Source organism: Bos javanicus, chromosome 19 (assembly GCF_032452875.1).
Source record: "Bos javanicus breed banteng chromosome 19, ARS-OSU_banteng_1.0, whole genome shotgun sequence".
NCBI classification, from domain to species: domain Eukaryota; kingdom Metazoa; phylum Chordata; class Mammalia; order Artiodactyla; family Bovidae; genus Bos; species Bos javanicus.
The window spans coordinates 11,804,650-12,372,940 of record NC_083886.1 but is presented as its reverse complement, the minus strand read 5'-3'; the positions used below and the strand labels follow the sequence as shown (position 1 = coordinate 12,372,940).

General features: G+C 39.0%; 7 protein-coding genes and 1 non-coding gene across 22 annotated transcripts; 4 read left to right on the top strand and 4 right to left on the bottom strand.

Annotated features, from left to right (window-relative positions):
- The first annotated feature begins 158,578 nt into the window (after nucleotides 1-158,578).
- Nucleotides 158,579-174,847, top strand: RNFT1 (ring finger protein, transmembrane 1). The gene is made up of 9 exons (XM_061390204.1): nucleotides 158,579-158,668; nucleotides 159,894-160,345; nucleotides 160,543-160,619; nucleotides 161,730-161,830; nucleotides 163,339-163,492; nucleotides 164,218-164,376; nucleotides 165,033-165,098; nucleotides 167,350-167,451; nucleotides 168,256-174,847. Exons 2-9 carry the CDS (start codon nucleotides 159,943-159,945, stop codon nucleotides 168,388-168,390), a joined length of 1,197 nt encoding a protein of 398 aa, XP_061246188.1. The 5' UTR covers nucleotides 158,579-158,668; nucleotides 159,894-159,942; the 3' UTR covers nucleotides 168,391-174,847.
- Nucleotides 170,784-211,221, bottom strand: RPS6KB1 (ribosomal protein S6 kinase B1). 4 transcript variants are annotated; one of them, XM_061390193.1, is made up of 15 exons: nucleotides 210,986-211,211; nucleotides 203,457-203,506; nucleotides 202,340-202,460; nucleotides 200,719-200,787; nucleotides 189,541-189,688; nucleotides 187,374-187,431; nucleotides 185,834-185,934; nucleotides 183,961-184,051; nucleotides 183,689-183,779; nucleotides 183,029-183,136; nucleotides 182,662-182,724; nucleotides 182,388-182,465; nucleotides 178,387-178,494; nucleotides 175,519-175,631; nucleotides 170,784-171,166 (listed from the first exon to the last, which is right to left on the bottom strand). In XM_061390193.1, exons 1-15 carry the CDS (start codon nucleotides 211,124-211,126, stop codon nucleotides 171,154-171,156), a joined length of 1,353 nt encoding a protein of 450 aa, XP_061246177.1. In that variant the 5' UTR covers nucleotides 211,127-211,211; the 3' UTR covers nucleotides 170,784-171,153. The 4 variants fall into 4 exon arrangements, with proteins under 4 accessions (XP_061246177.1, XP_061246175.1, XP_061246176.1 ...); XM_061390191.1 differs by lacking the exon at nucleotides 170,784-171,166 and adding an exon at nucleotides 173,704-174,614; XM_061390192.1 differs by lacking the exons at nucleotides 170,784-171,166; nucleotides 210,986-211,211 and adding exons at nucleotides 173,704-174,614; nucleotides 210,340-210,445.
- A 173-nt stretch (nucleotides 211,222-211,394) lies between these two features.
- TUBD1 (tubulin delta 1) lies at nucleotides 211,395-235,446 on the top strand. Of its 4 annotated transcripts, XM_061390197.1 has the most exons (10): nucleotides 211,395-211,617; nucleotides 212,184-212,320; nucleotides 212,449-212,665; nucleotides 214,410-214,557; nucleotides 217,302-217,518; nucleotides 218,432-218,663; nucleotides 222,722-222,886; nucleotides 230,647-230,787; nucleotides 232,780-232,963; nucleotides 234,772-235,446. In XM_061390197.1, exons 3-10 carry the CDS (start codon nucleotides 212,494-212,496, stop codon nucleotides 234,872-234,874), a joined length of 1,362 nt encoding a protein of 453 aa, XP_061246181.1. In that variant the 5' UTR covers nucleotides 211,395-211,617; nucleotides 212,184-212,320; nucleotides 212,449-212,493; the 3' UTR covers nucleotides 234,875-235,446. The 4 variants fall into 4 exon arrangements, with proteins under 4 accessions (XP_061246181.1, XP_061246182.1, XP_061246180.1 ...); XM_061390198.1 differs by lacking the exon at nucleotides 212,184-212,320 and having other exon boundaries at nucleotides 217,323-217,518; XM_061390196.1 differs by lacking the exon at nucleotides 212,184-212,320 and having other exon boundaries at nucleotides 211,395-211,739.
- A 12,995-nt stretch (nucleotides 235,447-248,441) lies between these two features.
- VMP1 (vacuole membrane protein 1) lies at nucleotides 248,442-378,339 on the bottom strand. Of its 5 annotated transcripts, none has more exons than XM_061390200.1 (13): nucleotides 378,185-378,339; nucleotides 363,375-363,457; nucleotides 361,731-361,832; nucleotides 357,264-357,399; nucleotides 356,033-356,123; nucleotides 354,564-354,674; nucleotides 327,838-328,005; nucleotides 317,052-317,183; nucleotides 281,292-281,372; nucleotides 277,337-277,453; nucleotides 270,397-270,458; nucleotides 251,533-251,635; nucleotides 248,442-250,457 (listed from the first exon to the last, which is right to left on the bottom strand). In XM_061390200.1, exons 3-13 carry the CDS (start codon nucleotides 361,804-361,806, stop codon nucleotides 250,314-250,316), a joined length of 1,221 nt encoding a protein of 406 aa, XP_061246184.1. In that variant the 5' UTR covers nucleotides 361,807-361,832; nucleotides 363,375-363,457; nucleotides 378,185-378,339; the 3' UTR covers nucleotides 248,442-250,313. The 5 variants fall into 5 exon arrangements, with proteins under 5 accessions (XP_061246184.1, XP_061246185.1, XP_061246183.1 ...); XM_061390201.1 differs by having other exon boundaries at nucleotides 378,189-378,339; XM_061390199.1 differs by lacking the exon at nucleotides 363,375-363,457 and having other exon boundaries at nucleotides 378,185-378,292.
- An 89-nt stretch (nucleotides 378,340-378,428) lies between these two features.
- Nucleotides 378,429-387,438, top strand: PTRH2 (peptidyl-tRNA hydrolase 2). 2 transcript variants are annotated; one of them, XM_061390206.1, is made up of 3 exons: nucleotides 378,483-378,572; nucleotides 382,925-383,097; nucleotides 386,813-387,438. In XM_061390206.1, the coding sequence occupies exon 3, from the start codon at nucleotides 386,813-386,815 to the stop codon at nucleotides 387,350-387,352; it is 540 nt and encodes a 179-aa protein (XP_061246190.1). In that variant the 5' UTR covers nucleotides 378,483-378,572; nucleotides 382,925-383,097; the 3' UTR covers nucleotides 387,353-387,438. The 2 variants fall into 2 exon arrangements, with proteins under 2 accessions (XP_061246189.1, XP_061246190.1); XM_061390205.1 differs by lacking the exon at nucleotides 382,925-383,097 and having other exon boundaries at nucleotides 378,429-378,572.
- On the bottom strand, nucleotides 386,071-457,368 carry CLTC (clathrin heavy chain). Of its 3 annotated transcripts, none has more exons than XM_061390188.1 (33): nucleotides 457,104-457,368; nucleotides 434,316-434,523; nucleotides 431,379-431,647; nucleotides 430,405-430,566; nucleotides 427,944-428,057; nucleotides 427,363-427,536; nucleotides 423,408-423,605; nucleotides 422,511-422,711; nucleotides 420,347-420,499; nucleotides 419,633-419,755; nucleotides 418,632-418,769; nucleotides 418,158-418,322; nucleotides 417,862-418,042; nucleotides 416,324-416,487; nucleotides 411,676-411,801; nucleotides 410,895-411,037; nucleotides 408,289-408,523; nucleotides 405,769-405,891; nucleotides 404,590-404,735; nucleotides 404,173-404,356; nucleotides 403,787-403,979; nucleotides 403,254-403,411; nucleotides 402,882-403,046; nucleotides 402,648-402,755; nucleotides 402,396-402,563; nucleotides 402,112-402,261; nucleotides 401,891-402,022; nucleotides 401,672-401,782; nucleotides 400,775-400,945; nucleotides 400,191-400,412; nucleotides 398,928-398,948; nucleotides 395,224-395,299; nucleotides 386,071-387,516 (listed from the first exon to the last, which is right to left on the bottom strand). In XM_061390188.1, the coding sequence occupies exons 1-33, from the start codon at nucleotides 457,143-457,145 to the stop codon at nucleotides 387,482-387,484; spliced, it is 4,959 nt and encodes a 1,652-aa protein (XP_061246172.1). In that variant the 5' UTR covers nucleotides 457,146-457,368; the 3' UTR covers nucleotides 386,071-387,481. The 3 variants fall into 3 exon arrangements, with proteins under 3 accessions (XP_061246172.1, XP_061246170.1, XP_061246171.1); XM_061390186.1 differs by lacking the exon at nucleotides 386,071-387,516 and adding an exon at nucleotides 392,101-393,137 and having other exon boundaries at nucleotides 457,104-457,195; XM_061390187.1 differs by lacking the exons at nucleotides 386,071-387,516; nucleotides 398,928-398,948 and adding an exon at nucleotides 392,101-393,137 and having other exon boundaries at nucleotides 457,104-457,195.
- Nucleotides 428,645-428,771, top strand: LOC133233137 (small nucleolar RNA SNORA2/SNORA34 family). Its single transcript, XR_009731613.1, has one exon. It is a non-coding gene; the product is annotated as a small nucleolar RNA SNORA2/SNORA34 family (small nucleolar RNA).
- Nucleotides 457,369-470,184: 12,816 nt separating the features above from the next.
- On the bottom strand, nucleotides 470,185-525,393 carry DHX40 (DEAH-box helicase 40). 2 transcript variants are annotated; one of them, XM_061390189.1, is made up of 18 exons: nucleotides 525,193-525,393; nucleotides 524,176-524,343; nucleotides 522,362-522,507; nucleotides 520,828-520,947; nucleotides 520,397-520,624; nucleotides 520,108-520,174; nucleotides 518,839-518,970; nucleotides 508,492-508,591; nucleotides 506,184-506,270; nucleotides 505,858-506,040; nucleotides 501,360-501,440; nucleotides 493,298-493,455; nucleotides 477,920-478,034; nucleotides 477,308-477,416; nucleotides 476,526-476,620; nucleotides 473,315-473,384; nucleotides 472,770-472,998; nucleotides 470,185-471,475 (listed from the first exon to the last, which is right to left on the bottom strand). In XM_061390189.1, the coding sequence occupies exons 1-18, from the start codon at nucleotides 525,302-525,304 to the stop codon at nucleotides 471,336-471,338; spliced, it is 2,340 nt and encodes a 779-aa protein (XP_061246173.1). In that variant the 5' UTR covers nucleotides 525,305-525,393; the 3' UTR covers nucleotides 470,185-471,335. The 2 variants fall into 2 exon arrangements, with proteins under 2 accessions (XP_061246173.1, XP_061246174.1); XM_061390190.1 differs by having other exon boundaries at nucleotides 525,253-525,385.
- Between the last annotated feature and the right edge of the window lie 42,898 nt (nucleotides 525,394-568,291).

The following is a 568,291-nucleotide window of genomic DNA, read 5'->3' as shown; positions in this document are numbered from 1 at the left end:
GCACTGGGATTTCTTTGGAAGGAATGATGCTAAAGCTGAAACCCCAGTACTTTGGCCACTCATGCGAAGAGTTGACTCATTGGAAAAGACTCTGATGCTGGCAGGGATTGGGGGCAAGACGAGAAGGGGACGACAGAGGATGAGATGGCTGGATGGCATCACTGACTCGATGGACGTGAGTCTGAGTGAACTCCGGGAGTTGGTGATGGACAGGGAGGCCTGGCGTGCTGAGATTCATGGGGTCGCAAAGAGTCGGACATGACTGAGCGACTGAACTGAACTGAACTGACTTCAAATTTAACATTAAAATAAAACATTTATTGAGAAATAGACGAGGTTGAGAAAATGTACTACTAAGAAAATGGCCAGTCAGGGCAACTTTCAAAATAATTCAGGATATTTAAGGTTTAGAACTAATAAGTGTTCTTATTGTCTCAACTTGCTAATTTACTATTGTTGTTCAGTTGCTCAGTCCTGTGGACTGTCAAGAGTCATCTCCAACACCACAGTTCAAAAGCATCAATTCTTCAGCGCTCAGCTTTCTTTATAGTCCAACTCTCACGTCCATACATGACTACTGGTAAAACCATAGCCTTGACTAGATGGACCTTTGTTGGCAAAGTAATGTCTCTGCTTTTTAATATGCTATCTAGTCATATTGGTTGATCATAACTTTTCTTCCAAGGAGTAAGTGTCTTTTAATTTCATGGCTGCAGTCACCATGTGCAGTGATTTTGGAGCCCCCCCCAAAAAATAATGCCTGTCACTGTTTCCACTGTTTCCCCATCTATTTGGCATAAAGTGATGGGACCAGATGCCATGATCTTAGTTTGCTGAATGTTGAGCTTTAAGCCAACTTTTTCACTCTCCTCTTTCACTTTCATCAAGAGGCTCTTTAGTTCTTCTTCGCTTTCTGCCATAAGGGTGGTGTCATCTGCATATCTGAGGTTATTGATATTTCTCCCGGCAATCTTCATTCCAGCTTGTGCTTCCTCCAGCCCAGCATTTCTCATGATGCACTCTGCATATAAGTTAAATAAGCAGGGTGACAATATACAGCCTTGACATACTCCTTTCCCAATTTGGAACCAGTCTGTTGTTCCATGTCCAGTTCTAACTGTTGTTTCCTGACCTGCATACATATTTCTCAGAGGCAGGCAAGGTGGTCTGTTATTCCCATCTCTTTAAGAATTTTCCACAATTTGTTGTGATCCACACAGTCAAAGGGTATGGCATAGTCAATGAAGCAGAAGTAGATGCTTTTCTGGAACTCTCTTGTTTTTTATATGATCCAACAGATGTTGGCAATTTGATCTCTGGTTCCTCTGCCTTTTCTAAAACCAGCTTGAACATCTGGAATTTCAGAGTTCACATACTGTTGAAACCTGGCTTGGAGAATTTGAACATTACTTTACTAGCGTGTGAGATGAGTGCAATTGTGCAGCAGTTTGAGCATTCTTTGGCATTGCCTTTCTTTGGGATTGGAATGAAAACTGACCTTTTCCAGTCCTGTGGCCACTGCTGAGTTTTCCAAATTTGCTGGCATATTGAGTGCAGCACTTCCACAGCATCATCTTTCAGGATTTGAAATAGCTCAACAGGGATTCCATCACCTCCACTAGCTTTTTTCATATTGATACTTCCTAAGGCCCACTTGACTTCACATTCCAGTATGTCTGGCTCTAGGTGAGTGATCACACCATCGTGATTATCTGGGTCATTTAGATCTTTTTTGTGTAGTTCTTCTGCATATTCTTGCCACTTCTTCTTAATATCTTCTGCTTCTGTTAGGTCCATACTGTTTCTGTCCTTCATTGAGCCCATTTTTGCATGAAATGTTCCCTTGGTATAGCTAATTTTCTTGAAGAGATTCTAGTCTTTCCCATTCTATTGTTTTCCTCTATTTCTTTGCATTGATCACTGAGGAAGGCTTTCTTATCTCTCCTTGCTATTCTTTGGAACTCTGCATTCAAATGGGTATATCTTTCCTTTCTTCCTTTGCTTTTCACTTCTCTTCTTTTCACAGTTATTGTAAGGCCTCCTCAAACAACCATTTTGCCTTTTAGTATTTCTTTTTCTTGGGGATGGCCCTGATCCCTGCCTCCTGTACAATGTCACAAACCTCCATCCATAGTTCATCAGGCACTCTGTCAGAGCTAATCCCTTGAATCTATTTCTCACTTCCACTGTATAATCATAGAGATTTGATTTAGGTCATACCTGGATGGTCTAGTGGTTTCCCCTACTTTCTTCAATTTAAGTCTGAATTTGGCAATAAGGAGTAAATGATCTGAGCCACAGTCAGCTCCCGGTCTTGTTTTTGCTGACTGTATAGAGCTTCTCCATCTTTGGCTGCAAAGAATATAATCAATCTAATTTCGGTGTTGACCATATGGTGATGTCCATGTGCAGAGTCTCCTCTTGTGTTGTTGTAAGAGGGTGTTTGCTATGACCAGTGTGTTCTCTTGGCAAAACTCTATTAGCCTTTGCCCTGCTTCATTCTGTACTCCAAGGCCAAATTTGCCTTTTACTCCAGGTGTTTCTTGACTTCCTACTTTTGCATTCCAGTCCCCTATAATGAAAAGGACATCTTTTTTGGGGTGTTAGTTCTAGAAGGTTAGTTCTTGTAGGTCTTCATGGAACAGTTCAACTTCAGTTTCTTTAGCATTACTGGTCAGGGCATAGACTTGGATTACCATGATACTTAATGGTTTGCCTTGGAAATGAACAGAGATCATTCTGTCGTTTTTGAGATTGCATCCAAGTACTGCATTTTGGACTCTTTTGTTGACTATGATGGCTACTCCATTTCTTCCAAGGGATTCTTGCCCCCAGTAGTAGATATAATGGTCATCTGAGTTAAATTCACCCATTCCAGTCCATTTTAGTTCACTGATTCCCAGAATGTCGATGTTCACTCTTGCCATCTCCTGTTTGACCACTTCCAATTTGCCTTGATTCATGGACCTAACATTCCGTGTTCCTATTCAATATTGCTCTTTACAGCATCAGACTTTGCTTCCATCACCAGTCACATCCACAACTGTTTTTGTTTTGGCTCCATCCCTTCATTCTTTCTGGAGTTATTTCTTCATGGATCTCCAGTAGCATATTGGGTATCTACTGACCTGGGGAATTCATCTTTCAGTGTCCTATCCTTCTGCCTTTTCGTAGTGTTCATGGGGTTCTCAAGGCAAGAATACTGAAGTGGCTTGCCATTCCCTTCTCCAGTGGACCACATTTTGTCATTTTGTCACATTAATTTTGAATTAATTATCTATATAATCCTTGCCACAAGCTTCTGAGGTAAGTACACACTACTGATATATTATTCCAGTTCTCTAGATTGGGATAAGTAAGTGTTAGTCACTCAGTCATGCCCGACTCTTTGCGCCCCCATGGACTGCAGCCCACCAGGCTCCTCTGTCCATGAGATTTTCCAGGCAAGGATACTGGAGTGGGTTGCCATTTCCTGCTCCAGGGATCCCTAGATTGGAATGCTGAGGTTTAAAGAGCAACTTGCCTACGGCCAAAGAGGTCTGTGTTGTTTAGTCGTTCAGTTGGGTCCAACTCTTTTGTGACCCCATACTGTAGTCTGCAGGCTCCTCTGTCCATGGAATTTTCCAGGCAAGAATAGTGGAGTGGACTGCCCATTTCCTGCTTCAGGAGATCTTCCCTTCCCAGGGATCGAACCTGCATCTCCTGCTTGGCAGGTGAATTCTTTACCACTGCACCACCTGGGAAGCTCAAAGAAGTCCATAAAGTATGCTAATCTACCATGAGGGGCTCAGGAGAAAACCTCCAGGAGGGACAGTTGAAACTAAATCTTAAAGGATGAGTGGGTTGAACTGGAAATGCAGGTGAGAGGGGATGGAGAGGACAGAAGGCACAGGGGAAGGCTGGAAAGCCTGGTGTTGGTAAGAAAAGATTTGGCTCAAAAAGGAACCCCCAAGGCCAAATCATGAAGAATTTGGATTTAGTCCAGAAGAGAATTAATAATGATTGAAAACTTTAAACATGAGAGTGCCGAGCTAGATTTGTTTTTAGAAAGAAGATGCCAAGAGACTTGTGGGGGGCACGGTGGTGATCCAGGCAGGAAGTGAAGAGGCCTGAACTAATTAAAAAGAGTTTATCTGAAAACATGCTTTCTGTTTCACATTTATTCCCTCTATTAAGGCATCGGCAAGGAAGACAGGGAAGTAGAGGAAATCACTTTTGCAAAATGCTGAGCATTCTTTTCTTACTAAGTAGATGATTTTTCTCAAAGTTGAGACAGGAAACAAGTGCAGTTTACTGAACCTGCTCCTCCTGTTAAAAGGTTCCAGGCAGGACTTTGGTCTCACAGGATAATTATTCCTGGCAAGATACAAACCGGTTTGCAATGTTATTGTACTCTTCACCCAAGAAAGGGTTCAAAGGAGTTCAAAGGATGTAACCAGCCAAGAAAATAGAAGATTATTCTAGAATCTCTTGGTTCTAAGAACCAAGAGGGATTTAATACTGATAGTAATATAGAAGAAGGTAACAGTTTTATACCATTTCTACCACTGACTTTGACCTTCACTCATTCATTCACTTAATACCTACTGATATCTACTATGAGCAAGGTTCTGTACTACGACGTGTTATGATGTTGGGGCAAGATGCAAAAATATATTAGAAACAGATCTGATCCTCAAGAAGCTTATTAATCTCAGACAATAAGACATGCACTAAATAACTGTAAGTTGTGTTTGAAAATACCTAAAATGAGTATAGGTTAAATGTTGTAGAATTGAAAGAAGATGAAGCTACCCCAGGTAATAAGGAACAAAAGGTTAGCAGAGAAAGACTTTGCATTTAAGTGGATAAGGGCTTACCTGGTGGTTCAATGGTTAAGAATCCACCTGCCAAGGCAAGTGACACAGGTTTGATCCCTGGTCCTGGAAGATTCCACATGAGGAGAAGAAACTAAACCCCAGGATGGGGAACACATGTATACCTGTGGTGGATTCATTTCGATATTTGGCAAAATGAACACAATATTGTAAAGTTTAAAAATAAAATAAAATTTAAAAAAATATATATATAAAAAAAAAAAGAAACTAAACCCCAGCTAAGCCACAACTACTGAAGCCTATGCCCTAGAGCCTGTGCTCTGCAACAAGAGAAACCACCACAATAACCCCAACCACTGCAACTAGAGATTAACACCTGCTTGCCATAACTAGAGAAAGCCCTCACGCAGCAATGAAGACCTAGTGTAGCCAAAAATAAGTAAATAAAATAATGTGGATAATAATTGATGTCTAAGATTTGAGCTTACAGAGATTTGGGGAAGACCCATTTAGGCCATTATTTTCCAAACTGGAGTTTGAGGTCATGCTTCTGAAGAGTGTATTGGGAATTCCATGTGAAAAAGGTCCTTGGTTGTGCTGGAAATTTGCCTATTTGTATTCAGATTAATTTCCTTTTCTTCCTCTGCCCTGTTCTGTATTGCAAGAGGTTGCTGCTTGCAAATGACACTTTTCAGGTTCCCTTATCGATTTCCTTGTGGTTTGGTTTGGCCAATGGAGGCAGAGGTGAGACGTAGGGGCCGTGGAGAGAGTAGGTCTTTCCTTCTCCTTGTGCTTCAGGCAGTGTCTCCAGTAGTGGCTGCATCTTTTTTTGTGACTCCAACTGCAGACAGACCGCCCCTCCCTTGGTGGTCTCAGTTTCTGCTGGCAAGTCCTGGCTCTTGGGCTGGTGTGTTGGTTATCCATTGTTGCATAATAAATTACCTTGAAACTTCACAGCTTAAAACAACAGGCATTTCACTATCTTACCCAGTTCCCAAAGTTTAATAATCTGAGAGTGACTTAACCAGGTGGTTCTGGCTCATGGTCTCTCATGAGGTTGCAGTCAAGATATTGGCTGGAGCTACAGTCATCTCAAGGCTAGCATACGGCTGGAGGATTGATTTCCTAGTTGACTCACATGGTTGTTGGCAGGACATAGCTTCTAGCTGGCCATTGGCCAGAGGCTTGAGTATTCTTCCAGGTGGCCTTCTCCTTAGAGCTATATACAACGTGGCAGCTTGCTTCTCCAACAGGGAGTTATCCAAGAGATGGAGATGGAGATGGAGAGAGAGAGAGACCGGGATGGAAGCTGAAGTCTTTTTAATAACCTAATCTCAGAAGTAACATACATCATTTCTGGCACATGAGGTTGCTCACACAGACCAACTGTGATAGAGTGTGTGTGTGTTTGGGGGAGGGGCTACACAAGTGTGAATACCAGGAGGCAAGGATAATTGAGAACTACCTTGGAGGCTGGCTACCACAGTCCATCCTCTGGTCCCGTGATTCATGTTCCTCCCACATGCAAAATATACTCACTTCCTCCCCAAGTCATCAAAAGTCTCATCTCATCACAGTTTCAGCTTGAAATCCAACATCTCCTCATCACTCCTTGAGGCTCCTTGAGTGTAGTTCCTTAAATATAGCTACTTGAATATAGTTCCTCTCCCCCTGTGAAACTAAATGACAACTTATGTGCTCCTCCATACACCCAACACACAATGGTGAGTCAGGTGTAACAGGGTAACCGTTACCGACAATCCTATTCAAAGAGAGGGAAAATGGCAGGCACAGAGGAGTCACTGGCCCATTATAGTTCTGAAATCCAGCTGAACAAACGTTGAACAAACCTTAATTAAGTCTCAAAACCTGGGAGTAATTCTCCCTGGCTCTCAGATCCATGTTCTGGAGTCTTGGTTCTGACCCCTGAGTCATCCCCCGACACGCCCTTTTATAATGAAAGATAGCCCATGCTTACTGTCTCAGCCTACTTCTTGCCAGTGGAACTTGAGGGTCCAAAGGGTTCTTCTCGCTTTGCTTTCTATACCCCTTTCAGTCCAAGGTGGCAATGTTTCTGCATAAGTATTTATTTTTTAAATGCTATGAGTCTTACATGAATGTTATTGGGGCCCACTCCATTAGATAAAAGTCACACCTACAAATATCTTTCAGATAAGTTATTCTCTACCTTGGGCTTCTGATGAGATGACTGACAGGCAATGCCCTTATACTTCCTAGGTCCTTAATCATTTTACGGACAGACTGTGTGAAACACCTTTAATCTTCTTAGAGGATCAAACAGTATTCTGATGTACAACCTTCAATCTTTCTGAGACTTTAGGTAAAGATTTTACAATCACACTCTTTGCTTCGTCTTAAGACCATGTACTAACAGAGCCCTGGATTTGTAGCTCAGAAGGTACATCTTAATTTTAGCATTGTTTACCATATGAAATTAAAAGATGCTTGCTCCTTGGAAGGAAAACTATGGCAAACCTAGACAGCATATTAAAAAGCAAAGACACCACTTTGCTGACAAAGGTCCGTATAGTCAAAGCTATGGTTTTTCCAGTAGTCATGTATGGATGTGAGAGTTGGGCCATAAAGAAGGCGAAGCGCTGTAGAATTGATGTTTTCATACTGTGGTGATGGAGAAGACTCTTGACAGTCCTTTGGACTGCAAAGAGACCAAACCAGTCAATTCTAAAAGGAATCAGTCCTGAATATTTCTTGGAAGGACTGATGCTGAAGCTGAAGTTCCAGTACTTTGACCACTTGATGAGAAGAGCCAACTCATTGGAAAATACCCTGATACTGGGAAAGATTGAAGGCAAAATGAGAAGAGGGCGGCAGAGGATGAGATGGTTAGATAGTATCACCAACGATGACCACAATGGACATGAGTTTGAGCAAACTCTGAGAGATAGTGAAAGACAGGGAAGCCTGACGTGCTGCAGTTTATAGGGTTGCAAAGAGTTGGACACAACTTAGTGACTGAACGCACACTGTTTAGAGAGGTTGAGAATTCTCAAAACCATTAAATTCTGTTTGCCTTTTGTTTAAACTGTTAACACTTTGTCCTTTAGTTTACCTCTCTGCTCTCACATTTACTATAAGCAACAAAAGGTAACCTTTGCTTGGAGATCTCCCTAGCTAGACCACCCAGTTCATTAGTCACATTTCCTGCATTTTGGTTACTGTGGGCAACAGTGTTATTTAACTTTTTGTACTATATATTAAGGATTTCCTTCCCTCCAGTTTCCAATAACATTACCTAATTTTTTGCAAGCCTTCACCTGCAGCATATCAAAAATTTCTATGCTTATATTTACAATCTCTTCAAGGTAACGTAGTCTTTCACTGACACTCTCCCCAAAGTGTATTGTCTGTTCCAAAATTACTTATGGATCTAAGGATTTTGTTATGGCTGAATCTCACTTTCAGGTAGCAACATCTCTATTAGTTACCTAAAGTTTTAGGATAATTTGGTTTGCCCAAATAGGTAACTTAAATACACTACCATTTAAATATTGCTTTTCAGAAAAGATGCCTATTCTCTCCCTAATTACCAGCTCAGTGGTCGTGTCGCACAGGCTTAGTTGCCTTGAGGCATGTGGGATCTTCCCAGTCCAGGGACTGAACCAGTGTCCCCAGCATTGCAAGGTGGACTCTTAACCACTGGACCACCAGGGAAGTCCTATTTGTTGTTTTAAACTGCTAAGTTTCAGCATAATATGTTACACAGAAATGTTGCTATTCAGTCGCTCAGTCCTGTCTGACTCTTTGCAACCCCATGGACTGCACCACACCAGGCTTCCATGTCCTTCACTATCCCTGGAGTTTGCTCAAATTCATGTCCATTGAGTCTGTGATGCCATCTAACCATCGCCTCCTCTATCATCCCCTTCTCCTCCTGCCTTCAATCTTTCCCATCCTCAGGGTCTTTTCCAAAGAGGCAGCTCTTCGAATCAGGTGGCCAACGTGTTGGAGCTTCAGCTTCAGCATCAGCCCTTCCAACCAATATTCAGGACTGATTTCCTTTAGGACTCATTGGTTTCATCTCATTGCAGTTCAAGGGACTCCCAAGAATCTTCTCCAGCACCACAGTTTGAAAGCATCAGTTCTTTGGCGCTCAGCCTTCTTTATGGTCCAACTCTCACATTCATACATGACTACTCATTGGAAAAAACTCTGATGCTGGGAGGGATTGGGGGCAGGAGGAGAAGGGGACGACAGAGGATGAGATGGCTGGATGGCATCACTGACTCGATGGACATGAGTCTGAGTGAACTCCAGGAGTTGGTGATGGACAGGGAGGCCTGGCGTGCTGAGATTCATGGGGTCGCAAAGAGTCGGACATGACTGAGCGACTGAACTGAACTGAACTGGAAAAACCATAGCTTTTGATATAATATAGTCATAATGTTTAGCACAATGTCAGTTAGTGCAAGGGCTCAATGAATGATAGTTATTATTAACAATTTGGGAGACTTCCCTGGTGATCCAGTGGTTAAGAATCTGCCTTTCATTGCAGGGGACTCGGGTCTGATCCCTGGTCAGGAAAACTAAGATCTCACATGCAGGGCAACTAAGCCCACGTGCCGGAAATAGGGAAGCCTGTGTACTTCAACTAGAGAAAGCCTGCACGCTACAAGGAAGACCCAGCGCAGCCAAAAATTAAAAACAAAACAAAACAAAACCCCCAACAACAACAACAAGACAATTGAGCAAGCAATGCTACCCATGAGAAGTTCTTTCTAGTCTTCAGCTCTTACCTACTCCTAGTTACCTACTCCATAGCATTATGAGTGTAAAGTGTTAATCACTCAGTTTTGTCCAACTATGCAGCATCTGTGACTAGTGATTTCCAAATATTGAAATGAAGGAACTATAAAAATAACAATGATTAAAAAACTCAATTTATGAGTGTGTGTGTTGCTCTTTAAAGTTTTCTCTGGATGAAAGCAGTCCATTCAATACCTAATTTAAATACAGACTAGAAATTTTTTAAATTTGTTTTTTCTTACAGTAATGATTTTCAAGAAACACAAGATACTGTAACACCACAAAATGGTCATTAGCTTATCAGTCTGTGCTTAATTTTCCCAAAGACATAAGTCTTGAGACATTTTGAGAAGTACTGAATGAACTTTGGAGGTATTCACCTTTGTAAGACTCTTTCCTTCTCTTTTCTAGATGGAAGGTGGAGAAGGATTATATGTTCCTAAACCCTTTTTTGTATATTCAAAGGCAGAATAGCCATGATCAAAGAGATGAATTACAGAGAATAATCAGGAATGTAAATATGTACACATTTTGAATCCTTAGTAAATAAGTTTGATACTTTTCAATGCAAAACAATTTCGTACTTCGTATATATTTACACTTTGACCTTTTTATATACTGTAAAAAACAAATACAAACGGCACTTAGAAAAAACACAAAATGAGCATTCCCACTTTTAGGAAAAAAAAAATAAGTAAATCAGATTAAGAATACATGATTTTTTTAAAACTTAATTTGTGAAGCAGCTACAGATATTATTAAAAATAGTTTAGACCAAGTAGGCTAGTTTTCTTTTGTGGGGGGCAACTCAAAATGATTCTTAAAGGACCATAGCCTATATGGATATGATAGAATGCCGTATAGCTATCCCAGATGACAAGAACCTAGCTTAATGACCATACATGAAAATGTGGACATAGAGTAAAAACCCAGGTCTCCCATATTGCAGGCAGATTCTTTACCATCTGAGCCACAAGGGAAGCCCACATAAACAGAAGAGACACAACATAGCATATGTGCTCTGATTAAACCATGTAGAAATGTATGTATAAATATGTATGACATAGTGTAATGGAAAGGAAAGTGGGAATCAGAAGAGGAAGGTTCAGGACTTTCCTGGTTAAGAATCTGCCTTCTAAAGCAGGGGACATGGGTTCAATCCCTTGTTGCCTGTATGTTGCAATGAAGAGCCGACATAACCAAAAAGAAATAAAATAAAAAGAAGGGCTGAATTCTAGTTTTAACAGGGCCTTACTTGGCTGGGCATCCATGTATGAGCAATTTATTTGCTTGTTTCCTCACCTGTGAAAAAAAAGGAGTTGATCTCAACTGACTCCAAGGCCATTCATACGCTGGCATTTAGTGATTCCATAGTTCAAAGATTTGGAGTGTCATAAATGGAGTTGACTATTTATTACCTTCTTTCCTGTAAGGTTGTTGAGGTTAATAATAACATTAAAAGGATACCACATGTCTTTAGTAAGATCTAGGAGAATAAATAATATTAATCAATAAAGAAGATTCAGCTATAGATAGATACACTATTTTAAACTTTGCTTTTTAAAAAAGGCAGTAGGAAGTCACTGAAGGTTTTAGAGTAGAAAAGTGTCATTATAAAAGTAGTATTTTGAGTCAGGCAATGGGACTTCCCTGGCAGTCCAGTGGTTAAGAATCCACCTGTCAATGAAGGGGGCACGGTTTGATCCCTGGTCAGAGAAGATCCCACATGCTGCAGGGCCACTAAGCCTGAGGTTACAACTCCTGAAGCCTGAGCACCCTAGAGCCTGAGGCTCTGCCAGAGAGAAGTCACCTCAATGAGAGGCCCAAGCAAGGAAGACCCAGTGCAGCCAAAATTAAGTAAGTAAATAAAATCAGGCAATGGCGTGTGTCACACATGCAAACAAGGGAGGGAGTATGAAAGCAGAATGTGCCTTCCTGTGCTAAGTGTAGAGGAAACAAATACACTGTGAGTACACAATCATTCTCCATCCCCTCTTCCAAATTAATTATCTTCATAGAATTTATCATTCCCTGAAAATTTATTTAAATACGTGTTTATGTATTATTTCATTTTCTGCCTCACCCTCCAGAATATAAGTTCCATGAAGGCAGATAGTACCATATGTATAAGTACTCAACAAATACTTGCCAAATTAAAGAATATGTGAAATTTATATTGAATCTTATAGAAAAAGTCAAACATCTTTTCTGATTCATTTCTATGGCTTTGCAGTTTCAGGCTAACTTAGCACCAAAACCCCTACAAGACCCTCCTATCTAAACTATCGCTATGACTTCCCTCCTTTCAGCCCACTACTGAAGTATTTCTCCATAAATTTTGCTCCCCTCTGTTCAAAAATTCTTCTTTCTCTGGTACAAATGAAACTAGGAGTGACGATGATGATGATTATTTACTCTCAGCACTTCTTTCTGAATTACCTGTGTCTAGATACTGTTTATTAACTTAATACAGTGGTTAAGTACTCACTGTCTTTTTCCTTGCAACTTCAGTCACAAACTTAGTTGAATGTAAATAATACCAAGCACTTTCTCTCTCAAAGCTGTTGAGAGGAGGGACAGAGGTGAGTTTGGGGGGTGAGTATTGGAGTGGGGCTCAGAAGGTCTATAATTAGCCAAGGTTTTACTACGGTCTCTCTGTGGTTTTTACAACTCCCCACTGTCTTCAGCTTTAGAACTGCTCACCTCAGTCATGGGGCTCTAACACACTCCCTCTCTGAGTGACACTTGAATCTACTTCCCTTAAAAATAATAGTATTTCACATTTGCAGTGTACTTATAAGTCTATAAAATGCTTTTTACCCCTATGGCTTTACTTAAATCTTATTTAATCTCTTTGTTCTCAAATGGATTATTAGCTCTTGTTTTTGTTTTTCTAGGAGAACTAAGAGGAAAACTAGAGTAACAAATGTGGGAAAAGGAAATTTCTAGATAGTGAGTTATAAACTGGCTAAATGCTAACACTGTAATCATGATGAGACCAAAGCTGTTTTGATTGGCTCAGGTTCCTCACTCTGGACAAACTGATTTCTTACCTTCCAAGGGCTGTTTTTTCCCTTTGCCTTTCACTGTCTGGGTTCTCCATAATTGGTTGTGTTGAAAGGTTGATACCACTCCAAAGGGAACGTGGGTCCCACTGGTCTCTCGGTCTAATCGGTACCTCGCTCTGTCTTTCTTGCAAGCTGCTTCCTGGCAGCTCCTCATCTCATTCCCCTCTCCAGGCAATCTCTATTAGCTTGTCCTTATGATAGCTCAGTTGGTAGAGTCTGCCTGCAATGTGGGCAGACCTTGGTTCGATTCCTGGGCTGGGAAGATCCCCTGGAGAAGCGAAAGGCTACACACTCCAGTATTCTTGGGCTTCCCGTGTGATTCAGCTGGTAAAGAATCTGCCCGCAATGTGGGAGACCTGGATTTGATCCCTGGGTTGGGAAGATCCCCTGGAGAAGGAAAAGGCTACTCACTCCAGTATTCGGGCCTAGAGAATTTCATGGACTATATAGTCCATGAGGTCACAAAGAGTCAGACAAGACTGAGCGACTTTCACTTTTCACTCTCATTGCCTGTTAGGGGCCTATTGCCGACTAAGAAACAAATGTGGTTTATATATGATTCTTCCTTTTGTTCTGATATCTCTCCTCTAAATTTCTTCCTCCTATTCATTTGGCCTCAGACAATTTCTATTTTTTCTTGTTGTTGCTGTTTTTCTGGCACTTCCTGCACTTGGGGATTCTCTTTTCATCTTCCATGTGGGCAGCTGACAACCTGTTCTGTCCCCATTTTCTCAGGTTAACGACGTTACCTGATTTCTTGGGTATTCATCACTCAGATGCCCGGGCAAATTGTGACTTCTCAAAGTCATCTCATTACTTTTTGTTACCAAGGCCAGCCCAATATATTAGAGAGCCTGGTAATAATAAAATAATAATCACCATCATTGAGTTCTCACTGACACACAGTGTCAAGCAATTGACATAAGTGATATTATTTAATCCTCTACACAACCCTATGAGGTCAAATTGGAGACGGTGGGTCAACAGAGGCTTCATTTGCATGACTGTAAATTAAACCATGTACAAAGGATAGTGACTGGATATGTTGGGGTATATCACCGGTCCTATAGGGTATCCCAAGTGGTGCTAGTGGTAAAGAACCCGCGTGCCAGTGCATGAAACACAACAGATGTGGGATCGATCCCTGGGTGTGGAAGTCCCCTGGAGGCTGGCATGGCAGCCCACTCCAGTATTCTTGCCTGGAGAATCCCATGGACAGAGAAGCCTGGAGGGATACAGTCTAAAGGGTTGGGAAGAGTCGGACACAACTGAAGTGACTTAGTATGCATACATACACCAGGACCCCCATCTCTCAGGAAACACTCTGTGGAGAGTGTACCACATATAGAAAAAACTTACCCTGAATCAAAAGAGAGGTAAATCCTGGTGTACATTCACTGAATTCAGAGACTGCAAATGAAATTGATACTAATATTTCTTATGAAAGTCAGTTATATTGATGACCCCCAATCAACCATACTTACTAATGTTTGTACTCTTATTTAGTCCTTCCCCTTGAATCAGGGGAATTTTTTTCTTTTAATGTGTGGACCATATTTAAAGTCTTATTGAATTCGCTGTTACAGCATTGCTTCTGTTTTATATTTTGTTTTTTGGGCCTCGAGGCATGTGGGATCTTAGCTTCCTGACCAGAGATTGAACCTGCACCCCCTGCATTGGAAAGCAAAGTCTTAACCACTGGAACACCAGGGAAGTCCCTGTGACTTATTTTAAAGAATAGTAACGGCAGACGTGACACTGTGTCTGTTCCAAGCCTTTGTTGTTCAGTCGCTAAGTCGTGTCTGACTCTTTGTGATTCCATAGATTGCAGCACGCCAGGCTTCCCTGTCCTACACTATCTCCTGGAATTTGCTCAAACTCACGTCCATTGAGTCGCTGATGCCTTCCAACCATCTCATTTTCTGTCTCTCCCTTCTCCTCCTGCCCTCAATCTTTCCCAGCATCAGGGTCTTTCCCAGTGAGTCAGCTCTAAGCTCTAAGAATGTCTGGTAGCTTCTACTTTCCATTTTTCAGAAGCCCTGAGCACCGTTTGATAAGTCCACATGGAAACGGAGAAGCCCTGGGTTTACCTGGTGAGAAAGTGAGGTCTTGCCTTACCAACATCCATTGTTGGGTCTGGCCTTCCAGACATCCCTGACAAGGTGTCAGACCCAGGAGTGAAGCCATCCTGGAGGTTTCAGCCCTAGCTGCCATCTGACTACAGCATGTGAGAGACCCAAATGAGACTAGCAGAACTGACCAGCAGAGCCCCAACCAGTCAACTCACATAATTATGAGAAATTAAAAAATAAAAAAAGACTTGTTTTAAGCCACTACATTTTGGAGTGGTTTAGTAAGCAGTCACAGATAACCAAAACACTAATATTAATACTGTTAAAGGTTATGGTTGGTTTCAAGTCCCATTGGTTAAGAACACCAGAGTCAAAGTAGGGTTCTGGTATTCTTAAAGAGGCTTAAGAATACCAGAATCCTACCTTAGACCGCAGCCATGCCCGCCCCTACGTTTTTGGTCTGGAGAGAGAACTATCCACAGGAGACAGTGGCAAAAGAAGAACGACACCTGAATTTTAGCTAAGCTTGCACAGTCTGATAAGGTAATCTGAGGTCACATGCCTAGAACTGGATGCTTACAGGGCCTTTTTCATAGGCAAAATTAAAACTATGTGACCACCAGGACAGCTAGGATCCTGCCTAATCAAAACGGACACTGGCTAAGCCAGGCTGCACAGTTTAACTACAGACTAGCTGACTTCTCTCTCTGAGCCTGAGAGCACGCTTGGGTTGGAGTGTCACTCAGTCCCATGAGGGCAGAGGGAGAAGAACCCGGAGGGCACCATACCCACATGCATGATCCAACACATCATGCATGACCTTCACTGCTGGGGAAAATGGCCTGGTTAGGAATCTAATCCACCAGATTGGTCACTCCTCTCGTGGGGGCAGGGGAACACCAGGGGTGATAAGAAAGACACTGTGGAAGTATCCCCTTCCCTGAGCTCTTTACATATCATCTCATGTAATTCTCACAGTAACTCTGAAAGGTGGGTCTTTTTCTTGCTATATTACCTACGAGAAAGTTAAATATTAGAGAGGCTGAGTAACTTGCTTCAGGTTACAATAGTAACAGTAACTTAATAGTAACTTACAATAGTGTTATCAGGAATGATTATATATTAATATTATTACACGTATATTAGCATTATTATATAATATTAGGAATTGCAGGACTGGGTTGGGGAGGTCAATAAGGAGAGATGATTTTTGAGTATGGCACATTGTGAAGTCACTCACATTGCCATCTCAGTTTTTTGTTCAAGTGAAAAACAAAGTCAAATGAAAGTGCTGTACCATTAAAGGCACCCAAAGAATCAGGGCCCCGAGATCACCCTTTTCTGTGGCTTAATTATGGAACCAGGTGGGAGGAAGGCATCTCTCTCTGCTTTAGCAGAGAAGCTGCTGCATGCCGGCTATGGTTAGTGATATGAGTCAGTGAATGGCCACTCAGAAATCCATGTGAGACATCCCCTCCCCCCATGTATCCTTGAGAGATACGGAGGGGACTTGAGATTCCAGCAATCTCCCCGTGGAGGCTGCTTCTCTCCATATTATCCAGTTGTACCATCAAACTGGAGTGGCTGGGAGAGACGTGTGTTACACAAACATTACATCTCTGACAGAAAACTCCATACTCATCCCACCCCCACAATTCTCCATTCAAGTTCCCAGAAGTTTGCAATTATCCTCACAAGACATTTCCAGACAAGGCTTACTCAGCTTTGGTTTTCAGTAGGATGAGATTATTTTGTCTTGTTTTGTCTTTTTCACTTCTTTAAACTCAATTGACCATTCTCATTCAACCCCAGGCTGGTGTACACGCACACCTATTGCCGTTCACTCTTCCCCTGCTTATTCTTTCTCTTCTCATCCTGGATTCTTGACCCTACACACCAACCTATGCCGGCATGTCCCTCTTCTATTGTGTCAACCCTTCTTCACGGGACTCTACTTTCTCCTTCAGGCTGCTTGGACTTTGACCTCTTGCCCAGTTTTCAGTTGTTCTAATTCCTCTGGATTGGTATCCTATATTGACTTAGCTGAGAATCTTCACACTAAGCCCTGGTATTGCAGGATTCCACCTTCCAACTGCACCTGGATGGCATCTATTTTCCAAGCTCTGTGTCTTTGGAAAGAAAACTACCTGACCAAAAGAAAAATGGCAAAGGAGAGGGAAGAGTTGCTTTTAACTTGCACTTGCTGGCGCTGCAGTCAATTTTTTCTTTTTTTAAATAATATTTATGTACGTATTTATTTTATTTATTTGGCTGCACCGGCTCTTAGCTGTCACATGTGGGATCTTAGGTCCTTGCTGTGGCATGTGGGTTCTTTAGTTGCTATATGTAGGATCTAGTTCCCTCATCATGGACTGAACCTGGACCCCCTGCACTGGGAGCTTGGAGTCTTAGGCCCTGGACCACAGAAGTCCCTACCAGCCAAATTTCTATCTGCTTACTTCTGCATCCCTTTCCTTCTGGCTCCCAAGGATTTAGGAGGGATTTTTAAAAAAATCCTTGGTTACAACAAATGTTTAGCAATATCTACTAAAATCGAACACATGTACAATATTGTGTTCTACTCCTAGATAATATTCATAACAGATATGCATACATATGTGTATCAAAAGATATGTACAAAAATGCTCATAGCAGGACTATTCATAATAGCTAAAAACTGGAAATAATCCCAATGTCCAACAGCAGTAGGATGAACAAATAGTAGTATGTTCATATAATACACTATATAATAATGAAAAAGAGCAGGCTACTGCTATGCACAACAACATGGATGAATCTTCCAGATACAATGTTGACTCGAAAAAGCCACATACAAAAGAACACATAACATATATTCCACTTATATGAAATTCTAAAACAGAAAAAACTGATCAATGTCGTTAGAAGTCAGAAAAGTGGTTACCATATGGGGAGTGCTAATCAGGTGGGGATATGAGAGGACTGGATGCTGATAACATTTTGTTTCTTAATCTGGGTACTGATTAAACCAGTGTGTTCACTTTGCAAAAATCCATCCAGCTGTACACTTAAGATTCATGTATTTTCCTATACATGGTATCTGTGAATAAAGTGAATGACAGAAAAATTTTCCTTGTTTTGTTCAGGAAATGTAATTATAAAGGATGCTCAAGGTTAGTGGTGGGGTAAATGGGTTTTCTTGTATTACTTGTCATTTTGGAAAACCTAGCTATTCCTATTTTCCTAAAAGATCTATGGATTCCTTTGCCATAATGGAAACATTTCCCCCAACCGAATATCATGATTCTTTTTTTTAGTATTTATTTATTTATTTGGCTGTACCAGGTCTTAGTGGCAGCACATGGGATCTTTGTTGCGGCATGTGGGATTTTTTTTAAAAAATCATGGCATAGAAACTCTTCAGTTCAGTTCAGTAGCTCAGTCATGTCTGACTCTTTGCGACCCCATGAATCGCAGCACGCCAGGCCTCCCTGTCTATCACCAACTCCTGGAGTTCACTCAGACTCACTTCCATCGAGTCGGTGATGCCATCCAGCCATCTCATCCTCTGTCGTCCCCTTCTCCTCCTGCCCCCAATCCCTCCCAGCATCAGAGTCTTTTCCAATGAGTCAACTCTTCGCATGAGGTGGCTAAAGTATTGGAGTTTCAGCTTTAGCATCAGTCCTTCCAAAGAACACCCAGGACTGATCTCCTTTAGAATGGACTGGTTGGATCTCCTTGCAGTCCAAGGGACTCTCAAGAGTCTTCTCCAACACCACAGTTCAAAAGCATCAATTCTTCAGCACTCAGCTTTTTTCACAGTCCAACTCTCACATCCATACATGACCACTGGAAAAACCATAGCCTTGACTAGATGGACCTTTGTTGGCAAAGTAATGCCTCTGCTTTTTAATATGCTATCTAGGTTTAGCTGCAGCATACGGGATCTAGTTCCCTGACTGGGCTCAAAACTGGGCCCCCTCTATTGGGACTGTGGAGTCTTAGCCACTGGATCACCAGGGAAGTCCCTGAACATCTCGATATTTAGCAGGGCATGGTCAGTGGTATGGCAACACTCTACAGGTTCCCAGGTGGAATGGAAGGAACATCACTGTGGGCCCAACTCTAAGAAGGCTTCAGGGGGGTGTTCTGGGATGAGTTAACCAGGTTGACAGGATAAGACAGGCTGCAGAGCATGGAGTCATAGCAAATCTGGTCAAGGATCGAAGCTGGAATAGAGGACCAAGAAGATTATCTTAATGAAGTACCTGGCCAAAGAAACATGCTGAGCAGCAGAGTCTAGGTACAGTTCAATGGGATAGAAATGGAAACCATAAGGGCAAGTGGATTTGGTAGAAAATTAATATGGAGATGAGCAACCACACGCTGTTTATAGGGCCTTTACAGTCTCAATGGATTAGGAAAGAACTGTTCTAGAAAAGAACAGGGCTTAGCTATTCTAGACAAGAATGCTATAGTCTTTCCACTGTTCTACCCAGCCTCCCTTTCTGGGATCGTTGGACGACATCCCTCACTCGCATCTTCCCTCCAGACTCTCCTAGCTTCCAGTATTTTGATTCCTTGACTATTTCCCAGTTCTGCTAGCTTCGATGATATTGGCATTTCCCACTGCCTCAAGTGAGAATTTACACACATGGCTAACAACCTCCTGACCTGTCCCAGATCAACAATTCCCCAATCCTTCAGTCACCATCACCTTCTAAGAGGTGGGAGATTCTTGATAGAAAGAACCAAGCAAGCCAGTTGCTTCAGATCTCAAGATCATTTCTTTGCTGCACAAGCCACCATACACTGTCTCTGTTCCAGTCTGTTGTTCCCTTTCAGACTGTGTTATTGTACTTGGCAAATCCATGCAAGCTGACATGGGAGCCTTGTAACAAAGTCCACTGGTATTTGCTTCCATGCTGGGAATTCCTCCAGGCTATAGTCCTTTCTTTCCCCTTTGCTTCTACTTATTCATTGGCTCACCTTGTTTTCTTATCCATACTGATTCCATACCTTGGCACCCCTCTAGGACAGCTAGGGGACCAGGCACTCTATCTGGGTCTCTCTAGGATGCTACCCTACTCAGCCACCTTTGTTCCATTTTATCTTATCAGCAGAGGGTAATCAAAATTCCCGTTTGTTTTTTTCCCTATGGTATTTCTTGCTGCTTACCTGACTATTTGATATTATGTATGTGCATACTCAGTCGGGTCCAACTCTTTGTGACCCCATGGACCGTAGCCCGCCAGGCTCCTCTGTCCATGAAATTCTCCAGGCAAATATACTGGAGTGGGTAGCCAGCCATTCCCTTTTCCAGGGGATCTTCCTGACCCAGGGATCAAACTCTTTATTTCCTGAATTGTAGGCCAATTCTTTACTGGGGAAGTCCCTAGTTGATATTCTCTTTCCTAAAAGTAATGCTCAAAATTATCCAAGCCAAGCTTCAACCATATGTGAACCATGAATTTCCAGATGTTCAAGCTGGATTCAGAGAAGGCAGAGGGACCAGAGATTAAACTGCCAACATGGGTTGGATCATCAAAAAAGCAAGAGAGTTCCAGAAAAACATCTACTTTTGCTTTATTGACTATGCCAAAGACTTTGACTGTGTGAATCACAACAAACTGTGGAAAATTCTTCAAGAGATGGGAATACCAGACCACCTGACCTGCCTCCTGAGAAATCTGTATGCAGGTCAGGAAGCAACAGTTAGAACCGGACATGGAACAACAGACTGGTTCCAAATTGAGAAAGAGTATGTCAAGGCTGTATATTGTTACCCTGCTTATTTAACTTACATGCAGAGTACATCATGAGAAATGCTGGACCAGATGAAGCACAAGCTGGAATCAAGATTGCCGGGAGAAATATCAATAACCTCAATATGCAGAGGAGAAGGCAATGGCATCCCACTCCAGTACTCTTGCCTGGAAAATCCCATGGACGGAGGAGCCTGGTGGGCTGCAGTCCACGGGATCGCTAAGAGTTGGACACGACTGAGTGACTTCCCTTTTACTTTTCACTTTCATGCATTGGAGAAGGAAATGGCAACCCACTCCAGCGTTCTTGCCTGGAGAATCCCAAGGATGGGGGAGCTCAGTGGGCTTCCGTCTATGGGGTCGCACAGAGTTGGACAGGACTGAAGCAACTTAGCAGCAGCAGCAGATATGCAGATGATACCACCCTTATGGCAGAAAGAGAAGAACTAAAGAACCTTTTAATGAAAGTGAAAGAGGAGAGTGAAAAAGTTGGCTCAAAACTCAGCATTCAGAAAACTAAGATCATGGCGTCCGGTCCCATCACATTATGGCAAATAGATGGGGAAACAATGGAAACAGTGACAGACTTTATTTTTGGGGGCTCCAAAATCACTGCAGATGGTGACTGCAGCCATGAAATTAAAAGATGCTTGCTCCTTGGAAGAAAAGCTATGACCAATCTAGATAGCTTATTAAAAAGCAGAGACATTACTTTGCCAACAAAAGTCCATCTAGTCAAAGCTATGGTTTTTCCAGTGGTCATGTATGGATGTGAGAGTCAGACTATAAAGAAAGCTGAGTGCCGAAGAATTGATGCTTTTGAATTGTGGTGTTGGAGAAGACCCTTGGACTGCAAGGAGATTCAACCAGTCCATCCTAAAGGAAGTTAGTCCTTGGTGTTCATTGGAAGGACTGATGCTGAAGCTGAAACTCCAATATTTTGCCCATCTGATGCAAAAAACCGAGTCATTTGAAAAGACCCTGATGCTGGGCAAGGTTGAAGGCAGGAGGAGAAGGGAACAACAGAGGATGAGGTGGTTGGATGGCATCACTGACTCAATGGACATGAGTTTGGGTAGACTACGGGAGTTGGAGATGGACACGGAGGCCTGGTGTGCTGTAGTCCATGGGGTCGCAAAGAGTTGGTCGCGACTGAGCGACTGAAGTGAACTGACTAACTGCACTTGTTAAAATGTTGCAAACTAAGATATGAACCTACAACCATAAGAAAGGGTAGTGGAAATCTACATTTTGGAAACTGACAAAATGGAGTTGAAATCCTGGATCTTCCTATCATCTACTAGTGAGGAGACTTTGGACAAGTTACCTGACCTTTCTAAGCCAGGCAAGATTCTCCAGGCAAGAATACTGGAGTCGGTGGCCATTTCCTACTCCAGGGGATCTTCCAAAACCCAGGGATCGAACCTGCATCTCCTGCTTGGCAGGTGGATTCTTTACCACTTAAGCCCCTATGCTCAGCCTACCCACAGAGAATTCTGAAGGAAACAGCATTCATGTTGAATGTGGCAGCAGGCTGAGTGTATGAGAGAACAAGGCAGCAACAAGAAATGCCACGGGTTTGAGCAACAATAAGACAAAGGCCAATTAATCAACAGAAATCAAGAGTGAGTAAATAAATATCAGAGGGCAGAACAAGATATGATGACCAAAGTACATGCAAACACTCTGCAGGGAGGAGAGCTGTTGATCAGTCAAACAGTTGGCGTGTCACAGTGGGTCACGGGAAATGTGGAAAAGGCAGAGTTGGAAAGAGAACATACAGTACTCAGACCCGGCAGAGAAGGACTCTCAATACACGTGGGTCCACACAGAGAAGGACCACATGCTCCCCGAGCCTCAGCAGCCATTAGAGATCTCTCACCTTGGTGAGAAGCATCTGCAGGGAGCCTGGTCTGTAAGCTTGCTGGTCATAGTAACTGCAAGGTTAAGAGTGAGGGTGAGACTTGACAGAGCTCTCTGAAAAAGTATTTCAGTGCCGCCTTCACTGGCTTCTTAGAGGCAGGTGTATCTGAGTGTCACTGATGGAAAGAGAGGACTTAGGGACTTCCCTGGTGGTCCAGTGGCTAAGACTCTGCACTCCTAATGCAGGGGGCCTGGGTTTGATCCCTGCTCAGGGAAATAGATTCCCAATCCTGCAACTAAAGATCCTGGATAGCACAACGAAGTTTGAAGATTCTACTGCTGAAATTAAGACCGGAAGTGGCCAAATAAATATTTAAAAAGAGAGAGAGAGAACACTTGATTGAACCATGAATCTGATCAGTAAATCCCCATGGGCAGTCCTCAGGTCCACAACCTTCCTGTTTGATTGGCAGAAGTATCCATGATCTCTTTCTGAGGGAAATACTTAGTGTGTTTAGTAGTTTTCCTGGTTTTACACCTCAGTGGAGAAATAGAGAAGGTATTGTCTAGAAACATGTTTTTTTAAAGATGAGCAACACCAAGTATATCTTTAAAGAGTCCAGAAAAGTCAGTCTTAAAACCCCTGAAAGAATCAAGGTGGTGGTGTATCAATTTTTATGTGGGTAAGCTAAGTTCCACAGAAAATTTGGAAGGCCAAGTGATATAGTGGAAGTGCATGGGGTTTCGTGTCTGAAAAATTTAGTTTGAATTTCAGCTTTACCACTTAACAGCTACATTGCACAAATTATTTAACCACTTTGTTTCTCCAACTATAAAATGGAGATAATAAAGCATAAAAGAATATGTAACTACAGTGTGTAACTGCAGAATAAATGTAGCAACCTAGATGTCCATCGGCAGAAGAATGGATAAGAAAGCTGTGGTACATTTACACAATGGAGTATTACTCAGCCATTAAAAAGAATACATTTGAATCAGTTCTAATGAGGTGGATGAAATTGAAGCCTATTATACAGAGCAAAGTAAGTCAGAAAGAAAAACACCAATATAGTATAGTAATGCATATATATGGAATTTAGAAAGATGGTAACAATGACCCTATATGCAAGACAGCAAAAGAGACACAGATAAAAAGAACAGACTTCTGGACTCTGTGGGAGAAGGCGAAGGTGGGATGATTTGAGAGAATAGCACTGAAACATGTATACTATTATATGTGAAATAGATCACCAGTCCTGCATGAGACAGGGTGTTCAGGGCTGGTGCACTGGGATGACCCTGAGGCATGAGATGGTGAAGGAGGGGGGAGGGAGGGTCAGGATGGGGAATACATGTACACCCATGGCTGATTCATGTGAATGTATGGCAAAAACCACCACAATATTGTAAAGCAATTAGCCTCCAATTAAAATAAAGGAAAGAGAAAAAAAAAAAAGAATCAACAGAACAACAACAACAAACATCTGTGTCCTGGGACTTCCCTGGTGGTCCATTGCTGTGACTCTGTGCTCCCAGTTCAGGGTTTAATCCTGGGTCAGGGAACTGGAATGCACATGCCACAGCTAAAGATTCTGTGTGCCACAGCTAAGACCCAGTGCAGCGGGATAAATAAATAAAAGTAAGTAATTTTTAAAATGTCCATGTCCTAATCCCTGTAACATGTGAATATCTTGAATGTGTTACCTCACTTGGTAAACAATATGATTGAGGTTAACAACCTTGAGATTATGACTATATGCCAGGGAAGATTATTCTGGACTATCTAGGTGGGCTCAGGATAATCATGTGAGTTATTAAAAGCTGCAAACCTTTTCCACATGAAGTCACAGGGAGATGTGCCTTTGGAGGGTAAGAGAGATGTGATGTAAAGAGGCCTCAACTCACCATTACTGGCTTTGAAAATGGAAGAAGGGTACCATAAGCCAAGGAATGCAGGCATCCTATAAAGTGGGAAAAGGGTAGGAAACAGATTCTTCCCTAAGGTCTCCATAAAGGAAGGAAGCCCTGATGATATCTTGATGTTAGTCCAGAGGGGCATGTGTTGAACATCTAATGTTCAGAGCTGTTAAGAGAGTAAGTTTCTGTTGTTTAAACCACTAAACACTTATTGGAAAAGACCTTGATGCTGAAAAAGATTGAGGGCGGGAGGAGAAGGGGGCAACAGAGGATGAGATGGTTGGATGGCATCATCAACTCAGTGGACATGAGTTTGAGCAAACTCCTGGAGATAGTGAAGGACAGGGAAGCCTGATGTGCTGTATAGTCCCTTGGGTCACAAAGAGCCGAACATGACTGAGCAACTGAACAACAACAAAGCCACTAGAGGTGTGGTAAATTGTTATAGCAGCAATAAAAACCAATATATACAGGCAGAAGAAATGGCTCAGAGGACTTCCCTGAGTCTTCCTCTAAGGAAGGACTTCCTCTAAGACTCCATACCTTCAATGCAGGAGGCTTGGGTTCCATCCCTGGTCAGGGAACTAAATCCTGCACGCCACAACTAAAGATTCTGCATGCCGCAACTAAGATCCAGTGCAGCCAAATAAATAAATAAATATCTTCTTTTAAAAGCTCAGGACCATGGGGATAATTGACAGCATGGTGGTCCAATCAACCAATTGATGACTCATAATAATCAAGCAGTAATTATCAATAATATAATAAAAATGATCTTCACAACTCCTTATAAATATTATTCCAAAATAATACTTATTTCCTTCTGATCTCTTTTAAAAAACATTTGTGCATTTATTTATTTGGCTATGCCAGGTCTTGGTTGCAGTACAAACTCTTAGTTGCAGCATGTGGGATCTAGTTCCCTGACCAGGGATCAAACCCGGGTCCCCTGCATTGGAAGAGTAGAGTCTTAGCCACTGGAACACCAAGGTTATTGTTGTTTTTCAGTCACTAAGTTGTGTCTGACTCTTTGCAAACCCCTGGACTGTAGCATGACAGGTTGTTATGTCCTCCACTATCTCCCAGACTTTGCTCAAATTCATGTCTATTGAGTCAGTGATGCTACCTAGCCATTTCATCTTCTGCCACTCCCTTCTCCTTTTGCCTTCAATCTTTCCCAGCATCAGGGTCTTTTTCAGTGAGTTGGTTCTTCACATCGTGGCCAAAGTATTGGAGCTTTAGCTTCAGCATCCTTCCAATGAATATTGATTTCCTTTATGATTGACTTGTTTGATCTCCTTACAGCCCAAGGGACTCAAGAGTCTTCTCCACCACCACAATTCAAAAGCATCAATTCTTCAGTGCTTAGCCTTCATCATGGTCCACCTCTCACATCTGTACAGGACTACTGGAAAAACTATAGCTTTGACTAGATGGACCTTTGCCGACCAAGTAACGTCTCTGCTTTTTAATATGTTGTCTAGGTTTGTCTTGGCTTTTCTTCCAAGGAGCAAGCGTCTTTTAATTTCATGGCCACAGTCACCATCTGCAGTGATTTTGAAGCCCCCAAAAATACAATCTGTCACTGTTTCCACTTTTTCCCCTTCTATTTGCCATGAAGTGATGGGATTGGATGCCATGATCTTAGTTTTTTGAATGTTGAGTTTCAAGCCAGCTTTTTCACTCTCCTCTTTTACCCTCATTAAGAGGCTCTTTATTAATAGTTCCTTTTTGCTTTCTGCCATTAGAGTGGTATCATCTGCATATCTGAGGTTGTTCATATTTTTCCCGGCAATTTTGATTCCAGCGGGTGAGTCATCCAACCTAGTATTAAGCATAATGTACTCTGCATATAAGTTAAATAAGCAGAGTGACAATATACAGCCTTATTGTATTCCTTTTCCAATTTTGAACTATTGTTCCATGTCTGTTCCATGTTTGGTTCTAACAAGTTGTTCCATGTCTGGTTCTAAATGTTGCTCCTTGACCTACACACTGGTTTCTCAAGAGGCAGGTAGGGTGGTCTGGTATTCCTATCACTTTAAGAATTTTCCAGTTTGTGATGATCCACACAGTCACCCTGTTTATTTAACTTATATGCAGAGTACATCATGAGAAACACTGGACTGGAAGAAACACAAGCTGGAATCAAGATTGCCGGGAGAAATATCAATAACCTCAGATATGCAGATGACACCACCCTTATGGCAGAAAGTGAAAAGGAACTAAAAAGCCTCTTGATGGAGGTGAAAGTGGAGAGTAAAAAAGTTGGCTTAAAGCTCAACATTCAGAAAATGAAGATCATGGCATCTGGTCCCATCACTTCATGGGAAATAGATGGGGAAACAGTGGAAACAGTGTCAGACTTTATTTTTGGGGCTCCAAAATCACTGCTGATGGTGACTGCAGCCATGAAATTAAAAGACGCTTACTCCTTGGAAGGAAAGTTATGACCAAACTAGATAGCATATTCAAAAGCAAAGACATTACTTTGCCAACAAAGGTCCATCTAGTCAAGGCTATGGTTTAGGCTATGGTTTTTCCTGTGGTCATGTATGGATGTGAGAGTTGGACTGTTAAGAAGGCTGAGCACCGAAGAATTGATGCTTTTGAACTGTGGTGTTGGAGAAGACTCTCGAGAGTCCCTTGGACTGCAAGGAGATCCAACCAGTCCATTCTGAAGGAGATCAGCCCTGGGATTTCTTTGGAAGGAATGATGCTAAAGCTGAAACTCTAGTACTTTGGCCACCTCATGCGAAGAGTTGACTCACTGGAAAAGACTGATGCTGGGAGGGATTGGGGGCAGGAGGAGAAGGGGACGACAGAGGATGAGATGGCTGGATGGCATCGCTGACTCGATGGACGTGAGTCTGAGTGAACTCCGGGAGTTGGTGATGGACAGGGAGGCCTGGTGTGCTGCGATTCACGGGGTCGCAAAGAGTCGGACACGACTGAGCAACTGATCTGATCTGACACAGTCAAAAGCTTTAGCATAGTCAATGAAGCAGAGATAGATGTTTTTCTGGAATTCTCTTGCTCTTTCTATGAACCAACAAATGTTGGCAATTTGATCTCTGGTTTCTCTGCCTTTTCTAAATCCAGCTTGTACATCTGGAAGTCCTTGGTTCACCTACTATTGAAGCTTGCTTGAAGGATTCTGAGCATTATCTCCCTAGCATGTGAAATAAGCACAACTGTATGGTAGTCTGAGCATTCTTTGGCATTGCCTTTCTTTGGGATTGGAATGAAAACCGACCTTCTCCAGTCCTGTGGGCACTGCTGAGTTTTCCAAATTTGCTGACATATTGAGTACAGCACTTTAACAATATCATCTTTTAGGATTTGAAATAGTTCAGCTGGAATTCCTCTAATCTTCAACCTTAAAATGCTGATGTGGCCAAGCAAATCTGGCTATCCTAGGTCAAGTGTGATAAGAGAGTTTTCTTAAAATGTGGGGTTAAAAAATAAGATAAGGATGGCAGGAGTTATAGACTAAGCCTCAACTGTCTCCACTCTGAATTCAAGTATGTCAGGACACTTTCATGTGTGATGGCCACAGAAAGGGATAAAGTGCTTCATGGGAAAAATAATAATGATTCCTAGGCTGTCATGTGTTATCTTCAGGCTCCCTAAAGCTGGGACTCCCAACAAGGGGCAATTCACTCAAGTTACCTTTACTAACAGATGGTTTATTATAAAGATAGATATTTATAGAAATGCAGGGAAGGATGAGCCATCAGGATCAGGAAGAACAGGAATAGGAGGGTGGCTATGGATTCAAGGCAGTTCCAAGACCTCAGCTGCAGATTTTGTGAATCTTTACTTTTAAGTGACTCAGCTACTCGCTGTGTGTCTGCCACACTCTCCACTCACTACTGCCTGGTTTTCTTCCCATCTAGTCTGTGCGTCTCTTCTGCATTACAGGTTCTGCTTACTCATAACTTAGGTTACTCATAACCTGACATAGTCAAAGCACTGACTCATTCAAGTCTCCTCCTGACTTCCCCAACTTTTCTGAATCCTTTCAGCTTTATTCATTCATTTGTGAAATACCTGTGGACCACATACTATGTGCTCCCATGCAATTTATTATTTAGTCAGAAAGACAGACACTAATCAGATAATCACGGAAGTGCTTCAGGTGTATTCTAATTGCCTCGGCTTCTTTGTTCAAACCAGGCCTTGGGATCTGTTGTTGGAAATGCTGTGGACTAACTGGCTGCCTTCAGGAGCAGCAAGAGACTATTATGTTTATCACTAAGCCACTCCCCTTTCCCCCAGACAGAGTTGACAGGGTTGGCTCTTGACCAAGGACAGTTAATACAGTGCGTGGCCAGCAACCTGCAGTTTAACTCAAACTAATAAGCTTTCCACAGAAGGAAGAAATTATAGTGTAGCAGACATTATATAGAATTAACATATTTACCACTGGGGGATAAGCTTACACGCCAGAGCAGTAATCTAAATGTGGAAGGATTTCATCCATAGGGAGCTTTCTCATTCATGAGATGGAAAGTTAGAGGGCACTTATTTCATTCAGGGACTCTGAGGAAGAAGCAGGGCAGAGGGCAGGAGTAATCTGAACATAACACAGGGCAGGGTTCATCACTCAAATCAGGAGCAGAGTGAGGCACAGGGAAACTCTGCCACAGTCCTTGCAGGAAGGTAGGGATAAATCAGTGATAGTTTCCATAAGGTGTGCTTCTCAGGGCTGCCAGGAAGAAGTGGCAGGAGCACGAGGTCTTTGGATTCTCTGAGACAGTCCTTAGTCTGAGCCTAAGTGAAGGGAATGGCAACCCACTCCAGGATTCTTGCCTGGGGAACCCCACGGACAGAGGAGCCTGGCGGGCTACAGTCCATGGGGTCACAAAGAGTCAGACATGACTGAAGCGACTGAGCATGCAAGCCAAAGGTTTCAACGTAGTGCTGGTTTTTCATGCCAGACTTCTGTCGTTGTGTTTACTTTAAGCAGTTCTCAATGAAGTATTTAACTTTATTTTATCTTATCTTGGAGATCTTAGTTCTCCAACCGGGGATCGAACCCATACCCCTGCATTGGAAGTGTGGAGTGGCTGCCAGGGAATTTCTTCAACGATTTTTTTTTTTTTACACAAGCCATGATATGCAAAGGCATCATGGCCACAACTATAGCATATGACCTTGAGTTCCCCTGTAGGACCCCACAGATAGGAGTTTACATGGAGAATTTAGACTGAGGGGCAGCCCCCTACTTTGTTGATTGTGGGTTGGCAACAAAGTTGGCATGACTCAGTCAGTTAGAGGTGCTGTGCTGTGTTATTATTGTGGCTGAAAAGAGGGTAGACCCAGGGGTACTGAATGGTAACAGCATTCTCTAGAAGGCACCTTGACGAAAGGGCTGGTGGCTCCTTGGAGTCTGTGTATTTGGTTTTTGGAACAGGATGCCAGCACATTTGTTCTGCTGTCAGAAGATAGGCTTGATTTTGACATGAAAACACACAGAGGACTAAAGTTCCTCTGGGACCACCTGGGATTGTGTCCCAAACCTGACTTAGAGACAAGCATTTGATGTCGGTCCACAGTTGCTTGAGGTTACCAGGGTTCACGCAGACCTAGTCACACTCCTGGAATTAGAGAATCAAGAATCCGGTACCTGCAACCCTGCCAGGAGCAGAACAATGACCAACAAATAGGCTATGTCAGCATTCACTGCGGAGCCCCAGGGGTTGGGGAGAGACAGGCAGGAAGAACAAGTCAGTATCTGGAAGAAATCTGACTGTGAGAGACCACTGGTATGCCCCATCCCAGCTCTTTACCAACCTTTAGAGGCCATCTGGTTCAGCGTTCTTGTGTTACTGGTGTACATATTAAGGCCCAGAAAAAGCCAAGTAACCTTGTCTACTTCAATCAACAGTTAAAGCAAGAACAGGACTCCTGGGATGACTTCCCTATTAAACAAGGTCTGGCAGGGAATGATCACAGAGCTGAAAAGCAGGCAATGAAATGACTTTTGTGTGAGCATCACATTTACAAGCATACTTAGAATCTATGTGTTCAGTGGTTTCTCAGCCAATAGTAACAGTGTTGATAAAATAGTCCTAGAGTCTCATTTAATCATCAAGTGACACCATTCAACCAGGAAACTGGGCAAGACAGAAATCTCAGGTGCCCTTGATTCCCAACCCATATGCAATCGAACACCAAGTCTTGTCAATACCCTCTTCTCTCCATTTCTCTCCTTTCTCTCTATCGCCACTCTGGTCTGAGGTATCGTCTTGACTTGCCTGGACTTCTGAGACATCTTTCTCATGATTTGCCCATATCTCCTCTGTCTCCAGTCTACTTTCCTCACAGCCATCAGTGGTCTTCCTCCTTCCCTATATTTATTTTTTGTTATTTAGTAGGCCTTATCTCTTACAGCAGTTTTCAATTTACAAAAACTGAGCTCATAGTGCAGAGAGTTCTCTTATACCCCTTTCTACTCTACCCTCAGTTTCCCCTATTATTAAGATCCCGCATTCGTGAGATACACTTCTAGCAATTGATGAAAATGAAAGTTGCTCAGTCATGTCTGACTCTTTATGACCCCATAGACTCTACAGTCCATGGAATTCTCCAGGCCAGAATACTGGCCTTTCCCTTCTCCAGGGGATCTTCCCAACCCAGGGATCAAACCCAGGTCTCTCACATTGCAGGCAGATTCTTTACCAGCTGAGCCACAAGGGAAGCCCAAGAATACTGGAGTGGGTAGCCTCCCAGTGTTAAAATACTATTATTAATTAAAGCCCATAGTTCATATTGGGATTCACTCTTTGTATGATACAGTTCAATGGGTTTTGACAAATGCATATTGTCATGTATCCACCGTTACAGTATCATGCAGAACAGTGTCACCGCCCGAAAAAGCCCCTGGGTTCCACCTATTCACTCCTTGACAGTGGTCTGTTCAAAATACAGATCTTACCCCATCACTGCTCTCACTCAGCCTCACCTTGCACCACTCTCTAATTTTCCGTCTCCAACCAGATAGGTTTTTTTTGTTTGTTTGTTTCATTTCCTCAAACCACACTTTATTCTGCCTCAGAGTTTCACTCCTTCTGTTTCTTTTTAAACTGGCAAACTTCTTTTGTTAATAATTCTTTAAAGTTGATATGTTGTATTTTCATTTTTATTCAGTTCAATAAATTTTCTTTTCTTTTCTTTTTTTAACTATGAGGCATGTCAGATCTTAATTTCTCCACCAGAGATCAAATCCATGTCTCCTACAAGGGAAGCATGGAGTCTTAACCACTAGACCACCAGGGAATTTCCTCATTCTGCTTCTTCTTCCTGAAATTCTCTGTTCTACACCCTGGCTCTGCTCCCCCACCCCAGGGTCTTATCCTGGTTTGTGATTATGTGTGTGATTATGGGATTGGCTTCTGTCTTGACTCTGAGCTCCTCAGTGGTAAAGCTGTGCCATTGTAGCCACAGTACCTAGCACATAGTAGGCACACAATAAATATTTGTTTAATAGTATTAATGAGTAAATTAATAAATAAAGTTTCACCTGATCGTGTACAGCTGGGGAAGAATAGTGATGGATACTAAAGGGAAAGCTAATGAGAAACCAGTGAAAAGGTTTACCCAATAAGCTGAAAACATAGCTGAAAATTTGTAGAGGCCTCAATTCATCAGGCTGCATCAGAAGAGAGAGCCGGATGGGTAGTCATAGTGATAGAGAGTTTGCATTTTCTATGGTGGCCCTGTACCGCTGGTGACAAAGTACAGGGTGTGGCCATAGGAGGCACTAAAGTAGACTGGAAGTGAAGACATTGAGTTTGAAAGGTCGAGAAACTAAGAAGAAGCTGGGCCAGTGAGTGGGTGTTTCACAACGTCAGCAAAATCTCTCCCCAGAGGATGAAGAAATGAGCCAGGCATTTAACAAAATGTGAGGGTGTAACCAGGTTGGTAGATGACAGGAGAGAAGGTGGCTAGTTGAATGGCAGGACCTCAGTGGGGCAGGGTTTTCATACTAGAAGGGAGGAGAAGTTGCTCAATTTCTAGCTTCAGGAGCTAGAAGAATTTTGCTAGCGCCTCTCTATGTGGGGCAAGGAGGAATAAATAGCTTCTACTTGAAAAGGACTGCAGGGGAAGTGGTAACCTCAGGGGAAAGCCAGGTTTCAGTTCAGGCTAGAAGGTGGTGGGAGATCAGCGAGGTCTCTCGTTGCATGTAACAGAAATGAACTCTAGCTCTCTGTGCAGCAGGGCGGACAGGGCTGGGGGAGTAACGGTCATGGGGGAGGAGAGGTGGGACGAAGGTCTTGATGAGCTGGAATGGTCCTCCAAAACATGTCCTGAAAAGAAGCTGAGGAAGTAGGAGCATTTGTTCACTGATAGACAGCAGTCCTAAGGACACAAATGTCTGGTGGGCGTTAAAGAGAAGCAGAAGTAGAGGAGTGTGGGCATTAGAGTGTGGTTTCTGGAGTCCATTTGTCAGGCAGGTGGTATCTAGAGTGGAGGACCTGTAAGCAGAAGATGGCAGTTGTCCCGTCGGGCCAGTGCCTGAACTGTTTCATTCTAGACCTCTGTCAGCACCTGACTCATCCTTACCCACTGAATCTGAATTTCTGACCTCTGCTGTTCTCATCCCCTTCCTTTAAACTCCAGAACATCTCTTAGATCCTCACTGTGCCACCCAACCCTCTACACCCTCCCTAAGAAGCTACATTGTGGATTCTTTCTTTCTTTTTTATTTTGGTTACACTGGGTCTTCATTGCTGTGCGCCGGCTTTCTCTAGTTGTGGTGAGCTTCTCCTGTTGCAGAGCAAGGGTTCTAGAGCGTGCAGGCTCACAGCTGCGGCATGTGGGCTCTCTGGTTGCAGCAGCGAGTGGGTTTGGTTGCCCTACAACACGTGGGATCTTCATTCCTTGACCAGGGATGGAACCTGTGAGGCCTGCACTGGAAGGCAGATCCTTAACCACTGGACCACCAGGGAAGTCCTTGTCCTCTCCTCTTTTAATCGAAGTTTCTGCAGAATAGGGCCATTTTTTTTTGTTCTTGATTATATATCTCTCCTCTAATGTTTGTGATCTAGACACAGGGACTGATTTACTGGATGAATAACAATGAATGACTGAGCGAGTGAATGGACTTTCATGTAACATTGCCCCGTTCCTAGAGCCTAGAAATGTTGAACTCAGAGGGGTGGCCTCTCTGATGAGACTTTTCCATTCTTGACCACTCTTTTCTATGGTTACTCATTTCCTGGCCTTGATTCCAGACATAGACCATCTGCCGGGCTAGACAAATCTAGCTCATGTGACACCATATACTGATTCTTCCCGGACTGCCTTCCCTGCCTCCTTCTGACACATGAGCCTCACACATAATGACTGTTTTCTCCACCTCCTAAAATTGAGACCTTTACAACAAGGCTCAAGTCCCCATTTCCAAATACTTGGATTAGGACCAGGATAAGATGAGACCAGAGACAGGCTACAGGGGCTTCACCTATATAGGTCAGCAGTCCCCAAACCTTTTGTTACCAGGGACCAGTTTTGTGGAAGACAATTTTTCCATGGACCTCGGTGGCTGGAGAGGGGGACGATTTGGGGATGATTCAAGTGCATTACATGGTTTTATAGTTTTATTTTATTTATTTATATACTTCTGGCTGTGCTCGGTCTTTGTTGTTGCATGGGCTTTTCTCTATTTGGGGCAAGCTACTCTCTAGGTGTAGTGAATGGTGTAAGTACTTCACCTACTCTCCAGGTGTAAGTACTTCACCTACTCTCCAGGTGTAAGTACTTCACCTACTCTCCAGGTGTAAGTACTTCACCTACTCTCCAGGTGTAAGTACTTCACCTACTCTCCAGGTGTAAGTACTTCACCTACTCTCTAGGTGTTAAGTACTTCACCTACTCTCCAGGTGTAAGTACTTCACCTACTCTCCAGGTGAAGTGAATGGGCTTCTCATTTGGTGGCTTCTCTAGTTGTGGAGCACAGGCTTTTGAGCACATGGGCTTCAGTAGTTACAGCACACGGGCTCTGTATTTGTGGTTCCCTGGCTCTACGAGTACAGGCTCAACAGTTGTGGTGCACGGGCTTTGTTACTCCGTGGCATGTGGGATCTTGCAGGATCAGGGATCAAACCCGCGTCTCCTGCACTGGCAGGTGGATTCTTTACCACTGAGCCACCAGGGAAGCCCTCAATCACATTACATTTCTTGTGCACTTTATTATTATGACATCAGCTTCACCTCAGATCATCAGGCATTAGATCCCAGAAAGTGGGACTCCTGCTACAGGTGATACGTTGTTTCTGAGATGGGTGCATCAGGGTGCCTTATTCTTTTTACCTTTTTGTAATTCTGAAATATTTTCATTTAAAAATTTAGGATTAAAGGCACAGTCAGCCCTCAGTATTTGTGGGAGAACTGCTTTCAAGCCCCTCTGCCGATATCAAAATCCATGGAGGCTGGAGTCCCATCATTGGCCTCTGTATTCTCGGACGCAGAACTGGTCAATACGGGGACCAACTGTACTCAGCTTTGACTTAGTGGAATGCCTGCAGGTGGGTCTGAGGACAGGGACAACACTGGCTGATGGACTCTTGAGGCTATGAGGAATTCAATCACAATGGTCAGCAGAGAGAGGACAGAGCGGAGAGGAGGACTTCTGGGCTCAGAGCTAATATCTGAGACCACAGGCTGTAAGTTCACAAAAGCCTTATGAATCTACTGTGTTTACCAGTGAAAAGCCTCAAAATACGCAATTCCCAGCTTATTAGTTTATTTGTTGGGTTGTTGTCTGGAACTGGGAACAAGATATCCTATAGAAACAATATTACAAATTGTGTCTCTGCCCCAAGGCCAGTCCACAAAAACGTACAGAACCCTAATGTACCTAAATATTGTACTAATAATGCTAAAGGCTCTGACCACCATTTAGTAACGGTACTTCTATGTGAAAGTGCATTTAGAGTTCTAGTACCAGTAACATGTCTCAGCCCTGGGAGTCCTCGGGGCTCTTGACCTTATTCCCACAGTGCTGAATCTTATCAGAATGGCCCCATATGTGGTGGAGGGCAGATTAGTCTCTTTCTATAGTAATCCATCTCCACTGAAACGGTCCCAGCCCCCACCACGTATCCTGCACAGTGCTGTAGTCGCTCAGTCGTGACTCTTTGCGACCCCGTGGACCGTAGCCCACCAGGCTCCTCTGCCCATGGAGATTCCCCAGGCAAGAATACTGGAGTGGGTTGCCTTGCCCTCCTTCAGGGGATCTTCCCGACCCAGGGATCGAACCCAGGTCTCCCAAATTACAGGTGGATTCTTTACCAGCTGAGCCACCAGGGAAGCCTCCCAAGCACAATACAGAGCCTCATATTTGTACTAGTGTCCCTGATGGCTCAGATGGTAAAGAATCTGCCTGCGATGCGGGAGACCTGGGTTCGATCCCTGGGTGGGGAAGATCCCCTGGAGAGGGAATGGCAACCTACTCCAATATTCTTGCCTGGAGAATTCCATGGACAGAGGAGCCTGGGGGGCTACAGACCATGGGGTCGCATAGAGTCAGACACGACTGAGCGACTAACACATATTTGCATACCATATCACAAGCCAACACTTAAACTCTGTCACACTAGGGACCTCACTTGCACATCTCTGGATAGACACCCTGAGTCGTCATTTCATCAGAGAAGTAGTGTGAGAGATTCCTCAGTGCGATACAGAGGGGTGCCCTCAAATAGTCTCACTTGGGGAGCTCACTGAAGACTGAAGGGTCCATATGGTATTTTGAGGGTCTAAAAACAGAGCTATCATTTCTCTGCAGGCAAAACATCTTGCCTGCTGGCTATAAAAGTTGCAATTGTAGGAAACCTTTTGATTACATCTCAAGTTCCAGCCCCACAGAGGAGAAGCAGGGACTGCCATTCGATCGAAGTGAGTTTGATAAGAGGCACTGGGAAGCATACGTCTAGGCACACACACAGGGCACCTGTGCTGGCTGCATCGCTGCTGAACCGTCTGCCTCACCGTCTGCACCACCTCGGTCTTTGGGTCAGGCCAGTCGTGGGGATGGGCCCGTCCGGCTGCACATCAGCCAAGACAGGCCTGTGGGGACTTCCCACCTGTCCTTAGATGGTGGCCATCTTGGCATCTTGCTCCACCTCTGCATTGGAACACAGGGGCTCACCTGTGAGTCCCCTCGTGCGGCAGAGCTGGGTGAGACCCTATACATGGTCATACATTGTTAAAGAAAGTGCTAACCACAAAAAAATAAAAAATCCCGGCCTCAGTGGTAGAAGACAACGTCACGTGGTGGTTCTGGCAACCACAAGTGCTGAGGATTCAAATTTGACCCTGGGAGAGCTGCAGAAGCCATTGACAGAGAGCAAGTGGGGCACTCAAGACTAGAGCAACAGTGGACTGGCGGGGCTTAGGGGGGTGTCATCCCCACCTACAAAAACGATGATTCGGGTCATTGAGAAGTAGTGGGCTCTACTTTACCTCAGAAGGCCAAGGTGAGTGGATAAAGAGAAGGCTAATATGAACATTGTCCCGGGACTTCCCTGCTGCTTCAGTGGTTAAGAATCTGCCTGCCCATGTTGGAGTGGAGTGGGAGTGAAAGTCGCTCAGTTGTGTCTGAGTCTTTGTGACCCCATGAACTGACATGGGTTCAATCCTTGTTCCGGGAACGAAGGTCCCACATGCTGCGGGACAGCTAAGCCCGAGCACCAGGACGACTGAAGCCTGAGTGCTCTAGCCCGTGCGCTGAGACTAAAGAGCAGCCCTGCGTGCAGCAGTGAAGAGCCCATGTGCTGCATGAAAGACCCAGTGCAGCTAAAAAGTAAACAAACAAAAACCCCCAAAACAAAACAAAGAAACATTATCCTGGGAGCAGGTTACCAATTACCGAATTCGCACTATGCTATATATCATGATGACATAATAATTAAAATAGTGGTATTCAGTAGTAACCATGGCTTTTATCTAGCTTATTTATAGAAATAAATATATTTATTTACATTAATAGAAAGGTGTTTAGGATAACAGGCAAGTTGCAGTGCCATTCCTTTAAAAGGGCTGAATTAAGATTCATCATTAAATTAAAAATAACTGAGACAAAGTGTGTCTGGAAGTGTGTCTGTTAATTAAACCAAACAGTTGGCCAAATAAAGTGAGGTCTATGTTTCAACTCAACTAGTTGACATTTTCTATTTGTTTCACGACTAGCAGGCAGGGTGGCTGGGTTTGTCTAAAACAGAGCAGGCTACTTTATCTATTGAGCCTGGTTCAAATAGGTCCCATTCATCCCACTATAGAGTCTACTGGACCTCAGCCTATGCATAGCCTAGTTTTTAGGCTCACAGAGGGATGTTTCACATGTCAGTGGAATACAGGTTTGTGGGTTACAGCCTTCAGATTGAAACAAAGATGGAGGCCTTCCCTGGCAGTCCAGTGGTTAAGAATCCACCTGCCAATGCAGGGGACACGGGTTCGCTCCCTGGTCCAGGAAGATTCCACATGCTGCAGGGCAACTAACCACAGTTACTGAGCCCACGCTCTCGAGCCTGCAAGTTGCAACTGCTGAAGCCGGCACGCCCAGAACCTGTGCTTCGCAACGAGAGAAGCCGTTTCAACGACAAGCCCACACTCCGAAGTGAAGAGTAGCCCCTGCTCACCGCAACTAGAGAAAAACCAAGTGTGGCAATGAAGACCCAGCACAGCCAATAAATAAATAAATAAAAATTATATCAAAAGCCAAAACCAGCCACATGAAAAAAAAGAAGAAGAAACAGCGGTGGATTCAAGGGGGTCAGTCAGCTTTCTCTGGTCTAGCTGGTCTCTCTCCTGCCTGATGTAAGATTACTGCAGCATGGATAGGAACTGGGGACATTTGATGTACATGTTGTCCCTCGATCTCTGGCTCTGACTGGAAGCCTGTGACCTTACCACGTCTCAGAAAACCCACTCCCTCTCCCCATTGTCACATTTCTGCCAACATTATAGCCTGTGCTCCCATTACATCAGCTCCCAGCCAAGTCAGATCTCACCCATGATCTCAGTTTCCAGAATTCTGGATAAGCACGAGACTTCCAGGGAAGTGGCTTTACTGTTCTTACTAATTCTTAAAAGTATTTATGTATTTATTTGACTGGGCCCTGTCTTGGTTGTTGCATGTCGGATCTTTTCGTTGAGGCACGTGAATCTTGGTTGTGGCATGTGGGATCTAGAACCCTAATCAGGTATTGGCCCCAGGCCTCCTATGTTGGAAGCACAGAGTCTCAGCCCCTGGGCCACCAGGGAAGTCCCAGGAAGGTGGTTTTTAGATACAGAAATAAAAGAACCTCCTTACTGTAACGTAAGTGGGACCATTCAACAGATCCGGTGTCCTTCAGAGCTAGAGTCAGAGATCTTCAGTTAGCAGGTGTAACTGGCCACCTCCCTTTTGTGACAGTTTCATCAGTTGCGTTGCCTCCTTCATCTCAGTCCCAGCATCTTTTGTAATAAACAGGGAATTGTGCCTCTGTAGAATTACCACAACTTCTACAAACCATCTATCTGAGATCACTAACTGCTCCTACTGATCTCTGACATCCGGCATAGGTCTTTACAAAATAAAAACTTTTAAGGAAGCTGCAACTTCTCCCTGATCTGGAAGGAAAGTGAAAGAAAGACTGCCCATGATTAAGTCTTAAATACGTGGCATTGCTATGTTGCCTACGCGTTGTCTTAGTCATTCATAAACAGCAACTTGTATGACTTCCTGGAGGTCATGCTCTTTCTGCAGAATCTCATGAGATACTTCCCCAATCTGACATAAGCCCGCAAACCAGATTCTTTGACCACTGGCAGTAGCAGGCTGACTAACTCCAGGCCAACTCCAAGAATTGTGTTAGAGATCCCCATGGATGTCCATGTGGTGGCCTTGTACTTTCTACTCGCTGGGTTCACCAAAGGTATTGAGTTATTCCTGGAGTTCTCACAGGCCTCTGCCTTTCCTGGACCAAAATTAACCTTCTTAAAAGGTAGAAAAAGTTTCCCTTGGATCCAGAGTTAGATAAAGCATTCTAGCAGTTAAGGACTTGCTTGTCTCCTTCCCAACTTTGATTTACCATGATCCAAACAGCTCTGCACCATTGAAGCCAATGCCTCTGAAAGTGCAGTGACAACCGAGCCCAAGCCCTAGAGCCACAAGCTGCACTACTGAGACTGCAAGCCACAGCTACCAAAGTCTGCACGTGCGCTGGAGACTGTGCCCCACAGCAAGGGGAGCCACCGCAGTGATAAGCCCGCACACTGCAACTAGAGTACCCCACTCGCCACAATAGAGAAAGCCCAGGAGCAACAAAAGACCCACCATAGACTAAATAAATACATTTTTAAAAAAATGCTGTGAGGGCCATGTTTCCCAAATAGAAGAGAGCCATGGCTCTGGCAACAATCAATACATATGGAAGAAGTATTAAATCAATCTTAATTAAATTAAATAAAAAATTAAATTAAAATTAATTAAATCTTAAATCAACTATCTGATTTAAGAATGGGAATCATTTACTGTCACTGCTACCTCAGAGGTTTGAAACCTTCAAGCTGGATACAGGTATCCAGTATCCTCTGAAAATGTGCTTGGACCACTGGAGCCTGGAGCAGCTGAGACAGATCCAAATGAACCTCTTTCTCTGAGTATTCTGATTTTACTATCTCTTATAAACTAGCGTGGAGAAGGCAATGGCACCCCACTCCAGTACTCTTGCCTGGAAAATCCCATGGACGGAGGAGCCTGGTAGGCTGCAGTCCATGGGGTCGCTAAGAGTCGGACACGACTGAGCGACTTCGCGTTCACTTTTCACTTTCATGCATTGGAGAAGGAAATGGCAACCCACTCCAGTGTTCTTGCCTGGAGAATCCCAGGGACGGGGGAGCCTGATGGGCTGCCGTCTATGGGGTCGCACAGAGTTGGACACGACTGAAGCGACTTAGCAGCAGCATAAACTAGGGAGTGAAACAGCCAAATGGGTTCCCTACTTCAAAGTACCAGGGAGCAGAGAAAACTTTGGAAATCCTCTTGCGGCTACAACTTACAGAAGCAATTCAGTGTCTGATGCTCATGGAACTAAGGGAGTAAGTCATGGAATAAACCAGGGAGATCCTGAATGCCATGAAGCTCCTTCACCGGACCAGTGGCTGTGTTTTACAAGAAGAGAGCCCTGTCACAAGTACTTTGCTTTACTATCAGGTCAGATGGTAAAGAATCTGCCTGCAATGTGGGAGGCCTGGGTTCAGTCTTTTGGTGGGGAAGATCCCCTGGAGAAGGGAATAGCAGTCCACTTCAATACTCTTGCCTGAAGGATTCCATGGACATGGGAACCTGGCGGGTTACAGTCCATGGGGTTGCACGAGTCAGACACGACTGAGAGAATAACACACACACACACACACACACCACACAAGGTACACTGATTCTCACCTTACATCACTTCTCAAAAGGAAATCCTGCTAATTTCAAGTGTTATATATAAGATAAAATCTTAAAATACTAAATGAAAATACAATAAGATGAAAAGATGAGAATATTCACCTCATCTCTTAGATAAGGAAAAACTTTATAATCATTAAATCAATAGATGAAATGCCAAATTAACAAATTCAATTAAATAGAAGGAATAACTTCTCTAAGCAAGGTTTCACAATAGAAATTAAATCAATGGATGAAATGCCAAATTAACAAATAAATTCAATTAAATAAAAGAAATAAAGCAAGGTGTCACAATAAAAATAGATGCCAATTGTTAATAGGACAAAAGGTAAACATACTTTAAAGTATTTATTTTTAAAATTTTTTATTTATTTATATTTTTTAAATACAGATTTTGCTCCTACAGTTAAAATTTGTTGCCTTTATGTTTTGCAATTTATGTCTAGTTTCCCAACCAAAGATAGAACCTGTACCCACTGCATTGGAAGCACAGATTCTTAACCACTGGACCACCAGGGAGGTCTCTTAAACTCTTTATTATGTTTTATTTAAATAAATGCATAAGAAGAACACTGTGATCCAAATATTTGTTGTTTCTGTTTTCCTTTTCAGTTGCATCATGTGACTTGTGGGATCTTAGTTCCCCATCCAAGGATCAAGTCCAAGCCCGTTGCCGTGGAAGGGGAGTCTTAACCATTGGACTGCCAGGGAAGTCCTTCCAAATTTAGAAGAATAAATATAAGACACAAACAGATAATTCATGACAGATGTAATATTGATTCAAATGACTAAAAATATTTTACACTTTACAGTTCTATCAGTATTGTTAATCAAAGATCATATTATTAATACTTAAGTAAACAACATTCAGTGCTGGTGAGAATGTAGAGATAATATAGATTTGGCCAAAATGTCTGTAAAACAATCTGACCTTATATAGCAAGAGACTTAAAACACTCAGGCTCTTTGAACCAATAACTCTATTTTCCAGAATAGCTTCTAAGGAAATAATCAGAAATGTGAACACAGTTTTATGCACAAAACATATCCATCATAGCATAATTTATAATTGAAAACAATCTAAATATTCAGTAAGAGTGAAAGTGTGTAAAAGTAATTTATGGTACATCCACATGAAATTCATGGCTCCCATATGCAGTCATTAAGAATAATTTTGTTACACAGAAAGATACTTGTAAACTGATGGTGGGTGTAAAAGGCAGAATATCAAAATGAATATACTCATAAAGTATATATTTAAAATAAGACTAAACGACCAACTAAAATTGCTGCTGCTGCTGCTAAATCACTTCAGTCGTGTCCGACTCTGTGGGACCCCATGGACTGCAGCCTACCAGGCTCCTCCGCCCATGGGATTTTCCAGGCAAGAGTACTGGAGTGGGGTGCCACTGAGGGAGTACAAATCATTTTTGTTTTACTTATACTTTTCTATCTTTCTCATATTTTTGAAGCCCAATAAATGTTGTCTTTTAAATTGCCTCTGGACTGCTGACTAGCAGCCCTTTTATTTTTTCTACAGCTGTACCCTAAAATGAATTTTCTCATGGAGCACAAAGTTGCTTCAGTCGTGTCCGACTCTTTGCAATCCTATGGACTGTAGCCTGCCAGGCTCCTTTGTCCACAGATTCTCCAGTCAAGAATACTGGAGTGGGTTCCCATAACCTCCTCCAGAGGATCTTCTTGACCCAGGGATTGAACCCCTGTCTCTTACTACTCCTGTACTGGCAGATGAGTTCTTTACCCCTAGCGCCACCTGGGAAGCCCATATATTAGATAATTATATATTAAATAACTTTGTGTTTTAATATTTATAATCTTGGAGCATGATCGAACTAATTAGCAGCATTTATTAAGACTGAAATAACCATTCTGACAGTTCAGCCTGAACTGGTTTGAGAGTTTCCACATTCCCCACTCAGACAGCAGCCTAGATGCTCCTGCCCTCCATTGACTTTGCCTTAGGTCACATCTTCAGGCTCCATCTTGATCTTGATCTTGGTCTTTGCCTTCTCTAAAGGCTCTTCAACTCAAATCTGACTCTTACCTCTCACAATCCTCTTGTCTTGATGTTTCAACAGTTTCCTGGGTTTCCAGCCTGCTCTCTTTGAGACTTGGTTGTGTGAGCCTTCAACTCAGTCCAAGCTCGTGCAGAGATTTCCTGAGGCTCTGGGTTTTCCTGGCTCACGTTTCCAGAGTCTCCAGCTGGCATGATGCCCCCAATAAGCCAGTGAGGCACACACTTCTTTATCGGCCCTCTTTCCTTCTCTCAGTTCATTCTCCAAGAATAGTCTCCGAGGTCAGCCAAATTGCCTGGGCCCGCTCCCTATGCTGACGATCTGGCACCCTCCGGTGGTCATGGATGACTGCGCCTTGGCTGTCAGCGAGTTTCAGAGCGAGGTCCTACTTGAGAATCCCTGGGCCTGTTAGGGCCCTCCAGTGACAGTTAAAAAGAGCTGCTTTTAGAATCTACTGTCAGATCTTGGCAAACCCTACTTCTGATTGGTCCCTTGCAATTCAACCTCTGGCAACTTGCTGATGGAGAAATTTACCAAAGACCCTGCCTTTCTTTTTCCTGTAAATGTATTTGTATCAGATGCTAAGATCTACCTTCAGGAAAAGCCTTTTCTGGTTTTGCACTTGGCAGGGAAGTAATAATAAGAACTAACTTAATTGAGTGCCAGATGCTGCGCTAAACGCTTTACATACATTATCAGACATAATCTTCACAACAATGTTGGGAGATGGGTACCTATTTTTAATCTCCATTTTACAGAGGAGGAAACAGAGGCTTAGAGAGGTTATGCAGAAGTCAAGGTTAAGCTTAAAGGTCAAGATCTCCCTGCTAGGGACTTCCCTGGTGGAAAAATCCACCTGTCCTCATGGATTCAGTCCCTATTCCAGGAACTAAGATCCCACATGCCACGGAGCAACTAAGCCTGTGAGCCACAACTACCAAGCCTACGCTCTAGAGCCCACGAGCCAAAACTGCTGAGCCCTCGTGCAGAGCCTGTGCTCTGCAACAAGAGAAGCCACCGCAATGAGAAGTCTGAGCACCACAGCTAGACAGGAGCCCCTGCTCACTGCACCTAGAGAAAGCCCATGTGCTGCAACATAACACCCAGCACAGCCAAAATAAATAAATAAACAACTTTTTAAAAACATAAAAGTTAGAAAAAAAAAACAAAAAACCTCCCAGCTAGTTGATGGCTAAGTTTGGATTCAAAACGATCACATCTGACTTGGGGCCCATGCTCCTTAATCACTAAACCATATAGCTCTGCACACACCTGGGATGCTCGGAGGATATGCTTTCTATCACGTAGAGGACCTTAGTCTGCAGCAAGGAGAGAGAATTTTAAAAAGGAAAGAGGCAGACATAAGAAGTAGAGCTAGAGTTCCAACAGGGCTTGAGTCCTTGGTTTGTTGTCCCTGAGGCTCAGGAGTATCCTTGTTCTTCTCCAGACTTAGGTTGTTTCATCAGATACTCCAGTTATTCCTGTAAAAATCCCCCCTTTCCAGTCAGCTTGATGTGGCTTTCTGCCACTTGCAATGCAGGAGTCCTATTTAAACAGGAAACAAGTAGGGTACTTTTGAAGATCGTCTAGGTATAAACACCCAGAGCAGCATTAAACAGAACAGTGATGTCTGATCCACACTGGGTTGGTTTGGTTACAAGAAACAGAGATTGAGTCAAGTTACTAAAGATAAATTAGTCATCACTAAGACACAGGTTGAAAGAAGGGATTATAGAAGATCTAATACTCTGGTTACCTGATGCAAAGAACTGACTCACTGGAAAAGACCCTGATGCTGGGAAAGATAGAGGGCAGGAGGATAAGGGGGTAACAGAAGAGGAGATGTTTGGATGGCATCACCGACTCAATGGACATGAGTTCCAGCAAACTCTGGGAGATAGTGAAGAACAGGGAAGTCTGGCGTACTGCAGTCCATAGGGTTGGAAAGAGTCATATATGACTTAGCAACTGAATAACAATAGAAAAAAACATATATATTCACTAAATTTTAAGTAAATTGAACCACAAGGCCTCAGGAAGAGGCCTGTACAGTGGAACTGCAGCATAGCTACAGTAAGGAATGGACACTCCATCATCTCTCAGGGCTTTTTGACCTCTCAGTGAATCAGCACCACTCTCTCTAGACCAGCCTTCTTCACTGACTTTTTGTACCTGTCTACAAAAGTGGCCACTCTAGCCTTTGGACTCTGATGGCCTTCCAGTTCCAGGATACACCAATATTGCAGCTCTCTTCTGTGTCTCTTATTGTCGGTTCCTGAGAGAGCGGATTTCACTTTTTCTCTCCTTTTAAACCAAAGTACATGAGGCATATGTCACTGGATATAGATTATGGTCAGGTGTCCAAGTAGCCATGGTCACGGTCATGTGGTCCACTGACCACTCAGTAAGGTCAGTGGATAGGGATTTTATTAGAAACTGATCTGAGAAGGCCAGTAATAACTGGCATCTCTAATCAGGCCCACTTAACATATAATTTGAACTCTTGCCAATAAGAAAAATTAAACATGTTGCAAACATGGGCAACCCATTTTCATTAATTATCTCAAGTTGGCAAGAGAGTTCGCCTTCTGGTGCTTTTAGGCTTGTGTGCCATGCTCTACCTCAGACTGCACCTTCCTCAAGCTCCCAGTCTGCCTGCACCTACCCTAAACACTCTATGTGAGCGAGACTACTCCATTCACTTGGGAGTCCATTAATTTTTTTCCCCCTTAACCACACTAAAGACTTTGCTTAGTAAAGCATTTTGAAGATTTAGAAAGTGACTGCTCAGTCTGCTTAGGATTTATATCCCAAACAGATGTGCCAAGAAGTCATAGGAATCAAACTGCTGTTCTGTGAGTAGAATAATATATTAACTTGCCTTTTAGTAGTGTCGATTACACAGCTGTACAAATTGTAATGGAGTCTTCACAGCTTAAGTTGCTTTTATCAAAAATACATCACTTCTTCAGGCTGGAAGTTTTAACATTGCAGGCATCTCGATGGGCATGCATCCTTGCAAAATACTTATTATTTGAGAGGAAAACAGTCCAGAAAATTGAGATATGGCAGTGTTTAACTTACCTTGAGGAATTATCTGCTCTCTTTTTGAACTGGATCATTTCATGATGAAAATAAGGAGAGCCTAAATAACAGTACCATCATCTCATACTTCTAGTTTTTCTGAATCTTAATGTCCTCAACTCTTATGTCAGGATATTAGCATCCATTTTATTGGGTTGCTGTAAGGAGCCAATGAGAGTTTTATAAAGAGCTCAGCAAATTGCTAAACATAGGAAGTGCTCAATAAATGGTAGTTACTATTAGTAACATTGTATTTTGTTTCTCACTTCATGATTTTTCAAGGGTTTTTTTTGTTGTTGTTGTTGTTTGTTTTTTAGCACAGAGTCTCATTTTCTCCTTACAACTTGTGGGAAGATATGGTGGTAAGTGGCTTCCCTGGTGGCTCAGATGGTAAAAAATCTGCCTGCAATGCAGAAGACCTAGATTTGATCCCTGGGTCAGGAAGATCCCCTGGAGAAGGGAACAGCAACACACTCCAGTATTCTTGCCTGTTGAATTTCATGGACAGAGGACCCTGGTGGGCCTCAGTCCACGGGGTTGCAAAGAGTCGGACACGACTGACTTACTAACACACTGTGCGGTGGTAAATACTAATCCCATTCCTGGGGCTTCCTAGGAGGCACTAGTGGTAAAGAACCCGTCTACTAATGCAGGAGACCCAAGAGACACAGGTGCGATCCCTAGGTTGGGAAGATCCCCTGGAGGAGGAAACGGCAACCCACTCCAGTATCCTTGCCTAGGAAATCCCAAGGACAGAGGAGCCTGGCAGGCTACAGTCCATGGGATCGCAGTGAGTTGGACACAACTGAGTTCACACACACAGTAGGAAGTATGTCCCCGTTTGATAGTACAACAGATGGAAACAGAGAGGTTAAATAATTTATCCAGGATAAGTGATTTTTCTCAACACAGATAATAATTCACATGTATGCTTTCTTTCTTTTTATTTTTGGCTGCACTGGGTCTTCGCTGCTGCGCATGGACTTTCTCTAGTGGTGGTGAGTGGGGGCTACTCTCCAACTGTGGTGCAGAGGCTTCTCACTCTGATGGTTTCTCTTGTTGCACACCGCAGGGTCTAGAGCCCTCCAGCTCACTAGTTGTGGCTTATAGGCTTATTTGCCCCACGGCATACGGAATCTTCCTGGACCAGGGACTGAACCCATGTCCCCTGCATTGGTAGGCAAATTCTTAACCACTGGATCACCAAGGAGGAAGTCTTTCAACTGAGTATTCCTTCTGCACAGAACTTAAGTTCTGTGACAGGGACTTTAGTGAAAGGAGAGGCTTAACATTATACTAATGGAAGAATCCTCCACATCTTTCATCCAAGAATTGTTACTCAGTTAGAAATGTTGTATATAGACATCTATTTCTGGCAACTGGGAAAGCTAAATAAGCTGAAGGGCCATCAGCTATGAGAGAATTAAACCTGATTTGAAACAAAACTAAAAAGCATTTGAAAGTTTTTCTGGGGTTTCATGAAAGAGGTCAAAGAGGGAAAAACAAAAGTGAGCTCACACAAGAACAGGAGGCAATATGCAAACGTGAAGAGCCAGAGCTGCCATGGTCAAGTGCCGGCAGCAGCCCAGGACGAGGAGACGATGCGTGAAGGCACACAGCAAGGTGTCAGAACTACACCTGAGATCCCTCCTTTGAGCCTGGTTCTGTGAAAGGAGCCTCAGAGATCCGTGATCAACTGCTTCCCAGACCACCCCTCAGAATCAAATGCAAGTACTCTCTGGAGGAAATTCCCTCCCAATTTGGGTCCTTGGGTTTCCATAACTTAAGTTCAATAAAATATGCATTGTCAATTAAAAAAAAATTACCAACGCATAAACCACCATGAGTTAGGATCAACAGAAAACAACAAAAAATAAATTTATAAGAACTGAAGAGCAGGAACTGGAACTGTCACTTACAAATAACATTTTACGAGCCATTTAAAGAAATCAAATATGGGATTAAACAGATTAAGAGACAAGAGACTATTAAAATGACCAGAATGATTAGTTAAAAAGCAGAACTTTTTGGCCAAGAGGAGAAATTAACAACTCAGTGAATGTGTTAAAAACAGAACAAAAACAGTTAAATACAATATTAATAACCTGGAAACCATATCTGAGTAAAGTACTTAGAATACAGCACAGAGAGCATAGGAGACAGAAAATATGAGAGGACTTAAAAGAAAGGATAGAACAAGGTTCAATATATGTCTAATCAAAGTTCTAGAAGAAAAGAATAGAGAGACTAGGAGAAAGGCAATATTGAAAAAGATAATGGCCAAGAATTTCCCTGAACCGATTAAAGACAAATCTGTAGATAAAGCACAGCATAGATCAAGCATGATAAATAAAGATAAATCCGGGACTTCCCTGGTGGTCCAGTGGTTAAGAATCCACCTTTCAAATCAGAGGATGCAGGTCTGAACCCTGGTCAGGGAACTAAGATTCCGCATGCCCTGGGGTGACTGAGCCCATGCAGGGCAACTACTGAGCCACTGAGCCCTTGCAAGGAAAGATCCACACGACGCAACTAAGACCCAACACACCAAGTAAATAAATATTTCTATAAATAAATCTTTAAAAAAAAATAAAGAGAAATCCACACCTAGACATACTGGGATAATGAACTGGTGTGATAGTGAAGACCTTAAAAATCCCAGAGGAAAAAAGTCAGGGCTCCTACAAGGGAAAAACACTAAACTATCAGAAGACTTTGTTTTTAGAAGGAGGGAAAACAATAATTTATTGGTTCTCACAACAGTCCTGCATAGTAGTTATTATTATTGTTATATTTTAAAGTAATAAAACTCTGGCTTGGGGAGAAAGCCCAAGGTCACTCAGATACACAGCAACAAGGATGTAGCTTAGAAACACAAGAATGAGTGGAAAAAGTAGGTCATAAAGTCCTGCTTCAGCCATATGCAACAGCATATGAATCTTAGAACATAATCTTAGGATGAATCAGAAACATAACACTGGGTAAAAAAAGCAGGTGGCAGAAAGCTATATACAGAATATCACTTTTATAAGGTTCACAAAGAAAACTGAGTAATACATTGCTTAGACATACATATACATGATTAAATTATTTTAAAAGAAGAGTAATTGCTATAGTCTGAATGTCTTTTCCCTCCTTCCCCCCGCCCGCAACTCCTGTGTTAAAATCCAATGCCTAATACGATGGTATAAGGAAGTAGGGTGTTTGGAAGGTGACTAGATTGTGAGAGGGGCCTGCCAAGTGGCCCTAGTGGTAAAGAACCCACTTGCCAATTCAGGAGACATAACAGAGATGTGTTCGATCCCTGGGTTGGGAGGATTCCCTGGAGGAGGAACTGGCAACCCACTCCAGTATTCCTGCCTGGAGAATCCCCATGGACCGAGAAGCCTGGCAGGTTAACTTATATGCAGAGTATATCATGAGAAATGCTGGGCTGGATGAAGCTCAAGTAGGAATAAAGATTTCCAGAAGAAATATCAATAACCTCAGATATGCAGATGATACCACCCTAATGACAGAAAGTGAAGAAGAACCAAAGAGCGTCTTGATGAAGGTGAAAGAGGAGAGTGAAAGAGCTGGCTTGAAACTCAACATTCAGAAAAAGATCATGGCATCTAGTCCCATCAATTCATGGCAAATATATGGGGGGCGGGGTGGAAATGGAAACAATAATAAACTTCATTTTCTCGGGCTCCAAAATCACTGTGGACAGTGACTGCAGCCATGAAATTAAAAGATGCTTGCTCCTTGGAAGAAAAGCTATGACAAAACTAGACATTGAATTAAAAAGCAGAGACATCACTATGCTGACAAAGGTCCATATGGTCGAAGTTATGGTTTTTCCAGTGGTCATGTATGGATGTGAAAGTTGGACCATAAAGAAGGCTGAGCACCAAAGAATTAATGCTTTCTAACTCTGGTGCAGGAGAAGACTCTTTAGAGTCCCTTGGACTGCAGGGAGATCAAACCAGTCCATCCTAAAGGAAATCAACCCTGAATATTCATAGGAAGGACTGATGCTGAAGCTCCAGTACTTTGGCCACCTGATGCAAGGAGCTGACTCACTGGAAAAGACCCTGATGCTGGGAAAGATTGAGAGCAGGAGGAGAAGGGGGCAACAGAGGATGAGATAGTTGGATGGCCACGAGTCATCAACTCAATGATCGTGAGTTTGAGCAAATTCCAGGAGACAGTGAAGGACAAGGAAGCCTGGCAATCTGCAGTCCATGGGGCTGCAAAGAACTGGACACGACTGAGCAACTAAGCAACAACAAAAGAAGCCTGACAGAGCTCCCTAGCCTCTTCCACCATGTGAGGTTACTGTGAAGAGATGGTTGATTATGAACTGGGAATTAGGCTTTCGCCAGACATGGAAGCTAACCACGTGGGCCCCCTGATTTTTTGACATCCAGCTTCCATTACCATGAGAAAAAATTTCTGTTGCTTTCAAGTCATCTTGTCTGCGGTATTTTGTTATAGCAGCCTAAACAGACCAAGACAGGAGAATACAGAGTACTTAGGAGGTAGAGCAGAAGAATAGGATAGGCAGAAGCACCTGCTGCAAAGGCAAAGGCAACCTTCTAGCTCTTACACGGGGCGGTCAGTAACAGGCAGGCACTCATCACCATATTTAGACATGTTACTTCTACTCTTTGGTATGCACCGAATGTCACATAAGATTAAAAATATCAATAAAATAAAATAAGTTGCCAAAGGACTAATTTTTAACTGGATTTTTACAGTATATATTTAAAAGTCACTGGTTAATCCTTCTGACTGATGGCTGAGAAATATAATTAGCCTCTAGAGTTTAACTGCCAAATTTTTGTAGTGAATCTCAAAAAGGCTTCCTACATAATTAGTGGGAGACAATGATGGAAGTCACTCCTGGCATGGGATTTTAAATTCCTGGTCTTGTGTGTTTTCTCCAAATGGAGCAGTCTCTTCACACAGCTCTAATAAGAGGTGTTTTATTCACATTATTTATATGGGTATCTTTAACTTTGTATTCCAGATAGTAAGGAAAAATTTCTACATGGGAAAAATATGTTTACAAGATAACTATATTATAAAAAGCTAGTTTCATTGTGTGTTTGATGTCATGTAATTAAGTCAATAACAAATGAAAAACTTTTTTTTGGTAGTCAGATTGCAAATTCACTTTCTCAGATCAAACTTTATGAATCAGTTTGCTCAATTTTAAAGTAAATAAATGCACCTGGGTTTCTATTGCAGCAAGAGAGATTTATTCAACAAGCTCGACATAGATGTATTTGTACTGGATGAAATTTACATATTAATCAAGTTCTAATTGCCTTTTTTAGCCAATTGTATGCAAATATATTTGCTGGTATTTAAACATTTTTCAGAATGTTTGGAAAGTGCCCAAGCCAAAAACACTAATTAACAATAAGAAAGCAAAATCAAAATTGTCTGATATTTTCATACTTAAGAGAAAGAACTCTTTGAAATGATATTCATGATATTGTTTTATTTTTCAGCCCTTATATAAATTCACAATCACTAGATTAATTTTAAAATTATTTCTCCTATTCTCTATATTTCCTGCATATCTTAATTTCTGATTATCATTAAAGTATCTTTGAGTTTTCACTAACATTGTTTTACTTGTTTTGTATAGGTGTGTGTGTTTCATGCAACAATAAAGGACTATACTGTCTTTCCATCAAAGACATAAAGTCCTTGGACTTAAGTTTATGGACTTAATCAAAGTCCATAAACTTGATCTTCCTTTAAGAATTGCATCCAAAAAATCTTAACATCTCATACTCTTAAGTTAGTACAGGAAAGGCTTTAGTACACATAATACATGCAATTTTTTTCATGAAAAATGAAGATTAATTTGCTTTATTATAGGTAAACCAGCTTAGTGGTTTAATATGTTTAATGTGTTATGAATTAGAAGGCATAATTTTAAAGATTTTTGTATAAGTTTTTACTCCTTTGATTAGGAATAAATCTGAAATCAATACTATAATCTCCTGAAAAAGTAAAAAGGATTTTTCCCATAAGTAATTAAGATAAGCTCTTAAAATGCATCCCTATTGAATCTGTATTTACTAACATGCCAGGTCTCAAGCGTTCCTTATACTTTTTTTTTAAGTTTTTAAGTGATATACCGTAGCTTAAATGTTTGTGAGGACTTCCCTGGTGGTCCAGTGCTTAAGAATCTGCCTGCCAATCCAGGGGACATGGGTTCGATCTGCAGGGGACATGGGTTCAATCTCTGGTCCAGGAAGAATCCATGTATAGTGGGACAACTCCGCCTGTGCACCGCAACTGCTGAAGCCTGCACACCGAGGTCCTCTGCTCCACAACAAGAGGAGCCACACAGGGCAGCTAGAGAACGGCCTTCACACAGAGCCCACAGCCCTAAGTGAAGCACAGGGCAGTCAAGAATAAATAGATAAATAAACAATAGAAATTTATTTTTTAAATGTTTGTGAACATAAAGTAGACTTTGACATTTGCAAGGCATCTGTCCAGAGGCCTTTATGATTCCCCAAATTTAAAACAAACAAACAAACAAAACAACAACAAAAGTAAAACTCTATAGCATAAAACTTGGTCTATGGAGAGAAAAATCAAATTGTGCAGAGAGCAGATTACAAGAGAGCAAGAATCTTAACAATTCCCCTGGGTCCGATGCCACTTGTTTCCTGAAACCTGGCTGTCTTCCAGCTTGAGATGACCTTTAACAAATATAATAAATTCCCTCTTCAGTGTCAAGCTACTTCAAGTTGGTTTCAGTTACCTTCAACAAGAGTGCTAATACACATATTTATGCTGCTCTGTCTACCTTCTGGGCTTCCCTGGTGGCTCAGAGGTTAAAGCGTCTGCCTCCAATGCGGGAGACCAGGGTTTGAGAGACCCTGGGTCGGGAAGATCCCCTGGAGAAGGAAATGATAACCCACTCTAGTATTCTTGCCTGGAGAATCCCATGGATGGAGAAGCCTGATAGGCTACAGTCCATGGGGTTGCAAAGAGTCGGACACGACTGAGTGACTTTTTATTTTATTATCTACCTACCTGGTCTTCCCAGGTGGCTCAGTGGTAAAGAATCTGCCTGTAATGCAGGGGACGAGGAGATGGGAGTTCAATCCCTACTTCAGGAAGATCCCCTGGAGAATGAAATGGCAACCCACTCCAGTACCCTCATGGACAGAGGAGCCTGGAAAACTACAATCCATGGGGTCATAAAAGAGTCCGATATGAGACAGACTAAACAACAACAAAAAAATCTATCTAATCCTTCTGATAACTTACTGATGTCATGAAGTAAGAGTCTTTTTGTTAAAAAAATGGTACCTGAACCAGCCAAATTCAGCCTGACTTTTGAAAACAAGATTAGGGGGCTCAATGAGCACACCAAGTAAAGAGCCTCCGTTACTGAAGGCGGCCCCTTCTCATCTGGGTGGTCCACAGGTTACACTGTGCGACTAGATTGAGGAGGTAAATTAAAAGAGCGAAAGGATTTCAGTATACCAGTTCTCTGCAAGATAGGTTGTAACTCTTTCTTTGAAGCTTAATACTGAAACCAGATGCTTAGCATTATGACTTCCTTCTCTCAACAGCAAGATAAGAAGAAAAACATACATAAGTCAGTTAGTGTTATCAGGAAGTGATGATTAGTTTTGCTGAAAACATAATGCCTTTGGGGCTTTGAGTGAAAGTACTAATTTAAACCACTCAAAGAATGAATAAATATTCAAAAAGAGTCGTACATAAACTTTGCTTGCCTCAGGCTAACATAAGTATTTATGACTCCATCATGTGTTCTTTAGAATTGTCCTCTTTCATCTGAAAAGTGATTCTTTCACCTGGATACCCTTTAGGAATCAAATTTAGATACAAAGCAGTGACAGCTTGGATCCTGCCCTCTGTATAATAAATCAATTGATGCAACTCCTTTCCATTAAGAACTGCTCACTAATAGCCAAGTGGGCATGCTTTAAATTAACCTGATATGCAAGAGTTCATTTGAGTTGTAAATCTATGGATTACAGTCTCACCGTATCTAATTCTATGTTTTGAAAGAGTCTTTTAAAGAGTGTACATTTTGTAACTATTAATAACATTCTAGTAACATCAGGATTGAAGTCACATATAATGTTTCAAAATACCCTGTAAGTTCCTTGGAACAGGGACTATGCCTTTCCTATTTTTTACTCCCAGCATCTGCATGCTGGGGTGATTGGAGAGCTGTTTAGTCATGTGTAGAGTTGGATTGCTGCTGCTGCTGCTGCTGCTGCTAAGTCACTTCAGTTGTGTCTGACTCTGTGCGACCCCAGAGACGGCAGCCCACCAGGCTTCCCCATCCCTGGGATTCTCCAGGCAAGAACACTGGAGTGGGTTGCCATTTCCTTCTCCAATGCATGAAAGGGAAAAGTGAAAGTGAAGTCGCTCAGTCGTGTCCGACTCTAGCGACCCCATGGACTGCAGCCCACCAGGCTCCTCCGTCCATGGGATTTTCCAGGCAAAAGTACTGGAGTGGGGTGCCATTGCCTTCTCCGAGAGTTGGATTAGCAGCAGTAAATGGAGAGTTGGGCCCAAAGAGAAAAGATGAAACATGGCAAGAACGTGGTACAGACTTAGGAAATGGGTGAAGACCAGGGCTAAAGAAAACATGGAAAGGAAATGAAAGCAAGTATGAAACAGAATTTTGCTCATCCTGAAATACAGTTATACCTAGGATTCAGAAATGGCACATTTCCTAAACCCTGTTCTTTGGGATTTCAGGATTTGACTGGATTTAGTCAGTGAATCAAAAGAGTGGGGAGACAGAAGAGGAGGCATTGCTGTTAATTAAAGAAACCTATGATTCAGCTGCTTGTGGTGAACTGAGTATACGTGTATGTATCGCAACCACAAATTCAGGTGTGCAGAGAATATAAATCTCTTTTCCTAAAATACTTAGTTCCTACTGAAAGTTTCCATTTCATTATGTGTTGTCAACCAGGATATACTAAGAAGACAGAAACCACTATAGGTGCTTCAGGTAGGAGGAGATTTAATGTGGGGAATAGAAGGCTTATAACTCTTTGGAAAGGGTTGGGGGAACAAAGTTCATGGAAAAACCACCAATAAACTGAGGAAATAAGGAAATCTCAAAAGTTATCTCGGCTGCCTGCGTAGCCAAGGAAGAGGGAATTCAGTAGACATCCAGAGGCCATTATAAAACTTCATTTAGCTATCTCTTGAGATCCATGTGCCTTTAACAAAATTTTTAAAAATCTTTATTGAATTGGTTACAATATTACTTCTGTTTTCTGTTTTGGATTTTGGGCCACAAGGCATGGGGGATCTTAGGTCCCCAAACAGGGATTGAATACGCACGCCCAGCATTGGAAGGCCAAGTCTTAACCACTGGGCCACCAGGGAAGTCCCAAGGCCCACATGCCTTTGATGTTGGAGAAACAATAATGGCTCCTGCTTCCCTTCTACCTTCTGAATCTCTCTTGACAAGGCTGTTAACAGGGGAGTTTGGTGAAAGTTGTTGCTGGGCTTCTTTCTCCTATAATAAATGGTACTGGGGAAACTAGATAATCACATGGAGAAGAATTTAAAATTGGATCCTCAGAAATCTCACTTGATCCTGGAGAATGATGCTTTTAATGTACTGTTCAATTTTCTTTGCCAAGTATTATGTTGAGGATTTTTTCATCTATGTTCACCAGAGATATTGGCCTATAATTTTCTTTTCACTTAGAAAAGTGTCCTTATCTGGCTTTGGTATCAGGGTAATGCTGGCCTCATCAAGTGAGTTTTCAATTTTGGGGAAGAGTTTGAGAAGAATTGGTATTAATTCTTCTTTAAATGGCTGGTGAATTTCACCTGTGAAGCCATCTGGCTTTCCTTAGAGACTTTTGATTACCACGTCAATCTCATTCCTCATTATAGATCTGTTCAGATTTTCTAAACTGACTCAATCTTGGCAGGTTTTATGTTTCTAGGAATTTATCCATTTCTTCTAAGTTGTCCAATTTGTCAGCATGCAATTGTTGGTAGGGTCTCATGATCCTTTTTATTTCTGTGGTATCAGTTTAAAGTTCCCCCTTTCATTTATAATTTTATATATTTGATTTCTCTTTTTTATCTTGGTTAGGCTAGCTAACCAAGATTTGTCAATTTTGTTTATCTTTTCAAAAAACCAACTCAGTTTCATAGATCTTGTCTATTGTCCTTCTAGTCTCTATTTCATTTATATTTACTCTAATCTTTTTTTCCCTCCTTCTGCTAATTTTGAGATTAGCTTGTTCTTTCTCTGGTTCACTGATAAGTTTGGTTGTTTATTTGAGATGTTTTTTAAAAAGTGTAGGCACTTATTGCTATGAACTCCCCTCTTGGAATGCTTTTGCTGCATCCCATAAGTTTTGATATATTGTGTTTTCATTTTTGTTTGTCTAAATATATTTTTTTAATTTCCCTCTTTATTTCTTCTTTGACCCATTGGTTGTTCAGGAGTACGTTGTTTAATTTCCACGTATTTGTGAATTTTCCTGTTACCGATTTCTAGTTTCATACCATTATAGCATGATTACAGAAAATATATTTAATATGACTTCAGTCTTCCTAAACTTATTAAGACTACTTGGTGGCTCAATATATGATGGAAAATGTTTCATGTACACTTGAGAAGAATAGCATCACTGACTCAACGGACATGAGTTTGAGTAAGCTCCGGGAGTTGGTGATGGCCAGGCAAGCCTGGCGTGCTGCAGTCCATGGGGTCGCAGAGTCAGACACGACTGAGGGACTGAACTGAACTGAGAAGAATGTATTTTCTGCTGCACCTTAGAGGAAGTTATTCCTCAGGAAGGATTTCAAAGGTACAACGAAAGAGAATCTTGTAAATCCACCAAGTTTATTATAAAGGAACCACTGTTGCAATCATCATCGTCCCCCGACCCCTTACTTTTCACTCATGTCTCTCTCTAATTTGCTCCACCTTCTCCAACACTGTCTGTAGCTACTCCATCTAAGTTGAAAGGTCAAAGAACAGAGTGTCCCTAAGTCTATTTGTGATGACGGCAGCAGACGCAGATGGCAAAGTCAAGGTATGTCAGGAATAGGAGAAAAGTAGAAACTCTAGACTGAGGGAAAGAGCATGTATTTTCTTTGCTCTCATATCAGAGACTATTTCACAGAATAGATTCTCGATTATAAGGTACTGGGTGCCCACCTATGCTCTCTGTAGGACAGTAGAATTTTGCCATGCCTCTTAGCCCCACCTTCTTCACAGCTCCCCTGCGTCTCTTAGCTCTATCTTCCCATTGCCAAGAACTCTATTCTTCTTACATTTAAGAACTCAATCCCCCTAGGACTTCCCTGGTGGTCTAACAGATAAGACTCTGGCCTTGCAATGCAGGGGGTGCAGCTTTGATTTCTGGTCAGGGAACTAAGATCCCAAATGCTGCAACTAACAGTTCACATGTTGCAGCTAAGACCTGGTAGAGCCAAATAAATAAATTTTAAAATTCAAAAAAAAAAAGATCCCACATGCCAAAAAACAGTAATGGCAAACAACTTGCAAAATGGATTTTGTCTGCTTTCTCTAAAAACAAACAAAACCCTATTCTTCTTGCTCAGCCTTCAAGATTCAACTCGAGACATGTCTCCTCAAATCTTTACAGTCCCCTCTCCCTTCCTTACTTCACTTTTTCATCCTTTCAGTTACCCCGCTCCTCTGAACTTCTCGAACACATCATTTACTCCTCTTTTATAGTGTTGATCACCCTGAACTTTGTGGCATACTTTAAGCAAATACCTTCTCTCTCTTGACAGAGGATGGTGACCAACAGCACTCTTTGGGCTGAATCCATGTCTGATTTAAATGTGTCCCCTTCAAAAATAAATATGTGTACATGTATAACTGAATCACATTGCTATGTACCTGAAACATTGTTAAGTCAACTATGCTTCAATTAAAAACATATATATATATATACACTAAGAAAAATAAATAAATCTGTGTCCCCCATGGCTCCTAGTATGGTGTCTTTGATACAGCAGGTGCTCCATCACATCCACTGAATCAGCCACTTGGCCCTTGCTCCAGTACAGCTGCCATTTCTCCTGAAGCCTGGGGCCCTGCATATGCTCATTGCAACTCTCTTGCCTACTTGGGACCCTCCCTGTATCCCTCCCCTCCCCTTCTCCATTCTCTCTCTCTATAGAAATTCTCATCTCTCACTCTCGCTTCCCGGTGCCAGCTCCTAGGTAGTCCCAGACAATACTTCTTTAGAGACATGCTCTTTTGGCAGCTGCTGATCTCCCTTTCTACCTCCTGATCCTCCTGATGTTTATTTACATCTTTAACTCTACTAGTACAGAGTGCCCACGAGGCTTACTCTAACCAGAATTCACCTGTTCAAAAGTGCTACACAAGGGGATGTCCCTGGTAGTCCAGTGGTTAAGAGACCAAGCTCCTAATGCAGGAAGCACAGGCTCAATCCCTGGTCGGGGAACTAAGATCTTGCATGCTGCACAGTGCAGCCAATAAATAAATAAAACTGATACACAAGAAAGCCTCAAAGTACAACTTGCTTCCAGTCTCACCCAGCCCTCCTCATGGAACTAAGCCCAACATTAATAACATGGTAAAAAATAAAATAACGTGGTAAAAAAAAAAAAAAGGGAGATGAGAGTGGTACCTGCCTTCTAATCATGGTGCATTAGCATTTTTATGTAAGTAGTTTTTCTTGTGGGAGGCAAGACCTAACATGTTCTAGTTACAAATCCATATAATAAGCCAGGTTCTACTGTAACACTTATCCATTTCCTGATCTCCAAACACTAAACTTGAAAAAAAAAAGTATGCCTGTGAGAACTGAAAATTATCAGTTTGAATTTTTCTAGCCAGTGCTTAAACCACACACACACACCACACACACAGACACATACACAGTGTTTTAGAGAACTTTTCTAACCATGACTCTGTGCTGTAATTAGAGGGCAGGTATAGCTCTACATTCTACCAGTGAGACTCAGGCCCATAGAGGCTTCCAGAGCCTCCAGCAAGAAATTAAATCTGGCTAAAAGATTGTGTTATATAGTAAATGAACTTTCTTTGAACTCTCATCTCTCATTTTCTTAAACATGACCCTTAAGTTTCCATTTTTTCCCTTCCCAGGAGGAAAATTTTTGCTAGACCATCTGATGTATGATAAGTAATTATAATGAAAATTAATATAACTATAGTAGACACTAGTGGTTGTCTACCCCAAATATGCTCTCTCCTTCTTCTTTACTAACAGAACCCTTATATGGTTGGAGGTATTGATTTACCCAGCTAAAAACTCAACTTCCCTTAAAACCATGTGACCTCATGACTAAATTCTGGACAATTAGGTAAAAGCAGAAATATGATGTGGGACTTAGGGACAGACTCCTTAAAGGCAAACTTAGTCAGCTGGGAGGTAGAGTCCTTCTGCCCTTCCTCCTTTTCCTGTCTGGATTATAGACTTGATAGTCGGATTTCCAATAGCCACCTTGGACCATGACTAGCTATGCACCAGAATGTCTGATCTATAAAACAGAAGAAACCTGGCATTGGGACTTCCCTGGTGGTCCAGTGGCTGAGACTCCATGCTCCCAGTGCAGAGGGCCCGGGAGCAATCTCTGGTCAAGGAACTAGATCTCACAAGCTGCAGCCAGGAGTTCACACGCCTGCAACTAAAGAACCCTCGAGCTGCAACTGAAAGGTCCTGCATTCGGGAGCAAAGACCTGGCGTAGCCAAATAAATAAAGAACAATCAATGTTAAAAAAGAAGAAACCCGGTGTCTGAAAACTGCTGGGCTGCCAAATCAGCTCTAAATATCTCCTTCTAAACCTCTTTCAAATGAAAAATAAATGAATGGCCTTACTTAAGCCATTGTTATTTTGGATTTTTAATCTGTACAGATAAATCTAATCATAAGTAATAAGAAAAACAAGTTTAGTAACACATTTTATTGAATTTCAAATGGACAAATTAGGATTTACTTACATTTATCTTTCTTCTCAAATGCATTATTAAATGATACCAGCCCATCTATTTTAATTTTTAAATAATATCCTTTATCTCTGAGGGTGTAGTGTCTATAATGAGGCACAAGGAAGGTTCTGGGTTGCTGAAAAAGTTGGTTTCTTGATCAGTTGTGTTCTGTTTGAGAAAACGCACGGAGTTGTATTTGCAATATGCACACTTCTCCATATATATATTCTATATCAATAAAGGTTGAAAAATATATCCACTGTAAATTTGTCTTTTTGAGTAGGAATTACTAACCAGTTTAGTTATGATTAGAGATTTTAAAAGGTTAAGTCTTCAGAGAATTGTGATTAAATGATATGATGAATATAAATTAGTCAGCTTTAACCTATTGAATTACACATCCATGAATGTTTTTGTAGAACTCTTATACACCAAACAGGGTTAGCTGTTACTATTAGCCTTAGTGTAATTATTTGCCAATTTGTGTCCCTTCCATAGATTATAAACTCCATGGGGACAGGGACCATATCTGTTTCTTTCCTTTTGCACCCACGGTTGTTTAAGACAGTGCCAGGAAAATGGTGGCTCCTAAGGGAATGAATAACTGAGTGAATATATTATAGGTTAAGTAACCTCTTGTGGAACACTAGGAGAATGTGTTTCAGTTTCAAACTGACTTAGAAGTGATCTTTTGGAATTCATTTGTAAATTAAGGGCAATCTAGGGCTCTTCAGCACGGGTATTAAATCAAGAACTACAAGTAAAATTTCAGGCAATTCTCTTAATGCTTCAGAAATTATGTAGTCAAAAACAGAAGAGGGTGAAAATCATAATGCAATTATCACAAGAAACCATCAAAAGCTCTTAACTACACTAGCTAGAAAAAGTGGAACAGATTAACTTCTTGATATCATAAAGAAAATGCAAACACTATGACTAACACATACCATATCAAAATAGAACATTTTCATTGCATGGCAAGAAAGAAAATACATCTGTGTTTCTTAAGCACTCAAAGAACAAAAATGAAAATGTGAGCAACTGGAAAATGGCAGCCGGCAGCCCATAGAAATTCTGTTAAAATACAGTCAGTGTATGACTATAAATTTTCTTTGCAATTTAGAATATACTCTTTGATGGTTTTAAAAACTGTCTACATTTCAAATCAAAAAAATATCAGATTGACCTTTGTAGGAGACCCATTTTAGGGGTGCACACATCCTTTCAGATAAACTTGTCTTCTTGACAAAAAGCCAAGCCTACACAGCCATCTTTGACGCGTGACATCCCAGCCTCAGCTTATTGGACAATTGGAGAACTTGTGACCTAAGCTGAACCGATCCGGATCTTTCTCCTGAAATTCTAAATGAGTAAGTATTGAGTCTGCAGCAGGCTCAGAACTTGAAGAGTTCTAACTCATGTAGAGTCGGGAGATGGGGTTTGCAGCATTAGCCTGGAAGACTCATAGGAAGGCTGTCCAGAGTTTACAAAAGTCAAAATTATGAAGGAGCAGAAATTATATACAAGCAAAGGGAGGCTATTTTAAAAAAGGAAAATGGAATATTTATGCCAAAAATTACAGAGGCAAGATACCATGGGTACAGTGCAGAATAGGGAATAAACTCTGTTCCTGAATTTTCAGTTCTGATAAGATCTGGCTGACTTTTGTTTCTATTTTAACTATTAATCAACTAATACCCTTGTCGATGTCTGAACTTTTAATCTTTTAATCTGAACAAATATTTCTTCAGTACCTATCATTTGTCAGACACTGTTCTTTGTACAAAGAATACAGTAGTAAATAAAAGGGAAAAAATACAGTTGTTGGGATCAAGTGGGATCATTACAATGAACAAAGAGAATGATAACACAGGGCAGTAAATGCAACGACAGAGATAAATGCAAAATGTTATGGGAAAAGAATACTAGGCTTACAGTGAGCCTCACTCAACATTTTATTCGAAATAGTTTGTTTTGTATCTTGCATACTAAAGAACAAAAGAAACTCTGCTTGAACATCTAATTTAAATTTATTCATGTTGTTTACCCTGCTCCCTCAACTCCAGCCAGTGGTTAAGAACGCCTATAGCCTACCTATGTTAGAATTTAGGCTCCACTACTCAGTAGCACATAATGTGGCACATATTATGGAATCTCTGCAGGCATTTTCTTTTACTTCAAGGGCTTGCTGTGAACACTCAATGGGTAATTCATAAGTAGAGCTTTAGAAGTATGCCTGACATTTGATAACTAATTCAACAATTGTTAGTTGCCAATAGTGTTGTTGCTGCTAGGTTAATCTTGTGTTTGTTGCAATTTTAAGAAGTGTCAGCTGGGAAAGGCTAGGTAGCAGTACTCGTTTGTACATGTGCGTGTCTGTGTGTGTTGTATACAAGTGGCACTACTGGTAAAGAACCCACCTGCCAATGCAGGAGACGTAAGAGATGCAGGTTCCGTCCTGAGTCTGGAAGATCCCCTGGAGGAGGAAATGGCAACGTCCTCCAGTATTCTTGCCTGGAGAATCCCACGGACAGAGGAAGCTGGTGGGCTACAATCCATGAGATCATAAAGAGTAAGCCACAACTGAAGTGACTTAACACATGCACATATATACACGAAACCACAAATAGTTATTTATTTATTGTCAAATAGGAAGTTCCTGTCAAATAGGAATTTATTGTCAAATAGGAAGTTCCTGCTCCACTGATCAACTCTGCTATCAAAAATCCAAGCTGACCACTGCCTTCCATAAACATTTTTCTCTTTACAAGCAGAATGCAAGACTTTCTTTCTTAGTAATTACATTAAGCCAGCCCTGCTCTCTGAGCCACCTTAGTTGGATATGGGGTGTGCCCAACTCTTCAGTCTTACTTTAACAGAGGATTTCTTAGATATGTCATTCCTGCTGAAGAATGATCGCACCCATCAAAAGAACCTTTTGAGTCTTCTAATTTTGTTTCTCAAAGAGAAATTTTAACTTCATCTTTAGAGTGCATTTCAGTCATCCTCAGTATGAAAGATCATGTCAACCATTTAAACATAACTGGGGAAACAGTGGAAATAGTGTCAGACTTTATTTTTCTGGGCTCCAAAGTCACTGCAGATGGTGACTGCAGCCATGAAATTAAAAGACGCTTACTCCTTGGAAGGAGGGTTATGACCAACCTAGATAGCATATTCAAAAGCAGAGACATTACTTTGCCAACAAAGGTTTGTCTAGTCAAGGCTATGGTTTTTCCAGTGGTCATGTATGGATGTGAGAGTTGGACTGTGAAGAAGGCTGAGCGCCGAAGAATTGATGCTTTTGAACTGTGGTGTTGGAGAAGACTCTTGAGAGTCCCTTGGACTGCAAGGAGATCCAGCCAGTCCATTCTGAAGGAGATCAGCCCTGGGATTTCTTTGGAAGGAATGATGCTAAAGCTGAAACTCCAGTACTTGGGCCACCTCATTCGAAGAGTTGACTCATTGGAAAAGACTCTGATGCTGGGAGGGATTGGGGGCAGGAGGAGAAGGGGACGACAGAGGATGAGATGGCTGGATGGCATCACTGACTCGATGGGTGTGAGTCTGAATGAACTCTGGGAGTTGGTGATGGACAGGGAGGCCTGGCGTGCTGCCATTCATGGGGTCGCAAAGAGTCGGATACGACTGAGTGACTGATCTGATCTGATCTTATTCCATTTAAAATTATTGTATGCTTTTGTCCATAATGAAATGAACTAATACTCCTGAAGATGAGTGGAGTCTAAAATAATCTTCTTCCCATCTTCTTGTAATCCTTGCTATTTAGATATCTCCAAAGGGGCAACCGCTTAAAGCTTTGACTCATCTACATGAATGAGAGTACTTGGCACTTAAGTATCCTTCAATAGCTATCACTCTACAGAACAGATGTTTGTGTGTTTCATGGGCATCATAAATATTAAGAACGATGTTATATGGTTTGGAAAGCACTTCCCATTAATTGTTAATGCTCACTATGTGGATAAGAGAGGAAGATTCCTTGAGGGAAAATCGAAATAGATTTTTATGTCTAGCATTACTGTATTTCAGTTTCGGGGCTGAGGCTGGAAAGAATTGGTCTCTGATTTCTTGAATATTATATTATGATATTCTAATTAATGTAATGCTTGAGTGTTCCTTGTTCCTTACAGCTCCATAGTGAGGTATGTGATGTGTAACTGTAACGGGAGTTATAGTGGAATCAGAAAGCAGAGGTGGATTCAAAGGCCAGTTCCATCTCTTCCTGGCTTGGAGATTATGAGCTTTTACTAAGTCTTTCTGAATTTAGTTATTTAACCTATAAATTAGAGACTAATAACATCTATCTCACAGGGGTGTTACGATAATTTAATAAGAAGTATGTGTAAAGATCTGTCTGTCTGGAAATTAGTCTGTCTGGATTAGTCAGTATCTGGATTACAATCATTTTTGTTTTGTATCAAATTAGAGATGGTGATTACTTAGTGTGGACTCTGAACACACAAAAAAGAGCCAATGGGTGACTAAAATCTTTGAACGTTTGGCAATGTAAGACTGCTCAGGGTTTCTGACTATCATATAGAAGGCTCTGCCCAGTGAGACTTCAGATCTTTCATTGCTGTCCACATGTAGTCCTGGTGCCTGTTCATCTATCTTAGTTCGTTATGGCATTTACTCATTCATTTGTTGAGGGCTTACTAGGCGTCATGAAGATGATACGGTCTCTGACCTAAGCAAGCTCACAGTCTTCTGCTGCCGAGTCACTTCAGTCGTGTCCGACTCTGTGGGACCCCATAGACGGCAGCCCACCAGGCTCCCCCGTCCCTGGGATTCTCCAGGCAAGAACACTGGAGTGGGTTGCCATTCCCTTCTCCAATGCATGAAAGTGAAAAGTGAAAGTGAAGACGCTCAGTCGTATCCAACTCTCGGCGACCCCATGGACTGCAGCCTTCCTACATCCATGGGATTTTCCAGGCAAGAGTACCGGAGTGGGGTGCCATTGTCTTTTGAGGACAAAGATGCAAAGACAGTTACAAATCATGTGATGAACATTGTCTCTAATCAAGGCAACGTAGAGGGCTGTGGAAAGCCAGAGGGAGCACACAGCTCCGTTCTGCTGAGGAACAGGGCTGAACTGAGGAATGAGAGACCAGAAATGTGCTAATTAACTCAGGTTTCTGTGCAGAACTCCTTAACTTTCTGGTGAAAGATAATTTGGTTTTGCTTCCACCAAAGATAATACTTTCACATGGAAATAAAAAACCAAAGATCTCCTCTCTAGAGCTGTCCTATGTCTGTTGATGAGTTTTGCCGTGAGCAGCTGCAGATGAAGTCAACTGAAATTCTTAAATCAAGTCATGCATAGCACCAAGCTGTTTTTTCTGGAATGAATTTTAAATTGTTGAACAAAGCCTAAATTTTAAATTCTTTGGTATGTCTCCCAAGTAGTCTGATTCAGTAAATTGCAAAAGAAAATAGAAATGAGAACAAGAATCACAGAAAAATGAGATTTCTTTTTTTCCAGAATATTGGCTCTACTTCACACAGTAGAAGTAGCAGAAACTCTTTTTTAATATAATAATAAAAATATTGGTTTCTCCCTAACCCCACCTAATAGACATTGGATAAATATTCTTAAGTGAATTGTTTTGAAGAGGCACCAAATTATTAATATTAGTCTGGAATACTCTGTGTCTCAAACTTTCCCTGAAATAGGAATGGAATGGGTAAGGTATCACAGAGGAGGTGACTTGTGGGTATCTCCAGGGATGAAGTTTGTCTGGGAGGAGGAAGAGAAGAAAAAGGAAGGCTCCTTCTTCCCTTAGATTCACGGTGCTAAGGTCTCTGATTTCTTTCACATGCTGTGTTTTTTCTTTGGAATGGCATCTTCTGACTTTGACAATTTCACCATCATGAAGGTGAGGCAAAGCAATTTGGTTTGTAAGAATTTCTTAGAAGTATTCCCAAATTGGAAAACCCACTAAGGTAACGGCCAAGATATTTCTTGACATATTATTATTATTAGCCATACCATACAGCATGTGAAACTTTCCCAACCAGGGACTGAACTCTTGCCTCCTGCAGTGGAAGTGTGGAGTCGTAACCACTGGACCACCAGGAAAGTCCTTGACACATTATTTTGACTTAAAGTCATTATTAATACTTAGGGGGCTTCCCAGGTGGCACAGTGGTAAAGAGTCCACCTGCCAGTGCAGGACACGCAAGAGACATAGGTTCAATCCCTGGGTTAGGAATATCCCCTGGAGTAGGAAATGGCACTCCAGTATTCTTGCCTGGAAAATTCCATGGACAGAGGAGCCTGGCAGGCTATATAGTCCATGGGGTTGCAAAGAATTGGGTATGACTGAGCAACTGAGCACACACACACACGTTAGTGAGGATTCCCATAAGGTCTCAAATGTTTATTAGGCTCAGGCATGTTGAACCCATGTAAGGGAAGAAAATACAGCCATTGGCACAGGAATTTAGTTAGTTGCTCTTTTAGGTACCAGGGAACAGAATCCAGGACTCTCTTCCCTTGATCTTCAAAGAAAGAGTTTCCCTTTAAATCCTGAAATGGGGAAAGTACCTCCAAGTACCAGAGGTTCCAAGTCCTTTGCTCCATGTAAAGTAGCTGACAACAGCTGAGCAGGGCTGATGATCTGAGTGGGGTCTCTCAGCACTTAGGCTCTTTCTCCCTCAAGCTGAACCAAAGTGTGATGATAAAAGCAAAGCCTGGAACTTCAAGCAATGCTCTTCTCGCCCTGCAAACCCAGGATTTGCACAAGGGGGTTCATCTCATTCTTCTGTGCCTAGAGACTCCCTTCATACCTTGGCTGGGTTGAGACAGAATACTTTAAACCATAGTTCCTGGAAACCGCCCCCTCCCCCCCACCCCCCGCCCCCGCCCGGCCAAGTAGAACAAGTTCATATGTCTCCTAAACCTTTCAACAGCAAATTCCTACATCTGTAATCCCTGTACCTTAGAGGGTTGGAGTAAATAATAAAATAATAAAAAGTAGTTTTTATTTTGGTTACTAGGAAAATTTGGACAATTAGAAGGGCCCTTTCGAATCACAGAATACTAGTGCTTCTCAGAGAATGTTGTCCAGATTCTTCATTGTACAGATAGATAAGCTAAGGCCCAGAAAGGTAAAGTGTTTAGTCAAAGTTCTATGGCTTCTTTTTTCTGTTTTTGTTTTTGTTTTTGTTTTTTTTCCTGCAGGTTTAACTAGCAAGAGTTTTATTAAGTGAAAAGGAAGTAGATTCCCTAGAAAGGATGAGAGTGAGCTGTCTGGAAACCAGGGTGTCATACAGCTTCCTAGAGAAGGCACAGAGACTAGTGCCTAGGACTCCTCATCCAAATGCCCTCATCAGTCTCCCACTCTGACTTTCACACAAAAACCCTGGTGGAGGGAATTCCTTAGTGGCTCAGTGGTTAGAACCCAGTGCACTTTTCACTGCTGTGGGCCTGGGTTCATTCCCTTGTCAGGGAACTAATATCCTGCAAGCTGTGTGGCACGGCTAAAAACAAAAAACAAAACAACACACTGGTAGAAATCAGAATATTTTAAGAAGGAAGACTAATGAGGCAGGTTATCACAGTGCCAAGAGCCCATGAATTGAAATAGGAAGAATTGCATTTAAGTTCATCAAGTCCATTTAATCATGAACTCATCATAATTACTGGGCATGCAGTGTTTTTGAACCCACGTCTCAGTTTCTTCATCTACAAAATGGGATAGTTTTATTACAAGACTGTTGTGAAGATAAAAGTACTTCCTAAATCATAAAATTTAGGAACATGGAGCTCTACGTCAGGAATCTTGGGCTGCAGGGAGGGCAGGTAGAGACAGTTTACAAGGTGGGCCTCAGGGCTCTGAAATTGTGTGCAAAGTGTTTTCTTCTTGTGCATTTTTGGGGAAGAGGATCCACAAGTTGCACTAGATTTTTCTTTCCCAGAAAAGGTTAAGAGAAGCCGCTAAAGTTAGTATTCTACACCACTAACGTTGATCTGAGAAACTGTTCTAGTTCTACAAAAAGATGAACAAAACTTAATTCCTGTCCTGGAGGGACTATTTTTGAGAAATTCAGAGTTGCCAGATAAAATAAAGGTTGACACTTAAATCAAATTTTCAGATAAACAACATTTTTTTTTTTTAGTATGTACCAAGTAACATTTATCTGAAATTCAAATTTAACTGGGAATTCTGTATTTTTATTTGCTACTTCTGGCAACCCTAGAAATTTACTCTAGGGCTTCCCAGGTGGCACTAGTGGTAAAGAACCTGCCTGCCGGTGCAGGAGATGTAAGAGACGTGGGTTCGATCCCTGGTTCGGGAAGATCCCCTGGAGAAAGGCATGGCAACTCATTCCAGTATTCTTGCCTGGAGAATCCCATGGACAGAGGAGCCTCGCAGGCTACGGTCCATAGGGTCGCAAAGAGTCTGAAGTAACTGAGCACAGCACAAAGCAGGCAAAAGGTGATATGTTTCAATGAGCTTGCCTTCCAGATCTTGTTGTAACACTTTCCTATTGGCAAAGAGTTGGGTAGGGATAATAATGTGTCCAAGAAGCAAAAATGAAAACCAGGGGCCACACTGAAGATTAGACAATTTAGGCATCATTTTGAATTAAAGCACGTCACTTTCTTTTTTAAAAAATAATTTTTACTTCTGGCTGTGCTGGGACTTAAGTGCTGCACGGGCTTTTCTCTGATTGCGGTGAGCAGGGGTCATGCTCTAGTTGGAGTGCGTTGGATTCTCATCACGGTACCTCCTCTTGTGGAGCACAGGCTTCAGGGTGCATGGGCTCCAGTAGTTGCAGTACACAGACTTAGTTGCTATGAAGCATGTAGAATCTTCCCTGAGCAGAGATTGACCTTGTGTCTCCTGCATTGGCAGGCAGATCCTTCACCACTGAGCCACCAGGGAAGCCCTAAAGCATGTTACTTTCTTGATGCCACAGAAGGGGAAGATTCAATCTTTCTGTATCCTGAAATCCATAAAATTTTAGGAACCCTCTTTAAGAAAAATAATGGAGAGTTACAAATACAAAATTAGGTGTAAAAGTATATATTTATTCAAATAAAAAAAAAAAAACTATAGTAAACTGGTTGCTGGTTTAGTCACTAAGTCATGTCCAACTCTTGCAACCCCATGGTGGGTAGTCTGCTAGACTCCTTGGTCCATGGGATTTTCTCAGCAAGAATACTGGAGTGAATTGCCATTTTCTTCTCTAGGGGATCTGCCTGACCCAGGGATCTAACCCACATCTCCTGCATTGCAGGCAGCCTCTGGCACTTCAGGCAATTCTTTACCATCAGAGCCACTGGGGAGGCTCCAGCAGTAAACTACTGAATGTTTAGTTGCTAAGTCACGTACGACTCTTTTGCAACCCCATGGACTGTGGCGCACCAGGCTCCTCTGTCCTTGGAGTTTTCTGGGCAATAATACTGGAGTGGGTTGCCATTTCCTTCTCCAGGGGATTTTCCCAACCCAGGGATCAAACCATGACTCCTGCACTGCAGGCGGATTCTTTACCACTGAGCCACCAAGGAAGCCCTTACTAGATGTTTAGAACAGTGCCTGGTATATAGTAAGCACTCAATAGCTTTAAAAAATAAAAGAAAGAGATTCTGGAAAGATGGCAGAGTAGAGAAAGCACCAGAAATCTGTCTCCCCACCTAGACAACAATTATAACTAGCAGAATTGGTCTGATGTAATTTTGGAACTCTTGAGTCCATCAAAGGCTCACAATTTCCAGAGGAAAGCTGAATGGTAAATTGTGCTTAATTTCAGTCAATTTCAGCTCTTATCACAGTAGGAGCTAAGCATCCCCACACCTCAGCCCCACTGTAGGCAGATATGCATGTGTTCCTGAAGCAGCCTGCACACAGCTTGCAGAAGCCAGAGTGGGCAAAAAGAACCCTAACTTCCAAATACCAGGGATCTGTGCTTTACTCACTTGATTGCTGCTTTTAGACAGCATATTAAAAAGCAGAGACATTAGTTTGCCGACAAAGGTCTGTCTAGTCAAAGCTATGGTTTTCCCAGTAATGTATGGATGTGAGAGCTGTACCATAAAAAAGGGTGAGTGCTAAAGAATTGATGCTTTCGAACTGTGGTGCTGGAGAAGAGTCTTGAGAGTCTCTTGGACAGCAAAGAGATTAGACCAGTCCATCCTAAGAGAAATCAACCCTAAATATTCATTGGAAGGACTGATGTTGAAGCTCCAATACTTTGCCCACCTGATGCAAAGAGCTGATGCTGGGAAAGATTGAGGGCAGGGGAAGAAGGGGGCAACAGGATGAGTTGGTTGGATGGCATCATCAATTCAGTGGACATGGGTTTGGGTGGGCTCCGGGAGGTGGGAGTGGACAGGGAGGACTGGCGTGCTGCAGCCCGTGGGGTTGCAAAGAGGCAGACACAACTGAGCGACTGAACAACAACAGTCACATAGGTGCAGATAAAGAAGCTATGGCCATTGTTGTTGCATACCCCACATTCCTTGTTGTAAGCCCCACACTGGAAGTGAATTGATTTTCAAGGGATCTAAAGGGCCAGACTTGGAGAAGGCAATGGCACCCCACTCCAGTACTCTTGCCTGGAGAGTCCCATGGACAGAGGAGCCTGGTGGGCTGCAGTCCATGGGGTCGCTAAGAGTCGGACATGACTGAACGACTTCACTTTCACTTTTCACTTTCATGCATTGGAGAAGGAAATGGCAACCCACTCTAGTGTTCTTGCCTGGAGAATCCCAGGGACGGGGGAGCCTGGTGGGCTGCCGTCTATGGGGTCGCACAGAGTTGGACACGACTGAAGCGACTTAGCAGCAGCAGCAGCAGCAAAGGGCCAGACTAGGATATTCCAAAGCAACCATATATACAGGAAAAATTAGAAAGTAACCTTGCATGGCCAAGAGAAGGCCCAGGTTCAGAGGAGACCTGAGAAGACCTTAAGTTTATACCTCACTTTGGCACAAAGAGAGTCAACAGTAATAAAAAAAAAAAAAACTAAAAACCAGAACTTATAAATTCACAGCACACAAAAAAGAAATTTTTTGTAATTTTCTATGTTAACTAAATGGTACCTAGATTTAACATCGGGGTCATCTCTCAGTATATACAAATATCGAATCATTATGTTGCTCCTGAAACTAATATAATATTGTATGTTAATTATACTTCAATAAAAAAAAAACGATGTACAAACAAAATATAAACATCAGAAAAGATATTAGAAACCTCAAAAGAAACCATAAAGAAATTCTGGAGCTAAAAGTACAATAATTGAAATGAAAAGTTCACTACAAAGATTCAAAGGTTGATTTGAGCAGGCAGAAGAAAGAACCAGCAGACTTTAAGAAGGACAATGGAAATTACTGAATCTGAGAAACAGAAAGAGAAAAGGTTGAAGTGAACAGAGCCTAAGGGAACTGTGGGATACCATCAAGGGGATTGACATAACACATCATGGGAGTCCAAAACGGGAAGAGAAAGATTTAAAAGGCAGAGAGAATATTTGAAAAAATAATGGATCTAACCTTCTCAAATTTCTTTCTCAAATTTCATGAGATACATGAATATAAACACCCAAGAAGCTCAAAGAACCCCGAGATGAGCTCAGAGAGACAAACACCAGGATATATTACAATCAAACTGTACAAAGCCAAAGATGGAATTCTGAAAGCAGTGAGGAAGCAACTTGTCACATACAAGGGATTCTTGTAAGATAACTAGCAGGGATCAGTAAGATAACTAGCAGATTTCTCATCAGACATTTTGGAAGCCAGAAAGCAGTGGGGTGATATATTCAAAGTGCTAGAAGAAGAAACTGCCAACCAAATAGCTTATATTTGGCAAAACTGACCTTCAAAAGTGAGGGGAAAATAAATACATTTCCAAGTAAGCAAAAACTAGGGGGAATTTATGACCATTAGACCTTCCTGCAAGAAATAATAAAAGGAGTCCTGCAGGTTGAAACAAAAAGACACTAGACAGTGACTCAAAGCTGTATGAAGAAATAAAGGTCTCAGACTTCCCTGGTGGTTGAGTGGTTAAGAATCTGCCTGCCAATGCACAGGACATGGGCTGGATCCCTGCTCGGAGAAGATTCCACATGTTGTGGAGCAACTAAGCCCACTTGCCACAACTGCTGAATCCTGTGTGCCTAGAGTCCCTGATCTGCCCCAAGAGAAGCCCCGCAAGGAGAAGTCCACACACCACAACCACAGCTACAGTGTAGCCCCTGCTCACTACAACCAGAGAAAGCCCGAGCAGCAGTGAAGACCCTGTGCAGCCAAAACTAAGTATATAAATAAAGGTCTTGGTAAAGGGAGTAAGCACATGGGTAAAGGGAGTAAGCACATGGGCAGTTATGAAAGTTGATATTATGGTGTAACTTCACTTTTTGTTTTCTACACAATTTAAGAGACTGATACATTTAAATATTAACTTATTTTTTAGACATACAATGTATAAAGGTGTGATTTTGTGACATCAAAACTGAATGAGGTAATGATGGAGCTATTAAAGGAGAAGAAATTTTGTATGTTATTGAAGATAAGCTGGTATAAATTCAAATTACAGTATTATAACTATAGTTCAAGGATGTTAAATGCAATCCCCATGGTAACCACAAAGAGTTTACAAAAAAGGAAATGGTAAATAAATTTAAATATTTCATCACAAAAAAGTCAAACTAAACACAAAAGAAGACAGTAATGTAAGAAATGAGGGTCAAAAAAGCTAAGGCATAAAAATTACAAATAGCAAAATGACCTAAGTAAATCCCTCCTTATCAGTAGTTACTTTAAATGTAAATAGGTTAAATTCTCCAGTCAAAAGACAGATTGGCAAAATGGATAAAACCACATGCTCCAACCACATGCTGTCTAAAAGACTCACCTTAGGTCCAAAGACAATCAGGTTGAAAGTGAAAAGATGGAAAAGAAAATTCATGCAATAGTAAAATGGCTATACTTATATGAAACAAAACAGATTTTAAACCAAAAAACTTAAAAGAGATAAAGAAGGACATTATATATTAATATAACAAGAATATATTACAATTATAAAGATTCATGCACCTAATAACAGACCATCAAAATATATGAAGCAAAGACTGAGAGAATTGAAAGACGAAATCGATAGTTCTACAATGATCGTTGGAGTTCAGTATCTCACTCTTAATAATGGACAGAACAACTGGATATCCACATGCAAAAGAATCAAGTTGGATCCTTATCTATCACCATGGACAAAAAACCTAACCTCAAATGGATACGTGACGTAAATGCAAGAAGTAAAGTTGTAAAACAGAAGAAAACATGGGATAAAACCTTCACAACATTTGACTGGACAGTGGTTTCTTAGATGTGACACTAAAGGCATGCGCAACAAAGAAAAAACAGACAAATTCAACTTCATAAAAATTAAAAGTGTTTTACATTTATCTTTTAATTAAAAAGATACAATTAAGACAGTACAAAATCAACCCAAAGAATGAGAGAAAATATTTGTAAATCATGTCTGATAAGGGATGAATATCCAGAATATATAGAGAATTCCTAAAACTCACCACTAACAACAAGAAATGGACAAGGACTTCAGTGGATATTTCTCTAAAGAAGATACATAAATAGCTAATAGGGACATGAAAAAGTATTGAAAATTACTAATCATGAGGGAAATATAGATCAAAACTACAGAGAGTTACCTCATACCTATTAGAATAGTGTAGTGCAGTGCGGTGTTACTTGCTCTGTCTGTGAGCCCATGACTGTGGCCCGCCAGGCTCCTCTGTCCATGGGATTCTCCAGGCAAGAATACTGGAATGGAATGCCATTCCCCTCTCCAGAGGCTCTTCCAAACCCAGGGATTGAACCCAGGTCTCCTGCATTGCAGGCAGATTCTTTACTGTCTAAGTTACTGGGAAGAGGCTACCTATTAGAATGGCTACGATTAAAAAAAAAAAAAAGTGCTGGCAAGGATATGGGGAAATTGGAACATTCGTGCATTGTTGATGGGAATATTAAATGGTACAGCTGCTATGGAAAATGGTATGGAAGTTCTTCAAAAAAAGTAAAATAGAATTACCATGTGACTTAGCAATTCCAGTTCAGAGTATATAACCAAAAGAATTGAAAGCAAGGTCTTGAAGAGGTATCTGTACACCTATGTTCACAGCAGCATTATTCACAATAACTAAGACATAAAAGCAACCCAAGTGTCTATCAACAGATGAGTGGATAAGCAAAATGTGCTATATGGTATGTCTTCAGCCTTTAAAGGGAAGGAAATTCTGACATATGCTATAACACAGATGAATCTTGAGGACATTTTGCTAAGTAAAATGTGCCAGTCACAAAAAGACAAATACTGTAATAAGGGCACTTATGAAAGATACCTAGACTAGTCAAATTCATAGAGTCGGAAAGTAGAGTGGCAGTTACTAGGGGCTCAGGGGAGGAGGTGGAGAAAGGGATGGCACCCCACTCCAGTACTCTTGCCTGGAGAATCCCATGGACAGAGGAGCCTGGTAGGCTACAGTCCATGGGGTTGCTAAGAGTCGGACACAACTGAGTGACTTCACTTTCACTTTCCACTTTCACGCACTGGAGAAGGAAATGGCAACCCACTCCAATATTCTTGCCTGGAGAATCCCAGGGACAGAGGAGCCTGGTGGGCTATCATCTATGGGATCGCACAGAGTCTGACACGACTGAAGTGACTTAGCAGCAGCAGCAGCAGGGGAGGAGGGCATGGAGAGTTACTGTTTAAGTTGTGCTTTTGAGATGAAAGAGTTCTGGAGATGGATGATTGTGATGGCTGCACAACAATATCACTGCATTTAATGCCTCAGCACTATACACTTAAAAACAGTTATGATAGTGAATTTTGTTATATCTATTTTCCCACGATTAAAAAAATTGGGAAATAAAATAGAAATCAATGTTTCCTTCCATGAAACATAACACAAATAATGTCTGAGTGGTGCTGAAGAAGACTCTTGAGAGTCCCTTGGACTAAAGGGGCTCAAACTAGTCCATCCTAAAGGAAATCAGTCCTGTATATTCATTGGAAGGACTGATGCTGAAGCTGAAACTACAATACCTTGGCCACCTGATGTGAAGAACTGACTCATTGGAAAGGATCCGGATGCTGGGAAAGATCGAAGGCAGAAGGAGAAGGGGACGACAGAGGATGACACGGTTGGATGGCATCACTGACTCGACAGACACAAGTTTGAGCAAGTTCTGGGAGCTGGTGATGGACAGAGAAGCCTGGTGTGCTGCAGTCCATGAGGTCGCAAAGAGCCGGACATGACTGAGCAACTGAACTGAACTGAATGAAAGTTTCATTTCCCATGGGAATATTCTCCAGGAATGAAGAGCAGAAAGATGTCACGATAACCTTCATGTCATATTTCTTGAATTAATCAAAGAATTTGGGAAAACATAAAATATCTAAAAGGATTTAGAAACAATATATAAGTTGTACCTTTTCTCAATTTAACTTTTGAGCATTCTAGATTACAACTGCATGATAGAAATTTAAAATTTAGAAATAGTGGTTTTCATATTTTGTATAGCCATTTTCCTTTTTTTCCTTAAAATGAAGAGCCATCTGTCCTTTAAAATGAGTTATCCACAATAGGTAACATCCTGATTATTGATCCCACAATTTACTGGCAGTTTATAATGTAGTAATTGTCCACTTTGTCTTTGAATTAGAAATATTATAATAAATGCCAACATTGTTTTTAAAAGCAGCTTATTTAATTTCTTTTTATATATGTTGTATAACTTTGTAAATAAAAATTTTCAGTTTTAAACTCTGCTTTTAAAAATATAGACATATATGGAATAAAAGGAAGTTTAAAAATTTATTCTATGTAATATAGCATGAAGCAATACTAATAGAGAAATTTCTGATACAGTTCTTTCTCAAAACATTTGAAAGTTCACAGAAATTTATTCCTGGAAAACACATGAAAGGGCGCTTATCAAGATCTAGCAGTAATTTTCTATAGGTGATACTGAAATTATAGGCAATTTTTATCTTCTTTTTCCCTGTCCATATTTTTTTTTAATTTTTCTCAAGTAAACATGCTAAAATGCAGAGATACCTCTTGGGAAAAACAAAATTATTACATGAGAAATGATCTTTGGGATATTTAACTTGACATTTGGGAGTCTGAATTTTCACTTAGCATATTTTATCACCAGTAACGGATTGGAACTATAGTTCACCTTGCCATCTGTTAAATGGGAATGAAAGAAATAACTTCTTCACACAGTTACTGTCAGAGCAGTAGAGAGCTCATCTGAAGCATCCTGCATAGTGCTTGGCTCACTGTATGTGGTTAACAATGGTAGCTGTTGTTTTTTTAGTATACACTAAGATTATAAAAATCAAACCCCTAGGCACCCTTTAAGCCTTTTAACCATATTTTCAAGTCAACAGGAGGTAAACACTTTGATCCTTTAGAAAAGTAATCAGAATTAAGCAGCTTTTCTCTTTTTCATTTTCAAATTTTCAATTAGTGAAATATTTCAAACATAAAGAAAATAAAGAGAAACCCACCCTCTTTCTCACTCTTCTTAGAAGTGAAATATTACAGCCAAAACTAAAGCCCTAAATTCTCCCTTCATCTTTCGTATTTCTCCAGAGATAATCACAATCCTAAAGTTAATTTATATTACTCCCATGCATACTTTTGTACTATTTCTTCTTGTATTCATACTATCCATGTTTACATCCACACTTTATGTCCATAAATAATATATATGATGTTTATGTATGGAGAAACATGAAGCTTAATCAGAAATTCCTTTCACTTAGAGATGTTTTTCTTCCCCCTTTACCCGTCTTAAACAAAACTTTTTTTAAATAAAACTTTGTTTTATCAATATGAAATGACTCCAATTGTAAGTCTTGCACTCTATATTAATACACGTTTAGCTTTAAACCAAACAAAATTACAGAACTATAAGCCAAACCTCCCTGAGGCTACAAGTAGAATAGTTTGCAATCCACATTCTAATTTTTGACTTTTAAAACATGCAACTTACAAAAGTAATTACATCATAATAAGTTTGTTTATTTATTACAGAACAGATATAATTAATCAGGTCAACAAGGAAATGCAGTTACACATAGAAATAAAATCTTTTTCTAAACCTTATTCAATTTCAAAGTACCAGATCATTGTTAGAAAAGAATTACTACTTCTTCAAATTACTAAAAAAGGCTGAACGCCAAAGAATTAATGTTTTTGAACTGTGGTGCTGGAGAAGACTTGAGGTTCCCTTGGATAGCAAGAAGATCAAGCTAGTCATACGTAAAGGAAATCAATCCTGGATATTCATTAGAAGGACTGATGCTGAAGCTGAAGCTCCAATACTTTGGCCACCTGATGCGAAGAACTGACTCATTGGAAAAGACCTTGATGCTGGGAAAGATTGAAGGCAGGAGGAGGGGACGACAGAGGATGAGATGGTTGGATGGCATCACTGACTCAATGGACATGAGTTTGAGTAAACTCTGGGATTTGGTGATGGATAGGGAGGCCTGGCGTGCTGCGATTCATGGGGTCCCAAAGAGTCGGACATGACTGAGCAACTGAACTTAACTGAACCGAAGGGCCAGGATCCTTGTCACTGACCACTGGGTCTAGTGGCTAGGATCTGGTGCCTTCACCACTGTGACCTAGCCTCAGTCTGGTTCACAACCCAAGCCTTGCTCCAAGTCATTGCAGGCTGAGGCCACCTGAAATCAAACCCATGGTATCTCCTACTTGTCACCACTTTTCTTCCTAAATAATCACAAACCATCCCTTTTTTAAAAAATTAATTTATTTTTTATTGAAGTATAATTGCTTTACAGAATTTTGCTGTTTTCTGTCAAACCTCAGCATGAATCAGCCATAGGTATACATATATCCCCTCTTGAATCTCCTTCCCCATCCCACCCCTCTGGGTTGATACAGAGCCCCTGACAAACCATCCACTTTAAAAGCCATTCTAGGATATTGTCTGCACTAGCTGCCAAGCTGTTTTCTAGGACTGACAGAATTGAACACCTGATTCATTGTGAAAAACAGCAAGTCTTGAGTCTTCCAGAACTTCTTATTCACATTTGAATGAAAATGATGCCAACAACAGAGTTATTACATCTGCAAGGTCTTTCATTCTTAGCTATAATCGCTCTGGGCCAAAAGTTTTAAACTCAGTGACATCATACTGTATTCTCTAAGCATCACCGCCACCATTGCTTTTCTTCTAAACATCTTATCACCTTTCCTGGTGATAGCAGCAAAAGAGAATTTGAATAGATCCCCTGTCTTTTGCTTTTCTCTTAACATTATGGCATCCGTATCAGGCAATCTAGTCATTGCCACTAGTATTAAAAGCAAGGAAGAGAATAAAAGAGTTCGGTTTACCTCCTTCCAGCTCTTCTTTCTGCCACTGAGAAGCAATTAACATTCAGCTTCCTTCTTCTCTCCATTTTCATCTCCCCAATCATTGCCTCATAGGGAGATAAGTGTTAGTCACTCAGTCATGTCCAACTCTTTGTGACCCCAAGCACTGTAGCCCACCAGGCTCCTCTATCCATGGGATTTTCCAGGCAAGAATACTGCAATGGATTGCCATTTCCTTCTCCAGGGGATCTTCCCGACCCAGGGATGGAACCTGGGTCTCCCACATTGCAGGGGGATTCTGTACCTCCTGAGAAACAAGGGAAACCCTTGTGGGAGATAAAGTCCCTTTAGAATTAGTATAAGGGTTAAAAAGTAGCATACATAAAACCTTGGAACAGTGTTTAGCACATATATTGTGCTCAACAAATTTTAGGTATTATTAATATTTATACAAAATTATCTAAATTTTTAAATGGATAAATAAACCTTTCAACAAATGGTGCTGGAACCACTGAATATCAGCATGCAAAAGAATGAAGTTGGATCCCTTTCCCACACCACACACAAAAATCAACTCAAAAAGATTACAGACCTAAATGTAAGTGCGAAAACTATTAAACTCTTAGAAGAATATACAGAATAAGTCTTTGTGATTTGAAGTTAGACAGAGCCATCTTAGATATGACACCAAAAGCACAACTGAAAAAAACAAATAGGTAAGCTGGACTTCACAAAAATTAAAACCTTCTGTGCTTCAAAAGATACCGTCAAGAAAAAGACAACCCATAGAATGGGAGGAAACATTTGTGAATCACATATCTGATAATGGACTGCTGCTACTGCTGCTGCTGCTAGTAAGTCGCTTCAGTCGTGTCCGACTCTGTGTGACCCCATGGACTGCAGCCTACCAGGCTCCTCCGTCTATGGGATTTTCCAGGCAAAAGTACTGGAGTGGGGTGCCATTGCCTTCTCCGATAATGGACTAGTATCTGAAATATGTTAAGAAATGCTTACAACTCAATGATAAAAAAACTAATAGGGATGGGGTGGGGGATATTGGATGAAGGCAGTTGAAAGGTATAAACTGCTAGTTATAAGACAAATAAGCACTAGGGATAGAATGCACAAAATGATTAATATATTAGGTTGGTACAAATTGTGGTTTCAGACCGTGAATTTTAAATCATTATAACTAGCCTCAAACACATCTTTATTAATCAAAATAGGAACCATTACAATCAACACATTTTGGCCCACGAGAAATAAGTTTGTTTATTCCTGTAGCATAAAAATCTGTGCTTTGGGATTCGACGAACTCTCGGAAAGCATTTTCTGCCTCCTGCTGGTAGTGGAAACACTTTCACTGCAAAGTTGTCGAGATGTTTGAAGACAAGATCAGGTGACTATGGAGGATGAGGCAAAACCACACAGCCCAATTTGTTCAGGTCTTGAGGCACTGGTTGTGGGACGTGCAGTCAGGCATTGTCGTGGAGAAGAATTGGGCCCCTTCTGTTAACCAGCGCCAGCTGCAGGCGTTGCAGTTTTCAGTGCGTCTCATCGATTTGCTGAGCATACTTCTCAGATGTAATGATTTCACTGGGATTTGGAAAGCTGTACTGGATCAGACTGGCAGCAGACCACCAAACAGCTACGATGACATTTTTTTGGTGCAAGTTTGGCTTGGGGAAGTACTTTGGAACTTCTTCTCGGTCCAGTCACTGAGCTAGTCATCACCAGCTGTCGTAGAAACCATCACACTTCACACTTTTTGTTGCACATCACAATCCTGATTGAGAAATGGTTCATTGTTGTTGCATAAAATAAGAGAAGATGACACTTCAAAACGATGATTTCTTTGCTTTGTGGTCAGTTCATAAGGCACCAATTTACCGAGCTTTTTCACTTTTCCAATTTGCTTCAAATGCCAAATGACCGTAGAATGGTTGACGTTGAGTTCTTCAGCAAGTTCTCGTGTAGTTGTAAGAGGATCGGCTTCCGATGATGGCTCTCAACTGGTGGCTGTCAACTTCCGATGGCCGGTCACTGTGCTCTTCACCTTCAGGGCTCTCCTCTCCTTTGCAAAACTTCTTGAACTCCCACTGCGCTGCGCATGTGTTAGCAGTTCCTGGGCCAAATGCATTGTTAATGCTGTGAGTTGTCTCCACTGCTTTACAACCCATTTTGAACTTGAATAAGAAAACTGCTCAAATTTGCTTTTTGTCTAACATTTCCTTAGTCTAAAATAAATGTAAAATAAACACCAAGTAATGTCATTACCAAAAAAAAAAAAAAACCCACAAAAAACAAAAAGAGAGAAATGTACATTAAAATGATGTATAACACAACCACATTTATTTAAGAATATGTTCCAATAACAAAAGGCAAAGTTCAACAATGCAAAACTACAATTACTTTTGTATCAACCTAATAATTAACACTGACATATGCTATATATGAAAGTTGTTAAGAGAGTTTTAAAAGAAAGGGAAAGAAAAAGACCAATAACCCAACTAAAAGATCTGAATAGATGTTTCTCCAAAAATATACAAATGGTTAAGAGCAAAAGAAAAGATGCTCATCATTAGGGGATTTTCAACATTATGTAGGCATTCTCAGAAAACAGGGATTCTCAAAAATCAGTCATTTAGAAAATGCAAATTAAATCGCAGTGAGATACCACTAACACCAGTTGTGATGTGAGTCAAAAAACAGGTAATATTGATGAGGTTGTAGAGAACCTAAAATCCTTATACACTGTTGTTGGGAATACAACATGGATCATCCACTTTAAAACAGTCTGGCAGTTCCTCAAAAGGTAAAACATAGAATCACTATGTGATCTAGCAATACCACCCACTCCAGGATTCCTGATGCTCTGAAACTGAGATCATACTTGTGTTTTAAGTCAACAATATTGGGGTAATTTGTTATGCAGCATTGACAACAAATACAAGGGTGTTATAGATGGTTCAGGTATTGTGTTGGACTATTTTGTCTTTTATGATCCCTTTGGCTTTGAGAATCTAGGATCAGGTATGAGATTTTACTTGCCTAAAAGATTATTTCCCTATGAGGAGATAACGCCAAACAGAGGAAAACAAATTTCCCTTGATAACATTATTTGGGGGCTGCAGAAATAGCTTTGTTATGTAGAACCTGACTTTAGTTGTGGTAATGAAATGATATTTCTTTGAGCCCCTTTTCTTGGGGCTTCAGTATTCTTGGGGGCAAGAATACTGGAGTGGGTTGCCATTTACTTCTCTAGGAGATCTTCCTGACCCAGGAATTGAACCCGGGTCTCCCGCACTGTAGGCAGACGCTTTACCGTCTGAGCCACCAGGGAAATATGTTCCATGTTCAAGGTCAGGAGGGGCGGCCGTGAGGAGATACCCCTCGTCCAAGGTAAGGAGCAGCGGCTGCACTTTGCTGGAGCAGCTGTGATGAGATACCCCACGTCCAAGGTAAGAGAAACCCAAGACAGTAGGTGTTGCAAGAGGGCATCAGAGGGCAGATACAGTGAAACCATACTCACAGAAAACTGGCCAATCTGATCACACAGACCACAGCCTTGTCTAACTCAGTGAAATTAAGCCATGCCGTGTAGGGCCACCCAAGACAGATGGGTCATGGTGGAGAGGTCTGAGAAAAATCAATAACCTCAGATATGCAGATGACTCCACCCTTACGGCAGAAAATGAAGAGGAACTAAAAAGCCTCTTGATGAAAGTGAAAGAGGAGAGTGAAAAAGTTGGCTTAAAGCTCAACATTCAGAAAACGAAGATCATGGCATCTGGTCCCATCACTTCATGGGAAATAGATGGGAAACAGTGGAAACAGTGTCAGACTTTATTTTTGGGGGCTCCAAAATCACTGCAGATGGTGACTGCAGCCATGAAATTAAAAGACGCTTATTCCTTGGAAGGAAAGTTATGACCAACCTAGACAGAATATTACAAGCGGAGATATTACTTTGCTAACAAAGGTCCGTCTAGTCAAGGCTATGGTTTTTCCAGTAGTCATGTATAGATGTGAGAGTTGGACTGTGAAGAAGGCTGAGCACGGAAGAATTGATGCTTTTGAACTGTGGTGTTGGAGAAGACTCTTGAGAGTCCCTTGGACTGCAAGGAGGTCCAACCAGTCCATCCTAAAGGAGATCAGTCCTGGGTGTTCATTGGATGGACTGAGGCTAAAGTTGAAACTCCAATACTTTGGCCACCTCATGTAAAGACTTGACTCATTGGAAAAGACCCTGATGTGGGGAGGGATTGGGGGCAGGAGGAGAAAGGGACAACAGAGGATGAGATGGCTGGATGGCATCACTGACTCAATGGACATGAGTTTGAGTGAAGTCCGGGAGTTGGTGATATACAGGGAGGCCTGGCATGCTGCGATTCATGGGGTCACAAAGAGTCAGACACGACTGAGTGACTTAATTGAACTGAACTGAATGAAATGATACTTCTATAGAGTTGGGGTTAGGTGGAAGGTAGGACAGGAAAGGTTCCAGTCTCTGAGGGCTCTGAGATACCAGAAATGAGAAGTACTAATTAGAAAACTTGGGCACATGAAAACCATTCAAAGAGTCCTGGGCATCCACTCTGAGGATCTACTTTGCTTATTTCTTTTATGCTCTTTCTTGATCTGGATCTATTTTCAGTTGAGTTATTTTTCTCCAGGCATTACCTCATTTAATTCTTTCAACAATATTCTGAGAGTGATTTTGATTTTATTATTATCACCCTTTTATAGAGGAACCGAGAGTCCCTTGAACAGCAAAGAGATCAAACCAGACAATCTTAAAGAAAATCAACCCTGAATATTCATTGGAAGGACTGATGCTGAAGCTCCAATACTCTGGCCCACCTGATGTGAAGAGCTGACTCACTGGAAGAGAACGTGATGCTGGAAAAGATTGAGGGCAGGAGGAGAAGGAGGTGACAGAGGATAAGACAGTTGGGTGGCATCACCAACTCAATGTTCATAAGTTTGAGCAAACTCTGGGAGATAGTGAAGGACAGGGAAACCTGGTGTGTGGCAGTCCATAGGGTCGCAAAGAGTTGGGCACAACTTAGCAACTGAACAATAACAATAGAGGAACTGACCCTGATTTTGTCTTTGTCTATCCATTCCAACTCTCCATCCCTTTCTGGCTACCAGGTCTCTGCTCTTAGAATCCTTCTTACAGGGAGACCCACTGTCCAACTCTTTGCCATTTCTTTACTCTTGGTTCCACCCCTGCACATCCAACTACCTAGTCCCGATTGACTTACCTAGGTTTTCTCAGAACTAGGCTGTGTTCTACCCAGCACCTGCTGGCCATTTCTGATCTGCCAGAACTTGGGGATCATTATCTACTCTTGACCATGTTCCAGACCTAGGGATCTTCCCATCTCGCCAAAATTCCAGCCCATCTTCTCTTCCATGCTGCCCTAGTCAGTTGGTCCTAGCACACAGACCCTGTCAGGCGCAAAGGTGTTAGTGTAAAAAAACAGGTGGGAGTCTTTTCTAGAAGGCTTCAGAGCTATATCATATTTTGAACACTCTCAGGTGGGGTACCCATCAAGGCTCATTCTGCTCTGGAAACCTGTATTTTTGTGATTTCTACTCTACATCTTGTATACATTGGATCTTTCTTTCATTTAACTTCTTAAATGATTACCCAAGGTCTTTTCTCTGATAGGGAAACAATGAAACAATCTTTATAGATTCATTTAAACCATTTGTTTATAACATTTTAAAGACGGTCTTTGAGAGATATCATAACCTAGGGATTGCCCCTAAGGCTCTCAATACAAGTTTAATAAAATAGTGATTCTTCTTAGAGAACAGGGCTGGTAAAGAATAAAGCCCAAAGAAACAGTGGTAGGGAAATTATAAGGTATGCATTTGCCTGTTTTCCTAGACTCTTAAACAAATCTTTGTACAAACCAGTGCTGACAGCTGCATTAAAAGCAGATGAGAAAGTTATTTTGGATGAGTTTTTAGCACCTACAAAATACTCAAGTAAATTGTGACTGCTACTTTCCGTCAAACAGATGATCAAAGACATTCTCTCCTTTTGATCCTTGTTGTTCAGGTTCTATTGCCTTCCCCATCAGTAGGATTCACTCAATGTATAGATAAAATCTGCAGAAACCTCAGCAATCAACAGGCAACTCCACAGCCTTTTTTTCTCATAGCCTTTCAACTATAGTGCTTTACCTTATTTTAGCACCTTATATTTCCCTACCACTTTACACCGTGACATTCCTACATTGAAATCATTATGTAAAATGAAATGTGAAGGGAAGCAGTTGTCAACCTTAGAAAGATCTGAGCATTTACACACCTGGATCTTTACAGTGGTCAGTTCAAAGGCAAAGCCATCTATCTAGTCACAGAGGGAGGAGAGTTACACTGAAATTATGACTATTCAGTGTCTTTATTACTTTGAAGACCAAAGTGTGTTTGATCCTTGTTCTGATACCTGCTTCCTGGTAACACTGTGTGGAGAAGATGATGCATCTCAGCGACCATGTTAGCATTTAATTCTTGCTTATCCCACTTTCCCAAACCATCATGAGGAGCATGAAGAAAGAAAATAGTGTACTCAATAAACACAAGTGATGGAAATAAATGCTTTAAACATAGAAGTTTTCATTCATTTGGCCAACATAAAAGAAATATGTCCCTGTTAAAGAAGATTTTGAGAGTGTCAGAAAGGAGAAAGAAATTTTAAAATCGTGTTTATATACCCACTACCCAAAAGACAAGCATTAACAATACTTCACTGCATTGCCTTTTGGGCTTTTATTCATGCACAGTTTTAAAAAGACATTGCTATGATCATTATATCTATATCTATATATCATGTGTGTGTCCTATTTTCACTTCCAATTATAACACAAGCAAAAACGCATACTTTCAAAGTTGTTAGTACAGAATTTAGTAAAAATATGTGTTTCAGTTGGATTGAAAGTCGAGGTTATAATTTCACTTTGAACATCATAATACATATTCCTTCATCATTCTACCACATCCTATTGTTATATTATTTAAGTTAAACATTATATCTTTTCTAGACTTTGGAGAGTGTTATCATTTTGGGCAGTGAGTACGATTGTTAGCAGCTATTATATTTTATGACAAATTAAAAATGCTGCTTTAAATCTGTTAGATTGCACTAGGTCTGACATTATAATGTGGAATATTTTATTCAACTCATATTACCAAAGATCTAGCATTACCTTTGAAATGAAACAATTCTATTTTTTATAATAATAATACACATCTGTGAATCAATGATTTAAAAACCCCAAATTACAAATATTTATTAAACCCTTCAATGCTACATTAGTTTTCCTCCCACACACCCATGCTGCAGTCCTGATATAAGACACATAAGGAAGAGTAATCAAGAAGTAAATTTTTTTCTTTAAAAACTGTCAAAAGCTTGCTACACCAGCATCCAGCAACAGGAGGAGAAATGTCTCCAGTCTACTATACTCCCCTCCAAGCCAGGTTTTAATTTGTTGAGAAGGGGGAGAAAAGCCTATAAAAATCTTGGCAAAATACAGAGCTGCTAATTTAATCAATTTTAGTAGTTAAGGCAGTGATTCCAAGTGCTAACACAATCTGTTGAAAAGAACTAATTTCCAAGGTAGAGGAGATTCATTTATTTCTACTTTTTCTTGCCAGTTTTCCTATCTGAGGGTACGTGGGCAGCCATCATGCACTGAGGGACCCCCTCCCCACCCAAGGTTTAGTAGGATTAGGTTCTAACTCAAACCCTGAAATATCAGAGAAATAGCTCTCCTTTTCCAGGGAGAGGGCTTTCCAGATGCCAGTCAAGTAGATCTCGACTTATGTAGTAATAGATACCTGCCTGAGAGTGCAATACGAGATAAAATCAGGCTGAACCAAAAGAAAAAACTAGGTGCTTTTTACGCTTTGCCAGAGAGAGAGAGAGAGGGGCAGGAGGTAGGAGATGCTCTACTTCTTACCTGGCACTGAACTCTTCCAGCTCTCATTGCCTCTTGTCATTAAATCTCTTATAGCAGTCAGTATAGTGGCACCATATTTTGATGTATTTACAGATGTGTTTCTAATTCTTGCTAGTTCATTTATATCTTCAATGAAAGCTATACTGTGAAGCACTGATTACCTTGGGGAAGGGCTGTTACAGCAGAAAACATTTTCAAATATGACAAACCCCAAAGCTGAAAATCTCATGAGCATGGATAGTTTGGAGGATCTGAGGTCCCATACCACTGAGACGAAATAAGTAGTAGTAGTGTTAGTCACTCAGTCAAGTCGAACTCTTTGTGCCCCCAAGGACTGTAGCCTGCCAGGCTCCTCTGTCCATGAAATTCTCCAGGCAAGGATACTGGAATGGGTTGTCATTTCCTTTTCCAGGGGATCTTCCCGGCCCAGGGATCAAATCATGGGTCTCCTGCACTGCAGGCAGATTCTTTACCATCTGAGCCACCAGGGAAGCCTGAGACTAAATAAAGTTTACTTGAACTAGAAGATGAAAAAAGAAATCAGAAGGAAAGCAGGTTTAGACACTGTTGAGTTCCTAAGAAAGTGTTCAAGGTCCTTCTCCAATTTATCCAATGTGCTGTGAGGAAACAAGGGTAGAGGAAACCTGTGGCGCATCCCCAGAGAGAGCCCAAGAAGGCTTCAAGATACCAGAGTCCTCCGTTCCCAGCATGGAGAGGGCACACAGGAAACACCTGTGCCTTGGCACGTGGGGAAGGGGCGGCCTCGAAGCCTCCCTTGGGCCTCAGTGTGGTGTGGAGAGAAGCAACATGCTTCCCACATGCCTGAGAGTAACACAGACTTGGGGCAGGAGCTTAGACATCCCACCTAGTTTTCTGCGGTCTAAGAGTGGTGAGGGAACATGGAAGTAGGGAAACAGAGCACATCCAGAGAGGCTTTGCAGTCAGGAAGAGAGACAATGGAACAACCACCTGGGCCAAAGTCAGAGGAGGCAGACAGGAGGTGGTACACTCCAACAGACGTGAGCACGCCCCGATGAACAAGGACGAGGCACTACCCATTTCCACCCTGACACTGGGGCACTGTGTAAGGCAGGAGGTCGCTTGGCAGAATGATACTAAAGAGAGAGAGAAATTAAGTTGTAGAATAATGAAGAAAGATGCATTTCTTGAAAAACGAATTCATAGTAGGAGATTCATGTCGGTTATATGCATTCTACAGAATTTCCAATAAATGTACACCATGAACCACTTTTTTAAAAACAATGTCATATGTATTGGACTTTGAACAAGAACTGGACATCATGGAGGAATATGAGGAAAAGAATATCATTGTTGTGTTCTGATCAATATTATGCTCATATTGGAATCACAGCTTTATCATATCTCCTTGGGGGTGGGGTAACTATTTTCCTTCATTTGTTCAAGAATGGATTGATTGAGTTATCAAGATTCTAGAAATAACTGAAGGATTATGCTGCACAGTCCAGCTTATGCTAACTGCTCAGTTGGTGGACTGACAGAGTACTGTAATAATTTCTTCTCAGTTCTGTGATGTCACTACCAGCATCTATGTCTCATCAATTTCTATATCTCTGCCATGCCATGATGACCTGGGATAAAGTCAGTGGCTAGGGATAAGGGTTGTTAGAAATCATAGATTAGACAAACTTTAGAGCATTTACTTCAGTTCTTGCTTCCAAGCAGGTCTGCAGCTAAATCATTCAAGAGGAATGATTGTCTATTCTATTTTTAAAGATCCCGAAGGAAGGTAATCTATAATAACATGTTTCGGTATATAATCTATATTTTGAGAAGGTCCTGGGTCGGGAAGATCCTCTGGAGAAGGAAATGGCACCCACTCCAGTATTCTTGGCCTGGAGAATACCATGGATAAAGGAGCCTGGCAAAGCAATAACCCATGAGGTTGCAAAGAGTCAGACACGACTGAAGCGATGTAACAACATTCCTTTTAGCAAACCTGGACCTAAACCCATCTCTTTTTTGTTCTCTTCTTAGTGAATTGTAATAAAAATATATTATATAGTTTTGTTCTGAAATGATGTTTTGGGCTTAAATACTAGATTTTTGCTTAAAGACAGCATTTATTCTCCTAGATATGTTGACCCTTTTAGAAAAACAATTTTCTGGATTAAATGAAGACTTTTTAAATTGTTCTCTCAGAGGCAGATTACTGATTGCTAAAGTGGTGATTCTATGCTGAATGATAAACTAATAGCTGGGGTAGCTGACTCTTCCCTGAAGTGCTCTCTTTTGCTCAGAGGCTGCTTGTGGGGAGACACTCTCATAGGACCATAAAGAAGAAAGAGGGAAGGAACAAGAAGTGGAACCTGAAGCAGAACAGCTCATTACTTAGCCCAGTTCCAAACAGGGTCACCTGAAGGGTAGTGACTGTGACAGGACAAGCCAGAATAGATGTTTTTGTGGTAAAATAGCCTCAAGTCCTGACGTTTCTACACAAACCTTTAAAAGGACATTACTCCGAGACAAGTATTTAAGATGAGTTAGAAAACAGAACTCTATTCAAGCCTACGAAGAAAATCAGCAAAAGATTATTAAGTGATAAAGTAAATAAAGGTTAAAGGTTGGTAGGAAATGTAGTACAATGTACTCAGGTATTTATGGGTTTGTTTAATTCAACATTTCTAATTATATGAGTGATATTGAAATAGATTCTCTTTGTATAAAACCAAACATTAATATTATGGCTGGAACATGGAAGAAGACATGGAAGCAACCTAACTGTCCATCGACAGAGGAATGGATAAAGAAGATGTAGTACATATATACAGTGGAATATTATCAGCCATAAAAAAGAAGGAAATAATGCCATTTGCAGCAACATGGATGGCCCTAGAGATTGTCATACTGAATGAAGTAAGTCAGACAAAGAAGGAGAAATATCATATAACATTCCTTATATGCAGAATCTAAAAAGAAATTATACAAATGAACTTGTTTACAAGACAGAAACAGATTCACAGACTTGGAGAACAAACTTATAGTTGCTGGGGGAAAGGATGGGAGGAAGGGCTAGGGGGTTTGGGATGGACATTGCTATACATTGTTATATTTAAAGTACACATTGCTATATTTAAAATGGATAATCAACAAGGACCTACTGTATAGCATGTGGAACTCTGCTCAATGTTATGTGGCAGCCTGGATGGGGGAGAATGTATACACATATATGTATAGCTGAGTCCCTTTGCTGTCCATCTGAAACTATCACAACATTGTTAATTGGCTATACTCTAATACAAAATAAAAAAGATTTTTTCTAAACAATAGAATTATGGCTGAAGTCTCCTTTAGCCACTCCTTCCCCAATTCTATTAGCTTTCCTAGGGAGCGGTCATTCCTTTGTGTTTTGGATATGATTGTTTTTCTGACCAGTACAACCCCTTAATCCTGGGGCAGAGGCAGATGATGAAACAGATGGTGGGGGACAATCAGTATTCTCTCTGTTCTTAGACATTCAAAGGTTCAAAAGAGTATCACTGACAGCTTCCAGTTCAACCAAATCATGATGCAATTAAAAAAAGAATCTATTATTTTGACACATAGGCTTTCATTTTAAAATTTACACTATCATTGCCAATTTGTTTTTTTTTTAATCTGTACAGAAATTTTAAAATTTCTTTGAGCCTTTTCAAAAACAATAGAGAGAAGACACATCAAGCCCAACTAATCTGCCACCATTAAGTTGGAAGGTTTTCATTCCACTTCCTGTGTGACCAGGTGTCTCCTCTTATTTCTGGAATACTGTAATAATTTCAAAGCAGTCTCCATATATCCCTATTCCCTCCTCACCTCATATTTCCTCTCTCAAATTCTTTCTTACAATTCATCCAAACATTGTTATAAAATTTCATTGTCATTGTCATTTTGTGAATCTTCATGGGCTTCCCACCGCCTGCAGAATAAAGTCCCAATTCCCTTCGGTTGGCATTCCACAATCAGATCTCAATACGGGACCTTAGTTATCCACACTTACACCACTCACTACTCAAACTCTATTACAATCACTGTCCCTGAATATTCAATGGACTATGACTATCTCATAGAGAAGGAAATGGCAACTCACTCCAGTATTCTTGCCTGGCAAATGAAGAGGACGGAGGAGCCTGGTGGGCTACAGTCCATGGGACTGAAAAAGAGTTAGACATGACTTAGTGACTAAACAAGCTACCAAGAGAAGTTATAAAGGGATCCAGCTGTCTCATGTACATTAGGGTGATGAAGAGGGGAGAGACAGCTTCCCTGGTGGTTCAGTGGTAAAGAATCTGCCTGCAGTGCAAAGGATTTGGGTTTGATCCCTCGGTCAGGAAGATCTCCTGGAGGAGGGCATGAAAACCCACTCCAGTATTCTTGCCTGGAGAATCTCATGGACAGTGGAGCCTGGTGGGCTACAGTCCATAGAGTAGATGTGACATAGAGTCAGACATGACTGAAGCGACTTGGTAGGCACACATGACTATCTCAACATCATTACCCCAGCTCTTATCCTATCTGAATTCATTCCCCTTCATTTACCTGAATTCAATCTGTATTGGAGTTACAATTTCTTTCCTTTTCTTTTTTTTGCTGCACTACACAGCTTGTTGGATCTTAATTCCCTGAACAGGGATTCCACCCAGGCCTACTGCATTGGAAGTGTAGAGTCTTAACCACTTGGCCACCAGGAAAGTCCCTTGGAGTTACAATTTGATAATACATTTCAATAACCATAGAAATGTTCAAATCTTTGGATTTAGTAATCCCACTCTTAAGAAATTATTTTAATAAATAGAACTAGAGGAAGGGTTAAATCAATTATGATACATATACTTAATAAACTATATAGTTAAAATCATAATTAGAAGCAGTATACAGCTTATGAAAATGCTGATGATAAATAGAAAAAGTAAAGTATAAAATTGTGATTAAATCTGGAAACCTGGAAAGGGAACCAGAGAAAGAGAATTTGTGAAGTGGTGGGATGGCCAAAGGGTAGATGATTCTTTTTCTTTTATTTGAATTCCCTCATGGCCATTTTAATTTTGTTCTTATATCTAAATGTCTTAAAGAATGATCTAGAGTCCAGATTCAAGATCAGACCCATGAGTTGAATCTTTCCCTTCTTAATAGTCTCTAAAATCATAGTAAAGGAATTAAAAAAAAAAAAAGGCATTAAAGGAATTCCCTGGCAGTCTAGTGGTTAAGACTCTGTGCTTCCAATGCAGGAGTGTGGGTTCGAACCCTGGTTGGGGAATTAAGGTCCATGCCACACCATGTGAACAAAGGAGAAAAAGGTATTAAAAGTACAACAATGAAGGCTAGAGCAGCTCTGTAATTTGGGATTAAGTTCATTTCGAATAACAGAAAAATCTAAAATAATAGTGTCTTAAATAAGATAGTTTATTTCTCTATTATGTTCCACAAGGCCAGAAGTGGTCAGCCTAGTGTTAGGGACCTCAGACTCCTCATTTTTTGCTCATCCTTGTTTCTATTCCCAAGATCACCTTAGGGTCCAAAATGACTGCTTGAATTATAGCCAGTAAATATTTAACAACACTGCCAACAAGAAGATGGAAAGGATGAAGAAGGATGTGCCTTCCTTTTAAGGATGCTTCTTAATGAAAGAGCACTTTCATTTATATCCCTTTGGCAAAAAATTTATTCACAGGGCTGTAGCTAGCTGTGGGAAGAATGACAGGTGCAAACTTTATTCTGGGTGGCCACATATCCACTTAAAAATTGGGAGTTCTATTATTAAGGAAGATGATACTGGGGGACAGCTACTATTCTATTATAGGAGTCATTAACAAATAAGAAATTGCCTTATATTTCTGGAAGACAAAAAGCAACTGGAGAAATGTTACTGGTTGATGAAGCAAAGCAAAGGAGGATATAGCAGGAATATGCACTAGGGAATACAGATGAGGAAGAAGCCAGTATGTCCTGAAGAGGTCTGAGATTCAGAAATAACTGGACCATTGCTGAGAAAAAGAAAATACAGGTAGTTATAAATAAGCTAAATCCTCTTCTTTCATACTGGGGAGCCAGACTATGTTGTCAAAAGTTAGCAAGTTATTGTTTCAATGAGAAATAGTTTTAGGGTGCAAGTAATGAAACTGTCTAATACTAGTCTAAGGTCTTGCTATTCAAAAAGTGATCGAGAGATCAAGATGGTGGAGTAAGAGGATGTAAAGCTCACCTCTCCACACAAACACATAAAAAATACATCTACATGTGGAACAGTTATCACTGATGACTAACTGGAAACTGGCAGGAGTTCTGTACAACCAAGACTGTAAAAAAGATACATGGTAGTCAGGTAGGAATGGACGAATTGTGATCAAGTCTGGATCTGTGCCCCTAGGAGGGGACTCACAAGAGAAAGGAGATTGGATGGGCTGACACCTGCCCAGGTGAGTCAAGCCACAGACTGGGAATCCCAGGCTCGAGGTCCTACTTGAAGGAAACAAGTCCTTTTGGCTTGTTGGAGGACCACTGGATGGACAGAAATTCTTGAGAAGCCTGGACTTTGCTCATGAGTAGCACACACGCACTGGCCAGCCCCAAAGGCAGGGGAGCAAGAGGTCTGCCTTAGTGGCTGTGGTGTTTTCCATGACCACCTCCCCAGATGCCCCAACCTGTGCCTAGCAAACACTCTGGCTCTACTCGCTCCATGCCACGGTGAGGCACTTACTCTGAGGTTCCCATATTCAGGGAAAAGATCTGACTAAGGTCTCTGTCTACTAAGGGCTCTGCCTGACTAAGGTCCAGGCAGCACACTGGACCTCTGTACGGGCATGGGCCCCCCTTGCTTCAGTACTCCCCTCCTCTGGGGAAAAGGTCCTGATACAGGGAGAGGGGAAAAGCCCACACTTAAAGGAAACAGAGCTAGCTCAAGTCCAACCCTCAGGGCTTCTGCTCCAACAATCTGGGCTCAGATCCTGTCCCTGAGAGGGCAGTGATGATCAATGAGCAGAGAGGAAGTCCAACTTCATGTCCAGTGCCAACTCAAGCAAAGGGAGTGGTGTGATATATTCCCTACTGAAAGGGAAAATCTTGCATCCTAGGATACTCTACCCAGCAAGATTATCGTTTAGAATAGATGAAGAGATAAAGAACTCACATAAGCAAAAATTAAAAGACTTCATCAATATCAAGCCTACTCTAAAAAAAATGTTGAAGGGTCTTCTCTAAAAGGAAAAGAAGTAAGAATCTATAAAAAAGAAAATTCCACTAGGAAAGGCAAATACATAGTAAGGATTGAAGACAATTTAAATAAGCCAGTACGTGGATTAAAAGACAAAAAAGTTTAAAAGCAACTTTAACTACAATAAACAATTAAAGGATACATATGAAGATGTAAAACATGATATCAAAAACACAAAATGTAGGTTTTTTAGAATGTGTTTGATCTTAAATGACCACCAGTTTAAAACAAGTATATATAATAATGGGTCAACACAGATGAACCTCATGGTAACCATGAAACAAAAACCTACAATAGATATAGAAAAACAAACAAAAATACTACTAAAGAAAATCATCAAACCACAAGAGAACAAAAGAAGTAAACAGATAAGAACTACAAAAACAAGCAGAAAACAAGTAATAAAATGTCAATTACTTTAAATGTCAATGAACTAAATGCTCTGATCAAAAGACACAGGATGGCTGGTTGGATTAAGGAAAAAAAACCTTCATGTCAGACAAAATGGACTTTAAAACAGAGGCTATAGCAAAGGACAAAGAATGGAATTATACAATAATAAAAGAATCAGTACAAATTGAGGATATTATATTCATTAATAATATATACTCAATACAGGAACTAAATATATAAAGCATATACTAACAGATAAAGGGAGAAATTGAAAATAATATAATAATAGTAGGAGACATTTATACCCCATTGACATTAATGGACAAATCATCCAGACAGAAATTAATAAGGCAACAGAGATCCTAAACAACACAACAGACCACAATTTATATGTACAGGAAAGTATATAAAAAAAAAACACCCAGAATACACATTTTTTTTCAAGCCCACCTGGAATGTTCTTCAGGATAGACCACATATTAGGTCACAAAACAAGTCTCAACAAATTTAAGAGGATAGAAATTATACAAAGCATCTTTTCCAACCACAATAGTATGAAACTAGAAGTCAACTATAATAAGAACAATGGGAATAGAACAAACACATGGAGACTAAACAATATTAACAATATGCTACTAAAAAACCAATGAGTCAGTGATGATATCAAAGGGCAAATCAGAAAATTCCTTGAGATAAATAAAAATGAAAATACAACTTTCCAAAATTTATGGGATACAGCAAAAGCAGCTCTAAGAGAGAAAATACTTGCAAATGACATGGCCAACAAATTTTGGCCATGTCATTTTGGTTGACATCCAAAAATACATAAATAGCTCATACAACTTGATATCAAAGAAACAAACAATCCAATAAAAAATGGACAGAAAATCTAAATAGACATTTTTTTCAGAGAAGATATACAGATGGCTAACAAGCACAAGAAAAGATACTCAATATTGCTAATTATCAGAGAAATGAAAATGAAATAAAAATAACAATGAGATATCACCTCACACTTGTCAGAATGGTTTTCATCAAAAAGTGTACAAATAACAAATGTTGGAGAGAATGTGGAGAAAAGGGAACCCTTGTACACTGTTTTTGGGAATGTAAATTGGTGCAGCCACTGTAGAAAACAGTATGGAGGTTCCTCAAAAATCTAAAAATAGAACTACCATATGATCCAGCAACCCCATTCCTGGGCACATGTCCAGAAAAAATGAAAACACAAATTTGAAAAGATACATGCACCTCGATGTTGATAGCAATGCCAAGATATGGAAGCAACCCAAGTACCCATCAACAGATATTTGACTTAAGAATATGTATACATGGAATATTAGTCAGCCATAAAAAGAATAAAATATTGCCATTTGCAGCAACATGAATGGACATGGAGAATATCATATTTAGTGAAATAAGTCAGACAAAGACAAATAACATGATATCACTTAAATGTGAAATCTAAAAAATAATCCAAATGAATCTACATACAAAACAGAAACAGACTCACAGACATAGAAAACAAACTTATGGTTACCCTGGAGTAGGAAATGGCAACCCACTCCAGTATTCTTGCCTGAAGAATTCCATGGACAGAGGAGCCTCGTGGGCTACAGTCCATGGGGTCACTAAGAGTCAGACATGACTGAGTGACTGAGCACAGTATGGTTACCAAAATGGAAAGGGGGAAGAGGGATTAGGAATATGGCATTAACAGGTACACACTACTATATGTAAAAGAGATAAGCAACAAGGATTTACTGTATAGCACAAGGAACTATATTCAATATAGGATTAAACCACAATGGAAAATCTACCATTTCCCTGGATCCTTAACAGGTATTAAATCTTGTATCATGGGATATTGGCCCACTATCAATAAACTCTGTTACCCAACTTTATTCAGTGCTCTTTGATTTAGCAACCTCAGAGTCTGTTTCCCAGGAAACTCAATCTATGGCCTATATGCTCTCCTGGTTCCCAAGGTTACCTGTCAGCTAACTCCCACAGCAACTTTGGTGTATAGTCCTTTTCTCCCTCTGCAGGTCTACCGCTTTCCCTGGTAGATTATGTCGTGACCTAGTTATTGGTTTTATGGTCAGGAAACAAAATGGGAATAAATCCAATGAAAAGCATGAATTTTCCTGTAAGACAGAACCCCCAAAATCATCTTCAGGAAAGAGAGGGGAAATGAAGCAACTGACAAAGTATTAATATTAATCTCCAAAATATATAAGCAGCTTAGGCAGCTCAATATCAAAAAAACAAACAACCCAATCAAAAAATGGGCAGAAGACCTAAACAGACATTTCTCCAAAGAAGACATCTGCTGCTGCTGCTAAGTCGCTTCAGTTGTGTCTGACTCTGTGCGACCCCAGAGACCGCAGCCCACCAGGCTCCCCCGTCCCTGGGATTCTCCAGGCAAGAACACTGGAGTGGGTTGCCATTTCCTTCTCCAATGCATGAAAGTGAAAAGTGAAAGTGAAGTCGCTCAGTCGTGTCCGACTCCTAGCCATCCCATGGACTGCAGCCTACCAGGCTCCTCTGTCCATGGATTTTCCAGGCAAGAGTACTGGAGTGAGGTGCCATTGCCTTCTCTGAAAACTACCATAGGACCTAGCAATTCCACTCCTAGGTATATGCCCTGTATGTGCATATGTGCTAGGTCGCTTCAGTCATGTCCAACTCTTTGCCATCCATAGACTGTAGCCCACCAGGCTCCTCCGTCCATGGGATTCTCTGGGCAAGATTACTGGAGTGGACTGCTATGTCCTCCTCCAGGGGATCTTCCTGACCCAGGGATTGAACCTGAATCTCTTGGGTCTCCTGCATTGGCAGGTGGGTTCTTTACCACTAGCACCACCTGGAAAGCCTATATATACCCTGAGAAAACCACAATTCTAAAAGACATATGTACCCCAATGTTCACTGCAGCCCTATTTACAATAGCCAGGACATGGAAGCAACCCAGATGTCCATCGACAGATGAATGGATGAAGTTGTGGTACATGTATACAATGGAATATTACTTAGCCAAAAAAAGAAATGAATTTGAGTCAGTTTAAGTGAGGTGGACGAACCTAGAGCCTCTTATACAGAGTGAAGTAAGTCAGAAAGAGAAAAACAAGTACTGTATATTAATGCATATGGAATCTAGGGGGCTTCCCTGTGGCTTAGTGGTAAAGAATCCACCTGCAATGCAGGAGCCACAGGAGACATGGGTTCCAATCCCTGAATCAGGAAGAGCCTCTGTAGAAGGCCCTGGCAACCCACTCTAGCATTCTTTTTTTTTTTTTTTTGCCTTTTCAAGTTTTTATTTTTATACATTTTTATATTAGAAAGAAAAGCATAATTACCACAAATTATAAATGACTGAAGCAGGACTAGAATAATGAATGAATCACTTCAGCCTGGAAAGCAGATACTGTCAATAATATTAAGGTTATAATACAATCTCATTCAAGTATTTTACATTTTTTTTCCCTTGTAAATGTGGTATGCTAGCACATGGTAAAGATAATGTACTCTGAGCATAAGGTGGAACCTTCTCCGCAAAGCCAGATGACAAGTTATCCTCTCCAGTCATAAGTGGGCTGTATGTTCTGATCTTTCTTCTGCCATCCATATGGTTGAAGAAGAGGGTGGGGCTGGAGCAAATCCAGGGATCCTTGCACACAGGAGATACTTTGGGGTCCCACTTGGGAGGGTGCCATGTGATCCAGACTGCTCTGCCCAGGCTTTTGGCAAAAAACCAGCCCACTCTCCTGAAATAGTTGCCTTCCTTGCCCCTCCTATGACTGCCAGGGTTTTCTGAGCAGCTTTCAATTTAAAATAAATAAAAATTGTTTTTAAAAAAGAAAGGGAGGCCCACTCCTTTAACAGGGAGGAGTAGGCTACTTCTGGAAGCTCAGAGGATTCAGAAGAATTTTTAATGCTTTGACCCAGAGGATCTTGAATTTATATATAGACTCACTGATATAAACTCTCATCTCAAATCTCAGGGTACCACTTCTTCCCACTCAGGCTCCTGACCTTGCTATAACAGAACTGACATGATAGAAAACCCAATTTTCTTTGGATTCTGCTATTTATAAGTCCTGGTTCTGTTCCTCAGTCTTTTCTGGCCTCCAAATGATTCAGTTCAGTTCAGTTCAGTTCAGTTGCTCAGTCGTGTCCGACTCTTTGTGACCCCATGAATCGCAGCATGCCAGGCCTCCCTGTTCATTACCAACTCCTGGAGTTTACTCAAACTCATGTCCATCGAGTCGGTGATGCCATTCAGCCATCTCATCCTTTGTCATCCCCTTCTGCTCCTGCCCCCCATCCCTCCCAGCATCAGGGTCTTTTCCAATGAGTCAACTCTTCGTGAGAGGTGGCCAAAGTATTAGAATTTCAGCTTTAGCACCAGTCCCTCCAATGAACATCCAGGACTGATCTTTAGAATGGACTGGTTGGATCTCTTCCAGTCCAAGGAACTCTCAAGAGTCTTCTCCAACACCACAGTTCAAAAGCATCAATTCTTCAGCGCTCAGCCTTCTTCACAGTCCAACTCTCACATCCATACATGACCACAGGAAAAACCATAGCCTTGACTAGACAGACCTTTGTTGGCAAAGTAATGTCTCTGCTTTTGAATATGCTATCTAGGTTGGTCATAACTTTCCTTCCAAGGAGTAAGCGTCTTTTAATTTCATGGCTGCAGTCACCATCTGCAGTGATTTTGGAGCCCCAAAAAATAAGTCTGACACTGTTTCCACTGTTTCCCCATCTATTTCCCATGAAGTGATGGGACCAGATGCCATGATCTTAAGTTTTCTGAATGTTGAGCTTTAAGCCAACTTTTTCACTCTCCTCTTTCACTTTCATCAAGAGGCTTTTTAGTTCCTCTTCATTTTCTGCCATAAGGGTGGTGTCATCTGCATATCTGAGGTTATTGATATTTCCCCCGGCAATCTTGATTCCAGCTGTATTAGTGGTTCTTTATTTGCTGGCAAGGAGGGTCTCTGGTTTCACACTTCAATGTATATAGGTGATTAATGACCCTCAGCCTTTCATCATCTTTCTATAATGCATTAATAGACTCGAGAAATAGTCATCCAATTCCAAAGTCAATTACATCCCTTGGAACTCTCAAAGAACCCTCCAGAGCATCCCCTTCCACTGGTCTTCCATCCCAGTTACCCACAGGCAGAGTTTTCACAATTACACAACAACCACTTGGCAAGGGTTAACATCTACATCAGTGATCAGGTCTTCATTGTAAGCCAGTTGTTGGGTGAAACAGCTCCAAAATCCCATTTCAGTCTGCTTTTCCGAGTATCTCCCAGAACCAACTGTTACTTGATTAACTGTCATTTTGTCAATTAGGATCCCTGGGAAACAGACTCTGAGACTCTGAGATTTACATGCAGGAAGTTTATTTGGTAGTGCTACAGGGATAGTGCTGCCAGATAAAATACAGGGTGCCCAGTTAAGTTTGGATTTCAGATAAACAATAAACAATGCAATATTGGGGACATGCTTATTTTATTTTATTTTTTTTTTTTTTAACTTTTCTTTTTTTTTATTTTATTTTTAAACTTTCCAATATTGTATTGTTTCTGCCATATATCGAAATGAATCCGTCACAGGCATACATATGTTCCCCATCCTGAACCCTCCTCCCTCCTCCCTCCCCATACCATCCCTCTGGATCGTCCCAGTGCACCAGCCCCAAGCATCCAGCATCGTGCATCGAATCTGGACTGGCAACTCGTTTCATATATGATATTATACATATTTCAATGCCATTCTCCCAAATCATGCCACCCTCTCCCTCTCCCACAGAGTCCAAAAGACTGTTCTATACATCAGTGTCTCTTTTGCTGTCTCGTATACAGGGTTATGTTACCATCTTTCTAAATTCCATATATATGCGTTAGTATACTGTATTGGTGTTTTTCTTTCTGGCTTACTTCACTCTGTAAATAGGCTCCAGTTTCATCCACCTCATTAGAACTGATTCAAATGTATTCTTTTTAATGGCTGAGTAATACTCCATTGTGTATATGTACCACAGCTTTCTTATCCATTCATCTGCTGATGGACATCTCGGTTGCTTCCATGTCCTGGCTATTATAAACAGTGCTGTGATGGACATTGGGGTACACGTGTCTCTTTCAATTCTGGTTTCCTCAGTGTGTATGCCCAGCAGTGGGATTGCTGGGTCATAAGGCAGTTCTATTTCCAGTTTTTTAAGGAATCTCCACACTGTTCTCCATAGTGGCTGTACTAGTTTGGATTCCCACCAACAGTGTAAGAGGGTTCCCTTTTCTCCACACTCTCTCCAGCATTTATTATTTGTAGACTTTTGGATCGCAGCCATTCTGACTGGCGTGAAATGGTACCTCATAGTGGTTTTGATTTGCATTTCTCTGATAATGAGTGATGTTGAGCATCTTTTCATGTGTTTGTTAGCCATCTGTATGTCTTTGGAGAAATGTCTATTTCGTTCTTTGGCCCATTTTTTGATTGGGTCATTTATTTTTCTGAAATTGAGCTGCAGGAGTTGCTTGTATATTTTTGAGATTAGTTGTTTGTCAGTTGCTTCATTTGCTATTATTTTCTCCCATTCTGAAGGCTGTCTTTTCACCTTGCTTATAGTTTCCTTTGTTGTGCAGAAGCTTTTAAGTTTAATTAGATCCCATTTGTTTATTTTTGCTTTTATTTCCAATATTCTGGGAGGTGGGTCATAGAGGATCCTGCTGTGGTGTATGTCGGAGAGTGTTTTGCCTATGTTCTCCTCTAGGAGTTTTATAGTTTCTGGTCTTACATTGAGATCTTTAATCCATTTTGAGTTTATTTTTGTGTATGGTGTTAGAAAGTGTTCTAGTTTCATTCTTTTACAAGTGGTTGACCAGTTTTCCCAGCACCACTTGTTAAAGAGATTGTCTTTAATCCATTGTATATTCTTGCCTCCTTTGTCAAAGATAAGGTGTCCATATGTGCGTGGATTAATCTCTGGGCTTTCTATTTTGTTCCATTGATCTATATTTCTGTCTTTGTGCCAGTACCATACTGTTTTGATGACTGTGGCTTTGTAGTAGAGCCTGAATTCAGGCAGGTTGATTCCTCCAGTTCCATTCTTCTTTTTCAAGATAGCTTTGGCTATTTGAGGTTTTTTGTATTTCCATACAAATTGTGAAATTATTTGTTCTAGCTCTGTGAAGAATACTGTTGGTAGCTTGATAGGGATTGCATTGAATCTATAGATTGCTTTGGGTAGTATACTCATTTTCACTATATTGATTCTTCCAATCCATGAACATAGTATGTTTCTCCATCTATTAGTGTCCTCTTTAATTTCTTTCACCAGTGTTTTATAGTTTTCTATATATAGGTCTTTAGTTTCTTTAGGTAGATATATTCCTAAGTATTTTATTCTTTCCATTGCAATGGTGAATGGAATTGTTTCCTTAATTTCTCTTTCTGTTTTCTCATTATTAGCGTATAGGAATGCAAGGGATTTCTGTGTGTTGATTTTATATCCTGCAACTTTACTATAATCATTGATTAGTTCTAGTAATTTTCTGGTGGAGTCTTTAGGGTTTTCTATGTAGAGGATCATGTCATCTGCAAACAGTGAGAGTTTTACTTCTTCTTTTCCAATTCGGATTCCTTTTATTTCTTTTTCTGCTCTGATTGCTGTGGCCAAAACTTCCAAAACTATGTTGAATAGTAATGGTGAAAGTGGGCACCCTTGTCTTGTTCCTGACTTTAGAGGAAATGCTTTCAATTTTTCACCATTGAGGATAATGTTTGCTGTGGGTTTGTCATATATAGCTTTTATTATGTTGAGGTATGTTCCTTATATTCCTGCTTTCTGGAGAGTTTTTATCATAAATGTATGTTGAATTTTGTCAAAGGCTTTCTCTGCATCTATTGAGATAATCATATGGTTTTTATTTTTCAATTTGTTAATGTGGTGTATTACATTGATTGATTTGCAGATATTGAAGAATCCTTGCATCCCTGGGATAAAGCCCACTTGGCCATGGTGTATGATCTTTTTGATGTGTTGTTGGATTCTGATTGCTAGAATTTTGTTAAGGATTTTTGCATCTATGTTCATCAGTGATATTGGCCTGTAGTTTTCTTTTTTTGTGGCATCTTTGTCAGGTTTTGGTATTATGGTGATGGTGGCCTCATAGAATGAGTTTGGAAGTTTATCTTCCTCTGCAATTTTCTGGAAAAGTTTGAGTAGTATAGGTGTTAGCTCTTCTCTAAATTTTTGGTAGAAGTCAGCTGTGAAGCCGTCTGGACCCAGGCTTTTGTTTGCTGGAAGGTTTTTGATTACAGTTTCAAGTTCCATGCTTGTGATGGGTCTGTTAAGATTTTCTATTTCTTCCTCGTTCAGTTTTGGAAATTTGTACTTTTCTAAGAATTTGTCCATTTCTTCCACGTTGTCCATTTTATTGGCATATAATTGCTGATAGTAGTCTCTTATGATCCTTTGTATTTCTGTGTTGTCTGTTGTGATCTCTCCATTTTCATTTCTAATTTTATTGATTTGATTTTTCTCCCTTTGTTTCTTGATGAGTCTGGCTAATGGTTTGTCAATTTTATTTATCCTTTCAAAGAATCAGTGTTTGGCTTTGTTGATTTTTGCTATGGTCTCTTTTGTTTCTTTTGCATTTATTTCTGCCCTAATTTTTAAGATTTCTTTCCTTCTACTAACCCTGGGGTTCTTCATTTCTTCCTTTTCTAGTTGCTTTAGGTGTAGAGTTAGGTTATTTATTTGACTTTTTTCTTATTTCTTGAGGTATGCCTGTATTGCTATGAACTTTTCCCTGAGGACTGCTTTAACAGTGTCCCACAGATTTTGGGTCGTTGTGTTTTCATTTTCATTCGTTTCTATGCAAATTTTGATTTCTTTTTTGATTTCTTCTGTGATTTGTTGGTTATTCAGCAGCGTGTTGTTCAGCCTCCATATGTTGGAATTTTTAATAGTTTTTCTCCTGTAATTGAGATCTAATCTTACTGCATTGTGGTCAGAAAAGATGCTTAGAATGATTTCAATTTTTTTGAATTTACCAAGGCTAGATTTATGGCCCAGGATGTGATCTATCCTGGAGAAGGTTCCATGTGCGCTTGAGAAAAAGGTGAAATTCATTGTTTTGGGATGAAATGTCCTATAGACATCAATTAGGTCTAACTGGTCTATTGTATCATTTAAAGTTTGTGTTACCTTGTTAATTTTCTGTTTAGTTGATCTATCCATAGGTGTGAGTGGGGTATTAAAGTCTCCCACTATTATTGTGTCATTGTTAATTTCTCCTTTCATACTTGTTAGCATTTGCCTTACATATTGCAGTGCTCCTGTGTTGGGTGCATATATATTTATAATTGTCATATTTTCTTCTTGGATTGATCCTTTGATCATTATGTAGTGACCTTCTTTGTCTCTTTTCACAGCCTTTGTTTTAAAGTCTATTTTATCTTCTGCTTTTTTTGGTCCCTATTTGCATAGAAAATCTTTTCCCAGCCCTTCACTTTCAGTCTGTATGTGTCCCCTGTTTTGAGGTGGGTCTCTTGTAGACAGCATATGTAGGGGTCTTGTTTTTGTATCCATTCAGCCAGTCTTTGTCTTTTGGTTGGGGCATTCAACCCATTTACGTTTAAGGTAATTATTGATAAGTATGATCCCGTTGCCATTTACTTTATTGTTTTGGGTTTGAATTTATACACCGTTTTTGTGTTTCCTGTCTAGAGAATATCCTTTAGTATTTGTTGGAGAGCTGGTTTGGTGGTGCTGAATTCTCTCAGCTTTTGCTTGTCTGTAAAGCTTTTGATTTCTCCTTCATATTTGAATGAGATTTTAAATATTGGGCTTCCCTGGTGGCTCAGATGGTAAAGAATCCACCTGCAGTGCAGAAGACTTGGGTTTGATCCCTGGGTTGGGAAGAAGGGAATGGCAACCCACTCCAGTATTCTTGCCTGGAGAATTCCATGGACAAAGGAGTCTGGCGAGCTACAGTCCATGCGGTCACAGAGTTGGACACGACTGAGCAACTTTCACTTCATTATATTAAATATTATTTTTGTTTATCTGAAATTTAAATTTACCTAGGTGTTCTGCATTTATATTTGCTAAATCTGGCAATTCTATGTAGGGAACAACACCTATGAGAGGTGAGGACAGCAGGTTTGTGAAGCGGGAGAAGTTGAACTATGAAGCAAGAGAGGCTTCAGCTGACTCTACAGGGATGTCTAGAGATCAGAGATTCCCGTGAGGGCTCTCTGCCTTGAGGAAAAGGGGTAGGACTTTTATTCCTGCATGTCAACCAGCCATTGGACGCAGGCTACCCCTTGGAAGGGGGCATGACTTTGCATGAGGTGGCTCTCTTTGACTGAAGGCAATTCCCAGAGAGGTTCCCGGGAGGTTCAGTCCTGAAGGAGGGATCTGTATGTAACCATTGCATCAGTATGCCTATTAACCGGAATCTGCAGTTAATAAGATCTCCAGGTGATATTTATGCATATGAAAGTTCAAGAAGCACTGGAACTTCCCTGGCCACCCAGTGGTTAAGACTCCCTGCTTCCAATGCAGGGAGCGCAGGTTCACTGGATCTCTGGTCGGGGAACTAAGATCCCACATGACCCAGGGCACGGCCAAAAGATAAAGTTCAAGAAGCATTGGTTTAAGTCCGCAAACTTCTGTGTGTATTAAGTTCACCTAGAAGGCTTGTTAAACCACAGCTCGTTGGGCCCCGTTCCTGCAATTTCTGATTCTGTATGTCTGGTGTGAAGCAAAAGTGTTAATCACTCAGTCACTTCTGACTCAGCAACCCCATGGACTGTAGCCTGCCAGGCTCCTCTGTCCATGGGATTTCCCAGACAAGAATACTGGAGTGGGTTGCCATTTCCTTCTCCAGGGGACCTTCTTGATCCAGAAATCAAACTCGGGTCTCCTGCATTGCAGGAAGATTCTTTACCATCTGAACCACGAGGGAAGTCACTCGCTCAGATAGGCACAGGTGATAGATCAGGTGCGCTGCCTAAGCAGATATATGGACATCCAGGATACCAAAATGCCTGTCACTGCTTCTTGCAGGTATCACTCAAAACACAGTTTACGAGAGATCCTCTAAGCATTTCCCATTTTACCCGGCTTGCTATGATTAGGGGAGGAAGTCACATCGCCATGAACAGAGCACACACAATAAGGTCCACGCCTCTCTTTTCCTATGGTGCTCAAGAGACCACAGGTGTGCTTTCTTGAATAAGCAACAAAGGAGTTCGAACAAATGGAGTTCAAGAACACACACTTCAGAATTTATGTAACCTAGGTATGCACTTCCATGAAAACCATTCTTGGTTCATATTGTAACAGGAGAAAAAAGAACTGAAAACCACTGTTGCAGAGACAGAATACATAAATAGACCAGATAAGATTGAGGATCATTAAGTACCCTCTTAACTTTTGGGAAAAATCATGACTCTCACAAAATAACCACATGCTGGACAAGATGTTTATTTAAACATTTGTTTGAATACATATGAGGCAGAGTGAATAGAATTACAGAATTATTCTGCTTATAAATTCATTGTTCTATTATTTAGACTGCATTGTCAACTTTAAAAAATAATTTTTACCTTTATTTAAAAAAATAAGTATCCTCTTAAGCCTTTTGGGAACAAACAGATATTCAAATATAGTTAATCAGAACAGTGGACATTTGTAATTTGCTTCTCCAGAATGATAATAATTCCTTTTCCAAGTCACAGCCAGGGTACTGCATACAGCTGCATAGGTTATGCACCACAGAACTCCAAGGTGGTGCCAGTCACACTGCAGACGGTATGAGAGGTAACCCTTGGGGTTGTGTAGTGCACAACCTGCACAACATTCGCAGCAGACCTGACCACAGCCTCATCTTCCTTTGTGATTCACTGTTCACCCTGTCACAGTCAACATGATCTGACAGAATACCTCCCTACAGTTAGAGCACATGACGGAGCTAATAATCCCATTCGCCTGGCCCCTGGGTCAATGATAGGCACATGAACTAAACCTAAACTAGTCCAATCAGGGTGGATCTCAGACATTTTTAATGGGAATGTACTTCATTATAACATAATTTTCCAAATGAAAACCCATCTTTTTTTCCACACTAATAATATTTAATGAAGACAGCAACTATCAATTAAATGTGTCAAAGTGAAGGACTTTCTTTTTTTCCTAAGCAATGATGATGGTGTATCTTCGTTAACGTAGTGACTCTCTTGTTTGGTCTCTCTTGTGCCCAGTTAACACCACTGAAACTGGATTTCAAAGGTTTTTTTAGAAAAAAAGGTTTTATCTGACAAAATGAGACTAAACTGGCATTGCCATAATCCCTAAGGAACCAGTCAAGGCTAGAACAAATGGACCAAAATGTATTGAAGGTAGTGAGTTTCCATCACTGCGGGTGATCAAATCCAGGCTGAATGACTGTTTAAAGCACGTAGTAGAGGGGATTCAAACATCCACTGGGGGCCAAGGTGATGTCTTCAGTGCGGTCTTTTAAATAGTAAAGATATTCAAACATATGCACACAAACAGAAACATGATATTCTAAGAATTAAATAGACTCTATCTATCTGCCTCCAAAAATCTTTGGAAGCAGAAGAGTGTGAAGATGCTTTCCTTTGCAGGGTATCATTCAGTAGAATGGTGAAGCCAGTATGTCAAGATTATGAACCAGATTCCTGGGTGGTTTTCTTCACAATTTTGTTGAGACAGTCTACTTCTTTGTGCATTATGTTATTTTTATGTTACTAATTTTAAATTTTATGAAGCTTCCTCTCATATATTTTCCCTATGTAGCCATCTAAAAAGAAAATACACGACACAGTGACCAATTTTCTGTCATTTATGTCTTTTGCTTCACCAATTTATTTACAGATTTATGGTTCATTGACTTTCATAGTTTGAAAATAAATGTTAAATCAATACTTTGTATAAATTTATTATAGTTTTACTCTAAATTATTTTGCAATAGATTGTTTGACCAATGTGGCTTAAAATTCGGTTGTTTATAAATGAAAACATTAAGCAAGAAGAAGGCATAAAATCAGCTAGCACTCTAATGTAGCAGCTTGTGAGTGAGAAACTATATAGCATTTTTATGTAACATATGGGAAAACTGTGCAGCATGGGATTTTTTAGTATTAATTCTACAGTTGTACTAAATCTAACATGACAGTCTCTATCTACAATCCAGCCAGATTTAAAGTGCTAAGTTTTCATTGATGCTCTGAATGCTGAATTATCTAAGTGGTGCTGTTCAAGAAAGTCCATCTTCATAAAGCAAGTTTAGACTCCTTAGCATCCTCACATGGAAATCATCTTAAGTACTAGGTATTCCAAGATGTAGTTTTCTTTCAAATTCAGGAGTCCTTCCAAAATTACTCTACTATTTTGAGCAATCATCTTTTAAGTAGAAGAAAATATCTATCAGTGTAAAAAGGAAAAAATTTAAAAATTTTGATCATCCCATTTTTCAGGGCTTAACTTTTCTTTACCTGACTCTCTGCTTTTTTGACAAATCATAAACTGGAAACTGCACAGTTGAATGCCGAAAGGAAGAACAAGTACATAAGAGCCACAGTACTTTTTAAAGACATATATAAGTACAACTGAATGAATTTTCACAAAACAAACACATCCATATGTACTCAACCAGATCAAGAAGTAGAATGCTACTAACTCCCAAGAAGCACCATTTAGTCTCACTTCTACTCACTAGCCACTGCACCCCCCAAGGTAAGTACTATCCTGACAGTTAACTGATAGTTTTTCCTGCATTTATACTTGATATAAATGACATAATACGTTCATACTTTTGTGAATGGCTTCTTCTACCCGGTTTAGATTTGTGAAATGCAGTCATGCTGTCATAAATTGCTCCTTCTCACGGTTACAAACTGTTTCATTTTTTAAACATACCACAGTTCATTTCTCCATTATACTATCAGTGGGCATTTGGTTAGGTTCTAGATTTGAGCTATTACAAATAATGCTGCTATGAATATTCTGGAGCATATCTTTTAGTGAATATAAGTACACATTTTTGTTGAGTATCTATCAAGGTACTATTTTAATTCTACACAGCTATGGTTAATACATCTACTCCTTATGCATTATGTCCTCAGAATCAAGGACAATGACACCTTTTTTCTAGTCATGATGTTTGGAAGGTAGCCTAAAGCTTTTCAGATGCAAGAAACTACATTTCAAAACATTCTAGTAAGACATTGGCAGCATACTTAGATTTTTATAGATTTCAGACTTTAACTTAGAAGTACATGAAGTTAACTTGATTTTTATATCACTACATTTAATTCCTATTTTAAACTCCCATTCTTCCTAATGGGCAGGAACTTAATCTCAGTGAATGCAGAATGTCCCTCTCCTGCCTTTTCTGGAATTCCTAAATTTCAGAGATGGACATGATGTTGAGGCTTCTAGCTGCCATCTATTCAAGCTGACGTGTTCATTCCTACCTGGGCCCTCCTAGGTATTGAGATGCCTTCCTGCTTCAGACTTCTTTGGGTCTGCTGGCTCTTTTTGCTGACATTAGGCTCTCTCTCAGGCCTATGCCTGATAATCATGTTCAAACTCATGAATAACATTCCTTTGTTCCCATATCCTTTTGGACCCATAAATACTCCATTAGTCCAGAATGGAGTAGGCAGCCTGGAGAGAAGGATGATTAGTAGGAGCACAGAGGATTTTAAGGGCAGTAAAACTACAATATATGATACCATATGGTGGATATGGTATCAGAGAAGGCAATGGCACCCCACTCCAGTACTCTTGCCTGGAAAATCCCATGGATGGAGGAGCCTGGTAGGCTGTAGTCCATGGGGTCGCTAAGAGTCGGACATGACTGAGCTTTTCCCTTTCACTTTTCACTTTCATGCACTGGAGAAGGAAATGGCAACCCACTCCAGTGTTCTTGCCTGGAGAATCCCAGGGACGGGGAGCCTGGTGGGCTGCCGTGTATGGGGTCACACAGAGTCGGACACGACTGAAGTGACTTAGCAGCAGCAGCATGGTGGATATAGCAGGCTTCTCATGTGGCTCAGTGGTAAAGAATCCGCCTGCCAATCAGGAGACACAGGAGACATAGGTTCAATCCTTGTGTTAGGAAGATCCCCTGGAGGAGGAAATGGCGACCCAGTATTCTTGCCTGGGAAAAACCATGACAGCGGAGCCTGGTGGGCTACATGCAGACCATAGGGTTGCAAAAAGTCAGACACGACAGGGACGGAGCACACAAACAAGCACGGTGGACACATGTCATTACACATTTGTCTAAACCCATAGAATGTGCAATACCGAGAGTGCATCCTAATGCAAATTATGAAGCCTGGATGATAATGATGTGTCAATATAGGTTCATCAGTTGTAACAAATGTACTACTCTGGTGGGTGATATTGATAATGGGGATGGCTGTGCATATGTTGGGGAGTGAGTGCAGAGGAAATCTCTGTACCTTCCTCTCAATTTTGCTGTGACCCTAAAACTTCTCTAAAGTTTATTTTAAAAATAAGAAAAAAACCATATATGAACAAGTAGTCATTGAAACTGTTTGAAAAGATTTATGAACTAAAGTTGATAAAAATTGTTCAACAGGACTTTCTCGGTGGTACAGTGGATAAGAATCTGCCTGCCAATTCAGGGGACATGGGTTCAGTTGCTGGTCTGGGAAGATCTCACATGCTGCAGAGCAATTAAGCCCATGTGCCATAAATACTGAAGCCAACACTCTTTAGGGCCCGCAAGCCACAAGTACTGGGATCGCGTGCTGCAGCTATGGAAACTCATGTGCTGAGAGCCTGTGCTCTGCAATAAGAGAAGCCACAACAATGAGAAGCCCATGCACTGCAATGACGAGTCTCCTCTGCTCACCGCAACTGGAGAAAAGCCCGTGTAGCAAAGGGGACTCAGAGCAATCAAAAATAAACAAACAAATAAATTATTTTTTTAATTATTTAACAATATGTGGTTATGTGTGTGCGTGCGTGTACACACACACACACACGCTCATCCTTTACACAGCTGATAATTCCAAGTGCTACAGTAGTTGAGCAAATATCTGTAATGAAAATTAAGTTTAGTCAATACCTTCAAAATTAAAGACAGTGGACAAGGATATATTTTACAACAAAGGGAATATATCCAATATTTTATAATAACTATACATGGAGTATAACCTTTACAATTATGCATCACTATGCTGTATACTCGGAGAAGGCAATGGCACCCCACTCCAGTACTCTTGCCTGGAAAATCCCATGGATGGAGGAGCCTGGTGGGCTGCAGTCCATAGGGTCGCTAAGAGTTGGACATGACTGAGCGACTTCACTTTCAATTTTCACTTTTCACTTTCATGCATTGGAGAAGGAAATGGCAACCCACTCCAGTGTTCTTGCCTGGAGAATCCCAGGGATGGAGGAGCCTAGTAGGCTGCCGTCTGTGGGGTCGCACAGAGTCGGACACGACTGAAGCGACTTAGCAGCAGCAGCAGCATGCTGTATACTTGATACATATAACATTGTAAATCAACTATACCTCAATCAAAAAATAAAAAATAAAGGCAGCTGGTTGTTTTAATAGTATCAGTGGGAAAGCTTTGATCTAAAAACCCTGGATAGAATTAAGTCATTTTTATTTCACTACTTTCACTTTTTGCCCTGAGATAAGGGAACAAACCACACAGTTTTATATTTTACTTCCTATTAACTAATGGAATGCATGCTCATTACAGAACATTCACACTTAAAGAAACATCCAACAAAGAAAATGAAAGTTCCCCCACAAAATTATCTCCCCAGAGATTATCACTACCAGTGATATGGTATAATTTTTTCTGATATTTTTTTCTATCCATATTTGAAATCAGTATCTAGGTTTAAAAAACACAACACCAACTCCAAAAGCTTGGTGAGCAACAGAGAGCTTTATTGCACCGTTCAGAAAAGAAATAACATGAAAATTATATTACAAAATTTCCAAAGTGTTCATTTTACTTTTCCTCCACTTCACAAAACTGCTTTCTCTCTCTCACATGGTCTCTTCCTCCCAATTCATAGTCACCTTTTCATAAACCTCCTTGCTCTTCCCTGTCTTTCATGTTTCCCTTTTCTTTTCTCAAGTAGAGTAGTCTGCAGGCTTTTCTAGTTTGCAGTCAAACTGATCCCATTATTAGGTAATTAGTCAAGTAAATCAAGGACCTTTCTTTCTTAGAAAAATAAGAAGGGCAGGAGTAGCAATGGAAAGTAGTCATAATTTAACCTTCTTTCCTTATCATATATGTGTGGCTTTATTACAGGAACAGTTTTTTTAGTTATTTTAATAAAAATAAGATTATTATACATTCTGCTTAATAATTTCCTCTTTCACTTAATATATGTTAAACATCTGTTGATGTCAGTATAAATATATCTACATCATGTTTTATAGTCACTTAGCATTTCATTACATAAGTGTTTCATAATTTATTTGGCCAACCCCCTGTGGTGGGACATTTGGTTATTTCCAAATTTTTGCTGTTTTATGTAATGCTACAATGAATATTCTTGAATAAGTAGAGTAGAAGCCATCTCATCTAACCCTATTGGGACCAGTGGTTGCTTAATCAATTCAAGGAAAATGTAAAAATTGATGCAAAATGTTTCAAATGCTTTATATTAACTTAAGACACATAGTAAATATATTCTTCTCTAATATTTTGACTATTTGTCAAATTGTCTATTGTCAGGGTCTTTTATTTGGAGAATGAGTTTCACTGATCACGTATAATTGTATATCATGTGTCTTGCATAAACCATTGCCAAAACATAAGGTTGACAATTTCCCACTTCAGCTTTTTTTCAGCGTAGAGTTCAGTGGACTGTGGGCTTTAGGATGGGAATTAGTGTACACTTAATTAGTGTTAGTGTGTACTTTCAAGACAGAACTACAGTGTTGATTATTCTGGTGAGCTGTTTAAGTTGTTTAAGTGGAACTGATTAACAGCACCTCTACCATATATTTGTAAGATAAATTCTTAGAAGTGAAATTACTGGATCAGAGGGTATATGCACTAGAACCTTATACATACTGTCAAACAGTTCTCCAAAAAGGTTATCATAACTTACATTCTCAAAGATACTGTGTTAGAGTTTTCATTTCTCAGATATCCTCACCAACAGTGGCTATAAAGAGTAGTTTAAATGCAACAATGTTTTTTATTCAGCAATATTTATTAAAATTTCTAGGTGCAAAATTTACTCATGACAGTTGAAACTGTAAAATTCACAAAAGAAAACTGTAATAGACAATGTTTGTATCCCTCGAAATTCATATGCCAAATCTCAACATCCAAAGTGGTATTTAGAAGTGAACCTCTGAGAAGTGACCAGGTGATGAAGGTGAAGCCCTCATAAATGGGATTAGTGCCCTTATGAGACCCCAGACAGCTCCCTTGCCCTTTCTGCCACCTGAGGATACAGTGAGAGATAGCAGTCTGTGAACCAGGAAACAGGTCCCCATCAGATAACAAATTTGCCAGCATCTTGATCTTGGCCTTCACAGACTATAGAAGAATGAGAAATTAATTTCTGTTGTTATCAGCCACGTAGAAGTTTCTCTTGTTTTTATGATATTTTTGTTACAGCAGCCCAAACAGATAAAGGAGTAAATCTTTGTGCTCTTAGGTTAGGCAAAATCTTCTTAGATATGATATCAAAACACAGGAGACAAAAGGAAAAACAGATAAATTGGACTTTATAAAAATTAAAAACTTTTGTGACAACTCACAAAAATATGGGGAAAATACTTTTAAATCATATATTTATAATGGATTTGTATCTAGATTATATAAAGAACACCTAAAAGTTGATTTTAAAAAGAAAAAAATAACGCTGTATAAGAATAAGCAAAAGAACTGAATAAACATTTCTTCAAAGAAAATATACAAATGGCCTAAAGCACATGAAAAGATACTCAATATCACTGACCATCAGGCAAATATAAGTCAAAACCACAATAAGATACCACTTCACATTCATTAGGGCAGCTATAACAGAAAGGACAATAATAAGTGTTGGAGATGTGTGGGGAAACTGGAACCCTAATACATTGCTGGTGGGAATGTAAAATGGTACATTTGCTTTGAAAACAGTCTGGTGGTTCCTCAAAATGTTAAATGTATAGTTACCATGCGAACTAAGTCGCTTTGGTCATGTCTGACTCTCTGCAATCCCATGGACTATAGCCTGCCCAGCTTGTCTGTCCTTGGGATTCTTCAGGCAAGAATAGTGGAGTGGGCTGCCATGCTCTCTTTCAGGGGCTCTTCTGAACCCAGGGATTGAACCCATGTCTCTTACTTCTCCTGCACTTGCAGGCAGGTTCTTTACCTCTAGCACCACCTGGGAAGCCCCAATAGTCACCATATGATCCATCAATTCCACTTCTAGGCATATTTCCAAGAGAAATGAAAACATGTCCACAAAAAACTTAAAAACAAATGTTCATAGCAGCATTATTCATAGTAGCCAAAAAGCAGAAACAATTCAATTACCCATCATCTGATGACTGAATACATAAAATGCAATATATCCACATAATGTAATATTATTGAACAATAAAAAGGGATGAAATATTGATACATGCTACAACATGGATGAACCCTGAAAACATGCCAAGCCAAAGAAACCAGTCATAAAATATTAAAACCATCACAATACTGTAAAGTAATTATCCTCTAATCAAAATTAATTTTTTTTAAAGATTTTATTTCCTCTATAAAAAAAAGATTATCCATTTTAAGATTCTATTTATACGAAATGTCCAGAATAGGCAAATCCTATAGGACTGCAAGGAGATCCAACCAGTCCATTCTAAAGGAGATCAGTCCTGGGTGTTCTTTGGAAGGAATGATGCTAAAGCTGAAATTCCAATTCTTTGGCCACCTCATGCGAAGAGTTGACTCATTGGAAAAGACTCTGATGCTGGGAGGGATTGGGGGCAGGAGGAGAAGGGGACGACAGAGGATGAGATGGCTGGATGGCATCACTGACTCGATGGACGTGAGTCTGAGTCAACTCCAGGAGTTGGTGATGGACAGGGAGGCCTGGCGTGCTGCAATTCATGGGGTCACAAAGAGTTGGACACAACTGAGCGACTTAACTGAACTGAACTGATAGAGATAGAAAGTAGATTAGTGGTTTCCCAGGGCCAGAGTACGGACAAAATGGGAGTGGCAAGTAATGGACATGGGGTTTCCTCCTGAGGGTGGGGAAATGTTCTAAAATTAATTATGATAACAGTTGCACAGCTCTTAATAATGTGATTATACTAAAACCCATTGAATTATACACTTTAAATGGGTCAGTTGTTTGATACATGACTTATACTTAATAAAGCTGTTACATTAAGTGGGGACGGATAAATTGGGAGATTGGTATTGACATATATACACTGCTATATATAAAACAGATAACTAAGAAGAACATATGTATGGCATATGGAACTCTATTCAATACTCTTTAATGGTCTACATGGAAAAAGAATCTAAAAAAGAATGGATATATATGGATATATGTATAACTGATTCACTTTGCTATGCACCTGAAACTAACACAACATTGTAAACCAGCTATACGCCAATAAATTTTTTTTTAAAAAACCTTGATTTTATATGTCAAAAAATTATGTCTCACAATGTTCTAGGTGCTATAAATACAGCAGTTGACACCAGTTCAGTTCAGTTGCTCAGTCATGTCTGACTCTTTGCAACTCCATGGATTGCAGCACACCAGGCTTCCCTGTCCATCACCAACTCCTGGAGCTTGCTCAAACTCACGTCCATTGAATCAGTGATGCCTTCCAACCATCTTATCCTTTGTGGTCCCCTTCTCCTCCTACCTTCAATCTTCCCAGCATCAGGGTCTTTTCAAATGAGTCAGCTCTTCACATCAGGTGGCCAAAGTATTGAAGTTTCAGCTTCAGCATCAGTCCTTCCAATGAATATTCAGGACTGATCTCCTTTAGGATGGACTGGTTGGACCTTCTTGCAGTCCAAGGGACTCTCAAGAGTCTTCTCCAACACCACAGTTCAAAAGCATCAGTTCTTTGGTGCTCAGCTTTCTTTATAGTCCAACTCTCATATCAATACATGACTACTGGAAACATCCATACATGACTCTCACATCCATACTTGCCTACTCTCCACACATCCTATTCTCCACACAGCCAACTCTCCACACATCCAACTCTCACATCCATATGTAACTACTAATCAAACTGACCATATGGACCACAGCCTTGTCTAACTCAAAGAAATTACAAGCCATGCTGTGTAGGGCCACCCAAGATGGACGGGTCATGGTGGAGAGTTCTGACAAAATGTAGTCCACTGGAGAAGGGAATGGCAAACCACTTCAGTATTCTTGCCTTGAGAACCACATGAACAGTGTGAAAAGGCAAAAGATATGACACTGAAAGATGAACTCCCCAGGTCAGTAGATACCCAATACGTTACTGGAGAACAGTGGAGAAATAACACCAGAAAGCATGAAGAGGTGGAGCCAAAGCAAAAACAACATCCAGTTGTGGATGTGACTGGTGATGGAAGTAAAGTCTAATGCTGTAAAGAATAATATTGCATAGGAACCTGAAATGTTAGGTCCATGAATCAGGGTAAATTGGAAATGGTCAAACAGGAGATGGCAAGAGTGAACACTGACATTTTAGGAATCAGTGAACTAAGATGGACTGGAATGGGTGAATTTAACTCAGATGACCATTATATCCACTACTGTGGGCAAGAATTTCTTTTTTTTTTTTAATATAAATTTATTTATTTTAATTGGAGGTTAATTACTTTACAATATTGTATTGGTTTTATCATACATCAATTTCTTAAAAGAAATGGAGTAGCCCTCAGAGTCAATAAAAGAGTCCAAAATGCAGTACTTGGGTGCAATCTCAAAAATGACAGAATGATCTCTGTTGGTTTCCAGGGCAAACCATTTAATATCACAGTAATCCAAGTCCATGCCCTGACCAGTAATGCTAAAGAAACTGAAGTTGAATGGTTCTATGAAGACCTACAATACCTTCTAGAACTAACACCAAAAAAAGATGTCCTTTTCATCATAAGGAACTAGAATGCAAAAGTAGAAAGTCAAGAGATACCTGGAGTAACAGGCAAGTTTGGCCTTGGAGTACAAAATGAAGCAGGGCAAAGGCTAACAGAGTTTTGCCAAGAGAACGCACTGGTCATAGCAAACACCCTCTTTCAACAACACAAGAGATGACTCTACACATGGACATCACCAGATGGTCAACACCGAAATCAGACTGATTATATTCTTTGCAGTCAACGATGGAGAAGCTCTGTACAGTCAGCAAAAACAAGACTGGGAGCTCACTGTTCAGATCATGAACTCCTTATTGCCAAATTCAGACTTAAATTGAACAAAGTAGGGAAAACCACTAGATTATTCAGGTATGATCTAAATCAAATCCCTTAATGATTATACAGTGGAAGTGAGAAATAGATTCAAGGGATTAGATCTGATAAAGTATCTGAAGAACTATGGACAGAGGTTCATGACATTGTACAGGAGGCAGTGATCAAGACCATCCCCAAGGAAAAGAAATGCAAAAAGGCAAAATGGCTGTCTGAGGAGGCCTTACAAATAGCTGAGAAAAGAAGAGAAGCAGAAGGCAAACAAGAAAAGGAAGGCTATACCTATTTTAATGCAGAGTTCCAAAGAATAGCAAGGAGAGATAAGAAAGCCTTCCTAAGTGATCAATGCAAAGACATAGAGGAAAACAATAGAATGGGAAAGACTCGAGATCTCTTCAAGCAAATTAGATACCAAGGGAACATTTCATGGGCACAATAAAGGACAGAAACGCTATGGACCTAACAGAAGCAGAAGAGATTAAGAAGAGGTGGCAAGAATACACAGAAATATAAAAAGATCTTCCTGACCCAGATAACCATGATGGTGTGATCACTGAACTACAGCCAGACATCCTGGAATGCAAAGTCAAGTGGGCCTTAGGAAGCATCACTGTGAGCAAAGCTAGTGGAGGCAATGGAATTCTAGTTGAGCTATTTCAAATCCTAAAAGATGATGCTGTTAAAGCTGACATATGTCTTCCATTTATCCTTCCAGATTCACTCTCCATCCTTCTCCATTATGCACCCAAAGAGGCTGATCTAACAGACCACATCAAAAGGGTTCTCAGGCTTTGGTTGAGTTTGGCCAACAGCGAACCGAGGCAGGAAATCAGGGTGGGAAGGAAGGTGGGATCATAATATTTGTTCTTTCAGCTCTCTCACTGAGAGGGCACCTTGTGCCTGCTGTGTCTCTACAGTGAAAGTCACTGATCTTCCAAAAGAGGCAACTTTCTATGCTGTCTCTTTTATGTTCTATTAACTACTACAGCAATTCCTCTAGCTTTTATATTTATATGAAAGCCAAAGAACAATCTAGGAACATATCAGAGATGGGGAAAAGACTAAGGATTGTAACCAAAGAAATCAGTTGAGCTTTAACCCATAAAAAAAAAAGCACAACTAACATTTTGTGGAACAAAAATTCACAGAAATAAATATTTTAACTGTTACATCTCACAGATAAATTATATCATGCCATGGGTAAAGATTTTAAATAAAGTATTGCCAAGGTAAGAGTCAAAATTCTCTAGCATAAATTCGGTGACAAAGGACTGCTGTACAATCTTTTTAAAAAACTGAATACTCAATTTATTTACTCTAAGAATAGGGTACATAGACTCACAATGTCTTTGTGCATTTGTTTTTCCATCTGAAAAGTAGTAGCGGTTTTGACTTCTTTAAATTCTCATTCGTGGTAACAAATACTTATGCATTCCCAGCTTCTGGCTGATTAGAGTGCCCTCATGTGTGTCTCTGCTGTAATGTTCTAGATTTCTGAGAAAGATAGTAATCTCAGCAGCAATACAATTATAATTTATTTCCCATTTATAATAGCTTCAAGTATCACTCAGCAAATGCTGAAGAGTGTGATTAATCCTACTACAATTCATTATCAAACTTTTCATATGCCAAATTTTATTCTAAAGTAATGAAGTTATTATTTGCCCCAGTTCAAATGTTAATAACTTGAGTTTTTTTCCTAAAAACTTCTAAATTTTTCACTATGATTTTATTATCATACCTTAATGAAAAGCTGTAGCTAATTAAGTTGTCAATTATATATGATAGCCTGACTATACACTTTTGGAGGGTGGACAACAGCTCAAGGAACCAGTTCTAACTCAGTTTTTCCAAATAAAAATTTCCTTGTTTAAATCATTGCAAAGACTACTCAAAAAGACTATATTTGAGGATGCCAACGCCAAAAGAGAATTTCATTTTTTGGAACTGTATATAAAATAAAAAATTTCATAAATCCAACAATATTTTATATGACACTTATCCAACAAGTATTTATTGAGGGCCCCCACTATGTGCCAGGAATGAGATGTCAAACTGAGGAACCTGAATTTACTAAAGTAAAGCAAAAGGGACTGTTTTTTTCTCCTTTTATAAAATGACTTAGTAATAAATGCCTCACCCAAGAGGGTTGCTGTAAAGATCTAATAACATGACATACGTAACCACATATTTTAAAACAGAGAAACGTTGTTAAAATGTTTGCAAGAGAAACCTTGGTGATTCCAAGGACATATTTTAGGCCTTGCCTTGTGTATGGAAGATCTTTGAATGCGAGGCTCTATTACTACTCTAAATTTTTTTAATTAAAAATTTTCTTCAAAGTTTCATGACAGGAGAGAAGGTGGGAAGAGAGAATTGTGTTACCTAAGAAAAGAAGTCTGAACTATTATTTTCCTCATTGCCTCTTAACTTCTTTATCTTAGTCAATCTCAGGCAGGGCATACATTGGCTGCGGATACCAGTTAAATCATGAGGTCAGATTAACTATACTAGATTAGCCAGAATGGAGCAGTTATACTAACCCGGCAGAAGCCAGTGTTACACCTTTCCAAAATCCCTGAAACTAAAAACACCAGCAAACTCATGACGTTCAAAGGTACGTATTATAGTATATGAGGTGATTATCTGATTCTAGGCCCTGTAGAAAATTGAATAGACCCACAAATCACATATCCCACATATCAGGGACAGATTTCCTCTTCTTGGGCTCTAAAATCACTGCGGATGGTGACTGCAGTCATGAACTTAGACGACGATTGCTTCTTGGAAGGAAAACTATGACAAACCTAGACAGTGCGTTAAAAAGCAGAGACATCACTTTGCCAACAAAAGTCTGTATAGTCAAGGCTATGGTCTTTCCAGTAGTCATGTATGGATGTGAGAGTTGGACCACAAAGAAGGCAACGTGCCGAAGAATTGATGTTTTCAAACTGTGGTATGGAGAAGACTCTTGAGAGTCCCTTGGACAGGAAGGAGATCAAACCAATCAATCCTAAAGGAAGTTAACCCTGAATATTCATTGGAAGGACTGATGCTAAAGCTGAAGCTCCAATACTTTGGCCACCTGATGTAAAGAGCTGACTCATTGGAAAAGACCCTGATGCTGGGAAAGATTGAAGGCAGAAGGAGGAGAGGGCAACAGAGATGGTTGGATGGCACCACTGATTCAATGGACATGAACTTGTGCAAACTCCGGGAGATGGTGAGGGACAGGGAAGTCTGGCGTGCTGCTGTCCTTGGGGTTGCAAAGAGTTGGACATGACTTGGCAACTGAACAACAATGAACAACATATCACAGCCCCCCTTCCTGCTGTCCTCTATCCACTCAGAATCTGACACGGTATTCCAAGAAAAGTTCCATGTCGCACAGTTCTGTCTTCTCCAAGTTCCAATGTAAATTTCCATGGTTTTATGTGACCTATTAATCAGTTATCTCCAACCTTTGCAAGTTTGATGACATACACTTCCTCTCCAATTTTTAAACATCATGGAAATTATTTAACGTATCAAAAGTAGATTTAAAAAAGCATAGTGAATCCTCCGCATACCCATCAACCAACTTTAACTACTGTCAACATTTGGGGAACTTCAAGATTAGAATAGCCTAAAGGAGGCAAGAATATACAATGGATTAAAGACAATCTCTTTAACAAGTGGTGCTGGGAAATCTGGTCAACCACTTGTAAAAGAATGAAACTGGACCACTTTCTAACACCATACACAAAAATAAACTCAAAATGGATTAAAGATCTAAACGTAAGACCAGAAACTATAAAACTCCTAGAGGAGAACATAGGCAAAACACTCTCCGACATACACCACAGCAGGATCCTCTATGACCCACCTCCCAGAATATTGGAAATAAAAGCAAAAATAAACACATGGGACCTAATTAACCTTAAAAGCTTCTGCACATCAAAGGAAACTATTAGCAAGGTGAAAAGACAGCCTTCAGAATGGGAGAAAATAATAGCAAATGAAGCAACTGACAAACAACTAATCTCAAAAATATACAAGCAACTCCTACAGCTCAACTCCAGAAAAATAAACGACCCAATCAAAAAATGGGCCAAAGAACGAAATAGACATTTCTCCAAAGAAGACATACAGATGGCTAACAAACACATGAAAAGATGCTCAACATCACTCATTATCAGAGAAATGCAAATCAAAACCACTATGAGGTACCATTTCACACCAGTCATAATGGCTGCGATCCAAAAGTCTACAAATAATAAATGCTGGAGAGGGTGTGGAGAAAAGGGAACCCTCTTACACTGTTGGTGGGAATGCAAACTAGTACAGCCACTATGGAGAACAGTGTGGAGATTCCTTAAAAAACTGGAAATAGAACTGCCTTATGATCCAGCAACCCCACTGCTGGGCATACACACTGAGGAAACCAGAAGGGAAAGAGACACGTGTACCCCAATGTTCATCGCAGCACTGTTTATAATAGCCAAGACATGGAAGCAACCTAGATGTCCATCAGCAGATGAATGGATAAGAAAGCTGTGGTACATATACACAATGGAGTATTACTCAGCCATTAAAAAGAATACATTTGAATCAGTTCTAATGAGGTGGATGAAACTGGAGCCTATTATACAGAGTGAAGTAAGCCAGAAGGAAAAACATAAATACAGTATACTAACGCATATATATGGAATTTAGAAAGATGGTAACAATAACCCGGTGTACGAGACAGCAAAAGAGACACTGATGTATAGAACAGTCTTATGGACTCTGTGGGAGAGGGAGAGGGTGGGAAGATTTGGGAGAATGGCAATGAAACATGTAAAATATCATGTAGGAAACGAGTTGCCAGTCCAGGTTCGATGCACGATGCTGGATGCTTGGGGCTGGTGCACTGGGACGACCCAGAGGGATGGTATGGGGAGGGAGGAGGGAGGAGGGTTCGGGATGGGGAACACATGTATACCTGTGGCGGATTCATTTTGATATTTGGCAAAACTAATACAATTATGTAAAGTTTAAAAATAAAATAAAATTAGGAAAAAAAAAAAAAAGATTAGAATAGCCTGACAATGGGAGTTCCCTGGTGATCTACTGGTTAGGATTTGGTGTTTTCACTGCCAAGGCCTGGGTTCAATCTCTGATCAAGGAATTGAAATCCTGCTGCACAGTCAAAAAAAGAAAAAAAAACAGCATGAGAGTGGGTGGTGATTAGAAAACCAAACAGAATTTTTGAAACAAAAATATAATATTTAAAAGTATAAAATCAATGGAAAGATTGAACAGCTGAATAATTAGTGATCTATAAGACAGTCCCAAGGAAGTTACCTAGAATATACCATTGTGGTAGTGGTTGTGGTTTAGTCGCTAAGTTATGTCTGACTCTTGCAACCCCCATGGGCTGTAACCCACCAGACTCCTCTGTCCATGGGATTTCCCAGGCAAGAATACTGGAGTGGGTTGCCGTTTCCTTCTTCAGGGGATCTTCCCAACCCAAGGATCAAACACAAGTCTCCTGCATTGCTGGCAGATTCTTTACCAACTGAGCCACCAGGGAAGCCCCAAATATACCATAGAGACAAAGAAATGGAAAGATGAAAGAGAAATTATGGGTCATAGATGATAAAGTGCAAAGGTCCAATGTGCATCTGGCACCAGAAGGGGAAAATGGACAGAACAGAGGAGAGGTCATGTTCAAAAAATTATGACTGAGAATCTTCTAGAATTGATGAAATTCAAATCCTGAGTTTGAAGAAACTAAATGAATCCCACTCTAAATAAAAAGAAATCCATGCCGAGACACATCATTGTAAAACCAAAGGTAAGAAAAAAAAAAACAAAGGTAAGAAAAAGATCCTAAATCAGCTAGAGAAAAATACAGCAATAACAGGACATTTCTCAATGGCAATAATAGAAGCCAGAAGACAGTGGAATAATGTCTTTAAGGTCTGAGAAGAAAATAACTGTCAACCTAGAATTATGTCATCAAAAACTACCTCAAAAAAGATCCTGAAGTAATAATATTTTCAGAGAGACTGTGGAAGATACCCTCAACTAGGAGGTCAATTACCCTAAAGGTAATTCTTGAAGTTTTTAGGGAGAAATTCTAAGGCACTGGGCTTTGTAAAAGTTGTGAAAATGCATAGATTGAGAACACAAAAAGACTAAGGGCACACTGGCTCCCACCACAACTACTACCAACCTCATCTTAACTTTTCAATTCTGGGACATTTTGGTTACACTGGAGGTGTATGCTTTACTTTTGCAGATTTCAGGGGAAGGGAACACTTCTGCTCCATCTCCTCATGCTACTGACCCCAAAAGACCTTTCTGGGCCCATAAGCTCTTAGGAGGAGTGGTTAACATGACTGGTCAGAATTCAAGGCATTGACTGGGCCTTATCTGATCTTCTTCATGACTCAGGTCTCTATTTTTTTCTGCCTCTTACTGAAGTTTCTTTGGGTCTCCTCCGAAACAACTAGTTTTGGAGAAAGAAGAAATAGCTGACATATCTCCATAGAGAAAGTTATTATATTCTCATCCTTGCATGTAGCTCCCTAAAGTTCCTCAGTCTGGGACACCAAAGGGACAAGGGGACCCAGGCATCCTCGGTTTCTGAATTAATAACATTAAAATACCTCAGAACTCATATGTGTCCTCTAATATAGATGCTCATCCCTACTCTAAGGTAATGAAGACTAGCTGCTGTCCCTGGGGAAAGGACAAGCGGCTTCTCTGCCAAATTCAAACACAGGAGAAATAATCTTTGCTGGAAGAAAAACACTGATTTCACAGGGAATTAAAGGTTAATCATCTTGGTGAAATCACCCAGCTCTCTAAAGAGGCTGAATATTTACTGTATTAGAATAGAAACAGGACAAATGTCAAAAAGAAATCTGGACCCAAATACACACTGAATTCAGTATATGATAAAAGTTAGCATTCCAGATCAGTGGGAGAAAGATGACTTATTCAATAAATGTAATGAGACAACTGGTTAGACTTTTTTAAAGCTGAATCATTACTTTATGCCAAAATAAAGTCCATATGTATCAAAATTTAAAGATAAAATATGAAAGCATAAAAATACTGAGGGGAACATGGATGAATATTTTTATAATCTTGGAGTGGAAAAGGCCTTTTCAAGCATGTGTTACCAAATTCAGATTGTATAAAGAAAAAAATTTTATACATTTTGGCTGCATAAAAATAAAAACTTAGACCTTTCAAAATGACATGAAAATACTACTTAAAAAAAGATATATCATCTTCTTGAATAAGGATTAAAATCATAAAGATGTCAATTATTCCCAAATTAGTAACTGAACCAGAATATATTTATTTTTAACTAACATATGCATACAAATCCAGTCAGAATATACTGACTTTACATCAATAATGTACTGATTGATATATTGATTTTACTGGACAATAACACTAACATTCATGTGGAAGAATACATGAGACTAATCAAGAGTGTTTGGTAAAGAACACCAGTGAAGGGAGATACGTCTTATCACAATTCAACTTAAAATGAAGCCATAGTAAATAAAACAGTATATTATTGGCACAGGAATAGAAAAATAGATCAGTAGAAAGTATGGAGAGTCCAAAATTGATTAAACTATATAGGAGAATCTTATCAAAGAATCAAGATGGTTTTACATATTATACGGTGCTGGAATAATTGAGTATATATTTGGAAGAAAATAAACCTATTTCTTCTGGCAGAAACTGATAGCTGTGATACAAATTCCATTCAGAACCCTGATTTTATTTAGGCTAGAAGTGTGTTCAGTCAACTATTCACCTCCCTCAGTTCAGTTCAGTTCACAGTCAGTCGTGTCCGATTCTTTGCAACCCCATGTACTACAGCACACCAGGCTTCCCTGTCCATCACCAACTCCCAGAGCTTACTCAAACTCATGTCCATTGAGTCAGTGATGCCATCCAACCATCTCATCCTCTGTCACCTCCTTCTCCTCCCACCTTCAATCTTTCCCAGCATCAGGGTCTTTTCCAGTGAGTCAGCTCTTCACATCACATGGCTAAAGTATTGGAGTTTCAGCTTCTGCATCAGTCCTTCCAAAGAATATTCAGGACTGATTTCCTTTAGGATTGACTGGTCGGATTTCTTTGCAGTGGAAGGAACTCTCAATAGTCTTCTCCAGCACCTTATTTCAAAAGCATCATATCTTCGACACTCAGCTTTCTTCATGGTCCAACTCTCACATCCATACATGACACTGGAAAAACCATAGCTTTGACTAGATGGACCCTTGTCAGCAAAAAATGTCTGCTTTTTAATATGCTGTCTAGGTTTGTCATAGCTTTTCTTAAAAGGAGCACGTGTCTTTTAATTTCATGGCTGCAGTCACCATCTGCAGTGATTTTGGAGCCCCCCAAAATAAAGTCTGCCACTGCTTCCATTGTTTTCCCATCTATTGCCCTGAAGTGATGGGACTGATTGCCATGATCTTCATTTTTTGAATGCTGAGTTTTAAGCCACTTTTTCACTCTCCTCTTTCAATTTCATCAAGAGGCTCTTTAGTTCCTCTCCGCTTTCTGCCATAAGTGTGGAGACATCTGCATATCTGAGGTTATTGATATTTCTCCAGCCAGTCTTGATTTCAGCTTGTGTTTTTCATCCAGCCTGGCATTTCACATGATGTACTCTGCATATAAGTTAAACAAACAGGGTGACAATATACAGTCTTGACGTACTTCTTTCCCAATTTGGAACCAGTCCATTGTTCCATGTCCGGTTCTAGCTGTTGCTTCTTGACCTGCATATAGATTTCTCAGGAGGCAGGTAATGTGGTCTGGTATTCCCATCTCTTGAAGAATTTTCTGCAGTTTGTTGTGATCCACACAGTCAAAGGCTTTGACATAGTCAATAAAGCAGAAGTAGAGGTTTTTTTTAAGAATTCCCTTGCTTTTTCTATGATCCAATGGATGCTGGCAATTTGATCTCTGGTTCCTCTGCCTTTTCTAAATCAGCTTGAACATCTGGAAGTTCTCTGTCCACATACTGTTGAAACCTACCTTGGAGAATTTTGATCATTACTTTGCTAGCATGTGAGAAGAGTGCAATTGTGCGGTATTTGAACATTCCTTGGCATTGCCTTTCTTTGGGATTGGAATGAATACTGACCTTTTCCAGTCCTGTGGCCACTGCTGAGTTTTCAAAATTTAATGGCATATTGAGTGCAGCACTTTCACAGCATCATATTTTAGGATTTGAAATAGCTCAGCTGGAATTCTATCACCTCCACTAGCTTTGTTCATAGTGATGCTTCCTAAGGCCCACTTGACTTCACATTCCAGGATGTCTGGCTCTAGGTGAGTGATCACACCATGGTGGTTATATGAGTCTTAAGATCTTTTTTGTATAGCTCTTCTGTGTATTCTTGCTACCTCTTCTTAGTATCTTCTGCTTCTGTTAGGTCCATAGCATTTCTATCCTTTATTTTGCCGATTTTTGCATGAAATGTTCCCTTGGTATCTCTAATTTGCTTGATGAGATCTCTAGTCTTTCCCATTCTATTGCTTTTCTGTTTCTGATCACTTAGGAAGGCTTTCTTATCGTTCTTTGATGTTCTTTGGAACTTTGCATTCAGATGGATATATCTTTCCCTTTCTCCTTTGCCTTTTGCTTCTCTTCTTTTCTCAGGTATATGTAAGGCCTTCTCAGCCAACCATTTGGCCTCTTTGCATTTCTTTTTCTTGGTGATGGTTTCGATCACCACGTCCTGTACAATGGGCTTCCCTCATAGCTCAGTTGGTAAAGAATCCGCCTGCAATGCAGGAGACCCCAGTTCAATTTCTGGGTCGGGAAGATCCACTGGAGAATGGATAGGCTACCCACTCCAGTATTCTTGGGCTTCCCTTGTGGCTCAGCTGCTAAGGAATGTGCCTGCAATGAGGGAGACCTGGGTTCAATCCCTGGATTGGGAAGATCGCCTGGAGAAGGGAAAGGCTACCCACTCCAGTATTCTGGCCTGGAGAGTTCCATGGACTGTATAGTCCATGGAGTCACAAAGAGAATGTCATGAACCTCTGTCCATAGTTCTTCAGGTACTTTGTCTTATCAGCAAGCTTGCCTTGAGAACCCCATGAACAGTATGAAAAGGCAGAAAAATATGACACTGAAAGATGAACTCCCCAGGTCAGTAGGTGCCCAATATGCTACTGGAGAAGAGTGGAGAAGTAGCTCCAGAAAGAATGAAGAGGTGGAGCCAAAGCGAAAGCAACACCCAGTTGTGGATGTGACTGGTGATGGAAGTAAAGTCCAATGCTGTAAAGAACAATATTGCATAGGAACTGGAATGTTAGGTTCATGAATCAACGTAAATCGTAAGTGGTCAAACAGGAGATGGCAAGAGTGAACATTGACATTTTAGGAATCAGTGAACTAATTCACAGAGTTGTTCTAATTCACAGAATTAAATTCACAGAATGGGTGAATTTAATTCAGATGACCATTATATCTACTATTGTGGGCAAGAATCCCTTAAAAGAAATGGAGTAGCCATCACAGTCAAAAAAAGAGTCCGAAATGCAGTACTTGGGTGCAATCTCAAAAATGACAGAATGAACTCTGTTCGTTTTTAAGGGAAACCATTCAATATCACAGTAATCTGAGACTATGCCCCAACCACTAATGCCAAAGAAGCTGAAGTTGAATGGTTCTATGATGACCTGCAATACTTCTAGAACTAACACCAAAAAAGATGTCCTTTTCATCACAGGGGTCTGGAATGCAAAAGTAGAAAGTCAATAGATACCTGGAGTAACACGCAAGTTTGGCCTTGGAGTACAAAATGAAGCAGGGCAAAGGCTAACAGAGTTTTGCCAAGAGAACACACTGGCCATGGCAAACACCCTCTTCCAACAACACAAGAGATGACTCTACACATGGACATCACCAGATGGTCAATACTGAAATTAAATTGATTATATTCTTTGCAGCCAAAGATGGAGACGCTCCATATAGTTGGCTAAAACAAAACCGGGATCTGACTGTGGCTCTGACCATGAACTCCTTATTGTAAAATTCAGACTTAAATTGAAGAAAGTAGGGAAAACCACTAGATCATTCAGGTATGACCTAAATTACTGAGACATAATTAGAAATCTAATGGGTAGAACTTCCAGGAAAGCTATTGTTTTTTGATTTAAAAAAAAAAAAAGAATTTGCCTCTTACCCTTTTCCCTGAAAAATTCTTCCTGTCTATTACATAAATGTGATGCTTAGAGTATAGAAACTGTATTACATGAGAAAGAAAATAATAATCTAATGACTGTCGAACTGAAAGTGAGAAGCAGCCTAGTTCTTTGATGGCATGGTAGAGTCACACACCAGTACTGACTTCTTACTTCCATTCTTTACGTCACATTAAAAAAAACCCTATCTGATGAAGACATTTTAGCAAGGATTGTACTATGCATAGTTGAATGAAAATTCTGTTAACTCAGCACCTATATCATATCACATACAAAGATGAACTTCAAATGACTTAGGTATCTACATAAAAAATGATAAAAATATGGAGGTGTGTGGGGGAGACTTTAATTAAGAAGAATCACTGGTGCACCCTCATGGAAAACCGTATGGAGGTTCCTCAAAAAACTAAAAATAGAATTACCATATGATCCCATAATCCCACTCCCAGGCATATATCCAAAACTATAATTCAAAAAGATACTTACGCCCCTATGTTTACAACAGCCCTATTCATAATAGCCAAGACATGGCAACTACCTAAATGTCCACTGACAGATGAATGGATAAAGAAGATGTGATACATATACATATATGTATACACACATGTACACAAACAGGAATATTAACTATGAAAAGAATGAAATAATCCCATTTGCAGCAATCTAGATGGAATGGGATATTATCGCACTAAGTGAAGTAAGTCAGAGAGAGAGAAAAAAAATACCATATGATATCATTTACATATGGAATCTAAAACTATGACACAAATAAACCTATCTACGAAGCAGAAACAGACTCACAAACATAGAGAACAGACCTGTGGTTGCCAAGCGAGGTGGGAGAGGGGTGGAGGGGGAGTTTGGGGTTAGCAGATGCACACTACAGAGTGGATAAGCAACAAGGTTCCACGCTATAGCACAGGAAGCTATATTAAATATTCTGAGATAAACTATAATGGAAAAGGATATTTTAAAATGTATATATATGTATAATTGAATCACTCTGCTGTATAGCAAAAATTAACACAACACTGTAAATCAACTACACATCAATAAAAAAAACTTAAGACATTAAAATAAATAGATTACCAGGGGCAGGGGAGAAGAATCGAATTAAGTTTTTTCTATCATGAAAGCATAAATAAAATCAAAACAAACAATAGACTGGGAAAATATTTATATTACTAACATATGAGTTACAGTCCCAAGCATTCAAAAAGCTTCTACAGACTAATTAGAAACAAATGACCAGTAGAAAAAATGGAAAAGGAATACAATAGGCAAGGTGCAAAAGAAGAAATTCAAACATTCAATAAAAATATGAAAAAATGCTCAGCCTCATTAGTCAGGAAATGCAAATAAAAACAAAAATAAGTTATCATTTATCACTGATTTCCAAAAACCATAAAGTGTGATAATATCTGGTACTGAGTAAAGGAAACTCATACATGCTGGTAGGAATATAAACTGCTTCAACAAACTTGGAAAATATTTGAGCAAACAGTCTCAGTTTTAAGGAATCTATCCTACAGAAATAAAGGCCTCAAAATGCAAGATAAATACATTGATGACATTGGATATCTCTTATCATGGTTATCGTATCATGGTAACTGTCTTTAATTTATTCATGATTCCTGGTATGCTTGTCCTTTTTGCAGTGTGATTTGGTATTCCTTCCACTGACATGACTGAAGCGACTTAGCAGCAGCAGCCACTGAGAGTTAAAGTCTACTTCTCTACTTCTTGAATCCTGGACTTGGTGACTTTCTTCCACCAATGGGATGGTACAACTGTGGCACAAACAGAAGTTTGAATACAATTGCAGGATTTCCCTCATGGCTCAGTGGTGAAGAATCCACCTGCTAATGCAGGAGATGGGGGTTTGATCCTTGGTCCAGGAGGATCCTGTATCTCATGGAGCCTAAGCCAAACTAAGCCCAGCAACTATTGAGCCTGTGCTCCAGAGCCTGGGAGCTGCAACTACTGAGCCCATGTGCTGCAACTTCTGAAGCCAGAGCACCCTGAAGACTATGCTCTCCAACAAGAGAAGCCACCGCAATGAGAAGCCTGCTCCCCACAGCTAGAGAGTGGCCCCCACTCACTGCAACTACAGAAAAAGGCTGAGCAGCAAACAACACCCAGCACAGCCATAAATAAATAAATAAAATTATTTTAAAATGTTAAAAAATGTTTTAAAAAGTAATTACATATTGGAGCTTGCTCTTTCTTGCAGATAGGAACAGCCTCCTGGAGGATGAGAGATTATGTGGAGAAGACCCTGGAAACCATCCTAGCTGAGACCCCAGATATGTGAGTGAGGCCATTCTAAACCCTCCAGTTCCAGCTAAGCTGGCCCAGATGAGAACTGACGAGCCAACTCTCAGAATTCTAAGAAATAATAAATACTGTGGTTTTAAGTCACTAATTTAGATGACTTGCTTCACAGAAAAATAAATATTTGATACAGTAGTGAAAAAACAAAATGAGCTACAAAACTTTGGATGTAATCAATGGGGAAAGATGAGTCAATTGCTTCACATCCCTGTTACCGACTATTATGCAATTATTAAAGTGTTAGAATCTTCATCTATTACTTCAGAGCAACCCTGCCCAATAGAGAGGTAATGTGAGCCACATGTGTAATTTTAAGCTTTTATAGCTATATTAAAAGGAGATAGACAAATTTTAATAATCTATTTATTTAACCCAATATACCCCAAATATTATCACTGTATGTGTAATCAATAAAAATTATTTGTTAGATATTTCACATTCTTTTTTTAAACTAACTCTTAGAAATCTGGCATGTATTTCATACTTCAGCACAATTTAATTCTGACTACCTACATTTCAAGTGTTCAATAGCTATGTGTGGCTAGTGATTACCACAGACTCAAATGTTTGAGTCTCTCCACAGCTACCTCCTCAATTCCTTTTTAAGAGAAAAGACATATAAGTATACATCAGTATGCAGAATGGGATGGAAGGATGTAACCCAAATTGTTAAAATTGCTTTGCCAGCCAATTGAGGTTGGAAGAAAAAGCGGATTATATCTCTTTATACATTCTTATATTGTTTAGCTTCATTATAAAGGTATGTTAATTAAAAAAATAATAAAGGTATGTTAATTATAAAATTATTTTTAAAAGTTAATCACAAAGCCTAAAATAAACTAAAAACAATGAGATAAAAAGGAACACATCAACGGCTCCTAACTGAGATTACTTTCAAGATGAAGAAAGAATTTTCCTTTTTAATACAGATCTTCTTGCACTATTTCTATCTTAAACTTTAATCACATATTACTTTTTTTTTTTTACAATTTTAAAAGTTATATTTTTAGGTAAAATAAATATTGATTTGAAATACTTAATTCCTCATACTAAATATTTATTAAGTATCAGCTCTGATAGGCACATACTCACTTTTTAACTTTAAGCCATAACAATTTTTAACTTACAGAATGTGTGGGAAATATTTTTGAGCATGGGAGACCTTTGGTGCTCCTTCCTTCTTATTCTAAGTAAGGTCACTCTCCTACTTCCAATTAATATTCTACTGAGGAATGAAATATATGGGATTAGCTTGCCAGTTAGAAGCCTAATGTTCACTTTAGTACAGTTCAGTCACTCAGCTGTGTCCGACTCTTTGCGACCCCATGAATCCCAGCACACCAGGCCTCCCTGTCCATCACCAACTCCTGGAGTTTACTCAAACTCATGTCCATCGAGTCTGTGATGCCATCCAGCCATCTCGTCCTCTGTCGTCCCCTTCTCCTCCTACCCCCAATCCCTCCCAGCATCAGAGTCTTTTCCAATGAGTCAACTCTTCACATGAGGTGGCCAAAGTATTGGAGTTTCAGCTTCAGCATCAGTCCTTCCAATGAACACCCAGGACTGATCTCCTTCAGAATGGACTGGTTGGATCTCCTTGCAGTCCAAGGGACTCTCAAGAGTCTTCTCCAGCACCACAGTTCAAAAGCATCAATTCTTCGGCGCTCACCTTTCTTCACAGTCCAACTCTCACATCCATACATGATCACTGGAAAAATCATAGCCTTGACTATATAGATCTTTGTTGGCAAAGCAATATCTCTGCTTTTGAATATTCTCTCTAGGTTGGTCATAACTTGCCTTCCAAGGAGTAAACGTCTTTTAATTTCATGGCTGCAGTCACCATCTGCAGTGATTTTGGAGCCCAAAAAAATAAAGTCTGACACTGCTTCCACTGTTTCCCCATCTACCCCATGAAGTGATGGGACCAGATGCCATGATCTTAGTTTTCTGAATGTTGAGCTTTAAGCCAACTTTTTCACTCTCCTCTTTCACTTTCTTCAAGAGGCTCTTTAGCTCCTCTTCACTTTCTGCCATAAGGGTGGTATCAGCTGTATATCTGAGGTTATTGATATTTCTCCCAGCAATCTTGATTCCGGCTTGTGCTTCTTCCAGCCCAGTGTTTCTCATTGCCAGACATTCTGGAATATGAAGTCAAGTGGGCCTTAGGAAGCATCACTATGAACAAAGCTAGTGGAGGTGATGGAATTCCAGTTGAGCTATTTCAAATCCTGATAGATGATGCTGTAAGAGTGCTGCACTCAATATGCCCGCAAATTTGGAAAACTCAGCAGTGGCCACAGGACTGGAAAAGGTCAGTTTTCATTCCAATCCCAAAAAAAGGCAACGCCAAAGAACGCTCAAACTATCGCACAATTGCACTCATCTCACACGCTAGTAAAGTAATGCTCAAAATTCTCCAAGCCAGGCTTCAGCAATATGTGAACCGTGAACTTCCAGATGTTCAAGCTGGTTTTAGAAAAGGCAGAGGAACCAGAGATCAAATTGCCAACATCCGCTGGATCATAGAAAAAGCAAGAGAGTTCCAGAAAAACATCTATTTCTGCTTTACTGACTATGCCATACCCTTTGACTGTGTGGATCACAATAAACTGTGGAAAATTCTGAAAGAGATGGGAATACCAGACCACCTGACCTGCCTCTTGAGAAACCTGTATGCAGGTCAGGAAGCAACAGTTAGAACCGGACATGGAACAACAGACTGGTTCCAAATAGGAAAAGGAGTACGTCAAGGCTGTATATTGTCACCCTGCTTATTTAACCTAATGTTACTTGGTAACAAAAAGTGCTGTTTCCTAATTTTCTGCCCTACTTATGCAGTGTCATTTTTTTATGGGGGACATAATATGAAGATACTGAATATCCTAAATCTTTTGTCATCAGTTTATAGGACATCTATAGTATTATTTGACTAGCTTCCACATTGTTTTCATGGGACCAACCATCTTGAAAAATGTAACTTTGTACCCCTGGCCATAATTAATTCTAGAAGTGGGCATCTGGGTGGATCAGAGCACACCCAAGATTATACGGGCTTTGAATCCAAGGAGTTGAGTCAGTCTCTATCCAGCAGCTGCTGAAGCTCTAAGTAAAAATCCTGGAGCTATCAGCAGCCTTGCTTCCCTTTGGATGGAACACGGAAACAAAGGCAGTCAACTGTAGAGACAGAAAGAAAATTGCTCAGAAAGGAGCGGAAGAGAGAAAGTGAGCTCTCATGACTTTTACACTCTTGGTGCCAGTTTTTTCAGAGGTTGATCTATATCTTTACTCTGCCTTCAGCATTATTTTTCTATCTGTGATACCATTAGCTTTCAATAAAATCTTCGTTTACAACTAAAGCCAGTTTAAGTTGGGTATTCTTTAACATGCAATGAAATAATCCTAGCAAATACAAAGGAAGACAAATGTAGATAGAATGATTGCAGTTGGGTTTTTGGGTTTTTTCCTATTTTCCATTTGTAGTCTAGCATGATGTTAAACAACTTTCAAAATTTTTATTGAAAAAAAAGATTTCATTGAATCTGAAATTTGCCTATTCATGATAGAGGCATTATTAGTTGCATACCAAGCATTCATTCCTCTACTTTTCCTGCTAAAAGAAAACGTACTCGTTCAGGTACTCACTCCTTTCTCCCAAGGAGCACACTAACTGAGGGAAAGATGACCCATCCTATTGCCATGCATGGCATTTCCCTATCAGCTGTGTATTAAACCAATTACACTACAAGGAAAGATTTTTTTAATTAATTAATTAATTATTTTTGGCTGCACTGGGTTTTCGCTGTTGCACTCAGGCTTTCTCTAGCTGCAATTGTTGTGGTGCAAGGACTTCTCATTGCGGTGGTTTCTCTTGTTGTGAAGCGTGAGCCCTAGGCACACAGGCTCAGTAGTAGCACCGTGCGGGCTCAGTAGTTGCAGCTCGTGGGCTCTAGAGCACAGGCTCAGTAGCTGCGGCTCGCGGGCTCTAGAGCACAGGCTCAGTAGCTGCGGCTCGTGGGCTCTAGAGCACAGGCTCAGTAGTTGTGGCACCCTGGCCCAGTTCACCATGGCATGTGGGATCCTCCTGGACCAGGGATCGAATCCATGTCCCCCACATTGTCAAGTGGACTCCCAACAACGGGACCACCAGGGAAGTCCTGGGAAAGATTTTTATTCTATGGTTAGAGAAGTTTTTATGTCCTATGGGACATAAACAAGGAAATTGCAGTTTTAGCTGTTGCTGGAAGCCATCTTCCTACTATGAAGAAAGTAACTGGAGAAGATTTAACCCCTTCTATTAAAGTTTTATTTTTTAACTTTAATGAAAATGTTTTTCATTTATAGAATACTGAATTCCTTTAAAAATCTGCTTGTTCTTTTTTCATAATGTCCCATTCTTGCTTTAAGGATTCTTTTCCTTTCAGACTTTGAATATTTTAAAGACACTTATATTTTGAGTAACACAATATAAAAATACTTATATTTACTTTACCACTAGTGCCATCCCGAATGACGCTAGTGGTAAAGAACACGTTTGCCAATGCAGGAGACAGAAGAGACTCAGTTTCGATCCCTGGGTCAGGAAGATCCTCTGGAGGAGGGCACTGCAACCCATTTCAATATTCTTGCCTGGAGAATCCCATGGACAGAGGAGGCTGGCAGGCTACAATCCACAGGGTTGCAAAGAGTCAGATACAACGACTGATGTGACTTAGCATACACACATATACGGGAATGGAAATGGGAATTTATGATGGATTCATAGAAAGGTAAGCAGTACAGTTTGGCTAGAGATATTTGCTATTCCATGGATGAGAATCATTGGCATAACCTGGGAGCTTATTAGAAATGCTGAATTTGCGGCTCTACCCCAAACTTACCAAATCAGAAGATGCATTTTTAACAAGATCCCCTGATGACTGGGGTTATTCATACAAATGTGAAAGTTTGAGAAGCTCTGCTGCTGTAAAGGAAGAGAAAGCAATATAGTTAGGGAGGTCAATAAAACTCCTCTCCTATTTCAGATTTAAATTTTACTCCTTTGTGGAAAATGAATATGACTACAATGACTATGCTAAAGCCTAACCTACGCTAAAGTTCTAACTTTATTAGAACTTTAATTAATGGAACAACAGACTGGTTCCAAATAGGAAAAGGAGTACATCAAGGTTGAATATTATCACCCTGTTTATTTAACTAATATGCAGAGCATATCATGCGAAATGCAGGGCTACATGAGTTACAAGCTGGAATCAAGATTGCCAGAAGAAATATCAACAACCTCAAATATGCAGATGGTATCACTCTAGTGGCAGAAAATGAAGAACTAAAGAGCTTCCTGAGGAGGGTAAAAGAGGAGAGTGAAAAAGCAGGCTAAAAACTCAATATTGAAAAAACTAAGATCATGGCATCCTGCCCATCACTTCATGGCAAATAGAAAGGGGAAAGGAGCAAGTGTGACAGATTCCTCTTCTTGAGCTCTAAAGTCACTGTGGATGGTGACTGCAGGCATGAAATTGGATGACTGTTTCTTAGAAGGAAAGCTATGACAAACCCAGACAGTGCATCAAAAAGCAGAGACATCGCTTTGCCAACAAAGGCCCGTATAGTCAAGGTTATGGTCTTTCCAGTAGTCATGTACAGATGTGAGAAGTAGACCATAAAGAAGGCAGAGTGCTGAAGAATTGATGCCTTCAATGTGGTTCTGGAAAAGACTCTTGAGAGTCTCTTGGATAGCAAGGGTATCAAACCAGTCAATCCTAAAGGAAATCAACCCTGAATATTCATTGGAAGGATTGATGCTAAAGCTTATGCTTCAGTACTTTGGCTACCTGATGTGAAGAGCCAACTCATTGGAAAAGATCCTGATGCTGGGAAAGATCGAAGGCAGAAGGAGAAGAGGGCAACAGAAGATGAGATGGTTGGATGGCATCACCGATTCAATGGACATGAACTTGGGCAGACTTCAGGAGATGGTGAGGGATAGGGAGGCCTGGCGTGCTGCAGTCCATGGGGTCACAGAGTCAGACATGATTTGGCAACTGAAGTTTGCATAATCTCTAGTATATGTTACTTAAAGACTCTGAAAAAAGCATTTATTTAATTTAAAAAGTACTTCCACACTTACAAAGCTTCCAGATGATTATTACTATATTATTATTATAATAATTATAACTTTGATGTAAACAAAAGCCAGTTATCAGAACTTTTTAGTGAAACAGGTAAGTGGAAATTTGTTCATCCACAGGAAAAAGGAGAAATAAACTGTGGGGCATCCATACAATGGATGTTATATTTAGCAAAAAACAAAACAAAAACAAAAAACTATTGATTCATACAATAGAATGAATGAATCTCAAAGAGTATGAATAATTGAAAAGTAAATGAATCTCAAAAATGCTATGCTGAGTGAAAGAAGGCTTGTACAAGAGTATAAGGTTCTATAACAACTAAATCTATGGTGAAAAAAATAGTGATTGCTTTCAACATTGGCTAAGGACAGGAATTGACTAAGAGAGGGGGTTGTGTTTTGGAGTTATGAAAACATTCTATATCTTGATAAAGGTTAAGATTACACAGGTAAATGTATATATGTCAAACTCACCAGAATGTATACTTAAGATTTATGCATTTCACTTTACATATAAAAATTGTAGAAAAATTAAACCCTAGTTAACAATACATAAGCTGAAGTCTTTAAAGGTGAAGCATACTGAGAATATATGCAATTTGTTTTGAAATGCACAAAGTAATAAGATGATTTGACAGAAGATAGACTAGTTGGTTATGGCTAGGAATGGTTAGTTATATAACATGAATATATCAAAATGTTACCTATAGAATATAAACTGGGAGGTAGGAGGAGGGTATATGGGTACTTATTGTACTATTCTTTCAACTAACCTCTACACTTAAAATTTTTCATAATAAAATATTGGGGGAGAGAAAAAAGTCGCCAAAAATTAATTGTAATTTTGTTTAAAAATATAAAATGTGTTTTCAAGGATATATTTAAATGAATAGATAAAGGTATGAAAGCTACACATAATTGCAGGAATTGTCAAGCTGATCTTAAAATTCACATAGAAATGAAAGGACACAAATTTTTAGCCGAAACAGTCAAACAAGAAGATGAAAGTTGGAGGACCAAAATTTCCTGATTTTAAAACATACCAGCCAACTACAGTGATCATAACAGTGTGTTACTGGTGTAAGAACAGACATAACAGAAAATAGAACAGAATTAGAGCCAGAAATAAAGTCTTACATTTATGGACAACTGATTTTCAACAAAGATGTCAAGAAAATTCAATGGGAAAGAGAGCGGAAAGAAACAGTCTTTCAATAAATGGATATCCAAGTGCAAAAAATTAATTTGAACTCCTTTTTCACATCATATATAAAAATTAACTCAAAAAGGATCACAGACCTCATGCAAGAGCTAAAGCTGTAAAACTCTTAGGAAAAAAATAGAAGTAAATTTTCATGAACCTTGGGAGTAGGTGACTGTTTCTAAGATATGACATTAAATAGAACAAGCAACCAAAGGAAAAAAAATTAATTGGGCTTTATCAAAATTAGAAAAAAAGTTTAGATTTATTTTTAATTGAAGGGTAATTGCTTTACAATAAAACTAAAATGTTAATGCTTCAAAAATATCATTAAGAAGGGACTTCCTTGATGATCCATTGGTTAAGACTCTGTACATCCACTGCAGGGGGCATGGGTTCTATCCCTAGTCATGAAATTAAGATTCTACATCCCACATGCTGCAAGTGGTTCAGCCGAAAAAAAAAAAAAAAACACACACATTAAGAAAGTGAAAGACAATCTACAGAATGGGAGAAAATATTTGCAAGTCATATATCTGATATGGAACTTGTATCCAGAATATACTAAATTCAGTAACAACTAAAAATTTCTAAATTCAATAACAAGAAGACAAAAAGCCCAATTTTTAAAGAGTCTCTGAAAAGACGTTTCTGTAAAAGAGACATACAAATGGATGATAATGGATATGAAAAAATGTTCAACAACATTAGCCATCAGAGTAATGCATCAAAACCACAGTAAGATTCCACTTCACTTCCATTAGGATGGTTACAAACAAAGAGATAATAACAAGTGTTGGAAAGGATGTGAAGAAATTGGAACACTCATACACTGCTAGTGAGAATGTAAAACAGTACATCCACTTTGTAAAATAGTCTGGTAGTTCCTCAAAAAGTTAAACCGAATTACCATGTGACTAATTCCACTCCTATATATGTACTCAAGAAAAATGCAAATTTATGTCCAATATAAAAACTTCTATGAGAATGTTAATAGCATCATTTATTCCTAACAGTCAACAACTGGGAAACAACTCAAACGTCCATTGAATGGTGAATGGATAAACATGTTGGTATATCCATATGATGGAATATTACTGGGCAATAAACAGGAACGAAGTACTGATACAGGCTTTGACATGGATAAACCTTGAAAACATTGTACCAAGTGAAAGAAGCTGTCACAAAAGACACATACTCTATGATTCCATTTATATGAAAAGTCTATAATAGGCAAAAAGTTGGCTTCAAACTCAACATTCTGAAAACTAAGATCATGGCATCTGGTCCCATCACTTCATGGCAAATAGATGGGGAAACAATGGAAACAGTGAGAGACTTTATTTTGGGGAGCTCCAAAATCACTGCAGATGGTGACTGCAGCCATGAAATTAAGAGACAATTGCTCCTTGGAAGAAAAGCTATAACCAACGTAGACAGCATATTAAAAAGCAGAGACATTACTTTGCCAATAGAAGTCCATCTAGTCAAAGCTATGGTTTTTCCAGTAGTCATGTATGGATGTGAGAGTTGGACCATAAAGAAAGCTGAGCACTGAAGAACTGATGCTTTTGAACTGTGGTGTTGGAGAAGACTCTTGAGAGTCCCTCGGACTGCAAGGAAATTCAACCAGTCAATCCTAAAGGAAATCAGTCCTGAATATTCATTGGAAGGACTGAAGCAGAAGGTGAAACTCCAACACTTTGGCCACCTGATGCAAAGAACTGACTCATTTGAAAAGACCTGGATGCTGGGAAAAGATTAAAGGCAGGAGAAGGGGACGACAGAGGATGAGATGGTTGGATGGCATCACCGACTTGATGGACAATGAGTTTGAGTAAGCTCCGGGAGTTGGTGATGGACAGGGAATCCTGGCGTGCTGCAGCCCATGTGGACATGACTGAGCAACTGAACTGAACTGAACTGATAATAGGCAAATCCACAGAGACAGAAGGTAGATTAGTGGTTGCTAGTGGAAGGGCAGATGGGGGAATGAGGAGTGACTATTAATGGGATTGGGTTTTGTTTTGCAGTACAGCATATATTCTAAATTCATAATGATGATGGTTACTCTGTGACTACCCTAAAACCTACTGAATTGTATACTTCAAAAGGGTAAATTGCAAGTTATGTGAATAATATCTCAGTAAAGCTACTATTCAAAAAACACACTTTGGGTTTGTTGTCTGGTACACAGAGATGACTTTCAGATTTCTGCTAGTAGCAGGGGGCAGGGGGTGGGAAATTGCAAGTGCGGTAACTGCTGCTAAGGAAACACCAGCAGTTTCTAATTTTATGCTGTCCTATATTCTGCTGTAACTCTCATAGCTTTTGATAATGTTATACTTGAGGCCAAAACAGAAATGCCTTTTATATTTTATTATAACAGCTAAGCTGGGAAATAAATTCACCAATTGCTTTTTTAAAAAGGAAATGAGCTAAAAACAACATAGATGTAAGTGTAGCTTAAATAAACCTTTGCTCAGTCAGATGAATGTGTTCACTGGGGAGGGAAAGTTTGGTAGTAAAAATAGTTTAAAGTGTTACATTATTTTAAAAAGCATTTTGTTTCATTTACTGTAAATGGTCAACATCATTTTAAAGCAGATGGTAAATCTGTTGGATAGTAAAAAGAAATGACATCTTGCTTCCATTTTCCTATTTCTTCCAGTTCATTTCTTTACCACAAATCATTTTCCATTGTTGGAGGATATTAAATTTAAATCAAACTGAAGGGAAAAAAGCAGGTAGCTATGTTCATAAATTCATGTTTCTTAGCACTGCTGCTTCCTATAGCCATTTTATGAAGAATATTTCAAATTGATCTATTCATTCTGGATGTGAACAAATTGAAAGTTTCTTTTCTTGAGCAAACAGCTCCTTCAAGAAATCTATTTACAAAATGAAAAAATATATAATTATGATACATAAACATTTAAATAAATTTTAATACTCTTCTATGAGAAAAGATCTAGAACTGCTATACATTTAAGGAAGGGTATTAAGTTTAATTTGTAAAGATAACTAAGAGGTACAGTGTTTACCATGTTCTTAGACTAAAGCGCTATACATGGAGTGTGTATATATGTATGTGGACATACATGCATTTATGTATATAAATGTCTATATATGTGTATAATTCTCACAATTATGTAAATAAATAGGTAAAAATTCCTTACAATAGCCCATTATGATGTGAAAATGAAGAAAGAGCAAGGTTAAGCAATTTGTCCTGAATTTGTCCCTGAATTCAGGGAGTTTGGCACTACAGACCATGTTTTTGATAATTACTCTAGGGATTCCCTGGTGGCTTAGCGGGTAAAGAATCCACTTTCAATGATGCATTAGATCCAGCAGATGCAGGTTTGATTCCTGTGTCAGGAAGATCCCTTGGAGGAGGGTACAGTAACCCACTCCAGTATTCTTGTCTGAAGAATCCCATGGATAGAGAAGCCTGAGAGGCTACAGTCTATGGTGTTGCAGAGTCAGACATGATTGAAGTGTCTGAGTATGCATGAAGAATGTGTATAGGAAAGCAAGAATAAGCTAGACAAGTAGGGGGAAAGAGTCATAGAGGACCTAATAACAGGTGACAAGGGGACAGCAAAGGTATCAGGTTCAGTTCAGTCACTCAATCGTGTCTGACTCTGCGACCCCATGGGCTGCAGCACGCCAGGCTTCCCTGTCCATCACCAACTCCAGGAGCTTGCTCAAACTCATGTTCATTGAGTCAGTGATGCCATCCAACCATTGCATCCTCTATCGTCTCCTTCTCCTCCTGCCTTCCATCTTTCCCAGCATCAGGGTCTTTTTCAATAAGTCAGTTTTTCACATCAGGTGGCCAAAGTACTGGAATTTCAGCTTCAGCATCAGTCCTTCCAATGAATATTCTGAAATGATTTCCTTTAGAATAGACTGGCTGGATCTCCTTGCAGTCCAAGGGACTCTCAGTCTTCTCCAACACCACAGTTCAAAAGCATCAGTTCTTCGGTGCTCAGCTTTCTTCATGGTCCAGCTCTCACATCCATACAAGACTAGTGGAAAAACCACAGCTTTAACTAGATGGACCTTTGTCACCAAAGTAATGTCTCTGCTTTTTAATACGCTGTCTAGGTCAGTCATAGCTTTTCAAGGAGCAAGCATCTTTTAATCTCATGGTTGTAGTCACCATCTGCAATGATTTTGGAGCCAAGAAAATAAAGTCTCTCACTGTTTCCATATTTTCCTCATCTATTTGCCATGAACTGATGGGACTGGATGGCATGATCTTCGGTTTTTGAATGTTGAGTTTTTAAGTCAGCTTTTTTCACTCTCTTCTTTCACTTTCATCAAGAGGCTCTTTAGTTCTTCTCTGCTTTCTGCCATAAAGGTGGTTTTGTCATCAGCATATTTGAGGTTATTGATATTTCTCCTGGAAATCTTGATTGCAGCTTGTGCTTCAACCAGCCCGGCATCTCATATGATGTACTCTGCATATAAGTTAAATAAGCAGGGTGACAATATACAGCCTTGACAGACTCTTTTCCCAATTTGGAACCAGTGTGTTGCCCCATGTCCAGTTCCAACTATTGCTTCTGGACCTGCATACAGATTTCTCAGAGGCAGGTAAGGTGGTCTGGTATTCCCATTGCTTGAAGAATTTCCCACAGTTTGTTGTGATCCACACAGTCAAAGGCTTTGTGTAGTCAATAAACCTTAAGCAGATGTTTTTCTGGAATTCTCTTGCTTTTTATATGATCCAATGGATGTTGGGAATTTGCTCTGGTTCCTTTGTCTTTTCTAAATCCAGCTTCAACATCTGGAAGTTCACGATTCACATACTGCTGAAGTCCAGCTTAGAGAATATTGAGCATTATTTTGCTAGCGTGTGAGATGAGTGCAATTCTGTGGTAGTCTGAACATTCTTTGGCATTGCCTTTCTTTGGGATTGGGATGGAAACTGACCTTTTCCAGTCCTGTGGCCACTGCTGAGTTTTCCAAATTTGCTGGCATATTGAGTGCAGCACTTTAACAGCATCATATTTTAGGATTTGAAATAGCTCAACTGGAATTCCATCACCTCCACTAGCTTTGTTCATAGTGATACTTCCTAAGGCCCACTTGACTTCACACTCCAGGATGTCTGGCTCTAGGTGAGTGATCACACATTGGTGGTTATATGAGTCATTAAAATCTGTTTTGTATAGCTCTTCTGTGTATCCTTGCCACCTGTTCTTAATATCTTCTGCTTCTGTTAGGTCCATAGTGTTTCTGTCCTTTATTGTGTCCTTTATTGTGCCTTTATTATTATGGAATGTTCCCTTGGTATCTCTGATTTGCTTGAAGGGGTCTCTAGTCTTCCCCATGCTATTGTTTTCCTCTATTTCTTTGCACTGATCACTGAAGAAGGCTTTCTTATCTCTCCTTGCTATTCTTTGGAACTCTGCATTCAGATGGATACATCTTTCCTCTTCTTTGTCTTTCACTTCCCTTCTTTTCTCAGCTATTTGTAAGGCCTCCTCAGACAACCATTTTGCCTTTTTGCATTTCTTTTTCTTGGGGATGATTTTGATTACCATCTCCTGTACAATGTTAAGAACCTCCATCCACAGTTCTTCTGGCACTCTATCTATCAGATCTAATCCTTTGAATCTATTTTTCACTTCCACTGCATAATCGTAAGGGATTTGATTTAGGTCATACCTGAATGGCCTAGTGGCTTTCCCTACTTTCTCCAATTTAAGTCTCAATTTGACAATAAGGAGTTCATGATCTGAGCCCCAGTCAGATCCTGGTCTTGTTTTTGCTGACTGTATAGAGTGTCTACATCTTTGCCTGCAAAAAATATAATCAATCTGATTTCAGTATTGACCATCTGGTGATGTCCACGTGTAGAGTCATCTCGTGTTGTTGGAAGAGGGTGTTTGCTATGACTGGTGCGTTTTCTTAGAAAAACTCTGTTAACCTTTGCTGTGCTTCATTTTGTACTCCAAGGCCAAATTTGCCTGTTGCTCCAGGTATCTCTTGACTTTCTACTTTTGTATTCCAGTTCCTTATAGATGAAAAGGACATCTTTTTTTGGTGTTACTTCTAGAAGATTTTGTAGGTCTCTATAGAACCATTCAACTTCAGTTTCTTCAGCATTAGTGGCTGGGGCATAGACTTATATTACTGTGATACTGAATCGTTGGCATTGGAAACGAACAGAGATCATTCTATCATTTTTTAGATGCACCCAAGTACTGCATTTCAGACTCTTTTGTTGACTATGAGGGCTACTCCATTTCTTCTAAAGGATTCTTGTCCACAGTCATAGATATAATTGTCATCTGAATTAAATTCGCCCATTCTGGTCCATTTTAGTTCCTAAAATGTCAATGTTCACTCTTGCCATCTCCTGTTTGACCACTTCCAATTTACCTTGAGTCATGGACCTAAAATCCAAGTTCCTATGCAATATTGTTCTTTACAGCATCAGACTTTACTTCCATCACCAGTCACATCCACAACTGGGCATTGTTTTTGCTTTGGCTCTGCCTCTTCATGCTTTCTGGAGTTATTTCTCTAGTAGCATATTGGGCACCTACTGACCTGGGGACTTCATCTTCAGTGTCATTATTTTTGCCTTTTCATACTGTTCATGGGGTTCTCAAGGCAAGCATATTGATAAGAACTTCTGGAACACGAAGTCAAGTGGGCCTTAGGATGCATCACCATGAACAAAGCTAGTGGAGGTGATAGAATTCCAGCTGAGCTATTTTAAATCCTAAAGATGATGCTGTTAATATGCCAACAAATTTGGAAAACTCAGCAGTGGCCACAGGACTGGAAGAATTCTGAAGTTGTTTTTCATTTCCTTCTCCAATGGACTATGTTTTGTCAGAACTCTGCACCATGGTCCATTGGGTGGCCCTACACGGCCTGGCTTATAGTTTTACTGAGTTAGGCAAGGCTGTGATCCATGTGACCAGTTTGGTTACTTTTTTGTGATTGTAGTTTTCATTCTGTCTGACCTCTGATGGATAATAAGAGGCTTGTGGAAGCTTCCTGATGGGAGGGACTGGCTGTGAGGGAATCTGTCTTGCTCTGATGGGCAGGGCCAAGTTCAGTAAATCTTTAATCCAATTTTCTCTTGATGGGTGGGGCTATGTTCCCTCTCTGTAGTTTGGCCTGAGGCCAAACTGTGGTTGGGGTAATGGTGGTAACAGCAACCTCCTTCAAAAAGACTTATGCCAGCACACCCTGTGGGTCCCAGGATTGTTGTATTCAGCGTCTCTAACCCTGCGGCAGGCCACTATCGACCCACGCGTCCACCTGAGACTCCTGAACACTCAGGCAAGTCTGGCTCAGTCTCTTGTGGGATCACTGCTCCTTTCTCCTGGGTCCTGTGCATATAAAGTTTTGTTTGTGCCCTCTAAGAGTCTGTTTCCCCAGTCCTGTGCAAGTTCTGTAATGAAATCCACTGCCCTCAAAGTAAAATTCCCCGGAAGTTCTCAGTCCCTTTGCCAGATCCCCAAGTTGGAGAATCTGTTGAGCAAAGGTATGTCACCACATAATTAACAGATACCTTCTGTGTTCTAGGATGGTGAAATGATGATTGAGCATTTATTACTAAGGTTGTACCTATGCCTCTGTGGGCTGACTATGTAGGTGTCCCCCTTTTACAAGCATTTTCTGAACCTGTAAGAATCATAAAGATGTAGCAACTTGCCTATAAAAAAATACTAGAGAAGAGGGGAAACCAGTAGAACACAGTAATATGGAAGCCTAGGCAAGAAAGAATCCAGGTGGGAACAATCCTTAGTGTAGAATGCTGCAAAAAACATCAAATAAAATTTGGTCTGAAAATGGTCCATTCACTCACTTATTAAATAAATATCTATTTGCTATTTAGCATATGCCAAGAGAAGGAAATGGCAACCCACTCCAGTACTCTTGCCTAGGAAATCCCATGGATGGAGGAGTCTGGTGTCCATGGGGTCGCAAAGAGTCGGACATGACTGAGCGACTTCACTTTCTTTCACTTAAGAACTATATTAGGCATGGGGATACAGTAATACACAAAGCCAAAACAGTCCCTGCTGACACTGCATGTAATAGAAGAGACAGACATTAAATGCCTAATTTAAGAAATACATATTTAGAGATTCTAGTGCCAGCCAAGAAGGCATAGTCCAATAAAGCTTGTCCTAACTGCTAATTGTAACTACATACTCTGGATAAAATACAAAAAAGCAACTACTTGAACAAAAAAATCAACACAAGCAATATTCAGGAAAAGAGTCAAAACTGGAGAAGGGGCCCATACAGGAGTTTCTCCTTTTGTATGTGTATGCATATGTGTGTGTGTTTTACTTGAGGATGGGTGCCCAAGTGAAGCTGTCACAGTGGCAGCTGGGCAACTAAAACTCCTAGAAAAACCCTGTCTTTGTAGACAGAGGACTAAGAAAACAGGTCCCTGGGGTTCAAAGAACTGTGGGAGGGAAATCCCCATTTGTTCTCTCTGGTTTACTCCTGCTGTGGCACAGGCAACTTCAGTTCCTTAAAAAACCCCATCATTCTACCTACAGCACAGGGCAGGAAGTTGAGGAGTATCCAAGAGAGAAGAGAACACGAAAAAGGGTTCTATTTCTGTGTATGAACCAGCATATGTCTAGGACTCATTTTGGAGGTACACTCCAGAGTAGTATAAGTAGCAAAGTCCCTGAGAACTGAACCATATGATGCAAAGCACAAGGCTGAGATTAATCCCTGAGTAGCATAGAGGAAGGACAGAACTGTCCTGACACTGCAACCCATGGTGGAGGGGTGGGGGAAGGAAAGGATAAAACAGACCTTACAGTCTCAATCCAATGGATGACTGGGTGCTGAAAAAAACAAGAGAAGTCAACATGCTTCAGATGATTTTCATAGGACCTGGAGTATCACACACACAAAAAAAATTCAAAATGTCCAGGAAGGGGATTCTTCTGATAGGTACTGACATATCCTACCAGCTTCCCTGGTGGCTCAGATGGTAAAGAATCTAACGGCAATGTAGGAGACCTGGGTTCAATGTGCCCCTCAAATGTCTATAGTGATTCCCATAGAGGTGCCCCATACAGGCATCCCTTTAATAGATCAGGTTTCCATTGCCCTTCATTGGCCATCATTCATAAGTTGGTAACAACTAAAACATAGGGGCTTTTATCATTTTTCAATTCCCACCACTGCTAGGAAAACAGCGTGCAATTCAGCCCATCTTGCTGATTTGTTTTTACTCTCTTTGATCAGAGTAGTGGCCTTTGATCAGGTTGGTTATCTGTTTATATTACACCTCCCATCTATAAACCAAGCAGCTCTTTTTTTTTTTTCCCCAGCCAGTGTTCAAATTTGTTTTAATGTTGTTTTAAATGTCACAAAATTTTCATCTCATTTTTCTCAGTTTGAATCTTGATATAAATAAGTCCTACACATTGTAATTAGTAATATGTCTTTTTTATTAATTTATTTATTTTAATTGGAGGTTAATTACTTTATAATATTGTAGTGGTTTTTGCCATACATTGACATCAATCAGCCATGGGTATACATGTGTTCCCCATCCTGAACCCCCCTCCCACCTCCTTTACCATCCTATCCCTCAGGGTCATCCCAGTGCACCAGCCCTGAGCACCCTGTCTCATGCATTGAGCCTGAACTGGCAATCTGTTTCACATATGATAATCAGTTGAGAGCTGTTTATTAGGGTACTGTTCAAGTGATAACACAATCTGGCAGCTCTTCATATAGTTTCAAAGTTAGTCCTAGGGGAAAAAAGGTTCCCTGCTCATGAGTACATGATCCTTGCATTCCACAGGTAGCATGATGCTGTATAAACCATTTCCATGTTATTATGGAACTCATCTGGGTTATTGCCTTCCCTGACAGAGTGCTTTTCTGATGCCATCCAGAAACATCATAGTTAGTTCAGGTTTCAAGATTATTTTCTATCCTTCAGTCATATGGGCTGTTTTTATTAATGCCTGATAGCAAGCCAGTAATTGCCCCTCAGATAGCAATTCTCTAGACTAAAGTCCTAGTACTCAATGCTGGGAAGTGCACACAGGCTTTTGCAATAAGCCCAGTCTATGCTTCATACACAGCTATTGAACAGAGAATTTGTCCATGTCAGCACTCCAGTTCGTACTCTATGTAGTTTGAACTCAGGCGATCTAATTGGTTTCCATTTAACCAAATAATATTGCTTCAAAGGCAGATTTACATTTGTTCCAGTTTTACAATACTTAGTAGGCGAAATGTTCCCCAAATAAATGTTCATCACCATAATATAAGCAAGGTAAAAGACCCAACCACTTCATATAAAGCCTATTCAAACATACTATTCTTCAAACTTTCACCTTAACCCCACCAATGCTGACATTCCTAGCTGTAGCCTGTATCATGACTTCATCAACAGATTTTGGTTTTAAAACAACAGCAAGGGGACACATTCCCCAGTCAGACATAATAGTCTTTCCCATAAAACATTCAGATAAAGGAGACACAATTTCTTTACACAAAACCTTCTAATTTTATAATCTTATCAACTCTTCTATTTCTATAATTTCTCAATTTGATTAAAGTTCAAATTAGCATTTTATAAATGGGTTTCCATACCACAGTGCGTGGGGGCTCTGTTGTAAGGAAGTCTCAGAAATCTCTCTAGACCTGACCACTTTACCCACACAAGTACATATAGCTTTGGGGGTCTGGCCAGAAGACCTTGGCCCCTTGGTAAATCTTTACCTTGGTTAACCTATCTATCACCCTAGGCAATTCTGGCTAAGGTTTCTCAGTGTAATTTGTGCCTTCTGGCTTTTTACATCCTTCTAAGTGTCTGACTTTATTTTGGGGGGGGGGTTCCAAAATCACTGCAGATGGTGATTGCAGCCATGAAATTAAAAGATGCTTACTCCTTGGAAGGAAAGTTATGACCAACCTAGACAGCATATTCAAAAGCAGAGATATTACTTTGCCAACAAAGGTCCGTCTAGTTAAGGCTATGGTTTTTCCAGTGGTCATGTATGGATGTGAGAGTTGGACTGTGAAGAAAGCTGAGAGCCTAAGAATTGATGTTTTTGAACTGTGGTGTTGGAGAAGACTCTTGAGAGTCCCTTGGACTGCAAGGAGATCCAACCAGTCCATTCTAAAGGAGATCAGTCCTGGGTGTTCATTGGAAGGAGTGATGCTAAAGCTGAAACTCCAATACTTTGGCCACCTCATGCGAAGAGGTGACTCACTGGAAAACACTCTGATGCTGGGAGGGATTGGGGGCAGGAGGAGAAGGGGACGACAGAGGATGAGATGGCTGGATGGCATCACTGACTCTATGGAAATGAGTTTGCATGAACTCCAGGAGTTGGTGATGGACAGGGAGGCCTGGTGTGCTGCAATTTATGGGGTCACAAAGAGTTGGACACGACTGAGCGACTGAACTGAACTGAAATGAAGATAAATAGAGCAGACTTGTTTAGGGCCTTTTAATGTTGGGAGACTAGCAGTGAGTCCCCTTGGTTCACTGGTTCACCCAGCTTTGATAGTGCTGCATCAACCCTCTTATTTCAGCATCATCAATGCCCACCACATTTGTCCTATTTCTCAACAACACACAGACTTTCACTCTGCTAAGACAAGTCCTTTGATTCTCCCTCTGTCTCTCCCCCATTTTCTTGTTAACTCCTCTAATGATTTAGGTTTCAGTAAGACCTGTCCTGGGAAGATGAAATGGCTAATCTGATAGGACTTCTCAAACTGTTATTTAATTCTGCAGCAGTAAAAGTGATATGGGGTGCCCATATGACAGGGGTCCCTTAATCACAGCACCTACCATAACCTGAGTAATGGGCAATTCAGTGGGTGAATAACCCAGTTAATATAAAGCCAGTACCACATGGCTTGCACACAAAGCATATCAGTGGCTTCATCTGTGGTGTTCTACTTGGTGATTATAGGGGGAGCCAGGTGGTCCCCCTTCTCAGAATAAACACCGTTTATGGTGGCTTTTGTCATCTGTGATGCTGGTTGTTGGTTCCAGAATAGTGTCCTGTGTGTCTGTATCATGTACAGCCATCTGTGAGCCAAGAGTGAGCTTCTAGTCCTATATCAACCCAAACAAACTCTTCTACACTGTAAGACTTAAAACCAAAGCTACTGCTCCTAATTTATCTATTTTCACTATCCATTTTAGTAAAGGTTTTTCAGAAGGCTGATGATACTGATCTACAAAATGAGACAGCTCCTTCACATTAAACCTCTTGGTTTTAGGAGTTTCTGAAACCCCTGTGTTGACTACTTTCTTGGCAACGAGAGATATTACAGCTAATTTCTGTTGCTCTGGCATAATTTTTCTCTTTGAGGGAAACTTTAAGACTAGTCACTAAAGTTCAGACCATCCAAAATCAGAGTTAGGTCCAGCAACAAGGCCTGACCCAGAACTTCATTCCATTTTGGCTATTACAGATACCAATAACCAAGGGATTATATAGTTGGCATGCTTCTTATTATTTTTCATTTCCTTACAGATCCAATAAGCCAACTTTTCAGGAGTTGGAATCTACCACCACTGCTAAATTCCATTGGTAATTTTTACCTTTAGTAACTTACTGTAGTGCAGCTGAAGTTTCATACCATGGGTGGCTAGGTAGCCATTCAGGGGTCAAAAGTTCCCCATCCTCATCCTTTCACCCCTTTTTCCCACAAACTACATGTTTCCTATGTTTCCTTGAGACAGGAGCCATTCTTGCAAATCCCATTTCTTTGATACCAACTAAAGGAAAACTATTCCTCTACCCACAGAATAGTTCTGAAACAAAGCATGTGAGTTTTTTTTTTTTTTTCTTTCACCAAATCAACTAATTTTTCAACTCTCTGGATAGCAAGTGGATGCCCTATACTTTAATTCAGTTCTACTCTGGGTAGGGTCAGACTCCACAGACTTAAGGGCTCCGTCCCACAAAACTGTCCTTAATTTAGATGGCACTCACAAGTAATGGGTCCCTAGGGTATCCACATTTTTATACCTTGGCTACAAAGTCGGGGCTTTCCATAACCATTCCCTCAGGCTTAATAATTTGTAGAATGGCTCATAAAACTCATGAAAATATTTACTTATGGTGACTGGTTTTTTATAAAAGGTATTGTAAAGGATATAGATCAACAGTTACACAGTGTAAAGTCTACCAGGGTTCCATGTGTAGAAGCATCTGCCCCCATAAAGCTGGAATATACCTATGCCCTGGCGTGCAAGTGTTACCAGTTAGAATCTCTGTAAACCCCATAGTTTAGGGATTTTTATTGAAGCTTCATTATATAGGTAGGATCAATCATTACCTCAGTCTCCATTCCCTCTCCCTTCTCCTGAAGATGGAGGGCAGGCTTGAAAATTCCAAGCTTTATGTCACGGCTTGGTATTTCTGGTGACCAGCTCCCATCCTAAAGCTCTCCAGAAGCCCACCAAGGTCAACTCCTTAGAACAAAAGCAGCTCCTGTCACTCAGAACATTCCAGGGGGTTTAGGACCTCTATGTAAGATGCTCCTATCACCTCCACTGCTTAGGAAATTACAAGGGTTTTAGAAGCTTTGTGTTAGAAAGCGGGGGCAGAGACCAAATATATATTTCTTATTCACACAGCTATTATAAATTCCTAATTATTCTTGGAGACTTCAATATTTCTCTTAGCAATGGTTAGAATAGAAAATCACCAAAAATTGAGAAGACCTAAACAACACTATCAACCAACTTTGACGTAATAAGGTATTTACAGAACAGTCTACCCAAGAACAGCAAAATACTAATTCTTTTCAAGTGCACCTGGAGTATTCATCGAGACATATGATATGCTAGGTCATAATACAAATTTCAAAGAATTGAGATCATGAAGGGCATGCTCTCTGACTACAGCAGAATTAAATTAGAGACCAATAATAGATATCTGGAAAAGTCACAAATATTTGGAAATTAAACAACACACTTTTAAAGAAACCATAGGGATCAAAGAAGTCATAAGGGAAATTAGAATATTTTGAACTGAGTTAAAATAAAAATATAACAAATCAAAATTCATGCAATTCAGCCAAACTAGTGCTTAGAAGGAAATGTATAAAATCATATGCTTAAATTGGAAAAAAATAAAGATCTCGAATGATCTAAACTTTCGCCTTTATAATCCAGATAAAAGAGAGCAAATTAAATCTGAACCAAACAGAAGAAAGAAAATAATAAAGAGCAGAAATCAATAACATTAAAACAGGAAAACAACAGAGAAAAGTAAATAAAACCAAAATAAATGTGTTTAATTTATCAATAAAATCTATAAACTTCTACCTATACTGCTCCCCCCCCAAAAAAAACAAAGCAGACACATTACCAAACTCAGGAATGAAAGCTAATATAATTACAGACACTACAAATATTTAAAAGATAATAAGGGAATATTACAAACAATTTTACACCCGTTCATTCATAGGTACAAACTAGCAAAGCTCACTCAAAAAGAAATATATAACATGAACAATCCTATATCTATTAAAGAAATTAAATTTGTAGTTTAAAAATCATTCCATAAAGAAAATTTTAGGCTAGCTGACTTCACTGGCAAATTCTACCAAATCATTGACAAAGAAATAATACTAATTCCATACAATCTTTTCTGAGAATAGAACAGGAGACATCTCCAAATCAAACAGCATGACCTCATTACCAAAGCCAGATAAAGACATTAGAAAAGCAGTATCTCCTATAAACATACATGCAAAAACACACCACAAAATATTAGCAAATGGAATGCAACATGTAAAAAATAATAATAACATACTTCAACCTAGTGGGGTTTATCCTGGAAATGAAGGGTCTGGTTCAACATTTAAAAATCAGTTGGTGGTCCTGGTGGTCCAGTGGTTAGAACTTGACCTTTTCTTTGCCATGGCCGGGTTTAAGCCCTAGTCAGGGAACTAAGATCTTGCAAGCCACGTGACAGAGCCAAAAAGAAAAAAATTAGGTGACATAATCTAGCATATTAACAGACTAAAGAAGAAAAACCAGATGATTTCTCAATAAAGGTGGGAAAGCATTTGACAAAATTCAGTATCTATTCAGGATAAAAATTCTTACTAAACTAGGAAAATAAGGGAACTCATTGAACCTGAAAAATGGTATTAATATGTACAAAAGAATGGGGAAACAGTGGAAACAGTGTCAGACTTTATTTTTTGGGCTCCAAAATCACTGCAGATGGTGATTGCAGCCATGAAATTAAAAGACGCTTACTCCTTGGAAGCAAAGTTACAACCAGCCTAGATAGCATATTCAAAAGCAGAGACATTACTTTGCCAACAAAGGCCTGTTTAGTCAAGGTTATGGTTTTTCCAGTAGTCATGTATGGATGTGAGAGTTGGACTGTGAAGAAAGCTGAGTGCTGAAGAATTGATGCTTTTGAACTGTGGTGTTGGAGAAGACTCTTGAGAGTCCCTTGGACTGCAAGGAGATCCAACCAGTCCATTCTAAAGAAGATCAGTCCTGGGTGTTCTTTGGAAAGAGTGATGCTAAAGCTGAAATTCCAGTACTTTGGCCACCTCATGTGAAGAACTGACTCATTGGAAAAGACTCTGGGAGGGATTGGGGGCAGGAGGAGAAGGAGACAACAGAGGATGAGATGGCTGGATGGCATCACTGACTCAATGGACATGAGTTTGAGTGAACTCCAGGAGTTGGTGATGGACAGGGAGGCCTGGCGTGCTGCGATTTATGGGGTCGCAAAGAGTCGGACATGACTGAGCGACTAAACTGAACTGACAGCTAACATAATAGTGAAAGACTGAATGCCTTCCCTCTAAAATCAAGAACAAGGCAAGGATGTCTACTCTAACTCTTCGTCAATTCAGTTCAGTCACTCAGTTGTGTCCAGTCCTTTGTGACCCCATGGACTGCAGCACGCCAGGCCTCCCTGTCCATCGCCAACTCTGAGAGTTTATTCAAACTCATGTCCATAGAGTCAATGATGCCATCCAACCATCTCATCCTCTGTCATCCCCTTCTCCTCCTGTTTTCAATCTTTCCCCAGATCAGGGTCTTTTCCAATGAGTCAGTTCTTTGTATCAGGTGGCCAAAGTACCAGGGTTTCAGCTTCAGCATCAGTTCTTCCAATGAATATTGCAATGAATATTCATGAACCCTTCCTATTCAACATGTGATGAAAGTTACAGCAAAAATGATAAAGAAAGACACACAGACTGAAAAGGAAGAGGTTGTCTCTATTTGTAGACAACACTGTCTAAAATACCAAGGAAAAGAGTTCTAAAAACTAATAAATGAGAATAAGTAATGTTATTCATAGCTACAGCTTTTACTCCAAATTTTCTATCTCCAGATCTTTATATTCAACTGCCAACTGGATATCTTCACCTGTATGTCCCATGGACTCCTAAGATTGAGTACCTCCAAAGCTGAAGGTATTGTTATCCCTCCAAACTTGGGCCTTTTATAAAAAATGCATTTCCTATGATCTATGACTCATTCTAATATTTATACTTGTTCTCATATTTATAGCGTTCCAACTGATTTATCCATCCACCCAAGGAACAAACTGGGGATTCATCTTACACTTCTTTCCCACTTCACATCTACTTGGTCACTTAGGGTATCAGTTAGCTCTTATTATGAAAGAAACTGCTCTGAATCTGGAGGCTTAAAGCAAAATATTTATTATTTCCTGTGATTCTGTGGGTTGATTGGCTAATTATTCTGGTCTGAATCATCTTAGTTGGAGTTAGATGGTCTAGGATGGTCTCACACATGTGTCTGGGGCCACAACTGAGGAGGCCAAGATGGTTAAGACACCTGTGGACTCTTTTCAAGTAGCCCTTCATCTTCTAGGAGGCTAGCCCTAATTTGAGTACATGGTGATAGAAGAGTTGCCAGCAATAAGAGGGCAAGTCCCAACATGCAAATGTTTTGCAAGCCTCTGCTAAATTATAATTGCTTTCGTCCCAGTATCTCAGAAGCCAGAGTAAGTTGCATGAGTTAGCCTGGAAAAAGCCTACCCAAGGATATGGGTGCTGGTAGGAATGGAAACCGGAGAAGACAATGGCACCCACTCCAGTACTCTTGCCTGGAAAATCCCATGGATGGAGGAGCCTGGTGGGCTGCATTCCATGGAGTCACGAAGAGTCGGACACTGCTGAGCGACTTCACTTTCACTTTCATACATTGGAAAAGGAAATGGCAACCCACTCCAGTGTTCTTGCCTGGAGCATCCCAGGGACAGGGGAGCCTGGTGGGCTGCCGTCTATGGGGTTGCACAGAGTCAGACACGACTGAAGCGACTTAGCAGCAGCAGCAGCAGCAGCAGCAGGTATGGAAAACTAGCTCGAGAAGAGAAGTGTAACTATCTACCACCCTTAATCCGATTGACTCTATCTCCTCTCTCCATACTCATTCTTCCTCTAGAATCCCACTTCACTGAGAAGTTCAAGACCTTCTCATGTCCTACTCTACTACTTGTAACAGTCTCCCAATTGAGCTTGCATTGCTGTAAGTTACTAGCATGAGAATTTTCTGGAAAAATACAAATATGGCCACATAATTCTGCTGCTTGAAACTTAATAGCTTCTCTTTCGCCATGTGAATAAACTAAAATAAATTCCTAAATGAGACCCACAAAATCTTTCATTTTCTAGCCCCTATTTACTCTTACTCTTCCCTCATATGCACCCTACTCTTTCAGAAACAAAAAAACTAAGTCCCTCAATTTCTGTGCAATTACAATACCATGACATTACACATACTGCTTTCATCTGCAATGTCCTATTACTACTTACATCCTGGTAAACTTCAACTTAATCTTCAATATGCAACTTTTTTGTCTTTGGCCACACAATGCAGCATATGGGATCTTAGTTCCCTGACCAGGGGATGAACCCATGGCCCCTGCAATGGAAGTGCAGAGTCTTAACCACTGGATTGCCAGGAAAGTCCAATGTTCATCTTAAATATCACAGATTTAATAAGGCATTTCTTGCCTGGCAAAGTTAAACGCTCCCACTTCTTGCATCCACTGCACCTCACACAACCTTCAATTATAGTGTTTATTCCAATATACTATAATTACTTGCTTGAAGACCTGTCTAACCACATATTTCACTGTGGGATGGGGATTATGTCTTTTTTAATGTCTAGATCTCCAACAATCTACTATAATTTTTGACAGTAAGTACTCAACAAATGTTTTTGAGTTTATCAATTAAAACATCCATTTCCAACATTCTAGATGACAGTGGAAAGAAAATTTATCAGATAAGTCTGTCACTGTCAAATCTTGTCATTAACTCAGTACTCTTCTTCAAATGTTACTTTTCAGTCGAGTGGAATGCAGTTTCAAGTATAACAAAACTTTCAATATGAACTAGCATACCTTCAATAAATTATAAATATGTTAAAATGAGAATTTAAACATTATATTAAGGTATATAAATGTACTAAATTTGCAAATGTTCTAAAATTATCAGTGTACTAAAACATACTGATGCCTCATTGTGGTGGTAGCTGGATTATGTGAGTCTATTTTTTCTGTTTCCTAAATTCTCATAAATGTTAAAGTTTAAAATAAAAATATCCATGGTGTAGTAGGAATGATATAATATACTACATAAATAAGTTTCCTTAAAAATTCATTATAACCCAGAGCTTGGCTTCAGCCTTTGCTACATACCTAATTCTTGTGTCCCCCACAAAATTCCTATGTTGAAACCTCATCGACAGTGTGATAGTATAAAGAGGCTCAGTTCAGTTCAGTTCAGTCGCTCAGTCGTGTCCGAATCTTCGAGACCCCATGAATTGCAGCACCCCAGGCCTCCCTGTTCATCACCAACTTCCAGAGTTCACTCAAACTCACGTCCATTGAGTCAGTGATGCCATCCAGCCATTTCATCCCCTGTCGGCCCCTTCTCCTCCTGCCCCCAATCCCTCCCAGCATCAGAGTCTTTTCCAATGAGTCAACTCTTCACATGAGGTGGCCCAAGTACTGGAATTTCAGCTTTAGCATCATTCCTTCCAAAGAACACCCAGGACTGATCTCCTTTAGAATGGACTGGTTGGATCTCCTTGCAGTCCAAGGGACTCTCAAGAGTCTTCTCCAACACCACAGTTTAAAAGCATCAATTCTTCGGCACTCAGCTTTCTTCACAGTCCAACTCTAACATCCATACATGACCACAGGAAAAACCATAGCCTTGACTAGACGGACCTTTGTTGGCAAAGTATAAAGAGGTGGCAGTAGATAATTAGAGCATTAAGAAAGGGCTCTCATGAAGGTGATTAGTGCCCTCATAAAAGAGTTTCCAAAGCTCTACCACCTTCCCACCATGTGAGGACACAGCCAGAGACAAAACTGTCTATAATCCAGGAAGCAGGAACTCACCAGACATCAAATCTGCTCACACCTTGATCTTGAACTTCCCAGCCTCTTGAGCTGTGAGAAATAAATTTGTTGTTTATAAGCCATCCAGGCCATATTCTTACTGCAACCCAAACAGATTAAGACTTTCTGACAAAGGAACCTAATTTGTCATGAAGACTTTGTGAAGTTCATGGAGCCATATATCAAAAAACAAACAGAAAACAAAAACCAAAACAAACAAAAATATCTAGCAATATCTTAATTGACAATGGGAAGTAGATCTAACACCTGTTGTGGGAAGGAGGGGGAATGCCTTTTTAACCAAAAGAAATGGTTTGGTAATAAAAATAATCTGATTTAAGAATATCCTCAAAGTGGTTAATTCAGGTTAAATAGTGAGTTCAATTGTACTCTGATACACGAGGAAATAAGGTGCACACACGCCATCAAACTAACTTGGGCAAAGCTGTTGTGTAAGCTGTGTGTGTTAGTGGTTCAGTCGTGTCAGACTCTCTGCCACCCCATGGACTGCAGCCCACCAGGCTCCTCTGTCCATGGGATTTCCCAGGCAAGAATTCTGGAGTGGGTGGCCATTCCCTTTTCCAGGGAATCTTCCCTACCCAGGAATCCAACCTGGGTCTCTTCCACTGCAGGCAGATTCTTTATCCTCTGAGCCATGTTGTGAATAGTTTTAAATGGTTTTAAAGCAGAAAAGTGAAAGTGAAGTCGCTCAGTCGTGTCCGACTCTTTGCGGCCCCATGGACTGTAGCCCATCAGGCTCATCCATCCATGGATTTCTCCAGGCAAGAGTACTGGAGTGGGTTGTCATTTCCTTCTCCAGGGGATCTTCCCGACCCGGATCGAACCCGGGTCTCCCACATTGTAGACAGATCCTTTACCGTCTGAGCCACCAGGGAAGTCCCCATTTAAATCGAGACCAAATTAAAAAAAAAAAAAAAAGTATCACTTTTCCCACTAGATTTTCAATTCATGACATGTGCGCATATGTATGAAATTTATCCTCTAGTGAGGAAAGACTGAACAGCTCACCAGCGGCATGGAATATTTAATTTCAAGACCTATAGAAAGACCACCAAGATTTACTTGACGTCAACTTCTAGAAAATTAAGATAAAAAACTTAAGGTTCAAAGTACTATTGGTAGTTGTCGCGAATGGGGCAGATTCATAGAATACAATTAAATATCATTTATGATATATTTTGGCTCGGGAACAAGAGGCAAGGATTTTTGTGTTTCTTTTGTTTAAAGTTTTCCTTAATAAATCTTTTATTTTAGAACAGTTTTAGGTTAACAATTACCGCGAAGATAGTACAGCGTTCTCTACACCCCACTGGGTTTTTAAACTCTTAATTTCTATTGATACTTACACCACCCCGTTCTCTCCCAAACCATCCCCTACTTCTCTCTGCTCCTGATCTCCTCAGGTTTCGCCAGGGCCTCGTTCTCACAGAGCAACTTTAGGAATGTAACAAAAACCCAGTTGAGTTACAACTTCACAAGTGAGTCAGCTGAGGTGGCCGACACCAGAACGCTCCCGCCCCGTCCCGCCCCCTCAGGGGCGCGCCGACCCTCGCCAACGTGGCTCTTCCCCCTCACGCGTCGCCGGACGCGAGCCAAGCGACCAAAGGGCAGGGCAGCCTCCAGAGGCCGGGAGAGCCGGGGCGGGACTAGGTCCGCCCTCAACTGCAGGCTCCTCCCTCGAGGGCAGGTTCTGGAGGCCCCAAACAGACGCACGTACGCTGATTGTTTAACGCCGACGCCCGCGGCCGGTCCTCCGCCGCACGCCTCTCTTCACAGCCCACACCCACCGGCGGCCTCCGCCCCGCCCCGCCGTCGCAGCCCGGCCCTCGGCGCGTCGCGCGGGGGCGGGGCGCGCGCACGTGAGGACGTCCGGGAGCGCGCGCGCCGTCGCCGAGCTGGGCCAGAGTTGCCGGCGACGGGGTCTGAAGGTGATGGCTCTGACCGAAGGCCTCGAGACGGCGTTTCTCGCTGTTCCTGCCGTCGCTGCCTGGGCCTCGGTCCGCTCATCGTCATGAGAGGTCAGGCCTGGGGGAAGCGGGCGAAGGAGGCGAGGGGCCGCGGCGAAATGGGCTCTGGGGAGAATAACAGAGGCACTCGAAGCTCGAACGTGGGTGGAAAAGTCTATCCTGGAGATTCCGGAAGAGCCGTTTGCATTTTACTTTTCTTCCCTTTCTGTCCCCTTTCTTGCTTCATGCTTGAAGGAAAGTGGGAAGGTTCTCGGGTTTTATTTATGGAAAAAGACGCTGAAACTGACCCATCCGGCGTCGGTGTATCCAGAGATTGGAGGAAGTAAATGGCAGTCGTGGCGTTGGAGCATCGGTGAAAGCCTTTGGTGAAGAGCACTAAAAACCAAACCGCCCAACAGTCACTGAAAAAAAATTGTTTTTCAGACCTAGAAATGAAATAGAATGACACAAAACTTGCCCTGACGTTAACCCCAGCTTCCTCCTACGGAAACGGCAGAAAAGCTCTGCTTTTCAACTGGATTCTGATGGCCACCCACACTCGTCATTTAGGGATCTTTGGATGCCGATGTTTTCTTGCCGGATTTCCCACCCCTCCAGAGTCGCATTTTTAATGTGCAGACTACGTAATTATCCTTATTCAGAATAGTCGTTTAGCAATTACACGGTGACTCCCAAAGTCTTAAAGATATTTTTGAGGGTGGCAGGGAAGGATAATATTTCTTGGTGTTAATTATTATTGGAAACTTATTAGCTTCGGGAAAGCTGTTTCAGCATAAAAGGAAATTTGTAGGTCACCTAAATGAAATGTTTATTATTAGTATCAGTTACGCATGATGTTGCTTAATACGGAGTTAAGATTTGATGTTTTCTTCTTAGCCTTTGTAGGCATTAAAAAAACAGATTCACTCTTCTAGTTGAGCCGAGTAAATGCACTGGGTGTTCTAGTATGAATGAGTACTATTAGTACTGTCAACATCTGCTGGGCACCCATACTTTGAGTATTTTGCCAGTTCCTTCTGTCAGAGAACTGGAGGCATCTGAAGGGCAACTTTTTCCGTGGCAGATGTTCCCTGAAAGATAGTTTGCACAGGGTAGCAGCGCCTTCGCGTCAGTGGGGAGGAAGGAGTCGTCTAGTGAGGAGTGCTAGATAACCTGAAAATAACTCATCTGCTGTGATTACCAGCCTCTCCTTTAGCGAATAACCAATTCCTAGTGAGCCACATATTGCCTGTACTTAACCGTTCACTTAGAATAGTTTCTGCTCTTTGATTTTTAGGAGACAGAGCCGTGAAGCAAAGAAATCACAGAACAAGTATTCAAGGGCCATGCAAGCCAACTGTAGTCAACTGCACAGCCCTTCAGGAGCTGCAGGCAGTGAGGATGCCTCAGCCTCCCAGTGTGTCCAAGCAAGACTGACAGGAGAAGCTTCCTGTCTTTATTCTGGAGATGTTCATATCCCGATAAGCTCCCTACCTAAAGAATGTGCTGAAAATCCAAGCTCCAGAAATACAAGGTCAGGTGTCCACAGCTGTACCCACGGATGTACCCATAGTCGCTTACGGAGTCACACCCACAATGAAGCCAGGCAACCTGATGATAGCGACATGGAGTATGGAGATCATGGTAGCAGCTCCTTCTCAGAATTCCGGTATCTCTTCAAGTGGTTGCAGAAGAGTCTTCCATATATTTTGATTCTGGGTGTCAAACTTGTTATGCAGCATACAACAGGTAGGGTATGATAAAAGCACTGAGTTGTTTCATTGCTATATTCAGCTAATTCTCTGTCTATTGGTAACCTACTTCATGCATTTCAGTTTCTTATTTTCTGTTAGCTTTTAAAATTGTGTATGCTTCCTTTAAAATCATGTCATTATGTTAGCTCTTTTTTTTAAAATTTCAATTAACTGGACCTTATTTTCTAACAGGAATTTCTCTTGGAATTGGGCTGCTTACAACTTTTATATATGCAAACAAAAGCATTGTAAATCAGGTTTTTCTAAGAGTAAGTACAACCAGCAACTAAAAAATCATTAAATGTTTTTCCCTGTAGAATTATATGCTCATTTTGAGAGAAATAGGAATTAAGATAGTTTATTTGATAAATTTAAATAGGTATAATGTAACATCCATATTAAATGTTGTTATCTAAATGACCTGGCATAAATGATTTGTCCTAATAAATTGTTTCACCGTATTTTCTTTGTATGTTGGGTTCCTGATAAAAGCTAGACAGAAGGATTAAAACCTAGACAGATCACCATATGGTCTGATTTGTCAAGTGCCTTCATGTTTTAAGTTAATTTGACTATACTAAGTAATATGACCATTATTTAAAACTTCAGCTATTGTACTCGAAGATTTAAAATACTTAAAAGTGTACATTGAACAAATGGGTATTGAATTATTTAGGTTTCTCTTATTTAAAGAAAACTAAACCCAAGAAGTTTTTTCTTAATTATAGTCACAGTCCTATTCTTGTAAATTATTGCAAAAATGGGATTAGTTTATAAAATTTCATCCTTAAGCAACTTTTAAAGGGTTATATCTGTGTAAAGAATCATATATTTTGACCTGAAAATTTGTAGTTACACCCTATCAAACCATAAAAGTTTAATTTAGGGTTTAAAACTAGTAAAACTTTTAATTAAACTAGTAATTAAAACTTAATTATAAAACAGATTAAAAACAAATTCTTACTGAATTGTAGGAGAATTTTTAAAATTATAAACCCTGATAACTTAATGCATTTTCTGCACGCCTGTTTTGTTAGGAAGGCAAATATAGGGAGCTACAGAAGTAAAGTTTTCATTTAGGTGGGTTCTTTATGTCAGTTTGTAGAAGATTTGGCTTTGAAACATAGGTAATGTTGTTACACAATGAGGAAGCTTGTATTTTAAAAATCTGTTTAAATTTGTGTTGTTTTGTTCATTAAAGCTATATAAAATAGAATGATATGTACAATTTAACAAATAATCTATATTTTTATTAAGATAAATTAATCTATTAAAACATTTTAAGTTAATAAATTAGTCATTAAAGTAAAATAGTTAAATGATATTTAAAATTCTGGCATAATTCAAAGTAATGAATTATAAAATTATTTATTTTTCAGGAAAGGTGCTCAAAGATTCAGTGTGCTTGGTTACTGGTATTCTTAGCAGGATCTTCTGTTCTTTTATATTACACCTTTCATTCTCAGTCACTTTATTACAGGTAATTAGAGGCCCAAGTGCACAATCACATATTTTTATATAATCATATATTCCATAGCACTTTGTAAAGTTTTACTTGTACATACTTACTATTGGAGTTCAATTTTTACGTATTTGTCTAGTTCCAGGTTAGTGAGCTTAAAGTGATTTATTCATGTTTTATACCCAGTGCCTTGCCTCATAGCAAGTGCTCAATAAATAACTTTTGATACTAAAATTTTTACTTATATAATCAATAGTTACTAAATACCATTAGACTGTTGTTGGTGACCTTTTTTTTGACAAAAATTGTATATATTTAAAATATAGAACATGTTTTGATATATGTATACATTGTGAAGTGATTACCACAATCAAGTTAACATATCCATCACCTCCCTTAGTTACCTTCTTGTGTGTATATGTGATGAGAACACTTGATATTTGTTTCTAGAAGAAAACTTGCTAAAGAACAGTAGTTGATCAGTTTCCAAGTCAGATGGAAGTGTTCTGAATTTTCAGCTTTAATCAGATAACTAGAAATCTGGGTTTCAGTGGTATTGGAGAGATGTGGACAAATCTGGGATATAGTTTGTAGGTGTAGCTGATACCACTCAGATTGGATTGGGTGGGTGGGTGAGGCGAAGAATCAAGGGTGATGCCTGGGTTTTTTAGTCTTAAGCAACTGGCTGGATGGTGGTGCCATTTACTAGGCTAGGAAAGACTGGGGAAGGAAGTGGTTTTGAAGGAAAATCAGTAATTTTGTTTTGAACATGTTAAGTTTGAGAGGCCATGTAGAACTGTTAAAATGATTATAGTTATTTGTCATAAGCTCAGAGTGGAGGTCAGAGCTGTAAATTTTGGTGTTATCAGCACATGGTGGATATTTTAAAAACATGGAACTTGACAAGACGAACCTGGGAAAGAAAGTATAGACCGAGAAGAAGGCCTAGGACTGGACAATGCCCACGATTAGCCAGAGGAGTAGCAGCGAAGTAGACTTAAGAAGCAATCATGAAGAACAACTAGACCATATGAGGGCAACTTGAAGAGAGTGGTGTCAGAAGTCCACGCAGAAAATATTTCAAGGAGGGAAGATGGAAAAAGTGACCTTCAAATTTAGCAAGAGGGAGGGAGTTGATGATCTTGACAGAAGCAGTTCACTGGAAAGGAGGGATGAGAATCCTGACTGGAGTTGGTTAAGGAGAGAATGACATACATTTATCATTTGTGAATTTTTTAGATTACAGGCTAGAGGATATCCATCATGACAAGTTAGGAAGACTCTTCGTTTTCTTTGAGGAAAGATTTGAAATGAAAACATTTAAAAAGTCTGTTTAAAATAACCAAAATAATCTTTTTACATAAACTCTAGCACTTGTCAAACTCATATTTTGTACACATTATTTGGTAGCAAATTTAGAACCCCTGTCAGCACTTTTATCTTTTTATGTTGCTTTTAGTAAGTTTTGATGTTTTTATCTTTTTATGTTGCTTTTAGTAAGTTTTGTGTTTTTCTTCTCTTGGTAGCTTAATTTTTTTAAATCCTACTTTGGACTATTCAAGCTTCTGGGAAGTACTTTGGGTTGTTGGAATTACAGACTTCATTCTGAAATTCCTCTTCATGGGCTTAAAATGCCTTATTTTATTGGTGCCTTCTTTGATCATGCCTTTTAAATCCAAGGTAAGATATACTATGTTTTATTGGAAAGATGTTAGCAAACCATATCAGTGCTTCAGTTCAGTTCAGTCGCTCAGTCATGTCTGACTTTGCGACCCCATGAACCGCAGCACACCAGGCCTCCCTGTCCATCACCAACTCCCAGAGTCTACCTAAACCCAAGTCCATTGAGTCGGTGATGCCATCCAACCATCTCATCCATTTAGTCTTAAATGATTCTTTTTATAATTTTCCAGTTTGCTCAATAACCTAATTATTATATTATCTCAGACCTATTGAAACAAAATATCTGTTCCAATAAAATCAATTATACAGTACTTGCTTTGGAATAATCTAAAAGTCAGTCCCCACATCATATATGGGAAAATATTTACATTTATACTTCTGTTTTCCTCCAGGGCATTATTAATTGATAATTGATAACTGACTATATGCAGTTATTTGGTGTTTTTTCATATTCAGTTAAAACTTTAAATTTTTGTAGTCAGCAAGATATTTTATTGTACATAAAACATTTTCACTGTCACTAGAAATTTTTTGAAAACAAACCAGTGACTGTAACATCTGAGAACCAAGTTGAGGAGGTTACTCATAATCATTATGAATACTAATTTTATAGTTGTGTTATTGTGCCGTATATTCATGATGCTCTCAGTCCAATATGGAGTATTTGTGCTGTGTATATAAGTAGCTTCGTTGGCTCTGTTTTCTTTTTTCTTCCTTTTTAGGGTTACTGGTATATGCTTTTAGAAGAATTATGTCAGTATTACCGAACTTTTGTTCCCATACCAGTTTGGTTTCGTTACCTTATAAGCTATGGGGAGTTTGGTAATGTAACTAGATGGAGTCTTGGGATATTGCTGGCTTTACTCTACCTCATACTAAAAGTAGGTAACATAATAAATTTTGTCATTTATAATGATTCATGTAATAATGTTTACAGATTTTACCTGTAACTGATTTTGTCTTTAACTGTTTTATAGTTTATCTTCATATCACTAGTTTGAAATAAATGGCAGATTCTTTACTTAGAAATGGAGAAAAGGAAATAGGTATCTTTATCTTAATCCAGTGGTTCTCAGATTTTATTGGGGGAGTAGCATGCAGTATCTAAGGGAGAGAATGAGTACAAGAGAACATACCCACCCCCATCAGTAGCATCTATCAGGTACATAATTCTCAAACTAGTGGAGTATCTTGTCCTGTCCCCTCAACTTAGTCACTTTATGAAATTTTAAATATGTTAAGGACATGTGAACCAGGTAAAATTGCCTTGCCTTTGATTTAGTTAAGTATATATTTGTCTTGACCAGATTGTAACTCTAGGCATTCAGATGTACTTCATTTTGGTTACGAATTGGCTGAAATTGATAAGCTGAGTAAAATATCCCATAATTGGATTTTAAGTATATTTAGAATGAAATGATTAGTTGTGGTATGCAATGAGCATTGTTAATAGCAGTATTTGATATTAGCATTGATCTCTAAGTTTAACAGAGATGGCTCTTTGAATTAATGAATTAGGATTTATTTTCCCTTTCAGCTTCTGGACTTTTTTGGACACCTGAGAACTTTCAGACGGGTTTTGCGAATATTTGTTACACGACCAGTAAGTATTTTTTATCATAGGAAACTTTTTACCTTTCTTCATTATAAAATTGTTTTAGTTCGGTAGTTTTACAAATGCAGACTTACATGCTTGTTTAGAAATACTTCTAGTACTTTGGCACTTGAGGTTATGATGATAAAGGTTTTATTTCTGTGACCCGTTTGTTAATTTGTGTATTGACAACACCTAATGGTTGATGAAGTAATTGTGTATTTGAATGTGTCTCCTGCCCTTTCAGATCGCCTATTTTTAACCTTTTATAAACATTTCCCAAAAATCATATGAACTTTTGTTTCTCTTTTAATCCACAGTTAGTGGCTTTGTGTGTTTTCATTAACTCCTATTCAGCTTCTGTGAAAGTGTTTATAATTTATTGTGTACATGAAGAAAGCTTACTACCAAAAATCATATCCCTTGGAATTTTCTTACTGGAAAAATTTCCCCAATACTGAATTCCGTATGCACAAATAAGTTCTTGACGGTATCAATAAACCTTAAAATTGAGATTCCATTGTCAGTTATAACTTTACTATACATCAGTGATTCTACTGATGTAACAAACTGCAGAGAAAGGGTGTCTGTCACAGCTCAAATGATAATGGCTCATTTGCTATTTATTAGCCTCAGAGGTTCTCAGTATATAAGTGTGATCACCAGATTTCAGAGTTTGATTCTCAGTTATAGAGTCCATTAGGTACTTCAACAGTTAAGTGGTCAGGACTCAAGAGACTGACTTACAAGAATGCCAATCTAATAATATATGTTTGAAAAAAACAACAGGATTTTACCAATGAAGTGGACTAAACTAACTGGCCAGGACCCTTTCCCTAAGATAGTAACATAGTAACAAGTTTCACTGCATCCTATTCAGACTTCTTTCCTTAAAAAGATACCAATAAAACCCAGACTTTAGCTTTTGAATTTAGCTATTGAGTACATTGTACTAGGCTTCTGCTGTAGCAATTAATCTAATAGAGCTTGAAATGCCTTTGGTATTTTCTCCAGGAAGCATTAAGAGACTATCACAGTCATCAACACTCTATTTTATTCTTGAGATTCTCATGTTCCTTAATGTTGCCCCTGGAAATGTCAATCATCATCAGGGTATTTTCACCTGAAGGGAGTCTGCATTGTACCAGACAAGAGTGCTGTTTTAAAAGCTTGTCAGCATATCCATGTGCAGTGCACTCTTCTAAATGGCATTTACTGAAGGGAAATTGGCATCAAGATCATCCATCAGTATCTTATGTCTAGAATCTTTAACATCACTGATCTCAAAAATTTTTAATTTTCTATTTATATCCTTTGATTTTGTTAACTTTTGAAAGTAAGTTTAGATCATAGCCTCGGTTGCTAAGTCATGTCACACTTGGTCTGATGACTATGACTGAAACTTGGGTGTTCTTTTCCTGAGCTCCCTTTTCCACATCATTTCTACAGAAAGATGATCTCATTTATAACATTTTGTCATACCCCGTTAATGACTAAATTCTACTGAATTTGTAAGGAAGTTATAAGATCTTAAGAAGATCAGAAACTTTTTTTAGGACTTCAGAAAAGGAAATTCAAAGATGTGTGTTGAGTTTTGACAGTAGAGCGCTACTCAAGTGACGTTTTGCAATTACAGTTCTTTTGTAAAATTTTATCATTCTTTGCTAGTACTAAATGCTGGGTTTTGTGATAAAGATGATAATTAAAATTATTTTTAGATTTAGTGGCAGGACACTGTTTAGTGGTCCCCCCCCCAAACCTTCTTCATATTGAACTTATGTGGAAAGCTTTCAAAAATTAGATTTCTGGGTTACCTTATTGGTATATCTGGACCTATTGAATCAATCTCCAATGTGGAGCACAGAAATCTAAAGCAGTCTCTACATGAGTTACATTCAGCCAAACAAGCTCAGCATTGACTTTAAACCAGTGTCATAGGTAGTAAGTGGGCTCAATTTGGCAATACTGGGTCACATAGTACATGAATATAGATTGCATAATTCTTATATTTCACATTGCATTTGAATTTCAAGCACTATCATTATTTGGGAATCCAACGAATCTAACAATCTTCCACGATTCTGTTTATGTATAATGTAATGAGTTCACCTTGATGCAGACATGATTCTGTATACATAGATCAGGTTTGAAATGTTTATATCCTTTGGGAAAGTTTTCAAATGCCTAGTTCCTTGGAGATTTGAGAAATACAGTTATCACCTATGTATTTAAGGAACAGAACCTTATCTTTATATAATAGAGTTACGGAGTCCCTGCCAGCAAGAGACAGTGTTCAGATGTGGATGATATTTGTTCAATATGTCAAGCTGAATTTCAAAAGCCAATTCTTCTCATCTGTCAGGTAACTCTATTTTTAAGCAACCTTAATACAGCACTTCTCTGGACTTGGAAAAGTCACATTTATGTTAATTTTCAGGAAAAAATATGTATATTGTTTAGCAGAAACTAGCATTCAGGGCACATACTGTGAATTTCTTATTTGTGATTGGGGGTTTGGTAGGTTAGCTAAGTTTTGTCCCTTATGTTCTAATAGTTTTTATGTAGAAGCGTGTATGAAGGGATCGCAAACAGGATACCAAAGTGACTGGAAAACACACTATTTTTAATAACAGAATACTAGTCTTTAAGAATACCAGCATGTTACTGGATTGTATAAGGCCATTTCCTGTTATTCCTGTAACTCTCAAAGATTGTATTAAGCTGTTAGTCATTATGTTGTTGTCATCTGGTTGCAAAGTTGTGTCTGAGTCTTTTGCAACCCCGTGGACTATAGCCAGCCAGGCTCCTCTGCCTGTGGGATTTCCCAGGCAAGACAGGTGTGGGCTGCTATTTCCTTCTCCAGAGGATCTTCCCAACCAGGGATTGAGCCCTCATCTCCTGCGTTGGCAGGCAGATTCTTTACCAGGGAAGCCCCTTTTAGTCATTATCCTTGATCTTAAAGTCATCACCTAAACATAACTTGTATTTTATTAAAGGTGGTTAGGCGGATAGGACGAGTCAGAATACTTGTCTCTGCCACTAACACTCTGTGTTCTTGAATGTTATACTTTGTTGTCTTGCTTGTAAAATGAACTGTTTTTCTGCAGTGTGATGAATTTAAAGTTAAAATGTTACCAACTATAAAAAGTTCGTAATTCCCTTACAGCATATATTTTGTGAAGAGTGCATTACCTTATGGTTTAACAGAGAAAAAACATGTCCGTTGTGCAGAACTGTGATTTCGGACCATATAAACAAATGGAAAGATGGAGCCACTTCATCACACCTTCAAATATATTAAGTTTTCAACTTAATATTAAGGCCACAAAACACTAATTTTATTTGGTTACAGTGACTACTGGTAAAGACATTAGAATGGATTTTCAGGGCTGGAAGGTAAGGAAAATGTTCCCAAATGGTTTTAGAGTATTATAGTTAAGTGTGTAGTCCAGTTTATCAAAATATTAAATGAAAGATCCTATATTATATATGTAATGTTCAGCCTAATGCATATGAAACATTTATTCTATCCTTATTTGACTTATGATGGCAGTGTTAAATTGTAAATGTGTTTTCTTGTTAATGTTACCAAATGACAATTGGGTAATACAGCTACTGGTTTTAGAGGAATTCAGGTATTCTTTCCAGACACTGTTTTCAGAATAAAGAGTATTTTTCATAATATTTTAAGATACACATTACCTGAAAGTAGAATTTTATTTAGCATTGACTTTTATAATTCCCATTCTAAAAATCTTAAATTTTTTCCTAAAATTTGTATTTTTAAATGAAAGCTATAAATGTTATATTTTACCTGTACAATCAGAATTTTCTAAGGAAGACTAATTTACTGAGGATGAAATATTTTAGTACTGTTATTCTCTGTAGTATGATTAGCAGTCATTGAGAATAAAAGACAAATTGCTTTTCTTTGTGGATATAATACATACAATCCTGCCCTCAGCTTTAATGTTCATGATTTTGCTTTTTGTATAGTGCCATGGACTTTCTTGAATTAACTATTAAAATAATTCACATGGATTACATACAGCTGGTTTCAATGATGATTTGAATAGTGTGACAAACAAGACCAACTCAGACTCTTAGAAAAGAATTCCCCAGGTCTTGCCTGATGGTCCAGTGGTTAAGACTCTATGCTTCCAATCCAGGTGGTGTGGGTTCAAGCCCTGGTTGGGGAACTAAGGTCCTGCATGCCACCTGGGCCAAAAAAAATTTGTTAAAAAAGAACTCCCCTTATAACTAGCTTCTCTAAAAGAGTGTTGGAACCTCATGCTTGAATCATCATTACTTGGGAGATTAAAGCTTGTACAAAGACCAACAAAACTTTGGAGAGTGGTTTGTTTGCCTACAGGTATTTGTTTCTCTCCCCTTGAAACCTCATGAGGGATTCAAGATCTGTGACAGGTCTGAAGGACTGGTTATTATCTACATCTTGATGTGAGACCTCTGCTCATTTTCTTGTTTACCATCTATCAGTTTGCACACAAGAAAAAAAGACAGTGGTAAGAAGGAGAAGTTAGGGGGTAGAGGCAGAAATTTTCAGCAGATTTACAACACTGGTAAGACAAAGACTACACCAGCATGGATTAATAAGGATAGTGAACTGTGTTACCTACTTTGAGAATCACTGCAAATATTAAAAAAAAATTAAAAAAAGAACACCTTCCTAATTTTGTGATGAAGCCAATAGTTGTTATTTGGGTATACAGCAAGGGATGAGTTAAGAAAGACAATTTGAGATTAGAATTTGGGTGTAAAAAATACGCTAACTTCTTGGTAAAAACATAAGAGTAACATCTTACCACATGGGTTATTTCAGCCCTAACACAATACCTGATTACCCTATGGCCATATGGACAGCTTTCTTAATATGACTGAATAACAAGTCTGTGGTGGACAGTGGGGGATTTTTTGTTTTAACAAGCAAGCAAGCACGTCACTGTGAACTGAAAAGGAGGGAAATGCAGCAGGAGAGCTGTGGTGTTCACTAACAGCACTGATGAAGTAGAGGCATTTCTGTACTTTTATTCCTTCAGCTCAAAAACAGGAATTAGAACCCGTTTATTCTGTGAATTCAGATCATACCCTCTGAAAGACTTAACATCAAGAGTCACTACTGTTTTATAAAAAAAAAAAGTCCCATTTGAGAACTTCTATAGAGAAACTATATTGGCAAATGTGATTCAATTACCTCATAAATAGAGATGGTTTACACAAAACGCCCATCTTACAGCAGATATATTGAGATATTAGTTAAAAACAGATTTGTCCACTAAGTTAATCTTGTGCATACACATCAAATAATGAAGTTGGCAAATACAGCTGAAAAAACTGATGCACAAGAAAGTCCTTCAGTGTTTTTATGTGAAGCTGGCTCTCACATAATTTTTCAAATGAACTTTTTTTTATTACATTCTACTACTTTGACAGAACTTGGAAATCACAGATGTTTAACACCTAAGAAGATCAGTACTAAAACTTGTTACAAATTTGTTCCTTCAGTTTCTCCACAAAAGCAATTTTTACAACTGTTATTCTTCACATATATAGTTTATTAAATATGAGAACCTGAACACATCTAGCATATAAATGGGAAAAATTATTGAAACCATTTGTGTATCTGGTAGTTATTTCTTCCTATCTTAGGGTAATAATGATAATAAAAAAAATCACTTTTATGTTCATTCAAATTTGCATTTAATTTCTATTTACATTCATTCAATCTGAAATCAAATACTTTAATACAGTAAACACAAGATGAAAAGCAGAAAAGGTGTTACCCTCCAAAGCACTCCTAATAAGGCAGCTGAAGAATTTATTTACTCTGATAGATGCAAAGCCAACTTGGGGTAGGGGAAAAAAAAGTTTTAAAAGAGCAAACACAGATGAACCCTTCTTTCAAATGTTACTTCAGATAATCCACTGAGATAATACTTGTGCTGTAGTGGTAAATTAAGAATCACACACGAAGAATTTTGTATCAGTCAGCCACAGACCACAGGTCATGGTGGGACAAACACTTATGATTATTTTGTCCAGCTTGCTAGCGTCTACTCCTATGGAAAAAAGGTAGATGTTTGGACATTGATGTTTATATTTGAGGAATTAACCATTTTCAGAGCCTCAAAATCCATTCTTCATAAATTCAACATTTCTCATGAGAATAATCTTAGATCTAGCCCTTGTAAGCTAGGAACCACATGACTGAATAACCAAAATAGTTAGGTCCTATTTTAAATATAAAATCCAAGGCTTGGATGCAGTTTATTTATAATCATGTATTTCTTAAAGAATGTTGAATTTATGGAGTACCATACATGCATTCTCCCCCCCCCACACCACCCCCATTACCTTCTATCTCAAAAAATAGTATGGAAAAATTCTTGAAGGATTCAAATTAGTTAAGACCATAAAGGAGAAAAAGAAATAACATAATTTTCCTAAAAATCTGGTTCAAGTTCAATAATTAATACTTTACATTGTTAATCACAGCTGGTTTATAAATCCCAGTTTATTCTATAATGCTACAAACCTTATAAAATCAAAATTAGTAAACTTCAGTTCTCAGTGATTATATTTTAATTAAAAAACAGCATGTATAAAATAAAAAAATATCCTGTAAATAGCTGATTTTAAAGAAAATAAGTGATGAAAGAAAAACACTTAAATCTCTTTTTATACACTTACCTGGAATAATAACCCTTTCAGAAACTCAAGACTAGTATTACTGACATATATTTTAAACTATGCTTGGGTTTTTTACAAATAAATATAAGGTAAGCCATATTGCATAGGTGTGCTTTCTGTCTGTGACACTAAAGTGGCACTTGACAAGTTTTCACAGTCATAGTAGGGATATCCATTTATGAAACAATTTCTCAATAAACTTGGCCACAGTATAGAAAATTAATTTCACTTAATGTTTAAAGTTTGAAAAACTCTTGTTTGTATGGATGGTAGGTATGCAATTAATGCTTTTTATGCAGGAGTTTACTTACAGTGTTTGCCACTACTGCTGGCAGTACTAATGATGAAAATGGTTTACCTGTGGGGTGGTTATAGCCAGGCAATCACAATGCAAATGTTACTAGCAAATAGGACTGAGGAGGAATATTTTGGTGTAAAACTTTAACGAATTTGGTCAGGCAGTCAACACAATATTAATAGTTAGTAAACATATTTGAAACAAGTATCAGAATAGGACAAGTCATTTACAGTCTGAAATGAAGCCTGTATCTATCACCATAGTTTTTGGGTTCTGTTTTTTTTTTTAAACATCATAAAGACCTGCACTTTTAAGTACAATTTCTGCCCTTATCATTATTGTAGCTTCTAATATACTAGTTATAGTTATAAAGTTCAGTAGACTGCTGCAATAGGGAAGAGGAGGTCTAGAGGGAGGGATTTTTTTTTTTTTTTTTTAAACTTTCTGTCCAAAGATGAGCTGTTACCAATTGTTTATTGCCACAATTGAAAAGGTGTATTTCCAATCATTTTTCCTGGTTCTATTTTTGCTTAATGTCATAGGATTTCATCTTCTATCACTTGAATTGCTGTTTAAGCAAAGCTTGTCTCTTCTGGTTGAATTCAACATGCATAAATAATTTTATGGCTTGGATCCTATGGCTCAAAAAGGTCTGGAGAACATAGCAAGCAGCATCTATTTAAAAAAACTGTAGGGTTGCAAAATATTACAAATTGACTTTGCACACTCAGACTGAAGACATTATAAAAGACAAACAAAAAAGAGGTGATAAGACTCAACTGCAACTGCATGATCATCTATTATACCAGTATGCACTGAAATATATTTTTATAAAGCTCTGCAGATATTAAACCCTTTCACCATCTACAGTCACGGAAATGCTCTTTTAAGGCAGGAAGTATTTAAAAAAGGTAAAGTCACCTTTATTTTTATTCTTTGTGCCTGTGAATCACTTATGTAGACTTCGTTACAACTGCAAAACACAGTGTCTTGTTAACATGTTTCCTAAATTAAGTCACTAAGTTTTATTCACTGTGGAAGACATTCATCAAAAGGCCATCAAATATTTTTATAAGCAAAAAATGTAGCCCCAATATAGGAGAAAAAAACATCTTTTTTCCTTTTAAAACCGTTGAGGAAGAAATATAAGGAAGGTAGACAGCAAAAACAGTAAAAAGAAGTAAAACTTAAAACCTTACCAAATTGCTGTAAAGACATTAGACACAAGAGAGTGGACCATGGCAACACCCTCTTCCCCTGGATTTCCCTCCTCTCTGCCGCCCCACGATATGCATTTTATCCTGACTTGCTTCTGTCCTTCAGCCACAGGCTGAACATGTTTGACGTCTTGAACTAAATACTGGTATAAGGTGGTGGTATTTTTCCAGTGCAATGCAGGCCCAGGATAAGGATGAAATGAAGAACATACAACTTATGCCCATTCCAAGGCTTCCAGTTAAGCTTAGCACATAACAGTACTGCAAACAGAAATGATTAAGTAGATGCTTTTTTTTTTTTTCTCCTAGTATTACAGACAGGTATTGCAGCTGGGTTACTGAAAATAAACCCCAAGTCCACCCCAATCCCTCAAACGAGCCACAGCTGTGGTTAACAATGATTCATTTGCATTTTTATTTCACCAAGAGAAGAAACAGAAGTTGTCTGGCTTTCTTCACACCAACCAATAATTTCGCATTTTTAAAGTTTGGGATGTTTTCCATAATGAGCTGAATCAAAAATCTATTTGAAAAATATATATTTATATAAAAAAAAGATTCAGGTTGTTTGCACGTAAAACATCAATTGATAAGTTTTTTTTCGTCTTTGATTCCATGTTGCTGGAAAGTTTAACCAAGCTTGCATGCTAATTTGTCCTTAGTTGCAAGTATTATAGGCAAATTCATACTTTGCCTAATGGAAGGATAACCCTTCTTCGACATGATCAGGACTCAACAGTGATTCAGAAGCAACATCCTACCCTTAATACTGTCAGTTTTGAGCCATCAACATGAAAATCCTTGATAGGTTGAGACGATGTTGCTAGGAATCAATTAATTGATGTGCCTAAGAGTTCTGCAATACTATTTTCACTTAAGTTTTTTTGCACCATTGATTGATTTTTTTTTAATCCATGTTTAATTTTCCTCTGTCCAAAGTGTTCTATGTCATGACACTGACTCTTTGAGACTGTCATTTTGAGTCTTCTTGTTTCACCCTGCAGGATGCTCACACATCCCCTCCCCACCATTTTTGCCTTCAATTCGTTAAAAGCATTGTTCTGTCATAGATTCATACGCAGGTGCTCTGGTCGTTTGGAGATCATGGGAAAAGCTTGCTTTTTGTACGGTCCGGAGTTTGGCTGTCGTATTGGAAGCGGTGCTGAAGCCTCCCCGCTCATCGTCACGTCCATCTGCTCTATCCCACTTGTTTCCATGGGGTATTCCACAGGCGTCTGCGGATTTGCCGTGCTGGCTGAAGCACCTCTTCCCCAGAAATCCCCAGGAGAAAATTTGACTGGGCTTTAAGACAAGGAAGAGCTATCATTTGTCTCAAGTACTATCTCAACAAGAAACATTTCCCTTACATTTAAAGCAAGTGGGGTAATGTGATTTTTTTTCAATTAATTTCCTTTTCATATGTATTGGTACAGAGGCAGAAGTTGAGCCATCTCTCCCCTAGACTAATTGTTACTTTCCTAACTGGTCTCTTAACCTCCACACTTGCCCTCATAAAACCATCAGTGATACTTAAACTATTTTACTCCCCTACTTAAAACAGCTTCTCATTGCATTTAAAATATTTCTCCAAACCTTTGCCATTTTCTTCCTCACTCACCACACTTCAAGCATGTTGACCTCCCTTTCATTTCCAAGAAGGCAGCCAAGCTTTTCCTCCCTGAGGACTTCTGCAGCGCTTTCTTCTACCTGTAACACCCCTGTGCCTCTCTGTTTTGTATGGCTAGCTCCTTCAGGAATAGGAGCCCCTATGTTATTTTTTGCATTCTACTAACACATTCTTTTTTTCCACAGAGCATTTGACACTACTTGTAATTACATATTTTTTGTATTTCCTTCTTTGTTTGTTTTGACTCACTGAATTGTAAGCTTCCATCAGGACAAGGACAATTCCTGTCATAATCATGTGTCTCTAGCACACAGCACAATCCCTGGTGCATAATAAATGTTGAATGGTTAAAGAAGACACTTTGCAGCGCAGCAGCTTACTTTCAGGAGGGAAGGTAAACTATATAGCATTTTCTCATTGATTAGTCACAGATGGATCACTTGCAATATAAGAAGGTAGAGATGCTGTGCTTACGCCAACCAAATAGGATGACAGATTTTCCATTTATGTAACTTGGCATAAATTTCTTAAACAATGTGCTTTCTTCTAGATTAAAAAATAATAACAAAGTCTGAATACCTGACAGGTGTTCGTGGGCTGCCAATAAATCTTCGAGGGGATCGGATTTTTGGTTCAAAGGAAAACTTTTCTTTCACGCTTTCAAGTACAGATGGAGCCACATATGTAAAACCCTGAAAGATAGTAACAGTGGACTACAGAACGTCGAGAAAATGTTTTTGCTCGGTCTCTGACACACCAAGATAATGATGTACACCTAAAATCACCAATGTGTTTACTCTCCAACCTCCTCAATCTCATTTCACACCATTACCTTCCTTCCAGCCATTTCTAGAGGCATAGACCCCAAGACAGCAGAATTCACTGAACCCCAAAGGCCAGCAAACAAAATTTCACTGTATTAAAAGAAGTAGAACAAAACAGGAAAAATACAGGCTCTACATTAAGATGGTAAATACAAAGATATATGCAGAGAGATTCTACTGTTTCTAGCCACATACATATAAGCAACTAATATTCTCATCCCCCCAACAGTTTCTCATTATTAGGCCAAAATAAAAATAGAATTCTCTAACTTGGCATATATGGTCTTTCTGGTTTTATGCCAATGATTGAATACACTTGTATTTTCCTGACAAATAAGGGCCAACACTGTGAAAACTATTAACTGTAACAGGCAATAATGCAGTTTGGTAGCCTTAGTTCTTTCTTGGACCTGGCTATTAGGTTACCAGCTATCATTTATCTTGCTGTTAATGTTCATCCCTTTAACAGTTAATCCTATACTTATCTTCCTTTCTATTATCCTTGTGACCTACAAGTAGGCATTTGACTTATTATAAAAAGACTCAATAAGGCTTTGGGTGAAGTCCTGAAGAGTGAGGTGCAATTCTATAGAGCACATACTTTGTGACAGCTACATGTGGACCACCAAGGCCACTTCCACATATGCTCTAGTGAGCTGAAGCTTAACCAGGAGGACCAGACTCTGCCTTAATCATCTTTGAATATCCTTTAATTCTATTAGGATTTAAACTACTGGAGGGTGGGTGGGAGGGAGGGTCAATAGAGAGGGTATATATATATATATATATACACACACACACAAACACACAACACTTACGCTGATTTGCACTGTGTGACAGAAACCAACACAGTATTGTAAGGCAATTATCCTATGGAATCTAGAAAAATAGTACAGATGAACCTATTTGTAGGGAAGGAATGGAGACTCAGAGGTAGAGAATGGACTTGTGCATACAGCGGGGGAAGGAGAAGGTAGGGTGAACTGAGAAAGCAGCTGACACATACACACTATCATGTGAAAACGGAGCTAGTGGGGAGCTGCTGCAGAACACAGGGAGCCCAGACTGGCCCTCTGGCGGGACGGGTGAGGGAGTGGCGGCAAAGAGAGGGGATTATATATGTAATTATGGCTGATTTGCATTGTTGTATGGCAGAAACCAACACAATACTGTAAAGCAATTATCTTTCAATAAAAAAAATACTGAACTGCAGTTACTACAGTCACAATCCCCAGATAAGTGGGCTGTTACTATTTTAAATTAATTTTAAAAGAAATCTTTGTGAACAGAATTCTGGCTACCACCTAAAAACGAATTGTTCTTATGTTCATTAGTTGTTCAATTTAAATAATTAAGAGAAGCTTAACAAATCGGAATGAAAGCTTAGCTCCATAACTTCTGCCACCACAACTTTGGATTTCTTTGTAGCAAGGTAAGATGTTTCTAAACTTTTTAATGGGGGAAAAAATTGTCAAACTAGCTAAAACTCTAACACCCAACTGAAGAAAAGATCTGTATGTTGAATCAAAGGTATAAATTCCACATCAGTAGAAAATAAAACTCCACATCATGAGAGAAAAAAAAGAAAGCAGCAACAGCACGGAAATGAATCATGCCTACTCCCCTAAATGAGAGATTTTACTAAGGGGGATACAGTAATTTTGCAAATCATGTAGACATAATGCATTCATCTTCCTTCTTAAGTAATTAAAATGCTATAAAATTATATTTTTCATTTATATTATACTACTCTGTAATCATACATTTACAGAATTATTACTATTCAGTGTTGTTTACTCAAAAGCATGCTGTACTATGGTGATTTAAGTATTATTTTACACGATTTCTGTTCCATGCTAACTTTAGAATTGACCCTCCGCCCCAAAAGATACCACACTGTGTCACATTGTGATTTGAGAATGAAGTTAATGGCAAATCCTGTGAACTAGCAAACAAGGGAGAAAAAATTTCCAAATGATTACTTTTCCCATATTCTATTCTCCCTACAGATAGTCCAAAAAGAAATACCAAAGGATAATGACAAATGACGAGGGAAACAAATGACATGTACTTATAGTAATAAAATAAGCACTAGGCAAATAATATGCATTGATGGTCATCAGGTATAAATCTATCATTTTTGTTGATCAAAATCTAGAAGTTTTGGTTTTCTATCTGGGGAGACAAAGTATAAATCAATATAGATACTTCCTCCTTAGGGTTAATTTGCTTACAATCACACATGAAGCAATGTATTTTGATGTCAAATATTCAAAATCAACAGATTAAAAATCCCCTACAGATAAAAATCTTTAGCAGTTTCAGGAATAAAATAGTTACTATGAGCCCTTCTCCTACTGCTATGGCTGTGTGGCTTTTAGTTAAGATGCTGAGCAAACATTTTAAGTCAGCGGCCTATTCAAAAAATGAATCATATACTCTGATTCTAATCGCTAAAATGGAATGCTGAGTTATGCAACATCAATTACTTATCAATGATAAGTCATAAGCGGATAACTTGAAAAAAACAACTCAGGTTATCTACATTCTAATTTTCTTATTGAAAAGGGCCCATCCTCATATTTAAATTTCCCATGGCTACACTGGAAAGTCTTTCACTTACCAGAAAGACCTGGTTGGCACTTTCACTGAGAGCTGAGTCATCTGGGCTGTCAACAGGTGTCTGACGTGTAAACTTGGAATCAAACTGACTCACATCCTCTTCTGATTGCTTTATAAAAAAAAAAAACAATTAGAAAATGGTGAACAGACTGTATTGCTGCTGCTGCTAAGTCGCTTCAGTCGTGTCCGACTCTGTGCGACCCCATAGATGGCAGCCCACAAGGCTTCCCTGTCCCTGGGCTTCTCCAGGCAAGAACACTGGAGTGGGTTGCCATTTCCTTCTCCAATGCATGAAAGTAAAAAGTAACAGTGAAATTGCTCAGTCGTGTCTGACTCCTAGCGACCCATGGACTGCAGCCTACCAGGCTCCTCCGTCCATGGATTTTCCAGGCAAGAGTACTGGAGTGGGGTGCCACTGCCTTCTCCGAGACTGTATTATACATAACAATCAATAGCATTACATGCATTAGAGAAGGCTCCAGATAAAGCTCTTTTCTCAGGGTCTGACTGTAATAGAAGAGTAGAACAGCCTGAGCTGGCACAGATTGAAAAATAAATACAACTATAAAGTATCAAAGGTCAAATGACATCTTTAGTTATCATTTCTATTAAAAATCTGAGAATAAATCATCCCCTCTCACAAAGCTTCGGTGTGCCTAGCCCAGTGGCTAAATCCCTTTTTAGAGACAATCTGCAAAATTGGCAAAGCTGTAAAAAACTTGAAGCAGAGTTTAAACACAAAGTACACTTATAACATGCTCTAGATAAAAGATTCTTCCCACAGCTTGTTTCATTCCTTTAAATTTCTCTAGGAGCAAGAATAATATTCTGCTCTGCCTGAGTGTATTTTCTTGTGAAGGAATATTATCACCTAAATCTGACTACGCGATCTGTTTCTTCTCTTTGGTGCAACACCAGACTCGTGGTTGTGTCAAAAGAACTCAGGAATCAGGCCTTCCCTGGTGGTCCAGTGGTTAAGACTCTGCACTTTCACTGCCCGTGGCCCAGGTTCAATCCCTGGTTAGAGAAGTAAGATTCCATATGCTGCACAGCATAGCAAAGCAAAAAAAAAAAAAAAAAGAGCTTGGGAACCAATAGGATGGAAAAGATGTCTAAAGATGAGAAAAGTTGAACAATAAAAATAACTGAAATGAATTAAAACTCAAATATGTTAAACAGCATGAATTCATAATTGTAGTAAAATCACATAATTCATTGGTCAATTTTGGAAGATGCTAGGGAACTAATTCATTATTTCACGAACTGGGAAAGAAAACTTTTATCCTGCCTTTTCTATATAAACTGTGCCTCAGGTAACCAAACAGCTAAGGTAAGAGTATCTTTTCACAGGACAATTCCAGCTAATAAAGAATGAATAATGATTATTAGACTAGGACAATTTTTCAAACCCTTAACAAAATCTTGGAACTAACTAGGCTCTAGATTCTCAGCCTTAGCACTATTGACATTTTGGACCTGATGACTCTTGTGGCAGGAGGCTGTCCGGTGCGTTACAGGATGTTTAATAGCATCTCTGGCCTCTACTCGTAAGTACCAGTAGCACTCCTCCCTAAGTTGTGACTGCTTGTCTCTGACATTGCCACATCAACCCTGGCTGAGAACCACTGATACAGGCAATGATTAATGACCACTAATATCACTAAAAGAAATGTTTAAGTACACATTATACCTTCTGATCAATATATATAGCACCAAAAATTTAATCTGAATCAGATCTAAACTAAATCTGTACTATTAGTTCTCAGAAATATGAGGAACAGGTGAACATGGCTGAGGACATGTCATGGAGTTAAAATCAGCAAAATCAAAATATGAGAAACTGCACAGGACATATGGTAAAGTTTCTTTAGTAAGTCCTCAAAGGAGGAATTGAGAGCAGATATCAGGTCTATCTAGTCAAAGCTATGGTTTCTCCAGTAGTCATGTACGCGTGTGGGAGTTGGACCATAAGAAAGCTGAGTGCCAAAGAATTGATGCTTTTGAACTGTGGTGTTGGAGAAGACTCTTGGGAGTCCCTTGGAGTGCAAGAAGATCAAACTGGTCCATCCTAAAGGAAATCAGTCCTGAATATTCATTGGAAGGACTGACTGCTGAAGCTGAAATTCCTGGCTACCTGATGCGAAGAACTGTCTCATTGGAAAAGACCCTGATGCTGGGCAAGATTGAAGGCAGGAGGAAAAGAAGACAGAGGATGAGATGGTTGGATGGCATCACTGACTCAATGGACATGAGTTTGAGCAAGCTCCAGGAGTTGGTGTGGGACAGGGAAGCCTGACGTGCTACAGTCCATGGGGTCTCAAAGAGTAGGACACGACTGAGGGACTGAACTGAACTGATCTATGGATCAGTTAAGAAACTCATCAGTTTCTTAAGACTTAAAAAAACACAGTCAACCTATACAGGTTTTGACTGAATCCTTATTGAATCAAAACAACAGGGAAAAAAAGAAACAACTAGGGAAATTGTTAGCTTTTTAGTTATTATGATAGCATGGTGGTTATGTTAATGTTTAAACAAGATGACCTGATAATTTTTCAAGCTGGGCAGTTGGTACATGAGGGTTTTACCCTGACGGTCATGTTCAAATTTTAAATTTTAAAATATATTGAAATTTTAAAGCAAGCAACCCCTGTGCTCCTAGGACCAAATAACCATCATCGTTATCCTACTCCTTTTCCTCCACTTCAAGAAACAGAAAAAGAAATTATCTTTTCTCAAATTCTTGAGATGGGAAAAAGAAAGAACTAATACACTAACTCATTCACTTATAAACATATTGTTATGGTTTGAATGGTGTCCCTCCAACATTCACATGATGAAGTTCTAACCCCAGGATCTCAGAATGTAACCTTGTTTGGAATGAAGGCCATTACAGATGTAACTAGTTAAGATAAGGTCATACTGGAGTAGTTCAGTTCAGTCGCTCAGTCGTGTCCGACTCTTTGCGACCCCATGAATCGCAGCACGCCAGGCCTCCCTGTCCATCACCAACTCCCGGAGTTCACCCAGACTCACGTCCATCAAGTCAGTGATGCCATCCAGCCATCTCATCCTCTGTTGTCCCCTTCTCCTCCTGCCCTCAATCCCTCCCAGCAGCAGAGTCTTTTCCAATGAGTCAACTCTTTGCATGAGGTGGCCAAAGTACTGGAGTTTCAGCTTTAGCATCATTCCTTCCAAAGATCTCCTTCAGAATGGACTGGTTGGATCTCCTTGCAGTCCAAGGGACTCTCAAGAGTCTTCTCCAACACCACAGTTCAAAAGCATCAATTCTTCGGCGCTCAGCTTTCTTCACAGTCCAACTCTCACATCCATACATGACCACAGGAAAAACCATAGCCTTGACTAGATGGACCTTTGTTGGCAAAGTAATGTCTCTGCTTTTGAATATGCTATCTAATCCAATGACTGGTGTTCTTACAAAAAAACAGAAAATTTGGATGCAGATCTACACACAAGGAGAATGCCACATGAACATGAAGGAAAAGACAGGATGATGTGCCTACAAGCCAAGAAATGCCAAGGACTGCCAGCAAACCACCAAAGGCTAGCAGATAAGCATGAAACAGTCTCTCATAGCCTGTAGCAAGAACCAACCCTGACAATACCTTGATCTTGAACTTCTAGCCTCCAAAACTGCAACATAGTAAATTTCTGTTTAAGCCACCTAGTTTATGACACTTTGCTATATGAAAGCAAATTCAAAATGGGCTGAGTTAAGCAAAACAAAAACAAAGCAAGAAAACTCAAAGTCCCAATTACTTAAATGATTTTATTATTTTAAGCAACCAACTTAAAACCAGTTAATACAGTCATCAATTGCTGCTGTAGTTCCTTAAAAGACTGCGCAGAATACAGATTGTGAAGAGAAGAGAGGATAGGCCAAAGGTTTTTGTATCATTAATATTTCTAACTGGTCTGAGATTTTCTTATTGTAAAAAAAGTACCAGGTCTCTCAAATTACATGCTTTCATGAATACACACCAAAAGAGGTTTGAAGGGGGGCTCCACCTTCCGAGCCAGCAGTTCTTCCCAGTTAATATGTCTGAAGAATGGATGAGCCTGGGAAAAAATGAAACAAAAAAAGCAGGAAGAAAGATTAAGGGGAACAGACTTCACTGGACTGACAAATTAACAGACTATCTGAAGTTACCAATCACAAAATAAGATATACTTCTGAGCAACTACATATAACCTTCACAAATATATAAAATTGGCATTATCTTCCCCTCAAATAACCAAACATGCCAGTCCCTACTTGAACTTCTCCAGCATCCCCAGGACCAGCTCCAAGACGAGAAGCAGCATTTCTTTTCAGCAGCTTTTAGGAAGGAAAAGAAAAACACTGATGAACTTAATCAAACTGAGTATTTTTTTCTTTATAGAATTTGCAGGTCTATTTTGCCTTGAGAACATATGCTTTATTAATTACTTCCAAATATTGTCTGGGAATAAAAAGAAAAGAAAGTCTTTAAATAAACACATTTGTACTTTGGAAGCAAAAACTGTAAGCTTTTTTGTCAACATCTGTGTATGATTCTATATTCAAAATATATACTCAGTTCTGTCTATTTAAATCCTAGTAGTTGAGACTTATGCGTTGAGTGCTAATTTTAGAATCCTACCTTTTTAAGCAGATCTCTGGCTTCTTGCGTGAGGTAGGGAGGCAAATTGAGTTTACATTTGAGGATTTTGTCAATTGTTTTCTTTCTATTCTCCCCAGTGAACGGGGGCTAAGAAGAGAAGAGAGTAAGAAAAATTAGCATAGAAAGAATATCAAATTTTAAATAACAGAATTATCCATTTCCTGAATTAGTTACACAGAGATCAGAAATGTATGCTGTGATGTGGGATGACTGACCGCTAAAGAGCTGTAGTTTTTAAGCAATGGCACAGAGAAAAAGCAATGTCCTGGAAGGAACTGGTTTTCCACCATTAGCCTGGTGTGATAATGGGTGAGCCATTTGATTTTATGCTTCACTTTGTCCATCTATAAAATAAGGGCAATAATTGTTTTGCCTCTGATTCATAGGACCACAGGCCATGACATAGATCATCTAAATGAAAATACTTCAAAAAGTACAGATGAAAATACTTCTAAAAGTACAGAGGCCCATAATACCACTAATTAAGCATTGCTAGTGTTAGATTTTTTAAAAATAACTTCATTGAAAAATAATTTCATTGGTAACATTTTCCAAAAACAGACATTATCTCTTCCTGTAATGACTTTGTAACTACTCGGCACAGATCATAATACATGCAGCTTTTAACTGTGCACCTACTGCTCCAGTCAGCATGTCATACATTAATGCTCCCAAACTCCACCAATCCACAGCACGATTGTGGCCACTTCTCATCAAGATCTCAGGGGCCCTACAAAGAGAAAAATAATACACCTAAACAGTCCACTAGTTGCATATCATCTGAATTAAAATTTCTACAAGATACAGAATCAAATAGTGCAACAGAAAATTTAGCACACTTATTACTTAAACCAGGTAAAAGTTAGCTATTACCCCCAAACCAGTAATATTTCTTTCAACATGCAGCTCACATGTATTCTATTGTTCCACAAAAGGTGTGTGTGACTGTTCCGTCATGAATAGATTCTTTGCATAGTCCAAAATCTGTTAGTTTGACGTGACCTAGAAGGAAAGATTAAAGATGGTTATTCTGAGAATTCTAAGTACGTGCAGTGTTTAAATGTTTTCATACAAGATAATAATCTATCCTTTCATTTTAATTTTTCTGCCTTAAATTTATTTTTTGAGATCAAGAACTAGCAATGTTCCATCCAAAAATAAGGATGCTAATTTGTGAAGGGTAAGGCAAAACTACTTTTGCCAGTGATATAATCTATCTTGTGGGAAAATAAATATGAGAAAAAGACAAAACAGCTTGTCTAAGGCTCCAGCTTTACTTTATACCAAAAATCCTTTATCATCCTGAGCAAGTAAGTCCTGGGAAAACTTGATGAAGTCTGGATTAAGTATACAGACCCTAAAAAAAAAATATTCTGCATGTTTTAAACAAAGGTGAGGTGTGACACTGTACTTCAAATATATTGCTTTTATCACCATGAACTGTGACCTAACTGTTCTTAAAACAGTCTTAGTCACTATAACAAGTTAGCTTATTCTGTCAATGCAGTTTGGAAAAAGAAATGAAATTGCTACATAGCATGGAACCATCATTTCTGATCCAGAAAGTAAAAAACTCATCACCTTATACAAAGAACACTTCAGTTCAAGTTTAGTCCTACCGACCTGTCATTAGCTATCCAGTGGTTCAGCAACCCCAGGGACCCTACTATTGCAAGTTTATTTCAAGAAAAGGCAATGGACTATTAACTCACATGTAAATGTGTACTTCACTCTGACACAGAAGAAGAAATAGGACATTTCCACAGAATTACCTGATACACTTAGGTTATGGATCAAAGAAGCTAATTAATCACATGCCTATTCTATCCCTTGTCTTAGAATTTAGAATCTAAATCTGAGGCAATGAGGACAGAACTGGGAGAAAGGAAGATACATAGATATCCACGACAAATGTGGTTAAATACAGCATTTCTTTAAAAAAAAAAAAAAAGGAGAGGGGGAGAAGAAAAGAGAAAAACCCCACAATTTGAAACATTTATTCTGGCATCGGTTCTCCATAAGCCATTTTCTGCACGAGCATTAACTACCTCTTGTGTCCTCGGATAGACACCTAAGGATCAGCAGCTGCCACTAACCCCCAGATACCCGGATTGGCTGGCTGCTCCTCTGGGATGTGAGTGAACTGCCAAGTCTCCCCAGCCCAGGTTACTCTCACATAAGCTGAACTGTCTGTACCAACATGCAGTTACAATCAAGGTTCACTCGGCTGTACCCACAGCTGTATAGAATATTAGTCTGTCTGATTCCTACATTTGTTACAAACAGCAAGAATAAACTGATGCCTACTAAACATTTTATTTCCAAAGTATAATCAAATGGTTTGGTTCAGTTCTAATCTCCTTCTCTTTTATATAGCATTAATAAAATTTATCATAAAAACATTGTTTCTAATATTTCTGTATTTTCATCATTAAAGAAAACTCGATTTATAAAGTTAAGATTCACTTTCCAACTTAAGAAACAAACCAAAATTAGTACTTGGACTGGCTTTTGGCTCACCACACTTTATGTAAGGATTTCAAAAGAAGGACAAAGCTATAAAGAGTAAAGGTTAAACTAGAAAAGGGAGTTGAGTGGCCAGTTATCCTCAACTCTTTTCAATCTCATTAACCGTAAGTACAAGCATCATGATGCTATAAATTCTGAGGGAGGAACGTATAGTAACAGACACATGAATATGGGGCTTTGAAAATGACCATGAACCTGTGTGGGAAGATTTTAAGATGATTATTTACTATAGAACTGTTTACAGTATATCTCCACCTTGGTGATTAAGCATGATATTCTCCGGCTTCAGGTCTCTGTAGATGATCCCCTTTTGATGTAAATGCCCCAAAGCCATGGAGATTTCTGCCAAGTAAAAGCTGGAAACAAAAGTGATTTAATAAAATTAAAAAGAATAATCCACTCAAAGCAGTTTATGTTTGGAGCAAAATTCCTTGAAAGAAATAGACATGCACCAAAGACCAAATTAGTGGGGGTGGGTATGGGGAGAAGAGATGGCATAGGCTGCTGCCAAAATGCATGGAGACATTTATGTTTCACTTGTTTAGTGAAACTATAACATGTTTTATTTCATCAATAAAACATCTTGCTAAAACTGCAAAGAAGTCCAGATTATGCCAAACTGTCATTGGTCATGTTTTGTTCTGTCTATGTGGGAACTGGGCCAATAGTCATTCAGATCAAAGCAAATTTCTCCCACCCACCCCCAATTTTTAAATTCCATAGGAAATAGGAACTTCATTATTCTCCGAGATCAAGCCTTAGTTTAAAAAATACCTTATAACCTGACCCTTAAAAGCCCACTCATCCCTTACTTAATACAGCTGCATATTTATATACAGCTCATGCCCACAGTATCTGCCCTCCCTCTTGCCAGCCAGCCCACAACTATAAATTGTGTGACACTCAAATTTATCTACCTCAAAAGAATAAAGGGCTGAGTCAACCCTGTCTGGATTCGAAAAGCACAAGGCACTGCAATACTGGCTGCATAACAATGTTGCAATCCTGCAGATTACTCCAGGATGGAGAGGGTGTGTCCTAGAGAACTGAGGCAGTTTCACAGCCAGCAGGACCACAAACACAGCCTCCAACACGGCTCAGAGAGCCTCCTCCAAAAAAGGGCACTTCATCCCTAAGGCTCTTAAATGCAGCTTCTGTGTTAGAAAAGGCCTGAAATTAAACAATGGAATGCAGTTTGGTAATTAAGGTAGAAAAAAACATTTAAGTGTTTTCTATTCAATTAATGTGTAGGATAAACTGATTTATTGTTACCCAGTACTGTCATCTCACAAAAGGGTATGTATATTTTTAATTTGAAGCAGATGCCATCTTAAGAAATAGAAGGGTAGATCCCATCCTGGCCACTGAATCAATCCACAGATGATGTGTGCAGACTTATCACCTCCCTAAGACTGCACCTTGGGAACTGGAAAGTCTACAAAAAAAAGGAGATGGTTTCTGATACTTTCCATGGGTCCACACATAAAAGTTTCACTGGAAAACCACACTCACCCAGAGCCAAGGCAGGCAGCTTACCAATTCAAGGAAATAAAGCCCCAGTGAGAATGGTTCTGTTAGGAACTGGTGTGAAGAACGTTCCACCCAAGGCCTGGGGGCAAAGGAATGATGTGATCTCTAATAGCTGCCAAGACCCAAAGCTGCTTCTCCCCATTGAGTCCTAAGTGACTGACTGGCTCCAGAACAATTTACTGGCTGCCCAAAGTGGGAACAGGACTTTGCTTTTAATTATAGGAATTATTACCTGAATTCATGCAACCACAAAAATTTCACTTACCAGGCTGTGTCTTCCATAAATATTCCTTCTCTTTCTAACTGCATAAATAATTCTCCTCCTGTAAAGAAAAGAAAAAGACATTAGAAATACAGCAATCTTTATTTCCAACAATCCACTTCTAATGAGTGGGTCTGTGCTTTCCTCTTAACCATAATTAAAAGACATCAACCCTTTAAAAATAAAAAACAGATCCTAAAAATTATAGGTTTAAAACTAAGTCCTCAGGATTCCATTTTTAGCAGTGTTCTTCTTATGTGAAATACACAAGTTTGGGAATTCTAGGTTTTACATCTATAAACTTCAAAATATTTACAACAGATTTCAGACTTGAGGTTAAAAAAAAATCTTGATTATAGCTTCTCTAACATTTCACCGGTAAGTAGAAAAATGTTAATACGTAATTAAATCATCCTTGCAAATTAGTGAATGCCCACATTCCACATTTTTAGAACTTTAAAACAGAATGAATTTGTCAATGTCTTAGGTAAATAGTATGGCATGATGTGAATATCAAAATAAACAATGTTACGATGTTAACAAAGTGTTATAGTCTACTAGATAATCTTAGAATCCATGGATTCTAATGAATCCATGGTCCACAATTATTTAAATAAAAGAATAGATAAATTTCTTTTTTATAATGGGGGAGAACAGAAAGCTCTTTGTTACAACAGAATGCCAAATAAATGAAGGAGGCATGATGGAATAAGAAAAATCACTTGGCAATCATCATAGTTAACTGTTTCAGGCAAGAATCAATGGATGCTAAAACTATGTGAAAGCTTGATGAGAGATGAGATATTTGTATCTCCTTAAGCTACTAATTAAAAAAGGAAAAACTTCATCAAAAAAACCACAAAAAACTTCACCACCTTATATGTATGATCAAAGTTAAAATCAACAGTAATGGAACAAAGATACAAATCTTATGTACTTCTTGCTCTGATACACAGAGAAGGACAGGACGCCACTTCGATGGTCCTCCCAAAAATGCATAACCTGAGTCTAATCCTGAGGAAACACCAGATAAACCCAAACTGATGCATTCTACAAACTAGACTTCAAAACTGTCAAGGTCGTGAAAGACAAAGAAAGACTTAGGAACTGTTACAGATTATGGGAAACTAAGGAAAGAGATTACTGCTATCAGTGTTAATTTCCTATTTTGATAATTTTAGTAGAGTTATGTAAGATACTGTGGTTAATTTCAGAAAATTATACACTGAAATATTTAGGGATAAAGGGAAATCAAGTCTGCAACACTCTCTTAAACAGTTCAGAAAAAAATTATGTATAAACACATATGTGTGTTTATACGTCTATAAACATATTTATGTATATATATATCTATATACACACCTGCATATATACATATACAGAGAGGGAGAAAAAGGAATGATGAAACAAAACAACTGTAGTAAAATGATAGCACTTGGGGAATCTAGGTGAATAGTAGGTGGGAATTCTTTGTCTTACGTAAGCTGCACCTTTTTTGTGTAAATCTGAAACTATGTTAAAATAAAGTTACAAGAAAAAAGGGTAACAGTCCCCAAAAAGTTATTAAATTGTGCAGCTTTCTATTCCATGTTACAGGCTACTGTGAAATCTGTTTTTCAGAAAACTCAAGTGTGTTTGCTGAAAGTAGATACCTGCGATCTAAAAATGCTATGGGGTGCCATGAATTCCTAGGAAGGGGTAAGTCCTGGAATGAGTGGGAGATTTCCAATGTAAAACTGAAAAATCTATCTGTAGAATTACATTAAACAAAAAACACTTCTGTTTAAAGATGCAATACCAAAAATACTCATTACCTTAAACAATATTCTAAGTTTTCCTTTTCAGTTAGTGGTTTATTGAATTTTATTATCTTACCCAAGTGCAGTCAATTTGATGGCTATCCATTAGGTATTTGTTATTTTGTTAACTGATTACAAGAGAATTAAGATAAAACATTACAGATGAAGAAAAAAGACAACCTTTAAAGTTTCCTTCATATTTGTCTACAAAAAGAAACATTTGGTCCCATATGAATTCCTTATGTTAATGTACTTGCCGATTTTAAGAACTATTTGGTCACACTGGGAAAAAGCATTGTTCTATTGAAAAATAATGTTTTGAACAAGTTTCTGGAGCTAATGCAAAAAATTACACCAAACTGTGTACTGACCGCTGAGATACTCAAGGATGAGGTAGAGTTTTCCACCGGTCTGAAAGGCATAAATTAAATCCACAATGAAAGGATGCTTTACTTCCTCCAGAATATTCCGTTCTGCTTTTGTATGAGCTGTATCTTTAGCATTTCTTACTATCATTGCCTAAAGGAAAAGAGATGATCTATAAGAACAAAATAGTAGACATTTTTATCCTATAGGATGGGGAAAATCTATTTTGTGCTTTTCTTGCCAACATTAAACTATTAATCTTAGGTCTCACTAGAGACTGAGACAGGGGAAACGGAAGACATTCGCCCCTTATATACATCTGCACTGTTTGGATTTTTCTGCAGTAAACATGTAAATGAAAACCTAAATAATTTGTTTTAATGTAAACAGATCAAGTTTATTCAGATATTCACTAACTTTTTTGAATGTATACTCTTTTCTAGGCTCTTAACAAGAAAGCAGAATTCATAGGAGTCTCCAGCCCATAGGAGCCTAAAGTCCCAGGGAAGAGAGAGGAGTCAATGGAGCTAAGCACCAGGTGCTGTGGGTGAACAGGCAGAACTAGATACGACAGCCTGAAGTCTTCCTGCAGGTGGTATACCTGAGCTGTGTCATAAAAAGTTACTAAGATAAAATGTGGACGGTGGAGAAAAAAAAAAAGGCATTCCCAATGCAAAAGAGACCTGACAGGACTGGGCATGTTGAGAGGATCTATTAAGTAGCTCAGTATGGTTAGAAGCATTTAGGAGATATATTAGGCTGGAGATACAGGTGGAGGCCAGGAAATGGAAAGTCTGAGCATCGAGGCAAAGGCATTTGAATTATATTTTTAGAGGCTGAGAAGAAATCTTGAGCTAAGGTAAATGAATAACCCTTGTCTTTAAGAAAGACAGTTCAAGTAGCAGTGTGAAGTTTTAGGGAAGAAACAACATCTGTTAGGAGGCTAGTAAAGTAAGCAAGAAGTAAAATCTGTAACTAAGAAAACGAAGCTGGGGGGAAAAAGGGTAAAACCGCATCATTAGCACTTTCTTGCCTGGAGAATCCCAGCAACGGGGGAGCCTGGTGGGCTGCCGTCTAAGGGGTCGTATAGAGTCGGACAGGAATGAAGCGACTTAGCAGCAGCAGCAGAAGCACTTCCTGACTAATGAGATTTGAGAAGAATGATACCATGGTTTCTGTGTAACTAACAGTGTCACTGAGGAAATGGAAACAAAGAAGAAAGTTTTGGGGAAATGATACATTGTTCTGGACATGAAAAAAGCATGTACACAAGGCTACTGGTTGGGATACTGTCAATATTTGTAAAAGTGAAACATTAGAAACAACCTAAATGCCTAAGCACAGGACAGTGAATGAAAACCCTATAAAGCTATAAAAAGAATGAGGGGGACCTCCCTGGTGGTCCAGTGGCTAAGACTCTGCACTCCCAATGCAGGGGGCGTGGGTGCAATCGTGGGTCAGGGAACTAGATCCCACATGCCACAACTAAAAGCCCTGCATGCTGCACCTAAGAGAGCAGCCAAATAAAGAAAAATAATAAATATTTTTTTTAAAAAACAAGGAATATCTCTATGAAAGCAAGGTGCAAAAGAACGTATATGGCACAGCAGTATACACAGTATGCTACCTTTTGTGTAAAAGAGGAAATAAAAATATAATAATATGTACATCCTTATAAACGCAATAATGAGCACAACTAAGATAAGTCAAAAGTTAATGAAAGGGAATTCCCTGACAGTCTAGTTCTCACTGCTAAGGTCCTGGGTTCAATCCCTGGTCAAGGAACTAAGATCCTACATGCTGTGTGGTGCGGCCAACAAAATAAAATAAAATAAAATCCCAAAAAGAAACCTATCAAAAAAAAAAAGAGCTAACAACTGTGGGAAGGCAAGAAAAGGAATAGGAATTTTAAGTAAAAGCTTAATAGTTTTATCATTTATTTCTCTTCTTACCTGAATCAATATCATATGTGATTATAAAATGGAGATCTTGAATTCTGAACCATGATGTTTTATACATTTCAAAAAATATTAAATCAACAAGGACAGGGGAGGCAAATAAAACTGAATACAAGAGAAATACATAAATTTAATTGACTTTTATTAGGTTGGCCAAAAAGTTCATTTGGGTTTTTCCATACAATAGTACAAAAACCCAAGTGAACTTTTTGGCCAATCCAATTCTTTGATAATTTTACCACAAAAAGAGAAAGAAGATACTTAAATAACTTTACACTGCACATTCTTAAGTAACATATATGTAAGCATAACAAAAATTGCAAGGAAATCTTAGGCCACACTTAGTAGGCTTGCAGCTACTACTAGTACTATTGGTATTATAATTCTCAAACTATTAGCATATGTTGTACCACTAACTAAATGAGTAAATGTTGTTATCAGGCTTCTCTCAATGTGGAAAAAGATGCAAATGTAGACTGAAGAAAAAAGAACCCTAAAGAACTGGACTGAAATTAGGAATATCAATGTGAAGCCATGATTTAAAACAAAAACAAAACTTCCTAGCTCTGTTCTGAAAAAGCCAGAAGAATGACACTTCAGTGGCAAAAACCATAGCTTAGAAATCAGATCCTGGTTTCTCTACCAAACAAACCAGGGCTCCATGGAAAAATAGATGGTGCCAGGCCAGGGTGAGGGAACACGCAAGGTAAACCTGGAGCACACTACTGTACAGAAAGGAAGTACTCCAAAACTAACAGGGATATGTTAAAGAACACAGAAGCCTTCTTAAAAGAGCTCTCTTCAGAAAAATTTGGGAAATTTTTCAAACCAAAATTTGAATAATGAAAGAAATGGATAACACTATGAAAAAAGTAGTCCACACTGTTTTAAAAAACTAAACTTTGGGACTTCACTAATGGTCCATGGTTGAGGCCTTGCCTGCCAATGCAGGGGACACAGATTTGGACATGGATTTCCAGGAAGATACCATATGCCAGCGCACAGCTAAACCTGTCACCACAACTACTGAAGCTTGTGTGCTCTAGAGCCCAGCACACAAGCTGCAGCTGTTGAAGTCCTTGTGCCTAGAGCCCGTGCTCCACGAGAGAAGCCACCACAAAAAGAAGCCCGTGCAGTGCAACTGGAGAGGAGCCCCTGCTCGCCGCAACTAGAGAAAGCCCAGTGCAGCCAAAAAATACATAAAAATGGTTTAAAAAATTTTTTAAATATATGAAAATCTCTTCTTTACAGAAAAATGACAACTAATATAGAAAAAAATGATACAACAGAAAAGTCTCCACTTTATAATCACCAGAGTATTACTTGATTTGGCTAAGAAATGATGGATAGTAAAACCACTGGGTGTAGAAGATTATTAGGATGGAATATTAGCAGAATCTCTAATTTTCATTCCATAGATACTTTTTAATTACAGAGGGAAAACGGCAGAGGTAGAATGGGAAGTTTTGTGGACACCACCTTAACCAAACGATCAAACTCATCAAATAATGAGACAGACTAACACTATGAGCTTCCTAAGGACACAATACTCATGTAAATATTCCTGCAGAAAGCATTTAACTTAAATTTAAAATTTAAGCATTTTCATTAGGAAATAATGAAACATATCCAAATCAGGGTCACTCTGCAAAATGACTGGCCCAGAGTCTTCAAAAAATGTTAGTGTCATGAAAGACAAAAAAGTAAAGGAAACTAAAGCAAAAGAAACTAAAGACACAGGACTCTAGAGTAAAGGAAACTGAAGACACCAGACTACTCAATGTAATGTGTGATCCTTCTTTAAATCCTCAATATTAAAAACAAAAAACAGCTGTAAAGGATACTATTGACATAACTAGGGAAGTTTGACTATAGACAATGTATCAGGAAAACAGAATTGTATACCAATATTAAACTTCCCAAATGTGATAATTACATTGTGGTTATGTATACTAGAGATTTTAAAGGCAAAGTGCCATATCTGCAAATAACTTTCAATTTGTATAGCAAAAAAATTAAAACTTTGAAAAAAAATAAAAAAATAAAAACTTTGAATATACATATGTGTACATACAGAGAGAGGAGAGATAAAGGGAACGGCAGACAAAGAAAATACGGCAAAATTAACAACTGGTGATCACTGTACTATTCTTGCAACTCTGCAAAGTTTGAAAAACTTCAAAGGTGTTATTTTTTACCTGTTCAGGAGGTTTGAATTGTTTAAATAAGTAATTTTGAGAAAGTCTGAGAAGCAAGACATCAAGAAGATAAGATGAAGAATTAGGGAAGAAAAAATCACAAAAGAACCACAGAAGTCAGGGGAGTGTAGTTTCAAAATGCTGTGGTCAATAGCTTCAGTGCAACAACAGAGAGGTAAATTAAGGATGAGTTAAGGAAAGACTTGATAAGGGACAGAAATGGCATGGACCTAACAGAAGCAGAAGATGTTAAGAAGAGGTGGCAAGAATACACAGAAGAACTGTACAAAAAAGATCTTCACAACCAAGATAATCACGATGCTGTGATCACTCACCTAGAGCCAGACATCCTGGAATGTGAAGTCAAGTGGGCCTTAGAAAGCATCACTACGAACAACGATAGTGGAGGTGATGGAATTCCAGTTGAGCTATTTCAAATCCTGAAAGATGATGCTGTGAAAGTGCTGCACTCAATATGCCAGCAAATCTGGAAAACTCAGCAGTGGCTACAGGACTGGAAAAGGTCAGTATTCATTCCAATCCCAAAGAAAGGCAATGCCAAAGAATGCTCAAACTACCACACGATTGCACTCATCTCACACGCTAGTAATGCTCAAAATTTTCCAAGCCAGGCTTCAGCAATATGTGAACCGTGAACTTCCAGATGTTCAAGCTGGTTTTAGAAAAGGCAGAGGAACCAGAGATCAAATTGCCAACGTCCACTGGATCATCGAAAAAGCAAGAGAGTTCCAGAAAAACATCTATTTCTGCTTTATTGACTATGCCAACGCCTTTGACTGTGTGGATCACAATAAACTGTGGAAAATTCTGAAAGAGATGGGAATCCCAGACCACCTGACCTGTCTCTTGAGAAACCTATATGCAGGTCAGGATGCAACAGTTAGAAATGGACATGGAACAACAGACTGGTTCCAAATAGGAAAAGGAGTACATCAAGGCTGTATATTGTCACCCTGTTTATTTCACTTCTATGCAGAGTACATCATGAGAAACGCTGGGCTGGAAGAAGCACAAGCTGGAATCAAAACTGCCAGGAGAAATATCAATAACCTCAGATATGCAGATGACACCAGAGGAACTATGGCAGAAAGTGAAGAGGAACTAAAAAGCCTCTTGATGAAAGTGAAAGAGGAGAGTGAAAAAGTTGACTTAAAGCTCAACATTCAGAAAACTAAGATCACGGCATCTGGTCCCATCACTTCATGGTGAAATAGATGGGGAAACAGTGTTAGACTTTATTTTTGGGGGCTCCAAAATCACTGCAGATGGTGATTGCAGCCATGAAATTAAAAGACGCTTACTCCTTGGAAGGAAAGTTATGACCAACCTAGACAGCTGATTGAAAAGCAGAGACATTACTTTGCCAACAAAGGTCCGTCTAGTCAAGGCTATGGTTTTTCCAGTGGTCAAGTATGGATGTGACAGTTGGACTGTGAAGAAGGCTGAGTGCCGAAGAATTGATGCTTTTGAACTGTGGTGTTGGAGAAGACTCCTGAGAGTCCCTTGGACTGCAAGGAGATCCAACCAGTCCATTCTGAAGGAGATCAGTCCTGGGTGTTCATTGGAAGGACTGATGCTAAAGCTGAAACTCCAATACTTTGGCCTCCTCACGTGAAGAGTTGACTTATTGGAAAAGACTCTGATGCTGGAAGGGATTGGGGGCAGGAGGAGGAGGAGACGACAGAGGATGAGATGGCTGGATGGCATCACCGACTCGATGGACGTGAGTCTGAGTGAACTCCAGGAGTTGGTAATGGACAGGGAGGCCTGGTGTGCTGCAATTCATGGGGGTGCAAAGAGTCGGACACGACTGAGTGACTGAACTGAACTGAAGGAAAAGACTACTGGATCTAGCAATTAGATCCCTGGTGACAAAGGGAAAGAGTTTCATCAAAATAGTAGAGTTGTGAGTTCAAAAGATAGTGAGTAAAAAAAATAATAGAAAATGACTTCTTAAGAAATTAGTCTATGAATGGCAGAGACTGGAAGCTGTGATAAACTTCGAGTAAAGAAAGGATTTATTTTCTAAATATGGCAAAGACATGAATATATTTAAACAGAGAATGAAATCAGGATGCAGAAAGAGAAGTGACAAAAAGACGCTAAGCAGGCAGAAAGAGAGGGGATCCAAACATAAAGAGAGTGTTTGGCCTTGGAAAGGAGGAAGAACACATCTCCCACTAAGCCTGGAGAGAGAGAGATGAAGACAGGTGAAAATGCAGACAACACAGCATTAGGGTAAGAAAGGTGAAGGGAATCGTGTCCGACAGCCTCAATTAGGAAGAGAGGCGGTTTGCTAAAAAAGAATAGCTGGAATGACAGTAAAGTCTCTACTAGTTGCAGAGAATGGCAGGGGCTGGCTAGGAACCTTTGGTGGGTACTGAGGGTCTACATGAGTTGGGGACTATGAATTTTTCCCAGTAGCAATTTAAAGTTTGTGTGATTTCTACCAGTGATGTTCAATAACTGAGATACAGGAATAAAGGAGTATTAACAGATAAACTGATTAGAGCGTTCTGGAGGACAAGGTCAACCAGGGATAGCAGGTGACTGACGTGGCAGAGCATGTTGATTAGGCTAGAGTAGGTATACAGAAAAATTAAAAGGGGACTAAGAACTTGAAGGGAAAAACAGAAAGGTCAAAGCACTAAAAGGGCCAAAGACCAGGCACTATAGGAATAAAAAGCGAGAATGTTGTTCTATTATAGTCCAGTGTTTCAGAAGAGGACGATACAACTATGGGGCCTGGCGATGTGAAATGGAGGTGAACGCTGATGGATTTGAGATCAATGAGGAATTAGAAGGCTAGGCAATCGATTACTTACTTAATACAAGGATACAGAATACACCCAGGAAAATAAGACTTGAGAGTTGGGGGGAAATGACTGATAAACACTAAGAGATTAGTATAAGCTTAATCCTCAAAGTGGGAAGGTTTTGACTAGAGTAGAAATTATAGATAAGCTTATCAGTTCTTCCCTTGAATTACACAGTAAGCAGAGTGAGAGCATAGATTACATTCGTCTCAAGTGCTAAATCCTAGTCTCTAGCACACTACAGAGTCTCAGCTGGTTCAGTAAAAGAAGGAATGAAAGAAACATGACCAATCTGTGAGCTACAAGCCTTTGGCCAAAGGTTGTAAAATTTACAATGTAAGCTGAACTAATGACATGGGCAATGATATTTTGCTTCTAGAGTATACATTTTGATGCAACTGGTAGGACAGAGAGATAGTTGTTGGAAACAGTCTATTCCTCAACATTCTAAGCTTCTCATAGTGAGTAAACAAGCCCAGGAGAACTAATAAATCCAGATGGATTATTCAGACATAAGCAACTCATTTAAGACAAGGGAACATCTGGTTTATGATTTTATCTTTAAGGTTAGAAAGAGGTAAATTTTTACCACATACTCAGGCCAAGAGGGTTAGTACTCTCTGCTTCCAGGGATAACAAAATCAAAAGAAGAAACTCAAAGGGAGAACACAGTTATCTTTACCTAGGGATTTAGGAATTAAAACCTTGGACCTAACCCTAGCTTTTCGGGAACAGCAAGGAAAGAATGAGACAGTGAGTGATTCTCTAGCCAGGCTTAGGGAAAGAAAAGCCACACAGTGAGAACGCATGGTAACTAAGCAAAAGAAGAGGCAAAGCAAGTTAGGTCTTCAATGCCTGGGCACAAAAAGGAAGCCTGACAAATGGCAGCAGTTACATCTATGGACTTCCCAATATATTAATCCACACCCGCTTACCATCAGTAGGGGGAAAAAAAAACCCTCTTCTTTCCATTAACGATATCTGTGCCAGACACTTAAGATATAATTATGACTAATTTTGCTCAGCCCTGATTATCAGGCGTTCATAAACAACATATCAAAAGGAATGGATTATTCTAAGAAACCTGACCAGTACTTCTTTCAACACTGCAAGAACAAGTATTATTTATACTGTCTCCAATTTTAGACTTAAAATACTGTATAGATAAAAAAATCCATAATCTCAAATGATTCCAATGGGAAAGCCAGAGAGCAGATTAATTCTGGCTTACTGATACAGAAACTGAAGTTGAAAATACCTAAACTGCTTCTTTAAGACAATCACCAATAAAGTTGTGGTCACAGTATTTGTTCCTCAGTTTTTAAATTAAGAAGTCATTTGTACTGCTTAAGTAAAAATCAGGGACAATAGGATGATATATAAACATTGTATTTTTTTTAAAAAGTCATTTTCATTGTCTTAATATAGTTTCCTACTAAGATTTTAAGACAGTGAGATATTTTCAGAAATCAATCCCAAACCAAAAGAACAAGAAACCAAACATACACAATCCAAGGTTAATAAAACAAAGAAACACATGTAACTCTGCATCTCAAAAGGTGAAAACAGAGGGGGATAAAGCAGTTGTATGAGCAAACCTAAATGCCTGCAAAGAGGCGTAACTCAAAAAACGTGCAATCCATCTATAAAGCCCTGAACAGTTAGTGTTAGTCACTCAGTTCTGTCTGACTCTTTGTGACCCTACCAGTCTCCTCTATCCATGGAATTTTCTAGGCAAGAATACTGGGAGTGGGTAGCCATTCCCTTCTTCAGAGGATTTTCGGGACCCAGGGATTGAACCTGGGTCTCCTGCACTACAGGCAGATTCTTTACCATCTGACCCACCAGATAAAGCCCTAGCAGTGTTCAAAAATTAAAAGTAAAAATAAAAGGAAAGAAAACGAAAACAACATGAAATCATTAAGGACTATAGAAGGCAGAAGGTGGAGGGCTGAAAACAGGAGGATTATCTCAAAGTCTCTGTAAGAACAGATAGATCAGCAAGATTCCCAAATCTATAGTAACCAGCCAGGAACTACCACTTGGAGAGATGTAGTCTCCAGAAAAAAAAAAAAAAGAGTGAAGGATCAGATAGAGTAGAGTGCTGAAGTAAAAACTTGACCTCGCTACTCAGCCATAATAAAGACCAAAACAATGCTATCTGCAGCAACACGGATGGACCTAGATACTACCACATTTAAGCAAAGTCCGAAAGAGAAAGACAAAATACCATATATCAGTTACGTAAACAAAATACAACAAATAAAGCTATCTACAAAACAGAAATAGACGCACAAAGCAAATACACTCGTGGCTGGGGATAGGGAGGGAAGGTAGAGGCAAGGTTTGGGAGTTTGGGATTAGCAGATGCAAACTAGTACACAGAGGCTGGATAAACAGCAAAGACCTACCACATAGCACAGGGAACTATAATAAATGTCATGTGATAAACCATAATGGATGAAAAAGAATATGCATGTGTAAGTGAATCGCTTTGCTGTGCAGCAGAAATGAACATAACATTGTAAAGCAACTATACATCAATAAAGTTAAAAACAAAACAAACATGATTTCAGTAAAAATCTGATGTTGAAAGGTGAGATCTCCATCTCCTGTCTGTCATCCAGCCCCAGAATGCTTTTTCTAGGCAGAATAATAGAGGATCTTTCCCAGCACGAATTGATCCATATCAGAAAAAAGACCTTTAGACACTGACGTTTAGAAGTTCTTAGTCAACTGCCAGCTAATCTCATGACTGCACACTGGAGAAGGCTACACGTACTCAGCTTCTGATCAGCTTCTCAGAGTTCCACTCTTCAAGGACACCAGACATGTAAAGAAGGCCCCTAACATGGCAACAAAACACTAAATCAAAGTCAAAGAAAATAGGAACTTAGACAAGAGACATGCCCATCAGACAAAAGAATATTTCGAAGAATTTATAATTAAAATGTCTCAGAGGAATAAAGGAAAATATTGTACTCACAAAATAGGTATAAAAAGAAAAAAAACAACAAAAAGAGCTTTGGGGAATTACAAATATGATAGTTTTTAAAATATAAGTAAGGGAATTCTTTGGCAGTCCAGGGATTAAGACTCTGCACTTGCACTGCCAGGGGCCTGGACTGGATCCCTGGTCGGGCAACTATTAATGAAATCCCACAAGCCATAACGCAAAGCCAAATAAATACACTAAATTTTAAAAATGATTAGAAAATAAATTTCTAGGAAAAACCTCAGAAAGTAAACAAAAAGATAAAGAAATGGACAAGTGGAAAGGAAAGAAAAACAGATGATCAGTCTAGGAGGTCCAACACCCAAGTAAACGCAATTCTAAGAGAAGAAAACAACCAGAGGAAAATTATCGAAGAGATCATAAAAGAAAATTCCCTGGAGCTAAAAGACGAAAACTTTTAAGACTGAAACAGTAAAAATAAATAATAAGAATCAAAGCAAGACACATCACTGCAAAAATTTGGAATATCAAATTCCCCTTCTTTCAGTTTCTCAGGAAATCACCAGTAAATGGTCACCAGAGCGAGGGAACAGGACACAAACTAAGAAAAAGGAAAATCTGGGATCCAAGAAACAAAGGATCCAACACTGACGGAGTCAGGAGGATCTGAAGGATTGTAGTGAAGGGGAAGTCCAGTAATGACAGCAATGCCGAGAGAAAGATCAGCACAGGTGAGAGCAGGGGACAGAAGGCTCCTCTGGGGTGGCCCGAGCAAAATAAACAGGACTAGTCACTTATCTCATAAGTGTGCTCATACACTGGCCTGAAAGGTGTTTTAGAGTTGATGGGAGGTTTGAGAAGGCAACAGTAGATCGAAAGAAAATGATGCCAGATGAGGATGGGAAAAAGGAAGAAAGGAATAAAACAGGAAGTCAATCTCTAATTCTAAAACTACTGAATTAAGTCACAGCAGAACATGCTTATTACTTAGAAATACAGAGACCAGAACAAAGGGCTAAAGAGTTAACCTCAGAGGAGAAATGAAACAATCTCCTCTGCACCCTCACCAAGTAACCAAGCAGAATAAAACAGGAGTAAGAATGATAAAATGTACCCCACATTCCAAGAGGACTTATAATTGTGGTAGAAATACAATTTTTAACTGAGAATTTTAGACCAAAATATCAATTTTATAGCAATTAAGAACATAGTTGAGGGGGAGGAGAGAAATCACCTTTTTAAGCACCTTCATGGCAAATATTTTCCCGGTATTTGCTCCTGTTACTTTTCGTACTTGAAAAACCTGGATGAAAAATAAAAGTGTGTGTTATTAAAAGCTAAACTATGTTAAGTCACAGTCCCTTAATTCCTAGGTATACGAAGCAAATGATACAGCAGTCTATATTCTTACAGAAACTAGCACCATCAAGGACTGTGTACAAAAATGATGAGCTAAAAGAGCCAGACTACATTCAAGATTTACTAGTGTGCTTAATCACTCAGTCGTGTCCGATTCTTTGCGACCCCACAGACTGTAACCCACATGGCTTCTCTGTCCTTGGGGATTCTCCAGGCAAGAATACTGGAATGGGCTGCCATGCTCTCCTCCAGGAGATCTTCCCAACCCAGGGCTCCCACATTGCAGGCAAATTCTTTACCATCTAAGCCACCAGAGAAGCCCAAGAAAACCGGAGTGGGTAGCGTGTCCCTTTAGGGGATCTTCACTTCCCAGGGATCGAACTGGGTTCTCCTGCATTGCAGGAGGATTCTTGACCAGCTGAGCTACCTAGGAAGTCCTTAGTAGTGAAAACTGTCATACAACACAGAACCTTCCTGTTTATTCTGCTGACATCTGGTGGCAAAAGTGGTCATTACCATCTAATAACAAGCACTCTGTGTTATAAAACAAGCACTCCACGTTACTTTATAAAATCCAAGTTTGCATAGAAAAGACTATAATCATGTTTCCTAGACACACAGAAATTATAAAATAGCTCATAAATTTTCAGAGATGCTTCACATATAACTATTTAATGTTTGACAGGAACTACTTAAGCCTTAAAATGATTAGCCATAATATCCTCTCATGCAACAGCTAAAATATGAGATTCACAGTGCATGTGCTATACATTCACAATGATTAAAACAGACGAGAATGTGTCCTAAAGCCTAAGAATAAACTACAAATGCCATGTTTTGCAAAAATTAACCCTACACAATAGCATAAATAGTTCTCAAGCTTAATCTTAAGTACTAACATGTCACCCAAACTCTGTCTTTTGAAAAAGAATGGCAAACAGAATGTCCAAATTTTCTTGAACAGAACACTCAAAGGTGAGGTCTTAAATTAGAAAGTTTCTGGCAAAACTATGAAACCGAAAGATGTTCTTCATTTTTCTTCTCCTCTTTTCAATTCTTCAACTGCCCTAACTCTATTGCTCTGAATACTGCAAGTCAAAGAAAATCAATTTAGATTAAGGTCTCAGTAACTGATACCAATCTAATGTGCCATGCCTCTTGAAAGTAAGCAGTAGTTTGTTTTTTAAAAGAATACCTATAGTCGGTACCATTTAACAAAAGAAAGGAATGAATCCTCTAATAACAGATACTCCCTAGCCCAGCTGCCTATTTATTTATTCCACAAATATTGACTGAGTACCCACAAAGTGCCAGGCTGTTATGTGAATGGTAGTAAGAGGAGGAGAGCTTCTATACATTGCTCAAATAATACCAGGTTAAATGATCCTGTCCTTTGCTGAGAGCTTACAAAGACTGAAGAAGACAGCTGGAAACGGTGTAAACATTAATCTACCCGAGACAGACAAAGACAGCTCTCATTTCAAAATACTTCCTACCTTTCCATAGCCCCCTTTACCAAGTACTCGAAGGAGCTCAAAACATTCTGGTCTGATTTTTTCTGGCCCTCTGTTCACACTAGTTTCTGAGATTTCAAATTTCTCACAATGTTCCATGCCACTGGGGAGAAAAACAAAACCAAAAGTAAATTTGTGAGAAGTTAAATTACCTTCAGCGTATTGTTAGAATGAGAATTATACTCCAATTAAGTAAAAGGAAAAAAGTACATGATAGCAAATTTAGTATCTGTGCTCTAAGTTAATGATTCGATGACATGGTAGGTCAAGATTAGGGTGGCTTGAGAACTGTCTGCTGATCTGCTTGTTTACAGAATGTGCTACTGATTATTGATTTTCATAAGCATCAAATACTCCCAAACTAAGATGAATTAGAACAAGTTTATTAAGCTGACAAAGGAAAAAAGTCTTCTAGTTATTCAAATTTAGTTTATTCAAAATGTCTGAGGTTAGATATTATCCAACTGTACTTGGCAACATCAGCAGAAAATCTAAGCACTTTCTAAAAGTACCCAATTAGTTCAAGTTTTCAGCTAAAAATTCTTGTTATTACATTATAACCATGCATCTTTCCATATATACTTAAAGGTTCCAAAAAGGGTAGCAATTTATCTGTCTTTTAAATGCTTTCTATGAGTGATCTTAATTTCCCCACAATCCAAGGCTTTTTACTTGAAGGTGGGATACACCTTATTCAACTAATGAAGCTTTCCCAGAATGACACAAGAATGCACAAATCTCTGTTTAGATGATGCATTACAAGCAAAACAAGAGGGATTTGATTTGGGGAGCATTTCTAAAATTTTTATTGTTCAGTAGGAAAAGGTAGTTCTCCATATTAAACTAATAAAAATCTTTTACACACTTAGACTCATAATCAGAATACTCTGAATTTTAATAATCTTCTTCTCAAAATCCATACATGATCTCAAAACCCCAGATATGTTTTCATATTGGTGCCAAGCTCAATAAACCAAGTCTCTGTATGACTATATATTTAAGAATAGGTTATTAAAATCACATGATGGCTGTAAACTGGAGCTGATATAACCTAAATTAAAAAAAGACAGCACAGTGAAACCTTTTCAAATATACTTACAGTTCATATGGTCCAACTCCCCCATGGTCCATGCTTTCATTTAACTGACCCTGAAAAATATGTTAAAGTTTTAAAAATAAATAATCCCATAAACAAGAAATTTAAAAATGTAATGCTTCACCCCATTACTGAAGGAGAATGAATGAAAGAAATCAGCTTACAAATTCTCTGTGCTTTATTAATAGGTAAATGTGATGAACAAAGTAAAGCACACAAACAATAGTGGGGGGATTTCACTTTTAATTTTATGTGACAACTAAGCTGTAGATGCTGCTCATCAATGATCTACAAACAAAACCGGGTGATTTCTCCTTCAAAAATTACATGTATGCAAAGTATGTATTCTGCATTTTATTAAACTAAAGGTACCGCATTCTGAGTTAATCAAATGACTTATAAAAAGTTATTTTGACATGCTTTTGATAAGACTAACATAATGCTAGAAACCTTATGTAACTGCAACCTAACCAAGCCTAAGGTAACCACAACCATTCCAAGACATTGTCATGAATGATACGGCTGATCAAAGCAAAACAGTTAAGCAACAGTCTCAAATTGTGTGGAGTCATACTGGCCAAACATTTATTCTGACCAGAGTATAAATGAGTGCAAAACTCAATTTAACCCTCTGTACAATAGCAAAATGAACAATTCAAAAATGAAATTAAGATGACTCCATTCACAGTGGCATCAACAGAATAAAATACTTGGAAATAAATTTAACAAAAGTGCAAGGTTTCAATATTTAATAACTCCAAAAACATTGCTGAAAGAACTTTTAAAAGACCTAAATAAATCAAAAGACACTCCATGTTCATGCATCAGACAACTTAACATTGTTAAGATGGCGATACTAAACAAATTGGTTTACAGATTCAACTCAATCTTTTAAAAACACCTAGTCCCTTTCTTGCAGAAAGTGCCAAGCTTATCCTAAAATTCACTCCGAAAATCAAGGGTGGGGGTGGGGTGAAAACAGTCTTGAAAAAGGAGAACAAAGTTGGGGGACTTACATGTCCTGATTTCAAAATGTACTATGAAGCAACAGCAATTAATTCAGTGTGGTACTGGCATAAGGACAGAAATATAAATCAATGAAATAGAAATGAGAGCGCAGAATAAACCCTTCCATTTATGGTCAACTGATTTTTGACAAAGATGCTAAGAAAATTCAATGGGAGAGAGACTTGTTTCAATAAATGACAGTTCAGGACAATCGCATATCCACATGTGAACATTTACTTTGGATCCTTACCTTCACACCATGCGTAAAAGTGGGTCACAGACCTAAATGTAAGAACTAAAACTACAAACTATAAAATTTTTAGAAGAACTAGGAGAGAGTAAATCTTCACAATCCATAAAATAAGAACATACAAAGAACTTCTATAACTCAATAATAAAAAAAATAAGTAACCCACTTAAAAAAAAATAGGTTAGGATCTGAACAGGCATTTCCACAAAGAAGGTAAGTGGCCAAAAGTCACATGAAAGTACGTTCAGTATCATTAGCCCTTAGGGAAGTGCAAGCCAAAACTCTATGGAGATATCACTTCACATCAACTAGGATAGCTACAGCAGGATAGCTACAATTAAAAAGACAAAAAAAAAAAGTTTGGCAAGGATGCAGAGAAATTGTAACCCTTATACACTGCTGGCAGCAATGTAAAATGGTATAACCACTTTGGAAAAGTTAGGCAGTTTCTTCAAAAATTAAACATAGACTTACCATATGATCCAGCAAATCTATTCCTTGGTATCTACCCAAGAGAAATGAAAATAACATGTTCCACAAAGACTCAGGCATAAATGTTCATAGCAGCATTATTTACAATAGCCCCCAAATGGAAACGACTCAGATGAACATCAACAAGTGAAATGATAAATGTCGCTGACATTAACAATGGAATACTATTTGGCTATAAAAAGGAATGAAACACTGATATATACTACAACAAAGATGATCCTTAAATCATCAACTTGAGTGAAAGAAGCCAAACACAAAAGGCCACGTAATATATAAGCCCACTTATGGACGCTCCAGAAAGGCACATTTACAGGTATGGGAAACAGACTAGTAGCTGCTGAGGGCTGGGGATGGCAGTGAGGAGTTTCTGTTGAGGGCGACAGAAATGTGCTAAAACTAAATTCTGGTGATGGCTATATGACTCTATAAATATACTAAAAGTCACGGAACTCTAAAATATAACCTGGCAGCAGAAACTCAGTTATTAGTATTATAAAATGTAGCTTTAAAATGAGTATTCTTAAATACAGTCTGATTATGAACTCTCAATTTCTATCAAAGGCATCAAAAAATTAGAAGTTTTAAAGTTTTTATTAAGAATTTTGGAATAATTCAATGAATATTTAGGTGAACTCATCTTTCTTCAAAGATACCAGTACACAGTCATGATACACAAAGGCAATGGACAGTATTTTTACACAGTGAGTGGTCAAATGCGCTCTCAAAACAAGTGTTTTAGTCAGAACTTGCCCACAGTGTGAACAACTCAGGATGAAGTCTAACACCAAGGATGTGTGTCTCATGATTAGACCTAGGCAAATGGGGTAGAGTGGGGGGAGGGGGGTGCGGTATCAAGGGAAAAAATACTTGCAGTTTCAACTTGATACAGCTTCTTTTGTGTGGGAGGGGCAGGCAGGGGTGGTTATCATTAGAGGATTTTTTTTGGGGGGGGGTCTCTGGGGCTTCATACAATCACCTATGAAGACTTCACTTTAAAGACAAAAGGCTAACTTCTATAAAATTGGTATTACATAATTGTTTTACCTTTAATATTCACTTTACTTAATTCTAAATTAAAGACTACAGAGTAATTAACACTGAGCCATGACTTTGAAGCCACCTAGAAAGAAGCCACATGCCCTGGGGCTATGTTTCACTTCCGGAGTCAGCCAGGCCTGTCTTGCCACCTGCATCTGGGCTTAGAACTTCCTACCGTTACTTCTGGAGCACAAGCATTTTGAGGCACAATTTTTTTCTGCTACTCAATGGTATCTAGAAGTCCAACACCAGAAACACCAAGCTATTCTGCAGGACATACTGACGGTTATCCTTCACAGGAAACTTTATGCAGATTTTTTTTCTGCCTTAAGCTTTATGACCCATCTAATGTTTTTTTGTGTATGTGCCACTACGACTGACAAAGTAGAATTCTCCCCACTGTGGCTCAGGGGTGAAGAGTTCTCCTGCCAACGCAGGAGACGCATGTTCAATCCCTGGATTGGGAAGATCCCCTGGAGAAGAACACGGCAACCCACTCCTGCATTTTTATCTGGAGAATTCCATGGATGCAGGAGCCAGGCAGGCTGCAGTCCATGGAGTCACAAAAGAGCTGGACGCAGGACTTAGTGACTAAACAATAAGGTACTATAGAAGGTAACTGTTTCAAACTAGCCCATCAGAATGACTATTTACAAAGTTTTAAATTAAAATTATACATAAATTCAAGTTAATATGCCTTAAGTCCCAATTTTATAAAAATTTAAACAGTTTAAAAAGTTTTAAATAAATTGTTACAGAATGGGTGAAAAATATCCTTAATCTAAATATTCATTAAGTCATTTATCTACTTGCCTGCCTGTTCACAGATATTTCCTTATAAAATAAGGTTCAGTAATCTGGGGAAAAGAAGTAAATCTGGCCTCAAATACTGGCTATTTAAAAGTACATTACAGTAAGTATCTAATAAAATGCAAGATATTGAGATATTAATAATCATGAACATCTGAATACATATTATCTATATACCACTATTTTTCAAAACACTAAAAATTTTTTAAACTTTTTGCTCAATAAAAATCTACTAACCCAATCTGAAATTCGGCAGGAAGTCTCTATTTCAAATTTTGAACTAGCAGAGTAAAAATTCATGATTTTTTTAAGTTGCATTAACAATTTTCTTTTACTCTTTTAACCTGTGTCTTCACAGAAAGCAGAGGTTTCCAACATTTTCATAAACTAATGAAAAAATTTCTAAAGGAAAACTTTCCTTTAGTTTCAACTCTGTTCCCAAATTATATTATCACCAATGAAACAGAAAAACAAAAACCCTTTCAACCACTGGTTTTAATATAGTCCTTAAAACTAATTCTCATCTTTTAGTCACTGAAAAATTAACTGCGCCATGTAAATACATCTATTTACTATAAATACATATATTCACTAATATAGATTCACTCAGTGTAACATACCTAAAAAGTAGGTATCTCTAGGACTTCCCTGGTGGCCCAGTGGTTAAGAATCTGCCTGCCAATGCAGGGGACACAAGTTCAATCCCTGGTCTGGGAAGATTCCACATGCTACAAGGCAACTAAGCCCACATGCCACAACCACTGAAGCCCTTGTGCCTAAAGCCCGTTCTCCACAACGAAAGGAGCCACCGCACCACAGCTAAAGAGTAGCCCCTGCTTTCTGCAACTAGAGAAAGCCCGCACACAGCAACAAAGACCCAGCACGGCCAAAAATTTAAAAATTAAAAAGCTGGGGGGGGGATGTATTTCTAAATAGGACCAACGACAAAGAGAAAAAAAGCAAGGAAGGAAAGAAAAGAAACTGCTGTTCTAAAAATGCAGTACCTCTAGTATAACTGCATTTATTATTATGTCTTTATGTATAGATGAGGGTAAACTTGAATGATTGGTTCCTTGGCAATCAGTTAACACTGACAAGCTCTATTTCCATAAACCAGCTAACTACATAATGTGCCAGGATATTTTGAGAGTACTTGATATACTCTATCTCACACAGTCTTCATTTTATGGAGAAGAAAAAAGTCTTTTTTCTGAGTCTTTAGTCTGAGAGGTTAAGCAATTTATTTGAGATCATGCAGTCAGTGAGCGTGGCTGGAAGGATCTGAATTAGCTCTGACACACCACAAACAAGTACATTACAAACAAGACTAGTGAATGCAGTGAAGAAGCTGTGCAACGAAGCTTACTGAATTGTGTCAGAAGATACTACCACTAGTTATCTCCGTGGTCTTGGGCAATCATATCCCTGGTTGATGCCTCAGTTTCCTTTCTGTAAAATGAGGATGTGAGGCTACTCTGATATGCACCAATGTTTTAAAAGCTTGTGTACTAAAGGATGGGGGCTTCCCCAGTGGCTCAGGGGTAAAGAATCCGCCTGCAATACAGGAGACACAGAAGACTCGGGTTAGATCCCTGGGTTGGGAAGATCCCCTGTAGGAGGAAATTGGCGGATTTCTTGCCTGGGAATCCCGTGGACAGAGGAGCCTGGTGTGCTACAGTCCACGGTGTCACGAAGAGTTGGATACGACTGAGCACCTGATGGATGGACACACTAAAGGATACAAATTCACAAACAGGATTCTAATTATATTATTAGAAATTCACAGTAGTCAGATTTTCTAAGAATCTAAATTTCTCTCATTTTTCAGAATTTTAAAACCTATAGAGAAACCGGGATGTCACTGAATCTCCTTGGGTGGCCAACCCAATTCCACTCCAACTCTTTATTTGTCCACCTTGCATCTCTTAGAATAACACACTCAAAAGAAACATTTTCGACTCCAAAAGCACTGCTATGTTAGATATATTTTGCTGAAGCCTCTTCCTCAAAATCCGCTTTAATTACCTTTGTAATTAAAGCTCCTCTCCCTAGGGTAGTAGTCATATTTCCTCCTCTTTCCTATTTCCACCAATTTCTCTGACCTCCTCTTCCACACCTGCTCAAAATCCTATTTGCCTGTACCCAGCAGAATGAACATTCAAGAGGGGTCCTAATTCACAGCAAGAATCTTAATACGGTATTTTACTTTCAGCTCATAATAAACCCAAGGTCTGGAAATTTTATCAGTTCAACTGGTGAAGATTTTATTGATATAAAGCACCCTTATCCTTTCCTCCCCTGCTTCGCTCCCAAGCCACTGCCATATGGAGCCAATATAACTGATGAGAGTACGTTATATGTAATGAAAGTAATCCCATATTTGTTCCATTGAGAGGCTAACTGCAATTCCATATGCAAGCACACTAAAAAATATACATCAGGGATATTTCCCTAGCGGTCCAGTGGTCAGGATTTGGCACTTTCACTGCCAGAAACCTGTTCAATCCCTGGTTGGGGAACTAAGATTCCACTAGCTGTGCTGTGCAGCCACCAAAAAAAAAAAAAAAGTATATATCTCAATACCCACCTTCCACACAGCCCACACTGCCTGATTTCGATTTAGACTCAACTGATAAGAAGAGCATTTCTGTTCTATAAAACCTATTTTCCTAAAGTATTTAACATATATAGCATCTTCTGTCAACAAGCAGGAAACAACTTACTTGCCAGAGGGAGGAGATAGGGTGGGAGAATAAAAAAGGGAGGCCCCTTCTGTAGTTAGAGCAAATATCTGACTTGAGTCATAAACCCATGTACTCATCTAGACAATGGAATTTACAATCTAAATTATCATGAGGTTATCACTGATGGTCATTTGCCCCAGAATCAGTGATTGAGCATGACAACACTATTTGTGAACGTCAGGTACAACTTGTGATTTTGCAATAAATTTATCTTGAATAAAGAATAAGACAGCAAAGGTAAAAACGAGCTATGCATTTAGGAAAAACAATTCTAAATTTAGCACCCTAAATTACAGCAAGGAAAACCCTCACACCACCATTCACAAGTCTCAGTTCAAGCAATTTATTTTTGGCAAGCCAAATCACAGCTGTCAACGTTGGTTTTTTTCCACCCCAAAATTACATCAAGTATTTCGAAAAAAATATAGACATCTATAACTAAGGGAAAAGTAAGTTACAAATGCCGTGTGTCGTTATAAATTATTTTTTTAAGTCACACGGAAGGGGTTTTTTTAATTAAAAAAAAAAAAGCAAACAAACAAACCCTGGAAGATGCAGCAGAGCCCCCTTGCTCCCGAAATAAAACTCCTGGTGGCTGTAACTGCAGCGGCAGCGCTACTCCCGACAGAAGTTTTCAGCTGTCACTTCTAACAGCTGAGCGCTTCCTAGGAGAGAAGCGACAGGCCGAGAAGAGAGGTGGTTGTGGGACGTCTGAAGATGCAACACTTGAGATCTTACAGTCGAAAGGACACCCTTTCCGCGCTTCACCTGCACTTACGGGACACCCAGCAAACGCAGTCCCCCTCCCCCCCGCACACGCACACGCTTGCAGCACGCGCGCCCCGCACACTCAGGTCCCGGGGCTCCGGGCAAGTCCGCCGCGCGCGCCCGTCCCCGTCCCCTCCACGGGCTGCTCCCGGCTGCGCTCATCCGGGGCGAGGGGCGCGACCGGCACCTGCAAGCCCAGCAGCGGCCTCACACCTGAGGGCCAGGTCCTCCCCGCCCGCTGCCCCGCTCCGGGCCGCGCGGCGCCTCGACTCCTCCTGGATCTCCGGGAACGACTCGCGCCCCCCGCTCCCGGGTCTCCGCGCCCTCGGACGCGCCGGGCTTTCCCGGGCCCGCGCCGCCGCCCCGGCCCTGTCACCTCGGGTGCCCCCCCCCACCCCAACCCCGGGGACCCCGGGCCTCACCCCCTCCTCCAGCTCATCCTCAGAGCCCGCGTCCTCTGGCTGGTCCAGGTCTATGTCAAACACCCCTGCCATGTCCTCAGCTTCCCTGTCTCGGAAGTCCGGCGCTGGGTAGAAACCGTCCCGCCTCCGTCGCCGCCTCATGGGCCCGGACCCGCCGCAGCCACCGCCGCCGCTGCCGCCATCACCGGCCGCTGGGGCTCAGTGCGTCTGCGCCTAGGCCCCAGACTGGCTCCTCAAGTTCGGCACCGAGGCATGCGCACAGGACTCCGTGAAGCCGAACTATGGGCAACGGACATGCGCAGTGCCGCCGCCTGGGCCAGGTACTGGCGGAAGCATGCGCAGAAGCGCTTCCGAAGCCTCGCTTGGAAGCTAGATCATGCGCAGAGTCAGCTAAAGCCCGATGGACAGTGAGCATGCGTGCCGTGTCTGAAGTTGATAAATTTGAACATGCGTAATTAACCTTTCTGAATGGGGGGGCGGGGGGAGAAAACCACAACAAATCTGCTTGTATGTGGAACATGCGCATTCGTTCTCTGTAGTTTTTGCCGTATGGAAAGTGAGCCTGCGCATTAGGAAAATGTTGCTCCCATGAAGTTTGAACCGGGCGGAAACGGCTGGTCCTGGGGTTGCCAGTGAGTGGGGTTAATGGGGAGCTCCTGGGGAGGTGTAGAAAGGCAGAAGTTGGCTTTACTCTGTACCAGCTCAGTGGCCTTGCGAAAGTCACTGACTTTTCAGAGCCTCGGTTTCCTTATCGGTAAAATAAAAATAATGATACTAATTTTGCAGAGTTGTTTGATGATTTTAAGTACAGAGTCTGGCTTACAAGCCACGGCTCCTTCCAATGCTGCATTGACCCCATAATAAGGTCTTTACCAAAAACTGTCTCTTTTTATTGTTACAAGTAGTGGATACTTGCTCTACTATTGCTCCTTTTTTTTCTTCTAAGTCTCGTCTTCCTTGCTGTCTTATTTGAGCTAAATACAAAGACTTTCTTTTAAGTGTTAAGATAGTTACCAGTACAGAAAGTTGATTGGTGGAGAGAGAAAGTTATTATTTAGAAGCAAGAAAATTAATGTTAATTAAGTCTGCTACCGTTGAGCTCACTTTTGCATTTTCTATGTCCCTTTGGTGTGACATGGATACTACGAATTACTTCAACCAGAATACACTGTTTTGTTTGTTTTAAACGCATGCTTAGAAAGTTGCGATTACACGTGAGATTTTGGAACTGTTGAGCTGTGTATGAATGGATTTGGGTACAGCAGTCTCAAGTCCCGAAACCATATACAGAAAAAGAACAACTTCCTTGAATGATTGGCTCCTTAAACAACATAGGTATTTTATCTGTATATAGTATTTACAAATTATATATTTTTATTAGAACTGAACTGAACTGAACATATTTTGTTTGTTCTTTGTTAGTAATGTAGTGGTTCTCTAAGACCATATTTTTTCTATTACAGGTTGCTCACTTTTTCGAAGGAGTTTGTTTTGGTTTGTTTCTCAGCATGTCAATAGTAACAGTGCAGCTTGGTCAGTGTGGCAATCAGATTGGTTTTGAAGTGTTTGATGCTTTATTTAATGACTCACACTGTTCCCGAGGACTCTGCTCTAAAAGGGAGAATGAGGCGTATCAAGCATCTTGCAAAGAAAGGTTCTTCAGTGAGGAGGAAAATGGAGGTATGTGTGGTCCACATAACCAATCTCTTCAAGGCCTCGCCCTGCACATGGTGTCTGAACCCCCTTCATCTTGCAGCAGAATGATTTTGTTCTCAGCCCTTTCTTTTTGTATTAAGCTTTCCCTCTCCAGTGGCATCATGTCCTCAGGCTATGAGCTTGCTCAGATCTTGCCAATCTAAAACCAACCAACCAAATAAAACTTGGCTCTTGACTATAGCTTTTTTCCTTCCTTCTCATCTAAGATTCTCAAAGGAGAACCCTCTTTACCAGTTATAATCCTGCTTCTGCTTTACAATACCACTGAAACTGTCCCATGAAAAATTCCCAGTGATCTCCTAATTACTAGAGCCAGTAACTGTTTTTGTTAATTCACTTTACTTCTCTACCAGATTTGATAACATTAACTACAAAACTCCCTCCTTGAAACTCCTTCTTCTTAGTCTCTGAACTTTTCTAGTGGTTGCATCTCAGCGTCTTCCTCACTTGTGTAGTTCTCTCTGGGCAAATTCAGTGACTCTGAAATGTTGCTCCATCTTTCATACTGGTTACTCTCAAATCTGTAGCCTAGCATCTCTTCCAAGCTGCAGACTGATTAGTGAACATCACCTGTGTCTCTTATGTGTACCTCAAACTCAACATCTCCATACCCGAGGGCATGCATTGTTTTTCCCTTAAAAACAGTGTTCTTACTGCCTACATTCAGATCTGCTTAGTTTATCTCCTACGTGTCCCTTGAAACGCCTCTCCCCTCTCCATCTTCGCTGTCATTGCCTTAGTTCTGGCTCTTGTCATTCCTCATCTGGATTGTTTCAAGACACTCCTGAGTTTCCCTGCCTGGTCTCCTGCGTCTATCACGTCCATCCTCCACACTGCTGTATTCAAAAAGACACCTGAGGGACTTCCCTGGTGGTCCAGTGGTTAAAACTTTACACTTCTACTGCAGGGAGGGCCAGTCCTATCCTTGGTTGGGAAACTACAATCCCATATGCCTTGCTTACTTACTTAACAATAAGTACTTAAACTTACTTAACAATAAGTAAAGAAATAAATGTAGTAAAAAGCTGTTTAAAAAAATAATAAAGACATCTGACATTAAAAAAAAAAAAAAGACACGTGACTATTCCTTTCATCCTTGAACGTTTCCAGTGGTTTCTCATTGCCTGAAAAACAAGTTTCAAGGTTTTTAGCATTGTGTATTAGGACTTCTAATATCTGAGCCCTGCCGCTTCCCATCCTGTCCATCATTTCTTACACCCCGCGTCTCCATCTTCTGCTTCAATAATCCTGACATGCTTTTTGTGCCCTTGGCATTTTGTGCTTCTGAATATGCGCCTGTGTTACTGTGGATTTGTTCTGGGTCCCATCACATCGCTTCATGATTCAGTATTGCTGTGCTTTGCTTCCCTCCCTGGTTCTCCTCTGGCTGGATTCATACTGTCTTCATCTCTGTGTTTCTAGCACAGTACATAGCACATTATAAGCACTCAACAGATGTTTGTAGACCTGACCCAGTCATCGTTTTAGCCTATATTTATTCAGCCTGCCAGCAGAATGCTGGGCATATGAACCATCTGCATCTGCCTGCTGCTGCCCACCTCACTTTCTAAGCACAATGACACGTCTTTCTATTCTCAATCTTTGAATTGTTTTTTTTTTTTTAATTTAGAGAAGTTTATGCTCTGAGTTACCCCAAATAAGATTATATGCATTATTTTTCTTTTGATCTTTTTTTCCCCCTCTCTAGTTCCAGTTGCTCGTGCTGTCCTTGTTGACATGGAACCTAAAGTTATCAATCAAACACTGTCAAAGGCCGCCTGTTCTGGCCGATGGAAATATGGCCAGCATTCATGCTTCTGTCAAAAGCAAGGTTCTGGAAACAACTGGGCCTATGGGTAAGAATAATTCTCATGCTTTTCAGTTTAGATACAGCTGCACAGTTGATGAACAGTGTAGTTATAACTGCACAGTTGGTATACTAAACGTCGTTCTTTAGCCACTTAGCTGTGTCTGACTCTTTTGCAACCCCATGGACGGTAGCCCACCAGGTTCCTCTGTCTATGCGATTTCCCGGGCAAAAATACCAGAGTGGGTTGCCATTTCCTTCTCCAGGATATCTTCCTGACCAGGGATCAAACCCATGTCTCCTGCATTGGCAAGGTGGGCTCTTCACCACTGAGCCACCTGAGAAACTCATACCAAACTTTGAATTTCTGTTTTAACATTTAGAGTGTGATTTCACCCAGAAGTCACTCATTCTGTCTCACCTTTCTGTATGCTTCAGGTCTAGGTATTGCTGAAACCAAGTGTCTTTTGCAGAAGGGTTTCCACTTTTTCACTGTTATTCTGCCAGCCAACTTATTATCAATACAGTATCTTTATCTGCCAAGTATTCTAGTTAATAGGGAATATGACTACACAGTAGTATTGCCTGAATTCTTTAGAAAATACCAGTGCCTAGGGCTCACATCCAGAAATTCTGATTTAATCAGTTTGGGATGAAGTCTGAATTTTGGAATTTTTCAAAGCTTCCCAAGGTGATTTTAATGTGTGGCAAAGTTAGAATTCCTGCTTTAGGAGTACTGTTATGAATATTGAAGATTATGTTGTACCATAATATTATAGATTCACACTCGTCTCACATGCTAGCAAAGTAATGCTCAAAATTCTCCAAGCGAGGCTTCAATAGTACCTGAACCGTGAGCTTCCGGATGTTCAAGCTGGATTTAGAAAAGGCAGAGATCAAATTGCCAACATCCATGGGATCATCGAAAAAGCAAGAGAGTTCTAGAAAAACATCTACTTCTGCTTTATTGACTATGCCAAAGCCTTTGACTGTGTGGATCACCACAAACTGGAAAATTCTCAAAGAGATGGGAATACCAGACCACCTGACCTGCCTCCTGAGAAATCTGTATGCAAGTCAAGAAACAACAGTTATAACTGGACATGGAACAACAGACTGGTTCCAAATCGACAAAAGAGTATGTCAAGGCTGTATATTGTCACTCTGCTTATTTAGTTTATATGAAGAGTACATCATGTGAAATGCTAGGCTAGATGAAGCACAAGCTGGAATCAAGATTGCCGGGAGAAATATCAATAACCTCAGATATGCAGATGACATGACCCTTATGGCAGAAAACAAAGAAGAACTAAAGAGCCTGTTGATAAAAGTGAAAGAAGAGAGTGAAAAAGTTGGCTTAAAGCTCAACATTCCAAAAACTAAGATCATGGCATCTGATCCCATCACCTCATGGCAAGAAAATGGAGAAACAATGGAAACAGTGTCAGACTTTATTTTCTTGGGCTCCAAAATCACTGCAGATGGTGACTGCAGCCTTGAAATTAAAAGACGCTTGCTCCTTGGAAGAAAAGCTATGACCAACCTAGACATCATATTAAAAAGCAGAGACATTACTTTGTCAACAAAGGTCTGTCTAGTCAAAGCTATGGTTTTTCCAGTAGTCATGTATGGATGTGAGAGTTGGACTATAAAGAAAGCTGAGCACCAAAGAATTGATGCTTTTGAACTGTGGTGTTGGAGAAGACTGAGAGTCCCTTGGACTGCAAGGAGATTCAAACAGTCCATATAAAGGAGATCAGTCCTGAATATTCATTGGAAGGACTGATGCTAAAGCTGAAACTCCAACACTTTGGCCACCTGATGCAAAGAACTGACTCATTGGAAAAGACCCTTACGCTGGGAAAGATTGAAGGCGGGGAGAAAAGGGGATAAAGAGAATGAGACTGTTGGATGGCATCACCAACTGGATAGTCATGAGTTTGAGTAAGCTCCGGGAGTTGGTGATGGACAGGGAAGCCTGGCATGCTGCAGTCCATGGGGTCGCAAAGAGTCGAACATGACTGAGCGACTGAACTGAACTGAACTGAATCTTTAGAACCACGTGGTAATTCTAGCCAAAGGAGTGACCTATTAAAGAGAATTTTCTATTCCCAGTAAATTGGCTCTCCTAGCAGTCCTATTCTCAGAGAAGGCAATGGCACCCCACTTCAGTAGTCTTGCCTGGAGAACCCCATGGATGGAGGAGCCTGGTAGGCTACAGTCCATGGAGTCTCTAAGAGTCGGACACACTGAGCAACTTCACTTTCACTTTTCACTGTCATGCATTGGAGAAGGAAATGGCAACCCACTCCAGTGTTCTTGCCTGGAGAATCCCAGGGACGGGGGAGCCTGGTGGGCTGCTGTCTATGGGGTTGCACAGAGTCGGACACGACTGAAGTGACTTAGCAGCAGCAGCAGCGGCAGTCCTATTCACTTTTAAAAACTGTTCAACTTGTGTATCTTATTATTTTCTTCTTCTATTTTTCATTTTATTTTTGGTGTATATTATTATTATTGTTATCTTTAGGCCCTTCTGTGTCGCATGCAAGATCTTAGTTCTCCAACCAGGGATCCAACCTGTGCCCCCTACTTTGGGAGCACAGACTTTTAACCACTGGACTACCAAGGAAGTCCCCTTAACTTGTGTATATAAAATTTGGTCACTCAGGGTACCTGTATGTCTCATGAGAGGTAGTTCACTTCCATAGGTTTAGAAAGCCTTCTCTCTCCTGTACTTTTCTCTGCAACCCATCACTCTGGTTAAATTAAAAGATGGTTGTTTTGACTGCATAGATACTCTGTTCATGGACCCAGGCATGAAGAATCTATAATGAACCTAATCCGGAAGGAAGTAGAGAAATGCGAATCTTTGAGTGGTTTTTTCATCATAATGAGTATGGCTGGAGGCACCGGATCTGGGCTAGGAGCCTTCGTTACTCAGAACTTACAAGATCAGTACTCAAGCGCTTTGAAAATGAATCAGATTATATGGCCTTATGGAACTGGTGAGGTATGAACATATCAATTTAAAAATATCTGTTTTGTAGTGTTTGTGATTTAAAACAAACATACGTAAAAGATCTATCTCATGCTTTCCTTGGAAATGTTAAGTTATTGTGTCAGGAGTGAGTATACAGTATGGTACTTTCATGAACAACTCATTTAACTTTGTTTAAACTTTCCCAAGCAAATGAGGTGTCCTTATTTATAAAAATTCCAAAGAAGAAAACTGTGCATCTTCTCTCAGAAACCCATTCCTGGGTCAGTCCCTCTGGCTACTGCCTGTATAGCAGGGACCTTGACCTGCCATTGCCAACCTTCAAAGAGTTTTCATTTCTTACCACTGAAAGGACATTTCTATGTAAGCCAATTTGCTGTTGATCAGCCTAGTAGGAGAAATAATAAAATGGAGATGAAATAAGTCACAGGAGGAAATGACGTAGAAAGTATGATAGTAATAGTGAAAGGAATAGTGTAGTCATCGTTTACTGAACCCTTACTATACACAGGGCACTATCCTAAGTGCTTTCCTGGTATTCTGTCATTAATTCTTAAAAGTCTTAAGAGGCTGGTATAATTATTACCCCCATTTTACAAATGAGGAAACTGAGACAGAGAGAGATTATGTAACTTATCTAAGATCATATACCTAGAAAGTGGAAGAGCCGGGATTTGAACCTAAGTGGATGCCCTCTTAACTGCTATTCTCTCCTACCTTTTTTTTTTTTTTAAACTATTTATTAATTTGGCTGCTCCAGGTCTTAGCTGTGGCTCACGGGGTCTTTAGTTTCAGCATGTGGGATCTAGTTCCCTGACCAGGGCACAAACCCTGGCCCCCGAATTGAGAACGTGGAGTCTTAGCCAGGGGACTACCAGGGAAGTCCTTCTCCTACCTTTCTTATTTGTGACCTCTTCCTCTCCAGGTTATTGTTCAGAACTACAACTCCATTTTGACACTTTCTCACTTATACCGATCTTCAGACGCCCTCCTTGTTCATGAGAACGATGCTGTTCATAAGATCTGTGTGAAGCTGATGAATATCAAGCAGGTCTCCTTCTGTGATATAAATCAAGTCCTCGCACATCAGCTGGGAAGTGTGTTCCAGCCTACTTACTCCGGGGAAGGCTTATTTCACTACAGGAGAAATCCACTAGGTATTTGTGTCCCTGTGGGTTATTTGTAGAGAAGTCTGATGTTGTGAAAACCTCAAAGCTGTTCTTCTCTGGCTCTCCCCTCTACTTGAAGGTATACTCACATCTCCCTCATTTCAAAACCTTCTACTGATTCCATTATTCAGGACTCTTTTGCTTCTTTTTCTTTTTCCTTCCCTATTTTAAAAAATAATCTTGAGATATAATTCGCATACCATACAACTTACCCATTTAAAATATGCACATCAGTGTTTTCTAACATACTCGCAAAGTTTCATAACCATCATTTTCATCACTCTGCAATAAAACCCACCACTGTTTCAGCTTATTTGTCAAGTGGTGCTTTATCCATTCAAACCATCCAGATGCAGAGGACCCAGGAATCTATACGTCTCAGCCCTACCCTTTCCCAAATAGTTGCCTGTCCCGCTTTTCTTCGTTGCATCTGCTTCTTCAAATTTAGCATGCCCTGAACGGATTCATCATTTTCCCCCTGGCTCGTCTCCCCTCCCCCACTTCCTCCATTCCTGTTGCCTGAATTTCTCCCACTGTCCTCTTATCTCATCAGTATGCTCAGACCTGTTGGTGCCATCTCTCCCAGCTGTCTGCATTCTTTCCTGCCTCCCTGTCTCTCTGACATTGGTTCAGTTGGTCAGCATCTCTTAACTGATATTGCGTGCTCCCCCTGAATACAAAGTTCTTTTTATTCTCAATCTCTGCCTTTCTCTCTCTTTCTGTCTCTGTTTCATAAAAACAGAAGCTTGCAGCTACATGGACATCCCTGGCTTAAGGTGATCCTAACCCTGCTTCCCTTCCTGCTGCCTGCCTCTTCCCCCGGCATCAGTCCTCCTGACACACTGACCCCAATGAGCCTCCCCGAGGTATGGATCTAATCCTCATATTCTACTCACCCCCCATTCTGTGGCTCACGCATGACCTGCCAGATTTGTCATAATTCCTTAGCCTGGCCTCCATATTCTGAGTCTTAATTTTGCATTTTTGTCACCTTCTGCCTCCTCCGCATAGATTCCCCACTTGCTTTTCATCCTGTCTCCACTTCCTTCTTCAGTCTGGAACTTTGCTTCTTTGTTCCTTTGGCTCGGTGTCTCCTCTTTTAAAAATCACTTCCTGCTTCCCTTCTTCACTTCTACTGAAACCTACTCATCCTTTAGGATCCAATTCAAGTGATAATTTTTTTTTTCTTTTCTAATGTTTATTTGGCTGCCCCGGATCTTAGTTGAGGCATGCAGGATCTTTAGTGCAGCCTGTGGGATCTAATTCCCTGGCCAGGGACTGAACCCAGGCTCCCTGCATTGGGAGCACAGAGTCTTAGCCACTAGACCACCAGGGAAGTCCCAAATTAACCCTCCACCTCTGAACTCCTGTGTGTGCATGCTCACTTCAGTCATATCCAACTTTTTGCAACCCTATGGACTGTAGCCTGCTAGGCTCCTCCGTCCATGGGATTCTCCAGGCAAGAATACTAGAGTGGGTTGCCATCCCCTCCTCTAGGAGATCTTCCCGACCCAGGGATCGAACCCATGTCTCTTACATCTCCTGCACTAGCAGGCGAGTTCTGTACCCCTGTACTCCCTCGGCATTCTGTATCTCTTTTATGTTACTTAATGTTTTTTGCCTTTATTATTTCTTTAAGTGTGTTTGCTTATCTTTAAGAGTTACACACACAAACGTACATATTTTTTTCAAGGAGTACAAAAGAATATGCAATCAAAAGGAAGTCACCCTCTGACCCCTCCCAGATGTCGCCGCTGTGATTAGCATCATGTGTTTCCTTGGAGCAGCCTGTCATGTGCCTGTCTTGTAGTTCCCACTAATTTGCAACTTCCTTGGCAACATGTGTCTTGTTAATTTCTGTGCATTCCACAGTACTCACCATATTGCACATCTGTTCATTCAACCAGTATTTATTGACTTCCTGCTATGTGCCAGACACTATGCTAAATGTTGGGGATCCAGTGAGGAACCAATGTAGACATTGTGTTCACACTAAACAATTATGCCAAGAAGGTGTAATTAAAAACTGAGTTAAATGCTCTGAAGGAAAGGAGTGCAGATCCAAGAGAATGTGTCACGGTGGGACCAGACTTAGGCTGATGAGGCAAAGAAGTCAGCCCTTGAGGAAGTTAACACGAGCAAAAAGCTGGATGAAGACTTGGAGTTAACTAAGCAAAGGGAGGGAGACAGGAATAGCATGTGCAAAGGCCCTGTGGCAGAAGGAAGCATGGCCCTTTAGGAACAGAGAGAAATCCAGTGTCACTGGAGCACAGAGAATGGTGTAGGGGACGACTAACACCTGAGGCTAGGGGAGTGAGCAGGGGCCGACCTTGTAGGTCCCTGTAAGCATGTAAAGGGAAAGTGAGTGAAGTCGCTCGTGTCCAACTCTTTGTGACCCTATGGACTGTAGCCTATCAGGCTCCTCCGTCCATGGGATTTTCCAGGCAAGAGTGCTGGAGTGGATTGCCATTTCCTTCTCCAGGGGATCTTCCCGACCCAGGAATCGAACCCGGGTCTCCCGCATTGCAGGCAGACGCTTTACCGTCTGAGCCACCAGGGAAGCCCATAAGCATGTAAAGGCTGCCTCATTAATCTAAGAGCAGGGGAAAGCCTCTGAAGGAGTTTAAGGAGGTTGTTGGCATAATCGCGTTGTGAAAAATCCACTGGACGGCCTGTGGAGAACTGATGGGAAGCCGTCTTCACAGATGGCCCTCTTCTCACTTTGTCCTCACATGGCACAAGGGCCAAGAGATCTCTCTGGGGTCTCTTTCATAAAGAGACTTCACCTCCCAAAGGCCCCATCGCCTCCTTAAAGCCATCACCTTGGAGGTAAGGATTTCAATGTGGGAATTTGTGGGGACACAAACTCAGAGTTTGACAAGGCCAAGAATGGTTAAGATGAGACCAGGTGAAGAAGAAAGCTGGAGGGAAACACAAATTTTAAGAATCTGTGCGTTAGCATTCAGGGATTATTTGCTGATTGTTTTCTGTTATACATGCTATGTGACAGAATTCAGCCCTAGCTGCTTTACAGAAAAGGCTTCTTACGTTTAGAGGAAACGCCACTAGCCATAAGATCAATTTGTGCAACATTTTGTAGATGTTTGTGTCAGAATTTGTTCTTAACATTAGGACATAGGCTATGAGTTTGCAATCAATGTTATCATAAAATTTATTCTTTAGTATTATTTCTTTATGTGGCTGCGCAGGCTCTTGTGGCATGCAGAATCTTCGACCTTCACTGTGGCACATGGGATCTTTAGTTGCAGCACGTGGGATCAAGTTTGCTGACCAGGGATTAAACCCAGTCCCCCAGACCACCAGGGAAGTCCCCATAAGATTTAAAATTCATGTTACGGTAATAGATTTTTCTTTCTCCTCTAGAAAGGAGTATTTTCTATAAATGTATAAAATATATGCAAGATATATTAAAAAGATAAAAATATTTTTTAAATAAGTAAGCTCTGAATGAAAAACAAAGTAGCCTTTCTCCTTCATTCTCTTTCATGACAAGTATAACGTTCTAAAGATAGACATATTCCTGTGTTCAAGAATTACTAATCCTGTCTTCTTTCCAAGTAGAGTTTAATGTTAAGAGGTTCTGCTTATCATTTAACCAAATAAAGTAAATTAGAGATCTAAGAAAATTTCTAAGGGGGCATTTAGTGAACACAGAATGACAATAAAAATATATTATCTCTAATGCTTACTTTGATTTCCTGAGGTTTAGCTAAATATTTCATTCACATTTCCAGGTTCTTAACTTAAAAAAAATTATTATTTCCTTTTGGCAAAGTGTGTTTTTTTTTCATTCATGCTCAAATAGGTGCCAAAACCAAGCACTAGTTGATTAAGCATTAGCATTAATCAAGCATTCATACATATTGTCTCTGAAATTGTATTTACATTTTGAAATTTAAGCAGTTTTAGCCTTGGAGGAGAAAACATATTTGGTCCCCCCAAGCCGTCCAATCATGGTTGTATATGAGCCAGCGAAAATAACATGGAATTTAAGAATTGAGTTCAGATTTTTTTTTTTTTTGCAGGAGACTTAATGGAGAATTTAGTTCCCCATCCAGAATTCAAGATGCTGGGTGTTCGTAACATTCCTCACATGTCTGAGAATTCACTGGCATACAGCACGTTTACTTGGGCTGGCCTCCTCAAGCATTTGAGACAGATGCTCATTTCTAATGCGAAAATGGAAGAAGGTAAAGGGTATTTTAAAAATATGCAGCCCACAAGCTGGGAAAAATGCCTGTACTGAAGTTCCCAATATAAACTGGCTTGGGCCAGTTGAAATAATAGTGCCTTCTTCTGATCTGGGAGGCTCCTATAAAAACTCACCAGAATATCCTGGGAAGATTTCTTAATCACTTCACAGTTTCATTTCTCAAAAAAAAAATTCAGATGAGTGTGACAATTATTTCTATTTTATTTTTATCAAAGTAATATATGAATGTAGTTTTTTTTTTAAAGAATCAAGTTGTCAGAACTCATTTAAATGTATATTTAAATCTGTACATCACATTGTATGTAAAGTACATCTTAAATTTTTAAAAAGTCACATAATTGCCCAGTATGAATTTATAATGGGGAAGAGAACAGTCAGCTCTCCACTTCTCCACAGCCCAGCGGGCACTGTTTCAGTCATTTGAGATGTTCTTTCTGGAATTGGCCTCCATTTCTAAACATCTTCCTTATTCTGTTATTTGTTTTATTTTCCAGGTTTAGATATCCTCTGCCTTCCTAGCGTAAAACTGAGAATTAAATCTTCTTATACCCTCTACACACACATACACACACCTTCCCTCTCGCCTCCCAGTCTAGTTAAAATAAGTTTTCAGTGTTTGTATTATTTTTGCTATGTAAATTTTATTCAGAGTTGAGCCATGTACTACATACACAGATTACATTTTATTTCATGTACCATTTATTTTTTCCTCCTAGAATTAATAATTATTTGGTTGATACTCTTTGTACCTATTACGAATCTACCCCTAAACTTTCCCGTAAAAATGAAACCCTTCTCAGCCAACCCATCAGGTAATCTTATTACTTCCATTATCTTCTTAAAGATATCCCTTCCAGAGGTCATCACCCTTACTCTGCAGGCTTGAGAAGCAGCCAGCACTGGCCTCTCTGCCTCTTTCTGTATTCTAGCCCAGTTCCTAGATTCCAGATCTTCCTCTTTCTAGGCTTATTCCCTCATCTGGACATGGCCCTCCAGGAGCTTTGTAAGAAAGAGTACAGGGAAGGTAAACATTTTCAGGCTGCAGATGTCATTATCCTGCTTTTCTATTTGATTGATGATTCGGCCAGGTATAGGATTTGAGGCTGGGAATCATTTTTACTCAGGGTCTTGAAAGCCTTGCTCTATAATCTTCCAGCTTCCAGTGTTACAGCTGAGCAGTCCCACTTCAGTCTGATTTCTAATCTCTCTTGTATCTTTTAGGATTTCCTCTTTGTTTCTAGCATTCTGGAATTCCTTAGAGTGGATCTTTTATCTCATGACACTGTAAACTTTATGAGTGCAGAGATCTTTATCTGGGGTGTTTATTGCTGAAAATCAGAGGTTTCGCCTTTACTGAGTAGAAACCCCCTTCCAAGATGGAGAGGGGCAGCCCCCCTACTGCAGGGGCTGGGGAAGGGCCTGGAGCTCTCACTGCTTCTCATACAGGTTTTTAACTAATCCTCCCATCTCCTCCTCTTCTAGAAGCACTTGGTCAGCTTCTAGGACCTTCACTGTGGGCAGAAGTCTCAGTTTTTGCTACCTCAGTAACCACTGGTTCATTTGCTTTCCAGCTTCAAAAATTCTGTCACTGCTATCTTCTTTCCATTTTTTTCGTGCCTTTTAAAAAAATTCCTGTGTTAGTGAGATTTGAGGAGTAAACTGGTATGTTCAGTCTGTCGTGTTTAACTGAAGTCACTACTGTGTACAATTTTGGGAGTGTATATTTTACCACAGATTACAATCAGTTAGGTTTCAGTACTATGAGAGTGGATTTCCTCTACATTTACTGTAATACCTTATGGATTTTAGATCATAGTGCCTGAGGTTTGGAGATAAGTGGAAAGTTCACATCTTAAGTAACGCTTTGGAAACTTTTTGGCCACAGGACCTGTTTTTCTGGCAATACCTGTTCTCAAGGAACACAGTGTACCTCAGGGTAGCTTATGACGTGGGCCTCTGGGCCCTCTCAGGTCATTTTTCCATATGGGAATTTAGAGTACCAACATTTTTTCAGTTATAGATATGAATTTTGAACATTTAAATGTTTTCCTATAAATTTCTGTTGTTCAGCCACTCAGTTTTGTCTGACAGTTTGTGACCCCATGGACTGCAGAATGCCAGATGTTTGAGCATCTTCTGGACTTTGCTCAAACTCAGGTCCGTTGAGCCGGGGATGCCATCCAGCCATCTCATCCTCTGTCGTCCCCTTCTCCTCCCACCTTTAATCTTTCCCAGCATCAGGGTCTTTTCCAATGACTCAGCTCTTCACATCAGGTGACCAAAGTAAATATATGAATAAATGTATTTATGTCACTAACCAGGTTGAAGGATATAGTCTTAAAGCTCCTCATGCATTATCGGAATGCTCTGTGTGAAGATCGACCCCATCAGTATTGCCTTCAGCAATGTATCTTTCTCCATGTCCTCAGAACAGGAAGGAAGAGTGGCCCAGGAAGGAGCAAGGCAGCAGTTAGTGTCTCCTATGACCTAGCTTTGGAAGTCACATGCCATCATTTCGCATGATCCTTTTGGTTATTAAGGTCAAGCCTGTCCCATGGGGAGAAGACCATGCGAGAGCCTGAACACCAGGGGTGAGGAGCACAGGAGTCGCTGTTGGGAGCTGGCTGCCACCCTCTGCCCTCTGTCACCTCATGCGTCACGTCCTCCCACTTGCAGAATGCACTTAACCCGTCCCAGGCCCTCCAGAGTTAGCACGCCAGCCTCCTAGCACACTGCTTTAGCCCATCAGCCTGAAACGCAGAACCTTGTCATGTAAAAACAGGTCCAGGTGTGGGTTTATGTTTCTCGGGTGAGATTTCCTGAGTACAGCTCTCTAAGGACGCCCCACTCCCTATAGACCATGCTGGAACAGGTGGAGGATAACTGTAGACACTGCTTTCCCAAAAGGGGACGCGGAAGGAACACAGACGTCATTGGTCCCTAAGGATCAGCAGGGTACATGCTGGTAGTTTCTTGATTAAACCATTAAGGCCTGGGAAGAATTTTCCGCAGCTTTTGGCTTGGCCCTCTGAACCAAGCTAAATTACAATTTTATTTACTTTTAAGTTTTACTTATAGTATTTAAAAACTTTATTAGTTGATTTATTTTTGCTAGTTTGCATTAATGTATTCACATGAGAGTCGAAGTTCTAAGGGCGTATATATAAACACACTTAAATAAAACTAACATCACATTCAGTTCAGTTCAGTCACTCAGTTATGTTCGACTCTTTGCGACTCCATGAACCACAGGACACCAGGCCTCCCTGTCCATCACCAACTCTCGGAGTTCACCCTAACTCATGTGCATCGAGTCGGTGATGCCATCCAGCCATCTCATCCTCCATCGTCCCCTTCTCCTCCTGCCCTCAGTCTTTCTCAGCATCCAGGTCTTTTCAAATGAGTCAGCTCTTCGCATGAGGTGGCCAAAGTATTGGAGTTTCAGCCTCAACATCAGTCCTTCCAATGAACGCCCAGGACTGATCTCCTTCAGAATGGACTGGTTGGATCTTGTTGCAGTCCAAGGGACTCTCAAGAGTCTTCTCCAGCACCACAGTTCAAAAGCATCAATTCTGTGCTCAGCTCTCTTTATAGTCCAACTCTCACATCCATACATGACCACTGGAAAAACCATAGCCTTCACTATGTATTTTTGTTGTTGTTGTTCTGCTTTTTTGAGTATAGTATTGTGTAGCCTTTATTCCAGTTCATTCATTTGGACATGCCTTGTTCTTTTTAGTAGCTGCATAGTTTTCTACTATATAAGCCACAACTCGTTATATGTACCTAAAGAGTGAATTAATTCTATGAAGCTGGTTGTTAAAAATTCTTAGTCCATAATCTTCTTCTGTTGTCTCCTTGTTAAAGGTAACTGTCTCTCAAAACTCTGTTGTTGTTTGTTATTGTTTTTATCTATATATTGCCACTTATAGATTTTTCATTTATTTATTACCTATTTACTTCCCACCATGGAGAGTTAGGATTCAGCTTTTTCCTAACACTGGACCCTAAGCCCCGAAGTACCCCTCTGTCTCCTCATCTTTCTGATACAGTAGTGTCATCGTTGGGTTAAAGCGATACTCAGTTTTATACTATCATGATCAAGTAAATGCTATTCACAGCTGAGCAACAGAGCATCCTGTGATTACTTTTCCCTTCCTGTATAATTTTTTTTGTTTTCTTTGGCGTTAATGATTGCCTTGTTTTCTCGTTTGCTTAGTTTTTCTATGTACCTGTCAATTATTCAGCCCCGTTTCACTACTTGTCTAAATTTTTTTTTTCTTAATATCAGGCATACCTCGTTTTATTGCACTTTGCAGATATTGTGTTCTTTGACAGATTGAAGGTTTGTGGCCACCCTTCACCTAGCAAATCTGTCGGCACCATTTTTCTAGCGGTGTTTGCTCACGTCACATCTCTGGCACGTTTTGGCAATTCTCACAGTATTTCCCACCTTTTTCTTATTATATTTGTTATGGTGATCTGTAATCTTTGATGTTACTATTTTTTTTTATGTCATCATGTGTGTTTTTTGTTTTTTTTTTAAAACCACTATTTCTTTATTTTGGCTGTGCTGGACCTGTGTTGCTACGCACAGGCTTTCTCTCGTGGTGGTGGCGGAGGCTACTTCCTAGTCGTGGCGCCCGGGCTTCTCGTTGTGGTGTCTCCTCTTGTTGCAGAGCACGGGCTCTACAGTGTGGGCTCTGGAGTTGCAGCTCACAGGCTTAGCTACCTTGCAGCCTGTGGGATCCTTCCCGACTGGGGATCAGCAGGTGGACTCTCAACCATGGGACCACCAGGACAGTCCCTTTGATGTTACTATTGCAAAACAACTTTCAAGTTAAAAAAAGGATTATAACTTGAAAGTTCAGATGACGGTTAGCATTTTTTAGCACTAATAAAGTATTTTTAAATTAAGGTCGGTATGCTGTTTTTTTAGACACAGTGCTATTGCAGAATTGATAGATTACAGTATAGTGTGAACATAACTTTTATATGCTCTGGAAAATGAAAAAGCATTTGTGTGACATGCTTTGTTGGGATTGTTGTTTAGTCTCTCAGTCATGTCTGACACTTTCGACCCCGTGGACTGCAGCACGCCAGGCTCTCCTTTCCTTCATCGTCTCCCAGAACTTGCTCAAATTCATGTCCATTGAGTCGGTGATGCCATCCAACCATCTCATCCTCTGTCGTCCCCTTCTCCTCCTGCCTTCAATCTTTCCCAGCATCAGGGTCTTTTCCAGTGAGTCAGTTCTTCGCAGCAGGTGGCCAGAGTATTGGAGCTTCAGCTTCAGCCCTTCCAATGAATATTCAGGACTGATTTCCTTTAGGATTGACTGGTTTGATCTTCTTGCAGGGGAGAAGTCTCCAGGGGACTCTCAACAGTCTTCTCTGACATCACAGTTCAAAAGCATCAGTCCTTCAGCGCTCAGCCTTCTTTATGGTCCAACTGTCACATTCATACATGACTGCTGGACAAACGATAGCTTAGACTGTCTGGACCTTTGTTGGCAAAGTAACGTCTCTGCGTTTTAATACACTGTCTAGTTTGCCACAGTTTATCTTCCAAGGAGCAAGTGTCTTTTAATTTGGGATAATTGACTTTATTGTGGTGGTTGGAACCAAGCATGCAAAATCTGCAAGCTCTGCCTGTATTCAAGTATTCTGTCAGTTTCATCTTCCTAGAGAAACCTTCACCAGAGCCTTCTGACCTGCTTCAGTCCAGTGTTTTTTGCCCTCTCTAGCCTGTGTATGTCTGTCATACTGGATATTCTGTTTGCCTGTCTGCTGTGTTAGATATTCTGCCCAGAGGGTTTAGACAAAGCCCTAGTGGTCTTGGGGGCAGCGGCGGGGGGGGCGGCCCATGGTTATCCTGGGTCTCACTTGCTCTCCAGTTTTGGTGTGCACCGTGCCCTTAGCTCTGCCTGGCGTTCTTCAGACTGAGACACTCAGTCCTTTCCTCTCCAGAAAGCAAACCTTTAGTTTCCTGCTAGGATAGGAAAGAGGCAGTCGTCATGATAAACAGACAAGTTTAGCAACATTCCTTGAGCAGGAGTCAAAGGCAGATGTGCCTCACATGGTTGTAAAGCCAGTTTAAGAGCCAGCGGCTTAGCCATTCCTAGTGGTGCAGTTAAGAGCCAGTGGCCGAGCCATACTAGATGCTGTGAAGCTGTGTCTCCTTGTGGTTTCAGTTTGCATTTTCCTAATGACAGTGATGTTGAGCATCTTTTCATGTGGTTATTCGCTACTTGTTTATCTTCCTTGGTGAAATGTTTGTTCAAACATCTTTCCAGATTTTTAAATTGGCCTGTTTGTCTTATTACTATCAATGATTTCAGTATGCCAGTATTTTTTTTATTTGTTCTGAAATTTCTTTTGCTGAAAATCGAACTGTTACTGCACACTGAAATTTTCCCTATCTTATGTATAATATAAGAGTGTTTTCTTAATATTTCCCTTTGACTAGTCAGTTTTCAATCCTATTTTTGCTTTGTGTTTCTACATCCCTTACCATTTTTGTATCTGTTTTGCTTGTTTATTCAGAGAGACATGTAGAATGAAGTTCACTCTTTCTAGGTGGATAGTTCCATGAGTTTTGACACACTTAATACCATGTAACCACCACCACAATTGAGACAGTATTTCCGGGCTCCAAAAAGTCTCCTCACACCCCTTTGTAGACAGTCTCTTTTCTCCACCCCAAGCCCCTGGCAACTATTGATCTGAATTTTATTCCTATGATTTTGCCTTTTCTAGATGGTCCTATCAGTTCAGTTCAGTTGCTCAGTCGTGTCCGACTCTTTGTGACACCGTGGATTGCAGCATGCCAGGCTTCCCTGTCCATCACCAACTCCCGGAGCTTACTCAAACTCATGTCCATCGAGTTGGTGATGTCATCCAACCATCTCATCCTCTGTCGTCCCCTTCTTCTCCTGCCTTCAATCTTTCCCAGCATCGCGGTCTTTTCCAATGAGTCAGTTCTTTGCATCAGGTGGCCAAAGTATTGGAGTTTCAGCTTTAGCATCAGTCCTTCCAATGAATATTCAGGACTGACTTCCTTTAGGATGGACTGGTTGGATCTCCTTGCAGTCCAAGGGACTCTCAAGAGTCTTCTCCAACACCACAGTTCAAAAGCATCCATTCTTTGGCGCTCAGTTTTCTTTATAGTCCAACTCTCACATCCATACATGACTAATGGAAAAACCATAGCTGAGGAGTATATGGACCTTTGTCGGCAAAGTAATGTCTCTGCTTTTTAATATGCTGTCTAGGTTGGTCATAGCTTTTCTTCCAAGAAACAAGCGTCTTTTAATTTCATGGCTGCAATCACCATTTGCAGTGATTTTGAAGTCCAGGAAAGTCCTATAAATGGACTCAAACAGTATGTAACCTTTTCAGTCAAACTTGCTTCACTTAGCATCATGCCTCTGAGATTTATCTGTGTCTTTTTGTGTATCCATAGTCAGTTTCTTTTTATTGCAGTGTAGAATTCCATCCTTTGTACCTACTGTCATCCTTTAATATTCAGTGAAGAATTATTTCATGCCTGTCTCAGAATTGAATGGTTTGAATCACTTTAGGTCAACCAGATAAGAATGTTTAAATTTTTAGCAGAATGCCACCCCCCTAACTTGTACTTATCAAATGGAAATTTCTATAAAATACATATATCATCTTAACATTTTTCTGTTCTTGTTCAAGGCCATTTGTAAAATCTTTTTTTTTTTCTTTTGGTAGGTATTGATTGGCAGGTGCGGCCACCTTTATCAGGACTTCCTCCTCTTGGTAAAATGTCTGTCAACAAAGAGACTCATTTTAACACTTCCATTGCTAACTTGGTCATCCTTCGTGGGAAAGATGTGCAGAGTGCGGATGTGGGTGAGCAAAGTTAGGGTGAAAATTAAGACGCACATTTTGCAGATGTTCATGGTACAGATGGTTTCTTTTAAAAAAAAAAAAGAAGTCCTCGAACTTATTCTTTTGGCCTCACCATGTGGCTTGTGGGATCTTTAGTTCCCTGGCTACAGATTGAACCCACACCCTTAGCAGTGAGAGCTCACAGCCCTAACCACTGAACCACCGGGAACTTCCCCCTGCATTTATTCTTTTTTTTTTCCCTGTATCTCTTGGAATTTTTTTAAACTAATTTTTATTGGAGTATAGTTTCTTTACAATGTTGTGTTAGTTTCAGGCGTACAGAAAAGTGAATCAGCTATACATGCATACCCTCTTTTTTTGGATTTCCTTCCCATTTAGGTCACACACAGCACTGAAGGGAGTTCCCTATGCTACAGTAGTTCTTACCAGTTATATGTCAATGCCAGTCCCCCAAATTCATTCTTTTAAAGAAAGGAAAAATAACAACTCTGTTTTAGTAGCAAAATGTAACCCCTGTACCAGTAGGTGACCAGACACCAAAATGGAAGTGGTGTAAATAAGAGACAAGTTTTAATTCTTTCTTCCTGAATCTGGTTGCTCTGTCATCCTCACCTGTGGCTTCAGGCTTAGAGCCATCTGTTAGCGCTTCAGCCATCAGATCACGTACTGCTGCTGCTGCTAAGTCGCTTCAGTCGTGTCTGACTCTGTGCAACCCCAGAGACGGCAGCCCATGAGGCCCTCCCACCGCCAACCCCATCCCTGGGATTCTCCAGGCAAGAACACTGGAGTGGGTTGCCATTTCCTTCTCCAGTGCATGAAAGTAAAAAGTGAAAGTGAAGTCACTCAGTTGTGTCCGACTCTTCACGACCCCATGGACTGCAGCCTACCAGGCTCCTCCGTCCATGGGATTTTCCAGGCAAGAGTACTGGAGGGGGTGCCATCGCCTTTTCCATCAGATCACGTAGGCATAAGCAAAGCAGGGCAGGCCTGGTCCTGCACGGGTCACACCCCACGCTTGTGTTTATACCCCTTCGACTGAGTTGGACATGACTGAGTGCGGCTTGGTGCGGCACGGTGGCAGCTGTGACATAAAGAGAGTCAGTCTCATCCCTGTGTTGTTGTTTACCCCCCGGTTGTGTCCGACTTTTTGAGAGCCCATAGACTGTAGCCCACCAGGCTCCTCTGTCCCTGGGATTTCCCAGGCAAGAATGCTGGAGTGGGTTGCCATCCCCTTCTCCAGGGGATCTTCCCAACCCAGGGATTGAGCCGTCTCCTCCAGTGGGAGGCAGAGTCTTTACCACTGAACCATGAGGAAAGCCCCTGTAACACCCTTAAATAAAAAACTAGTAATAATTAAGAGGTCTTATCAAGTCAATCAGATGCGGTACTTTCTTCATATTCTTCATTTTAAATTTTAAAATAAGAGAGTTAATAAAAGGACATGTAAAGTAATCTAACTTTAAAAAATTTGCCCACAGGAAATGATGCAGGTACATGGAGGTGTTCTTTCAAAAATATTCATTGCAGTATCTTTCACACTGACAGAAATGTGGGAACAACAAAATGCCCAGCAGTAGGAAATGTGTTAAGTAAATGATATGTTCACAGAAGCTTTTAAAAATATGAGTGATATTTATTGACATGGAAAAGAGGTTCACAGCGTATTGGTGGATGGAAAATACAAATCACATGAGAGCATGCGTGTAAAATTCCAATATAAGAGAGGGTCAGCAGACTGTTCATAGTCATTATTTCTGGGTGGTGACATTTCAGCTGTTGAGTTGACTTAAATTTTCTTAATACTTTTCTGAATGGTGTGAATTTTTTTAATAATGATGAACATGGATCATTTATCCAAAAGCAATACAAAGCTAGTTTTAAAACACAGTACAAAAGACTTCTGGTGAAATGGAAAAGAAAGTATCTGTTTATTAATTTGTTGCCAAAATTGATGATTTGTGATATGAACAACAGCCTGTTGTTTTACTCTAGGAGCATTTAAAGACCCAGCTCTCTATACTTCCTGGTTAGAGCCTGTTCATGCTTTCAGTGTGTGGAAAACCCAGAGAGCCTTTAGGAAATATGAGAAGTCTGCAGCCTTGGTCAGCAATAGCCAGTCCTTAGTAAAGCCACTTGATATGATTGTGGGTAAAGCATGGAATATGTTTGCTTCCAGGTAAGTACAAAAGAAATCTACAAACCTTTCCTAACCTTAGGCAGATAACTGCTAGGCAGTTTCTGGAGTGTCTTAGCCTATTTGGGCTGCTATAACAAAAATAGCATAAAGTGGGTGGCTTATAAACCACAGAAGTTTATTTCTGAAGGCTGGGAATTCCAAGATTAAGATCCCGGCAGATGGGATGTCCAGTGAAGACCCACTTCATGGTTTATAGATGGCGTCTTTTTGCTGTGTCCTCAGCTGGCGGCAGAGGCAAAGGAGCGCTCATGGGCCTGTCGCTGCCCTCACGAGGGCTCCACTGTGGTGACCGCATCTCAGTCCCAAAGGCCTTACCTCCTAATATCAGTACCTTGAGAGTTAGGATTTCACTGTGTAAATTTGGGGGGAACACATTCAGTCTGTGCCATGGAGTAAGCGCTTTGTAGATATGAAACTTTGAACACGTTCCTTCTGGCTTCACTTCCTTTCCTGTATGATGGATCCAGAAGAGAGGATGTATGTGGTGAAGGTTAAAATGAGATAATAATGTGAAAAAACATCCAGTCCAGTGCCTGACTAGTAAATGCTCAAGAACTGTTCCATAGTCATTTTCCAAAATAAGATCCTTGAGAACGGACGAGATCCTTATCTTGCTCAGTAAGAAGGATATAGCAAATTCAGCTCCACCTGATACTATGAAATGTCTGCTTGATGTGAAGAATTGCGTTAGTGGGTTCCCTGTCCTCTGCCAGTTACTTAATGTGACAGCAGAACTCCTCAGATGACTGGATAAGCCTGAACTTTGATTAGCCAGGATTCCCAAGGGTCTCCCGTCCTGTACATGGCCATTCCCTGAACCCCAGCTCCTCAGGACTGTGCACTTTCTGTATAGTTCTGGTCTAGTTCCTGTCCCACTGCCATTAAATGGTAGCAGCTGTTTTCACTAACTGAATTCATGTCTGCCCTTGATATTCTGATTTCTCCTTCTACAGAACATTTTGAGGGGCTGGGGCTATTAACAGGATCACCTGGCATAAGTGCAAATTAAGTGTTGTCTGAAAAACACTTAGAAGGCTTCATTTCATTCCTAGAACTGGACCCGTGTGTTTCTACAGTTTCACACCTTAGATGAGACTTCCCAGGCACTTCTTAAGAGTTTATACGGAACCCAGTCATCTCCTCTAGGGTGTTGAATATGTGCTGGGTAGACAGCCAAATCCGAACACACTTTTTTTCCCCTATGTGCTGTTTTTTTTTTTTTTGGCCACGCCTGGCAGCTTGCAGGTTTCTTAATAATAGTTCCCCAGCCAGGGATGAAACCCAGGCCCTGGCTATGAAAGCTCCGAGTCCTAACCACTGGCACGCGTGCATCCTCGCTCAGTCCTGTCCAGTTCTTCATGACCCCAGGGACTGTAGCCCACCAGGCTCCTTTGTCCATGGGATTTTCCCGACAAGAATACTAGAGCAGGTTGCTGTTTCCTCCTCCAGGGGATATTCCCAACCCAGGGGTCTAACTCATGCCTCTTGCATCTCCTGCATTGACAGGTGGACTCTACCATTGAGTCACCTGGGAAGCTCCCCTAACCACTGGACCACCAGGGAATTCCCCTCCTATTGCCTTTTATTGTCACTGTCTTGAATAGACGGAGCTTGAAATAAATTTTGATAGTTTGCTAACTTTTGGAGTAAACATTGAAGCAAAGATAAGACTTTTAAGAGAGTTTTCCATGTTCAGATGTTCATGAGCTACAAAAGAGCTATTATTTGATTCTGAATTATTCAGTTGCCTGAGATTTTTATTTTGTATTTTCTGTTTCTTTCACCAGAGCCTACCTTCATCAGTACACAAAATTTGGAATTGAAGAAGAGGATTTTTTGGACAGTTTCACGTTGTTAGAACAGGTTATTGCTAGTTACTGCAACCTCTGATTTTGAACCAAGAGGAAAAATTACCTTAAGTCAATTTTGGACTAAAATACTTGCAGTACTGCTTTCTCTGTAAGGTTTTAAAATTCCAGTCTGCTGATGCTAAAGTCGAATGCTGGTTCCTTCTTTATGCTATAGCGTCAGAGGAGGAAAACCTTTCATGTTTTCAATGAAAACATCTACTTGGTATTTTCCTTTGTAAGAAAAAAAAATTGGTGCTTCTTTAAAGAATTTTGGGAACACTTGGCTGAGATGTTACAACTTTGAAACTATCAGAAAGGAAACTTCCCTCTTTATTCCAAAAAGCATTCAGTAAATATGAGCTAAACTTTCATAGCACAATTTTAAGTTAAGAATTACAATTCTGTATTTAAATATATTCATCTTTGAAGTAAATGTTTTGGACCACAAGAGGGAGCTGTTGTCAAATGCTATGATGTGAACATCTCTTTTTGAGTATGTTATTCTATAACAGGGTAAGATTTTCCAGTTTAAGCAGCTATTTAAAAATAAATGTCAGGATTTTGTTAATGTATATCGTGCTTAAGTGCAAAAAGTAAATAAGCAAGTGTTTACTTTGTTTGCTTTTCTTAAATTGGGCATCAGAAAATTGTTTTTCTTTTACATCTTAGAATTTCAGAGTAGGAATTGATTTTGCTCAAATAGTGTTTTTAAATTACTGATAAGTATTTAGCTGGTGTGGAAGAAGGTAATTATAAGGTAATATACTTCAAGGTCTATTCTTTTCAGTAAAAGGGGTGAGAGCTTTCACCAAACTGTCACTAGGTTGATACAATTATCACCAAGGAAATACTAATATATTACTATTGCTAATTGCTCAGTTGTGTCCAGCTCTTTGAGACCCCACAGACTGTGGCCCTCCAGGCTTCTCTGTCCATGGGATTCCCCAAGCAAGAATACTGGAGTGGGTTGCTATTTCCTTCTCCAGGGGATTTTCCCAACCCAGGGATCAAACCCGGGTTTCCTGATTATAGGCAGATTCTTAACCATCTGAGCTACAAGGAAATACTGTGCTAGGTGAACTTGACACCTATAGATGTTGGTCTCATTTAGGACAAAACACATTTGGAAATCAGCAGCTGAGTTTGAGGGGAATGGCGTATTTCAATAAAACGCATCACGTGCAGTGTGTTAACAGATGTAAAATGGGAAACAAATAGACCACTTGCCCTTTCTGCCAGGGCTACCAGTGGTGACTTATTTTTATGTGGAAAAATGACAGTTCGCAGATTCACTGGTTTCTTCCTTCTCTTTCCATATGGAAATGATTACCTTTTTGCTGTTTTTCTTATCAACTGTTGCTATGATTTAAAATACTGAACCATATCTTATTTCTAAGGAATGTAAAAAGTGGTCTCTTCATCTGCTACAAGGCACACCCACTGCTGTATTTTGTTAACCGAGAGTACTTAAAAATAATTAGATCATAATTTTTACAAGATAAAGTTAAAAGTAATAATTTAGCATTGCAGAGATCCCAAACACTGAAACAGTTTCCCAAAGCAAACCAGCCTTAATGAAGCTCTGTAACTGAATTACCTCACTAGGGGTAAGCTGGTTCTGAGGAACTTTGCCAACTTAAGCTTAAAGAAAGCCATACGTTGAAATCATTTTATATTTGAGAAAAGAATGCGTAAAGTACCAGTGGGAACAAATGTATTTCTAATTTGCCAACTCATGGCATCAATGGCAGGTGACTATTCGAAGTAAACTCCAATCAGAGCCCTGGGTTCACTCATTTATGTGCTGCTGCTGCTGCTGCTAAGTCGCTTCAGTCGTGTCCGACTCTGTGTGACCCCATAGACGGCAGCCCACCAGGCTCCCCTGTCCTGGATTCTCCAGGCAAGAACACTGGAGTGGGTTGCCATTTCCTTTTCCAATGCAGGAAAGTGAAAAGTGAAAGTGAAGTCGCTCAGTCGTGTCCGACTCTAGCGACCCCATGGACTGCAGCCCACCAGGCTCCTCCATCCATGGGATTTTCCAGGCAAGAATACTGGAGTGGGGTGCCATTGCCTTCTCCGATTCATTTATGTGAGTTGAACCTTTTTTATGTACATTATTTTTTAATGTACAACTGCATTATTTGTTAGATGTGGTACCTAAATATGTGTGAAATTGTTTTAAATGTTTACATGAAAAATTTTTTTTCTTATCTAGTTTGAATAATGTAAAGTTTTTGCTATTAGAGTTGTGATAACTTAAAAATGGAACACCAAAGAGTTGATGTCAGAGCTTCAAAATAAGGGCTGGTATTAGAAAGGCCTGGAGCAAACCACTCCAGGATTCTTGCCTGGCGAATCCCGTGAACACAGGAGCCTGGAGGGCCACAGTCCATGGCGTCGCAAGAGAATCAGACACCGCTTAGTGACTAAACAACAACAAAATGACCAACCAGCTACGACGATAGACTCATAATTTCCTGGGCAGAGACATCCAAAAGCTTCAAATACGTAATTTCTTTTTTTAAGAAATATTTATTCATTCATTTGGCTGAACTGGATCTTAGCTCTGCTGCTCGGGATCTTCAGTCTTTGTTGTGGCTTGCAGAATTTTAGTCGAGGCATGCGGGATCTAGTTCCCTGACCAGGAATAGAACTTGGGCCCCCTGCACTGGGGAGTGACGAGTTTCAGCCACGGGACCACCAGGGAATCCCTGAACATGTAATTTCTTAGATTACTGAGTAACTGATACGCCGTGTGTCACTCAGGCTTACCCCAGAGCCAGGATGCACCCCTGCAGGCAGTGAGTACAGTGGGAAGCCAAGCCTACTTCTTAATCAAGCCTTTTCACTCTCCTCCATTTGTGCTTAAGAACTCTTTGAGCAGTAGAACCTGTTCCTTCCCATTAATTCTCTTGCTTCCAGCTTTGAGGATTCCCCCACAACCCCTCACCAATATTATTCGGTCAACCAGCAACACCTTTCTCTCTCTTTAACCTGTCCCTCAGCACTCAGGAAGGGGGCCCACAGATCACTCTGAGTCCATTCATTCATCCAACCAGTATCCATTCAGTGCCAGGCACTGAAGAAATGTTAAGGATAAGTGGACCAATACCATGAAGTCTAAATGAAGAAGCTTACAAGGCAGTTAAGTTTCTTTCCATATCTGGAGCTACAATTCTAGCTTCCCAATTATTGCTTGGTATTTTGCCCAGGGCTTCCCAGGTGGCTCAGTGGTAAAGAATCCACCAGTGCAGGACATACAGGAGACACAGGTTTGATCCCTGGGTCGGGAAGATCCCCTGGAGGAGGAAATGGCAACCCACTCCAGTGTTTTTGCCTGGGGAATCCCTGGTGGGCTACAGTCCACGGGGTCACAAAGAGTCAGACATGACCAAGCAACTGAGAACACAGCACACAAACATCTTTCCCATGTCCGTGTTCAGTTTTTTTTTTTTTTTAAACAAGGAAGATGTGGTACAAGGTAAAGAAGAGTGAACTGGGACCTCTAGTCTAGACTTTTAGTTTGTCTGGAATGTCTCCTCACTGGCGCTGTACTCTGCTCTGCAGTGGACATACCAGTGATTCTTCTCCTGACCACCATGTTTATCACACTTGCATTCCTGTCCAAATTTTGTCTTAAAACATGCTCCATATGTTCCCATCCTGCTGTTCTCTCCCCATGAGCCCAGGGTTTGGCAGCGAACCCTTTCTTGTGCTTCCCCCTACCTTCCAAATATGGCTTTGTCCACCAACTTGTCATTTTTGGCAAATTATAACAGTTATTTAAGAGATATTTGCTCATCTATATCAATCACATTGTTTCCTATGGGTTTTAGGAATGTGAGCATAAAAAATCTGGCTTTATATTTTTAACTAGATAACTTCTTATTCCTATACTCTGAAATGTCTCAGATGATGCAATGTCAGCCTTATTAGTAAATGAAATCCCATTTCCCACTAGCAGGAATGTTAAGAAAAACAATGTAAATATTTTAAGTTTCTAGAGAACACAGTGTCAGGTCAGTGTTGGAGAAGATACGGATTCAAGGGAGAAGAGGGGAAAGATAGAAAAGCCTCATCATTTAGGCGCTAGGGAGCAAGTGAAGCAAAAAAGAGATGAAAAGGAAGGTCAGAGAACTGACGATGATGATCTGATGACCCCAAAGAACTGCAGTTTACAAGTATTAAAAAAAAAAAAGATTCAATGGTTTTGAGTTATGGATTTTACCTAATGATAAAAAAAAAAATCTAAGAATAACTTACACAGATAGCATAGGGGGTTCCCTGACGGCCCAGCAGTTAGGACTCGGCACCTTTACAGGCAAAGGGTCTGGGTTCAGTCCCTGGTCAGGGGATTAAGGACCTGGAAGCCGCAGTGGTGCAGCCAAAAGAAAAAAAGAACAGTATAAAAAGAAACAACAAGCCGAACTACATGTCACTTAGCAAGTAATTCTGTCTTACTTGAATTTATTTCCTTTGCCAGTGATGGAGCCAGTACAATGGACTCTTTCATGGTTTCTCTTGTCCTATTTGGATTTAATTATTTACATGGTAAGTATGCAAAAACTCAAAAGGTTTTCACACGATCTTTTTGTCCAACATTTGGTGCCCAGTAAGGTAGCCATTAGACACATGTGGTTAGTAAGTATAAAATACATACTGAATTTTGAAGATAATATTAATAAAATCATGTAAAGGATTAATATTAAACTATGGAAATGATATTTTGGACACAATAGGTTAAGTAAATTATCCAAATGGGTGTAATACCTGTTTCTTTTTATATTTTATTCTTTTCATATTTTAAAGTACAGGTACTAAAATCTTAAAAATTAGATATATGGCTTGCATAATATTTCTGCTGGACAGGGCTATTCTAGACATTTCAGGAGCAAAATCCTGGGAATTGTAGACCTTGGAGTTGAACAAAGCTTGTCCTTACTAGGTGAGAGTTCATGGGAACAGATAGAGAAACATGACAGGAGGCAGAAAGGTGGGAATTTCCTTTCCTAAAAAAGAGGCCTTTGCTTAAGCTCGGCTCATGTGACCAGTATGAAAGAGGCAGGATATGAGCTTAATTCAACAAACATCCATTGAACACCTGCAAGGAAAGAGTGTGCAAAGATGGGGAAATTTTAAAAATGAGGTAACCCTGCCTCCTGCCCTTACGGAGTTCACCATTTGGTGGATTTCTTGCTGCACAGCCTATGCCTGGCTCATGTAGATACTCTCTGTTTACTGAACAGATTAATACAAATGTCTAACAAACTCTGGAAGAGATGTAAAGCCGCAAAACTACAGACACACAATAAAACCCATTAAAGGTCCTATATTAGCAACAGATCTCACAGCTATTCGATGCAACCAAGGACCTGGAAATAGAATTGAAAATATTTGGTTTCTGAAGTCATCTTATATGAGTAGAAGCCACTTCAGGCAATATAAATTCAAACACCATATTAAGAGAGTGAAGAACTGCCTTGGCTTGCAAGTCCTGGTCTGAAATCTAAATTCCATCCCTGAACTCCTGTATGTGCATGCTCACTTCGGTCATGTCCAACTCTCTGCAACCCTAGGGACTGTAGCTCACACAGGCTCACCTGTCCATGGGATTCTACAGGCAAGAATGCCATGCCCTCCTCTGGGGGATCTTCCCAACCCAGGGATTGAACCCAGGTCTCCTGCATTGCAGGTGAATTGTTTACCATCTGAGCCACCAGGAAAGCCCAAGAATACTGAGGTGGGTGGCCTATCCATTCTCCAGGGGATCCTCCCAAGCCCGGAATCGAACCGGGGTCTCCTGCGTTGGCAAGTGGATTCTTAATCACTGGACCACCAGGGAAGTCTCCCTTGCATGTTTGTTTTTTTTTTTTTTTAACAAAGTTATAAAAATCCAACATAAACATAAAATAACTCAAATTATTTTTAAAAGGATATGAAAACCTGGAGATAGTCTGAAGAAGAGAGGAATAAGTCAGACTAATCAGAAGGCAGCAACAAGGGGTGGAAGTAGCAATGGGTCTGGTCATCCTGAACTATCACAGAAATAGGGTGCAGGAATGACAGAACGCCCCAGGCTGAGTCAGGGGCAGAGGAGGAAGGGAGAAATGAAAGACTTGGGGTCCTACTGTCTCACCATGTTCTAACGAACACTGCCCACTGGACGGGAGGCTAGTAAATATATCAAAGTCTGGGAGCAGCCTGAAAAAAAAGCTGTATAAAGTTGGAAATCATTTATGTATGAAAGAATCTTTTATCTCCTCCTTGCAGAGACCAGGGATGTCTTTTATGTCCAGACGATGTTTGAAGAAGAAAATGCAGAACATCTGCACATTTCTTTGATCTTACATTTTTCTACAAGCCCTATTTTGCAGCTTCCTTTGTCTTCTAAAATTGTGCAAAGCACTTGCACACCCATACTTTTACCAGATAGGTATTTCATTTCATCTGATTCCCTCCAAAAGCCAGGAATGGTCACACCCCAATTCTCCCAGGCTTCAAAAACTGTGCACCCTCCTGAGGGGGGGGGGGCGGGAATACTCAAGTTCTGTGCCCCTCTTCTCTACCCAAGGATTATGACACAAGCAAATCTCTCCTGAACTCTGGTGCTCCCGGTGAGTGGTATGACTGTGGTCATATGTCATTGATTCTGAACTCCTACCCAAGCCAACTTCAATAAGCATAACTCATTTACTGAAACGTGTAAACAACTCCGGCACTGAAGCAGCCAAATGGAAAGCTGCCTTTACCACACGCTCTAGAAGGTGTAATAAGGCCATGATTCTGACTTTTTGGCTTGGCAGAGGTGGCTGGGAGGATGCCCTCCCGCTTACTTGGGAATACTAACGGCATCTGGGTTCTAGGTGGCTGCCGCTGCTGTCTAGGCGAGCACTGTTGGAATCTTGGACTCTGGTGGAAATATACAGGAAATCACATTGCCAAACTTTTCTCCTTATAAAGACAGATGATCTCTCCAGGAATTACCATCCTCCCTGATCTAGGAGGGAGGAGCCACTGGGGAAGCCAGCAGGATACAACTGTGGGGAGGAATTTTAAAGCAGTTTCCTGTGGCTCCAAGGTCCAGTCACAGGGCCATTCTTTCACAACGGTGCCGCATACCATGGGGAGGCTTCGATGATCACCTACAACAAAGTATACAGGACATGCCACCCTACACCCACAGTCCCCAGCATTTTGGCCCCAGGGACCAGTGCTCATGGAAGACAATTTTTCTGCAGATTGATGGGGTAGGATTGGGGGGTGGGGATAGTTTGGGGATGATTCAAGTGCATTTACATTTATTGTACACTTTATTTCTATTACATCAGCTCCTCCTCAGATCATCAGGCATCAGATCCCAGAGGTTGGGGACCCCTATTCTACAGAATTCTCTGAAAAAGTCAAGTTTATTTTCTGACAGGGAGTGGTCTGTGGATGGCACATTCACTAGGAATTGGGGAGTTGGGAAAACTGTATATATTCCTATACAAGGTCCTACTATTCTATTGGTCTCTTCCCTTCATATATATTCGAAACAGAACAATGACTCTCTCCAACTTGATCCTCCTCCTATTAATATATTCCTGGCTCAGTGATCGATGATTATTGCTGTCTGCTCAGGGTTCCCTGGTTCCTTCTTCATTTACTCCATCTTTTACTTCCTCCTTACCTGGATTCTACTTAAGTAGCATCTCCTGCCTGCTTTGGATCTCCGCTAATGCTTCAGCCACTGCAATATCCATTCAGCAAACACTCAGTATGACCCCACCCTCTGCTTGGCTCTGAGCATACAAAGGAGAACACAACAGTGTCTGCCCTTCTGGTGCTTAGGGTCGAGTTGGAGGAGACAGTGAAGATGAGGAAACAGACAAACTATTGGGTTGGCCAGAAGGTTCCGTCGGGTTTTTTGTACAGTATTATGGGCAAACCCAGACTTCCCTGGTGGTCTGGTGGTTGGGGACCTGCCTGCCACTGCAGGAGGCACAGGTTTAATCCCTGACCAGGGAAGATTCCACGTGCCACGGGGCAACCAAGCGCATGAGCTGTGAGGACTGAGCCCGTGCTCTCAACAAAAGAAGCCACCGCAGTGTGAAGCCCGAGCACAGCAACTGGCGAGTAGCCCCCGCTCACAGCACCTAGACCAAGACCACACCCAGCAACGAAGAGCCAGCACGGCCAAAGTAACAGCTTTTAAAAACAACGGATCAAATAGTACATTGAAAAAATACGGAAAAACCCAAACGAACTTTTGGGCCAAGTCAACAGATAAGTATTTTATGTACGTACTTTAAAGGAAACAAAACGAAGCTAGGCAGAGAATAGCAGAAGTTGAAGGCTTCTTGGTCTTGGGTCTTGTTTATTCTACCCGCCCTCAACACAACCCCCTCTCTGGTGCTTCCTGGTGTTTCTCACAGGGCTTTCCCCTCACCCCACCTCACCCCACCCCTACTTGGAAATTCAAATGCCACACACATCATGATGAAACCTTTTCTGATCCTTCCTGCTCAGCAATTCTCTTCCTCTTCCCAGTTTTTTTTTCTCATGGCCTCCATCTTACTCTACATTTGTAGTTACCTGCATATTTGCATAACCCCCAAGAAGATTGTAAGCTCTTGAAGGGAGATCCCTTTTCAACACTTTGTGTCCTCCCTGCTGTGTCTTAAACCAGTAGAGATTAGAAAAGTGAATAATAATAAAAAAATTCCCCCTCAATGTGGTTAAAACTACAACTGGCCCTGTTTCTTAGGGTTGTTAAGAAGATCAAATAAAACTCAAGAGGTGACAGTGCTCTGAAAAAGAAAAAAGGTGTGTACCTTTGTACAGACTGCTTTGCAATCATAGTCACAGCAAACATCATTCTGGAAACCTGCCCACACAGGATGGCTAAGAGTGGAGCTGGTACAGGGACACGCAAAGCAAAGGCTGGTCATCTGGTTAAATACCAAACGCTTTGGGGCTATCGCCTTGATTTTCTGCTATCTCGGTTTTCCCATCACCTACCTTGTGATCACAAGATGAAACAAGTAAGCAGACACTTGGACTTTTGCACTGGACTTTTCCATGGAACTGAGTGGCTAAGAGCCAGCCAGAACACCTAGGTTTAATTCTTGCTCTACTTCCTTGCTTCCTCCAGCAAATCACTGAACTTCTCTGCCTTCATTTCCTCATGGGGCTGTTGGAAGGATTTAATGATTAAATACAATAATGTAAAACAACACTGAAAACCCTGCCTGGTGCGAAGCAAGCAAGCAATCGTTATCAAAGTTACCATAAATCCACTGTGCTTCCCGGTACAGGGCACGTCAGAGGAGGTCCCTGGGAGCCAATCTTGATTGCTGGTGATGTGGGGCTGTTTACAAGGAACACACTCTGGAGGGGACATGGGAGTGGAAGGGAGGTTGGTGCAAAGGGCCGAATGGAGAAGAGGCATCTGAAGAGTCTCAGGAGTGTGGCCAAACCACGTGAGGTTCGGTAGAGAAATTTGGCAGCTCTAAGAGGCTTAGGACCGTCTTTCAAGTGAAAGCGATTCTCAAGACACTCGGAAGCGCCCTCAGAAACGAAGGGCAGAAAAAAGCCTTCCCTTGTTATTTTTGGCTTTCATTTTTTTAAGTTGTAAAAGGAGGTCGAGGACAACAGGGTTCTCTGGTGATATGGAGCATAGGCTGTCAGCACTTCCTGCTGGGAGAAGTGAACCCGAGCTGTTCTTTGCTGCCTGGTGAGGAGCCAGAGGAAGACAAGAGTAATCTGAACAGGCATTCCCCACCTTTGGGGAAAGGCGGAACCCATCCCTTTTTGCAAATCCCAAACTGCCTCAGTCCACAAAAACAATTTTTCCCTCCGTCAGAAACAGACCAGGACACAATTAAGCAATGCTGTCGGGCTGGGTCAGTCACAAGTGAGTGGCCTGGAGGAAAAAGCTGCTCATGCTGTTCCCTAAAGGGGGATAAATGGCAACAAAGGGAAATGACGTTTGGAATTAGGTGGGGTGGGGGGGGGGGGAGAAAAGTGGCCGGCAGAGGCCTCCTTGAATAAACAAGGCTTTTCCCCAAAGGGCTCTGGGTGGAAGGCCATCAAAGCAAGCTGTCCGCACTCCTCCCTGGAAACTCAGAAGAAGGCTGCGACTGTTAGCTTAGATAGGTGGCCCAGGGGTCCCTCTCAGCCAAGGATACCCAGAAAAAGCCAGAGCCTTCCCCTCAAGAATTCAGGAATGCAGTTTCCAACCCAAACAGATACTAACACTGTAGAAACAGTGCTGGAGTGTGTCCAAGCCTTCCCTTTATGTCCTTTGAGTCATTTGGAAATGGTTAACAAACGGGTTGAACACCTGGGCTGATTACCCCAGAAGGGGATTTCCAAACAGACCGTGTGCTGTAAAATCATCTCTTCCCTTCCCCAAGCAATTCAGCTCCACTTAGTCTCTGAGGTGTGCCCTGAAAGATGCCAAATTTTCTAACTCTGATTTGAGGCTTTACTGAGTTACAGCAGCAACTGCTGCTGACACAAAGGAGCAAGGCGCCAAGTAACTCTGTGCTTTTTAAAAAGGTTTAAATTAAAAAGAACAGATGTCCGATGTTTCAAAAAGCCACACATTTGTGGATTTGGCTGACAAAGCCTCTAAGTTGCGTTTCATTTCTGTTCCGAGACTCAGCCAGCCACTTAGAACTGACTCACTCTCTCTGGGCCACAGTTTGGGCCGGCATCCCAACTACAGAGTCTAATATCTCAGATCTCAAATGAATCCAGGGTGTATGGGGAGAGCGGGTACCATGTAAAACAACTTTTTCTTTTTTTTTTTAGTAGCATCAACACCCACACAGCAAACCATGGAAGGCTAGTAGGTCAAAGAGAATGAGTGAACAGTTGGCAACTGCCTGTCCCAGAGCCGCACAGCTCTAAAGGCAATGAGTAAGCAGCTGTCCAGAACAGGTTTTTGTTATAATCCGTCTTGTGAGTTCTGGTTCAGTATGCAAATACATGTAGGTTATTTGCTGCAATTCAAGCCCTCATTCTCAAGGCAAAGACATTACCTCAAGTGACCTCTTGGCCTTGCTGGAAAGGGAGGGGCCGGGAACCTCAGCCGCTGACTACGAGACACAAAAGACTCCATTGCTTTCAGAATTTTAAAGAACATCATGTGCTTTCTTTTCTTGTTGTCTTTGAGAATAAAGGAACAAAACACTTCACAGGCGGGAGTTCTGTGTAGCATTTCATTTACTATGTTTTGGGACTACCAGAGAAGCTTTTGATCACGCCAGTTAGAGGTGGAATGTTACTTGGCTTTCAAAAATGGCCACTAAAACTCCTGCTTAGGTTGTCTTAACCTTTTTATTTATCAATAGAATAAACCAATCTGTGTTTTCATTTTTTCTACTTTTTGGTTGTGTTGTGCGTCCTGTGGGATCTTAGTTCCCAACCAGGGATTGGACCCACACCTCCTGCAGTGGGAGCATGGAGTCTCAGCCGCCGGACTGCCAGTGAAGGCCCCCCTGTGTGTTTTTCTATTAAGAATGGGACTTTCAGTCTATTGGGGAAGACATGGTGGACCACCAAATCAGCTTTTCCTTTTACTGTTTAGAACCTCTTGACACTTAGCAAATCTCACTGGATATTATAGACGGAGTGTTACCAATAAAGGTATTAAAAGCTGACCATTCCCTTTTTCTTCATCTACCTTCTAGACTTTTTAGCATTAACTATATAACAAATTAGAAAATGTCAACATTTAAAGCTGGTACGGTTAGACCCTGGTGGCTTAGATGGTAAAGAATGTGCCGGCAATGCAGACCTGGGTTCAATCCCTGGGTCAGGAAGATCCCCTGGAGAAGGAAATGGCAACCCACTCCAGTATTCCTGCTTGGGGAATTCCATGGATAGTGCAGCCTGGCATGCTACAGTCCACAGGTTCGCAAAAAGTCAGACTCGACTAAGTGACACTTCTTTTTCCAAGGTTAGACAAGAATTTTCAGTTATTCATAGTAAATTTTGTGTATCTGTGCTTTGTACCTTAATTAGACTAGCTGCCCTCCCCACTTTTTTGATAGGTTAAGAAGCAGATTTACTTAGAGAGGCACATCACAGACAACGCAGTCTCAAAAGGCGAGAGCCGCCATGGGAGAAACACACTCCAAGCCAGAGTGGGCCATCCCAGAAGGCAAGAGGCCTGGAGGCCTATTTCCAGATTTGAGAAGGTTTTGGTACTACTAATCAAGTCATTAGTTCATTAATTTCTGCTTTTCTCTATTCATTTGTATATTGGATTTAGTTAATAAGTTCTTTAGAGCATATTTACTCCCAAACAAGGGAACATATGCAGACAGCATTTAAAATCCTATTTTTCAAGTGAGCAAATGCAATGTTGTAAAATTCTCACATGTAGCAAATACTGTCTTTGATGAATTAAAAAACTGCTAACATACTAACATTAACAGCTTCTTTACATTTTATCTGATGTCATCCTTAGGACAACCTGGCTATATATAATCTCTCTTTTTATAGATGAAATCAAGGCTGAGTTAAAAACTTTCTCCAGGTCACAATATGTTAGGGGCAAAAATCTAAACCACTGTTAACAGACTAAGCACATGGAGGCAAACGGGTTTCAAAACATATGGAAAGGCTTTCTGATGCTAAAAAGATTGGGGTCTCATGAGTTCTTCACATATGGGTCAGTCAAAAGAGAGTTCACCCGTTTTTAAGAGGGCAGTTAGTTGTTTGATTTAGCTTCTTGCCTAATTTGTACTGACTGGATCGCTTTGAGTGCCAAGCCTCAAGTTGCCCTCCTAAAGCTGCAGACAGCACAGAGCACACTGGGAACACAGGCTGAGCTGGTTTGCAAGGAGCGCACGTTACTCTACATACCTAATGAACTAGTGTAGTTCAGAGGTATCACTTCCAGCCTTGTCTCTTTCTGGATTTGGAGAACAGATACAGAGGCCATTATCCAAATGAAAATAAAATTCTCTCCTCTAAGCTCTACACTCTGGGTTATGATTATACAGAGAATACAGAAAACACTGCACGCTCCTGCACGGCGCTGTCTGAAGGGAGGTGCTCCCCAGTACTCGTGTATACACCTCAATGTGTTGCCTTGTACTGTCATTGCTTAACATTCTCGGAGTTGAGACACATAAGATGCTGCAGATATTTAAGGCACAGAAGAGACTTACACAAAACAGAGATGGAATCAAAAGAATTCCCAGGCCCCCCCCTTTTTTATGTGCAGGAACATTAAACCATCTATTTACAAATTTTCTGGTCTCCAATCAGCTGGAATTAACTGGGGGTGTCTTTGGGATGTTGTTGTCTGTGTCTGCTTTGGTGGATTAAAGAATGGAACCAACCAACTGCAGGAACAGAAGGGTAGCACATGGCTCCAGCTGGGATTCAGCGGGGTCACCTGAGCACGCAGTGGAGGGAAGGAGGAGAGCTGCTCTTCATTCGTTTTCAGAGCAAATTCATTTGAAAGAATGAACAAGCCGCGGTCACAAGTTAAGTGTATTATAATCACTCAGACCTTCAGCCTAAGGCACAAGGCTTTTTTTTTAATGTTACCCCAAAATAAATTTATCAACAAATCCCCAAATCTAGTACAGACAGTACAAATCAGATTTGCTTTCCTCTTTCCTTTATTCAGACAAACACCAAATAAAATGCAGGTGAAGGTGATGACAGACAACTGGAAGCTGATTTAGAGACTTACACAAACCCTAAAGATAAAAATCATAATGGTTAACGTGAGTTTACTTAAAGCATCTGGGTACCGCTTTTCAAGTAAGTAACTATTGCTAGAGTTTCTAGGTAGGGGGTAAAAGATGGTTAAGAAGTAACCTTTCCAAAACTCACAAGGCAGGCTGCTTGTCCTTTATTCAGTTTTGATCACAGACTATCCCAATTTTGCATAAAATCCTCTTGATATTGATACAGTAGTACGGCACGAAAGATTCAAAGTGCCACTAGACCTAAGGACCAATTCTTTTAATCATAAACCATGGTGCTGGGTAATGTTTGAATGGGAACATTTGATATGGATGGTCAGATGAAAGATACCAAAATGTCAGACAGCCCATCGACTGCTGTTGCCATGAGATTCAACAGTCAACATCAGTCTGATAAGCTACCCGACAAGGTGGTACAGCCATGGAGATGTCACGACGGTAGGCAAAACAAGCAGACATTCAGGCAGGATTTGATCAAACAAACCAGGCATTTCTGGCCTGTTGAGATTTAAACTCAATTCTATACTCAATATATTGTCAGTACCAATTTTCCTAAAGGCGAAAAGTGAGACTACTTATCACTGCCCCACTCCTGGGACCCTGCCCCGTCTGCAGCAAAATAAAATGACCAAGTTCAACCAGAAACATCCGAAAGGAAAAATCACATAAGAACAAACACTTACGAAAGAAAGAAAATTAGGTTATATATAAAAGTAAATTTCTGCTAAAATCAGAATACGTGCTGAGCTAAAAATGAATAGCTGTGAGAAAGCTTCTTTTCTTTTAAAACAGGTTATTTTTCTCTCCATGTCCTTTGATTTATATACTATAATCTCTCCTGTTTTCACAAACCAAGAAGTCGCCTCCACACACCAGTACCTAAGCTGCCCTTTCAGCAGTCTGTAGCCAGCTGCCCAATTCCAACCCAACCAAGAAACACCTGGCAGTGGCCCTTTCATGCAAATAAATGAAGGCTTAAGAGGCTGTGGCTGCGGTGGATGTGGCAAGGCTGAATTTAGTTGGTAGAAGCTAAAAGGAAGTTTTAAAAAAAAACGCTCAAGAAAATGGACACAATTTTGGAATGATCAAAGATGTATTTATAAAGTTTTTTCATGACTTCATTCTAAATATACAGAATAAAAAATGGTGTCAGCTCATTTGTAAGACACCAACAAGATTTTCCTTATACTGTCTCAAAATTGAAAGATCAGTTTCCCAAGAGGGTGTGCAATGCATCATAAAATGGCCTTTTTTCGAAGGTGGGAGAAGAAGGGCTGGGCAGGATGGCATATTACTTTTACCATGATAGACATGCAAGACTGTTACCCAATCCAGTTTAACTTATATACACTTGTGATGACTCAGAAAAACAAAGAGGTCATATTTGACAAGCCTAAAAAGCTTGAAATATTTAACGTAACTTAGGAATTTTTTTTTTGGGGGGTGGTGGTGGTTGGAATTCTTTAATTGTACCACGTGGGCCTTTGAAAGTAACAAATAGAAGGCCAGTTTCTGTTAACTTTGCTGCTGAACATCACATTCCATCCTAATAAAACCTGGATTGAACTGAGGGTGGATACCTTACCTTGACAAAGGAAAAGTATGTCAGTGCAAGATGTGGATTAAACTGCTTTCGGGGGCGGGGGGTGGTGAATTAAAACTGATACAGGTTGGAAAAGGAAATTTTCCTTCCTGATCTGGAGTCCTCCCACTTTAAGGCAGAACCCTTCCATTTTAATTTCTGCAGTTAACAACTTTTCCTGCTTATTTGGTTTTCTCCTTTGGGTCCAATCGCTGCTGGATTCGTTTGGCGTAACTTTGTGCCATGGAGTTAATGATGGACAGGATGAAGTAACACACCATTACAACAACCAACTTCTCAAACATCCAGGACAACCAGTTTTCTCCCTGCAGGAAGAAAGGCAGAACAACCCACGAGAAATGCTTCATTAGTTTGGTAGTAAACGGAGTCATCTACCATGTTTTAACGAAAGTAATGAGAACTTGGAGCTTATAACCTAGTAAACAATTAAAAAAGAAAAGTCTTATCTCTTCAGCTACCCTGAAATCTACATTCAGGCCTTCTTACCTCCAGTTATTAAAGGTTTCACTTTGTTAAAGAGAATGTTGAATATAGTTTAGAATGGGGTGTGAGGTCATTTCTTGTCTTTCACTACATAAAGTCTTTGATGAAATTCTACTATCTGAAGTCACCATGGGGATACGTGTAGAGTAGCGTCAAGATAGTTTTAAATATATTCTTGTTCCAATATTAGGAGCAGCTTTTAAAACATAAATGTTATCTATTTCTGTAGTTATGTTTAGTCAACTGAGGGCAGCAAAGGACCACATAAAGAGTTGTAAGGCCATTAAAAAAAAACCAAACCAAACAACAACAAAAATAGCCCTATGCTTCCTTCAAGTTCCCCATTTCAGGTTATTGCTTACTCATCCTCTCCTAGTCATTTCCTTTCTTTGCTACAGAACTGTTTATACAAAAGGCAGGCTTAAAGTTTTTAAGTTCAGTTATGTTAACAGCTTTGGTTTATATGTTTTTTTTAAAAAAGATTATTTTCCCATCAATGAAAAGAAAAAGAGAGCCAAAATGGATATTCAAATGAACTCATTAAATCCAATATTTTGTTATGCTATAAATCTTAACTTTCTAATCCACTTGGAAAGTATACTTGCTACTTATAAATAAATCATTGAAGATCAAGGTAATAACTCATTCTACAGAACATATCCATTATTTTCCATTAACCCAATGCTCGTTTTGGGGAGAAGTACAAAACAAAAGCTACATTTTTCTGCTTTAGACAAAGACACATTTGCCAGTAGAGGGTACACAGAGCTTCAAACTTCTATTAAGCCTGACAAACCTCACTCTATTTGCCTAAAAATGCCAGTGAGTGCCGTGAATGTAACTGCAGCCTGAAACCGTGGGGGTGGGAAAAAGAAGAAAACCAGGGAAAAGTCTCACCTGCGGTGTGCCCATTTCACTTCTGTGGTGAAGCTTCTGCCGCTGGGCCTCCAGGTATTCCTGGAATGGCTTCTGCAGAGACGGACCTATGCCGGGGACAGCACTGGAGGCGTGGTACAATAACCCCAGGAAGAAAGACACATTTGGGAAGAAAAGCAGGAAAGAATGTTAAAGGAAAATCCACTTACCGCCTTGACTCAAAAAAACAGGGATTAGACAGAAAGAGGAAAAAACCCAACAACAATCAGCAGAGCTGGCGAAATCCTGTGAACTCTTCCCAATGGATAAAAATTCATCCTTTCACAACCCCTTACGGGAGACAACTCTCTCCCATCAACATGTTTAAGAAGGAAATAGGAGCTGAGAGTCCCTTCTAGTAGAAGAGTTAGTTCTCAGAGTGAGGCGAGCTCAGCCGATGCTGCACACTGGTGTGGTACAAAGAGTAAAATGAATGACTTCTGAGAAGTCTCACATTTATCACCACCAGTTCCTGTAAGAACTGGTTTGAACCGATTAATAAGGAAATGACTTATGCTTGTGTCATCCCTGGTTGAAAAAGAAACTGCCCGCCCTCTCACTGACTTGTCCCATCTTCTCAGAGGAGGCGGTCCTTTCTCAATCCAAGTCCTTATTAGGACAATCTGTGCGTCATCCTTATCCAAAAAGAATGCATTAGCAAATTTGGGAGGCACCTCCTACCAGTCAGAAGTCAGTGATTAACAAAGGAACAAAGAAGGAACTATGAACCTTGAATCACGTCGTGGTTTTTGGTGGACGGCTTACATAGAAACTACACAACATTACTAAACAACTTGTTCTGAGATGACTGGGATAGTGATCTCTGATAAGCTGATGGACTCAGAGCTCCCTCTCACCTAGAATGTGTGCAGCAGTGCTGTTAAACCGGTTTGGCAACTGGAGCTACCAGGCTCCCGATTTAGAAATGCTTGCAGGCATTTTAAAAAACGGTAACTTGGGGCGACTTAGAAAACCAAACATCTCTACTTTCTATAAGCTTTATTTTCTCATCTTTCATAATAGGGCTAAAAGCTAAATGAGCCCAGTCATTTTCCTGGGGCCAGCAAAGGGTATTTTCTGTATTTGCAACAGTGCCTAAAGTTCTCTTCTTTAAGCAAGTATTAATGTCACCACCTTTTTTCTAGAACAATTTCAGTTGCTGCTTTCTCTTACAAAAAGCAGGAGTACAGAAGAGAAATTTCTTGCTACTATATTTACCAGAGGGTAACAAATACATAGTCCTGGCTGACACTTTTCTTTGGTCTGTTAATGATCAACCAACAAGCCCTTAATAGAGTCCTTATTTTATATCCAAACTGTAATTGGTGCTATGGGGAGAGAAAAAAACTGCAAGAAGTGGTCAATGTCCAAGAACTCAAATCATTATTATATGGATTCAAAACACGCACACGCGCGTACACACACACACACAAACACACACACACATGAACTCATTTGCGAACAATAGAATTTATAAATCAGTAATAAATTTCTCAATTTTTTGGTACAGAAGACACATTCCAAAGAAACTGAAGGGAGAAAAGAGAGACCAGTGTGGGGTGAAGCTGTTTAAAAAGTCCTTTAAGGAATACTGAAAGATATGTTAAAAGGCCTGAAGAGATATATGTAGTAGGGGCAGTGACTTGCATGGATGATTCCAGAAGACCCATAAGACAGCCCTCAAAGATGAAGTCTCCTTTCCTCTCCCAGCCTTCTGTGTGGCCTCACGTGAGCATGGTAAACCAGAAGAGCTGTCTCTGAACTCTGTTGCTATTTTTCGGTAATGACCTTTCTACAAAGGAGCAACAACAGTACAAACTTTCTCTTTAAAAGAAAGACTCTCCTTGGGTAGTTCTTTATATAATGCATAAAAGAATGCAAATAGCTCATCCACTTACACTTGAAACAAACCACAGAAATATAAAAAAAATCCAATGAAATAAATGCATAAGAAGACTGGCTTTGAAGACTGCAGATTTTTAAGAACTTTTCTTCAGAAATTGATTCTTCTTGGTTTTTTCACCTGGTGCACAGCTTCAGGATCTTAGTCCCCTGGTCAAGGACTGAACCTGGCCCCGCTGCAGTGAAAGTGCCAGGTCCTAACCACCGACCAACAGGGAATTCCCAGAAGTTTATTCTTTCACCCTTAATGACAATATCTTATATCATCATTTCAAACTCCCACGGGTGGCTAGTTAAAAAAAAAAAACTTATTTAGCGAGATTGAAATGATTGTAGGCTTATTTGAACAGCTAGGATATACAAGCAACGACTTGAAAATTCCCTTTTTGATGTCCTCCAAGAGCTGGGTTCCATTATGTGTATCCTGTTTCTTCAGACCTCTAACTTCAGACCAAAGCTCAGCAAAACTACGGCTTACAGTTTTCCTCAAATCATTCTTGGGCTCCAGGGTCAAGTCCTTATTTAAAGAGAAAATTAAGACTCAAGACCCAATGTTAGAAAGGTGCTACTTTGCTGTTGTTGAGGGAAATGAGGAAGGGACTAGCAACAATCATTCTAAATTCCTTTCAAATAACTGAAAAGCCTAAGTGATTTGCCACTGTAAGTCCATTAGGGCTACTCTTTGGGCTGACAGAGAATATACGTTTACATGATGCGTAACTTTCAAAGAATTATCCTGGGCTAATATAGAGGTTAAATTTTCAAGGTGCTATGTTATTACATGCTTTAGAGTTTTGGGTGGTGGGATGGGAGATTCAGTTTTTTATAAGATACTAGAAACACTTGAAAATAGAAATTAAAAGTCTTTTATAGCAACATATTGACCAAAACTATTATGAATAAGTGCCACATGATCCCAATAAATCTAAAAAGTTAACATATTTGAAATCTAGGTAATAAATGTTACATAATGAACTATTAGTCAAGTCCTCAAGTTTTTAAATATATGCCTCAAAATCTTAGTTTTAATTTTTTTATGTCTATAAACAATGGCTTAGGGCACACAAGCCTCAGCTTATACAAAGCACTCTTATACTAGAGTTTTCTAAATTAACACTAAAGCTCTTTAAGTAATAGACTAGATAAAAACTGAAATTATAGCTTTTACTCTTAACATGCATTTAAGGAAAACAAGAATGCCATCCCCATGACCTCATCCCTCAAGTTACTTTCAAGCAGCAGAAGTAAGAGCCCATTCTAGAAAAAAAAAAAGAGTCCATTCTGACATTCAGGATTCATTTAAGGTACAGGCATGAAGAAAGGAGGGAGGAATAATCTGCAACAGAGTTGAGTGTCTTTTTATAGTTGGCTTAGGAAATAACTTAATGTCTTTTCTGAAAGCCATTAAATTCAGAGGACCTTGTGCACCTGGCTAAGGACTCTCATCTCAACCCATAGTGGGTGGGTAAGATGCTGCAATTAGGTGCTGATTAAGTTCAAAGTATTGTTATTCAATACTATTTTCCAGTCAGCGGTTGTATTTAAATATACTTAAACTAGCCTTGTAAACAGCCATTTTCTCTAGGTGACAAAGCCTTAAAGAAAAAAGAAGAGAAAACAAAAGCAAGAATAAAATTAATCTCATCCACTTTTCCTTGCTGTAGACCTTCAGCATGGTGGGTAAAAAAAAGTTGTGTGGATAGTAGTACGTTGATATTTATTTCTTGACATACAAAAACACTTTTCAGATAATATAGTCATGAAGAAACAAATTTCCATCAAATTGTTTAAATGGAAATATTTTTGAACTTAATAAAGAAAGAAAGAAATCCTCAGAAAATGCAAACAAAAGAGGAGGAGAAAAGAAATCCACAGAAGTCTAAACCCACCCAGAGCTCAAAAGGAGTTTCCTGGGAACAATATTCTGCATGCTTATATACCTAAGTATATGTTAAAACAGAAACAAGACAAACTTCTCTGCAAAATTCTGTCAAGGGCCCTGACCAATATACAAACAAAATCTATTATTTTTCTCTAGTTTTTAAAGCATATATGTAACTCCATTTTTGGAATCACTTATCTGATAAGAAATCTGTATCTTAAACTCTCCCCATATCAACTCATTATAAATAAAGGTCCCACAAAAAGCCAGAAAAGTCTTCCAGAAGAAGCATCACAATCAGCAGAGGTTGCATAGAGTGGGTGATGTGATTACTCCAGTTTTTCACAATGCTTACATTTTCATTTGTTGGTTAGTCATGAGCATATACACCCATTCCAAAAATTCATAGGTCACTGTTATTCGGTTTTCAAGGAACTCCCTTGAAACTGTGTTACTTTCAAACAAACTGGTTCACTAGATATAAAAAACATACCATTTGATTTACTTTGAATCTCTTTTCCATCATGGACATAGTCATCAAACTAGCACTTACTATTAAAAGACCTGAAATCTTCATGTTCATGGTTCTTTTTGGATTTTTCCAGCCAGATGTGTTTTTTCTTTTTTTACTATAATTATTATTAAGTGCCATCATAAAACTGGGGCACAGTGCTTAATAACACAAGAGTAACAAACTTTAAAAAAATTGATTAGTCTTGTTTAGCTCTATTTACACAGTGCCTATGTGAAGGTTAAGCAGTTGAAATGCCTAAGGGAATTAAACAATTAATAAAGTAAAGTTCTAATATAAGCTCTACTTTCTTGACCACTTTTTCTGAGGACCTTTTAGCATTGCTGTGATTGTGTATGTCATATCATTGGCTTTCCAATATACTGGAAACTGTCTGACATGGATTCCAAGAAAGGCTAAAGGGCAATATACCTTTGTTGTTCCTAGAAAAAAAAAAGGTTTTAAAATTAAGAAACATTTCTTTAAACCTTTACTTCACTATTTGTGCAGTACTTTGAGGCTGATTTATTTAACATTCTTCTGATGATTAATTAGAACATCTAAATAACATTCTCAGGGTGTGATTAGTTAACCACTGAAAGCTTATGAATTTGAGAAAATGTTTTTACAAGATACAGTTCAGGGGTAGTATTAAAAGAAAGGGAAAAGAAGAGTTTAATCAAGTCTACTGCTGCTACAATTTAGACAGCATAATAGTTTTTTGAAGTAGCCTGTTTTTTGATAGCACCAAAAGCAGCTTTTAAAGGCAGAGAAGCCTAGAAACAATGGTCTGTGAACATTTTTGATATATGGATATTATTCATGCAAAGAGTAAAATGTATAAATACAAATTTAAAAGGATAAAATATAGATGAAGCATTAAACAATTTAAAATGTCTCATTATGATGACTTTCATGCTATCTTTAGCAAATATTTCTGATTAATGGGGCATAGAAAAGACAATAAATTGCAGCATGCCCCCTGTAAGCCCCTTTTGTACTGAGAACTCCTACTCTTATCCTGGGCTTCCCTGGTGGCTGAATGGTGAAGAATCCGCCTGCCGATACAGCAGATGCAGGTTCAATCCCTAGGTCAGGAAGATCCCCTGGAGGAGGATAATAGCAACCCACTCCAGTGTTCTTGCCTGGGAGATCCCAGACAGAGGAGCCTGGGGGGCTACAGTCCGTGGGGTCGCAAAGAGTCAAACGCAACTTAGCAACTAAACAACACTCCTTCCCTGTACTTGTAATACCTAATTTGTGATCTGACATACGGATTGAGGGAGTGCCAACCAGACTGATGGTAAGCTATATCCTCCATGGATGTATAGCCGTAATTATGTCTATTTGTAGAACCATAATAATGCTATTTACATTACAAAAATACACACAAAAAGGAAATGACAAAGATGAAAATAAATATAAATAGAAGTTCTATTTTAGTCCCACCAATGGTGGAGACCACTGGAATAGACCAGGGAACTGAACTGCAAGGGGTACAAATACTATATATATACAAATATATATATATATATACACACACACACACACAAATACATATACAAATATATATATATAAAAAACTTTACCTGTTCCAAAAAGGTCAAAATATCTTAAGGTTTAGTTAGCAGAACAACTCCGTGTAAAATTGTTAGGTAACATATTAGAGAAAAAAAGACAGCTACTTCTACAAAGATCCAGACCAAGGCTCTCTTTTCTCTTGCCCTTCCATGCTTTAGAGTGGCTCTTACAGACCACTGTAAAGAGGACCTTTAAGAACCCAGACAGCCAGACCTCGAGAAACTGAGATCTGTGCCCACAGTTAAACTTATATTTGTTTTAAATGAATATTAGAGTTTTTAGAATTTTCTTGAGTGAGGATCACTGTATGTAAATCAATAAATCAAATTTATCCTCTGACTCCAGAGAATTCCTCTATCAGTTGAGATTTGGCCTGGGAGCTGAGGAGTCCTAAACAGACTCTTCTAGACTGAAGCTACAGACTCTTCTGCTAAAGAGATTAAATTTTATAATTAAGGTACTATGCTGTGCCTAGTCACTCAGTGGTGTCCGGCTCTTTGCGACCCCCTGACTATAGCCCATCAGGCTCCTCTGTCCATGGGATTCTCCAGGTAAATATATTGGAGTGGGTTGCCATGCCCTCTTCCGGGGGATCTTCCCAACCCAGGTATCGAACCCAGGTCTCCTGCTTTGCAGGCAGATTCTTTACTGTCTGAGCCACCAGGAAAGCCCAGTTAAGGTACTAGTAGGATTTATTTTCTGGAGAAGGAAATGGCAACCCACTCCAGTGTTCTTGCCTGGAGAATCCCAGGGATGGGGGAGCCTGGTGGGCTGTCCGTCTCCGGGGTCGCACAGAGTTGGGACAGGACTGAAGTGACTTAGCAGGATATATTTTCAGGGATGAAATAAAAGCCCATCCGTACCCCATCTCCATTACATGCTCATCTGTCTTCTGAACAAAAGAGGCAATGACAGTAAAGCAGAAGTTCAGTGACAAGGTGGACTAGCAAGTCCCTTTCTTGATAACAGTCCTAAAAGTAATTCTTTGTTTTCAGAAATGTGCGCATTTTAGTCAAATGCAGTAGAATTGAATACCACTCCTCCATAACCATCCCCCCTCACCCCCGCCCCCGCTGGGCAGTGAGGCCAGGATCTAAACAGGCTTAACGGTTAGTATTTTAATGAGTTGTCATTTCCTGTCTGATAAAGATTCTCACAGTATTTAACCACCAGTTTCCCTGGGGCCCGAATAGTACTAGAACTCTATTCATAGTGACTCAGAATGGATCTCAGGCTCCTAGCCTGATTCAACAATGATAGATTGCCCTACAAATGAAAACACACACACACACACACAAACACACACACAAACCACCAAACCCCCCCCCCCCAAAAAAAACAAAACCTTTCTTGCCTCCTAAGGTAGACTGCTCAGGAGATGAAGCAGGCAAGGCAAGAGGGGAGGTAGTTCATCAAACAATCTTTCTGAAGAAGCCAAAGGTCATCATGCTAACATTCATTAATATTTATAGCCTTCTAGTCCTCAGAGATTAGAGACAGAAAAAGAGAAACAAATTGATCTCTAATTAACCCAGGAATATGACAAGTAAACGAACTGGTGTCAGCTGCAAATCAACTTATATTTAACCTAGTAAAACTGAGATCCAGTAATACTAGGTGACTGAAATGAAAGTGTTAAAATCTAGGGCTTTCTCATATACATAAGTTTGAGTTGATAGTCTCTGGCACCATCTAAAATTCGTTGTGATTCTACCTCAGGATTTGGGATTAAAACATCTTGAGTTTCATTCACAGCTGTGCCCCTTTCAAATTATTAAAACCTCTTTTGTACTCAAGTTAGTCTATTGTGTGCTGAGTAGAATTATAAACACTTGACACCGTCAGTTTCTTAGCTGCTGTGTAGAAGGAAGACCACTGCTTTATCGAGAAACATCAGGTGTATGGTTTCTACTGCCTCACAGCATATTTCTATCACCAGCGTCTTTCAAAAAAAGTAACTGGCAACTGCACTTGCTTTTGAACATTTGGAATTGTTTTCTATGAGAATCAAAATGAAAGTAATACCTCCTTACAATTAGCAGCTACTCTTTGAAATACGCTATCATTAAAGGGAAGCTTTTGAAAACAAACCTCATTTCGGAATGTAGACGTGAGCAACAGAAGCCAAACAGGCATTTATGTTAATGAATGAGGCCAGAGCTAAAGAAGTGGTCTGAGAACCAAGTAAAGTGATTGGCTGCCAAACAAAACCCTGTTAAAAATCAACTGATTTCAGTTACAGAAAATGACAGACTGATGGTAGCTTTATATGGTGACAAATTCATCTGTGGCTGGCTGAATCCACTGAGTTCTAAGAAAGAAAAGAAATCAGCAACAGGGACCCACAGACCCAAAGGTCAAGAATAAAGAATAGTTTGTGGAATTTTAAACTTAAGGTGAAATAGCATGGAACCTCACTGGCCTTTATATCATGATGGTAAATGGATTAAAAAAAAAAAAAAGTGACTATTGACAGGAATTTAATCTCATCAAGAAAAATCTAGTTACTCCAACCATTAGGCAGAAAATCACTAAATGCAGTACATAACCTCAAAAAGAAAAGCCAGGATCTCTGACCTCAATGAACTTCATCCATAAGGGTGATTAGAAGAATAAGGGGGAAAAAATGCATTTAAACCTACAGTACCAACCCCAGCAGGTTTCTCAAAATAACCCCAGTAGCACCAAGTTTCAGCAGTGCCAGGCTGATACAAGTGTGAACAAGGAGACCGGCTAGAAAGAACTCATGCCGGCTTCTTGTCACATGAGGCAGCCTTTGGGAACCAGCTCTCTCGTCCAAATCTCCAACTTCAAGCAGATTTCTTCATTGTCTTCTACAGAGCTATCTCAATGTCCCTCTTCTCTACTTCAAAAGATTTGGAAATCTTCATTTCAGCCTTGAAGGAAGAAGTGGTTAAGGAGGATAAATCAATCCACTCAGGCTTTTGATCCTATCTCCTTACATTTCTTACTATTTACATGAATTTGAATACGTTTCAGTTTCCCATGAAGCCAGTGATAATACCCTACAGATTTTATTATGCAGTTTCATAAAAATATGTAAAGCATCTGGCAGAGTTCTTACTAAATGCTAATATCCAACCCATGTCCTTCCTTTTTTTTTCATTTGTATTTTCCATCTCTAGCTTTTTACTAGAGTATTTCCCTCAACCTAAAATATACAGAGGTCTCCCCTAATAATGAATAAAGGAGTTCAATTAATCAACATATTTATAGAACACTTAAAAATGTGTCAGGTGTGACCTTGGCCTGACTTTTTCTTTACTCACAATGTAGTCTGATATAACTGGGTTTCAGTATTCCTCATTCTACTGAAATGCTCTAATTATGGTTAATATTAACTTCCTAATACAATGTCCATTTCTCACTTTACAGTCTAACTCCAGAGATCTTGGCTTTAACCTTTCACTATCCTGCCTCCCCTGTATCTATAACAAAAATACAAAGGAGTTAAAAGTCAAAAGAGAAGATAAACTACAGGAAGAGGACATGAAGAGGAAGGAGTATTCTACCTGAAGTATAGAAGATTATATATATTAAAGTCAGTATGTACAACTGAGTCTCAGCAGCTGGGGTCTTAAAAATCTCTGTATCCTCTTCCAGTTAATACAATTATTTGTGTTCTACACTTCCATAACTTTTTCTGATTATCTTACAATGATCAAAAAAAGTCAAAGAGAATTGAGTATGCAAACCATTATATTTTAAAATGAAAGGACAGATTTTTTTTCTGTAGAAGAAAAAGTCCAGGCAAACACAGCTCATTCTGACCACCTGACCAACAAGAAACAACATTAAGATTCAAGCACTTAATTACTCTGGTTAAAATGATCTCTCTTGCCACAGGCAAGTCCGACTCTGAGGTCAAACGTCAAGTTAACTCAGAAACAGGAGACAGCAGAGCATGGAACATTCTGTATCTGGTAAAAAGTCCCTGCTCCAGTCAACCCCATCCCCCGAGTTCAATGACTGAATTATGGAAACTTTCTTGTGTGGTTAAACTGGGGACTTTGTCTTCCAATAAGACCCTGGCAACCGAACAATGAGCCAATGATCTGCTTATGGTTTGTTACGAGTCATAGTCTTGATGTTATTTTCTGGGAATTCTCATCCTCTATTTCGTGAGAATACAGGAACATGTCATCTTAATCATGATTTTAAAGTTAGACTTTGGTCGTGCTCTTTAAGAAATAGGTCCAAGTCTTTCATTGGAGAAAATCTAAAATTAAATAAAAATTAAGTTTAAAATCTTAAAAAAAAAAAAAAAAGGCTGTAACAAATGTAAGGCCTTTGAAGCTCCAAAGTTCCCTCTTTGGTTCTGTCCTCTGACTTACTTCAGCTTAGGATACAAGAGAGTGAAAAAAAATCCATCACATGCTTAATCTTTTTTCAGATCCTTTTCTTTGTCCTCTTGACAAAAATACCATAAACCAAAAGGCTTTTTCAAGGCTATTACCTTTTTCTAACCTTTCAGAATATGTTACTGACATTATATCTGTTCAGAGTTTCATATATAACTAGATAAACCCTTTGATTTAGGAGTAGATAACAGGGATATCTTTCCTTAAGCCTACTGATACTAATGGTTACTTTCCAGAACTGTGCAAGAAATAAATCTACAAATTATTATTTCTGGTCAAGGGAGGGGAATTATTTACCTTTAAAATTACAATAAAGTTTGGAGGTAGGGCTTATATGCTCTCTGGGACCTTACGAGTGTCATACCATGACATGCTATACTAAAAATACCACAGGTCAAAGGCATACTTATTATGTAGCTGGGCCATTTCATCGTCACACTAAGACTAGAGCCATTTGTGGAAGAGATATTTCTTTCAGTACAGCATTCAGAGTTGCATAAAACTGATAAGAAATCTCACCACCAGAGATGTAACGGTCAACTCTAAATGATTATTCCCTTGCCACCTGGGGAGGTGAGTAGTCTGACATGGCAGGCCACATGTACACCTGCCTAGACAAAATGTGACCCCAGGCAAAACTAACTTATCAAAACTAAGAGTCATCTTGCTTATGTCCAATCTCTTTTTTATCCACCTTCTCCTGCTTCCGAGCTCTCCCTTTAATCATACTCTAGGCTCTACTACTTGCTCACCTATCTTGCACTGAGAAATGCTCATAGAAGCATTTCTCAAATGCTTTTGTTCAAAGCAGCAAAAAAAAAAGGAAACATTTCAAATGTTCATCAATGGGAGAGTGGATGAATAAATGGGATAATATACAATGGTCAAAATGAACAATTTTTTTTTCAGGTACAAAGTTTATTACCAGAGACATAGCACAGCAAGTGGGAGAGCACACAGAGAAACTGTTAGAAGCAAGGCAGAGACACACACCCTGAGAGCGAGGGTGTGGGCGACCCCCTTGGTGAGGAGGAACCCAAAACGAACGATTTCAGCAGCACACAAAAATATTAGCACCATAACAATAAGCAAAAAGTCTCAAAAGATTACATATAGCCTGATACACGTTATTAAGTTAAAAAGACTAAAATAAAAAATTATATGAGTTATTTATAGCCACTCTGAGTCCACATCCTTATCAATAAAAGAAAGGAAAATACTGATCATATAGGACTGGAATTAGAACAAAACAGTAACCACAATTGTGTGTGAAGTGTTCATGGTGTTTAATAAATAGTACTCTCAAGAATTACTTGTAAACTCTTTGATGAAAAACTTTGTCCTGGTAAAAGGCATTTTACTCATCAGAGAGTAAAGAAACGGGTACTTTCTTTAGGAGAAGTAAGCCTTCCTCAATCTTCCCTGACAGCACATAAAATAGTCACCTAATACTCAACCATTCTGTTCACAGTCAGCAGAAACTTTGGAAAACAAGAGGTGAAAAGAGGCAACATAAAAATGGAGAGGAAAGGCATTTTAAAAATCCACATGCCTTAGAATTTTAAATCACTGACATGAGTGCATTTCAACTACATGTAGGGTATTTTGAGATAGAACATTTCACATTTTGACTGCAAGTTGGAAAGATCACCAGTGGTCTCCTGAAACTGGGGAAGAAATGCTACTCAAAAGAACACTGTTTGCAACAACAGCAATTACAAGTGGATACAGAGAGGAATTAAATAAGCAGCCTGTGTCAGCGTTTACATTCAAACTCAGATTTGTTTTGTCCAAAGCCTACCTGCTCTTTTTACGTTATATTCCATAGCTGTCCTTACTCTCAGGATTCATTTTTCATGCTTCCTTGGCTTAGTATCTCATAATTTTAAATCTGAACTGTTGCTGAGTTTGTCTTAATTTTTTCTTTTGATTTTTACTCTACCATAACAATTCATCACTCCCTTAATTGTAGGTACATAGGAGAAGGCAATGGCAACCCACTCCAGTACTCTTGCCTGGCAAATCCCATGGACGGAGGAGCCTGGTAGGCTGCAGTCCATGGGGTTGCTAGGAGTCAGACACAACTGAGCGACTTCACTTTCACTTTTCACTTTCATGCATTGGAGAAGGAAATGGCAACCCACTCCAGTGTTCTTGCCTGGAGAAGCCCAGGGACGGGGAGCCTGGTAGGCTGCTGTCAATGGGGTCGCACAGAGTCGGACACGACTGAAGTGACTTAACAGTTTTAAATATGGTTCAAAACATGGTCCATTGGAGAAGGGAATGGCAAACCACTTCAATATTCTTGCCTTGAGAACCCCATTAAAAGTATGAAAAGGCAAAAAGATAGGACACTGAAAAATGAACTCCCCAGGTCTGTAGGTGCCCAATATGCTACTGGAGATCAGTGGAGAAATAACTCCAGAAAGAATGAAGAGACGGAACCAAAACAAAAATAACACCCAGTTGTGGATGTGACTGGTGATGGTGATGGAAGTAAAATCTGATGCCGTAAAGAGCAATATTGCATAGGTCCCTGAATCAAGGCATATTGGAAGTGGTCAAACAGGTGATGGCAAGAGTGAATGTCGACATTTTATAAATCAGAGAACTAAAATGGACTGGAATGGGTGAATTTAACTCAGATGATCATTATATCTACTACTGTGGACAAGAATCCCTTAGAATAAATGTAGTCGTAGTCAACAAAAGAGTCCGAAATGCAGTACTTGGATGCAATCTCAAAAATGACAGAATGATCTCTGTTTGTTTCCAAGGCAAAGCATTCAATATCACAGTAATCCAAGTCTATGCCCTGACCAGTAATGCTGAAGAAGCTGAAGTTGAATGGTTCTTTGAAGACCTATAAGACCTTCTAGAACTAATACCCAAAAAAGATGTCCTTTTCATTATAGGGGACTGGAATGCAAAAGCAGGAAGTCAAGAAATAACTGGAATAACAGGGAAATTTGGCCTTGGAATACGGAATGAAGCAGGGCAAAGGCTAATAGAGTTTTGCCAAGTGAACGCACTGGTCATAGCAAACACCCTCTTTCAACAACACAAGAGAAGACTCTACACATGGACATCACCACCAGATAGTCAACACCGAAATCAGATTGATTATATTCTTTGCAGCCAAAGAAGGGGAAGCTCTATACACTCAGCAAAAACAAGACCGGGAGCTGACTGTGGCTCAGATCATGAACTCCTTATTGCCAAATTCAGACTTAAATTGAAGAAAGTGGGGGAAACCACTAGACCATTCAGGTATGACCTAAATCAAATCCCTTACGATTACACAGTGCAAGTGACAAATAGATTCAAAGGATTAGATCTGATAGAGTGCCTGAAGAGCTATGGACAGACATTTGTGACATTGTACAGGAGGCAGTGATCAAGGCCATCCCCAAGAAAAAGAAATGGAAAAAGGGACATGAGTTTGAACAAGCTCTGGGAGTGGATGATGGACAGGGAGGCCTGGCGTGCTGCAGTCTACGGGGTTGCAAAGAGTTGTACACAACTGAGTGACTGAACTGAACTGAAGTTTTAAATATCCTTCAAAGTGCTATATTCCAAATTTTACTAGTTTAGTTTGATGATATGCCATACACAAACACACACACACACACAATTATCATATTAACAGTGTCAAGAGGGAGAGCTAAGAAAGGAGAATATTTCTATGGCATATTACATGCAGTATTTTCAGTTCAGTTCAATGAATCTATGGAATCAATTTAGCTGTTCTCCTTTCCTTTTTTTTAAATTAATTATTTTAATTGTCTCCTTTCCTTTTCTGAAATAAACTGCTAAGCTATTTATTATGATATAAAATAAGAGATTTAGGTCTACTAAAAATTCATTCTCCTGGTTTAAGTTAATTTTCAGTTGAGGCTTGGGGATATTATTTATTAATTATCATCTGAACCCTTGTATAGCATTTCCTACTTCAAAATATAGGAAAACAAACCATGTCAAGCTTAACTGGAGAATTCAATTAAAAGATAAAAGTTATTACAAAGATGATAAAGATATCCATTCAGTTCAGTTCAGTTCAGTCACTCAGTCCGACTCTTTTCGACCCCATGAATCGCAGCACGCCAGGCCTCCCTGTCCATCACCAACTCCCGGAGTTCACCCAAACTAATGTGCATTGAGTCGGTGATGCCATCCAGCCATCTCATCCTCTGTTGTCCCCTTCTCCTCCTGCCCTCAATCCCTCCCAGCACCAGTGAGTCAACTCTTCGCATGAGGTGGCCAAAGTACTGGAGTATCAGCCTCAGCGTCAGTCCTTCCAATGAACACCCAGGACTGGTCTCCTTTAGGATGGTCTGGTTGGATCTCCTTGCAGTCCAAGGGATTCTCAAGAGTCTTCTCCAACACCACAGTTCAAAAGCATCAATTCTTTGGCGCTCAGCTTTCTTTACAGTCCAGCTCTCACATCCATACATGACCACTGGAAAAACCATACCCTTGACTAGACGGACATTTGTTGGCAAAGTAATATCTCTGCTTTTGAATATGCTATCTAGGTTGGTCATAACTTCCCTTTCAAGGAGTAAGTGTCTTTTAATTTCATGGCTGCAATCACCATCTGCAGTGATTTTGGAGCCCAGAAAAATAAAGTCTGACACTGTTTCCACTGTTTCCCCATCCCTTTCCCATGAAGTGATGGGACCAGATGCCATGATCTTTGTTTTCTGAATGTTGAGCTTTAAGCCAACTTTTTCACTCTCCTCTTTCACTTTCATCAAGAGGCTTTTTAGTTCCTCTTCACTTTCTGCCATAACGGTGGTGCCATCTGCATATCTGAGGTTATTGATATTTCTCCTGGCAATCTTCATTCCAGCTCATGCTTCTTCCAGACCAGCGTTTCTCATGATGTACTCTGCATATAAGTTAAATAAGCAGGGTGACAATATACAGTCTTGACATACTCCTTTTCCTATTTGGAACCAGTCTGTTGTTCCATGTCCAGTTCTAACTGTTGCTTCCTGACCTGCATATAGGTTTCTCAAGAGGCAGGTCAGGTGGTCTGGTAGTCCCATCTCTTTCAGAATTTGAAGCAGGGCAAAAGCTAATAGAGTTTTGCCAAGAGAATGTGCTGGTCATAGCAAACACTCTCTTCCAACAACACAAGAGAAGACTCTACACATGCACATCACCAGATGGTCAACACCAAAATCAGATTGATTATATTCTTTGAAGCCAACGATGGAGATGCTCTATACAGTCACCAAAAACAAGACTGGGAGTGACTGTGGCTCAGATCATGAACTCTTTATTGCCAAATTTCGACTTAGATTGAAGAAAGTAGGGAAAACCATTAGACCACTCAGGTATGACCTAAATCAAATCCCTTATGATTATACAGTGGAAGTGAGAAATAGATTTAAGGGACTAGCTCTGATAGACAGAGTGCCTGATGAAGTATGGACGGAGGTTCGTGACATTGTGCAGGAGACAGGGATCAAGACCATCCCCATGGAAAAGATACCCATTAGCATCTGGTAATAAAGAATTATTATACTGCTAGGTCTAATTGTTTATACTACTTAATATTTTATCTGGAAAACAAGTTGATGGATAATCCCTGTAGATAGTGCTGGGGGGGGGAAATGATGATATCAGAACATTCCAACATGTGTCCTGCAAATAGTTTTTAAAATATGATACACGCAAAACCAAACCAAACTACCACCCATTCCAGTAGGTCTTGAATATCTCAGAATAACTTTATGTAAAATCATCTTTAAGAGGAATCACTGGAATTATTATTATTTTTTAGGGGCTGTGCTAGAGGAGACAGTCAAGGGAAGGGACTACTGATTTTGAAAAATATAAGGAATAAGAAATTGTTACTTTAGTATGTTGGTCTAGCTTAAAAATACTTTTATGGCTATTTACTGTAACTTTATTTTTTGACTACACTTAATGGGATCTTAGTTCCCTGACCAGGGATCAAATCTGTGCCCCCTGCATTGGAAGTACAGTCTTAACCACTAGGTCCCCAGGGAAATCTCATATTGCTATTTATTATAGATAAGTAATGTAACTTCTTAGAAACTCTAAAGGCTGGGGAAACAGAAGAATCTGGGCTATACAAATCATTTGATAATTCCTACTGGCCAGATCTTTATTTGGACACCACGTGTTCATTTATTCACCAGATATTTATCAAGAACCTGCTATGTGTCAATCAAGATGCCAGGTGCTGTGGACACAACAGCAGACAAAAATAAGCATGGCCTCGGCCATTAAGAAGCTTACAGGGTAGTTGCAAAAGGACAGTAACCATACACCCTTCAAACATGAATGTAAAAACGCAACTGTCAGTGCGTGCACTACATACTGCTAAGAGGCCCCTAGGAAAAAGGGTAATTGTGACCCAATCAAGGAAGATGCTTTTGTGAAGATAATAGCTGAAGTCTAAAGGATATTATCTGGGCGAGTAGTTCTCAGAGGGATTGGTGGTGACAGCAGCAGTTTACTACTTGTCAGGGAACATGTGACAATGTCTGGGGACATTTTTGATTGTCACAACTGGGAGATACTAGTGGCATGTAGTGAGTAGAGGACAAGGGTGCAGCTAAATACCTTACAATGCGCAGGGCAGTCCCCAACAACAAAAAATTATCTGGCCTAACATGTCAATAGTGTCAAGGTTGAGAAACCCTGAGCAGGTCAAAGGGAAAAACACGAGCAAAGACCAGTTGTGGGAGACTCAAGCAGAGAAAACTACAGGGGACAGATCATTCAGGGCTACAGAGTCCATGGTAAGGAGTTTTAGCTTTACCTTAAGAATGAAGGGGAAAAACAACAAGGAACTATATGAATATCCTGTGATAAACCATAATGGAAAATACAATGTCAATCAACTATACTTCAACTAAAAATTTTTTTGAAAAAAATGAAGGGGAAAAAAAATGAAGGCTTTCAAGAAAAGGAAGAACCAGGGAGTGAAGACAGTGGTGGTGACAAGGTCAGACATGATTTTTAAAAGGTTACTAACTGCAGTATGGCAGATAGACTGGAAGGAAATGAAACTGGCTGTGTGTGTTTGAGATAGGTAGCTAACGTAACTTCTTAGAAACTCTAAAGGGTGGGGAAACACAAGGTACTAGTGGTGAGGATGTAGAAGTAGCTGGAAAAGTTCCTTCTATAAATGTTCAGTATGAAAAGAGGAGAAAGAATGAATGTTCTGTGCTGCATGCACAGTCGTTCCTGCGTGTGGGTTGGTGTGGTAGTCCTGTACGTTCTTCAGAATTCTCTCAAGGTGGCACAATAATCTAAAAGGATGAAATGTCACCTTCATATTTCAAAAAAGGGACAAGAATATTCCTTCTTTCTTTTTGAATGTGACATATTGTGACGTAAAAACCACTTTATAAGTAAGAATTCAGGCAACAAAAAACTGGAGTAATTAAAATTTAATTTACGAAACATAATCTATATTCCTAATCAGAAGAGTAGGTTGTAAAATCAATGGTTGACTCCACTGAGTATATTCTCAAGAATATGTTTTTCCTCAATTGCTATATTAATACCTAAGCAGAAAATTTTAAGAACTCTTTTATCACAGAACATACCATACACAGAAAAGAGTAAGTAATATACAATCAACGGTCCAAAGAATAATAAAACTAGTATTTGTGAACTCACTATCAAGTGGCAAGTTTTCAAGAGCAAAATTTTTCATAAAAGTTTTTTTTAATAAAAGGTTTTAGGATAAAGATTTGTGTTAAACTACATAAAGGACACTTCAATTTACACATTTTAAACACAATTTAACACTTTCCCACTAACCCACCATAGGACATTTATGCTATTAAATGAAAAGAAAACCTCTCACTCACAAACACTGAATTAAAAAAAAAATCATATACTGAAAAAAAAGGGCTCATTTACTATCTGGCAGGATTCACATTCAAGTTGACATTAATTTGATTAACCAAACAGTCCTTTCCATACTGTTTTATCAAAGTCAAGTCCAAAAGTTTGTGACACTGTCATTTAAAGCATATGTTAAAACTGCTGTTACTCATTTAGACATACAAATAAAAGCTTCGGATAGCCTTTTAAAACGGCCTAATTTTTTTCTAATGAAGTAATAGATTCATAACACATATTTTGGTATCTTATCAAGCCTTACTTAATGAAATGTTAATATTTTATGTAGGATTATATACAAATGAAATACAACTGTGTATCTGGCATCCAATTTTGGCTGAAAGTCATAGCATTGTACCAAAGCACCGTTAAACTCTTAACGATATACACATGTCTTGTACTAAAGAGAATTTCGTATTTCTTTGGAGAGGCAAGTCTCAAACTGCAAAGCTTCTTTTAAATCAAGAATTATATGACTTGATACATGTTTGGCTCAGAATTAAACAAGGATAATCTGAGCTTCATCACTCCCTACTGTAAGAGGTTTATCTTCAATTTAACTAATAATGGGGCAAAATATTTTTCCTACTCCAAGAATAAAGAGCTATCACAAAAATTGTATACAAGAATTCCTTTTCACACCTGTCCTCTCATTCAAACCATGATGAGAGCATTAGCCCTTAAAGGTTACTCACCCAATGAAAGCCACCATCTGCTCCACTATATGTTTGCTGAATGCTACGATCACGAAGAGTTTCTGTAAAGAAAATGCCAGTCAAAATAAAGATTTCTCTTATTATCAAAAAAACCGATATAAACTCACAATTCTGACAACAGTGCTAACTGCAATTTAAAAAGCTCTTAAAAAACAAAACCAAACACCATCTGACAAATGCTACCTACTTTGTATTTGAAAGATGTTTTTCCTTAAGCACAGTTCTCATCTTGCCAGGATACATGACCATGTCTGAGGGAAAAATATGAGTCACGAAACCCAAGGCTGGGTGCATGATCCACATGTTCTACGTGTTTTAGAATGGAGTATACAACTGAGGTCATGGGTTCCCGTATGGCCTCCATCACTGAAATTAAAGTTGATCAGTTTGATGACAGGTGTCTGGGCTAAATCTAATCCAGAGGATCTTCCATATCCTTTATGGACAGTTTTTACAAAAGAATTTGAATAGTCAAAGCAATCTTGAGAAAGAAAAAGAGCTAGACAAATCAAGCTCCCTGACTTCAGACTACACTGCAAAGATACAGTAATCAAGATGGTATGGTACTGCGACAAAAACAGAAATACAGATCAATGGAAGAGGACAGGAAGACCAGAGATAAACCTCACACAAGGTCACCTTGTCCTTAAAAAGAAGAAAGAATATACAATGGACAACAGAGCTTCTTCAATAAACAGTGCTGGGAAGACTGGACAGCTACAGGTAAAAGGATGAAATTAGAACACTCCCTAATACCATTCAAAAAAAAAACTAAAAGTGGATTAAAGAGCTAAATGTAAGGCCAGATACTAAAACTCTTAGAGGAAAACAGGCAGAACACTCTGACATAAATGGCAGCAAGATCCTTCTTGACCTCCTATGGTAATGAAAACAAAATTAAACAAATGGGACCTAATTGAACCTAAAAAGCTCTTGCACAGCAAAGGAAACCATAAACAAGACGAAAGGACAGCTCTCAGAATGGGAGAAAATATTTGCAAAGGAAGCAACTGACAAAGGATTAATCTCCAAAATATACAAGCTCATGTAGCTCAATATCAAAACCACGAACAACCCAATAAAAAAATGGGCGGGAGACCTAAACAAACATTTCTCCAAAGAAGACATACAGATGACCAACAAATACCTGAAAAGATGCTCAACACAGCTCATTATTAGAGAAATGCAAATCGAACTACAATGAGGTATCACTTCACACCTGTCACAAAGGCCACCGTCAAAAAAAATCTACAAACAATAAATGCTGGAGAGGATGTAGAGAAAAGGGAACCCTCTTGCACTATTGGTGGAAATGTAAATTAATACAATCACTATGGAGAACAGTATAGAGGTTTCTTAAAAAACTAAAAACTACCAAATGACCCGCTACAGGGCATATAAACTGAGAAAACCATAATTCAAAGAGACACATGTAGCCCAGTGCTCACTGCAGCACTATTTACAACAGCCAGGACACGGAATCAACCTAAATGTCCATCAACAGATGAATGGATAAAGAGGATGTGGTACATATATACGGTGGATTATTACTCAGCCAACAAATACAGTATATTAATGCACATCTATGGTATCCAGAAAAATGGTACTGATGAACGTATCTGCAGCGCGGTAATAGAGACAGATGTAGAGAAGAGACAGGAGCGGGTGGGATGAACTGGGAGAGTAGCACTGACGTGTACACACTACCGCGTGTAACACAGATAGCTAGGGGGAGGCTGCTGCACAGCACAGCGAGCTCGGCTCTACGCTCTGTGACGACCTAGAGGAGTGGGGCAGGGAGGTGGGTGGGAAGGAGGCTCAAGAGGGAGGGGATACCTGTATTCTTAAGGCTGATTCTCACTGCTGTACACCAGAAACTAACAAAACACTGTAAAGCAATTATATGCCAATTGTTTTTAAAAAAGTATCACTGAAAGTTTCATTCTCAGATCCTGAATAAGCTTGGATTTTCAGGCTGAGGGTACAAGCAAAGATATCAACAAGTTTTGGGGAATCTTTATCAGATCTGGGGAATTTTCTGTTTGGTGTTACTAAGGTATTCTTCATTAATTAAGATACTGATTCCTTACTTAACTCATAAAGAAAGATGCCTTTAGGCTTACAGGTAGCAAGTATTTTCAACTCAGCATATATTACAAAAAGTACTTACTATGGATAATGTAAGCATTAATAAGACTTTTATGGAACACAAAGATGGGAAGAATACTTCTTTAATATGCTGAAGAAATTTACGAGTTTTCCGATGTATAGTATAAAGACGATTAAGTACAAAAAATAATACGTATAAGGATAAACTGTAAAGGCCTCAGCAGTAAAAACAGTGTATTACAGAAGTTCACAGAAAGAAAAAGGTCACATAAGTACAACTAATTTGAGATTCTGAAAATGATACTAAAATTTAGCTTTAAAGGACTGATAATAATTCTCTGAATTGTTGTTGAGGTTTAGTCACTAAGTGATGTCTGACTCTTTTGCTACCCCATGAACTGTAGCCGGCCAGGCTCCTCTGTCCATGGGATATCCCAGGTGGGACTACTAGAGTAGGTTGCCATTTCCTTCTCCAGGGGATCTTCCTGAGCCAGAGATCAAACCCACATCTCCTGCATTGGCAGGTGGGTTCTCTACCACTGAGTCACCTGGAAAGTCCAATTCTCTGAATAAATATGAGTAATTCTAAATTCTTTTAATTCCTAAAAACAAACTCTCCAGTGCTTTGTTACTGTGCATTAAATAATAACTATAGCCTATACGACTAAATGGGAGGGAAGTGAAATTAAATAACATCGTGTTAGCCATCCACTGCACATCTCACCAAAGTGGTTAATTCAGACTAAAGCTTGTTATTTCAGTAGAAGATTAATCAGGCAATGATATTTTCTTAATCAATGTCCCAGGGTTAACAAAGACACTGACAGTTGCACAGTTGGACATGTGAGAAAGAAATAAGGCTAGAAAAATAAGTTCATAGTCCTTTTTGGTATTTGTTTAGGTATCTATCGGAGAAGGCAATGGCACCCCACTCCAGTACTCTTGCCTAGAGAATCCCATGGGCAGGGGAGCCTGGTAGGCTGCAGTCCATAGGGTCGTGAAAAGTCAGACATGACTGAGCTACTTCACTTTCACTTTTCACTTTCACGCATTGGAGAAGGAAATGGCAACCCACTCCAGTGTTCTTGCCTGGAGAATCCCAGGGACTCCGGAGTCTGGTGGGCTGCCGCCCATGGGGTTGCACAGAGTTAGACACGACTGAAGTGACTTAGCAGTAGCAGTAGGTATCTACTGGTATCTATTGGGTTTCTCTGGTGGCTCAATTGGTAAAGAATCCTCCTGCAATGTAGGAGACCTGGGTTTGATCCCTGGGTTAGGAAGATCCCCTAGAGAAGGGAAGAGCTACCCACTCCAGTATTCTGGCCTGGAGAATTCCGGACTATATAGTCCAAGGGTCACAAAGAGTCGCACACAACTGAGCAACTTTCACTTCACTTAGGTATCTATTAATGTGAAAAAGATATTTCTTATCTTATGAAAAAAGTAAGCACATATAGATATCAAACAGTTACAAGATGGATGATGATTTATAAACAATCCTACATGAATGGTGTATGAAGATTATGAAGCTAATAAGACAATTAGTATAGATCATTTATGAGAAAAGCATTAATATATAGGACTCTTCTAAGTATCCATACTAAAAGCCAGTTACTCAGAGCTATAGATCTTTTACTAAAAAACAGAGCTAATGATTTGCCTCTCAGTGACTATACCACGTGTTTTCCCTACCATCATTTCCTAACATTCAAAATAAGCCAATGCCAGGATAATTGCACAATTTCATTTCTTAAAAACAAAACAAGACTTTCTTTTTATATATAACAGTTTGAAAATTCACTGTGCTGGGCAAGACACTTAAGAACATATGTCTCAGAACATTTAAGAACATATGTCTCAGAATCATCTGAATGGGGATTCTACCAAATAATAAAAAAAAGGCACAGATCCCCAAAGAGCCCAATCAACCATGTGTACAAAGAAAATAAGGGTAGAGTAGGAAAAAAAAAAGATATGAGTGTAGGGAACTAATGGCACCAACAGAACAAAGAAGAAACTATACATCTGCAAAAGAAGATTCCTCCAGATTCTGGAAAGAAGAATCACAGGCTGAATCATATATTAAATATTTACTGAGTGCTAACTACATGCCAGATGCTATTCTAGGCACCAGAATACCTTGGAGAGCCAAGAAACGAAAACTGTCCTCACGGAGCTTATATTTCAGTATGTGTGCATTTGGTGGTAGGGAGAAAGTTGAGAGGCAATAAAGAATACACATGGTAAGTAAATTATATGGTACATGAAATATTATATAAGCATGTTGACTTCTTCCTTTCTTCATCATTTAGGAGAACAGAAATATTTCTAAGGGACTGTATACAGGCACAGGAATTGAACTTGTCCAGTAGAAAGAGAAATCCTTAATTAACATTATTAGGTGGGTTGATTTCTTTTAGGGGATGTTTAACAGATAGCAAGATATAAATAAAAGTAACAACATATATCAAGGGAAGTTGTCTAGTTTAAACTGAGGAAAAAAGAGAAGAGGACCAGAAGAGTTTACTATCAAATTACAGAAAAGTCTGTGTGTAGTGTGTCTGCCCTATTGTTTTAGAAATACTTGTAATGTTTATATTACTCACTAATACTGCTTACCCAAGGAATGAGAAATGTTTGTGGCCCTGAGCTACATCTGGATGCACATCAAGTGACATGCCTTTAGAAAGTATGTCTCTCTGATATAACGGAACACAACAAACATATCCCGTGGTCTCAGTTTAGTGAAGGAACTCAGATTTTTTTCCTTTCAGAAACACAGATGGATTTTAGCCTTCTTTCTTTGCTTCCACACAGATACGGGGAATGAATGAGCTTTGACTTTAGAGTTTGGTTTGAATTCTAGGCCCTCCGATCTATGAAATGTGGATAATAACCACATCACAGGATTGTTCTGAGATAACCAATGCAAACTGCTTGGCATAGATCCTGACAAATAACAGGCCTTAAACATTTCAGTTTTTGAGATCATATAAATAAATTACAGTAAGGCAATGCAAAAGAGTGGAAAGAACAATGAAGTTGAAGCCGAAAGACTCAGGTTCAAATTCCAGCTGTTACTTACTCTTTTAGGCACCTACTTCCTTCTCTAAGTTTGATAATTACAAAATGGGAGTAGTAATTTCTCTATCCCAGGATTATAAGAATTAAATCAGATGGCATACATTAAGTACTTTAGAGTGTGAAGCACTAAATTAAAAAATTAAGCATTATTATCATAACTTGAAAAAAAACTGAGAATGTTAAAAACTCTATAACTATAGGGTACTTTTAGCATAATATATTTTACTGTATTTTATAGAAAGTCAGTATAATTCATAAAGCAGAATATATAAAGTTTATGGATTCCTAGAGAAGTTGCTATTATAAAGGGAATGAAAAGAATCTGTTATTGTTCCTTATTAACACTCTCAAAGGACTTCAAAAAGTGAAATGATTTTATTATTAGAAAAATCCTATTACAGTGTTTTAAATCTTTACCAAATAACTAGCATTCCAGTATTTAAAAACCCATCATCTTGAACAACACACTTACTTAATATAAGTAGGAGAAACTATATTCCTTGAAAGAGAATAACAATAAAGTCTTGAAATTTCAAGTGATTATCATGGCAGGATTAGAAGACAAGCTCAATAAACTCATCCTAAACACCAAAATCTAATATTAGAAACTGGGCAGGCAGAAGCAGCTAAAGTTTTCCTTTAAAAAAAAAAAACAAACTTATTTATCTATCTGGCTGCCTCGGGTCTTAGCTTGGCACGTGGGATCTTCTTAGTGGTGCACAAACTCTCTAGCAGCAGTGTGTAGGCTCCCTTGGCCCCTGACCGGGGACTGAACCTGCTCCCCCTGCATGGCCAGGCGGGTTCTTAACCATTGGACCACCAGCGAAGTCCCTCAAGTCTTCCTTTTTATTCTTCTAAGAACTGGAGGTAGAGAGGTGGTGAGTAGAAACTTGGGGGATAGACGTCCTTTCAATTATTATGGAATCAGACCAGGGTTGAAGACATTACTCACTGTTTTTGCCTTTCCTCTGGTGAATGCTTCCTTGCAAGCCTCATTAATCAAGACAATCTTTTGCATGTTAACTCTATTTTATTCCAGTAGGATTTGCCTTTTATACTACTCCTATCAACTCATATCAAAGTCTTAGAAGCATATATTCATTTCCTCTCATTTAAGTCCTTGGTCTCTTTTCTCTGCTCTAGTACACACACACACTCACACTGCCTCCAACCCCACACCTCCCCCACATCCTTATCCTAAAGATTATGTTAAGAGTGGCTTTGAGACTAGCAGATTCTCACTTCTCTAACCAAAACCCACATGTCTTCGCCTCCTCAGGGCCCACTTTCTTCTCCATTCTCCACACTAACACCTGGCTGGTATTTTGTAAAGGATATCGGTGCCTTGAGAGGAAGTGTTATATATAGAATATGTGAAAGAAAAGTAGAATTAATGAAAGAGAATACTTCCTCAGCTCATGATCAGTTTTTGTTTGGTAAAAGTCTTGGGTTAAAAGTTTCAGAAGGCAAAAGTGAAATAACGATAGAGAGAAAGGAAGGGACAAAAGAAGGAAAGAAAGAAAACAAGGAGGAATAATTTTCCAACAGAAGAAGGGAAAACTGCCCCCAGTAATCTTCAGTGATGTTCTGTGTCTGAATACCAATCCACTAAGGAGCAGAACTCAAAATCCTAACAATTTGTCTTGGAAAGAGCAAGGGGAATATGTTTTCAGTGCCTTTTAATGGGTTCATCATCATTGAGCAGCGAGTCAAAGGGTATAATTACCTGGATATGCATTTTAATTATTGCTTTTCCAATCAGGGTTGCACCAAAGAAAGTCCAAAAAGGTACAAGAAAGTGTCCACATGTTATTCCAGCCAGATCAAACAAAGGATTTGGAATCTATTCAAAAAAGAAAAAATAAAATGAAACATCCATATATAATCCAAAAAACAGTTTAATTTTACTACCTATAGGTGTGTGGAATTATGCATTAATCCTTGTCTACCACTGCAAAGAGAGGTATGGATTCCCTGATCAGTGCTAGACTGTCTGGAATTTAATCCCATTCGGTAGATACTTGACCATTTGACAGCAGTGAGGTATAAATGAAGAAAAAGCCTCAAGATTATTTCAGTAGTTATTAGGGTCCTAAAATCTTTGGCTTGAAATAAGATTATCTGGAAAGTGCTCTACTCTATAGAAAACGTTCTTGTAAATTCACAAATAAATTTACAGGTGGGATGTGCTTTCATTTTTCAACATAAAAAAATTAATTATTTGTATTTTACTTTATGACCGTCCAAGGCCACAGGGCCATGTGATTTATTCTAGGAAAAAATCAAGTGTGGAAACACAAGAGCACAGATACAGATGTTGTGAATACTCAGTCCCAGACAAAGAAGTGATTCACAACAAATACTTTTCCTGAATATTCCCACATTTCAAGAATGCTAAAAGACAATTTCATGCAAAAATGCAAAGAAACCACAAGCTGTTTTTGAGTACTTCATCCATTCTTCTGCCAAAGAAGTACTCTTGTCCTTGAGTCTGTTGGTGGAACCATTTATAAGCTAATTAATTTATATAATTTCATGTTTGTACTTCCAAAGAAAAGCCCAGTTGTTTAAAAGATATTTGTCACGTATGTTCTTTTAAAAACAATGCCATAACTAACTCAGAATTCAAGTATTCTTTTATTAATAATACTCAAATTCAATAATATAATTTTTCTTATCCAAATTTAAATGCTTTCTGTAATTTCATGTCTTACAACCATTTAATAATTGTATCACTTCCACATCCTTACAACCGTCATTTCTTTTATTTCCTCATATGACTCTCACAACTCTACGATTTAAAATTTTAATAGATTCCCTTTATTATCAGGCTCTACCTCATACTGAAATGGAAATTAAAGTATACAAGATATGCAAATCAGAGTGGATAAAAATTAGAAGTTGTATGTTGGATACTCTCAGAAGAGAATAATCACTGTTTGTTTTTACAAAGGCATGTTATTTACTTTTTTTCAACTGTTAACCTAATACACAGAAAGGAAGATTAGAATAAAAAGAACTATTATGTAGCTTTGAGATTTTCCCTCAGCTAGCTTTGTTTATCTTAGTTTAAATGTTAACAAAAAAATTACTAATTAATAAACTTCTCCTTACCTTACTCTTTACTTACCTCACCTTAAATAAAGTATATATACTTTTAATACTTTAATATATATATTAATTTCCTAGAGGGTCAGATCTATTAATTTATGTTAAAAATTGACTCTTCCTAGTCAAAAATAAAGAAGATTGGCTAGCATAGAAAGTGGAATTTTAGCAGGGAAGACAAAGGCATAGGTGAATGCCAAAGAATAAATATTTTTTGCTTCAATAAATCAAAGATACTTGTATTTTCCCCAGGAATGAGGAAAGCTAACTCTTACTGAATTGTTATGTGCTTTTCTAGGATTTTTACATCAACTCAATTTCCAAAACAATGTTATATGATATGACATCCATTTTATAGATAAGAAAAGTGAGACAGACAGGTCAAGCAATTTGTTCATTATCAGTGGCGGCAGAGCAGGCTTTCAACCCAAACAGCATGGCTCCCACACTATTCTCTTAGCTTCTAAACTAAGGACATTATCACCGTTTAGGCCTCTCAGCTTAATCCTATACTGCTGGGTTTCCACAGTACCTTTCACTTAGCACCGTCTCCCTCACTAGATTTCAGGATCCTTGAGAAAAGGAAATACAGCTTTCACTTCTTTGTCCAAGCACTCAGGGGTTGATTCAAAGCTGATGAATAACAGTAAAAAATGGATGGGCACTGTGACAATTCACATATATTATCTTAAATCCTCATGGTGTCGCAAAGAGTTGGACACAACTGAGTGACTGAACTGACTAAATCCTCATATCAGTAATGAGTGTCTTGATGCTCTATTTTAAAACTTAGAAATGTGAAAGTCGCTTAGTCATGTCTGACTCTTTGCGACCCCACGGAATTCTCCAGGCCAGAACACTGGAGTGGGTAGCCTTTCCCTTCTCCAGGGGATCTTCCCAATCCAGGGGAAGACCCCCTTTGGATCAAGCCCAGGTCTCCCGCATTGCAGGCGGATTCTTTACCAGCTGAGCCACAAGGGAAGCCCAAGAATACTGGAGTGGGTAGCCTATCCCTTCTCTAGCGGATCTTCCCAACCCAGGAATCGAACTGAGGTCTCCTGCATTACAGGTGGATTCTTTACCAACTGAGCTATCAGGGAAGTCCCAAAATTAGAAGACTAGGGCTCAAAGAGAGTAAACTGACTGAAATTACATAGCTAAGAGGAAAATCTGGTTTAAGAACCTAAGTAAGCCTGACTCCAAAACCAGTTCTCATCTCACTGCATCACACTACAACATACCTATACACTGCTCAATATTTGTCAATATTATGATAAAGAGCTTCTCCAATAAAAAGAAAAGTTAGATGATGAAAATTTCAAGTACTGCCAGGGTTAAAAGACAGTACTAGAGGCACGTGTACATTTTAGACTATCTCTAGAATGTTGATCGCTTGCTGCTGCTCTTCAGTTGTATCATGCCTGGTTCTCTGTGACCCCACAGAGGTGGCGTGCCAGGCTCCTTTGCGTTTCCTCCACTGTCTCCTGGAGTTTGCTCAAATTCACGTCCACTGAGTAAGTGATGCTATCTAACCATCTCGTTCTCTGCCTCTCCCTTCTCCTTCTGCCTTCAAGCTTTCCCAGCATCAGGGTCTTTTCCAGTGACTCGGCTCTTCGCAGCAGGTGGCCAAAGTATTGGAGCTTCACCAACAGTCCTTCCAATGAATATTCAGGGTTGATTTCCTGTAAATTTGGCAGCAAATGTCTTCCCTTTTTGGGTATGTACTTTGCTATGGTGGGAAAGAGTTTACTCAGATATATTCATATTCTAATATATAATGGGTAAAGAAACTATGTGCCAGCAGGTAATAATATTCTGAATTTTACTTACAGTTGCAACTTTTATCATATTAACTAGGTGCATCTAGTATTCTGGCCAAATCTACCACTGAACTATCAAGAATTTTGTACAAACTACCAAAGAAAACTTAGATCAAAATGCTTCATTTCAAATATAACTGTTTGTATTATATTAGAAAAGGACCAGGATAAACATCAACTCAAGAAGGATTGTCAATTTCACAAATTTGCAATTTGAGACATTAAGTTTTGTTTTTATTTTTAAGTTTCTTGTGTGAGACACAAATAGTATGACACAAATAGTTTCTTAGTTCACTGTGGCCACAGATGCCCTTAATCTTGCCACAGATGTTTCAACTACCAAGCTAGGTATTACAGTCACTTAAGGAGGTTTTATATGAATTCTTCCTTATAACTATATGCCTGAGGCTTTGGAAAAGGAGTACCTGTCTATAACTCTGAAAAGAATGAAGTCATTGTTATTTGTTTAAATGTACTTCACTATATATTCTTTATGGGAAGGATGGATTTTGTCTCTTTTTTCTTATTGAATCAAGCCATTTAGGTGTGAAGTCATCATGGGAGGATGAAATGCTTACAAGTCAGTAAATAAGATAGAAACCTAACCAACAGAAAACAGCTCATTTGATGAGTAAGATGAATGATTAATAAAATTACATACTCATTAAAAGTGATAACTTTTTTTTAATTCATACACTTTAAAAACAAATTGAATCAAAATATAAATCCACCATTTAAATACAATTTACTTACTGAAGCACAGGCTAAAATTCCAAAAAATCCAACCTTCTGTACTAGATTTTGAACTGCCAGTTTAGCCCGGGAGGCGAAATCCTATATAAAAGGAGGATATCAAAACATTAATAATCCCCTCAGCTGTCTATTTTATACACAGTATCAATAGTGTATACGTGTCAATCCCAAACTCCCAGTTCCTCCAAAAGAAGGGTAGATGCATATGTATGGCTGATCCATTTTCCTGAGCAGTAGAACCTAACACAACTGTGTAATTTACTCCAATAAAAATTAACTAAAAAAAAAAAATTAATGAAAAGTAGAAGAAGGAAAGATGGCTCTTTACAGTTTATAATATTAAATGTCTAATAATCTGAAAGCAGTGATTCATTTAATAAGATGATATTAAAAAAAATCACAGCAGGTTACACTGAAAAACATGTGAATAAAATCTTCGTAAAACATTAACTACACAACCTTAAATATAAACTTATAATACATTTCAAGAATAAGCCAAGACACTGTTACTGCATTTTTTTGGTTCTCTTTGGATTATCTAGAGATGAACAAAATGTTATAAACCAACCCATTTTTTTGGAAATGCTAGTTTACTACTTATCTCTTTCTCGTTCCTTTAATAATTCACAAGACTTACTCCCTGATTAATAGCAGGGTAGGAAATCAAAGAATTTTCCAAGACAGAAAATGAAGACACCTCTACTGATTACTAGCCAGGAGATGAAAAAAGAGTTATGTGGCAGTAACTTAGCATTCATTACCCCCAAAACAAATAACGTCCTACACTGCAAAGTTTGTGCTAGAAATAAAAATGGTTTTCACAAACATTTTACTGAAAAGGCTCAGGCCTTTCAGTAATCCTGGGGTGCAAGTAGAGCAGATTCTTCAGACTCTAAACTCAGTGCTCTTTTTATTTCACCATGTCATCTCCCAGACTGAAATATACATTTGGCTGGGTAGTTTATTCCGCACTCTTCTTCTAGCATGTGCATGCTGAAACTATTTTATTTTTTTCTCAATAATCGTATAGAATATTCATAATATAAACGATAGAAGGTTCCTTCATAGAACAGGAATAGGGTTTAAAGCATTTGTGGATTCCAACTTAAAAAAACAAATACACCAAAACCACTTTAACCCAAAATATTATGTTGAACAGTTCTATTACCACAACAGTGAATACTGAAATTACACACGCAAAAAAAGGGAAGACCCTCCTCCTACTTACTTGTTGAGGATGGTGAGAAAGTCAAAGCAATTAAAGCAATATTTTTAAAGACATTAGCAGTTAATACAAATACTTTGTAATCAAACATACAGGCTCTCAAAGTTAAATCATTAAATTCTACAATACAATTTTGTAATTTTACAACTTATTTTCAAAGACAGAATTTTTCTTTTCAGATTAGGCTATTTCAGTAAATAAATTGTTTCAGATTTAATATTTTTAAACAACTGAATTACCACAGCAAAGAGTTCTTTGTATTTAAAAAAATTTTTCTAACTGAAGATTTAATTTTTCTTAAAATTAACATTTATTGCATGAAATGTGAAACACTGATTTTATTGATTTAAAAACTGTTTAGGGATATATAATGAAATCAGTTTTCCTATTAACATTAAAAACAAATTATACTTCCATTTGTTTTCAATAACTTACATAATTCACAAATATCTAAATTTGAAATTCATATAAGCACTAAATAAAAACTGGCCATAATTAATAGAAATGTTTTGAGTTTTACATATACCAAACAATACTATTAGATTATAAATTAGTTATAAAATTTTAATTACTATAGCCCAAGTATTAAAAATATAAATTCAGGAAAATGTCTTTCTTTACAGCTCTTGATATCTTCAGAGCAAATCTACTTTAGTGAAAGATGGTATTCACCTGTGAAGAAAAAGTAAAACAAAGAAAACAAAAAGTATACAAATTTATTTTAAAAACAACAAAAGTTTTTATAAAGCTATCTTCCAAGTCAGATTAATATAGGAACATTTTTCTACCACAGAATTTATGCAATCCTCAATATATAAAGTTACAAAAAATTCATTTTTTGCGTAAAATGGTATAGACAAGATCAATAAAGCATTGAATTTGAAAGGTTTGCTGTCCTGTTTCCCTTTATCTTAATTTCAAGGCTTTAGATTCTTGCATTTATTTAAAGCAAGTGACTATGACAGTGCCATTATTTTAAACTTTTGTTATTTTTCTACTACAGAGACACACATACATACATTTAAATTAGAAAACAGGTATGATTATATTAGTTGGTTACATAGAGGAGAAAATATTTAACATTATGCAGATCAGCTAACATACAAAATAATACAAATATGTAAGCCTTCATAAGTTCAAGAAATCATGTTTTAAAAAACACCTTGAAAGTAAGGAGCTATTTTATCCCTTGACATAATCTCTTTACTCATCCGAAATTAGACAAAAACAACGGAAAAGACTCCCTGTTCTTTTGGATTCCTGGGTGCTCATCATCAATTATCCTTAAGAGCACTTCAAGAATCTTTATTTGAAGGAAAAGACTCACTCTACCCAAATCAGTGAAATAGAAAGCTCTCTTTACTCTCTTTCTTCTTTTTCAAATTAACTTTTAGCTAGCATGTCTCACAAAGAAAATAAGTTAAGTGCCTTTTTAATAGGGAGCTTTGCTTTTTAAAAAGTCTGAAAGTCATCTACTGAAAACAGATTGCACAAATCTTATTATGTGTTACACACACACACACACACGCACGCACACATACACAGAGAATGACCGTGCTACTTTCAGTTCCTATTAATTTATTTTCCACGTCTTTCACAATATTCTCAGAATTAAAATTACATTTATATGTTAAATAAGCCATAAAAATTTATTTAAACTAATAAGTCTGCACAGTTACTTTCATTACAAGAAACCAACAGCAGGAGTATACAGCTCGAGGCAGAATTTTGTTTTTCCTTGCCAGAGTAATGGAAACAAGCTCAAAGAAGCAGTATACTAGTATCTGTACCAAATCTGAAATATTTTACAATGGTAAATTAACTCATGTTTAGATCTCATAAACATAACTATACTTTGTTGCTTTTAAACTTATTTCACTTTTAAAGTCATATTCAAAACTTACTGGTATCGCTTTAAAGGCTTTGTTAACATATTTATTAAAAACATCATTTTTAAATCGTCTAAAATGTTCTACACATTAAATGCAGTTATAAGTTTTTCTTTGCTGCTCTGCAGTTTTAAATTTTTTATTTTTAAACAACTTCAATACTTTAATCTGCTAGCTTTCTAATGATGTAAAAGTAACATTTTCTATGCATTAAAATATTTCTATTTGTGTTCTCTTTTAAAGAGAGAGAAATGTGCTGTAGATAAAATATTAGAATATAAACCCAACTTACACACACACATTCAGCAAAAAAAACCCTCTTTCACTAATGTTTAAAGGACAATTTCAAAAAAAATTTGCTATTCGGTTTAGGCCATCAGATAAAATAAACTAGCCAAGAAAAAATGTGTACCATAATAAACAACAATCATTTAAAGGAAAAGTTTAACAAGTCAATATGTTAAGTTTTCAACCTTAAAGTTAAATATCAAAGGAAATTAATACTTCATTTTAGTCTTTTTTCTTGTGTTTGTGGGAACAGTGTAGCAAGTTCAATCTGATTACTTCCTCAATTGTCATTCTTCATAAAAAAAAATATGTACAACTAAAACCAAATTCCTTTTAACAGTTTCATTTCTCTGGACTCACATTTCACAACGTTTATGTATTTCACAATTTTAGTGCCCAAGAGCTCAGAGTTTCATCCTCTAGCTCTACCTAAATAAGTAGTATGTATTCACAGTTAGTAATCATAGATCACTTTCTACTTTTTAGAAGTAAATAAACAAAATACAAGTAAATAAAATTATCCTTCCCACTCCCACTGACAGTGATTATCATGCTTCTGAAAGTAAGAACGAGAGACACAAGGAACATTTTTCCAATGATTACAGAAGATAAGATGAAGAGAAATTACAATAAGTACTTAACTACTGAGATTTCAAGGATTCATAAAGAAAAGCAGACAATGCTTTCCAGTATGAATATTTCTGTACTACTTTTGTTTCGTATTTTTTCCTAAGAAATATTTATGATGAAGATAAGAGAAACTATATAGCCAATTATAATTAGATTGCAAAATACTAACTTTTGAAGAGGTTCACTTAGATGTAAATATTTGCAATAATATTTATCTTCAAGTGGTAACAGTAAACCTTTTCACTCTCATGATAAGGGATCACATTAAATTCTAAGATTTCCTTAAAAGCAACAGAAAATCTCTAACATGTTAAATGAATGCAATGTTACTAGAGATAAATATGTATTTGGTTAACAGCTTATGTTAGTTTGAGCTGATCTATCACCATCGATGTGAGGTAACTGGTCAGCAGTTTTATAAATCAATGGCTTTTTAATATATGTTAAAATTTCTGTTGAGTTAATGCTCTTCTTGGGCGTGACACTGAATTGGCTCCACAGTCCATATTAAAATTCACAGAGCAACTGCTTCAATAATAATTTCTCGTTATAAGAGGAATTTGTGTTAAAATAAACTGCATTTGCGAAGTTCTTTTGGCATATAAAAATGACTTGCTAATTTCTGTGTTCTACTCAAATATATTGTATCATGTTATTATTCTGTATTAACCAGAAATGGAGTTAAGACAGTAATAATGACTTAATATTGCAAGTTGTTTTAGCATCATGGACAATCATTCTGAAATATTAACTTGTTAAGATACTAATAACCATGTAATTAAGTATTTTCTACAATGAAATAATATTACATGTGGTAAACAACATAATTAATGGGTATAATTAATTATCATCTTCACAGAAATTAGAATGAAACACAACTCATAATTTTAAAATCTTTCTCCTCTTAAAAACAGAATAAAATGTTTGTTAACTGCAATTTCCTACCTGTTATCAAGACTCTTGCTGAGCTCTTTCACATACAGATATGAATCATTAATTTATTAAATGCAAAGTGAACATTTCATTTTAGTGCTGACATCCTCAACAATATTATTAATGTAAGTGATATTATTAAATATTACATATTTGAATAAGTCTCCTTTAAATGAAGTATAATTTCAAAGGAGTCACATACCACCTATTCTGTTTTTGAATTATAATGGACTCACACAAACTAGCAATATGAAGATTGTTAGGAAATAAACTCTAGAATTACAAGAAGAAGTAGGGGAATTAACTTGATAAAATAAAGTGACTGCAATAATGGAAACTTAATTAATAAATTTTAAATTCAGTACCTATAGGATGCTGGATTATAAAATACAACACATTTTCCCCAAAAAAGTTACCAGAAAAGAATGGTTCAACTACTTTCAAAAATGAAAGTTTCAATATCCAATTTATAGATTTTACATAATTAAGCCAGAGATGACAACCAGAATTTCTATTTAAATTGGAAATTAGGGTAAAATTCTATAATCATGCAACAGAATATATCACATAAACACATTTCAAAAATGCAAAGAAACTTCATTCTAAAAATAATTTATGGAGATTTATAAGTTTTAATAGGAGATTAGAGAGTTCTCATTCAAGATACCAACATAGGAGGCTCTTGAACTCATGTCCTCCCATGAACACACTGAACGGAACGCACAACTCCCATCTTCTTCCTGTAAAGTGAAAGGGCTGGCTCCCCACAAACCCACATCTGATGCTCTAAGTTTTAAGACTTCCAACTGATAGACGGGCCCCACAAACATCTAGCTTTGAAAGTCAACAGGGCTTGTGTCCATGAGACCCACAAAGCTATAGTGAACTAAGAGATACCAAAGTAAAAAAGCAGTATTTATATACCTAAATGGAGAAATAGACACCAATACAATAATAGAAGGTGACTCTAATACTCCACTTTCACCAATGGATAGAGCATTCAAACTGAAAATCAATAAGGAAACATTGGAATTAAATGACATGTAAGACGAGCTGGACTTAATGGACATATTTACAAAACAGTCCATTCCAAAGCAGCAGAATATACATTCTTCTTCACCACACATGGAACATTATCCAGGATAGATCACATATTAGAACATAAGATAAGTATTAATAAATTTAAGAAGACTGAAATCATATCAGTATTCTCGTCTGGCCTCAATGGTATGAAACGAAGAATCAATTTCAAGAAGAAAATTGGAAAATTCACAAATATGTGAAGATTTAACCACATGCTACTGAACAATCAATGGGTCAAGGTACTTAAAAGTGAAATAAAAACATTGTCTTGACACAAAAAATTGGAAACACAAAATTTATGGGATGCAGCAAAAGCAATTCCAAGATAAAAATTCAGAGTGATAAATGAATACATTAAGAAATAAGATCTCAAACACCTAACTTTACACCTGAAGGAATGAGAGCCCATAGAACTAAGTCCAAAGTTAGAAGGGAGGAAATAAAGTCCCAGTGGAAGTCAATAAAATACACTAGGAAAACAATAGAAAACTCAATACAACTGCAAGATTTTTTGAAAAGATAATAAATTAGACAAAATTTTCACTAGATTCACCAAGAAAAAAAAGAGAGGACTTATAGAAATAAAAGAAAAAATGAAAGAGGAGACACAACAACTGATAAACACTAAGAGACTACTTATGAGTCATGAGACTACTATGAACAATGACATGCTGAAAAACTGAACGATCTAGAGAAATGGATAAATTTCTAGAAACCTACAACTGACCAACACTGAATCATGAGGAAATAGAAAATGCAAACATACTAATAGACTGAATCCAGTCTCCCGCATTGCAGGCAGACGCTTTAACCTCTGAGCCACCAGGGAAGCCCGAGGAGGTTGCATTAGTGATCAAAAACCTCCCAACAAAGTAAAGTCCAGCACCAGACGGTTTCACCGGTGAATTCTATCAAATATTTAATGAAGAATTAACACCAATCTTCTCAGATGCTTCTAAAAAACTGAAAAGGAGGAATCACTTCCAACTCCATTTTAAGAGACCAGCATTACCCCCAAATCAAAACCAGATAAGGACACTACAAATATAGAAAATTATAGGCCAATATCCCTGATGAACATAGATGGAAAAACCCTTTAAAAAAATTAGCATAACAAGTGGTGCTGGGAAATCTGGTCAACCACTTGTAAAAGAATGAAACTAGAACACTTTCTAACACCATACACAAAAATAAACTCAAAATGGATTAAAGATCTCAACGTAAGACCAGAAACTATAAAACTCCTAGAGGAGAACATAGGCAAAACACTCTCTGACATACATCACAGCAGGATCCTCTATGATCCACCTCCCAGAATATTGGAAATAAAAGTAAAAATAAACAAATGGGACCTAATTAAACTTAAAAGCTTCTGCACATCAAAGGAAACTATTAGCAAGGTGAAAAGACAGCCTTCAGAATGGGAGAAAATAATAGCAAATGAAGCAACTGACAAACAACTAATCTCAAAAATATACAAGCAACTCCTACAGCTCAACTCCAGAAAAATAAATGACCCAATCAAAAAATGGGCCAAAGATCTAAATAGACATTTCTCCAAAGAAGACATACAGATGGCTAACAAACACATGAAAAGATGCTCAACATCACTCATTATCAGAGAAATGCAAATCAAAACCACTATGAGGTACCATTTCACACCAGTCAGAATGGTTGCGATCCAAAAGTCTACAAATAATAAATGCTGGAGAGGGTGTGGAGAAAAGGGAACCCTCTTATACTGTTGGTGGGAATGCAAACTAGTACAGCCACTATGGAGAACAGTGTGGAGATTCCTTAAAAAACTGGAAATAGAACTGCCTTATGACCCAGCAATCCCACTGCTGGGCATACACACTGAGGAAACCAGAAGGGAAAGAGACACGTGTACCCCAATGTTCATCGCAGCACTGTTTATAATAGCCAGGACATGGAAGCAACCTAGATGTCCATCAGCAGATGAATGGATAAGAAAGCTGTGGTACATATACACAATGGAGTATTACTCAGCCATTAAAAAGAATACATTTGAATCAGTTCTAATGAGGTGGATGAAACTGGAGCCTATTATACAGAGTGAAGTAAGCCAGAAGGAAAAACACCAATACAGTATACTAACGCATATACATGGAATTTAGAAAGATGGTAACGATAACCCTGTATACGAGACAGCAAAAGAGACACTGATGTATAGAACAGTCTTATGGACTCTGTGGGAGAGGGAGAGGGTGGGAAGATTTGGGAGAATGGCATTGAAACATGTGAAATGTCATGTATGAAACGAGATGCCAGTCCAGGTTCAATGCACGATGCTGGATGCTTGGGGCTGGTGCACTGGGACAACCCAGAGGGATGGTGTGGGGAGGGAGGAGGGAGGAGGGTTCAGGATGGGGAACACATGTATACTAATTAAATAATTTTCTATTAAAGAAAAAAAAAATTAGCAAACTGAATTCAACAACACATTAGAAGAGTTATTTACCATGATCAAATGGGATTTAGACAGCTTCCCTGGTGGCTCAGTGGCAAAGAATCTGCCTGCTAATGCAGGAGACAAGGGTTTGATCCCTAGGTCAAAAGACCCCCTAGAGAAGGAAATGGCAACCCACTCCAGTATCTTTGCCTGAGAAATTTCATGGACAGAGGAGCCTGGCGGGCCACAGTTTATGGGGTTGCAAAAGAGTAGGACACAACTTAGTGACTAAACAACATATGCAAATTGTGATGCACCACATGATCATCTCACAGCTGCAGAAAAGCATCTGACTAAATCCAACATCCATTCATCACACAAATTCTCAAAAAGGGGGTACACAAGGAATCTAGTATAGCAAAGCCTTAGCTAATATCATAGTCTTGTGAAAAACTGAAAGCTTTTCGTCTAAATTCAGGCACAAGACAGGACGTCCACTCTTACCATTTTTATTCAAATGGAAAATTAAAAAGTAAAGCCATATCAGTTTGTAGATGATATATTATATACACAAAATCCTAAATACTTCAGCAAAAAACTGTTAGAACTAATCAACTAATTCAACCAAGTTGGAGAATAACAAAAATCAATATACAAACATCTATCGTGGGGACTTCCGTGGTGGCTCAGTGGTAAAGAAGCTGCCTGCCAATGCAGGAGACACAGGTTCGATTCCTGATCTGGGAAGATCCCACCTGCCGTGGAGCAACTAAGTGGATGTGCCACAAATACTGAGCCTCTGCTCTAGACCCCAGGAGCCGCAACTGCTGGGGCCGCGGTGCTGCAGCTACTGCCTCTGCTCTGCAACAAGCGAAGCCCCCGCGATGAGAAGCCTGAGCACTGCAACTAGAGAACAGGGCCCCCTCATGACAACTGGAGAAAAGAGAAAAGCCCGGGCAGCAACAAAGCCCTAGCACGGCCAAAAAAAGACAAATAAATAAATCAATCTATTGTGCTTCTATACACTAATAGTGAACTATCAGAAAAAGAAATTAAGAAAATATATGTGTTTACAGTTATACAAAAAAAGAATAAAAAACCTAGGAATATATTTAACCAAGAAGTGGAAAACTTGCATACTGAGGAAAGAAATTAGAAAGACATGATACACTCATGGATTGGAAAAGTATTGTTAAAATGTCCATAACCACTCAGAGCAATCGACAGAATCAAATCAATCCCAAACAAAATTCTAAAAGCATTTTTCACAGAAACAGGAACAATCTTCAAATTTGTACAGAATGACAGAACACCCAGAATAGCCAAAGCAATCTTGGCAAAGATGAACAAAGCTGGAGCCATCACGTTTTCTGATTCCAAACTGTATTACAAAGCATATGATATTGGCTTAAAAACTGACACATAGATCAATAGAAAAGAATGGAGAGCCCAGAAATAAACCCTCATGTATATGATCAATTAATTTATGACAAAGGAGCCAAGCATATACATTAGGGAAAGAACAGTTTCTTCAATAAATGGTATTGAAAAAAAAAAAAAAGCCATACACAAAAGAATCAAACTGGACCCCTATCTTACACCACACACAAAAATCAATTCAAAATGGATTAAACACTAGACCAGATGATCTGAAACCATAAAACTCTTCTTAGAAGTAAACATAGTGGGTAAGCCCCCTGATTTTGGTCTTAGCGAAGATATTTTTCTTCTTTCATCAGCAACAAGAAAAGTCAGCCTACCAACTGGGAGAAAATACCTGCAAACTACGTACCTAATAAGGGGTTAATATTCAAAACATATAGGGAACTCATACAATTCAACAGAAAAGAAAATCTAATTTAAAAATAGGTAGAGGATACGAACAGATATTTTTCCAAAAAGAGACACATATGGCCAACAGGTATAGGAAAAGTTGTTGCACATCACTAATTGCCAGGGAAATCAAAACCGTAATGAGACAACATCTCACAACTGTTAGAATGGCTATCATAAAAGAGCCAAGAGATAATGTGTTGGCAAAGATGTGGAGAAAAAACGGTGACTGTCGGTGGGAATGTAAATTGCTACAACCAGGATGAAAAATGAAAGTGAGAAAGTGAAGTCGCTCAGTCATGTCCGACTCTTTGTGACCCCATGCACTGCAGTATACCAGGCTCCTCTGTCCGTGGGATTTTCCAGGCAAGGATACTGGAGTGGGTTGCCATTTCTTTCTCCAGGAGATCTTCCCAGCCCAGGAACTGAAACCGGGTCTCCCACATTGTAGGCAGATGCTTTACCGTCTGAGCCACTAACCAGTATGGAGGTTACAAAAAAAATTAAAATTAAAACTACCATAAGTAAGTGAAGTCGCTCAGTCATGTCCAACTCTTTGCGATCCCATGGACTGTAGCCTACCAGGCTTCTCTGTCCATGGAATCCTCCAGGCAAAAATACTGGAGTGGGTTGCTATTCCCTTCTCCAGGGGATCTTCCTGATCCAGGGATCAAACCCAGGTCTCCTGCATCGCAGGCAGACACTTTACTGTCTGAGCTACCAGGGCATTTCTGGGTTTTGATCCGAAAGAAATGAAATCACTATGTTGAAAAAAATATCTGCAACCCCCCGCACCGCCCCCAGTTTATAGCAGCATTATTACAATAGCCAAGACATGGAAACAACCTAGATGACTACTGATGGATGAATGGATAAAGAAAATGTGGGATATGATAGACAGACACACACACACGCTAATATTAGTCATAAAAAAGGCAGGACTAAATTATCTCACTTATATGTGCAATCTAAATAAAGATCCTGACATCACAGATACAGAAAACCAGGCTGGTGACTACCAGACGCAGAGGAAGGGAGGGTGGGTGAAATGGGCATCGGTGGTCAAAAGGTACAAACTTCCAGTTAAAAGATAAACTAAGTTCTGAGGATGTAATGTATAGCATGGTGATTCTCGTTAACAGGATTGTATTGTATATTTGAAAGTTACTAAAAGAGTAGATCGGAGAAGGTGATGGCACCCTACTCCAGCACTCTTGCCTGGAAAAATCCCATGGACGGAAGAGCCTGGTGGGCTGCAGTCCATGGGGTTGCTAAGAGTCGGACACGACTGAGCGACTTCCCTTTCACTTTTCACTTTCATGCATTGGAGAAGGAAATGGCAACCCACTCCAGCGTTCTTGCCTGGAGAATCCCAGGGACGGGGAGCCTGGTGGGCTGCTGTCTATGGGGCTGCACAGAGTCGGACATGACTGAAGCGACTTAGCAGCAGCAGCAGCAGCAGCAAGAGAGCAGATCTTAAAAGTTTTTCAAAAGAAAAAACTTTCTTTAACAATATGTGGTAATGGATGTTAACAATACTTCCTGTGGTCATCATTTTGCAGCATGTACATACATCAAGTCATTATGCTGTACACCTAAAACTAACACAGTGTTAGACGTTAATTATATCGCAATTAAAAAACATAGAAATTCAGCAGTTAAAAGAAGGACAAAGGAAAAAGGAACTAATGGTTCCTTAGACGGTTCTCAACTGGGGCAAAAATCTGTAAATGACAAATACGAGAAATCTGTGTATTTCAATATGTAATGAACAAACATTTATCTTCTCCATATCCCAGCCAGTAGATGAAGTTACTACGAAGTTAAAAATAATGGTTATAAAACAGTATTGGATTCTCTAACTAGAATTATCTATTGCCTGCTTCTGTCAGTCACTATCTAAAAATGTGATATGGTTTTCTTCTCTCTGACATGTTAAAAACAAAACTGAACATAAAGGCTATCTTTTCCCCTTCAAAAATGGGGGTATTATATATAAAAATATAACATAAAAATTTTGTTTTTTTAATCAAAATCTATGAAGTCATGTCCAAAAATGAACACAAAGAAGATCTGTGTATTTTTTGAAACAGTAAGAAACATTTATTTTGGCAACGAGCTAAATTTAGTAAGTACTAAAAACCTGATCCACGTAGAAATCTGAAAATTCATATATTTTTACTATTCATATTTGTTTCTATTATTTAATGAGGTTTTATGAGATTGCATGCTGTGAAAACTTAGTGGGTCACAAATAGCATTGTCTTTTAATGAACAGAATAAAAATGTGAGATCAACACGTGTGGTGTAAGTAAACTGCTGTGTTAGTCACTAAGCCTATTTCATTATTTCATTAATTCAGTTACAGGTGCATAGGCTCTAAATACAATCAATGTCGTCTGTAATATGGAATATGGTAAAAAAGAAAGGTCCCAAAGTCACTGATACAATGACAGTAAGGTCTGTCGCAGGTTCTATGGCACTTCATCCACACTGTACCTTTCAAAAATTATATGTGAATGACCAGTTAAGTTTTTTCACATAAAAGGATACACTTGGAATATATAATCTGTGATTGACACACATTTCAGAGTGTTGTGTATAAAATAGGAAGCTCAGTCACATCTGGGTCAAGTTCATAATTAATAATGAATTTCTGCTGCTGCTAAGTCACTTCAGTCGTGTCTGACTCTGTGCGACCCCATAGACAGCAGCCCACCAGGCTCCCCCATCCCTGGGATTCTCCAGGCAAGAACACTGGAGTGGGTTGCCATTTCCTTCTCCAATGCAGGAAAGTAAAAAGTGAACATGAAGTCGATCGTGTCCAACTCTTAGCAACCCCATGGACTGCAGCCCACCAGGCTCCTCCATCCATGGGATTTTTCAGGCAAGAGTACTGGAGTGGGGTGCATTGCCTTTTCCAATAATGAATTTCTACATGCACTCATATATTTATTACCAAATTTACCTTGGGGGGAGGGCAGTAAAAAGTATTTTTTTAACTGTACGGTAGATATACAGTAATATATATAAATCTAAAATATACATCTTGGTGGAATTTTACAATGAACACACCCATGTAACTACCACCAAGGTCCAGACATAGAACATTACCAGAACGCCAGACACCCCACTGCTGGCCCTCCTAGTAATTACTTCTAACCCCAAAACAACCACTACTATTGACTTCTACTACAATAGATGTAGCTTGCCTATTTTGAACTTCATATAAATGGAATTATAAAGTAGGTCCTCTTTTATTTCTGGCTTCTGTAGGTGAACATTACTGTCCATGTGATTCACATCTGCTGTTGAATATGGCAGTAATCAATCTCTTGCCTTTATATTAATCTATTTATTCTGCTATTGGTGGACATTAGAGTTGCTTCTAGTATGGAGTTAAATAATGCTGCTATGACTATTCTTGTACAAGTCTTTTGGAGCATCTTTCTGCTAGGTATATATACACAAAATGGAACTGCTGTATTTCAGTGATGTTTATGTAGATAGTGTCAAACTCTTTTTGAAAGTGGTTTGTAACATACTATAAATTACTCTTAATATTGCATTCATGTTGCCAATTCACAATAAATCTCAATTAAAAAAAGAAATCTAAACTTTTTCCCTCTCCAACAGATGATCGTAAGTGCTGTACTCAATATGTCAGCAAATTTGGAAAACTTAGCAGTGGCTACAGGACTGAAAAAGGTCAGTTTTCATTCCAATCCCTAAGAAAGGCAATGCCAAAGAATGCTCAAACTATCGCACAATTGCACTCATCTCACACACTAGTAAGTAATGCTCAAAATTCTCCAAGCCAGGATTCAACAAATACATGAACCATGAAATTCCAGATGTTCAGGCTGGATTTGGAACCAGAGGAACCAGAGATCAAATTGCCAACATCCGCTGGATCATGGAAAAAGCAAAAGAATTCCAGAAAAACATCTATTTCTGCTTTACTTACTACAACAGAGCCTTTGACTGTGTGGATCACAACAAACTGTGGAAAATTCTGAAAGAGATGGGAATACCAGACCACCTGACCTGCCTCTTGAGAAATCTGTATGAAGGTCAGGAAGCAACAGTTAAAACTGGACATGGAACAACAGACTGGTTCTAAATAGGTAAAGGAGTACATCAAGGCTATATATTATCACCGTGCTTACTTAACTTATATGTAGAGTACATCATGAGAAACGCTGGGCTAGATGAAGCACAAGCTGGAATTGAGATTGCCCGGAGAAATATCAATAACCCCAGATATGCAGATGACACCACCCTTATGGCAGAAAGTGAAGAAGAACTAAAGAGCCTTTTGAGAATGAAAAAGTTGGCTTAAAGCTCATCATTCAGAAAACTAAGATCATGGCATCCAGTCCCATCACGTCATAGCAAATAGATGGGGAAATGGTGGAAACAGTAGCAGACTTTATTTTTTTGACTCCAAAATCACTGCATATGGTGATTGCACCCATGAAATTAAAAGACGTTTGCTCCTTGGAAGGAAAGTTATGAGCAACCTAGACAGTATATTAAAATGGAGAGACATTACTTTGTCAACAAAGGTCCATCTAGTCAAGGCTATGGTTTTTCCAGTAGTCACGTATGGATATCAGAGTTGGACTATAAAGAAAGCTGAGCGCTGAAGAATTGATGCTTTTGGGCTGTGGTGTTGGAGAAGACTCTTGAGAGTCCCTTGGACTGCAAGGAGATCCAACCAGTCCATCCTAAAGGAGATCAGTCCTGATTATTCACTGGAAGGACTGATGTTGAAGCTGAAACTCCAATACTTTGGCCACCTGATGCGAAGAGGTGACTCATTTGAAAAGACCCTAATGCTGGGAAAGATTGAAGGTGGGAGGAGAAGGGGACGACAGAAGATGAGATGGTTGGATGGCATCATTGACTCAATGAACATAAGTTTGGATAAGTAATGGACAGGATGTCCTGGTGTTCTGTGGTTCATGTGGTCACAAAGAGTTGGACACAACTGAGTGACTGAACTAAACAGATGATCCTAATGAATCTGTGGTAATTAGGAGCTTTGATAACACAAACATATTAATGTTAAATTAGTTAATAAATTCAAGCACAAAAAGAGAAGAAAAGCTTTAAATGCTGAGTTTTGGTTTTTACTATTTATACAGAATTTTAGAAGACAAAATTAGAATCTTTTTAAAAAACCAAAATTTTTATTTAAAAGCAAATAAATTCAACCCATTAGTGCTGGTAACTAAATCAGTTCAGTTCAGTTGCTCAGTCGTATCTGACTTTTTGTGACCCCATGAATCGCATCATGCCAGGCCTCCTTGTCCATTACCAACTCCTGGAGTTCACTCAAACTCACGTCCATCGAGTCAGTGATGCCATCCAGCCATCTTATCCTCTGTCGTCCCCTTAACCTCCTGCCCCCAATCCCTCCCAGCATCAGAGTCTTTTCCAATGAGTCAGCTCTTCACATGAGGTGGCCAACGTATTGGAGTTTTAGCTTCAACTTCAGTCCTTCCAATGAACACTCAAGACTGATCTCCTTTAGGATGGACTGGTTGGATCTCCTTGCAGTCCAAGGGACTCTCAAGAGTCTTCTCCAACACCACAATTGAAAAGCATCAATTCTTCGGCACTCAGCTTTCTTTATAGTCCAACTCTCACATCCATACACGACCACTGGAAAAACCATACCCTTGACTAGACGGACCTTTGTTGGCAAAGTAATGTCTCTGCTTTTGAATATGCTATCTAGGTTGGTCATAATCATGGCTGCAGTCACCATCTGCAGTGATTTTGGAGCCCCCAAAAATAAACTCTGACACTGTTTCCACTGTTTCCCCATCTCTTTCCCATGAAGTGATGGCACCAGATGCCATGATTTTAAGTTTTCTGAATGTTGAGCTTTAAGTCAACTTTTTCACTCTCCTCTTTCACTTTCATCAAGAGGCTTTTTAGTTCCTCTTCACTTTCTGCCATAAGGGTGCTGTCATCTGCATATCTGAGTTTATTGATTTCTCCCCGCAATCTTGATTCCAGCTTGTGCTTCTTTCAGCCCAGCGTTTCTCATGATGTACTCTGCATAGAAGTGAAATAAGCAGGGTGACAATATACAGCCTTGACATACTCCTTTTCCTATTTGGAACCAGTCTGTTGTCCAGTTCTAACTGTTGCTTCCTGACCTGCATACACATTTCTCAAGAGGCAGGTCAGGTGGTCTGGTATTCCCATCTCTTGAAGAATTTTCCACAGTTTATTGTGATCCACACAGTCAAAGGCTTTGGCATAGTCAATAAAGCAGAAATAGATGTTTTTCTGGAACTTTCTTGCTTTTTCAATGATCCAGCGGATGTTGGCAATTTGATCTCTGGTTCCTCTGCCTTTTCCAAATCCAGCTTGAACATCTGGAAGTTCACGGTTCACGTATTGCTGAAGCTTGGCTTGGAGAATTTTGAGCATTACTTTATTAGCGTGTGAGATGAGTGCAATTGCGCAGTGGTTTGAACATTCTTTGGCATTGCCTTTCTTTGGGACTGGAATGAAAACTGACCTTTTCCAGTCCTGTGGCCACTGCTGAGTTTTCCAAATTTGCTGTAACTAAATGCATATGTATCAAATATATATGAAATATATGCAGCATCAAATGACAGAACACCAAGTATGTTATTTTGTTCTATCATTTATATATATATAATGTACATTATATATATACATTTATATATATATACAGTATATGCACACAACGTAGTAAAGATGAGGAGACTGTGTTTAAACATTAATTCAACAAATGTTTAGTCCATGTCAAACACATGGAACAACAGATATACTGAATTAAATTGATAATCTGGATCCTCACAGAGCTCACAGTCTAATGGGAGGAGACAAAAACCAAAGAGTGGGGTGGCAGGCAAGTTGTAATTTTAAATACAATAGCTGAAGAAGGACTGAGGAGAAAAGGTGATGTTTGATTAAAAACCTAATGGAGGTGAGGGAATAAGCCAGGCTAAGAATGTAGGGGAAAAAGTTCCAGCAAGTTTTTTTCCCTTGAGAGACAGAGGAATAATCTAGTGTGTATCTGTGTATGGTGGGTTGCAATTGGCAGAAATGCAGAAAGACATGAAGAATTGGGAAGCTTACAATGACTAGGAAAGCATGAAAAACCAAAAAAGTGCTTAGAAACAGAACATACGAACACCATTTCTACAGACTTAATGCAGCAAAAATGATAGAGCACCAACTATGTCGTTTCCAAACTTCCGTTAGCCACAATTTCATCTTTTCTGCAAGATGATGATAAATAATACCTATCACCATGATAATTTAGAAATAAAACTGATTATGGGACAAAACTATTTGCATTAATATTACCATCAAGATAAAAAACCTGCATGCGTGTGTGCCAGGTCACTTCAGTCATGCCCGACTCTGTATGACTGACTCTATGGACTGTAGCCCGCCAAGCTCCTCTGTCCATGGGGATTCTCCAGGCAAGAATACTGGAGTGGGTTGCCATGCCCTCTTTCAGGGGATCTTCCCAACCCAGGAATCGAACCCAGGTCTACTGCATTGCAGGCGGATTCTTTACTGTCTGAGCCACTAGGGAAGTCCCTGGGAAGCCCCCCAAAACCTGAGACCAGATGAAATAAAATATCTTTTCCAATTTCTTACTCAGAGACTCTGTGAGCTCAGTTTAAGCACAACGTAACAAGTAAAGGGATAAGAGGCTTTCATTTAGTTTCTAATTTCAAAAAGAGAAGAGCAACATAGTAATATCAAAGAAGGAAGAGAGCTATAAAACAGGAAGGAGTGAAGGAAGGAAATGCATTAAGAATTGAAAATCTATCAAATCTGCCTTGTACAACTAATTGGTTTACCAAATACTCTATGAAAAGAGGGTATGGTAGATGAGGTTACTATTTCTGAATGCCACCTCTTAATCAACACATTCTTGTCTCCAGAAAATAAGAGGAAAAAGGCAGGCAGACCCTTTACCATCTGAGCCACTAGGGAAGCCCACTTATCTTAAAACTCACAAATCAACTATTGGGTGGTCCAGGAGGAAGAAGAGATGGAAAAAGTAAGGTTTTAGGAGGCTTTCTTAGGGGCTTACCCTCAGCATTTGTTAACATTTTCAGATAAAAAGTAGAGAACCTTTTTCGGAAGGTCCAGGTAACCATTCAGAGCTTTTCCCTCCCAGTCCTATCACTTCATGGCAAAGAGAAGGGGAAAAAGTGGAAGCAGTGACAGATTTTTTTATCCTGGGCTCCAAAAATCACTGCAGATGGTGACTCTAGCCATGAAATTAAAAGATGCTTGCTTCTTGGAAGGAAAGCTATGACAAACCTAGCCAGCGTATTAAAGGGCAAAGACATCACTTTGCCAACAAAGGTCTGTATAGTCAAAGCTATGGTTTCCCAGTAGCCATGTACGGATATGAGAGTTGTACCATAAAGAAGGCTGAAAACCGAAGAACTGATCCTTTCGAATTGTGGTGCTGGAGAAGACTCTTCAGAGTCCCTTGGAATGCAAAATCAAGCCAGTCAACCCTAAAGGAAATCAATCCTGAATATTCACTGGAAGGATTGATGCTGAAGCTGAAGCTCTAATACTCTGTGTGAAGAGGTGACTCATTGGAAAAGATCCTGATGCTGGGAAAGATTGAAGGGAAAAGGGGTGGCAGAAGATGAGATGGTTGGAGTGGCCTCAATGGATATGAATTTGAGCAAACTCTGGGAGATAGTGAAGAGCAGAGGAGACTGGCATGCTGCAGTCCATGGCGTCACAAAGAATCAGACCTGACTTAGTTACTGAACAACAACAGCATAGTCCAAGTCATCAGCAGTAAAACCGGCCAGTATCTGCTGCTTTTTTTTCTCTCTCTATCCCTGCTTAGATTTCTGTTGAAAAGAAACCATATGGTGATTTTTAGGAAGGCAGGCAGGCAGGCATCCACTCCAATCAGTGCCTGCCGGCCTCTACTTGAAATAACAATGAACATTGTTGCCCAAGAAGAACAACAGTGCTCTAGACATTCAGGGGAAATGTCTGAGTATGCAAGATTTATTAGAAATGACACATTACACAAGTAATGCATTTTTCTTTTCTTCTCTTTTTCCTGTCTGAAGCCAGTATCTCCTCATGTGATCTCCTCATGTCTCACCAGAAAGGGTATTTACCAAATCTTATTTGATGCTAGAGAGGGAAAAAAAATCACCCTCTATTTTTAGCATTTATAATTGATTGTATTTTGGTTACAAGTAACTAATAAATAACTTTTATTTCCAGATTCAAACTGGAATTTAAAAAACAAAAATCATATGACAATCTGCTGTGTATGTAAGAACAAGAAAATGAGTCTGTGAATGTGAAAAAGAAAAAACTAAAAATGGTTGAGATAAACTTAAACATGCAAAGCTATGAATACCAGGTCAGTACAGAATTTACAAAGCTGTCAGGGACAGGAAATTTAAAGACTGAAAACCAAGGATAAAGATAAATGGGATCATCTCTACGATGAAAATGCAAATAGTAGGATTCTTTCCTAAGACAGAACCAATCATCCCACTAAACAAGTTTATAAATGGTCCTGGAAAAAGGAACAGAGCTTAAGTTCCAAATCTATAGTTGAAATTAGAATTTTAAGATAGGAAGTGCCAAAATCGTGGCAATAAATTTAAGGATCATGTAAACTTGAGAAGGAGGAAACATGGCAGGTAAGTTTCAAAGTGGACAACAGTAGGAGAACACATTTAGGGATTATTTAAATATAAAATGATGGATTACGAATGTTTTAAGTTATGAACAAAGGAAAGGGAACGGAGTGTGGTCTCCCAAGTAAACAGTTTATTAAAGTAAACAATTTATTAAAAAAATTAGCAAAATTCATTGCCAAACAGGTCTGCAGTTGTAGAAATCTGAAAACACACAAATATATAAATAGTAAAAAATCATGTAGAGTTCTGACAACTTCATGTTAGAAAAGATATAAAAGAATTAGATAAAGATACTTGGGGGAATTAAAATGATCAAAGGGTTTTGGGGATATTAGATATAAAAAGTAAACAATTATTTTCTCTAGAAAGGCTGAAAAGGTAACTGACATTTCTAAGTTATGAAAAGAGGATGAAAATTTATGAAAAGAAGAAAAGGGAAGTGTTTAAAAAAAAACTTATAGAATGAGGGTTGCACCCTTTATAAGATGAAACAGGGAAATTTAAAACAAACTAACGGAAGCACAGATTTAAATAACAGCCTATAAACTTACTGAAGTCTTTACTTCAAGAAGTAGTAAAAATATAAGTTTTCTTAAGTTTTAATAAATTATTGGATGAAGACCCTTATCAGGGAATGTGGAGAAGGAAGTCTATAGAGTACATGCCTACTTTTGAGGGGAGAAATGAACTAATGACCATGCCCACTTCCACATAACTCTTTAGTTTAAGAGCAGGATAGTCATGTTACATTATAAGGCCCAAGACAGGAAAACGGGAAGAACACTACCAAGAAAAATTTCCTTAAATACTCAGCAAGAGAGAATTCCAGATCTATTATGATAAACCAAGAACCTTGACTAATTAGAAACAAAATCACCTTTTGAAATAGGAAATGAGCAGTCCATGTCTTGAATCAACTCTCATCTTAGGCCAGAATCCCTAGGAGCATTCAGCAGATACAACAGAGGGTGGGTTTGTATTTAGCGTATTACTGATTTGCAAACCCATGAGCAAAAGCACAGTATACATGAAGTCCATCAGTCCAAGTTTCAGTGAAAGGGGCCTTTCTAAAGGCACTTTACAAAAGGTCTTTGAAACACAAACCTGAATAAAATCTTTAAATTAGTTTAACAAAGGTAACCTAATGCCTGTTCACTGCTTGTCTCCCCACCCCATATTTGTAAACAGGTGTGCAAATGAGCAGAACAAAGCAGACATATAACAAAATTATATTTTTCTCCAGTGTTTAAAGCAAACAAGAAAAATCTTAAACATTACTCATTGCTTTGAAAATGACTGTGTTAACCTCTATTTTCATTTTTAAATCATCTAATTTCAACTAGAATTGCCTGATCTTCAAAACAAATGTTTCTCTTCTAGAATATAAATAATTTTAAACTTCCATTATTCTGTAGTAGTCTTTCCTGTGAGAAATAATTAGCTCAAAATTTTCTATCATGTTCTTTTCCCTAAATTGATTTTGTTACACACAAAAAAGGTAAGCAGAATAAAAATGATTTTTAGGAGGTTTAATTTAAATGTATTTATTACATTTATATTTAAAATAAAAGTCTGCCCCAGATGAAGTGATTAAATACAGAAATGAACAGGTAAGAACAAACGGATTTAGGAATGCACAATGAGCAGACAAGTTTCCCAATGGTCATTCATTCGGCATTTTGTGTCGAACTGCAAAACTCTCTTTCCCGTTAATACCATTCTAAGAATGGGTTAAAGAAACAGAAGAGTCGGAAAAGGAAGAAAGATCAAAAGTCTGGGAGTGGAATGGAGAGAGAAGAATTCAAAATAAAGTGAAACCTTCCCGAGAAAGCAAATAAAATGAGGCATTAAGAATTCCACCATAACTATGCTACATGTGCTTAAAAAAACTACAACTACATAATTATTTTAAGTGCTACCTTTTCTTGTTGAACCAAATGTAAGCGACCTTTATGTACCCAAAGCTAACTGAGCTAGTAGTCGCAATATCCTGCAACAGAATCCTTCAAAAGAGACCACTTGGAATTGCTTAATCTTGATGGTACTTAGTGGTAAAATCATGAGCCAGCTCTGAAAGAAGATCTAGCAGGCCTGCCTTTTCACAAACTTAACGTTGTTGGGTGTGGTTGGTTGATTCTGAAAAGAGAAATTACAATAAGCCTTGGTAGCTTTGACACAGCCTTTAAATGATAAAATAAATGGGTTTAATGTGTCTCTAATGTTTATTATGGTAAAGTTGATCAGTTTAACCCTTTGCAAACAAGCAAGGGATCTTGAAAGCAGGAAGCTTTTCTGTGGAACTCCTGACGCAACACAAACCATAGCAGTTACTGCAAAGCTTAATGCAAACCCTCTAGAGTCCACGTTGACAAATTCTTTAACAAGCCCTGTGGTTACAGGGAAGCTGGTTTCACTCTGACTCACTCCTACTCAAACAGTTTACTGGAAATGAAGGGGAGGGGGAATTTTCAGAGAAGTCATGTGATGGCCAGACAAACCACAGCCAGTAAAGGTTCAACAGAGTCAAAAACAGGTCCCAGCAACAACCGACACCCAGAGTGTTCAACTGGCACTAAATTATATGAAAATGAGTCCTGGTGGGTTTCTGATCATCCACACCATGAAGTCGCTCATAAATCTCTGTATATATTATAAAGGAACAGATACTTCACAGAGGGAAAAACCAGCAGGCATTGACACGGTCTGTGCAACTACAAACACTTCATAGGAAAATGTGCTTAACAAAAAAACGCCATCACAGGAATGTTAAAGCACTTCAGTGAGTGTGTAAATAATCATTATTAAATGCTTTCCCATTGTCTCTAACCTCAAATGATCAAACATATATTCTATCATTAGCAAAAAAAAAGTAAAATTAAAAACCCTTTAATTATCACCTTGTGCTTTGAGGGGATGTTCACTGACTACACTACACTCAGTATCTTGTAATGACCTACAATGGAAAAGAATCTGAAACACACACACACGCACACACACACACACAACTAAATCACTTTGCTGTAGACTGAGACACTGTAAATCAACTATACTTCAATATAAAAAAAGAGAACAGCACAAGTGATGAACTTTTTTGGTTCTTAAGTTATGTGTTTTCACTAAATAAAATAATGTAAGTAACCTGAAATTTCTGAATAGGATATAGATCTTATTAAGTCAAAAAAGGGTATTTTTAGCCTAAAATATATTCAGTACACACTAGTCAAAGTTATCAGTACTTAAACTTAACTTGGGGACTCAGTTTCAATAAATCAGACTAAGTGTAAGTGGCAAGTATTAATTAATTTAAATACTGCTGTCCTAAACAGAAGCTAAGAAAAGCTCCTTTAAAATAAAATAAAATCCAGAAATTACAAAACAGCTTTTGAGGAACTACTTAATCTAAGGTGATGTACAGAATCACGAATTATACCCAATAAAAAGACAAGCTAACCACGATTAATATGGAGGGGAATACTGTATTCTTTTAAAAGATGAAGTTCTAAGAAATTTAAATTTCTTATTTCTAACTCAATTCTCAATTTTCTATAGTGACAGAATAATAAGAAACGGTAACTTTCACAGTCAGCAACCTAATATCTTGCAACAAAGAATCCAAGTAGCTAGGTCACTTGAACAGATGTCATTTAGGAAAGCAAACTTATTCAAAGCATATTCTTCTAAAACCCTATTGTGTAAGTTTTAAACACAGAAATACCACAATCACCCCCATGTTCCCATTCCCCGTTACTTCAATAACCCTGGCTGACCTAACCTTTTAGGGTACATGAAGCAAATAAGTTACTTTATTTTTTTCTAAAACTCTTTTATTCCAATGTCTTTAATTTTTCTTTCCTTTGGTTATGCAGCTTATAGAATAAACAAGTCACCACAATAACCTTCACTTTTTCCCCTAAAGCACAGAACTTTACAAGCTTTGTTTTACTAAATGTGAATTAAAAATTATGTCATCTAGCTTAATGATGTCTACTATATCATCTTCAACTCTTGCTTTCATATGACTTTTTTTGGCTGCACCACGTGGCAAGTGAAACTTCTTTAACCAGGAATCAAATTCATGCCCCACTGAGGTGGAAGTATGGAGACTTAACTGGACCACCAGGGAAGTGCTCAGATAAACTTTTTTTTTTAATGAAAGATTCTTTAAATTCTATAGTGCTTTGTAATCGGATGATTATTAAACTCAAAGATGGAAAACAATTAAATCTTTTTTATGTAAGAGGATTTCTGTGTTGAAAATATTTTATATTTTATTTTGTGGTGGAATAAGATTAAATGCTCCCTTTTGACTGAGCAGCAACATGGCAGTCTGCCAGATTAAGCACCTTACAAAAGGCAGCAAAAAGGGAGACTAGAGGAAAAGTGGTTGATCCATGTTCTAAGAAAAACTGGAATAATGTGAGAAAGCACCAACTACGTCCAACATAAAAATATTGGAAAAACTGGTCATGAGAACTCAAGGAACCCAAATCACACTGGACAGCAAGGGTCATGTTTCTGAAGTGAGCTTAGCTAATCTGCAAAATGATGAAGTTGCATTTAGAAAATTCAAGCTAATTACTGAGGATGTTCAGGGCAAAAATTGGCTGATTTTCATGGCACAGGTCCTGCTTGTGACAAAATGTGTTCCATGGTCAAAAAACGGCAGCCCACGAGTAAAGTTCGTGTTGATGTCAAGATTACCGATGGTGATGAGCTTCATTTAGGCTCTGTTGGTTTTACTGAAAAGCAGTAAACAACCAGACTTGGAAAACCTCACACTCAGCACCAAGAGATCTGCCAAAACCAGAGAATGACCTGAAAGAAGCTGTCAATAAACTGAGTCCAGACAGCTTTGGAAAAGACATGGAAAACGCTTGCCAATCTATTTATCTGCTCTATGATGTCTTTCTTAGAAAAGTAAAAATGCTTTTTTCCCAAGTTTGAATTGAGAAAACTCATGTTTCATGATGAAGGTAGTAATTTTGGAAAAGCGACTGGGAAAGAGACAGGGACTACAGTTGAACAAGCTGATGGATATCAGTTACCAGTCTAGAAATCTGTATAAAATTCGGACTTGTAAGAGTGACAATAAAAAATCTTATTTGTGATGCTAATAAAAAAGTATGAATATTAAATGAACATGTTTCATGTAACTGTACATTTTCTCTCTTAACTGATATTTCCAGTGCATTCAAAGAACCTACCACTTGAGTAGTATGTGCAAGACCATGCAGGTGCTGCCAAAAATACTTCTTTTGTGGTCTCTTCTCATGGAGCTTATGAGCTCCTGGGTAAGAAGAGAAAAGCCTAAAAGTAGTTCTAAAAGAAGGCAGAAAGTGACATAAGAAAAATATAGCAAGAGATGATTTCCAGGGAATGGGAAGATTTTTTTCTTTTTTAAACACGTGCCCTCCTTCAGGTGAATAATGCTGCTAATTATACTCTTTAGGGAGAAATTCACAACTTTGGGCTGATCCAGGAAAAGCTGGCCTGGACAGCCTTGCGGCAGGATGTGACTGAGGTAAGGATCACCCCCTTTCTCCGAATCCTGAGGCTTTCTTACGAGTCTGGTCAGACTACAACCTGAATGGGAAGATTTTTGAGCAGCAAAGTTTCACGACCAGAGGAATTTTTCAGAAAATTATTTTTGCTGCTTTATTTGGAAATAGACTGGGGGAAACAGGGCTGGAAGAGGAGATCTATTAGAGAGTCACTAGAAATGTTCAGGGGAAAGGTGATAAAGGCATGAACCAGCAGTAGTAAGGGAAAAGAGAGGACAGATTTGAAGATACTGTGGCAATAAGTAGAATCAACAGGCCTTGAACAATACTGGATATGGGAGGTGAGGCTGGCATCAGAGACTTAGATTTTTACTCCAAGTGACTATGAGGATGGTGATATCATTAACAGAACAAAGGACAAAAAATCATAAAGAGAATAATTAAATCTTGCATGAAATAGTTCACAAGGCACATAAACAGCTCTCTAGACCTAACTTTCATAAATGATGCTAGAATTGGTCAAGGTCATAGGAAGCTACATTCATTCATGTCTACCTCCCAGAGACATCTAGTAAAAACATGATAGGAAGCCAAGGGCAAAAGGAAGTCAGCTTAGTGGAAAAACACTGCCTAATCTCGCTCTTGTGTCACAAAAATAAAGTAGGTACCATAAAGAATCAGAATTTAAATAAATGCATTAATCATCTTTTTGTCCTCCCCCAAATACCTATAGAACAAAATCCAACCATCAGTCCAAAGTGGAATTTAGGTAAATACTTAGCTTTAAAATTGTTACCTAGAAACAATTTCCTATAAAAGCATCTACATCCTTTAACAGAGGTGGAGAGCACATGGTAAGGCAACAACAGCCAAGGCTTTTTTTTCACTCTTCCTGCTGATAAACTCAATTCTACCACAGGGCTTTACCTTCAAAAATAAAAAACACATTTCCCACCTCATGTCATTTTACTTAATTTGCTATTTTACCTAATTTGCTGTTCTAGCTAAAATTGATCCAACTTTTTCCTATTTTATTGACCTTGTCAAGTTGGGGGTTCTACAGAACACCATCTATGAGGAAATTCTAGCACTAAAGTCAGACAAAATTTTGCATCTTTATGAAACTGATTACTATAAAAACTTTCAAATCCCAATCGATAAACTATAGCTAAAAAGATGTTAGGATTATAGATTACCAAATAAAAATATTTTTATATACCATTAATTAACTATCTACACAAATATAATATTCAATTTATAACAACAAAATGTAAGAGAAAACTATCATGTTAAAATCACTGGGAAAACTGTGTCAGAACAATACACAAATAGGTAATGACCTGAAAAAGAGAAATTTAGATTCCTGTATTATATGATAGGTAAAAATATTTTAATACATAAAAGATGTAAAAGTAAAAGAATAAAACCATAAAAGGACTAAAAGGAAATGCACCAGAATATCATAATCATAAGGGTTCAGGAAGGTAATTTTAGGCATAACTCTAAAAGGAAACATCTAAGGTAATGGAATAAAGATAAAATGTAAACTTCCTTATCTAAAAAGCAAAACATGGTAAAACACACAATAAACAATATGGAAAAATTACTGGAAGCATATGACAAAAAGAATCACCTTAAAAATGGCAATCAATAGGAAAATGAAAAATACACTAAATACAAAAAAAAGGGCAAACTAAAAAAAAAAAGGGTAAAGTAGATGCAGGTGTTTTTGTTTTTCTGTAGTTTCAAAATTTTATACAATAAACATACTTTGCAGTCAAAAAGAAAATTATTTAAAAAAAACAAAGATGTAAAAAATAGTTGATGACACTGAAAAATGTTCATTATGTTTTTATTTTCAAAACAAGTCAAAATAATAGATAGAATACGATTCACTTACAAATATTTACAGGAAAAAGAATGAAGGATGGAAAGATTTTTTGAAAGTATACAAATATCAATTTTCTACAATAAGTTGTATATAATCACTTTGTAATAAGAACACTCCAAGCCAGGCTTCAGCAATATGTGAACCGTGAACTTCCTGATGTTCAAGCTGGTTTTAGAAAAGGCAGAGGAACCAGAGATCAAATTGCCAACATCCACTGGATCATGGAAAAAGCAAGAGAGTTCCAGAAAAACATCTATTTCTGCTTTACTGACTATGCCAAAGCCTTTGACTATGTGGATCACAATAAACTGTGGAAAATTCTGAAAGAGATGGGAATACCAGACCACCTGATCTGCCTCTTGAGAAATGTGTATGCAGGTCAGGAAGCAACAGTTAGAACTGGACATGGAACAACAGACTGGTTCCAAATAGGAAAAGGAGTATGTCAACGCTGTATATTGTCACCCTGTTTATTTAACTTCTATGCAGAGTACATCATGAGAAACACTGGACTGGAAGAAGCACAAGCTGGAATCAAGATTGCCAGGAGAAATATCAATAACCTCAGATATGCAGATGACATCACCCTTATGGCAGAAAGTGAAGAGCAACTAAAAAGCCTCTTGATGAAAGTGAAAGTGGAGAGTGAAAAAGTTGGCTTAAAGCTCAACATTCACAAAACGAAGATCATGGCATCTGGTCCCATCACCTCATGGGAAATAGATGGGAAAACAGTGGAAACAGTGTCAGACTTTATTTTTGGGGGCTCCAAAATCACTGCAGATGGTGACTGCAGACATGAAATTAAAAGATGCTTACTCCTGGGAAGGAAAGTTATGACCAACCTAGATAGCATATTCAAAAGCAGAGACGTTACTTTGCCAACAAAGGTCCGTCTAGTCAAGGCTATGGTTTTTCCTGTGGTCATGTATGGATGTGAGAGTTGGACTGTGAAGAAGGCTGAGTGCCGAAGAATTGATGCTTTTGAACTGTGGTGTTGGAGAAGACTCTTGAGAGTCCCTTGGACTGCAAGGAGATCCAACCAGTCCGTTCTGAAGGAGATCAGCCCTGGGATTTCTTTGGAAGGAATGATGCTAAAGCTGAAACTCCAGTACTTTGGCCACCTCATGTGACGAGTTGACTCACTGGAAAAGACTCTGATGCTGGGAGGGATTGGGGGCAGTAGGAGAAGGGAACGACAGAGGATGAGATGGCTGGATGGCATCACCGACTCGATGGACATGAATCTGGGTGAACTCCGGGAGTTGGTGATGGACAGGGAGGCCTGGCGTCCTGAGATTCATTGGGTCGCAAAGAGTCGGACGCCACTGAGCAACTGAACTGAACTGAACTGAATAAGAACACAATTTTAAAGATCAGCATTAAATGTGTTATGATATACATGTTGAAAAAGGACCTAAGACTTATACATATGGTATGATTTTAGTTTTTATTAAAAAAAGTTATCCATACAAAGAAAATAGTCTAGAATATGGTGGTTATTATCCTACTTTGGGGAGCAGATGTGTGTGGGTTTTCACTTTTTAATACTTATGGAAAGTGTCAATCTATAAGCCTTAACACAATATGTAAATATGCAAACCTGGAAATAATAACAGAAGTAATGAGCCTAAGACAACTTTGTTACTAAAAACATAAAAAATGTTTGCAACATCACTGATTTAAGAAATAAAGCGACAAAACTGTTGTAAATTTATTTGCATAGTGAAAACAAAAAGCAAACACAAGGATGTATTCCAAAAGTGTATCAAAACAACTAAAGTATCTTCCTTGGATATAGTAATATTCCACAGTGTTAAGTAAGAACAAACAAAAACAAAAATCTTATATCTGACAAACTTATTTGTGACTCATGAATTAAAACATTAGTACTCTCAGCCAAGTTAAAATGTGGCAACTGGCAACAACCCACCCCAACTATTCTTCACCCACAAAATAAATAAAAGTTGGGCTCCCTCCTGGCTCAGTGCTAAAGATTCCGCCTGCCAAAGTAGGAGACACGGGTTTGATCCCTGATCTGGGAAGATCCCAGACGTTGCAGGGCAGCTAAGCCCATGCACCACAAGTACTGAGCCTGTGTTCAAGAGCCCAGGAGCCACAACTACTGAAGCCCTTGTACCCTAGAGCCTGTGCTCAGCAACAAGAGAGGCCACGGGTATGAGAAGCTTTTTACCACAACCCGAGAGTAGACCCCACTTTACACAACAAGAGAAAAACCTGCGAAGCAATGCAGACCCAGCACAGCCACAAATAAACAAACAAATAAGCATTTTTTAAAAAGTGAAAAGCCTCATAAAACCTCTTATCTTAACCTGGGGAGAAGTATGTAGGGACAGATATACCTATACACTGAAATCTATAGTAAAAGTCACAAAATGGATGGATACTGTTTAAAAAGGCATTAAAGACAATAAAGAAAAGAAAAATCCAATGTAGCAAGAAAAAAATTTTTTAATCAGTTCTTCATTTCTTGTTGCCTTAACCTGTATGAAAATGTTGCTATATTGGCTTACAGTAAACAAAGCACTAATCTCAAAGTCAGAAAACTGGTTTGAGTATTGGCTCTGAGATTCCTGAGTGTTTCCTATTCAAATTGGGTAAAAAATCTTCTGCATCATGGTTGTCTTGAGGCACTTCATTCAAGTGCCTTATAGATAGATTCTCATGAAATTAATCAAAAGAAAATTGATAGGGAAAATGACAAAATTGTTAGGGATGAGTTACTTTTATTAAACTATTTTGCTTATTATTTCTAGTTTATATATGTTAACTATATATGGGATGTTAACTGTAGTTAACTAGATGTTAACTATAATTTGGGATATAAATTTTAAATAAAATGTTCATGAAGAGTATATAATTTCTGATGCTGTTCAGTCGCTAAGTTGTGTCTGACTCTTTGTGACCCCATGGACTGCATGATGCCAGGCTCCTCTGTCCTCCCTTATCTCTGGGAGCTTGCTCAAATTTCTCACTAAAGAACATGAAACAGAGGTATATATTTTGTTTACTTGATTTTTTAATACAAGCAAGTATGAAATTAGGGAGTTTACCCTAAAATAGTGATGGTAATTATTGGCTTTATAGGACAAAAACAGTTAAACCTCATAAGCATCAGAAGTGTTGTGTACAATTTAAAACAAAGTAGAATTAGAGAAGATCTATTCTAAAAGTAATCAAAATAATTATGGTCGTAAGCGATGAAGGAAAAAGATTACTATGCTAATGGTAGATAAAGATTTAGAGTCTTCAAGATGCAAAAGTCTTTAAGAGCTCAAATTACATGAATAAGATGAAGCATGATTTACTTCATCAAATTCTAGAAGACCTGAGTTTTTGGAAGTTGACAAATTTATAGAATGCATTATTTACAACCCAAGTATCAAAAAAATGTGAAGAATGAAATGCCTCATCCAGCTAAGGCTCTACTCAAGGCAGGGAGTTGCTATGTAGGGATCCATGAAAGGTATCACATAGAGTGAGACAAGGAACTCATTCTTTTTGGAAATAGCAATTCCATTTGTACACAATTAAAACTCACAAGAATTTTGAGCCAATATGAAAAAAAAATTGAGCCAATGTGGGCCTCAATAAGCTTTCACTGGCTAATTCTAAGACAAAGCTTTACAGTTTCTCACATGAGTATATCCTCCTGCCACAGGAGAGACAACTTTTTAATATCCGACAGGCTCATCACTTCCCTCTTTCTAGGAACCATGTCTAAATTCCTTTTCTACAATTGCTCACATTGCATGATGTCAAGATCAATTATCACCTCATTCTCCCTCCTAGAGAAATTCTAGTTGTACAGTAAGCTTTTTATGTCAAGATGACCACATAAGACCTTTGCCCCTGGGGGAGATTAAAGACAACTGCAAATTCTTTGCTTACGCCTGGAATGGACAGGCGGGTCTAATTTCCCTTTCTCAATCTGCGCTGGCTTTAGTGATCTACTTTGCGCCAACACGGTGGCAAAGCGACTAGGATTCCCAAGGTTATGTCACAGGAAAATGTGCATCTTTCAGAACACTTGCCAGAACTCAGGTGCCATGACATGAGGAAATCCAAGAAGCCCCATGAAGAATAATTGAGGTCCTAAACCAAAAGTCCCACTGAACTCCAAACCAACAGCCAGAATCAACTTACCAGTTATATACGTAAACCATCTTGGAAGTAGATACTTCAACTGACAGTCAAGCTATTTTGCCCAAATTCCACAGCTGTGAGCAATATAAGCTATTCTTGTTTCAAATCACTAAATATTGGGGTGGTTTATATACTCAGCAATAGATAACTGGAACACCTTTTATGTCAATAATAACCCCAAACAGAAACACTGAGCTCTGTCTTTGATGAAACTAGCATTAATTAATTAAGACAGGGGCAGATGGAAAGAAAATATTGTATCTGAGAGCCTGCAGTGAAAGACACGGAAAAGAAGCAAAGTGATTTGTATCAATACTACAGAACTGCACAATGGATCATCATCAGAACTGCAGAAGAAATGAGGACAGGGCTGAAAGCAAGGAGACAGTATAAATAGTACTTTGCACTATGAGACGACTTCCTGCCCCAGTCCTAAAGAACACATCAACCATGGTCTCTAAACAAAGAAAACCAAAGGTTCTGGACTCAGGACATTTGTGCAGGCACTGTCAGACTTACCACAAAGCAGGTTAAGTGAAAGTCTACTCAGTAAATGAGGATCTTTAACCTGCCTTCCACAGCTTAGCTTTAGAATGTCAAGGGCAAGGTTTATAATCCCTAAGCAAGAAAACAGAAGACCCATCACTAGAAAAATTGAACTATCCCAAAGGAAAGATGGATAGGAACAGATACACAGAGGTTCCAATAAACCAGGTGGCCGGCCACTCCTGTACCTTGCCTCAACATACAAAGTTCCCATTCAGCTTTATGTGCTTTATTTTTATATATAATATAAATAGAAAAAGAAGGATCACCAGGCTTTGGGGAAAGCTTCCAACAGGAAACAGAACAGACAAAGGGGGAAAAAAATGCCCAGAGTACTGAAAACTTGAAGAAACTAAATATCTTCAAAAAGATAAGCCATTTTGGGGGAAGTATAATACAAACTGCTTTTTCAAAATAAATACATGACAGTGGGAAAACATTTTAATATTAAATTATAGAAGAAGAGTTGAAGAAATTGGATACAAAGTCAAATGAGACAAATATTAGGAGGAAAATTATAAAGAAAAATAAAAAAGATATGATATAGATACGATTATCAAAATAATAAATTCCAGATAGTAAGACTAGAGACCAAACATGGCAAATTGACACACAAAAAAATACAAGAAAGTTTTCCAAAACTAGAGGACACTAAGTTGACAAGTTTCCTGAGTGCCCAGCAGAATAAATTTTAAAAAGACCATATCTCAGACTTCCCTAGAGGCCTGGTGGTTGGAGTATGCAGGACAACGCAGGGGATATGGGTTTGATCCCTGGTCTGGGAAGATTCCACATGCCTCGGGGCAACTAAAGCCCATGCACCACAGCAACTGAGCCCGAGCTGCAACTACTGAAGCCTGCATGCCCTACGGCCTGTGCTCTGCAACGAGAAGCCTGTGCTCTGCAACGAGAAGCCTGTGCAAAACTAGAGAGTAGCCCCTGCTCACTGCAACTAGAGAAAGCCCGTGTACAACAATGAACACCCAACACAGCCAAAAAATAAAAGAACAATAAAACTCGAGTTCTGATTAAAAAAAAAAAAAAGACCCCTATCTCAGATAATGAATTTAATAGCTTCTAGAGAAAAAAACCAAAACAACCAAAAAGACTAACCACAGAGAGGGCTCAGCATGGCATTGGGCTTCCCTGGTAGATCAGGCGGTAAAGAATTCTCCTGCAATGCAGGAGACCCAGGTTTGATCCCTGGGTCGGGAAGATCCCCTAGAGAAGGAAATGGCAACCCACTCCAGTATTCTTGTCTGGGAAATCCCACAGACAGAGGAGCCTGGTACAGACTGTGAGGTCCCAAAAGAGCTGGACAAGACTTAGCAACTAAACAGCAAAGTCAAGAAAGGGGAAGATAAGGGATCTAAATCAGGAGAAAAATAATAGTGCAGAGGGTTTTTTAAATAAAAAAAAAAAAAAAACACCACCAAATACAGACTGGAGTAGGAGCATGCAGGAATCCAGAGTGATGACCCCAAGAAAAAAACAGAATTGATAAATTAATTTATGTCACCAAGTGGAAAGTGATGCTGGAAGAGTTTCAAAAAACTGGTAGAGAGAAGAGACTGAAGAAACTATACAAGTGAAAAAATGATTTGACTTCAACTTGCTGATTTTATACAGATAAAAGGTTTTGATATGTTAAATGACATGTAATAATTAGTGTCACAAAGGACAGAGGTATCAGTTACCACAAATGGGGATACTCAACCATCTATGGACATTGTTTCAGTAAATGGAATTTACTAGCGGTGCTGCCATTCTGAGTTCTGGTTTCAGCCTTACTTCTAAGCATGTAAAATTAGGGAAGTTAACCATTTCTACAACCAGTGTATTCTTTTGGAAAACGTCTGTTAGCCTTTGCCCTGCTTCATTTTGTACTCCAAGGCCAAACTTGCCTGTTACTCCAGGATCTCTTGGCTTTCTACTTTGGCATTCCAGTCCCCTATGATGAAAAGGACCTTTTTTTTTAGTGTTAGTTCTAGAAGGTCTTGCAGGTCTTCACAGAACTGTTCTGCTTCTTCAGCATTAGTGGTTGGGGCATAGACTTGGATTACTGTGATGTTGAATGGTTTGCCTTGGAAACGAACTGAATCATTCTGTCGTTTTTGAGACTACATCCAAATACTGCATTTTGGACTCTTGTTGACTATGAGGGCTCCATTTCTTCTAAGGGATTCTTGCCCACAGCAGTAGATAAAATGGTCATCTGAATTAAATTTGCCCATTCCCACCCATTTTAGTTTACTGATTCCTAAAATGTCAACGCTCACTCTTATCATCTCCTGCTTAACCACATCCAGTTTACCTTGATTCATGGACCTAACATTCCAGCTTCCTATGAAATACTGTTCTTTAAATCACTGGACTTTACTTTCACCACCAGACATATCCACAACTAGAGAAGGGGGTGACAGAGGATGAGATGGTTGGGTGGCATCACTGATTCAATGGATGCGAGGTCTGTGCAAACTCAGGGAGACAGTGAAGGACAGGGAAGCCTGGTATGCTGCAATTCATGATATCACAAAGAGTTGGACACAATTTAGTGACTGAACAACAACAACAAACCATTTCTAGATCTGCAGTTTTCTACAAAATCAGCTAAGAAGTTTTGCCTCATCAGCTATATTCACCTGACCTCTCAGTAACTGACTACCGCTTCTTCAAGTATTTCAACAACATCTGCAGGAAAACGCTTCCACAACCAGCAGGAGGCAGGAAATGCTTTCCAGGAGTTCGCTGAATCCCAAAGCATAGACTTTTATGCTACAGGAATAAACAAACTTCTCTCTCATTGGCAAAAATGTGTTGATTGTAATGGTTCCTATTTTGAATAATAATGATGCGTCTGAGCCTAGTTATAAAGATTCAAAATTCAAGGTCCAAAATCACGATTACATCCGCACCAACCTAGTAACACTAAGATACAGGTTGATATATATATCAAAAAACTATATATAGTTTTTGCTCAGGTGTCAAAGGCCTCAGCCTTTTCCCCCCACAACAGTGGGTAAGTTTATCTTAATTCTCCCTTCTTAACTGGGGAACTAAGTTTCCTCTAAACATGGTAAACTATTATTTTTCAAACAAGTAATTAGACAGTTCTACTATTTTGGGCTCACAAGTGGTCCACCTATTTATCCCCCTTATTTATTCAGTGGTCTGCTCAGTAAGACTTATAAACACATAACGGACACATAATGTTTCAGCTCTTTAACCTCACTGGCTACATGAATTTATCCTGGTTTAGTCTGAGTTGTCTTGTTGACTCTTTCTCTGTTTCTCTAAGATCATGATTATAATCATTTTTTCTGGCTGTGGTGGGTCTTCATTGCAGCACCGGGCTTTTCCTAGTTGCAGTGCACAGGCTTAGCAGCCCTCCTCAGCGTGTGAGATCTCAGCTCCCCTACCAGGGACTGAACCTGCGTCCCTTGCCTTTTAAGGCAGAGTCTTAATCACTGGACCACCAGGCAAGTCTCTATAATTATTTTTTATGATTCAGCTTTTCTAAATATTTTACACTAAACCTTGTATGATCTTTTTTTTTTTACACTGGCAGTTTTCTTATTTGGAGAAACTATTAAAAATTTTACCTTAATCATAACCTGTTTAAGGGATAACTAGCTATTTCCCCCCCACTGATCTTACTTGTGCAGTCTCTGCATGTTCCAGCATTTCTTCAAATTCCTGATACTCTTCATCATCTGGTTCAGCACCTGAGAGGCGAGCTGCCCTGGCCATGAAATATGGAGGTAGCTCTCCAATTGCTGTACCGATACCCTACATAAAAAAACAAAACATTTACATGAGATTTTCTCAACACAGTGATGCGAAGCAGATTAAATCTTTAAATTTCAATATCACCAAAAGCATGTTAAGATGTATATATTAGGAAGGAAAAGACATGCTACATGATCAGGAGGACATGAGTTTGAATCCTGACCTTAATACGGATCTACACAATGCCTGGCCAGATAGCATACACTGAATTCTCAGGCAATCCTGGGTACACTGCAGATTGTAAATTAATGTTAGTCAGTTCTCCAGCATCTCTACTTATATCCTCTGCTCTTATTTTTACATCTCTTTTCATTTTATTAATTCTAGAAATAGCTCACAGTTTTCTAGACTTTTGAAGTATAGCTGATTTGTAAATTTAGTTTCAAGTGTATAACACAGTGATTCAAAATTTTTATAGATTATATTATATTTAAAGTTATTATAAAGTTATTATTATTTGACTCTTTCATTACCCCTATAATCCTAGGCCTCCCCCTCATTACTCTTATAGTCCTATTTCCTAGCTTATTATTCCCCACATCAAACAGACTAATAAACAACCGCCTCATCTCCTTCAACAATGAAAACTTCAACTTGTATCAAAACATATAATGGGAACCCACAACACCAAAGGACAAACATGGACACTAATACCAATGTCCTTAATCCTATTCACTGGATCAACCAATCTACTGGGCCTACTGCCTCACTCATTTACACCAACCACACAACTATCAATAAACCTGGGCACAGCCATCCCCCTACGGCCTATTTTTCTTGTAGCTTATTTATTTTATACACAATAGTTTGTACCTCTTAATCCCCTATGGCTATCTTGCTCCCTCCTTCCCCTCTTCCCTCTCCTCACTGGCAACCTCTAGTTTTATCTGAAATTGTTTTGTTATAACCCCTTATTTTTAAAAATTTATACATAAATATATATTCATACACAGTTATTTTTGTCAGTCTTCCTACCTTTTTCAAATGATTTGCTAATGAGCACTCGCTAGTATAGCTCTTAGATATATATTTTCTAGGAAATCTTCTTGTATTTAGGATGTTACTTTAATCCCAGTAACAAATTTTTTGTGTGTGCAGAGTTAACAAACTGTGGTCAGGAAGCCCCCTGAAATCTCAACATTAGGATGGATAAATTTTCACCACAGGAAAAATGTTGATTTCCTCAGGACATTGAGTGACTCATGTTTCAGTCACTTTGTGGATTCTTGTTTTTGAAGAGAATTTTTTTTTTCAATCATCTTAGGATATAAGGATGAAAACAAAGGTAAGCAAACGTAAAAGAATCAGGAACTTGGTTTGAACTTAAATGGCTTAAATACAGGTTAGATAATAATGCAAGAGACCTATAGTACCCAGGAAAATTCTTAACTCTGAGCCACCCTTCTCTGCCCTGAATCATAGTGAATGAAAAAGCTTCGGTAGTTTTCAGAAGCAACTTTAGGTCTTTTTGTTTGCTCTGTCCTATGGCTCTGCCTGCTAATGCCCTGATAAGAATCCTCAAGGAACATTACCAAATTCAAGCATCCCGTGATCACAGTGCTATACTCCAGTGTGTAAAATCAACCATCTCCAAGTGTAACTGCATTATCTACATGTGAGCCAAGAGTTAGCAAGAGAATATACTGAAGTGCCAAAAGAATAAGACTAGTTAAATATCTAGTTAAAGAACAGAGAAAGGGGAGAGACATACACAGAGAAAGGTCCTGGGAGAAAGCATAAATCATATTCTTTGAAACAAGAAAAGTTAACTTTGCCTCCTCTCGAGGATATTAGAGAATTAATTATTTTAAAAACTGGTAAATAAAGAGAAACAGTCAATTATTTATCCTGTCTTATCTATATGGAAGATAACTCAGGGTAACCAAATTGATGATAAGGAGAAGTTTCTCTTTACAAAAGTATTCCAGTCATTAACCAAAGAAAAAATGATGCAATTGGAATGCCCCCATTTTATAAACCCCAGTAAAATAATGGACTTATATAATAATGGTGTTAATATAAACAGATAGACAGCCAGACATTATTGCACTATGTACAGAATACACTAGACCATAAAGTATATTCTTGTAAAAAAATAATTTTCCCCCAAGCTTCTCAATCCAGCAATCAATTCACAGGAAAGAGAGAAATATATTTAAATAACACCAACTGGAATACAAACAGTAAAATTCAGACCATGGAAAACTATACTTGACAAACAATCCAGTTTCATCAACCAATCCAAAGATACTGAAAAGAAAATGAAATAAATAATAAAAAAAATTGAACTGTAATTGGGTAACAGATTTAAAGAGGCTATTTGTAAATTCTCTTAGGTGTGACAATGTTTTTTAAGTCCTAAGGTTGATATTTACAGATAAAATATGCTATGTTACCTGGGGTATGCTTCAAGATAATTGTGAGTTGAGTGAGGAAGGGTCTAGATAAAACAGTATTAGCCACAAGTGAAAGCTGACTAGTGAAAGCTGGGTAGCCATTAGTGAAAGCTGGGTAATAGTATATTGAATTAATTATATAACTTCCTGTACTTAAATTTTTTTATGACAAAAAGTAAGAAGAAAAGTTAATTGCAACATTTTATTCAAAACATGAACTTCTCCTCTTCTCAAATGTTCAACAGTTCTGAAAACAATCCTATCATTCAAACTCACAACAAATTTTCTTAAAGTTAAAAGGAAGTAATAATGAACTGAAATGAAATCAAGACCTACAAACTATTCTATACTTAGTTGATCATTTTCATTGTTACATTTTAATAATTCTGTTCATGTTTTCCCATATTAGCAAGGAGATGGTGATCAGGAGCTAGTATTCTACTTTTTATGCATGTAAGTAAAAAGGAAATATAGTCTTCCAGACAGGTCCCCTCAAGACACATTATATTCTAAACACAGAAGTTGGATACTGAAGTCCCATAATTTCATGATTCTTACAAAACAATGTTATAATTCTTGCGAAGTCAACATAAAAAAAAACAAAACTAAATAAACTGTGGAACACTATAAACTGTCAGCCTAAGTTTAATTAAGGGGAAGAAATGACTGGCTTCCTTATTGCAAAAGAAAGACAAGTGGTATTTAGTCAAGCAATAATTCAGAAAATCTTCTAAAAATTGTTGACTATATATCAATTTATTATCTTGAAGTTCCTGTTTCTTGAATTGGAGGAGAGTTTAATGTGCACAAAATATGCAAAACCAAGAGAGAAACACAATAACTTCCCAGAGTGTCAATTTTATGAAAAGATTTTTAGGAGGAGAAAAGTCCTGAATTTTTATACTTTCAAAAATTTTGTCAAGTGGAATCACAAGTAAATTACAAGCATCTTGCTTTTCTGTGTTAGGAATTATAAGTTTAATGCTAAAAATCCAGGAGTAGAAAATTTTATATATGCTGACTACTCAGAAGTTATAGTAGTTTGGTATTATCAGTATGTTAATAATCTTAAAAAACAAAGTCTTTTTTCCGTTAAATATTCTAACTACTACAAACATGAAACAGAGGTTAAAAGCCAAAGTTTGGAGGGTAACTTGGAACCATTGAGAAATTTAAGGTTTTTAGAGCAATGTTTAAAAAAATTATACCAATTCTAGTAAAATTATCAGATTGTTTTACAAACAAAAAGAGAAAATGTGCTTCCAGTTTCCCTTGAGGTCAGTTTTAAAATGAGTTCAGGAAGGAATGAAGTTCTGATATATGCTCCAACACAGAGGAAACTTGAAAACATTACGCTAAGTGATGTAAGCCAGACATGGACAGATACTGTGTGATTTCATTTATATGGGGTATAAAGAATAGGCAATTTCACAGAGGCAGAAAGTTCAAAATTACCAGGGGCTGGGGACAGTAGGGAACGAGGAGTTATTGTTTAATGGGTGCAGAGTTTCTGTTTGGGGATGACAAAAAAATTCTGGAAGTAGATATTGATGATGGTTACACAACACTGTGAGTGTACTTAATGCCAATAAATTGTGTACATAACCTGTTATGTATATTTTACCACAATAGGAAAAAAAAACCAAAACCATGAATTAACTAATAAATTAGTTTACGCCTCCTCACTTTATACCTTATTATCTTAAAGGAGTAAAGTGAGATAACAGGCCAGTGGTATGACTGAGAGACTGAGCATATCTTTACATATTCATTGAAACATTGCTGCTTCATGGAAATTTCCCCTGAATCACAGACTAGGAAAATATCTTTGTATTATGCAATAGATTTCTCCCTCATAGCACTTATCACAATTAGTTTAAATACTTATATAATTTTCCCACAATACATATATATACATTTTCCCATAACTATTTCCCTTATTAGAATATAAAGCTCCATGTTAAGTTTCACTCACTGTGAATTTCCAATACTTGGAAGCTTAATAACTATTAATGGAATTTGAAATAATAAATGAAAAGAAAATTTATGAAGCATTGCACAGAATGGGTGAATTTAACTCAGATGACCGTTATATCTACTACTGGGGGCAAGAATCCCTTAGAAGAAATGGAATAGCTATCATAGTCAATAAAAGAGTCCAAAATGCAGTACTTGGATGCAATCTCAAAGATGACAGAATGATCTGTTTGTTTCCAAGGCAAACCATTCAATATCACAGTAATCCAAGTCTATGCCCTGACCAGTAACGCTGAAGAAGCTGAAGCTGAATGGTTCTATGAAGACCTACAAGACTTTCTAGAACTAACACCCCAAAAAGATGTCCTTTTCATTATAGGGGACTGGAATGCAAAAGTAGAAAGTCAAGAAATACCTGGAGTAACAGGCAAATTTGGCCAAGGAGTACAGAATGAAGCAGGGCAAAGGCTAATAGAGTTTTGCCAAAAGAATGCACTGGTCCTAGCAAACACCCTCTTCCAAAAACACAAGAGAAGACTCTACACATGGACATCACCAGATGGTGAATACTGAAATCAGTTTGACTAATTATATTCTTTGCAGCCAAAGATGGAGATGCTCTATACAATCAGCAAAAACAAGACCGGGAGCTGACTATGGCTCAGATCATGAACTCCTTATTGCCAAATTCAGACTTAAATTGAAGAAAGTATGGAAAGCCACTAGACCATTCAGGTATGACCTAAATCAAATCCTTTATGATTATACAGGCGAAGTGACAAATAGATTCAAGGGATTAGATCTGATAGACTGAGTGCTTGAAGAACTACAGAGAGAGGTTTGATCAAGGAGGCAGTGATCAAGATCATCCCCAAGAAAAAAAAATGCAAAAAAGCAAAATGGTTGTCTGAAGAGGCCTTACAAATAGCTGTGAAAAGAAGAGAAGGAAAGGCAAAGGAGTAAAGGAAAGATATACCCATTTGAATGCAGAGTTCCAAAGAACAGCAAGGAAAAAAAGCCTTCCTCAGTGATCAATGCCAAAAAACAGAGGAAAACAATAGAATGGGAAAGACTAGAGATCTCTTCAAGAAAATTAGAGATACCAAGGGAACATTTCATGCAAAGATGGGCACAATAAAGGACAGAAACGGTATGGACCTAACAGAAGTAGAAGATATTAAGAAGAGGTGACAAAAATACACAGAAGAACTATACAGAAAAGATCTTCACAACCCAGATAATCACGATGGTGTGATCAGTGACCTAGACTCAGTCATCCTGGAATGTGAAGTCAAGTGGGTCTTAGGAAGCATCACTATGAACAAAGCTAATGGAGGTGATGGAACTCCAGTTAAGCTATTTCAAATCCTAAAAGTTGATGCTGTGAAAAGTGTTGCACTGAATATGCCAGCAAGTTTGGAAAACTCAGCAGTGGCCACAGGACTGGTAACAGTCAGTTTTCATTCCAATCCCAGAGAAAGGCAATGCCAAAGAATGCTCAAACTACCGCACAACTGCACTCATCTCACACGCTAGTAAAGTAATGTTCAAAATTCTCCAAGCCAGGCTTCAACAGTACGTGAACTGTGAACTTCCAAATGTTCAAGCTTGATTTAGAAAAGGCAGAGGAACCAGAGATCCAATTGCCAACATTAGTTGGATCATCAGAAAAGCAAGAGAGTTGCAGAAAACTACTTCTGCTTTATTGACTATGCCAAAGCCTTTGACCATGTGGATCACAATAAACTGTGGAAAATTCTTAAAGAGACAAGAATACCAGACCACTTGACCTGCTTCCTGAGAAATGTGTACGCAGGTCAAGAAGCAACAGTTAGAACTGGACATGGAACAACAGACTGGTTCCAAATCGGGAAAGGAGTTCATCAAGGCTGTATACATACTGTCACCCTGCTTATTGAACTTATATGCAGAGTACATCATGCAAAATGCTGGACTGGATGAAGCACAATCTGGAATCAAAGAAACATCAATAACCTCAGATATGCAGATGACACCACCCTTATGGCAGAAAGCAAAGAAGAACTAAAGTGCCTCTTGATGAAAGTGAAAGAGGAAAGTAAAAAAGTTGGCTTAAAACTCAACATTCAGAAAAAGAAGATCATGGCATCTGGTCCCATCACTTCAAGGGAAATAGATGGGGAAAGAATGGAAACTGTGACAGACTTTATTTTGCGGGCTCCAAAATCACTGCAGATGGTGACTGCAGCCATGAAATTAAAAGATGCTTGCTCCTTGGAAGGAAAGTTATGACCAACTTAGCATATTAAAAAGCAGAGACATTGCTTTGCCAACAAAGATTTGTCTAGTCAAAGCTATGGTTTTTCCAGTAGTCATGTATGGATGTGAGAGCTGGACTATAAAGAAAGCAAGAGCCAAAGAATTGATGCTTTTGAACTGTGGTGTTGGAGAAGACTCTTGCAAGTTCCTTGGACTACAAGGAGATCCAACCATTCCATCCTAAAGGAAATCAGTCCTGAATATTTTTTGGAAGGACTGATGCTGAAGCTGAAACTCCAATCCTTTGTCCACCTGATGCAAAGAAAAGACCCTGATGTTCAGGAAGATTGAAGGTGGGAGGAGAAGGGGATGACAGAGTATGAGATGGTTGGATGGCATCACCAAATCAATGGACATGCGTTTGAGCAAGCTCCGGGAGTTGATGATGGACAGGGATCGTAAAGAATCGGACACAACTGAGCAACTGAACTGAACTGAACACTAGTGATACAGACAAATTGTGAAGTATCAGAAAGATACAAACTGAAAAAAGGTAACCCACTGATCAGCAACACCAAACAATTCATTTTAATGGGCTCCAAATACCTATATGAACAGACTTAAACTGAGGTTAACACTGATTTTTATAACTGGAAGTACATATTTCAAGGATTTTACTGATTTACTATATTTATAATGAGACAAAAAATATGGATGTGAACACAAATGAGATCAATTTTATGAAAGGATAAAATATAAAAAATATTTCCAGTATTTTTCTTCACCCAAATGGAAACTGTTACCCCATTAAGCATTAACTTCTCATTCCCCACAATGCTGGTAATCTCAAATCTACTTTAAAAAAAAAAAAAAAAACTACCGCTTCACGGAGCTTATTTTTAAATTAACTAATTATTAATAGGTATTTAATTTTTGGCTACGCTGGGTCTTCGTTGCTGTGCACGGGCCTTCTCTAGCTGCGGCAAGCAGAGCTTACTCTCTGTTGCAGCGGTCTCTCTCATCTAAGGGCACGGATCCAGGCGCATGGGCTTCAGCAGTCGCAGCACACGGGCTAAGTTGTTGCCGCACGTCGGCTTAGGTCGCTCCATGGCGTGTGGGGTCTTCCTAGGCCAGGGATCAAATCCACATCCCTTGCATTGGCAGGTGGATTCTTAACCGCTGGACCACAAATGAAGTCCCTCCAAATCTATTTTTTGTCTTTATTAACAAACCTGAATTATCTTGATAGTTGATTTAAGTGGAATCATACAGTATCTTTCTATGTCTAGATTATTTTATTTACCATGTTTTCAAGGTTCATCTACATTGTAGCATGTATAAAAACCTCATTGCTTTTTATGTCTGAGTAATATTCTGTGTATATACTACACTTTGTTTATCCATTCATCTATTGAGGGTACTTGGGGTTATTTCCTCCTTTCTGATAATATGAATAATGTTGCTTAACAGTGAACTGGAAGTTTCTATACTTATATTTGAGTCCTGGTTTTCAGTTCTTTTGGGTATTTACATTAGAAGAAGGTCACAGAGTAATTCTATGTTTACATTTTTGAGAAACTACCAAACTCTTTTTCACAGCAGCTGAATCATTTTACATTCCCACCAGCAACCTAGGAGTTTTCCAGTTTCCCCACATCTTCACCAATACTCATTACTCTTTTTAAAAGAATAATAGCCATCCTAATAGGTATTCCCTTATGGCTGGATTTGTACTTCCCCAACAACTAGTGATGTTGAGAATTTGTGTACTTGCTCGCCATTTGTGTCTTTTCCTTGGAGAAGTGTTTATTCAAGTCCTTTGCCCATTTTTTAATTGGGTTGTTAGTCTTTTTTATTGTTGAGTTGCGTAGTTCTTTAAACATCCTGAATATTAAATCCTTATCTGATATATGACTTATAAACATTTTCTTCCTTTTTGTGGGTTCTCTGTTCACTCTCTTGATATTGTATCCTTTGATGTACAAGAGGTTTAATTTTAGCAAAGTTCAATTTATGTATTTTCTTTCTTTTGTGGCCTCTACTTTCAGTGTCTTATTTAAGAAACCACTGCCAATCATTATGCAGATTTGTCTCTATATTTTCTTCTAAGCATCTTAGAGTTTGAAGTCAAGTTTAGGTCTTTGATGAATTTTGAGTTAATTTTTACATGTGGTATAAGGTAAGGATCCAATCTTTCTCTTTTGCAAGTGGATATTCAGTTTTCCCTGGGATTCCCTGGTGCCTCAGTGGTAAAGAATCCGCCTGCCAACGTAGGAGATATGGGTTTGATCCCGGGAAGATCCCCTGGAGAAGGAAATGGCAACCCATTCCAGTATTCTTGCTTGGAAATCCCATGGACAGAGGAGCCTCTGTCCATACACATAACCTCTGTATTCAGTGCAGAGGTTACAAAGAATCGGACACGAGGTAAGGGACTAAACAACAGTAACCATATGCAGTTTTCCCAGCACCTTTTGGTAAAAGGACTGTCCTTAAAATGGTGAAAACAACAGGAACCAATTTAAACACAACTTGATATGTGCTACATTTATTGTCACAAAAGACAGCTTCAAAGAAGGGAATATGAAGAACAGACAAACAGACAATTAATCAGCGTTTTTTTGACATTCTTGTAATACTACAAGCCAAGCCTAATGCTGACTGTTGTGAGGGTAATACATTTAATTTAAGGTACAGTCTGAATTTTTTTGAGAAACTAAAAATTTATTTGGGGAAGTAAGCCACTACACCAGCCAATTTAAATAATTTGAGGCATGCATGGAGCCAGGCCAAATAAGCGCTTCAGATAATACACACCATGGGAATTTGGAAGAGGCAGTTATCACTGCCAGCTGGGATGAAAATGTCTTTGTTGGCGTTAGTGTTAATTGAGCCACGTAAACCATTTTGAAAGAACAAAAGAAAAACAGAAAACTGAAGTTTATATACATACCCCCTTTCTAGCATGTTCCGAGTAACTAGTTATTTTATTAACAGCTTTTTATCAAAGGAGTAATGTGATGAAATTTATAAAACATATGCAACTAGTACAATGAATCTGTTTCCAGTATTTTTAAGACAGTAACAGGAAATATGACAATTTTTCCTGTTTTTCATATTCAACAAATTCAATATATGGCATTTCCCTTTTAATTCTTTTAAAGCACAACATAACCTCTAACATTTGAATGTTTCAAACTGCCTCTCCTGTGGGCACTGTATTCATCTTCACTTTAAGGCATTTAAGAGAAGTGTTTCACATTTCCTATTTTGTAAGAAATTGTTAGAGGGAAAAAGTTCTAGGGAACATAAAACTTAATAATTCCAAATAATAAATTAAAAAGGAATTCAAATGGTAATAGGAAGTCTTTAGCAACTGAGCTATTCCTCAGTGATAGACACCTGAATGAATTTAGGCATATAAAAAAATGCTTTGTGTAGATATACAGATTAAAATACATTTATCATTGATCACATAGTTCAAAATTTCCCGAAATATATTAACTAAGCCATAAAAAGAATAATTGATACTACTGAAAGTAAATCATCATATAGTTTGATCTCACCTCAAATACAGTAAAGCTTAGTTTATTAAGAAATGTCTGACCTTACTTTAGTATTACAACAACTCAGAAAATGAAACTAATCTTCTAAAACTAAACACAGAGTATTTAAATCTAAGAGAGAGACATATAATACTTACCAAGTTTGGATTGATATATAACCATTTGCTATGTGATTATCATATTTTATAAACATCAGTAAAACTTTACAAAGTAATATATTTGCATCATTTATATTCCTTTTCCCTGCTATTGACTCCTTGGCATCAATACCTGGTGGTACCTATAGTCTCCTGCCTTCCTTCTGCATGTTATTCACAAAGAGAAGCTCTAGAGATTTCTTTTCCATGGAAGTTAGGTAGTTGGTGACTTTATCAATTATTTACTGACTTGGTATATGTTTGGATTCAATTTCAACAAGGTACAAAGAATCAAGACAGTGAGGTTAATTTTAGGTAAGCATGAAAATGGACATCTTACCCACATGCAGGCCTCAATCCTAACTTTTGAGATGATGCTCCATAAAGAAATGGTTCCTTCAGTGCCCTCTTCATCTGGGCAAATAATCTGATCAGGATAAGGTGGTTCAGGGAAATTAACTGAATTGCACTCATAAGCAGCTAATGTAACTGAAGCTATATGTGGACCCTACCAAAAAAAAAAAGAGAGAAAACTTTGATGAGAAATATTAAAGAAAAAGGAATTATGATGTTATTTTAATGTTACCTTAATCACCACACATTAATAGAAAAATGTTAGCTTTTAAAGAACAAGAATTCACCCAAGTATTTCAAGATGCAACTGATAATTTGAAAAAATAATCACTCCCAGAATCTCTTCAAGGTTTACTTTTTAAAAAAACAATTTCAAATTTATGGGGATATAATTTACATATAGTAAGAGTCATTGTTTTAGATCTGTTGTTCAGTAAGTTTTGACAATTATGTTTAGTCACATAATCAGGATACAGATACACAGCATTTCCTCAATGCAAAAAGCTCCCTTGTGTCCTTTTGTAGTCAACCTCCTTTCCCTAACACGAGTCTCTGGAAACCATATTTCTCACTTGACTCTTATTTTATTTATCCATACATCTCATTTGTGAGAATGCTATCCCCTCTAAAAAACCTCCTGTGTCCCTATTCTTTTAGGCATACTTTGAAAATACTACTTTTTTCCTTACTTTAAAAAGTTGATACAGACACAGAAAAATAAATTTATGTTTACCAAAGGGAATAGTGGGGGGCAGGGCAGGAATGAGGAGTTTGAGATTAACATATATACACTACTATACATAAAACGCGTAAACAAGGACATGCTGTATAGCCCAGGGAACTATATTCAGTATCTTGCAATCACCTACAATGGAAGAGACGCTGAAAAAATATATACATACGCATGTATAACTGGATCGCTTTGCTGTACACTTGAAACTAACACAGCATTATAAACTAACTATATTTCAAAAAACAATAGTTGATGAAGTAACTACCTCACTGATCTTTCTCACTGAGATTGTAAAACAAAAATAAAATTGTGGAACCAGTACCAATGAATTTTTCTTTTAAAGTACTTTTTTTCTATGGAAGATTTTGTGCTGCTTTGTACCTATGTTTTGAAACATTATAAATTAATAATAATATATTAGATTAAAATGAATTAGTATTTAGATGTGTGATAAAGGTTTAAATACAATGGTTCTCAAATGAACATGTATGCCAATATGAGGTATCTGCATAATAATCAACAAGGGGCTTTGTTAAAAGTATTAATTCCTGGGTCCCCTAAGCATAAATTGATTCAATAAGTGGACATGGAAACATGTATGTTTTACACAAGTTCCTTTAGGGTTTCAAGTAGGTTCTTATAGTCTATTAAGGGTCAGAAAATAAGCAACCTCAGAAAAATCACTTAACCCACTCTTTAGCAAGGCAAAAGAATTAGATTCATTTGATGGCTTTATCTAGTTCCAAAATTAAAAAACACTAAATACAATCAAGCTAACAATAAAATCCATTGCTAATTTCCAAGGTTCTCATGAAGTATGAGCTCTGGAAGCTGGATTTTCTTAACATGTTGCTCTAACATACATGATGCCAGTATTCACTTTAAAACATACTGTTGCCATAAGCATAACTTCCACAGCCAGATGTACTGACTCAGGTTCTGGCCTCTGCCTCTTACTAAGTCTTGTTTTCCTCATCTATAAAATGGTAATGATAAAACACCTTCAGGACCTACACTCTGGGGACACTGTGAGGTTTCAATTAGTCAATTTATATAAATATGCTTGACTTAGTGCTGGGCATATAGTAAGCCCTCAGAAAGTATTAGCTATTCACTGTTAAAAAGAAAAATAGTGTATTTGTAGAAAAAATTATACACACCCATATGGATGTATATATAGACACACATATAGTAAGTGATCTTTGGATTTAAAAAAGTCTTTTTAAACCACATGGTAAAAGAATTTGTGGTTCAAAGACAAACTGAATAAGATGTAGCAATGAGAATAAAACATTAAAGAACTCCGGTTGCTATCAAAATAAAAGGTAATATTAAGCAAATTTTTTTGTTGCATGTAATATGAAAAAGAAAGATATTCATAAATCTAAACTCCATTTCCCCCTAAATGCAGTGGCACTTTGTGTTTCAAATAAAATCTATAAAAAGAAGGCCTACACTTGGCACTGAATCAATTAACTATAAAGTTTTCCTCTGAGCCAAAGAGAAACCTATGTGAATTTTTAGTCTGTTCCTCTTTTTCTTGAGTTTTAATTCACAGAAAACTATAAATAGTAATAATAAGTTTAAAAATAATTATAGAATTTTTTAAAAAGGAATGGTATATTTTTTGAGAAGCTGTAATTAATCATGAAATATACAGCTGCTTCTCTGAATATTATTATGTGCATAAAAGATATTTCACAGTTACAGAAAAAGGAATTATTTTGTGATTCTACACATACACACACACACACACACACTAAAGTCTGTAGAATTCAGAGGAACTGAATTTCTTGTTGTACACTTACAGACAAGCATCAGACATAATTAAAAAAAAAACCTGTTAACTTCACATTCACTGTTTGAAAACACACAAGAGAAATGTGATACTACTTAAGGCAAAACAAAAGAAATTCAAGAGTTTGTTCATGATATCCCTACACAACTATCCTCTAGAAATGAACTCTAGGAGAACACAACTTGAACTTAGACACTAAAATAATGAGATTTCTGGGATACAGAGGAAGGAAAAAAACTACATTTCTATTTCAGAAATATAAATAAAATATGCACCTCAACCGATTAAACAGGTCATTCAACAAGATAAAAGGCTTATTCACAGTTTTAATTTTAAGTGATTCTAAAAAGGGAAAATTTTCAGCAATCTGTTGAAAATATTTTCCCTAAAGAAAGGATGGTTCACACAATTAAACTGATATATACTTTCCATAACCACACTTATAAGTCATGATTACTCAGCCTTAGTGGCAGATGTGGTGGTTCCCAGACAAAATGAACATGAATAACTCAGCTTCTGGTCTGTTGCTCATTCTCAAGACCCCATTTAGCCTGTACCTCGACATTTTAGTTTAAGCTATGTTAAGTGATAGCAAGCCTCAAAAGTTCTTTTTAACATTACAGGTTAATAGTTCCTAAATATAATGGACTTGACTGAAATAAATATTAGTTTACATGAAGAATCCAAACACAAAAACCAAAAGACGATCATTTTGATTAAGAGAATTTTAACAGTTACACGTATTAAATTACCTTTTAAGTCAATTTTCTAAAACGTACAATTTACTACAATGTTATCAAACATAAAAGAATCACATGTAAGCCATATTAAATGAAGAAACGAGGGATAAAGACAAAAAGCTACAGTATAAGCAGCAAAGGCTACCTGGAAAGATTCACCGCAAGACATAAAAGTAATACCATGTGTACTGAGCAGGAGGTTCCAGCTCTCATGCGAGTAGGCAAGTATTGATATGCATGGACTAGAGATTCTGGCCTGTGGCTAAGGGTTTTCTGCCTTATATCATGAAGTGACTGGAACAGATGTTCACTCCTACACAAAACAATTGGAATCCTTACAAAATACAGGGAACAATTCTGTTCAGACGTTGTACCACAGGCAGTCCGGTATTTCTTGACTGCTGAGAAAAGGATACAGATGCAGAAGCCCTGTGACGACTCTGCTTCCCATGTGTAGACACACTGCGTGTCTGCAGCAAAACCCACAGTGCAGGGGGCTTCCCTGGTGGTCCAGTGGTTAGGACTCTGAGCTTCCAATGCCAGGGACCTGGGTTCGATCCCTGATTGAGGAACTAAGGTGCCACATGCTGCAGAGCAACTAAACCTGGGCACCGCAACGACTGAGCCTGTATGCTCTGAAGTCCCCCGGCCACAACAAAAAGATCCTGTGTGCCACAACTAAGACCTGAGGCAGCCAAATTTTAAAAAAAAAATGCTTTTAAATCCATAGTCCATGGGACTTCCCTGGAGGTGCAGTGGATAGGAACTGGCCTGCCAATGCAGGGGACACAGGTTCAATGACTGGTCCAGGAATATTCCATATGCCACAGAGCAGCTAGGCCTGCATGCCAACAATTGAGCCTGAGCGCTGCAACTACTGAAGCCTGCGTGCCCAGAGCCTTTGCTGCACAGCAAGAGGAGCCACTGCAATGAGAAGCTGCGCAACGCAACTAGAGTACCCCTGCTCGCCAAAACTACAGAAAGCCCGCACAAAGCAACGAACACCAGTGCAGCCAAAACGTAAAATTAAGAATAAAATAAAATCTGTTGTCCAAAGAGGAAGACCCTAAGAAAAGCGTGGTAGTACTGCTGCATTGAGAAGAAAATTTGAGTTTGGGGGGTGCTGAGTGGTTGAAATCTGTGGGGCAGAATACTTAATGCAGAGAAAGGACTCTCCATTTGTGTATGGGGGTCCCCCCCTGAGACTCTAGCATACAAAGCTGCATTGCATGCTATGATGAGATTCTATAAGGCCTGGCAAAGTACAATTAGTGAGAAAACAAGCTGAACAATTCCAAGACTTCACCCAGGGCTGGGAAACACCTGAACTCTGTTGAGCTAGAATGGAAAGACTTAGCATTCAGGGATGACCTTGGAAAGAGCCTAGTAAAAACTAAATAGATCATAATAGAGGTTTTAAAAAGACTTAAATGGACCAAGCCAGCCCACTAGTAACTTAGTGCCCTCCAAAACAAAAAAACTGATACTCTGTAAAGGAGTATCAGTAAAGGCAAAATCCAAATAATCAACAACTTAATACCACAGTTCGGCATCTAATAAGAAATAGCTAGATATGGGAAACAGTTTGGAAAACATGACCCATAACCTGAAGAAACACTAGTCAATAGAAACAGACCCAGAAATGTTAGATATAATGGAATTAGCAGACAAGGCCTTAAAAATATTAGGTGGGCCATAACCCAGAAATAGTGGGTTTCTCTGTTATGTTATGGAAAAATCCAAATGAACTTTCTGGCCAACCCAATATGTTCAAAGATTTAAAGCAATAACGGGCAAATTTTAGCCCAGGGGCCAAATTCAGCCTACCACCAGTTTTACAGAGTTTCAAAGAAGGTAACCATGTATACATGGCTATACATATCACCTCTGGCTAATTCTCTGCCTCAAGGGTAACACTGAGCAGCTCTGACCTAGACGTTGTGTTCTATGAAGTCTAAAACATTTATTATTTGGACATTTACAGAACTAGTTTGCTGATCTCTGATTTAAAGGAAAACATAAACACAACGCGGGAAGAAATACAAGTATAAATATAATAAAATGGAACTTCTAGAGCTGAAAATGTAATATCTCAATAGAAAAATTCACTCAATAGTCAACAGATTAGATACCACAGGACAAATATTTAGAGAACTTGAAGACAAGGCAATAGAAAGTATGTGAACCAAAGGATACACAGAGTAAAGGCTATGGAGAAGTGAACCTCAGTAACCTGTGGAATAATACCAAACAGTCTAATATATATGTAACTGAAATTCCAGAAAGAGAGGGGAAAGTGTGTGTGTGTGTGTGTGTGCGCGCGCGTGCGCGCGTGCATGCATGTTGGTGAAGAGGTGGCCAAATATTTTCAAGATCTGATGAAAAATATCAATCCATCAACTCACAGATTTAAGAAATTCAACAAACCTCAGTCAGGATCAACGTAAAATAAAACACAAGCAAATTGCTGAAATAATCACATCATAATCAAATTCTATAATTCAGCAAATCAAGAAAATCTTAAAAGCAGAAGGGATAAAAATAACACATTATATAGGCAATCTTGTTTCACTGCACTTTGCAGATATTGTGATCTTTACAAATTAAAGGTTTGTGGCAATCTTGTGTCAAGCAAATTCATTGGCTCCATTTTTCCCACAGCATTATTATTTAATTAAGGTATGTATATATATTTTAGGCATGTAATAGAGTACAATATATAGTAAACATAACTTTTAGATGCACTAAGAAACCAAAAAATTCGTAACTTGCTTTATCACCATACTCGCTTGTGCTCTGGAACCAAATCTACAATATCTCCAAGGTATGACTGAGTCATCTACAGGGAAATACAGATAGGGTTGTCTCATCAGAAACAAACCAAAAACCAACAGAATTACTTCTCTAAAGTGCTGAAAGGGAAAAAAAAAAAAAAATCTGTGAATCTAGAATTAAGGAAAAATATATTTCAACAATAAAGATGAAGTAATAACATTTTCAGATAGATAAAAGCCAAAAGAATTTGTTCCAGGAGATCTGCACTACAATAAATGTTAAAGGAAGTTCTCAGAAGAAAAGTAATAGCAAATGTAAACTTTACACAAAGGAGTGAAAAGCACTGGAAAGAGAGAACACCGTTTTTCCTCATTTTAAAATTTCTTTAAAAAAATAACTAGTTGTTTAAAGCAAAAACCATGACGTACGTCAGACTTCCCAGGTGGCTGAGCCATAAAGAATCCGCCTGCCAAGGCAAGAGATGAGGAGACATGAGTTCAGTCCCTGGGTGGGGAAGATCCCCTGGAGGAGGGAATGGCAACTCACTCCAGTATTCTTACCTGGAAAATCCCATGGAGAGAGGAGCCTGTTGGGCTACAGTCCACAGGGTAACACAGAGTCAGACATGACTGAGCACACAAGCACACACACATATGACACACGCAGAAGTAAAATATAAGACAGTTCAGTCGCTCAGTCATCTCTAACTCCTTGCAACCCCATGGACTGCAGCATATGTAAGACAGCAAATATAAGACAACAGCATAAAGTATGGGAGGGAGAAAAGGGAGTATAACATTATAATGTGGTTATATTATATATCCTAAAAATAATACTCATTTCAAAAAAAGGTAAGAAAAGAATAAAAAACAGGTGGGGACCAGCAGTTAAAGGGTAGACTTAAATCCAACCATATTGACAATTAGATTAATTGCAAATGTACCAAATATACAAATGAAAACACAGAGAGTGTCAGACTGATTTAAAAAGCAAGACCTCAGTATATGCTCTCTACAAAAAGCCCATTTAAAATATCCAGATCCAAAAGTAAAGGGATGAAAAAAGACAAACTGTGTAAAAATAATCATACAAAAGATGGAGTATTCTACATTAACAAGAGACTAAGTAGATTTCAGGAGAGGGTGTATTATTTTACTAGAAATGAATAAGGACATTTCATAATGATAAAAAGGCTAATTCTCAGGAAGACAGAAAAATCCTAAATCTGTCAGCATGTCAAAATATATAAAGCAAAAACTAACAGAACTAAAATGAGAAATAAAAACATATCTACAATTAGAGTTGAAATTTCAACACCCTTCTCTTTTTCGTTGACAGAATAAACAAACTGAAAACCAGAATGAATACAGAAAACTTGAACAACATGGAACACTATTCCCCAAAATAGCCAAATACATATTCTTTTCATTCAAGTATACATGAAAGTCACCAAGAGATCATATACTGTGGTATCAAGTGAGTCCCAGCACATTTAAAAGAATGTACCATGTGACAAGGGTAATACAAGCAGCACTTCTTAAGGAAAAGTAGCAAATGATAGTCCTTGAAAGTTAATTTTTCTATTTAAGGACAGTGTCCTTAAATCTAGGTAGTGGTAATCAATGGAAGTTAAACAGCTATATACAGCACAGGCTGTTATTCCCCAGCACAGGAAGCTCTATAAATTTCCTAGCTAGCAACCAGGTCACTCGTAACATTCACAAACTGCCTCTGAGAGTTCCGAATTACTGCCAATGGAAGTTCCCTTTAATGATTCCGAAGGTCAAATTTTATGATTGGGATGAAAAGTTACACTCTCATCAGAGTGACAGGTTTTTAGGGTCCTTTTTTGGGGTGGGTGGTTACTTTAACATAGTCATTCTAAGTGAAGCCAACTCAACAAGACAGTTCAGCTCTTTGTAATATATCGAACATCTGGTTTTGCTTCAGTTCAAAGCCTCATATATCTTAGTCTCATGAGCTGTATTACACTATATTTTCCAAAGTTTTGATAGTGGAATAATTTTGCTCTGTCCAGGATAAAAAGATGTAGTGCTTGGCCAGGCGAGAGGATGTCTGGGTGAGAGTAAGACCATAGTTAGCTTGGGGGTGGGCGGGAGGTTGGGGAGGAGATAGGATTTCTAACAAGAGCAGATACAGGTATTTGCAGGAAAAGTATTTTAACTTAAAATATTCTTTTAAGATAAATTCAAAAAGTTACACTTCTATAATTTACATTCTTTCAGGAATAGTAAATATACTATTGGCTCTATCAAATTAATAGAAATTTAGAATTAAAAAAAAAATTATCCTAGAGGTAAAATGATCATTCCTGAAATTATAACACACAAAAATATCCTAAGCTGGTAGTGAGGAGTTCTAAGCAGTGCCCTGATAAAGCAGTACCTATATAAGTCCTGAGAAAGCAGTCCTGGTGCCACAAACACAAATTAGTAAATGACAAAAACTAGTCTATGTATTGTTGCTCCACTTAAAGACAAGTGTTTTCTGGATTTTTTAACTTTGGTTCCTTTGGGAGCCCTTTTTTCCAGAGACATTTTTTGAAAAAGTGAAAACCTAAAATGATTGTATTAGTTAATCATAAGTCTAATTTAGCCAAGCTTTTTTATCAACCAAGATGACAAATATGATATCACAATAATAGTGTAGTACGGGGACTTCCCTGGAGGGCCAGTAGTGAAGACTCAGAGATTCCAATGTAGGAGGTCTGGATTTGATCCCTGGTTGGAGAACTAAGTTCCCACATGCTGCGCAGCTGGGGGGCTGCCCCCGCCAAAGAGTGTAGTATGTGTATGTATGAGTTTTTTTAAGGAAGATGAGCAGACAGACAGACATTCTTCCACTCCAGGCAGCTCCCTCAGAACTGATAAAACATTCCTAAAGACTGGAGTTGTTTGTATAACATCTGTAATGTCAATTCATAGCCTAATCCATCATCCATACACAGAAGTCAAGTATGATCCCAAAGGCAAAATTTCCAATTAGTTTTGTCTGGAAAGTTTAGGGCAAAGGTAATAAAATCAAGAATTCTGTGCTGATTCACTGGGAAAACATTTGTTTGCCACACTCCTTCACGGAGGAACAAAAGGAGTCCGTGGTTAGTCTGGAATGTGATTCATTAGGAATATCTGGGTGATAAATAAAAGAGATGACAAATGGTTGTCTGTATGACTTGCAAAACTTTTGTTTTCTTTAAGTCCATCTCTCAGGGGAGTTTAGAAATGCTTTTACAAACAGGAATTCTACCCTTCAAATTCTTTTAATCATTGCTTTTCTCATCGTAGTCAGAAAACAGTTTACCTAAGGTTATGGTGTACAACAAATAACTCTAGAAGGCTAGAGCATAAAATTGATTCCAAATGGACACTGAGAAGTTCAACTAGTGTTTGTGGGGTTTTTTTCTATGAAGAAGAGTTTATAAATTAAGCCCCTATTCTCTCCCTATAAAAGGTGGTACAGTGTGTAAAGAAGCAGTAATTTGGCCATTAGTTAATGTGGATTTTAGTTTTCTAAAAATCTGTTAGTAACTTAACTAGATGTACTCAGACTTCTATCTCACATTCCTCATTTGATGAAAAGTCTGATTAATAATAATGATAATAATGCCTGTTCAACCTAAGTAACAGGGTAATGTAATGAGGTTATGTAGTATAAGTGTTATGGTAAGTATAAAATAACCAAAATGAAAATGTGTAAACTCTATAATCAGACTCTAGGTTATAAGGACCTGTCTTCAAAGTCATTTTTATTATCTTAAATCAATCCATAAGTAAAGATATGTTTCACTTTTCTTCTCTAAACCTAAACAATTTTGATCATAAAGTTGATTTAATATTCAGGAGGAATGGACCACGTATTTATAAAGAGAACTTTTAAAAAGGTTATAATTTGTCTAAAATATATATCCAAAAGAACAGATTTCAGGTAAACTGAATCCTACTAGCTTTCATTTAAGCGCACATTAATAGATAGTGACTTCAGGACAGGAAGTCAGTCAGTCTGTGCATATCCTTCTGGGTTTGGTGAAAACCCATCCCTGTCCTGGAGATCCTGGTTTCTACTTTTGATGTGGTGATACTCTTAAGAGTTAATACATGAGTCATTCCTTGGGGAAAGACTCAGAGCTGATCATGCCCTCATCAAAAAAAGGGCAAACAGATCTTTTCTAAGAAGGGCCTGATGGTCTTCCCGCAAGAGCCCTGAGTCACTGCATACTTATAGCCAGAGTCATTATACCTATACAGAGCAATATTAGGTCACACTAGAACCTTCCTTTTGGCAATTTCTTCCCTTTTTTGTCTTATAGAGGGATAGACAGGTAAGCTATGGAGCAATCATCAGAAGTCAAGCAGGAAAAAATGTGAAGAGGTTGGCTAACAATTTTTAAAACAATTATTCCAGCTCATGGCATTAAATGATTACTACAATAGTTCTCTTCCTGAAACTGCTTCACTATTTCACTTCAACCCATATCCACGCAGTTTTTCAAACAACATTTTCTTTAGGCAATAAATAGCCAAAAGTCAAAAAGTATAAGAAAGGCTTTATATGTATACATATAATAGAGTACTATAAAGTACCATATACAAACTATGAAGTGCTTATTCACTAAAGAAAACAGGGTGCTACAGACAGGGAAGTTCTATGAACATTTGCTAGTAATCAAGATGTTGGACTTTTTAAAATGTACAATTTTTACCACATTAGCAATGAAATAACATTAAACTTTAAGGCAAAAGCAGACTTGAATTTTATACAGGGGCAAATATCTCACTACTTACTTTCCTTGTACTTAGTATATAACAAAGAGCCCCATTTTTTTTTTTTTTATTAAAATGGTCTTTGTTTATGTTTTCAAGTAGAATTCTTTATTCATTTATATCTTATTACCATATCTGATAACCACATTCTAAACTTACAGTTTTATGGCCATGGTTTCTCCTGGTACTTAAAACACTCTTGACATTCACTGATTTTTAGATGCAATGTATTTAAACCACCAATCTTTATCTATAAAATGATATTCTTAATCTAAAACGGTCTTTTAACACAACTGACTCATAAATACCATTCAGATGATAATGCCCTGATGGTATATCTTTTTATAAAATCTGATCTACTTTACAATGTAACTAAATAGCTTCGAAACTTTTCTGTGTACCAACTGCCATCTAAATAAGGCAGTTCTAATGTGAAAATCCCTCCCATTTTGATTCCCAAAGGTGAGGGAATTCAATGGTTAAAATAGATGCCAAAGAGAAAAGGCATTTTGTACAATACATTCAGCCTTCTACTTACAGCTCAATATTTGAGAGTCTAAAAACTTGAAGGTGATTGTTGATAGTTTTTGTTCTCAGAGTTCTTTGTCTAAGAGCTGGGCTTGTTTTGAAAGGAACATAGGGCTTAGTAAACCTTTCTCCAGGAAACTGCTCCACCTAGTGTCAAAACTGTCTGTGTACACATTATTTGTAAATTCCCGCTGAAGGACTCATCCTCTTTGTTACTGTCAAACAGAACAGACTTTATAATCATTTATAGCATATGCAGTTTGTTGTTGCTGTCTGTCGCTAACTCGTGTCCAGCGCTTTTGCGACTCCATGGACTGTAGCCTGCCAGACTCCTCTGTCCACGGCAGTTCCCAGGTAAGAATACTGAAGCAGGTTGCTGTTTCCTACTCCAGAGAATCTTCCCAACCCAGGGATTGAACCTGGGTCTCCTACATAGGCAGGCGGATTCTTTACCACTGAGCTACCTGGCAGTTGTTAAATCACCTTGTCTTACAACATTAGGAATAATAATGTACATGCATATAAGGAGCATGTCTGAGATATATTTCTCATTATCAAGTTCCAATGTTCCTGCTTTTAACCTGGTTGTTTACAAAATTACGAATCATATATTCTAGTAATGGGAATAATTCTAATGTGGCTACTGAAATTACCTTATCGCTTCTCCCAATTATTTTTAACAATCTAAATGTAATTCAAAAATTATTTATTTCTCAAAATGATTGCAATGTTGTAAAGGTTGTATTTTTACAACAGACTGGTTCTGCACACATCAATGGTTTCAAACATGAGATTAGAACTAAATTTTGTTGTCATCAAGCAGCTCAACCGGAAGAAATTCTTTTACTTTTCTCTTCATGAAAAGTTGCCTTTTTTTTTAACCTCTTGATGGTCTTCCAGACCACTCAAGCACTTGCACAACTATATTCTCTCCCAAAACATCATGTTAAGTCTACTGTTATGACCTGGAAGAGAGAAGAAATCCTTTTTTGGCAAATGGAGAAATCAAATGCATAACATGTCACATAAAAACCCTTAGAGAGTGGTTAGTTCACTAAGGCTCCCAAGTTCAGTATGCTTCTTCTGGTGTACTATCGACATCCCATGAATTAGAGCCAGGGTAAGCAAACTACAGCCTGTGGATTAAACCCAGTCCGCTATTTGTTTTTTTTGAATGAAGATTGACTGGAAAACAGTCACATTCATTCCTATATACTGTTCCTGGGTGCTTTCTTGTTACAATGACAGATCAGAGGAATTACAAAAGGGATTGCACGGCCTGCAAAGCCTAAAACATTTACTATTTGGCCCCTTTACAGCAAAAGTGCTGCCCCTGGGCTGTCATCGTCCCTTGGGCCAAACCATTATTGAGGTGAAAATTCTGACACATTCACACACAGAGATACATCAAAGTAGTTAACAGCAGTCACCTTCTCTTTATTAAGCTGCTTTTACTCTGGGCATTATTTCCACTAGTAAATAAGCACTCAAGTTCTGAATCACCTGAAAGGAAACCTGCTACATACATGCTAAGACTAAAATAAATTTGTTAATGGATTTCTGGAAATTAGTATCTAAGAGAAGAGGGCTTGGAAGATGTGATCTTAGAAAAATCTACCCGCCACAGAAGCTCTTCTGACTTCTGATCTACTTATAAAAGGGGCTTCCCAGGTGGTGCTAGTTGTAAAGATATGAAGCAGACCCAAGATGCAGGTTCAGTTCCTGGGTCAGGAAGATTCCCTGGAGCTGGAAATGGCAACCCACTCCAGTATTCTTGCCTGGAAAATGCCATAGACAAAGGAGCCTGGTGAGCTACAGCCCACGGGGTCACAAAGAGTCAGGCATGACCGAGTGTCTGAGCTGTGCACGTGTACACATGTGCACACACACACACACGTTACTTATTAAAAATATGAGGAAAGTAAATGAATGAAATCAGTAAACTTGCGCTACTTGCCAGGCAAAACCAGCTCATGAAAAAGACATCAAGTTCATGAAACAGTCATCTACTACAGGTGGACTTATGCAAAATGACTATAAAATTCTAAAACAAAAAAGCAGATGAAAAAAAGGCATAATGCAAGCATTTAATGAATTATTTCAGGCACAGGTAGCAGGTTCAATCACTGGGTCAGGAAGAGCCCCTGGAGAAGGAAATGGCAACCTACTCAAGTATTCTTGCCTGGGAAATCCCGTGGACAGGGAGGCCTGGCAAGCTACAGTCCATGGGATCGTAAAGAGTTGGACACGACTTAGTGACTGAGCATGAGCACCTACTTGTTTGTGTGTATATATATATGTGTATATATATGTATATATGTGTACATATATACACTCTTTTCTTAATCTTTATTCATGCCTGAAACTCTGTGCTTTAATGTAGAATTACTTTCCTTCCATTCATTCAAAGAACACTTTTTTACTATTTCCTTTACAGCATGTTTGCTAGCGGCAAACTGTTTCTGTTTTTCTGAAAATATTTTTATTTAATACTGTTCACAGGTCACTTTCGAGTATCATCTGCTGGCAGTTATTTTCTTTTAGCCATCTAAAGACTGCCCACTGTCAGCTGATTTTTTTCAACAAAAGCTACGACAAATCAGTCTTACTGAAGTTCCTGTGAAGACAGTATGTTTTTTCCCTCCATCTCTCCTTTTTTGTTCTAGATACTTTTCTCTGGTCAATTAATCCTGTCTTAGCTGTGGTCTGTTGAAGTCCATTAACTGAGTTCTTAATTTCAAATACTATTCTTTTAATTCAAAATTTCCACTTGCTCTCCGTTAAAGTTTTCAACCTCTGGTAAAATATTCTAACTTGTTTTTTACTTCTTTGAAACATATTGATTTGGGATTAAGGTACACGCCTACTAACTTTATTAAATAGATACCCTGTGGATCTATTTCTATTATTTCTTGTTTTGACCAAATTATATTGTTTCCTCAGATATCTGATTACTTTGGATTGAGTGTCTAACTTATTATATTTTTTAATATAATGTGACACCTAGGATGACTTTATTTTCCTCCAGACTTAAAATTTCCAGCTGAGCCTCAGCCTCTGTATGGGCTGATTTGTATGACATTCATCCTGACATTTAAACTGTGGCCTCTCAGGGCTCCAAAGTCAAGCCCGCAGGTTTATCAGGGCATATACCTGACCAGTTCCAAAGCACGTCTGAAAAGGAGTGTTTTAAAAATAAAAACAGAGTATGACTAATGATAATAATAATAATGATGATGATGGTCACTTAACATTCACTGAGCACCATATATATACTAGCCACTGAACTGAAAAGTATACGTGTCTTATTTCATTTACTCCTCCAAACAGCCTTATGAGATAGGTACTATTATTATCACTCCCATTTACAGTTGAATAAACTGAGGCTTAAAAAGTTAAGATATTTGTGAAATATCACAGAGTTAGTAATATTGGACCATGTGTTGAAACCCAGCTCTAACTATGCCCTATGACTTACCTCCCATGATAGGACTATGTTAATCCTATAACAAAATCACCCTCCAGGACTTGCATATTTTTAAATAATAAAGAAAGAGAATTAAGGCGTTGTACCTGAAACTGGGCATGCCACGGGAGTATGTTCTGCATGTAAACATGTATGACAATGAACAGAAAGTCTAACGAATAACTGCTTAACTAATTAATGAATGTGTAAAATTATTAAGAAAACTTATTTTCATTCACATGCATTAACTGGTATTATGCAGCCATAAATACAGAGAAAAACAGAATATGCCTCTAATCTATTTGAGGGTTTCATATTTACCCAGAGTAGAACCTGCAAATACAGGATAGTATATTGGTTGTATTAGCAACGCCATCTAGTGGCAAACTAATATAGCCATAGGTAGGAAAAAAGTCCTAGAAGAGTGGTTCTTAACCTTGCATGGGTTACAGAGTCTGGAGAATCTAACACTATAGGTCCTTTCTCCCAGAAAGATGCACAGTTGTGAAGATATGTAACAAGTACAGTGTTCAGGAAATTAAAAGACCTCCTGAAGCCCATTTGTTGGCTATTAGATTTAATGGAACGAACCAACTAACCTAGCCGAGCTGTGCCATGTTAAGTTGTTTCAGCTGTGTCTGACTCTTTGCAACCCTGTGGACCGTAGCCCGCCAGGCTCCACTGTCCATAGGATTTTCCAGGCAAGATTACTGGAGTAGGTTTCTATGCCTTCCTCCAGGGGATCTTCCCGACCCAGGAATCGAACCCACAAGCTTACATCTCCTGCACAGGCAGATGTATTCTTTAATGTGAGTGCCACCTGGGAAGCCCCTCAACTAACCTAGAGGCCCAAACAACTTCCACATGAGCCTTGAGAAGGACTCTATTCATTTTCCCTTCAATCTCTTTCTCTCTGTTTAACAATCACTATTTCTGCATAAACAGTATCTAACTTTTTCCTTTGTGGTTACATAACTGTTCTCAGCAAACCTCAAGATTTCTACTTCTTCCAAATCAATTTACAAAATTTGACAGGAGACCAAACAAGTCATTTTTCCTGGTTGATTTTCATTAATTTTAACATTTAAATTTAATCAAGCAACTAGTCTTACGTCTAATGTTTAGAGAAATGATGAGAATTTCTAGGACATCTGAATTAAGTTATAGCTTTCAATTGTAACTAAAAATTATAAATGAAATTGCTGAATGATAAACTTAAAAATCCAAGCCTATGCCCCAACGGTAATCCAAGCCCCTTATGCCCCAACCAGTAAAGCTAAGAAGCTGAACAGTTCTATGAAGACCTACAAGACCTTTTAGAACTAACACCCAAAAAAGATGTCCTTTTCATTACAGGGGACTGGAATGCAAAAGTAGGAAGTCAAGAAACGCCTGGAGTAACAGGCAAATTTAGCCTTGGAATACAGAATGAAGCAGGGCAAAGGCTAATAAGAGTTTTGCCAAGAGAACGCACTGGTCATAGCAAACACCCTCTTCCAACAACACAAGAGAAGACTCTATACATGGACATCACCAGATGGTCAACACCAATATCAGATTGATTATATTCTTTGCAGCCAAAGTTGGAGAAGCTCTATACAGTCAGCAAAAACAAGACCAGGAGCTGACTGTGGCTCAGATCATGAACTCCTTATTGCTAAATTCAGACTTAAATCGAAGAAAGTAGGGAAAAAACCATTAGACCATTCAGGTATGACCTAAATCAAATCCCTTATGATTATACAGTGGAAGTGAGAAATAGATTTAAGGGACTAGATCTGATAGACAGAGTGCCTAATCAACTATGGACAGAGGTTCGTGACATTGTACAGGAGACAGGGATCAAGACCATCCCCACGGAAAAGAAATGCAAAAAAGCAAAATGGTTGTCTGGGGAGGCCTTACAAATAGCTGTGAAAAGAAGAGAAGTGAAAAGCAAAGGAGAAAAGGAAAGATATAAGCTTCTGAGTGCAGAGTTCCAAAGAACAGCAAGAAGAGATAAGAAAGCCTTCCTCACTGATAAATGCAAAGAAATAGAGGAAAACAACAGAACGGGAAAGACTAGAGATCTCTTCAAGAAAATTAGAGACACCAAGGGAACATTTTATGCAAAGATGGGCTCGATAAAGGACAGAAATGGTATGGACCTAACAGAAGCAGAAGATACTAAGAAGAAGTGGCAAGAATATATAGAACTGTACAAAAAAGATCTTCATGACCCAGATAATCACAATGGTGTGATAGAGCCAGACATCCTGGAATGTGAAGTCAAGTGGGACTTAGAAAGCATCACTACGAACAAAGCTAGTGGAGGTGATGGAATTCCAGTGGAGCTATTTCACATCCTGAAAGATGATGCTGTGAAAGTGCTGCACTCCATATGCCAGCAAATTTGGAAAACTCAGCAGTGGCCACAGGACTGGAAAAGGTCAGTTTTCATTCCAATCCCAAAGAAAGGCAATGCCAAAGAATGCTCAAACCACTGCACAATTGCACTCATCTCACACGCTAATAAGTAATGCTCAAAATTCTCCAAGCCACGCTTCAGCAATATGTGAACCGTAAAATTCCTGATGTTCAAGCTGGTTTTAGAAAAGGCAGAGGAACCAGAGACCAAATTGCCAACATCTGCTGGATCATCGAAAAAGCAAGAAAGTTTCAGAAAAACATCTATTTCTGCTTTACTGACTATGCCAAAGCCTTTGACTGTGTGGATCACAAAAAACTGTGGAAAATTCTCAAAGAGATGGGAACACCAGACCACCTGACCTGCCTCTTGAGAAATCTGTATGCAGGTCAGGAAGCAACAGTTAGAACTGGACACGGAACAATAGACTGGTTCCAAATAGGAAAAGAAGTACGTCATGGCTGTATACTGTCACCCTGCTTATAACTTATACGCAGAGTACCTCATGAGAAACGCTAGGCTGGAAGAAGCAGAAGCTGGAATCAAGATTGCCAGGAGAAATATCAATAACCTCAGATATGCAGATGACATCACCCTTATGGCAGAAAGTGAAGAGCAACTAAAGAGCCTCTTGATGAAAGTGAAAGAGGAGAGTGAAAAAGTTGGCTTAAAGCTCAACATTCACAAAACTTAAGATCATGGCATCTGGTGCCATCACTTCATGGCAAATAGATGAGGAAACGGTGGAAACAGTGTCAGACTTTATTTTGGGGGGCTCCAAAATCACTGCAGATGGTGACTGCAGCCATGAAATTAAAAGACGCTTACTCCTTGGAAGGAAAGTTATGACCAACCAAGATAGCATATTGAAAAGCAGAGACATTACTTTGCCAACAAAGGTTCGTCTAGTCAAGGCTATGGTTTTTCCTGTGGTCATGTATGGATGTGAGAGTTGGGCTGTGAAGAAAGGTGAGCACCGAAGAACTGATGCTTTTGAACTGTGGTGTTGAAGAAGACTCTTGAGAGTCCCTTGGACTGCAAGGAGATCGAACCAGTCCATCCTAAAGGAGATCAGTCCTGGGTGTTCATTGGAAGGACTGATGCTGAAGCTGAAACTCCAATACTTTGGCCACCTAATGGGAAGAGTTGACTCACTGGAAAAGACCCTGATGGTGGGAGGGATTAGGGGAAGGAGGAGAAGGGGACGACAGAGGATGAGATGGCTAGATGGCATCACTGACTCGATGGACATGAGTTTGGGTAAACTCCGGGAGCTGATGATGAACAGGGAGGCCTGGCATGCTACGATTCATGAGGTCGCAAAGAGTCGGACAGGACTGAGTGACTGAACTGAACTGAAACTTAAAAATCAAGAAAACTTTTCCATTTTAAAGGCAGATATGTAGGTAAACAATATTTTGGGAAATAGGGTAACATTTTTAGATCACCATTTAGTTAAACAGTGAGTTATAATTACCTAAATGATTACTTCCAAAAGAGGTAACTTCCATACCGGGAAGAACGTAATTGACAAATTTTGTCTATGTGGGAAAAATTTTCCTATTTCGCTTTAAAATCATAATTTCCAGTAAAGAGAACCATGATCAAGAATGACTAAATTTTTTCTCTTTGTTAAACTCAGTTTCTTTTTCACTTATTTTACTATAAATTATTATCTTCTTTAAGTTTTACATGTGGACCGTTTTTAAAATCTATTGAATTTGTTACCATATTGTTTCTGTTTTATGTTTCCCTTTTTGGCTAAGAAGCATGTGGGATCTTAGGTCCCTAAGGACTGAACCCATACCCCCTGCACTGGGAGGACAGAGCCTTAACCACTAGACCGCCAGGGAAGTCCCTTGCTGTAAACTGTTGTCAAAAGAAGGATCATATTTCTGACCAAATTTCTCTCCTAATATAGTCAATTGTTTACTTGACTAGAGAGTTATATGGGTGTATGGAAAGGGTTGCCTATTTCATCAGAATAAAAATGTATGGCATGAGAACGTTAACATCACACCTCCTTAAGTGAGGATTATGTGAAGGCTAATAAATGAAAGATGTAATTAGGACTTTCCAGATACAATCACATTTCACAGATATAAAACAAAAGGAATGATGATCTATAAGGAAAAAACTATGTCAACCACTACCACCAAGAAAACATTAAAAATCTAATCACAGATTATTTTGAATAGCTTTTTAAATAATAAGAGATCAAATCCTTAAACTTTTATTTCATACTGCTTTGTCTCTAATTTCCTGGCCATTTTTCTCCATAACTGCCAAAGTTCACAAATGCATACTCTGTACTTACTGATGACATTTTTTTACTACACATTTCCTACACTATTGTTTATTGACTACCTTGGCTCTTGGATCAATGCAAAGAAGTAGAGGAAAACAACAGAATGGGAAAGACTAGAGAGCTCTTCAAGAAAATCAGAGATACAAAAGGAACATTTCATGCAAAGATGGGCTCGATAAAGGACAGAAATGGTATGGACCTAACAGAAGCAGAAAATATTAAGAAGAGATGGCAGAATACACAGAAGAACTGTACAAAAAAGATCTTCACGACCTAGATAATCATGATGGTGTGATCACTGACCTAGAGCCAGACATCCTGGAATGTGAAGTCAAGTGGGCCTTAGAAAGCATCACTACGAACAAAGCTAGTGGAGGTGATGGAATTCCAGTGGAGCTATTTCAAATCCTCAAAAATGATGCTGTGAAAGTGCTGCACTCAATATGCCAGCAAATTTGGAAAACTCAGCAGTGGCCACAGGACTGGAAAAGGTTAATTTTCATTCCAATCCCAAAGAAAGGCAATGCCAAAGAATGCTCAAACTACCGCACAATTGTACTCATCTCACACGCTAGTAAAGTAACGCTCCAAATTCTCCAAGCCAGGCTTTAGCAATATGTGAACCATGAACTTCCTGATGTTCAAGCTGGTTTTAGAAAAGGAAGAAGAACCAGAGATCAAATTGCCAACATCCGCTGGATCATCGAAAAAACAAGAAAGTTCCAGAAAAACATCTATTTCTGCTTTATTGACTATGCCAAAGCCTTTGACTGTGTGGTTCACAATAAACTGTGGAAAATCCTGAAAGAGATGGGAATACCAGACGACCCAACCTGCCTCTTAAGAAATTTGTATGTAGGTCAGGAAGCAACAGTTAGAACTGTATGTGGAACAACAGACTGGTTCCAAATAGGAAAAGGAGTCCGTCAAGGCTGTATATTGTCACCCTGCTTATTTAACTTCTATGCAGAGTACATTATGAGAAATGCTGGGCTGGAAGAAGCAGAAGCTGGAATCAAGACTGCCAGGAGAAATATCAATAACCTCAGATATGCAGATGACACCACCCTTATGGCAGAAAGTGAAGTGGAACTAAAAAGCCTCTTGATGAAAGTGAAAGTGGAGAGTGAAAAAGTTGGCTTAAAACTCAACATTTGGAAAATGAAGATCATGGCATCTGGTCCCATCACTTCATGGGAAATAGACGGGAAAACAGTGGAAACAGTGTCAGACTTTACTTTTTTGGGCTCCAAAATCACTGCAGATGGTGGTTGCAGCCATGAAATTAAAAGACGCTTACTCCTTGGAAGAAAAGTTATGAGCAACCTAGACAGCATATTGAAAAGCAGAGACATTACTTTGCCAACAAAGGTCCGTCTAGTCAAGGCTATGGTTTTTCCAGTGATCAGGTATGGATGTGAGAGTTGGACTGTGAAGAAGGCTGAGCGCCAAAGAATTGATGCTTTTGAACTGTGGTGTTGGAGAAGACTCTTGAGAGTCCTTTGGACTGCAAGGAGATCCACCCAGTCCATTCTGAAGGAGAGCAGCCCTGGGATTTCTTTGGAAGGAATGATGCTAAAGCTGAAACTCCAGTACTTTGGCCACCTCATGCGAAGAGTTGACTCATTGGAAAAGAGTCTGATGCTGGGAGGGATTGGCGGCAGGAGGAGAAGGGGACAACAGAGGATGAGATGGCTGGATGGCATCACTGACTCAATGGACGTGAGTCTGAGTGAACTCCGGGAGTTGGTGATGGACAGGGAGGCCTGGCGTGCTGCGATTCATGGGGTCACAAGGAGTTGGACACGACTGAGCGACTGAACTGAACTAAAGTGGCTCTTGGAAGGACTACATGAAATAATTCAGGTAAAGAGCTGTGGTAAACATTCAATAAATGTTAGTCTATTGGTCAGGATAGGTTAAAATAGCAAATAGCCCCCAATCTCGGTAGCTTAAGACAACTACGTTTCTATCTCCCTTACTCTACATAGCCATCAGAGGCAAGCAAGGTGAATCTGCTCCCCGTAGTCAGAGACTCGGGCTCCAGGTGAAACACAGCATGACAAACCTTGAAGCTTCCATCAGGAAGCAAGATCTACCAGTTATGCTCACATTTCTCTGAGGAAGGCAAATCACCTGGCTGGAGTTCAACAGGATGAGGATGCAACACCTCCTCACAAAAATGAATACCAAATACGGGTAAAAAACAACAGAATTGACTTCACTTAGTATTACTCTGACAATAATGACGGCAATGCTTGCCATTTTTGGTAGTAGTAGTAGAAACAGCTGTAGTTAACTTCTTGGGATCTGACTTTCATCCCAATCAGGTAATTAAAAATAAACAAAACCAGTGATATCTTTTATCTTCCTTTTGCTTGACTTCTCGGAAAAGTATTTTTTCCAAATACTTGTTTTTCTTCATTTTCCCTATTATACCTAAGGAATTCTGGAAGGAATTCTGTGTTTAAGAACTAACAAATTTAAGAACTAAAGATAATCTGGTCAAATGGAAATGGTATATTCTGGGTATCTCTTTATTTTTAACATTAATATATTGTTCTTCAAGACTTCTCATTCTGAATTTGTTTGCTATATTGACCTTTCGTCCATTTTTGATCACGACTATCTAAAAAAGTGTTCTTCTGACCAAATCCTCACTGATTCACGATTTAAAAAAAAAAACAACAAAAACCCTCTCAAACACACACACAACTCACAACAAACTAGGAACAGAAGTAAGTTTCATCTACTTGATAAGGAACACCTACAAAAACCTGTAGCTAACATGATATGTAGCTTCATGGTGAGAAACTAGAGGCTTCCTCACCAAGGTTGGGAACAAGGGGATTTCCCTGTCACCACTCCGATTCAACATCAGACGGAGCTAATGCAATAAAAGACAAGGGGCGAAAATGAAAGGGTACACAGATTGAGAACGAAAAAACAAAACTATTTGCAGATGACATGATTATCTTACACAGAAAATCCTAAAGAATCAACAACAAAGTCCTGAAACTATTTACGTTGCAGAATACAAGGTTAATATTCAAAAGTTGATTACTTTCCTATGTATCATCAATTAATATACATGACCTACAGATCATGTCCCTAGGTATTTACCCAAATGAGCTGAATTCTTATATATATATATCCAAAACCCTGCACATGAGTATTTATAGCAGCTTTATTCATAATTGCTATAACCTAGAAATAACCATGATGATCTTCAATACATGAATGGATAAACCAATTGTGGTGGTACATCCAGGAAATGGAATATTATTTGGGAATTTAAAAAATGAGATATTGGCACTTCCCGGTGATCCAGGGGACTTTGTGCTTCCAATGCAGTGGGTGTGGGTTTGATCCTCGGTTGGGGAATTAAGATCCCACATGAAGTGGGGCACGGCCCCCCCCCAAAATAAAGAACTGAGGTATCAAGCCATGAAGACAATGGAGGAACTTTACATCCATATTGCTAAGTGAAAGCAGAAAATAACTCATACTGTATAATCCCAACTATATGAACAAAATCAGAACCTACAGAGAGAGTAAAAGATTAGTGTTTTCTTAGGGTCTGTGAGTAGGGAGAATGAGAAGGGTAAGAATAAACAGGTATAGCACAGGGTATTTTTAGGAGAGTGAAACTATTCTGTGATCCTCTAATGAAGAATGTATAACATTAAGCTCTTGCCAAAACCTATAAAACTATACAAAACACAGAATGAACTCTAATATAAAGAATTTGCTTTAGTTAGTAATGCATCAATATTGGTTCCTCAACTGTACAAAAACGGTCTTAATGACCAAGATTAACCATGATGGAGGGTCACTCCAGATATCCTGGAGTGTGAAGTGAAGTGGAACTTAGGAAGCTTTACTATGAACAAAGCTAGTGGAAATGATGGAATTCCAGCTGAGCTATTCAAAATCCTAAAAGATAATGTTGTTGAAGTGTTGCACTCAATATGCCAGCAAATTTGGAAAACTCAGCAGTGGCCACAGGACTGGAAAAGGTCAGTTTTCATTCCAATCCCAAAGAAAGGCAATGCCAAAGAATGTTCAAACTACCACATAACTGCTCATTTCACATGCTAGCAAGGTAATGCTCAAAATTTTTCAAGCTAGGCTTCAACAGTACATGAACCAAGAACTTCCAGATGTAGAAGCTATATTTAGGAAAGGCAGAGAGGCCAGGGATCCAATTGCCAACATCTGCTGGATCATATAAAAAGCAAAGGAATTCCAGAATAACATCTACTTCTGCTTCATTGATTACACTAAAGCCTTTGATTGTGTGGATCACAGCCAAAGCCTTAACTGTGTGGATCATAACAAACTGTGGAAAATTCTTAGAGATGGGAATACCAGCCAACCGTACCTGCTTCCTGAGAAACCTGTATGCAGGTCAAGAAGTAACAGAACTGTACACAGAACAATGGACTGGTTCAGAACTGGGACAAGGCTGTATATTGTCACCCTACTTAATTTTACTTCTATGCAGAGTACATCATGAGAAACTCCAGGCTGGATGAAGCACAAGCTGGAATCAAGATTGCTGGGAGAAATATCAACGTCATATATGCAGACAACCCCACCCTAATAGCATAAAGCGAAGAAGAACTAAAGAGGCCTTGGTGAAAGTGAAAGAGGAGACTGAAGACTCTGGCTTAAAACTCAGCTTTCAAAAAATGAAGATCATGGCATCCAGTCCCATCACTTCATGGCAAACAGACGGGGAAACAATGGAAACAGTGACAGACTTTTTTTACTTGGGCTCCAAAATCACTGTGGACAGTGACTGCAGCCATGAAATTAAAAGACACTTGCTCCTTGGAAGAAAAGCTATAACAAACCTAGACAGCGTATTAAAAAGCAGAGACATCACTTTGCCAACAAAGCTCCGTATAGTCAAAGCTATGGTTTTTCCAGTAGTCATGGATGGATGTGAGTTGGACCATAAAGAAGGCTGAGCACTGAAGAACTGATGCTTTTGGACTATGGTGTTGGACCAAGACTCTTGAGAGTCCCTTGGACTGCAAAGAGATCCAACCACTCAATCCTAAGGGAAATAAACCCTGATTATTCACTGGAACAACTAATACTTAAGCTGAAGTTTCAATACTTCAGCCACATGATGTGAAGAGCTTTCTCATGGGAAAAGACCCTGATGCTGTGAAAGACTGAGGGCAGGAGGAGAAGGGGGCGACAGAGGATGGAGATAGTTGGATGGCATCACTAACTTAATGGACATGAGTCTGAGCAAACTCTGGGAGATAATGAAGAAAGGGAAGCCTGGTGTGCAATCAAATTAATCTAATGCTGAAAAACATGGTCTGATCCATCTGGATGCCAGTTTATCACCAGCAATGATAACGCTACAATGTTTTATATGGTTTTTATGTATAATGCAACAGTTTCAGATGTTCCTTGACTTTATCTCCACATTTGCTTAACTAGTAATGAGAGAGTGATACTTTCCTTTAAATAGTTTTTGAAGAATTCCTTCTAAACTTGTGAAAAATCTAACCACATTCCCTTAACCCTGCACTCTGATCAAGGGCAGAAATAACTACTTAGTTTACGAAACAAAGATTTGACTTTTCACTGAAATACATTTTGTAATAAATGCTTACTTGTATGTTTTAAATCCTTTACTGGTTACATGAATCAATGGAACTAAAATAATAATGTTTTCACAACAACACAGTTTATAAATGACATTTTATACAAGTTTCTCAAGGATATAAAAAGAAACAGAAAATGTGAAACTTCTAAGTTTCAAATTTTTCTTATTCTTATTATAGGATTTATAAGGTTCATTAGAATCCCTTTAAAGATTCAGTAGAATCTGCTAGCTGGGTTGCTTTTTAAATACTTCCAAATTAATCAAATGCTACTAATGAGTTCCTTAATCTGATCTTACCAAGGAATCTAAGAGGACAGGTCTAGGAAAGAACAGAAAGGGAACTGGTATTTTCTTCTTTCCTCCTCTGCCGCAACCTCTAGTATAGCATTATATTTCTAGAATAATTAAAGAAACACTGATAGGATCACTTATCTAGGATTTATGTTTCTATCTGGGTTAAAATCAACGAGCAGTCATGAACAGAATTCTAAAATTCCATGTTTTAAAATTCCCATAAACTCACAGAACTTATGTATTATAGATTAATCCTTATTCTTCAGATCATTGGTTAAGCAGCCTTCTGAATACTCATTTCCTAATATTTATCATACCTGCTTCAGAAATGAATTCATTGAAGCATAGAGATTGGAAGTGTTTGCACTGCTGAACTCTATTCAGCCATCAGTACTGCTATGACAAATTTTCACCTGTTTTCTCCATCAAGAGCAAGCTGTTTTCAAATATGAAATTGTTTTCAATATATTATTCAGAGACAGGAAGAGAGTGAAACAAGAGAGACATCCAGGGTACAAATTTAATGAGGTCTTCACTCAGGAGCCCCGCCCACATTTCTATGACCCTAAAAGTATATAAATTCTGTGCCCTCGATGTCACGCTTGTCACCCCCCAGTCCTAGCTCTGTCATTATTTCATTACATTTGCCAGTGTCCAAAGCAAAAACCTCTCTTTCATTTCTCTAATTTAAACTAAGTAAAAAAATATGTATTTTTTAGGAAGGGTACATTTTATATTTTGATTTAAAAGAGTTTAAGAAAGCATCAGTTCTGCACACATCACACTTCATGAGCCGCAGTCAGTAAGAATACCAGAGTAACCATCCTGTTGTGCACACGGTTATCTGAGGATGTGAGGGAGACCCCATTTCTCACTGGCTATTAACAGAGAAAGTTACTGTCCAAGTCAATTCCAACCTGTGCGCGGAATTTCGTACAACTGAATAACTTCAACTATTACAATGTAACTGCATAAGCAAGAGAACCACTATTCCCAAATCTCAACAGAAAAAAACGTTTCCTGGCTGAACTAATATAAGTAAACAATCTCATTTGCCTAAGGCTTTTCCCCTCCCTTCTCTTTTTAAATTCTCAATTCAAAAGGAAAACCAAAACAGAGTACTGGAGGATTAGAATACGTATAAAACACAAAGATAGTCAAATAAAAACATTAGAATTTTAACTTCTGAAGTATAAGGACAAATTAAAACATGATCTCTTTCAACCTCGATTATTAGAAGTTAATCTTACCAGATAAAGCAGAAAGGTGTGCAGCCCTGTTCCAAGCCCAACAGAAGACAAAATCCCTAAGCCTATCCAGTAGGCATACAAAAGAAACTGTTTCTCTATACGTTGCACATACTGAAAAACAAAAGAGATAAGGTGATAAAAAACAAAATCAGAATTCTTAAGCAGAAATGTATTTATCAACTACAATTAAAAAAAAAGAAAAACACTAAGTTTCTAATAGAAAGTATTAAGATTCAAGGCTCCTTAAAGAGACCTAATTCCTCTAACATGTGGTAGCAGAGATGACCAAAAAAAAAAAAAAAAATCATGTGACTGGAATAAAGCTCATTACTAATGTTTTAAAACTCCTACTATTATAATGACATTTGTAGGAAATATGCAAATTACTGATAACTATGAGAATAAAAATTTTTAAGACACTTAAAAGTTTCACAAATTTTGTTTAAAAAAGCATGATAATATATATACAGTTGTAAGAGATGGGTGGTTATTTATATAATATTTGGAACTAGAACATATTCTTGTGGATTCTAGTAAAAAATGTACATAAAATTATTTTTATATATTTAAGACCAAGATGCTTAGTAAGCAAAAGCAAACTGCAGCCCACTGGGATACGGACTTGGAAGATTTCCAGAGTTTAGATGCTCATACTGGACAGTAAATCCATCAAGCCGGTTCCCTGGGAACTCTTAATAGCACACACAGATTTCTTTAATATATATTTAAAACCTGCATTTATATGTATAAAAACTTCTCTGATTAGAAGCAAACTGCTTCACCCCCCTCCTTTTAATGCCATTTATTGTTTCCTAATTTTACAAGCAATATATGTTTATTACAGACAAGTTGAAATATATAAAATAAAAAACAACTATCGTTCATAATCTCCACCCTACCAAAGATAATCACCATTGGCATTTTGATGAATATAGAGGTAAACTGCTCTAACATGTGAAATGGTACCCTTTTAGAACTATTTCCTATCAGAATACATGAACATTTTGCTATTTTAACAAAAGTTATTAACAAAATGTCCTATTTTCCCTTCATTTATGCTGTACTTATAAACAACAGGCAAGCGAACTTCCCCCCACTTTATACATATAAAACCAAACTTTCAATCTAGGATGAGTATATGAGCTTTGATAGGTCACAGTATAGAAAATATGAAGACTTTGGTAGTGATTAAAGAATTCATGCTGCTTTGACTAAACACTGCTTGGAAAGTTACATTTAAATCCTTAAAGGTAAAAAGGAATGATATATACCAAATATAAATACTGAGCAGCCATGAACTACCGTAAGAATATTTTTAATATTTGACCTTAAAAATAAGACATTAAGATATCACTTGTAAAATAAGTTTTTTTAAAAAATCAACAAAACCCACAACAAATCCCAAAACAGTTCCATTCTGAAACTGCCTGGGATTCGGGAAGGAACAAGAACAGCACTGAACCTCATACCTGTTGATGTGCTCCTTCAACATAATACGTAGCTGTAAGCACAGCAAGCAGCAGTAAAAAAGACACCACAATGCTTTGACGATGCCATAATCTTAAAAACAAAACAAAAAAAAATGAGATACATCACAGTCTCATTTTTAGGATTCATCACTCTCAAGACATTTCTCACTTAAACAATGAAGTTTTTTAGCTCAGGTTTAGAAGTGGTTCTTGGTGGACTGAGCTCTTTTGCTCTTAAAGACTATAGTCTCTTGATGTACAGAAGAGAATAAACAAGATACATGGGTACAGAATCTAATTTCTCACTAGAAACCCCACTGCCGCCCTCCCTATACCCCCAAATTGCTTGTATATACTCCAGCCTCTAATTGTGACAGGACTAAGAGGATATATGTATACTTCTGGCTGATTCATGCTGCTGTATGGCAGAAACCAACACAACACTGTAAAGCTATTATCCTCCAACTAGAAATGAATTTGAACAAGTATATACTGCATAGGGCTTTAGCCTTTAGTCAGAGGACTTGGATCAGAGTCTCTAAAGTACTGCACTTGGAGTAAGACACTCAACCAATCTGATTCTGTTCCTTGTTTTTAAAATCATAATGATCGTATATTTATTTTACCTTCTTCGCAGAATTGCTAGAAGAATCAAATGAACTAAAAAGTGTTACAAAATACTTTATAAACCGCAAGTACAATAAAAATGTAAGATATTATTACAGATATCTTGGAAAGGTAAACCATAAAATGATTAAGGCAATTAAAAGTTCAACTTGTTCTTTATGATATCAGAAACAGGGCTTACAAGTACTAAATTCAAAGACAGAACACAATTTCCATGGCAGAGTCCTTTTCATTGGCTCAAACTATCAGTAGTGCCACGTATCCTGAACCTTGACCTGCTAAAGAATCAGTGTATCGTACACAGGCCTGATTTCTCCTGAAGGTAAAGCCAGAAGAAAAAACTTTCATTTTTAGGGTTCTCCTTTGCATAAAGGATTCAATAGGAGACAATGGTCAACTGTAATAATCCAGTGAACAAATAGCAGTGTTTCCCTAATCTATTTTTCTTCAAACTACATATAGAAAGGAAAACATATATGTTCCTATAACATTCTAAATTTAATTAATCCATTTTGATAGAGCAGGTGGCAGGAATAGGAGATTGCTGAAGACTTCTAGAATTAGTAAAAACAGTTTATATAAAAGTTAATGGAAGACTCTTTACTTTGAGGTCCATTCCTTCAAGATTACTAGGGTTTCCAGAGAAAAATACTGCAAGGTAATGAGCGGCTGTCTCCACAGGACAATATTCTGTCTTTCTTCTCGATCCCTCCTCTTCTTTTCATTCACTGAAGAGGGGTCTGAAAAAATTAGTGCAGAAGTTAAAACAGGATGCTACTTTTCCCAGTCACTCTCAAAACTCACCTATCTTCCCATCCCATGTTTGAAGGACTGCATAGAAACCTCAAAAGCAAACAACCGGATTCACACTGTGCCAAGTCTAGGCTATGTCCTGCTGTTCTACTCTTATCATTCTTTTTGGAATTATTTTAGAGTCAGGACACAAGTTTCTCTTATACATTACTGAAAGTCAAAGTGATGTCCCTCAGTCATGTCTGACTCTTTGTGACCCTATGGACTGTAGCCTACCAGGCTCCTCCGTCCATAAAATTTTCTAGGCAAGAGTACTGGAGTGGGTTGCCATTTCCTTCTCCAGGGGATTTTCCTAACCCAGGGATCGAACCCAGGTCTCCAGCATAGCAGGCAGACACTTTACCATCTGAGCCACCTCGGAAGCCCATACATTACTGGAATAGTAAATTAGTCCACTTTCTGTGAAGGGCAATTTAGCATCATATCATAGAACAAAGTGATTTAGAGCTCAAAATGTGAAGGCCAACTAGTAGTAGTAGTGTTAGTCACTTAGTCATTTCCGACTCTCTGCGATCCCATGGACTATAGCCTGCTAAGCTCTTATGTCCATGGAATGCTCCAGGCAAGAATACTGGAGTGGGTTGTTATTGCCTTCTCCAGGGGATCTTCCCAACTCAGGGACCAAACCCGGGTCTCCTGCATTGCAGGCAGATGCTTTACCATCTGAGATATCAGGGAAGACCAGCAGGTTCTGCTCTAAAAAAACCTTGTGAAGGGACATCAAACCCTGGCTCTGCCACCTACTGGTCAAAGCCAGTTAACCTTTCCGTGCCTCAGTTTTCTCTTCGCTAAAATAAAAACAGTAGTTACTTTTTAGGGTCTTGTTAAAGATTAATACATGTATAAAGAGTTAATATAAAGAGTTAATACATGTATATACATGTACAATTAAGGTTACTTATTATTGTAAATAATAATAAATCTCTTGGCATCATCTCTTGAAATTATAAATGCATATACTCTCCAGTTGAGCTATTTCAAATCCTGAAAGATGCTGCTGTGAAAGTGCTGCACTCAATATGCCAGCAAATTTGGAAAACTCAGCAGTGGCCACAGGACTGGAAAAGGTCAGTTTTCATTCCAATCCCTAAGAAAAGCAATGTCAAAGCATGCTCAAACTACTGCACAATTGCACTCATCTCACATGCTAGCAAAGTAATGCTCAAAATTCTCCAAGTGAGGCTTCAACAATACATGAATCGTAAACTTCCAGATGTTCAAGCTGGTTTTAGAAAAGGCAGAGGAACCAGAGATCAAATTGCCAACATCCGCTGGATCATTGAAAAAGCAAGAAAGTTTCAGAAAAACATCTATTTCTGCTTTATTGACTATGCCAAAGCCTTTGACTGTGTGGATCACAACAAACTGTGGAAAATTCTCAAAGAGATGGGAACACCAGACCACCTGACCTGCCTCTTGAGAAATCTGTATGCAGGTCAGGAAGCAACAGTTAGAACTAGACATGGAACAACAGACTGGTTCCAAATAGGAAAAGGAGTACGTCAAGGCTGTATATTGTCACCCTGCTTATTTAACTTATATGCAGAACACATCATGTAAAATGCCAGGGTGGATGAAGCACAAGCTGGAATCAAGATTGCCGGGAGAAGTATCAATAACCTCAGATATGCAGATGACACCACCCTTATGGCAGAAAGCAAAGAAGTAAAGAGCCTCTTGATGAAAGTGAAAAAGGAGAGTGAAAAAGTTGGCTTAAAGCTCAACATTCAGAAAACTAAGATCATGGCATCTGGTCCCATGACTTCAAGGCAAATAGATGGGGAAACAGTAGAAACAGTGGCAGACTTTATTTTGGGGGCCTCCAAAATCACTGCAGATGGTGACCGCAGCCATAAAATTAAAAGACGGCTGCTCCTTAGAAGCAAAGTTATGAGCAACCTAGACAGCATATTAAAAAGCAAAGTTATGACCAACTTTGACATTACTTCGCCAACAACGGTCTGTCAAGTCAAGGCTATGGTTTTTCCAGAAGTCACGTATGGATGTGAGAGTTGGACTATATATAAAGAAAGCTGAGCACTGAAGAATTGATGCTTTTGAACTACGGTTTTGGAGAAGAATCTTGAGAGTCCCTTGGACTGCAAGGAGATCCAACCAGTCCATCCCAAAGGAGATCAGTCCTGAATCTTCACTGGAAGGACTGATGTTGAAGCTGAAACTCCAATACTTCAGCCACCTGATGCAAAGAGGTGACTCACTGGAAAAGGCCCTGATGCTGGGAAAGATTGAAGGCGGGAGGAGAAGGGGACAACAGAGGATGAGATGGTTGGATGGTATCACCGACTCAATCAATGGAGATGAGTTTGGGTAAACTCCAGGAGTTGGTGATGGACAGGGAGGCCTGGCGTGCTGCAGTCCATGGGGTCGCAAGGAGTCGACTTGACTGAGCAACTGAACTGAACTGAACTGAACTGTCACTGAATAATTCTACTTAGGAGAATGATTAGGTGTAAGGAGAAATGACTTTTGTACAAGTTTATTCAGTGCGGTGTTATTTGCTTTAATAAGATGGAGGAGTGATTAAAATATGTTATACCTGAACAACAGAACACTAAGCAGCCGCAATAAAGAATAAGTTCTTGGGACTTTCCTGGTGGTTCAGTGGATAAGAATCCACCTGCCAAAGCAAAGGACTCTGGTTCAAGCCATGGTCTGGGAAGATCCCACATGCTGTGGAGCAATGAAGCACGTGGGCCACAACTATTGAGCCTGTGCCCCGCAACAAGAAACCACAGCAATGAGGAGCCTGTGCAGTGCCATGAAGAGTAAGCCCGCACGCAGCAACGAAGTCTAGTGCAGCCCAAAATACACAAAGAAAAAAGAATAAGTTCTTCATGTACAATCTCTAGAAAATAGCAAGTTAAAAATCTCAAACAAATGCACACCATGGTACAGAACAGTAAGTGTGCCATTCTCACATTAATTTTAAATTCCAAAGGTGTAGGCAATAGAAGAAGAATATACAAATGCATGTGCTTGCTGAAAGGAGTGAAAAAATGACATGTGAAAGCTCCGAATGAGACGAGACTGTGATACAGGCAATGCCTATCTCTGAATCCTGAGACTCATGGTGAAATGATACAAAATTTATTGACAACCAAAGTAACCCAAGAGTCAGTTAAGTGCTGCAAACACATTCTGCAAAGCAATGTAGTGATCAAAATGAACAGATGGGGACTACTACTTCAGAAAGCTTTCAGTCCTTCCAGTAGAAGAAGATTTCTATGACAGAATTATAACCCTGCTGAAGTACTGATATTATTTGCAATGTGTTTGAGATGTCAAATGATCAAGTTAAAAAGCAAATCATTACAATTAACAGAAAAGGAAAACCTTTCAGTTTCTTTTAAACACATAAAGGAAAGTTCTTACTTATGTTGTCTATATAAATGGTAACTGTAATTTTTAGGGTAAATGTATAAATAAGAGTCAAATATACTGAAATTTCAGAGAAGGCAATGGCACCCTACTCTTGCCTGGAGAATCCCATGGATGGAGGAGCCTGGTAGGCTGCAGCCCATGGAGTTGCTAAGAGTCAGGCACGGCAGAGTGACTTCACTTTCACTTTTCCCTTTCATGCATTGGAGAAGGAAATGGCAACCCACTCCAGTGTTCTTGCCTGGAGAATCCCAGGGAGGGGGAGGCTGGTGGGCTGCTGTCTATGGGGTAGCACAGAATTGGACACGACTGAAGCGACTTAGCAGCAGCAGCAGCATATTGAAATTTACCACAAATTCCTAATTCAATTAAAATAAAAATTTATTTGTCTCAAACTAAAATTTAAAAAGAAATACACAATAATCACATTCTTTTTGGATAATTACAAAAATTACAATTAGCATAATAAATAAATTTATAATGTATTTCTAAGGTTACAAAATAGCATGATAGAACTGAATGGCAAACAAAATCCAATAAATATTTACCACACCATAAGATTAAAAAGCAAGAATTTTGTGTCTAGAACACTGCTGCTGTAAATATGGCCAAGCTGCTTCTGCTGTCACTGTGAAAAATCACCTTATAGGCCCTTATACATCCATAATTTAATTTACTATGAAGATGAAACAAAAGATAATCTTTTACAAGATTTATAAGAATTTGATGTATTTTCTATTACTATATATTATTTTATTAACAAAAGATAATATATATTAGATATATTTGAATTTTATTCCAATGAAAAGGATATCATTTAAACCCACAGATCTTCTCCCTTCAAACCACCATCCTTTACCTGTGAAGTTTCCATTATATTGTTCCTTGTTCATTGCTACACGTCTCTGGTCACAATTTTGTCCATTCTCTGCCATTTCATAGATCAATAACTCTTGAGGAGCTAATAAAACAAAATAAAATCCAGTGCTATGTTACATATTCCTGCCTTGCATCTGTGGCTGAATGAAACAATACAGAAACCACATGGTAGGAATCCCCACCTGCTATCTCAACGTGTTGACACCTTAATTTTCTCTAGTAGAAGTATTAAACATATAAAAGCCATGTTGTTGCAATCCTTTTCCAAACAGCTATCCCAGTGCTTTTCCAGATTAAAATTTGGAGGCAATGTGTCCACAGAAGGTTATAAAATGCTAGTACCTTCAAACAGATAAAAGGTCTAAAGTCTTTCTGATTCATTAATACCATACATACTATCTGCTCAAATTTTACCAATCTTTCAGTCCTTTGGAATTACTTTAAAAAAAAAAAAGATTACATTATCAAACATGTTAAAAATGTTGACAACAGATCCAAGATTCATTATATTTAGCAAGCAATTCTACTGAAAGAAAAAAAATGTACAGGCATAGAAGGTGAAAATTTTAAACGTTTAAGATGAGTTAAATGTACTCTTTAAGGACTTGCCTGGTGGTGCAGGGGTTAAGAGCCCACCTTCCCATGCAGGGGACATGGTTCCGGCCCCTGGTCAGGGACTAAGGCCCCACACGCCCTGCCTAACTACTGAGCCTGTGTGCCTCAACTGAGACCTGAGGCAGCCAAGAATGGGTGAGTATTTAAATGGACTTGTCATATTATACTTTATATTACAAGTATAGATGTAAATCTTTTACTTAAACTCTCTAAATTACAACATATAAACGGTGCTGATGTAATTATTCCATACAAAAACATAAGATTACCTGTGCCTGTATCACTCTTTCAGGTGCCAGTAAAGCACATCTTGCTACTTAAAATGTGTATCACTTCATCAGTGCTGAGTCCTCTGCACGTGCCGTGAGTCCTGCTAGATTTAGACTCAGCTGATGAGAATATGACGTGGCCATGGGTTCAATCTTCCTACACTTTGTTAGTTAGAACTATTTTATCCCTTGGCTAAAATTCCAACCATACTTTAGGCTTCATAAAGGAAAACAAATGTAAGATTATAAAGGCTGAAGAAAAAGCCTACATTGATTACTCCAACAGAAGGTTTCTTCTTTTAGACACAATCCATTTCTGGACACCTTTTTTTGTTGCCTTCATTTTTCAATAAACAAATTAACATATCAGGAAATAAAGCACAGGTTTCCCTCAGCACAGATGGAGAGCCTGGAGCAGAGGACTGTGAGTCTAAAATCCGGATTTGCACACCAGATTTGCTACTAACTAGTTGCGTGATTTTAAGTCTCATTTTTTCTAGATCTTGATTCTTTGGATCTACAAAAGGAGAACAAAAATTCTCATGTCCACAGAATTGATGACAATGAAGGAGTGTGTTTGGGCATGCTAGTGTGCATATAACCATAAATGGCAATACACCAAAAGGGCAGGTATATGAAGCAGTAAACCTAGCAACTGTCTGTATGAGAGAAAGTACTTCATAGCACAAGCCTCATGGCTACCACATAAGTTACATCAGTGTCTTTCATCCAACACTCACTATAAAAGTTCTGGGGTCAGCAATGGCCACTGAAGACACAAACGTGAATACCAGAAGATCCTTATCCTCCAGCAGGTCATAGTCTAGCAGGGAAACCAGATGAACACAAGACTTCAATTATAACATAAAACAATGAAATAGATATACAGTAAATAACTTAGCAGAAAGAAAACAGGTTTTGGAATCTAACAGAACTGGATTCAAATCCAAACTTCCCAGTATCTATTTTAAGCTTTGGCAAGTTTTTACATCTCTATATATCAGTTTCTTCAAAAGGTACTCTGAGGATTAAATAAAATAATATACATAAAATACTAATATTGTCTCATCTTTTATAGGCACTCAATATTTACCAGTTACAATGATGATAATGTTAGGTAGAACAAAGGTCGGAAAACCGGAGTGAGGACCTCAGGTAAAACAACCAGCACTCCAAGGCTAGCCCAATTTACACAGGGCAGGCCCAGGAGGAGGAGAAAAAGCATATAAAAAGAGGACCCAAAAATGGGCTGGGGCCTCTCTTCTCTTCATGTCTTTTGGGTTGGCATGCCCTCACGCCTCAAGGATATATTTTCCTTTGCTTTGTAAATAAAACTGAGCTGTAACAAAGAGCTGTAACACTGGTCGGTCCAAGGGCTGTAATGCTGGTCTGTCCAGTTGCTTCAAATTTTTGTTGCGACAAGACAGAACTGAGGAAATTACAAACTCCTCCAACAATAAGGAGACAGAAAGTACAGGATAAAGTATGGGAGCTCAGAGGGCAATACATTCATAGTAGTCATAGAAGCTGAAACTTGATTCTGTAAACTTAAGTCATACTTCTGTGACAATATTTTCAAAAGACAAGCAATTACAAAAAAATGTGAAGATAATTTGTGAAAATCTATATGATCAAACCATCACAATAGGTTTAAAAAATACAAATCTATTCCACAAATCATGCTTTCTGGTTTTATTAATAAAATTAACTGAATATATCTTAAATGAACCATATAATAAAGAAGTTAAAGATTTTCCATCTTCTAGTCATTCAACATGAAGTTAAAGATTTTCCATCTTCTAATCATTCATACATAATAAGTTCTGTAAAGACTTAAAACTGAAAACTCATATTCAGTCAAATTCTGCAGGCAATTCATTTTCGAGATGAACAGCCATTTACCTACATCACAATAAAGAACATTTAATTAATTTGTGATGCAAAGATGTAAGAAGGCAGAAAAGAGCTTACGTGTTATGAAGGACACACTCTAAAACCTTTCCCCCTACAAAATACCAGTAACTCATTTCCTCAGTCTTACTCTTTCCCATGGTATCTTCTTTGAGAGACAAAGTTTTATTCAAAACAACCTGGGTCTGTTTAAGTTCTTACTTAATAGCAATGGTATTATGCAACCACTCAGAGACGTTTTACAAGACATTTCAAGAGGAACTTTTATTTGAGCAAATACTGTGTTCTTACACAATATGCTAAAGAAGAAAACAGTCCACTGACATTTCCTACTCAAAAAATTCTCTAGAAAAAAAGTCTGGAATTTTGTTTTGTAAGAAATAACGTAAGAGACTAAGTTAATTTGTCGACTTCTTTACAAACAAAATAAATTCACAGTTTAAAAAACAGTTTTTGAAAACCTTTTGCCAACCTCTAGCCCCACTCCCCTACTAGAGGTTGGGAGACGAGGGTGAAAGATCAAACCCTCTAATCACGTCTAGGTTTTTTTTTGGTGACCAGTCCCCACCCTGGAGGTAACAGCGGGCCCAACAGAAGTTGCCTCATTAGAATGAAAGGTGCTCCTTTCACTTACATCACTCAGGAAAACTACAAAGGATTGGGGAGCTTTGTGCCTGGAACTGGGACAAAGACCAAATAGAAATTTCTTATGTCATAATTACTCAATTACATAAGGAGAGAATTACACACTTACAGGAGAATATGCTAGTTATGTGCTGAATTGTACCTCCCCCGCCCTTATATGCTGAAGTTCTAATCCCCAAAGTGACTGTATTTATTTTATAGTTGGGGCTTTTAAGCAGGTAATTAAGGTTAAATGAGGTCCTAAGGGTGAGACCCTAATCAGATAGATGTGGTGTCCTTAGAAGAGAAAAGAGACACCAGAGACTTCTCTCTTTCTATGTATGTATGCATACAAAGGCAATGTCATGTGAGCACACACAAAGAAGACAGCCACATACCAGCCAAGAAGAGAGCTGGCACCTTAATTCTGGACTTCCAGCCTCCAGAACTGAAAACATTAACTCGGTGCCCCAAAGCTGCCAATATGTCTCGACTGGTCAGAGGCCAAATCAGGGCCAGCGGCATTTCACCTGTACTCCACTCTTCACGACTAATGCATCCATGCTATTCTGATTCTGTTCTCCTTCCCACCTGAAAGTAGTTTTATTTCCTTGGAGCTAAAAAAAAATCCTACCAACATCACTTACTAGTTGCATAACCTTGGGTAAGTAATTTAAGCTTTTGCATTTGAGTTTACTCGTAAAATATCCCCATTCCTATTTTCATGTCATCCTTAAATGTTCTTCGTGTTGCTCTGGGGACTCTCGTTTATTTTCTCTACTTTCAGAAAAATTATATATAATTGTCCTGCACAGAGTCTGGCTGGCACACAGCAGGCACTTAATGTTAGCTTCTCTACACCCCTTCCAGGAATGTCTCAGTTTTCCAAAACAACCATAGTCAATACTGCCCGAGTATTCATTTACAGGCACTTGGTTTCCATCTTTCTATAATATTCAAGAGCCTGCACAACTGATTTTTACAGAAGCATCGACAGAAAGATCTTGGTTTATTATGCTAGATAACAAAAATGAATTATTTTTCATCAATGCAACCACTTTGAAAAGTACCAAAAGGACAATCTGTTAAAAATCATTATAGGGTAAAAAAGCAGACTTTGCTTCTTGGCAAGAATACTATGACAAACCTAGACAGCGTGTTGAAAAGCAGAGACAATACTCTGCCCACAAAGGCCCATATGTACAGTCAAGGCTGTGGCCTTCCCAGTGGTCACGTACAGTTGGGAGAGCTGGGCAGTAAAGGAGGAGGAGGGCCGAGGGATTGATGCCTTTGAACTATGGTGCTGAGAAGTCTCCTGAGAGTCCCTTGGACAGCAAGGAGACCAACCCAGTCAACCTTCAGGGAAATAAACTCTGAATACTTGTTGAAAGGACTGTTGCTGAAGTTGAGACTCCCATATTTTGGTCATCTGATGCAAACAGCTGACTCACTGGAAAAGTCCCTGATGCTGGGAAAGATTGAGGGCAGAAGGAGACGAGGGCATCAGAAGATGAGATAGCTGTATGGCACCTCTGATGCAATGGACATGAACTTGGGCAAACTTTGGGAGATGGTGAGGGACAGAGAGGCCTGATGTGCTGCAGTCCATGGGGTTGCAAAGAGTCGGACACGACTGGGTGGCTGAACAACAACAAAAAAGCTCTAGCCAATGTATCAAGGGAAAGAGGAAATAAACAGTTTTAAGGAGAGCCGCTTTTCAGTTTAATGAAGTAGCACAAATTCTGAAAATCTGTTACTAAATATTGTCAGTCAGATCCCTGGATGTGGGAATAAACCCAATTACTAGCCTGTTTAAAAGACTGAAATCTCCTCAAAAAGGAACCTAGCACATAGACATATTCCTGACATTCAATGCAGCCTTGCACAGACTGTTATAATATCGATTTAAATAGCATGCATCGTAGTTTTGTTTCTAAGAATAAAATTGTTGAAATAAACTCTACAGGTCTATAGATGGGACGAGAAGACAAAAATACGAAAGCAGATTAACTCAAACGTCAAATAATTTCACTGTGAAAATATATCTAGATAACAAGAAATGCTTTAAAAGGCTGTAACTAGCAGATTTTAAATACAGCTGAAGCACACTTAAAACCTAAGGTTGATATTAAAATATGTGGGGTTTTTTTGTTTCTGGCAGAAGTGCTCAGAAAACTGCTAAAAGCAGCTCACAAAGGTTCTTTGTAGGCTGTACATCCAGTGTACTAAGACTATAATGCTCCATTCATTTTAAACATTAGCTACACTTGTAAGGCAAAAACAATGTAAAACTAAATTACTGTGAGTCCCCTAATGTGACACAAAAAACACTGAAGGATGTCATGAAAATACAACTTACTGAATGACACAAGACTTACTGGAGAATTTACCAAGATGAAAATAAAAAGAAAACAGAGTAGTGAATTTTCTTCATCACTGAATTCCAAAATAAAATGAATATACTTCCTTTTAAGAAAACCATCTATCCACATGATTCTACTTTCTCATAAAAATATTAAGTCAGCTTTCTCAATAAAACTACAGTGTTTTTCGTACAAGGCACACAAAGACAGAAAACCTGAGAATATTACATCTTTTGGTAAACTTCTTTGCTTTTAGAGTGTGTGTCCCTGGTTGGATTATTTAGTATATTCAGTCACAGACCATTCCAAAATAGTTGTAGACTTCCCTAAAAAAAGATTAAGCAACTGCAATTTATTCTTGGAAACATAATAAATAAATACTGTAAGCGAAGAGTAATACATCTTGACCAGTGAGGTTCTGACCCAGCTTTCTGTTTGTACAGGAGCAGAAAGGCAAAGATAATTCCAACACCATGCATAGTATCAGAGTGGTTATCAGATCATCCGGCTCTGAGCCAGAGAGTCTCCATCACATGGACAGTCCAACGATCTGTTCTCTGAAAATTCATAATTTGAATGAGAATATATGAAAAATATTCCTTGAATCTTTGTGAACTTTCTAAAGTTTGGGGAAATTAAAAAATTAAAATCCCAAGTTAGTTAACAATTTAAAAGCATTCAGAATTTCAGTAAATCTCCTAATAACAGGTTAGCAGGTTATAAGTATATGTTTCTGGCTGAAAATATCCCTCAACTTAATGAAGCGAAATGTAAAGTATATGCAACTCATCAAAGTCTTCTAATTGTTGAAAAAGGCCACTGCTCCAGGTCTAATTTTTAATTACATTTTACGTAAAAGTCCAAGTTAAAAAAAAACAACAAACAACCTGAAAGACACTTTAGGAACTCCCTTTTTGCAAGTCTGATAGATTTTGGGTGTAAAAACACGATTTTATCATCATAGGCAAAATGCATAACTTGTAAAATTACAACCTAAAAATCCCATTTTTCACTTTCTCTCAATCTATTTCTAAATGTTCATTCAGTTTTTTATAACCAATGCAATCTTAGCAAAACATTTTCACCAAAAAGATGGAGAGTGAGAGTAAGGTCAAGAATTAAGATAATAAAAGGATTTAACAGTCTAGATTTGGGAGACTCCACTAACTGAGAGACCTTCAGAATGTCATTTTGCACCCTGACTCTCCCTTTCCTCATCCAATTATTAGGCACACAGACTAAGAGACTGTCATAATTTTCTTCCTACTCTAGGAGTCTATGAATCCTACTCAGACCAAGGCCAGGGTTTTGGATTTCTATAATAATAACTACTTCTGTACAGTGATATACAGGTTGCATAAAGAGTAGCTAATATGATACTAACATTTTGTAGGAAACAGTCATTTTTACACTTGCCTTCTACAAATGAGAAATTGAGGGCTCCAAGGGCCCCAAACAGCAACTCAGCAGCATATAAATGACAAGGTAAGAGTTCAATCTCACTTTCTCAAGCTCAAATTCAATATTTCTTCTACTACACAAAACAGTCAAATGACAGTATTTTTCAATTCTCACCAATGAATTCTGGAGTAACAGGGGGGAAAAAGAAAAGACCAAAAAAAAAAAAAGTCTCAAAAGTTTAGCTTGTCCCAGCATTTATAATGGAGAGGGCAATGGTACCCCACTCCGGTACTCTTGCCTGGAAAATCCCATGGATGGAGGAGCCTGGTGGGCTACAGTCCATGGGGTCGCTAGGAGTCGGACACGACTGAGCGACTTCACTTTCATTTTTCACTCTCATGCATTGGAGAAGGAAATGGCAACCCACTCCAGTGTTCTTGCCTTGAGAATCCCAGGGACGGGGGAGCCTGGTGGGCTGCCGTCTGTGGGGTCTCACAGAGTCGGACACAACTGAAGCGACTTAGCAGCAGCAGCATTTATAAATGTTCCCCATGGAGAACACTAAGCTCTATTGCTTCTCATTATTCAAACTGACTCATTTGTAGGTTGTTACTGTTTGTATATTTCTCTGACAAAACTTCACATTCAGATTGCTTAACAGACCTCACTATTTTATTGCCCCTAAATACCTGAGGAACATAAGCTGCTCTATACAAGTCATTAATATGAAAAGTCAAGTCACTTGACTTCAAATGACAAGGGTACATGCTTCAGATTATTTATATCAAAATGAAGGCTTTAATCCAGATAGTTCTAAAATTTGTGATTTATAAACAGACTGTGAAATTTGGGCAATGGTATATAAATCAGAAAAGATTAAAGTGTTCTAAAGTTGAGGAGCATCAAAACAATACTTGATAGCAACAAGTCCAAATAGTCCAATATGTAAATAATCAGAATAAACATGAACAGATTAAACTCATCACTTGAAAAACATACTGCAATTTTTTTTTTTGGCCACGCTTCGAGGCATGTGGGATCTTAGTTCCCCAACCAGGGATCGAACCTTCACCCCCTGCAGTGGAAAGAGGACCATCAGGGAAGTCCCTGCCAATTACATTTTTTAAAATTCCATGGTTTTAAAAGTAAGATAAAGAAAGGTTGAAAATAAGACAAATGGCAAAAGTCATTATTAGGGAAAGAGAACATAATGATAATAGGTTCAACTCATCAAGAAGATATAACAATTCTAGATTTGAATTCACCTAAAAGAATATAGCACCAAAATTTATAACATAAAAATAGGTTAAAGATACACAAAGATATGAATAAATCCAACATTATATTGGGAAATTTCAAAACAACTATTAATTACTGATATTTCAAATGAACAAAAAAACAAGAACAAAACATTCAGTAATGTTGGTTAAAATAGAAGATATTAACCACAAAATTAAGAAATAAAATATGAGGGGGAATATGTACAAGATTCAGCATATGACAATTAGAAAATACAGATTTTTTTCATAAACCACTTATGATTATTAAGCTAAGAAATAAGTCACAAAAAATTCTAAACAACGGGCATCATAGGCCACATTCTCAACCTAGAAATTATGTCAAACTTTAGCAACAAAAATATAAGATTTGAACATATTTAGCAGCTAATGCACATAATTCTAAATAACTTGGGTCAAAATAAGAGAAAAGTGAAAAATGCTCAAAACCACTGGAATTAATAAATGTTAGCAAAGTCAGGAGAAGGTCAAAATCAATATTATATACTTGGAATAAACAAAGTTAAATTTTAAAAAGTGCACATACAATAGCATCTGAAATACTTAGAGGTAAGTTTGACAAAATATGCACAAGACCTATTCTAAAAAGGTTTTAAAAAGAAATCATGGAGGATCTAAATAAATGGGAAAACATGTACCATGCTCACCATTAGGAAGACTCAATATTGTTACTATGTCAATTTTCCTCAAGCTGATGTATAGCTTTAACGGCAATCTCAAACAAAAACTGAAGCAGGCTTTTAAAAAAATCCAAAGTGACAAATGGATTCAAAATTATATAGAAGAGCACAGAATTTAGACTAGCTAAACAATTTGGATAAACAACAGAAGTGGAAGACTTGTGCTAACTGATTTTAAGACTTGCTTTACTATAAAGCTACAGTATTCATGACAGTGTGGCTGTGGCAAAAGGACAGGCATAAATTAATAGAACAGAGTAGAGAACACAGAAACAGACCCACACACATAGGGTCAATTAATTTTCAACAAAAGTACAAGGCAATTTAATGTTGAAAGGAATATCCACTCAACTGAATAGTCTTATAAAAGAAAAGAACATTGACCCTTATTTCCATATGATCAACTGATTTGAAATGGATCATAGATCTAAACATAGGAACTAAAACTATAAAGCTTCTTAAAAAAAAAAAAAACCAGAAAAAATTTTGGCAGTCTTGGGGTAGATAGATATTTCTTAGGATTTAAAAAGCAGGAACCATAAGAAAAAAAATGTATAAACTGGACTTCATCAGGTTTAAAAACTTTTGCTCTCTGAAACACACTGTTAAAGAAAAAAAAAAAGTCAGCTATAGAATGAGAGAAAATACTTGCAATATATATATCTGACAAAGTTCTTAAAGTGAAGTCGCTCAGTCATGTCTGACTCTTTGCGACCCTGTGGACTGTAGCCCACCAGGCTCCTCCGTCCATGGGATTCTCCAGGCAAGAATAGTGGAGTGGGTTGCCATTGCCTTCTCCAGGGGATCCTCCCAACCCAGACAAAGTTCTTATATCCAGACTATATCTATCTTTCTATACATACGTTAGAGTAATAAATAATGAAGATGTGCTTTACAGGCATGGAGACAGACACACTGACCAAGAAACAGAAAAGATGGCTTCTCAAAAGATTCTTGTTGGCCTTTCCTGGTGGTACAGCAGATGAGAATCCGCCTGTCAATGCAGGGGACATGGGTTCAATCCTGGTCTGGGAAGATTTCCCAGAAGAGCAGCTAAGCCCATGCGCTACAACTACCAGGCCTACACTCTAGGGCCCAGAAGCCGCAACTACTGAAGCCCAGGAGCCTAGAGCCCATGCTCCACAACAAGGGAAGCCGCCACAGTGAAGAGCAGCCCCTCTCATCGCACCTAGACAAAGTCCATGCGGCAACCACGAGCCAGCACAACCAAAAACAAATGAATAAACAAACAAACAAACATTTTCAAAAAGATTCTTGTATATTTGGAACTCTACATGACAGAAATGGCAAGACAGATTAGTGGGAAAAGGAGAGACTATTCACATTGATTATCCATAAAAGAAAAGAAAATCTGGATCCCACTTTGAACCATGCACAGAATTCAATTCCAAATGGACTGAAGATTTAAAAGTCAAGAATCAAAACTTGTAGAAGAAAACATAAATTCCTTTCTGTCTTGGGGTAGGGAAGGATTTCCTGAGACACACAAAAGAGCTAACCATAAAAGAAAAAGACTGAAAAATTGGACAACTTGAAATTACACTTAAAATTCATCACAAAGTATCTTAATGAGACAACAAACCAGAGGAACATATAACTGAAAAGAACTAGTAGCTGGAGTATACACAGAATTTTAAATTATTAAGAAAAAGACAAATAACGCCACAAAACTGAAACAGGCAAAAGGCATGAAGAGGTATTTCATAACAGAGATCTACCTGACCTTACTGATAATCAAAAAATATAAACCAAGGGACTTTTCTGGTGGTCCAGTGGTTAAGAATCTGCCTGCCAATGCAGGGTTTAATGCATGGTCCAGGAAGACCCCACATGCTGCAGTGCAACTAAGCCCCCGTACCACAGCTACTGAAGCCCACTCATCAAGAGCCAGTGCTCCACAACGAGAGAAGCCTCTGCTCCCTGCAGCTAGGGAAGGCCCATGCGCAGCAAAAAGCATCAGCACAGCCAAAATAAGTAAATAAATTCAAACGCACACACAAAAACACCAAGATCGTAGTGAGGTATCATTTGCATCCATTATCATCTTAAAAAACGTTTTATTGATGTATAGTTGATTTACAATATTGTACATCCACTGACTTTTGCAGGTGCTTAAACAACTGAGCCAGAGAAGGCAATAGCACCCCACTCCAGCACTCTTGCCTGGAAAATCCCATGGACGGAGGAGCCTGGCAGGCTGCAGTCCATAGGGGTCGCTGAGGGTCGGACACGACTGAGCAACTTCACTTTCACTTTTCGCTCTCATGCCTTGGAGAAGGAAATGGCAACCCACTCCAGTGTTCTTGCCTGGAGAATCCCAGGGACAGGGGAGCCTGGTGGGCTGCCGTCTATGGGGTAGCACAGAGTCGGACACGACTGAAGTGACTTAGCAGTAGCAAACAACTGAGCTCCAAAACTTACTTAAAAAAAAAAAAAAATCATTTACTATTTCTCATGGTTCTGTGAGTTAGGTTGGGCAGTTCTGGTCTGGGCTAGCTTGGCTCTTGAGCTGGGCTGGTCTAAGCTGGATGCTCCAACTGGTCGTCCACACCCCAGCACGTTAGCCTGGGCCCTTTCTCACATGGTGGGCTCCGGGTTCAACAGAATGTTATGAGAAGACCAGCCCCTACGTGCAAGTGCTTTTCAAGTCTCTCCTTGTGGTCGTACTTCCTGATGTCCCTTTGCCCAGAGTAAACCACACAGTCAAGTACAAAGACAAGGGGTGGAATAACAGACTCTAGAAGTAAAAATCATATTGCTGAAGGGTATGCATATAATGATGAAAAGAATTTGTGACCATCCTGTAATCCAACAATTTCATAACCCACTATATCACTCTTTACATGCATTCCTTTGTATTGAAATTTGTATTTCTCATCCTGACCTCTAGATTTGTATACCTAATGGCAGTACTTGGATGAATCCTAATCACCTCAAACTGAACATGTACTTTCTTCTCCCTCCCCATTCCCCTTCTTGTAACAAACCTGGTCCTTCCCAAACCTTTCCTCTCCCAGTACTTGGCATAACCATCCACCCAGTTACTAAATCCAGAAGAACAGTCATCCCTGACTCTTCTCTCTTCCTTACCCCTCACATCCAAGACCAAGTCCTACTCCATATATATTTAGTGTCCACCCACTGTGCTCTCCACTTTTTTGCCTCCACTCTGATCCAGGCCATTTTCATCTCTCACTTGGACTACTGCAATGGACTCAATGTCTCCATTTCTACTCTTGCCCCCTTCAATTCATCCTTCACATACGAGCAAGAGTAAACTGCTTATAAATCATACTCTCTCCTCCTTGAAACTGTAGAAAGACTTGCTAATTACCCTAAAAATCAAATCCAAACTCATTTCCATGGCCTATAAACCTCTACATAATCTGGACCCTGAATATTTCCTACCTCATCTCACGTCACTATATTCTTGGTGCACCATGCTAGAGTCTTAAACAGCACATATCCACATTAACTCTCTCTCTAATCCTTGTGTCCTTCATAACATTTATTACACTGTGCTTATTCTTTCATTTTTGTATTTTTTTCTCTATAGGTTCCCAACTAAAGTATCTATTAGTTTTTGTTTCCCACTGTTTTCCTCAGAATTTGGTAAAAGGCTTAAGACATAAGGTGTTTGTTCATTGATTGGATGAATGGACAGATATGACAAGAGATACTGCAAAAGGATCTTCTCATGCAAAGAAGACACTGTTAAGCATCAAACCCTCAAATTTCAATTCTCAAATTCTGTGTTATGGTGCACACATATAATGTAAACTGTTACTAATACAAAAAAGTTGAGGTAATGCCCTACAAGAACAACTCATTTGGTTAAGAATCCTGCATATGTTGTAAAATATTAATGAAATGTGAATATATACATGTAGATATTTATTGAAACTTTATTAATAATGAGGTAACAATAATCAAGTAAGCAGCAACACAAAGATATGCTTTCCAAAGACGGTTGGAAAAACATTCTTAGCAACTGCTCAGTAGACCACACAATGACATAACAACTGTGGTTAAATATTTGGCAGTGCTTTTCTAAACGCTTAACTTTAATTAAGTAAAGTTAACCCTAATAAAGGCAGTTACTAACTTCAATATCTAGGAGGAAACTGAGATGACAAGAGGTTAAGTAACTAGCCCAAGGGTTACCCAGTTGTAGATGTAGAATTTGGACAAAGGCCATCTAAATTCATAGCCTAGGCTCTTAACACTATTTACAGAGTCCTTCCAGGAAAATCTTTATAAAGACCAAGGTTTTATTAATGATCCTCAAGAATAAGAGAAAACACCACAATGACCTACTGAAAAGATTTTTTTCATTTCTGGAATACTGACAACTCTTTAAATTATAGTTAAGAGACTAAATAAGTTTTGTGAAATCAATGGAAGCAAAAAGATTCTTAACAGGACAAAAAATTAACTCTTCTACAGTGGCTCTTTACCCAGAATGAAACAATTACACTGAAATTATAAACAGCTTGGGGAAATTCTTTTATCAGGAGCAAAGAAATTAATACAGCTTCCTCCTACTCATTAACAAGAACACTCACTCAAGTAGAGACATGTGTTACAAAGATCTTCTGTCTTTTCCACTTGCCAGAAAGAAGACACCTTGATATCCGATAGTAGAGAAGCATGAACTCAAGAGTAACTATTCTGAAGAACAGAACTAAAATTTTCCTATCTTTATGCCACTCCACTGCAAATCTTGCCAAGCATAGTTTTTGTTTTCCTAGAATTTACAAGACTAAATCAGCTAAAAAGGGGGGGGGGGCGGGAAATGTATTCACATATATAGATCCCTTTAGTACATAAGAAACCATTTTCGTGCACGCCAGGAAATATTGCCAAACCAAATAAAGATGCCTGGAGACAACCTCAGCAGAAAGAAAGAACACTTGGGACCTCATTTCCAGTTCAGGTTCTGGCACTACCTAAGCCATATGACCTCAGGCAAGCCAATTACTGCCTGTTTCTGGGCCCTAATGTTCACCTCTATTAAGTAAGAAGAATCCAACTATGTGTTCACAGAGGTTGCATCTCATTCTAAATATTGCTTTCAGTAAGTTTCAGTGAAATAACGTAAGGCTTTAGTTAACTACATGTAAGCACCCAAAAGTTCAACTTCCTCTACTCTTGTAAATTCTTAAGTGACAGTACCTGATGGCCAAAAAAGATCAAACTTAAACTCCCAAATGCAAAACTAAACTCATTTTCAAGTCACCTACTTATTAACTAAGGTGACTAATACAGTAGATTACAGTTTCAACTACTCCTGGCTAGCTTTTATTGAGTTCAAAAGGAGGGCAAAGATCATCTCAGTAAAGTATGTGATAAAATTTTCAGAGAAGAAACATACTTCATAATACAAAACATAAAATTTTGAAATGATCAAAGTTAACAGTATTCCCCACTGATATATTTCCTGCTTTCAGAGTAAAATAACAGTATCACTACATTGTCATTTATATAGTGATTTCACATTTACTATCTCACTCAATCATTGTGACAGTCCTATGAAGTAAGTAGCATTTTAATCAACACAATTCAGGTCAGTTTAGAAAGTTAGGTAACTTGCCAACCTACACTCAAGAAGTGTTGGAGCCCCGACTCCACTGTAGGCCTTCTGATTTAAAGTTTAATGATCTTTGTAATCCTAAAAAGTGGTAATTCAAGCCAAACTCAAGAAGAAGTTGGAAAGTGAGAAAATCTGGATAATCAATCCCTGAATAACTGGACTGAACACAAAGAATAGAAGACCAGGTTTAGCAGTTTCAAGTCAAAAAGCAAATTTACCAGCTGTTAAAAATGGTAACATCTAATTTATATAATTCCACATCTCAAAAATCTTGTTGCCTGATTTCAGACAACTGTGAAAAAATTTTCTAACTCAAAAAGAAGAAAAATATGTAAATAAAAACAAACTGATTAAACTAGCTACAAGGTATTAAATTGCTAAAAGGCACATTAAGTCATTATTTCAGAAATTTGGTTATTCTGGAATGTGAATCACAGGAATTAAATTATGCTATCAGGTAGGATATATTCCTCAGAGGAAAAAAAAAGCTCCACCGTTTTAAAATAATATGGGCAAAGAAGTATGATATAAAAATCTCTACTGTACAGTCATATCACACCTATATAAATTTGCCTCATATGTCTGGGACCCACCACCTCTTCCAAAGGTCAGTAAAAACATAATCCATAATGCACAGAATGTTGCCTAGTAAATAACAGTTTCTTACTATTATCATTTATGCTAAGAATACACAACTAAAATCAGGGCTGCTTACAACAGGGAGTAAGCAGTCAGAACATTAAATTCTCTACAACATTAGAAATACTTGTACAAACTCCTTCAAAGGATCAGTGCAATCTGTCTACACAATTTTTGACAAGCTCTAAAGGAGAGGTGAAAGACATTAAAGTTAGGAAAAGGAGCTATGTTGTCAAGACAGGTATCAGTGCCACAGCCTACATATTATGAGCTTTTTTGGTATGAATTTTCAGGAAAACAAAACATAACAGTGCAAAACTTACTGGAGGTCACAAATAACTCTCAAGCAGTGTGACATAGGGTCACAGATGGCTTCCTGGAAGTTTACTAGAGATGTAGCTAACCTTCATGTTTTATTGCAAATATCCCCACTGTAAAGAAATACAGGCGGTCAGGGATTTGGAAAAGGCAGAGAACGCTATTCCTCATGGAAGTGGGAAATAACGTGAAGATCCTCTGCCAGAGATCTACGGAGGGAGGCCCCATTCCCTTGGCCACCAACACTTTACAAGGCATTCACACGTCTGAATTTTGTTTAGAAATGGATAGATCATAGAAGCAGGAGCTAGTGGTTGGGAGAACGAGAGCCCCACTGACAAATCCTGAGAAACAGCTTGGTCATCAGCAAGGGAGATCTTCTTCATTTACTCTAAGGTTCTAGACTCCCAGAGACGAAGATGGGCTGGGTATTCTACGGAAGCTCAGGACAGCTTCCAAGCCCACCACGACGAGGGGAATGGTCGGGAGTTCAGTGCCTGGGTTCAGCTTACCAGTGGCCAACCACCGGGAGGTGTCCCAAATAATTTAGATATTGTCAGACTGAGACAGAGTCAGCACCGCTCTACAACACGGCTGGCAGTCGAATCACGGTGCCCTAAATCTGCACCGTCTGGGCGCAGAAAAAGTCAAGCTCTGAGGATCGTCTCAGGCGTCCGTCCCCAGTTCCCCGCGCTCGCTTACCTACCCTCTCTGACTCCGGCTTCTCGGATCTCGGGATCCTGGAAGCGACTCCCGACCGACTCTCACACCCGCTGCTGGGCTCCGGCCAACCGGAACTCGCTCGAGTCACTTCCGGTCCGTTTTCCCCCGCGGGAGACTGCCTCCAAAAGAAAAACGTTCCCCTCTCCTTTGGGCCACCTCAGCGGGTCGTCGCGGGATTTCAGTTCGGGTCTGGGTTAGGGACCTGTGGGCGGAGCCAGAGGAAGAATGACTGTTCTCGTTGCCGTTCTTGATCCGGAACTTGTTGTCGAGATACCCCGGAAGAGGTAACTCGCGTGAGAGCGGCGTGTTCGGTACCCAGAACTGAAGAACGCGAAGGCGCCAGTGAGGCGGCGGAGAGGTGCGCTAGGTAGGTGGGTCTCTCCCAGGGAGAGGGATGTTCTTCTTGACTCTCCAGTTGGAATGTTTATTACTATTTCATTCTATAAAAAATCACCCGCCCACTCTCATCTCCTTTCTAAACTGTCTTCCACCCAAGAGCCCCTGGAGCCACTCTTCCGGTTTGGCCAGTCGTCTTTTGAAAGAAAGGACCTAGCTGCTGGGGAGGGGAAGGACCCAAAATTTTAGTTCCCAGTCAAGGGCTCCGGTTGGGCAGCATCGATGCCCTCGCTCCGCGTGTGAGAAAATACCGAGCAGGCCTCACACTCTGCTGAGTATTGAACACCCACAGCGTAGCAAGTTGTCCAGTGCTACGAGGAAAGAAAAGACTTCTAAGAATATGATGGAAAAGTTGCCCCGCTGTGTCACACGAACATAAAGAAGTCTATAATCCTTGAACATGTTACCCCAGGCACTGTACTAAATGTCGCGAATGTTATGTGTAATTGCTCCAGGACGTTTTTGTGTTTTAAGTGGAGAGAAGTATTTCAGGGAGAGATTGCTGCTTGAAAACACCTGGTAATTTAGTGTGACTGAATAGTAGACTATGTAGCAGATTAGGTTAGAAGGGTAAAGTAGGTTGAAACCAAATTGTGTATTCTTTGAATTTCTGCTGAGGGATTTATATTTTACTGTCACTCCACCGAACTTGAGTCCACTTGTGCAACACGTAACGAAAACCAGTCTGTTGACACTGGGTTGTGGTGAAGAAAAGCACAGCGTTTATTGCAGGGCTCTAAGCAAGGGACTGGGAGACAAGCCTCAAATCCACTCCAATTGGGTGTTTAGTTAGGGTTTTGTTTTTTGTTTTTTGTTTTTCTTTTAAAAAGATGACACTTGAGGCACTGGTTGCCTTATATGTTAAAAAATGGAATTTAAAAGCCCCTCGTGGTGGACAGTGGATCAAGGATTAGCTGTTTGGGTTTATAAAGCAGAGTCTTTGCTATCTCCGCCCTGCCCGTCTTCATTATCTGTTTCGCCATGAGTATCTGGAATCTTTACTCAGATTGATCCTTGTGCTTTTTGCCCCAGCTCGGCTCCTGTGCACACGCCCACAGGCATCACTCATGTCTCGTTTTTTTTTTTTAAGGGGAAGAACAAAGAGGCTGGAACTAATCATTTTATAACATTTCTGTGACTTTTTTTTAATTGGAGGATAATTGCTTTACAATGTTTTGTTGATTTCTATTGAACTCTGTGATTTTTTTCATAATTATAGTTTCAGGAATCAGGATGTCTCTGGTTTATCATTCTTCTCTGGCCAGGTGGTCCATGGTATGAGGGTCTGTTAACTCGTCTTGCCCCGGAGAAACAACCTGAGTTGTATGTGATACCTGCAATTTTACTATATTGACAGTGTATTGACAACAGCAGTTTTAGTCATCAGCTCTGGGTGATTAGTGTCAGTTACGCAGGATTGAGGTCACAGTGGACAAGAGAGAAAATAAAGTTTTGGATAGAGAGATTAATCATAAACTTGATAAGGGGACTCAGTTTTAGGAGGACTCGGTTTCCTTAATCCTTAGATGCTTATCCAGTGATTTTTGAGCAGAGGAATTACAGAGAAATTACAAATCAGATTTGTGCTTTATAAGTACAATTAATTATAATGGCAGATGTACTAGGACGAAATGAATATGGAAAGATTACAGGAAATTTGAGAGGGAAGGAAAAATATTGAGTTCAATATAGGACATAGTCTAGACCACTTCATAGACATCTATGTGGTAAAGTCTAGCAGAAACTGGAAGTTCAAGTGTGGAGCCCAAGAGAGGCTGTAGGAATTCTCAGCATCTATTGTTTCAGGAATAAGTGAGATTGTTCATTTTACAAACTATTTATTTATTGTGTATCTCCTCCTACTAGAATGTTAGCTCCATGAAGAGCAGGATTTTGTTTCGTTCAGAGCTCTGTCTCCAGGGTCCAAAACTGTGCACAATAGGCTCTCAGAAAATATTGATTGACTGAATGGAAAGAGGATATATAAACCAGCCCTATCCAATAGAACTTTCTGCAGTCATGGAAATGTTCAATATCTCACTAACTCAGAGTGGAGCTTAGCCACTTAAAAAAATGGTTTAGCTGTATGTGGGATCTTCGTTCCCTGACCAGGGATCAAACCCGTGTCCCCTACATTGAAAGGTGGACTCTCTTTAAGTAGAAAAGAATAGCTTTATTGCTTTGCCAGGGAGGGGGGGCCACAGCAGGCCCTCAAAACCATGTGTCCCCACTTGGGGAAGATAGAGAAGTTTCATAGTAATTGTTCAAAGAGGGCATGACCAGCTCATGGACATTCTTCTGATGGGTGGGTGGTAAGGTTAAGTGCGAGTCTGCATCATCAGCCTTCAGGTCCAGCTGGTCTGGGGTCTACATGCTTGTGGTCCATGGACCATCAGGGAATCTCCCTCGCTACTTCTAAGTTGTTGAGCTACTGAGCATTTGAAATGTGGCCATACGTAACTTAAAAACTGAATTTTTATTTAGTTTTAATTAAGTTTAAATACTTGCATTTGGCTAATAGTTGCTATATAGGACAACATAGGTAGAGACTGAAAAGAGGGCGAAATGTGTAAGCTTGGCTAATACATACCTCAGCGGCAAACAGAAAGAGACTATAGATAATGGGGGAAAGGTGTCAGAAAGGTAGGATGATAATAGGGTGAACGTTGTGTTAAAGAATTCAAGGGAAGAGGGTTTAAAGAAAAGTTATCAGTGAGTGGTGCAGAAAACTCAAGATGAGGCCTAAAAAGCGGCAGCTAGATAGTGTCTTGATTCTTTAGCAGTTTCAGTCGAATGGGAAAGGCGGGCAGGTAACTGAAGAAGTTTCAAGATGAAGGGAAGAGGAAAAGTGAGGCAGTGGTTTAAGGGTCCAAGAGGATGGATTTTTAGGTTGGAAAAGGCCAAGGGGCAGTAGCCAGTGGAACAGGGTTAGCGGGTGGAGCGTGGTTCAGGAGGCAGTAGAATCACAAGCACTGGTGAGAGGGGTATAATCTGGCCACTGGAAGGCACCAAGAGGAGGGTCTTAGAGAAAGTGTTCCTTTTGCGATGCCATCATTGCCTGGGACAACAGAGATGAGGCTGAAAATAGTTATGTTTACCTCCGTTTCAAGCACTGGGTTTATTGATGAATGTTTATAATAGATACGCAGAAAGGGGGACAGCCTGAAACACCTTTTACAAGGGTTAGATGATCTGATCAGGCTGATAGATTAAAAGAACAGAGATGTTACCATTAAGCTCAGCATTTTGGAATTAGGGACTTCATAAGATTAGGGACAGAAGCAATAAACAAATTGGTTCTTTCTACTTTTTCTGCTTTCTGTTTATGGTGACTCATTGATAGATCTGTTTTTAAACAAAGGTGAGAGAATGAGAAACTTTCCATCATGACCTTTTGGATGAGTATATTTTATACTGCTCTTAATAGTTTTGTGTCTGTGGATAAGCACCTTTTCTGATCTTTATTTTTCTCATCTTTAAAAAGAGGCTGGTATTATTGTCTTATTTTAGCAACAATAATGGAAGTAAAGGGTTTTTAGCTTGCTGTTCAACACACAGTAGCTCCTCTGTATGTACTGCCTTTCTCCAGATAGTACCTGAGTCTGGTATGTGGAATATTTGGTTATTTTGCAACCTAGTAATTGGTGCAGAAAATCCTTCTAATTCTTTGACATAGAAGTTTGTATATATGCATTTTTATATAATTATTTGTTCTATTTGTAGTCTGGCGGTTAGATTATCATAAAAAGTTCTGCTGATCTGTAAGCATCATATCGTAACTAAATGATAGATGCATTATGAGATATGTGGGTTCTGATAAGAATTATTTTTTAATTCTTGTGTGTGTGTGTGTGTCTGCCAAGGCATCTAGAGCCATAAAGTGCTGTCAGTAGAGCCTGTCACCATTTTGGGCACAGTCGTGAAAGAGGACTGAAACTAGGTGCTGAAGGCCTGGCCACTTACGACCCTCTTTGTCACTCCTTTTATCCCTGAATACCTGTTTCCTCAGGGTTCCTTTCTTCTCTCGTATACTTGACCCAGTGACCTTATCCGCTTATCAGCCTTCAGTCAATATGTTAAGTTCTTTTAAACATGCGTTTCTAGCCTGCGCTTATCTTCTGACCTCTAAAATGACATGTTTTTCTTTTTCCTGGACATCTCAACCAGGATGTCTTTTGGTCAAATCTGATGTAATATATCTGAAACCTTTCAGTGTCCTTTACTTTCAAACCTGCTCTTTTCATCAATAAAGAGTATACCCCCAGTCTCCATTTGTTCAAATCTAGGTGGTGTTCTAAACTTCTCCCTTTCTTTTATCACCAGACTTCCAGTGAATCACCAGTTTATACAGGTGTGCTTCAGCCACTTTCCTTTCCCACGTCCCCACTCCTGTCTGACTGTCATCTCATCCAGACTACTGGGAAAGGCAACGTAGAGTAGTGTTAAGAACACAGGCTCTGGAGTCAGGCTACCCCTTACTGGCTTTTTGAACTCGGGTGAGTGACATATTCTCTGTGAGCCAATTTTCACATCTGAAAAATGGGGATAATAATTACATATTTACTTAAAGGACTTCAGTGTTGGGAACACTGAAGGAGACAGTTCATGTAGAGTGTCAATACCTAATAGATAGCAAATATTTAGTGACTGCTAAATAATTTACTGTTATTACATTATAGCAATCTCCTAATCAGTCCCCTGTATCTATTCTTGCCAGCTTCTAATTCCGTCTTTATACTGAAGTCCCAGGTGACCTTTTAGAAAACAAAAATCATTTCCCTGCAGCAGTGTCTCATCATCCCTAGAATTCCAAGCTGCTAAGCGTGGCTTACGAGGCCTTCTGCAACCTGTAGCCCGCCCTTCTTTCTCGTGTGTTTCTCTGCCGCTCTCCCTTTCCGTCTTCGGGCTGTCTGGACCACTTTCAGGGCACTTGCACACCGTATTTCTCTCCTCTGGCTCTTCTGCTTGGTGTTCTTTCTGCCTGAAATGATCTTTCCTCGTTCTGTCTTCTTGTTGCTTTGTTGCATTTTAAATATTTCCTCAAGGTGGCCTTCCCTGACCTCCTAAACTGAGCTAAAGCACTTTATACACTCCCCTAACATCTTTCCATAACATTTCCCGACATGCAGTTGTTTTCTCCTCCACTTACCTAGGCACTGTCGGTGGCCAGTGTTGTTCATCACTATACTCCCAGTCAAGGCATGTGTCTGGCACAAAGGAAGCCAGCAGACATTCGTGTTTTTTTGTTTTTTGTTTTTTAACTTCTCTTTGCCTTCATTTCCTCATTTTCAAATAGAGAAAGAATGCTAACCTCTTACGGTTATGTGGATCAGATAACACAGTACCTTCAAAATACCACTGAAGCTTTGAGTTCTGACAACATGAAGTCTTACTAAAGTAAAATGTGGAGAAGGCAATGGCACCCCACTCCAGTACTCTTGCCTGGAAAATCCCATGGACGGAGGAGCCTGGTAGGCTGCAGTCCGTGGGGTCACTAGAGTCAGACACGACTGAGCTACTTCACTTTCACGCATTGGAGAAGGAAATGGCAACCCACTCCAGTGTTCTTGCCTGGAGAATCCCAGGGACGGGGAAGCCTGGTGGGCTGCCATCTATGGCGTCGCACAGAGTCGGACACGACTGAAGCGACTTAGCAGCAGCAGCAGCAAAGTAAAATGAAAGAGGGACTTCCCTGGCAATCAGTGGTTAAGACATCACGCTTCAGCTGCAGGGGGCACAGCTTCTATCCTTGATTGGGTAACTAAGGTTCCTGCATGCCACATGGTGTGGCCAAAATTTTTTTTAAAACATAAGAAAGAAATTCAAAATTAGGATTGGGTCATCTCTAAACCACTACCAGGATGTAAGCTCTGTGCATGAAGGGACTGTTTCTCCTTTATTCCCCTAGATTCTAGAGCAAGACCAGTTAGTATCTGTGGGATGAAGGAGGCATAAAAATAGAAGAATTAAGAAAGCAGATGTGCTTAATGACACCTTTTTGACTGTACTGTACATACCTATTCCTATAGCTACACTCTGGACTTTGTATCACTTAATGTTCTGTTTCCAAACTCAAAACCCCAGACATCTCTCTCTAGCCTCAGCCAACTGCCTTTCCAGCTCACTTCCATCATACCTGTTCTTAATAGCATGTGGATATCCTGTCACCTTTCTCATGATCTGTCATTTCATTCTTGCTCTCACCCCAACTTCCCTTATGCCCTGTGTCTCAGTGCTCTTAGTAGAATTCAAACTTGGATAAATCCAGCCATCTGTTATAGAAGGGGAAGATGAAGGAAGAATATCGGTGCGGCAGATTTAGTTATATGTTTGGAGGCAGTGATTAGGTGGTTTTAGTCTTTCGGCTTCTACTTTCTCTGTGAAGTATGAGGTTATCCCTTCTGTGTTTTTACCTAAACTCAGGCTGTTAAGTACTGCTGGAGAAAATCAGCTGGTAGGTACGGTACATTATTCATCATCATTGAATACATCAGTGCTTTATTGTTGACTCAGACACCATGAACAGCTTTGCTGGGGTAATAGGAATTTCTTAAGTAATAAAGGATGAAGGATCATTGTTTTTTATGATGGTTGTACTACTGGTAAATTCAGTGTGTATCAAAACTATGAGAAAAAGGAGTGAAGTGTGATACATGGTACAACATGGATGAACCCTGAAAATATGCTGGATGGTAGAACCCTGAAACAAAGGCCACCTTTTGTATGGTTTGACGTTTACGAGTGTCCAGAATAAGTAAATCCATAAAGACAAAGATTAGTGGTTACCAGAGACTAGGGGAAGCAGAAATGGGAAGTGATTGCTCGCGGTTACAGGGGTCTCTTTGGGGGGCAGTGAAAGTGTTCCGAAATTAGATAGTGGCAGTGGTTGCACAATACTGCAGATATGTTAAAAGCACTGAATGGTACACTTTAAAAAGGTGAATTTTATAGTGTGTGAATTACGTCTCAAAAATGAGTATTTCCCTGGTGGTCCAGTGGTTAAGAATCGACCTTGCAGTGCAAGGGACGTGGGTTTGATCCCTGGTCAAGGAACTAAGACCCCCACATGCTGTGGGGCAACTAAGCCCATGTGTAGCAACCCAAGATCCCACATGATGCAACTAAAACCCAAAACAGCCAAATAAATAAAGTTTAACATTCCTGTACAGTCGTCACTTTAAAATATTTGATAACATTGCACACTTTGCCTATAGTATAATTTCAATTTTAACATCCTAACTTTAACTTAAATGACGATTTTTTAAAACATTTATGATAAAGTATGAATTTTCAGGACTGCTATCTGTGCCATGCAGATTACACACTGTAGAATTCCAAGGCCACCACTTGTAAGTTCTACAAACGTGATGTACTTCATAAATGCTTAGATACCATGTATTCCACTGGAAGAAACTGATGACTGTTTATACCTGTACACTGAAGTATATTCAATCCAACAGCCTCAAATGTAGACTTATGTAAATACTTTATTGACGATTCAGACACCATGAACAGCTTTGCTGGGGTAATAGGAATTTCTAAAGTAATAAAGGATGAAGGATCATCTTCCTTTGTTTTTATGATGGTTGTCTACTGGCAAATTCAGTGTGTATTAAAACTATGGAAAAAGTACTTTGCTTTCACATGCAAGCTGACACTGGGGTTTTCACCTACAGTAATGTCCAGGGGGCACCAGTATTCTTGTGTGAGGCTTTCAGCTTTCCGTGCCAGGGTCGGTAGACGTCAGCAGCCCACCTCACTCCAGGCCCGTTGCTATGACAACCGGGAACTTCCCTGAGGGGTTGGTACATCGAGAACTACTGCATTATTGAAGACACAAGTAAATAAGCACTATATTTCAGAAAAGAGTGAGTTACTCTTGGTTCTTTTAGATACTTTAGGCATTTTGGTAAAACAGAACATTTCCTTTCTCCACAAGATTTAGCAAAGACTGAGGAGCAGAGCTGTTATATCTGAGAGAGATGTACTCCTCACATTGAGATTCAAAATGATCTAAACTGCTTTGCCTGTATTCTTGAATTTTTTCTAGTACTCAGGGGAGAAGAAACAGTACCTGCCCAAGATCCAAAACATATATTGCCTTTTTTCTGGATGAATTAAAGTACTGCTGCTTATATACTGTCAGGGTGTTGTATCTGATAAACTATAACTTTCCCTCCCTTGATAATGACTGCTTTCTTTTCCTTTCAGATGATCTCCAGATCCCTGGTTATGGAGTATTTGACTAATCCTGGTGCACTTAGCTTGGCTGCCGGAGTTGCCTGTGGCGTGTGCCTGGGCTGGGGCCTCCGAATGCGCTTTGGGATGCTCCCCAAGAGCTCAGTGAGGGAGACAAATCCTGACACTGAAACGGAAGCAAGTATCCTCGGAGAGAGTGGGGAGTACAAAATGATTCTTGTGGTTCGAAATGACTTAAAGATGGGGAAGGGGAAGGTGGCTGCCCAGTGCTCTCATGCTGCTGTTTCTGCCTACAAGCAAATTCAAAGGAGAAACCCTGAGTTACTCAAAGAGTGGGAATACTGTGGCCAGCCCAAAGTGGTGGTCAAAGCTCCTGATGAAGAAACTCTGGTTGAATTATTGACCCATGCAAAAGTGCTGGGACTGACTGTAAGTTTAATTCAAGATGCAGGACGTACTCAGATTGCACCAGGCTCTCAAACTGTTTTAGGAATTGGACCAGGACCAGCAGACCTAATTGACAAGGTCACCGGTCACCTAAAACTTTACTAGGTGGAATTTTGTATGATGATGGTGGTTCCACCACACGTGTTTGAAACTGTCAAATTCTAACAATAAAAGCTGAATTTCTTCCCCCAGCTAAGTATTCTTGAGATGAAATTCCATTCACGTGTTCTTCTGTCATATACTTGGCCTGGTTAGAGAGTTATCTTGGGCTAAAAAAAAAAAAAAGTTTGGTTAATAAGTCCTGGTGATTCAAGTGATGAGTGCTGAAACAAGAAATGTTTAAGATGAGAGGCACATATCATAATAAAATTGGATTAGAGGTGGGAAACAGCATTTCCTATGAGTGATTAGGCCCCATTGTGTTACTAGCTCTTCTGGAGAAGGCGATGGCACCCCACTCCAGTACTCTTGCTGGAGAATCCCACGGACGGAGGAGCCTGGTGGGCTGCAGTCGACGGGGTCGCTAAGAGTCGGACACGACTGAGTGGCTTCACTTTCACTTTCATGCAGTGGAGAAGGAAATGGCAACCCACTCCAGTGTTCTTGCCTGGAGAATCCCAGGGACGGGGAGCCTGGTGGGCTGCCATCAATGGGGTCGCACAGAGTCGGACACGACTGAAGCGACTTCGCAGCAGCAGCAGCTCTTCTTCCAAGACTATGTTGCTGTCCTCCTTGGAGGATCAGGGGTTCTAGGGTATTCCCAATTTAGATGTAAACTGCAGTTTGTTTTTCCGTACCTGTTTTTGAATATTTTATCGATAATGGTATAGCCATCCACAATGAATTTAAAATCTAACCTTGTGGATTTTTCTCAAAGTTGAGGTTTTGACAGCACTGACCTAACCCACCTGTGCCGTGTTTCACGTTTCTTCCCTCACCCACGCTGGCTAAAATTTCTCAGCAGTGGTTCTACATCTCTTCAGTTCACTCCTGTCCTGCAGGTACTGAAACTTGTGAAATGACTTGCATGGACCTTGAAGGTGGTTATGGGCCCACATAGAAATTTATGGTAATTGTGAAGTGACTATTACTTATCATCGTAACATCCCAGTATTTTCTTTACCTAGAACTTAAGGAACTGGACAATTCAGCTATTTAAGGGCACCTTATCTCCCTTTTCATCTTTATACATTCAGCATGACATGATCCAAATAATTACCAGCTGCCCAGAATATGATGGTTCCCAGCTCCCAAGAGTCACATAGCTTCCTGATCTCCTTTTTTGCAAAAAGCTGTTTGTCTTGAAAGCTCTCTTTGGGGGGATTCTGCCAGTATTTCTAAATTAAGTATATTCCTAAGAACTTTGATGTCAGGGAGAATTTTGGTAACAGGCGCATATTGATTGCAACTCACCATGGTTAACTTCAACGATTAGCATTAGTTAGTTGTTAACTTCAACATAAGCAGCAATGTAGCACAACTGCAAGGTCTAGGTCAGTGGCATCTGGGCAGAACACTAAAGACTACCGCAGCCAGGCTTAGAGGTCAGTCGTCTTTTACACTGCTGTCTGACAGCACAGAAGAAATTGCAACTGTGAATGATGCCACAGTAGCAACTGTTTCTAAACAGAATGTTTATACTGGTTTCCAAAGTGATGCAACAGCATGTAACTGAGTTGGAGAGAACTCAGTCCTAAATGTATGATTCCACTTCAGATAATTTCTGAGGTTTGCCTCAGAGATTGACGATTCCAGGTTCAGAGACAGCGCATCCCCAACAGGACCATCTGCCCTTGGTGACAACGTAATTGAGGTTAATCGTGGCATATCTACTAGGATACAAACGCTGGTAGTTATGGAAACATGTTTTCTAGCTCGCCTGTACTTTGCTATTTTGTAAGGTTCATAATTTTATTTCATTCACAAAGCAGAGAACCCTGGGTTCTCTAAAGACACCTGCAAAGGGTCAAAACAATTTCCCTGATACTCATTCTTTTCCATTGTTTTTGACATTTGCAGTGATGATAAAAAAGCAACCGTGAGTAATATTGCTGGCACCTTTCATAAATCAAGACGGGCACCTATCTCTATAAGGAGTCAGTATAGTTTTCACTGCCCTACATTTAATTTAAAAAGTTTAATGTCCTTGATGAAGCAGTAAAAAAATTATTAAATTTGACTCTTGACTTGTTTGTCTTAATATTCTATGTAACATCAAACACTTCTGGTGCACACTGAAGTATAACTGTCATCTTAAAAAAAGACTTGTGTTAGCTGAGTACTGAGCAGAACTAGCTGCTATTGTCATCAAACATTTTTACTTGCAAGAACAACTGACAGAATCTAGTTATCCAGATCTAGATTTTCAGCAGATATAAACTACAAAAGATTCATTTTCATGGTTTCAGAGTCCACATTTCAACTAATCACAAGTGTCTGGAAAGGTGATTAAATCTGCCTTCCAGTGCAGGAGACACAGGTTCAATCCCTGGTCAAAGCACTAAGATCCCACATGCCCTGTGGCCAAAAAAATACTCTTTTCCTTTCCTAACTAAATAGCTGTATGAAGCCAAGTTTTTGAATACGGAAGAGTCTTTGTTCAGATGAACTTTACGGACGGAAAAAATACAACAATGCCATTCATTCTTGCTTTCCTTTGGGGAAATATGCTCATGTTGTTATTGCTTACATTAACATGCAATGCTTATTACTGTCATTTAAATGGGTTAACAGTTTTAAAAAGTTGTTTGAACTATCCATAATAGTTGAGTAAGTAGGAACAGATACAATCCCACATAAACTAGTGCTCTTTGGGATCGTCAATCATTTGAATATGGTTACTTTAGAGTAAACTTTTAAATCAGGGAGTTTAAAATCTTTTATTCTTTTTCAAAATTGAGCTGGTTATTCTAGGTTTTTTCACTTTCATATTTATGTGAATTTATGGCAGGGGAGCCTTCCATGATACTGACAGAAATTACATCAACTTTGTAGGTATTTTTGGTGAAAACTGGCATCTTACAAGTTCTAAATTATGAATGTATTTTCTCTCTCCATTTGTTTTAATTTTCAGTTTCTTTCAGCATGATTTTGTAGTTACATTTTGTTAAATTTATCACTAATTTTCTTGAATTCTTGTTTTGCAAAATTTCATATTGCTTTTATTGCTCTTTTAATTTTGAGACCTTTCTAAACAAGCTTTTTAAAGATTTTTATAAAAACATTGCTTAGGATTTTATTCATACAAGATTAAGTCATCTATGAATAAAAATAGCTTTACATCTTCAAAAAAAAAAAACTTGCATGATTTTGAGTATAGACAGATCCTAAGTTTGAGAACCACTACAGTGAGATATCTGCATGACTAAATCAACTTACATTAATTTAAAGCAGCCTTACATGGAGACCAACCTCTTGCTATCGTACCAATGTCTGTTGAAATGATTGCCAACAATTAGCACTTTTTTTTGGGGGGGAGGGCGGATATAATGTCTACATTTGGATACTAAGGAGGAGGATCACTGAAAACATGTTTACCTCGAAAGTTTCCTATTAACCTCTTTCCCATTCTTCCCTTCTAATTACTTTTAGAGTGACAACAACTCTTATTTTTAGTTCCTTCTGTCAGATCATCGACCATCATCCTATTCAGAGGAAAGTTACTGAAATCCCTTATACTTTATTACTAACTCATTCTGTCTCTCCTTATACAGCACTCAATACTACTGCCCAGTATTGAGCTACCTGTTTTGTGATTTAAACATGTCTCCAAATAACCCTGAAAAGTACTCATGGTGTTAACATATACATGAGGGACAAGCTCAGAAGTTCAGCTTGCTCTCAGTTTAAGCCTAAGTAATACACTGCTGCAGTTTCTCTTTCTACTATAGCCCATTATTATGGATGGTTTAAGTGGCAACTCGGTATCACAGACATAGCACCAGATTAAAATTAAGTTAAAAAAAAATTCTTAACTATGCTGTAAGAAAAGCTTTACTGAAAAATTTTAACTTGTTTCTATTAGGGCAGGGAAAAGAGAAAAATCATTCTGTTGATAAAAACCAGTTGATTCAAAGTATGTCTAGGAAAACAAATCTTGATTCTGAGAAGGAGCTCCTAGGGACCATTACTATTCTCCCTCTTGATAAACATGAAGAAAGAGGGCAGAGACCCAGGAGAAACACCAGTATTCCCAGGACCTAAGCAGCAAGATGGTCCCTAAGACAAAACAAAAAAAAAACAAAAAGGGATTTTTCCAACTAATACTGTAATTTCCTATAGGAATATAGGTGGTGGGGGGAGGAAGACAGCAGTTCTAAGCTTTAAAAAAGCACTTCTGTGGTGTTTATGGTCAATGACTCAACTTTAGAGCAATACAAAGCTAGGTGGGGGCTCTCTAGCTCTACTGAGAGTTAACTGTGAAATGAACTTAGAGTAACATTCTCAGTCATATGCAAAAAAAACTTGAATTCAAACAATGATTTAAAAAAAATCAACTTAAAATATTCATAATTTGAAGGCCTTTATATTTCATGGTGAAGAACAGCATGTTGACTGTGCTTATACATTCTTATTTCAAGTTAATATAACATCCATGATCTCTTCATCTGAATGAAATGCTCAGATAAACAGCTGAAGTGCTGCCTGAAATGATGGAGGTAGCCCACGTCAGCCCTGATGGGTTGTTCTGGCCTCTGCATGGACCTCACGAACGACTGGAGTGCACACGGTGTGATACAGTGCTTCCAAATGTCCCAGCCCTTACCCCCCTTCTCCCTATACTACCTTAGTATCCAGTATGAAATGGTTCTTGTGGTTTAAGAGAGATTTAAGTAAAACTGCCATTCTCCATGTTATTTCCACAGTCCAGTAATTTATTTTAAATTTGAGTAATTTCAAATTCCACAAAACTGAAGAACAGCAATATTTTGTTTGAATTCTTTCTTCTGTACACTCAGTGATCTAAAACACCACAATATCCAACATACACAAACCTCAGGGAAGGGTTAGTAAATACACACAGATTGGAATCATGGTGCTCTTTGTTCCTGAATGGAATGGTCCCACAGAAAAAGCACAGGATACAGCACAACGTAAGGGCACCTGTTACATATGAAGTGAGCAAAAACACTAGCATTTTCTATATGCGTAATGAGGAAACCTGCATAGGTTAGAGGGCCTTTTATGCTCATTTAAAAGTCAGGCAAGTTGTCTGTAATGCATTTTTTAAACAATTTGGAGAGCACTGCAATCCCACGGAGGATATGCTCATTAGTGTTGTCTTTGTTGGCATTGACAGTCTTGCATGGTCACATACCAGTATTTTTGCTTTAGCTTTTCTTTGAATAAAAGAGATTTAAATGCATTTAGACAATACATACTGTAAGCTGTTTACATACACTAAATTTAAGAGATTCAATATTAGAGTTTTTTTTTTCCTTTAAACACTACAGAGTGCAAATCAGGTTCTTCACAATAGATTGAGTATTAAGCAGTTCTTGAAAGAATGAGGGGGGAAGAAGAAAAGCCCAAGTGAATAAAACATTGAAACTATTCCCCTTTGAAAATAAATTCTAAAATGATGCGGAATGTGAAATAAGCTTTAAACATAGGTGATCCGAGTTTATAGTTAGAAACAAAAAGTAGTCCTTCATGAAATAAAGGTTACAAGAACATGTGTCTGTTTTCCCCTGTTATAAACTGAGAAGCGAGTAGAGACGATGTTTCGGTACGAAAATAGGCGACTACAGGATCAGCTTTCCGTCTCACATGCTGTACCCAAAGCCAGGCTGAGGCTGCCCGTAGGCTGGTGCAGTGTAACCATAGCCAAACGGCGCCTGGGGAGGGACTGCAACGCTGGGTCCTGCTGTCAGCATCAGCTGGGGCTGACCTACAGAAGAGAGCAGAAAGGGGCAGGGCAGGGGCGAGGAGGCGGGAGAGACTGTTAGCACCGCAGGATGACCACACCCCCGACCTGACTGCAGCAGTGTAACCACAACTTGGAATGAATTTGGGTGGGTGGGGCGGGGGGGAGGGGGAGGGACGGGACACTTCTGACTGACTGTCTCAATTTCAGAATGGCAGTCACCCTAGGAAGGGTTCTGCCTAAAAAGCCAACAAAAACCATGCAGGGCCAAGGGCCAGAACTATAAAAGTAATGATGTTACTTCACATATCATTTAAAGCAATACGCACATGCATGCTCGACATGCTTAGGCAAGACGTTCAGCAATAAGCCTATCACCACCACATGGTGTTTGCACATTTTATCTGGTGACAATATAATTAGCACAGGAAAACAATTTTTTAAGATACATTTTTAACACAACTGAACTTTTAAAGTTAAGATTTAAATTCTTGATTTAGATGTCTCTAAATGGTAACAAAACCAAGTATCCAGTACCAAGATGAAAAAGTCAAGATATATTCAAATATGCATTAGGTGTGAAATACATTAGAGGATACAACCTCTTTCAAATACTAAGCTAACACTCTCATGAAGTTTAAATAGTTACTGTACAGAGGAAACAACCTGTGGAGAAACGGGCTAAATAGAAGAACATACCTAACACCTCTCCCTACCTCCTGCAAAAGAAGTACTCTTAATCTCTGTCTCTAATGTAAATCCAGAGTAGTATTTCTCCCACAAGTGACCTAATGTCTCTCCTTTGGTGAATAAAAATCCAAACTCTCTTCAGTGAATGAACTCTAGGAACCAGCAGTTTGTTAAAAAACCACTTCTAGCTTTGATATTGACATCTACCTTGAAATTTCAACCCCACTTTTTTTTTCTAAACAACATAAGCATGTTGTTTTTTCATTAAGCTTCTCAGTTTCTTCGTATCACAATGGAATCACGAGAAAACAAGAACAATAAAGAAAAACCCCGTGAGTGTGCAAATCTCTAATAAAGAGCAGAGAACTTCAAGGCAATGGGGGCAGGAGGAGGTTGCCTGACAAAGTGCCAGAGTAGTTCTTTCTAACATCATGCTTCTCCATAGCCAGCTGGCCAGGACTGGGGTGTGTGCGGGTATGTGGGGGTGTGGTACTGGGGGTGGAATGGTGAGAAGGTGGCATTGTCAACAGCTGTCTTTGGCTCAACCCCACTGTCAACTGCTTACAAGGACTATCCATCTGAACACCCTGAAGAGAAGCCATTCAGTAGCTTCCCCCAATTATTACACCCACCCTGTTTCTACCTTGTTTCTTGTCACAGATATGTCAAGCATCTTATTCCCATCTCTGAGAATCTACTTTATGTTTTCCAACTTTATAAAAACTACCCTGTCATCTAAATTCCCAAAGTCCTTTTCATGTAAAGTAAAAAATGGAGATAATGCCACAATACATTTGTTTACTATCATTTCCTTTAACAGGTTGAGATACAATAGTTGTAACTGTATACCTTCCTCCCAACACCACCTGGTTCAAGAGCTATAACCTACACACTTCAAATTCACTACTCAAATCACTGTTCTCCGAGAGAGAAACGGAAAGGGGAAGGATTTCAGAAAGGCACCAAGTAAGAAAACATTAAATGGCCTTAAATATTCAGAGTCTGAAGATCCTCTCTGGAAAATCTTCAAATGGAAACTATTTATTCAGTTATCTGTCTCAGTCAGAATTTAAAGAGATGTACTACTATAAAGCATACTTAAGATGACTATGGCATGATCTCTCACCTTCTCCACTTTTGAAAACTGAGTTCACCAATAATTCTTTGTCAGTAACTCATGAATAGGCAATAATTCATGATCAGGCCATAGATCAATCACGTTCTGATCTCAAGAAACTGTTTTCTGAGATTATCTTTGCGTTTAAAATTATCTTAGTGAATAAGGTCAATGCCTGCTCTAAGGCTGTTTTCAGAAAAAAATGACAGTAGAGACTTATTCCTTAACTTACTGAGCCTTTTGCACTTTAGAATGAACTGTTTGTCTACTATATTTCTGAGGTTACGCAGAGAAAGAGATTACCATAAACAATAGGTTGTGTCTCCGTAGCTTGTTCTTCCTCTTTTCTCAGTGATTCTGAAGCATCTAATTTATCCACCTAGAGAAAAACAGGTAATGGTAATTAGAACCTCAAAACTATTATAAACCTAGATTTATGGCAGAAAGTGGAAAAGCCTTAGTATGTTAAATTTTGTCAAAATAAAACAGACTAGAGTAGAAAGAACATTCTCAGGCCCCTTCAAATTCAATGGCAATGTTCATACTTCAGTCAAGGTGATTTTTAGCACTGTCATTATAAACCCTCAGGAAGGAGGGATTTATAAATGCCATAAAAGCTCACGCCAGGCTAAAACTGGGCATGCTAGGATGCAGCCAGCCTGAGGGAGGGAGATAACCAGAGGAACCACTTTCTTTGATGAAGTTTTAGCCCTACTAAAGATAACAATGATGAACTCATGACTGGACAAGACTTCCTTCCCCAAAGGAAATGGTATTCAAAAAAGTGAAGTAAGTCTTGTGACGAGGTAAGTATGTCTGCAGAACCAACTATCTTTTTTGCCCACTGTGCACAACTTCTGTCAATATTGATTATGTGCCGGCTGAAGTTTAAGATTCAAGTGGCTCCATATTTCATCTTTTTTATATAAAGACAGGCTGCATGTGTTAATGCTCTGTTTTCTAAGTAACCAAGGAATGCCTGATTTTTCCCCAACTTCTTTAAGAAATGTTTACCTTTTAATTAAGCCCAAGAAATAAATGACTGTTATATACTAGCTATTCTAAATTAAAGTGGATAGTATCAGACAGAAATAATACTCTAGAGGAGTCCAAACATATTAGTGAAAGAAAAGAGCTGGAATGCATAGATCCTTCCCTAACTAGTTGCATGACCTTGGCAAACCACTGCACTGACCCTCAAATCTCCTTGTCTATATAGTGAGTCAGCTGAATGAGAAAATCTACAAAGCTCCTTCTAGCATTAGCACAGTTTGAATCTGGAATTCTGTGAAGGATTAGGGAGGGTGGCAGCAGGACACAGACTAGGAAATCACCATACCACTTCCATTTGCCTTTAAACTGTGATGTATCTGTCTTTTAGACTATATAGTCTTGTCATTGGTATATCATTACACTTGATGTAAAACTAAATTTCAAATCTCAATTATTACTAGAGGGTTTCAAAGTCCTAAGGGTGCTGAGATGGGGAGGCAGAGTGCAGGATAGAACTTTTTTATGAGTGTTCACTGCATGTCCTTCAAAAAGGCAAATAGTGAAAAATCACTCACAAAAAAAGACATGCAGGACTTCAGTGAAAAGGCTTTAAAGACTTGGTCCCAGAAAGGTTAAAGCAGCACCTAGTTTCTATTTGCAACTATTTAAAAAACAGTGTTTCAATCCTACACAGGCCATTAAGGTTAGGACAGTATTTTACATGTATTTTAATTGTTTTATAGTGAGTATCTTAAATGTGGGTCTAATCCACCCTAATTTGTCAGGGAGCAAAATGTGAGAAAAGTGCTATGAGTCAGACTCTAGACACCTTCAGATAAAATGTGGTTTTTCTACCCTAGGAAGATGGGTTATTAGTTTGCTTCTGTATTTCATTTTTTAAATTTTATAACCTAAGGGCTCATGTGTTAAAATTACCCCACTATCAAATTAAAGACTACTATGGCGTATAAGTACCACAAGAAACACTCACTGTTTGGCACCCAAACTTAAAAATCACTACAGCTCTCTAATTTAAAGTACAATCTGTGCCACCAAGGACAGTCAGATGGGGTTTTGCTAAGTATCCAAGAGTGAGCTAAAGAAGTTATTTAAAAAAAGTACATGGATGAGTGTACATTAATAACTTCTAAGAAGAAAAATCAAACAACAAAAAAACCCACTGCATAATACATTGCCAGACTTTCAAGGAAAAGATTCTAAAGTGAATATGTGTTTAAAAGTTAATGTCTGAGTCGGATGTTGAAGACAGAAGTATGTTAAAGATTTAGAAGAGCTAGCAATGTCACAATGCCCAGGCACAGACATAGGCAGGTTGGGCATAGAGACAAAACAAAAAGTAACAACTGTGAAGGAGGAGCATCGTGTTCAGCAAAAATTGATTTTTCTATTTAATGGGACAGCCTCTGGCTCAGCAATATCCAATTATTGTTTCCAATGACCCAATTTGGACTCCTCCAAACAGAAAAGCAGAAAAGGCTTTTATGAACACAAGCTTTTGTTAAAAGAGCTGTAACAAAAGTTTCTGATCCTTGGATTAAAAAAGAAAAATTACAGGTAAACATGTCACTGAGTTCAATTCCATCTGTACTATTGAAAATTCACGACAATGTAAAAGGCTTTTCCACAAAGACTGCAATATGCTGCAGAGGAAAAGTTAACATGCAGTCAGTTATTTTGGTGTATGTGTGCATGAAAAAAAGGCAAAAGTACTGAAGCAAGAAGTGAGATCTGAAGATGACTGTTGCTATACAGGCTCTCAAGAAACACACACAGCCCACAGCAATGCTTTAAGAGTTTCGAAAGTAGTATGATGTAATTGCAATGACTGTTGTACATGCTTGATTTAAAACAACGCATAACACTGCAGTTCAATTACCTATTTTTCACACACACGCTTTCTAACTGCCTTGCTTACTAGCTGCTGAAGGGCCTCACACACAATGCATTTTACTCAGGTTTGCCCTAAGTTCCAATGGTGACTCTGGTTTGGTTCAACGTAATTCCAAGGCACTGTCCCCTCCTCCAATTATTTTAAATTGTTTTAACTGTCCTTTATCTTCCCACCCTTTTCTCACCACAATTTGATACCAGACACAAGTTTATAAGTTTGTTTCATTTATACCAGGATAGAGACAAGCCAATGAAGGAAGGAGCAACCAAAAGGTGCCTAAATTTGACTTTGGACAAGCCAAAGGGATGAGTAACAGCAAATTTGTAGCTTTCAGAGATGTACCTTATTATAGAAAGCAGAAGTTAATATGGTTCCATATTTTACAGAAATAATCCATGTTGCTTAGCAACAATTATAGCAAGCTAATCTGATGATTTTAAAAGTTTTGATTCCTCTTGAAAATGAACTAGCACCATAAGAACTGGACACCTGGAGAAACATGAGGAAAGTCTCTTCGGAAGCAGCTAGTATCTCTTGTATCTACTTTCAGCAAAAAATTAGTAAGAATCAAGAGATCAGAAACTGGATCACAGTCCTTCAATACCCAAAAAAAAAAAAAAAAAAAAAAAACAAAAAACCCCCAAAAGCCTTTTAGGGCATATATATACATATTTAAATTCAACAACTGTCAGGCACGCTCACAAAATAATACCAGAGGCTGTTTAAATTTACTTTAAGTATTGAGAAAATCCTATTATGGTCCAGATACCCTGACAGGGAAGAGAAATCTCCTGAAACTTTGGAATTAATATGGAAACTCAACATGCTCAGTTTTTCATAATATATTTAAGAGAGACTGTGAACCAACTACTGATTAGCCTCCTGCCCTTCCTAAAGCCTATTAGCCGATTAGTAGCAAACATCTACTAATGTCCTAGAGCTCTATTATAGTTATATTTTAAGGGACTTGCAGAGGCTTTAGTGAAAATTTACTGGGGGGAAAAAGCAGAAGCAGCAGTGTAGAAAAGGAAGGAAAAAAAATCATGCAAATTCCTTAGACTTAGTCCTCCAGACTTAAAGATGGAAAAGAATCAACTTTCACCTTTTCCTTTATTGCATCAACCTGCAAAGGAATTCAGAAGGTGCAGCTTAGAAAAAAATCAAATTCCATATTGAGCATAAAAAGGTAGAATCAGCAACAAAGGTTTAGGGGAGAAACATCTAACCACTAAAAAAGGTATGAGAGAAGTGAAAATAAAGGGCATACTGGAAGCAAAACTCAGAATTTTTTTTTTTTTTTAACTTCAGAGCTTATTGCAGAAGAATTTATGCTAGAGTCAAGTGTGAAAGAAAGCAGCTTAATCGCTAGTAAAATTTACAGCACTTCAGTTAACAGCAGCTTAGAGCCAGGTCTCACAAGTTGGCATTATGCATAAGAAAAGAAGCTATTCTCATCTGTGGCTAAGATAAGGCAACTTTCTTTTTCTTCTTACACTGGATTTAAGCAGTTTCTACACAGAAAAATGTTAATTCTCAAAAAAACTGTAACTTAACACAATGATATCTAATGACATGATAGCCCAAGGATACTGTTACACTGGGGGTTGTTAGTAGTGCACCTCCCACCCTGACACCCGCCTTAACTCAGACATGCTGAAAGATCAGATGCGAAACTGACTTTAATAAGCATGTTTTGCTTTGACAAAATGGATCCTTTAGGACCATTTTAAAATGTTCCACAGCAGGACAGGGTAAAAACATCCTAACATCAAAAACAGATACTAAGAAGAATAAGTTAATTTTCTAAGATGATTATACCCCGAGCTTGTTTAATGCACTTTTAAGAAATGTGTCATTAATTGTTAACCTTCTGTAATATTTTTTAATAAGGGGTTAAACTATCAAAATATTGAGAAGATTAACAGGACATTAAGAATACAGATGTAACTTTCCCATGGGAAACAGGCATACGTATTAAAGTCAAGAACCAACCAAAGAGAAGGGAATATACACTACTAAGTAATGGTCATCTGAGTTACAAGAATTGATTTGAGGAAGACATTATTTTGACAAAAAATGTTTCTATCAAACGTTAAAAAAAAAAACAAACCCATACAATATGGACATAATACTATCTGCCCTTCAGAAATACATTCTGTGGTATTCTGAGTGTAAACATTCTGCCAAGATATGTCTGAGTTACCTTTCCATTAACGTCATTTGTCAGGTATTAAAAAGTACTGGAGAATAGGAATATTTTATGATCAACTAAATTAATTACACTAGAGAAAACCTTTCAAACAGAAAGTCTATACATGGAATTTTACATATCCTCAAGATAATTAGTTCTCAGAGGTGCCATTACCTTTGTCAAGTATTCCTTCATGACTTGGATGAAGTAGGGCATGGCAAAATCCATGATATTGTGCCTCCATGCAGTTTCCAGGACAACATCTGGCCTTAAAAGATCATAACAAGTAAAGAGACATGCTCCAAAGCACTCTCTTTTTTCTTCCTGCAAAAACCACTGTAAGAGCTCTTCAGCCAATTCAGTATCTTTAGATTCAGAGGCATACTGCATTGCATCCTATTGAAAGCAAAGGAAGAAAGTCAAACATTAAATTCAAATATGATGAACTGGTAAATAACACGAGGGGAAAAAAAACTCCCAGTTTTATCATTTAAATTAAGGATTTCCTGAAAGAAAAGGAAAAGACAAAGGAATGCATTCTCTTTTTAACAGAGAGGTCTGACATAAGCATATGACAGCCTCCAACATTAAGAAGTGACATAATTATCATCTCCTCAACTGGGAGCTTAAAGGCAATTCCCATATTTGCAAAAACTAATACCTTTATAGACCATAATCACTTCTAATATGCCCTCTTAGGACTCACACAGATCATCTAGTATTTGGCTTAATAGCCCCACCCCACCATCTTTCTTCACCTTGTACAGGCTATCTTTCTTGCACAGCTCTACACTCTGTTTCCAGCGATTATTGCCTTTGAAGAGGTAAGCAGCAATTCTTCTGAACTCAATGAGTTCATGCTTTTCCAAACGCTGAGCAAGTGAGATATTGTCAAAGTTGTCATAAGCATCTATCGATGTTCTCAGAGCCTTAAAAAATAAAACAAAGCCATTGAAATGCCAAACCAGTATTTCATTTTAGTTTAAATTTTATGTTCCATCATTCTTGATCAATGAGCCATTACTGTATATGACTGACTGCATGTAATGTGATCAGTATCTTGCATGATAAATATGTTTAATACGACTTGATCAATGAGCCATTATTGTAATTAAGACAGCCTAGATTCAAGAATCAAACAATAAAGTTGTACTATGAACAAGTATCAACATTCCTCAGTCTAAGCGAAAAGGCAATTTAGCTTAACCTTAACTTTTACGTTTCTGCAAAATTCTTCACAAAGGAAAAAGACAGGTACTGATAAGCTACTGGCCAAGAAAAACAGTGAATAAAAGAGTTAATACCATATAAGGTTTATGAACTAGTTTAAGAGATCAAAAACTTTTTCAACTCAATATACAATCTAGATGTTTACGGATGAAGTAACCATAGTATTTTTCTAAAGCATTAACTTGGACTCTGCAAACCTGGCATTTAATTAGGAGATATCATATTTATCAATCCTGAAAACCTGACTAAATTTAGATCCAAGGCACACAAGTACCTACTGTTTACCATCCTAAGGGATGATAGGCTTTTTAAACTGCAAAACATACCAACTTTACAATTTTGAGAATTGTAAATTTTGAGATTTTTGAGAAAAAAATTAAATTTTGTGAATTTCGAGAACACGTCCAAGAACCAAAATGTTTTACCTGATAATCTTCTTCTGTAATAAAGAGGTTGTTCAGTGACTCATTCACAGATTTGTTGTTGTGGTTCTGAACTGAACGCAAATAGGGTTTCACCAGCGGTAGCTGTTTAACCTTTAAAATAAGGGTGTGTTACAAATGTAGTACATTGCTAATGGACAAAGTTATCCAAGAACGTCTTAGTTTCTAGCTATGAATTTTTGAGGTTTTAAAAATTATTACCTTGCTGAAATAATTGACTGCACGAGTATGGTCCAACCGTGGAGACAGCACCATCAGCAAATCATTTAACAACAGTGGCTTGAATTCTAAGTAGAATTGTATTGCTCTGTAGTATAGCTCCACATTGGCAACCTAAGACAGCAAAAATCCATATATGAGGTAGAGTTATTTCCTCATGAGCTTCGTCCTTCTAAAGACTATCTTCTAAAGAAGGTACATACCTTGGTAATGATGTCTTTGAACTGCCCTTCTTTCCATGCATCAGTAGGATGATTCATCATGGTAATTATGGCATTATCATATTCTTCGTATTTGTCATACAAAAACACCAATTCTGCCCAAAGATGGGCTTGTTCTGCAGCTCTTAGCACCTGCACAAGGAAGATTTAATTGCTTTAGATATGGGTCTCTAATTCTAGTTAATAGGAAAAAAAAAATTTTTTTTTAATGAAAACTGAAGTATTGTTTTAGCTATAGAGTTGCCTTACAATGAAAGGTTAGTTACCTTAGGAATATTCACTCTGGACCAGAACAGCTCCAGGTGCTCCCTCATTTTCTGTGGCTTAAACTTAGAATACAGAATAGCTAATTCGGTGAACATCCCCATGTGAGCTCGCTCAAGTCCCAGTGCTGCTTCCAACATGGTTATCAGCTCTTCAAAATACCCACGATCCTAAATAATAGAAAAAATGCAATTAAAGATGAGAATATCCGTGGCAAAAGATCTCAGTTAACATAAAAGACTTCAATGCATTACCTGATAGTAGTTGATAAGTTCCTCCAACTCGTCTGCATGTACTACAATATGAAGCCCACACATCTGAGCGAGACGGAACTCCTTCCCATCTACACAGGCAAAGCAGACCTACAATTTTAAAAATTTCAGTTATGTGAACTCAAGTGTAATATGGCTGGTTAATTCAATTAATCAGTTTAAAGAATATTCCTAAATAGCATCTTAATTCATCAATCAAACTGTCATTTAGATTACCTCTTTCCATGTTCGGGTACTGTTGGCTTTCCTAGCTCCATCAACAGCTGCCTGATATTCACCCAGGTGAACCAGGGTGGATGCCAAGCGTCCAAAATTGGAAACATTATTGTACAACAACTTAGCAGCATCATACATTTTTTCATCATAACAACGGTCACCAACCTGAAAAAAACACAAACCATTTTCAGCAAGCCGAAACTCAGTCTCCTTTCAAAGTCAGGACTCAATTTAATATGAAGAAACAACATTTTTCCAGTAAGGTTTTTCCTTAGTAACTTTCAGTTGTCATGTGTTGATCCTAATAAGCTAGTAAAGTTACCCAACTATTTTTACACTCCTTAAAAAAAAAAATTTGAATGAGAAACTCACTTGCTGGATATGAGCATTATTTGGCCCATTGATGAACTCTTCCAACTCTGCTAGGCGGTTTGTTTTAGCCAGCGCAAAGATCAATTCTGTCTCCACATAGGACTCACGAGCCTTCTTGCGGGCCATCTGCAAGTACTTCACCAGCTCTTCCCAGTTTCCTAGGTACAGAAAAACAAATGAATAAATCCAAACACTACGATATCAACATCTATCTTCTCGCTGAAGTACATGAGAACTGCTATTAATTTCCTTTTCAAAGAAACAGTATAGAGAGTAACAAATGTAAACTGTGAAAGGTATCAAAATAGTGAAACTTCTATTAATGTCTCTGTATTACTACTGACCAAATGAAGAGCTGAATCCCTCTTCTCCTTAAAGTTATCAGATTAGAACTAGATCAGAATTTAATATCTGCACTAAGGAGGAGGGCAAACCACCAGTCTCTAGCTCCAACACAATGCAGAACGGATGTAAAACTTAATGCTTAGCTTAGGCACACTTTCTGGCAAACACATAAAGGTGAGAAGTCGTACCACTAGTATTGGCGGCCTGAACAACTTCCATGTATGATGAAGGATCATCTGCTTTGATATAAGAATCAATGGCTTCTTTCACCATTCCTTTCTGCAACTGAGCTTTTGCGAGCTGACTCCAGACTGCCGGTTCATTGCAGCGTTCAGCAAACTCATATGCCCGATCCAAGTTTCCAATATGTTCGATCAAGACCTAAGCAACCAATTCTTCATCAGTTATAGAACAATGAATCTTACCATTTAGCAATTACATTTAAACAGTTAGGATTTTATTGCTCTTCTATTATCACAGTAATAAATTATGCCCTTTCTCCGAGGACAATGCATACAGTGAACCAAGAGAAGGCGTTACACAGGAAATCAGCTCGGGTAATGTCAAGGTTTACCTGCACTGCTGAGGTATTGACATCAAATTTCCGGAAAATGGCAAATGCTTCTTCAAAGAGCTCATTGCTGATGGCGATGTTGGCAATATCTGGGGCATCATAATTATCCAGGCGGTTAATGTACTCCATAACACGTGTACGGTCAGCCTTGATTGCAGTGAGGATGAGGAGGTTTTGCAGGTTCCTTTAAGAAAGAAAGATTTGAATGCAATATTTGAAAGGCTCATTAGTCATAACGAATAAACACTGTAGCTCTTAAGTATTTCGTCTCAGGAGATAGGGTCACAAGAGGGTATTAGAAGAATGAGAATTAAGATAACATTCTCTTAACATTTGTCTCTTTGTTCCTTTCCCAAACTGACAGGCCATAATTAAAGACTGACTATAAAGAGCCAGGAAACCCCTCTCATAGCATACCTGTGTTCACTGAATACAGAGTTATCAAGGACTATCTTCTCCAGCAGTTCAATGAGTTCATTAGGAAGGTCTGCAGTCATAAAGGCCTTGACAGTTACTGACACTTCCTCGGGGTCCTGAGTTTCAGACAAGGCTGTCTGTACAACCTGCAGAGGATATACAAAGAATAAGTACTGAGAGTTCCGGTGGTTTTGATGATATTATAAGAATAAGCTGGCCTCTCAGTAGAAAATGAAAGGTCGAGAAGAAGGAATCAGATAATTTACCACCCAAAGATCTTTCTACGTAAGTCCACATATATCCGTAATGTGTACTTCCAAATTTTTTTTTTTTGGGGGGGTGGGGGGTGGGGGGGTGGGGATGGGTAGAGGAATCACCCTACTTGTATAATTTCTATCTTTTCCCTGATTAAAAATTATTCCTAATAACCACTCCTCATTATCAATTTAATGGTCACATAAAGTTCAACCATATACATGTGGCATTATATACTCAGTAATTCTTCTGTTTATGGCTATTTGCATGCCTCCCAGATGCAGCAATGAATATTTGCTCTAGGAAGCTTTGTATCAATTTGGGAATTTCCCTTAGAAATGCTTCCTAGAAGAGGAATGAAAAATTAATATTCTTCAATTTACTCTCTCCCATATTCATACTTCTATTATTAATTTAAGAACCATTATTAACAACCTTCAATTTTTAAGGTTTTAAAAAATGTTTTCAATTATTTATAGCTATAAACTCGCATCTTCTTTGCTTACTATTGAGACTTAACATTTATCTACTAGATCATTCACCAGTCTTTATCCTTTGCTGATTTACCCTTGTCTTGAATGTTTCCAATCAATTTGGTTACTTCTCAGGTATCTGTAACAGTAATTCTTACTGATTTTATTAAATGTTTAATTTACTGTTATCCTTTTAGCTATGATGAGTTGAGGGAGTCTTATGTAATGAAATTCTCTCCTTGGGGATGTATTTTCTTGGAGAAGATATACTTCATTTTCGTTAACATTTATATATATATATATATATATATTTTAGTATAATCTTTATTTTCTTCTATTTTTTACTGCCATCTCTCACAGTTAAATATGATCCATTTGAGTATATTTGGTATATGATGAGGGAAAAGGTTTTATTTATAGTTAAAAAGATGAATGCATTTGCAAATTTTACCTGATCAATGAGGGGTCTCCTGTAAGGATTGCTTTCCAGCAGCACACTACCCCACAATTCTGGGTCCTTCCGCCGTACCAGATAGCGAGACAGACTTTTGAAGAGGGAATTCTCATTGCAGACCTAAATGAGAAATTAAAGATTAATTTCAAGGTAAACAATAAAAGCTTTCTACAGACTGACTGTAATTTTAAAAGGTTATATCCTATCATTATACCCTATTTAGTGTTTCATACCAAAAAAAAAAAAAATCCATTACTTCTACATGTAATCTTTAGTAACTTACAACCATATTTTTCTTATTAAAATTCAAACAACAGAAAAAAGTTATTAATTTTTGAAGGCTTTTAAAAAGCACCCTGATGGTGGATCTGTATTTGGACTTTTATATTTTACTCTACTGGCCTGTGTATTCATGCACCAGGATGCAATTTTTAATTACAGAGGTTTTATAATGTGCTTTAACATCTGGTAAGGCTAGTCCACCTTCAGAGCTTTCTTTCAGTGTTCATTTTCCCATGTGTATATGCATACATATGTTCATACGTATATGAATTTGTATGTTCACAGATGCATTCTTTCCCAACTCAAAGATCCTAGAAGGAAATACACCCTAGAATCTAGATCTGGGTTTCTAATGGCACTCCCCACTGAACAAAATCAAAGTCATTCAAAAAAATGGATGATCCATGGCAGGGGAGGGTATAAAATGAGCTTGTATAACTTGCTGGACCAGGAAACAAGATGTGCTCAAGAGCAATGAGATCATGACACAAAGCCATGAGAGGCAGGCTCATGGGATTTCTATCAGCCAAAATGGGGATAATTTGAAAATCAAAACCATGCGTCATTAACCCACAGAACTCGTAAGTCCATGAAAATATGCAAGCTGACTGATAAATGCGGAGAAAGTGATGAAGCTGGAAAATTGTCATTTTGCAACCAACACATTAAGAATAGCTTAGTAAGAATTAACAGTCAAAATTGGGGGTGGGGACACACACAAATAGGATACTCACATGGTCTTAACTGTCTCCTCACAGACTAATTAACACCTGCAAGGGGAACACACACACACACACACACACACACACACAGTAGGATACTCACAGACTAATTAACACCTGCAAGGGGAACACACACACACACACACACACAAACATACACACACACACACACACAGTAGGATACTCACAGACTAATTAACACCTGCAAGGGGAACACACACACACACACACACAAACATACACAAACATACACACACACACACAATAGGATACTCACAGACTAATTAACACCTGCAAGGGGAACACACACACACACACACACACACACACACACACACACAGTAGGATACTCGCATGGTCTTAATACCTGCAAGGGGAAACACATCTATAAGGGGAAATTTATTTCTATAATGGAGAAGCTGACAACTTGATAAAAAGTGACCCTCAAATTGAAGGACTAAGGACATCAGGTGCTTTTGCATGTTACAGAATAAGAAAAACATCACTTAAGTAATGCATTTTGGATGGAAACATACAATCTAAATCTAATCAGGAGGAACAATAAGAGAAATTCAAAGCGAGGAACATTCTATTTTTTCAAGAGATTTTTCACTAATAAGAAATATGCAGAATAGGTGAATCCAGAGAGACAGAAGGCAGTTTGGAGGTTGTCAGGGGCTGGAAGGAGGCGGGGAATGTGAACAATTGCTTAGTGAGTACTGGATTTCCTCGTGTGGTGATGAAAACTTGGAACAAGAACTCTGAACAAGAGAGATATAGTGATGACACAACACTGTAAATGTACTGCCACTGAATTATTCACTTTCAAATGGCTAATGTTATGTGAATTTTACCTTCAATAAAAAAAGAGAAAAAGACTATTTTTACAATTATGTCTGTCAATAAAAGACAAAGAAAGGCTGAAGAATTGTTTCAGGTTAAAAGAGACATGAAAGATATGACACGTACAAGCAGTATGTAATCCTAGACTAAAGGGAAAATTTTCTTTTAAAAGACATTCTCAGGTCAATTGACAAAATCAGAATGAAACAGGTTTTTAACAGTATTCTACTGGTGTCAGATTGACTGAGGTTGCTATCCATAATGTGCTCATGAAAGAGAATACCCTTATTCCTAGGAAATACACACTGAAGGCTTATAAGGCCATGAGGTATGCAACTTATTCTCATAAGGTTAAAAGTTCAGATGTGCCTATACATATACACGTATATGTAAAAAATATATACATGTGTGTGTACATATGAGTGTATGAGAACATGTGTGATAAAACCGGGGGCATAAATGTCAATGGGTAAATATAAATGTAATCAACTACTTTGGCCAGTTTAACTTCATAATTATCAGCAAAGTTTTTTTAAAAAAAGCATGCATCTTCCAAAAATGCTCCATATTACCTAAAACCACTCTGAAACTCTCAAAATTCACTAGTGTAACATTATATAACAGGTTTTAAAAATGCTGTCTTCTCTATATGTCAGCCGGCAGTACTCACATTGATAAGCTCCAGATCACACTGGCCACGCTCGTAAGCAACACAGGCCAGATGCGGATCTCTCTTCTCACAATACTTTCCAACAACACGACTGTCATAGTAAGGATTTTCCCGAAGAAATCGCTCTGGATTGTTATTACTGTCTATGTAGATTTTGGCTAATGCATTATGAGTAGCAGGCTCTTCACAGCCCTCATGAATTCTGGCCTCCAGCCAAGGCAGAAGCAGTTTCAATCTAGTAAGAAAATAAAACAGGAAAAGAAACACACAAAAAACCCACATATACACATACTATATTATAAATAGCACACTCTTGACATGCTATGTAAGTACTTTATGGTCTATAAAGTGCTTTCCCATATCCTATTTTGAATTCTCAACACTTCTATCAGAAACTGAGAAATTAAGACTCAGAGATGGTTAAAGGATTTGTCCAATGTCACATAGAAGATATATAAGACTGTCTTTCATACTCTCCTGGACCTATCTGCTACATTATCTAGATAGGACAGAGAGAGAAGAGACTACAGATTCACAGATTATTCTTTTTCATATGGGGCAAATGGCTGGACTTCTGAGTAATGTTGTTTAGGAGTAGGACAGAGATGTGGTATGAGAAAACAAGCCAGATTATCTGAGGTTCCTTTTAATTTTACCACAATTAACATGCGACATTTCATACAGCAAAAAGAAGCAGTACCGTAAACACATACTGGGAACAAAATCTGGTAACTTTAGAAGCTCTAGGTTTAAAATTCTAGCAGTCATAAAATCATAAGTTATAGCTTATTTCCCAATGGTTCAGATGACCAACACTCTTACCGTGGTTTAAATAACACGTTAAATAGTTACAAGAAATCCACGGAAAGAGGCACCTGGTAGGCTATAGTCCATGGTGTCACATAAGAGTTGGATATGACTTAGCAACTATACAACAATAATCACTTTAAATCAGTCTCAAGCTTTAAAAAAATAAAAATCAGTATATATTCTACATCTCCATTGTCCTTAAGTGCAGAATTTTTCAAACATTTTCTGAAACATTTAGCTTGAAACATTTAGATATAAATTCTGTGATTACCATTAGTAGAACACTTGTACCAACTCAGGTTAAAATTAAACCCTATTCTTGAGATGGTTTCACTGCTAGAGGAACTTCCTACTTAACCTCATTACTTCTCACTAACCTCATTTACTACATCAGCACTTTGTGAACACACAATGTCCTGGCTAAAAAAAGACTTCATGATATAAGTATTAGAAGCACTCATAGTATGTTCTCTTCTACTGGAAATTCCTAACTTATATTATATCAAGGTTCAACTTAAAAACAAGTTTAACTCAGGGAATACACAGGGAATGCTTTTCTCTTGTCATACTTGATAATTTACCAGACAGGAATTAGTTCCTAGGTATCATACCTAAAAGGAGGCTTTTTAGATAGTTTACATTAAAAACACACAGCTATGTGGTTTGACTTAACATAATTATAAACATGCAAAAAGAAGGTGAATGCTCATTACTAGAGAAATGCATATCAAAACCATAGTGAGACATCCTCTCACATTGGTCAGAATGACTGCCATCAATAAGTCTACAACAATTAATGCTGGAGAGGGTGTGGAGAAAAGGGAATGCTCTTACACTGTTGGTAGGAATGCAAACTGGTACAGCCACTATGCAGAACAGTGTGGAGATTCCTTAAAAAACTGGAAACAGAACTGCCATATGACCCAGCCATCCCACTGCTGGGCATACACATCAAGGAAACCAGATTTGAAAGAGACACATGTACTCCAATATTCATTGCAGCACTGTTTACCATAGCTAGGACATGGAAGCAACCTAGATGTCCATGGGCAGACAAACGGATAAGGAAGTTGTGGTACATATGTACAATGGAATATTACTCAGCTCTAAAAAAGAATTCATTTGAGTCAGTTCAAAGGAGGTAGATGAAACTGGAGCCTATCATACAGAGTGAAGTAAGTCAGAAAGAGAAATACCAATACAGTATATTAACTCATATATATGGAATTTAGAAAGACGGTAAAGATGCTATATGCAAGGCAGCAAAAGAGACACAAGATGTAAAGAACAGACTTTTGGACTATGTGGGAGAAGGCGAGGGTGGGATGATTTGAGAGAACAGCACTGAAGCATGTACATTACCGTATGTAAAATAGGTGACCAGGGCAAGTTCAATGCATGAAGCAGGGCACTCAAAGCTGGTGCTCTGGGACAAGCCAGAGGGATGCGGTGGGGAGGGAACTGGGAGCGGGGTTCAGGAAGGGGAGACACATGTGCACCCATGGGTGATTCATGTCGACGTATGGCAAAAACCACCACAATATTATAAAGAAATTATCCTCCAATTAAAATTAATCAAAAAAAGGTGAATGACTAGATTAACAGATATTCTACATGACAGCCGTATACAGCAAGTTACAGCTAGCTTATCACTTCTCAATTAGGTATCTCTAGGGAATTAAGATCCATGCGTACTGAGTAGTTTTAGGCAACTGACAGCTTACACTTCTATTTAATACCATGCTAGGAGAGACTAATAATTTATCCTACTTGTCAAGATTAAAACAGTACTACACCTGTTTCTTTTTTCAACCTCAGCAACAAGCTCATCAGTAGAGAATTGACCTCTTACAACAAGAATCAAGTTTTTAATGACATCTTCAGAGCAATCAACATCAAGTAATCCCCCAATAACCACAGGCAGTCGACTTGGATTCACCTACGGTTTAAAAAAAAGGAAGAATGTCATTATGTTACTAAGAAACAAAACTGAAAAGAGTTCTTAAAAAAAAAAAAAAAAAAAAGGCAAAAAGCAAGAAAAACACATTATCCTCTTCAACCTGTTTTAAAAGTCAGTAATAAACGGATTCTAAATTTGAAACTAGACAAAGGAATTTAGTAGGAAGTCTGCCTTGGTTACTCCTAAGGAGAAATAAGTCCAAAGAAGCGAAAGGAACAGAATGACTGGAAATATTATCTGGTAACAAGGCCTCCATCATAGCAAACTGCCCTTCTATTTCTGGAGTTAGAATGCAAAGTTTCTAATACCTTTATTCAAGATGGTTTTAATACTGTGCTTTGGAGGCTATGGCCTCTACATGGATACCTCAGGGACTATCAGATAAGTAAGGCATAGGCCACTCAACTTTTCAACTACTGCAGTTCTGTTCTGTTTTACATACTTGGAATGCATGTAAAATTTTAATCCAAGAAAGGATTCTGCTGGGAAAAAAAAAACGGAAAGCCACTGTAGCACACCACTCTTATTGCGCACAGGGTTTCAAAAGGATGAAGATGTCCAGTGTGAGAAGTAAAATTTGTAAGATTATATTTTCAAGTTATCTAAGTTTTACTTACCTTCTGTACATATATTTCTATATACTTCTGAAGATTATTTCTATATAAATAGAGCACCAAATCATGGACAAAGTCAAATCGGTCGCACACAATGATAAGTGGTAACTGATCTGTTAGCTTCGCTTCCTGGAGGGAAAAAAAAGAAACCTTAATTTTCTTCTTCTGTGAGGTTATCGGTGTAAAATGAGAATCGGTTCCACACTTGTGGGAAAGGTTCACATAAACTTGGTTCTTCTTTTAAAGAAAGAAATGTCCCAATAGTTGGAGAGCGTCCAACTCAGTTTCCATGAATTTTTATGAAGTAATATCCAGAGTCATAGCAAAATACCAGGTCCTTCCCACATATACCCTTTACAACAAAAGAGTAACAAGATTTATAAGTCTCCAGCGGCACTCAAGATATAAAATCATCACACCGGGACTTTCATTAATAGCAACAACTGAATTTGTAGTTGCTTTATGAGCTAGACTCACATTGTCAAAATTAGGCATATATGGCTCACATTTGTTTCAAACTGATGACTTTCTAGAACACCCCTCCCCATTCAAATCTATATGGCCAGCTTCTAATACTGTTATAAAAATCCTACAAGGAGCAGAATGATAGTGACCGCCATGAATTTAAATACACCACATGTTGCTATTAAAAACAAAAAAGGTTTACAAAATAAAAAGCATTTAAATCATCTTTAAATTGCGAACTGCTTTTACCATTACAAATACCAAGCTATAATCCTACTTACAGACTGACACAGATGTTACAGACAGGTAGGTAACACCTGTACTGGGCATTTACCTGATACATGTCCTGTTACATTCCATAGACATAAGGTACAGCACAAAAAACAACAGTTTCCATCAGGAATTCATTTACACACAGTGAAACATTTCTCAATAAATGATTCCTCTATGACAGTCTACTAAAGGAGAACTAAGCAGGACAGGACTTTCCTCAATGACAGCCACTAAGAACATTATTTGCAAGGTAAGAATAAAATTCCTAAGTCTAGCATGTATAAGCCACCCAATTATAAATAATTTGAAGATTGGTCTATGAAGTGTTCAGGAACACTAAACCTTGGAGTTGTAAGAAATCCTGTAAAATAGTAATAAAAAAATCAAAATGGCTGTAATCTGAAGTGGAAGTACAGCTGCAGATTTTTTACACCAAGGAAAGTCCTTTAGCACCATTGGAAACTCTGTACTAACAGCGGCTACAATCATTTCTAAAAAGTGTTTGATCTACCTATGCAGAAGATTTTTTAATAGGGCAGGTTTCTCCTACAAAACAAACATCAACACACTTAATCTTTATCTTGTTTACTACATATATAAACCACTTAGGGATAAAACATACTTGGCAAGTAATCCAAGATTACTTAGGTATTCTAGTCTCATGCATGAGTGTTTAAGATTTCTACTGTGAAAGATAACTTATTTGTATTGGCAAAGAAAATTTAAATTTGAAAAAAGTAGAAAAATTGGGATACATTCTCAATTGCCTAAATTTGCATATGATTTCATACATAAAATAATTATGCTATTAACATTTTAAAATTTTACTTAAAGGTTACTCCTTAGATACTATGATTAGAGACATTAGGATCAAAACGGCAACTATATAAACAAATTCAGGTTTTCTTAAATACAAAGTTTGGAGATATATCAGGGGACAAAGTAAGCATTCCCCAAAGAGACTTACATTCTGGTGGGAAGAGACAATGTTAAGTGTTATAAAGAAAAAGAGAACAAGATAAGAGGGTAGTGAGGATAGACAGGTTTTATTTTAGATAGGAGGAGGGTAATCTGAGACATCCTTCCTTGTGACATTTGGTTAGAAATCTCTAAGAAGGTACAGAAGCAGGTCAGGAAGGTCTGTGAGGAAAATGGGAAAGGGCAAGCAAAGGCTCTGGGACAGGAGAGGTTTTGGGGAGTTACAGGAATAACAAGCAGGCCAGTGAGGTTGAAACAAAACCAGGAAAAAAAAAAGACGGAAAATAAGATCAAAAGTAGCAAGAGGCATGGGTCTGAAGAACAGTTTTATGTTTTCTATGCAAGATTAGAGTTCCACAAGTTTAGGGCACGAGTCAACGCTAATGACAGAACTTCATCCTGCTTACAGGCTACTTTAACGCAGAGTTCTTATTCTATCACTCTTTGCTCTCCTCGTGCCTAGTATATAACTGGCCCTTGTCTAATATTCAAGATTAGATTCAGAGAAGTGTTTTTATTATCACAGTTTACATACACCACCAATTATAATACAACTAGTACCTCCAAAATGAAGTTGAATACCAGTGATGATAAGATGTAGCATGTAGCTACAAACGGCAGATCAGGAAGGAAAGTGAGTAAATGGTCCAGTATGTTCATTCTCATTGGGCTGAATAGCCAACAGTGGCATCTTAGCACTGAGCTCCCATCTCCAATTATTAAATAAGAGATTAGGTTTTTCCTCTAACTTGGGCGGGAATTAAAATTCCTTCAAGTTAGGAATAACTTAAAATCAGAAAAACAAAACTTGCCTGCTAGCAAGGTTGATAATAGCTTATTTTCAAGGCCACCAACACAGCTTATTAAGCACGGTTTTATCACTTGAACACCTATGGCATCAGGTTCCTCACAAACACAGCTTGTGGCTGGGGAAACCGAGGCTGCAACACGTTAATTTGCCTGAGGTAAGAGCTAGGCATTTACTGAAGGAATAAACAGCTCATTATAGAAAGAAAAGGAATTTGAACCAGGTCTGACTGGTTCAAAAGCCCGTAATTCACACCCACTCTCCTCTATTAGATTTGCACACAATTCACAAGCATGGAGGGGGGATTCCTCATCTAATTAGATCTCGAGGGGTAAGCAAGGTAAGACAGCCACATCCTAGTTTCAAGAGTTTTTTTTGAACGTTAAGATCATAATTAGGTGAAAATAGTTAACTTAGTCCTGCTTTACATATATATGATAACTCAAATATTACAACTCAATGCTAAAGAAATTACAATTGAAGCATAAAAGCTGAGAGCTTAAGAAAAACAAAATCACTAAGATCTGGTAGCGTTTTTCCAAAAAGGATACAGTATTGATACTCAACGGAGGAACTGACTTGTACTATAGGTACACTAGGTCAAGCACGGAGTATCAAATCTTTCTCATTTGGATGTTTTTTTCGGACCCCAGAAGTCTTGGGTTCACACATATCATTCTAGCCAGGATCTTCAGAATATTCACGATGGCCCAGACATTATACTTTTGGGGGAATGTTTATCTTTTAATCTAAAATATAAGGCAACTTCAGCATTTTACATCATTACACTAAAACTCCTAAGGGTTTAAGCTCTTTAATCTACATTATCTAAAAATGATCACTGTAGGAGTAAGAAAAGGCTATTTTTTCCTACTAACTTACACAATGAATATTTTGGTTTTAGTTTCAATCTAAAATTCTTCCAAAAGAAAAAATACTTAAGAACTTCATATACAATCTTTGAAATCATTTAATATATTTTTAATATAAGTGTAAAGTTGATGTTTTTGAACTGCGGTGTTGGAGAAGGCTCTTGAGAGTCCCTTGGACTGAAAGGAGGTCAAACCAGTCCATCCTGAAGGAAATCAGTCCTGAATATTTATCGGAAGGACTGATGCTGAAGCTGAAGTTCCAATACTTTGGCCACCTGATGCGAAGAGCTGACTCACTGGAAAAGACCCTGATGCTAGGAAAGACTGAAGGCAGGAGAAGGAACAACAGGATGAGATGGTTGGATGGCATCACCAACTCGATGGACATGAGTTTGAGCAAGCTCTGGGAGTTGGTAATGCACAGGGAAGGTGTGCTGCAGTCCACAGAGTCGCAAAGAGTCAGACATGACTGAGCAACTGAACTGAACTAAAAGTGTATAAATACATATTGGGGGGATCTGAATGTTCTGTAATTTCCTAATTTTTATAAATGACTGCCAACGTTAAAGTCTTATTTTCCCCACAAAGTAATTAGTAAGTATGACAAAGCTAAACATTAAATAAAATAAACTGCCCTCAGGTGTGCCTTAAAGACCTACAAATCTTTAAACTATTACTCTTCACTCCAACACAGGCAGTTCTACTTTTCCATAACCAAATTTGTGTGTCACAAAGCTGTAGTTTTTCTGTTTGACTGTGCCTTCAGTTTATAAATTACGCATGATTAATATTTAATTTCTAGAATTGGGCTAACTGATGACAGAGAAAAACCTATTTCCTTTACACAGTGGAATCCTTGGCATACACAGGCCCCTTAAAAGAATACTGAGGGCAAGCTGAACTTAATATTCAAAAAGTGCCTAAATGATATTCTAAAATAACACTGAGTGTCTACAATCACTTAACAAAAATTTTCTTCTAAAATTAAAGTGAAATAAAGGAAATTCCTTAAAGATAGTGATTTTTTTTCTCTTTACTTAAACAGATGGTCATTCTTAAATATTACTTACCAATTTCCTTCCTTATTTCAAAGGAAACCACAGAGTATGAAATTTAGAAGAAATCATTCAGTATACAATTTTGAGATTCTAAGAATTTCACTTTTAGGGGAAAAAAAAATTAAACTATGAGCAAACCCTTGCAGGACTGCTGATCTTCAAGCCAACCAGAAAATGTGCTACTCAAAACCACTTACCTTGAGAAAATTCTTGACTCGCTCAGGATCATAGCAGTTGCTTTCTCTGCAGATTCTTTCTACTTCTTTGATCTGCCCAGTTTTGCAAGCTGCCTGAATATATTTAAAGTGCACATCTGGGTCTTGACTAAAGTTAACAATGGATCCCAGAAAATAAAAAAGACCTTAAAGAAAGAAATAATTGAAATTAAGCACAGGTGTACCTTTGAGAGCAACTGACCTGAAAAAATACTTAAGCAATTAAAAAACATTATGTCAATTATACCAAACTTCTAAAAAACAAGCAAACAAAACACTGTTATACTGCACACTCCACTCCCAAATAAAAACTAGTTGCTCAAAAAACTCAATATTAAATAATCCACTAATCAGTTCAATAAATGGACAGACCAGAAAATTCAATGCTTTCTACTAATGGTAGTTGAGAAATAGGAGACAGCTACTTAATATCAAAACTAATTATCACAACATATTCCAGATGAGAAATTCTGAATGAAGTCCACTACACAGGTGCTTTTATATGCAGTTAATAGAAAACACACAAAAGTAGCTTAAAAAGAATTTAATGCAGTGCTGTCCAATAGGATTTTCTGCAGTGATGCAAATACTCTATTAAGATCAGCACTAACTAACATAGCAGCCACGAACCAGATGTGGCATCTGAGCACCTGAAATGCTAGTGTGACTAAAGAACTAAAGTTTTGATTGCATTCAATTTTAATACTTTTATTTACACAGCTATATGCGGCTGGGGGCTACGTACTGAATGAAGAGTATAAATGTAGCACACAGTTAACATAAGAACTGAAAAAATTAAGAAAATTATGTAGAAATCTCTTATTACTTCTGTCTAGAGTAGTCCAATAAAAAGAGGGAGGAAAAGTTAAGCAGAGACCAGATGTTTAGCTAAGGAATCTAAAAGCCACTGACAGTGATCACATTAGCACTCAGTACAACAGTGGTTCTCAACTGTGGACGAAATGGTTTTCTTCCCATTTTCAGTGGTCACAACTGGTGGAGCAGATGCTTCTGGCATTTACTGAACTGAAGCCAGCAATGCTGCCAAATATCCTACAGGCATACAACAACATACCCTCCAACTCAACAAATCATCCAGCCCAAAATGTCTATAGCACTGAGACTGAGAAAACCTGCTACACGGACAAGTCACAAAATTTCCTCGGCTAGAATCCTTTGCCATTACAAAAGTCAGACAATATAAACATGATCATTATATACCCGATCATTAGTATTTTCATCTTATTCAAATATGACAAAGCTACTACATATATTTGTATGTTAAGATTCTGCCTTTAACTGACCTATAATATATCCATGCAGACAGTCTATTCACCTCATGTCCCTAGAACCTGATACAGATGATGCCTGACTATATTTATTGACAATAAAACTTAAAATATTCCATCAAAATAAGCTTGGAGAAAGAATTTCCAATAGCCTATGACCATTAATAACCTATGATGTATACCCCTCTTGCCTATCTTAAGTCATTTAAAATGATTCAAACTTTTAATTACCTTCAAAACTCTTGAAAGATTCAAAAAGTTCAATCAGAGACTGAGTGGACAGTTGTTCATGATACTTAGAAGCCACCTGTACACAGATCTGTAGATTCTGACGAATATTGGCAGACAGCATGGCCCTGAGGCATTCTAGGGAGTCTTCCACTGATAAGGACCCAAAGTAATTCACTAACCACTAGAGGACAAAATAAATAAGTGAAATAATATTAAATCCAATGGATCATTTGGTTACACAAACACATTTTCAGTATACCAATTAATGGTAACTAATAGGCAAGACACTGAAATACCTCAGGGTTAAGAAGATGCGTGTGAACGACTGCACGCTTTATATCATATAAGTCAGTGAAGTGTTCTAACGCACGCTGCAAGAGGCCAGCCTTTTCACACAGCTGAGCGATATGAGCCCGGTCATAATGTGTGAACATCTGATTGCCTAGAATAGCATCTGCGACCTAGAAAAACATAAAAGGATGAGTTTATCTTACCACTCCACCTGTATCAGTAACTCCATATCCAGATTACACCTTAAGATCCAATACTGGACTGATAAAGGAGAGAAAGTACAAAGAGAATTTTAGCCAAATTTTCTAAAATGATGAATGGGCGTCTCAGTAGCTTCAAATAACTTAATCTAAGCAGCTGTGAATAACAGCTATAGAAAAACCTCAGTAGCTTCAAATAACTTAATCTAAGCAGCTGTGAATAACAGCTATAGAAAAACAGTGACAGAAACATGCTATAAAATGCATGAAAACACGTACCTGAGGTGCATGCATAAGGTTCATCTCAAGCAACCTCGTCTGTAAAGGACCTTCAGATGGGCGATTATTCTTCAGGGCATCAAGCAAGAATGCAGTACACTGCTGAATTAGATTGTATTCCATAAACACATCGACAATCTGCAAAAAAAGATGTAAGGGAAATTGTTTTTAAGATACTTAAAAACTACTTTATGATACAGTTGACAATACAGGTAAGTGAAAGGAAATTAAACATTATCTCTTTCTTCATACATAAAACACTACCAGATCAAATTCCAGATTTAAAGAATATTATTTAGATAACATAACCTCATAATTTAACAGGAAGTTTTATCTTCCACAGTTACTTTAGTTCTAGTAAACACACCCATAAAATATTTCAAGATACTATATAGTAGCAGAATATAAACTGCAAGATTTAAAATTTTGATTGACTGATTGATATACACATGCATGCCACACCACAGGACATGCCAGACTTTAGTTCCCTGACCAGGGACTGAATCTGTACCCCGTGCAGTGGAAGCATGACTCCTAACCACTGGACCACCAGGAAGTCCCTGATGAACTGTTTAAAATACACAAAAGCATAAAAACGAAAGAGTCCTTGATTCCCACTTCATATATGCATTTTCTCTCTCCCTTCACCAAGTGGCAGAGACTAGCCTTTGTGTTTTCTTATACCTATATTTTTTGTATTTTTAATACATATATCACTAAATGAGGTAGGATTTGTTTTGCATGTTTTAAAGCTATACATATAGATGGTATCTTACTGTCCATTCTTCTACAACTTGCTTTTCTTAGGTAACACAGTTGAAATTTATCCATGTAAATAAATAAACACAGCTCTAAGTTCTACAAATAAAAAAGTTAACCTGTTCTCCAGGTTGTTTAAACTCAGATCCGCTCCCCCCACCCCGATTCTCTACATAAATTAACTTCTACAAAATACATTTTAAATTGTTTACCTGAAAAAAAAAAAAAAAAAATTTGTTTACCTGGGTGATATCAGCAAGAGGTTCTTCATCCTGAACTAACATTTGAGCAAACTGCTGCCCCTGATCTGGACTGATACGCATAACATTTCTCAGCAGAAAGATCCAGTCTGGAGTATATCCAACCTAAAAACAGACAAAAATGTAAGCCCTGCTGCAGAGTTCCATTTTTATATTACTTAAAGGCTTTTTCGTAACTATACTCCAATAATGGATTTTAAAAGACAGAAGAAATCACAGAACAAAAACAAACCAAAAGCAATGGGTGCCCCCCCCACCCCCATGGGAAATAAATACTGCTTCTACAATAGAATCTTCTTACTACAGAACTACTGGTGAAAGTACAAATTCAGTTTTAACAGATGCTCAATTTGATCTTGGTTTATATAAGACAACTTGATCTTGGTGATAATATATTTGAACAAACGGCTATAAATTTTTATAATCAGCTTATTCAGTCTCATTGAACATGAAAAAATTTGTTCTAATAGGTTAAACATGCCCTAGCAGTTTAAGTTCTAAATGCCATGCAAGAGTAACTGTCTCCATTTTTGAAAAGTGATTCTGTAAATGAGAACCATACTAGTGCTTTATACTTTCCCAAGTAATCATAAAAATTTAAGGAAATTTACTATTAAAACTGAGAGTGACTATAGGATAATTTCTCTCTTAATGTTTTAATGAATTTATGTTCAGAATTTGTTTCATTGAACTCACTTTTTTAGCATATAAAACAATCTTCTGGACTTGACCTGTTTCTGCAAAGCACTGAATGACTTTATTTGGAACGTTAGCCCTTAAGTACACACTAAGCGCCAATGTAGGGTCCACAGATTTCACAAGGTCTCCCAGTTCTTCAGAACATTCCAGCTGTCCAAAGGGAAAAGAGGCTATTTAGTAATCCATGAGCTATTTTATAAATAGGCAGTTGTTACTACTTCCATTATAAATAATAACTAATATGACAGGCATTTAGTTACCCAGTTGTCCCAAAATGTATTATAAATACGCAGGAGTTATGGTTATAAAGACTACTGATTTTGTATTCAGAGCAAAGTCTCAGTAGAATTCTCCACACATTCTACTTAAGGATAAAAACCCACCAAGACTTCACATGTACAGATTCTACCAACTATCTTGTTAGGCATATAAATATTTAAGAAGCAGAATCTTGCACTTCTCACTATTAAGAATATTCAGGTATCAGTCCCAGATGGTCTCAATTTTACAAGAATAATCCAGCTCCTAATGTAATGCTATCAAATGAAAATCTGATTCAAAAAGCCAGCTGAGGTTACCATAAAGACCACTTTAAAATTAGGGAATGATCTGTAGGACCTAAGCTTCATTATCTTCTTGACTTTGGGGTTTAAAAGTTGTAAAGCAGGACACTAATTTCACAAAGTCAAGCAGATAAATATGTTAGAATTTTAAGGTGGTATACATGGAGACACACTCCTCTGTGCCGTTCAATCTGCCTAAGCTGCTCAATCTGGAAACCGCTTCTCTAAAGGAGCTTTGCTTTACACACTAGAGTTGACTTTCTATTTTATAAGTATGTCAAAAGAATAGCGCTTATCACTGATATTCAATAATGAGACGTTCTATCAGAGTCTATACCCTCTCGACTGAATACACTAATGTAGAGCTGACCAGTGTCCTTTTCACCACAAATGAATCCTACATGACCATTCACCAAAATAGGTAATGATACCCAAAAAGCTCTTACATTGTTATATTGGTCAACTCAGTTACCTTGGCTGTTCTCATCCTCCCTTATCTTAAACAATTAGGACGGACCTCAAGTACTATGTGGCTAGTAACTATTCTTCAGCAGACTCCTGTCCAAGCACCCCAACTCTGAAGTTCTATCCTCCAGTATCCTCTAAGACTGCCAGAAGCTGGGTCAAGAAACAAGGATTTAGCATTGGTAATGCAGAAATACTACCAACATACACTAAAGCTGAAAGGTCTAACATTAAAACTTATTCACAACCCAGAGTGCTATAAAATAGGACCACCTCAGTTCTTGACACTGACGTAAGAAATGACAATTCAACATTGCCACTTTGTGGAGAAAGGCTTTCTATAGTGGTATGAAAGCAATAATATCACTAATAGGTTGTTTAAACTCATTAGTTGTCTTACAAATAGGTGACATTTTTCATAATATACACTAGAAAACATAATACTATTAGATGCTCTATGTGAAAAGAAACTCGTTAACTACTGAGTGAACATAAAATGGATAGAGAAATCCCACAGTAAAGAAAGCTGGTTAACAACAGTTTTCAAATATTCATATTTAAATAACTTCAAGAAACTAATAAGTTAATATTTTTTCATGTAATGCCAGCTAACATTCTCTGTGAAGTGACTCTGGGGATCTGCATCACTGCTAATCAGTCCTGATGTCCTGTTAACCAATTCCACGTTGTATATAACATATTTCCCTTACACACCTAACCGGCTCCACCATTTTGATATTTGGGAAGTTCTAGAAGAAAAGATACAATGTTGTATGGCTGAAAATACTGGGCATCCCAAGTGTGGGATGTGGGAGACAGGAATACATTCTTAGGTCCCCATGAGTTTATACGTGTTGACAAATACGCAAAGCATGCAAAGTGTCTCACACTAAGCTTAACCACCAAGCAAGTAATCCTGGATTCCCTTTTAAAATAAAGATACCTCAACATGCCACAATAATAACCCATTTTCAAAAGAAAACACGCCTATGCATCTCATGCAGTGTCTATTCTTTCACCATTCCTACAAACAATGAATCACGGATGGAGATGTTCTGGTACAGCCTGTGTTTTTAACTTGCTAACGTGGTATTTAATCAAAGTGAAAATATGTTAACGTTAAGTTAATATACCTTATCTTCTTTTAACCATTTCTCCAAAAGCTGTTTCCGCCCCTGCTGAAGTACAGGCCTACACAGTTCTAAGGATTCATATTTGTTTAGCTGGCCCTGGTCCAAAAGGATTCCAAAGTACTGAAGTAGGGGTGAAGTTTGACCTGGCTGAGCTGGAACACTCTGGAACCGACGGATGGTGTCTGGGGTACGAAGAATTCCCTTTAAGAAACAGAAATGTTAAGGACTCCTTTTAAAGATGATTCAATATCACACTAATAACTTCATGGATCTGTTAAGTCAATTTTAAAGGCATAATTCCATCTACTGAAACCAAATCTCAACTTTTCAACATGTTGAATGGTAAAGATTCAGGCAATGTCTGTCAAACTTCTGATTCAATGTTATGAGATTATTCTGAATCAGAAACATACCAACCTAATCATAATGCTAATGTATTATTCCAGGTTCATATTAGGTTAAGTAAAAATTTCATTACCGGTCAGGGAGTAAGGTATTAATTCAGTCCAACATAATACAAAAATGATGAGGATAAATTCAGGTCAAGTTCAGACAACTCTTCGTACCATGAATTGAACAAGATCTGTTTCATCTTTAAGACATAAAATTAGTAGCTATCATAAGATCCAACTAAGTAAACATTATTACATCTATGTAAATCAGAGCCTGTTAGATCTACACATCATTCTAACAATCTGAGTTTTAAAAAGTTAACCAAATCTAGAGCATAGAAAAGTTAACTAACTAAATCTAGAAGAAACTCATTCTACTGGAAAACATATCCTAAAAAAATACTCATTTCTCTGTGGGAAGCTGGTTCCACTCCTAACAGTATTAGAAACAGACCACGCTGGCATCAATCCAAACATGGCAATTTTCATTTTCATAACTACGTACCTTTGGTGCATTAGCGGCCACCTTTGCTGCCTCTGAGTAATTTCCCTGGGCAAAAAGAGCATTAAATTTCCGGGCAAAGAGTTCTTCAGCACCAGCTAAGTTGTTACGTACAGCCATTCTCAGAGCCAAATCAGGATTTTGTAGGACATTGGTGATATAAGGGATTATGTTTTCTTCTTCCACACATACTGAGAGAACCTGCAATTTAAGATCTAATGAACAGCTGCAATGCGTTCACTTGAGCATCAGATACTAAATATGTTTAATGCTGATGACCACTGAGTGACAAAATATAAAACTGTGATGGCTGCTTTCTTGCTGCCACTTTTAAAAAAAAAAAAAAGAGGGCAGAAAACAGAAGACTAAGGGGTGCTGCTAAACCAAATGGGGGTTCCTAAAGAAACCTATATGCAGGTCAGGAAGCAACAGTTAGAACTGGACATGGAACAACAGACTGGTTCCAAATAGGAAAAGGAGTACGTCAAGGCTGTATACTGTCAACCTGCTTATTTGACTTATATGCAGAGTACATCATGAGAAACGCTGGGCCGGAAGAAGCACAAGCTAGAATTAAGATTGCCGGGAGAAATATCAATAACCTCAGATATGCAGATGACATCACCCTTATGGCAGAAAGTGAAGAGGAACTCAAAAGCCTCTTGATGAAAGTGAAAGAGGAGAGTGAAAAAGTTGGCTTAAAGCCCAACATTCAGAAAACGAAGATCATGGCATCTGGTCCCATCACTTCATTGGAAAGAGATGGGGAAACAGTGGAAACAGTGTCAGACTTTATTTTTTGGGGCTCCAAAATCTCTGCAGATGGTGACTGCAGCCATGAAATTAAAAGATGCTTACTCTTTGGAAGGAAAGTTATGACCAACCTAGATAGCATATTCAAAAGCAGAGACATTACTTCTCAACAAAGGTCCATCTAGTCAAGGCTATGGTTTTTCCAGTGGTCATGTATGGATGTGAGAGTTGGACTATAAAGAAAGCTGAGTGCCGAAGAATTGATGTTTTTGAACTGTGGTGTTGGAGAAGACTCTTGAGAGTCCCTTGAACTGCAAGGAGATCCAACCAGTCCATCCTAAAGGAGATCAGTCCTGGGTGTTCATTGGAAGGACTGATGCTGAAGCTGAAACTCCAATACTTTGGCCACCTCATGCGAAGAGTTGACTCATTAGAAAAGACCCTGATGCTGGGAGGGGTTGCGGGCAGGAGGAAAAGGGGATGACAGAGGATGAGATGGCTGGATGGTATCACCGACTTGATGGACATGAGTTTGGGTAGACTCCGGGAGTTGGTGATGGACAGGGAGGCCTGGCATGCTGCAATTCATGGGGTCGCAAAGAGTCGGACACGACTGAGCGACTGAACTAAACTGAACTGAAAATAGAGCTGTCTTGTAATATAAGTAACTCCCGATCTCATACAGTCCAAACTCTAATTGCTTTGCTACCATCCATTCTTAACATGGCATGGGCTCACATGGACGAAGTTTAAGATAGATTCCTCTTAACTCTGATTTTTCAGTAATTTTAATTACATTTACATTCCCAGAGTTCAAATTATATACTCAAGGAGGGAAAGGACCACTAAATCCTCACACACCTTATATATTGCAAGGTATACAGTAGATGCTTAATAAATGTGGCACCAGTAAAGAGCAACTTCTAATTGCTCTTTTTAAAGAACAATTAATTACCTACCCTCAGTTCCCCAAGTAAGTCATTGTCACAGAATGCCGATCTATTTGCTTAAAAGCTGAATTTCTGTCAATTGCCAAAGAGAAAAGGAGTCCTTCATCATGCATCCATTCCTCTCCCCAACACCAGATCTGGGTACACACCCCAGCTTATAAACTACTTCTATTCCCCGTAATGACAGTTCTCATACCATTATTTCTCATACCAGTGTTTCTCAGTCACTATTCCACATAAAGAAAGGAACTTATCTTTGTCTTTAATTGTATATTTCGCACCAGGGCAGTGTTGAACACAAAGTAAATGCTTAATATTTGCCAAGTAAGTGAGAACTCAATAACCAAACAAGTAATATATATTTGCCTGTTCTATTATTCCCTTTGAGGAAAATGAAATTTTAACCTCCAAGTGTTTCCTTTCTACAGATCTGACCTCCATCTTCCAAAGCTTAGGTCATTCTCTATCTGCAATGTGACACTAATACCCCATGTTAAGAGGTCTTTTTTTAAAAGAAAGAATTCTTTCTTTATAGTTATTTACATTTTCATCTTTAATACTACTTCTTAGGAAAAATAAGGAAGATGAACAAACCCACTTCCAACTGTACTTTCTGTAGCCTTCCCCAAATACCAAATCCATAGTTTCATCTTTATCCCATTTTTAGATTGTATTAGCAGAGTTCTAGAAACCAGTATTTAAGACATACAGGGGGAAAAGATGGTTCTTGTATCTTCTAAAGTATTCAGTTCTACCAAGTTCAGACTGTCATCTTGATCACTTTTAATTTTGCAACCAACAGAAACCATACTCATTCCTTCAGGGCATTGGGTCAGGTCCAGCTATAGTTAGCTCTGATCAAAAGAGTAGAGCCCTGAGCCCTATAGGTTATTGTGAATATTCATCTTATTCAAAGCAGTTGGCAAAGAAAACTTGTGGAGAGAGGGAAGGGAAACAATCAATAATCAAAGTTATGAATATTAATATATAATGGTAAAATTTTCAGGATATTTTAGTTAAAACAATTATCTCTGGCTTAACAACTTTATGATTATAAATTATCAGTAATCTAGTTCACCAAAAGACACATTCATTCCTGATTTTTCCACGAGAGGCACATGCAACTCAATAAATGAATGCTACTGAATTTTTAAAGTGGCTTTTGTGCCAGACACTGACTAGTGCAGAAATACAATTAAAAAAGAAAAGCCCCTTTCCTAAGGAAGAACAGTGACGAAGTAGTTAAACAAGCAACTGTAACTCACTGTGTTAAGTGCCATGGGGAGGGCTCCCTAAAGCAGAAGCACCTAATCAGATGTGGAACTGATGGAAAGGATGGATGAGTAGGGAGAGACTCCCTTTCTCTACAGTATTTCTTTCTTCACATACATACTATGTTCTGAAAATTAATAGAATAAAGGAGAAAAAAAAAAACCTATCTGCTTTCATTTACCATTGAGGAAAAACAATAATTTGGAGGAAAACAAACAAAAGGAAAGGTCAATAACATTTAACCATTTTTTTTAGGGAAAAAGATACTTCTAGGCATAATATTTTAAATTACATTAAAACACTAAAATACAGAAAAAAAGATAACTTGGGTTAGGTGGTGTGAGGAGGTTTGTCAAATGTGACAAGTCAGAACAGCAAACTGGGTAACTTTTCAAGTACCCCACTGAACCTACCAGAGCTACTGTAACATATCACCTTCCCACATTAAACATTCAGTAATAATTAAAGAGGTGAGAAAAAAGACAAAGGAAGAATTTTTTTCCTTGTAGTTGATAATGAGTCTTACAGATTACAGGAAGCAAACTCTATAAAAAGTATACAGTCTTAGAATCCCCTGGTGGTCCAGCCCTAGGACTCACCACTACTGGGGCCTGGGTTCAATCTCTGGTTAAGCAACTAAGATCCCACAAGCCCTGGGGTGCAGCCAAAAAAAAAAAGTATACAATCTGTCAGATGTCACCCTATCAATTTCTTTGCATGAAGAGCCACTTCTCTTGATAACAGAGACACAAACACAATCCTTAGGTGGCTATACTATATGCCAAATAGTTCCTTCTCTTTGAGATACAGTTAAAGAGAGATTGCAGAGTACATAGTAGTATATAATATATATATGCATCTGTATTTTTAGATATACATTATTTTCTGACATCCAAAATTACCATTTACTTTTTGGCAAAAGGCTAACCGTAGTAAGTGTTATTTTCTTTTATCACCTAATTTGATTTTCAAGGTGTCCTTACCTGTCCCTTTCTGTTTACTCCAATTATTCCAGCCGTGGCTTCATGAGGTGCAGTGACAAAGATCGTTTCTCCACTGATTCTATTCATGTAGATGCAGGTACCAGTCTCAAGGTCATAGAGGTGGATGTAACCATACTTCGTAATCAAGAATACTACATCATGCTTTTCACTGATCTGTATAAAGAAAATAAGTACTTCAGTAATAATGAACAATCAGAAAGTTTAGTCCCATTCCATTTCAGAGATGGTAAAATTCTAGGATTTTGACAAGAGGCTTTTATGAAAAATTAAAAACTAGTATTTATGGTTTCTTCATTTTTACTGCAGATTCAAATATGCAATGTCCCAAGCTCCTACATAAAACACAAGAATATTAATAAACTGTATAAGATAAAAGAGAAAACATAATTTTGAAGAACCTGGGATAACCCAATTTATGTATTACATAAAGAAGTATTACTTTACAAAGTTTCGCTATTTCTGAGTAAAGGCACCACTTAAAATTATACTGTCAGTAGTACTTTTTTAATTACTCGTGTTTAGAAAACAAATTTCAAGTTCCTTTGTTTTGCTTAAAATACCTGCATTGCAACAGGAAAGTCATTTTGTGCTTCTGGAGGAAAGAAAACATCCACTGCCTTCTTTGGAAATGGTTGGTTCCCTGTTGGTGGTGTGCCAACTTCAATGATATGTAACTGTTCAAAAGAAAAGTAAAACTTATGATCAACTGCTAAAAAGGACCATAGCAGCTTTATTTGTGAAAACAACCAAATGTCCTAAATAGCTGAACTAGGCCTGGAGTGCTGTGGTTCATGGGGTCGCAAAGAGTAGGACATGACTGAGCGACTGAACTGAACTGAAACTATATGGTAACAACCATACTATGGAACACTCCTCAGTAATAAAATGAACTTTCAGACACAATGTCCAGTGGAAACACATAAAAAATGGCTACTCTTCATAAGATCGCATACTATATGATTCAACTTATAAAGCATTCTTGAAGAGACAGAATTTCAGAAATGAAAAGTAAATTAGTGATTTACAGGGGTTAGAGATGGCAAGCTAGCAGTAAGTGGTTGTGACTATAAAGGGGTAGCAAGAAGGTAATCTTTGTGGTAATGGAATAGTATGTATCTTCAATCTATACATGACAAAATTACACAATTATATAATTGAACCAATGTCGATTTCTGGTTTGTCAAATGTACTAAATGGCTATGTAAGACGTAACCATTAAGGTAAACTAGGAAAAGAGCACAGGATCGTTTCCCACAAATAATATGTATTACTTCAAGATAAAAATTTTATTGGTTTCAAACAGGAGCCTAAAGAAGTCTCTTTCTATGGTCTGTTGGCCATTTCAGATCTTGAAAATGTAATGGTCAATTCATTAGAAAGAAACATCTCAAGAAAAAAAAAAAAAAAAATTTTTAAAAAGTCAGTTGAACAGCTCAACCACATCTCAATCTACCTTAAAGAATGGTAAAACAATACACACAAAAATGCATTCTCATGGCTTTCGATTACAATTAAATTTTCCAAATAGAAATCTAACTGAAGTTATTAAAGTCTTCTCTGCCCACACCTACTCTAAATACAGATAAGTATAGACTCAACATGAGTAGTCGCTTTAATCACAGACACCTCAGAAATTTGGATGAGAACATTCTGGTTTAAAATGTCTGATGCTACATCAGCAAGCAATGGCAAGAGAGAGCAAATAATGTTAATGGAAGACTACTATATATTTTGCTTAGTCATGTGAGGAATGGACTTAAAAAATAACTCGGTTTCCAAGATATATAACCATATGAAAGTTACAGGGTCTCATCCTTAATTAGAATGACTAGCCATACTGAAAAAATTGCCTTCCCTTAAAAAAACCATGGCCGACTATAAAATATATAGCACAATATATCAAGTAAGCTCAAGAACCTATAAACTGGTTTTCTGATACTACAAAAATTATACACAAGGTTTTTTCTTAGGAGGACTTTTCAAAAAATGTCACAGCCTTATGTCTTAATTAGTGCATCTAATTTCTAATGTATATGGGTTTTTTGTTTAAAATTCATCAATTCAGATCTAAATATCTAAATTGTATTTTTTATCATTAGCCTACTGAGAGGCTGGTAGGAACATTCCTTGGTTCAGGGATTATTACTCTAAACTTTTAGGGAGAACGCTACCTCTGTACATATGTTCCCGCCCAGATTACAGGTTACTGATTACTGTATTTTAAGCAATCTCGATCTTGATTTTTTTAAACTACTTAGCATGGAAAATATATTAAGACTTCAGAGAACCTGCTATGGCGATGAGGAGAGCAGTCAGACTGCGTTTCCAGGGGCAGCCGTGCCAAGCGGGCATCCAGCAGTGCAATCGCAGCAGCAGCAGGGCCTCAGAGCTCTGCGCCAGGGCTTCTGGCTGCTGCCCACTCTCCCTTATTCCTCCTAATTCTCCCAGCTTGGTTCTAAACCTACTTAGCTAATGCAAACTACCCACTATACCTTCATTATTAAACTTTATGCTCTAAGCAACCATCCCCTGTTTCTGTTGTCTGCAACTAAGAACCCTGCAAAGCACTTCAACTTGTCCAAGTGATTTCAACGTAGTCAGTGTTGAGAAGCTCTGATTTAAGGCAACGGTACTGAAATTGTGGTCCACTCTACCTAGTCATCTACAGCATTTAAAATGCACATTATGAGCTCCACTTACTGAATCAGACTCTCTAGATGGAAGGCATACAAATGTACATTTTAGCCACCCTAGTGATTCTTAACGCACAGGAAAGCCTTTGGTAAAGGCAATGAAATAAAGTCTATAAACAGCAGACACAAACAAGTTGCTTAAGAAACATTCACTTTAGACAAGTATCACCAGAAACAGAATTTAAAGAAATTAAATCACCACCAATCTGAATGTTAAAAACAAATTAACAAAAGAGAAGACTATTTTGGAATCAGATAACAAATTAATTAGTAACAGAAAGACAAAAGGCAAATTCTCATTAAAACAATTTCCCGAGGCAAAACTTACCTTCCCTCCCGCTTGACCCCGTACTGCAAAACAAAACAACGTTGACTCTTCTGCATTGCCTTCCATCTTGAATTGTGCGAAGCTAGCCGCGTGTCCCTCAATGGGCTGAGATACTTTCCTATCTACAGAATACAACTGCATAGCTCCCACCACACGATTTTGCTACAAAAGATCAAGCAGAATAAAGTTTAGGGTCCCAACGAACCAGTAACTTTCAGATACAATAATCAGTGAAATAATTAAAACACTTTATCATCTTTAGAAGGATTTACAATTCCTTTTCTCTCAATGTAGATTTGATACTTAATTTAAAATTTAGTTGCAAACATTCTATTAAAGCTTAACATGAATGTTTAAAATGTGCCTCACATACAACCATCTTTTTACACTATCCTTTTTTTTTAAAAAAAGAAAGATATAGGAGTACTCGGAGAAGGCAATGGCACCCCACTCCAGTACTCTTGCCTGGAAAATCCCATGGGCAGAGGAGCCTGGTAGGCTGCAGTCCATGGGGTCGCTAAGAGTCGGACACGACTGAGCGACTTCACTTTCACTTTTTCACTTTCATACATTGGAGAAGGAAATGGCAACCCACTCCAGTGTTCTTGCCTGGAGAATCCCAGGGACGGGGAGCCTGGTGGGCTGCCGTCTATGGGGTCACACAGAGTCGGACACGACTGAAGTGACTTAGCAGTAGCAGCAGGAGTACTCATTCTGCAGTAAATATCCACAATAAATTCCAAATCACTCAAACTCATTCCCTCAACCCGCAGAGAGGACCTCAAAACACCTTGCTAAGAGTACTCCAACCTGTATGACAGTATAAGGGATTAAACCAGCAACTTTTATTTCTTCTTAAAAAAAAGGGGGGGGGGAGTCAGATGGGCAAAGAAGATCCAATTTCAAAATAAACTACATTTCAAGCACATAAATTCTCTAGACCTTTTCTTTATTCAAAACTAGAAAAATGTTACCTGTGCAGATATGCCAGTCAGAAGTAACCACTTTTGCTTTGCATCAGTTCGATAATTGATAATCTGGCACCCTGCGAGGCTAGAGTGGCGATCAAACATTTTCACCGGCTGCGACTCTCCTTCCATACTCCAATGATAAACTGCATTATCCGTAACAAGAGCAACCGTATTCAAAGAGATCCATTTCCAGAAGGTGACATCATCAGTCATGGTATGGGCCTTCATTTTACTTTTCATTTCAATGTTAAATATCTGGAGAGTTTTCCCAGCTAAAAACAAAAGTAAGAATTATGAATCACTAAGAAAGCAAAGCTCAAGATAAATTAGTATCTAGCTAGATCAGACTATCTCTGCATCAAAATCTGTAACTTCCAAACAAAATGGTCCTAGCATGAGACTAATAACATCTACAGTAGTCACAGTGACAGAGCTGCAACCACTGAGGAGCTGGGACTGAGCAATCTACACCTAAACGTGAAGCAAAAACTATCACCTCTAATAAATACACTTGAAACAGATAGTATTACTTCCAAAGAGTTTTAAATCCCAACTAAAAATGAACAGCTCCCTTAATGATGAAAAACAAGTTGTAACCTTCATACTTAATTAAGAATGCTTACCCATAAACTTAATGGTTGGTACACAGAAAAAAAATGGTTGGTACACAGAAAAAAACAAATCTGATTCAAGCACATGGGGAAAACGTCTACTTTTTAAAAGGCAGCCATTCCCCATTCAAATATATCTTGTGGAAACTTCTTTGGAAGAGGATCTACTTCAACTCTACCTGTACCACTAACACATGAGAGAGGTGCATGCTACACTGTATTGGTTTAAGATACAAAGGGAAGGTAGAGGTGCTACAGAAAAGGAGAGGAAGACAAAGGAGGAAGGTTTCAGATGTTAATATATTAAAGGTAAGAACAAAATTCAAGCTTCAACCAGTTAAAACAGCAAACATTTAGTAAAAGAAGATGAAATCTGCTGTGAATGTTAAGAGTTCACTGAGTCAGATGCAAAGGTTTATACTGAAAATTTGAGACCCATCACAATCCAAAAAGTGATTTGGGTTAAGTTAATAGAGATCAAAGCCCACAGCTAACATTAGGCTGCCTAATTCGTATTAGTCCTTAGAGACTAAGGAAAACTCCATTCCTGAGCCTCAGAGAATTTGGCTCCTGAAGAACAAAAATTATAAGGTAGTAAGGGAGTGGGGGTGGAGAGAGGGATGGGACGGGACACAAAACATACAGCTTTGTACCACAACCCTCCTTAATTACTACATGGGTAAAAACTTCTTCCATAAAATGAAGAATGTTATCCCCATCCCACACAATATGTAAACCACAACCAGACTTGAACAATTGTGAGAGTTACGGTCCTGTTTATAAAAAGAAACTAAGGGATTTGAAACTGGATTCAGAAGGAAGCCATATTTGGGAATAATTTAAATTTCCTTTGTTTCTTCCCCAACCCCTAGTTAATTACATGTTTTATTCTTTATGTGAAAGAGGTTGGAGCATATGTACATGGGGTGTTTTGGGGAGGAGGGCAAGGGTTGACAGCTTAACTATGTAGTGTAGACACAAAGGCACAGATCTATAATGGTATTACTGTATGGGGCTCTGAAAACTCTTTCAATTTATTCTTTTTATAAAACAGGACAATAACTAATACAATCTAATTTAAGAAAACTCACCATCTGCACACATAAGAAAGCATTAAGAAATGTGATAAAATAACAACAACATTAAAAATAGAAAAGAATTATGAGAAAATTAAAACGATGGCCTTATAATAGAGGAATGAGAGCTGTTAAGCAATTGAATTTAAATTCTTTAAGGAGGCTGAAGGGAACTTACTACCTTAAATATGTACTGCAAATAACAGACCCCTGCCACAGAACAAGTATCCCAGGTAAAATCTGGACCATCTTTCCCAGAGATGAGATCAACTTCTATCTTGCAGAGATGTAACAATGACTTCTTTGAGTATGTTTTCAGTCCACCCCTCGCCCAATCAATTTAATTTCCAAACAGTGTCACTACTAAACACAAAATATAAATCATGTGGAAAAAACAAGTCTATTTAAATACTTCAGCACCTGGAACAAGTCACCCACAAATTTACCAAGAAATTACCAAGAATCTGAACACTTCCTCCTACTATCAAGAAGAAAAGCAACAAACCAAAAAACAGCCAACTAAATGTCTCTTTCAAGTTGAGATAGTTACCTAGCCCTCGTAAGAGTCTGTTTTAAATAGTCAATTCTACTTTCAGTCTAAAGTTCAAAGGAAAAAAATTAACGTAAGACTCCCAGAAAGTATGAGGGCCTCTGAACTCTGTTTGGACTGCCAGGTTGTAGAGTTAGTTCCCTACTATGACAATTAAAAAGTCAGTCTGAATAAACTAACACCATTGATTCCAAAAAGTTAATACCTACCTATATATACACACACACTTTTAAAAATCAGTCTAAGTTCAAGCCAGTTTTAGAATTTGTTAAATGTAACACAAACCTGACATATAAAAAAGACACAGAATGAAGAGCAAGTTTATCACCATAACAAAATTCTGCAATGTATAGTTGCTAACACTAGTAAAGTATATTTTACTCCAGAAAACAAATCACTAATTTCTTGTGTCTTCTGTAAATGGGGTTATGTTTTTAATATAGTATTACCACACCATAGATATAAAGCTTAAATTCATTTAATCTAAATCTTAAAATTTTCCAAGTATGTGTAGAAAGTAAGACAGCTCACAGAATTATGCCAAGTAAAAGTCATGAAAATAGTTTAAAAAATCACAGTAACAGCTTTCACTTTGCAGATCTGTTTAACCAAACTTAATATACTAAAAAAAAGATTCTAATTACTGTATTTGAATAAATTCCTATAGGAAAAGTTTTAAGAAAAAAACACAATCTGTTTATACCTTTTAGTGCAATTACTTTGCTGGCTGGATTCATGATGGCGCTGTCTGCTGAAATTGGTCTTCGAATTGGATTACTTGGGTCATTCATATCAATAATTACCACCTGGGCCTGCTCTCCTACTTTCTCTCTAATGCAGATGAATTTGTCTGACTCCATAGTCAAGGTACTGAAGCCAATATTTGCTGGGTTTATACCCAGGTTCTGGAGCTGAGGGAAGAAAAAAACAAAAAATATTAATAAATCATGCTACCAAGTGAATTAGAAAGACTTGATATTCATGTGTGGTCATCATTACAAATCCTCATTTAACCATTACTACTTCAAGGTCAACATTGACAACTCCATTACACGGATTCAAATGAGGCAATTAATATAATGGACCTTCTCTCTTCCAACAAGTATGGTTTTCAATTGTTTTGTTATAATCCTGCAGTTGTAACTTGAGAGGTATAACCATCTGGTGACAACTAAGAGGAAGAACAGACAGATATAAAGGTAAGAGCTACATCTGAGAGGTAGCCTTTATGGGTCAAGGAACCTGAGGTAATCAATGTTTCATGGCTTGGGATTTCTGAACTATTAGATCGTCCTCTCTAATCCCCTTTAGGATTTAGTAGTTACTTGATCATATGTACTGGACTTCAGGAAACTGAAAATTATTGATAAATTATAGCATAAAATGAGAGAGTTAAAAATTTCACAGGGTTCTTGGTCTAAAGTAACTTGGATCAGCCAGAGCAGACAAGTAAGTTACAATACTTGGCAAAAAGTGCCAAAACAAAGATACGTAAGAGAGATCCAGTCAAAGGAAGCCTACAGGCAAGGGAGTGAATGTGTTCAACAGAAGTAGACTAGAGAACACACCACAGAAGGATGAGCACATATTAAGGCCTAGAGATATGAAAGTGTGGTCTGCTGCAGCTTTGCTGGTGGTCCACTGGTTAAGAATCTGCTTTCAATGCAGGGGATGCTGGTTAGATCCCTGGTTGGAGAACTAAGATCTCACATGCTGTGGGGCAACTAAGCCCATGTGCTGCTACGAAGACCCAAAACAGCTAAATAAATAACTAAAAAAAAAAAAAAGTGTGGCCTGCTAAGGGAATTCTAAGTGCTCTTGTAACACTGGGAATAGAGATTATGTATGAAAGGTTTTTGGAGAATTAAGATGACAAACACAAGTATGGGCTAGACTGGTAAGATAGATGTACCCCAGTAAGAATCAGGAATTGATCCTAAGGAAACTACTTCAGGATTTTAACAAGGAAAATAATGGAATCAGATTTGCTTTGTGTATGCAGAAGCTATTAATTTGCTAAGCAAATATACAAGATCTAAAGATGACACATCTTTAAAAACTAGTTAAATATATAACTGAGAACAAGAGGAGAAGGAGATTTCTACCAGACTGGGTCATTTCTCTAGGTGACTAAATGTAGTATAATAGACCACCACTCAAAGGCTACCTGAAGGCTTTCTTAGCCTTGACCAGCCGGAGGGTTTTATTTTTTTCCTCCAATAGGTAACAAGTTCACATGGAACAAAATACAAACAAAAATTTTAAAGCAGGAAGATGAAAAAAAAATTTTTTTAAGCATGGGAAAAGAAAACTCACTGTCACTACTCTCTTCTGGACCAGCTGAGCCAAGGTAACTGTGATGCATGCTCAGTCACTCAGTCCTGTCCAACTCTGTGCAACCCCACGGACTGTAGCCCTCCAGGCTCCTCCTCTGTCCACGGAATTTTCCAGGCAAGATACTGCAGTGGGTTGCCATTTCCTACTCCAGGGGATATTCCTGACCCAGGGATTGAACCCATGTCTCTTTCACTGGCAGGTGGATTCTTTACTGCTGAGCCACCTGGCAAGCCCTAAAGGTAACTGTCTTTTACATAAATTATTCTGTCAAACTCTTCTGCTAATAGTGCTAAACTATAACCAGTCCAGGATTTCAAAAGAATACAACGTAAGATTAAGAGACTACATTGTAATTTCACTTCCCTCTTACACCTCAATGACTGTAGGTACAATGATCAAGTATAGTTACAGTAACTTGGTCACTGAATACCAGGGTACGTAACCAAGCAATTGTCTAACTATTAACACAAACATGGTAATAAAGTGGAAGATTAACTAGTTGTACAAGCTCAAGTATATGCTGTAGTGCAAGGCAAGTATACAAGCTGTGAGATATGTAACTTATAAGTGAGTTTGGTTACAACTTTATGAATTACCAATTTTCATTTCTTCCTAACTTTAACTTTTAGTGACATTCAGTTTCAGAACTAATGGAGGAAGATAAAGAAGTGGTCCTCAACAATCCATGAAGGGACCTTGTCGGGGGTTAAGGGATGCCTTAGGCAAACCAGGCTGTCTAATTTCATAAGAGGTGGATACATTTGTATTTCTGAGTAGACCAGTCCTCAGGCTCAAGTTTAATTGAGTTACCTTTCCAATAATTAAAAAAATATTTCAGTAGATCCTAGAGCTCCCAGAACCATATACATAAAAGCAACAAGTTATCTTCTAAACTACTCTTTAAAAGAATTCTAGGCCTCTAAGTTACTACCAAGCATTCACCAAAAGCAATTTTGAGTCTCAGCTGTCACAGCTTAAATCCTACAATGTCTGAGAAAGTAAAAATAAACAGTGCTAGTCAAACAGTAAAATTAAAACAAGGATGCAAACCACAAACACACTGAACTAAATGATTCCAAGAGATTCTTTTTTATTCCTCCACATAAGAGGTAGGTAGAAGACAACTAACTGTAAGAGAAGAAAACACTATGAGATAATAAAGAGGAGGGAAAATGGTAAGTCAAGAAACATGTGTTTTATTCTTTCCCAGATCTCCAGATAAATGCATCAAGAAATGTCTTCAAAAGCCAGCAGAGACCTTTAGCCTCATAGCTGTTTTATTTGCAGAAAAAAGCAAAGATTTGGTGCAAAGTGGGGGCACTTTCTGATACTTCTCCTCAATCTATGTAGTACTTTTACTTTTTCTCATTAAACACATTCTACCAAGAAAGCTGTGTATATATATTTTTAACCTTCTCTATCAACATTGTACTGCATATGAAAGATTTATACTTTATTAAAAAAAAATTAAGTAAAAACTAGATGGCAAATCCTCACCAATCTACACATTTAAACATTTTAAGAAGCATACTTAAGTAATGCCTATTTACATAACTAAATAGGAAACCTCTCCTTCCTAAAAAGCCTCTCCCAGTTGTTAGGATAAGTGACCTATTTCAATAGGTTAACAGGAAGTTACTTTTTCTCCCACCTCTTCAAATAAGGTCAGTAAGAATTTTTCCTCATTGCTGATACTTCTCAGTGAGAATGCCCAGTTCAGTTCAGTCGCTCAGTCGTGTCCGACTCTTTGCAACCCCATGCATCGCAGCACGCCAGGCCTCCCTGTCCATCACCAACTCCCGGAGTTCACCCAGACTCATGTCCATCGAGTCAGTGATGCCATCCAGCCATCTCATCCTCTGTCATCCCCTTCTCTTCCTGCCCCTAATCCCTCCCAGCATCAGGGTCTCTTCCAATGAGTCAACTCTTCACATGAGGAGGCCAAAGTACTGTGTTTCAGCTTTAGCATCATTCCCTCCAAAGAAATCCCAGGGCTGATCTCCTTCAGAATGGACTGGTTGGATCTCCTTGCAGTCCAAGGGACTCTCAAGAGTCTTCTCCAACACCACAGTTCAAAAGCATCAATTCTTCGGCGCTCAGCCTTCTTCACAGTCCAACTCTCACATCCATACATGACCACAGGAAAAACCATAGCCTTGACTAGACGAACCCTTGTTGGCAAAGTAATGTCTCTGCTTTTGAATATGCTATCTAGGTCGGTCATACCTTTCCTTCCAAGGAGTAAGCATCTTTTAATTTCATGGCTGCAGTCACCATCTGCAGTGATTTTGGAGCCCCAAAAAATAAAGTCTGACACTGTTTCCACTGTTTCCCCATCTATTTCCCATGAAGTGGTGGGACCAGATGCCATGATCTTCGTTCTCTGAATGTTGAGCTTTAAGCCAACATTTTCACTCTCCTCTTTCACTTTCATCAAGAGGCTTTTGAGTTCCTCTTCACTTTCTGCCATAAGGGTGCTGTCATCTGCATATCTGAGGTTATTGATATTTCTCCCAGCAATCTTGATTCCAGCTTGTGTTTCTTCCAGTCCAGCGTTTCTCATGATGTACTCTGCATATAAGTTAAGTAAGCAGGGTGACTATATATAGCCTTGACATACTCCTTTTCCTATTTGGAACCAGTCTGTTGTTCCACGTCCAGTTCTAACTGTTGCTTCCTGACCTGCATACAAATTTCTCAAGAGGCAGATCAGGTGGTCTGGTATTCCCATCTCTTGAAGAATTTTCCACAGTTTATTGTGATCCACACAGTCAAAGGCTTTGGCATAGTCAATAAAGCAGAAATAGATGTTTTTCTGGAACTCTCTTGCTTTTTCCATGATCCAGCGGATGTTGGCAATTTGATCTCTGGTTCCTCTGCCTTTTCGAAAACCAGCTTGAACATCAGGAAGTTCACGGTTCACATATTGCTGAAGCCTGGCTTGGAGAATTTTGAGCATTACTTTACTAGCGTGTGAGATGAGTGCAATTGTGCAGCAGTTTGAGCATTCTTTGGCATTGCCTTTCTTTGGGATTGCAATGAAAACTGACCTTTTCCAGCCCAGAACACTCACCAATTCTTCCCAAATTTTCCAAGGGTATATTAAAAAGGAAAACATCCCAAAACAATTCTGGTTTAGATGCACTCTCAAAATGGGGTCACATAAAAGGGTTATCATACTAGATATCTATGTCTAATGATATTTGTGTAGATTAAAACTTTAAAATACAACGAAGGGAATTCCTGGCGATCCAGTGGCTAGGACTCCACACTTCCACTGCTGCAAGCCCAGGTTTGATCGCTTGTCAGGGAACTAGGGTCCCACAAGCTGCACAGTGCAGACAAAGAACAAAACCCAACACACTTTAAACAGGTTTCATTTTCAAAACAACATATACTAGCCATAAAATATTCTAGTCAGTTATAAAGGTCTAATGGTGATGAAAGTGAAAGAGGAGAGTGAAAAAGCTGGCTTAAAGCTCAACATTCAGAAAACTAACATCATGGCATCCGGTCCCATCACTTCATGCCAAACAGATGGGGAAACAGTGGAAACAGTGGCTGACTTTATTTTTCTGGGCTCCAAAATCACTGCAGATGGTGACTGCAGCCATGAAATTAAAAGAAGCTTGCTCCTTGGAAGAAAAGCTATGACCAACCTAGACAGCATATTAAAAAGCAGAGACACTACTTTGCCAACAAAGGTCCGTCTAGTCAAGGCTATGGTTTTTCCAGTGGTCATGTATGGATATGAGAGTTGGACTATAAAGAAAGCTGAGCGCCGAAGAATTGATGCTTTTGAACTGTGGTGTTGGAGAAGACTCTTCAGAGTCCCTTGGACGGCAAGAAGATCCAACCAGTCCATTCTAAAGATCAGCCCTGGGTGTTCACTGGAGGGACTGATGTTGAAGTTGAAACTCCAATACTTTGGCCACCTGATGCGGAAAGCTGACTCATTTGAAAAGACTCTGATGCTGGGAAAGATTGAGGGCAGGAAGAGAAGGGGACGACAGAGGATGAGATGGTTGGATGGCATCACCAACACAATGGACATGGGTTTGGGTGGACTCCGGGAGTTGGTGATGGATAGGGAGGCCTGGCGTGCTGTGATTCATGGGGTCACAATGAGTCAGATACAACTGAGCAACTGAACTGAACTGAATGGTATATGAGCTATATACCACAGAAACTGAATCACAGATTGTGGAACAAACCATTAATAAATTCAGAGAACATACTAAGCGTCTACATACTTGCAGCTGTTTTCAGAGAATACACAATAATACTCAAACTGTCCACATTTTTTATCCTCTCAATTAGCAAAATATCACAACTTTTGAAGTTGTTTGTTGTTCAGTCGCTAAACTGTGTTGGAGTCTTTGTGATCCCATGGACTGCCGCATGCCAGGCTTCCCTTCTGTCCTTCACCATCTCCTGGACTTTGCTCAAACTCCTCTCCATTGAGTCGGTGATGCCATCCAACCATGTCTTCTTTGGTCCCCTTCTCCTTCTGCCCTGAATCTTCCCCAGCATCAACATCTTTCCCAATGAGTCAGCTCTTCCCATCAGGTGGCTTAACTCTATTGGAGCCTCAGCTTCAGTCCTTCCAATGAACATTCAGGGTTGATTACCTTTAGGACTGAGTCATTTGATCTCCATGGTATCCAAGGGACTCTCAACTGTTGAAGTTGGGAATATTCTGAGATAGTCTTGGAAGTTTCTATAATAAAGTATCTTTTTTAAACTTCAAATAATTTTTATTATTTTATAACTATTATTTATAAAATAAGAATATGGAGTCAATACCCTTCGGTCCAAAAAAATGAATCTTTTTCTTTTTGAATAGTTGTGACATGCATATGACAAAGAATTCATTCTATACAAAAGGGTATGCTGCTGCTGCTGCTGCTAAGTCACTTCAGTCATGTGTGACTCTGTGCGACCCCATGAACCGCAGCCCACCAGGCTCCCCGTCCCTGGGATTCTCCAGGCAAGACCACTGGAGTGGGTTGCCATTTCCTTCTCCAATGCATGAAAGTGAAAAGTGAAAGTGAAGTCACTCAGTCGTGTCCGACTCTTCGTGACCCCATGGACTGCAACCTACCACGCTCCTCCATCCATGGGATTCTCCAGGCAAGAGTACTGGAGTGGGGTGATAAACGGGTATAACTACTATTAAAAGGCACTCACTCAAAAAAAAAAAGGCACTCACTCCACGTTTCCAGTAATACCTTTCTCCCGCCAGCAACTAGGGATACTTTTCCATCTTAGATATCCTATGCACAGGTTAAAAATATATATATATTTCCAGTTTCCCTTAAAAAGAAACAACACTAGTCTCCGTTAAAAAAAACCAAAGCACTAATGACACATGCACAGAAGCACACAGCCACTGACTGCTCCCTTGTGAAGAAGTCACCAAACTTCGCAGTTTGTTTCGTTTCCAGGCTGGATTCTGCATACTAGTCTGTAAGTGGCACTACTCTAAGACTTGACACTTAAATCTAGTTCAGATGCTAAAAAATAAGTAGTCATCCATCCCTAGTAACCCACTGGGGATTGGTTCCAGGTGCCCTGGCAGACATCAAAAGTCCACAGATGCTGGTTAAGGCCTTTGTATGTATGGGAAACCACAGATAAGGAGAGGAGGGTTGACTGTAAATAGATTTTATGTTAATCAGCACACCCAAACTCTGGAGTGCCCTGGAATTATATTTTACAAATGATACAGAATTGTTTCCTTTTCCCCTGTCCCCCCAATTTAGATTACACGCCAAAAGACAAAAAAGACACTGCATTTTTAGTTTTGTAGTCACAAACAGTATTTCAGATTCCCCACAATCCAGAGAACACAGAAGGTTCTCCATTCAAATAGACAATTACCATACAAATGCATAACTCTGATTATAAACTACAAATGCCATCCAAAATCAGTTTTGTGGATTCATACGAGAAAAAATGTCTGGGTTTAGCCCTAGTTTTGCCACATAAATGACCAAAGGTAAATCAGTTATCTCTGTATATCTACCATTTCTTTATCTGAAACATGAGATGATAGTACATTTCCCACAACTGTGAGGATTTAACTGAAGTGCTTTCAGAACATAGTAAAGCCTCAATAGATACTATTAGCACATATAATACATGAGTACTCTGGCCAGCTCAAGATTAGCTTTTTTTGAATTTGCATTTTATCTGCTTAATTCAGCTGTGCTAGAAGTTGGCTAAAACTCAGGGTGTGAATTTCTTTGAACTACTGATAAAAAGATTACTAGTCTCTCTGTGCTCAACTTAGTAGACACTGCATGTTTGTTTGTTTTTTCTTTTGAGAAAAGGAAATTACTCTTTAAAATTTCCAATTCTGCTCTTTAATTTACCCAATTAAAAGTCAGGTAGAGACGAGACTCTTCAAAATCACATAACATGGAATCATGTAATATATCCACGCCAGGTAACCCCATTTTACTTCAATTATTATTTTTAGGGGCACATGGAACAGTACTGTTGAGGCTTTCTAGCAAACTTGGCAAACATATCTCCTAAACCTTTGTTTAGGGAGCAAGCCAGGAAAGCTAATGCAAACAGAAGGTGTAAGGTCAGGAGAAGTAATTCTCTTTACCCTAAAGAGCTCAAGGCTAAGAAATAGCTGAAGTGGAAAGCACTTTCTCCCTTAGTGCGCCCAAGAGTTGAAGCTAGCTGGGTCAGAGAAACACGCACACACCGCTCCCCAGCCCCCAATACATTTCTAAAACCAAAATTTCCCAATTTTTCCTAATATGCCCATGCCCCACTATTTCAGATCCATTTACCCAACTAAACCATAGCTCCTCAAATAAAAACTTTCTTAAAGAATGAAAGCCTCTGCCATTCCTGCCTCTCAATAGTTCTAAAGGCTCAAATATTCTTACACAAAAGGACAACATTTCTTTACTAATTGTATATGGCTAATTACTTTTCAAGATAATTACAGATTAAAGGATTTATGAAACCCAAGATTCTGCACTAATATAAATAAAACAGGAGAAGTTGTTCCTTGCAGAAGAAAGCTAACTTAAAAATGGTAAAAGACTGATGGAATTCTTTAAAAGTCAGTATTTTGCAATTAACACAATAATTGATTCAGACAAAAATCATCAACGGATACAAGAACAGATGAAATTTTGAGAAACAACAAGTATTTGTAATGTCTCAAAATATCTTCCCACAAAACAAAGGGAAAGGAGATTTATGGTGAAGAAAACTGTTACCCAACCCTCATGCAAGGGTTGTGATAAAAGTTAACATAACTAGCAATGAGTCAAAATGACAGCATGTGCTTCCCTTCCCAATGTGAAGCATTACAAAGGACACATCACTCCTGCAGTATTCCTGACATACAGCCTGAATTCAATCAGGAAGACACATCAGACGAACACAAAATGGGGAACATGCCACAAGAAAAATGACCTATATTCTTTTAAAAAGAGACAGGACAACTCAATGCAATTCATGATCCTGAATTTTCTTACAAAGAACATTACTGGAACAACTGATGAAATCTGAATTGAGCCTGAGGTTAACACTAGTCTGTCAAATTCTTCACCTCAATCACTACAGTATGGCTGTATAAGACCATTTTGTTATTCTTATTAAACACATACTAGAGTATGTAGTATAGGAGAAGGCAATGGCACCCCACTCCAGTACTCTTGCCTGGAAAATCCCACGGATGGAGGAGCCTGGTGGGCCGCAGTCCATGGTGTCGTTAAGAGTTGGACACAACTGAGCAACTTCACTTTCACGCACTGGAGAAGGAAATGGCAACCCACTCCAGTGTTCTTGCCTGGAGAATCCCAGGGACGGGAGAGCTTGGTGGGCTGCCGTCTGTGGGGTCACACAGAGTTGGACACGACTGAAGTGACTTAGCAGCAGCAGAGTATGTAGTGGCAGAGGCATCATATCCACAAACCACTTTCAAACAGTTCAGTAAAAAAAATGTACTGAAAGAGGATAAATCAAATGTAGCAAAAAAAAAAAAAAAAAATTAAGAACTGACAAATCTGGGTAAAGTGTGCAAAGAATCTCTGTACCATTTTTCAACTTTTCTGTAAATCTCAAACTCTGTAAGAATTAGAATGTTTCTTACAAGAGTCATAACTGAAGGCAACATACAGATCTTGCCTGGATCCTGCTTTAAACAAACCAAATTAACATTTAGGGACAATAAGGGGAATCTGAATATGGACTGGTTTTCAGAACATTGAGAAATTGTTAACTATCAGGATGTTATAATGCTACTGTGATTATAAAAAGCTTTTCTTATTTTCTAAAGATGCATGCATACTGGAATATTTATGAACCATTATAACAGCCTAAATTTTAAAAATGTTTAAAACAAATACAGCAAAATAGCATTAAAAATCTAGATGACTGGGTATATGCTCTCACCAGTATTATGAAAATGTGCAGTTATTATTTTTTGAAGTTTTAGAAAAGGGATGAAAAGGTTACAGAATTTGAAAATTAAATTGAAGCTATAAGGATTAGACTTTATTGGACAGTTTACCTGAAGGGCAGGAAGGCAGAATACAACCTTAAAAGGTAGAGATGAAAATCAAACCATTCATCTGGTTTGATTTTGCTCTGTAAAGGAGCTGAATAACATCTGACAATTAGAACTGAGAGGTTTGCTACACTGTCCAATATGGTCACATGTAGCCATTTACTTTAGCTTAGTAAATAAAATTTAAAATTCAGTTTCTCAGTCACACTGATCTCATTTCAAGTACTCAACTGCCACATGTGACTACCATGCTGGAAAGCACAGAATGATATTTCCATTATTGCACAGTTCTACTGGAGAGCATTTTCTTACAAGTCCAACAAGGAGAAAGGGAGAACTTTTTTTACATTAAACTCTGGCAAAATATAAAGGACAGCTGGCAAAAAGACACACGCACCTTAGATAAGGATTTCAGACAAGACAAGGAGAAGCAGAAAAAAATTACAACTTTCAGGTTTCAGAGCCCAGGTAGCTGCAGGAGGCTTAAGGGAAAAAAGTCTACAAAGTTCAATGCTACAGGTCCAAGGAAGAGCCCACCTCACTCTGCGTGTTTCTTTCAAGAAAGCACTAAACATTCAAATAGCTAAGGCCCAGGTGCTGATGTAATTTCTTCAGAGAACAGGGGAAAAGAAAAGCCCATCTCTGTGCCTGATAAACCACCACTGCCTCAATTTCTAAGATGCTCATCAATGTCAAAAAGCTTTTGCGTAAAGAGTACAACTGTAAGATGAACCCTCAATTTAAAAAATGTTGACTCTGAAACTGTATTAAAATCAAAGAAATTTGGTAAAAAAATTTTTTTTAACTTCAGCAATATTAGATTCAGAAATCTAAGTTAAATGCTCATCAGTTTTTAACATTTTAAGCTTTGATTTTCTGGTCTTGGTTTTGAAACTATACTTGATTTAACTGTCCATGTGGCAAACAGAAAAGAGAAAGTGTCTATCCCTGTATGAGGGGGAGCAAGGCATGATTAGGTGCTGCATAAAAGGTTTAAGCAGTTTAATAAATGGCAAGCTCTTAGAGCTTCCCTGGCGGCTCAGAGAGTAAAGAATGCGTCTGCAATGAGGGAGACCTGGGTTTGATACCTGGGTCGGGAAGATCTCCTGAAGTGAGGCATGGCAACCCATCCAGTATGCTTGCCTGGAGAATCCCCATGAACAGAGAAGCCTGGTGGGCTACAGTCCATGGGGCTGCAAAGAATTAGACACGACTGAGAGACTAAGCACACAAGCTCTTAGAATAGCATGGGGGCACATAAGAATTTGTTTTAGAGATTTCTATCCTTTTACAGTTACTTAACTCTGGGACCATGGTCTCATGACAAACTATTCAAAAACAGATTGGCTCTGATGTCATGCTACTAACATTACATAGCGAGGGCCAATGTGGGAATCGCTTTTTTTCAAAATTCTTGTTACTAAAGAAAGCTTGGAAAAACCTTCATGTATCAAGGAAATCAGGAAATCCATTGACATTGAGTCAGCATCTATTAGAATACATTAGTGATCAAACTATGAAAACGTTGTTAAAGGAACCAAATGGACTATGTCTATATTAATCCAATAGTATACATGTATTAAAAAGGGTAGAAAAAATAAAAAGGGTAAAAAATTCTGCCATAAGACAATTCAACCAACTAAAACCAGACTACTTTTTCAATGTCCAATTCTTTGACTAGCTAAAAATGACACTCTCCATCAGCCTAACGTCTGTCTAAACAATCAATCACAATTGTGTCTGTGCCTACAAATATCATACAATTTAAAGAATAACAAATTTGCTTTGAGTCTACTAATTTCATCCAGCACTTCCTACATCTGATCAGACAGGAACATTTACTGGAAACAGGTTTCTTTATAAGCACACCCAGGGAGTCTGCTTCCTAATGAATGACTAGTAAGCTCAGGACACAACTCATTTACCAGCTGAATCAGCTGAAGATCAAAATATATTAAACTTTGTGTCTATGACAGCATTATTATGGATTATGTTTCACAATTAGTGCTTGGCTTTACACTTTCCGGTTCCTTCCTCCTTTTTTGTCTTAATAGTTACAACGTAAAGGAAGGATGTACAGATACTGTGTTTCAGACAAGGCAGTTTTTGTGCCTGCTCTCTTATAATCCCACTTCAGTTACATTTTTTGTAAATGAATCATGAGTCTTTTGGGGGGAGGGGGAGGTGCACCATGTGGCCTGCAGGATCCTAGTTCCCCAACCAAGGATGGAACCCTCACCCCCTGCAGTGGAAGCACAGGCTTAACCACTAGGCAGAGAAGAAGTCCCTGAATCTTGTATCTTGATAAAGACTTAAGTCTTTATTTACTTTACGGCTACAGAGTAAAGAAGTCAACAATTTTAGTCCTGTTGATACTTGGATGTCATCCAATACTGATATTTTTAAGTGCTTGAAGATCTGGTTAACTTCCTACCCAAGGATTTCACTCAGTATGACTTCCTTTGAAAGTTCCAAACATCCTCTACCTTCACCAGCATTAATCACAGTGAAGAAAATGCTGACAGTAGTAACTGCTGAGCCTTTCCAGGAAACTAGCACAACGTCAAAAACTGCGATTGCTGTTTTCTATAGGAAAGTTTAAAAATGCTGAAAACGCAGCATTCCTTTAGTTCTTTCATCAATTGTATAGCAGCCACTGTTTTCTATGTACTTCACACATTTTAAGCAACAAATAAAAATGCCCTTGTAGACTCCATACTTAACATATACATTTGTTTCTATTCCATGTAAATCTCTGAAGCAATCATTCTCAGGAGAACTTTTTATTTTTAACTCTGGTCACTCACTCCAAAATGTTTAATACTTTCAGGAAGGAACCATAGTTGCAGACAGGAACTGTAAGACTACTAGCTTTGGTAAACTATCAGGAGACTCAAAGAATTTTTCCTACTTGTAGCCAGCTAACTGGAAAATTTCAAACCTTATATGTGACTCATTCTTTAAAATAAGAACCCAATAATTTGATGAAATATCACATAGTAATTCTAACCAAGCTGCAGGGGAATACATGTACACCCCAAATCTTGCAGATAGATGTGACTCCCCAGGTTTTGCCCTTTCATGTATAAATGCCATTTAGCTGGCACAAAACAACTGAACGCTACCAAAGCTATGACTGGTTCTAGGTGGTGGTTACAGGTATTAATTATCTCAGAAGAAATGGAAATGCAATCTAAAGCAGGACACACAATTTAATGGAGGGCAGAACTACAAAGATTGGGAGAGAACACACAGAAATAAAAACACCCAACAGGGTATTCATTTTCCCAAGCAGACTATTCCCTGGTCATCCAAAAAAGCTTCTGATAACTGTTGGAGAGAATGTGGAAATACTAGAACTCTCATACATGGCTGATGGGGATGTAAAATGGTGTAGCCGCTGTGAAAAAGTTGGGTGGTCCCACAAGAAGTTAAAATACAGAGTTTATCACAATGTTACAGTATTAGTCACTCAGTCATGCCCAACTCTTTCTGATCCCATGGACTGTAGTCCGCCAGGCTCCTCTGTCCATGGAATTCTCCAGGCAGGAATACTGGAGTGGGTTGCCATCTCCTTCTCCAGGGGATCTTCCCGACGCAGGGATCAAACCCCGATCTCCCACACTGCAGAGGGCAGTTACCATATGACCCAACAATTCCACTGCTCAGTATATATTCAAAATAACTAAACATAGGTATTCAAACAAAAACTTGTACATTAATGTTCATAGCAGCACTATTCACAACAGTCAACAGGTAGAATGAACACATGTTCATCAGCTGATGAAAGGAAAAATAAAATGTGGTATATCCATTCAAAGGAGTATTTTTCAGCCATAAAAGAATGAAGTACTTATACTAATACATATGGCTAAACCTCAAACAGTATGCTGAGCAAAGGAGGTTAGACACAAAAGATCACAGACTGTATGATTCCATTTACAGATAAATTCAGAGACAAAGCATATTAATAGTTTGGGGGGATGGAAGGAAGAAGACAGCTTAATGCATATGAGGTTTCCTTCTGGTTTAATGAAATGCTTTAGAACTAGATACAGGTGATAGCTGCAAAATATTGTGAACGTACTAAATACCACTATATTGTTCATTTTTAAATGGTTAATTTTAATTTTAGATGTGCTTAATATATAATTCAAGTAGTCATTTGACTTAAGTTTATAGACATTTAAAGGTATAGAGTAACTTGGAAATGACTTTCTACTGTTAACATTTCAGAAACCATTTTAAACTCTTCAAATGCATGTTTCACAACAGAGTCTTCATTAGCAGTAGAAAAGTCATCTCTATTCCATCACAGTGCTTTTAAAAAATTCATTATGGTGCAATCATGGTAAATTTATAACATGCCTCTGATTTCTTTTTATGTATCAGGAGTTGTTTTACACTTCTTTTTGGATTATAATCTCCAGAAACATCTCCCTAATGGACTGGTTTTCAAGCAGTATTCAAAATGTTTGCTTACAACATCAGACAGTTTTAACTGTGAGGCAATACAGAGAAGAATAATAAGAGGTGTTACCTCTTACCAATGCAGCTCATTTCAAGTCCATGGTAGCCTTCACTGAATGATGTTGTAGTATTCAATTCAAACAGAAGCAACTGTGAAAGGACTCAGTAATACGAGTACTTGGTAAGACTGTTTATGTAAGGAAACTCTTTCCAGAGGTTTTAAAAAGAAACCTGCCATAGATTTGCACAGTTCAGTAGGAAAGAATGTAAAGTATTATAGAGAACTGGGAAAGAGATGGATTTTATAAACTATCTTCTGCCTACAAGTTGTCTTCCCTAATTATTAATCTTTCAAATAATGAGATCTACCCAAAGTCAGTTTGTCAAGCTAAGCATATGTGGATAGTCTTTTGCTTCCCTCTATCCACAATAGTCGTTTTTAAGCCCTTTTTCTCAGATGAGCAGCTGGTCAGAAATAGATGAAAGCAACTCTCAATCCAATTCTCATTTTTCATTTCACATGATTCCAAGGGTCCTTAAAAACTGCAACCCCCAGGACCTCAATTCTTCCTCCCCCACTTCAGAAATGGACTGGATGAAGAAAACGAGGAGGAGGAGGAGGAGAATCTGGTACAACTCCAAGAGCTTGGCTTCAATAATTCACTAAATAGGCATTTTTCCCCCTCTTGCATAGCATATATGTTCAACTCTACTGGATGAAGAGGCCCTCCGGCAAAAGGGCTAAGGATGAATATTTGAATATCTGTATGGGCTAAGTATCATGATATAAATACAAACACATACTATAGTCTAACTTAACAACTGCCAAAAAGTATTAATTATTTAATAAATGAGGAAGTTGAGGAAAGCTAAGAAGATAGAGCTTGGATTAAACATCTGAGACATTTTACACAATGGTATATTGCATAATTAAAAATTTTAATGTGACAAAATGGTTTCAATGGACCCAGTTCCTACTCTTTCAAAAATAGGCTTTAAAATCTGCTGTACTTCAGCAGACTTCCCCGGCAGTCCAGTGGTTAAGACCCAAGCTTCCACTGCAGGAGGCAGAGGTTTAATCCCTGCACAGGTTCAGTTCAGTTGCTAAATCGTGTCTGACTCCGTGTGTTGCTACCCCATGGACTGCAGCACGCCAGGCCTCCCTGTCTATCACCAACTCCCAGAGTTTACTCAAATTCATGTCCATTGAGCCTGTAATGCCATCCAACCATCTCATCTTCTATCACCCCCTTCTCCTGCCCTCAATCTTTCCCAGCATCAGGGTCTTTTTCAATGAGTCAGTTCTTCGCATCACGTGGCCAAAGTATTGGAGTTTCAGCTTCAGCATCAGTCCTTCCAATGAATATTCAGGACTGATTTCCTTTAGGATGGACTGGTTGGATCTCCTTGCAGTCCAAGGGACTCTCAAAAGTCTTCTCCAACACCACAGTTTAAAAGCATCAATTCTTCGGTGCTCAGCTTTCTTTATAGGTAGGGGAACTAAAGATCCCACATGCTTCAAGGCGCAGCCATAAATAAATAAATAATAAAATCTGCTGTACTTCAGAACTTAAAGAAAAGCCCTTATTTACCCAAAGATTCACAACAGGAAGTATTAATATTACCGGCAGTTCTGCCTCCAAAGCCCAATCCCACAAATCTCTAACCCCTTTCCCCATCTATGGTTATGCTATTCAAACTGAACAAGCGTGCTCTACTCCCACTTTCCCCTTTCTTCCTCCCCCAGCACAACAGTCTTCCTTGAGTTCCAGTCTAGTTTTACACTAGAATAAACACAAAAAACATGAATAATATAGTAAAGGAGAAGTTTCCTGCTTTCACAAGTGGCTTCAGACTGGAACATATTCACTCTCCAGTCATTAAGGAAAGAAAGAGAAATATGAGTTCAGCCTTATGAAAGGGATATAGATAATTCTTGGATATTACAAGTTAACCGGATCCCAATCATTCTGCACAACTTTTTACCAGGAACCTGGATAAAGCCCTTTGAAAAACCTCAGCTAAGTATCTGTTTAAAGGCACAGAAAATCAGATGTTGGTTCACCTGGCCCCTACTTTTCTCATAATATAAAAACTATTGACCTAAAAACAACCAACTGCTGCTGCTGCTAAGTCGCTTCAGTTGTGTCCGACTCTGTGCGACCCCAAGTCGGCAGCCCACCAGGCTCCCCTGTCCCTGGGACTCTCCAGGCAAGAACACTGGAGTGGGTTGCCATTTCCTTCTCCAATGCAGGAAAGTGAAAAGTCAAAGTGAAGTCACTCAGTCGTGTCCGACTCTTAGCGACCCCATGGACTGACGCCTACCAGGCTCCTCCTACTAGTAGAATGTATACAAAGATCACCACAGCACATATACAAAGTATACAGATCAGTCACCAAGTGAGGCAACATGCCACAATGAAAGAGCAAATATTAACGTTTAACCTCCCACTCACTAGCTGTGTGCGACTCTATAGGTTAACTGCTATGAACTTCTATTTTCCCCATCTGCAAAATAAGGCTAACCTTACCTACCTGAAGGGATGTTCTTGCTAATCAAGTGAGATCATGAATGTAAAATATTTAGCAGAGTTCCTGACACAACAGTAGGTGTTCAAATAACTCTAATGGTCAATTTTTGATCTTGTAGATTTCAGGACAATTAAGATTTGATGAATAGTTACACCCTCTATCTTAAATTATGTCTTTTGTAACACAAAAGAAGGGACAAAAATCTAAGTCTGACAGATGGGTTTTGCATAATACATTCAGATCCAGGCCTCCTGCCACCCCCCTGAGTTAAGAGCATTAGCCTCAGGCGCTTGGCCAAGAAGGGTGGGGGGAAAAAAAAGGACATCTAGAGCTGTAAACTTTGCTATGGCTTACAATTTGATTTTATGAAGCAGCTTAAGCGCAGCTATGTAAATAAATTTTTAAAAATAGCCTCTTTCTAATATGAAGGACTAAGATCTCATTTCCTATCTAAGCGAACACACATTTCTGCACTATCATTTTATACAAGAACAAATAAACAACACTAACAAAGGCCTGACTGGCATTCCAGGTGGGCATTTTATCAGATGTGGTTTATTAGGAGTCTCATCTATCTGACCAAGCGACACTGATTACGGATGTACCAATGGCACATGTGAGCACTCATGGGATATAAGAAATGATTAATGTACAAATTTCTTTCTTTTGGGTAGTTTCAGAACAGAATCAATTTTGTGTCATACGACTATTTATATTAAACCCTGCATTGTATCAAACATTCAGTAACAACCATGGTTACAATTACATGTGGACAGCCTCTGAGAACTAGTCAATGTAAGCTGCAGTCAGTTTTGTTCACCACTTTGTCCTTATTGTAACATAATTGTTGATATATAGTAAATATTCAAATTTCAGGTTGAGTACCAAATATTTATAAACCATAAAAATCTAGGTCTTAAGTCTACATATATGTGTCACTGGCTGAGAGGTATCTGACCAAAATATACTGGACAAAAATTATATAGCTAACAATACCCTTCAAATAATACACCAAGTACTTTCACATACATGATAGACAGACCTTCACGATAACTCTGTGAGGTAGTACACCTATTTTAGAGAGAAAAAGGAGCAAGAGGCGAGTCTTAACCTGCCTTCTCCAATACTCCAGCCATATTCCACAAGCCACATGCAGTTCCGAGCACCTGAAATGTTGTCATTGTGACTGAATTTATTTTCAATATTAAGTTAATTAAAATTAAACAGTAACAATCAAGACAATTATGGCAAACTTATTTTGGAACAACCTATATATGCAAACCTGTTTTTCCAACTATAACTTTATGAATGCTGAGATGTGCTCTAAGCATAAAATACCTATCAGATTTTGAAAATTCAGTACCCCCAAAAAAGGAATATAAAATATCTCACCTGAAAGATTTATACTGATTACACATTGAAATAATAACATCTGGGGTCCACTGAGTTAAACAAAACATTAAAATTAATTCTACCTGTTTTTTACTTTTAATATGGCCACTGGAAAATCAGATATGGCTTGATTTTTCTATTGGATGGCCCTGATCTCAACACCCTCCAAACCCCTGCTCTGTCTACTATACCACATCATTAACCACACATTAAAGCAGTAGAGAAGCCACTTCTCAGAGCAAAGTCCAACAGAAAAAAAAAAAAAAAAGCACACCAAGATACTGCATAACCATCTTAACGCCAATCATTGCTTTTCTTTGAAATATTTAGTGTCAGAACACCTAGATTTAAATCCCACTCTGCAGTGTTCCTTTCGGTACTAGTTTGAGTCTCATTCTCCAGCTGTTTAAGATACTAAGTGAAGACTTGGAAGCACTCGCCACATTCATAGGACACAACACACTCTCACAAGTGCTGCTCCTTCCATTCACTAGTCACTATCCATCATCACCACTTCCCAAAAGAGACAGTATTCAACCAACACTCTGTATTAATAAGCGTTAGCTAACCCAATGTCCTAGGGACTTCCCTGGGAGTCTAGTAGTTAAGAATCCGCCTTCCAATGCAGGGGACATGGGTTCAATCCCTGGCACAGGAACCAAGATCCCACATGCTGCAGGGCAAGCCCACATTCCACAACGAAGACCCAATGCAGTCAAGTAAATAAATATTTTTAAATGTTCTAGACATATAAATATGGGTGACCAAATAAATCTTCACTCTTACAAAGCACATCAGCATTGCCTGCAATTGTGCAGTCCAATGTCCTCGTTAATAGCTTCATGTAGCTATTGACATTTATACACTAACTGAAAAGAAGTAAAAATTTAGTCCTTCAGTCATAACAGTAACATTTCAAGTGCTCAATATGCCTTTGTAGCTAGTATAAATTTTCATCATGGAAGAAAGTCTATTGCAGAGTAGCTTTCAAAAAGTTAAAGCCACATAGTAACAGTAACAGGAAAACATCTTGTTAAATATAATTCAAATATTATAGGTTAAGGTTCCTGAAATCATGTACTTCACTCCACACCAAAATGAAAACGACTGTGATTCTACACACACACACAGCATTTTATGTCTTAAATTATTTCCTAAACAGAGTGAAAGCACATTCCCTAGAATTAGCCATGGGATTCTCCAAGCAAGAATACTGGAGTGGGTTGCCATTTCCTTCTCCAGGGATCTTCCCGACCCAGGGATCGAACCCAGATCTCCCACCTTGAAGGCAGACGCTTCAACCTCTGAGCCACCAGGGAAGCCTTTAGAATTAGCCACACCCCTTTAGAAGTTGAGTAAATTGACCATTAGGAAAATACTGAAAAACCTGATACATCTTAAATGTGGAAGCTATTCCTAGAGTAGACTGCCACATAATTCTAGGCAGTATGACTCTTCCAGGTGGCAGAGTTAAGCATATAACATATCCCAGTAACTCAGCACTGCTTTCTCTTTGCAAATCAAAATAACCATTATCAAGAACCCCCACCACTGAGTTCACAACACATTCCATGCCTGCATTTATGGATCAAAGGGAAAAGAACACGGTTGGGAGATTTTTAATTCAGACCCAAAAAACCTGGGAATACAGCAGAATGTGTCAATCAGCATAAAGATACTAAATGAGCTAAGAAATGATAACTGCAGGCACTCTATACACAGCCTAGGATTTTTTTCAGAACCTGCAATTCTAACAAAATCTTGTTCAAATAGGCACTCATCTGTTCACTGCTATCGGCCTAAACATCTTAAAAAAGAAAAAAAACTTCATAACTTAAAATATTAAGTTCATTTGATGTAGTTGTAAACCCTTGATGACAGACCCTTTGGTTGGTCTAAGTAGTTAGATGGTATAAAAATAAATTCGTTTCAAGTTCACCCTTTGAAGCTTTCACAGGTTAATGCTACACTCAAGTTCCTCAATTCTTGTTCCCAATTATTATCTTAAGTGTTTCAGAAAGTTTTTGCTACTTAGCAAACTGGCAGGGGCTCAGAGGTCAAAGACCTAAGATGCCAATTAAAATAATCCTTAGTATACAGTCACCATCGCAAGCTTAAGCTTAGGCATGGGATATATATACTACTCCAAAAATTTAAAGACTGAATTCTTTAAGTATATTTGCATAGCTACTTTACACTCAACTCTTCAAAGTATTTGAGAAGATGGCTTCACTCAAGCATTTGCAAAAACTATGAACCACTTAGAAAGGAAACCCATATTAAATGTGTCTTCAATTAGTGACACGGTTGAAGTCCAACCTTTGGAATTATTCAATAATCTTGTTTCTTCATTAATAGAAATGAGAAAACTATTGCTCAAACTACCACCAGTCAAGAAACAAGATTTACTAGTGGGATATGCCTCTGTTTTGTAAAGCAAACAGCAATTGTTAACTGCTTTTCTTGTGTATGATTTTACATACTTTTGTCTACAGGAAGATTATACAGTGTGAGGACAAGGGTGTGTTTTCCTTTCATACTCAAAGACATTATTTTCCTAACCCTTCACATTCAACAATAGTAACCACAGCAATAAAAATTTGGATGGAGCATGAACAATAATTTCTGGGTCCATTCTGTCACTTAATGTTTTTTGACCTTTTGTCAAATAGTGTTCTATTGCATCGGATGAGTTATCTGAAAACCAAAAATGGCTGAATAAAAGTACATTACTTAACTCATTTTTTTGAGTAAAGATTACTCATTATATTTCAAGACAAAGGAAAAGAAGTCTTGCTGATGCAAGCAAAGGTGATAATCTGTAAAAAAAACGAATTTATGTTGACAGCCAGAATATTAAACCTAATACAAGAAGGCTTTATATACGTTGTAACAATGGCAGAAAGTAAATAGCATTCCGTGATAAAGTGTCTAGTAGGTCACTAGCATCAGTGTCATGTCAAACCACTGACATCTTATCATGACGAATTAGTCCTTCAAATGATTGAGGGGAGGCAGTACTCTTTAAGGAGGTAACTGGAAAGAAAACATACTTTATGAATAAGTTTATTTCAGCCAAAGTAAAACAAGGATTGGTGAACCAGGAAAATCAGAAGCTCAAAAGACGACTTAATTCAGTCAAGTCCTCCAATGATCACCTGCCTGGGCCCGCCATGGGCAAGCTGCCAGATAAAGACAGTCTGTTGCCTACAGGATACTGCACCAAGAGGAAGAACTCTAGAACCTACTAAAGGCAGCCAATTACAGACCAAATAACCCTGCATATCTCAGGGCAAGTGTGCCATATCCCCAGGGTTCATTCAATTCCTTGCAATCCTGAGGGAGGTACTCAACGCCAAGCCAACTACCTGCTAACCTCCGGCAGACCCCACGATAACCTCTGAACAACTCATTTCTCTTTTCTAGAACCAAAGAGGGGATAAAAGCTGCACCATCCGCAGACAAATTAAGAAAGTGAAAAAAGGCGAGTCCCCCTAAGAACCTTGACCCACCCCCGCCCCACGCACTCTGAAATTGACACCACACAGTTAAATACATTCCCCCATTCTATCCTCCTCCTTTTCCTTCAGTGACCTTCCCTGTTCCTACTGCCTTGGGCAAGGCAAGAGAGGAGCTGCCGTCTTTCCCCCACCCCCGGGGAAGGTGCCCTTCCCTCTGAGAGGCGCAGAGGGAGGAAGAAAAAAAGCTTGCTCCTCCCCAACCCACCCGCGCCACAACTCCTAGGTGCAGGCACGATGGGGGGAAAGGAGAGAGAGAGCAATGAGAAGTGACAGCCCTGCGCTGGCTTGGGAGAAGAGAATTCCTGCTCCGGAAGAAACGCGGGAGATCACCACCACCTCACAACTCCCCCCGTCCCCGGCTCCACGAACCCAAATGAATGAACTGAATAAAACCGGGGGGTGGAAGGGTTTATCATGCGCAGTCCTCGCCATCCAGGAAGCGAAGACAGAGCGGCCTTCAAACCCCAGCGTGGCCTCGCTCCCCTACGGATCTCGACTCGCTTCCTTGCCACCCAAGCCCCACATCAATCATTTAACCCTTTAAGCTTTCCGAGATAGTGCACCGTTCTCCATCTACCTCAGGAACCGATACCCACCCTCCTCCGATTCTACTCTTTTTGGCTTGGACTCAGACTCCCGCTTCTTCCTTCAGACCTCCCTCGTCTCCACAGCCCTCACGAGCCCCGGCCCACCGCACCTGAAGATGCTCCTGAAAACGAATAGGCAGAATCTGGGCCATGGCGCTGTCGGGGGGTATGGTCTCCTCCTGTCACTGGGGCTGCGGGGCAGTGGCTGCCCGGGCTCTCCAAGGAGAGGAGGAGAAGGGGGAGGGGGGAGGCTGGGCTCAGCAGGAGAGTCTCCGGGGACGCAGGAAACTGGCAGGCAGACGAAAGAGCTCAGGTCGGGGGCGGAGGCTCCAGGGTCCGGGAGAGCCGCAATGGCGGAACCGGGCGCAGCGCAGACTCCGGAAACGGCTGAGCCCTGCGGAGGGATCCCGGCAACAGAACTCCGCCCCAGTCACTTCACCCCCCCCCCCCTCCGCCTTATGTACCCCTCCACGGAGTGCCGCGGTACCGCGGTGCGCAGGAATTCGGGTCGCAGTGCGCCGAGGGACTCGCTGACGGCTGCGACACTGCAATAAATAGAGGCATCGAAGGGACTACTTTTTTTGCCTCATCACTTTACCCAGCCGCTTGCTTTTCCCTCCCCCTCCACCACCTTTTTTTGCATTTTGCCACATCATGCGACTAGGGGCGACCAACGTCACTTCCGTGGGCGCTTTAGGTCCCACCCACGTACTTCCGGGTGCACGTGACGCTGGTCGGGAAAGGTCGGCTGGTCGCTGCCAGAATGCAGAGCGAGTTCTGGGGAAGTGCGGCGTCTCTTGGGAACGAGGTGGCTGTTGGGCCGCCCTGAAGAATGGCGGTGCTGCTGCCTTCCCCTATGCGCCCTGTTTAAATCGAGTCCTTTACGAAGAGGACGTGGCATGGGCAGATGGGCCCAGCCTCCCGCCCTCTCCGTGACTCAGGGAAACGGGCTCCCTGCAGAGCGCTCTTGGCAGTAGGCTGCTGCCCTCTTCCCCCGCCTGGTTCCGTGTGGTGGGTGGGTGGTGGTTACATCCCAAGGAGGGGGCATTGGAATGGGGCTTAAAATCCTCTCTGCCCTTCTGACGGTTGGAGAAGCTGACGCTTGGATTCTAGCAGAGCTAATAGTCTCTTCGGATGTTAAACAATTGACTCAAAGGGCAGTGAAGGCCATTGATGAGGTATCTCAAATAGACCTTGTGATGGCCTTTCTTAACGTTTCTGCGGACATTTTGGCAGACGTGTTTATGAGTGTAGCCTAGTAATTTGCTGGAGATTTTGAGTGTCCTAAATGCGCTCAAGAATAGGACTGAAATTGTAGCAGGAAGACTTTTTTTTCAGCCATGTCAAATAATGAGCCTCAAAGATTTAGGTGGGTTTTTCCTCCGTGTGACTAAGATTCGCTCTTGGAGAAGATTAACTATTAGCGGTGTGTTTCAGTGGGACCACCTCAACAGTGTAAGTTAGCAGTGTTTGGGAATGCAAGTACCTCAAAGCTGAAGCATCGTATCTTCTCACTGCTTTAAGGTGTCTACGGTATTCAGTATCAGTTAATAATCTTCCCAGTACTTTGTTGCTAAATATAAGCTATAAGGATGCTTCATAACAGCACAAATACAATAAAGGATAAAAGAATTTTCGTTCTGTTCCTTTCGTTTTAAAAGAGATGTAATGGTTTTTCCAGAAAGATCTTGAGCTATTCAAGTACACATTAATTATTTTTAGTGCCCTTTTCAGTTAAACATAAAACCCCTATTAGGGAGACAGTAATTTTGTGTGTCAAGCAGTTTTACTTAGAGAAATTTGCTTAATCATTTAAATTGCTTTTAATGTTTTCCCCAAAGTATGTCTCACATACTGAGAATGAGAGAAGAATCTGGCAGTTAAAATAGCAGATAGACTATTCTGCAAAGAAAAGCCCCACCACCATGTCATCAGAGTGAATATTTATGCTTGGCAAAATTTCATTATGTTTTGTTAAGCTAAATACTTGAAGATGTTCTGTACTCTGCAGCATTTGAAATGACCTAATAACCAGTTTAAACACGAGCTGCTTTGAATCTTTTTTGGAAGGATGCAAATTCTAAATTAAAGATCTGAAGGTGTTGCTGCTCTATTACACAGTTAAAGCAGTAGCTTTAATCAACTTATATTTCCAGTCTCAGAATCCGGGATACAAATGAGCTATAGTATGAACCGGCGACCAAAATTTTATTAATAAGAGTCTTGCATTTTCAGACAGACCTCTAATTTTAAATGTACGGTCAGAATCCACAAAGCAATGGATTTTAGCTTGGATATTTGGTGTGGAATATGTAACCAAAAATGCACTGAGATTGTTAAAGCGACTGCTGTGTCATCACGCAGAGAAATGAATGCCCTGTTATCACAATCATTTACAGTATACCAACTCATTTTGAACACTGTATCCTTCAGTAAATCTAGAATTTTTCAAGAGAAAAAAATGTACTAGATGATAAACTTAAAAAAAAATAACACCAAAACCCAAATCTGTGCCTTAACTAAGGATTTTTGGCTGAGATAATGAGACAGCTTTTTATGGTAGTACACTGTTCTTGTTAATGTGTAGAAGCAGGACAAAAGGTTATCAATACTTTGTTTATAAGCCCTAGAGGCTGAGTCACTGTTAACGGTTACCTGAGCAGTAACTAAATGGCTTTGTTTTCAGGCACTACCTTAAGTTAGAGAAGATGGAGGGGGAAAAACACTCAGCGTTTGTTATCTGGTTTATAAAGTTATTGAACTATGACAAAGTCTTTTAATAAGACTATAAATGTTATTGTCATCATGGCTTTTGGTTTCAGAAATCCAATATTTTAGTAAGGTAGCAATGTTAATAAAATAGTCATTCTTTTGAATTTGAAGGTATTTTTAGCAGAATATTCAATAGTAGGTACTTGCTTTGAGTTATACCAAGTGCCAATAGCAAAAACTGCATTGCTTGTCAGCTGTTTCGAGGAGTGCCAGTTTCTCAAAACCTACACAAGAAAACTTTATTGTCTCCTGAACATTATGCCAGGACCTGTGTTATACATATCAGTGAGAATGACACATCAGAAAAACTTCATTATAGGATTCCTCTGTAGTTTTCATCTTCAAGCAATGGTGGATTTAAGGCCCATACCTTTTAACTTGACCTTTTAAAAACAGCCTGAACTAACTGCATTGCAAAAGCCACAAAGTAAAGGCATTTCTCAGACATTAAGAGATTAATTTTGAAGCAGAAGTTTAAACTTAACCCACTGTACCAAATATTTTAAATTCAGATTTTAATGAAATCAAGGATATACTTTAGCATTACCTAAGTAAGATAAGTGGTTTTGCCATTTAAACAGCAGCTTTGAGAAACATCTCAGCCCCCTAGGACTACTGCTATGAATCCCAGCAGGATTAAAGAGCATATTAAAGGCCAATAAGTGACTTGGGTATCAGTGCCCCCTTTATTTTGATCCTGAACAAGTCACCGATCAGGTAAAGCTCACTCAAAACGACATTTATAAAGCAAGACAATAATTTTCATGGTATTATTTTAGTATAAAATGGACCTTAACATATACTCAGTTATCACTCTGCCCAGGCCTGTCCTAAACCTGATTTATATAGACAAGTTTTATAATGTATCAAGGATGGCAATAAGATCTGAACTGAATCTATTCTGCATCAGGATCAACCATGTTCCAAGTAAACAGTCCAGTCTACCCCTGTGGGAATACAATCTGGAATCTAGCATATTTTAGGGCCCTCCAAAGTTTTCTAAAGGTTAAATCAGATTCCAGCAGAGGAATGAAGTAGCTCAGAACATTACCTTAAAAAGTCAGCTCAGAAAAGTTGGTTCAAATATAGTGATACACAGAGCTTTGGGGACAGAAAAACCCAGAATAGTACCAACACTACTGATCAACAAAATCAGATACTGTGTCACAACCTCCCTTTCACATGGAAAAACAAAAGTCAAAAAGAAGCTTGAGAAGATCTACAGAATGAAGGGGTGAGAATGATTGTTACGGGCTCCCCCTTCACTGCCCCCCCCCACCCCCGCCAGCCCACCCCGTTCTAAATATGTACAACTGTCTCCTTTCACCTCCTGGAGTTACCGTTTCCAAAGCAGGGCATGACCCACAAACATGTTCTCCTACCAATTTAAAAATTCTGTTACACTGCAGGGATAGTTCTACAAGTAGCAATGCACTATGCAGCAATGCTGTTGCTGCTCAGTCACTAAGTCGTGTCTGACTCTGCAACCCAATGGACTGCAGCATGCCAGAATTCCCTGTCCTTCACGATCTCTAAGTTTGTTCAAACTCATGCCCATTGCATTGGTGATGTCATCCAACCATCTCATCCTCTGTCACCTTCTCCTCCTGCCCTCAATCTTTCCCAGCATCAGAGCCAATTCCAGTGAATCGGCTTTTTGCATCAGGTGGCCAAAGTATTGGAGCTTCAGTATCAATCCTTCTAATGAATATTCAGGGTTGATTTCCTTTAGGATTGACTGGCTTAATCTCCTTGCTGTCCAAAGGGCTCTCAAGAATCCTCCAGCACCACAATTCGAAAGCATAAATACTTTAGGACTCAGCCTTCTTTATGGTCTAACTCTCACAACCATACATGACTACTGGGAAAAACACAGCTTTGACTATACAAACTTTGTAAGCAAAGTGGTGTCTCTGCTTTTTAATATGCTATCTAGGTTTGTCATAGCTTTTCTTCCAAGGAGCAATGTCTTAAAATTTCATGGCTGCAGTCACCATCTGCAGTGATTTTGGAGCCCAAGAAAATAAAATCTGTCACTGTTTCCACTTTTTTCCCATCGGTTTGCCATGAAGTGATGGGACCCAATGCAAAAATGTTGAGTTTTAAGCCAGCTTTTCCACTCTCTTCTTTCATCAAGAGGGTTTTTAGTTCTTCTTTGCTTTCTGCCATTAGAGTGGTATCATCTGCATATCTGAGGTTGTTGATATTTCTCGTGGCAATGTGACTCATTCAGCCTGGCATTTCACATGATGTACTCTGCATAGAAGTTAAATAAGCAGGGTGACAATACACAGCTTTGAAGTACTCCTTTCCCAATTTTGAGCCAGTCCGTTGTTCATGTCCAGTTCTAACTGTTGCTTCTTGACCTGCATACAGGTTTCTCAGGAGATAAGTAATCTGGTATTCTCATCTCTATAAGAATTTTCCACAGTTTTTTGTGATCCACACAGCCTCAGATGGTAAAGAATCTGCCTGCAAATGCAGGAGACCTGGGTTTGATTCGTGGGTTGAGAAGACCCCCTGGAGAAAGGAATGGTTACCCACTGTAGTATTCTTGCCTGGAGAATTCCATGGATAAAGGAGCCTGGCAGGCTATATTCCGTGGGGTCACATAGAGTTGGAAACAACTGAGTGACTAACACTAAAGCACAGTCAAAGGCTTTAGCATGGTCAGTGAAGCAGAATTAGATGTTTTTTTGGAATTCTCTTGCTTTCTCTATGATCCGACGGATGTTGGCAATTTGACAACTGGTTCCTGTGCCTTTTCTAAATCCAGTTTATACATCTGGAAGTTCTTGGTTCATGTACTGTTGAAGCCGAACTTGAAGGATTTTGAGCATTACCTTGCTAGCATGTGAAATGAACGCAATTGTAGTGTACTTTGAACATTCTTTGACACTGCCCTTCTTTGGGATTGGCATGAAAACTGACCTTTTCCAGCCTTGTCGCCTTATTATGGTATTATAATAAACTCATCCTCAGAAGAGAATATTAAGGACTGACATTTGGTAAAGTTTTGGCTAACTGAAAGTCAAGGAAAAGTCAAGGAAACAGGATTTACTTGATTACCAAACACTTCAGTGTATAACAGTGAAAAATAATGTTAAGGGGATTCCCTGATGGCTCAGTGATAGAGAATCCACCTGCTAATGCAGAAGACATGGAGGATCCCACATGCCATGGGCAAACTAAGCCCTTGAGCCACAACTATTGAGCCTGTGCTCTAGAACTAGGGAACTGCAACTACTTCCTGAGCCCATGCACAAGAAGAGCCACCGCAGTGAGAACCCTGCACACCACAATTAGAGTAGCCCCTGCTTGCTGCAACTAGGGAAAAGCCCGCGGAGCAATGAAGACCCAGCACAGTCAAAAACAATTTTAAACAAAATGTTACAATCTTCTGAAAAGGCTTTATTTATTTGGCTGCACTGGGTCTTAGTTGTGGCACATGGGATCTTTTTTGAGTTGAGGGATACAAAATCTTTAGTTGTAGCATGTGATACCTTGTTCCCTGACCAGGGATCAAACCTGAGCCCCCTGCATTGGGAGCACAGAGTCTTAGCCATTGGTCCATCAGGGAAGTCCCTGAAAAGGTTCTAAAAAACATTTTTTATATGGGGAAATCAATTCTGAATCTTAAAGAGCTCAGGTTCATCACTGTGAAGTGATATATATAGTACTCTTGCAAATGTAGTGGGATCTGAATATGTAGCAAATGTAGAAATTACCGTTTTTTTCAAATGCCTTAAACCTCGATGTGTCATGGTGATAAAAATGCATTAGGTAAAATAAACCCACAACCTGTTTACTTCCTTTTCTTTGTTGCTCATATTCCAAATAACTGAGTTTAATGTTGTACAGTATACAACCATCTAATTACTATTCATTTTGTAACACTCCAGTAATGAAAAATATGCCAACTTCAATTTTTTTCCTACATCGTATTTACTGATTTAAATTTTTTTTTTTTCTAAGCCAGTCCTATCAGCACCAAAAGGCATGAAAAAGGTCTCTTTGGGTTAGGCCAATTGATATATAAAGTTGGTTACTCAAAATAAAGCTTTCCACGGGGTGAGAATAAAAACTAACCAGATGAACAGTGCTTCATGTCTCCATATTTGGGGACTATCAAGCTAAGCCATCAGATCAGATGGAGAGATGAGATTATACTCATTACTGCAGAGGCCTTAAAAATTCCATTTCTTGAATGGGAACTAGATGGAGTAGCAAACTAGCACAAAACGACAGTCTATAAGCGCTGCACGCTGTAAAAAGAAAACTCCAGTTCAAGCTGACTTTCAAATTTTCCTATCTGTAAGAATGAGTAGCACTCAAATTATCATTCATATGACCTATCTAATCTTAATCCAAATTATAGAACTGGAAACCTCAAAACCCTTCAAAAGAGCCCTTCTCAAGGTGACATTGATAATCTTTCCATTGTTTATCCCTTAGTCCTCTCTGCAACCACACGAATTCTGTCTCCTTTTTTGTGCTAGTCCAAGTCCAACCCTTACTTAAAAATACACCTTAAAATCTATTTGCCTTACTTCTTAAGCTACTATAGCATTTATCGACTGTACTACCTATTTAATTTGAAGCCCAGGCCAACTTACCTTGTGAATAATCACACCTGGAGTTAGCACAGCATCTATAAATATCAACCACATACAAAAAGTACCACATCGGGTGTTATATTCTGGGTCATCCCATCTTATTTCTTATGATTTAGCTGAGCACCAAGGCAAATCAGGTTAAGAAACATATGTTAGATTTTATCTGGACAAGTAAAATAATTATTTGAAAAATCTTCAAAGCTTCATTAGAGTTTTGTATTATTTGTATTTTCAGGTTTCCTTTAAACTAATACAGATTACTTTGAAAATCTTTGGGAGAATAAAGATAACAAATTAAAGTTTTTTTTAACAAATTAAATTACTGCTGTGTTCAATCCTGTCAGGTCTGCTATAAAGAAAAGTTGGGAATTCATTGGTGGTCCAGTGTTTAGAACTTGGTGCTTTCACTGCTATGGCCCAGGTTTGATCCCTGGTCAGGAAACTAAGATCCCACAAGCTGCATGGCATGGCCAAACATAAATTAAAAAAAAAAGTGAAAACCAAAAAAGCCCTTAGTATTTCATGAAATTAAGTTCTTTTCAATTAAAATAATTTGAATCAGAACGGGCTTGTGAAAAGCAGCTTTTCTGGAATAAAGTGCAAGTGGGTAAAAAATGAAATCAAAAGAATATTTCTTGACATGCAAAAATTACATGAAATTCAAATTTCATTGTCCATAAAGCTTTATTGGAACACAGCCATATCTGTTTTTGTACTGTCCATGGCTGCTTGTATATTACAACAGCATCGTAGCTGCAACAGACTGTATGCCTTGGAAGTTAAATACTTACTATCTTATCTGGCCCTATCAAATTCTTATCAGTTAATTTTATTAATTTCATTTCTTGTAGACAATTTAAAACTAAGGAAAAAGAGTAGAATATCTAAATATGTAAATTAATAATGAGACACTTTCTTGTCTATATTTACAAGGATTTGAGGGACCACATTCATACAGTACAGTAAGAAAGGTACTTCACTACATTGCTGTTAGGAATGTAAAGTGGTTTACCTGTTTGGCAACAGGAGTCTCAAAAATCACTTCCACTGATACAAAGAATTTGACCATAAGAACATATCACAGTTTACTTAAACATTTCCCCCTATTGATAGCTATGTATGTAATTATCAACTTTTTACTACTAGAAATATTTTAATAATTTGTATGTAATATAAATCTTCAAACTGATTCTAAATCTCTAGGAGTCAAATTTTACTAGAAACAGAATATTTTATATACTCTCAGAGAGTTCCTAGGATATAAATTTAAAGTTGGGCTTGCTGCATCACAGGTTGCACACATTTTCAATTTTATAAATATTGCTAGTATGTCCTCTAAATTAAGAGCAATTTATCCTATGCCAACACTTTTCAGGCGTATTAATTGCTGCCAATATGATGGAAAAGAATGGGATCTCACTTATTTTCAACTGCATTTCCCGAATTTCTAGTAAGACTCAGTGTTTTATTGACCAGGTTTCCTTTCACAAAATGACTGACCATCTTCTTTGCCCATATTTCTATGATAACATTCATCTTCACTTATTTTATTCAGTAATTTAAAGGTGAATCCTCATTCTTTTTATTTTTTTAATGGAAAGGTAATTGCTTTACAGAATTTTGCTCTTTTCTGTCAAACCTCAACATAAGTCAGTCATAGGTATACACGTACCCCTCCCTCTTGAACTTCCCTCCCAATCCCACCCCCCTAGGTTGATACAGAGCCTCTGTTTGAAGCCTCTGCAAATAAATTCTTCGGTACCATCTTTCTAGATTCCGTATATAAGCCTTAGTATGTGATATTCATCCTTCTCTTTCTGACTTACTTCACTCTGTATAATAGGCTCTAGGTTCATCCAGCTCATTAGAACTGACTCAAATGCATTCTTTTTTATGGCTGATTAATAGTCCATTGTGAATATGTACCACAATTTCTTTATCTATTCATCTGTCAATGGACATCTAGGTTGCTTTCATGTTCTAGCTATTGTAAATAGTGCTGCAATGAACAATGGGATACACGTGTCTTTTTCAATTTTGGTTTCCTCAGGGTATATGCCTAGGAGTGGGATTGCTGGGTCATATGGTGGTTTTAGTCCTAGTTTTTTAAGGAATCTCCATACCGTCTTCCATAGTGGCTATATCAATTTACATTCCCACCAACAGGGCAAGAGCGTTCCCTTTTCTCCACACTCTCTCAGCATTTGTTTGTAGACTTTTTGATGATGGCCATTCTGACTGGTGTGAGGTGATATTTCATTGTAGTTTTGCTGTGCATTTCTCTAATAATGAGTGATGTTGAGCATCTTTTCATGTGTTTGTTAGCCATCTGTATGTGTTCTTTAGAGAAATGTCTGTTCCTCTTTAAGAACAAATTTTTCCATAACCACAACCTTTCCTCCAAGACTCTTTCCACCTTAACTAGATTCAAAATTCCTCTCATACTTCTCTCACAGTCCTCTCAGTAGAAATCTATTTTTCTTATCAATACCATTGTCACAATTACCTCAAAGATGTAATAATGTCATTCCCTGCCAATAAATTCATATATAGTACCAAAGTGAAAGCTGCTCAGTCATGTCTGACTCTTTGTGACCCCATGGACTGTAGTCCATGAAATACCCCAGGCCAGAACTGGAGTGGGTAGCTGTTCCCTTTTCCAGGGATCTTCCCAACCAGGGACTGAACTCAGGTCTCCTGAACTGCAGGTGGATTCTTTATCAGCTGAGCCACCAGGGAAGCCCATATAATACCAAGTAAGTCCAAATTCCATAATTTGGCTTCCAAAGCCTTCCATAATCTGTCTTCAACCAGTATTTTCAGCCTATTACTCATACACACATGCACACACACACTCAATGCACCAAATAAAGTAAGACTGTTTACCACCCCTCTCAGATATCTCCTGAGTTTTCTAATTCTGCCTTGATTTATGCTGTTTTTGGCACCCAAGTGTTTATTGGAAATTCTTACCTCAAGGAAAGTTCTTCCTTACAAAGCAATGCCATTAAATAAATAGAGTTGACCCTTCAACACCTCTGTGATCTGGGGTGCCCACCCTCCCTGCAGTTGAAAATCCTCATATAACTTTACAGTCAGCCCTCCATATCAGTGGTTCTGCATCCTCAGATTCAATGAACACATGTAGTATCCAATTCTCTACTAGGTATTAATTGAAAAAAAAAAAAAAAAAACTTGTGTATAACAGGTTCCCTGGTAGCTCAGCTGGTAAAGAAGCCACCTGCAATGCAGGAGACCCCAGTTCGATTCCTGGGTTGGAAAGATCCCCTGGAGGAGGGCATGGCAACCCACTCCAATATTCTTGCCTGGAGAATCCCATGGGGTCCATGGGGTCACAAAGAGCTGGACATGACTGAGCGACTAAGCACAGTGTATAAGGGAACCCACGCATTTCAAACCCATGTTGTTCAAGGATCACTTGTATATGAAGCAGTTAGGGAAAAAGCACCATTTTGCAACCATAAGAATACAACTGATTCAGGCAAGAATCATCAGCTGATAAATTCAGAGGATTAATAATTTATGAGGAACAGGCTATTTCATATAATTTTAAAGTATTTCTTCCCACAAACTACTTTTTAATTATAAGAGTAACTAGAAGGGAGGAGGGAGGAGGGTTCCGGATGGGGAACACATGTATACCTATGGCAGATCCATGTTGATATTTGGCAAAACCAATACAATATTGTAAAGTTAAAAAAAAAAAAAAAAAAAAGAGTAACTAGACTGAAGAAATTTTAAAAACCACCCTAACCAATTAATCAAAATTAGTATCACCAATAAGGGGCAAATACCATATACCTCTGGACTTCCCTGATGGCTCAGACGGTAAAGCGTCTGTCTACAATGGGAGAGACCTGGGTTTGATCCCTGGGTTGGGAAAATTCCCTGGAGAAGGAAATGGCAACCCACTCCAGTACTCTTGCCTTGAAAATCCCATGGACAGAGGAACTTGGTGCAGGCTACTATCCATGGGCTCGCAAAGAGTCGGGCACGACTGAGCAACTTCACTTTCTTTCTTTCTTTCACCATATACCTCCAGATTTGATGCCTTGGGAAAAATACTGTATCACCTATGTAGTATTCCAGTAACAAATGCAAAACCATGAGGAAACATTAGCGAAATCCAAACTGAGGACATTCTATTGTATAAAATAACCTGTATTATTAAAAAATGTCAAAAATGTTATTCAAATATGTTAAATGTGAAAGACAACAAATACATGTAGGAAAGGACATGGAGAAAAGGGAACCTTCTTACAATGTTGGTGGGAATGTAAGTTGGCACAGCCATTATGGAAAACAGTACAGAGGTTCCTCAAAAATTAAAAATAGAACCTAAGACCTAGCAATTCCACTTCTGGGTATTTTCTGAAGAAAACAAAGACACTAATTCTAAAAGATATATGCATCCCTATGTTCACCACAGCATGGTTTACAATAGCCAAGATATGGAAGCAACCTAAGTATTCATTGATGGATGAATGGATAAGAAGATGTGATACAAATATTTACAATGGAGTTATTAGTCATAAAAAAAATGCAACCTTGCCATTTGCAATAACATAATGGATCTAGAGGGTATTAAGCTAAATACGTCAGAGATTGACAAATATTATATGATTTTACTTCTACGTGGAATCTGAAAAAATAAAACAAACATAACAAAACAGAAACAGTCATAGATTCAGAGAATAAACAGGTGGTTGGCAGAGGAGGACTAGGGGGATGAGTGAAATAGGTGACAGAGATCAAGAGATACAGTCTTCAGGTTTGTTACCTTCACAGGTAACAAATAAATGAGTCTTGGGGATGAAATGTACAGCATGGGGAACAGAGTCAATAATATTGTAATATCCGTGTATGGTGACAGATGGTAACTAGACTTATTGTAATGATCATTTTGTAATGTACAGAAATATCAAATCACTGTGTTACACACCTGGAAATAACAGGGTTATAGGTTAACTGTACTTCAGTTTATTTTCTCAATTATTTTTTAAACTGTAGTTGATTTACAATGTTTCAGTTATATATACATACACATATATGTATTTTTTAAGATTCTTTCCCACTATAAGATGTTATTATAAGATGTTGAGTACAGTTATTATAGGTTATTGTAAGGTACTGAATATAGTTCCCTGTGCTATACAGCATGTCCTTATCATTCATCTCTTTTATATATAGTAGTGTATAGCTGTTAATCCCAAGTTCTCTACACTTCAATTTTTAAAAAGGTTAAATGTGAAAGACAAACAAAAACAGAAGACACCTTTTCCATATTAAAGAATGTTAAATACAATACATGATTCTTGACTGGATCCTGAACTAGGGGAAAATGCTATAAAGAACCTTACTGGAAAAACTGATGAAATTATAGATATAGACTTAGAATGTGTGCTTAATAATAATTTACTGAAGTAAAAGAGCTTTCATTCCAAGAATCCACATACACCCCCACCACATCAAAGGAAATACACTGATACGTAGACCTGGGAAGAGAAGATGACAGGGCTAACATGCTGAAACAGTGTCTTGAGCACTGAAGATTCAAAACGACCAATTAACAGTGCTGAGAATGTTCCAAGAAACCATTCCCACTCACCTTACCTCAAGAACAAACATGGATTTGGGTCCTCATGTGATTTTTCAAAAAACGCTTCAAGTTTCTAATACTTAACAGAAGAATGCCAAAGGAAAGAATTGCAAAAGACTGTTATCTATAAAAATTTTAGATTCTTAAATTTTAGCAAAAAATAACTAAAAACACACATTATGATGTCTTTTGAATTTGAACAACACTAATAGCTTTATTTAACAGACATTGAATGACTACTATGTGCAAAGCACTGTGTTAGGTGCCATGAAAGATACAAAGATGAAAAAGACACAGTCCCTGCCCACAAGGAGCGTATAATCTAGTGGGGGAGACAGACAAATACACAAATAACTAGAATACAAGGCAGTAAACAACAGAGTGGACAAATGCTGAGCGTGGCCTGAGTGTGATACTAACTAGCCTCAAGTTCCAATTTGAAACACTGGTGATGTAGAGTTGGCTGCTTTGAAAATCCCATTTCAAGATCAGCATAAAAATGTTTAAATGGTCCTATCCAAGCAGCTGGAGGCAAGACAGTAGGCCAGGTGGAAGGCTGTTTGAAACACTGTCACATTTACATATGTGGTGCTGATACAAGTATGCAGGGACAGCTAAAAAAAGACCATATATGTATCATCTGTCCTTTGGTTAATGGCTATAGCTACTGTTTTAAACAATATAGTTTTATATAAAAAGGAATTTGTATAATTCCAGAAAAGTCAACTTAAGGATTAATATTAATTCAACAAAGAATCTTGCCATAGGCAATTTTCTTATTTACTAATTGATTAAGTATTTTCTCTAAATATCTATAAAGCTCTGTAGCAATTAAACGGTTAGACGTCTAAGTATTGCTGAGTAAAAACCTCTTATGTTTAGCCTTCTGAAGGAAATGGTCACAAACCTGATAACCTGATATAGTACTACTCTATTAGCAACAAGAAGGCCTTAAAGAGATTTAAGGAAAATAACTTTTAATGCTTCAATGCAAATGGAATACATACTGATTAAATACAATTCAATGTTCTTTGAAAATATCTCACTGACAGCATTTGATACCAGTTAAGGCCAGCAAAACTGAAGTGAGGAAAATACCACATATATTGTCTTTCACTGGTTTCATGTATCATTGCCTATGACTATGGCAACTCAATGTTTTTCTTTGAAACTTCCATTTATTGGTACCGATGAGCTCTGATTTGCTTTCAACTATTATGCTTAAAAACAGCTGCTGACCACTTCCTCTTGGTAGTGCTGTCTGACATAAATGGCAAAGTAGAAACACATTTTCTGGCTGTTTTTCCTACTTCCTGAATTGCAGGGTTCACTGCTTAGCCAGTTTCCTTCAGTGTGTCACTGTGATCCTGGGACCTCTGCTGCTTCCGCTCGAGGAAACGAGCACGTGCGTCTGATATGGATTTATCATCATTTCTTCTTTGCATTTTCTTTAGGACTTCTTTGGATATTCCATCTGAAAACATTACAAATTAATCCAATAAAATTTTAGTTTTGAGTTCGGTATTAGAAATGTTAAGAGAAAGAGATGCTCTTGTTTTTTAATGTTTAGGGGGGAAAAAAAGGAAATTAAATTTTGCCCTTTAAAAAGAAATGATATAAAGTCTCTGGTTAAAAATAAGAGTATAGAGGCCTGAGAACTCAGAAAAATTGACCCTAATTGAAGCAAGTAGTGCAGTTATTCCCGTTGCTGTTTAGTTGCTAAGTCATGTCTGACTCTTTCGTAACCCCACCAGGCTCCTCTGTTCACGGGATTTCCCAGGCAAGAATACTGGAGTGGGTTGCCATTTCCTTTTCCAGGAGGATCTTCCTGACCCAGGGATCAAACCCCGCCTCCGGCATCAGCAGGCAGGTTCTTTAACTGAGCCATGAGAGAAGCCCATAGTGCAGTTATACACTGCAACAAGACACCTAGCAGTTAACATTGCCAATGACACTTCTATAATCTTGGGCAAAATCCCCCCCATTCTATTTCCCAGTGATGTTAAATAAGGATAATGCAATTTGTTCCATCAATCAGCCTCCAAAAGTTTTGCTGAAAAGCTTTTTTTTACATGTGAGCTGAGAATTAAGCTTTCTGTCCTAGTTCACTACAACAAGTGTTTATGCCTCCAGAAGGAAATGGTCCAAAAAAGCAAAAACTAATGAGACACTTAGTCATTTTATAGTTAAGTACAAACCTTCCTGGTTGATAAGTAGTAATATTAACTACTGCAATTAGGGGCCTAACATTTCAAGAAAAAAAAATCTCTTGGAAAAAAAAATGTTCGAGGTAATATTTCACAAAATTTTATAAATGAAATAAAAATAGTAAAGCACTACTGGCAAGCAATCTGGCATAATGACTGAGTAGAGGCCACAGAATCAAATTTCCTGGATTCAAACTCCAGATTCACCAAATATTAGCTTTGAGATTTTCAGCAAATTATTGTACGCTGCTAAGTATCTCCTCATCCATACAGTGGGGACATGTAGTTACTTCATACGGTTATTGTGGAAATTTAATGGGGTTATTGAAGTTGTTAGCACATGGCCAAAGTTCAATAGATATTTTTAATAATGCTGCTGGACAAAGGGGTTAAGAAAAACATGATTAACTGGAAGGAAAGAAGGAAGTCAAAGTACGTCCGAGGCTCATGACAACTGTTTGCTTGTCTGAGGAGACAGCCAGGACCGAAGCTCTGTAACAGCATTTCTGCAACCATATGAGAATGTGGACGCCTGCGCTCTACAACACGTGGTTCACTCACCCTTTCGGTGCTTTACATTTTCCTTATTGGTCCACCTCCTTCGCGCATCTTCTCTCACTTCACGGCGGGCCACGCTGCTCAAATCATGTGCATTAAATTCATGCAACTTGGGTAGCAAGTCTCTCACCCATTCATAACGGATTGGACACACAATTCTTGCATAGACTTTGGTGGTAACTAATACCTCATGAAAAATGATCCATTCAAGTTTGGTTTCCTGTTCATGAAGCTACACAAAAGAATTCGTTTAAGGATGACAACTCAATAACCTGCCTTATTCCAGATTAGACCAACCAAACATTAACAGCCTCAAGTTTTCTGAGTTAATTTTTATATTCTTCAATCAAATAGGAGGCACACATCAACCAATACCTTTATGTAATAAGATATATGCTAAACATATCCTCACATCTCTTTTTTCAGAGAAAAGTAGAAGACATCTGTATATTACTTATTCCTACATCTTTACAAAAGGAAGAAATTTCTACAGCTTCCTTTACAATAGGAAGAAATTTCTTTCTATTAGTAAAAATTCAGGTACTTACTGCTGAGGAAGGATGAATATGAACTGGGCTTCCACGCCCATCCATTGTGCAAAATGTTCTCCCAACAGACCTAAGAACCGAAAAACCAAAGGATCAAAGACAAGAACAGTAAAAACAATTAAATAAGTAGAGCACTAACAATGAAAAATTATATGTCCTACTACAAGGAGTACTGTATGGAGAGGTTTGTATTTATTTAACTGTCACTATAACTTCTCTACCAATTCATCTTAAAATTAATGATTCAGGGAATTCCCTGGTGGTTCAGTGGTAAAGACTCTGTGATCCCACTGCCAAGGGTGTGCATTTGATCCCTGGTCAGGGAACTAAAATTCCTGAAGCAATGCAGTGCAGCCAAAAAACAAAAAACTAATGAGACAACTTATATAGTGATTTTACTTAATTATAAAACTTTCTGGTTGGTAAGTAGTAATATTAACAATAATATTGTATTTGTGCTTTAGAATTTCCAAAATGCTTTCATAATGAAGCATCAAATAAACCTACTAGTTTTGACAGCCAGGTACTTTATTAAAAGATCAAAACTGAGATTCAAATAAATTAGATAGCTTTCTCAAGGTCAAAGAGCTAATGTATGGTGAAAGCAAGTCCCAAACATAGGTGTTTGGACATAAATACAGTATTCTTTATATTGTATTATACTACATCTCCTTTCAAAGGTATAAATAATTTTCACCATTCTAAAACAGACAATTAGAACAGTTCATCTATAATTTTTCTAATTCCTATTAACTTCATAAATTCTTACCCTCTTCTCTACTTCCCTACATAAAGATTATTCCAAAAACTTATCAGAATAAAACCTTAGCTTAATCACACAACTGATTTCCTATAAAACTTTATATATATTCCTATTATAACCCAGGTCAGACTGCATTATAATTATTTGTATATATATATCTACACAGTCCATATTTGGACAGTACAAAAATCTTTTTTACTTGAATCATTTGAAAGTTAGTCACCAATCTTTTGCTTCATCGTCCCCAAATCCCCAAATACGAAAGTGTGTATTTCCTATAGTCAAGAATATTCTCCTACATAACCAACGTAAAACCATCAAAACCAGGGAATTAACACTGATATACTACTAGCATCTAATTCTCAGAACCCACTGAAGTTTTATCAAATGTCCTAACAACATCCTTTATAGCAAAACGACCCAGTTCAGAAATCATGGACTGCCTTTACTTTTCATGGTCCTTTAGTCTCCTTTATTCTGGAAAACACCCCCCAGTCTATCTTTGACCTTCAAGATCTTGACACCTTTAAGGATTACAGGCTAGTTATTTTGCAGTATGTCCCTCAATTTGATTTTGTCTGTTTTAAGACAATTAGACTCAGGTTACAGATCTTTGGCAAGAATATCACAGAAGAGATGTTCTGTTTTTATTACATCCTATCAGGAGGAACAAGATTTTGATTTACTTCATTTCTGATGAAGTTCACTTTGCTTGTCTGATTTAGGTAACATCTGCCAGGCTTCTTCACTAAGAAGTTACTTTTTCCCTTTGTAATTAACAAGAAATTTGTGAAAAGGTGCTCAACTCTGTAAACAATTCCATTTGTCATTAAACTTTTAATTTACTCATTTGTTAATTTATATGATTATAGACCCAGGATTTCACATTTTATTCAATCCATGACTTTCAGTATTATGAATGTCAAAATATCCCATCTTCGATCAGCCTGGGCCTATTCAAACTGGCTCCTTTGTACTTGGTCACATGGCCTCCACCTTCACTGATGACCACTTTGCTTACAGGTAAAATAAGATGTTTGGGGCTCATTGTGTACTTTTCCAGCCTTATTTCTCCAAAGGTCCTTTATGTGGCAGATGGCTGTTCCAAGTCAAAATCTGTGCAGAGGGACTTCTCTGGTGGTCCAGTGGTTAAGAATCAGCCTTGCAATGAAGGGGACATGGGTTTGATCCCTGGCTGGGAAACTACGATACCACATTTCTCAAGATCAAAGAGCTAATACATGGTGAAAGCAAGTCCCAAACATAGGTCTTTGGACTTAAATACAGCATTCTTTACATTTATTATACTACATCTCTTTTCAAAGGTATAAATAATTTTCACTATTCTAAAATATAATTAGAACAGTTTATCTATAATTTTTCTAATTCCTGTTAATGTGAAATTCTTATCCTCTTCCGTACTTCCCTACACAAAGGTTATTCAAAAAGCTTATCAGAGTGAAACCTTAACTTAATTGTCACAACTGATTTCCTATAAGACTTTACACATATTCCTGTGGAGCACTAAGCACACACGCTGCAGTTACTGAGACCGAATGCCACAGCTAGAGAGTCTGTCCATGCGCCACAACGGAAGATCCCGCGTGATCCAACAAAGACCACAAGTGACGAAACCAAGACCTGACACAGCCAAAAATAAAAAAAAACATCTGGGCACAAAGTGTATTCACTGCTATTATAATTATTGCTCCTAGTCCATCTCATAGTTAGGTTACATAAATATTTACAGACATACAAATACATATCATACACACACACAGAGTAACACCTATTTTTTATTATCGTTATCTATCTACCCATCCACTTAATAAAAAATAAAAACTGTAATATCTGAAATTTCAATCAATACCACAGGGCTCATTCCTGTTTTCTTTTAGTATTTTTAACTCCCTTCACCATTTACTTTAATGTCTTCAATTATGTGATCGACTCCTCTGTATATAACAAATCTCCCATCACCACCACTCTTGCCCCTTTCCCACAAAGATGCCCTCCCTCCACTCAGACTCTGACATTCAAACAACCAAACAATTCCCATGTGAGTACCTTCCCCAATCCTGCTCAAGCCCTGACAGTCCACACCAAACCATCCTTCATCAGGGATGCCATCCTCAACCTATTTGGCTTTCACGCTCCACAAAGAGCCACTCCTCTGCAAGAAAACCACTGTCCCTCAGCTTGGGCACTAACCCCCCATGCTGGACAGCTGTTCTGCAGACTCCCCTCCTCCCCACATGAGTTTCAATATCCCACTCTCAGCCACTGCAGCTCCCCCGGCACAAGTGACAGTTATAAGAAGGTTCTCTGTAATTGATGTCATCATAAACACAGACCTTAAATCAAATTGTCTGTAATATTAAATAGTTCAATATGGTCATCAAATACAGTTATATTTCTCTATCCGTCTCTTAAGCTCTTAGTGCTTACCTTCGAGCTACATTTTTAAAATAACCGGCACAAAGACATCTTCGCAGGACTTCATGTTTAGGGCCTTCAAAGGTCTCTCTTGGGAAATCACTTTGCTGTAGACAGAATACATGTATAGTGGTAAGTCTCAGAGAACAACTTGAAACAATCTTTTGGTTTGAAAACTCCAAATTTCTAAAGACTTCTGTTTCTGGCCGATATGGAATATGAGGCACCAGATTGACCCTTCTGCTTGAAACAACCAAAAAAATGGACAAAACATATGAAATAATGATTTCCAAAGCACTATATGAAGGACAACGAGTCTGAGAAATAAATGAAGGAAAAAAAAATGAATTAACTCCAACAACTGTTTCAGCTTACAGTCAACCTTGAGAGAGATTCTGAACCAAGGTACAGGAAAGGAAAAACCCAAGTGAAACCTAGAGAACTCCCTGAGTTAAAGAGACAGAGCTGAGAATCCAGAGAGACCAAGATGGCTAGAATCCCCAGCCAAAGTTCAGGAGAGAAGCAATCTGCAGAGGACCCCAGAGATCTACAGGAGGGCTTCAAGAGTTCAACTGAGAACTGATAAGCACATGACTGTGAGGAAATTACCCAAGGCCAGGAAAAGAGCCTCCCAAAAGGATAAGGGACAACAGAGTTGTGTGCACAGGGTCAGTAACGGCGTTTGTTCCTACAAGTCATTCTTCAACACCTTATAATACACACGGTTTTGGGGAGAGAACTCAGAAGGTCTTGCCAAAACGCCACTCAAGGGGAAAAAAAGTCACAGCAATCACCTGTTTAAGCTTCCTGATCAGTTCTCTAAGTTGAGCTTCAACACGAAATGCAGAAAATAAGCACCTCCAATGAATCCAATGTTTCTGGCACCATGAAGCTGGAGCTCCACTGCAACACAAAAACACTGGTGTCTCAAAAGTATCTTTCACAAGTGAAAGTCTAACATTCTCATTTCTATCACACAACTAGAAACAGATAAGCAACTGTCAGCTCTTTTATGAGACCTGTCCAATTAATAAGAAAGCACTTTAAGGAATATGAAAAAACAAATTAATACACCTCTAAGTGAATTAAAATAACTTGTAAATAGATTTCTTTATATATATATGCTTTAACAAATATCCAATCATTTTCTCATCTAAACTAGTTATACAGAAGCAAAATTCTATGAGGTCAGTTTTCAAGAAAGGTTAAGCAGAGAAGAAAGACAAGAGTTAATATTACACAATAAATGACGGTCACAGTCACCTCACAGAGAAATCTCACTAATGTTCACAAAAATACACTGAGGTCAGTATAATTCCCACTGAAACTTACTGTCTGAAGTCATATTCTTACTGAAGCTGTACTTCAAACGAAGGCTCTCCAGTTCAAAGAACTATCTCACATACCTTGATTTGCACTGTTCAAAGATGACGGCTAAAGTTGCAAAGTCATTAAATCCTCCAGCTTTAGCTGCCAACTCTCGGTGTCTCTGCTCTGCTTCCTTCTGGTACTCTGGATCAACTAAAATGACAGTTGGAAAGGCAGTTTAGTTCCACTTTACATCAAGCCTCTTTCTTCCCTTTGTTTATTCAAGCATATTGAAATCTGCCTCACCCTCTGAGGTGAAATAAAGGAGAATGACTTAACTCTTCGGTGGGGGACTGTAGACCTCTAACTACTCCCACAATTCCTTTTCCTCTTTAATCACTTTGGAGATTTTTGCTAGAATAGCAACATTACTTCTCAACTGAATTACCTTTAAAAGAGTATCTGGAATTTACTATTTGTTTTCACCATAAGAGTAACCAATGTTCACATTAAAAAAAAAAAGTAAAAGTTCAATGTTTCCCACTTTGTCACATTATCCACAAGTCAATCCTCAGGGCTAACCACTGTTAACTATTTAGTATGTGTCCTTTAAGATATTTTCTACACACACACACACACACACACACACACACACACACATATATACACACATAAGCATTGTGTATGATGGTTTATTTTCTTCATAAGTTTCTTCTGATACTTCTTTTATTTATTTAATAACAGTTTAACTAAGTATGTATAGAAGCATTCATTCTCAAACATACCTACATTGTATTTCTCAGGGGTATAAGGATATAACACAATTTAACCCACCTCTATTTATCCAATTCCTAATTACAGACAATTAGGACCATCACATATGTAAAACTGAAATACTACAAACTTTTCTCTTTTAATATTATACTGAAGAATATCATGCATACAGAAAACTACACAGGTTCTGAGTGTACTGCTCAGTGAATATTCACAAATCCAACACACCAATGTACTCGACAGCCAAATCAATAAGCAGAATATTACCAACATCCCAGAGCCCCTTCTTCACTCTCTTTCAATAACTACTCAGCCCCCACCACAAGGATAACCACATTCCGACTTTTAACCCAATGAAAGGGCTTTATTTGTTTTTAAACTTTATATAAATGTACTTTATGCGTCTGGTTTCTTTTGCTCACCCTTAAGTTTCTGATTTATCTATTAGTGACTTTGACCCAATCCCACTCAGGAATTATATGTTCACTGATTGCCCAAGTTCCCCACACAGCACTTTACCCAGGCTAATCTCTTTCGGAGTCCCCTGGCCACATTTTTTTTTCCTCAAAATTTTCTAGGGCTTCTTCCTTCATTGCGCAACATCAAGCCACAGCTCCTATTATACCCAACACAGCTAGACTGAGCAGAGGCCCCACGTTGCCTAATTGCAGGGAGCAGCACTTACACAGACTACAATGTGAATCTGCAAAGCATCAGTTCCTGGTATTAGGAAGAATGCAATCTGATTAAACAAAACACTCACGAAGATATAAAGTCTTCCATCCCAGGTTTTAAGTAGTTCCCACCTAAGTGACCTGGGTAACAATGGAAGGAAGTAGCTAGAGACAAAAGGGGAGCAAATATGATTTATCACAGACCACACAAATGGTCCTGTCAAGGTAAAGATACAACGCTCATGTCTTGAATCAGTCATGAGTATTGATTTTTTAAGCTGAAATATCTAATTTTGTCTAATTATCTAATAGTATCTATTTTATCTAATAGTATCTAAAGATACTACGCCAAAAGACAAAATGCACTAAAATAAAGCATTAACCATGTGTTAGCTTCCAACACTAAGAGACGAGCTTACCTATCAACCAGGGGCTCCGACATCCTTGAATGGATATAAACAGAGTCCCTGCTGCCTCGGACCTCTGGGCTATGGACCTCAGAGAAGCCTCTTGATGGTTCAGTTCTTCCCTTCCCTGCACCTGACCCTAGAGACATTCAGTGTGGCTGCAACACCCACCACGACTATTCACACAAACGCTTACCCTTTCTTATTAAAACGTCAGAGTAACTGCAGTGAGGGCTTCCCTAATGGGTCAGATGATAAGGATTCTGCCTGCAATCCAGTAGACCCCAGTTTGATCCCTGCGTCAGGAAGATCCCCTGGAAAAGGGCATGGCTACCCACTCTAGTATTCTTGCCTGGAGAATCCCATGGACAGAGGGGGTTACAGTCCTTGGGGTCAAAAAGAGTTGGACAATAAACTTGAGTGATTACAATTCTAAACTCAGTTTATATTTTGTGATGATTAACTCTGCGTGGTCAGCATTGGATCTCTGTTGTTCATGGTGGCCCCCTGCTCAGACTTTAAAACATGTACAGAGCCCACTGCTTTTCTGGCTGTCCTTCCCACACAGCTATTACCTTCTCTCTGTCTCTCCTCCCAGTTATTCTCAAAGCCAAGAGAAAATATAGAGAATATTTTTTTCTTTTCCTTAACTCTTCCCTCAGAAATAACCTAATTAATTAAAATTAAAACTGACAGAAGTCCCAAAGTAAATTCAGGAAATGTAGAAAAGTGAAAAAAACCATTACCATACACAGTTCTGACAATCTCAGCAAGTTTATCCTCTGACTGAACAATAGTTTGACTATCTATCTTTAATTACTTTCCCAGTAGACTTGTCATTTTCTTTAATTTTTTATCTTTCCCCAGATGAAATTCTATTATCAGTTTCACCTCAGACAAATAATGCTCTGAGGCAAAAAACATAAACAAGGAACTGAAGCAGCAAAACAAGACTGTAGACTGTATCAGCTTAACTTCTTCCTTTGGGAAGATAATGCAATACTTTTCTATATACAATCAACCAGAAAACAAAACTATTACATAGGAAGAGTTTCAATAACAACAATCTTCAGAGCAGAAGCAGGGGAGTAAGGCTGTAATAAAGTACCACTTATCTCTAAATATATCACAGTTTAAATATTTTTTAAAAATTTAAAACCAACACAATGTTATTTTAAATTTGGTCCATTTTAAGGCAATGCTCTTTACCATCTTAAAAACACTTAAGAGCCCTCACTCCATTGTTTGACTTCTAAAGCAATATCTATACTAGCAGACACTGTGTACACAGCTTACTACAGCAAGAGAGAGATTATTAAAAATGTTGACGGCATCATCATTTTGATGTTTAAAAATCTTTATTCAATGATAGATCTGAAAATACTAGCCAGTTTTACCAATAAGTATAATAAACTGGGCTTCCCAGGTGATACCAGTGGTAAAGAATCCGCCTGCCAATGCAGGAGACAGAAGAGACATGGGTTTGATCTCTGGGTCAGGAGGGAAGGGCACCCTACTCCAGTATTCTTGCCAGAAGAATCCCATGGACAAAGGAGCCTGGTGGGCTACAATCCATGGGGTCGCAAGGAGTTGGACACAACTGAGCGTCTAAGCAGAGCAGATGTAATAAACTAAATTAGGTGATCTACAAAGACTAAGACCCAAGAAAGAATTGCTTAACCTATAAAGACTATATAGCAGCTGGACAACAAATACATATTTGGGGATATAACAAGATCTCAGCAAGTCACATGCTCAAAAACTGAAGCTGCATTTTGTTGCAGCTAAACTTCTTGATGATCTAAGTTTAAAAATTAACCCTAAATCACATATGTACATATAAGAAGAGTGTCTCTTCAAGTATGAAGAAGAAACCAATAGCAATTGTTGCCTCAAGCAATTAGATTTGGATGACGCCAAGGAATGCCTCTGCCAAGGTGTCTAACTTTATTTAGATCAGACTATGTAGCAATTTGTGCTCTAGGGCACTGTTAAAAACAAGAGATCAATCACCTAGCAATCCGGGGAGACTAACAGCTTGGTGTAATACCAATAGAGGCAGGCCAGCAAAAATTGAAACAGAGCAGCCAGATTTTAAAAATTGCTTTTATTGAAGTACAGTTGATGTACAATATTGTATCAGTTTCAGATGAACAATAATATAGTGATTCAATATTTTTACAGAGTATACTTCATTTAAGTATAATCCTACTACTATACTTTATATTAATAATATAATGTTGAAGAAGACTATTGAAGAGTCCCTTGGACTGCAAGGAGATCAAACCCGTCAATCCTCAAGGAAATCAATCCTGAATATTCACTGGAAGGACTGACGCTGAAGCTCCAATAGTGTGGCCACCTGATACAAAGAGCTGGCTCACTGGAAAAGACCCTGACGCTGATAAAGATAGAAGGCAGGAGGAGAAGGGGACGACAGAGGATGAGATGGTTGGATGGCATCACTGACTCGATGGACATGAGTTTGAGTAACAGCTCCAGGAGATGGTGAAGGACAGGGAAGCCTGGTGTGCTACAGCCCATGGGGTCACAGAGTTGGACATGAATGAGTAACTGAACAACAAATACTTCGTTTAAAGCTATTATAAAATAATGGCTATATTTCCCTGTGCAATAAAATATATCTTTTTTGCTTATTTATTTTAGACATAGCAGTCTGTATCTGTTAATCCTATACCCCAAATTTACCTGTCTCTGCTTCCCTCTCCTCACTGGTAATCATTATTTCTTTCTCTATATCTGTAAGTCTGTTTCTGTTATTTACATTAATGCATATGTGGTAACTCAGATGGGAAAGAATCTGCCTACAATTCAGGAGACCTGTGTTCACTCCCTGAGTCATAAAGACCCCCAGGAGACAGCAATGGCAACCCACTCCAGGTTTCTTGCCTGGAGAATCCCATGGACATAGGAGCCTGGCAGGCTGCTGCTGCTACTGCTGCTGCTAAGTCGCTTCAGTCGTGTCCGACTCTGTGCGACCCCATAGACGGCAGCCCACCAGGCTCCCCCGTCCATGGGATTCTCCAGGCAAGAACAGTGGAGTGGGTTGCCATTTCCTTCTCCAATGCATGAAAGTGAAAAGTGAAAGTGAAGTCGCTCAGTTGTGTCCAACTCTTTGCAACCCCATGGACTGCAGGCTACAGGGTCACAAAGAGTAGGACACAACTGAGCAAATAACACACTATTTTCTTTTTTTAGGTTCCACGTATAAATGATAATAGAGCATCTGTCTTTCTTTGTCTGACTTGATCCATTTGTTGCAAATGGCAGAATTTCATTCTTTTTTATGCCCAAGATAAATATATTCTATTGTATGGGTGGGTGTGTGTGTGTGTGTGTGTATGTGTATATATATACACATATACAATATATATATATATTTTCTTTGCCGTAGGAGACAGATCCAAAAAAATATTGATACAGTTCAGTTCAGTCGCTCAGTCGTGTTCGACTCTTTGAGACCCCATGAATTGCAGCAGGCCAGGACTCCCTGTCCATCACCAACTCCCGGAGTTCAACCAAACTCATGTCCATCGAGTTGGTGATGCCATCCAGACACCTCATCCTCTGTCGTCCCCTTCTCCTCCTGCCCCCAATCCCTCCCAGCATCAGAGTCTTTTCCAATGAGTCAACTCTTCACATGAGGTGGCCAAAGTATTGGAGTTTCAGCTTCAGCATCAGTCCTTCCAAAGAACACCAAGGACTAATCTCCTTCGGAATGGACTGGTTGGATCTCCTTGCAGTCCAAGGGACTCTCAAGAGTCTTCTCCAACACCACAGTTCAAAAGCATCAATTCTTCAGTGTTCAGCTCTCTTCACAGTCCAACTCTCACATCCATACATGACCACTGGAAAAACCACAGCCTTGACTAGATGGACCTTTGTTGGCAAAGTAATGTCTCTGCTTTTGAATATGCTACCTAGGTTGGTCATAACTTTCCTTCCAAGGAGTAAGTGTCTTTTAATTTTATGGCTGCAGTCACCATCTGCAGTGATTTTGGAGCCCAAAAAAATAATAAAATAAAGTCTGACACTGTTTCCACTGTTTCCTCATCTATTTCCCATGAAGTGATGGGACCAGATGCTGTGATCTTAGTTTTCTGAATGTTGAACTTTAAGCCAACTTTTTCACTCTCCTCTTTCACTTTCATCAAGAGGCTTTTTAGTTCCTCTTCACTTTCTGCCATAAAGGTGGTATCATCTGCATATCTGAGGTTACTTGATATTTCTCCCGGCAATCTTGATTCCAGCTTGTGCTTCTTCCAGCCCAGCGTTTTCTCATGATATACTCTGCATATAAGTTAAATAAGCAGGGTGACAATATACAGCCTTGATGTACTCCTTTTCCTATTTGGAACCAGTCTGTTGTTCCATGTCCAGTTCTAACTGTTGCTTCCTGACCTGCATATAGGTTTCTCAAGAGGCAGGTCAGGTGGTCTCGTATTCCTATCTCTTGAAGAATTTTCCACAGTTTATTGTGATCCACATAGTCAAAGGCTTTAGAGTAGTCAATAAAGCAGAAATAGATATTTTTCTGGAACTCTCTTGCTTTTTCCATGATCCAGCGGATGTTGGCAATTTGATCTCTGGTTCACACAGTCAAAGGCTTTGGCATAGTCAATAAAGCAGAAATAGATGTTTTTCTGGAACTCTCTTGCTTTTTCCATGATCCAGCGGATATTGGCAATTTGATCTCTGGTTCCTCTGCCTTTTCTTTATTGTTCTTTTTTCTTTTTTTTCCTCTGCCTTTTCTGAAACCAGCTTGAACATCTGGAAGTTCACAGTTCACATATTGCTGAAGCCTGGTTTGGAGAATTTTGAGCATTACTTTACTAGCGTGTGAGATGAGTGCCATTGTGCAGTAGTTTGAGCATTCTTTGGCATTGCCTTTCTTTGGGATTGGAATGAAAATGGACCTTTTCCAGTCCTGTGGCCACTACCGAGTTTTCCAAATTTGCTGGCATATTGAGTGCAGCACTTTCACAGCGTCATCTTTCAGGATTTGAAATAGCTCAACTGGAATTCCATCACCTCCACTAGCTTTGTTTGTAGTGATGCTTTCTAAGGCCCACTTGACTTCACATTCCAGGATGTTTGGTTCTAGGTGAGTGATCACATCATCTGTTAAAGAGTGTTCTGCTTGGTTTCAGGTCTTCCTTTCAGGTCTTTAATCCATTTTGGGTTTATTTTTACACATGGAGTGAGAAAACATTCTAATTTCATTCTTTTATACATTCTTTTTCAAACATTCCACAAGTATGTATGTAGCTGTCTAGTTTTCCCAGCACCATTTACTAAAGAGACTATCTTTCTCCATTGTATATTCTTGCCTCCTTTGTCATACATTAATGAACCATAAGTATACAGGTTTATTTCTGGGCTCTCTACTCTGTTTCATTGATCTAAGTGTCTGTTTGTGTGTGTGTATGTGTGTGTGTGTGTGTGCCAATACCATGCTGTTTGATTACAGTAGCTTTGTAGTACACTCTGAAGTCAAGGAGTGTGACATCTTTAGCTCTGTTCTTTTTTCTTAATACTGCTTTGGCAATACAGAGTCTTTCATGATTCCATATGAATTTTAGGATTATTTGTTCTAGTTCTGTGAAGTGTCTCAGGTATTTTAAAAGGGATTACATTAAATCCATAGATTGCTTTGAGTAGTGTGGACTTTTTAATAATACTAATTCTTCTAACCCAAGAACATGAGATATCATCCCCTTTCTTTATATCATCTTTAATTTCCTTCCTCAGTAACTTAAAGTCTTCAGAGTATTTCTTTGATTAAATTTATTAACAATATTTTAGTCTTTTTGATGTAATTCAAAATAGATTACTTTCTTGCTTTCTCTGATAGTTCATATATTAGTGACTAGAAAATCAACAGATTTCTGAATATTAATAATATATCCTGCAACTTTACTGAAATCACTATTAGTTCTAATAATTTTTTGGCAGAAATTTTAGAGTTTTCTATGTCTGAAGTGAAGTGAAGTCGCTCAGTCATGTCCAACTCTTTGCAACTCCATGGACTTGTAGCCCACCAGGCTCCTCGGTCCATGGGATTTTCCAGGCAAGAACACTGGAGTGGGTTGCCATTTCCTTCTCCAGGGGATCTTCCCACCCAGGGACCGAACCTGGGTCTCCTGCACTGTAGGCAGACGCTTTACTGTCTGAGCCACCAGGGAAGCCCCATTAGGATGGTAATAAAAAGAATGGAAAGGCAGGACAAATATAAATGACGCTAGGAGATAATAACTTAAAAACATTGGTGTCAAGAGGTTTCGAGTTTGAGCTCCTGGTAGGAAAGAAGAAACAAAGAAAAAAGTTCAAGAGAGTCATCTTGAGATATGTATAGTATCTGCAAACAGTGATTAAGTTTTACTTCTTCTTTCCAATTTGGATACCTTTTATTTCTTTTTTGTGTCTGACTGCTGTGGCTCAGACTTTCAATACTATGTTAACAGAAGTGGCTAAAGTGAGCATCTTTGTTTTAGAGGAAAGGCTTCACCACTGAATATGATATTACCTATGGAATTGTCATATATGAGACCACCCAAATGTTTAACAGAAAGATCAGAGAAACCTACCAAAAAACTATAGGTTGTCCTGATGTTCTGGAAGACTGTGCAGATGCCCAAGTAAACCTAATAAAACCTAATCCTGAGTCTGACAAGACAATAGACAAGGCCACTGCTTTACAGTTATATTTTCATTCTTTGGAATTTAAAAACACTGATAAATCTCTGTGTTATTTGAGTGCTTTCAGGGTAATTCATCCTTTATACCCATTAACATCAATGATATCAAGTGCTTCATAAAGACAAAACTTACTTAAGAATTTCCCATCAAAGCACAAAATACAAGACATTCCTACTGGCTATTATCTCAATATTCTAAAGAATTAGACTGTCCTATGTTCATAGATATCTAAAGGCCAAATATTAGGCAAGCAAAGGGAAGTCCCTCCTTTCCTGAAGTTGCTAAACTGTAATAAAGTTGTTGCTAAACCCAAGTAAAAGCCCTCAAGGTACCAAAAACCACCTCAAGGACTTAATAAAGAAGAAAAACCAAAGAACATATAATCAAAACCTAAGACCTGAACAACTTCAAGGGCTACAAAACTAACAATCAACAGTCTATCACAGATAGAGGTTCTAAATAAGAATTTAAAAACCTGGAATTTTACTTCTAGCTATGGAAACAACTTAATTTTTCTCTTCTCTTGACTTCTTTCAAAGATATATGAAGCCTTAAGGGAAAAATTATACTACTGTAAATTGTGAGGTTTATAATCTATGTAAATATAATATATATGACAATAATAACACAAATGATGGAGGAATAAGTGGAACTAAACAATTCCAATGTTTCTTATATTTCACATGAAGCAATAAAATATTAACTTTGAGTAAATTTTAATTAAAGATGTGTATTATAATCCCTAGAGCAAGGATATATTAAGAAATGGCAAAAAGCCAGCAAAGGGTTCAACAAAATCCCTATCAAAATTCTTAGCAGGCTTATGTTGAAAAAACTAATATGCTGATTTTAAAAACATACGGAAATGCAAAAAATATAGAATGACCAAAACAACACTGATTTCAAAATTTACCACAAGAGTTGGCAATTTCTTAGTTTACCTAAGATAAATAAAAAATATATATCTACAAAACTCTTGCATAAGAAAGTTCAAAATAGCTGTATTCACAAATAGCACCAAACAAGAAACAATTCAAACGTCTGTCAACAGGATAATGGATAAACCAATTATAGTATGCAACAGGATACTAGTCAACAATAAAAAAAAAAACAAAGCATTGATACATACAAAAATATGGATGAATCTCACATATAATATGTTGACCAAAAAAAGTCAAGCACAAAAATGCACATATTATATAATTTTATTTACATGAAGTTTCAGAAGAGGCAAAACTAACCTGAAAAAATCAGAAAAGAGGCTGGCTGTAAGAAAGTGGGATGGAATCTGAGAAGGGGCACTGAGAGAATTTTCTGGAGTGATAAAACTAGATCTTGACAAGAATATGGGTTACAGTAGTAAATGTATTTCACAAAATTCACTGAATTACAGACACAGCACTTACACTTTTCACTACATGCAAATTTTACCTCAAAATAAACAAAAAGAAGAGAGAAATAAAACCAAAAAAAAAGATAAACAATAAACAATAAAAATTAAAAAAAGAAGAAAAAAACTATAAGCAAATATTGAACTCTAGTTATAAAGGACTGCCTTTCACAGTGGTATAGCTTAGTGATTCTAAAACCACTTCTGTATATTCTAGGGACAATGAACAATTTGAATACGAACTCTGGACTAGATGATAGTATTGCATCAGGTATCAATGTTAATTTTCCTAATTTTGATAAATGTGCCATGGTTAAATAAGAGATTGCCTGTGTTCTTAGTAAATTACATGTAAATATTCTGTGGTAAGGGAGCACAATGTTTCCAATTTACTCTCAAATGATTCAGAAAAAGAAATAAAATGTATATTTACAAATACTTATAAATATATATATGTACACATGCAGGGCTTCCCTGGTTGCTCAGCTGGTAAAGAATCCGGCTGTAATGCGGGAGACCTGGGTTCAGTCCCTGGGTTGGGAAGATGCCCTGGAGAAGGGAACGGCTACCCACTTCAGTATTCTTGGCCTGGAGAATTCCATGACTGTGTAGTCCATGAGGTCGCAAAAGGTTGTGACTGAGTAACTTTCACTTTTAAGGGCTTCCCTGATAGCTCAGTTGGTAAGAATCTGCCTGCAATGCAGGAGACCCTGGTTCGATTCCTGGGTCGGGAAGATCCGCTGGAGAAGGGATAGGCTACCCACTATAGTATTCTGGCCTGGAGAATTCCATGGGCATAGTCCATGGGGTCGCAAAGAGTCAGACACGACTAAGCGACTTTCACTTCACACATGCACAGAGAAACAAAGAGAATAGAATAATAAAGCAAATGCAGCAGAATGTTAAAAACTTGCTGAAACTAGATATAAAAGGTACGACTAGATATAAAAGGTATAAAAGGTACAACTCTCAACATTTCTGTTAGAGTTGGATCACCTCAATCCAACTCCCTGCTTTTCCAAATAAAAAATGAAATCCAGAAAAACCAGACCAACGGTCTAGAATCCTGATCTCTTGACTCTCACTTCAATACTCTATAATAGTTTTGAAAAAGAGTATTATTAGCTTTGATACTACCTAACAAAAGCCAGCCAACCTTATTTACTGCATATAGTATTTTACTAGGAAAAAAAAAAACAAACTGCAATTAGGATACTATTAGAATCAAAATTCTGATATTTAAAAAAACTATACTGCAGGACCTTCCCAGTGGTCTAGTGACTAAGACTCCACACTCCCCACGCAGGGACCCAGGTTTGATCCCTGCTCAGGGTACTAGATCCCACACACTGCAACTAAAAGATCCCATGTGCCACAACTAAGATGCAGGACAGCCGAATAAACAGTATGTGTGGGTGTGCATATACATATACACAAATAATATATATATAAAATAAATATAGACGTGTGCACATATGTATACACAAATAAATGATACATATAAAATAAATAGAGATGTGTGTGTCTGTGTGCATGTTCAGTTCAGTTCAGTTGCTCAGTCATGTCCGACTCTTTGCGACCCCATGAATTGAAGCACGCCAGGCCTCCCTGTCCATCACCAACTCCCAGAATTTACCCAAACTCATGTCTATTGAGTTGGTGATGCCATCCAGTCATCTCATCCTCTGTCGTCCCCTTCTCCTCCTGCCCCCAATCCCTCCCAGCATCAGAGTCTTTTCCAATGAGTCAACTCTTCACATGAGGTGGCCAAAGTATTGGAGTTTCAGCTTTAGCATCAGTCCTTCCAAAGAACACCCAGGACTGATCTCCTTCGGAATGGACTGGTTGGATCTCCTTGCAGTCCAAGGGACTCTCAAGAGTCTTCTCCAACACCACAGTTCAAAAGCATCAATTCTTCAGCACTCAGCCTTCTTCACAGTCCAACTCTCACATCCATACATGACCACTGGAAAAACCATAGCCTTGACTAGATGGACCTTTGTTGGCAAAGTAATGTCTCTGCTTTTTAATATGCTATCTAGGTTGGTCATAACTTTCCTTCCAAGGAGTAATGTATGTATACCCAAATAAATATATATATAAAATATAGATGTACATATACATATATACAAAAAATGCATATAAAATGTAAATAGTGTAATACATATATATGTGTACATATATTTATACACAAATAAATAACATATAAAATAAATGTTAATAGTATAATTTAATAATATATACACATATACGTGTGTATACATATATGTATACACAAGAATATATATAAATGTGACCCGTATAAATAATATATACACATATAAATATATATATAAGCCATTCAGTCGCTAAGTCATATCTGACTCTTTGCAGCTCCATGGACTGCAGCACACCAGGCTTCCCTATCCTACACACACACACACACACACACACACACACACACACACAAAACACCAATACTACATTGCAATCTATTTGGGATAGGTAGAACATTGATTGGACTACAGAGTATTTTTATACAAAAATTTATCCTCCATTATAATCATCACAATAATAAACCAATCTGAACCAACACTCATAGCCATAAAGTGATATGGCCAGTGAGATAGCACACTACTGTTAAGTCTGGGTTGTAGGCAAGATACACTATCAATTCAGGAGCTCCTTGAAAAGAAAAGAAAGTTGTGCCTCCCCTCCCCACACACACAGTAGAAGAGAGCAAAGCTTACATATGATGAACTAAGTTGTGTCCCATATTGACACGCTAAGAAAGGAAAGAAGCAGAAGTCTAAAGACATGAAAACCTCAAAATAATCCTTTCTCTAAGGGTACAAGGGCTGAACTACCATTTCTTTTGATCACAGAGAAAAAAAAAGTTAATATATTACTAATGTACTGTAACAAGGCAAAGGTTCACCACGTTATCTTCCTTTACCAGTTAAAGGAAATTCTCTCAGCCAGGATCGTTATATACCCCCTATACTTCAAAAAACTAAGTTAAAGAATAACAAAATGAAAAAATCGTTTATCTTCAGATTCATGTCCTGTAGGGATAGATACCAGAGAAGGCAATGGCACCCCACTCCAGTACTCTTGCCTGGAAAATCCCATGGATGGAGGAGCCTGGTAGGCTGCAGTCCATGGGGTCGCTAAGAGTCAGACACGACTAAGCGACTTCACTTTCACTTTTCACTTTCATGCACTGGAGAAGGAAATGGCAACCCACTCTAGTGTTCTTGCCTGGAGAATCCCAGGGACGCGGGAGACTGGTGGGCTGTCATCTATGGGGTCGCACAGAGTCAGACACAACTGAAGCGACTTAGCAGCAGCAGCAGCAGGGCTAGATATACGGTGATGAAAATATGTTCAGTAATTAAAAAAAAAAGGTTCAGTGAATTACCGGAGATATAAATAAATAGATATTCCACATACATGGGTAGGAAGACAATACCGTCCAGATGTCACTTCTTTCCAATTTGATCTATAGACTCAATGTAATCTGAATTAAAGTCTTAGAAAGTCATTTTGTGGATATCAACAAACGAGTTCTAAAGTTTATGTGAAAAGGGAAAGACCCAGTGGCTAAGTCTAAAAGTTAACTAAAAGTTAAAACAATGTTTTAGGAAGGGGAAGAGGAAAGCTGGAGAAATAACCCTATCTAGGTTCGAGAGTTACTATAAAGCTTCAATAATCAAGACAGTGTGCTATTCACAGAGGTACAGAAAAACAAATCAGTGGAAGAGAGTACATGGACCAGAGACAGACACATACAAATTCACTCAAATGACCTCTAACAAAGGAGCAAAGGCATTACAGTGGAGAAAGGAGTCTTTCGAACAAATGGGGCTGGAACAGAAGGACATCAGTTTCTAGAAGATGACATAGGAGGCAATCTAGATGAACTTAGGTACAGTGATGATTTTTCAGACATGACACAAAGGCATGACTCATCAAAGAAATCACTGATAAACTGGACTTCATTAAAATTAAAAACTTTTGCTCTGGAAAGACAAAGTCAAGAGAATGAGAAAACAAGTCATAGACTGGGAAAAAATACTTGTAAAAGACACACCTGATAGAGAACTGTTATCCAAAACATACAATGAACTCCTAAAACCCAACAATAAGAAAACAAAGGGCTTCCCAAGTGGCGCAGTGGTAAAGAATCCGCCTGCCAATGCAGGAGATGCAAGAGACAAAGGTTCGATCCCTGGGTGGGGAAGATCCCCTAGAGTAGGAAATGGCAACCTGTTCCAGTAATTCTGCCTGGAAAATTCCATGGACAGAGGAGCCTGGTGGGCTGCAGTCCATGGGGCCGCAAAGAGTGGGACATGACTGAGCAACTGAGCACACACACAAGAAAAGAAACAATCCGATTTAAAAAGACCAGAAGAGACACCTCCCCAAAGAAGATACACAAATGGCAAATGAGCACACGAAAAGACGATCAACATCGTATGCCATCGGGGTCTACAAATCAAAACCACAGTGAAATACCACTACACACCTACTAGAACAGCCCAAACCCCAAAACAGTGCCAACACAAGAAGCTGTAGAGAAGGTAGAGCAACAGGAATTTCAGGCTCACTGCTGGTGCGGATGCATTATGGCAAACACTTTGGAAGACAGTCTGGCACTTTCTTATAAATACAAACATATTCTTATAGTACAATTTGGCAATAAGCTGTTCGAACAAAAACCTGCACACAAATGTTTACAGCAGCTTTATCTGAAACGGCCAAAACTTGAAAGCAACCAAGAGGTCTTTCCATAGGAAAATGGATAAACAAACTCCACACAATGGAATGTTATTCAGCAACGAAAGGAAATGAGCTGAGACGTCCCTGGAGGTCCAGTGGTTAAGAGTCCACCTTCTAACACTGGGGACATGGCTTCGACACCAGTCGGGGAACTAGGATCCCACATGTCACGAGCCAACCAAATCCACGCGCTGCAACTAGAGAAGCCCCATGAGCTAAGACTGGAGAAAGTCTATGTGCTCCCGCCAAAAAACAGAGATGAGCTATCATGCCACCAAAAGACACGGAGGAGCCATAAAAGCACACTGCTAAGGAAGTCAATCTGAAAAGGTATTGGAAGGAATACCTTCCAGTACAGGAATACAGGAATCTGTATAGTCGAAATATATAGTCGACGATATTGGAAAAGGCACACAAAAGAAAGATCAGTGGTTGCTAAGGGTTTGGGGGAAGGGATGCAGGAATGACTGGGTGGAACACAGTGCAACTACTCTGCACAATATTCTGACGGTGAATACGTGTCATTACAGATCTGCCGAAACCTATAGAATTTACAACACAAACAGTGAACTCTTCAGTAATAATAATGTATCAATGTTGGTTCTTTAATTATAACAAAGGTACCATGCTACTGAAAAATGTTAATAATAGGGAAACCTCTGTACTTTGCCTCAATTTTTCTATAAACCTAAAATTGCTCTAAAAAATAAACTCTATTAATTAAAAAAATTTCATCAATAAATTTCTTACCAGGTCTAATGAAGACATTTTCCACAGACAACATTGCTGCTATTGGAAGCAGTAGATCTTCACAGTCGAGAGAAGCAGCCTTTATTACCGCACATGTCAGATGTGGAGGGAGAGGAAATTCTACCATAGACAAACCCAATCTGGTCACATGGCCACTCCTTAATGGAAAGAAAAAGTTCTTAAGTCTTTCTGCCTTCAAAGAGTACAAGCGAAATGTTTATCACTCAGAATAAGTTAGATATAAGTTAGATTACTTTAAATTCCCTCTAGAAATTCAATTCAATATAAGGAATGTGATACACTGTGGACACTGATAAGAGAAACAACAGTTCAGTTCAGTTCAGTTGCTTAGTCGTGTCTGACTCTTTGCGACCCCATGAATCGCAGCACGCCAGGCATCCTTGTCCATCACCAACTCCCAGAGTTCACTCAGACTCACGTCCATCGAGTCAGTGATGCCATCCAGCCATCTCATCCTCTGTCATCCCCTTCTCCTCCTGCCCCCAATCCCTCCCAGCATCAGAATCTTTTCCAATGAGTCAACTCTTTGCATGAGGTGGCCAAAGTACTGGAGTTTCAGCTTTAGCATCATTCCTTCCAAGGAAATCCCAGGGCTGATCTCCTTCAGAATGGACTGGTTGGATCTCCTTGCAGTCCAAGGGACTCTCAAGAGTCTTCTCCAACACCACAGTTCAAAAGCATCAATTCTTCGGCGCTCAGCTTTCTTCACAGTCCAACTCTCACATCCATACATGACCACAGGAAAAACCATAGCCTTGACTAGACGGACCTTTGTTAGCAAAGTGATGTCTCTGCTTTTTAAAATGCTATCTAGGTTGGTCATAACTTTCTTTCCAAGGAGTAAGCGTCTTTTAATTTCATGGCTGCAGTCACCATCTGCAGTGATTTTGGAGCCCAGAAAAATAAAGTCTGACACTGATTCCACTGTTTCCCCATCTATTTCCCATGAATTGATGGGACAGATGCCATGATCTTCGTTTTCTGAATGTTGAGCTTTAAGCCAACTATTTCACTCTCCACTTCCACTTTCATCAAGAGGCTTTGTAGTTCCTCTTCACTTTCTGCCATAAGGGTGCTGTCATCTGCATATCTGAGGTTATTGATATTTCTCCCAGCAATCTTGATTCCAGCTTGTGTTTCTTCCAGTCCAGCGTTTCTCATGATGTACTCTGCATAGAAGTTAAATAAGCAAGGTGACAATATACAGCCTTGACAAACTCCTTTTCCTATCTGGAACCAGTCTGTTGTTCCATGTCCAGTTCTAACTGTTGCTTCCTGACCCACATACAGATTTCTCAAGAGGCAGGTCAGGTGGTCTGGTATTTCCATCTCTTTCAGAATTTTCCACAGTTTATTGTGATCCACATAGTCAAAGGCTTTGGCATAGTCAATAAAGCAGAAATAGATGTTTTTCTGGAACTCTCTTGTTTTTTCCATGATACAGCGGATGCTGGCAATTTGATCTCTGGTTCTTCTGCCTTTTCTAAAACCAGCTGGAACATCAGGAACTTCACAGTTCACACATATTGCTGAAGCCTGGCTTGGAGAGTTTTGAGCATTACTTTACTAGCGTGTGAAATGAGTGCAATTGTGCGGTAGTTTGAACATTCTTTGGCATTGCCTTTCTTTGAGACTGGAATGAAAACTGACCTTTTCCAGTCCTGTGGCCACTGCTGAGTTTTCCAAATTTGCTGGCATATTGAGTGCAGCATTTTCACAGCATAATCTTTGAGGATTTGAAATAACTCAACTGGAATTCCATCACCTCCACTAGCTTTGTTTGTAGTGATGCTTTCTAAGGCCCACTTGACTTCACATTCCAGGATGTCTGCCTCTAGGTCAGTGATCACACCATCGTGATTATCTGGGTCGTGAAGATCTTTTTTGTACAGTTCTTCTGTGTATTCTTACCACCTCTTCTTGATATCTTCTGCTTCTGTTAGGTCCATACCATTTCTGTCCTTTATCGAGCCCATCTTTGCATGAAACGTTCCCTTCAGATCAGATCAGATCAGTCACTCAGTCATGTACGACTCTTTGCGACCCCATGAATCGCAGCACGCCAGGCCTCCCTGTCCATCACCAACTCCCGGAGTTCACTCAGACTCATGTCCATCGAGTCAGTGATGTCATCCAGCCATCTCATCCTCTGTCATCCCCTTCTCCTCCTGCCCCCAATCCCTCCCAGCATCAGAGTCTTTTCCAATGAGTCAACTCTTCACATGAGGTGGCCAAAGTACTGGAGTTTCAGCTTTAGCATCATTCCTTCCAAAGAAATCCCAGGGCTGATCTCCTTCAGAATGGACTGGTTGGATCTCCTTGCAGTCCAAGGGACTCTCAAGAGTCTTCTCCAACACCACAGTTCAAAAGCATCAATACTTCAGTGCTCAGCTTTCTTCACAGTCCAACTCTCACATCCATGCATGACCACAGGAAAAACCATAGCCTTGACTAGACGAACCTTTGTTGGCAAAGTAATGTCTCTGATTTTGAATATGCTATCTAGGTTGGTCATAACTTTCCTTCCAAGGAGTAAGCGTCTTTTAATTTCATGGCTGCAGTCACCATCTGCAGTGATTTTGGAGCCCCAAAAATAAAGTCTGACACTGATTCCACTGTTTCCCCATCTATTTCCCATGAATTGATGGGACAGATGCCATGATCTTCGTTTTCTGAATGTTGAGCTTTAAGCCAACTATTTCACTCTCCACTTCCACTTTCATCAAGAGGCTTTTTAGTTCCTCTTCACTTTCTGCCATAAGGGTGCTGTCATCTGCATATCTGAGGTTATTGATATTTCTCCCAGCAATCTTGATTCCAGCTTGTTTCTTCCAGTCCAGCGTTTCTCATGATGTACTCTGCATAGAAGTTAAATAAGCAAGGTGACAATATACAGCCTTGACAAACTCCTTTTCCTATCTGGAACCAGTCTGTTGTTCCATGTCCAGTTCTAACTGTTGCTTCCTGACCCACATACAGATTTCTCAAGAGGCAGGTCAGGTGGTCTGGTATTTCCATCTCTTTCAGAATTTTCCACAGTTTATTGTGATCCACATAGTCAAAGGCTTTGGCATAGTCAATAAAGCAGAAATAGATGTTTTTCTGGAACTCTCTTGTTTTTTCCATGATACAGTGGATGCTGGCAATTTGATCTCTGGTTCACACAGTCAAAGGCTTTGGCATAGTCAATAAAGCAGAAATAGATGTTTTTCTGGAACTCTCTTGTTTTTTCCATGATACAGCGGATGCTGGCAATTTGATCTCTGGTTCTTCTGCCTTTTCTAAAACCAGCTGGAACATCAGGAACTTCACAGTTCACACATATTGCTGAAGCCTGGCTTGGAGAGTTTTGAGCATTACTTTACTAGCGTGTGAAATGAGTGCAATTGTGCGGTAGTTTGAACATTCTTTGGCATTGCCTTTCTTTGAGACTGGAATGAAAACTGACCTTTTCCAGTCCTGTGGCCACTGCTGAGTTTTCCAAATTTGCTGGCATATTGAGTGCAGCATTTTCACAGCATAATCTTTGAGGATTTGAAATAGCTCAACTGGAATTCCATCACCTCCACTAGCTTTGTTTGTAGTGATGCTTTCTAAGGCCCACTTGACTTCACATTCCAGGATGTCTGCCTCTAGGTCAGTGATCACACCATCGTGATTATCTGGGTCGTGAAGATCTTTTTTGTACAGTTCTTCTGTGTATTCTTACCACCTCTTCTTGATATCTTCTGCTTCTGTTAGGTCCATACCATTTCTGTCCTTTATCGAGCCCATCTTTGCATGAAACGTTCCCTTCAGATCAGATCAGATCAGTCACTCAGTCATGTACGACTCTTTGCGACCCCATGAATCGCAGCACGCCAGGCCTCCCTGTCCATCACCAACTCCCGGAGTTCACTCAGACTCATGTCCATCGAGTCAGTGATGTCATCCAGCCATCTCATCCTCTGTCATCCCCTTCTCCTCCTGCCCCCAATCCCTCCCAGCATCAGAGTCTTTTCCAATGAGTCAACTCTTCACATGAGGTGGCCAAAGTACTGGAGTTTCAGCTTTAGCATCATTCCTTCCAAAGAAATCCCAGGGCTGATCTCCTTCAGAATGGACTGGTTGGATCTCCTTGCAGTCCAAGGGACTCTCAAGAGTCTTCTCCAACACCACAGTTCAAAAGCATCAATACTTCAGTGCTCAGCTTTCTTCACAGTCCAACTCTCACATCCATGCATGACCACAGGAAAAACCATAGCCTTGACTAGACGAACCTTTGTTGGCAAAGTAATGTCTCTGATTTTGAATATGCTATCTAGGTTGGTCATAACTTTCCTTCCAAGGAGTAAGCGTCTTTTAATTTCATGGCTGCAGTCACCATCTGCAGTGATTTTGGAGCCCCAAAAATAAAGTCTGACACTGATTCCACTGTTTCCCCATCTATTTCCCATGAATTGATGGGACAGATGCCATGATCTTCGTTTTCTGAATGTTGAGCTTTAAGCCAACTATTTCACTCTCCACTTCCACTTTCATCAAGAGGCTTTTTAGTTCCTCTTCACTTTCTGCCATAAGGGTGCTGTCATCTGCATATCTGAGGTTATTGATATTTCTCCCAGCAATCTTGATTCCAGCTTGTTTCTTCCAGTCCAGCGTTTCTCATGATGTACTCTGCATAGAAGTTAAATAAGCAAGGTGACAATATACAGCCTTGACAAACTCCTTTTCCTATCTGGAACCAGTCTGTTGTTCCATGTCCAGTTCTAACTGTTGCTTCCTGACCCACATACAGATTTCTCAAGAGGCAGGTCAGGTGGTCTGGTATTTCCATCTCTTTCAGAATTTTCCACAGTTTATTGTGATCCACATAGTCAAAGGCTTTGGCATAGTCAATAAAGCAGAAATAGATGTTTTTCTGGAACTCTCTTGTTTTTTCCATGATACAGTGGATGCTGGCAATTTGATCTCTGGTTCACACAGTCAAAGGCTTTGGCATAGTCAATAAAGCAGAAATAGATGTTTTTCTGGAACTCTCTTGTTTTTTCCATGATACAGCGGATGCTGGCAATTTGATCTCTGGTTCTTCTGCCTTTTCTAAAACCAGCTGGAACATCAGGAACTTCACAGTTCACACATATTGCTGAAGCCTGGCTTGGAGAGTTTTGAGCATTACTTTACTAGCGTGTGAAATGAGTGCAATTGTGCGGTAGTTTGAACATTCTTTGGCATTGCCTTTCTTTGAGACTGGAATGAAAACTGACCTTTTCCAGTCCTGTGGCCACTGCTGAGTTTTCCAAATTTGCTGGCATATTGAGTGCAGCATTTTCACAGCATAATCTTTGAGGATTTGAAATAGCTCAACTGGAATTCCATCACCTCCACTAGCTTTGTTTGTAGTGATGCTTTCTAAGGCCCACTTGACTTCACATTCCAGGATGTCTGCCTCTAGGTCAGTGATCACACCATCGTGATTATCTGGGTCGTGAAGATCTTTTTTGTACAGTTCTTCTGTGTATTCTTACCACCTCTTCTTGATATCTTCTGCTTCTGTTAGGTCCATACCATTTCTGTCCTTTATCGAGCCCATCTTTGCATGAAACGTTCCCTTCAGATCAGATCAGATCAGTCACTCAGTCATGTACGACTCTTTGCGACCCCATGAATCGCAGCACGCCAGGCCTCCCTGTCCATCACCAACTCCCGGAGTTCACTCAGACTCATGTCCATCGAGTCAGTGATGTCATCCAGCCATCTCATCCTCTGTCATCCCCTTCTCCTCCTGCCCCCAATCCCTCCCAGCATCAGAGTCTTTTCCAATGAGTCAACTCTTCACATGAGGTGGCCAAAGTACTGGAGTTTCAGCTTTAGCATCATTCCTTCCAAAGAAATCCCAGGGCTGATCTCCTTCAGAATGGACTGGTTGGATCTCCTTGCAGTCCAAGGGACTCTCAAGAGTCTTCTCCAACACCACAGTTCAAAAGCATCAATACTTCAGTGCTCAGCTTTCTTCACAGTCCAACTCTCACATCCATGCATGACCACAGGAAAAACCATAGCCTTGACTAGACGAACCTTTGTTGGCAAAGTAATGTCTCTGATTTTGAATATGCTATCTAGGTTGGTCATAACTTTCCTTCCAAGGAGTAAGCGTCTTTTAATTTCATGGCTGCAGTCACCATCTGCAGTGATTTTGGAGCCCCAAAAATAAAGTCTGACACTGTTTCCACTGTTTCCCCATCTATTTCCCATGAAGTGATGGGACCAGATGCCATGATCTTCGTTTTCTGAATGTTGAGCTTTAAGCCAACTATTTCACTCTCCACTTACACTTTCATCAAGAGGCTTTGTAGTTCCTCTTCACTTTCTGCCATAAGGGTGCTGTCATCTGCATATCTGAGGTTATTGATATTTCTCCCAGCAATCTTGATTCCAGCTTGTGTTTCTTCCAGTCCAGCGTTTCTCATGATGTACTCTGCATAAAAGTTAAATAAGCAGGGTGACAATATACAGCCTTGACGTATTCCTTTTCCTATTTGGAAGCAGTCTGTTGTTCCATGTCCAGTTCTAACTGTTGCTTCCTGACCCACATACAGATTTCTCAAGAGGCAGGTCAGGTGGTCTGGTATTCCCATCTCTTTCAGAATTTTCCACAGTTTATTGTGATCCACACAGTCAAAGGCTTTGGAGTAGTCAATAAAGCAGAAATAGATGTTTTTCTGGAACTCTCTTGTTTTTTCCATGATCCACCGGATGCTGGCAATTTGATCTCTGGTTCACACAGTCAAAGGCTTTGGCATAGTCAATAAAGCAGAAATAGATGTTTTTCTGGAACTCTCTTGCTTTTTCTATGATCCAGCAGATGTTGGCAATTTGATCTCTGGTTCCTCTGCCTTTTCTAAAACCAGCTTGAACATCAGGAAGTTCACAGTTCACACATTGCTGAAGCCTGGCTTGGAGAGTTTTGAGCATTACTTTACTAGCATGTGAGATGAGTGCAATTGTGCGGTAGTTTGAGCATTCTTTGGCATTGCCTTTCTTTGGAATTAGAATGAGAACTGACCTTTTCCAGTCCTGTGGCCACTGCAGAGTTTTCCAAATTTGCTGGCGTATTGAGTGCAGCACTCAGGATTTGGAATAGCTCAACTGGAATTCAATCACCTCCACTAGTTTTGTTAGTAGTGATGCTTTCTAAGGCCCACTTGACTTCACTTAGTATCTCTAATTTTCTTGAAGAGATCTCTAGTCTTTCCCATTCTGTTGTTTTCCTCTATTTCTTTGCATTGATCGCTGAAGAAGGCTTTCTTATCTCTTATTGCTATTCTTTGGAACTCTGCATTCAGATGCTTATATCTTTCCTTTTCTCCTTTGTTTTTCGCTTCTCTTCTTTTCACAGCTATTTGTAAGGCCTCCCCAGACAGCCATTTTGCTTTTTGCATTTCTTTTCCATGGGGATGGTCTTGATCCCTATCTCCTGTACAATGCCACGAACCTCAATCCATAGTTCATCAGGCACTCTATCTATCAGATCTAGGCCCTTAAATCTATTTATCACTTCTACTGTATAATCATAATACATAAAGATGATAAAATTCCTTGCTCTCAAGCACCTATATATCCAACAAACTAAACAATAAGGAAGAATAAAGTAATATAATAACAGACACACAATGCTACAGAAGCATGGAAAATGTCCTTAAGGAAATGAGACAATAATAATTAACAAATCTTTTCCCATCACAGTCATAAGAACAAGGACTCTGGCTTACTTATTATTTTGATGTGCCTAGCACAATGCCTGGCAATAGAAAGGGTGCTCAGAAATTACTTGTTAAATACTACCAATACTAAAAAAAAAAAAAAAACTGTTTTATGGTATAATTTCAGAATTGTGGTGAGGGGAGATTGAGAACAAATTCTAATTTCAGGGAAAACAATCCATTCAATTCAAACAAATCACTTTCTAATGATAAAGGGAAACATTAAGAACCCTTTAAAAAAAAGAGACAGATTAACATCTATTGTAGTTGGTTTTGTTTTGAGGGTTTTTCTTCTTTACCTGTCAATAGCATCACACTGGTAAAGTTGTTTAAGAGCTTCCAAAATAAGTCTTTCATTAGGTGGATCCAAATAGGGGAACCTGTGTGTTTAAGTGATACATAAAATGAGACTTCATTCCTTGAACATGGCAAGATTTTATACAGATTTGAAAATTTCTTTAAAAGGTTTTCCTTCTGTTTTTTCAAGTCTTTCTTTTCTCTCTCTTTTCTTTTTAGCATTCTATCATGGTAATCAGCATTCGACAAAGGAGGACATTTTCTCTGAATCACACTCTCCTATTTAATTGAAGAAGCCCTTTTCTTTATTCCCCCTTAGCTGCAATACTCTCACGACTCCTCTCTACTTAACAACGGTTCTTCATAGCCAATATCATCTATTCTGTTCTGCAGTCTGTAATTTTTATTACAATTTTAAAAAACAGTGAAGAATTAACTGAAAGTGGCTAAAAAATTACAAATTATTTAACAGTACCTAAAAAATTACAAATTATTTAACAGTACAACGGTTTTTGATACAATGATAAATATCTTCAATTAACTTTACCAATTTGCTTTATTGTCTGTAGGGATATGTATGGACTTAGTTTCTCTTGAACTGTCTCCAAACAGATTGCAAACACAATGCCAATCTACCCCTAAATATTTCAGAGCATGTCCCCTGAAAGAAAGGACATTCTCTTACATACCACACTATCATTAAGCAACGTAAGACAATTAACAGTATTCACAAAGGTCAGTATGACTATTGAGAGATGCCTCTAGAGCATGGGATCTATTTCACACTTGAAGATAATTATTTCTTCAAATAAGGAAAAAAGTAATATTCACAAAGGACAGCAGAGAGACATATAACCAAGGTGAATATATACCTGCCCACCGGGACAGTAATTACTTATTATCTGCACTGGATTATTTTTTCCACCATTAGTTTTGAGATGATACATTATCCACTCCAACTTCTCACTTTGGAAAAGGGCCAAAAGGGGACAAAAGGTCCAATATCTTACACAAAAAAAGTCCATTCCAGGACTGACAGCTCTATTTCAATATAAATAAACAAAAATTTGGTCAACTGTTTTATAGTCAGCTTTCCTACAACTTGTACCAACAAATCCTGTTATCTGCTAGAACAAGAGTTAGCAAGCAGTTTCTAAAGGCCAACTGAGTTACAAGGGAAGCCACTTTTTAAAGGCAAGACAGTAAATATTTTGGGTTTTACAGGCCATATGGTCTCTGTCACAACCACTCAACTCTACTGCTAAAGCACAAGCAGCCATACATAAATAAAAGGGCATGGCTGTGTTCCAATAAAATTTTATTTACAAAAACTATCAATGAGCCTGGACCAGATTTTGTGACCCCAATCCTAGAGCAATACCAAACTAGTCAGCTTCCTCCTCTACATAAGAGCCATTTTAGATTTGTTAAAAGGACAATTATTTCTCCCCTTGATTATATCAAGTACCAATTCTCTCAAAATCTCCTTGTATTATCTGGTTTCTAAGAGACCCACCATACATAATTAGCATTTTTTTTTAGAAACAATCTAGTTTGTCAAACTCCTCATAAAACACAATGACATGCAAAACTGAATTCCAAATGTGGAGTGACCAACACTGAACAGGAATGCTATAATTCCCAATCATCTGGACACTGCAGTCTATTAATAATCATAGTTTATGCAGTAGGGTTTTTTAAAATTTTTAAACAGAATAACTGCAAACTCATATTAAGTTTGTGGTGATCAGATAACTTCAGATCTTTTCCACATTGAATTTCTTTAATGTGCAATCAAAACACAGGATTTAAGATATACCCTTTCAGACTTTTACCTTGGTGATTTGTGCCCCAGGTTCTGGCCTATGAGACCATTCTAAATCTTAGTTTTAATCATCTACCTATTAGGTATACAAGTTTTTACCAAAAATCTGGAAATCGTTATTTTAATACATTTATTTAATATTTTCATTAAAATTGCTTATCAGGAAAAAGTGAAATTCAGCATACTACCAGTAAAACCCCCATCAAGGCTTGGTGAACAATTAATCAATACTTTCTGGGTTTGGCTATTTGGCAGCTATACCCTAATTCAGCAGTACTGTCATATTCTTATTCAAAAAGATGTCAGATGTAATCTTTTTAAATACTGCGGTGAAAACAAGAGACATCAGGTTATCATTCAATCACTTCTTGTGGTGCAGCCATTACATGAATGGTCCTGTCTTCAAACTGAAAAGGGAATGGTTTGAGGACATATTCTTTGTGATCCATTTTGATTCACATTGATGATTACAAACCAACATTATATTCTCTTAAACCTTTTTCCAATGAACAATGGTAGAATTTGCTAAGAATCAATGTAAAGCTTACTAGGCAGCTATTTCTATAACCTGCTCTTTTCTTAAACAGAGAATTTATTTTTTTTTAGTTGCTCACAATTTTCTGGTAACCTGTTCTGCATAGTTTCTCAGAGATGACCTACAGTACCTCTGACATTATATCAGCAAGTTCTTTTAGTACTGTGGAAATAATGTCTAAAGCCTCAAGACGACCTCATCTGTGGTTGTTAGGGTTTCTCTCAGTATTTTCTAATCCATACTAGTCGTCATCCCTTCTTATCTAGACTTGTTCTTCTCTTTTCAGTTTTAAAATCATTCTTTATTAAAAATGTTTATTTATTTGTTTATGTTGGCTGTCCTGGGTCATCGTTGCTGCACTCGGGCTTTTTTCAGTTGCCGCAAGCAGGGCCTACTCTTCGCTGTCGTGCTTGGGCTTCTCATCGCAGGGGCTTCTCTTGTACAGCACAGGCTCTAGGCGTGCAAGCTTCAGTAGCTGCAGCTCACAGACTCAGCAGCTGCGGCTCATAGGTTCAGTATTTGGGCTCGCAGGTCCTGGAGTGTGCCAGCTTCGTAGTTGAGGCAGGTGGGCTCAGCAGTTGTGGCGCACTGGCTTAGTTGCTCCATGACATGTGAGATCTTCCCAGACCAGGGATTGAATGAACCTGTGTCCCCTGCACTGGCAGGCAGATTCTTATCCACTGTGCTACCCACCAGGAAAGTCCCTAAAATCATCCTTGATGGAGGAGAATGGGGAAGCACAGTAACAACAAAAGCTCCATTTTCTTTTGTTACCTATGAATACTATACCATCTATTTCAAATTCTGGTTCTCTGTGGTGGGGAGATAGAACACGGTAAATATAATTAACACTGCTGTATGTTATATATGAAAGAATTCTCATCATAAGGAAAAGAACGTTTTTTTCTATTTAATATTTTATCTGTATGAGATGATGGATGTTCATTAAACTTACTGTAGTAATCATTTCACAATGTATATACGTCATTATGTGTATCCCTTACATTTACACAGTGCTGTATGTCAATTATATCTCAATAAAACTGAAGTAAAAAGAAAGAGGGGTGGGGAAAGAAGTCTTTTTTTTTTTGGTCTCTAACATTTAAAAAATTTTCAGTCCTTTCTAAGTCTTAAAACTTAAGATGGAAAAATAATTCAGTGCAGATGATATTGAGCAATTATTGTTTCTAGTTTTCTAATATATATTTATTCTTGGTTATATGCTGCTCTGTTAGCCTTTATAAATACTTTCAATCTGAGTTCATCTGTTTGGTCAATTAGATTTCTTTAAAATGGCCTTTCTAATATGTATCATATATGAAAACAATTTTATATATCTGCTTTCTTCTTTCTAGGATTTTTATTCTCATCTAGAAAATCTCTGCTGTTACAATAACTACCAAAAAAAATCTTAGATGGCTTTCCAAGAGTATATAAAACATATCTGGATGTATCTAGTAACTATTTCCCTTATTATGAATTTAAAGAACACGTGAAAAAAAGAAAAGAATGTATGGTCATCTTCTCCCTAGGTTCCTGACACTTCAACATCCCCAGGCAATTAAAAGCAAAATTAAGACAAAGACAATACTCTTCTTTCACTATTTCTTCTACCATAAATTTTATAATGGTAAAATTTCAAGGCCCTACAATATTCTGTCCCATACTAATTATATAGTTCAACATTTAACTAAAATTTAACAGTTGTTCTATTCTTTGCTTCATATCTCAATCTCATTTCCCCATTAGAATTTAAGCTTAGCAAAAGCAAAACCTACTGAGTATTCCCCTCTCATGGTACTTGGTACCATGCTGGCTACATAAAAAATGCTAATCCCCCCAAAAATAAAACATAACACTTTCAAAGTGGAATTAAGGTCATTGTATACCTTTCATTACAGAGAAACAGTGGTCACTAAATGATCCAAATAAACACCAGCCTGAAATACTCCATTAAGCCATGGTTAAAATATGAGCAAGGGATCAAAACCCAGTAAAGCAAGGGAAAGAAACCTTTTATTTGGGTTTAGTTAAACCTTGAAAATGGAGTGCCATATCTGTCAAATACTTCAAAAAAATTTCAGAGGAAAAAACCTGACTCCCTAACACATTTTTCTTTTTTTTCAAATTGTCTACATACCTTATTACATCATGTATGGCAAGGCACTTTAAGGTCAGAACTACAGACGTCAAACTAGTTCTCTTAATCTCAGGGATCACATGGTCAGGCATACACTGGTTCCAAAAATCTTTACTATAGATCCGAAAGCATTTTCCTGAGGAAGTCCTGCCAGCTCGGCCACTTCGCTGTAACGCCTCACTCCTTTAGGAAAAAAAAAAAACAACAAAAAAGTCCCCAAAATGTTCTGTGATTTTTTCCTAAGTAATTCATTTTCTTTCTCAAAGCAATTATAAATTATCTAATGAACTGCTCTTTGAACAAAAAGGCTTAACACAGAGACTTACTTTGAAATTGGAACCACCTCTAGGATATCCAATCCTAACCTGGGGTTGTGATTTAACTGCTTCACAAAGCCACCGTCCACCACGTATCTAAAGAGCATGGAAAAAAGTTAAGTTTCTAGAAAATACGGAAAGACTCGCTAATTTTTAACCACTTTGGATACTTCTTTTCTATCAAACTAACAACTACACAACAACTTTTCAGTTAAGGGTTAAAACCTGAAAGTGAAGAAATTGGAACTCTATTGGTTCCACTGCTATTTTGGAAATGTAAAATAGTTCAGCCAATGTGGGAAATGGTTTGGTGGGTCCTCAGAACATTAAACGTAGAATTACAATATGACTCAAACTCTCCATTCCTAGGGATACACTCAGAAGAACTGAAAACAAGTACTCAGCATATTGCATGTGTGTGTGCTCAGGCGTGTCCCACTCTTTGGGACCCTGTGGATTGTAGCCCGCCAGGCTCCTCTGTCCATGGGATTTCCCAAGTAAGAACACTGGGGTGGGTTGCCATTTCCTCCTCCAGGAGATCTTCCCCACCCCGCGATCAAACCCACGTCTCCTGCACCGGCAGGCAAATTCTTTGCCACTGAGCCACCTGTGAAGCCCACTCAACAAACACTTGCAGACATATATTCACAGTGCACTATAGGGGCACTATAAGAGCCAAAAGGTAGAAACAGCATAAATGTTCATTAACCATTAAGAGATGAAAGGGTGAACAAATTATGGTCTACACATATAACAATGCTATTCAGCTATAAAAAAGCATGAAGTACTGATACATGCTACATCACAGATGAACCTCAAAAAACATGCTGAGTGGAAGAAGCCAGGCACAAAAGATCACATGCTGTAACTCCATTTATATGAAATACCCAACATAGGGTATTCATTAAGTGGTGGCTGCTAAGCGCTAGGGGGGAGGCATAAATGGGCAACAACTCCTTAAAGTATATAGTTTTATTTGGGGGGGATGAAAAGTTTTAGGACGCGATAGAGGTGGTGGTTGCACAACACTGTATATGGAATAAATACTACTTTATTATCCACTTTTCAATGTAAATCTTATGTTGTCCCATAGAAAATAAGGGCTTCCCTAGTGGCTCAGTGGTAAAGAATCCACCAGCCAATGCAGGAGATGCAGGTTCAGCCCCTGGGTGGGGAAGATCCCCCGGAGAAGGAAATGGCAACTCACTCCAGTATCCTTACCTGGAAAATCCCATGGACAGAGGAGCCTGATGAACTACAGTCCATGGGGTCGCAAGAGTCAGACACCCATTTAGTGACTAAACAACAACAAATGAAAAACTTGAAAATCAGCTCTAAATCATTCTAACAGGTTCAGAATTAATTCCATTTACTCTCTAACAACACCACTTTAAGCCAATTAAATGGAGAACAAGTCAGGTTAAAAACTTAGTCAGAAACAGTACTAAGTCTATCATTCACTAAGGGAACATTCTGAAAGACGCTATTTCATGAATATTGCCTTGGCTGGAAACAAAAAATTACAGAGATTAATTTACTCAAGAGAATTGCTCACCTAAGCCCTTAGTGAAACCATTATTTTTAAAGTTAAGAGAAGCAGAGGAAATTAAACTTCCTCTTAGATCTGGAGGATCATTTTACCCAAAAGAAACATACAGAACCTTTGCGGCAGGTCCAGTCATCCTTTGGCAGAGACAGACTTAGTTAAGGACATGAAATATACTGGGTAAAAGATAAACATCCAGAAGGAATGTGGCTCAAAGGTCTAAAAGAACTTCTCATTTAGCTCTCAGTCTAGATTTAAAATTTCCAAGTGTTTCTCTACAAAATTTCTCAAAAATTTGATGGCATCATTGATTACACTGAAATATAAAGTCCATTTCACAAACAGCTGAAAAGCAAGAAACAGTACCTCCAGATAAATACTTGGGTTTACAAAGCTAACTATATGAAGTGGAGCTGACAGGTCAAAAGGGAATATCAGATCCTCTTAGGTATCTGCTGGTAATGGGAACATAGAAAAACAGGTTTGGCCTCCCACTTAAAGAAATCCTTGAAACATTACACATAATCTTACATTTGGGAAGAGGAAGCTACAAGTTGCCAAGTACAAGTATTTAAAAGTATCAACAGAAATACTATATGCACCTCCTACTCCATTTCCTATTCAGAGCAAACAATAATTACAAAAAACGCTGGGTGATTACAAGTTAAGGAGGTGAGAGGGGAACTGGTGGCAGGCACAGAGACACAAACTGAATATTTTACGATTAGCTAAGTGGCTTCCTTGGCTTTCAAAGGAATTTTAAAAGTTTACCTGATCCCATCTATTGTCAAAGATGTTGCAGAAATATTGGTGGATATGACACATTTTCTAATTCCAGGTGGAGGTGGCAAAAATATTCTTCTCTGTTGATCTAAAACATATATGAAAAGAAAAGAATAATTCACAACATGCATGTGTAACATGCATGTGTCGAACTCAAGTTCTGAAAAACTCATTTCTTTCCATTAGAAGTTGTTTTCTTTACCTCTTTAATTATCTTGAATTAAAAATACAATAGCAAGAACTGCTCTTTTACTCATCTTTTACTATTAAGATATCTAGATCCACGGAACCAGATTACTCTTGCTAAAGTTAACCCTACAGCAGTCCTTTATGTAGGTCATAGCTCCCTTCGAGACTTTAAAAACTGTGGGCCTCGTCTCCATTAAAAATCACACATGTACACATACACAAAATTTTTCTAACAATATCAGGATGTTCGGGGGCTCTCTGAAGCCCATCCATGCACTACAGATTAAGAACCTTTCTATGCTTTAAAGACTGATTAACTAAGGTTAATCAGTTTTTACTTTTTCAGATGCTGCTGCTGCTAAGTCACTTCAGTCATGTCCGACTCTATGTGACCCCAAAGACAGCAGCCCACCAGGCTCCCCTGTCCCTGGGATTCTCCAGGCAAGAATACTGGAGTGGGCTGCCATTTCCTTCTCCTTTTTCAGATGACTCCATCTCTCAACAAGTAACACCATCCTGATTTTCACTACCCACGCATTCTGAAGGGTGAGCCCCAGTAGCAATGCTCAGAGTAACTTTGCTCCTCTGGCCATAGTTTATGGTGCCAAGGATAAACCTCTCTCCAACTGGACCAGTTCTCATTCTCCTTTGAATCTCTTGGAATAAGGCCCAAGAGATGCTCAATTTGATTAGGCCAGTCTCTTGCAAAGAGGAAAAATAAACTTGTAAACCATAGGGAAGTGACTAATATATATAGAGGAAAGCTAGTCTAAAGAGAGGAAAGAATGAATCATCTGTAACAGTTCACAAGAGAGTATTTCTGGGTGCCTGGCGATCTCCAAGCCTTAAGAGACATGGTATAAAACAAGTAGAAAGATGGATTTGGCCAGACTTGCCCACCTGCCTGGTTAAGCAGAGAACAGAATAGGAGAGTTGCTGTTTGCAAGGAAATGATAACACCATAGGTGAAAGGAGATAAGTGAAAACTGTTAAAAGTCTTGATGCATTCTGAAAATTGTTAAATTCGAAGAGTGAATTGGCAGAAACAGGAAGTAATCATCAGAAAGATGTTTAAAACTAAGGTCAGAAATGATGATACTGACAAAGTCTACAATGCTAGGTTTTCAAATGAGTGGTCATGGTGGGATGAAGGAAAAGCTCAAGGGGTCAAGCAAGAGATTTGGTAGATTGTCTGTTTCAGTGATCTCCAAAAATGGAGATCTGGTGACTCCCTGGTCATTCCAGGAAGTACACAAGTCAATCTACTGGCATATGAAAAGAAATTATCAGCATATGTATTTATATTTGTATACATAAATTTGTATTTGTATCTGTATATATATATATTTCAACATATACATTTATACTGAACAGTATATACATATACTGTAAAAAGAAAAAAATTTTAATGCATAGTTGCATTTGATTTCCACAAGATATACCCATATTCATTTAGAAAAATTTTTCTACTTGAGCAGCCTCAAGTTGTTCTCTCCTCAGCAGCCAAGGAAATCTTAACCAAACCTATTTTTAAGTAAAGTACAAAACGTGTTTCCAAATAAAACCTTATAAAGATCCAGGTATTCCCAGTATATAAAACAGACCAAAGTTGAACTCTCACAAAGGAGAAAAGGAATGACACAGACGAGCACAGTTTTAAAATCATGTACTAGGCCAACCATCTCATTTTATAGATGAGAAAACTAAAGCCCAGAGAGTTCAAGTGGCTTGCCCAAGATTCACATATAGACAGGCAAGTTTAAAACCAAGTCAACCATTACTGCTCTTCTACATCATACTGAAATTAACTTAAGTAAAAAAAAAGTGCTAGAAAGGCAACTGACACATAAGTGATAAAGATTATTTTTTAGGCGTTTCTTAGATTTAGGTACCTCATTTCTTCCAGATAGTTCAAATGAGTCATACACTACCCAGTATTTCACATTATGTTTACACATTTATCTGCTGTCTATCTATTCTACTACAATGTAGCTCTGTAAGAACAAGGACTTTCTCTTATTCAAGACATACCACTCCCCTCCCACCCCAGTACCTAAAATGCCTGGACCACAGAAAATGCTCAACAAAGTTCAAGCTCAACAAAGTTCAATGAATTGATAAATTTTTAAATACATGGTATAAATAACAGAGATCCTTCTACTTTTAAAATTCCACATTACCGTAAAAGTTTACATAAATTAGAAATGTCCATTCTGAACATGTTTATGATCAACTCTGTTTTTCAATTAATTCATTTCTAAAAGTACCTAATTTTCATCTTCAATTCAAGCAAGATTTCAGTTTATCACTGTTCATTAGTCAATTAAAAAGTCCTTAACCTGCTATTTTGACAAGACTCACATTTGTTCCATATTTACATTTCACCCATATACTTTAACACCATATTCCACAAGTATGAACATATGCCAATTTTATGTCTCTTTGTAAAGGTTCGGGGGAAAAGTTAAATACATATGTCCTAAAGCACATTCTCAGTTTCCACAAAGAAAAGGGGAAACAATACTTTCACTGCATGCGAGCTTAGTTCCTCAGTCATGTCTGATTCTGTGTGACCCCATGGACTGTAGCCCACCAGACTCCTCTATCCATGGAATTTTCCAGGCAAGAATACTGGAGTGGGTTGCCATACACTCCTCCAGGGGATCTTCCCGACCCAGGGATCAAACCTGCATTTCTTGCATCTCTTGCACTGGCTCTTTACCATGTCTCCTCCACCAAGCTATTTACCACTGAGCCACCAGGTAAGCCCACCTAATAAGGTACCAGGATGTAAATTAACAGGCGAGCAGGGAGGATTGGCAAAAAGGCAGAAAGATGTTTCAAAATCTACCAAGAAATAAAGACACTGAGGCTCCACCACTTAACACTCTTAATATTCCTAAGATACATGTATGTTACATATTATATGTAAGGCCAACTGAAACATCCTCATAAAATTTGTTTCAAATTGTTCCTAAAGCAGAAACATGTTTGAAAGAGAATGTGTGTGTGTGTGTATGTGTGTGTGTGAGAGAGAGAGAGAGAGAGAGAGAGACAAGAGAAAGAAAGAGAGAGAAAATGTGTATAAAAGGAACACAGAGCTATAAACAGAAACTTAATCAAAGGGGGAAAAAATGATTCTGGAACAAAATAAAAGTAGTACAACACTGTTCAGCTCAAACTCTACCCCCACTGGAAGTCATTTTTGGGTGCATCAAAAATATCTTGAGAATCCTCACTAACACAGCTGAAAATCAAATTTCTGACACAGAGAAAAGGCTTGAGATAATCAGTAAATGTAGTTGAAAAGATAACGTAACTGGAAGGAAGCTAAAATATATAGAAGCGAGGCAATCCAACATAACGATTAAAATTGCAGATCAAAACAGCAACCAATTTATCGTGTTTGTGGGGTAGCTACACAGATACGTGTGCGTGTGTACTCAATTGCTAAGTCACGTCTGACTCTTTGCAACCCCATAGGCTGCAGCCACCAGACTCCTCTGTCCAAGGGATTTTCCAGGCAGAAGCACTGGAGTGGGTTGCCATTTTCTCCTCCAGGGGAGCTTCCCGACCCAGGGATTGAACCCACGTCTCCTGCATGTTTTGCATTGGCAGGTGGATTCTTTACCACTGAGACACCTAGGAAGCCCCTACACATATATGTACATTTCTCAAAACTCATGAAACTGTATACTTAAAACAGGCATAGTTTATTGTATAAAAAGTATACCTCAATAAAGTTGATTTTTTTAAAAAGCACATAAAATTCCAGGAAATTTTTACTATAAAACACTCAACACCAAAAAATATTCTAAATGAAACTATTGAACTTTAAGGATAAAAATAGGAAATTTCAAGCAATCAGACAGATAAAACAAATCACTTACAAGGAGGGGAAAAAAAATCAGGTTGGCCTCAGACTTCTCCGCAGCAACACTCAATGCCAGAAGACAACTGGACAACGTCTACCAAGTTCTAAGGAAAAGAAAGTGCAACCCAAGAACATAAAACCCAGCCAAGATGTAGCTCAAGTATAAAGGCGAAAGCCTGACATTCTTAAATAAAAGAACTACAAAAAAAAACCAAAAACGCCCAGGATCCCTTCTATTAAAAAAAAGAAGAAAAAAGGTTAAAATCTACCCAATCTAAAATTAATCGAAAGTAGTTTAGGAATGGAAAAATCATGGTAAAGGATTGATGATAAACACTGAATACATCTGAACAATGTAAAAATAACTGACAAAAATCAGAAGGGGAGGATATAGAAGAATATAAGTACTTAAGTCTTCATCTTTCAAATCAGGCAATAGATAAGATCTCCAATCAAATATTGTCTAATTTTAGCATATGTGCTGCCAAAGTAAGCACCAAATATAGTCTAGAAGGAAGATATTAACTTCAGCTTAATATTTTCATTTGTTTAAACTTACAGCAATCTTTATTATAAAATATCTCATGGTAAAGATTTACTTTGAAGTTAAAAGTTAAACAATTCCTTCAAGTAAATTCAAGTAAAATTACTTTCTAAAAAACAACTAATAGTATAATCTCACTCTTGAAAAGGTATTTCTTTCAGCCTACCTACTTATTTATCCTTCTATATGTACACACGCACACACACACATACACAGAGATCTGAAGAATGTTTTTTCTAATGTTAAAGATGGTTATTTCTGGATGGAGTTTGAGGTGATTTCTTTAAGTTTACCTTTGTAATTTTGTACACTGCTTGAATTCATTATAATGAAACTGTACCATTTTCCCTCAATTGAGTAATTTTTCTTTAAAGAGAGACACCATCTAGGTTAATTCTGCATAGTGGAAAAGGCATTTTTTGGTACTTTTCTGTACTTTTAAAACTTCTACAAAGGGCAGAAAAGAAAAACAAAGGAGCATATGTAAAATCAACCCATTTTTCTTTAAAAAAAAAATGTAAACAATAAAACATATCTAAATGTATAAATAAAAAGGTCAGAACAATATACCTCAGAATATTAATAGTGATTATCACTTAATCATGTTGGTGGCACCTACGTTTAATGATTTTTCTTACTGTGATGATTTTATTGTTTTAAAAAAGTATGTATTTCTTTCTAAGATAAGATAAAATTTTTCGTTTGGGGAGAAAACACATAGACTAAAAGCTTTTATGTGAAACTCATTCGCCTTATTCCCCCACATCTTTAATCTTAACATTTAAGGAAACTATCCTAGACACTTGGTACTCGACATATTGAAAGAAGTATCTTTGTTTTGTAATCAGAAGAGAAAAAACTATTTTTGGATGTATGCAATAATCTAAATGAGCAGTTTCTCCTCTTTTAAAATGTTCTACACCACCTCAAGGTAAAACTCCTCTCCTTTTCTTCATCTATTGTGGAAACACATGCACTGTTAGACCCTCCACTACTGAATAAACAACCAGTAATCAAATGTAGATTCACCATGTGACCTCAGGAACATCACTTAGCCTCTATCTGTAAAATAAAGAAATCTGATTATGCATATATTCATATATATATATATGGGTGTATGTGCATTTTTCTAGAAAAACAACCATGGCTTTCATTACTTAAAAAAAAAAATCTAAGATTCCCACCCTCCACAAAAGGCTTCTGCACTGAATTAGAGAATTACTTCAGTGCTAAAAATGCCTGCTGCTGCTAAGTCACTTCAGTCGTGTCCGACTCTGTGCAACCCCATAGACGGCAGCCCACCAGGCTCCCCCGTCCCTGGGATTCTCCAGGCAAGAACACTGGAGTGGGCTGCCATTTCCTTCTCCAATGCATGAAAGTGAAAAGTGAAAGTGAAGTCACTTAGTCGCGTCCGACTCTTCACGACCCCATGGACTGCAGCCCACCGGGTTCCTCCGTCCATGGGAGTTTCCAGGCAAGAGTACTGGAGTGGGAAAAATGCCTAATTCAATGCAAATAATTGTCACTTATGAAGCAACAAGTATATTTCAGTTCATAAATTTTGTAGGGGTTTAGCTTTCCCTAAATGCACAACAAACATGAAGGAATGTAAGACCTGAACAAAAAGGAGGAAGTAAGAAGACAGAAAAGGTTTGAGAGAAACAAGAATAAGGTTCTTACTCTTGAGTTTGGTATAAGACATTAATATAACAATACCAAGCAGAAAGAGAAAAACCTGGAACTCTAAAACATTTAGTTAGAACTTTCTCAACACACAGTACTTGTCCTCAGGAAGTCCACAGTCTCACAGAGGGGATGAAACAAGCGTAACACACGTTAAAAGTGTTAAATGCCACCAGAGGCACAGTGAAGCACAGTGAGGGTCAAACAAAGAAGAGAGAAAAGCCAGCTGTGAGGACGGAAAGCAGGAAGGGTTTTCATGGAGTTGGTTGCACTTGTGAAACAAAACAGCAGAATTTCGAACAGTGAGGGGGGAGAGTAAAAGGGAAAGGAGGAGTTCAAGTTCAGGAAGGAACAAACACAGAATCACAAAAATGCTGCCAGAGGAAAATAAATAAAAAATAGCTCTTATATTTTGAGCCTGAATGAACATCACAAGGGTGGGGGTCAGGGGGAGTTCAGCCCGGTGAGCAGGGGGTCCTATGACCTGGTGGTAGTAGGAACACCTCAGCACTTCTTCACAGTTGACAGATGAGAATTTTTTATGTCAAGCACGGAGATATTTAAAGATGTTTCCTTAAAATAGCCACACTCACAGCTAGCTCAGAAGTTAAGAGCAAATATAAAATATCCACCTCATAAGGTCTACCTCAACACCAAACCTACCGAACCCCCTCACTCCAGGCTATAGGCAGGAAACCCTTCTTCCCGGTCCTCACTCCCAAATGCAAGCTTTCTGTTCCTCAAGCTAATAGGAAATAAAAGAAATAACACTGAATTAAGGTCTCTCCCCACAACCCAAAGTAGCAAAAACAATGAAACTAAGTGCTATATTGTATTTACCAGGCTTATAAAGAAAGCCTTAGATCCCAGGAATGCTACCTTCTCTCTGCTTCAGCAAACTCCATCTCACCCATTACTCAGTACCTCATCAGCTCCATCCGAATGCCTCTTTGCACTGTCATAAACTGCTACAATAAACATGGTTATGATCATATGGATCACCAGTAGCTCACCTTACAGTGCCCTTGGAAACAGAAGGGGAATAAATAAATAAACAGAATGCTTCAGTAACGGCTCTACTCAAACCCAATTTCTCATCCTTACCATTTACCTATATATACCAACTGGAATCAAGAGTGCCAGGAGAAATATCAATAACCTCAGATATGCAGATGACACCACCCTTATGGCAAAGAGCAAAGAAGAACTAAAGAGCCTCTTGATGAAAGTGAAAGAGGAGAGTGAAAAAGTCGGCTTAAAACTCAACATTCAGAAAACTAACATCATGGCTTCTGGTCCTATCACTTCATGGCAAATAGATGGGGAAACAATGCAAACAGACTTTATTTTTGGGGGCTCCAAAATCACTGCAGATGGTGACTGCAGCCATGAAATTAAAAAACACTTGCTCCTTGGAAGAAAGGCTATGACCAACCTAGACAGCATATTAAAAAGTAGAGACATTACTTTACCAACAAAGGTCCGTCTAGTCAAAGCTATGGTTTTTCCAGTGGTCATGTATGGATGTGACAGTTGGACTATAAAGAAAGCTGAGCACTGAAGAATGGATGCTTTTGAACTGTGGTGTTGGAGAAGACTCTTGAGAGTCCTTTGGACTGCAAGGAGATCCAACCAAGTCACTGATTTTCTAAAGGAATTCAGTCTTGAATGTTCATTGGAAGGACAGATGCTGAAGCTCCAATACTTTGGCCACCTGATGGGAACAACTGACTCACTGGAAAAGACCCTGATGCTGGGAGGGATTGGGGGCAGGAGGAGAAGGGGAGGACAGAGGATGAGACAGCTGGATGGCATCACTGACTCAATGGACATGAGTTTGGGTAAACTCCAGGAGTTGATGATGGACAGGGAGGCCTGGCATGCTGTGATTCATGGGGTTGCAAAGAGTCGGACACGACTGAGCGACTGAACTGAACAGTCCTATGAGAATGAAATAAACGAAGGTATTGCTTGGCACCTGATAAGAAGAACTGACTCACTGGAAAAAACCCTGATGCTGGGGAAGACTGAAGGCAGGAGGTGAAGAGGACAACATGTCAGTTGGATGGCATCACCGACACGATGGACAAGAGCTTGAGTGAACTCCGGGAGTTGGTGATGAAGCCACAGAAGCCTGGTGTGCTACAGTCCATGGGGTTGCAGAGTCGGACACGACTGAGAAACTGAAGTGAACTGATATACACCAACAAAGAAAATCACATACACTGATATTTAAGGCTGAAAGCTGGCTAAAGTCATATTGGAAGGAAAATGAACGGCAAGTTATTAAGCTGGCATTTTAATTCAGGTGACAATAGGAAATGACTGGAGGTACTGAATAGGAGACCGACACAATCAGAGCTGTGCTTTTGGAAGATTATATTTACCACAGCAGGTAGGATGGCAAATTAAATCAGGGAAAATCAGTTAGCTGGATATGTTAACAACCCAGGAAAACAAACTGAGGATCCCAATTCTAATGACAATGAGGGGAAAAAAAGATGAAAAACAAAGGCTCTGGAGAAGATAAAGGCAAACCAGAAAGCCCTGTGAGACCCAAGAGGCCTAGAGTGCCGGAGACTGAACTACAGACAGCTTTCAGGAGTCGTCACAAAGAAGTGACAGGTGAATCCTAGAAGCCAACCTCTCCAAAACAGAGAATTCTAAGAAAATAGCAAGCTAAGGAAGAAACCTTAGAAAATAGTCATATTCAGAGGGGAACAAAGGCCAGGGAGAGTGGTAAGGCAACAGCCTTATGGAAATAGTGGTCAGAAGAACCAAATTAACTATCCTACACAACAGCATTTAAGGAGACTTATTATTAACCCAAAATCAAAATACAAACTAATAGAAAAATGCCATGAGATTTGAGGAACAGGTCACTAGCAAGCTTTAATAGTATAAAAACTGAATTTCAGGAAGATAAACAAGAAGCAATGGCAGATAAAGAACTATTATTTTCAATGTGGCAGTAAAATGGAAAGAATGAACTTTATATGAAGTATGTATGTATTAACAATTAACACAAAGCAACTATAGCAGGTTTTGAATTACCTTATCAGTTACAAAGTAAATTATAAAAAAATTAGTAGATAGAATCTCCAAAATAAATGAGAACCTTAAATACCTAACAAAGACCCTAAGAATTCCCTTGAAGATGTAACAATTTAAAATAGATGTCAATGTTGAGTGTGTGGGCCCAATACCATCATCACAAAAGGAATTTCTAAAACGGCATGTCTACGGTTATTTACCAACACATACGTTTCTGAACTGTTTTTGTTAATATACGGATAAGAACCACCTACTCAACAAAAACAAAACTACACATAAAATATAAAAACATTCAATTGCTTTTTTGCATTACATAAATGCTAATCCCAGTCAAAGTCTAAATAGGAGACTACAGGTTAACTTCCCTTTCGTATTACAAGTCAAATTCCATAATACAATAGTTATACAAAACAAATCTAAACCTCATTCAGTAACATTTATTATGAACAAATAGAATGATCAGAGTTAGAATTTGCTCTCTGAACTTAAAAAAGAACTACATCGTACTTGAAAAGTAGACTAGTATGTGTGGCTACATAAAAAGAAAACAATCCACTCTCTGATACATCTGGATATATAAGATTCCTAGAAATTCTGTGGCAGTGGCAAATTAGATTTAATTTATGGTACTACTATCAAGGAATTATAGCCCTCATTTCAAAAAATTCGTAACAATATTTTTGTTTTGCAGGGAGAGGACACAGCCCTCTCTTAACAACAATAAGGGGGATAGATGACCAAAGTCTCAAAAAAGTGAATGTAAAAAGGCTTCAATTAAAAACAAAAAAAAGTCATGTCTCTCAAGGGATGAAGGATGGTTCTCCAAACACTATTGATCTGGGCTGTTGGTTACAAAGGTGGGTTCACTTTGTGAAATTCATTAACCTAAACACTTACTATCTGCATACTGTTGTAAACATGTGATTATCCAATAGATTATTCAATATAAAGTTCTTTAAAAATCAAATTTTCTTTTCTAGTGAGTAATTACCTGTTGTCATAGATCCATAACAGGGCAATATTAACAAGCCATCTAGAGTGGTATCTTGGACATCATAATCATAATCAACAGATTCTGCCATCTGAAAAAGTAACTCACAACTTTTTTCGATTTCAAACTGACCTGAAATGAGGGGAGAAAATAATGTCAGCAACTGAACAGCAAAATTAATTTAAGAATGAAAAAGAAAAAGCTTTCTAGATTTATGTTAGTTTTGCATATTTTAAACATCTCATTTGATCTAAAGTAGATGAACACAAGTTGTACCCAATCCCAACATAAAATAAAAAATACAGGAAATACCAGTTTCCAAGGAATTTAAATCTCTAAAGGAATAAAAACATTTACAGTCATCAAGTCTTTCATCTTGCTAACATGGTATTTGGGGAAGATTCAATAAAGTTAATCATTACCATAGGGGATACTGCATTTGATGTCAAAAATACTTAAGTTCCTTAAAAAGGCTAAGAGATTGTTACAATGTCTCACTTCTGACATTAGTACAGGCAGTGTAGGAGGTGAGCCGTGAAATGACTCAGATCTGTTAGCAGAATGCTGCTACTTGAAGAATCACACCAGTCTGAGATGTAACTATTCTATTTTTGATCCAAAAAAGCATGCCTATGAGACACGGATTCCACAGCCTGTGCACTGCTACCACACAGTACCATCCCACCACTCAAAGAAGAAAGCAGCCAGTAGGACGTCTTTTGAAATAATGAAATTAGTCATTCAGATCCAGGACTGTTTAGTGGTTAACAGCTCTATATATGGTAATAAAAATATTAATATTTTACCATTTAGTATCTTCCTACTAAAAGGTCAGTGTATTTTACATATGTTTACTAAGGAGACTTGTGGTGGCTTAGAGGATAAAACGTCTGCCTGCAATGCAGGAGACCCGGGTTCAATCCCTGAGTCGGGAAGATCCCCTGGAGAAGGAAATGGCAACCCACTCCAATACTCTTGCCTGGAAAATCTCATGGACAGAGGACCCTGGGAGGCTGCAGTCCATGGGGTCGCAAAGAGTCGGACACAACTGAGCGACTTCACTTCAAGGAGACTTGTGCTTTTAGGGCAGTGTAAAATTATGTTACATATCTTATAATAAATACAACATCTAAAACTACTCAGATAACCATAAAAGGCTAGGATAAAATGAGTAGAGCCTAGATTTTCCAACAAAGGTACACAGTAGTGTGGTGCCACATTCCCCTCGTATAAAGGGCAAAATTTTTAAACCTAGTACTGAATGCTCACCAGTCAGAAAAACCAAGATGTCTCCAGCCATTTCATTCAAATGGATATCCATGGTCACTTTCACAATCTAAAGCAAGAAACACAAGCATAAAATGCTAGTGGAGATAAAGTCCCACCACCACTACCGCCAGCTCTCTCAGTTCCACAGAAAAATTAAATCTGATTCTCAAAAGTCCTAGGACCTATAAAGGCTGCCATTAAAACACTAGAGAAAAAATGAATTACCAAACTACTCAGTCAACTAGAATCATAGATACAGAAAAGACATAATAAGGATGACAAGTAATACCGCTTGAATGTATGCAGTATTTTCTCTATCTCGTGGACCAATCAAATTGCAGAATTTTTCTCTGACTGGATAAAGCCTTCCAGGTATATCAAATATTGGACAATTTCCAAAGAATGCAGAGAGCTTGGCTAATTCCATTGTTGCTGACATCACCACGACCTTTAAATGCTCCTTCCTATTAGGAGACTTCTCCTGAAATAGCTTCTTCAGTAAACCAAATAAGATGTCCTGAAAGAAAAGTAAATTTCTAATAAGTCACAAGTGTACATTAACAACCAACTTATTTTAAATATTTTGCTTTCCTTAACCAAAGGATTCATACTTTAATTGATTAAAATGTAAGGAAGGGAAGGCAATTCACTGTACAGTACAAAGCTACCCCCAAAGAAAGAAAACTGTCTAATAAATAAGTAATAAAGTTAAATACTCACTGTAGTTAGAGTTCTCTCATGGGCTTCATCCAAAATAATGACACTGAACTTGGTAAGATTCGGATCTCCCAAAATATGTTTCAGTAAACATCCATCAGTCATGTATTTGATTGCTGTTTCCTAATGTTCAAACAGCAGAGTACATTAACATACACATAAAAATAAAAATCACAGAAATGCACTCCTGTTTCGCAAATTAAATTTTTCCCCTCAAATGTACAGACATCAAGGGATCAAACTAATCTGACTAAATAAGAGAGTACATGAAATAGTCTAATAATATATTTTAATAACATGTATGGTAAATTATGAAACTTGTGATCTACACAGGCAGGAAAACTAAGGGGAATGTTCTGGGATAAAGCAACAATAAGGAAATACAATGAAGTCAGTGGAAAGTGGTTAAGACAACACAGTGACCTCTGGTGAGCAAGCTGTGGGAAACAATAATGAAATGGGATTCGTCCTCCTGTCTCAGCTGCTATTTTAGAGAATTTAGGGAAAAAAGGAAGGTGGCACCATTCTTCTCATGCTATTCCTCCCTGACCATTGTCCTATTACAAAAATAGGATCAGCCGACTAGCATTAAAAGAAGGTGAGAATAGGAGTTACCAACAGAGCTATCCGTAAAACAAGCCAAGGAGAAAAGAAAAATCCCAGCAGTGACCACCAGGAATGCAAAGACAGTATTTTGGGGAGTTATTCTGTGCCATTATTGCTAGCCATTCCTATTAGGGACCATAAGCAAATCAGGGATTATTTTGCATCTGGTTCAGGATTCAGAAATCCTGAGGGGATTTCTGAATGTGGCTATGAACTATTACCATGAATACAGAAGATGTTCAACAAATATTTGCTCAATAAGTTTGTTAACTGTCAGTTTTGCACTGACTTCAAGAATTCAACCATATAATATGGATGAACCTTGAAAACATTAGCTAAATGAAACAAGCCACACAAAATTGCATGATTCCACGTTTTAAGTATATAGAAATACACAGAGATGTAAAGCAGAATAGAAGGTACCAGGGACTACTGGAGGTGGGAGGATGGGAACGTGGAGATACAGCACTGTTTTCTGGGATGGTGAAAGTGTTCAGAAAATAGAGAGTGGTAATGGTTACAAAACACTATGAATATACTTAATGCCACTGCACTGTTTACCTAAATGTGATCTGAAAATACTAAAAAAAATGGTAAATCTTATTTTATGTATACTTTACTATAATAAAATTTCTTTTCAAAGAACACAAATGTAAGTTACATGTCAAGAACTGTTACGGCTAAAATACACAAGGGAATCCTATGAAAAAGTCAACATAACTGTCACAAAACTAATTGAGAAGGGAGAAAAGGAGAAAAGGGAAGGCACCCAGGACAAGACATGAATAACGGGCAATGCAAATTAATTCTAATCTGAGGCTTTGTTTCTTTAAAATGCAGATGGAATTTTGAAGTCAAAATCTTCCATAACTTTTCCCACTCTTTCTATAACTTCACACTACTTAACTAAATACAAACAGAACTTTGGTACCTTGGAGCTGCAATCATCAAAACGAACTTGGTATCCTACTTTGGATCCTAATGTGCATTTCATTTCTTCAGCAACCCTCTGAGCAACAGATATGGCAGCTACTTTTCGTGGTTGGGTCACACCAATCATACCGTGTTGTGAAAACCCTACCAAATGCAGAGGTAAAATACACAAAAATGTTAACCACTGCTTCCCATTAAACTATTTCTGGTCAATCGATACAAACTGTTCAAGAGTTTCTAAAAGAAAACTTGGCAAAATTAACAACACATTGTCTTACATTTGCACCATGGAAATTTAAGTATTAATTAAAAGTAAGAGTATATATGAATAACCATACACATATACATAATAACCATTCTCACATACATAAGAATACATATTAACAACCATTTAAATGTACATATTTTAATTAGGTTTTTTCCAATTTCAGTCTTAAGATTTACTCTAAAGAGTAAGCCAAAAATTTTTAACCCCTGGGAAGACATAAAATTCCACACACTTCCTAAAATAGATTTACTTTTTCCACAGAAGTTTAAATATACCACTTTTCATAGGTTCTACCATTTTAGTATCTCGGAAAGCAAAATGGATCTTATAACTGATGGTATTTTTTTCTTTACTAATAGTATGTAAAATAGTGGTATGTCTTAACAGCATCTTTCTAAAAAAATTATTTATTTATTTATCTTTCGTTGTGCTGAGTCTTCATTGGTGCATGGGCTTTTCTCTAGTTTCAGCAACAGGGACTCCTCTCCAGTTGTGGTATATGGGCTTCTCGTTTCAAGCTCTAGGCTGTGAGGGCTTCAGGAGTTGCGGTTCTTGGGCTCTAGAGCAAAGGTTCAATAGCTGTGGCGCATGGGCTTAGTTGCTCTATTGCATGTGGGATCTTCCCAGACCAGGGATCCAACCCATGTCTCTTGTATTGGCAGGCAGATTCTTTCCCACTGAGACACCAGGGAAGCCCAACAGATAGCATCTTAAAAGACCTGACTTATCAGAGTAAGTTAATATATAAGCTGCTGCTGCTAAGTCGCTTCAGTCATATCCAACTCTGTGCGACCCCAGAGATGGCAGCCCACCAGAAGCCCCCATCCCTGGGATTCTTCAGGCAAGAACACTGGAGTGGGTTGCCATTTCCTTCTCCAATGCATGAAAGGGAAAAGTGAAAGTTAAGTCGCTCAGTCGTGTCTGACGCTTGGTGACCCCATGGACTGCAGCCTACCAGGCTCCTCCGTCCATGGGATTTTCCAGGCAAGAGTACTGGAGTGGGTTGCCACTGCCTTCTCCAATATATAAGCTAAGAAATTTTTATAATATCCAACATAATTTTGCTGTATACCAACCTTATGATATAAAGTTTACCATATTGAAAGGAAAGACACTGTAAGGGTAGTTTGTTAGCTGGCTTGGTGTTAGGAAAATCAAGGAATAAACAGTTACCTGATATCACTCTGGAAAAAGAACCCAGAAATAGTAATGTCAGCAACAGATATCAATATATCCCTTCCCCTGAAAATCATTTCAATACCTAACGTTCAACAGTCTACTGCAAGACAACCTACTCTACAGCAGAGAATCAATATCTACCTATAATTCTATCTGGAATTTTTATGGTAACTGAAAATGCCATTTCAAATAATTCCGGAATCTGAAATAAGACTGTAAAAAAGAGCGAAACATACAAGGACAGTGTGCCAAGAGAAGAATCGGACTGTAAAACAAATGACAGGCATTTATGTAATACAGAAGTCCTATTAGCTTTTAAGAGGATATTTTTAAATGCTCCCAATATTATCCCAGAATAAAATTACCTGCTTCATATAGATATTTTGGGAGTTGAGTTGTTTTACCACTTCCTGTATTTCCAGTAACAATAAGGAATGAATTGTCCCTCACAGCTTGAATAAGCTTTTTTCTTTGTTTCTGAATGGGAAAAGTTGGAGTAGTTCCTCCCTCCTGTGATGTGCATCCTTTCTCTTCTGTAATGACAGGGAGGGGGTGGGGGTGGAGGTGCAATTAAAAGGCCTGTAAAGATATCTCAATTTCCCAAAACTGAAAAAGAGAGTGACAATAGAATTTTAGGGCTGGAAAGAATCAACCCATGACTTCTCGGTGAAATCGCTTACATCCCATTTGCGAGCGAGCGTTTCTAAGCTCAAAGCAACTTTTTAGTGAGATCAACTTGAGCATTTCTTAATGCCTGACTCAAAGTATCCGACAAAGTAAGCCTAGCACAAAGCAATATATTTGCAGGTATACCTATTCAGAAGCACAAAACCCAATTTTATTAAATAATAGACCCTAAAACTGGAACAGGGTAGAAAAACTCTCGGCTGAATGAAAAGCCACCTGTATTTGCTTCTGATTCACGGTTCAAGTTAGGTCCCCGTTCAGAGCGACTGATATCCCAGAAGGCCAAGTGGTGGGTAACCATGGAAACTGGCTCCTGGAAACTGGCTCCCTTCATACCGTACCCAAAGGCAGGCTGGCGGCCCGGCGGAGGGGCGGAGGGGTGGGGGGGGAACGGGTGGGTAGAGAACAAAGGCTTTCTGAGCCTATTTAAGAGCAGAACGCGTCCCGGCGTTGGGGTGCACTTTTTTGCCCCTCAGCAGGGTTTTCGCCCAACTTAGATCTGGGACCGCCCCTCTCCAGTCCAAAGTGGCTCACTGGACGCAAAGTTTGCCTCCGGCTTAGAGGGCGACAGGAAGGCTGCACCTTGCAGCCTCCTCTTCTCCTCCTGTCTCAGGCGGACTTTCATCCCCCCGCCCCCTCCCCAAAGCCCCGTGCTACCACTCCCGCTGGCCTCTACGGAGTCCCGCGGACCGCACCTCTATCCGCGACGGAACCTGCCGAAGGCCGCTCTTCCTGGAGGTCTCTCGATCTCTCACCTTCCTCCTGCCGCCTTGGCGCCCTGCCCGCGACGGCGGGAAACCGGGACATAGACCTGGCCCGGAGCGGAGGTGAGCACGTCCACCGGTCCTGGGGAGATGGGCGGGGAGAGGCGAAGACGCGCCCTGATGACGTCGCGGTGTTTACTTCCGCGCGTGCGACTCGGGCGAGGGGCGGGGGAGCCGCCCGATGACGTGGCACGAGGAGCCCGCCCTCCCCGACGCCGAGCGGAGCGCCGGCTACCGGGTGCTTCCCGCAAGCAGCCCGCGTGCGCTGCGGCTCCGCGCGCGAAGCTAGCCCCGACGTCCAGGAGGGCCCGGTGCAGGGTCTCCGCTTGTGCGCAAGGGCTGGGAGACGCCTTTTTTTTAATCAGTGGTCGCTGCAGACGTATCCAACCTTCACATACCTAGCGTGATGTGACCCTTTGTCAGGAGCTGAAATCTTTCCTAGCGTTTGGCATTCCACAGCATTGTCACCTTCAGTGAAAGTCGGTCAGTGGTGTCCGACTCTTTGCGACCCCAGGGACTATAACAGGCCATGGAATTCTCCAGGCCAGGATACTGGACTGGGTAGCTGTTCCCTTCTCCAGGGTAATCTTGCCACCCAGGGATCGAACCCAGGTCTCCCGCATTGCAGGCGGGTTCTTTACTAGCTGAGCCACAATTGCTCGTACTGAAGTGTCCTGCAACGGCACACGGGTTTTTAGAGGCACACCTGAACTTCTTGTTCTGTAGTGTCAAAAATTAGGCTCCCTGCGCTGTTCATTGGGGACACTGTGAACATGCGCAGGACCCTGCATGTTAAATTCTATTTACATGCGTATTTCCTTCTCCTTTCCCCCAGCTAGACGCAGGGCAACAGCTTTAGAAAACTGTGATACACTCGACCCAGCAAAGTGTTTCAAAGTGGGCTGTTAATATTTTTTTTAAGTTACTGGATGGTTGGATGAATGATTTGATTTCCAGAGAAGTTAATCGCATTTATTTATTTATTTTGCTGCACCACGGGCATCTTGTGTGATCTTAGTTCAGCAACCAAGGATGAAACCGGTGCCCCCTGCCCTGGAATCAAGGGGTCTTAACCACTGGACTGTCAGGGAAGTCCGCTAAGCTCATTTTAATGGTTGTTGATTCCTTGGAAACCACAAGAATTGAAAAGTTAAACACATATACAACGATTGAGGTGGGGTGAATTTTTCAGGATAGGTACTTTGCAAAGCAGGTCTTTCTGTTGTAGAAACTTGCAATTTTGTAAGTAGTGTCAATCATAACAAAAGCGGTGCAAGAAGATTATTTCTTGGACTTTCCAACTCTTCCTGCTGTTAGACTTAACCAGTATTTACTGTCAAAGACAACTCAAATTATCACTTGACATTAACTAGAAGTCCCTACTCTCCTATCTGACTAGGCTTCAAAAGATGTCATTGGACCTTAAGATTTTGCTATACTCATTAAAAATATATGTATACCAACTCCTTTTAAATGGGACTGATAAGCATCTCCTAAAATGCAGGTTTATCAGATTTTTAGTGAGAGCAACTTTCTAATAACTTCTCCAAACCTGAGTTCTACAGGAATAAATCTGTAGAAGGACATTCCAGATTTCTCTTATCCATTAAAGGAATCTCCTAACATCCTGTATTCTGCTAGAAATTTAAACTATGACAAATCAGAGAAATCACAAAAAAGCAAAAATACATTTGTAATATTGGCAAGGTATTGCTGAGTACAGGGCATGATAAGTCAGTTTTGGGGCTTCCCTGGTGATGGTGTTGTTCAGTCACTCAGTTGTGTCTGACTCTTTGAGACTCCCATGGACTGCAGCAGTCCAGGCTTCCCTGTCCTTCACCATCTCCCAGAGCTTGCTCAAACTCATGTCTATCGAGTCAGTGATGCCATCCAACCATGTCATCCTCTGTTGTCCCCTTCTCCTCCTGCCTTCCAATCTTTCCCAGCATCAGGGTCTTTTCAAATGAGTCGGTTCTTCACATCAGGTGGCCAAAGTATTGGAACTTCAGCTTCAGCATCAGTCCTTCCAATGAATATTCAGGATTGATTTCCTTGAGGATTGACTGGTTTGATCTTCTTGCAGTCCAAGGGACTCTCAGGAGTCTTCTCTAGAACCATAGTTCTAAAGCATCAGTTCTTCGGTGCTCAGCCTTCTTTATGGTGACATGCCCGGATTGGGCGGATTTAATTCAGATGACCATTATGTCTACTACTGCGGGCAAGAATCCCTTAGAAGAAATAGAGTAGTACTCATAGTCAACAAAGAGTACAAAATGCAGTGCTTTGGCGCAATCTCAAAAAGGACAGAATGATCTCAGTTTGCTTCCCTGGTGACTCAGTGGTGAAGAATCTGCCTGCCAGTGCAGGGGACACGGGTCCCAGCACTGATCCGGGAGGATCCCGCATGCCTCGGAACAACTAGGCCCATGTGCCACAACTACTGAGCCTGTGTTCTAGAACCTGTGAGCTTCAGCCACTGAAGCCCAAGAGCCTGGAGCCCATGCTCCGCAGTAAGAGAAACCATTGCCATGGGAAGCCCACACACGGCAACTAGAGCGTAGCCCTCACTCACTGCAGCTAGAGAAAGCTAACACACACACACACATAATTTTTAAATCCTTTTCAGAAAGAAAGGAGAGTAGAGAACCATGGTTATAATTTAAAAGAAACAAGTGGTACAGAAAGACAAATCATCACAGATATTAATACAGTAAAATCCAGAAAGTCAAAAAAACACCAGAAAAATGGCAATATGTTGAATGTTAATCATAACAGAAAGTCAAGAAAGAGAGTGAGCGATAGTGTCAAAGTCCGTGGATTTTTTTTTTTTAATCCATGAATTTGACCAAACCAATAGTTGTTTTGGTAAAGAGAAGTAGATAAGAGCCAGACTGTAAGTGGGTGGGAAAAGAATTAGAGAGCACACTGAAAAATGTACTTAATGCACTTGGAGATGTTTGATTAGAATCAAGGAAGGTAAATGAAAAGAGAGAAGAGAATAGCCAGAAAAAGCTGCTGCTGATACAGTGTATGTGTCATGATTCATGGTCAGTGAAATTGTTGGGGGTGTAATTACAGGATGTCTTTAGGAGACTTGAAACACAGAGGTAGTGATGAGGGAGAAAAAGTACGTTCACATCTTGAGAATGAACGCAGGGCTAGAAGAGGAAGAAGAAACTTTTAATCAAAGTAGGTGTAATACATCTGCATTTGTGACAAATTTGTATCCCCAATTATGAATCTGATTGTTCCTCTCTGTCTCTCTCCTTTATTTCTGTCTTTCTTGTAAACCAAAGAGTTTTCTTCTGCTCCAGTCCTCACCAGAGAAGAAACAAAGACATAAGTACACAGCCGACCTAGAGGCCTAGATCGGAGCTTTCTGTGTGTGCTTGAAGAACTGGTTATTGCCTTTCTCAGGCAGGTAAGACTGAGCCTCGAGAGGGCAGAGAGAAGAGAGAATGTAAGGAGAAAGGAAGAACTGATTGAAGGAATAAGGTGCCCTTGAAGTAACCAAGAGAAAGAGGATCCTTCACTAGAAAGTCCTAGTGGCAGGCATTCAAGATGAGCCACTTGAAGTATGGACCATTCCTCCTTTAAAAATAAGTTAAAAGCCAAAACTATGACCAGTTAGTCACTTAGCAGTCCTGGACGCATGTAGGCCTGGAAAGTGAGAGGGAAGCTTGTATGTTTTGCAGGGAATGGAGACATGAAGAAGAACCTCACTCCCTAAACCAGACAGTCAGACAGAAACAATAGAGAATTTTATAAGTGAGGTAGTGGACCCTATGCCACTGTTATATATTCTATTAACATTCCTGTAGATGTTAGAGATTTAGGCATTTTGAGGAAAACAGTTAGATGGCCATACCATTGAACTTATAGACCCTGATGCTGGGAAAGATTGAAGGCGGGAGGAGAACGGGACGACAGAGGATGAAATGGTTGGATGGCATCACCGACTCAACAGACATGAGTTTGAGTGAACTCCGGGAGTTGGTGATGGACAGGGAGGCCTGGCGTGCTGCAAGTCCATAGGGTCACAAAGAGTCGAACATGACTGAGCGACTGAACTCTTTCTGAACCCTTCAGTTCAAAAGTAAAAAATCAACATCATCCTACTTTCTTCTCTTTCTTTGTTCTTTTTTTGGTGTGCATATATTAAGATTTGATAAGTATCACAAGGCCACTTACCAAGCAGTCATTAATCATTCATCAATAATAATATTTAATTGAAGGACTTCCCTGGTAGTCTTTAAGACCTTGTGTTTCCAATGCAGGGATTGAGAGTTGATCCCTGGTTGGGGAAGTAAGTGCCCACATGCCGTGTGGTGTGGCCAAAGAAATTAGTTTTAAATTTTATTTCATACAGAAGCTAATAAAGCGTGTGACACTTTTAGTCATTGTCAGTGAAAATTGATATTTTACACATATATGTAATAATTGTGCATGAATGTGTGGCATTCCCATTAGTCTATCAATAAAACAGGAACTCTTTCAGAGAAAAGCTCAGTGAGGGGCTTCCCTGGTGGTCCAGTGGTTCAGAATCCGCCTTCCAATGCAGGAGACAGGGGTTCAGTCCCTGGTTGGGGAACTAAGATCCCACATGTTCGTGTGCCACAACTAGAGTCCACACACCACAATGAAGATCCTGCGTGCCACCACTAAGACCCAAAACAGCCAAAGATAAATAAATATATAGATATTTTTAGAAAGCTCAAAGAGTACTCTTAACTTCCTGTTCATTCATTCATGTGTTCGTTCAGTAAGTATTAGAAAGCACAACCATATTATTCATCCTTCTTAATAGCCATACAGAGGCATAAAAATACACATAAGAGATTATCATTACCTTCAAGTAGTCAAAGAGCTAAATAATTACAGGAGGAAAAACTAGCTAGAGTGACCAGAGATTTTTTTGGAGTTAATGCTATTTGAACTGAGCTTTGAAAGTTGGAAAGATTGCAGTAAATGCCAGGGAAAGATTTTGGATAGAGGAAATCTCACAAAGACACTAATGGAGTGACCAAGATATTATTAATTACAGATGATTGAGAAATCTGCAAAATTAATATTTTATCTCTGGTGACTGTCTCTGTAAATCTTTCACTTGCCTGAAGGTGGCAAGCTGGGTTTATCTGAGAAACTCCAGCATCAACATTATTTGAAGAAAAAAATGAAACAGTACTATATCTCTAGGAAGAAAACAAAAACAAAACCTTTTATTCACATTTAACTCACAAAATCAAAAAGTAAAAAAGATTGAAATTACTAACATAAGTAAACATTTAAATACTGTACATATTTAATGTTACTTATTTCAAAGCACAAAGATTTTGTATCATAAGTATTTTACATTCTAACTTTTAAAGTTTTATTGTCCTTATTGATTTCTCAGTTATGATACAATTTTTTCATAGGAGAAAGAGAGGAATTATACTTTTTAAATATGACCATTAAAATCTGTGATAGAGCGTGTGTATAAGACTTTGGGGATGTGGTAAATTTTATTGAGCCCTAATTTCTGAATGGTAAAAAGTCATATTTTTAGTGTATACATGCATGCATGCTCAGTCACTTTAGTCATGTCTGACTCTTTGCAACCCTGTGAACTGTAGCCCGCCAAGCTCCTCTGTCCATGGGATTCTCCAGGCAAAAATACTGGAGTGAGTTGCCATGCCCTCTTCAAGGGGATCTTCCCCACCCAGAGATCAAACCCTTATCTCCTGCATTGCAGGTGGATTCTTTATCTTGGAGCCACCAGGTAAACCCTTTTAGTGTATGCTGCTGCTGCTGCTAAGTCGCTTCAGTCGTGTCCGACTCTGTGTAACCCCATAGACGGCAGCCCACCAGGCTCCCCCGTCCCTAGTTGTATGCATTTTTTGATGAGTGCATATAGTATATAACCACCACTAGAGTAAAGATATCAGACAGTTACATTATTCTAACAAATTCCCTTGTGCTCCTCTGTGGGTCAGTCACTTCCTTCACCTCTGGATGCTGGCAACCACTTGTTTTCTGTCTCTATAGTTTTGCCTATTCCAAAATATTATACGAAAGGAATCAGACAGTATGTACTCTTTTCTAGTCTGGCTTCTTTCATTCAGCATAATTACCTTAAGATTCAGCTATAGTTGAATGCAGTTGTAGTGTGTATTAACAATGTAATCCTTTTTATTGTTGAGTAGTATTTTGATCTATGGATGTACCACAATTTATTTATCAGTTCATTAATTCAGGAAATGTAGGTTGTTTCCAGTTTTTGGTGATTATGCACAAAGTTACCATAGACATTGGCATACCGATTTTTGAGTGACCTTATATTTTCTTTTCTCTTGAGTGAATATATAGGAGTGGAATTGCTAGGTCAAATGATAAATGTATGTTTACAAGAAACTGCCAAACCGTTTTTCCAAAGTGACTGATCCATTTTGCACTTCTACCAGCCATGGATGAGAATTCCAGTTGCTCTCCATTCTTGCTAGGACTTGATATTGTGCATTTGATTGTTTGTTTGTTTTGCCATCTAATGGATAGTAGTCAGATGTCATTGTGGTTGTAACTTGCGTATCTCTATGGAATGATGTCGACAATATTTTGTGTATTTATTTATAGTCTGTGTATCTTCTTTGGTGAAATATCTGTTCAAATCTTTTGCCCACTGGTGTGTGGGAGGGAGAGGTTACTTAGTTTATTATTAAGTTTTGAGAATTCCTTATGGATTCTAGATTCAAGTCCTTTATCAGATATATGCTTTGCCAACATTTTTACCTAGTCTTTGGCTTGCCTTGTAATTTTGTTAATTGTATCTTTCAGAGAGAAGAGTTTAATTTTGATGAAGTTCAATTTAGCAATTTTGTGTGTGTGTGTGCTTTTGGTGTGGTATCTAAGAAATCTTTGCTTCATCCAAGGTCACAAAGATTTTCTCATGTGTTTTCTTCTAGAGTTTTTATAGTTGCAGGTTATATAGTTTGATTTATAATCCATTTTGAATTGATCTTTGTATAAGCTATGGGTCTTTTAAATTGTTTAATTAATTAATTTTAAATTTTTAATTAATTAATTATTTGAATTTTGGTTGCACTGGATCTTCACTGCTGTGGGTGGGCTCTGTCTAGTTGTGGTGAGCAGGGGCTTCTCTTGTTGCAGAGCATGGGCTCTAGACACTTGGGCTTGGAAGTTGTGGCACCTGGGCCCTGGAGTGTGCAGGCTTCAGTGGTTGTGGCAGGCACTTGGGCTTAGTTGCTCTGTGGCGTGTGGGATCGTCCCTGACCAGGGATGAAGCCCATGTCCCTTGTCCAGTAGATTCTTAACCACTGGAACACCAGGAAAGTCAAGGTTCTATTTTTTCATATAGATGTCTGATTATTCAAGCATCATTTCTTCATGGGAGAAAAATGTAGCAGAAGTAGAGATTTATGCTTTTAAATTATACAGTTAAAATCCGTGATAGGTTCTGTTGGAGAAATTTTTCCAACTTTTTGTTTTTCAACTTTTTCACTTTATTTCCCAATTATTACACCCTATCTAAAAAGAGCAATGTAGACAAATAACAAGGTCCTATTGTATGGCACCGGGAACTGTATTCTACACAGTTAAATCACAAGGGAAAAGAATATGAAAAAGAATATATATATGTCTGTATGTGTGTATAACTGAATGGGCTTCCCTGGTGGCTCAGATGGTAAAGAATCCGTCTGCCATGCGGGAGCCCTGGGTTTGATCCCTGGGTTGGGAAGAGCCCCTGGAGGAGAGCGTGGCAACCCACTCCAGTATTCTTGCCTGGAGAATACCCATGGACGGAGGAGCCTGGAGGGCTACAGTCCCTGGGGTCTCAAAGAGTCGGACATGACTGAGCGACTGAGCGCGTGATCACTGAGTCACTTTGCTGTACGACGTAATTAACACAACACTGTATATTTGTGTTATACTGTGCTTTATATACTATACTTCAGTCAAAAAATAAAATAAAATGTTTTACAGCATGGATGGACCTTGAGGACATTAAGCTAAATAAGGTAAGTCAAGGAGAGATTGAAAAATACTGTACGATATCCCTTAGATACGAAATCTAAATGAATGAAAAAAGGAAAAACTGGAAAAAAATAAATAAATGAAAAGAGCAGTTTCTGTCTTGGATTTTCTGTCTCAGTTCATTCTATTTAGCAGGGTCAGAATTTTATCTTTGTAAAAATCACTGCAAATCACTCCAAAAATCACTGCAGATGGTGATTGCAGCCATGAAATCAGAAGACACTTGCTCCTTGGAAGAAAAGCTATGACCAACCTAGGCAACTAAAAAGCATAAACATTACTTTGCCAACAAAGGTATGTCTAGTTAAAGCTTTGGTTTTTCCAGTAGTCATGTATGGATATGAGAGTTGGACCATAAAGAAAGCTGAGCACCGAAGAACTGATGCTTTTGAACTGTGGTGTTAGAGAAGACTCTTGAGAGTCCCTTGGACTGCACGGAGATCAAACTAGCCAATCCTAAAGGAAATCAATCCTGAATATTCATTGAAAGGACTGATCCTGAAGCTGAAGCTCCAATACTTTAGCAGCCTGATGTGAAGAACTAACTCATTGGAAAAGACCCAGATGCTTGGAAAGATTGAAGGTGGGAGGAGAAGGGGATGACAGAGGATGAGATGAGATGGTTGGATGGCATCACCAACTCAATGGACATGAGTTTGAGCAAGCTCCGGGAGTTGGTGATGGACAGGGAGGCCTGGCGTGCTGCAGTCCATGGGGTCATAGAGAGTCAGACACAACTGAGTGACTGAACTGAACTGAATAAGAAATTGGACTAAGCAGAATTAAACCCAATTCTTACAAAATACTTCTAAGCTTTATCCAACACCACCGACTTTACAAATCTCATCACAAATTAAATATACACAAAGGAAATACAATCTAGACAAAGGAAACAAATCTAATTTAATAATCTAGGGAGTACTAAAATGATGAAATTTTAGTTGATAGTTATAAGGCTTTGCACATATGTATAATTTTTACTTTACACTAAGTTAGCCATGTCTCTTTTTACATAATTGTAAATTAGAGAGAAAATTCATCTTTTTGACTGCCCAGAATTTCCAGCAACCTAGTGCATTAAATCTGAATGATCCACTCTTACCTTATGGAAAAAAAGCTTACAGATGCTTGATAAAATATTAGAAAGAGAAAAATTCCTAGATGCCAAAAACCAATGGGGAATGCAGATCTACTAGAAAATTAAAAACTGTTCTGTGGGGATGGTCTTCTGTGAGGACGCTTGCAGGGAATTTCCATAGAGTAAACATCCCCTACTAATGAGGAGCTCACAACAAAAAACTACACATCACATGAAGAAACACACCATCAGGAGAGAGATTAGGAAACCCAACAAACAGGAAAACGATCTCAAGAACCAGAAATAACAGGAAAACCTGAAGTATAAAATAAATGTTTTAAATTACTTAAACAATCTGAAAAATAGAACCATAATGGAAGAAGAAAACATGATAAAAGCAAACAGGTAGATTTGCAAACATAGTAAAATTAAACATTAAAAATATATTTCTTTGACATTAAAAAGCCCATGGACAGTTTAAACAAATCAAGAGAAAACTGTAAAGTAGAAGACAGAGCTTAGGAAATCACATAATTATGAAGAGATAGAAAACATGAAAAAGAAATTTAAGAGATATGAGGCCAGAATAAAAAGACCCTATGTATTTTTTACATATTTATTTTTATTGATTTTGCTTTTCTAAATTTTGTCTGTGTGAGCTCCTTCATTGTGATGCGCAGGCTCAGTTCCCCAACCAGGGATGGAGCCTGCATTCCTTGCCTTAGGAGGCAGAGTCTTAACCACTGGACTACAAGGGAAATCCTAAAGAAGACTCAGTAGCTGTTGAAAAGGAGCTCCAGAGTGATAGAATAAACAAAATTCAACAAAGAAGCAATATATGAGTAGGTAATCACTGAGGCCCAAGCAAGGAACAAAAAATCACATATTTTCATATGAAACATATAAATGTTTATGAAACATGTTTTATATGAAGCATATATCATATGTTTCATCTAAACAAAGTGAAACATAGAACAAAACTGAAAAAGAATCTTTAAAGCAACAAGATAAAAAACATTTCTTACAAGTGAACAATAATACATTATCAGCAGATTTCTCAGTAAAATAGAGAAAAAACAATAGAATGGCAGGGATCACCACAGGGTTAAGGAAAAATTGTCAAGAAGTCTATACGCAAAGTATTTGAAAGTGAGGCTGAAGTTAATGTATAGTCAGACAAATATTAAAATAGTTTAATAGTAATAAATTGCTGCTTAAAATATACTCAAGTCTATAGTTCAGTATGAAGGAAAATGAAACCAAGAAGAAGCATTGGCTGTAAGTACTAACTGTGGACAGAAAAGTTAGTAAAACTTACCGGTAAATCTAAATTAAACCGAGTATTTATAGGAATATAGATGCTTATTTCTAACTTGAGAGGGTTTTTGAAAAGGTGAAATCAAATTACTATAGTAACATGAATGATGGGAGAATTGATGCTTCTAAGATCGTATATTGTTCGAAAGAGGCTGACAATATCTTAGACTGGTTGAGTGTGCATGTTATAAGTTTAAGGGTAAACACTGAATTAATAAAAAGAAAGTGTGTATTGTTATATAAGTATGAAAGAGAAGCAAAGTTAAGTTTTACTATTATGAAGAAAATATACTTGACAACCATGAACTTCTAACCAAAAGAGAAAGAATCCAAGGGAAAAATAAACAAAAGCTTAAAGCTTTTGTATAATTACAGTGAAGAAAAGATGGATTTCAAAATGTGTAAGCGTATAAGAAAATAGCACAATTTGTTTTCTGATATTTTTTCTGTATCGCATAAACAATTATGTAAATAAATCTGAAATCCTGTCTGTTTACCAGAGAAAGTTCTTTTTATTCCCATAACAAATAAAGGTTAATGTTTTTTAATATGCAATATCCAAGCCAGTAGAAGTGGAGGAAAAATAAAAACTTAATAGAAGCTGAGAAAATACAGAAAAGGAAGTAAAAACACGAATAGAACATGCAAAATAAGATAGTAGAAATAAATTCTATATTAGTAAAGTTGCAAAAGTACACTTATAGCATGATACAAAAAAAGGTTTAAATACAGCATAATACTGTCTCAATAACATTTTTAAACACACAAAAATAATAACATTACTAATGTAGTAAAATAAATTACTACACCTGTGTAGTAAAATATTAAACAAAAAACAAGGGATACATACTGACTTCTGGACACTGGTTACCTGTGGTAAAGTAGGGAAGCAAATGAGATGATGAAATGGTTGCTTTAACTATATCAGTTATTATTTTTATTTTTCTTAAAAGAATCTGAAACTAATATGGCAACATGTTAAGATTTGCTGTTAAGTACATAGTTCGATCCCTGGGTCAGAAAGATCCCTTGGAGAAGGAAATGGCCACCCACTCCCGTATTCTTACCTGTGAAATCTCATGGACAGAAGGAGCCTAGCAGGCTACAGTCCGTGGAGTCTCAAAAGAGTCAGACACGACTTAGCAGCTAAACAATAACATAGACATTTATTATTTTCTTTGCTTTTCTATATATCTGAACTATTTACATGAAAAACTCTCAAAGCACCTCAGGAATATCTCAATAAACAAGCCTATTTGTGCAAATAAGTAGTTATTTATAAACATCTTACTGGTTATGAGAACATGGAGGGAGCTTGCAAAAGTGTCTTTTCCACATCATTGTAAACACAGCTTATAGGAAAGACAATGTACCATATCCCATTCCTGGTTATCTCTTTGACCCTCTACCGCAGAGAAGTTGAAGGTAGAAGATCCTTGAGATCTAAGACGGTATTTCCGTACATATTACAAAGCATCCAAAACACTCCTCTCACCAATGTTTAGTAGTTTTCAAAGGAAGAAAAGAAATGGAAGCACACAGAAGGTAAGGTACACACTTCCTGTGGGAGCTTTGGTGTGTCCATGTCTTTGTTTTTCTAACTATCCATAGATTCAAGGCAACTGTGAGTCTTTTGTTGTTGGAAGAATTAAATGAATCTGGAAAAGACAGAGAGGAGAGGAAAGGACCATATGAAAAATAAAAGCAGTTAAAGTTCTCCAAATAAGAACCAGAATGCACTCTCCCTATCTCAAGCTTCAAACTGGAAAATTTTTGAAAGTCATTTTGAAATTCTGTTTTCCCCAAAGGCCTAAATAATGAACAGCCTAAAATACGAAATCACAAATTTCTTTTTTCTCTCCTCCATGGTCATAAATTTTTTTAACACTAACAGACAAAACTAAGGGAGGTGATGGAATTCCAGTTGAGCTATTTCAAGTCCTAAAAGATGATGCTGTGAAAGTGCTGCACTTAATATGCCAGCAAATTTGGAAAACTCAGCAGTGGCCACAGGACTGGAAAAGGTCAGTTTTCATTCCAATCCCAAAGAAAGGCAATGCCAAAGAATGTTCAAACTACCGCACAATTGCACTCATCTCACATGCTAGCAAAGTAATGCTCAAAATTCTCCAAGCCAGGCTTCAGCAGTACATGAACCATGAACTTCCAGATGTTCAAGCTGGGTTTAGAAAAGGCAGAGGAACGAGAGATCAAATTGCCAACATCCGCTGGATCATCGAAAAAGCAAGAGAGTTCCAGAAAAACATCTACTTTTGCTTTATTTGACTACTCCAAGGCCTTTAACTGTGTGGATCACAACAAACTGTGGATAATTCTTAAAGAGATAGGAATTCTAGACCACCTTACCTGCCTCCTGAGAAATCTGTATGCAGGTCAAGAAGCCACAGTTAGAGTTGGACATGGAACAACAGACTGGTTCCAATCACCCTGCTTATTTAATTTATAGGCAGAGTACATCATGCGAAATGCTGGGCTGGATGAAGCACAAGCTGGAATCAAGATTGCCAGGAGAAATACTAATAACCTCAGATATGCAGATGACATCACCCTTATGGCAGACAGCGAAGAAGAACTAGAAAGCCTCTTGATGAAAGTGAAAGAAGAGAGTGAAAAAGTTGGCTTAAAACTCAACATTCAGAAAATAAAGATCACGGCATCCAGTCTCATCACTTCATGGCAAATAGATGGGGGAAAAATGGAAACAATGGCAGACTTTATTTTGGGGTCTCCAAAATCACTGCAGATGGTGACTGCAGCCATGAAATTAAAAGACACTTGCTCCTTGGAAGAAAAGTTATGACCAACCTAGACAGCATATTAAAAAGCAGGGATATTACTTTGCCAACAAAGGTCTGTCTAGTCAAGGCTATGGTTTTTCCAGTAGTCATGTATGAATGTGAGAGTTGGACCATAAAGAAAGCTGAGCACTGAAGAATGGATGCTTTTGAACTGTGATGTTGGAGAAGACTCTTGAGAGTCCCTTGGACTGCAAGGAGATCCAACCAGTCCATCCTAAAGTACATCAGTCCTGAGTATTCATTGGAAGGACTGATGCTGAAGCTGAAACTCCAATACTTTGGCCACCTGATGTGAAGCACTGACTCATGGGAAAGGACCCTGATGCTGGGAAAGATTGAAGGTGGGAGGAGAAGGGGACGACAGGATGAGATGGTTAGATGGCGTCACCAATGTAATGGACATGAATTTGAGTGGGATCTGGGAGTTGGTGATGGACAGGGAGGCCTGGTGTGCTGCAGTCCATGGAGTCGCAAAGAGTTGGACATGACTGAGCAACTGAACTGAACTGAACCGATAGCTTATATAATTAGGGAGTATTTGCCATGCTCCTTCAAAAAGAAATTGGAATAATATTGGGGGGAAAATAAACATCTTGTAAATCCCCAGTTCCTGGTTGTCTTGCAGAGGAAGACCACTTACACTGTTAGGATCACCCCTGTCTGCCGTTAAGATGGAGACATTCAGTGCCCACCTTCTTCTAGTGAAGCAGGAGGATGTAGAGAAAGTCCGTTTAGAGACAGAGAGGGAGTGGACGATGAGTGGTGGCTCTGAAGGTGGAAAGGAGAGTTAGACCCCTGTGTTTTGGTGCCTTTCTGCTGAGCAACTTTCTAGAGGAGGATGATATGTTAGACAGCATGAGGAGAAAGCTGAAAGGGCTTTGTGAAAGGGCTCATGCCTGGCTTCTGTTTGACTCAGCTTAAAAGCTGATATGGGCTTCCCTGGTGGCTCAGACGCTAAAGAATCTGCCTGCAATGCGGGAGACCTGGCTTCGATCCCTGGGTTGGGAAGATCCGCTGGAGGAGGGTATGGCAACCCACTGCGGTATTCTTGCCTGGAGAATCCCATGGACAGAGTTGCCTGGCACGCTGCAGTGCATAGTCGGGCATGACTAAAGCAACTTAACACACATGCACAAGAACTGATACAGTGGATTGTTCAACAATGACACAGAGAAGTGGGTGGATGGATCATCCTGAAGCAGTGGTCCTGGCTCTGATGTGACCTGCAATGGATCCTGGTGAGAGAGCACAGAAATAAGGATGAGTCTAGGGCAATTAAGAGGCTTTAGTGTGTAGAGCAAATGACCTAAACCACAGACCCAGTGATGATACCAGCACACTGCCCAAAGACCACGTAATACTGGCCACATCTCAAAGGGGCCCTCAATGGCCACCAGTCCACAGAGGTGCCATTCTGCCACAGGGACAAATTTGCATCCTGAGACCACACAGAGATCTGAGGCCTCTCCTCTCCTCCCCACCACAAGGTCATAAGTCCTTCTGTACATCCAGACACACTATTTGGAAGAGAAGCAAGGTTAACGGGAAAGTAATGTGAAAGATTTTTGCACCTACCCAAAAGAAAATGTATTATTCAAAAGTAACTATTTATAGGAATTCCCTGGTGGTTCAGTGGTTAAGACTCAGAGCTTCCACTGCAGGGGGCACAGTTGGAGAACTAAGATCCTGCACGTCTAGTGATGAGGCCAAAAAAAAAGTGACTATTTTTTTAAACTGAAAAAAAAAAAGGAAGGTACTTTGAACTGACAAGCTTAAAGGTTGGGTCTTTTTTTTCCCTCCCATTATAAAATTCGGTCCATCAAAGAAAATAAAGAGCAATATTTTTTTTTTTTTTGCATATTGGAATTACAGTGTGGATACATTTTTGGCCCCACTATACACATCTTTCACAAAGAGTTAGACACGACCGAGCCACTGAACTGAACTGAACTGATACACATTTTAAAGGATTATTTTTCAGATTGTTGTTTCTCCTGATGTTAATACCCTTCCTTGATTCGCTTGTATTAGCACGTCTGAAATTAACTGCAGTCCCCATGGTATTGGCTAAGGAGGTTCCAAACACAAATACCAGCTTCACCTATTCCGCAACTGGCAGGTGTAAAGCGTGACGCAAAGGGCGCTAAGTTTGAGGACAGACTCAGTTCTTTGTGATCACAAGAAAATGCCCACCCAGCCATTCTGCTCATCTTTTTAATTTGTTCCTTTCCTTTGCTTTAGATGCATGGACAATTAGAGCCACAGAAAGCCATGTGCACTGCAACCACGGTTCGTCACCACTGTGACCGTTCCCCTGGGTAACACGAAACATTTAAGAGGCCGGTCCCAGCATCTAACAACAATGGAAAACCACATGGCAGATCACAATAATGATTTTGTGTCTTTCTGTAATGATGAAAGGAAAACCTGATCCTGCATAATAATCGCTTTGTTATTCATGGAATTTAACCGGCATTTCCTCATGAATTTTAATGGGCCATCCATTTTCTCACTACTTATCCCCACAATTCTTTGTGAGCCTTTGCAGAACATTATTCTCTTATCTCTTTTTTTCCAACGATGTAATAATTCTATCTAAACCAAAAGGCTTTAGGATGTTGCCTTTTTACTTACTGTGTTGGTCAGAGAGCTGGTCTAGGCTGACATTAAATAACCTGGAAAGATCAGGCTGTGCACTTAGGATTTTTCTACTTTTTTCCAAAATGCATGTTATTTAATTTTAAAAACTGCTTACTTTTAAATAATAATCTAGGTCATCATGCAATCATGAATGTGTGCCTTCTTAAATTATAATTAGTGGCATTCATGAAGTTACCTGTTCTCATTCAGTGTTCTTTTTAGAAAGGGAATTGTTTGCAATATTTTTTCTTCCTGCTGCTGCTGCTGTTGCTAAGTCACTTAAGTCGTGTCTGACTTTGTGCGACCCCATAGTTGGCAGCCCACCAGGCTCCCCCGTCCCTGGGATTCTCCAGGCAAGACCACTGGAGTGGGTTGCCATTTCCTTCTCCAATGCATGAAAGGGAAAAGTGAAAGTGAAGTCGCTCAGTCGTGTCCGACTCTTAGCGACCCCATGGACTGCAGCCTACCAGGCTCCTCCATCCATGGGATTTTCCAGGCAAGAGTACTGGAGTGGGGTGCCATTGTCCTTTTTAATAGGCATAATGCATATGAAAATTTTCCATTCCAGTACTCTTGCCTGGAAAATCCCATGGATGGAGGAGCCTGGTAGGCTGCAGTCCATGGGGTCGCTAAGAGTCGGACACGACTGAGCGACTTCACTTTCACTTTTCCCTTTCATGCATTGGAGAAGGAAATGGCAACCCACTCCAGTGGTCTTGCCTGGAGAATCCCAGGGACGGGGAGCCTGGTGGGCCGCCGTCTATGGGGTCGCACAGAGTCAGACACGACTGAAGCAACTTAGCAGTAGCAGTAGCAGCAGCAATCTCAAAGTTGCATAAAACTAGAGTAGATGTTAAGCTATTTAAGGGCACAAACTATCTTACTTTGTATTCTATGAAGTATTTTGCTCAAGGACTTTCAAATAAAAAGCCTTCATAAATATTTGCTTAATAAATTGAAAGTATCTTTTGCTGAAAGTAAATCATGGTTGCCAGATTTGAGGGTTACAAAGATAGAACTTCTTGCAAAGAGGGGATAAGGGAACATTTTACAGTGATGTTAATATTCTATATTCTACATATTGATTGTGGGGTTGATTGCATAACTGTATGGATTCATTAAAGACTGTACATACACTGAAAACTGATTAATTTTATTGCATATAAATTATATCTTAGTAAAGCTGATTGAAGAATGAATCTTGTGAGAATATTACGATTTCATTATTGGAAATAACTAATAACAAATGCTGTTAACAAAAAACTAGCACATTCTTTACATGATCAAATAACCTGATCCAGATCAACCCTGAAAATTCCTTATTTCTTGGTTTCCAACAATTTAGTAAATACTACCATGTGTCTGATCCTATACTAGATGATTTATGTTCTTTTTAAAATTCTTGTGCCAAGGACTTCCCTGGCAGTGCAGTGGTTAAGACTTTTCCTTCCAATGGAGGGGGTTTGTGTTCAATCCCTGATTGGGGAGGTAAGATTCTACATGCCTCACAGCCAAAAAACCAAAACAGAAAACAGAAGCAATATTATAACACATTCAATAAAGACTTTAAAAATGGTCCACATTAAAAGAAATCTTAAAATTCTTGCACGAACAAATTCTGTGAAATAAGAATTATTATTTCCATTTGCTACACACTGAGGCTCAGAGAGGTTAGGTAAACTGTTCAAGACCATGCATTTTATTTTTTTTAAATCAGGGCATGCATAGTTTCAAGGAGGCTAAACTAAACACTTATTTGTGATTTAGGAATTTCAAGAAGTCTGATGCTTTTGTCCCCAGAAGCACTTATGATAATAAAAATAAAAATTTAACTTCAACAAATAAGTATTTACTGACTCTGTGATAGGCACCATACTAGATATTTCAGGGAATGTAATGCTGAAAGAATATAGACTTTGCTTTCAAAGTATATACCATTTTATATGGATATGAGGTACATAAATTAATGGAGCTAGAATAGATTAGAGGCAATCTTGCAGTAATGTAGCTTCGATTTTTGATGTTGATTAATTTAAAAAATACCACCAGCCACCAAGAGGAATTTAGTAGAGGTTCAGACTTAGATGATTTTGAGATAAAAAGGATAGGCAAAAGCTTTTCTCTTTCCCTTACTCTGTATTTATTCTCAGTTCAAAGCTTGAGACTTCCCTGCAATTCGGTGATTAAGACTCTGCACTTCTAATGCAGGGGGCTTGGGTTCAATCCCTGGTCAGGGAGCTAAGCTCCCACGTGCCTCGCAGTGCAGTCAAAAAATTAAAAAAAAAAAAAAAAGGCTAATCCAACAAATGTCTTATGAGTGTGCAAAGCTGGGTGCTAGTCCTTGGACTTTCCCAAGAATCCTTCTCTGACTTCATGAACGTCTGAGCTTAGGTTTCCTTCACAGAGAGGCCTTCTCTAACCATGCTCCCCAAAAGAACATTTCATCACTCTATCCGTCCTCTGCTCTTTATTTTTCTTCATATCATTTATTACCACTTGACATTGCATCGTCAAATACTATATTAAGTATTTATTTGTCTGTCATTTGTCTCTTTCCGTGGTATTTAAGCTCCTTTCAGAAGAAGGGTCCATACGTCTTGCTCACTACTCCAGCACTTGTTATCTCCAGCACCTACGTTAGTGCTTTATACTCTTTCTTGAGTGAATGAATACATTTTTAGATAAGTTTTCCTGACTACAATAACCCATCTTCATGTCTTTCAGTCTTCACTTGAAATTCTACCAACGTTTTACTTTATGATTATTTGACTTTTTCTAGATAGTAATTTTTAAAATTTTTTTAAATTCCAACCCCAAAGAAAGGCAGTGCCAAAGGATGCTCAAACTACTGCACAATTTCACTTATCTCACATGCTAGCAAAGTAATGCTCAAAATTCTCCAAGCCAGGCTTCAATAGTACGTGAACCATGAACTTCCAGATGTTCAAGATGGATTTAGAAAAGGCAGAGGAACCAGAGATCTAATTGGCAACATCTGATGGATCATCGAAAAAGCAAAAGAAAACCAGAAAAACATCTGCTTCTGCTTCTGATTATGCCAAAGCCTTTGACTATGTTCAATTCAGTTCAGTCGCTCCGTCGTGTCCAACTCTTTGCGACCCCATGAACCGCAGCACACCAGGCCTCCGTGTCCATCACCAACTCCTGGAGTCCACCCAAACCCATGTCCATCAAGTCAATGATGCCATCCAACCATCTCATCCTCTGTCGTCCCCTTCTCCTCCTGCCCTCAATCTTTCCCAGCATCAGGGCATTTTCCAATGAGTCAGCTCTTCGCATCAGGTGGCCAAAGTATTGGAGTTTCAGCTTCAACATCAGTCCTTCCAATGAACACCCAGGACTGATCTCCTTTAGGATGGACTGGTTGGATCTCCTTGCAGTCCAAGGGACCCTCAAGGGTCTTCTCCAACACCACAGTTCAAAAGCATCAATTCTTGGGCTCTCAGCTTTCTTCACAGTCCAACTCTCACATCCATACATGACCACTGGAAAAACCATAGCCTTGATTAGATGGACCTTTGTTGGCAAAGTAATGTCTCTGCTTTTTAATATGCTGTCTAGGTTGGTCATAACTTTCCTTCCAAGGAGTAAGCATCTTTTAATTTCATTGCTGCAATCATCATCCGCAGTGATTTTGGAGCCCAGAAAAATAGTCTGACACTGTTTCCACTGTTTCCCCATCTATCTACCGTGAAGTGATCGGACTGGATGCCATGATCTTAGTTTTCTGAATGTTGAGCTTTAAGCCAACTTTTTCACTCTCCTGCTTCACCTTCATCAAGAGGCTCTTTAGTTCTTCTTCACTTCCTGCCTGTGTTGCTGCTGCTGCTAAGTCACTTCAGTCGTGTCCGACTCTGAGTGACCCCACAGAGGCTCCCATAGACGGCAGCCCACCAGGCTCCCTGTCCCTGGGATTCTCCAGGCAAGAACACTGGAGTGGGTTGCCATTTCCTTCTCCAATGCATGAAAGGGAAAAGTGAAAGTGAAGTCGCTCAGTCATGTCCAACTCTTAGCGACCCTGTGGACTGCAGCCCACCAGGCTCTTCCGCCCATGGGATTTTCCAGGCAAGAGTACTGGAGTGAGGAGCCATTGCCTTCTCTGTTCTGCCTGTATAGATCACAACAAACTGGAAAATTCTGAAAGAGATAGGAATACCAGACCACCTTACCTATCTCCTGAGAAATATGTATGCAGGTCAAGAAGCAACAGTTAGAACTGGACATGCAACAACAGACTGGTTCCAAATTGGGAAAGGAGTACATCAAGGCTGTATACTGTCACCCTGCTTATTTAACACATAGGCAGAATACATCATGAAAAATGCTGGGCTGGATGAAGCACAAGCTGGAATCAAGATTGCCAGGAGAAATATCAATAATCTCAAATACACAGATGACACCACTCTTATGGCAGAAAACGAAGAAGAATTAAAGAGCCTCTTGATGAAAGTTAAAGAGGAGAGTAAAAATACTGGCTTAAAACTCAACATTCAAAAAAACTAAGATCATGGCATCTGGTCCCATCACTTCATGGCAAATAGATGGGGAAACAATGGAAACACTGAGAGACTTTTTTAGGGGGGCTCCAAAATCACTGCACATGGTGACTGCAGCCATGACATTAAAAGACGCTTGCTCCTTGGAAGAAAAGCTATGACCAACCTAGAGAGAATATTAAAAACCAGAGCCATTACTTTACCAACAAAGGTCCGTCTAGTCAAGGCTATGGTTTTTCTAGCAGTCATGTGTGGATGTGAGAGTTGGACCTAAAGAAAGCCGAGCACCAAAGAATTGATGCTTTTGAACTGTGGTGTTGGAGAAGACTCTTGAGAGTCCCTTGGACAGCAAGGAAATCCAACCAGTCCATCCTAAAGAAAATCAGTTCTGCATATTCATTGGAAGGACTGATGCTAAAGCTGAAACTCCAATACTTTGGCCACCTGATGTGAAGAACCAACTCATGGGAAAAGACCCTGATGCTGGGAAAGATTGAAGTCAGGAGGAGAAGGGGATGACAGAGGATGAATGGTTTGACATTACCATCTCGATGAACATGAGTTTCAGTAAGGTCCGGGAGTTGGTGATGGACAGGGAAGCCTGGCATGCTGCAGTCCATGGGGTCACAAAGAGTCGGACACAACTGAGAGACTGAACTGAACTGAATATTTTAAAATATATTCTCTCATGTACCTCACTTCCTCTCTCTCTCCATATATATATATGTGTATATGTATGTATGTATATGTGTGTGTGTATATATATATATATATATATATATGATTTTTTCCTTGGCTGTACCTTGTGGCATGCAGAACTTCCCCAAACTGGGATCAAACACATGTTCCTGCGGTGAAATTTTGGAGTCTTAACCACTGAACCACCACTGAAGCCCCTAGATAGTAATATTTTAACTATTAATATTTTGAAGTAAAAATCTACTTTCTTTGCCATATGACACATGAGAGAAGAATTTGAAGGCTAAGATATGTCTTGATTTAGTGTAATGTTTTTGAAACTGAATTGTGACAAATCACTCCTCTTCTTAATGCCCTAGCCTGGATTTTCTAGCCTGAGACAAAGCTTTGTTATTGTTTTTCAGTTGCTCAGTCATGTCTGACTCTTTCCAACCCCATGGACTGCAGCACACCAGGCTTCTCTGTCCTTCACTATCTCCTGGAGTTTACTCAAACTCATGTTCATTGAGTCGATGATACCATCCAACCATCTCCTCCTCTATCACCCTCTTCTCCTCCTGCCCTCAATCTTTCCCAGCATCAGGGTCTTTTCCAATGAGTCAGTTCTTCACATCAGGTGGCCAAAGTATTGGAGCTTTAGCTTCAGCATCAGTCCTTCCAATGAATATTCAGGACTGATCTCCTTTAGGATTGACTGGTTTGATCCCCTTGCAGCCCAAGGGACTCTCAAGAGTTCTCCAGCACCACAGTTCAAAAGATCAATTCTTCGGTGCTCAGCCTTCTTTATGGTTCAATTCTCACATTTGTACTTGACTGCAAAAACCATAGCTTTGACTAGATGGACCTTTGTCGGCAAAGTGGTATCTCTGTTTTTTAATACGCTGTCTAGGTTTGTCATAACTTTCCTTCCAAGGAGCAAGCATCTTTTAATTTTGTGGCTGCAGTCACTGTCTGCAGTGATTTTGGAGCCCAAGAAAATAGTCTCTTACTGTTTCCATTTTTTCCCCATCTATTTGCCATGAAGTAAAGGGACTGGATGCCATGATCCTAGTTTTCTGAATGTTGAGTTTAAGCCAGCCTTTTCACTCTCCTCTTTCACCTTCATCAAGAGGCTCTTTATCAAGCTCATTTTTATTGCACATAGGATATGGGTGGAGAGGGAAGATGAATGCAATTCCAGGGAAGGAAGAGTAAGGAGCAGAGGGCTGTAGCTTAAAGAAACACAACTGGTTGCTCAGCCACATGGGACCCTCTGGAGAGGATGTATGGGCCTCAGAACTATCTGTTGGAAGGCAAGAAAGAGGGGCAGACAATCCTGTGCATTTTCTGAGTTACCTGCTTCTCCAAGAAAACCCTGGGGAAGCCAGTGCCTGCACAGGTCCAGCTAGGTGGAACCAGGTTCCTGAAACTGCTGTTGTAACCCAGTCCTCATCCCAGGAAGCTACCTCACCCCATTCCCATGGTTATAAAACACTGATTCTGCTATCATCTTCTCACCTCTCTGGCAAGGAAGCAAACCAGGTTTGCCGAGCCCTGGGGACAGTGGAGATAAGCAGATCAGGAGTGGCAGAAACTTTCAGAAATTATTCAGGGCAATCATTTCTAGCAACCAAGGCCCCACGTGCACGTGTGATATATAACCAGACGTAGACTGTCCTCAAGTTCTCACTCGTCAGTGGTGCTTCTAGTCTGAATTCCCTAATTCTGCACCTCATTTCTTCCACTTGTATATATACTCTCCCAAAGTAATGGGCTGTTGTTGTTGTTGTTGTGTGTGTATTTTAAGTTGGAGAATTTTGTCTGACAATTTGAAATGAACAACTGCATTAAACTCTATGCACGATATAGTTAATCTTAAATGTTCTTTATTATATTGATTGGACATCATCAATTTTATGAACAGATATTTATTAAGCACCTACTATGTGTCAAGCACTAAGACTACAACAGTGAATAAAGCAAACAAAAATTCCTGCATTAAGGAGAATACATTTTAGTGTAAGTAAGTAGACAAATTCTGGGAACAAATAAAATATTTATTACATTGCAGGATGATAATCATTATGGAAATAAAAGAGAAGGTTTTTCAATTATTTCTTTACTTTTTATACTTTTTTTTTATATTGGAGTATAGCCAGTTAATAATGTTATTATAGTTTCAGGTGGACAGCAAAGAGACTCAGCTATATGTATACATCTATCCATTCTCCCCTAAATTCCCCTGGAAGGCAGGCTTTTTAAAAAATCTGTGGTCTTTTGAATAGACAACTATGATGACCTTCAGGAAGAAGGAGGAAGATGTGCCTGGGACATTTAGGGAATGTAGAGAGTTCTTTAGGGCTAGAGCTCCGGGTCAAGCCTGTGGCCAGTGAGTAAAGAAATAGCCTGAGGGATATAGAGCATTGTGGCTTCTCTGAGCAAGACACAACTTCTGATAACAACTTTCTCCAAGCACATTGCACAGAGCGTTGTGCCCCTGGGAGATACAGTTGTTGCTAATTCAGTTTTACCTCCCAGATAGGTTATATGAAGTACAAACAGTTGACAGTTCTTTCTACACCACTGCCTGGTGGCCACTCCTCAAACTTACAAGAGGCACGCAAGTTATGGAACTGAATCAGTCAGAGAAGCAAAACTTTACTTTCCAAGGAGATTTCATGAAATGCATGCTGCACAGAGTTACCTTCCTTCTCTGTGTCAGCTGCAAATGCTGGGAAGTGAGCCCTCATTCGTAGGACACCTGAAATGTCTTTAGCCAGGGGAAGAATTTGGAATACCTGAAAAACAACCCTGGCCGAGAGGGCTCGGGGAGGACATTCTCATGTGCTAAATATCAGATTGAAATTAGGTAGAGATGAAATATTTCTCAAAGAATTAGGCAGCATAATAATAACTAATTATTATCTTGATTGATAAGACATCTAAAAATGAGGATCTACAAATAAGATTTACTTAAATTGAACAGGTATTTGATCCCAGAATCATAGAATTGGAAGGTCGTCGCCAGGTTAGATGGTCATTTCTTATGATGTCAAAACTCAGAGTAACGTCTGGATGCCCAGAAACTGAAAAGTACAAACATTAAAGGTTCCTCTTTTAGACCTCTGTAAGACTCTGATGCTGGGAGGGATTGGGGGTGGGAGGAGAAGGGGACGACAGAGGATGAGATGGCTGGATGGCATCACTGACTCGATGGACGTGAGTCTGAGTGAGCTCCAAGAGTTGGTGATGGACAGGGAGGCCTGACGTGCTGCGATTCATGGGGTCGCCAAGAGTCGGACACGACTGAGCAACTGAACTGAACTGATAGATATCTCACTGTTACAGAAGGAGGTCATTCACTTTTTTAACTAATTTCAAGTGCTTCAGATTACCTATGCCATGTACTTTGCTAGATGTTGGAAATATAAAAGTGAGAAAAAACTGACCTAACTCTTGCTCTCACAGAGTTTATACTTACAACTATAACTCTCACAAGGGCTATTAAGAAAAGCTCAGCTGAAGGCCGAGAGCATATACTGGAGGACACACAAGATCCGGGAAGTGAGGCTTGAAGTTGAGATTTGCAGGCTAGAGGGAGGCAGGAAAGTGAGTGCTCAAGGATTTGTATATCATTCAGGATTTTGATCTTTATTCAGAGATCGATTGGAAAACTATTGCAGGACTTGAATTTTTTAAAAAATCACTCTGGATGTTGATGGAGAGCGAATTGTAGTTGCACAGAGAGAGTTCAGGAGACATCATTTAGGAGGCTATTGTAGCAGTTCAAGGCAGGAGACGGTATTTTTTTTGGTTCTTTAATTAATTAATTATTTACTTATTTGGCTGCACCGGGTCTTAGGTGAGGCATACAGAATCTTCAGTCTTCACTGCAGCATGCGTGATCTTTAGTTGCGGCATCTGAACTCTTACTTGTAGCCTGTGGGGTCTAGTTCCCTGGCCAGGGATTGAACCCAAGCCCCCTGCCTTGGAATCTTAGCCACTGGACCACCAGGGAAGCCTCTGAGATAGCAGTTTGTTTTTCTTTTTTTTGAGACAGCAGTTCGGATCAGAGAAGTGCTGCACTCCCTCCTTTGATTAGCTGCAAAAGCTTTTGACAGTGAACTTTAGAATGCGTCTTTGTCCCTCAGTCTCCATCTCCTTTTCTCCCCACCCACCTCCTTTTAAAAGCCTTGTTTATAAGGACATGCAGCCTTGCAACGGTGAGGTCACAACCTCCAAAACGCAGATAACTAAATGTTTTAAAATGTCTTTTAAAAGACATTTAAAACATTTTTATGTTTTAAAACATTTTTCCTACATTTTTCCTGATCCCAACAGAAGATCTCTAAGCCTCCAGCATTTAATGAGGTCATTTCAGGCTGATGTGTGTTCCTTGAACCTTGTTTTATGATTCTGAGTAAAATAATTGAGAAAATGCCCCACAATATGAGAGATTTTGTAAGAAAGTAAGTGGATGTGCTTTCCCTTTATTGAGAGATTTCTCTAAGAAAAGTCTCGTTTTATACTCAGTGATATACTCAGTCATATTCTACTTACTATGAATACTGTAAGAAATGGGGATACGATGGTGAAAGATACATAGTCCCTGTTCTCATAGAACGTAAATTCTAGAAGGGAAGCAACGGGAATAAAATATACCAAGTACTATAACATAAGAAGTATAGCAGACTAAAAATGAAGTGATGACTAAATGCAATATGGTCTCCTAGATTGGACCCTGGAACAGAAAAAGAATATTAGTGAAAAAAATTAGTCTGTATTTTAATTAATAGTATCTTATCTGTTTTCACGTTTTAGTTTTGCCAGACATACCACTATATGCAAGATGTTATTATTAAGAGAAGCTGGGTGAGGAGTATATGGGAACTCTATACTAGCTTTGCAAGCTCTTCTATAAATTTAAAATTATTCCAATATAAGAAGTTTAGAAGAAAGGACTTCCCTGGTGGTTCGGTGATTAAGATTCTACACTTCCACTGCAGACGGCATGGGTTCAATCTCTGGTTGGGGAACTAAGATCCTGAAAGCTGAGCTGTCTGGCCAAAATTAAAAGAAAGAAAGAAGTGCAGGTTTGGTCTCTAGTTGGGGTACCCAATCTAATTAGAGATTCAAGGAAAGTTTTCAAGGGAAATTATGTTTGAGAGCTGAAGACAAATAGAAGCTAACCAGAAAGAGAACTACAGGAAAAGATGTCCAGAAATCGTATGTAGAATGTTTGGAGGGGCAGAAGGAAGAGAAAGCATGACAACTTCTCAGAAGTGAATAAAATTCAATGTAGTTGGAGCTGAGAGTATACAGGGGGGATGAGAAGGAAGAGAGAGGTGGAAGATAAAGTGGAAGTGGGAGGATATGAAGACCTTAAAAAAACCATTGAGAAATTTGCATTCTGGGGCAATTCCAAAAAAATAAATAAAAATGACTAATATATACTGTTTAAAACTTCTAGTAGTCAAAGAAATAGAAATTAAGGTAACTGGATAATATTTTACCTTATTCAAGTAACAAATATTTCTTAATAATAATATTTTTTGCTGCTAAGGGTATGAAGGAGAATTTCTTGTACTTGGCTAATAATAGTAATCTTTCTACTTGGAAAGCTACTTGGCAATTTAAATACAAAGTTCCAAAATATTCAAATCTTCAGTTTTACTTCTGGGATGTTATTTTATGGAAATAATTAGAAATATATTTTAAAATAATATGAAAAGATGTTCCTCATCATTATTTATAACAGTACAAAATTTTATACAATCTCAGTACCAAAAATAGGAACATAATTCAATAAGAAATTATGTTTCCATATTATGAAATATTATGCAAATATTTTAAACTGTTTATAAAGAATTTTAATGACAGATTAATAAATATATTGTATATTTATATTGTCTGTGTTGTGTACTTAGGTGCTCAGTCATGTCCGACCCTTGTGACCTCATGGACTGTAGCCCGCCAAGCTCCTCTGTCCATGGGATTCTCCAGGTAAGAACACTGGAGTGGGTTGCCATTCCCTTATCTTGGGGATCTTCCCAACTGAGGGATCAAACCCAAGTCTCCTGCATTGTAGGTGGATTCTTTACCTTCTGAGCCACCAGGGAAGCCCTATATGCATGTAATATATGTGTATATAATCAGTATGTGTGTGTGTGTGTGAACATCTCTAGACTAGACAGGCTACATCATTTGCAGGGCTCAGTACAAAATGAAAAAGCAGAAACTCTTGTTCAAAAATCATTACTAATTCCAAGATAGCAACGAGTCTTAAGCCAAAGGTAGGGTTCTTCTGAACACGAGTACTGTGCCCTTGACATGGATCTTATCTGTAGAAAGAAGACTGAAAGAAAATATCCCAAAATGTCAATAGTCATTACTTTTGGGGTTTGGGATTACTGATGATTTTTATTTCGTATATTTTATAGATAGATATTTATTCATGATAGATATTTCTTTCATGATATTTTATAGATAGATATTCATGATAGATATTTCTTTCATGATCAGTGAAAAAAACAGTATGTGTCTTTTAAAAAAAAAGATTCAAATTATACTGAAAGCAGCAGTACAGTGAATTGCATTCTATTTTCCATTTAGGCTCTTTTAAATATCCATTTTGTGCCACTGAGAATAACAGATACTCTTGAAAATTTCTATATTTCTAAGTCATTGTACAGAAGAGAGCATGATATAAAAATGAAAATAGTTCTGTGCTTTCAAAAAAGCAAGCCATTCTGAACCACAAATAACCCATTTCCATCTATTTTTGTCCTGTGTAGAATTAGTTCTTTGGTTGGACATTAAACATTTGCCTGAATGGTGCGAGGCTGAAAATCTCTTCTCCAGTGTCCTTAGACCTACATTTGTGTAACTGGAAACCCTCACTGGCAAAAGGAAGGAAGACATGTAGGAGGCCTATTGCATCTCAGACACTTACTAGATCTAATGAAGGATTTAGCAACACATTTTTTTTTTTTTTTTTTTTGGAGTAAAGTTGCATCTCAGTTTAGTTCAGTCGCTCAGTCCTGTCCGACTCTTTGCGACCCTGTGAACCGTAGCATGCCAGGCCTCCCTGTCCATCACCAGCTCCCGGAGTCCACCCAAACTCATGTCCATTGAGTCGGTGATACCATCCAACCTTCTCAACCTCTGTTGTCCCCTTCTCCTCCTGCCCTCAATCTTTCCCAGCATCAGGGTCTTTTCCAATGAGTCAGTTCTTCGCATCAGGTGGCCAAAGTATTGGAGTTTCAGCTTCGCATCAGTCCTTGCAATGAACACTCAGGACTGATCTCCTTTAGGATGGACTGGTTGGATCTCCTTGCAGTCCGAGGGACTCTCAAGAGTCTTCTCCAACACTACAGTTCAAAAGCATCAATTCTTCGGTGCTCAGCTTTCTTTATAGTCCAACTCTCACATCCATACATGACCACTGGAAAAACCATAGCCTTGACAAGATGGACCTTTGTTGACAAAGTAATGTCTCTGCTTTTTAATATGCTGTCTAGGTTGGTCATAACTTTCCTTCCAAGGAGTAAGCATCTTTTAATTTATATATGGCTGCAATCTAGAAGAGAATAAAAGACATCTTAAATGAGAGAGCATTAAGTAAGTTAAAAATCATACAAAGGTCATTTGCAATGCATTCTTTTAGAAGTTATGTTACTGAGAGTGGGCTCTTGTCTAGCACTCAGAAGTGTGTGTCCTAGGAAACACACATACTGACAGTGCAAAAGACTTTATTGGGAAGGGGTGCTCAAGTGGAGAGCAGCAGGGGAAGGGAACCCAGAGAAGAGCTCTGCCTGCTCACAGTCTCAGGGTTCCTGGTGGTAAGGTTAGTCCTTCCAGTTACCTCTGGCCAATCATCTTGCCTGGGCCCGTATTTGGTCCAACTCCAGGGCCTTCCTGGTAGCATGGACCTCTCTCAGTCAAGATGGTTTCCAGAGTGAGGGTTTCTGGGAGGTTGGCAGGACATATTATAAGCTGGCATCTCCTCCCTCCTTTTTACAAACTCTCCCGAATTCTTCTGGTTAGCAGCAGCTCATGTCAGTTCCTTGCTCCTCATCGGGACCTCCTGTTGTGAGATAGCTCATGCAAGCGATTATTATCATGCCTGGCCAGGGCAGAAGGTTTTGGCTGATGGTTTCCTAACAGTTACACAGAGATGCCTTACCTGTTGAGGTGTCAGTGACTTACAACTAGCCACTTTGGCACTAATGAAGTACAAAAGCCAAGACAAATCACTTAATCCTTTTGGTGCCCAACTGACAATCTGTTTGGGTACAAAGGATTGTCCCTGTAGGCCTCTGAGGAGCAGGCTTTATACTTTAGTGTTTTCTCTATGGCGTTGCACACTCAATTCCTCACCTTATGCGATTTCAAACAGAAGGAATATGAAAAAGAAAAACGTCTAGTTATTTGCCATTTCCTCCTTTCTCCCATCTTCTGTTAATGATGAAAAGCATTTCTTTAGAGTACCTACTGAGGAGGTAGGAATGCAAACTGCAGACACCAAAAGAGGGCCACCTGTTCCCTTTAGAACTAGGAAGAGGTGGGCAGTTAGGAAGAAATACGATAGGATAAGGCGTGTGAGGCAAGGGTTGTAAACTGAGGGAAACTTAGCAAGTCCTGTCTGTCAGGATTCTTCTTCAGATCCACTTGTCTCAAGAGGTAAGAATGCTCCTCTCCTCCAGGCACAAGGAGGGCACCTCTCACCTGAGGCTTTTATAACCTGCTTCAGGGGAGAAGGGCAAAAGGAAGGTCAGCGTGACCTTCCTGCTTCTGCTGTTTTTCTCAAACTCCTTCAACTTAAAATATTCAACACGTCAAGGGCTTCCCAGTTGGCGCTAGTAGTAAAGAACTCACCTGCCAATGCAGACCTAGGACACCCAGGTTTGATCCCTGGGTTGGGAGGCAGATCCCCTGGAGGAGGGCATGGCAGCCCATTCCAGTATTCTTGCCTGGAGAAGCTCATAGACGGAGGAGCCTGGTGGGCTACAGTCCATGGGGTCACGAAAAGTCGGACACGACTTAGCAACTAAACAACAACAAGGGACCACATTTTGGGGTAACTTGTCTTGAAAAGAGGAGAGTCACACTAAGTTTTGTTTAAATGTATCCAGTCTGTAAATGGGCACATGTTAAAATTTTACTCACTCACTTATGACTGATATTTAACAAATATCCTGGCAGCTCCTACTATTTGCCTGGTAGTATGCTAATTGTTTCTGGACATAAGTAATATACATCTGGTCCCTGACCTATTGGAGCTTAATTGAATACCTTATGGTCTAGTTCAAGGTAAAGACTAGAAACAAGTTATGAATAAATATAGCAAGTAAAGATACTGTAAGATGCTATTTGTTTCATAGGAAAATCAGTTAATTAATTTTGTGTATGTGCTAAATCATCTCCTGCATCGGCAGGTGGGTGTTTTTTTGTTTTTTGTTTTTTTTACCACTAGCACCGCCTGGGAAGCCCATGTGAAGTGTGTGAAGTGTGAAAGTCGCTCAGTCGTGTCCAGATCTTTGCAACCCCAAGGACTATACACTCCATGGAATTCTCCAGGCCAGAATACTGGAGTATGTAGCCTTTCCCTTCTCCAGGGGATCTTCCCAACCCAGGGATCGAACCCAGGTCTCCCACATTGCAGGCAGATTCTTTACCAGCTGAGCCACAGGGGAAGCCCAGGAAGCCCGTAGACTGAGGATAAAAGAATGCTCATTTAGGTCACTCTACTCAGTTAAATGGACAGGTGATTGATTTTTCCAGAATAAGTCCTAACCAGTTACATTTCAGAAAACTCCTTAAGCATTTTATCAGGAATGCAACATCTTCCCAATCCAGGTTTGGGATCATTTTCCCCCCTTTTAAAAAAAAAATTATTTAAAATTGAAGGCTAATTGCTTTACAATATCATGTTGGTTTCTGCCTTATCAACATGAACCAGCCATAGGTGTACATATGTGCCCTCCCTCTTGAACTTCCCTCCCCAATTTTTCTCTTATAGTGTATTTTTAAAAGATATTTGAAAGTACATCTTTATCTCATTTTTTAGTTGTAAATATAGTCTATTTTCTTACATCAGCCTATATGTAAACACAGTGATCATTTTGCTGTTGTTGTAGAATAAGGGGCTGAGATGGAGATCACAGTGGGAGTTCTAGCTTGTTTTTTTGCAGCTTGTGGGATCTTAGTTCCTTGACCAAAGAACCTGAGCTCCTGGCAAGGGGAGCACAGAGTCCCAGCCACTGGACAGCCAGGGAATTCCCGAGGGAGAGCTAGTTTCAACAGAACTGCCAGGGAAAACCTCTTTGAGGGGCTCATCTTTAAGCTGAGGAAGTCACATTTGACGTGTTGAGAAAAAAAATGAATCAATAATCAATCTAAGAAAAGAATGGAAATTTTTTTTTCGAGCCAATCTGGGAGACAGACAGTCTTTCAGAAGGCTCTGAGGACTGTTTTACCCACTAGAGGTCAAAACCCAGTTATACATTTATGAGGAAAAAGTTAAACATCAAAAGACATATTGACAGTTTACACAATCTGGGTCTGCAAGTACAAAGCAAGTCATGTGTCATCACGACCCTTTACAGGATGAAGAAGGAATGTTTATCCCCTCACGAGATCTGGTAAATGCAGACACACAACACACACTAAAGGGAAGGGAGGAGGCCCAGACGGTCAGAGAAAAATCTTATGTTTAAATTTTTCTTTTCTTGCCATAAAACGTGACTTTTATTTCATCAGAAGCCTAAAAAAAAAGACAAAAGGCTATTTAAGTGAGATGACAGTGAAAAGCATTCCATTTGAAGGGAGAGCTTGTATGAAGACCGGGAGAAAGGAGAGTGACTTTGAAGGTGGTGTTATCTGAGGAAGGGGGCATAGAAGGTTCCATTCAGTTCAGAAAGTCCAGAGACCAACTCTGATTGTTCCATCCTGAGTTTTATGCCAACCCCTGAGGGTAAAGTACTGTGAATGAGGTACTTCTCTGGTGGTCCCGTGGTTAAGAATCCACCTTCCAATGCAGGGGACACAGGTTCGATCTGTGGTCGAGGAACTAAGATCTCACATGCCAAGAGGCCGCTAGGCCCTCACTCCGCAACTACTGAGCCTGGAGCCTTGGAGCCCACGAGCCACAACTAAGACCCAATGCTACCAAACAAATAAATATGCTGTTTTAAACAAAGGTGCTTTGAATGATATGGGCTTCCCAGCTGGCACTAGTGGTAAAGAATCTGCCTGCCAATGCAGGAGATGCAAGAGACGAAGGTTCCATCCCTGGGTCAGGAAGATCCCCTGGAGTAGGAAATGGCAACACACTCCAGTATTCCTTTTTTTTTTAATTTTTAGAATTGAAAGATAATTGCTTTACCTAATTTTGTGGTTTTCTGTCATACTCCAGTATTCTTGCCTGGAAAATTCCACGGACAGAGTAGACTGGCGGGCTACAATCCGTGGGGCTGCTGAAAGTCGGACATGACTGAGTGACTTAGCTACAGCAGTAATAATGTGGGAGGAGCTAGGGTGAGGTGCTAAAGAAGGGACAGAAGGACCCCGGAAGGGGAATGACTCTCCTTCACATTCCAGAGGAAGAAAGATTTCTGTAGAGGTTGGTTTCCTGAGGGCGCCATCCTTTTCTGCACCAAGAGTGACTGATGTAATTAGTGGCATCAAGACAAGCCACTGGAGACAGGAGCGCGGCACTGCAAAGGGAGTTCAGAGGCTTCACCAGCAGCTACGTTTGCCATGCTCTCTGCTCTACATAGCTCAGCTGGTAAAGAATCCGCCTGCAATGCAGGAGGCCCCGGTTCGACTCCTGGGTTGGGAAGATTCCATGGAGGACGGATAGGCTACCCACTCCAGTATTCTGGTGAAGAGTCGGACACGACTGAGTGACTTTCACTTTCTGTTCTACAGGTGACAGGATTTCTGAGGCAGGTTGACCCAAAGCCAGTTGAGGGAGTGCCTTCCTTGCAGACCCACTCTCCCTGAAGATGGGTTGACAGGCCTAGAGGAACTGAGGGCCTAAAGAGACTCGGGGAATTGAGATTAGCCCGAATTTAGCCTCAGACTGAAGCCACATTATATCAACACATTTTATTAATATTACTGTTATTATTTGCTGTGCTTCGAAGCTTGTGGGATCTTAGTTCACCAGCCAAGGATCAAACCCGAGCCCGTGGTGGTGAAAGCGCCGAATCCTAATGACTGAACTGCCAGGGAACCCCCAACACAGTTTATAAGGAAGAACTCTTTCTACCTCTCCTATCCATTGGGTTAGAACTTGAAGGGGAAGATAGGGGAGAGATTAGCCCCCAGGACTCCAGCAGATAGATTTTGGTTAGATATGTGGATATCTTCAAATAAACTTCTATTAGTGGGGACTCTTAATTATAAGGACAATAATTCAACTCAAACTAGCTAAAACAAAAATAAAAAGCCGCTCACTGGTTCACATATTGGGAAGAGCAAGAAGTGTGTTCATTAAAAGTTTCTCTCGTTTCTCATCTCTACTTGGCTTGGCTGCATTCCCTAATTTTGTATCTTCGCATCTTGGTTTCATATCTTCATTCTGGGTGCCTTTCTTATGTGGTGGGGAAGACAGCTCCAGCAGCCCCAGGCTATATCACAGCACAACTCCGCCACTTTTCTGTCTACACCTGTACACGTCAGGGCTTCCCTGTGTACAACTGCTGAGCCCACGTACCACAACCACTGAAGCCTGCCCTCCTAGAGCCTGTGCTCTGAAACAAGAGAAGCCACCATGATGAGAAGCCCGTGCACCGCAACTAGAGAAAAGCCCACACAGCAACGAAGACCTAGCAGAACCATAAACAAATAAACAAATAATCTGAAAAATCTGTACACATGAAATCCTAGGGAAGGGCTGGCCAATCCTTCTGGTATGGCCAACCTCTCTGGTTGGCCAATCAGGGGAAGAAAGTGATCCTGGTGAGATCATGGCCAGGTCCTGGTCCTGGGTTAACCTTTGAGACAAAGGCTGTTAGAATTTCGTGACTCCAAGTCCTATGAAGTGGGAAGAGTCTGTTCCCCAACACTAAAGGTGATGGAGAGAAAAAAACAACAAAATCTAGAATGGTAAGGGAAGTTAAGGATAAATTCTTTTTATGAACATAGCACAAAAGAAGTATAAAAATTCCTACAATCCAACTTGGCATCTTCTCCAAGCACCCAATTAAATTACTCTTTTTAATGAGTAACTTTTTCATGAAGTGGAACTTAAACTATTGAGAAAATGCAGCAGGACAGGAAATGACCTTGCTCTCCTTAGAGATGTAGAGAAGGGCTGTAAATGGGTTCCCCCTGCTGAGGCAAAATAGGCATAGAAAGGAACCAATAGAGTAGCAGACAGAGCGACAGAGGATGGGATGGTTGGACGGTATCATTGACTCAATGGACTTGAGTGTGAGCAAACTCCAGGAGATAATGAAGGACAGGGAAGCCTGGCATGCTGCAGTCCATGGGGTTGCAGAGTTGGACACGACTGAGCAACTGAAAAACAACAAATGAGCTGAAGAGGCTGGAACTTTCTGGAAGCCTCAGTAAGAGACAGCAGGCTACAGTCCAGGAAAGCATGGGCCCAACACGAAGAAGTTGGAAGGTCTCAGATGGTAGATGTTTAATGCTTCTCTACATAGATCTCCAAATACCGAGAGTCACCTGTCAGATATTCATGCGGAGGTCATGGTGCTGGAAAAAAATAATAAACAGAAACCTCAACCGAATTGAGAGGCCAGAATGGGGAAGCTCTCACATTCTGTGCGGATAGCAGAGTCCAACAGGAAGAAAGAAGACTTCTTTCCTGGCAAGGACTCAGCCGATGAAAAGTTGTGGACTGTGGAAAACTGACTCTTACTGTCCGTTCTTCCCTCTATAAAAATGTTCTCCTTCCCTGGCTCTGTGGGGACTTGCACATGGCTCACCATGGTTGTAGACCCTGAACTGTAATTCTCTGCTGAGCCCACATACACGCATCTTTGCTGGAGAAATATCTGGCAATCTGTTTCAGATCAACAGTGAGTACCCAGTCCCTGGGATGAGAAGAATGGGGAGGGAGTGATTAAGATCAAAGCAAAGTCTCCAGGTCTAGAGAGAGGTTCCCAACAAGTTTCTAAGCCGGGGATTCAGGCCCAGGAAACAGACAGGGATGTAGAACTGATAACCGATCTAGAACTGATAGCCAGAAAATGTGGCTTGGACAAGTCAGAAGCCCAGTTACTGAAGCCTGAAGTCAGAGCTGGTCTAACAGTAAGTATAACTTGTGTGCCAAGTCCCTGGACCATTGGTAGGATGCCTTCCAGACACTGAGGTTTATTTTTAGGGGCCAGATGGTTGGGGTCTGTGGGGAGAGGGAAGATAGAGAAGCTGGAAGTCAGGCAGGTTCTGACAGATTCAAGGAAAGATGATTTACTAAGCAAAAGAAATAGAATGTGTTTTGGTCAGATCAAGTCCCAGAGCTGTATTAGAGTCGTAGAGGACTTTCCCTGAGGGTTAAGAATAAGATAAGACTTTGACATGGGTTTGATCCCTGGTCCAGGAAGATTCCACAGGCCGTGGGGCAGCTAAGCCCGTGTGTCTGGTACCTGCGCTCAGCAACAGAAGAAGCCACTGCGATGAGAAGCCTGCACTCAGCACTGGAGAGTCCAGGCCCTGCTTGGCGCAAGCAGGGAAAACCCGCGCATGGCAACGGAGACCCAGCACAGCCAAAAATAATTATAAACTGAAGTGGTAGAAGAGAGATACTTTTCAAAAAAGAGGATGAGTCCACACTTGATTTCAAGAATCAGAGACTGTGGGAATATCATGACCACCAAATATTAGTACGATGTTGGGGGCACATGTGGATAGAAATAATTTGAGATTTGCATTTATCTCCCAAGATGTGTCTCTCTGTGTAAAGTCCTATGGACAAAGTTGTGACTTCAGTTTCAAGTTGGGCTTCCCTGGCAGCTCAGAGAGTAAAGAATCTGCCTGCAATGCGGGAGACCCTGGAGAAGGAAATGGCTACCCACCTCAGTATTGTTGCCTGGAGAATTCCATGGAGAGAGGAGCCTGGCAGGCTACAGACCATGGGGTCACAAAGCGTCTGGCACGACCAAGCGAGCTACTAACACTCCAGTTTCAAGCAACCTGGCAACATCCATTTACAACTTAAAAATACAATTGAATCATTTACATATCTCCTAGAAACCAAGGATGTTATACCTCCAGTGATTTCGATAATGTTGTGCGTGTTTTCTTTTTTTAAATTTTAATTAAGCCATCCATCATGTCAAGGTGATAATTTTCTCAAGTATGCTCTTCGTTAAACTACTGAGTTTTAAAGCAATTATACTTCAATAAAAATTAATTTAAAAAACACAGAACCGCTGAGTTTTGTCTCCAGTAGCATGAAGACTTTTGACTCCCAGGGGAAAATTTCATGTGAGTGGCCATCTGTTACTTTTGGGGTAGTGGATATGGAGGAGTCTTCTTCCATCCATTCCTTTTGAAAGCTCTCTCTCCCTCCCAATTCATGGGATTCGGGCGGACCTGTCAGTGACATGGGTTGATGAACCAGGCTGCCCAGTCAGAGTACTTACTGCCCTTAGACAGACACTCAGTTGAGGAGGAAGCAAGTGACATCATCTAAGTTGTTTTCAAAGATTGATGCAAATGTTAGGGCAGTAAACGTCGCACTCTTATTTTTGGAATTGCTACTTCTGAGAATAATGTAAGCCTGGGCTGTTTAGTTGCTATTTTTGTTCCTATATGGAGAAAACCTGTCTGAAAATAAAGCCACACACAGAAAAACAGAAGCAAGAAGGGGAAACAGGAAGAGAAAGGTGGAAGGAGAGAGCTAATGATGTGATTTGCACCCTTCGATCCACTTATGCTAGAAGCAGGACCCATCCTCAGACTTCACATTGCCTGGAGCCTTTTCACTGTCTTCTTGTTAAAATTAGATTGAGTTGAGTTTCCGTCATTTACGATTGAAAGTACCTGGATATTCAAAGATCGACAATCCAGATACACAGAGCCTTGTGGCAGTATCACTGGCCCTGGTCACCACATGAATACTGGCCAGAGGTAAGCATTTTTAGTTGTTTTTTTTTTTTTTTACTCTATTAGTTGACATTTAAAAAAAACACTTATTTATTTATTTGGCTTCCCCAAGTCTTAGCTGCAGTACATGGGATCTAGTTCCCTGATAAGGAATTGAACCCAGGCCCCCTGCGCTGGGAATGCAGAGTCTTACCCACTAGACCACCAGGGAAGTCTCTATTAGTGGACATCTGAGGATCAATTCGGAGAAGGCAATGGCACCCCACTCCAGTACTCTTGCCTGGAAAATACCATGGACGGAGGAGCCTGGTGGGCTGCAGTCCACGGGGTTGCGAAGAGCTGGACACAACTGAGCGACTTCACTTTCACTTTTCACTTTCATGCATTGGAGAAGGAAATGGCAACCCACTCCAGTGTTCTTGCCTGGAGAATTCCAGGGACGGGGGAGCCTGGTGGGCTGCCGTCTATGGGGTCACACAGACACGACTGAAGTGACTTAGCAGCAGAGGATCAATTTTGTGTTATATAATTTCTACTTTTTAAAAAACTGTATCTACTTGTTGTTGTGATGATTGCTCTTTGGCCGTGCTGGGTCTTCTGTTGCTGAGGAGGGCAAGGGCTGCTCTCTGCTGGCGCTGCTCTGGCTTCTTACTCCGGTGGCCTCCATTGTCGCACCGGCTCCAGGAACGCGGGCTTCATGTGCAGCCCGTGGGCTCTAGGGCACAGGCTCAGGAGTTGCGGCACACAGGTTTTAGTTGCCCAAGGCATGTGGAATCTTTCTAGACGAGGGATCGAACTCCTGTCCTCTGCATTGGCAGATGGATTCCTATCCACTGTACCACCAGGAAGTCCTATAATGTCCACTTTTTGCCTCCATTTTCTACCTGTTAGAATTGCATGCAATGAGGGCACCTTCAACAGATTGAATAGTTAGTGGTTTTAATTTTAATTTGGCACCATGGAACTATATCAAGCTACAAAATTCAAGACATGAACCTGCTTTTCATATTTGATGACTATTTCAAAAGACTTCAGTGGCGCTGGGGGGCTTCCCTGGTGGCACTAGTGGTAAAGAACCCGCCTGCCAGTGCAGGAGACATAAGAGAGGTGGGTTCGATCCCTGCGTTGGGAAGATCCCCTGGAGGAGGGCAAGGCAACCCACTCCAGTATTCTTGCCTGGAGAATCCCATGGACAGAGGAGCCTGGTGGGCTACAGTCCATAGGGTTGCAAAGAATCAGACACAACTGAAGCGACTTAGCACGCACGCACGTGTGGCACAGAAGTACTGATTCTACGTGATATTAAAGTCGATTGTTCTCTGTCATTGTGCATAAATGAAATAGCTTTCTCTGTATCATAAGACATATAAAAGAATGTATAAAATCACATGCTGACAACTCCTAACTGCTATCTGACATAGTTCGTGCTTTGCTCTTGGGAAGTTCAAAGCAGCTCTGATTCTTGATCTTGTGCATGAATTTTCTCCTCCTCTCTGGAAGCTTTGTCTCTGATCTCCTAAAGTTTTGCAATCATGTATCTTGATATGGGTCTTTCCCCATTCCTTATGCTAAGGAATCTTTTGAATGTTAAGATCTTTTTACTCTGGAAATACGCTGAAATTTTTCTTGTATCTGATAATTTGTTCCTTTCTATTTTCTCTGTTCTTATGTCTTCAACTCATTTCATTAAAAAAAAAAGTACACATTGAGGATGTGCTATGTGTCTGGTTTTGTTCTAGGCAATATACAGAACAAACAAAAAATCCTTATCTTAGAGGTAGTCACATTTTGGATAGAAATTGGATGTTTTGCGGTAATCCTGTACTTTTTTTTCTCTCCAATTTCCATCTTTTTGAGGTTTTTTCCCTTCTTTCTGGAAGACTCCTCAACTGTATCTTCCAAATCATTTATTAAAGTTTTTGCTTCTGCTATAATATTTTCAGTTTCCAAGGGTTCTTTATTATTTCGTGAGTTCATATCCTTACTTATCTCTCTGAGGATGTTTTTAATAGCTTTATTTTTTATGTTTTCACTTGCTTGAATTATCTCTATGCCTATACATGTCTTTGTCTTGTTTATGTGTTTTTTGTCTCTGTTTTTCCTAAAGAGAACTTTCTTTCTCACTTACTCATATTGAGTTCTGCAATTGAAACTTTAATTTTCATTTTAAAAACTTAACTTTGGTGCTACGCTATTTTATAGTTAGCTGCCTCTATTTTAGATGAATTGCATTTTTTAATCAGAAACCATTCTCAGTGCCTACTTTGATCTTTTAAACAGGAAAGACAATCTGAGGGTTGAATATTTATCTAATGAATTCAGTGGAGCCAATTAAGATAATTCAGGTCAATAGGAAAAAAACAATATATGTTTCTCACTTAGCTATTTCACAAGGTTGACAATCACTCACCTACTAAAGCTGCCTCTAAAAAGTCCAGAGTAAATGCAACCTCCTTGGAGAAAAAGATGCTAGAAATTTTACTCAGAACTCATATTTTAAAGCTTCATTAATTATACAAAGTAAACTGAAGTGGCTTTATCTATACACATTTCGAGATGATCTTCTCAGAGAGAATAAAGATTTATTGCAATGTTTCAATGGAGGATGAAGTGACAACCCACTCCAGTATCCTTGCCTGGGGAATCCCATGGACAGAGGAGCCTGGCGGGCTGCGGTCCAAGGGGTTGAAGATTTGGACATGACTCAGTGACTAAACTGCCACCACCATGTTTTATTACAGACATTCACCTACTCATATGAAAAATTAATATAGTCACAGCATTGTATCTCAGGGATAGTTAAAACAAGAAGAAATATTTCACTAGATAAAATATATATTAAAATGAGAGTGATACAGAACCTAAAGAACATCTTTTCATACATATAGATTTATTCAGAAATTTTCTCTCTGGAGATTTTTTAAATTAATACCTTGCTTAGATATGTGAGGACCTAAATTATTGCTATATATTATATATAGCAATATATACAGGTCAAAATCATTGGAATGATTTTCATTTGATAATAGAAAACGTAATATATATTGGATGCTAAGCACATGACAAGCGGACTTCTCTGGTGGCTTAGATGGCAAAGAATCTGTCTGTAAGGCAGGAGACCTGGTTTTGATCCCGGGGTTGGAAAGATCCCCTGGAGAAGGGAATGGCATCCCACTCCAATATTCTGGCCTAGAGAATCCCATGGACAGAGGAGCCTGGTGGACTACAGTCCACAGGTTCGAAAGGAGTCAGATACAACTGAGTAACACACACATGTATATGCCAAATACTCTTCCAAGCACTGTATGTGTTTCTCACATTTAATCTTCAGGGCAACTCTTTGAGATAAGTACTACTATTGGCTCCATTTGTAGATAAGAGACCAGTAGGTGGAAGATCTAGGATAGCATTTAGGCCACTGACCCGCAGGGCTAGCCCTGCTCGATGCCCAGGTACCCCCTTTGTGTACAGCACGCGTACAGCAGAGAGCATTTAAAGAAACAGGCATCCTCCCCAGCATCCAGTGGTGTCCTATTAGTGCTCTTTGGTTGTGAGAAACAGAAAGTGACTTTGGCAACTCAAGCAGAAGGGGATTTACCGGAAGTTAGGTGACAAGCTTACAGAATCCATGGGAAGGGTGGCAAAGCAGGCTTGGATACAAGTTGGAAACAGGTCAGATCTGAAGAGTCAGGGACGAGAATTCAAGAAAAGTTGGTGGGACGGGTGGCCTGTCAAGATAGCCACTCAACTGGGATGTACCGACTCCAAACATTTGCAGCCTTTTCCCCTGTGACTTGGGACAGGAATTACAGGAAGAGTGTTCAACTGGCCTAGGGTGGCCCAGCCTGGATCAGGGAGGAGGATGGGGGTCTGATCACTGTCTCAGGATTCTATCCAATAGAGAAGAGGTTACAACTATAAGACCCAGACTTCTGAAGTTTAAAATTAACCTTACCACTTAATTAGTGGACAACATTGGTAATTTATTAATATTGATCTCTCTATGGCTCAGTTTGGATATTTGTAAAACAGGCATAAGAATAGTATTGATATCTTGGCGTTGTTTAAGGAGTAAACAAGTCAATATATGTGAAACTCAAGAGAGGGCATGACACACAGAAAGCCTAAGATAAATGTTTACTTTGATTATATATGAAATTAAGTATTAACAGATATGTTATTTAGTGACTAAATAAAAGGCAAAGCTGGGTTTTTCCCCCCACCTTCCTCCACCTCTCAAAAACCTGTTAGGCCTTTGGATCAAAATAAAAATATGCCTCAGGAATGCAGCAATACACTGGTAACACTGATCTTGATATTTTTCCATCTGTGTCTGCAGTCTTTTATTTATAATAATCTTGCTTTCTCTGAACTTGTGAAGATTTTCATCTGGGTCCCCACACTGAGAATTGCTAAGTTTTTCAGTGATAAAAACTTCACAATGCCAGTAGGAACGTAAAAATATAAAGAGTACAACTGTCTCTGATGGTCATATTGTATGGAGTTCTGTACTAAAAATGAAAATGGCTCCTCTGTGTTCCTTTGGGCTGTTCTGGGACATGTTATTTCTCAGAACAAAGTTCTGACAAGTCATAAAAGCTTCAATTTGGATTTATTTAGAAAAACACAAAAAGGATATGCATGACTCTGAAATATTAAATGCAGCTGGAGGAACTCTAAAAAATCTCATTGACTGAAATGAATGAATTGGGGTACTCAATAAGTAAAAACTTTATTTAGTAAAGATTTAGGAAGTAAAAGATTTAATAAAGGAAAATAGTTCATTACATAAAGTTTATTACATAATGCTGCTGCTGCTAAGTCACCTCAGTCGTGTCCGACTCTGTGCGACCCCATAGACGGCAGCCTAACCAGGCTCCGCCGTCCCTGGGATTCTCCAGGCAAGAACCCTGGAGTGGGTTGCCATTTCCTTCTCCAATGAATGAAAGTGAAAAGTGAAAGTGAAGTCACTCAGTCTTGTTCGACTCTTATCGACCCCATGGACTGCAGCCTACCAGGCTCCTCTGCCCATGGGATTTTCAAGGCAAGAGTACTGGAGTGGGGTGCCATTGCCTTCTCCATATTACATAATAGATATGTATTATCATTACATAATAGTTTATTACATAAAGTTGCCATATCAGATAAGATAGACCTATTTCTAATTATTAATAAATAACAGCACTTCTCAAACTAGTACAGCCACTATGGAGAACAGTGTGGAGATTCCTTAGAAAGCTGGAAATAGAACTGCCTTATGACCCAGCAATCCCACTGCTGGGCATACACACCGAGGAAACCAGAATTGAAAGAGACACGTGTACCCCAATGTTCATCGCAGCACTGTTTATAATAGCCATGACATGGAAGCAACCTAGATGTCCATCAGCAGATGAATGGATAAGAAAGCTGTGGTACATATACACAATGGAGTATTATTCAGCCATTAAAAAGAATACATTTGAATCAGTTCTAATGAGGTGGATGAAACTGGAGCCTATTATACAGAGTGAAGTAAGCCAGAAAGAAAAACACCAGTACAGTATACTAACGCATATATATGGACTTTAGAAAGATGGTAACAATAATCCTCAGAGAAGGCAATGGCACCCCACTCCAGGACTTTTGCCTAGAAAATCCCATGGACGGAGGAGGCTGGTAGGCTGAAGTCGAGAGTCAGACACGACTGAGCAACTTCACTTTCACTTTTCACTTTCATGCATTGGAGAAGGAAATGGCAACCCACTCCAGTGTTCTTGCCTGGAGAATCCCAGGGACAGGGAAGCCTGGTGGGCTGCTGTCTATGGGGTCGCACAGAGTCAGACACGACTGAAGCGACTTAGCAGCAGCAGCAATAGCAACGATAATCC

Bases quoted from the DNA above. Each gene is read 5' to 3' on its own strand.
- RNFT1 (XM_061390204.1), top strand. From the start codon at position 159,943: ATGCAAGCCAACTGTAGTCAACTGCACAGCCCTTCAGGAGCTGCAGGC. The intron at 165,099-167,349 runs GTAAGTATTTTT...TTTATATAATAG, and splicing joins GAATATTTGTTACACGACCA to AGTTACGGAGTCCCTGCCAG. The intron at 167,452-168,255 runs GTAACTCTATTT...ATTCCCTTACAG, and splicing joins CAATTCTTCTCATCTGTCAG to CATATATTTTGTGAAGAGTG.
- RPS6KB1 (XM_061390191.1), bottom strand. From the start codon at position 211,126: ATGAGGCGGCGACGGAGGCGGGACGGTTTCTACCCAGCGCCGGACTTC. The intron at 203,507-210,985 runs GTGAGGCCCGGG...CATATTTTTCAG, and splicing joins AGGATGAGCTGGAGGAGGGG to GGTCAGTTAAATGAAAGCAT. The intron at 182,466-182,661 runs GTAGGGACTGGC...ATTTTTTCCCAG, and splicing joins GGGATGCTGGAGAAGTTCAA to GCTCATCCATTCTTCAGACA.
- TUBD1 (XM_061390197.1), top strand. From the start codon at position 212,494: ATGTCAATAGTAACAGTGCAGCTTGGTCAGTGTGGCAATCAGATTGGT. The intron at 214,558-217,301 runs GTAAGAATAATT...TTGACTGCATAG, and splicing joins GGAAACAACTGGGCCTATGG to ATACTCTGTTCATGGACCCA. The intron at 232,964-234,771 runs GTAAGTACAAAA...TTCTTTCACCAG, and splicing joins TGGAATATGTTTGCTTCCAG to AGCCTACCTTCATCAGTACA.
- VMP1 (XM_061390200.1), bottom strand. From the start codon at position 361,806: ATGGCAGAGAATGGACAAAATTGTGACCAGAGACGTGTAGCAATGAAC. The intron at 357,400-361,730 runs GTAAAGGATGGT...TAATTTTTTCAG, and splicing joins ATATAATGGAAACTTCACAG to ACCCCTCTTCAGTGAATGAA. The intron at 317,184-327,837 runs GTAAGATGTCCA...TTTTTTATGTAG, and splicing joins GGATTGAGGCCTGCATGTGG to GGTATCGGTACAGCAATTGG.
- PTRH2 (XM_061390205.1), top strand. From the start codon at position 386,813: ATGATCTCCAGATCCCTGGTTATGGAGTATTTGACTAATCCTGGTGCA.
- CLTC (XM_061390186.1), bottom strand. From the start codon at position 457,145: ATGGCCCAGATTCTGCCTATTCGTTTTCAGGAGCATCTTCAG. The intron at 402,023-402,111 runs GTATGTACCTTC...TTGCTGTCTTAG, and splicing joins TCAAAGACATCATTACCAAG to GTTGCCAATGTGGAGCTATA. The intron at 395,300-398,927 runs GTGAAAGTTGAT...GTTTTTCTCTAG, and splicing joins TTGATGCAATAAAGGAAAAG to GTGGATAAATTAGATGCTTC.
- DHX40 (XM_061390189.1), bottom strand. From the start codon at position 525,304: ATGTCCCGGTTTCCCGCCGTCGCGGGCAGGGCGCCAAGGCGGCAGGAG. The intron at 477,417-477,919 runs GTATGTGAGATA...TTTGTGTTGCAG, and splicing joins TTTGAACAGTGCAAATCAAG to TGGAGCTCCAGCTTCATGGT. The intron at 473,385-476,525 runs GTAAGCACTAAG...TTCGGTTCTTAG, and splicing joins TTTAAAAATGTAGCTCGAAG to GTCTGTTGGGAGAACATTTT.